General features: G+C 37.3%; 1 protein-coding gene across 1 annotated transcript; it reads right to left on the reverse strand.

The window, feature by feature from the left end:
* Positions 1–74,978: 74,978 nt before the first annotated feature.
* ADAMTS16 (ADAM metallopeptidase with thrombospondin type 1 motif 16) lies at positions 74,979–336,961 on the reverse strand. Its single transcript, XM_036741722.1, has 23 exons — positions 336,902–336,961; positions 336,631–336,736; positions 324,865–325,190; positions 253,174–253,456; positions 243,673–243,872; positions 240,972–241,055; positions 237,555–237,714; positions 236,397–236,502; positions 227,218–227,355; positions 217,360–217,513; positions 211,111–211,206; positions 203,734–203,882; positions 201,681–201,853; positions 199,632–199,762; positions 198,203–198,326; positions 197,521–197,765; positions 190,905–191,043; positions 159,625–159,751; positions 98,394–98,595; positions 98,026–98,220; positions 94,410–94,634; positions 76,633–76,780; positions 74,979–75,094 (listed from the first exon to the last, which is right to left on the reverse strand). The coding sequence occupies exons 1-23, from the start codon at positions 336,959–336,961 to the stop codon at positions 74,979–74,981; spliced, it is 3,687 nt and encodes a 1,228-aa protein (XP_036597617.1).
* Positions 336,962–576,716: the final 239,755 nt, after the last annotated feature.

Below are 576,716 nucleotides of genomic sequence, written 5' to 3' on the forward strand. Positions count from 1 at the left end.
TGGATGGGTTGCCAGACTTTCTTTGAGGTTCATAGAGGTTTGAGTGTTTCAGGTGTTACACAGAACCTACCAAGAGAAATGTAAGAAAAAGCAAAAAGTATTAAAAGTGGTAAGTAAAGTAGCATCATTACTGGGTGTCATCATTATTCAAGAGAAGAGATAGAAAAGAGACTAAGAAGAGAAGAGACTGCATATTTATTCTTCTGAATTTTCTGCAAGGAACAACAGGGATCTTTGGATTACAAATCTCTCAATGAATATGACAAAATTAACCTTTGGCTTTTCGTGTCTTATCCATATTCCCTTCATGGCTTATAATGGCGAGCAAAATGGGACTTCTCGATATTTTTTTCTTTTGGAATGCTTCTCAGCACTAAGGCAATCAAGTGCTTTTGATTGAGTCTTGCCTCTGTTTTAATCAAGAGTCTTTGATTGAATCAAGAGTCTTTGATGACCTGCTTAAGTCACAAGAAAGCCTAAGTGACATGAATTTGAGTCACATGGTTGTGACACCCTCTGACCCTGAAGAATTGTATATATACTCTGAGGTTAGTATTTTGCTTTTGGGGCTCACTCATTGGAAGAGCATTCCTGTGATTTTACCAGAAGAGACTCTGGGTAGCCGTTAAAGAGCCCCCTGGCTTTGAAAACCCAGATGTTGGTGCTTCTCTCCCTGGTAACTATGTATGTATGGCTATGGACAGACAGAAGTCCTGTCTGCTGATCTGTGTTATTTGCTCTGTTTATATAATTTCTGCTTGTAATTTCTGTTTGTGTTTTCTCTAAAGTTCAGGGTGCTGACTTTTTCTCCTGAACTAAGTGAATGACGTATGTATGTTTAATTAAACTGAGATTGTAAATCCCTTAAAGTTGCTTTCCTTAGAAAAGCAGATCAAAGAAATTGCGCTAGCAGCCCTCCTGTGTCCTGGTGTTCTTGGTCTTATACCTCCGCAGCAGCTACTAGTAACATTGTTGTTATATGGCTGTAGAGACACCTAGGTGTAGCAGATAACAGAAACAAAGGACTTTAGGGTGAGGACTGCTTCACTTTTCTTTTTGTAACATGTCTCACTTAAGGAGTACCCCACAACTTGGAGAGTGGGTTTCTCAAGGATTCAGTCAAAAGGCCTAATCTGAGTACCTAGAGGGCCACATGTGGCTTTGAGGCCTAAGGTTCTGCAGCACTACTCTAGATTAAAGTTGTTCTGTGGGTCTGCATCCACTCAAAACCATAGCTCATGAGCCCCTGCCAATGTTTACCTTAACCATTAAGAGATAAACTCCTTCAGGGTAAAGCTTATCTCAATTCTTACTTAGCTTATTTTACACAGCTTTTTTTAAACAATTTTTTAAAACAAATTTTACGTAGTTCTTTAAAGTTTGCAGAGTGCTTTACGAATATCTTCCCATTTTATCCTTACAACAACCCCGGGAGGTAGATGCTATTATTATCCCTCTTTTACAGATGAAAAAACTGAGGCTGAGAACGGTTAGGTGACTTGCCCAAGGTCACACAGCCAATAAGTGTATGCATCTAGATTTGAACTGAGATCTTCTTGACCCCAAATCCAGTGCTTTATCCATTGTTCCACGTAGCTATTCATTGATTGATAGTCATCCACAGGATATAATTAGATAAAAACAAGGGCATTTCTGAAATAGCACATCAGGAAAGACAACAATAAAATGTTTCACCCATAAATGTGGGGAATAATCTCCCATAAATTCAACATTAGTAGAAAGAGAGCGTATATAGTTAATAATTAATAATCACAACTAACACTTACATAGCACCTGTTTTGTACTAGGCACAGCTAAGCAATTTACAAATATCTTATTGGATCCTCACAACAACCCTGGAAAGCAGGTGCTATTATTATCCCATTTTACAGTTGAGGCAAACAGAAGTTAAGTGAATTGCCCAAGGTCACAAACCAGTAAATGCCTGAAATTGGGTGTGAACTCAGGTCTTCCTGACTCCAGAGCCAGTGCTATAACCATTGTGCACCTAGTTTAGAGGGAACTACAAACAGGGAGTACATATGGCCAGGGTGCATAAATAGACAGGTATACATATAGAGAGCACATATGGATTATCAGCTTACACCCCAGAACCACCAAGGTATGCTACTAATATCATTGTGCTGCTTTTACTGGTCCTATTCCCTGCTGGTCTCTGCTGGGTATGTTGTGCTAGTGTTGAGGTTCAGGGGCACCCCAAAATGTTGGGGTGCAAGGTTGTCTCAAAAGAATTCACTCAGGTTGTTTCCAAATCAAGTAAACGCATTTATTCCAGGTAACACAACATACCAAGCAAGTTCCTCTGCTTCTCAAGGGCAACCTAAGGGAGACCCCAGCTTAAGGGGGTGGGGATGGCAGCCCCTTAAGGGAGACAGCCCTCAGGGAGATGCTTTTCACTAAAGGAAGATGCCCACTAGCCAGGAGAGGCTAGGGATTCTTATAGAGGAAAACCTGCCTTGGGCAGGCAAATGAAATAATCTGGGGCAAGCAGGTGGGGCGGGAGTGGGGAGGGTGGGGATAGCTCAGAGTTCTATTGCTCAGTCCAGGGCAGTTTCATGTTTCTTTGACCAGCCTGCTTGAATCTCATTGTCTGCAAAGGTGCCTTTAAGTGGTACCTGAGATAATGCGTTTCTTGTGGACCACTCTCTTTCAATCTCATCATTAGTTGGATATATTGTTTACCCCAAACACAGGTCTCTGCGTATGCTGTCTCTACTCCTGAATGTGAAGTTTCTGCCACATGATGCGAAGTTGGACCTGTAGTCTCTAATCGACATAGCCTTTCTGGACATGTGTTCTCTACTGGCCTGCTGCCAGGAACAGCCCCTTAAGCACATGGTGCTAGAGCTTCTCCCTTCCTCTAGCCTCTGACTTTAGTTCAAGTACTTGGCTTTAGCGTTCCCTCTTCCTTATGAGAAGAGGGGGCTCTGCCGTAGTCTTTTAGTTTAAAGACTTTGTTTGTTTGTTTGCTTGCTTTATATCCTTATCAGGAGAGTAGTAACCCTCAGACACTGACCAACAGAAATCTTTGCTGAGCTGGGGAGAGGGTGAAGTTGCTTACTTTATCTTTTCTTTAAGGAGAAGCCTGTCTATTCTTTCCAGAGTCTTGGCTAGAACAGAACTCCATATCCAGAGGAACTTATTTACCCCAGATGCCAGGCTCCTTAGAATATAGAGCAGATAAGCCCCTATCTAAATAGCTAGTGTTTTTAGGCTTAAATTTTTCTTTTGAACTAAGCTTCCTGGTCTGGGGCTTGGGCCTTTGTCACTGGCTTCACTATAATTTAGGACAAGCATTTCTTTTCCATCTCCATTTTTCTCTAATGCCTAGATTATACCTAATCAGCCTCTATTCTAATGACCACTCTCCCAATAAAATGTTGAGGGCACTGGGGCTTGAGATCACTCCGTTGCTCAATTCAGAAATCCCTTCTATTCTACCATAAAAATGAGTCGGAGGGGGAGTGGAGGCTGGAGAGGAAGCCAGAGAGACAAAACTAAACCCAGGAAGCAAGACCATTATCTTCCCACGGCATAACCACCTTCCTGCCTTTATTATGTACATATGGCCAGGAATGCAGGAAAAGGCTTGGAGCATTTTTCCCTTACACTTATTGGAAGCAATACCTGGAAACAGCCAAATCCCTTCTTTCCCTTTGACTTTCCTCATTTATTCAATGGGGATGATAATACATATACTATCCATCTTGTGAGATTGTCGTGAGGAAATTGATATACAAACTATATTGCTCTCTGTAGAAATGAGCTCTAATTATTACCTAACTATAGTGAGGTACTTACAACTCTATCACAAAGAAACTTCCATTAAGTATAACACCTTACAATAAGCTTTGGATTTGGTGGGTTATGTGACCAACAAGATGTAGGATTTTATATATATGTATAATACATACACATACATATATGTGTGTGTATATATATTCCATGTGTGTGTGTGTATATATATATATATATATATATATATATATATATATATTCCACACAATCTGTCAAAACCCCTGCAAATAAGAATTGTATGCAAGAAGTCAAGTAATGCCAGTTATCTTTGTAGGCTAAAAGACCAAGGAGCCTCATGATGCAACAACAACTTCAAGAATTAACAGCAAGGGAAGTTGATTCCTAATCTCCAACATGCTCACTAAATACCTGTCCCACACTAACCCCCATTCTCTGGCACAATAGGACCAGTGGACTTGGGCTCTGGGATTCACTTAGGAATTCCCATGCTGCTGTTACAGGCTTTGAAAGGGTGCCTTCCCTGCCCCTACTGTCACTCCAACATTCTGTGGCAATAAACAAGGGAACTCAACTCTGTACCTGTACCCTGTTGGGAGGAAGCAGAGGTATTGGAAAGTAGAAGCACGCCTCACCTGAGAATGCAGCAGAAACTCACTATGCTGCAGTACTGCTCAGCCAGAGAACTAAAAAACAGAGGGAAGTGGGGCAGAAGGACGATATCCTGTTGAGGCCCTTGGGGAAAGCTCGGCTAGGCCTGATGGAAAGATAGAAAGAGGACTGGTGTCCAGCTGGGGCCCAGAAATTCCTTGGGGCAGGAACTAAGGTCTTTGAAGAGTAAACCCCCCAGAACAGAAGGAAGAGAAGGAGATAGCCTTGCGATTTATCCCACTGAAGATTTGCCATCAAAGGGAAAAGTGTCAGAAAGTGAGTGACAGGGAACCAAAGATCTCAGGAAGAAGAAAATTCAGTTAAAAATCTTAAGCACAAGTAGATAAGCACAATAATGAAGATATTAATAATATAAGGGAACGTGATCCCCAGAACACCTAAATGACTCCAAACTTTTCTGAATAAATATTGCAAAACAAAGAAAATTAATCAACACCTTATGAGATAGAGGACCCCGCAGATTGCCAAAAGAGCATGGAAACACAGAGGATGCCCCTGAATGGTACAAGAGGGAAATGAGAGAAACCGAGAACTAGAAAAGATTTTACAAAGAATATAAATTTCTTGAAATAGAGCTCCAGAAACCAAGCTTTGATAAATCCCATTAGGATTCACATGGTACTAGTAGATTATGCCTTAAACCCAAATCACTGGGGCACTCATGATTGGCCAATAATAGGTCCCAACCCAAGCCTTACTTGGTCACGGTTTGGGTTTTGTTGGTCAGAGTGAGTGTAAATAGCAATTGTTTCTGTTATGGTCAGAAATGCTGAGGGTCTTCTCTTCCCAGATTGTTTTTCTTTTCTTTTTGAATACGTAAAAGAAGCCATCTTTTGCCTTCTTTCTTACCTTAGCTTTAATCACTGAATGAGCGTTGCCTCAGAAGAACTGAAACCTGGGAAAGATCTTAGTTTAAAAAGGCCAAGGCCTCCCACTGCATCCAGAGCAGTGATCTTGCCACTGGGCTCAGATAGCTCCGGAGGAAAAAGAGAGGCTGATGGCTTTGCAAAGCTCTGCCTCCCTTAAATCCAATTCACTTGCATGTCAAGACATCACTTTCCTGATGTCATTGGTCCTCTTTGAGAAAGAAGGACAAACAACAACAAGAATCTGAGCTTAACCTAGTCCTGTGAGGCACGCTTGCTCAGGTTCTGGATAATGGATAATGCTCTCATGCTTTCCCAGTCACCAAAGCGGCAAGGCTGTGTGCTTGCTCCCACGCTTTTTAGCATGATCTTTTCAGCCATGTTGTCAAACACCTTCAATGAGGATCAAGGCCAGCTACCACACTGATGGTAAATTCTTCAACTTGAAAAGGCTACAAGCCAAGACCAAAGTGGAGGGAATGTTGGTGCATGATTTTCTGTTTGCGGATGATTGTGCTCTTAATGCAGCCTCTGAGCTGAGATGCAACAAAGTATGGATCACTTCTCTGCTGCTTGTGCTAATTTTGGCCTAACAATTAACACCAAGAAAACACAGGTGCTCCATCAGCCAGCACCACAGAACCCGTACATGGAACCACTGGTTACAACAAATGGAGAAGTTTTGAATGCTGTGGACAAGTTTGCTTACCTTGGCAGTATTCTTTCTAGGGATGTGACTATTGATAATGAGGTTGATGCATGCATGGCCAGAGCTAGCTCAGGGAGGCTCTGAAGGAAAGTGTGGTAGAGAAGAGGTATTAGACTGACTACCAAACTGAAGGTCTACACAGAGCTGTTGTGCTGACCTCATTGTTGTATGCCTGAAACCTGGACTGTATACCAGCACTGTGCCAGGAAACTGAATCACTTCCATTTGAATTGTCTTAGGAAGATTCTGAAGATTACCTGGCAGGATAAGGTTCCAGATAGTGAGGTCCTTACTTGAATTAAACTGCCAAGCATTCCAGCTCTACAGCAGAGAGCGTAACTAAGATGGGCTGGTCACCTTGGTCTAATGTTGTTTTGACAATCTGGCTGGCAGCTTCTGTGGGGGCTGTGGGGGCGTAAGATCCGCCCACAGCCAGCACCCAGGAGCCTGCTGGCACTCCGGGAAAGCACAGGTTCTTTTTATCTGCTTAAACAAGGAAAGCACGGTGAAGGGGTTGACCAGCTTTCTTTAATCCAGCATTCAGTTAGTTCAGGGGAGCATACAGACAAGCATCAACAGACAGGCCAAATACAGATTACGGTCAGCTAGTTCAGGGGAACAAATAGCCAGCACCCTGAAGTTCAGAACATTCATTTAGTTCGGGGGAAAACAAAACCAGTATCCCGAACTTCAGAAAAAAATACAAACAAATTACAAATATCAACAGACAGACCAAATACAGATTCATTCACTTACTTCAAGGGGAAAAAGCCCGCATCCCAAAGTTCAGAACATTCATTTAGATCGGGAGAAAACAAAACCAGCACCCCGAACTTCAGAATAAAATACAAATTGCAAATATCAACAGACAGACCCAGTACAATTCATAGCTACCAACATCTGGGCTCAGCCCGAGAGCAAGGGCTGGCCCAGAGTCACACTTGCCACTGCTCCCACACCAACCGGAAAAGGAAAGAGGGCTCTTCAAGCTGTCTTCTCCCCTCTTATAGAGTTTTTGACATCATCAAGCGCCACCTGAATGACCAGGGCCGATTGGTTCTTGAGTTGGCCCCTCCCCTAGCATAGACTAGGTTAATACCCAATAGGGCATGGCTCTGGAGTTAACACCTCCCCTCAGCCAGCCCCACGACTCATCACACAGGAAGTTCTCTGCTTCCTGGCATGGTCTCTGGGCTTCCTGTCCCAGAAGAGGAGCAGCAGACCCAGCAAGGCCCAATGAGGTAAACTGAGCCACTCAAAGAAAACAAAGGCCATTCTGGTTACACTCCACCCCTTGTACTCTAGGATACATGTCTGACTAGATTATGTATCCTAGAGCACACATGATGATCCAATTACAAAGGAAACTAAAACATCATTCACAATAAAGCAAACATATCATTCAGTGACATTCCCAAATATTGGTTTACAATTCAAATGTGACCCACCTCTAGGTCCCAGCAAGATAATCTCTTCAATCAATCATCCCCTAAATGATTATTAATAATTCAAATGTCCACCCCTAGATCTTTGTATCCATTACATAGGATCAATAATATCATAACAATAAAACAATATAGCAAGGATAACACAAAATAAGTACACAGAACACTATCATCGTTCCCCCCCCCCCAAACAATTGGGGCTCAAAATCTTGGGGTAAGAGGTGAAGGTCTCATTTTCCATAGCTTCTTCTTGTTGAAATTGGATGTAGAGGTGTCCCTGCCCCAAAGAGTCCCATTCCAGAGGTCAGTTCTTTAGCCAGCTGGCAGGAATTCCAAGAATGCTACATGCTTAGGCAGTCACCAGAAAGTGCAGGGTGCTTAAACCTAAAGAAGACAGAACTAGCAACAAGGTTAGCCAAAACAAAGAACAAAAAGAGTAGGCAAGTATGGGCTATTATCCTTCAAATAAAATCATCTCCAGTTTGGTTGAGATTTCAGTTATGCAAAGATCCAATATCAGAGCCAAACTCAGGTGGGAAATGTTTCTTTTCAAAAGGAACATGATGAGGAAGCCAAGAGAATCCCACCCTAGGTGGAGACTAGGATTGTCCTCCCAGCCTTTCCCCAGATGTACAAGCTTTCCTCTGTGAATCACACGAGGTCACCTTCCCTTCGAGTATGACTTCATCTGGCTTCTGTTTTACCCATACCTTAGCTACCAACTTTATTCTATCAATGGAGCAAGCCACTTTTGCCCCTCTAGTAGTTATTTTGGGAGGAGGGTCAGTTTTCACAAAGGGTATTTTTTCACAGGGGATAATAATCACTTGAACTATCCTATCATTCCTACAAAACTGTACAGGTTTTTCACCCAAAGTCTGGAGTGTCACAACAATTTCTTTTTGATAATTCGAATCTATCACTCCAGCCAATACATATATTCCTTGAGCTGCTAATCCTGGTTTAGGTAATATCCATCCAAAAAGATTCTTGGGGATTCTCATACATACTCCAGTAGGGGTTTTTCTTATCTTTTTCCTATTCAACCTAAAATTCTCTATACAATGTAAATCATATCCTGCCGAACCAGGTGTTCCTGGACATAGTAGTGGGACATCTTCCCTCACAGTCCAAAATTCAATATTTTGGATCTCATGTGTTTGCCGTTCTCTAATCTGCAGATTTGGGGTCATCATTCTGGCTAGAGGTGTACTCTCCCCTCTCATAGAGTTTTTGACATCATCAAGCGCCGCCTGAATGACCAGGGCCGATTGGTTCTTGAGTTGGCCCCTCCCCCTAGCATAGACTAGGTCAACACCCAATAGGGCATGGCTCTGGAGTTAACACCTCCCCTCAGCCAGCCCCACGACTCATCACACAGGAAGTTCTCTGATTCTTGGCATGGTCTCTGGGCTTCCTGTCCCGGAAGAGGAGCAGCAGACCCAGCAAGGCCCAATGAGGTAAACTGAGTCACCCAAAGAAAACAAAGGACATTCTGGTTGCAAATGTCAAATGTATACTTGCCTAAAAGACTATTTTATGGAGATCTCACACAGGGTAAGCACTCATATGGTGGTCAGAAGAAGTGATACAAGGCCTCTCTTAAGAACTTTGGTATTGATTGTGTGACATGTGAGACACTGGCACAGGACCCCCAGCACGGTGTGGCCTCATTAGAGAAGGTGCTGTGCTCTATGAGCAAAGCAGAGTTGAAGTAGCTGAAAAGAAATGTGGGATGCACAAATATAGAGAATCCACCCCAAATGTTCACATTGAGCATTTGTGCCCAACCTGTTGTAGAGCATTCCAAGCTCATATTGGTCTGATCAGCCACAGGAGGATGAATTGTAACTTGCCTCTAACATAGTGATGAAATTTTGGTCCTCTTCGAGAATGAGGGGCAACAAGCAAGGTGCTACATTAACCCCATTTTTACAGATGAAGAAGCTGAGTCACATGTAGAGATTGTTATTTGTCTGTGGTCACATGGCTAATAAGTGTCAGTGGTAGTATTTGAACCCAGGTCTTCCTAATTCCAAGCCCAGCATTCTAACCAGTATGGAATATTAAGTCATAGGATCATTATAACAATAGCTACAGTTATATAGAGCTTTATAGTATGCAAAATACTTCACATATGTTGGCTCACTTAATCCTCACAATGACCTTGTGAATAAGTTCCTATTATTATCTTCATTTTACAAAAGAGGAAACTGAGGCTGAGAAAGATTAAATGTTTATATGGGGTCACACAACTAGTGCGCAGTTGAGACAGCATTTGAACTCAGATACTCTTGACTCTAACCATTATGGGGTATTGTCATTGTATCATCCATGTACAACAGTGATGGACCTCAGAAGTCATATAGTACAACTCCTTCATTTTACACGTAACAACACTGAGTCATTTAGCCAAAGCCGTAGCTAATAATTGAAGGAAACAAAACTTGAACCTTGCAACTTGGTATCCTGACTTCTAGTTCTACTGGTTTTCCCACTAGGATACACCCTATCACACTGCCTGTTGCTAATAATAGTTCTATTCATGTGTGCTTAAAATTCCTGTTTGTTGTTGTTGTTTAGTTGTTTCAGTCATGTCTGACTCTTCCACGATCCCATTTGGCGTTTTCTTGGCAAATATACTGGAATGGTTTGCCATTTCCTTCTCTAGCTCATTTTACAGATGGGGAAACTGAGGCAAACAGGGTTAAGTGACTTGCCCAGGGTCACCTAGCTAGTATATGTCTGAGGCTGGATTTGAGCTCAGGAAGATGTCTTCCTAACTCCAGGCCCAGCACTCCATTCACTGTGCCACGTAGCTGTAAGTATATAGGTAAATTCTTATTACCCAGACAGTTTTCAACAGAAGAAAACCAAGCTATCAATAGTTCTATGATTAAAAAATGCACCAAATCACTATTTAGACAAATGAAAGTGGAAACAGCTTTGCAGACCCACTCACGACCTTCAGATAGACAAAAATGATAAAAATGAAGTTGTTACGGGGGCTGTGGGAAGACAGACACACCAATCTCCTGCTGGTGAGGCTTTGAATTGTTCTAACCACTCTGAAAAGCAGTTTGGAAATGTTCACAAAAATGTCATAAACTGTGCACAGGCCCAGGAATACTGCTTCTAGGCATATACCCTAAAAGGATCAAAGAAGAGAGAAAGGGCTACTACATATGAAAAGATAGATTTAATCCTCAGAAGAGGACTTTTTATTATAGCCCAAACTTTAAACAAAATGAGTGCCCAATAACTCAGAAATGACTGAACAAAGTATAGTCCATGAATGTAAAGAACTATTATTACAGATAAGAAATGATGAAAGAGTCAGATTCAGAGAAATTATTCAGAGATTAAGAGAACCTGTGATATAAAGTAAAGTGAACTGAACCACAAGGATAATTACAAAATGATTACAAAATTGTCAAGTAAAATAATTGTGAAGGACTTAAGAACTATGGTAATACAGACTAATCACAACTCTCCAAAAATCATTATCCTTTTTACTACTTGTAGGGTACAGATGGACTAGATTGAGGTACAGAATGAAACTTACATTTTCAGAAATACTCAGTGTATAGAGTAGTTTGCTTAATTATGCTTATTTGTTATAAAGGAGAGCTTTTATTTATTTATTATATTGTTTATTAATAAAAATATAATTTACTATATAATTTATTTATTATTATTTATTGCTGGGATTAGCTGTATGGAGAGGATAGTGGTAGTGGTCCCTAAAGAAGAGAATAGAGTGTCAATGAAATATTTAAAAATAAGCAAAAGAGAGCATGAAGAAGTTCAGAAAGAGACACAGACAGGATAGTGTTGGGGCTACCATGTTAAATGTAGTATTTATATTCTTTAAAAAAAGAACAACTTATGCATTTCATACACAATTCTATTTTTCTGGTTTTCTTTAGGTAAAGAAATGTTTATATTTGCCAAGTTCATAATAATATATAAGGAGATAATTTAAAATATAAAAATTCCATTACTGCTTCTAGATAATCTGATATCTCTGTCTTAGGTTACCTCAGGTTAAAATTGAAAGACAACCACTGTATCTATTTTTAAATGTTGTTGAGCTTGCATTTTTAACATTTTAAGGAATTGCTCAAACAAGAAAGGGAAAGTACCACAGTCATTAGTATGCGAAAGTAATTCTGATGTCTGGTTATGCCTCAGATTCAGTCATCCTTTGGGACAGAGAACGTGGGAATGGAAATTAGGAAGGAAAAAATATCTCCCACTTAGTCATGCAAACTGTTCTATTTGGAGGACATGTCCTAGGAGTTTGTCAAATCAGATATCCTTCCACTGTATCTAGAATGCCCTTTCTCAAAGGTGCATAACCCTTGGGGGTTTTCTTCTTGTTTTTGGTATTAAGGTGTTTAGTTCCTAAATCCTGCCACCGATTATGAGAGTTCTTTACAATTGGACTCTATTAGCAGAAGTTACTTTCCCAGTGATACGAAGCTTAAGTAATTCTTTGGCTCAGGTTTCACCCTGTGCTTTTTGAGGGCTCTGGAATGTGGCAGTATATACTCCTACAATGTGTTGTTACTGATATTCTACTAAAAACAAAAGCAATTCTCCCAGAAATGGGGGCTGAAAACACATACTGCAGTCTAGTGTCTTAGTCAGAAAACCACATTTAGCAAAGCATGGAGTCAGACAAACCGCAGAGTTGATAGAAGGCAATGCCTTCTATCATAAGATTAATCTAAGGATGGAACAGAGCTGTTGCTTTCAGGTACTTGAAATTCCATGGTAAGTATTCTTGTTTCTAAGCCCTTGCCTTCAAATAGATTGAAATGTAATGTTCTTAAAAATAAAAATGGTATCTTAAAAGGTATAATTTCCTTCAGATTTGCAGCTGCTAAAACTATTTCTTAGGGAAATTGTTAGCATTTAGTGATTAATATGTAATTATAAGCATTTGATATAGATTAACTTTTATACCAGGCAGCTAGATGGTACAGTGGATACAGTGCCAGCCCTGGACCCAAGAAGACCTGAGTTCAAATCTGCTCTCAGACATTTACTAGTTGTATAACCCTGGGAAAATCACTTAAGCCTGTTGGCTTCAGTGTCTTCAACTATAAAATAAGCTGGAGAAGGAAATGGCAAATCATTCCCATATCTTTGCTCCTGAACTCTCAAAGAGGTCACAAAGAGTCAGAAATAACTAAACAACAATGAAAACTTTTATATGAACTTCCATATTCAAAAGCTAAGGAGAAGAGTTAGGTGGGGAAACATTATTCTCCCACGGTTCAAAGGGGATAATTATGGGAGATAAAGTGAGGATACAGCATAGTATTAATCTCTTCTTTTCTTTTAGTTGAGCCTAGGAACTTCACAGGAAGTGCTAATTTATCCCATTGTAAAAAGCAACTTTATAGTTAAACATATAACGTATATAGAGAACTAATAGAAATATATAAGACCAAAAACCATTTTTTCCAATAGATAAATGGCTAAGAATATGAACAAAGAGTTCTCAAAAGAACTACAAACTGTTAATAACTGTATGAAAAAAAAATACCCCGTCATTAACACAAGAAAAGCAAATCAAAACATTCCTGAGGTTCAACTAACCCAACAAATTTTCAAGGACAACAAAAGGTAGGAAGAGCTAATGTTGGAAGGGTTCTGGAGAGACAAGCGCACTAAGGCATCAATGGAAGAGCTTGGAATCAGTCTAGCCACTCTGGAAAACATTTTGTGACTATGTCAAGAGAATGAATACAATTTCTTAAACCTATGTCTCAAATAGGTCCATTGCGGTATAAGTACCATTGCAAGACTTACACCGGGATGAGGTCAAGGACAAAAAGAAAGGCCTACTGATATATACCCAAACATTTATATTGGCAGTTTTGTTTTTTTTATTTGTTTTTGGTAGTATCTCTGTTGGCAATCAAAATGGGCTCTTAGCACTCAGTTCAACCAAGTGCCCTTGAAGAGTTTGGCCTTTGTTTCCTTGATTAGGTTGGGAGTCCTTGGTGACCACCTTGCCTCATGGGAGGGCCTAGTTTACATGGGTTTGAGTGGCATATTTGGGACATCAGAGGCTTTTAGACCACGTGGGTTTAAGTCGCCTCTTTGTGACAATTTCAGGTCACGTGGGTGAGTCGCATGTGTGACTCACCCTTGACCCTGAAAAAGATATAAAACCAGGGGTTGGCTTTCTCTTTTTCAGAGCTCTTAGCCACAGCCGTGGCGTGACTCTGGGACAGACCTTGTTATGAGCTCCTGGGCTGAACTTAGATGTTGGTAACTATGAATTGTGTTTGGTCTGTCTGTCGATGTTTGTAATTTGTCTGTATTTGCTCTGAAGTTCAGGGTGCTGGCTTTTTTCCATGAACTAAGTGAATGGTATTTGTATGCTGAACTAAAGTGAGATTGTCAACCCCTTAACGTTGCTTTCCTTAGTAAAGCAGATCAAAAGAACCAGGGCTTTTGCAGTGTGCTGGTAGCATGCTTGTTGCTGGGATTGTGTTGGTCTATCACCCCCACAACAGCTGCTACCTGGATTGTTGATACAGTATCAAAGATTGGAAACAAAGAGATATCCATTGACTGGAGAGTGACTAGACAAATTGTTTCACAGGAATGTAATCAAATATTACTGTGCTCCATTTTTAACAATGGGATTGATGAATACAAAGGAGTTTGAAAAAATTTATATGAACTGATGCAAAAGGGAAGTGAGCAGAACCAGGGAAAATATACATGACTATAAAAATATAAGTGGAAAGAATAACAACAATAACAAAATGATAGAAACTGAAAATTGTGAAATTATAACAATTGTTTGCCTTTAAGAAGAGTCATAAGAAAACCCCTCACCTTGATTCTTTGTGGGGGAGAGGGATGGGTGTGGAATGTTAATCTTTTTTTATATCTTAATTTTGTTGCTGTTCAGCCTTTTTTTTTTGAGTCCTGTCTGACTCTTTGTGACCTCATTTGGGGTTTTCTTGGCAAAGATACTGGAGTGGTTTTGCCATTTCCTTCTCTAGTTCATTTTACAAGTGAGGAAATGAAGGCAAAGGAGGTTAAGTGACTTCCCCAGGGTTACACAGCCGGTAAGTGTCTGAGGTCAGATTTGAATTCAGGAAGATGAGTCCTCCTGACTTATTATCTGGCACTTTATCCACTGTATGCCCCATACATTAATTAGATTTAATGATTTTCTTTTCCTATTTTTTATTCTCATGATATAGCTTATGATACAAAGGATAACTCTCTGAGAGAAATAGTGGGAAACATAGGGGATGCAAAAACAAACACAAAAAATTTTTAAAAGCACTCCAAGAGGTAACTGGAAGTTAGAAGGTAAGTTAAAGGTTGATATCTAATAGTAGGCAGCTTGTGTTTTATCTGACTAGCAAAGAAATTTTTAAAAAAATTTTAAAGAAAATTAAAAAAAAGAAAACCTGAATAAAAGGTGCCTCTGAAAGCTTTTGTTACCAAAGCTGCTTCCCTGAAACCCTGGAGCTGGATATGATGCCTTTTTTAAGTCTTGGAAGGCTTCTAATTCTAACAAAAAGAAAAAAGCCTAATAAGTATATTGCTTGGCAATGGTGGGAAAAATTAGTGTTAGCTTAAATACTTCCCTGTTGCAGCTGAAGTTTGTGGCATTGGAGAAAGAACACTGGACTAAAAAGCTAGGATATTGGGTTCTAGTTCTTAAGTCAGTTTTCAGGTAATCATCCCTGATTTTGGGAAAGTCATTTTTTTCCCCTCTGAGCCTTGTGAAAAAGAGGGTGGTAGATTAGGTGATCCCCAAGTTTCTTTTTATCTAGCATTAATATTTTAATTTTAGAGAATGAAATATTAAATATATATTTATGTGTTTATATTTAAATTCATGCTACTATAGCCTTTTATAAATAAATATGCCTATGCTAGTAATTGATAATATTTTAATATTATTTAATAACATGCTACATTAAGAGTTTATTTTTATATTGTAGCAGAACACCTTGCTGAATTTAAATTCCTTTACATTTGTTAATCTTATCAAGTTTCTGTTTTGCGTGAAATATATGTTCATATAAAAATAGATTAAACAAAGAGTTTATTTTATAAAAGAGAATAATTGATAGAAGAGAAAATTAATTAGGTAGTATCTAAATCTGGGTTTATTTAGCAAGGTCTAGGAAAAAATCTTGCTGGAGGTGCCATGAAGTAATACATATGTTGGTGGTATCTAGCCAATTTTCAGGCATAGCACCTTGAGAACTAACCTTAAAAATCCAAACATAGAGAGTAACAGAAAATTTTTATATTTACAGACACACAGACACACACACACGTTTCTTTAAGCTTTTTGTATCTCTTCAAATGCAATTTTCCTTGGAGAACTCAAGCCACAAGCCTTAGTAGTTAACACCTTACTGGAGATCCAGGATCCAGCATAGGTGTTTGGGTGTACGAATAGGGGTACTAGGAGTAAAGGCTAGAGTACAGACTTTTCTACTTTGTCTACTTCACAGTTTTGTCTAATGAGAACCTTGGATGATAATATATGTCACAGGCAACATTTCAACTATTGCATCAGAATATTAAAGGTACCTTATAAAGCCCCAAGATAACAACATTAATCAAGCACGGCAGTCCTTGGTGTTGTTGTTGTCTCATCTCTACCTAATGGGCTTCCTCTGCTGAAAACTATGATGTGTTTAAAGGAACCTCAAAGGTTTTAGAAGGGACCTTAGGGATAATCCAATACAACTGTCTTAGTTTACAAATGATGAAATCACCGAGGCCCAAAAAGTTTTAAATGATTGATCTATGGACACGACAGTAATGTTACTACTGGCTAAGAGCTAGTCTCCTGAATTTAAGTCTAATACTCCTTCAAATAGAGTAAGTGCATTAAATACTTTAATCTTTCCTCCTTCAGTTTGGAAATCCTCCTGTTTTAAAAAATAAAGTCAGTGTTTCCTAACTCTACTCTGACTTATACACAGGTGTTGCTTTCTAGGAAATGATAATGAAAAGATGTAAACCTTAAGGATCAAGTTTAAAGATAGGCAAGTATCCATATCTAAACTTTCCTGAAGGTATTTTTGTTTGTTTTTATCAAAATGTAGTCGTCAATTTATATGTCCGATATAGCAAATTAAGGAGCTAATTAAGTGTAAGTTGATTTCAAAATTGAGAAAATTAGGTGAAAGCAAAGGTAGGGTGAATGGTTACAGACAACTCTGATAACAAGGACTGGACAAGAAGGGACCTTTCTTTCTTAGAAGGTCACTAATGTGAAGTCTGCTAAGCCAAGGCTGTTTTTTTTATTCAAGCTTTTTTTTAATGGCCAGTTGAATCCACATCTTTGTGATGTCTGTAAGCACTATAAAATGAAATTGCTGCTTCTAAACTAGCCAGCACATGGCACCCTCAGTTGCCCGGAATAGAGACTGTAAAGGCCCTGCAAAGCCACTTTCCAGATCTTGGAGCAAATATAGCTTCTCAAAATTTATTCCAAATCATCCAGTCTTAATTGAAATACTATTCTGTGTCAGGGACTCACTTCCTTTCTTCAGTGTGAATTTCTTGGTTGAAGCCAGTATGGCATTGATACCTTTGCACCATTCACTGTTTTGCTCCAAGAGTCTTTATTTATGTCTTTAGGGCAGAAGAACAAACTCTTTTAATTCTAATTCCTTTAATCCTCCCTCTCTTCCCCCACTCCTCCTTTCCCCTTAGTTTCTTATCCTCATCTTTAGAAGGAGCAGTTCTTATTTTTTCCCCTTCTATTTATTACTTTTTTGGGGAGACTGGATTTTACATAAGACTTTCAGGATGAAGAAAGAGCCCCTCACAAATTTGCCAGAATGTGAGGGTTGCTGTCCATCTTAGAACAGCAATGAGATTCTTCCAGAAACTGAAGAGAGAAGTGGAATGTCCCATCTCCAACCCCTGAGGGCAGCAGAGACATCAGATCAGTGAAGCTATGTTCAGGCAATAGAGAGCATGCAGCTATATTTTCATCGGGAGACAGCTTGCATCACTGTGGGAGTATTTTGCAGATTATAAACCTCACATGCCCGGCTGCTCATATGTGTAAAGCATCTATAATTTGTATGGAGAGAGAGAGATGCACACCGTCTGAATGTCTTCCAGGATGAAAGGAGATCTGACACAGGCTCTAATCAGATATGAGTCACTGGGCCAGACTTGAATATTTGCAGAGGGCAGGAGGGAAAAAGAAAGGAGACCCAAAAGAATCCATCTCTTGGACTAGGATTTCCCCACCTAGGCACCAACCTGCTAGCCAGGCATCAGTGCCTCTGAGAGTCCAGACAAATACACAAGTGCTATTTACATTACTCCTGAGGATGAAATAGGCTGGAGACCTTTATAGCTCAGACAGAGGTATTTAGTGGAGATTTATAAATATCATGTCAGACAAGCAAGTTCATTTATCACTTTGTCCTGACAATGGCCATAGATTGTCTGCCAAGATCTCAGAACAAATTGTCTGAGAAAGTGTACAAGATCTGGGGGTCAGAGGCATGGGGACAAATGGGAGAGAAGTCATCATTGTAGAGAATTTGTGGGCTGGCATGGAGAAGTATGGTGGCCATAGTTCGTACAGCTTCTTTTCTGGAAACGATAAATGAAGACATAAATAAAAGTTTGGAGAGAACTAACTACTCCCAGGAGATCCTAGAAGGAGACCTTCATTATTTTTTTTACTGCATACTTTAAATCTTTAAGGAGAGGATAATTTGACTTAGAAATTTCACTGGGTTAGACAGAGATTCCAATCTTCGTGGGCCTAACAATCAAAAATGTGTTAAAAAAAACCTCACCATAATTATCTCTTTTTTGTTATTGTTCCTTTCTAGTTGAGCCATAAATGTGTAGTTATTGTGGTGCTGTTTTTTCCATCTTGGCTTTAATTTTTGACTAGAAACAGCAACTATAGTGCTGAGGGTAATGAGGAATCATTGAATATGAGGGGGAGGACTGAATTTAGAAAATTCAGTTTGAATTCAGAAGAAGGCTTATGCCAGCAATAAATTCATCTGGACTTGATCTCTATATTTTAGGGACACATATCAAGGACAAAGTCATGGTAGTTGCCCAGTTGCAAACACATACACTAACTGCCCACCAGTTGGAATAGGTCTCTCAGTGACCTTTGTGATAAGTCTATTGTGAAGGTTCAGATTTGAGATTTGGAAAGTGGTGCTTTATTCCTGATAATGTAGCAATGCAGACTCTATTCTATAAATTGAAGCAATTGCCTGCTTTTTCTACTGTTATTTGCTCAAAGCTTTGGCCTAAAATAATGGCCTTACAATCAGAGGCAGAACCATAACTAGAAATTTGGTGCCTAAACAATCAGCACAAAATGTACCTTCAAAACAAGATTTTAAGGTAAATTCAGCTTGGGGAGATGAAAAGACCTAGAGACTTATAATATGCTGTATAGAGAAAGATCCTGAAACATTGTCTCATGTTTGGGGGCTCAACAGAGAGTTTACGATACTAGTGTTTATGAGAAGAGACTACAAAAAACTGTGAAGTTGCTTTTAGGGGTTAGAGAGAGAGCAGAATGGAGATGACATAAGGGTTTTGGGTCTGACCTAGAGCGGCGGCATCTGGAAGGAGGAAGGTTAACAACTGATAACTTCTAATTCTCTATTTTTAACAAATTATTCATATTAATGAGATACCCAGGCCAATTATTTATATGCTACCATTACAATATATGCTTTATCATTATCATTATTATTATATGCCATTTATTATTATATTATATTGTATTTATATGCTGCAAGGATTATCAATACCTTCTAAATTTTTTCTTTGGGGAAAAGGTCTGGTTCTCCTTCTCTTGTTCTAGCTCTGGTCAGAGGAGTTGGATCTCCAGGAGTCTGCTGGCACAGAAGTAGAATGGAAGCTGATTTACTCTTTGTCACATTTTACCACTCTACTACCAAGCTATAATTATACTGAGGAACTTGGGAGGAACACATTTTAATTTAGGGACAAATGAACCTAGCTGTAAATCTACTCAACCCTCTCCTCTAATATAGCATCCCACCCAAGGTAGGTTTGGTAGTTCCCTGTGTGACCAGGGAAATATAAATCCAGATTTACAAATGTCTCCTGAGCCCATGATACTGGGTTGTTGCTGCTATTGTCTTTTTGGAACATATGATTCCTGATTTCTAGGGAGACTTCTGGGAGAGAGAAGTGGATTGAGAGACAGGCAAGGAGAATAAGAAAGGCAAATATAGGGCTTTGAATAGTGAATGGACCACTTTCCCTCTCCCCTGCCCCAGCTCTGGGTGTGTGGGGAAAGCGGACACCTCAACACATCCCTTGACTCCCAGTACCTACAAATTTGTTACATGGTATCCTTTGTCATACTAAATACACTTTGTATGTGCCTTATATTTCTGGTGCCCTATTACCATACATCCACAATACTCCCACAAAATCATTGCTCCTCTTCCATAGTTAATTATTTTTGGGATAGGGTGATTGTCCATTGCCGAGAAGGGAGAAGAAGCATCAGATGGTAGGCCAGTTAGTAACATGATACAAACAAATAATCTTCTTGTGTCGTGATTGCTCTTCCCTTCTATGAGAACACCTCAGTCTTCATCAAAAACAACTGGGATGAGTGAAGGCTCTAACTATCTTTTTCCATGGTAAAAAGTAATTGATAAGTGACAGACACAGAATAGATCTTGACAGGTAAACTCTGGTATGCATTTTGAGTGTGATATATGGTTTAACTGGTGTTTCAGAGACCGTGGCCCATAACAGCTGCCTATTAGAGAAGGAAGCTGGTGAAATTCACTTTCCTGTCTCTTCCTTTCTCCAGACTGTAAACAAATCTGCCCACTCGGAACAAACTAACTGGAAAAGAAAAACAAAAATAGAATAGGAAGATTTATAAATAGTACTGTTGATAGGAAAAAAAAAGATTTATATAAAGATTCATCTGCATCATTACAAGTCAAAGCCCTGAGAAATATTTAGCTTGTAGACACCTTTAAATACCCATGTTCACATCAAGAAGGGAGGCAAATCTCTTAAAATAGTCACTTTCTTTGCTACTGTCTCCACTTCTTCTTGCCCTGATTTAAACTCCAATATTGTTTCCAGTTGGCTGGGATGAGCATGGCAATTTCATGAATTTTCCAAATGGTTGTCAATCTATTAAAAAAAGATGCTAATTCATCTCTGCCAAGCATGTCGCCCTTCTCCATCCAAAGTCCATTCAAGCCTCATCTCTTCCACAGAAACTTGCCAGAAGAACCACACATGGTGCCTGCATGGCAACTACTCCAGCATCCTCCCTCCTTTCCCCCAACTCCTCTCCTCTTTCTCACCCCTCATTATGGGTATATCTCTATACAACTATATTTGCTTATATACAAGTTTAGCACAGCGGATAGAGTGCTGGATCTGGAGTCAGGAAAACTCATCTTCATGAGTTCCAATCTGGTTTCAGAGACTAGCTGTTTCAGAGACCCAGGGCAAGTCACTTAACCTTGTTTGCCTCAGTTTCCTCATCTGTAAAGTGAGCTGGCGAAGGAAATGGCAAACCACTCCAGTATCATTGCTAAGAAAACCCCAAATGAGGTCAGGAAGAGTTGGACATGACTGAAAAATGACTCAACAACAAGGCCAGCAGGCTTACCTCAGGAAACAGCTAGATGTTTTCCAACTTATTTTCCCCGGTCTTCTAGGAGGGAGGAAAATAAAGAGCTTTAGTAGCACCCATGTCACTTCTTGGCAATCTATTTTATGGTGATGATCCCATGGTGAAAACGGAGGAGCTAAAATCCTTCCCATTCTAGCTGGACTAATTTAGGTACCATCTCTCCAAGGCAGCGTTAAACTACCACAACCAGAAGTGACTTCTCTGTCCCCATCTCTTTCCATGATACTTTGCTTTTATTTCATCTTTGTGTATCCATGATAACATTCTAAATTATATTATAATTATTTGTGTCCCCATCTTATTTCCCTTACTAGATTATAAGATCCTTGAGGACAGGGACTTTGCTTCATCTTTGTGGACCCAGTACTTTAGTACCACAGTACTTCACTAGACTCAAGGAGTACTACGTTAATCTGGGTACCTACATGGTTTGTCAGCCCAGGTATACAATTGATATTAAGTAGTGTGGCCTAGAGACTGCAGGGCCTTTATATCTTTGCCAGCCTTGCCTCCTGGTTATGTGTGGGGAACTTCACACTCCTGGGTGAGGACTCTGCAAAGCAGAAAAGGAAAAATTACATTTTTGACAATTTAACATGACAACCAAATTCTTTCATTGTGTGGAATTTGGTTATACTGAGTATAGGTCTGGAAAACACGCTCCTCTCTATAGTAGCTAGAAATGTGACAGTGTCAAGTTTCTCTATAGCTGGTAGGAAGGAGTTCTTCATATTAGAGTTGAGAGAAAGCGGAAGTATCATGCACCTACTTGTATCATAGAGAATTGTAAATTTAAAAGGGATCTCAGAAGTCATCTAGTCCAACCCCTTACCTGAAGCAGGGATTCCCTTTTTAACATCTCCTAGTATCATTCAGTCTCTGTTTAAAGCTCTTTAATGGTGGGAAATTTGCTCCAGAGACAGATCATTGTATTTTGGGACAGTTAGGAATTTTTTATGTACATTCAAGCAAAAATGTATCACCTTAAACTTATTTTCAACTCTACCTCCTTCTTTGTGAATGATTAGAATTTCCTAGCAGATGGTGAATAGGATGCCTGGGGTTGGTTGGTAGTTGGTTGTTCATCCGCAGTTCTTAAAGAGGACCAATCATGGAAGACGGATGGGGTGGGAAATGGGGAAAGGAACTTAAATGTAACTTATTCAATACCTAACAAAAGTATGAAACAATGACAATTTTATGCTTTTCTCACTGCTGAGCAGGTTTTTAATCTGGTTCATTATTTATGGGGCAACTGTTCCTGGGCAGAGGTGGAAAGAATATTTGTTGTACTAGCTGATTTCATCTGGAGAATTTACCGATCAAAGAGGGGCTATGAGTGATCCCTTGAATGGCCATTACACAAGACATACCATCTACCATCTCCATTGCATTTTCCCAGCCTGTGCTCCATGCCTAGAATCCACTCCTTCCTTGTCGCCTCTTAGAATCCCTAGTTCCCTTAAATTCTAAGCCCAATACATCCTCCTATATTAGGCATTTCTTGATGCTCCAGCTGTCAATGTTCCTCCTCCCCCAAGTGACCTTGTGTTTATTTTGTTTTGAATTTTTATACATTTTGTATCTATTTAGGAAGGAAGGAGAAAAGAAAACAAGCATTTATTAAACACTATGTGCCGGCACTGCACCAAGCACTGAAGCAAAAATAAAAGACAGTCTCTGTCCTCTAGGAGCTTACATTCTAATGAGGGAAGACAAAGCACAAAAGGGAACTTAAAAGAAGTGGGGGAAGTCCTGGATACAGGGGAGTTGTTTATGTGTGTAATATACATATTGTAACATACATATACACGTTATACACTATATACTTATATGCATACCTGCGTATCTATTTTTTTTCCTTCTTCAATATGAGCTCTTTGAGAGTAAGGACATTTTCATTTTTGTCTTTTCGTCACTAGCAATCAGCCTAAAGTCTGGCACACAAGAGGTGCTCGATAAATGCTTGCTTACTTGCAAGCTTTGCTTGAAGCACAGAAATATTTTTTTAAAACATAATCTCTGTTTTAATAGTAGTCTGTGTTAAAGGGGTTTTATTTGTAGTAGTAAATAGATGATGCTGAGTGGAGAGGGATTTTCTCCTTCAGTCTTTAAAATTTTCTTCCTGTATGTGCATGCGTGCACACACACACACACACACACACAAATATACACACACATACATACATGCATGCATGCACGCACTCACACACACATACACATACACACAACGTCTAATCCATGGGATGGAAGAATAGAATTAAATAAAAATGATCCTAATATTAGTAACCAAAATAATGATAATAGGTCTGATTTTTAGAAGTCTAAAATATTTCAAATTTGCCTCCAGTGTTGCTCTTACAAATCGAGTCCAGCAGTAGAAGCTAAAGAGATCAAAGAGGGCTTAGTTAAACACATCAAAATTCAAATGTGAACTAGGTAACAGTTATTTGGTTGGGATTAAGTTCAACAGACATGCTTCTAATGCTTGGGTCTGATTTATGTTTGAAGTGAAAAGTGTGGATACTTCCCACAAGTCCAACTCTAATTAATATCACTAATAACAAAGTCCCCCAGGACATAAAATGTCCTGTGTGTGGTGCTTTACTCTCTGGGATCATTTTATAGAATGTTGAAAAATGTGTTACTTTTTTACGAGGCTTAGTGGGCGTAAAGTGAGAGTGGGGATAAAAGGCATTGTAAAAAATCAATCATACCCTGTATCTCTTTCTGCTTCTCTTCCATCTCCCCCTTCTCTTTCTTTCACCTCCTCCCCCCTTCTCCTCCTTTGGACTTTTAAAGATCTATCACACTTCCAAGTTCTAATGCATGAAAAAGGGGAGGAGGGCAGCTGTGATAGCTAGAGGTCATATTTCAGGAAATAGAACAAAGGAATTGGTCAGCTTCAAGGAGGACAAAATGAACATCACCCGTTTTCCAGGTAGCAAATCTATGATCCCACTTTAGCAAGAAACACTGAAGCAAACTGGTGAGGAAATCTAAAGAGGAACTCTACAACGTGTCCGTGGGACATGCCCCAATCATTTATAGAGAAAATTCCTAATGAATTCTGTTAGTTTTATCAGAACAATGATACTGTATTAAATTTTCTTAGAACTTTTGAAGGAAAAGAAAGGCACAAGCATTTATATAGCACATTATCATGGGCCCATAAAAGGTTTGAGAAAAAAATGGACACACACAAACATATATAAAAAGTATGCATATATACATACACATATTTGTATGTGTACATATATTATACAAACATACATATACATTGTATATACATATATATGCATATATAGTATACATGCACACACACATGTTACATATATGTGTGTATATATATTGTTAAGGCAGCTTATCACTTTTTCTTAAATTATGGAAGCATTTTAAATTTAACCACCAAACAAAATAAATAACAATAATTATTATTGCAATAGCCAGCATGTACATAACACTTCAAGTTTTGTAAAACACTTTACAAATTTTATATCATTTTATCCTCAAAAGCAATGCTGGGAGGTAGGTATTATTATTATCCCCATGTTACAGATAAGGAAATTGAGGCAGGCAGTGGTTAAGTACTTACCCAAGGTCACACAACTAGTAAGTGGTTGAGGCTGGATTTAAACTCAAGTCTTCTAGACTCCAGGCTCAATGCTTTATTCATTGTACCACCTAGCTTATATTTATTTAGAATTGATAGATGAAACCAATTGCTTGAGATTAATATAAGAGGGAAGCTTCATGGTTTAGTGGAAAGAGCCCTGGATAAGGTATCAGAAAACATGGATTTCAGTCCACTTTCTAGTACTCAATATTTGTATAAGGGGAAGGAGGGGTGGGAATTCACCTTCTTAGGCCTCCATTTCTTTATTTACATAACATGAAAGAGTTGGGCCAGATGATTTCTATGAATCCTTTTGGCTGTAGTAATCTATGGATCTATGGGTATTGGGTAGGAAATTAAAAAAAAACAATTCTCACAACAGTTTGGTTTTTTGTGCTATCTTAGGGAAGTAACTTCATTCCTCTGGGCCTCAGTTTTCACAACTGTAAAATGGAAAAGAGGAACAGATGGTTTCTAAGGTCCCTTCTGACACTAATATTCTATAATATTGTGATTATTCTTCTGAAATATTTTTATTACTTTGAAACGTTTTTGAGCCGTATGTTACATATCACATCCCTACAGTTCATATAACAGAACTGAAACACAGAAAAGAAAATGGTTCATTAAGTGTAATAGAGCTACTCTGTTAACAGATGCAGTCATAGAGAGACACCAGCTGAATTATTACCTATTCTTTGTACGTGGGTCTACTGGTCATTGCTATGTTGAAAATATATTGATACACCAAAAATGTCATATACCTTAAAGAGGGATATAAAAGAGTAGGTAGATTTTTTAAAAAAAGTTAATTTTAAGGCATCAAGAAACAATATTCCAGGGGATATTTGGCCACATCATATTGTAGAACTCATGGTGAGATTTGTAAAAATACTATCATGAAGATAATTGCAACTTATTCCCCAGAATCTGTTGTGAAGAAGAAGGAAGGAGGAATTTTGCTGAAGAATTTGGAAAGACTTCAGATTCAGTCAACATATGCTTTAATGCTCATCAAATTCAATGCAATGGAGGCAATAAGGAAGGATGGGGGTGGGGCATAGGGCAATATTTCTCAGGAGTAGAAAATGAAAGAGGCCTATGACTTTGACCACACGGAAGCTTCATACAAATATATTATGAATATTTTCTTTAAGAATATATAAAAGGAGCTGACAGAGAATCAAAATAACAACACAAAAAATGAAGTTGTAATAATAATAGTAATAATAATAAGGAAATGACTCATTACCAATATAGCAGTCATTTCCTTATTGGCTGTCTGTATAATTCAGCCTCTTGATTTATTAGAGGAAAGATTTAAATCAATTCCAAATTAGAAAAAAAGAATAAAAATAAAAATAAATACTGTACAATTGAGGTGACTCTAACTTGACCTATTTAAAGTATCGATATTGAAAATAGAGGAAGTGGATAAAAGAACAGATATTGACAGATTAATGATTTCCTAATGAACTCTAATGTAAGTCAATCATCAAAATGAGATTGAAACTGCTTTAGAAAATTAATGATTTCCTTTCTAAGTGGAGACATTTGGTGACTTAGGACAGCATTGGTTTAAAATGTAAGTATATCTATGAAACCTTACAAAGGAAGATGGTACAAGGTTATGAAAGCTAGTGAGGCATAAACAATGCAAAATAGTAGAGGGTAATAAAAAATTATAGAAAGATTGGGAAAAGACCTAGGTAAGAAAATCACTTAAAATCTTTTAATCATGAAATTAGGAGAAAAATGGTAAAGGTCTATAAATATTTCTATAATAATACATTTTCTCCATTAATTATAGTGGAGTCACCATATTTGAACTCTAACAGCCCAGTTCTTGATCTGATGCACAGAGAAATAAAAATGGCACTAAAGAAATCACACATGGGAAGAACAACTGTACTAGATCAAAATTACAAAGAGAAGGTCCATGCTGGAGGCAACATAACTTTGATAATATTGATTGATTGATGCTTGTAATATCTGAAAAAAGAGGAGGATAGCAAATATTTGGAGAAATAAAATGGACATTATTCACTACTTTACAAAAACAAGCAAGAAAATATCAATTATTGATTGACATTCATTTTTCCTACCTCTACTAAATTTTTTTAAGAATAATCTATACACATATTGAGGTCATCATTGATGAAGATGTGAGAAAGGAACAGTCAGGATTTCACAGAGGACCACATCTTTACAGTCATATAGCTGACTAAATGATGTACAGCAGTGGTATCAAACTCAAACAGAAATGTTGGTCACTAAACTGTACAGAAGGTCCGTATGACTTATAGACTTAGAAAACCGCACCTCCATATATTCCCCCTTTAAAATTAATACATCAACACATTAAAATCAGATGGGGACTACATTTTAATCTGAGTCAAGTCACAGTGTTATGGGCTATGTGCCTGACACCTCTGGTGTACCATGTACAAAATTCCACCACATTTCTCCTCCAGGTAGCTGCCAAATTTATATTCCTAAAGCATATGAGATTGTGTCACTCCCCTGCTCAATAAACTCCATTGGCTCCCACCTGTCTTCAGGATAAAGTGCAAAATTCTCAGTTTGACTTTTAAACCCTTTAATATCTGGCTCTTGCTTACTTTCCATCTCTTGTCTGTAAATCTTAGCCAAACTGGCCTAGTCCCTGTACGCAGCATTCTATCTCCTGTTTTCTTGCCTTTTTACAGGCATACATTCCCTCCTCTCCTCTGTGCCACAGTCTTTCTAGTTTCCTTCAAGCCTCAACTCAAGTAGCTTAACTTAGTCTCCTAGTTGCCAGTGCCCTTCCACACTGCTCTTGCCTGTCCCGCGCCCCCCTGCCCCATTTCTTTCATATTGTGTTTGTATTTTGTACTTACTTGTGTAAGTACACTTTATGTACTTTACATTTTTATGTAAAAATTTAAACTCTTTTAGGGAAAGGATATTTTGTTCTTGTATCTCCAGTGCCTAGCATAGTACCCAACACATACTGAGAACTTAATAATCTCTTGTTGAATAAATGAGTAGATAGAAGAAAAGTGATCTGAATTGCATTTTGGAAAAATCTGTAGTGCTTTTAATGACCCTAAACTTTTTCTCTGTTTTAAAATAAGGCCCCAAATTCTTACAGTAATATATGGCTCTGAATCCTGGCTTCTACTATAGGTCTCTCCTGATTCCTTTAATAGTTTAATGACCATCTCCAATTTGTCCTGTATCTATCTTTTTGTACAAGGTGTTTTTTTTTCTGTAATGACTGCATAGACTGTGAGCTCCTTGATAGCAAGGACTGTCTTTGGCCTTTCTTTGCATCCCCAGTGTTTCTCAATACCTCAAATATAGTAGGTGCTTACAAAATGTTTATTGAATGACTGACTCTGAACCACAGAATAGCACAGTCCAAAAAGAAACATAATTTCAGATGACTTAAAGGGCAGGTAAGATGGCCCTGAGTAGTCTGCCATGTTAACAATGAAGACTTGGACAGGAAGATCATGTAAAGCAGGGATAGTCAAATTCAAGTAGAAAAGGGGGATATTAAATTGTACAGAAGGGATTCTGCAGGCCACACATTGACTTAGAAAATCACATATCATATTAACTTTATCTATATTTTATTATTTTATAATTTATTTTTGATAACTATTTCCCAATTCCATTTTAGTCTGGTTTGGGAAGTACTCGAGGTATTGCCCTGACCCAAAGCCTGTGTTTGACACCTCTGATATTAAAAAAAAAAAGAGGTGTAAGACTGGAAAAGAAGGTGGGTGATCATGTAGGGAGAGTGAGAAGTAATCAATGGACAACCCGAATTCTCCATTGGTATCTATCTACGTAATACCAAAATATCAGAAGAAAGTCCCTAGCTCTATGGAGGATTTATAGAAGAACATGGAAAAGATTCACAAAGAATAAAAAAAGTGTGTATGGGCTGGAATTTGTCCCATTAAAGAAAGGACCTACACTGATAAACTCACGGATTCATCAGAATCTCATTAGGAAAGAAATACAATGTCCTGGGTTGGGGGCTAGGGGATAAGAGAAGCGAGGGTATTGAACTGTGAGAGGCTTTGCTATAGAGAAAGCTTATAGGTAAGATGAATTATTTGGCACCCTCCCTTTGCCGGTATCCCTCCCTCCCTACTCATTGATTCTATCAGTATGGGGATTAGGAAGAGATTTCTTTTTTTAAATTTCAACAGGATCAAAGGGAAGTGTTGCTAAAAATTATAGGCCTATACTGTTGTTCCTAAATCTGAAATCTAAACAATGTACAATTCTAAGCAAGTTAAACCATTCCTTCAGTTTGCTCTTCAATAACACGAGTTTTATTTCAGAAGGATTATTGCTGCAACTTATTTATGAATGTTAGCTACTTTAATATCTATAAGACCCATTAAATTTTAAATGAATAATTCGGTTCATTAAACATGGATTATGTACCTACTCTGGGTAAAGCAATGGCTGGCTGGAAAGAGATACAAGAGAAGACACAGCCTATGTGCTCATACAGTTCATAATATAGTCAACTGTTATTCATAGTCTCTAACCTCAAAGGATCATAGATTTACAGCTGGGAAGGACCTTTGAGATCATCTGGTTTAGTGCTGTCATTTGACAAATAAGGAAACTGAGTCCCAGGCATATTAAGTCACTTGCTCAAGGTCATGTTGCTAGCAATTCAGAGCTAGGAGTTCAAGGTCTCTTGGCTTCAGATCCAGCATTGTTTTTACTATGTACCGTGTTGCTTCCTGAGACATGGTCTGTTTGAACTCTGTCAACCAAACAATATTATGCAACTGACGCATATTACATGTGTTATCTTACTTTTCTATTTGTATCCTCAGCATTTAGCCTACAGTCAGGAAGACCTGAGTTCAAATGCAGCTTCAGAAACTTACTAGTTGTGTGACCTTAAGAAAGTCACTTAACTTTTGCTTGCCTCAGTTTCCTTATCTGAAAAATGAGGATAGTAATAGCACCTACCTCCCAGGGTTGTTGTGAGGATCAAATGAGATAATATTTTTAAAGAGTTTACCATAATGCCTAGTGCATAGTAAGTTCTATAAAAATGTTAGCTATTTGTTATTATTATGACTCATTCATTTATTCATTTTAAAATAGTATCTGTGTTTTAAAATTTTATCTTCGTTTAACTGATAGAAAATTTAAATCAGTGTCTTCAAAATGAAAGAAATTGATCGTCGTCATCATTGTCATCAAGTGAAACTGTCTACCCTTATTCTCAAGTCTCACTTTTCAGAGCACACATTTGATATGCAAAGAATCCTTACTTCCATCAGTTAAATCAATTTTTTTTAAAAAAAGGTTAAGAAAAGTGCCCTCCAGGTAACTAGTTTTTTAAATGTTGATGGACCTTACCCAGGACTATGGCCTTTAGCTAAAACATTTTGAAGTCTGTTTACCAAACTTAAATCTTTCAATGGAATATGGATGCAAAAGAGGCAGTGGATATCTCAGAGGTAGGATGGATTAGATGCAGATCACTTCTGACATGATGGTCTTAAGACACTGGGTGGCTCACTTAGCTTCTCAGTGTTAGCAGGCAACTCTTTCTGACTATAAATTGCAGAACGATTGCCAGTTTGCCTTGGTAGAATTTTCTCACCTAGAGTTGAGGTTGCACCAATGAAATCACAAGTCTGGGCAACAAAACAAAATGAAACACCAATGGATGGAAGGAAACTGTTACTGTTTAGATGAGGTAGCCAAATGTACTCTCTGCTTTTTAGACCCAATAATTGGAGAAAATCCTTGAGTCAAAAATAGACGCCTCAAGATCAGTAGAAACTTAGAATCTTAGAATCACAGAATTATAAGAAACTTAGACTCGGATGGGACCTTAAAAATAATCCAATTGCTCCAGTCTTTTCCTATTATATATAAAGAAACTGAGGCTCTAAGGGGAAAAATTACTGGCTACATTTCTTTCACAGAAACAAAGGGATGCTAGATAGGCATTCATAGTCATTGACTTCTGTTCAAGTCTAACATGATTTCTCTCAAAGGTTATAAGTTACATGTGATGTATTCTGGCATGAGGTGGGTGGCTTTCCAGTTCCCGGGGCTCCTATTAAATGTATCCGCCTCTTTTGGAGCTGATGTCAGAGGCACACCAGCTCAAAAGGCAGCATGGCAGGACTGGGAACAACACAAATGAATATGGTTGGAGTAATCTGAACCTTTCCCATTTAATCATACAGATGTCTTTGCCCAAAGGGACTAGAAATTTAATGATCTAATGGAGGATCTTCCAAGAGACCACCACTGAAGTTAATCAAAAATCCTTCACTTCTGTAAGGGAAGGGGCAGGAGAAGCATGCTTCTTGGAAAGTAGCCCCTGGAGAAAGATGAAATTAGAGAAATGGAACGCTTTCCTCTAGCACGAAGTATTTTACCAGGAATCTTTCATCCTTTTCAATTTTCTGCTTCTTTTCCTTCCTACTGCTCTCGACTTCACTATATCTATTCTTATACTTCTCTTCTTCTATAAAAGATACATATGGATTTACTTAACAGTTTCCTTCCATGCATTGCTTAAATATACCCTTAAATATTAAATAAGAAAAAATGACTGTGGCTTATTAAGACACATTAGGATTGCTATGTTTTTTTTAAAGCTAACTGCTTATTGTGTGGGTAGGATCCTCTGTGTAGGATGTAGGGGAGTATATGGGCAAAAATCATACAGGATGAGAATACTCTGTGTGCATCAGGAGGTGTCTGGGTAGGGGGAGTTCTTGTGCCTATGAGGTCACATATCTACAGAAACATTCAAGTGCAATTGTCACATGCCAGGTTTCTGGATCCTTCCCCCACTCAGTTCATAGCAACTCCGATTTTAATAGTCCATAGACTAACAAAGCCAGGCTAGTGTATGCTCTTCCCAGACACCTGCTTGTGCCACAGCTGGAGGGAAATCTGTTGCATTATTGCTAGGCTCTGGAAAAAGCAAGAGGTTGAGAGAAGTGATTATTTTTCTACTATATTAATAACCAATTATTAAATTAGGACTGAAGTTTTTCCTTTCTATTTCCTCATTCAGCAACCAGTCCCTGTAGATCACTCAGCCAGTCTCTGAAGGATTAGGCCAATCTTATCTATCAGCCTTGTTCTTATTAACACTCCAAAATTGATTTTGGGCAGGACCCTACCCACCTAGAAGAGCTTACTTTTGTTTATAATATAAATAGAATCTAATCTGGGACATTTCAGTTCTAAAGCATTAAGTTAATGACTTTGTACCCCTCCTTTGCAGTCTAAAGGAATTCAGCTCATGAAGGTGTAAGGCCAATCAGTAAGTGAAAGATCTTTCCTGCCCATTGAATAGGCTGCAGGTGGGGCCAATAAAGGAAGGCCAGATTAAAGGCAGGCCCACACTCTTTCACTAACTAGGTATGAGGTCCCAGGCCCACACCCTTTTGCTGGTTAGGCCTATGTGGGCCTAAAGCTCTCAGGGCCCTAAGGGGAGTTGCTAAGATCAGAGCCAATGGTATGTGCACTGAGTTCTAGTCAATCAGATGCCAGCTAGGTCTGTATATAACGAGAGCCCAGAACTGAGAGCAGCAGAACTGAGAGGGGCAAGATTCAGAAGAAGACATCAAGAGGACATTGAGGCAGCAAGAGCTACAGGAATTGGAATTTAGCCTAAGGAGAAGGAGCAGGAACTTGGAGTCTACAGAGCTGCAGAAGAGAGTGCTGAGGGGAGAGTTAGGATTTGTGAGTGATCGTTTATAGGAAGGCCCTAGCAGGGGGGAAGGTAACAGGATGACTTGGCTCCTTGCTGTAATATTGTGTTATAATTTCCTTGTTGCTACATTGAGGTGGGTTTACTTGCTTTGGAATATTATTGCTACTATATGGAATTGTAATTACTGGTCCTGGGATTGGATTTTCTCATGTTTAAATAAATGTTATACTTCCTCTTCCTTCTACATAGAGAGTTTTTCATACTTTGTGATTCCCAACCATTCAGGTATGTTCATGGTCATCCTCGAGGTCATGAATCTTGCCTTACTGATATAGAAGGAGACAGTCAACCAGAGTGGTCTGGGTAGAGATTGATTCCTTTGTCTAGATTGCTGGAGGTAGCTGAGTCTCATGATCAAGTCTTGTTCTCATCGGGAGGAGCTAAAGTTTTTTAGCCCACCTCCTCATTAATATGTCTACTCTTTCATTAATTATTCACCGATCAGGGTTGATTTTCACCTGTCAGGGGCACTTCCTTTTCCAAAGGTATTTAAAAGCATTCAGGGATCTCCATGGTTTTGTCTTTGGTTACTGAGAAAAACCACTGGCCATCAATTTATTGATTATCTGCTAGCCTAATTAATAAATTGATTATAAATTACCCAGAAACTCTGTCTGTTGGGACAAGAACAGATCTATAGAAGAAATACAAGTCAAGGACTAGTTTTTTCATGAAAGATTTGGTTGGAATTATAAGCAAATCAACTTGGATCCTGTGATAAGCTGTATTCATAATGCTGAACAGAAACTATCAATTGTATCCCTGGCCCTGCCAGTAGCATTTTATTTCTGAGGTCTTGAGCAAGTCCCTCAAATTGTAGGGCACAAAGTTTAATCCAGAAAAGAATTTAGATGCACATTATCTCCATGCTATGACACTGTAAAGTAATAGATAAATCTTTGATCTTGTGACATAACCAGGCTTATTCCTTCAACTTATCTATGCTAATAAATATGTCTCTCCATTGGATGGGCTTATGAAGTTGGCTTATTCTTGACAGGCCCCAAAAGAAGAATTGTTAGTTAAGGGGAGCTACAAGCTAAGCTAGATTCTCCATGGGAAATATCTTGAGATGAAAGGAATGGTGAATAGAACAACTATATGATGAGGCTTTGCATCCATTCTGCTTCAAAGTCTCATGATACTTAGCTGGATCACTTACCTTTCTTGGAAGACACTATCATTCTGCCACCCCAGAACAAAATAAAGTCAGCTTCAACTAGTAGCCTTTGTCCAAATTGACCCCAGGTCAACGTTCACCACTGCACTTTCTAGTTGCTTTACAAATGGTCAATCTGTTAATTTCCTTCTAGACCTTTATAGCCTTAGGAAAGTAGAGATGGCAAACTTCTCTAGTTACAAAACTGAAGATGTTAAAATCTGCCATGTTTACACAATACAAAGTGAAGAGGAAAGGAGAGGAGAGAGTTTAATCTAGAAACAGACTAAAATGCAATTTATTTTCTCTATACTATAAGAGACTGAAGAGACAGGTAAACAATGATTGCTTTGAGATTATGAAGTGAGAGATAAATCCCTCTACCTAGGAACAGAAGTCAGGGCTGAGGAAGAGAAGAGGGGAAGAGGAAGTCTGTGAGAGGGAAGGGAAGCTCTGATGTAGAGGGAGTATGTTAGGTCAACTTGCTCTCAGGATTATTGAGGTCAGGCACTGCAGTCTCAAGAGCAGAGATGAGAAAAGTATCTTTTGTAAGGCTGTCCAAGATACTTATTTGCTCACTGAGTCAGCAAGACTGCTCTATGGATATGCATGGGGTGGTAGGGGGAAAGGAGAAAGGAATGTTTTGGATAGAAAGAAGAGATAGATGAAAACAGCTCTGTTTTGTAGACATGGTCTAGGTTATTTCAGCAAATGTTTCAGCTTAGAGGTTTGACCAGAACACCAAAGAAAGCACTGAACTGAGACAATTGTATAATGAGTTTTGTTTTTTTCCCTTAGTTAAATATCTGAATAAAGCTGACTATTTTTCTGTAATCAATGTGCCTCAGGCATGGAAATCTTCATTCAACACTAGGAGAAATGAATGTGACAGGACACCAGAGAAACCCTTAGCTAAAACTCAAGGAAATATTTCTTTTGTTCTCTATGGACTTATAGTTTAGGATTGCTGTTTCCCTCCCTCCCCAGTCATACCCCACCCCCCAGCAGAGTCTTTTTGCCTCCTAATGATGTCTGGTGAACTCTTAGACCCAAGGATTAGTTATGCCTTTAATGTCTCTTTAACTGGGAGAACAGTTTTGTTTAACCATCCCAAAGCTATGGAGTTGATGGGGGAGGGGATCTCACATTACAAAATCCAGAATCACGTTATTTGACAATTGGGAAAACTATTTGATATAAGAGAAGGGAGGAATTGCCCCTCTTCCCTAACCTTCCTAGCACAGTGAAATATTATATATTAGTTATTATAATTTCTAATCATTACAAATAGTTTCAAATCTTTTTTGTGTATGCCACATCGGTACCTTAGGTCAAGACTGACAAGCATTTGGCGGAACTTTGAATGTTAGATCTTCTGGTTTTACTTATAGGAGACTGTGAATCATAGATTCAATTCAATAAACATTTTAAACACGTCTACTATGTTCAAAGCACTGTGCTAGAAACCCAGGGTACAAAGACAAATATGAAGTAGTTTCTGTTCTCCAGGAGTTTATGTTCTATTGGGGAGTGTGCAACAGGTACACAGATGAGTAAATAGATCTAGAAGTTTTACTCCCAATTGCATCTTTTCAATCACTTATGCTATTCTTTGAACAGACAATAAAAGAGCAACCTTTTGTTTTGGTAATGTCTAGGATACCTTTAGTATGTTTATGGTGCAGTTAGATGATATCTGATAGCACTTAGCCTGATTGACATATAATATTTGCATTTTGCCAGTGGAGAGAGTTACCTGATGCCCTTGAATATTTTGCTGAATGGCCTGGGATCATGGGAATTTGCTCAGTTTACTTGGTGATGGTCAGGTGACCTCACCTAGCAGCCTTATCTACTTGCTTTCCTTGTCTTCCTGGTAACTCCAGCACAGATCCTGCAGGCATAAATAGGCCTCCACATTCTCCAATAAGCAAAGCAGACAAGGGCCTACAATGCCAGTTGGCAAAATGACCAGAAATAGCTGCTTCTCCTTTCCTCCATGCCAGAAAAGTTTAAAAGGTTCAGCTTACATCATAGGCCACTGAGTTCATTCCTAAAAACCCTCTAAGCGTAATTCTACCCATGGCAACAACTATTATATTAAGATAATTTCAACTGAAAATTGATTTCAATTACACTAACTAATATTTTAGTACTTTCATTTCCATGTTGTGAAATAAGAACAGTAGAAAAAAGATAATTTTCCAAAATAGAGATTTGCAAACTAATAATTAAAAATAATAGCACCAGTCCACCACCACTTAGAGATACCCACTTAATTCTGATCCTGGTTTTACCCTTGGCTTTTCAGCTACACAACCAGTATGCTGGCTCTTGACTTTGGCTTATTGACCATGTTTCTGGTCTGCACTTGGGCAACAACTTCCTGCCTGTGATGCTGCCCCAGTCTCTAAACCAGACACCCTTTCTTTCACTGTAGTGACATCAAGCCTGTTCAGCTGTAGCTCATGATGGGTCTCAGTGGTGACTCTACTCAACTGTGGGGCTCAATGACAGAGTACCCTACCCTATATTTGTAAGTTGTTTTAAAATTTTCAAATATCTTTCACATTTATCATTTTATTTGATCCTCCAAACAATTCTGTGAGTAAAATCATAAATGGAGCAGAACAACTCCAGTTTTGCACCAGGGTGCAGGATTTGGAAGATATTGCAAGTATTTGCAATGGTTGTTGTCCCAGCATCTTCAATGCGGAGAGTAACAATGGACAAGGAACCACCATATGCCTGGTTGGGGAGGGAAGGACATTCTGTTAACCAGGCTGGATGACCATGGATAAGTCACTTAATGTCTCAGTGCCACCAGGGTGGTTCTTTAAGATTATAAATTAAAGATAAGCTTTTGATCTGCAATGGAAGATTATACACCAGGGATTTCTCACACCAAAAAAATCACAAGTCAATTAAATTCAATAAACATTTCTTAAACCCCTTCTATGTGGCACACTGTGCAAGACACTGCGAACATAGATAGAGAAATGAAAAAATCCCTGCTCTCAAGGAATTTATCTATGGGGAGAAATAGAGGTATTTTTTTAGGTGGGGATAGATGGGATGTAAATCATATAATATGAAGAGTGGTTTGTTGACAATAAAATGGGGGTACCAGAGGGCACATTCTTGGAAAGATAGATTAGAATGGAATAGGGATAGATGAAAGACAAGGCAGCTAGGTGGATCAGTGGATAGAGTGCCAGGCCTAGAGTCAGGAAGACCTGGGTTCAAATTCAGCCTCAGACTCTCACTAGCTGTAAACCTTTGGGTAAATCACCTAATCTCTGTTTGCCTTAATCCCCTGAAGAAGGAAATGGCAAACCACTCCAGGATCTTTGCCAAGAAAACCCCATATGGGGTCATGAAGAGTTGGACACGGGTGAACAACACCAGGCTGACAAGGACAAGTTGAGGGCTAGACTAAAAAAATGTTGCCAGGGAATGAACAATGATGGGCTTTTCAGTATATGTGTTTAATGAGTATTTCTTTACATCCTAATGTGTACCCAGAAGAAATGGGCTATATGAAGCTGGGGGGTAGAGAGTTATGGTTGTAAAGAAACTCAGGGCTTTTAGAGGAAGACAGAATAGAAAGCTACGGAAGCAAAACTGAGCATGATGGATGACAAGGAAAGAGCCTTGGATTTGGAGTCAGCATCTGGATTCCAATCCTTGTCCTGCCCCTCATTATCTGTGTGACTTTGAAGAAGTTACCTTTCTCGGCCTCAGTTTTCTTTTCTATATAATGGGCCAGTGGGACTAGGTGACTTCGAAAACTCCTTTCAGCTCCATCTCTGTGAGGAAACAGAGCAGGGTCTTGTGTGCTTAGAACAGGAGTAAGGTGAGCTCAGGGAACTTCTCTGCATGAAGTGTTAGAAGACACTGACAAGTCATTTTATGGGTGGCTGGGAAGAAAGCCGTTTCAATCTGAATCTGAGGAGTGGACCTGAAACCTTGGCAGAAAATAAGGCGACTTCTCCAGGGTTCAATGACCTTAGGGAATATAGACAATTGGCCTTGGCCTTGGCCCTAGGGTAAAGGTAGGGCGAATTAAGCAGTGTAAATTAAGGGGAAAGGAGTTAGGACATTTCAGATAGAAAGGGAGTAAAACAAAGAAAGTTTGGAAAAGACTGATTAATTCTTGAACACTGCCCAGCTAACTGAGTAACATTAGACCTTGTACATATAATGTATCTAAAATTTAATGTGTGTTTGTCTCATGAGAATCCCTGACACTATGAATGCACACTTTACAATGGCTTTATGTTCTACTGCCGAGGTGCTAAGAGGTGAGGGTGTGCCAGCACTCATTGGATACATTTTGTTTTGACACTAGACATTACCCAATAAACTCCCAAACAACTCTCTCAGAGTACATTTCTCTTGAAAGAGTTAAGTAAAATGGGGCATGGATTTTTAGAGCTGGAAGGGAAAAAGGGAAAGACCAAGGATTCCAGAGAGTATTGCCCTTAGAGAAGAAATCCCCTTTTGTATTCTCCTGGGTGCTGGTAATGGGAAGTTAGCCATGAGTAGCCAAGGCAGAAACTTGGCCAGACAATTTTCTGTTTGAGAATTGCCCATTTCATTGGGGCAATGGCCTCAGGTATATCACCTTCCTTTTTGTTCCTCAAATCTTTCTTCTAGTAAATCACCAACCATAACACACTCTCATCAGTTGTCTTGAATGCAATAAAATAAAATAAAATTAACCACCTTTCCCACAGGTATGAAGACTTGCCAGGGTGCAAACTACTTACCGGTTAGCAGTTACAGATATACGGAGTAGATATAGAGTCCCGCTGAGGAAATATGAAATCTTTGGTTCTGGATCTTTTTTGTCCAGTAACCCAATCACCTGCTGGTACAGATACTTATCTCCCTGACTCTCCAAGAAATCAGCACTCTTTTTCTGGCTCTATCTTCATGACTCTCTGAGCTGTCTTCACTGCCTGAGAAAACAGTGACTCCTATCTAGCCCAGGTAAAGCCCTTGCTCCCCTGGCTCTTGGAATAGCAGGGATTTTTTTTCCTTGACTACTTGCCCCAGTCACTTCATCCTCTTTTACTCATCATTTTCTGTCCCACATCTGGATGCATTGGTTCTTGCCTCATCATTTGACTGGTGTTTATTCCTGAGTGCAGAGGTTTCAGTACCCATCATGAATTAGTACACACAAGCAGAAACATTTAGTATACAAGAAGTCTAACACACTGGAGAGATACACAACAAGAAGAGAACACACAGATAATCAAAATATTGCCCCCACCTCCCCCCATCCCCATCTTACAATGAATGTGCTAATAAGTAGAAAACCAGATGGTTTTACTTCCTCCTTTTTTTCCTCCATATCATTCTGAAGTGGAGATGCTGCCAAGCAGTGAAATGATCATGGTGATAACAGCAACAGAAAAGATGTTACAGAGTATAAGGGATAAGACAGAGAACGCAAAGCCATGAATTATCTACAGGCTGGACTTTGAGGCTTAAGTAATTGAGTTCTTGTTTACATGGAGTCATCGAGTCTTTTCTCTTTTATTTCTTTTCTTCTCTCCTTTCTTTCCTTTGGTATCCATGTACTCCAGTACTAAAATGCATCTGTGATCTTATTGTCTCCAATGATGCAAATCACACCCTGTCCACGTCTGGCCATCCATCTTCTGTGACTCATGTCTACGTCCTCCCAAAAGTTCAATCCAGGAGGTATAGCCAAGGTGCTGGGAGGGCTTTCTTTGCTTTCTCCTGATTTTGGAAAGGTACCAATGGAGAATTTGTCCATTCCACCTTGTATGGCAGATGGCGGTGTAGTGGATAAAGTGCTGGACCTAGCTGGACCTGACTTTATTTAATTTATTTTTGGAGGGGGAAGGCAGGGCAATTGGGGTTAAGTGACTTGCCCAAGGTCACACAGCTAGTAAGTGTGTGAAGTGTCTGAGGCCAGATTTGAACTCAGGTCCTCCTGACTCCAGGGCTGGTGCTCTACTACTCACTGTACCACCTAACTGCCCCAGAGTGACCTGACTTTAAATCCAGCCTCTGACCCTCACTAGCTGTTTGACTCTGGGCAAGTCCCTTAACCTCTGTTTGCTTCAGCTTCCTCAACTGTAAAATTAGGATAGTAACAGCACCTACTTTACATAGTTGTTGTGAGGATCAGATGAGATAATCTTTGTAAAAGCACTGAGCACAATACTTGAAATGGAGTAGGCAGAATAAAAAAATGCTTATTCCTTTCCTCCACCCTCTCTCCACCTTCACTCTTGTTGTGAAATCCACATATGTGATATTAATAAAATATTTTCAGGGGTTGAAAAAAGTGTTTGAGATAGTCTTTTTATGTACTGAAAATAATGCATATGTGTATATAAGTATGTGTCCCACAAGTCTTATTGCAGTTTTGTTTTAAAAGGGTTTTGTGATTGACTCTCTTATATATTAAAAATGACAAATACAGAAAGAGTTCAACATATATTATAATAGCTTAAAGCTTCACTAAGACTTTTAGAGTATCCTATATCTGCCTGGCTCACCTAGAGAAAGCTAGTAGTCTAGAAGGGACAGTCCTAGAGTACTTAAATACTATGTTTGCAGAGCTACAAATTTCAATTTACGAATGTAATGATAATAATAGTTGGCATTTATAAATGTTAACACATCTGATTCTCACAATAACCCTATTATTATATAAACCCTGTGAAGTACGTACTATCATTACACCTATTTTACAGATGAAGAAACAGAGAACTGAATGACTTAGCGACTGGGGTCACAGCTAAGTAAGTGTGAGGCAGGATTATGAACTCAGGTGTTACTGACTCCAAGCCCTGGGATCTGTCCACTGGACTACCTAGGCATAGCACCCCCTCACCACCCTTCATATTCAGCATGATCGTTTTGGGCAATCAATCATATGATTCGGTTTACTAATCTCAGACCATACAAGAGGGTCCTAAGTCCAATAGCAAAAAATCATCAAGAATGAAAACAATGCAAATAACATTGGGAAGAATAAAATAATAAAAGCCTTCTTGACACCTAGATTTAAAGGAGAGCGATCTCCTAGATGTCTAAGGCAATTATAGTCTATTCCCTCTTTAATCTCTGATTTGCTGTGTAGTGGGTGGCAACAATAACTTCCAAGACCCAATGGTAAATGTTCAGGGTACAGTGCCAACTGCCCCTTAGAATTTCTTTCCTAGGAATTTAGGGACATTTAAGAGAATGTCCAAAACCTCCTGCCTTGGCTTTGATGTCATCAGGGTCTAGCTTCAGCTCCTGAGTTTAGAAACATCATGGCCTTTCTATTATATGGGGTCTCTTTCTATTCTCCCATGTGACCATAGACCCCGATGATGCCGTCACACTCTGTGTAAGACATATAGCCTTCTAGGACATGTAGTATAGGAAATTTCTACCAATGAGCGATCTTCAATTTGTTCTAAGTATTTTGAGAATTGAATTCCAATAATCATGCCCATTATACATAGAAGGGTTGATATTAGCTACACTTGTCAGTTCCAGGCACAGGTCATCAAGAAACAAGCATGAGAGCCTAGAACTGAGAAGAATAGCAGGAAAAAAAGTTCAAACCACTTTGTCTATCCCAACTTATGGATTACATTTTTAGTCATTCACGTGATTAACTTTAACTTGTTTTTTATTTTAACTACAAAATATTTTAGAATTTTTGTAGAAACATTATCCAGGAACAGCAAGTCTGAGAATTCAAAGGTCTAGTGCCATCCCATCCAGTACCTTAGACACCGAGTTTGGAGCTGAAGATCCTGGGTTCCCAGGCAAAATCTTCGTGTTGTACTGATTGAGACCTCAAACACGAGGCCTGACACAGAGCTAAATGTTATGTTCTGCCTGTGGAAAATCTCACTCCCCTATCATTTTGGTATGCAGTTATTGAGACGGTGCCATATATGAATTCAGTCCAGTCCCTGGGAACTTGGAATTCAGCTCCTTTGGCTTTAATCTTCTGACTACCAGTACTGTAAGCTTCTCACGTTTGGAGGGGGAATGCTACAGAAAGAGGTCACTCACCATTGTAAGACTTGGAAGGTAGAGCCCTAAATAATCAGTAACTATGGCTAGTTTACTTATTTAGAGTTACTCTGTTATGGAGAAAAATATTCCTTTTTCTGAAAACTGTCTCTATACTCTCATCCCTAACTAATTCAAAACCATCGCTCCCTAGTCCCTTTCTGTCTCTGTCCTACATTTTCATTGTGCCCTGCTGCTCAATCACTAATGAAATTCCCTTTATCCTCCATTTCTTTTTTTTTTTTACATTTTCTTTCCATTTGCTTACACTAACAGTAAATTGGCTTGCTCTAGAAGATACTATATTCTTGGCCACTCGCTCAATTATTGGTTGTTTTTTCTCTTCCATTCTCACTACATTGGACCAGGAGGAAGAGTTGGTATACTCTTTGTTCCTCCTTTGAAGTTTTTAATATCCTTTCATATCACCTGGTTTGGAATCTTGTTGCCAGGAATAGTCCTTAGACCAGAAGAAGCAGGGCCCCTGCCCCTGTCCTCAGCTTCAGCCCTTAGGGGAAGGCCTCTGCACTGTCTGAATGCCTGGGAGAGCCTGTCCACTTGTTGACACTAACCCATGGATCTTGACACGGGAGCTGGGAGTCTTGCCCACTTGTTGAGACCAAGTAACAGCCAGTCTTCCCACCTATCACCCTGCTAAGGCTGATCTACACCCCACTCCACCCCCTTAGAGCTGCTTGAAACCCTATCCATCTGACATGGACAATACTACAGAGAATCTTCAAGTGCTCCGATTAGACAATAAAGAAATATAAAAGCACCTTTTCTCTACCAATTGCTCTAAATATCCATGAATAAATCAGTATGCTTCACCTGGGTATGGATTTTGTGATACGTTTTTAATCCAATTGTCTATATAAACAGGGAACCTGAAACAAAATTCCCTCCCCACTGTTATCCCTCCTCTCTACTCCTTCCCCTCCCTGCTTCCAGCACTCCCCCCCCCCCTCCACCCACACACCCCAGGGTAGCCTCCATTATTGCTATGCTCTATCAGCATCGAGGTCACTCTTTCTCCAGACAGTAATTATGAATCTCATCCAGATGGGCTCACTGCTTTCCAGATTTGCAAAGTAGCTATATTTCAATCACTTCACTCGGTATATAATCTTTCTGTACTTCCAAATATTAGTGGCACTCAACTAGTATATAGCTAGGTCCTGACTAGTGTGAACAATGAATCCAGTGAAGAAGTCCTTGGTTCCAGCCCTGTGGAAATAAGCAGTGAAATTTGAATAATGCAGTCACTTAACTGGGGATTCATTATTCACACTAATTAGGACTTAGTTATACTTTATATGTGATGCAAACTTACATTTTCATTGTGTTGAGCTCATTTACGATGAGAAAGATTTTCAGACATTTTCTACCCCTTCCTTCTTTGGGAATTCTCTTGACCCAATTTCTTTGAATCTCTGCCCTTTATAGAAAAGTTTTTGAGTGATGTCAAATGATTTATTTTGTTCATTGTATTGCTTGGACTCCTTGGATAACCTTAACCTTTTGGCTTTCTCTTTTACTTGTTATTTGAATGTCAACAATTTCTGATACTATTGTTTTTTTTCAAATGCCATTCCACATGTTTCTTTTCATTCCCCTTAGCTGGGTAACATTCACATTCTCCACTTCAAGTGCCACCTTGAAAATTATGTCTTTAATAGTTTTCCTAAGCTATTTCTGCCATGATGGTTTATGACATTTGTCCTTAGGAGTATTCCCTCCTAAGGTGGCAACTCTACCTTTTCCTCCTATGCCTCTCACCATGGCAGTGGGTGCGGAATATGTTATTGTGTTTGGATCCTGAAATACTTTTTATGTTTTATGTTAATGTTATAGAAGAATGCATTTGTCCATAATAGTTATAACATGTGCTAGCTTTTTGGAATCAACCCTCTTTTGCTGTATTTGGTATACTAGTTGGGTTTATGCCATCAAGCTCAAAAAGGATTTTTAAATTTTTTAACTAAGTGTTTCTATTTCTCTTTGATGAGTCATTTTAGAGACCAGTACTGTTTTTGCCATCTGTATTTTTATTTGTTATGATTTCTATCTTCTGTATTAAATGAAGGTTTTCAATGATTGGGTTTTTTGCCCTTTAGTTTTAAGTACTAAATCTGTCATTTATACCTCCACATCTCCTTCATCCATCCCCTTCTCTTCAATACATACAGGATAGCATTCTAGTCCAACCTGTCATCACTTCTCACTTGGGCTATTGTACTAACTTCTTAATTGGTCTTCCTGCTTCAAGTATCTCTCCTTTCTAATTCATCCTCACACAGTTGCTAAAGTGATTTTCTTTAAACAAGGTTGTGACTCCCATACACAATCATACAAAAACAGCTCCTTTGTGCTGCTAGGATAAATATAAACTCCTCTTTTAAATCCGTCCACAAATCAACTCTGACATCACTTTCTAGCCTCCTTCACGTACCAATAAAACTTGCTGCTCTTCCTCACACATGACGCTCCACCTCTATGCCTTTAAGTTTGGTATCCCTCATGCCTAGAATGCATCTCCTCCACACCTCTTAGAATCTCTTAGTTCCCCCAAAATTAAGCTCAAGCACCACTTCCTACATGAAGCCTTTATTCATTCCCCAAACTTCTAGAGACCTCCCCCATTAATTGCCTTGTATTTATTTTGTATATACTTAGAGATTTCCATGTTGTCTTCCTGGACTGACTGTAAGCTCCCTGAGGGCAGGGTCTGTTGACATACAGATTGTATTTAGTAAATGCTTCTTGATAGGTAGATTGAACACCTTCAACAAAGAAAAGAGTAAGAAGATGTGCTAGTGGTTTGGAAGCAGGAAATAAACACTTTTTGCTCTGTATAAAGACAACATTTTAGTCCGTGTAGGAAACAAATGACTAAAGGATTCCACAGAAAAGGAGGCCAGGAACTGTGAGAGAGAGAGGTCTGGGAAAAATGAGGTCAGATACTTTCCCCTGCTATTCCCTCATCATTAATTAACTTCTAGTCCCTCATCACCATTATTTATTTTCTGTCTAAATTGATTAGTAGACAGATCACTTCCCTCAATTCTTCACTTTTTGCAGTAGTCCAAATTCCTGTTCTTTGGTTCACTCCCACTGCAGTTCAACACTGGCCCCAAACCTACAGAATAAAATTAACAAAGAGCTACACACACACACACACACACACACACACACACACACACATGTTTTAATTATACAAATGTTTTAATTAATTTATGTATGTGTGTATATGGATGGATATGTATATGTGTATATATACATACACACATATATCTATATGTCAAAATAGTGAATCCTGATTATCTCTACTTTTGTTAATCTGAACACACTGAGTGGTGGAGTATTGATTGCTCTTGTGGTTCCATGAAGCCTGGGGCCAGAGAGTAGGGATCCATTAGGCTGCTAGATCAGCTCTAGCACCCAGATGCCATCTCATTTTTAAGGAGCCAGTCTGAAGCTCAGCCAGCTGGCATCTTCTATTGAGCTTCAGCTACCACCTTATTCCTGGATTCCCTACTAATTTATGTGCCTTATGCGGTGGTGGATTGGGGCAGGTAATGACCTCAAACTTTTCTCCAGTTCCTTTCTTTTTGTTCCTTACAATAGCCCTTAAAGATTGAGCAATTTGTCCAGGGTAACCCAGGAATTAGGTAGGAGAAGGTGGGTGTGGAAGAATCTGAATAGCAGTCTTCTGACTCCCAATACAGTGTTCTTTCTGGTAAATCAGGGCCAGGGATAATGGGAATGTTGTAAATGGGATTCAGGAAAACCTGAGTTTGAATCCTGTCTCAGATACTTACTAGCTGTGGCACCTTGGGAAAGTCCCTTAACTTCTCTGTGCCTCAGTTTCCTCTTTTGTAAAAGGAGAGGATTGGATTTAGTGGCCTCTAAGGTCCCTTCCAGGTCTAAATCTATGATTCTATGATAATTTTGTTGAGAGTAAAGTCATTATAAGGACACAATTCCCTGTACTTTCTCTTAACTAAGAAAAGCAAAGAGGCTTCTGGAGGAAGGTAGAATGAGAGATTTTTAGGGAACAAGTCTCCTAATGATCCCTTTCAAAAATAGCAATAGCCCCAAAGTAGCTAAGCTGCTGGAAATAATGTATCTAGAATTTACCAAATGTTAATGAAAGCAAATTGGAACCCAGGCCAGTGCTCTTTCCATAGCTCTCTGCTGCTTTACCATGGATTCGACTGACCAGGCTTTCACGCCTCAGTCCTACATCAGGAGATTGAGAACTTGCAGAATAAAATTAGATAATTAGATAGCCGTGTATTTCAAACCTGTTCAGGCAGGTCCTTTTCCACAACAATCTTCCTTAGTGTGGTCTTTCTTTGGCCACTTCACACTGTCCTGAAGTCATAGTTTAATATATCTTGGGACTCTTCCTCTTTACCTCCCTACCTAGTCACCAAGGGTAGGGGAAAGATTTTCGTCCTTATCTCCTTGCAGGTTTTAGCACTGATCTCCATGTTCTGCCGTTCTAGAAATTTTCTCTGATTTCCATCTTCTCTGGTCTGTTCTGGCTGGCCTGCCTAAATTTCACTTGACTAGGTCAATGATTAGGCCTTGGTGGTGACATCACCTCTTCCTCCACTGGATCTGCACTGGACCCATGGTCATGGCCTACAGGTTCCTTGGTGTTCCTTTGCTCCTCATCATATTGCCTCTAAATTTAGATTGATTTGCTTTCTGTTTCTGAATTTGTATTTTCTTGTGGCCCTGCCCCAGTTCCCCACTTATTGGCTTCTCAGAAGTGATAGGTACATCTTAGGACCAATGGAAATTGGGGAATCTTTTCTTAGCTGATCTAAGGGGACCATGGCTTCCTTAACTCAAAGTGCTATATCATCAGTCTAGCTTTAGGTCCCTCCTCCCGTGTTTTGTGAAAAAATCATTAGAAAGTAGATTAATTTAATGACCAGTATTGATTTGAGAGGACTAATGATGAAATACTTTTCATTCTTCTTGGAAAAGAGATAGAAGGTGGGGAGTACTCCATTGGCTATCTGACTTAGGGCAAATATATCAGTTAGTTTTGTTTAACTTATTTTATTTTGTTTTGAGGTAACTTGTCTTGTGAAATATCTAAGTAGCTGATATTATTTAGGTTTGCGAATTTTTTACAAGGCATGTGATCTCATCTATGTGGCTCCTTCTACCGAGAAGAAAAAATCAATTACTATTATTAATATCATCATCATCATTAATATCTCATTTTAATTTTTTAAATGAGATTCTCACTTACCTTTTTATCCTTCCTCAAACCTCCCATGTCTCCCTCTCCACCTACTCTCTCAGCTGAGAACCTTAGCTTGCATTTTACAGAAAAAAAAATGAGACCATTTGTTATGAGTTCCCTCTTTTCCTCTCTTCCTCTCTTCCTTATCTCTCATCACTTAGGTGCCTTCTGACACTTTCTCCCCCTTTACCTCTGACTCATGTGATGAAATGGCCTTATTCCTTATCAAGGCTAAAGGAATCCCATTACATCCTGTCCCCTCCAACAGATCACCCCCTCTGTTATCCCCTCTCTTTTATTTATTTTCAATCTCTCCTTCTCTACTGGCTCTTTCCCTGCTGTCTACAAACATATCCATATCACCCCATCCTGAAAAAAAAACCCCAACAACTCACTTTGTCCTTCTCTCCCTGTTACCATCCTATATTCCTTCATCTCTTTGTGGCTAAACTCCTCAAAAGGGCAGTCTGCAATAGTTGCTTTCACTTTCTTTCTTCTCACTCTCTTCTCAACCCCTTACAATCTGGCTTCCGATCTTATCATTTCACCAAAACTGCTCCCTCCAAAGTTACTAATGATCTCTTAGATGCCAATCCAAAGGCCTTTCCTCAGGCCTCATTCTTTTTTCCATTTCTGCAGCCCTTGACACCATTGATCACTCTCTCCTCCTTGATACCCTCTTCTCTCTAGGTTTTTGGGACACCACTCTTTCCTGGTTTTCCTCCTGCCTTTCCTTTACTGGCTCTTCCTCCAGATCATGCTTTCTTAACCATAGTTATCCCTCAGTGTTCTGTCCTGGCTCTTCTTTTCTCCCTCAATACTACTTCACTTGTGATCTCATCAGCTCCCGTGGACTTAATCTCTATGCTGATGATTCTCAAATCAATCTTTCTTATTCCAATCTCTCTACTGACCTCCAATCTCATATCTCCAACTGCCTTTTAAAGATCTCCTGGACGTCCAGTAGGTGCCTTAAACTCAATATATCCAAAATAGAACTCATCATTCTTCCCACTAAACTTTCCCCTTCTTCTACCTTTACTATTACTATAGAGGGTAACACTATCCTCCCAGTTGCTCAGACTCACAACACACAGATAATCCTGGATTCCTCACAATCTTATCCCTCCCCCAACATCCAATCTGTTGCCAAGATATGTCGATTTCACCTTTTCAACATATCTCAAATATGTACCCTTCTTTCGCTGAACACTACCACCTCTCTCTAGTGCAGACCCTCATCCCTCCGCTGGTAGGTCTATCTATCTCAAGTTTCTCCTCACTCCAATCCATCCTCCATTCAGCCACTAAAGTGATTTTCCTAAAGCACATGTCTGATTGTATCACTACCCCCTACTCAATAAACTCTAATGGCTTCCTCTGGCCTTCAGGGATGGAAGAGGAAGAGGAAATTTTTTTCAACATGCCACACCCCTATTTGGTACAGCTTCTAGCAATGGCTCTGCTTTCCCAGAAGGAGCCAATCCAGCCAGCATCCAGTCATTTATAGAGAGTTCAAAGCCCATTTGGGGAATTAGAAATATACACTTCATTGTGAACTGGTCCAATTATACAATCAAAGTAAATACAGGTTTTTTTGAGGGAAGGCAGTAGCAACTATGGGGAAGGTTTCATATAGAAGGTTGTGTTTTTAGTTGAATCTTGAAGGAAACTAGGTATACTAAGCAGTGCAGGGAAGTGTATGCACATGGGGGATAGGCAATGGGAGATGAGAAATCAAATGTCCTATGAAGGATAGTAAGAAATTCAATTTGACTGGAAATGACTCAGAGAAGTTAGTATTTAAGAGCTGGAAATGTAGGTTAGGGCCAAGCTGTTGTGAATATCTTTACATGCCAAATAGTTGAGGTTAGATAACATGAATTTGTAATGATCCCAGTCAGCAAGGTTTCCTATCTCCAGTAACAAGAACAGAGAAAGGGGTCTGTGGGGGTCACCCAGGCTTGGAGATTAGCAAGGTTGAAACCATAGAGCGCAAAAGGGGAAGAGATTCAAGGCTGGAAGACAAAAAGCATCGTTGAAGTGACCGCAAAGGGAGGGAAGTAAAACTGCTATGGTGGTGATGAACTGCAAGAACAAAGAACGGTCACAATGAAGGTGAGGAACAGGTTCATGAAGGGAAGAGCTGTGGGAGAATTGAAAACATAGGAGACTGTGATAAAGAGAGGGGAATTTCAGAGCTGCTGCTGTGTATTTTCCTAAGGAGATAGGAGGGTATCCATTTGATTAGTTCTTCCTTAGTTTCTGGAGACCTACATTCAGATCTTTGTGGTTTCCAAATGAAAATTAATTTGGTGATACTGTACTACTCCCCATTTTGGGCACATAATGAAAAAACATTTAATTCTACTCAGGGGAGATACTGGCAAGAATACAAAAGAAAGAACTGTAGGTTAGCACTAAGGAGCATATGTTTATGATAACCATTTCAATTACAACTGTTTCATTATATAACTTATTTTTTCCATTAAGTGCATTTTTTTAAGCTTCTCTATTTCCCCCCTAATCTCATGCATTGAAGTATCCAAATACTGGAGTGCTGTGCTTTGCAAACTTGTGAATCATATTTTTGTAAATTGACTCCTATTTTAGACAACCCTCATTTTCATTACAGGTTGGTCTTCATTCAGCAGGATCCTATTCCAAAGAGAACTAGCACCTCTGGTGTGAGGGCTTGCTGAGCCCTTCTCAGGGCTGCTCACCCACTTTTAGTGTCTACCTTTTACCCAACTTTCACCTCTCTTAGTGGCCACACCCTGGTAAAACCATCTCAGTAGATGGGTTAAACCAGGTTAAGGACAACCAACAGGCCTCAAGCCATCAGTGAGTTAGGAGAATGTTGACCTCAGGCATGTGAAGACTTCCTCCAGGAGAATGGACAGATGAGAATAATTTGTTTCTAACAGCCATGAAGGCAGCTGGAGCAGGCTCTGTGGAGCACTTAAAGCTTGGTCAAACACTGAAGATGCCAAGGTCATCTACTGCATCCTGGGCCATTACCAGTCATCTTGACTTTTGTTCTGCCACTGGACTTAGATGACTCAGGAAGAAAGAGTGAGGCTGATGACTTTGTGCAACTCTACCTCACTTAAGTCCAATTCACATGCAAGTTGAGACATCACCCATGATGTCATTGGTCTTTGAAAATGAAGGACAAACAACAACATTCCAAGAACTGTCAGATAAACATATAAAGGCAGAGGAGGACATGATAGGACAAGGAGAGCCCAGTTTTTAAGACAGAAGAACCATTGAAGGGCCATAGCAGAACCTGCCAATGGCTGCTGAAGCTAAAGTAGATGAGAACCCAGAGTAATCCTTAAGAGCCAGATTGACCCAGCTCAGCAATGAATCAACCCAGAAGCTTCGTTACAAGCAAGGACTCTTTCAAATGCTGGATTCATTTATTGCTTTGCCACACCCAAGAGTGAGCTTGGTGGAAGGAATGTTTATAGCAACCACTTTATATCTGAACCTATTCTTCCCAAGGACTTAGGTGGTGTGGGAGGAAAGTGTGCTCCCTTTTCAGTCTTTTGTGCTTCAGATCTTGTTGTATGTTATTAGTAAATATCCCTCTGTAAAAGATATTTGACGTCAATTGGTTAATTGATATTGTTGAAAAAGCAAATGGACTAATGGATAATAACTGGGTGAATGATATTGGGAAGAACACAGTGGGTTGGGATAATGAGCTATAGTATCAGAAGGACACCCTCCAGTCTCTTAGGGTGCTCTGGAACCTAGGAGGTAGAATATCAGCTATTCTTAGGGATCCAGATTGCCACTGTGAGCAGGGATTGGGAGAAGAGCAAGCCTATATTTGCTGCAATTAAAAAGGCCTACAGGGAAACATAAATACTTTATGGGAGTTTGACTGTTAAAGGAACTCTGAAATCAATCCTTATGTAGATGAAAGATTGTAATAATAGTTTCTTGTATACCTTCTTTGTAAATTCAGATTACAAGGTTTTCTTAATGTATGGTACACTTATATTTTATTCAGTATGATATTTCATGCATTTTATTATATTTATGATTCAACTTTCTCCACTAAAGTCAAACTCTGATAAATTCATGGAGGAGTGGCAATGTGGAGATGACTCCAGGAACCAGCTTGAACTGAAGAGCCATTGTTAAATTTTCAACATAAGCATTTATACCTCAGAAACCACTAAATATTACAAATCAGAGCTTGATTTACTTTTTTGTTGATTGTCTAGACACAAGAAAGTAATGCAGAAAGTGTTAATAACCCATATTATACTTAAAAGTGTGTTACCTGTACATTGTTTTTAGAGTAGTTGTTAAACATTTCCCAGCATGGCCCTGAGGTGACCCCAGGTTTGCAAAGGCCATATCATGTCAAAGACCCCAGATTCTAGAAAGTAATACCAAGCATATAGGCTCAGCAGGATAGGCTGCATATATATCATCTGAGTACCAACCTGAATTCATCAGTGAGTAATGATTATTTTTGGTCACGAAATTCATTAAACCATTTGTTAAGGTATGGAAGAGTTTACATCCTGCATTAGCAGAGGGAGTACCCACCCAGATGAAATCATATTTTCTTGGACTATTGAGCTAAGTTTGATTTCCTTTATGATAAGTTCATTTTCTGGCAGAGTCTCTAGGAGATTAATAATATAATCTAATTGAATACTATATTTAGTCTGAGCATCAATTAAAGAATTCATGAGGAAATTGATAGTCATGTGGTCAAAAACTTGTGGAGTTAATTTAGCCTGTGCATCAATTTATGAATTCATGAGGAATTTGATAATCATATGTCAAAAACTTGTGGAACTAAAGCAGGAGAAAAAAATTAGAGAGTAAATTTTCATGGGAAATGTAAGACATTTCAAATGCCTTCAGAATGAAGAATTTTGACTTGATCTGATACAGAAGACAAATGGGGCATTCATAGGTTTTTGAACTGGGGAGTAATATAATACATTTTTCTAAAAATATTTGTTATGTTACCCTTTAAATAAGGTTACTATAGTCCATCCACTTTATTATTCCATCATTTTTAATGGCACCAAGGAGTATTTGGTGAAGTAGCACCTTAACAACATAATGTAGCGCTCACAAATTAGGGATACAATTGTAAATCTCTTCGTTTCAAACTTTCAATGATCCAATCCTTGTCCATTCTTCTAGTCACCTAGGCCCACAATCCGGAATTAAGTTTGACTTCTTTATCCCATTTATCCAGTGTGACACTTAATCATGTTGATTCTTCCTTCTTAAAATCTCTCGCATCCATCACCTTCTTTTTGTGAATGCAGCCAGCACAGTAATTAGGCTCTTAATACTTTATGACTGAGCTTATGCAAGAGCCTTTCTGATTTCAGGTTGTCCTGTAGTGAGACTTGTTCTAAAAATATTTATCACATTATTCCTCAGCTCAAGAACCCATAATGACTCTCTACTACCTACTATGTCAGATCAAGTCCAAATCTTTCATCTTGACCATCAAAATTCTCAATGCTCATTCATCTCAGCATATCTACTATTTCACAGTGTAAACTGTCTGCTCCCATTAGCCTGATTCCCTGTGCATGTAGTACTAGCTTTGGCTGCATGGATGACTTTGTTCCCTTACAGGCACTATTCCCCAGACAAAAATGACCTCCTCCTTTTTCCTCCTGCTTTCAAAGCTAGAATCTCAGAGTTGGATGGGACCTTAAAAACCTAGTCCAACTCATACCCATCATACAAGAACATATCTATCAGTAGTCTGCAAGTGCATTTGCTGATGTTGCAATTTATTTGATATAGTTTTGTGAGAGCAAGTCAAATGAGATGGAATCTATCACCTCCTAAGATAGCTCATTCCACTTTCGGACAGCTAGAAAGTTTTGGCTAGGAAGTTTTTCTTATCTCAAACCAAAATTTGCCTTTGCCAATTTGCTCATCGCTCTTAGTCATTCCTTTGGGACCAGACAAGTTGAACCCCTTTCTTTGTGTACAGATCTTCAAATGCTTGAAAACAATCGTTTTAGCTCATCCTAGTCTCTGCTCCAGATTCAAAATGTCAAAGTTAAATAAAAATGGATCCTTAGAGGGCCTCATATTTACTTAGAAAACCATAAATTATCTATGTATTTCTATTTATTTTGTTAAACAGTTCCTGGTTACATTTAGTCGGCTGCCCTCTGGCCATCAGTTTGACACCTCTGCTTTTCATTAATTGCCATATAAGAAGCTCTTATGCCTCTCAGCATGCCAATTCTTTAACCTGATAACAATGGCCTTCTAAAACTGCAGTTCACAGAAATGAGTACAGTATTCCTGAAAATGAAGACAAAATTCCAGATGTGTCAGATAAGACTAAAGGATAGAGGCATTATAATTTCCCTGTTTCTGCATGCTATGCCACTGTTAGTGAATCCTGAGATCCTATCAGCTCTTTCGGCTGCTACATCACACTGTGGATGGATGCACAGTAAGTCTGTAGTCTAATAAAATTCCCAGATCATTTTTAGAACAGCTACATCACCTCATCTACTTGTTGCATTGTACTGGTGACGTTGATTTCTTTAAAACCCAGGCATGATACTTCACATTATCCATACTGAAACTTACCTTATTGGATTTGGACCAGTATCTCAGCCCATTGGGCTCTTTTTGAATCCTTAAATTTTCCTTCCTGGCTCTGTTTCTGACTGTGCATTTCATTTTTTTCAACATTCATTTTTAATAAGATTTTGAGTTCCAAAATTTTCTCCCTCTTGTTCTCTCTTACCCTCTCCCCAAGATGGCAAATATGGGTTATGTGTGTATAATCATGTAAAACATATTTGCAATAGTCATGTTGTACAAGAAGAAACAGAACAAAAAGAAAAGAAAAAAAAACAAAAGACAAAAAACCCAATATGAAAATTACACGCTTCAATCTGAATTCAGACTCTATCACTTCTCTTTCTGGACATGGATAACATTTTCCATCATGCTGATTCTGCATTTCACCACCACCCCTCAGCTAAGCTCTCACTTCCTTCAGCACTTGAGGCCTTTTTGCTACGGAACATCCCTCCACTTCTTCATTCTCGGTCCCCCCCACCCTTCCCCTTTTCGGTTGCTTTTTGCGTGTTGTCTTCTTTCATTAGAACATAAGCTCCTTGAGGGCAGAGACAACCTTTCTTTTTGCTTCTATTCATATCCCTAATGCCTGGCAAACAGTAATCACTTAATAAATGTTTCATGTCTTATTTCAATTTTAATTTTAATTAATTTAATTTAAATATAAATTTAATTTAATTCAATTTTAATTCCTTCCATAAGTCTTTTCTGAAAACTTGAGCCAATATTATTCTCTTCTCCTTCCTGACTATTATAGCATGTATTGTTAATATACATTGTTAATAGACTCCTGATTATATCCTCCTAAGCATTTAGTTTTAAACTCACTTGTATTGTTTTCTCCTATTTTATATGAATAAGTTTTATAATTCCAATAAAACTATAAGTTTCTTAACATCGTAAGGGCCAAGCCCATGGCATGTGGTGTCTCTAAATCCTTTGCCACAGGTAGTACAATGTTAAACATACAGGAAGTACTCATTAAGTTCTTCATACATTTAATTTATTAAAACCATTATTAGCAGGATGGGAGAAAGGAAGAAAAAAAAGAAAAAAAATTATATGTTAACTTTATCATATATTTAGAAAGAATAGCAAGTCGTACATAATAAATTTACAATTTCATGTGCAATCATCTTTTTTTATTGTGTTATAGAAATGCTTGTTTTATTCCACAAATTAAAAATAGAATAAATTTTAAAAAACATTATCTAACCTACTCATATTTATAGCTAGCAAAATTTGGAATAATTGTCCATCGTTACCATATTTAAAATTGTGTACTATGGAATTAAATGGGTTCACCCTGTTGGCCAAAGACTGTGTAAGGCATGGTAGGGTAATAAGAATTCTGGAGCAGGAGTCAAGAAACCTGTGTTTATGTTCCAGCTCTGTTTCTTTTTTGGACCTGGCAACCTTGGATAAATCCCTAAGCCTATTGGAGCCTCAGTTTCTTCATCTGCAAATGGAAGGAGATTGGATTAAATGATTTCTAAGGTCCTTTTCACTTCCACTATTCTAGGATTCTCTGAGAATAAAACAAAGAAGAGGAGAAATAAATGAGAAGATTATAGCCTGACCTAACATCCAGAGACTCTTCTATAACAAAATAGCTCTTAGGGACATGGTTATAAAAACCACCAGTTTTTTTTTGGTTTTGTTGATTTGACAGATAGCTCTGCTGAGCTACTTGGGAATGTATTCACTTACCACTAAAATTCAATAGCACTGAGGTTTAGGAAAAGCTACAAGGATTAACTCATTTAAAACCATAGAGTGAATTCTGGGAGACACGCTATTAGTAGAAAGGTATAGTATTTTTGGCTGAACAAGTTGTGATATTTGATTATGATGGAATACTACTGTGTTATAAGAAATGATGAGCTCGATGATCTTAGAAAAACATGGATAGACTTGCATGAAATAATGAAGAGTGAAATGAGCAGATCCAAGAGAACATTGTGTGAAGTAACAGCATTGTTGTTTTAAGGACAACTTTGAGGGATTAAGTCATTTTGACTATTATAAATACCCAAATTAAGTACAGAGGACCTATGAAGGAAGGTACTATCTGCATCCAAAGAAAAAACTGATAAATAGCACTATGTACAGAATAATTTTACGTATGTATGTGTATGCACACATATTTTTGCCTAATGATAGCCATCTCTAGGGTGGGGGGCGGGAAGAAAAGAAACGAAAAGAAATTTATATGATCTTTATCGTATATTTAAAAGGAATAGCAAGTTGTACAAAATAGATTTGCAGTGTTATGGAAATGATTATTTTATTCCATAAATTAAAAATAAAATATAAAAAAGAAAGGTATAATACTTTTAAATGCTTGGAGTGTTCTCTCTCCTTATTTCCACTTCTGGACTCTCCAGGTTTTCTGCAAGTCCCACCTTCTATAGGAAGCCTTTCCCAATCCCCTTTAATTCTAGCTAGTGCCTTCCCTATGTTGATTATTTCCTCTTTATCTTGTTTATACCTTGTTTGTATGTGGTTATTTGCACATTAAACTCTTAGTTCCTTGAGAGAAGGTACTGTTTTTTATCTTACTCTGTATCCCCAGGGTTTAGCATAGTGTTTGGCATATAGTAGGTGCTTAATAAATGTTTATTGACTGACTGACCAAGTTCTAAACTGTCCCTGAGCCTAATCTCTTATCTCCTGTGTTGACTGTGTATAGGGACAAGGGAGGAAGGGCAGCTGTGGTTTGTCATGGGGGAAGAGGTGCCTCAGACTCCAGGATATCTGGGTTAAAGTCCAACCTCTCGTACCCACTGATTGTATAACTCTTCCCATGTCATTTCAACTTCCACTGCCTTGGGAAACTCTCAAAGATGATAAATTTTAGAACAGTTTTCAGGCTGCATTAATAGTGGGAGTTGTGTTTAGTTCTTTAAAGGTTAACTTTTAGGGTGGGTGAACACATAGGTATTTGAGAATGACCTAAAAATGCATAATATGGAAGCATTTTGTGATGGAGGAACAAAAGATGAGAAATGCATCCCCTTTGTCCTTACGTTGCCCTCTACCCATTAGTTATTTCGACCTTAGTGAGAAAGCAGGCAGTCAGTTCTGTAAATGATATAAAAACAGCCAAACAAAGGGAGAGCATCATTATTATTCTCCCTGCCCTGGTTTCTATAGGAATAAAAGGCTGATAAAGGCATAATCTAGAGCTATTTACACCTACCTAGAACTGAGGGACTGTAAAGTTGACCCCTCAAACATGAGATGGCAGCGGGGAGTGATAGGATGTTTTTTTTTGGTCAAGAGGACACCTTCTTTTGTGTGAGGCTACCTTCAGGACACTACTGCTTTCCTGAACTCCAAGTTACCCTTGGGAAAGCATGGTTTTCAGCTTGGATAAGAAAGTAGGAGTTAATGGCTCACCAGGCTGTAACTGGAGTTAAATTAACCAGAACAAATTAGAACAACAGTGGATTTACAGAGACATATGTGGCATGCAAATTTATCTTATATTCTATTGCCAAGTTTTCTTCAGCGATCTCTTCGGCCCATCTTCGGACACTTAAGACAATGACTCATAATCATGTGGGAAAGGCAGGAAGAAATGGACAGACATGATCTCTCCTTGGCTTCTATCTGTCATACCTGTCTGTGAATAATCAGAAGATTTTGGGTTTTAACCAGCGAAAACAATTACTTTACTCAGCCTCGGGGCACCCTGTTCCTTGTGTGTCTCTGTCCAGGCTTCAAACTAAAGCTCTTAAGATATGCAGAATTCACCACAGACTCTTTGTAGCTTTCCAGCCTCCAGCTGGGAATTCAAATGCCTGGACCAGTCATCATAAAACACCAAGGTCAGAAAGATGAAAACTACATCATGATTAGTCACCCCACTGATGATATACACTTCAGATAGCAGCTCTGGGTTGGTCTGTTCAGTAACTAGGTAGGTGGAAAAGAGCCAGCTCTCTCTAGACAAAATGTTGGCAGGCACAGGCATTTTGTTAAAAGCTCCCGTTTGTAAACTAATGGCAGGGAAATTAAAAAAAAAAAGAAAGAAAATGTCTTCTTAACTATTCATATTTCCTCCACTGCTTCAGTGGTTGGACAGTGCTGGACTAATTTGACCAGGCCTTATTCACCTAGTCTATCTGGGAGCTGTGGACAACTCCTTCTTCCTGAGAGCCAGAAATCTTTATGTTTAAGTGTATAGAGGAGGTCAAGGGGCATCTCCTGGGAGGAATAACAATCTTTAGAAATCCCTCAGAGACGTCTTTATCTGGTTGCAGTAGAACCCATACTCTAGTTATATCTTGCAAATAGATACCAATCCTAGGAGTTTGTCTAATTTGATATTTTCCTACAAAAGAAATGGCATTGAAAAGAGAAAGAAAGAGAAAAGAAACTTTGGGTGAACAGTAGCACAAATAGCCTCCATCTCCATTTTCAGTTACCACATTCTTGTAGAGGTGGCAAACTAAGTGAGGTAGTGATTCCTGAAGTGAAAGGTGGGAGAGCTCTGACTCTGTGTGTGTGTGTGTGTGTGTGTGTGTGTCCACAAGGAAAGCCTTCAATAGGAGGTAATGCCTGAACTTAATCCTTAAAAGAAGCCAGGAGCTCACAGTGCATCCAAGGCCAGGAAGATGACTTAATCAAGGGCATACTGATGAGAAATGGAATGCTGAGTTCCCAGAACAGCTAGTAGGTCAGTTTTTTTCTGGAAATTAGAGTTTGTGGAGTAACACAAAATACATCAGAAAAGGTGAGTGCCAAACCATGAAAGGCTTTAAATGCTAAATTAAGTAATTTGTACTCTATTGTAGAGGTAATAGTGAACTACTGAAACATTCTGAGCAGGGGAGTGCCTTAGGAATATTAATTTGGCAGCTCTGTGGAGAAATGATGGAAAGGATGAAAATCTGGAATCAGGGAAAGGAATTCAGTGTCTATTACAATAGTTTGGGGAAGGTCTGAAGAGCATCTCAACCAGAATAGTGGCTATAAGAAAAAGGGGAAGATCTGAGAGATGCTGTGGGAACTAGTCTAAGTCTTGTATAATTAACTCATTTTAAGCCTAAAAACAATATTATATTGTTCCTTTCTCTGTGGCTTTAGGGAGTGAATTTTAGATGAAAAGTTATGAGTTCAGTCACAATCACTCTGAGCCCCCAGTCAGAAAAATTCCTAACATTTAGGCAGAAAATGGGCTTTCCACTTAAATTTATATCTAGTTACCTCCTGGCCTCCCTGTGGTAGAGGCAAAAATTCATGTTACTGGAATTGTTTGGGTAATGGAATAGCAGACTATATTATAGCATCTGTAAATAGATAAGCACCAGGAAAGGAGATTGGGGTGGGGGGGGGAGACTTTTTTTCTCAGGACTTCTCTCAGTCCTTGAGTAGGTGGGTACACTAGTGTGATTAGGCTGGTCTGCTTCCAGAAACATGTAGAACCTATGGTCCTCCTTGATACATCCCTTCTTTGTCACAGCTCAGTCCTGTCTCTTCCTTCTTTTCCCTGCTTGCCTCAAGGCTTCTAGTTCTAGGTACAGCTCTACATAAGCCCATTTCTTCCTCCTTAGTACCAGACTCTCAGTTCTGAGATAGCTGTTTCTTCTTCCATTTCCTTAGGTGACAGTCACATTTCTCATATAATGTCTTTGACTCAAGGAGGTGTATAGGTCCTGTTCACACATGGTTCTGATTGACTTGGTTCAGAAGGGCTCTTATCTAACAGTGGTAATTATTTTTATGTGAATGGGATAATTAATGGAACTCTACCTTTACCCTAGGATCAGCAAAACTTGACAATTGATTGGAGGTGTGACACAAGGGAGATGGGGAGATTCAAATAAGACCCTGAGGTTGGGAACCTGGAAGACTGATAATGCCTTCAACAACAACAATAAAAGATTTTGGGGACCTAGGGGTTTTGGGGAAATATGATGAGTTCCATTTTGAATATGCTAGTTCAATTATGCTGGTGGAGTAGCCAGGAAGGGATATCTAGCTAAGAGACACATAGCTGGGGATTAACTAGTTGGATACAGATCATAGTTGTCAGTACAGTAGATTGGTGATGAGGCTGCAGACTACCGGGTTACAGCATTGAAATGTGATGAAAGACTAGCTTCCAGCAATCCTTGCGGGTGTTGCTGTTGATTCTGGATTAGTTTGTCAAACCACCCAGTGTCTGAGGAAGGAATATCTTTTAGAGGCTGAATGCTCCTATTCCAGAAGAGAAAATGAAGTCTGCCAGTGCACAAGGTGATCTATTTCAAAGAAATATAATTCACAGCAAGCAGATTTTCATTATGTTCCAAACTCCTGCTGAGTTTCTCCACATGAAAAGCTCCCTTTCAAAGAGGACTGAAGCTACACTGAGGTGTATGCCCCAAGATGAATTTGGCTGTGGCTCGTTGAGCTTGTGATGAGGTGATAATCAGTCCTGGAATTCAGCTGGGGGAATTAGAGCCAGTTAGAATGGTCCTGAAGTTCTTTTGAATAGGAAAAATGTGTGTGGGAAATGCCAACTGGATATTTTTCACCTTTCAACAATCATTTTTGATGTTAGAATCAATGAAAATCTACTAACTGAGGAGATAAGATTCTGAGGATGGCCAGGGCCCCTGGCTTTTCTCAGTCTGTTGCCTTGGGGTGCTCTTCTCATATAACAGGCTCAGCTGGTAGCTTAGAAATTGGTTCTCCTTCTTTGCACAATTATTATGTGGAATTTGGCTAACATTTTGTTTATAAAAAAAGACAATATACAAGGTGCTTTGTGATTGGCTTGTAATCCTTAATCTCTTTTTGTAATTCTTCAAATAACTTAATGGAGTGTTTCATAATGAAATTATTGTCTTAAAGCAGTAGTTTTTCTCTCCCACAGTTAAGGGTCAAATAAAATAAAAAGTCTCATTAGTATGCCTAAAAGAATGGTTGGTTTACTGTGCTATTCATTTGGCAGAGTTAGAAGTTGGATGTTTCTTTATTTATTGTTCTTTTTAAAAAATTTAACTGAATTTTATTTTTATTTATTTATTCATCTATTTTTTAGAAACATGACATAATGCATGATTGCACAATGATATGATACTTTCTGATTTAACATTGGCTTATCTTTGAACTAAACAACAGCTCCTAGAAAGCATGTTAAGGTTTGCAAAGCACTTTTCTCATAATTCTGTGAGGGAGGGAAATAGTTGAGATCTTTTGCTAAGAGAAAATTATTTCATCCATAATTCCAGTACTCTTCACCTTCTGGTTACTTTCCCTGATTAGTTAATGAATTTTTATTAGCTGTATTTGTTCTTGATTCTTCTTTGCACTTTCAGATTTTGCACTTGACTTATTTTTCTTTGTATTACAGTTATTTGTGTATCTGTCATTTCCCTATTAGAATGTTGAGCTTGTGATGAGTTCTTTGGGGGGGGGAAGGAGGAGGGAGGGACACACACACACACACACAGAGAGAGAGAGAGAGAGAGAGAGAGAGAGAGAGAGAGAGAGAGAGAGAGAGAGAGACAGAGAGAAACAGAGACACAGACAGAGAGAGAGACAGCCAGAAATAGATAGAGACTCACACCCCAGTAGGGCTACTTTGGCATGGTGCCTCTCTTTTCACATATGTCATTTGTCCTCCCACATTCATTTTTAACTCTCTGGGCTTAGCTGAAACTGCTCCAGCCAGCACTGCTGTGCCTCATAGGCTCATAGATATAGATCTGGAATAAAGTTTGGAGATCATCTAATTCAACCTTTTATTTTATACAGAAGGAGCTGAGGCCCAGAGAATTTAAGTGACTTGCTCAGAGTCACACAGGTAATCAGTAGAAGAGTCAGAATCTGAACCTAAGTCCTATGACTTCAAATCCAGTATTCTTTCTACTCTATCATACTATTACCTTGTTATGATTTTCCTCTTAAAAAATAAAAGCAAAGCAAATAAACCCCCAAAACATAAAATAAACAAGAAATCTTTGTTCTTATTTAGAAGGAGGTTTATGTCATAGAGATTAACTGAAATCGAAACAGGCAGGGAAGGCTTTCTTTCTCAGCTGTATTACAATTTCAATGTTATTGGAATAAAAGAAAAACCTCAGTTAACCTAAGGAAATCAGTTTGTAGACTCAGCACAAAGAATCAGTTGTCTGGTAAATTTAATTTTCTGGGCACCTGAAAGTTCAGCAGAAACCACTTTTTAGTTTCACCCTTTTGGGTTGGAAAAAAAACAAAAAACAAACAAACTGGTTCATAAAATGTGTCATTACATTTTTCTGCCTTAGGAACAAATAGAGTATTGTTCCTTGGTGAAAATGTTGAACTATTTTTTTAAGCTTAAGGATCATACAGGGCTGTGGAGGAACTCTTCTGAAGATCAATTATGAAAGACAGCATGGTGTGGTGGACAAGGTATTGGCTGTTGAGTCAGGAAGACGTGTTCAAGTCAGGGCTGTGCTAGAAAATGTTCAATGACTGGCTCTCTGGGAAAATATGTACAACATCCTTTTCAGTTTAACCTGCATTATTAATATTTTATCTGTTGCTCTTTTAAATCTGATTTATAACTTTTGCCAATTTCCAAGGTATAAATTCTTAACACTGAAAATTTAACAATTGACCTCATGAGCTGGTTCAAGCTAACTCAGAGCATGTCCCTTCAAGTCTGGTTCCTAATGTTTATTGGTCACATGACTGTGGCCTCCTCACTTTCCTCATCTGTAAAATGTTAATGAGAATACCTGTAACATCTACCTTACAAGATTGTTGTGAGGCCCAAATATGAACCATTATGTGCACTTTAAAGCACCATGTAAGCATCCACTTTTATTTCCTACTACCATAGATGTAGAAGGTGGAGGAGACTGGGCTCCTTTGAAGCCTTTCACCACCCCACTTAATCTTAACACCTTCCCTCTGAGATTATTTCTAATTTATTCTGTATATATTTTGTTTGTACATAATTGCTTGCATGTTGTCTCTCCCAGTAGATTGTGTGCTTCTTGAGGGCAAGGACTGATGTTTGCCTTTCATTGTGTTCTCAGAGCTTAGCACAGTGCCTGTGCTTGCTTAATAAGTTTCTTGACTTTACATGATTTGAAGGTCTTTGTTTTCTGAGGATTAATTAGACTTTTTTTGTAGCAATTCCTTTTCAGTTCTTGGTAGTGTTTTTCATTTTCAGCCATACTTTTCTTGGTGCTTTATTGTGATCGATTCTGTTTTAAAAATTTGGGGAGGTCAAAATTTTGTGGATTTACTGAAAGAAATGGAGCTAGGAGAACCGAGTTTTAGTTCAGTGAGTATTAGCTATTTGAACTGGGATGAGGTGTGATCTCTCTGGGATTCAGCATTTTGATTTATGAAGTAGAGGTTGGGGGTGTATATTAGGGAGGACTGGCACCTCTGGTGTGAGGGCTTGCTGAGCCCTTTTCATGGCTGCTTATCCACCTTTGGTATCTACCTTTCACCCAACTCTCACCTGTGGCTCCAAGAAGCTGTATGCATTACAGCTGTAGCCTATGCAGTAGCCACACCCTGGTAAAACCATCTGAGCAGCTGGGCTGAACCAGGTTGAAGGTAACCAATAGGTTTCAAACCCATCGGTGAGTTAGGGGGATGTCTACTCCAAGAACGTGAAGACTTCCCCCAGCAGAATGGGCAGATGAGAACAATTTGTTCCAATGGTCATGAAGGCAGCTGAACCAGGCAAAATGGAGTGCTTAGAGCTTAGTCACACATGGAAGATGCCAAGGTCATCCACTGCATCCCAGGCCATTGCCAGTCATCCTGACCTTTGTCTTGCCACTGGACTTCAATGACTCTGGAAGAAAGAATGAAGCCGATGACTTTATGCAACTCTGCCTTGTTTAAATTTATGCATGAGTTGAGACATCACTGCATGATGTTATTGGTTCTCTTCGAAAACGAAAGGAACAACAACAAAGGAGGGCTAAAGTATGTTAACAGTCAGCATATTTATTTCTTATAGAAGAGTCATTTTTTCTACTATTCTTAGCATATAACTTTTGGGAGTGTCATTATATGTGTGTTCATGTGTGATTTTTTAAATTCGTGCCAAAGAGATGGATATTGATACATTTTTAGTATTTCAGAACTTCAAGTATTCATGATTTTACTAATGTGGATGTCCCTTCCACCAAAAAAGACTGTACTCTTCTATGTAGAAAGCCTTTATAAGCTTCTATGGCTATATAAATATGCACACATACAGATACATACACATAGGTGTTTGTGTATATATACACATATACATGTATACACATACATACACATACACACATACATACATATCACCTAATTGCCAACTTACTGGTTAAAAATTTTTTCTGAACTTAGTAAGCTAGTTCTCATATGACAGAAGAACAATCTGCCATAGGCTTTGATCAAAGGTTTTCCATTTCGGTAGGACCTAACAGAATCTGTGTTTTGCCTTTGTGAAACTAGGGTCAATATGGTGCCATGATATGGCTTTGGAGGAACTTTACTGGAGGACTTATTTTTATTACTTTTATTTTATTTTGTTTGCAGAAGACAATACAGAATGATAGAAAGATCTAATAGCAACTATTTATTGTCTCCAGATGTCACTTGCTGTAAAAAGCATGTGTGACCTAGAAACTGTAGAAAAGTCCTTGGAAGGGCTCTAGAGATGATTGGAAGGGGCTCTTATTGCCTTCTCATTAGCACATTATAACAATGAGACTTGCTAATTGTCATCTTGAAGAGCCTGGAGAGTCTGACCCTCACGGGTGATATATAGGAAAGGGGAAGGATGTACTTGGAGGAGGAGAGAATAAATGGGTAAATGAACGTAACAACTCACATGAGGAAGCTAATCATGCTCTAAGCTTTTAGCAATGGGAGAAGGAGTGGAGGAGACATCATGGGCCCTCTAGTCCTGAGCTCTAGCCTAAGAGGACATCTGAGTCTAACTCCCTCACTTTTACAGATTAGAAAATAGAGGCAAGAAAGTGACTTACCTAGGACTACACAGCTTCTAAGTGGCTAAGGCAGGATTTGTATTTGGGTCTTCTTGACTTTTTACTGTAATTAGTACAGTGTTTAGTATAGAGTAGGTGCTCAACATTTATTTCATTGAATGTTGATCAATATTCTTGGTCCAGTTGTAGGGATGAATTTGCAATAATTAGTCCAGATTAGTCTGATTAGTCTGCCCTTTTAGTTAGCTTCCCTTCTCCTCAATAACAGGACAGTTTTTTGAGGTTAATATACATAAAAGTTTGGCTGCATAATCTTCTCTATGTGCATGAATTCACTCACTGTCAACACCTCTCCATTCTGTAATTTTCTCAAGTTCTGGGAGTAAAGATATTTATAAATGCCTGTCCCTTATTCTTCTTCTGAATTCCAACTATAATTCACTTGGCCTAGGGCAATAAGGTTCTAAAGGTACACAACTCCTCACTATCCTTGAGAAATAACTCAAAAAAATGTCCCTTTGTTGCTGCCATTCATGTCCCACCTGGCAAGAGCAGTCCCTCCGTAACTCAGTTCTGCCTGGATTCCAGGCAGAGAGAAATTAGAAATTAGGAAGAAAAGAGATTGTAGAATCCTTTTTCAAACCTGATCTCTCTCTCTCTCTCTCTCTCTCTCTCTCTCTCTCTCTCTCTCTCTCTCTCTCTCTCTCACACACACACACACACACACACACACACACACACACATGCTGATTTATAAGTTGACACTCAGGTGCCACCACCTGATTTTATAGACTCAGGTCTTATGATTTCACAGTTGGCTTTTTGTTGTTTTTTTTTTTTCTTTACTTGTTTCTCAATTACCTTCAAAGGCAATGACAGCCTTCTACAGAAGGTCTTTTGTCCTCAGTCACACTTACTTCACAAGAATTTCACCAGGTGCTACTTAAATCCTAAGAGGTGGGGAGGGGGTGGTTATCGCTGGGCTCAGAGGAGTAATGCTTTCCACATTTGCCAGGAACCACAATAGGTTTCGACTAAATACAAGCCCCAGAAATTCCAAGCTAAGGAAAGCGGTCCAGACAAAACAAACCTGCAGGGAAGGAGGAGAGAGGAGAGAAAAAAATAGGATCTAGATAAGACTGATAATTGAGCAGTCACTCTGTCTGCTAAGCATCCTCCTTCCTGTACTCCCTTGGAGCTTGTGAACAGATGAAGAGAGATGGAAACACCTACTGCTTCTCCTCAATGCCACAATCTCCCAGTTGAAAGGAGCCTTAGAGGTCATTTTGGATAGCCCCTGGGATATTAGAGGGGAAGAGAAGAAGGAAAAGAAATACCAGGCAAGATATCAGGAAGGATACTATTTCTCAAATCTTCACAGAGTAACCAGATCAGAAACTCAGGAAATTCAAGAACAATAAAAATAGCAAAAGCAGCACTGATTTAGGGTAGGATGAAGTGGAAAATTATAGGTGTGCTCCCCACCCCCCATTGAAGAAGAAACCGTGACTATGATGTCACATTCTTTTGATGCCTTAATCAGTTTTCCTGATTTTTCCTTCTTCCTCTTTTTTCTGTTTTTTTTTCCTTAAAATCCTTAGTTATAAAAGGATAGTTCCCTAGGAAGGGAGAGGAAAATGAGTACAAATATAAAGAATGTAAAAAGAAAAGATGTTAATTACTTTTTAAAGTTGTAGGTGTAGAGTTTTGTGGGGTTTTTTGATGATTACATTTTATGTTTGTTTTTATTTTTGTGACTTATTTTTATGTTTTTGAAAAGTCATCCCTTTTTGGGGAACTAAATATATTTAGCATTACCAGGATGTAAAAGTAAGAGAGTTCTTCAGGCAAATCACTGGCCGTTTTATACACTATAAAGTTTACTCTACAGTTCATATCATCATCCCAAACAAGTTCATTAATTCCTAGGAAAAACACTTGGTTATTGAATATACATATGTATATATATATGAGGAATCATAAATTATAACCTTAGAATATTAGAACCAAAGGGGAAATTAAGTGGAAATTTGTACAGGGAATGGCAACTGCCAACTGAAGGCCAACCGAAGTCCTTTAAATATAGGTTGATTTTTAAAATTAAAAATAAACAAATTCAAAAATAGCTGAACAAATTTGGGTGTATGAATTTAATGGAGTATTATTGCAAAAAGGACAGTTTGAGGGGAAACTAGAAAGATTGATAAATTGAGGCAGAGTCAAATGAGCAGAACTATAAGAACAATTTATATGACATCATAAGGAAAAAATATTTTGGAAAACTTTAGACCTCTGACTAATACAGTGGTAAACAAAGATGAAGCGTGCTACCTATCTCCTATAAAGAAGTGATGAGTTAAAATGCATTGAATATGGATAACATGGAAATTTGTTTTGCTGGACTATGTATATTTGTTATGGGGTTTTTCCTTTTTTTCTTTTCTTATTGGAGAGAGTGGGAGAGATAATAAATGCTTATAAAAACTTTTAAATGAAAATAAACTCCATGACATATAATTGTATTAATATATTAATACATTAGTGATATTGATAATAAGTATAATGGTGTGTTATAAATGTAGTAATATTATAGTGTAATGTTTTCATTAATAATATTAGTCTATATTAATATGATGAATAATTTCATTAATAGGCAAATATCCTATTACTTTAGCTCTAAGATTATGTTTGTAAGGTCCTTAAGAAAATTATAATCATAAAGGGAAAACAAGAAATGCAGGTGACAAGCTAAATGACATCATGCAATACTTAGTTTCATGCCAAATGAATAGTTGGAAGATGCAGAGATGGTAGACCGAGTCTAGGTAGAAGGATATTTCTTAACAATTAGGGCTACCCAAAAATCCAATGGACTGCTTCTGAAGTCAGTAAATACTAACTCCTCCCCACCAACCTGTGGTATTCAAGAAAAGGCTCAATGAGCACAAATTGTTTGTTTTCCAGGGGATTGTTGTCCAGGTATGGGATGGACTAGATACCTCTTGAGGTCCTTTCAGACTGAGATTCTGTGATTCTGTGAATGAGACAGACAAATTCTAGAAAGCGACCTAAGAACACAGGCGGTTGTTGACTGGTAATGGCATGATGGAGAAAAGGTTCATTGAAATGTAGGCTGAGTCCAAATTGTGGAAGGCTTTGGTTACCAAGAATTTATTCCATAGGCACTGGGAAGTCACTTAAATGACATAATGAAAGAGATATTCGAGAAACAAGGATTAGTTGAAGGAATTGATGATGTTTAGGTTGGAAGAGAAAAGTTTGCGGGAGGCAGTAGACTTAATGGATAGTTGTCTTCAAGTATTTGAAGAGCTGTCATATGGAAGAGTATTTAGACTATGCATGGGTTCTTATCTATCTTAGTTTTTATTGATGTTTTCTGTTTCTTATATCACCATAGTATCTTATGTGTATCTCTTTCCCTCCCTCTTTCAGAGAATCATCTTATATGACATATGGTATTTTTCAGAAAAGGAAAAAAAGTCAGCACAACTGATTGAGACATTGAAAAAGTCCAACAACATGTGCAATGTACAACACCTGTAAACATCCCACCTTCATGAAGGGGTGGGTTAGGGGTATCTTCTCCTATCTTTTCATTTGATTCCCACTTGATCTTTATCATTTAGTTACATTTACTTTTATTTTGGAGGGTGGTTAGTATACTTTCCATTTATGTTGATATAGTTGCTGCATATATTTTTTAAAAAATAATTTTTAATTTATGGAATAAAACAGGCATTCCCATAACGTAACATAAGAGATAATTGTACATGAAACTGCAAATCTGTTATGTGCAACTTACTATTCCTTTTAAATATATAATAAAGTTATCACGTAAATTTATTTTTTTCCCTTTTTAAATTTCCTCTCCCTCCCCTCCCCCCACGGTCCCAACCTACAGATGGCAATCAATTGTTGATTGTTGTTTGTCCTTCCTTATTGAAGAGGACTGTGGTCAGGAAGGTGATGTTATAATTTATAAATGAATTGGATTTAAATGAGACAGGGCCATGCAAAGTCTTTCCTCTGGATTCTTCTGGGTCCAGTGGCATGGCATGGATCAGGATGACTGGAGATGGGCCCAAGCTACCAGTAGACAGAAATAGGTAAATATATACATATCCATATAAATGTATACATACACATGTATACATACACATATACATACTCACACACTATATTCTACCTAGCCTCAATTTGCCATCTCTGCAACTTCCAACTATTCATTTGGCATGAAACTGAGTATTACATGATGTTATTTAGCTTGTCACATGCATTTCTTGTTTTCCCTATATGATTATAATTTTCTCAAGGATCTTACAAATATAAACTTAGATATGTATATACATATATATGTAAAATTGTTGAATACATACTCCTATTTATCACTTCTTTGGATGCAGATGGTGTCTTCCTTCATATGTCCTTTATTTTTAATCTGTGGATTTATAATAGTCAAAACGACTTAGTCACTTAAAGTCATTCTTAAGAACAATATATTGTTTATTCTTTAAAATGATATTTTGTATATTGTTTTCTTGGCTCTGCTTACTTCACTCTGCATCTGTTCTTACAGATCTTACCATAGTTCTCTATGTTTATCATACATATAATTTCTTACATCACAGAAGTATTCCATTGCATTCATGAGCCACATTTTCTTAAAAAAAGCTATTCCCCAATTAATTGCTATCTATTTATTCCATTTCTTAGCTATTACAAAAAGTTCTGCTATAAATATTTTGGAGTATATAGAGACTTTTTTTCTTATTGATGATGTCCTTGGGTTATACTCCCAGTAAGGGAGTCTTTAGTTTAAAGGGTATGGGCATTTTAGTCACTTTATTTGTATAATTCCAAATTGCTCTAAAATGGCTGAACCACTTCACAGCTTCACCAACAGTGTATTAATGTACTTATCTTCCCATAACCCCTTCAACATTGATTTGCCATTTTTTTGGTCATTTTAACCAACTTTCAAAATATGCACTGAAACATCATGGTTGTTTTAATTTGCATATATGTTATTATTGGTGATTTGGAACATTTTTTCATGTGTTTGTGAATACCTTACAATTCTTATTGAGAACTGATTGTTTATATCCTTTGACCATTTATCTATTGAGGAATGGCTATTAATCACACACACACACACACACACACACACACACACACACACACACACACATATATATGTTTATTAAATGTTTACGGGTCTTGTATAGCAAAACCTTATCACAGAAATTTGATAAAAGGGTTTTTTCCCATTGAGCAACTTCCCTTCTTAATCCTGCATGCACCCTACAGAAGATTTTCAGTTTTAAGTAATCAAAATTATCTATTTTATTAATTGCTTCTTTTTTTTTGAGGGGGGAAGGCAAAGCAATTGGGGTTAAGTGACTTGTCCCAGGTCACACAGCTAGTAAGTGTGTGAAGTGTATGAGGTCACATTTGAACTCAGATCCTCCTGACTCCAGGGCTGGTGCACTACTCACTGCGCCACCTAGTTGCACCTTTGTTAATTGCTTCTATCATTTGTTTAGTTAGGAATACATTTTATAGCTGTGAGATTGTATGATCTATTTCTCTTCTAATATTTTATAGTATAATCTTTAATATTAAGGTCACATAATTTAAAATTCCTTGTGGAGTGTGGCGTAAGGTGTTGATCTAAACCTAATTTCTGCCAACTGCTTTCAGTTTTCCCAGCAGTTTTTTTTTTAAATCAAATTGGGAGTTTTCCTCTAGGTAATATCTTTTCTACTTTATCAAATGCTTAATTATTGAATTTTATTATTTTTGAATATCATTTGGCCAGTCTGTTCTATTAATCTATTTTTCTCTTCTTTAACTAACAACAGATGGTTTTGTTGATGCCTGCTTTATGATATAGTTTGAGATCTAGAAGTGCTATTCCCCTTCATCTTTATTTCTTTTCATACGTGACATTCTAGATCTTTTGTTTTTCTAGATGACTTTTGTTATTATTTTATCAAGCTCTGTACAAATACTCCCTTGGTTATTTGATTGGGTTAGCATTAAAAGCACAAGTTAATTTTGGTAGTATTGCCATTTTTATTTTATTGACATACTTAGCCATAAGCACTGAATATTCCTCTAGCTATTTATTTCTTTAAAGAAACTTCATAATTGAATCATACAAGTCTTTTCTGTGCTTTGGGAGGTTGATCTCCAGATATTATATGCATTTTGTAGTTATTAGGAATAGAATTTCCCTTTCTATTATTGCTTCTTATATTTGATTATTTTTTAAAGAAATATGATTTATTTTTAAGGATATAGTAGCCTGAAAATTTGCTCAAGCTATTAATTGTTTCAATTAGTATCTTGCTGATTCCTTTGAATTTCCAAACCTGATTCTTAACCTCATTTTTGTGTGTTGTAGATTCCTTTGGCAATCTGGTGAAACAAATGGACTCCTCAGAACAATGTTTTAAAATCAACAAAATAAAATATGTAGGATTAACAAAGGAAATCAATCTATCAACTCCAGGTTAAGAACCCTTGGTTTAGGCTAGTTCTGGCTGGCCCCAGATGCCAAAATTAGGACCACTGGAAGTTACAAAGAGACAAATTTAAGATGAATGTATGAAAAAACTTCCAAAAGATGAGCATTATTAAAAAAGAAGAATGGGCTGCCTTGGGAAAGAGCATACTTCATTGTTGTTTTTTTAAGCAACAGCTAGATGATGACTTGGTGGGAATGATGTAGAACCCTTCTAACTCTGCAGTTGAAACTCTGGCCATGGTGTGTAGAATAGAACAGAAGGGCAGAGATTAGAGGCATTTAGGAGACTATTGGAATAGTGCAAATGAGAAGGGTTTTTGCACTTGGAAGTCTACTGTTTAGGGTAGTGGCATTAAGAAATGAAAAGAATAGATTCAGGAGATTTTAAAAAGAATTAACTCAATTTGGTGAATGTTATATTGATTGTGGATCAGTAACACTAATTTTCATCTAGGAAGGATAGCACACTGAAGTATTCTCTATGCAGAGTGAAAAATTCAGAATTTGTACAGTGCTCTTAAAATATATGTAAATATGTGTGTATGTGTATGTATGTATATATAAATATATACACACACACTCACACTGCAATATGAGTGATTATATAAAGGGAATATTTAATAGTGATATTCACTATAATTTTCCTTACATTAAGCCATAAAATACTAGTGGGAAACAAAAGTAGATTTTTTAAAATTTGCATCAGGAGTAAATGCCAAATGAAAAATTATTCTCACACATTTCCAATTCCTATGTTTCCTTTCCCTGATATGAAAAGATCTTCACAAGATAATATTTTACCTAGCAGCTAACTTTTAAAATCACTATTTAGAAGCTTCATAACAACCAGTTGAAGAATATCCTATAAATTATTATCTTATATTAAAGTATGGTACATAAATTATTACACACACATATATATATGTGTGTGTGTGTATGTATATATATGCATATATATATGTATATATATGCATATATATATGTATATAATACTGAGAGTGCAGTGCAAAGAAAACTGAAGAATTATTTGAAATATTCTTAGAAAGGCTGTTAATTGGTCTGGGATACAGAGTAAATTTAATATCCTTCACATATATGGATATTACTGGTGACCAATCCTTTTGACCATTCCTAGAGAAATCCTTGTCCAACATATTATAGACCCAGACCCAAATCCTGAGCATTTAGCTAGAAACCAGCCTCAGTAATGTAGGTGAAGGTGCATTGGCTTTGAGGACATCAACTGAAAAGAAAATTCAGCTCTCTACATTGGTCTTCAAGTTAAACTTCTCAGGAAAAGTAAACAGTAAAACAAACCCTGTATCAGCAACAATGTGCACATATGAATCATGACACACACACACACACACACACACAATAAGTCTACCATTCAGTGGCTCTTGGGAAGTCACACACATCCTGCTTTTTAGAAAGACCTGAGCTTCTGAGGTCTGGATTTTTTTTTCCAATAGGTGACTAGGTGGTCTTGTGAAGAGAGTGTTGGACCTGGAGTTAGGAACACCTGAGTTCAAATCCAGCCTTAGTCACTTTCCAGTTGTGTGACCCTGGGAAAGTCATTTAATCTCTCTCTGCCTCAATTTGCTCAACTATAAAATGGGGATAATAATAGCATCTGCCTCCCAAGGTTGTGAGGATTGAATGAGCTAATGTTTGCAAAGCACCAGCTTGGCCTGGCGCATAGTAAGTGATTAATAAATATTTATTCCCTTCCCTTCCCCTAAAAAGGAGAGTCATAGGGATACACCACTTAGCTGTCCTCACTCCCCAAGGGCCTCAGTGTCTTGAAGCAATCATAAGGGAGGAAGACTAGTAGAATGTAGTTAGACCTTGGCTTTTGGTTTTTGCAGGATGGGTGTTGCACATAACACGTCATGACATCAATCTTGCTTTGTATCAGTACTGGATTTGCCAAATCCAATCTGATGTGGACCAGGGGATCCTAAGATCCAGAGCAGTAGAAATTCTGAGCTCCTCAGCCCCACATCTGCACCCTTAGGTGGTCACTGAGGCCATATTAGATTAAGGGGCATGGGGCATTTTTCATCATATTCATTGAGCTGATCTGCTCTAGTGGTTCTTTGGAGCCTGGCAATGTCTCCAGAAACAATTTCTATCATGAGTCACCTTCTATTCCTCTTTCTTATCATACATATGTGAGCAGTAGAAGAGTTAGCATCAACTTCCAAGTTCAAAAGCAAAACAATTCAATGATTACCTAGGGATGAGAAAGCAGTGTGGTGTACTGGAGAGAACTTTGGACTTGGAGTCAGAAAACCAGGGTACAAATCCTGCTGAAGATACTGACTAGCTATCTGACCTTAGGCAAGCCCTTAGCTTTCTCCCTGCCTCTATTTACTCATCTGTAAAAAATAAAGGGGGGGGGGGACTTAGTGTCCTTTAAAGACCCTTCCAGCTCTAAATCTATGAGCCCATTATCTTATGAAATGATGAGACAGTCCAGAGACAAACAATACAATAAAAAATTTATTATAAAATTTCAGAAAACATAAATATTTAGGTGCTCATTACAAGTGGAGCTGCACCATAAGAACATTGATTTTAAGGCAGCACCAATACTGAAATGGAGTATTTCGGAAACAGGACAATGTGCAGCTTTTTCATTTGTGAAATGTTGGCATTCATTCTAAATGGGTATTGCAAAAACAAACCAACCCCCAAACTGCCACACATATAAAACATGGATTTCTAGTTTAGAAAGTTGGTTATTTAGCAGACAACTATTTTAGTAGTACCATAATTTTTTAATAAAGGACAGCAGGATTTGGGCATAACCAGACATTAAAAAAAAAGATGATACAGAACAACCTTTGTTTGTTTGTTTGTTTCTGTTACAGCAAAGCATAAAGAAATAAGTTTAAATAGGAAGGTTCCTTTGTAAATAACCGATAGATATAAAAAAAACAGAAGAAAACTATCATTTGGCTCATGAGTCTGAAAGGGAAGGAAGCACCCTTGGTGATATTTCATTTTTCCCCCTTTCCACATCTGGTGCATGAATCAAGACACGGCGTCCAGGTTCAAGTGCTTCAAGTATGTTGATGGAACTTTTGATATTGCTAGTGTGCGAGGAAGCATTCAGAAAGAGGAACAAATGGCCTGACTGCAGGGCTGTCATCTGCCAGTAACTGGGGAGGAGGGCTGCACAGGCCTGACAACTTCTGTTCTTATAACATCTGCCCCCTTTTAAAAAAGAAGAATCAAAGAATTTCAAGACTTAAGAGCTAGAAGGGACCGCAGAGATGAGAGGGGCGAGATACTGCATGTGCCTGGTAGTAGGTCATTTTAACTTGTCATCCTCTTCACAGATTTTTCCTTTTCTTCAGAAAGCACCGCATATACTATAGCAAGTTCATCTTGGCCTAGTTTTTGGGCTTAATTTATTTGAGATTAAAAGAAAAACAACAAAAACAACATACACCTTAGCAAAGCTTTGTCCATCCCCTTTAGAAGAGGTTCCTTTTGCTAGCAGTATTGGTAGGTTTGACGCCTACCATAATACTGCAAAAAGTTACACAAGGCTTCCGTGTTTAAATCTTTCATAATACCATTTGCGTGTGTGTGTGTGTGTGTGTGTGTGTGTATGTGTGTATGTATGTATGTATGTTTGTATGTGTGTATGTGTGGGTTCAGGCCCATTAAAAAATAGCCCCAAAGTCAAAGAACCAAGCCTAGTTATTTTTCATATTTCTATCTTACTTGGGCACAGCCCAATTCAGATTGTGCAGCTCTTTTCTTGTGCTGAAAATATATATTTTTTCCCACCATGGGAATCAGTCCTAAATTACAAATTAGATTTTGAACAAGACCTACAGCACTGTTTGCCATAAAACTTGTGGTTACACATTCCATGCTGGGGCACCAAGTAGCACCAATTGAAGTAATCTTTGCAGAAGATATCTGAAAAAGAGAGAAACCATCAACCTTCAACATCCCCAATAGATTGTAAGCTGCTTGGGGGCAGGAACTGTCTTTCTTTCACATATTTGTATCACCAGAACTTAGCACAGTTCCTGGCACATAGTAGGTGCTTAATAAATGTTTATCATATTGCAGTATTATATCTCCCATGATCTGTTAGCTCCCCATACACCACCATCCACTACAGTCAGCAAACAGATGTTTTGGGCAAGCGAGAGATACTTTGTTATTATTTCAAAGGGAATGTTCAAATTATGTAGGTCAGATAACTTCAAAACTATGGGAGACCTTCTTTGGAAATTCTCCTGTAACTCCTGTAAACAAGCTTGGAACTTCTCCTTTTTTTCCCCAAATAAACCTACCCAACCCACTCACCCATTCACCTAGACAATAGCACATCTGTTAACCAAATCTCACGCTTTAAATCCTCAAATTTAGCCAAACCACTCACTGTCCTCTAGCGATATTCCTTCTTAGAAAATACTCAACAGACAGCCCTCTGGTCTCTAAATATTTTAGATATTTGGGGAATATTTACACATGACTTGTAAAGCAGCACAATCTGGGTTGATGCAGCGAGTAGAACTAAATATGCTAGGCTTTTGTCTAATTTAGAAAGCCTACAAAGGGTTTATATCCTCATTTCTCTTAGCCAAGTATTCTGAACAGCTTTTTTATGTGAAACATTTCTCACAACTATTTTCTCCCTAGTAGCATCATGGTGTTATTAAGAACAGGATATTTTCAGACAAGGAAACCGGAGGCCACTTGGGTTGGTTTAAAGAAAATATGGAGGATTGGGGAGGCAGGGTTTGGAATGAAAGAAAGCATAGCTCTTGATCCAGAGGTTTTCCTCATGGGGTTACTCAGGATAGCCCCAAATGACAACTTATAGGCCCTACTTCTCATTGGCTCTGTAACTGCCAAGAATTAACTAAATAATCTGCCTCCATTGGCCTTAATATTCATATCTATCATTATTGATATATTTAGTCATGTCATACCTGAGCTCAAAAATCTTCAGTGGCATCCTCTATGCTACAGAGAAAAGTCTTAATTCATTCTAATTCATTACTATTTTATATGGTTTCTCTCCAGATAAGACTACTTACTGTGCTTTTCTAGCTCCTGTCTTCCTTTTGTCTGAAATATTACCTCTTTCCCTGTTTATTTGTAAAATTTGTACCATTCTTTTACAGCCCAAATCAAGTAATACCTATTCCTCCAAAGAGCCCTGATCCCTGGTTGATCACAACCTTGATGTCTTCAGGCTTCATATAGCCCTTTGCATTTCTGCATGCACTTATAAATTGTTTTGTGCGTATAAATTTGTATAAATTAGTTTATTATTATAAATTATTATTCCCTCCTTCAAATATGAGGACCCAGAGGGCAGGGAGATCATTAGTTAGTCTAAACCTTGGGTTTTTCTCTATCACCTGTGATATACTTCAGAATACAGGCTTAATGCTTGTCGAAATGAACTTAAACATGGAAATACTGTCAGTTCCATTTACCTTTCTTTTCTGGGATAGGACAGAAGTGGGTATTGCAGGCTAGGGAGCTGATAGGTTTCTGCTGTGGAAAGCATCCTGTGGCTGGCCGGCCACTTGCTAGGCACTGGACCGATCGTGTTTGAACTCCACCTCCACAAGTTGCTGTGCACTGCGAACAATGACAACAAAAATTATAAAGAGACTTGTCTGTGAATGTGTGTGTGTTTTAGATTCTTCAGCACTTAAAGGTTCATAAGTAGCAAGCTGGAGGCTGAAAAAGAAACATTTATAATGAGGAAGAAAGGCAAAGGCCCAGCACTCACCACTAGGCACAATGACCTAAAAGAGAATGAGCTCTTTTCTCCCTTCCTTTCTTCCCTCCTTCCTTCCTTCCTTCCTTCCTACCTTCCTTCCTTCCTTCCTCCCTCCCTCCCTCCTTCCTTCCCTCCTTCCCTCTACCCTTCCTTCCTTCCTTCTTTTCTTTCCCCCCCCAGGAAGTAGCATGGTACAAAGGAAGGAATACTGACTCTGGAGTCAGAGGACCTAGGTTCACATATTGCCTGTAACACTTACTATTTGTGTAATATTGGAGCAATCACTTAGCTTCCCTGCTCTTCAGTTTCCTAATGTGCAAACTGAGGGAATTGAATTATATGATTTCTGAGACCCTTTCTAGTTCCAGAATAATGCTGTTATATTTGCTATTTGGGAGACTGACTTTGTTGTGATAAAGCAAAAATAATAAACCCATATCTTCATATTTACTTTTGGGAGTATGTTAGGAGAAGAGGGGAAGAAGGTAGATTTATATGGAGAACTTGAAGTCTTTTCAAGTTAAGTACAGAAAGAAAATTAGCCAGTTTTAATTTATTAGCATATTTTCTATCTAAATTCCTACCAGATGCTAGAATGAAGATAATGTTTTTATATATGTGAGTGATGTAGTTCTGCCCCCCACCACAACTTTTATTCCCTTTCTCCCTCTACTTCTCCATGTCTTTCTTTCTCTCCCCTGCTTTTTTCTTTGTTTCCTTTACCCTTCCACTTCTTTGATTTCCTTTCAAAGTGCTTTAGCCTAAGAAGGTCAGAGATAGTACTGTAGGAATAGCTCCTCTGTCACAAATGAAACTGCATACAAGTTAGGTTACTAAAGGCTGATCCGTCTTTCTTGAATCAGGTTTTAGTATTATCATAGGCTAAATCCTAAAGTAGATGAAATTTGTCCTTTCCCTTTTTTTTTCAGAAGGTGAGACATTCCTAACCCCCTCCCCCAAAAAAACCCACCAAATTTCTCTGTTTATGAGATCCATTGAGGACTCAATAATAATTTACCTAGCATTTTCTTCCCCCTTTTCCAGGGAGTTGGATAGCATACTGTGTGAAAATTACGATAAATTTAGAGGCGATTCATCTTCCACTGAAGGTTAAAGAAGCAGTAAACAAAAAGAAGGCATTACCACCCCAAAACTTTTGCTTCTAGGACAAGATGGAATTTACTAGTACTGTTCTCCATAGTGTTCTTAAAACATCATAAATAAATCCCATAATAAATATTTGATATCCAACTATAAGACTTAAATATCAAGAAAAATAAATTTTTGATTTATAATATGAATAATATTGTTTCTACAGGAAAATGCCATATTTTAAAGCAAACAATTAAAAATCTTAGGTGGAATATGCGTGTATTTGAGACTTTGGAAAGGATCAATTATATCCTTATCTGCCACTAGGTGGCATAGTGGATAGAGTGCCAGACCTGGAGTCAGGAAGACTCAATCATCCTGAATTCAAATCTGGCCTCAGGCATTAGCAGTATAACCCAGGGTAAGTCACTTAACCATGTTTGCCTCAGTTTCCTCAGCTGTAAAATGAGCTGGAGAGAAAAAATGGCCAACCACTCCAGTAGGTATACCAAGAAAACTGCAAATGGGGTCACAAAGAGTTGGACAGAACTGTAAAACAACAAGAGTTAGATACTTTCCTAGTCAACTAAATTCGTGCATCAACTTGCGGTTGGAACAAAAATCACTGAATATTGACATCATACTGTGGCTCAAATTCTACAAAGTATCGAAGAGGACATAGTATATGTCAAATGAAAAGTCAATTAAACAAATATGAATCTCTCAACTCATAGTTTCAGACACTGAAAGCTGAAAGCAACCTCAGAGGTTGCTTTGAGATGTAAAAAACATTGCCAATAATTAGCCAACCTGCCTCTACTTTAAGGTCTTCTATGATAGGGAATGAATTAGCTTCAGGCAATCCATTTTAATTTTTTTTGAGAGCTATAATTATTAGGGCATTTTCCCCCTCTTTAACTTCTGTCCATTGGTCCTAGATTTACCAAGCAGAATAGGCCTAACTTCTCTTTTACATGATAGTCCTTCAAATATTTGAAAAATTCTAGATCTCTGAACATGCACATTTCCTTCAATTAGTCCTCATATGCTGTGATTTTGAGTCCCTTTATTATCCTGGTCACCTTCCTAGACATACTCTAGCTTTTCAACATCTTCCATATTCATTTATTCATATATTAATTTTTAACATTTTACAGGCATCTATTGTCTTTTATAGACATAACACTGTTAAAAAAAAGAAGCCTATGAGAACTTCTTGCATAAAGTAAGACAACATGTTCATACATGAAACAACTGAAGTTTCTTTATTCTTTGTGCTGCATTTCAAGAAAAATGGAGAAAAACGAATTGATAGTGAAAAGGAATAGGGAGAATCTAAACTTGTTATCTCACCAAAAATGTAATTTCAAAATATCTGCATAGGTATAGATAGCTTTGCAAAATGCTTTACTAAATAATTTCTCTCTGTCTGTCTGTCTTTGTCTATCTGTCTCTCTCTCTTTCCCTGTGTGTCTGTCTCTCTCTCTTGAGATGTCAAACATCTAGCAAATTTCATGGTATGACTCTATAGCAGAAAAAGTTCAGTGCCTGACATCTAGGGAGTCCAGGATGGCTTCAGGGTACTCAAAGTTCAAAGGATATGTGTCATCCGCATGAAGAGAGACTGGATGATGACCATCCACTCTCCTGCAAAACAGAAGTCTGAGGGAGTAGTGATAGGTGCAAGAAATGGTAATTAATGCCTGGCAATGAGCACTTGTAGAGAATTCCCTCTCAATAGGGGCAGTAATTATATTCAGGTATTGGACAGAAACTTGAGCAGCAGGTTATTACTAATGATTTTCAGATTGGCTAACTGAAACTCTGTTGAAGCAAATTACTGAAGTCTGAATGGGAGTGAAAATGGGAGGCACTGTAACAACAATGCTACTTGATGCTACTATGGTTATGTAAGGCCAATAACACCAGCACACTGGAGGCCTACTAGCACGAGTTCTTTGATCTGCTTTTCTAAGGAAAGCAACTTTAAGGGGTTTATAATCTCACTTTAATTAAACATACAGATATCATTCACTTCGTTCAGGGTAAAAAGTCAGCACCCTGCACTTCAGAGAAAACACAAACAGAAATTACAGGCAGAAATTATATAACCAGAGCAAAATAACACAAATCAGCAGACAGGCTTCTAGCTGTCTGTCCAAGACATTACATACATAGTTACCAGAGAGAGAAGCACCAATATCTGGGTTTTTCAAAGCCGGGGGGCTCCAATGGCTACCCAGAGTCTCATCTGGTCAAATCACACGATACTATTCCAATGGGTGAGCCCCAAGCAAAACATTAACCTCAGAGTATATATACACTTCTTCAGGGTCAGAAGGTGTCACAACCATGTGACTCAAACCCATGTGACCTAGGCCTTCCTGTGACTTAAACAGGTCATCAAAGACTCCCAATTCAATCAAAGACTCTTGATTGAAACAAAGGCAAGACTCAAAGGCACTTGATTGCCTTAGTGCTGAGAAGAATTCCAAAACAACACACAGCAAAAAGTCCCACCCTGCTTGCCATTATAGGCACTCTAAGACTTTGCAAGCCATCTTGACCCATAGTAGTATCAAAGCAACCTTGGATTCTAACTTACATGTGTGAATATTTGTTTGGCTAGTTTAATTAGTTATCCAATAGGTATGACCCTGTAAGAGTTATCTACCAGCCTGGATATTTGTTGTATAAGTGACACATCCTTATCAAGATACTTCTTTCCTTTATGCAGAAGGATTAGGATGTCATGGAAATTCTAGGGATTCAGAGTACTCTCAAGCCTTGCCCAGGTATCTGAAGAGGTTTGTCTGTTACAGATACTTTCCTATTTGTTTCTAGAACTGAACTGGATATTGGGAGTATTCAATATTAGGGATAACTCGAGGTCATATTGGATATCTTAGAGTGATTCCAGGGCCACCAGGGCTAAACATAGCTATACCCCAAATTAGACAATCCAAAATACTTCTGCACCTCACTCTTAATCCCAACAAGGCTCAAGCACTTACTCTAGATCCAAATCTTTGGATAGGTCAGAACTGAATTCAGATATTAAAGGAGACAACTAAATGACTTCCAAGGTCCCTTCGGGCTCTGATTAGTCTTTAATGTCCTTTGTTGAATTATCACATATCTCAAGTTGCTTAATTGTGGGTACTCCGGGATGTTCTCCAGGGCTTCCTTGTCTTCTGTCCTCACTCTCTCTTACTTGGGAACCTCATCAGCTTTCATTGGCTTAATTTATATCTCAATGCAGATGCTTTCTAGATCTATATATCTAGCAACAGTCTCTCCTTTGAGGTGCAGGACCATTACCAACTGCCTATTGGCTGTTCCCAACTGAATGTCCAATTGTGAAATGTCCACAACACAACTTATTACCTTTTACTCCAATCTTACCTCTCTTCCAAACTTCCCTATTGCTGTGAAGGTTTCTCCTATTCTTTTAGTCACCAAGGTTGTCATTTCTCAATGTTATCCCTGAGTCTTCATTTTCCCTTAGTTCATCAAACGTTCTCACTTCTACCTCCACAACACCACTCATCTGTCCCCTTTTCTTTGCCCACACACCATGCACCCTATTCCAGTCCCTCATCACTTTTCCCTTGTACTACTGCAGTTGGCCAGCTAGGTGGCTCAGTGGAGAGAGGGCTGGGACTGAAGCCAGGAAGATTCATCTTCCCCATTTCAAATCTGTCCTCAGGCACTTCCTAGCTGTGTGACCCTGGTTAACTCACTTAACCCTGTTTGCCTCAGTTTTCTCATCTGTAAAATGAGCTGGAGAAGAAAATGTCAAACCACTCTAGTATCTTTGCCAAGAAAACCCCAAACGGGGTCATGAAGAGGCAGATGTGACTGAAATGACTCAACAACACTGCAGTAGCCTTTTACTTGGTCTCCCTACTTTAAGACTCTCCCTTCTATAATCCCTCTTTTATACTGTTGCCAAACTATTTTTCCTTATGTTTATGTCTGACCATGTCAGTACCATACTCTTTGAACTTCATTGGCTCCCTATCATCTTAAGGAGCAAATATGGACTGTTGTGTTTGGCCTTTAAAGTTCTTTGCTATCAATCAGTCTCTCAAGCATTTATCAAGCACCATGCTGAGCACTTTGCTAGGTACTGGGGATACAAGTACAAAGAATAAAACAATCCCTATTTACCATGAGCTTATGCTACCTAACTCTAATCTACCTTTTCAGTCTGTCACAAATTTTTGACCTTCATATACTCTACAATCCAGTCAATCTAGCTTTCTTATTTTTCTTCATAAAAGGAACTTAATTCTTGATCTCTGTGGCCCACCCCCCATCTCTTCTAATTCCTAGTTTCCTATAAGAGTTAGGTCAAACTCTTCTTCATGAATCTTTTATTTTTTTGATCTCCTTTAACTGCTGGTAAACTCTTTTCCACTCTAATCACCTTGTGTGTATTTCGTGTGTGCCTAGGTAAGCACAGATGTTCTCACTCACAGAACGTAAGTTACTTGATGGCAGAGGCTATTTCCCTGTTGTCTTTGTATCCCAAGTGACTAGCATAGTGCCTGACATCTAGCACTTCAATGAAAAGCTTGCTGAATGCTTGATTGACCCTACGACCCTACGTTGGCAATGAGGAGTTTGGAGGGTCCGCCACTCCATAGAATTTTAGGGGACTTGTTTTGATACATAAATTTCCCCTGTAGAGATTATTTTAGTGCTTTTCCCAAACACCTCCACTCTTAGCATTGTGTGCTTTGGAAATGGAGAAAGTAACCATCTCAATGAAAGTGAATACCTGTGTGAACAAACCACACACTTATGGATATGACCGATCAATCAAACAAGCCATGACACAACTCAAAGAGCAGAGGAAGCTAGAAATGCACCAAGAAAGGAAAGGAAACAGCCATCAGGGGATCCAAAAAGGAAATCTATAAACAGTCTAGCCAGAATTATGTAAATTATTTTAAGACAATAGGACCTGCTCCAAGAATGTTAAAAATGTAAGCAATTGAAACAAGTACTACATAAAGATAGCAGGTTTGAGTTTTCTTTTGGATAGTCTGATACACAATGGTGAAATAAAACCTTTTAAACAGAAGGTATAAAAATGGTATGAAAATTGGGTTATGGTATATGGGTAACACAACTTGCCAAAAATTACAGGAACATTCTTTTGCCAGAATCCCATAGTATTAAGTGACCTTGAGCAGGGTTCCAGGCTCTCTTCCTGAGACCTTAGCCAAGGGGTAATAAACTCTGCCTTCCATTGTTTCCTCCACTTTCCCTGCCCCAGATGGGGCTCTTAATCTAGGAATTCAAGTCTTCCCCCTTCTGATTGAGTGACAAACACAAGATCACATAAGCCATTCCTTCTGTGTGGGGAGTGAGAATGAAAAATAGAAAGGACGTCTGTAAACTGACAAGTGGAGAGCATTTTTATTTTTCTTCTTTGGGCTGAAGGATAGTTAGGCCCACTGGATATTAAAATCAAGCACCTCGGGATTTCAGCTGATAAGCATGGTATGCCTCTAATGTTTCTGCTAGGTTTTTTCCTTCCCCTCCCCTCTTGCCTTTCTAACAAAGCTCAGCAAAATTCTTCAGTAAGTTAGCCTTAAAATATGACCATAAGCAACCAGAGAAAATTAATTGTGTGGGCATGTGAATGCTTAATTTCCAAATTATCAGGGTCAAATACAATTGATACAGCTGTTTTCTATCAAATATTCCTTATTTCTGTATATTCTGGTCTAAAACATAATTCTGAAAAAAAAAGAGAGAGAGGCCTGGCTTCATTCTTTGAAATGTTTTTTGGACATTGAAATGTGTTTTAGACATTCTTCAAGGTCACACTTTGCTCATTGGCATCCTGGATTATGCTAAGTAGAATATCACTGAAAGCATTTCCTTAAACACCCTCCTCCTTCATTAAAAAAATCCCAAACTCCAATTTTATAGAAATTCAATTTTCTTCACTTTGTTGATAGATTTAATATTTTAGTTGGAATTTCTGAATATATCGTGTTCTTCATATTGATCAAGATGGGAGGTAATGTGCCATAGTAGTTAATGAGCAGGCCTTCTAGTTAGGAAAACCCAGGTTCAAGTCTAGCTTCTGAAACATATAAGCTATGTAACCTGGAGCAAGTCACTTCATTCCTCAGGGCTTGGGGCATGTCTCTAAGGTTCTGAGTAAGTTGCAGATTTCCATCCACAGAAGTTTTCACACTAGGAGTTTCCCCAAAACATGAAATCACAGGTACAAGTTCCCAGCACCCCTTCTACATGCATACACACAAGTAGGGGTGAGGGAGAATCAAGATTAAAATAGCTCCTAGGACAAGGAGCTAAATAAAATCTAGAAAAGATTCATTCAGATTTCATGCATGAAAAGATTCACAACTTCAATTCCCTAGCTTCCACTGAGGTTAAAAAAATATTAAATTGCTTAATACTATTATTTTCTTAGTTCATCAATGTGACCAGATGGTCAAAAATTTAATGGTAGAGTTCTAGATATATTTCTCAAATTCCTCCAGTCAATAAATAAGGATTTTATGAGAGGCACACTAAAGTTCCAAGTTAAACAGCTCTTACTTCTAGGTTTGTTTGTTTGTTTTTAATTAACCCAAGAGTTAGCTGGAGTCCTTCAATTCTTTCTTTTACCCCAAAGTTATGCTGATTCAAAAATAACCAGGGCTTCTTTGACTACAATCAGACTCTTGGACTATACTGGGAAAACCACTGGTGGTAGTATTGACAAAAGCATTTTAAATGTGATCTTATCTATAAATACGACTACAGAACAACAATAATTTAGGTAATTTGGGTAAACTCCCCTTGCTTTGGCTTCAGTCTGTATATTACCCTTATTACCTAGACAACAGCACAATTCATTTACTTTGACCAGTGCATGGCTAGTGTTAGACACCATCTTAAAACAGTGCTTAAAATGGAAAGAGAGGGCTAATATCTGACAAATATAAGAATCTTAACAAATGAGCTAATATTAGTGTTCGATATATATTCTACAACACAATCTCCCCCACCCCCTTGTTTTAAGCTTAGTTGGCTTGTTTCTACCCTGCATCAATTTTTTTTTCTGTGTCTACTACAAGCTTATTTAATCTCCTGAGGGTCTTTCCAGCAAGGTTTATTTATAGGGAATTGTCATGATATAGAATTTCTGGTGCTCCCAAATTATAGGTTCCTGTTGAAGAAGTGCTCTATTGCAGAAGTTGTAGCCTTGGACTGAATATGTTGGTTTGCATCTGCTCTGAGGTGGGCCACAACTTCACTTGGGTCCAATTTAGTGACTATTGGTAAATGGTGGTGAGATTTGTCTGTGCTCCAAAGGGCCTCCCTTGGAACAATCATTCTACAGCTACTGAGATCTTTTAGTACGTTAGCAGGGTTTTCAGTTTGCTCTAAAGAGCTTTTCTCAGCGTTCAGTTCAGTACTGCTCCATTCATTTCATGCAGGGCTGAAATAGTTTACTGTTAGAACCCGAGGGACTACTTTCCAAGACTTCATATAATCAGAGAAATTAGAAGTGGAAAAAGCCCAATACATTATCCAGGACATGATTCCTCCCTGTGGTTCAGCAATTAGTGTCTTTTTTCCAATCTCATTTTAAATGACCTTGCTGATGCTAACTGAGCTCCCTTCGTTTACCTGGGGAGTCTGCTTTCCTGATATTCACCCAACTAAGTAACATCTGCTGATTTCATTAACCTAACTCCCAACTCATCTAATTCAAGATATTTAGTACAACCAGTTTGCCAAACACTAAAAAACTGAAAAAAAGGAATCATATATCATCTCTTTTTTACGTTCCCTTTCAGTAGCAATTTGCATGAATTTATAATGATTATGAACCCATATTTAACTTGGTTAAATGAAACAGATCATCATGCATAGTTGCAGGTAGAAAAAAGGGAGTATTTTGAGAACATGAATGTATATCTAGGCAAATGGACTGAAAAGTGAATATTCATGTTACAGGGTAGAAAGGGCCATATTTTTTTATTATGCCACTGGGCCTCACAAGGAGATAAATGGTAGTCTGATTGTTAACAGTCACTAGTAGCCAGCTAGGTGGTGTGGTAGATAGATTGCTGGACCCAGAGTCAGGAGGCCTGAGTTCAAATCCAGCCGTAGAGATTTAATGGCCGAGTGAAACTCGGCAAGTCCTTTAAGCCTTTGCTTCAACTTCCTCATCTGTAAACTGGGAATAATAATAATAGCTACTATCCAGGGAACTGAGATAATATTTATAAAGCTTTGCAAACTTTAAAGCATTGTATAAATGCTAACTATTATTATAGCTTAGGTGTTGCTACTGTTATTTAGTTACCAGTGTCTCTAACTTAAAAAGATCATTTGGGCTTACCTTATTCCAAGGAAATACTTAGTCTGCTATTATAATAGGGTGAATACAAAATGTTTTCTAGAGGATCCACTGACTTCCCTCACACAGAGTTTCAGCCCTTTCCTACCTCTCCCTTTTCTCAACAATATGGCCCAATTAGGAGTGTACTTAAATTCTACTAAGCATATCTTTTCGTCCTCTAGCTTTCTTGATCTAATCACTGCTTTCCCCACTAAAATCTCTTGACTAATGCTTCCGTTTGATACCTTTAAAGCATGACAGGTTGAAGAACTTGGTAAAATCTTTCATTTTCCTGTAGCCATGGTCCCTGTTGCATTTTCCCTTTTTTCCATTTTCCTGCTGATTAGATGTTTTTTGCTTCCAGTGAGGGATTCACAAATCCCAAAAGCCCCATCCAGAGCAAACAATTTCATGACTATAAACCTGGGCCTTATAGGGATATTAGCACTACCGATTCCAACCCTCAAGCTCTGCTTCGATTCATGAGGCTTACTGTCCTCAGTGCCACTCATCAATACCCCAAGGTCAGCATACCATTTCCTGTTCTCCTCTCAATCACTCAGAATTCTTTTGACAACAGAATTTAGAGTTGGTACAGTGTTGTGCTAATGGAGTCTGGTGACAAGGAAGAATTTGTCATAGTTACAAAGAGGTTAGTTTTTTAGGGCACACAGGCAGCCAGTCCAGTGGAAAACCAAAGGGCTCATCCACTACATGGTTCTTTCTGATGCAAATCTAGAAGATTACTGACTGAACTTGTGCATAGTCATGGTGAAGAATGTCTGGAATGACACACTGCTCCTCACACTACTCAGACCGTGATTTCACACCCCTGTTTTCGTCATGCTGATTCATTCAGACAATCCAACAGGTGTTTGCACTTAACCAGTCATACCCAAACCAAATTAGCATGTGAACCATCTGAATCTCTGCCCACATGATTTAAGTTAGTTCTAACTCAGGGGTCCCCCACTGAAAGAGATGATGAATAAAGTTCTTAAGTCAATAGAAATCTCATGAACCAAATAAGAGAAATGGAGATTTTTAAACTGTTACAAGAATAAGCCTCTTGAGTGCAAAGGGCGAGTGGGCAGACAGCCATTACATCTTGACAATTTTCCACAGCCCTGGAAAGCTGACTATCGCTCAAAAGTGCTTATGGCATACATATCACTTTGGATTCCTATACCACAATAATTTATGATCTTGAAGAACTATAAAACACCCGGTAAATGAATAGTACTTGCCAGAAAGCTTATAGTCCCCATATGATAAAAATGACTTATCAGACAACTGATTGAATATCTTTGGTCTTTTGAAAGCTGTGAAGATATATTTTCCTTTTTTTTTGCTCAAAATGCCAAGAATGGTTTAAATTAAATTCAAATAAGACTTATTTTTCTCTTTGTAAATTCCCCTAAAGTCTCTTCTTAAGTTTCTTCTGGGAAGTAATGAATATTCCAATACAAGACAGTGTGGTAACCCCACTTTGTTAGCCTTAATGTCTTAGCTGGTAGATACTGTTAGCAGTTATGTTACACACAAGAAGGAGGCCAAATCAAGGAAACTACACAGAGAAAGTTTCTACCCATTTGGTCCTCTTTGTCTAGCATGAGAAAAACTTTGTAAGGCATGAAAGCTCTAATTTCCCCTCTCCAAACAGATTGTATCAGGAAGATGGTATGATTTAGGTGTATCTCATACCTCTTAATGAAAAATACATGGCAACTTTATGAAAAAAGTGTCCCAAAGATGAACTTGGAAGGTATTTATAGGCATTGTGTACAATTATTCAGTAGTAGGATTTTTGTTCTCTTTCATGGATTTATAAAATGCATTTCCTCTAAAGTGTTATAGATTAGATCAAGAGGCTTTGGCAGATAAAAAAGAGACAAACACCACAATGGCATTACTACTGGGTGGCCTTGGCTTTTTATAAACTTGTCAATATATTACCAAGCCAGTGTAGCTAGATTTTTCCCTAAGATAGAATGAAATAAAGGTATGATTCAGAATGAAATAAAGGTATGATTCAAATAATATTTGGATATTATGAGTTCTTCATGTTTCAATAATTTTAGAAAATACAATGACTCGGTTTGAGAGTTAATGACAGTGTTGAAGGGACAATTTCATTTATACAGTTTCTTTTAAAACAACTTTTAGTACTTGGGTTGGGTTATGGTTCAGTTATAAACTCAATCTCTGAGTTTGTGTAATCTAGTAATTCACTAGTTTTTTTATTCTTTTTTGTTTTACTTGAGTCTTTGATTAATTAGTAGGACATATGAACAGTAGACATGCATGAGAATTGCTGGCTCATGATACCTTTCTTCTATCAAAGGAATAGGGAGCAGGAATTGGAGTGAGTGGAATGAAAGAGCAGCAACCACTTCTTCCATCCTCCTAAGAGCAGGGAAAAATAATCACTGAGGAAAGTGACTCCATTTATTAGCTGAGTTGGGTAAGCTAAGCTCTGATCTATCCCTTTATCTCATTCATGTGGCAAGAAGAGACAAAGAGTAGTAGGCACAGTGGATATAGAATCTGATGGCTCAAAAAAATCACTTTCTTGGAATTTTGGCATCCCTGTTCAACAAGCAATGGCCATTCTGTTACCTTTCCAAAGATGACTGGGCAGCCTTAAATTATTTCCTATATGGAAAAATCTTACCCAGGTGGAATTTCAATGCTTACAAACTATTAAATCCTTAATAAAAATTCAACCCAAGTGAAAATCAGTTACTAGTTTCCATAGTGCATGTGATGTGGCTCCCTGACCGGGAAGTGAACCATGGACAACTATTTATTAGCTTGTTAAACCACATTCCAGCCACTTTTTGTGTTTTTTTTTCCCCCTCTCTTCTCCAATCAGATAAATATGCTCAATAGAGTACTCTGGATTACAAAAAATAAAATTAAGTTGGTATAGTGTCTATATGCTAAAACAGTAATTTGAAATGAGGATTTTAGTTGTAAGTGATTAGTATGACTTCATATATATGTATATGCACACATTACTACACATATATATATATGCATATATATATATATATATATGCATACACACACATTATGTCTATATGGAGATAATGAGCATGTATTTCTTTCTGGAAAGGATGATCCCAACAGTAATCGAAGTCCATCTGTGGAGAACTTTTCAGAGATGATGAATTACGGAGAATGAGATTTGAGTTCTCATGAGTTTATCTGGTTTGATTTGCTTCTTTGTATTGGGCACATACAACCTTTGAGTGAAGACTAAAGGAAATTCCCCTCCCTTATTCCCCAATTTCTACTATGTTTCTACTTCCAGGCCAAGTGGAGAATGAATCTGGTCCTGCTGGGATCTGCACAGCTTCAGCTATGCACAGTAACTGACAGGGCTGGCATCTGGGGGTGAAAAGTTGCTAAAAGGGTCGAGAGGGATAGCACACTTCCTGGCAACACACCATATGCTGTAGTAGAAGGAATCCTAGTATATGTAGATTCTCACCCCAGCACTTCCACTTCCTAGATGGATGAATTTGGGAAAGCCATTGATCTAGGTTTTCTATTCCTTAGTTTCCTCACCTGTAAATTGAAGGAAGGTGCTAGCCTGGATGATCTCCAAACTCACTTTTGGCTCTGACATATGGCTTCTTTCCTGACATGACCATGGTCTCTTTTGTCACTGCATATACTACAGGCCACTCCTATGCTCAGATGCATATGATGAGATGGCTGTATAGCACATAGTGGGGAGAGGACTTTAGCATGATGTCAAGCATAACTAGCATCATGAGAGAAGCCTAGAATCACCAAAGTTTAAAGGGAAAAAGGTCCTTAGAGATCATGTAGTTCAGTCCTCTCAGGCTGAAGATGCCAAAATTGACAGAAAGGTGAATGGATTAGTGTGTGGTCACATAGCTGATTAGTGGCAAAGCCGGGACTAAAGCATTATCTCCTGCTCCATAGTTAAGTGCTGTTTCCACTGCTGCATGTACTGCTGCACTGTTTGGAGAAGGACAAAGTTCAGTGTTAGACCTCTATTACATTCCTTTGGGAAAAATGGGGTCCTTCCTAGAATGGGAGAAAGCATGCCCAGATATTCTTTGGAATAGACTGACTTTGGAAAGTGAAGACTCCAAATTGTAGATGAATACAGGAAAATGTTTTACTATTTAGTTAAATATTCACAATCTCTTAGGTGGCATTATTGCAAGTCACTAGAGTCATTAGAATTTATAGTAGGAATGCTGTTTCAAGTACGTCTAGTTCAACTCTTCCTTGAAGCATTAATTCCTTCTACAACATCTCCAACAAGTGGACATACAGCCTCTGTTTGAATGTTTCCAGGGTGGTAAACTCACTACCTTGATAGTCAACCTATCAAATTTGTTGGGTGACCTTAGGTTTTAGGATGGTCTTCCTTATTTTGATCAAAACTTGCTCATTTGTAATTTCAACCTATCATGTGTTGAAGATTTTCTCATCAAAATGCAAATAGTCTTTGAGTGACAACTCAACATACTGTTATCAATCTATAATATCTCTGCATGGATAGCTAAGTGGTTGACATCTGAAAGTGAAAAGCAAGGTTCCAGGAGAATCTGGAAAAAAAAAGATGAGTGGGATGTGTGTGTGTGTGTGTGTGTGTGTGTGTGTGTGTGTGTGTAGAGGAGTGGAGAGAAGGATAGATTTTTGAATAAGGTAAGGTCAGAGGAATGGAATACCACAATAGAGGCCTCTTGAATTGCAAGGAAGAAACATGAAAGCACAAAGTACTCTGAAATTAAGTAGGAGAATTGCTAAAAGAAAAATTTTGCCTCCATCGAAACGTTGTCTATGGTTGCATATACCCATTCACATTAGGGAGAATATTCCTCCCAACTATTGTCTATTACTAACTTTCTGGCTCATATGTTCTGAAAAAGGAGGTAAAGTGTTATGAGAGGCAAAGAGTTTCTGTCTCAGAATAAGTCAGAGCTGGGTTGAAGTATGATCTCTGACACAATCTGGCCCTAGGACGTTGTGCAGGCCCCCAACCTCTCAGTGTCCTAAGCAACTATTTCAGACTATGAATTACAAAACAGTGACCAAACTGCATTGGTAGAGGGAGTTTCCCCACAAGGATTTCTATCACAAATGAAATCACTAGGCCAAACCTTGTTTGCCCACTCAGCTCAGAGTCAGTGAGGTAGCGAAATGGTTAGAGAAGTAGACTTGGAGTCAGGAGGACCTGATTTACAATTTGGCCTCAAACACTTGCTAGCTGTGCTGCCTTGGGCAAGTCACTTAACTTGTGTCTGCTTTACTTTCCTCAATTATAAAATAAGAATAATAATAGCATCGACCTCCCAGGATTGTTGTGAAAATTAAATGAAATGTCAGTAAAATGCATCGTCTAGTGCCAAGCAAATAGTAGGTGTTTAATAAATATTTGTTTCCTTCCTTCCAACCCCACTAAAAAAGTCAGTAAGAAACAATTTTAATGACCTCTAATTTTCGATGAGATAGTGTTCCAGGTGACTAAACTCCTCCTGTTAATGAAGATCTGTACCTTCTCTGCAATTTCTAGCCTTAGAGAATTGCCTGGGGGCCCTGAGGGGGTAAATGATTTTCCAAGGGCTACACAACCAATATATGTCAGAGGGCACAGTGGAACCCAAAGCCTCCAGATTTCCAGACTAGCTTTCTATCCATTATGCTACTCTGCCTCTTTAAAAGCCAATCAATCTTCATAGGTATGGATTAAATTATACAGATTGTCATCATTCCTCTAAAACAAAACTCCATATCCTATAGATATATTTAGAAAGTCCCAGCTACATGATCAGAGAAGTGCTATCTTGAATATTGGCAGAAGAATTCTGTTTGATATCTTGTGGGTATAGGAGGGACTGAATATGGACTTGTTGAATGAAAAGTTGACTTCTCATGGGTCAGAGTGTAAAATCTAGGCTGACCTGGTTGGATATACGTTTTGCATCCTGCCCTATAGTTCAATCACTAAAAGGTTTGAGTGGAAGAATCTGCTTTAACTGAACTGATGCCAAATGGATGGGGACTTCAATTTGAATTCATTCAATAGCTGCATTAAATTCCATTTGAGTGCCAGTCTCCATTCATTATGGAGGGTGGGAAGGGACCCTTGCACTTCTTCCTTTTATTTTTTGGAGAAGCTTTAGAAGATCTGGCTGTACAAAGGATCCATTTAGTGAACAAGATAGCTAAACAATGGCAAAGAAGAGTTACACAATCAAAGAGGCTTATGACTAAGAATGGCTTAATTGTTTTTCATTTGGCTTCTAAAAAATACCCCTCCATTTCTCAAGTGGCACAAATCTAAGACCTGCTTCACTCTACTGCCTAAAGGATATACATATGCATGTATATGTATAAATATTTTGATGGTTCGTGGATTTTCATTAGATTTTGTACACATTTTCACCTTCCAAAGAACCTGTATTATGTATACCAGGGACTGGGCATCAATTACAGAACTCAATTAACAGGAAAAGAATATAAATTGAACAAGAGAAAGAAATGATTTGAGAGTATTCCCTGAAAACAAGTGCATGGGGCTTTAAAACAACCCTTAATTCTTGGAGAGTTGGGTTATGATAGCCTTCAGATTTTCATAAAAGAGTTAGTTTGATTTGGCATATCCTTCGGCTTTTCTTTAAGTCTATCTTGTTTTGTGATGGGTCACACAATATTTACAGAGGGGGAAAAGACATGGATAGACAACTAACTTTTGCTTTCTTAAAAGACTGACATAGTCAGTTGTCTTTAGAATTGAGGAGAAGAAATATCAAGGAAGTGGAAATTTCTGATTCTTCCTTTGTCCTCAAAAGAATTAGGGGCGATCTGGAATGATGGGAAATTCCTGGATCCCTTAAGTCAGATGAGGAAGCAGAAATCCCCGACATGATGGGGAAGGTGGTTATTCCTCCTTCAGGCCAATACTTGCTGAATTGTTTGTGTGAGACAATCAGAAGGATGCTACAAGACATAAGTATTTAAGAGTGAATGGAGTGATTGGCTCCAGAAAGGACCCAAATGCAGTCACTGCTATGTATAGGCAGATAAGACAGTCAACAACATGAGGGCACTACATTCTATCCAGAATTTAAAAAATTACTGCTTGTGCATTGAATCTTCCTCTCCATGTTATCCTCTTTCCACATCTTCTTCCCTCTGCACTCAGAGAAGTGGAAAGCAAAGAAATTTAGGTTGCAGAAAAAGGCAAAGTAATTGAAGAGATAGCAAAAAGGAATGAAAATGAAAGGAAAAGGGACAAGGAAGAGAAGAGAAATGAAGGGGAAGAGGGAGAGAACAAAATGTGAGGGATATAATCAGGGCTATACTTTGTGCTTCTAGGAAAGGGACATATTGAAATATCAACTACTGAGACAAAAACCATATATGAACATTTTGTTGTTATTTTGCATGTTTGTTTAAAAAGAAAAGAAATAGAATTGGGAAAAGAGGGAGCAAATAGGCCGGGGCAGAAAATGGCATAGACAAAAGACGAACCTCACTGGTTTTACCCACTAAAAGATGGCTCTACTTAAATGTATGTAAACAATTCACATGATATACAATATATATTTGGACTTGTGAAACTCCATAGTTAATCTACCATGAACTTTAATCCACCTCTTCCTTCTGGAGTTATTGTTTCTCTTCATACTTATTCTATGGGTAATTCTGCCCCCATCTCACCCATAGCATTAAATCTTCCTATATGTGATGAGTGGATGATAATTCTGAGCAAAGGACACAGATACACTCTTAATGGCTCTGTAACAATTGGATATCAACCCCTAAAAGAAACACACACACACACACACACACACACACACACACACACCCATACCTTTAAAATAAATGTAATAAAGCAGTTTAATAGGACATTGGGGATTGAAGCTCTGAGGAAACATCACTGTTTAAACTTCACCACCAAACAGCAAAGCCATAAATTTTGCTTACTAAGCCTCTGAGAATTTAAAACTGTCAAGTACCTGAGACCAGGGAGAAGAGTACCAAGTGCCTCTAGCATGCCTCACTGCAGAGTACACTGGTTGCTTGGGACATGAAAACAGGGTGCATTCTCTTTCCAAGTCCAGGTTTGGCTTTGGCAAATGTAAGCATTTCTTTGAAGCCAGCTCTCTGTATTTTCCAGAAACATATTTTTCTGCACATTTTAACAACCTTTTCTGTATTCCTCTTTCACAAGTTACAGAGCACTAAAAGAAAAAAAGAGAAGGAAAAAAAATAAGGGGATTAAAATAATTCCTCTGAAGTAATAATTTTAGAACAAAATTCAATATGGAGGTTAAAATGTTACAGAATTATTAACAGTTTTAACATGAACATAACAGAACTTAGTGGACCCAAGATTTAATTGTTTTAACCAAATATAGTGATTATCTTTTAAAAAAAGGATTTTGGGTGCATACTGGCTTTCAGTACCAGGTGATACTTGTTGGCAGACCAGAGCTGCATAGCAGCTTTGAAACACAGGACTCAGTGAGCATGCAGAGTGACACTGTGGCCACTGGCTCTGTGGAACCCATCCAGGACTCATTGAATTCCTGTGTTTTTTTTGAGCTTTTGCTTGCTTGGTTAGCTGGTTATGTATGTTCCTGGCTGTTTCTTGCTTGGCACCTGCCATCCCTATTTCCTCTCCTGATTGGTTATGGATGATCTCCTGCTTAAATAATACAGCTTCTGTTTGGTGAGTACTCCCTCTGTGCTCCTTTCTCAGTAGTTTTTTTTTTCACCCCTACAACTATGAACTGGTTTTGTTGCCAAGACTAGGCCTCATGATACTCTTTATCCTATCTTACCACGAGGCCAGTAAGGCCAACTGGGCTGGGCCAACGTGACAGAGATCACCAACATAGTAAAGAAGCTAAAGAGTGGAAGCAGAAGAGAAGAAAGAAATAATGCCTGGGAGTGAGACCAAATGGCATGTCCCCAGTAGATGCTCTCATGTTGTACTGGAACTTATTCGAGGCTTCACTGAAAGAAAAAACACAGGGCCAACTGGCATATTCCACCGTTTGATGTATAAGTCCATGAGCTCTACTAGGCTTCACACAAGGGCTGTCGTCCCAGAAAGCCAACTGCTCTGCTGGTGCATCTACCCCTGGAAGCAAAGCATTTAGCTACCATATACTTCCCTGAGAGTAGAAGGTAAATAGTTCCAGTTCCATGAGGTCACATGACTCATATGAGACTGACTTCCACATAAAACCAGGAACATTTTAAAAGGGGGTGGGGTGGAGCAACATGGCTATCAACATGGGTCAAGCATCTATTGGGGTTAGATCCACAGCTCAAACAGTGGCTTCGGCACTAGGGAAAAATGATTGTACTACCCAATAAGCTCAAAAATATCTAGGGAACACTTCCATAGGTTCCCAAAGTGGGTGATACCAGCCCTGGGGGGCACCGGAATGATCCAGGGGGCAGTATGAGTCTTGGGTGCAATTGAGGGGCATTGAATAAAAATAAGGGGGTGGTGGGAGCATATGGAAAGAAGAGAATTTTGAAAAACTGTTCATACATGTTTCACCTGTTGTATAACAGAGTTAAAGTCTTAGTGATTAATTATTTTCCAAATAAACGACAAAATGCAAATTATAACCCATTAGTGGTCAAGTCTGTCAGTAGGTCTTAACAAGCAAGTGTTGGCAGGTGAGTGTGTCCCATATTGTAGGGAAGTCAAGCATGCATCAGCAGAAATATGCGCAGGTAATGACTTGGTTACAATGCAATACTATATGGTTACATGGTACAATATTGTGTCATCAAAATTTTAATGCAGGAAAAACCCCACAAATTTACAATAAATTATTAAAATGCATCATTAAAAATTTATATATTTTTGAAATGATGGAAATTTCAAAAAAACATTAAAGGGTTAAAGAAAGTAGATTTCCCAGGGGACACTGAGTAAATTTTTTTTAAAAGGGCAATAGGCCAAATAAATTTGGGAACTCTGCGCTAGACGACCATTACTCGGTTCTTCTTTATACTAGTCTTTCTCCAGCCAGGGATTGAAGAATTGAGACTAAAGGCAGACATATTCAAATCCATGTTGGTGGCCTGGGTGACTGAAATTTTTATCAGTGAGTTGAGTGATTTTCTATATTCTTTTGGCCCAGTCCAGCTCCTGAGGCCATATTTCTCTACTCAATCCAAGCCAACTATCTAACTTTTATGGTAGCTATAGTAATCAAGGAGAAGCAACATGGTATAGGGGATAAAGAGCTGGCTTCTTAGCTAAGAAGACTTAGAGATTATAAATTGTAGAAAAGGTGATGACCTGCATTGGTAAAATGAATTTGTTAATTTGGGAATTTAGTATACAATTGAAATCACAGGTCCAGCCCCTATTCCTATCTCAGTGATAATTAGTGGGAGTGTATAACTATTAAGCTCTAACTATCTCTTTGATGGTGGTTGTGCCTAAGACCTGAGTTTTACATTTTGGGTGTAAGTGCCTCATATTGATTGTAGTATTTCAATCAGGAATGAGGCCATGCAATCAATTTAATCTTTTCAGAAATCTATATATTTTTCCTTTTCCTATCTTTAGAAGTAACTACACTGAAGTTGTGGAAGATACAAAATATTCTTCAATCACATCTTTTATATCGAACTCAAATAGCAACAGATACTTGCTACTGCATATTGATTTAGAAAATCACAAATTAATATTGCCTATATTGTATTGTATTTTTATTTATTTTGTTATTTAATTTTCCAATTACATTTTAATCTGGTGCAAGCCACAGTCATGAGTTTTACAGGTACTTGCAGGCCTTGGGCAGAGAATTTGATACCTCTGCATTCCAGTTATATCTTCTACTATTGCTGTGATTGTCCCTATGCATCACTCAGGTCAAAGGGACTTATAAACAACAAACTAATTTCAATGAGAGATGGTGTTTAAATCTTTCCCTTAGATGAAATAATGGATGCTAAAAGCAAATTGAGAAGCCCGTTTTGCATATAATCCTAACTACTGATTATTTTGGAATGCACTTGAATGTCCCTGGTAGAGTCATTTTTCATGTTTTAAAAATCTTCTATTTCTGAAATTTAAAAATAGCCTCTAATACCAATTTTAGATAAGGCATCTCAGTTAGATGCTCCAAGAGCCTGAGGCCTGGTACAAACTCCAGGTAAGCATCTTCTCTAAATGTAACTTGTGTCAGCTCAAAGAGATACTCAACTGAATTCAATCAGGAAGTAGGCAGAGTAATTTATTTATATATTCTTTTCTTTTTATTTTGAAGATGATGCTCCTGATGGACATCACTATTCATGTGATTCTTCTCTTAAATGAGAGGCAATGTATTAGAGTGAAAAGAATACTAGAGTTGGAGCCAAGGGATCCGGATTCCTATGGGAACATCGATACTACAACCATATGTACATCACCTAAGCTCTCTGTGATCAGTCCTCTACACAGGATAGTTTTTTTTAATAAATGTTCAGCGTTCGGCCTCAATCCTTTCTGAAAAGATACTCAGTGTCTTTGAGAAGAATCAACTAGTTTAGTGCCTTCTTTCGCAGCTACTGGAATGACGTTCTAGCAATTTATCAGAATTGAGACATACCCACCTCTGACCAGGCAGACACAAGCCATTGTAGTTTTTTGTGTTTATGGCAGCGTTTAAGCAAACAGGCTTCTTGAGTTTGGGGTTTCATTTCTATGAAACAGACAGCATCAGGCAGAATCTGAGCCCGAGCAGACGGGTTAGTGCTTTTACAGGTCACAGATCTCTTTTTCCATCCTTTCCCACACGTTCTTGAGCACTAAAGAAGAACAATGAGTAAATAATGGGAAGGAAAAGCCGACAAAGGAAAATATACTAGGCTGGCCTGTGGGTTTTCAGGAGGAAGACTAAATGGCATCCGTAAAAGCAAGGGTTTGGAAACAGGCACCGACCTCATTTCTCTGCTCCCTGCTTGCAATCTGAATAACTTACCTCTGACCAGGGCCCTGCACTCCAGGCTGGTGGGCAGCTCTGAGTATTGCAGATCTGTCGGCTGGGAGGGATTGGCTGAGGGCAAAGAGTAGCAGAGACCAACTCCGATTTAGAGTGAATCCGCTGCATGCACTGAACCAACCTAGATTGTTCTCCTATGCCACAGGTTAAGCTACAGGTGCTCCAGTTCCCCACTGACCAACTAGAAGACAAAGCAAAAGACATCAAGATTGGTGAATATCTATCCATCTTCCATGCCAGAAGGAAGGTAATTATATTTAGTATTTCTATTTTAAATAGTTTTATCATTAACAGTCGTAATTTCCTACAATAACACTACTAAGTAAACTCAGAATATTTTTTTTTCACACTGAAGAAATAATATTTTCCATGTAGGTGATGCAGTAGATTGAGTGCTAGACCTGGGTTCAGGATGATCTGAGTTCAAATCCAGCTTCAACCATTCACTAGCTGTGTGACCCTGGGTAAATCACTTAACCTCTATCTACGTCAGCTTCCTCATCTGTAAAACTTGATAATAATAATAATGATGATGTTGATAATAGCATCTGCCTCCCAGGGTTGTTGTTAGGCTAAAAGGAAATAAAGGAGAAAGGGAACAATATTTATGTAGCACCTACTATGTGCCGAGCACTATGCTAAGCACATTTGTACAAATATTACCTCATTTGAACCTCACAACAACTCTGTGAAATAGGTGCTACTATTATCCTCATTTTACAATTAAGGAAATTGAGGCAAATAGAGGTTAAGTGACTTACCCAGGGTCACATAGCTAGTAAATGTTTAAGACTGTATTTGAATCCAGCTCTTCTGCACTCAAGGTCCAGTCTCTACCTACTGTGCCACCAGCTGCCTCTAAATTTAAAGATGGTATTTGTAAAGTGCTTTGCAAACCTTAAAGTGCTATATAAATGCAAGCTGCTATCATTGCCACCACTGTCATCATCATCATCGTCATCATCATCATCATCATCATCATCTTCAAGTTCTGCCCCACTGACTTACTTCCCTCATGAATTCTTCTCTTCCTTTTCCTCAACTCTTCTTATCCTCCAATATGGAGAACTACCTTGTATAAGGCAGAGTATTTTTCAAAATTAAGAAAGACAAGTTTGATATATATTCTAGATTTGAATGAGAAACATCTTTCCCTGTTTTAGTTCATTTTTGTCTGTGTAAGCCCTAAAATATATACTAAGTAAATTTATTTCATGAGCACATTTCCATTATGCATTCAATGAACCCAAATAGTCTAATGTCACCAAAACCCATCTTTTTTTTTTTTACATCAACATCCTCCTTGTTATTCTATGTGACTCTGAATCATGGTCTACCATGTCCTCAGAAGGATCAGAATAATAAATAATTTGAAGAACAAGGAAAAGATACATGGTACATGAAAGAAGGCCACAAGATTCACTTATGGAAACCATCAAAGACACATAGGACGAAAAAAAGGAGATTGGTTGGACATAAAGAGAGAGTGTGGGATAAGAGACGGACAGTGCAACTTTCACTGTTATTCATGATGTATTAAAAGACAAAGAGCAAGACTTCCAGCATATTAGGTAGTTAATCCATGGAGAATTTCTGGAAAGACATAGGCAAGAATTCTAAGGATAAAAAGGTCTGACTGAGTTATGATCTGCATTGGAAATATGAGTACTCATACTCATGAAATCATGATTTATCAAGGTATCAATGTATTTTCAAATTTAAGAAATTGAGGCAAAGGTGGAACAACTTGTCAGAAGTCATGCTGTGGTAGATCAAATGATCTCCCATGGAATGGGAGCTGAGGTCTATCTGAAAGATTAGTCTGAACAGTGAGACAAACAAAATGTCAAAAAGGACTTATGTTCTAAGTCCTCCAAGCTATGTTATGTTAAAGTCCTGAAGTAAAATGCAGGAAAACAGGCTCTGTGGTTATCCTAGATGTGAAACATAAGTAACTATACATGCTTTAGCCCACCTCTGTCTGTGTCAGGTCTAAAATATTGTCTATTAAGTGTGTTTCCTAAACAGATATCGTTGTATTTGTGGGAAATTATGGAAAATCTGACATATCAACTTTTGCACCCAGAATAATAAAATAATATAGCTCCTTATGAACTATCCCATTTCAACTATGGAAAGGTTTCAACTTTATAGCCCAAACAGGGCTAATCTATTTTTTAAAAAAATTAGACATTCTCAATCAATCTATCCTTATTATGAAAGCCAGTCCCTTAGCATGTGCTGCTTGGCTTTTTCATCCATTGACAATCCCTCCCCTTTCTCTGTCTCCATTATCCCTGTTTGCGTTTATGGTGGTTTCTACGTTCTCCTCTTTTCTTATATTTGTTCTCCCTTTCCCAAAGCCTTATAAATTATAATTGGTGTGTCCACACAGGGGTTGAAACAGACATCTTGGCTGCTTCAAGCCTTTTCACACCATCTCGTTAAGTCCTTCTGTCTCCACCGTCTTAAGCCATTCCAACTGTGTTGATCCAGTCTCTCCCCTCCCCTCTTGACTGCACATCATTAAGAAATCCTTCTCTTGAACAAAGCTCATTCATACTGTATCTGGAAACTCGAAGTGTCTGTTCTGTGTCATGGGCAGAGCTGTGGGGGAAAAGTCTTGATTTCAGCTCATGAAACAGTCAAAGTCAACACAAGAGCCTGCCCTTTGCCATCTTATGTTTCTGTAGCTCCTTGATCTTCAGGAGTAATTTCCCAAAACTAGATGTATACAGTAGCACACTAACTGTCATGTTGGTTGGCTCTAGTATAGTTTTGCTTTTTTCTGAGTCTCCTAGTTTCCAATCTGAACAAAATAAAGGGCTGGTAAAGTGTCAAGTCAAAGGTATGGTTCCAATTTCAGACATTAAAAGATTGAGCCATACATAGTCAGTACTTTCCATCAGCCCAGTCACTTACCCATGAGACATATGCTTTTGTCTCCCAGGAGTGCCTGGAGAAATGCTAAGGTTTTATGGTCTTCAATTGCCAGGTTAGATAGTATTTTCTGGCATCATTTGTTTCATTTTTATGCCCCATTTGCCACCATTCACTAACTGTTTCTCAAGAAAGCTACAAGCCATTTAAAAAATTCTTTTTTTAATGTCAATAGCATTTTGATTCCAGACTTGGGATACTTCCTTTCAAGATGCAAAATTCCGACATGGGTAATTGATTTAAGTAAAGTGTCTTGACATAAAGCTGCCACACAAGCAGACATATTATGTTTTGGCTAAAATCCAAACTCTGGGATAATGTCAACATTATTATGTTGACATTAGATGACACCTTAAACATTAGACAAAAAGTTAATCCTGTAAAGAACCAATACAGAGGATTTGCTCATTTATTGAGCTTAAAAAGGTGTCAAATACTCACTCAAAGTGATAACTACTGCTTTTTAGTGATTGTGACTTTAGGAAAACAATGTTATAAAATTTTGTCTAGCTTTTGAAAATTTAAGATCAATCAGGTCTGTATTATACTATTTCCCCCCAAATTTACTGCAAAGTAATGGATAATTACAATGAATAAGCTCATGATTAAGCTAAACCTTTACTTCTAAATCATCATGCTATAGATTTTTTTGGTCTTTGATACCTCATTGAAGGCAAGGAATAACGATTATCTTGAAACCTTGATTAACTGTAGTATAGACCTCAGTATAAGTAAGGTAGGGTCCATCTTGGAAACTGTCCAAAAGATTTAATTAGTAATAGAATTACAAAAGGACCTCATTATAGCATTATTTTCCCCAACAACACATTCTTTCAGCTTAGACCCTGGAGAGGATTAAACTAAGGTTCTAGCATATACATAATTTTCATATTGTTGACATTTATTTTTCTTCCTGTAAAGTTCTCTTCTGTTCCCGGATCATGGCATGGAGATGCCCTTGGATTTACCAAAGATATGCCAGCAGATACAAAGACCTGGCAGGTCCTACTGTGGGGTAAAGGCTTCAAGTAAATACCTGGAGATGGATTCTATGTGTCTTTGGAGCACCAGACCTGCCAAATTCAGAGTGGCTCCTCACCATAAAGTTGGACACTAGCTAATGTGTGTTTGCCACAGCAGCTCGTACAGAAGTAAAACTGTATCTTTTTTCTCTGTACCATTTTTAGGCAGTTTGTAAGTCTCTCTTATAGTCCCATTTCACATTAAGAAATTTTTGGTGATCTCTGCAATATAAATTGTTCCTGGGAAACATTCTCATAAACCTAATCCTTCAACTATCTGACAACGGTTATCTGCATGATTCTTGAGCTAATACAGATGAGGAACTAGACTCAGTTTCTTATCATTTCTTTTAAAAAATGACTTCTGATTATACAATGAATCCTTAAAACTCTGCCAGTTAGGAAATCTACCTTCTGTGTAGAGAAAATTTAAAAGAAAATGCAGGGGAGACCCATATGTTCAACATATATAATGTCTTGGGGATTAAAATAATTTCAATTCAATAAAACAAATAATTTCAAATTCAATAATCACCTGCTGTGGGTAATGAACTATGCTAGGTAGTGGGGGTACATGTACACAGGTCCCTGTCTTCAAGAAGTTTACATTGCCCTGGGGCCCTAACCAGGACATGCAGATAATTAAATACAAGGTCATTTGAGGAGAAGAGAGCACTAACAATCATGGGTTGGCTGGGTGAGTGAAAGAGGTGGCATTTGACTAGAGAAGTTAGGAATTCTAAGAGGGGGAGAGGAAAATGGAAGGCAATCAGGCCTGGAGGACAGTCAGTGCAAATGCATGGAACTACACCTGCATTTAATGGCCCACACCATTCTATTCTGCGTAATGCTATTAGGGAAGAAGCACTTAACATATGCCAACTGGGAAATCTACTGTTTATAGTGAAACTTAAGAAATCTATTTCAAGAGGAAATGTAGATGTAACCCATGTCCTCAATAGTCATAGTGTCTGAGGGATGCCCTGCCCTTGGATAGCTCAAAACAATGGATCATCAGGATGAACAATACTAAGTGGATTTGACAAGGGGTCAAGAAAACAACCAGGTTAACTCAGCCGGCAAAGGCTTGGAGTAGGAAACCAAGGGAGAGAGAGTGGCACTCCTGGCAGAGGGGATTCCTGTGCCTTTTCATTTTGGCCAAAAGGCTGAGAAGTGATGGAAAGGAGTTCTTAGGGAAAGAGAACCCACTGAGCAGTCATCTGAGGGTGGGGGGTGGTGAGGAAAGAGTAGGGGAAAAGAATAGCATGTAGTTGCCTTATAGTCAGTCATGACCAGTGGCAGCTGAGGAAAGAAACTGGTATGGAAACTAATGGTAGAAAGCCCAAAGTGAGCTCATTGGACTTGGAAGCACAGCAGTCAACAAGAACCAAACTTGTAAGAGCCAGAAAGATTTTTACTCTTGCAGTCAATCTTGAGGCAGCTAGGTGGCCTGGAGGACAGAACATTGGACCTGGAGTCAGGGAAACTTGGGTTCAAAGACTTGGCCTCAGACACTAACCGTGTGGTCCTGGGTAGGTTGCTTAACCTCTGCCTGCCTCTTTGTCTTCATCTATAAAATGGGGATAATGGTACCTTCCATAAGAGGGTTGTGAGGGTAAAATGAAATATATTTGTAAATCACTAAATAAATGTTAGCCATTGTCACTCTTGCTGTTGTTGTTGTTATTTAACAATTCTGTGGACTTTGGGAATCACACTAAGGCACTGTGAGTTTTCTTTTTCTTTCCTTCCTTCCTTCCTTCCTTCCTTCCTTCCTTCCTTCCTTCCTTCCTTCCTTCCTTCCTTCCTTCCTCATGTTATTTGTGTAGGAAAGTGGGTGGGTTAGACTGTGCAGTACAGATTTCCCAGGATTCTACAAGGGTGCTCAGAATCAGGAAGCAGAAAAAATTAGTGATATAGCAAAAAAACCCAGATGATTAGGAATGAGAGGTCATGAATTCACATTTTGGCTTTGAAATCCATATGATTTGGGGCTTGTCATTTAACCTCTCAGGCCTCTATTTCCTCATCTTCAAAAGAAGAGAAATGGTTTAAACTGGTGGTGTCAAATTCAAACAGGACCTACTAAACCATATATAAGGATCTCTGTGGGCTTCCTGCTGACCTAGAAAACCACATATTAATATTATCTATGTTTTATTGCATATTTATTTTGTTAAATATTTCTTGATTATATCTAGTTTGGGCACTCTTAGGAGTGTTGTGGGGCAAATGTGGCCTGTGGGCCTCATGTATGAAACCTCTGTTCTAGATGATTTCTTTGGTTCCTCATAGCTCAAAATGCTGTATTTATGAAAAGGTAGCACAGAAACTTTCTGCCCTGATGGTAGAAGGAGGAGGTTGCATAGGCTACAATTTGAACGGGAAGCAGCATAGGGTAATGGAACACAGAGAAAGTCACAATTGTGGAATCTTAGAGCAGGAAGGGTCCTCTGATGTCACTCAATCCAGCCTTTACTCAATGCCATAAATCTTGTCTAGAACAAATATTCTTGACATGTCATCAAAACTATGCTTGAACCTAGAATTCAAGAGGGGGCACTCTGGTGTTGTGACCCCAGTTGCCATTCACTCTATAGTTCATTTCCTTATCTATTAATTTGGGGTTTTACTTTTTATCCATCTCCCAGGACTAGTCATCAGTATTAAATGGGATTTATTAAGTGTCTACACCTTGGCAATCTGTCAACCAGTGAAAGTGGTGAGGGTCATGTCCTCAAAGAGCAGACAGACTTCAACATCAAGTAAACATGTAAATAAATACTTTGTACAGCCTCTAAGCTACCACCTATATAACTGCCATCTTTATACATGCCTGATTGGAAAAAACATTCAATGTCTTAATATTCCCAATGTCCAAGCCCTCCAAAGACTAGTGCTAAATGTCGAAGGAAATAGTGGACAACCTGCCCAGAACTCGGCAATCACATTTTCCTCTGCAGTCTATTTGGACAGATGTTCTGGTCGCTGACTGGACAAGCTGAGATCGGGCTGTCGGCTGGAACACTTCCTCATTCAGCCTCACTGCCTGAAGGTGGGCCCCTGAGCCTTTTCATCTCAGCACGAAGAGCTCATTACTGACAACTGGTTGGCAGAGAAGCAGAGGCCTAACATTTGGAAAGGAGGAAACCTGGATTGGGAATCCAGCCCCTTGATGAGGGAACCAAAAACCATGTCTACTGGCACACCAGGACTTATAACTTTACAATTCCTGCATTTCTCTGTGCCTGAAAAGTTAGGCTTGTGAAACTGAAGCCGATATTTGTAATGAGCTAAATAAATCCAGGCACTGAATTGTTTTAATCTTCAAAGACAGGATTTCTTTGCTGAATCATGCAAAGCTACACTACTACATATCAAGAACTGAACAGGAATAAGGTGCCATGGGTGCTAATTTTATGAACTGTGAGAAGTCAAGAGTATGTCCAATTCTCACTCTTGTGGGCCAAGATACCATTTTTAATGGGCTTGCCTGTCTAGGTAGCCTGTCATCAGATCTTATCTTTAAAAGGATTAGCAAGATCTATCATCCTTGTATTTACAGTCTGAAGGATGGGGAAAATGAAATCATGTGAGACATATGCTTACAGAAAGTGACCTCAGTGTTCTTAAAATCTGCCTTATTAGTCCCCTGTCTCAGTTTAAATCCTTCATCTGGGGGGTGTTTTCTCAGCAGAACATTGAGGGTGTCTCTCTTCTATTAACTTAAATGAAAACAACATCATCTTGTAAAAAATAAAAGGAAAACCATTACACCCTTAAAGGATGCTGAGCTCTGGCACTCTTTGAGGTGCCCTTGTTTCTAGGGCAGCATGTACATTTAGGGAGATTAAAGTCCCCCACCACCAATAGGAGTACTCCTGCCACTCCCTCTCTCTCTCTCTCTCTCTCTCTCTCTCTCTGTCTCTCTCTCTCTCTCTCTCTCTCTCTCTCTCTCTCTCTCTCACACACACACACACACACACACACACACACACACGCACGCACACAAACACTCTAATCTGTAAAGAATCAAGTAAAAATAAGGACAAAAATAATAATCCTTAGGAATAGGCATTCTATTAATGTATAAAATCAAATATGTATTACATGCATTACATATAAAATAGAGACAAAAATATTAGGTAAATTTGGAAGGGACAGCAACTGGAGGGATCAGAAAAGGCTTTTGGAACTGAGTTTTGAAGGTAATAAAGATTCTAGGAGTTAGAGGGGAGGAGGGAATATTATTATCTTTAGCTAATTATAGCTCACCTTTATATTGTGCCTTAAGAGCTACAAAGTGCTTTATAATATGAATTGTCCTGTTTGATGCTCACAGCAATCTTGTGAATAAAGTGCTATTATCTTCATTTTACTTGGAGGAAATTGAGTCTCAGAGAAGCTAAGGGACATGCCCAGGGATTACACAACCAATAAATGTTGGAGTCAGCATGTGAAAGTAGTTCTTCTTGGCTCCAAGAACAGAATGGCATATCATCTTGTAAGATGAGACCTTCTGAGAACAAACCTTTTGGTCTCAGAACTCCTTTATACTCTTAAAAATTATTGAGGACACCTCTCTCCAAGAGATTTTGTTTATAGAGGTTATATCTAGCAAAACTTAGTATTTTAGAATAATACACTTTAGTATTATTATGAAAATAATTTAGACTTCACAGACCTCCCGCACCCCTTAAAGAGCCTTGGGGACTCCCAAGGATTTCTGGACCACACTCTGAAAACTGCTTCTCTATGTTACACTATCTCTAGATAAAGAGGCTAGGACTGAAGCCTTGTCCCTTTGTTCTGCCTGTGACCTCTCCTCCACACTAAAGAAAAGTCACCATGCATATTGCTATTTACTGTAAAACTTTGGGCTATAAACCTTATACTGGTGAACAAAATAGCAAGCTGGGGAAAGAACATCCTGGCTGTTTGCCTTTTTCCTACCCTTTACATGAGGCAGGTTGCAGCTGAGACTCTGCTTTGATGACTTTGTCTTCTCCCTATCCCAGGCATCCACTTCCTTGACAACTCTCATCAGTTACTCCTGGTTCTGCTTTCTGGGGCCAAGTAGAACTAATTAAATCCCTTTTCCCTGATGATGGCCTTTCAGGTATTTGAAGACAGCTGCCCATATATGGTCCTCCTAAGCTTTCTCTTCCTCAGGCTAATGTTCTTAGCTTTCAGCCTTTTTCTGTATAACCTGGTATTTAGTCTTCTGGGGGTGGCAGAGACCTTCATACAGAAATGGATAGATGTTGAGAATGTAGTACTTCTGGTTAAAAATCTTGGGAGAGCCACAAGGTCAGCCTTTTTCCTCACATGCAGAGGTACCAAGGGCATACATGAAGACATAAAAGATAGCTGATGGCTTAGATCAGGGCTGTCCAACCTTAGGTTTTTATTGAAACAATAGACAATACATTTTGATTTGCCTTTTAGTGAGAGCTCTGAGGTAGTGTGGCTTCCTTTACTAAAGCATTTATATAAATTTCTATGATTGTAGGCGGGCTGCATTTTGGACAGCCCTTGCTTAGATAGAGGGCTGGATCTGAATCAGGAAGACGTGAATTCAGATTTAGCCTCAGACTCTTACAAGCTGTATGACCCTGGGCAAGTCATTTCTCTGCTGTCAGCCTCAGTTTCCTTAACCGCAAAATGGGGAAAATAATAGCACCTACCTCCCAGGGTTGCTGTGAGCATCACTTGATATATTTGTAAAGTACTTAGCACAATGCCTGGCACTTAGTAGGTGCTTAATAAATGTCATATTGTCAGCATGTCATGAGGTTCAAATGAAATTATGTGTAAAGTGCTTCACAAACCTTAAAATGCTATATCAAGTCAGCAGTTGTTATTATAAAAATTTACAGTGATCTATTGAAAAATCCAGCCTTTTTAGCCACATAAATTTGAGAGCTGATCAGCTGCAAATCCTATTAAAACCGTATATGTAAATCTTACAAAACTATAATGCAATTTATCCAGAAGACTAATACGAATTCAAAACCATGTTGTTTTTAATCTCTCTAACAATGATTCCTTCGAGACAATGGTGTAGTAATGAAGAACATTAGATATGGAGCTAAAAGACTTTAGTTTCAGTTCCTGGTCTGGCATCTTTGTGACTTTGGTCAAGTTGAAACCTCTTGGAGCTTCAAATTCCTCATTGTAAATTGTAGATATTTGTCTTATCTATCACTCAGGTTGTTGTGAGTGAAGTGCTTTCTAAATCCTAAAGTTTTATATTAACATGCCTGACCATGATAATAGCTAATGTTTAGTGGGTTTTTTTTAAGGCTTGCAAAGTGCTTTAATATACTATCTCATTTTGTGAATGTGTGTACACTTTTTTCTATATATATTATGTCCCCCACTAGCACATTAGTTCTTGAGGGCAGGGACTGTTTCTGCTTATACGTGTGCGTCCAGGTGCCTAACAAAGAGAGTGATCCAGGCACTTAGTAAATGCTTATTGATGGATGAAGATGAACTATACTGTAGTGAATAAAGTCTAGGTTGTACTTGGAATATGGAAAACCCAGCTTTGAATCTTATATTAGATATTAGCTGTAATACTCTGCATAAGTCACTTACCTTTTTCTGGCCTTCAGTTTTCTCATCTATAAAATGAGGAAGTGGGACTCAGTGACATAGAAGGTCCCTCTTGTTTATCACTAAATCTATGATGGTCCTCCATTGCAGGGTGAAATAGGGTTTCATGTATTTAAGTTCTCAGGTTCTAGCAGGCTTGAGCCACACTACTTAGACAGAAGTGAGAAGTCATCAAAGTGAATCTTTCTTTTCTTCCTTTCTTCCTTCCTTCCTTCCTACCTATCTACCTACAAAATAAATTTGAAAGTAGCACGAGCAGGTTGCTATTGTACAGGGTGTCCCTAAAGTCTGTACACAAAGGCAAAAATGCGTATTTTGAATTATCTGGAATATTAACAGACCTTAACCTTAGCCCCCTTGACTTCTTTTTCTGGGGTATGCTAAAGGAGAAGGTGTACTTAGTGAAAATCACAGATGCAGCACACTTGATTGAACGCATAAAGAGTGCATGTGCTAAAATTGATGGCAATGTGGAGTTATTGCATTGAGTTCACATGAATCTTGGAAAGCACATCAACCTTTGCATCACAAATGTTGGAAATCGTATTGAAGATGTTATTTGTTAATATTCCAATTAAATAAAATGTTGTTGAAAATTTCATCCATTTCATTTCTTGAAAATATGCATTTTTGCCTATACATCCAGACTATAGGAACACCCTATATTTAAAGTCAATATCACTGGGTCAAGTCCCTGGGTTATTTGTTCCATAAACTAGGGTTTCTCTCTCTCTCTCTCTCTCTCTCTCTCTCTCTCACATATACATATATGTATATAAATCAAACACATGTACATACGTATGAGTGTATATATATATATATGTATATATATATAACAAATCTTGATATGCTTCCTGAGAAGCACTTTTTCACCTTAATGCATATATAATTACCTATTAATATTTACATTAATTCATCAGATATGGAACTACTATCATAGTCTTCTGAGATTATATTCCTGATGATTCTGGAAGGTATACAAATATTTTAGAAGACTTCAATATTAGTATTGTTCTACCCAAGTTTCTTCTATAGGGAAGTTCATGGCTCTGGAGTTAACCTTTGGCCAGCTTAATGCATAAATTTTGTATTATTGATTGGTAGGTAGAGATGTAAAATGAACTCCGTAGAGAGGCCAGAGAGGGAAATACAGGTTTGAGAGCCAGCTACAAAGAGAAGAAATCCCTGAGGGAGAGAAATTAGAAAAATCAGAATGAGGGATAGAAGACTGGACCTTGAAAAAGCCCACAGAGGGAAGGAAAACACACTTGAGACACAAATAAGTCAAATAGGTGCAAGAGTCAGAAGAGCACTGTTTAACTCCTACCTTCTCCTCAGCTCATCTTGACATCTCAATGCCTTTAATAAATCTGGTTCATTGTACAGTACTCCCCCTCCCATAGTCTGTGATCCATTCAGGCCAGCCTTCTCTCTCTTCCCTGCACAGAACATTCCATCTCCCTTCTCTGTGCCTTTCATTGGCCATTGGCAAGGTACCATGTGTCCCCATGTATGAGATGTACCCTTTTGTGAAAAATTTGGGGTCTAAAACCTGGGTGTGTCTTATACAGTGGTTGTAGATTTTTTTACTTGCATTTTCCACTTTTTCGCGCTTGTTGTTTTCGTGCTCATTGTTTCTAGTATATTGTTACCATTTGTTACCAGTATATTAGGTTATGTTTTGCCACATTTTTGGGGGGCGGGTAGGGCAATTGGGGTTAAGTGACTTGCCTAAGGTCACATAGCTAGTACATGTGTCAAATGTCTGAAGCTAGATTTGAACTCAGCTCCTCCTGACTCCAGGGCTGGTGCTCTACCTACTGCACCACCTAGCTGCCCTCGTTTTGCCACATTCTGCCCAGAGATGGCTCAGAAAAGATTTTTGTACAGTGCTGAATTCAAGTTAAAAGTGATCCTGTTTGCAAAAGTGAATGGAAATCGTGCTGCTGAACGTAAGTTTCGTCCTCCTCCAACTGAGAAAACAATCCAAGACTGGCTACTGGAAGAAGAAGCCCTACTGAAAACTCCACGGCAGAAGAAGGCCATGAGAGGCAAATTAGCAAAGTGGCCTAATTTAGAGAGGGAATTGATGATATGGATTGAAGAGCAAAGGGCAATTGGAATTCCTGTGTCCACAAAGATAGTTCAGCATGAGGCAAGAAGAATTGCTGATGAGAAAGAAGTTACTGATTTCAAAGGAGGACACGATTGGTGCTTCAGGTTCATGAAACAGAATGGACTAAGTATGTGTACATGCACCAGACTTGCCCAAAAGATGCCTGAAAGCTATGAGCAGAAGGTCCTTGAGTTTCATCGTATTACTGTATGAATAAAACTTGAGTTCAATAACTTTATATAATACATTTTTTTTCAAATTTTAAGCCCCCAAATTAAGGTGGTCTTCTGTATGGGGAAATATGATAATTTATGTTAAAAATAAGATGTGAACCCAAGTCTTCCTGATTTCAAGTATAAAACTTAATTACTAAGTCATGCTTCTTCATGATCTCATAAGGACAAATATTCCATTAATTGTTATTTGATTAAAGGTCAGCTTTGCTGTTCCTATTTGACAAATAAGGAAGCTGAGGCACAGCTCTTGTTAAATACAACAGAAGCCTGAACTTGGGGTCAAGAGCACCGTGTTCAATTTGGCTGTGCTGAGAAATGGTATTAACATCTGACTTTGGGATCACCCATATTAAATTAATATTTTAAGGGGCAGGATATAAACTATTCAGGGGACTATATGTGCTGTACTGGATGTTCCAAAAGCCTTAAAGTATAAGTGTTTTGTGTGTATATGTGTATGCATATGTGTGTATAATATATATTACATACATACATATTGTACACACACACACACACACACACACACATACATATAAAGTTACAAAGTATAAGCATTCCTCATTCATATCTTTACCCTCTGAATCAAGCAATATTCACCATAGTTTCTTCCCACTAGCTGCTTATAATGTAAAATAGGCACAGCAAGACCATAATACCATATAACAACAAAGCAATTAGAAGAGAATCCAAATATACCTGAGCCATAAGAGACTTCAGATATATGTAGTCCAACTCCCAATTTATATATGAGAATTCTACATTGCTTAAATGCCAATATCACTCCATGTTATGGTAATTAGTGTGCGACTTTTTTGTTTTCTCTTTTAGAATGCTAGGGTAGTCAAGTATCTTTGATGAGTCTTGCCTTTCAAATGTAATGGCAAGCAAAGTGGACTTTTTGCTGTCTTTTGTTTCTTTGATTGAATCACTGCTTAAGAAACATAGGTTTGAGTCCCATGGTTGTGATGCCCTCTGACCCTGAAGAAGTGTTTATAAATTCTGAGGTTGGTGTTTTTGTTTGGGGCTCTCACTCACTGGAAGAGTGTCTTGTGATTTGACCAGACGAGACTCTGGGTAGCCGCTGGAGCCCCTCAGCTTTGAAAACCCAGATGTTGGTGCCTCTCTCTCTGGTAACTATGTAATTCTTTGGTCAGACAGATAAAAGCCTGTTGATCTCTGTGTGTTATTTGTTCTGTTTACATAATGTATGTTTCTAGTTTCTGTCTGTATTTGCCCTGAAGTTCAGGGTGCTGACTTTTTACCCTGAACTAACTGAATGATATATGTATGTTTAATTAAAGTGAGATTATAAACCCCTTAAAGTTGCTTTCCTTAGAAAAGCAGATCAAAGAACCTGTGCTAGCAGCCCTGCTGTGTGCTGGTATTGTTGGTTCTTATACTTTATAACAGTGATAGGGTAAGTGACAGGGGTGAGACTCCAGCCAAGGTCTCTCAAGTGTATACGTCTAGGTATACTACCTAGCTTGTGATTTAATGTTACAAGATAAACTTAATTACTGGATGAAATAACTTGGGAGGGCAAAATTCCTGGTGAGGATCCTCACCCAACTCATCTAAGAAGAAAGTAAGATCATTAATGCTAATAAACCAGGAAGCCCACTCCTCTACTTTGCATATTCCTTCCTTGTAAAACTGGTAAGATATAGAATGTTTTTCTTACCCAATCACTATCTGCCTTGTGTAGATGTTAGTATTACTAAAGTATTTAAATAATCAAGTTATTTTCTAACAACACAACTGGACTTGTAATTAACATTCAATCAGGTGGAATGAAGAGTAGCCAAGCACCATTTGCTATAAAATCTCATTATTGAGCCATTCAAAGCTGTTCTACAGCATCATTTAATACTAAACCCTTTTTTAGGAATGAGTGAAATTAATGGAAGGAGTCAAATGATCACAATGAGGAAACTGATTATTCTAGATAAAAAACAAACAGACAAACAAATCTCTCATTTTCTCTTATATGGCTATGGTTAGTGGAAGATAAATTCAAATAATGTTTAGTTGTGTTTTTATCAGGGACAACAATAATGATTTCTAAAATGCTAACAAATTATTTTATAACGATACTTATTAACATGTAGAGATTTAGGTTTACCAAGCACATGACATATATTTCATGATGTTCATTTCACAGATGAGGAAACAGACTGAGAATGGCTAAGTGGCTTGTCTAGTGTCCCACAGCTAATAATCATCTGAGGAGGAATTCAAACACATGTCTACCTGACTCCAAGTCCACTGCTTTTGGACAAGAGGAATTTAATGGTAAAAGAAAAGTGAAGCAGAAATGGGAGAGTAGCATCCTACCCATTGCTGCTGATGCTGAGTCTGAGAAATTTTCGAGTTCATTCTATCTAACCTTAATGTTGCGATGTCAGGAGCAGAGCCTATTCCAGATTCAGCACAGAACAGCAGGAGCAACAAAAGGAGAAAGGGCAGATGATTCAAGTTGACTTCAAGGCTCAAAATGGAAGTAACTACCAGTAGACACTACAAAGTTTTCTCTTGCTTTAACCCAACTGATATAAACTAAATCTGCTGAGGGCAGATCCAAACAATGGAGGAAAGATAGTAAAGGGTTAAATACTATCTCTGATCATGGACTTAAAAGCAATAATAATGCTTTAAGGTTTCCAAAGTTTACACACACACACACACACACACACACACATACACACACGTGTGTGTATGTATATGTATGTATATATACATACATACACATATAATACATACACACATATATGTATTTTATATATATTATATATGAAATCTCATTTGATCCTCACCACAGTGCTGTGAGATAGATGCTATTATTATCCCCATGTTACAGATAAGGAAAATAAGGCAGAGAGAGGTTGAATGATTTGTCCTGGATTCCAGTGCCCAATAAGTGTCTGAGTTCAGATTTGAACACTGATCTTCTCGACCCTAAAGTCAGAGTTACTAAGGGTACCTGCCCTTTTTTTTTTTAAAGGAAAGGAAGCAACACTTGGGTAAGGGATGCTGTCTCATAAGGTGTTAATAGCTAAACATATATTTGTGAATATTAAATATAATATTTGTGAAGATGCATCAGCAAATACACTGGGGGAGGCAGGTCTAAGAAATTTTGGTAGTTTCACAGTTGTGCGAATTGAATAGAGCAGCCAATTGCTCAGAAACAACAAGGGAAAAAGAAACTGCAGAAACTGTGGTTTGTTGTTCTTTCCTTGCTTTGTAATTTAAATATTTTAACTGCATCTGGTCAATGCCAGTCAAGATGACTAAGAATCACTGGACTCATCAATTACCTCAGCACTGACCCAAATACTCGTCCTGATTAGGCTTTTTAATATGTTCAGACGGTCCCTGCCTATTGTCTTCACTTAAGAAAGGGGACTGCCAAAACCATCAGCCTGTTCAGTGCCTAAGAATCAATTCTTTAAACTTTTTAGTTAAATATGTCAGCTGGTTGCTCTTATATTTCTGTGAACTTCCATCAGAACTCCCCTATATGGTACTTTTCAGAGATGGTATTGTGATACTATGACAAATTTTATCAAGAGAGGCCTACGTATGACTTAGTCAATGTCACAAAGGCATTCATGGTAAAGCCATAGTTCAAATACCAGATTCATTGTTCCTTTCCCAACATTATGCTGCCTCATTTAGATGACCCCAAGTTTATCTGCAACATTGATTCGGTGATTCAAATCATATTTTCTTATGATTTGGGGAAATTTCTTAGCCTGAAATGAACTCAGTTGTCTTTTTTGAGGAAAGGATGATCAAACTTATTGCATAGTGCCTTGCATGTCCTGAGTGTGTAATAAATGCTTTATATTCTGGAGAGTAACAATTGAGAGACAGCTTGGTTTAGTAGATAGGGATGTGGTCTTGGAGTCATGAAGACCTAACTTTAAGCCCTGCCTTTAACACATATTGGCTAATAAATGTTATGAAGTATAAGTTACAAAGTGTTTTATGTCATAGTGTTATAAATTTTGTATTATTGGTTAGTAAGTAGAGATGTAAAATAAACTCGGTAGAGAGGTCAAAGATGGAGGTATAGGTTTGAAAGCCTGACTCTGGGCAAGTCATTCACCCTCTTGGTACCCTAGGCAACTGTCAGTTACAGAGAAGTTGTCAACGTGTGTGGGTAGAGTTTCCTCTCTGGGAATTCTATGTTCCCATCAAACCATAGGTTCAGTAAAAACAAAACAAACAAATATCATTGTCAGCATTCTGAAAGCAAGATTTTTACATATATGCTGAATATATTGTAAGGCAGGGCTATGGAGGAGTTCTTTACTCAGATCCTTGGGCTTACAGTACGGTGAACCTTTGGGACCTTTGAAAGCACCTCCTCATGGAGCCTGTGAGCATATTTGCCAGTACCTTGCTAAAAGGACAAACAGGCAGCTTTGCATTAAGTCTCAGTGACCTCGGCTACCTCCAAAAATGATTGATTGGCTTGGAAGTCTGGAGTACCCAGTCTCATTATAGAAGCCATACATACCTCCTTGGATCTTCATTGAGTACCCAAGTTTTCTTTGTGCCTTTCTATCTGCCCCTCCTGACAGATCTGGAACTCAGGAAGTCACTAGCTGATGCTTTAGAGCACAAGCCAAGGAACTTGTATGTGTTCCCCAATGTAGCCAGAGAGCAGAGTCCCTGACCACCTTTTTGCCTTTCTTCTTCCCTTTCTAGCCACAAGTCAGAAATCAGAGACCTTAGAGTTGATTTTCCTGGCCCAAGAGATGGCAGCAAGTGAAGCAAGGCTGGAAGGTCAAGATTTCTTTCATAAGCCCTTGTTTGCCTGCCTTATAGGGGCAACCTGTGTGCATAATGTAAAGTCCTTTCTATGGAAACTCCAGAGGGTTCCCTCTAGAACTCTAAGTTGGAGATCTCTAGAATTCAGCCTTCTAGGTAGAGAAGAGATTTTTTAGATATTATGATGCCAGAATCTAGCCTTCTAGCTAGAGAAGAGACTTCTTAGTCAGCACTAGCCTTAGGGATTGCTCTGCAATCCTTCATTCAAGAGTGTAAGGGTTGGCCTTCTTTTCATGAAAAAGAGGATTTCCTAAGCAGTGTGCCTTTTAGGCACATAGGGCTCAATAGGAAGAGATTTACTTGCCCACAAGCTCTAAAGTATTACCCTTCTTTGAGGAGTCCAAATCTTAGTACAGCACTTACTAGCTTGAGGGTAGGGGGAGGAAGGGCAGGCAGCAGGATTAAGAGCCGAAGAAATTGGACCTGTGTAGGACCCTATGAGAGAGTAGAATTCACTTGTAGAGAATCCAAGCAAATAGATAACACTGAGTCAGAAAGACTTTAGGAACAAAAGAAAAGGACTCACTGAAGAGAAAGAATTATTTTGATTCGTTGTGGACTATTTATATGTTTCTTTAGATATTTTTTATGTTTGTTTAATCAATTTTATATATACATACACATATATACATGCATATACACATATACATGTGTGCTTATGAATGTGCAAGTCCACAAATGTGTATATATACACATGTACATATATATGTATATATATACTCATACATATGTGTATATGCACATACAGTCCCAAAGTCTTAGTGTAATTTTAAGCTTTAATAAAACCTGAATCCAAGTCCAGCATTGTATGTATACATATATATGCCTGTGTGTAACTGTATAGACATGCTATACACAAACATACACATATGTAGTATAGTTATATGAATATGTAGTGGGGCTTTGCTTTGTGCATGTCTAGATCACCTAATATGGAGGTGCTTACATGAGAGACACCAGGGACCAGCTTCTGGGAGAAGACATTCTGCATTCATCTACCATGGAGATAGGAATAGACTTTCCATTAGTCTGTGTAGCTGGAACAGGTGGCACTTTAAGTGTGCCAGACTGTAACAGTCTCATTCTCTCTTTGCCAGGGTGCAGGGGGGAAGGAGGTCCTTCTTGCTAACTTGAAGCATGGACACCATGAATGGAGCTTAGTGAGGAGAAGAACTGCTTTTCCCTCCTGGGCCCTCAAGGTCTTGTGGCCCCAAGAAATGAGCTTGGAGCTTTGGTCTGTTTCATTTTTCCTTTTAATTTCTAGGTGCAGGTGGTGGAGTCTCTAGACCTGGACTTGAGCCATGGTGATCTGGGAAGCAGGAATCTAGGATGGATGTTGCTGCCAGCCCAGCAGTAAAGCTCTGAAAAGCTAGAACTTGAGCCCAAGAGCATTTTGGACTTGAACTTGATGAGATTGTACTATATAGAAACTGAGTTAAGCTATAACCTAATTCCCTTCTCCTCTCTAGACACTGGGGTTGTACCTTCTATGTGTTGGGGAGATGTTGGCATGTTTATTGTTACTATAGTTTTGAAATAAATATTTCTTTGAAAAAGCTAGTCTGACTAACAGTTACATGTTACTGGAGTTCAGGGGACCCCTAGAACTGAGAGAACACAATTAGTCTAGAGCCAGCTAGGTGGCTCCAGGCCTAGAGTCAGAAAGATCTCTGTTCAAATCTGGCCTCAGACACTAACTAGCTGTGTGTCCCTGGGTAAATTACTTAATCCTGTTTTCCTCAGTTTCCTCATCTGTAAAATAAGCTGGAGAAGGAAATGGCAAACCACTCCAGTATCTTTGCCAAGAAAACACCAAATAGGGTGTATTGGGGATCAAGATGGGCTCTTAGCACTTATTCAACCAGGTGCCCTTGAAGAGTTTGGCCTTTGTTTCCTTTGATTAATTTAGTGTTGTTGATTGAGTCTTATTAGGTGCTAATCCCCAGGGCCAAACCCCTATCCATTAGGTGCTAAGCCTAAGGTGGGGCTCCAGGTGGGGCCAGTGAAGGGAGGTGCTAAGACCAGGGCCAATAGTAAGATTATGTTTGATGATGGCTAAAGAGTGCATAAAAGGGGAAGACAGAGCTATTTGCTTAAGGTTCTCACTCCTGGAGGAGCAGGGACTCTGGGCAGCCACTCTAAGGGCCTTCCGGCTGAACTCAGATGTTGATGGTTTTCTTGGTAGCTATGAGTTGTATTTGGTCTGTTGATGTTTGTAATTCGTTTGTATTTGCTCTGAAGTTCAGGGTGCTGGCTTGTCGCCCTGAGCTGAGTGAATGATATTTGTATGTTGGATTAAAGTGAGATTGTTAACCCTTTAACATTGCTTTCCTTAGTAAAGCAGATCAAAAGGACCTGGGCTTGCCGCGTTCTGTGAGCTGGTTGTTGGTGGTTTTACACCCCCGCAGCAGCTGCTAGCCAGATTGTTGAAACATAGGGTCACAAAGAGACAGGCATGACTGAAACAACTGAGCAACAATGGAGCCAGTGACAGAGAGACTAGACACTTTGAATTCCATTGAAGGATATAGGAAAACCCTTGGGGAGGAGAGAAATATAACTCACTTGACTTCAGGCAGTGAGGACCAAAGCAATCATTGGTACACCCATGCCCAAACCCACATCCACCCACCCTCACCCCTACACACACACACACACACACACATCCACCCACCCACTCACAGACATACCCACACACAGACATATCTCTCTCTCTCTCTCTCCACGTATAAATATGTGTGTACGTATACATAGATAGGTATATGTAGGTATTTATAAAATAAATTTAAAAAAAGTAGATGAATGTGAGGTAGTGAGGAAGAAAGGACAGTAGCAGTTGGGGTGGGGGGGCAGGACCATGAAAATCTTCATGTTGAAAGTGTTGCTTAAGCCAAATCTTAAAGGAAGAGAGGTTTCCCAAGGCAGAGGGGAGGAGAAAGTACTTTTCTAGCATGGAGTATGGCCAGTACAAAAGAATAGAGACAGGAAATATGCTGCTATATGTGAGGAACAGAGAGAAAGCCGAGATGGCTAGATTGCACAATATAAGAGGAGGAGCAAAATATAACGCATCTCTAAAGGGAGATTAGGGCAAAGTTGTAAAGGTCTTTAAAAGGTGAACAAGGGAGTTTGTATTTGATCATAGAGGCAATGGGAAACCCTGGAATTCACTGAGTAGAGGAATGGCATGGTCAAATATTGACCTAAGGAAAATCTTTTTGGCAGCAGTGTAGAGGATATAATGGAGTGGGGGCAGGGTGTGGGGGTGAGGAGATAAGGTAGGGAGGCCTATTAGGAGACTTGCCATAACTAGGTGAGAGGTAATGAAGATCTGAATGATGGTGGTAGATTTTGAGTAGTTAGAAGGGGCTGTATGAGAGAGTTGTTATAGAGGGAAAATTGGCAAAATTTGGAACCTGATTAGATGGGGAAGAGGATGGAACAGTGAGGGGCAGTGAGGAATCAAAAATAATGCTGAAATGATAAACCTGAGGAAATGGAAGAATTATGGTACCTTTGGTGGCAATAGGGAAATTTGAAAGCGAAAGGGGATTTGGGGAAATGGTAATGAGTTCTGTTTTGGATATGCTGATTTGAGATGGTTCCAGAACATCCTATTTGAAATGTTTATGGACACTTGTATTTTCTATGGGGTGAAGTAAAGGCTATATTGTACCTAATAAAGTTACTCATGTTACCTTGAGTGCTTGTATGGGATCTGGGGACCACATTACCTATATCTGTGAAACCTAGAAACTAGCTATACATAAGTTATATTCAAAGATTTCCCTCTGGTTTGAGCACTACTTTACAAGCCAAAGAGAGATGGATATTTTGGACCTTTTCCTCAAATCTGATACCCTGAACCAGGAGTTAAAATGCTTTTAAATATTTTCAGACAATGCCATTGTTTCCTTTTCAATTAAGAATGAGGAATGCTAAAAGAGTCTTCTCATTCCTTAATTCAATGGCTAAAAACAATGTAAATGTTTTGGTTAAAGGTGTCAACTAGGATTTACAGGTAAATGACAAGAGTTTATCTAGCTAACTCCCTCACCTCTCTTCTCCTCCCTCTTTTAAGATGAGACCCAGAAAGATAAAATACTTTGTTGAAGGTCGCACTGCTAGGAAGTAGCACAGTCAAGAACTGACCATGTAAACTAACTTTTAAATCAGTGCTCAGTAAGGCCAATCAGTAAGTGAAAGATCTTTCCTGTCCATTGATTAGGCCATAGGTGGTGCCAACAAAGGGAGGCCAGTTTAGAGGCAGGCCCACACCTTTGCGATGCCAATCAGGGATTAAAGACCCTTTCCACCCACTCAAAGGACCTCAGGTGGGGCCAGTTAAGGGAAGCCTAATTAGGGGTTTGTTTGTAGGCAGGCCTAATCCTTTTACTTACTAGAAACTAAGCCTCAAGCCCATGCTCTTTTGCTGATTGGGTATGAAGCCCTCAGGCCTCAAAAAAGAGTACAAACACCCAGAAGGTAGCCATTGAGAACTGAGAATTGAGAATTCAGAAGTCAGAAGAGAAGCCAGAATTCAGACCAAGAAGAATGCAGAGTGAGTGGAAACCAGGAAACTATAGAGACCAGAGAACTGAGTGGGGAGCAAATGCAGGCAAGCAGACAGTTAGGATTCCTGAGTGATTGTTTACAGGAAGGTCCTAGAGGGGGGAAGGTTACTGGATGACTTGGCTCCTTGCTATAATACTGTGTTATAATTTCCTTGTTGCTACATTGAGGTGGGCTTACTGGCTCTGGAATATAATCACTGCTATATCAAATTGGAGGTATTGGTCCTTGGATTTGATCCTCTGAAGTCTAAATAAATGTTATACTTCCTCTGCCTTCTACCTAGAGAGTTTCTCATACTTTTCGATTCCAAACCATGCAGGTATGTTCATGACAGTGTTCATCTTATAAACACTTATACATTTTTACTGCATGGACGTTGATCTTTTGATTTTCTTTTTTAAGGAAAAAGATGGTAGATTCACCATTATCAATAAAAACAATGTCTTGTCAATTCAAGACATTGCAGTAATGCAGAATTTTTACTCATTGATTTGCTTTTACATTCCTTTCAGGGACATTGGCATTTCTCTCATAGGCAATGAACTAATTCTACCCATTGGTTATAGGGCTCAGTGCATCTGCCTAACCAGGAAGCAATATCTGTAAAACTGCCATATCACTTTAGCATAAAAGAGGTGTCTCTGAGTTTCATGTTCATTTTGAAGTAGAGCAGAAACAGAGCATGGGAGGACAAAAAAGAAGATAAACTGCCCCATTGTGGGAGATGTTGACAGTAAGGAAAACCACATGTTAAAGCTTGTAGTTTCAGTGAAGCATACAGATAGCTAGCTCTAAGAGACAAAATGAGATATAGGATTGAGGCAACTGTAAGTTGTAGTATATTTTTTCTAGAAAAGAGAGCTCAAGAAAATGAACAGCATCTCACCTTAGATTGAAAAATGCATGGCTGACTTTTATAGAACAAAGAAAAACCCAGTGGCTTTTCTTGTTATATTGTATTGGTTAATATACTTGGAACTAAGGATTATAGGAGATCCCAGGAGAAATGTTACATATGCAGAGGCAATTTTTTTTTTTTTGACATTGACTAACCTAGTTGGAGAGTTCATTTGATGAAAATTGGCTGATAATGGTGTGGTTGATTTTCATACAACTTTAAGTGCTGAGTTCTCCCTATTCATAAAACTGTACATATGCATGTGTATTCACCAGTATATATAGATATTTCTCTACATACATATGTGCTCATTTAAATGCTAGTACTAGAAATAAATGAGCCTATTTTCATTCCATTGCTGATTGGTAACCCAACTGATACTGTTCATAAGCTACTTAAATGATTTTGGATGGAGTTGAAGTCTAGCTACAGTATTAAGGACAGCTTGTTTCCAAAACCTCCATTAGTTATTATGCGATTTCAACTCTTCTAATAGCTGAAATATCTTTTCCTGCCTCTCAAGAGAGCCAATTATGGACAGCCAGGGGAAAACTCAAGTGTATAACATGAATTTTAAAATTTTCAAGCTGACCTAAGTTCACTTATCTTTCTTTTAAAATGAATGATCTTCCCATTGATAATGCTGCAAGGTTACATGCATTCCCCAGAGGCTAATGTGTAAGAGAAATCACAAGTGATTCTGCAGAAAATGCCCACTGATCTCAAACATTCATTGGATTTTTGTTTTTAAAGACTGAATGTGAAATTTCACATTCTTCCTACTATTTTAATATTCTCAGTGGTCTCTTCTTCCTTTTATTACAGGGACGTGAAGATGATGGCCCTGCTCCTTCTATGTTCCTTGACTTGTCCCACATCTTTGCTTTAGTGTTTCTTGGAGTTAGAGTCATAGATAAATAATCTTAGAGATGATCTTTTCCTGACTGGTGAGTCAGTTTTCTAAGAATGATTCCCAGTGTGTCCAGCACATCTGAACTTTTATAGCTCTGGCAACAAAGAATAAAGTTCCTGATGCAGGCCAATCCCCAAAACATGCACAGAATGGTGGTGGTTTGGGAGAAAGTAGAATGGGAAGGAAAGTGGTCAGTATTAGAATAATTAACATACAATTCTGTATCCATATATACATATAATACCTGTTTTACATACATGTATATATATTCACATGTGTATATATGCCTACATATATACACACGTATATGTGAAACAGTGTAATCATCATCACCAGAAATTCTCAGTGTGCTTTGAGATGTAAACGACCAACACATTTTTAACCAGTAACCATATTTTAAGTAAGTCAGAATCAAAAATACAGTATCATTGTTGACAATATCAATGCCAATATCCTGATTTAAAAGAGTGTTAACCAGATTCACTACTGAAAGGACAAGGAAGAGAGGCCTGTGGTAATTATATAACGAAGCACCTTTGGAAGGGTAAGCTGGGTTTCCCTTCTAGGTAACAAAAGTGCTGAAATTAAAATATAAGTAGTAGTCTCTTAGTTAAAAAGTAATGAGGATTATACATATTGTTTGAAATAATGGAAGACATATACTTTCTTACTTTGGCATTTAAGACACTCCACAATCTGGCCAAGCCCCACTCTACCTTTGAAGCCTTTCCTCACACTACTTCCTACCAGTAGTACCCTGTACTTCAGTCAAATTGGACTAACTTGCTACTTACCTTCTCCATGACTTTGTTCACACCATTCCCTATAGCTGTAATGTCCTATTCTTCTTAACCATTCCTGCCTGTTGAAATCTTAACCATTTATTAAGAACCTACTCTCTAAAACGCCACCTCCACCATAAAATCTTACTTGATTCCTACAGCCAGAAATAAATGGTGGTTCTCACAAGGCACTTTGCTTTCACTTTTCTATGCACGTACTCCCATTTGAAATTATAGCATTTGTGTATGTGCTATATTCCACCTACTAAATATCAAGCTCCTTGTGAATGCAGACTATTTCTTATTTTCCATCTTTCTCAGTGTTTAGCCTAGTACTCTGTATATGGAAGACATATTAAATGCTTGTTGAGTTGGGGTTATGGAGCTGCTAATTGATATAGGGATCCTGGCCAAAAAAAAATCTGACATTAGGCCAGATAAATATTTTTGTGGTTTTTGTAACATCTGCAATATTTTCTTTCTTGAAATCATTCTGAAAATAACTTTAACAAAAGAGGAATAGATTGTTTCTCCATGAAACTTTAAAAGAGAAAATGCTGTCTTTTCTTTTTTTTTTCTTTTCCACTATTTTAGAAGATAAGCAATTCAGCTGCCAGAATTAGGGTACTCCATGATATAGTTTATCCCATGTTTGAGGAACACAAACCTCATGAATCCTCATGCAGGAAAACAAGATCCAGTTAAAAATTGCAGTCAACATCATCTTTCACCATAAGCATAGCTTAATTCCACCTTCTACAGGAAAGAGGTCTCACCATGGTGCTTTCAAAGAGATCAGCCTGATGCCAGAAATAAATATGTCTACTACATGGAAAAAAACCAAAATCCAATGTTTATGTAACCTCCTGGCTCAAGTCCCAGAGAAACTAACTATTCAGTTACCCTCTTCAAGACACCTGGATATTGCCTTCTTTACTTTTTCCTACTGAGCCACAGAGAAGCCACTGGCTGGACTTGTTATCATGGTCAGATTCAGTTGAATCATGGGTGGCCTTAGATGTTGTTAGACCATGGAATGTTATTTGAATAATTTTCTTTGACTGTCCTTTGCTGCTATACTTCTTGCAATCAACTTTTTTAATGTTGGCCTCTAGTAATAACATTATAAAGATTACAGAGCAAATTCTGTTAGAGATATTACATTTAATCTTCTAACTTGCTCAATGCTGAATTCTGAGATGAGTTAAATACGCTCTGTTGGACTCTGGGATATCATTTATTTTATTATAATTGGTATGAGCTATCAGTCAGTAAGAACTGAATATGAGCAGAGCAATATTTAGCTACATTTGCATCTGTCTATATGGATAATATAAACACTGTCCTTGATATTTAACAAGTTTCACATATGCTCAACATCCCAACAACTAGCCATGGATAAAGGGAGAACCCGGTATTTATAGACCTCATACACTAGCTCAGCTGGTTTAAATGTTCCCGATTGGGACAGCAGCCAAGCACTGTAGGGTTTATGATAATTTATTCCAAGATATCACATGCAGAACATAGAAATAATGTCTGATAGTTTAGCCAGTGCTATGATGTCTTTCTTTAACTAGTGCTCTAAAATTCTATGAGTCTATGAATCCATGAGCAAGAATGTATAAGTGATGTAAGGGCTTTATGAGCACAAGATTTTTTTTTTTTGAGAAAACTACTTTTATATACCTAGCTTTTGCAGTCACTGAAAATTCTACAACTATTGAATTTGAATTTCCTGAATCATACAAAAAAATTCTCATAAATATGAAGAGAGGAAAAATTCTAAAAGAAATATGTCTAAGAAATCCAGGAAAGGGCACCAAATATGCCAGCCTGACAGATGACTGATTACTTATTAAGATCCAATGTGTATTTGAATAAAACCTAATGAATATATTAGGCACTCAACGCTGTAAAAGCTCACATACCAGGATTCCAAATGTTGTGCTCTGTTAGTTGGATAGGGGTAATGGTGCAGATGTCATTAACTTAATTTCTGTTCCATGGCCATAATCTACACCCTTAATCCTAGCCAACTGTTTTACAAACATGTGGGACACCAACCAGAGACTATCGATGTATTTTACTTCCCTCCCCCTCTAACCTAATATATCCATCCATTTCTTGCTTATTACCTTTTTAAGGGAAGTGACTCCCATATCTGTTCTAACACCATAGGTTCACAGATACTTGACCTTATCACATCCAGGCCTCCATCTTGTCTAATTCAGCCACCCACCTGCAAGGGCTTTACTTCGAAGACCCTGAACTCTGACATTCTCCACCTCAAAATCCTCTAAGTTTTCACTTTTTTATACTATTATTTTTTAACAAACCTGCTTTTTGTTCTTTTAATGACCTCCAGTCTTTTTCTCCCTTGATAATTCAGTGATATATTCACTACAATACTTGAATCTGTCACCCTCTTGACATTATGCCGTTACCACTTGCTAATCCCTACCACTACATAATTACCACCATCCAAACCTCGTGAGTCTATTCTCATTCCTAGGCTGCCAAACCCTGCTAGAGAAAGTGACAAAATTATATGGAATTGCAATGACAATTTAGATTTGAAGATCTTTCCCACCCATTAGTATGCCATGTGACCTGCTTACGTCACAGGAAGCCTAAGTCACATGTGGTAGGAAGAGCTTGCTGAGGGGAAAAGGAAGGTGTGTCACAGGAAATTCAGAGAGAGCAGTTAGAACTGAGGGAAAGAGCAGACATGGTTGTGCTGTGAGTGATTATTTGTGGGCAGGCCCCAGCAGAGGGGTGGATGGTTTTGTGGTGGTGAGGTTCCATGCTGTGATATTGTGTTTTAAGTCCCTCGCTGCTATGATAAAGTGGGCTTACTGGTTTTGGGAGTTGCTCGCTGCTGTGGTGGGTTGGACTTATTGGTTATGGGATTTGGTCTTCTTGTATCTGAATAAATGTTTTACTTCTTCTATCTTCTATGTGGAGAGTTTCTCACATTTTGCCATACAGAATTACACAGGCATATTCACAATTATTGTCAATGTTGTGTTTATTGCCTCGCTAATACAAAAGAGCAGATTACCCTTCATACTATTTAACCTCAGATAAACCCTCAGGGTTACTTAAGAGTCCTTTTCTGTTCTATTGATTGGTTTGTTACTTATTGAATTCCCTACAATGGCTATTCCATAGGTTTTCCATTATCCTTCAGCTCTTAGCTCCACAAGCAACTCTTTGCCCTACTCTTAGGTAATCTTACTTTATTATAATAGTCAAGGTCATCTGAACCTCATTTCTATGTATCTTTATTCTTTCACTTTTATACCTGAGGAAGAATGCTCCCTTTCTTTGTCAAGTCTAAAACTTTCCACCTGTGCTCTTGATCCCATTCCTTCTAGCCTTAAACCCTGAGAACTTGGTCATCAATGTCCCCTTACTCTTCAGCATCTTTAATTTCCCCCTTTTTTCACTAGTTCTTTTCCCTGTCCTTAGAAACTTTCTCATTTTACCTCTACAGTGGGATGATTTGATCTGGAGGCTCTTGATCAATTAACTGCCTAGTAGCCTAGCCGATGAAATTACAAAATGTAAAGGGGCAGGTAACAGTGCAACTTTTAAGATCTGTATCAGTCAAACTTGATGGAATTAGGAGGCAGCTTTGATACACCTTTACTAGATAAGAAGTCTTCAAGCTCCATGGAATTATACAATGGTAAACTATTAACTCCAGAAGGATAGGCATACTCCTAATGGATCTTTAAAAATAAAGTTATATTCTCTAAGTAGTCAGTTGAGGGATGCTAAAAGTACAACCTCTAGTAGCAGAGAAGAGAGCAAGCTATAGAGGCCAACTGTGTGATGGGTCTGCTTTTTCTTTTATATCTTTACCAGAAAACAGTAGTGAAGGTGAAAGTCCCTTTCTACTTAACACTACCTCTAATACTATAATGTCTTGTATAAGATCTACTCATTCAGCAGGAGAGACTGCATCTAGGAGGGAAACAGAGAATGTGGAACAACATACTGGCAACAGAGAAGAGAGGAAAATATTGATCTAAGAGAATTAATCTTGGCAGTCAGGAATTTATCTATGGAGATGAACAGGTTCAAGGATACCAGCTATATGACCTTTCCATTAGGGCAGCTATTTCCATGAGGGGATAATATGAGGATACCATGAGAAGAAGAAGAATATTAGAGTTCTGTAGTGCCAGAGGCATGAGATACTTTGATTATATTTACTACTGATGCATTTTCCTCTACTAGAGAATGTTCCCACTCTTCCCACTGACACTGTGTGTATTTGTGAGAGAATTTTGTCCAGGTTTATGGAGGTGGTGGTGCTGGAGTTTTGTAGCTCCAGTTCTTGTTATTTCTCCATAGTAAATGCCTTTGCTTTGAGCTAATTATGTCAACTGGCTATCAAGTAAAGTAAAGCTGACTGGTAAGGGCTTGTAAGCTACAGTTTTAGGAATGTGCACTCATAGAGTATGTTGATCATGGAGGTAGTCACCTCCTTGGACATGCAACCTGCAATTATGAGTGGGGGGTAGCCCTAGAAAGGGCATTACTCTCCTATTTTCACAGAAAGCTCCAATTGAACTTGCTACTGTCTTGAGTTACTTTGCTCATTTTTACCATTGTCCTTAGAAAAGTAGCATAGCCTTTACTTTCTCACTAACAATTCATTCCATAATCATTAAAAAGAATCTGTTCTTGACCCTCATTCCACTGGGCCTGTTCTTTAAAGTTTACCAATGACTTTCTAGTTGCTAAATCCACAAAAGTCCTTTTCTCTGTTGTTATCCTCATTAATATCTACATAGTATTTTTATATGATTGACTATCGATTTCTTTATAAACTTTCATTTCTTTTGGTTTCTATGACACTATAGCATCCTGATTCACACTCAAATTATTCTTTTTCTCTTCTTCCACCTCCTACTCCCTAACTTCTCTTGGGCCTCCTTTCTCCCTCCACTATCTTCCTTGGAGATTTCATTCATTCCTATGCCTTCAACTATCACATCTATGTAGATAATTCTCACCTTTTAATCTCCAGTCTCTAGGTCTTTCCTGAGTTTCAAGTCTGAATTTATAACTAAATAGCTCTATCTGGATGTTTTACTGGCCCTTCAAAATTAACACACGCCATGTAGAATCTTCATCCTGCTTTGTCCAAACTAACTCCTCCTCATGACTTTCCTGTTTCATTAATGGCATTACCATATCTCCAAACATCCAGGCTTGAACTGAATATCTCTGGATCTTCTCCTCCACAAACTAGTTAGTTGCCAATTACTGTAATTTTTTTTTGTATGACCTCTGTTTTAATTTCCATTGTTACCACACTATTACAGGCTTCCCTTCTTTCTAGTTTCACTCTTGAAGGAACATTGCCCCATCATCCTTTTTTTCTGCTGTACTTCACACTTCAAAGTATCCATTTGTCAGGGACAGGATGCTGGACAAAAGCAGTGCCGCAAGGTAGAAATTATGTGTCTCAAAATGTGTGGGGTAGTTCTACCCCCTGCCTTTCTAATAATAAATTTTAGATGTATCAGCCCCATACCCCAGCATTCTGTGTCAGCTGCTCCTAAGAGGTCAAACATAGGGGCAGCTTGGTGGTCCAGGGGATACAATATAGGGCTTGGAGTTAGGAGCAACTGAGTTCCAATCCCACCTCAGGAGTTTAGTAGCTGTGTGACTTTGGCAAGTTACTCTGACCTGACTTAGCCTTATTTTTCTCATCTGTAAAAGGGGGATCCAACTCATAGCGTTTGAAAGGACCAAACGAAATAGCATATGTTAAGTACTTTGCAAACCTTAAAGCATTATATAAATGCTATTAGTGCTGGTATCAGTAGTAGAATACTCTTTCTCTAGGGCAAAGATGCTGCCCATGGAGAAAGTGGCCTCCCAATGCACAAACTTCCCTCAACATTAAATTCATTATTAAATTACATTTTCCAATGCAGGCATATTGTTGTTGTTATTTGTCCTTTGCTTTCAAAGGAGACCAATGATATCATGGGGTAATTTCTTTACTTGCATGTGAATTGAATCTAAGTGAGGCAAAGTTGTACAAAGTTGTCAGCCTCATTCTCTCTTCCAGAGTCATCAAGTCCAATGGCAAGATAAAAGTCAAGATGACTTGAGATGGCCCAGGATGCAGTGGATGACCTTGACATCTTCTTTAATGACCGACTGATTTCTAAGTATTCCACAGTGCCTGCTTCAGCAGCCTTCAAGGCCATTGGAATAAGCTGTTCTCATTCGCCATTCCTCTGGGGCAAGTCTTCACATGTTTGGGGTAGACATGCCCCTAACTCATTGATGGATGTTGGTTACCTTCAACATGGTTTAGCCTATCTGCTGAGATGGTTTTCTGTGGTGTGGCTGCTGTGCATGCTACAGCTTCTTGGAGCCACAGGTGAGAGTTAAGTACCAAATGGACAACAAAGGTGGATAAGTAGCCCTGAGGAGGGCTTGGCAAGCCCTCGCATAAGAGGTGCTAGTCCTCTCTGTACACCTTATTTTCTGATAGAGGCATACTTCATCATGGTTCTTCTCCACCATGGTGGGGGAGATAACCCCCTATTTCAGACCTCCATACAAAATCCTTTGTATATGACACTCTTTTGCCAAGAAACTACAGAAAACACCACCCCTTTACTGTTAACTCATTCCTTGTGTCCTTCACTTTCTCTTTCTCATTTTCATACCTTCCTACTCTGTTATTCTGTACTACACAACACTTTGATTGCCCAATTGGCTCTGAGAGCCATGGGGTTGAGTCCATGGTTTTTCAGCTCTATTCCTCCATCTTCATATCATTTCTTTAAGTTCTGTTTACATTTTTCTACAGCTTTTCTTCTTTTTATCCCTTGATGATCGATCATTGTTCTTTAGGTTTTATCTGAAAGGTCAGTTTCTCTCATTTAAAAAATTGACATCTAAACATGAGGTGATTGATTTCATTACTTATACTTTGCTTTCTTGTGTTTCTGTTGTTAGTTCAATACTCTGCTCTCATATGTATATACACATATGTATATATACATATATGCACACATATGCATAGACATAGAAGTTTGGGGTCCTATTCTTGTATTATTTCTTTCATCTTAGTGTCCTGGTTTCTTGATTTGTTGTATTTTTCTGAGAGATCTATAATTCTTAAATTCTATCTGTTCATTGATATGACTTTTCACTTTAAAGAACACTTGAAATTCATAGAAGTTAAACATTTTTAGTTTTTGCTTCTTTTCTGAAAGATTTTCTTCTCACTTAAATGTTTTCTGTTTCTTTTCTTCTTTTCTTATATTTAATTTATTTTCAGTTTTCAACATTCATTTTCATAAGTTTTAATTTTTCTCCCCCTCCCTCTCCACTCTCTCCCCAAGATGGCATGCAATCCGATATGGGCTCTACACATAAATTCCTATTAAACACATTTTCACATTAGTCATGTTGCATAGAAGAATTATGATGAATGGGAGAAACCAAGAGAAAAACAAAAGAGAAAAGAGTCTGCTTCACTCTGCATTCTGACTTGATAGTTCTTTCTCTGGATGCGGATGGCATTTTCCCATCATTAGTCCTTTGGAAAAGTTTTAGGTCCTTGAATTGCTGAGAAGGACCAAGTCTATCAAATCAGCCCTTGCACTGTGTGGCTGTTACTGTGTACAATGTTCTCCTGGTTCTATTGACTTCACTCAGTATCAGTTCATATAAATCTTTCTAGGTTTTCCCAAAGTCTGCCTGCTCATCATTTCTTGTTGCACAATAGTATTCCATTACATTCATATACCACAACTTGTTCAGCCATTCCCCAAATGATGGATATCCCCTCAATTTCCAGTTCTTGGCCACCACAAAAAGAGCTGCTATAAATATTTTTGTATGTGTGGGACCTTTTCCCAATTTTATGATCTCTTTGGGATACACCTTAGAAGGGCTATTGCTGGGTCAAAAGGTATGCATATTTTTATAGCCCTTTGGGCATAGTTCCAAATTATTCTCCAGAATGGTTGGATCAGCTCATAGCTCCACCAGAAATGAATTAGTGTTCCAACTTTCCCACATCTTCTACAACATTTATCACTTTCCTGTTTTGTGATGTTAGCCAATCTGGTAGGTATAATGTAGTACCTCAGAGTTGTTTGGATTTGCATCTCTCTAATCGGTAGTGATTTAGAGCATTTTTTATATGACTATAGATAGCTTTAATTTCTTCTCTGAAAACTGCCTATTCCTATCCTTTGACAATTTATCAATTGGGGAATGACTTGTATTCTTCTAAATTTGACTCGGCTTTCTATATGTTTTACAAATGAGGTCTTTATCAGAGACACTAGTTATAAAAATTATTTCCCAGTTGTCTGCTTCCCTCCTAATCTTGGTTGCATTGGCTTGTTTGTGCAAAAACTCTTCAATTTAATGCAATCAAAATTATCCATTTTGCATTTCATAATGTTCTCTATCTCTTGTTTGGTCATAAATTTCTCCATTCCCCATAAATCTGACAGATAAATTGTTCCTTGCTCCCCTAATTTGTTTATAGTATCAACCTTTATACCTAGATCGTATACCCATTTGGACTTTATTCTGGTATATGGTGTCAGACATTAGTCTATGCCCAGTTTCTGCCATACTATTTTCCAGTTTTCCCAGAAGTTTTTGTCAAACAGTGAGTTCTTATCCCAGAAGCTGGGGTCTTTGGGTTTATGAAACAGTGGATTGCTATAATCATCAACTGTGTCTTATGTACCTAACCTATTGCACTAATCTACTCCTCTATTAATTAGCCAGTACCAAGTGATTTCAATGATAGCTGCTTTATAACACAATTTAAGATTGGGTGTGGCTAGACCACTTTCCCTAGCATTTCTTTTCATTAATTCCCTTGATATTCTGGACCTTTTATTCTTCCAGTTAAATTTTGATATTATTTTTTCTAGCTCTATAAAATAATTTTTTGGTCACTCAAATATTTTTAAATCTCATAAAGTATGTTTTAAATCTGTTAATCTCTTACCTTCTAAAGAGAATTTTCACTGTGGATTCAGTTTTTTTCTGATCTGCTAAAAATATATCTAAATTGAGAACTTAAACCTTCATTTATCACTGCCCTCATTTTATTTTGGGGACTTGATTTCTCTTTTGAACCATTCTGGAATGTCTTGTTTTTGTTCCATGTTGTCTCAAGAGTCCATAGGATTCTGTATGTCTTTCAGTATTGATTTACTTTCCTCTGTCTGGAAATAGGTTCCAAGAGAACTGAGTATTCTCTTTGAGGATTTATTACTCACCTCTCCTTAAGGGTTTCAGACCTTCTTTGGTGATTCAAAACCTCCTTGGGTTTGAGTAGAGGATTATTCTCATGAAATCTTTGGTGTTTCAACCTTTTTTATTATTCCCAATGTTTCTAACTTTCTGGATCTCCCTCTTCTTCTAAGAAGTACATGTCTAAGATCACCTACAAGCCTCCCTCAGTCTCATCACCCTTTGGTGGGATATCAGATTTGCCAGATTACCCCTGCCCAGAATAGCTTCTGGAGTGACAAGCCTAGCCCTATGTGGATTTATTTCATTTTTCTTCAGGCCTGGCACAATTACATAATAGGCCCCCTGTCCAAATTTCTCTTTTGGCTGTGTTCCTTTCCTAGTTGGGCTGAATCACCATCTTCCTCTTTTTTTCAAGATATAGAGGGGCAAAGAAGGTACTTCTGGAAGAGTCTATGAATCTTTGGCCATCCCTAAGCCAGTGCTGTTTTCTAGTCAGGAAGCAGAACAATTTCAGCCCTAGCTTTCTTCTTCATATGGTCAGGCAGAGATAAAGCCTGCTATTTGAATCTGAGTGTTTTCTTTTTTGTGGGGAAGGGGGTCAGCTTTGGTCTCTCTACCATGGGAGCATAGAGGTTGGTGGGGAAGGAGTGAAGGATTAGTTCTCTAGTTTCAATTTGTAAAGACTTGGCATTGTTGGGATTCTCTTTCTTAATTTCTCTTATTATGGCACATGATTCCTTATTTTTTTCAGTGTTAAAGGGTTCTGGAGAATGACTAATCTTTCATCTTGATGATCATGTGACTCAGAAGTATATAATGTCTCTAAAGGAGAGATCTGATAATGCTACCCCCCACTCATTTTTTTTGTTAAAAAAAACAAAACAAAAAACTAAAAAACCTTCCTTGAGAGCATGATTATATTTTAAACCTTCATAATATTTGGCAAAGATACTTGCACAAAGTATCCAATTAATAATTTTTTTGTATTGAATTAAGATATAGCCTCAGAAGCAGAAAAAGAAAAAGCCATGATCTGCTGCTGATGGAAGGGAAATGGTATTATGTCACATACAAAAGAAAAGATACATCTCACTACAGGAATGAAAAATTGTGAACTACATTCAGTGAACAAAGTTTTGGTTTTGTATTCTGTCTTAGTCCTAGGAATGCTATATAGTCATTTGTTATAGTGATAATCTGATATTTTGGGAAATTGGTAGCTGTTATTTCTTTCACTTAAAAGTTATAGCATTTAGAATGCATGACAGTAAAGAACTGGACAGATTTTAAACAGGAGCTAAGAACACTTGAGGTACAAATTATAGCTACCTTCAAGTATTTGAAAGCTTGGCTTGTGAATGAGTAAATTAGACTATGTCCTACTGGCACCAGAGAACAGAGCTTGGCCAAAGTTTCAGAGAGGAAGATTTCATCTCCATAGTAAAGAAATCATTCCTAACAATTAGAACTATCCAAATTTGGAATAGGCTGCCACGAGAACGGTGGCTTCCCCCTTCCTAGAGTTCTTCAAGTCAAGGCTGAATGGCAACTTTTCGGGGATGGTGTAGAGTACATTTCTGTTCAGGTACAGGTTGGATTAGGTGGCTTCTGAAGTCTTTTCAGTTCTGGGATTCCATGATAGGCTTTTCAGCAAAAAACTTACACTGCTTTTCAATATGGCGGTGTCATCATTTCTTGGCTACCTTAATCATCTTATGCCAAACCAGGTCGCTCTTTCAACACCACCACCCCCAAATACATATATGTTTACATATTTAAATAGCCCTGTAAAAATTGAAATCTTCCTTTCTGAAAGTATATTAAAAAATTAGTCTTAAGGGTTTCCTTAAATGGATTGATTGATCACACATGTAAACTGTAGTAGTCTATATGACAATGTACTTCTTTCTACAAAGGAAGCGACTTTCTCTTTTGCTAGGAAGTTGATCCAAAATATGGACTTTCCTATCATTGACAATGATTTTATTTCTAAATATTGGGAAGAACACCCAAACCTATAGCCACTTTTTGAATAGGTTAGGGCCAAGAAATTCATTAAAAGAACAGATAACTAGAAAATAACAAGTTGATATAGTACTTGATCTCTGGTCTTCTTAATTTATTCTTCCCATTAGTCATTGTTTTTCATTAATAAAAGTTCAGTTGATGATTTTTATATTAGAAAACAGAAAAGAAAACTTTACTGTTGAAAACGTTCTACCAACAAGAAATCCTACTCTAAGATAATGGAGCAGTGGCAAAGTAATATTTGAATATCATTATCTCATTAAGCTGTTTACAGTTAGACCAGCATTTATCCCTGAAAGGGGTGTGGAGGAGGGAAAAGGGGTACAAAGATTCCTGTCTTGCATCGTATTCAGACAAATCTAAACAGTCTAGGAGACTGTGGTCTTTCCTTTATGACTACTACATTCTTAGGGACTTTAGTCAGAGGCATATCAAGAATTTGGGTTTTTGTGTCAGTTCTGTTTGCCCTGAACTTATGTGAAACCTGCAAGCTGAACATGAAAACGTTTTATACTATTGTGTGGTTACATTTTTCACCCTGCAGCATTACTGCTTTAGAGAGCTGAGGTCTGATTTGTGAAGACTATAACTTTTACTTAAGGTTGATGTTTTAAATGAAAATGTACTTTTTTCCTGTTGAAAATTTAGCTGGGGAAAACAGATTCATACAAGGTTTATATGCTTTGATATAGGTGAATGCAAATATATTTTTCAGTATTAGAACACTGGCCTCTTTAAAAATGGGACAGGGAGAGTGAACACATTATACTGTAATTTTGTTTATTATCCAGAGAAATTGTCACATAAAGATATGATTTCTGGATCATCTTATATAACATTGCCTTCTTCTTTATTCCTAAAGAATTGTATGTAAAGAGATGATAAAGGCTTTCACAAGTATTCAGATACTAGTAAAAAAATAATTGTAAGCATTGCTTAAGTTGCTTAAGAAAAGAAAAACACCTGTACTCCATCACCTGGATTTCCAAACATAATGCTACAGGTTTACAATTAACAAAAAATTAAACCAGACTTCTAAACACAAAGCCTGAATTCAATTAGTTTTGTTTTTCCTTTGGAAATGTAGCTTTTTTACACTTAAACAAAGTCACTCTCTTCACATTCTGTCCACCTATTCACCAGGCAGGGATCTCGAGTCTCCTCTGCTATTTCCCCCTTGTCTCCACCTGGGATAGTGATCCCCCAAAGCTGATCTCCAAAAAACAAATCTTGCTCTGGGAACAATACTTAAATCAATACTACCATTGCTCTGGAAAAGTCCTTGTGACTAGACAGAGCAAAGACCCCCTTACCTATCCTCCCAACCTCCCATATGTTATCTCTTCCCCGTTATAACGTAAGGTCCTTGAGGGTAAGAACTAACTCAGTTTTGTATTTGTAATATCACTGCTTAGAACCTAGTACAGAGTAGTCACTGAATAAACTCTATTCCCTTTCCTTACTTTCATTTCTTCTTTCCCTTCTTTTCCCTTTTACTTCCCTTCTCTTCCCTTTCCTTCCTTTCTTCTCCTCCCTTCTCTTCCCTTCCTTCCCTTTCCTTTTTCTCTTCCCTTCTCTTTCTTTCTTCCCTTTCCTTCTTTTCTTTCCTTCCTTTCCCTTCCCTTCCTCTCTTCTCTCCCCTTTCCCCTTCTCTTTTCCTTTTACTCTGACTTCCTCTTTCTCATTCTTTCTTTTCTTTCTTTCATTCATTACCTTTTTCCACCATGCAAAGTCTTGCTGAAATCAGTAATACCTTTGCTTTTCTATCTTGGCCATTTTAAAATGTTTAGAAGAATGCTTTAAATTTTTTTAAAAGTACCTCAAAGTAGCTTTTGGCCTAGCATCCTATAAGTTGTATAAAAATATTAGAACCTGATGACTATGGGACAAAAAGTTTCTATAGAACCTTCTACCATTTTTTAGACTACCATTGAGATAGCCACAGGGGTGAGTGATGGTGCTAGAGTATGGTATATTTCTAGCATGCCAGAGAATTCTGGCTCCTGCAAGAGTTGTAACAGTGATCTAAAAAAGAAAAACATCTTCTGTCCCACCCTTGCCCTTTTCACTTATAGATCCCCTAATTCTTCTGTTCAGACATTCATGTTTACCTTTAGGGTAGACATAAATAATGATGACTTTTGTGTACTTTCCAAGCTCAAATAGACTTCTACTGCTGCTCTGAGGAAGAAAGATGAAAGGATTTCTCTCCACTTTCAAAAAAAATAAAAGGCCCATATTTCAGCCAGTTTAGCAGTGGTATGTGTGTGGCAGTAAGGGGAAAGAAAAAAGGGTTTAGACAGTTAAAAAAATCTTTATTATTCTAATAAAAAAGATGGGGGGAAGATGATCTCTTTATCTACTTAAAAACTCACACCATAATTTATTACAATACTGTTTCATATTTATGACCAGAGAGTGAAGGAGGCTCTTGTCCAAAATTGTGACATCTTGATTTGCCATTTACTGTTTAGCATCTGCTATAAACACTGATAGATTCAGCTAGATGGCTCAGTTGGTAGAGAGCTGGGCCTGGAGTCAGGAAAACCTGAGTTCAAATCAGACCTAAGACATTTACTAGCTGACAAGTCACTCAACCCTGTTTGCCTTAGTTTCCTCATCTGTAAAATGAGCTGGAAAAGGAAATGGTAAACCACTGCAGTGTCTTTGCCAAGAAAACCTCAAATGAAGTCATGAAGAGTTGGACATGACTGAAACAACTGAACAATAACTAATCAAAATAGCTAAAATGCATTATACATAGCTTTTGAGATGTGAAACCCTTTAAAACATTTTTATTATTTTTATTACATAGAAAATAAAATGTAGACCCCATAGAATTACCTAACTTGCTTTTTAAAATAAATGTAATTTACATTTTTTGAAATCTTTAATAATACATGTACTATATCAAAGGTCAGAACTGGAACCCAAGAAAAACTTGGAGTAGATAAATTAACAAACATGCTTATATTAGTGTATCACCTGGAAATCTAAATGAAAGATTTTTTTAATTAAACTTTATTACATTTTAGTGTATATAGTGACTCAAACTTGGCTAACAGAGGATTACTCAAAATGTCACCAGTTTAGTGAATGGGGAATAATCATTTACAAATTAACCAACTATATAGTCTCTGCATGTTCACTGGTGCTTTAGAAGTACTTAGACATAGTTTGTTCTTTTAAGCTACTCAGACATTTCATCTCTCTAATAATCTTGTCTATAACTGAATTTGCTTAGCATACACTGTGGAAAGGGTACTGGTTCTAAAATCAGAGATCCTTGTTTCAAACCCATCACTGTTGTTGGCTACCTTGCAAAAGTCACTTAAATTCCTTAGGTTTCAGTTTCCTCATCTGTGAAATGACAGGTTTGAACTAATTTCTCTTTAAAGTTGTTATTATTATTTAAAATTGGATAGAGTACTGATGTTTATCCCTCATTTTCTCATTTATCATATATATGTGTATATATGTCTATATATGTGTATGTGTATTATTTGTACATGGGATTTTTTGCATGTTTTTTTCTCCCATTAAACTGTGAGCTCCTTGAGAACAGAGGCTATTTTTGTCACTTTGTATCTCTAGTGCTTAGGACAATGTTTGGTACATAGTAGGCACTTAGTAAATGCTTTTTGACTTGATTTGACTTGTGACTTTGAGCTCCCCCATTATCCTACTTCAAGATTTTCAAAATACCTTCCTCACAACAAATGTGTGAGGCAGGTAGTTCACGTGTCATTATCCGCAAGTGACAGATTCAATTAAATTCAACTCAACGGTCATTTATTAAATATCTACTTCTTGCAAGGCCCTGTATGTGGCTCTAAGCATACAAAAGCAAAATAAAGACCAGTGCCTAACCTCAGGGAGTTTACATTCACTTGTCTGTAAATCTGCAAGATAATTTGTGGCAGGAAGGAGACTGAACAATCTGAGGAATCAGGAAAGGCTTCCCCTGGAGGGAAAGGGGGAGCCCCAGCAGAGAGAATTTCTGCTAAGGCTTCAAATGGAGAGAGGAAGAGGCAGTATTGTGACTTAGACAGTCAGGGCAGCCAGTGCAAAGAAAGGCCTGACAATGGAAAATGGAATGCTGAGTTTGGGCAAAAGCAAGTTGACCAGTTTGGAAGGAACAGAGAGGGCAGATGAGGAAACCGAGACCCAGAGAGGTTAACTGACCTGTCTCAGCATCATACAGTCTCTAAGCACTGTATTTTAGTCCTCTTAGCTCCAAATATAGCACTCTTTCTACTAAAATCATATTACTACTCCAGATTTTTTTAATTAATTTTCAATTTTCATTAATTCCTATGCATAAGTATGTTGTTGTTGTTTTACTAAAAACAAAGCTAAAAATGTGGGGCTTAATTCATGTTTCTTCTAAAACATGTGGAACTACCTGTACATGCACAATTTATAAGAGAAAATGGTCATTCTTCCTAAGCAAATTCAAAAATGAAAATGGAATAATGAAAAATTAAAGATATTTGCCTAAACTGATTGAATAGCCTCCAGCTCAGAGGATTTCCTTAACATGCTGTTAACTTTCTTAAGAGGAAAATTTAGGTAAAGAAATCTTGTCTATCATCTTAAGGCAACATGGACCTATATTTTTAGTCATTACAGGGTGGGTTAATGTCCTAGACATTTAAATTGGAGTGTTAGGATTTTAACACTCTAGTGTATCCAGCCTCCTTCCCCTCTCCTAACTTTCAGAGGTTTTCATGTAGGGGTATCTGGGGCTTCAGAAATAAGCCAACTGGGCCTTAATTGTTTCTTGTTTTGTTTGGCCCATTAAACAACTTTTCTAACTTGGCTTCCCTTCTAGATATCATATCTTCATACAGCTGCTCGTGTGTGTTTTAAGTTGGCTGGGATTTTTTTTTTTCTACATGCAAAATGTTCCTTTAAAAAAATAGTGTTATCTTTCATGGGGGAGATATGGGTTAGGCATACGTTTTAGAATTTTGTACAGCACTCATCATTAGCACACCTAGCTTATTTTATACAGCTCCAAATCAAATTAAAATAATTCTGGACTCATGAGTCATGGCTCTAGCTGCCCAAAATGATTTGTTTAAAAGACCAGAGGTTACCAGCACCTATAAGACAGATCTTTGGCCTCAGCCAGTAACTAGATAAGAGTTATAACTTCTTAGTGGTTTACATGTAAATAGCAGTGGCTAATGGGGGATAGGATGGGCATTTAATGCTAACAGGTGGAAGGATGCTTTAAGAAAATTTGTTTTTGTGGGGATATAGAATTCTCTTATCTACTACATTTTGTGTGTGTGTGTGTGTGTGCGCGCGCACGCGCACGTGTGCGCATCTGAGAAAGAGAGAAAAGAGAACAAGAGAGAGGGAATGAGAAAGGGAGAGAGAGAGGTATGGGAGGGGGGAGGAGGGAGAAGGAAGGAAAGAGGGAGGGGGAGAGGGAGAGAGACATTTAAGTAACTTTAGGAAGGGTGCAGTAGGAGACTTTAGAGGTCATTGTTTGTTATCTTTGGTAATTTTATCCTTTGGTAAGACTGCTAAGGTTCAGAATAATTGGCAATTTCTTCTCATGGAAGCAAGACTAGGATAAATAAGTCTTCTATATGTCTCCCTATACTTCCTATATCTAAAAATACCTCAAATGAATACAAGGTGTTCCAAAAGTAAGTGCAATTTCAAGTTATTAAAGATTAAAGCTTCACTAACACTTTTGGGACACTGTATAGTGCTTCAAGGTTCAGGGTTTGTCAAGTTTATATACATATGTATACATAAATACATACACATATACATATATTATACACATATATACACATACACTCTCTGTATAGTGTATATATATGTCATATATGTATGTATGTATATACATATATGACATATATATATATATGTATACACTCTTCAGGGTTTGCCAAGTTTTATACATATATGTGTGTATATGTATTTTATATATACACATATGTATCTACTATTATCATCCCAATTTAATAGATATGGAAACTGAGGCCCAAAGAAGTAGAGACTTGCCAAGGGTCACACAACTAGGAAATATCTGAGGTGAGCTTCAAACTTTCTAACTCTCCAGACAGCAAATTATCCATCATATCTCATCTTCCTATATAGTTCTGAATACCGTGAATTTATATTCAGAATGATGTACCTGAGACACTCTAGAAGTACCAATTTAAAAAGAATAGCTGCCAAGGGAGGAAAATTTACTAATAACCTTTATAAAAGTTTTAAACAACAAAGCTGAATCAAATACTTGCAAATTATTGCTGGCTAACCTGAAAACCCAGCTTATTAAAATATCCCATTCCTCAACTATTCTAATTGAGTTTAATATAATATAAAGGAATCCTCTTTATGCTGCTACATAAAAGTACTAGATATTTTTACCTGAAAAGGACATGTTGGACACACTTAATTTTACTTTTTCCTTCTCTGTCTCTGTAAGGGGTAGACATGAAATAATACTGGGCATAAAGTGGCACAGTGGAGAGAAAGCTTGACATGGAGTCAGGAAGACATGAGCTCAAATCCAATCTTAGATATTTACTAGCTAGGTGACCCTGGTATAACAGCAAGTACCCTAGCACACCTAGGATAGCTTGCTAACACAGGTTTTTTAATCTGTTTTTCTTAAAGGAAAGGCAACTTTAAGGGGGTCAACAATCTTACTTTAATCAAACATATATAAATCATTCACTAGTTCAGGGGAAAGGTCAGCACCCTGAACGTGCAGAAAATGCAAGCAGAGAAATTAGTACTGAGATCAACAGACATGGCTCCAACTGTCTGAACAAAGTAAAACAACTACCTGCATGTACCACCAGATACATGGGAGTGTCAATATCTGAGTAGTTGGGGGGCTCTTAACAAACTCAGAGTCCTATCCAGGGAATCAAAAGGTCCTTCTCATGAGCAACCCCCCAAAGCAAAAATCTCACCTCAGAATATATATAAATATATACTTTTGGCTAATAGGCTCAGAGCCAGAAGGCATCACAACCCAGTGATTCAGTGCCTAATTAGCTTAGTACCAAAAGGTATGACAGCCTTCCTACAAGCAAGCTTCCTCTTAGGCAAGTCTCTCCCTCAATGGGCTCTATGTGACTCAGGATATATCACAGCTATGAGTTGGACCAAAGCTCAAAGCAGCAAGAAATCCATAGTTCAAATATCTGTGTACCTTTAGACCTGAGAACACGGCCCCTGTTCCAAGGAAAAAAGGGAATACCTGTGGTCACACAGGCCAATTAATGGATGGGGAAGATTGTATATTCCATTAACCCTACACCTGGGCAAATCATGTAAATGCTGTCTGCCTCAATTTCCTCAATTGTAAAATGCTGATAATAATAGCACTTAATTCCCAGGGTGGTTGTGAAGATCAGATGAGATAATACTGGTCTCCAAAGCACTTAGCACAGTACCTGGTACTCAGGAGGTGTTTAGCAAATATTTGTTTTCTTCCTTTCATAGGATCAAGGGCTGGAAGGGGTCTTAGACCAGTCCAATCCTCTTATTTCACACTGGGGAAAGAGAGGCCAAGAGAAGTGAAATCATATGCCAAGGTCACACAAGTGGCAACCAGTAGACCTGAGACTGGCCTGCAGGTCCTCTGAATCCAAATCTAGGGCTCTTGCCATTAGATCACACTGCCTCTCTCATGTAATTATTAGCCCCCTCATGACATTGTTTGGCAAAAGTGATGGGGAGAAAATGCAGAGATGTGGGCTGCATGAAAATATAGGTTGAACAAATGGACTCAAAGAATGTGGATTAATAGAATGATGTGAACCTAGTATTCTCAAGGGTTCTGTACCAGTTTTGCTCTATTCAGTACGCATGCCTTCAAAAAGAACATAGATAACATTATTATATTTGTGGATATCAAAAACTGGGAGAGGGAGAGGAGGAAGCTAATTTATTTGATAACAATACCTGACCCGTAATAAGAATTTAAAATCTATTTCTTTCATGTCAGAATCAATATGTAAAAACATCTTAATGCTTTGGAATCAAACAAGATGAAATTCAATAATCTTTTGATTTAAAAAAAATCAACAGCACAGTATAGGATGAGGGAGCTAGGAAAGAAATATTTCCTATTAAATGACCTCTGAAGGCATTCACAGTTTGTTATGGTAATTAAGGTAGGACTTTTTTGTTTTTTTTTTACTGTTTTCTCTTTTGGAGCACTTAGGTAAGCAAGTGTCTTTGATGAGTCTGGTCTTTGTTTCTTTGATTAAATCTGGAGTCTTTGATGACCTGCTTACAGCAAGGGAAAGCCTAGTTCACATAGGTTTGAGTCCTGTGGTTGTGGTGACTAAAGAAGCATCATATGGTTTTGAGTAGTATGGTTGTGATGTCCTTTAACCCTAAACAGGGTATGTAAACTCAGAGGTTAGTGTTTGGCTTGGGAGTCTCACTCACTGGAAGAGTGTTGTGTGATTTGACCAGATGAGAATCTGGGTAGCCATTGTTAAGGAGCCCCGACCCCGGCTTGAAAACCTAGATATTGGTGCTTCCCTGGAGACTATGTACTGAGACGTTGGACAAAAAGCTAGAAGCCTGTCTACTGGTTTGTGTTATTTGATCTGTTGATATCTTCCTTTTGTATTTGCTCTGAAGTTCAGGGTGCTGGCTTTTCCCCCTGAACTAAGTGAATGATATACATATGTTTAATTAAACTGAGATTGTTAACCCCTTAAAGTTGCTTTCCTTAGAAAAGCACATCAAAGAACCTGTGCTAGCAGCTCTTCTGTATGCTGGTGTTGTTGGTCTTACATAGCCACAGTAGCGGCAAGCAGCATTGTTGTTGCACAGTTCTAATAATAAGAGCCAGCAACAAGCATCTATATAACACGTTGCAAAGAAATATTATCTCACTGGAACCTTACAACCACGCTGGGAGGTAGGTTCTGCTATGATCTCCATTTTTACTAATGAGGCAGGCAGGGGTTAAGTGTCTTGCCCAGCACCACACAGCTATTAAGCATATGAGGTCAGATATGAATGCAGGTCTCCCCGACTTCAGGTCCAGCCCTCTCTCTATTGTACCACCTAACAGCCTCTAAGACTATTGCCTTAGATTTCTAAGATCTCTTCCATCTCTAAATATATGGACTCACCCCATGATAAAAAAAAACATAGTTCTTAAGACATAGGAGATAATAGTCTCGCTATTATCTGAACTGGACAGACAATAATGGGAAAATCCAATTAGGTTTTAGCCACTAATTTTTAAGAGAGATTCTACAGGACTGAAACATTCCTGAGGAGATTGGTTCAAGTCATCCAGTACGTGAAAATGTTGAAGGCACCAGTGATTAGAACTAGAGAAGATATATAATGGACATATTAGATGTCTTTAAATATTTGAAAACATATCATGGAAGAGTAATCAAACTGTGTCATGGTTCGAACGAGCATCACTAGGATCACGAGTTATAGGAATATTCAGAGCAATATAAAGAAGAATTTTGCAACATTTAAAGCTAAGTGAAGATGATATGGCCTGCTCTTGAGGTGAGATCCCTTTCAGAAGAGTTTTATAAACATAGCTTAGATTGCCACTTGTCAAGGATATTGTAGAGAGGATTCTGCATCGGGTAGATGTTATATCCATATAATCTCTTTGTTGTTCAGTTGTTTCAGTTGTGTCTGACTCTTCATGACCCCATTTGGGGTTTTTTGGCAAAGATAATAGAGTGGTTTCCTTCTCCAGATCATTTTAATAGATAAGGACCCACTGAACTCTAACTATGATTCTACATCAGCTTCAGAATGTAACTAAGGCAGGGCAAGGGGTTTTTGTCCAAAGTTCTAGAGTTTATAAGGTGCTAATACCAGTGCAGAAAAACCCGAGCTTAGTAGCTAATCAACAAGAACTAGTTAAAATAGGAGGCTACAGAATTGGTTCATGCTCCTTCCTACTTCCTATTCCCACAGGTTGCCACTTCCCAGGTGATCTCCCCTCCCACACCCACTGTTAGTAGAGTATCCTCACCGTACCCTAGAGTCTCTACCAACAGTAGCTAGTGTCCTGAGGCCTTTGTCTCTTTTCCCTCAGTGAATCTAAGGGTGATTTTGGGCTGCTTGGCCCAGTAGTGTTTTGTTAAACTTTGTCCCAGACACAGAAAATGCTAGTTATGATTGGAATATCCCCTTATTACTACCAAGGGAAATAATGGATGTGAAAGGGCTTTCTAAATTATATGCACCATTCACATGTATTATCATTATTCTGCCTAATGCATTCATAACTTAACACCCACAGATAGGCACACACACTCTGAGAGTAACTAAAATCTTAGACACAGGCCATGAGAGAAGTATGGTTACTTTTGAACTGCATGGCCAAGTCGAAAGAAAGTGTTCATTTACACCAACACTTGTTCACATCTCCTATTCTGATCTAGTAGAATATTTTAAAAAGAAAAAAAAATCATAGTTTAACATTTGGAACGCATTTCCTCTCTGTAATGCTTATATACATCATTCAGACAGGTATGTTACCAGTGTTTATAATATAAAAATGTAGCAAAATGGATAGTTATTCTAGCCAAATCATAGCAGTCACTCCACTTAGCTGAGTTGACTAACACAAAGGAAAGAAATATTATTGTGATTTATGGCTCATGGTTCAAAAGCAAGTGATAAAAATGCCTGATTCATGCTGAAACCCAGGTCGGAGCCTTGGTGTGCCAGTAGGATAACTGCACAGTGTGTCTGCCGCAACCTCAGTGTAAAGGTACGCCTTGATGTGGGGGAGGAGCAGAGGAAATCAAAGGTTCCTGGCTCATCTCCATCCCATAGGAGTAAGACAGAATTGCTGACGCCTCATTATTTAGCCATGATGCTCCTGCTGGCAAAAGACTTTCAGACATTTTAGAATCATCTTCATCTTACAACAGAACTCCTGAACTCAAAACATTCTGCACCCTGCAGAGATTTATGACTTCAGGGGATTTCATTAGTCTAATGACCCTACATTTTGACAGTAATCCAACATTGTAAGCCTTCCCCAATACATGCATGCCTTTCTTTGGTTGCTGACAGAGAGACCTTTGGGGTTTCTGAAAGGCACTACAGAAGTTTTTGTTTTTCATTTAAATTTTAAAAAGAAAATGCTAGGGCTTTAGGTATTTAAAAGGTCCCATGGATCTGGCCACCAAAATGCCTTGGAGATCTATCTAAGGCATGAATATGAAACACCAAATTGTAGAGTTCTGAATCATGCCCTTTGGAGATTAGCAAGTGCACCAACTCTTCTGCAGGGTGATCTATTCATCTGATCCCACTGAGCCCCAGCTAGGTCATGAAGTTACTCAGAATAGGTTGACAGACCACTGACAGTTTTGGAGATTAGCCACAGGAGTCTCCAAGGGAGAGTTATTCTAATAAAATAGTCACATTTTCATTGTTTTCTAATGAAACTTTTGGTTTTCTGCCCAATGAATAGGCAACTGAAAAGCTTTGTCAGCAGCCTGGATAAGACCATGCTTAATCATTAATTCATAGAAAAAAGGAAACAACTGGAAAATTGTTTTCAGGAAATTTGATTTCTCTGATGACATAACTAAATCAAAAGGCAACTGGTAAAGATTGACATATTTAATTCCCGTGTTTTATTATGTAAAATTCACTTGTTCCATCAATTTTGTTTGATTGTATTGACTAATAATGATGAGTTTTAGTCTTTCTTTTCACATTACAACGCTTTCCTCTTTTCCTTATTCTTCTGTTCCATGTCCAGTGATTCAATGTATTCAAAAGATGTCAAAGATAGAAGATTAGGAAGCTACCTTCATGAATTCATTGTTTCTACTGCTGTCTAACTTTCTGTCTCTCAAATTTTAGTTCAGTGGTCTAAACAGATGAAGCTATGCATTCTGAGGTGTTCTCTCAGCTATGGGTAAGAGCAAAGAGAAATTTGGACTTGAAGTCAGAAAATCTTTGGCTATGTGAATTTGAGCAAGGCATTTAACTTATGAACCTTAGTTTCCTAACATATAATCAACCAATCAGCAAGCATTTATTAAATACCTGCTATGTGCCAGGCACTGTCCTAGGCACTGGAGAAACAAAGACAAAGGTGAAATAACTCTTGCCTTCAAGAAGATTATAATCTAATTGGGGAAGACAAACATATCTATGTCTATAACTATCATCTTATCTACATTTATATCTCTCTTGATAACAGGATAATTTTAGGAGGAAGAAACTAGTAGCTGAGGGAATCAAGTAGAAGATGATGCTTGAGGTGTGCCTTGAAAGAAATTAAGTATTCTAAGAGATGGAGTAGAAGAAGGAATGTATTCTAGGTATGAGGGGCAGTCATTGTACAAACACAGAAATGAGAGATGACATGCCATGTATGAGTATTGGTAAGGAAAATTTGAATGGATTATGGTTTTTCATGAAAGGGAATGAAGCATATGGTGGCTGGAAAGAAAGTTTAAGAGAAGCTTATATTTGATTTTGGAACAACTGGAATTTATTGAATAAGGGAGTGATTGATGCTTTAGAAAAATCAATCTAAGAGCTGTGTGGAGGATGAAATGGAAGGATTCTTCTTGTGTACCATTCAGGTATTCATGATGAACAAATATGAGGAATTATATAGATTTCCTTAAAACCTAATGAACTACATAGTTGTAACTCAATGTTATGAATGGAGGATAATCATAACCTCTAATTTTCAGATTATTTTTCAAATGTGATGCTGAAAGTTATCTCCATTATACCTTGACTCTAACCCTAACCTCTCTTCCTCAGACTTATGATGGTTTCTTTCAGAATGCTTTCAGGATGTAGTGAATAGTAGTACACTGATCAAGTTGTTTGGTTTGGATATCCCAGTGTTAGAAAGTCTTATTATAATGAGACACAGTGGAGTATTCTTTAAAAAAAAAGAACAATAAAATGATTTTAGGGCTCATCAGAAAGATTTAATAAGAAAATGAAGACCTAAATGCATGTAGCTTCAAAAAAATAAATGAGGGAAAAAGCTGACAACTCCTTAAAATCTTTCTTTAGGGAAGTCAATGAGTATTTGGACAAAGGAGAGTCAGTGGACGTAATTTATTTAAACTTTCAAAAATTCTTTGAAAGATTAAAATTTTAACAATTAGAAGAACAAATATTAACTAAAAGAGTAAAACATTAACAATAATCAAAGACCTCCTTCTTTCCTTCTTCCTCTTCTCCCCAAATGATTTTATGGGACTTGTGGGAACATACTATCATGAACAGAAAACCATTAAGAAAGAGATGGTCAGGATACAAGTCCTTCTCTTGGTGGAAAAGTGTCAAAAGAAATCTCTTAGGGATTAGTTCTGGGACCAATTTTATTCATTGCTGTCATAAATGATATAGAAGTGGAAACACAAAATGACATCTTTAAATATACAGATAGCATTATGATGAAAAACTGCTGAGCTAATTGGGACAAACTCCAGAAATGTCTTACAAACCTCTAAGAGCAGAACAGTGGCTAATGATCTTCAAATGTGAGATACTGTAGTAAGAGAATGACTGAAACTAAATTTATAACATGTTGAAATTTGATTTAGCTTTTAGGATTCAGGAACTAAATCTTGGCATCTTACCCAAAGTAGGCTCTCGATAATTTTTTTGAATTAATTTATTAAATCAAATATTTCCTGGAGATATTTGTTCAATATGCATTTATAGTTTAAATGCCCAATAAAATCTTTGGCATCAATTTAAAGGAGCCTATAAATCAGAGGGAACAGGGGAAAGAAGTAGAGAAATTCAAAGACCTGGATTTGGGTCTTGGTTCTGTTACCTCTGTAGTCATATCAGGGGGACTTGAGTGAGCTTCCCCCCAGGGCCCTCCAAACACTTATAAAAATGGCTCTGAACAAATTCTAGAACTGCAGAACCCTGAAATAGCAAAGGACAGCAGAGCTCCAGCCCAGGACAGCCTGAATGGTTGCTGGGTAAGGTCTATCCCACGTGGAGCTGGAAGTGAAAAGGAGCAGAGCTCAGTGTGGGATGCACCCGGACCAACCAGACCGGGAGCCAGGCATAACAGGCCCTACTGCCCTGAATCAGTGAGCTGTGGCAGTTACCAGACTTCTCAACCCACAAACACCAAAGACAACAGAGAAGGTTGGTGGGAAAAGCTGTGGGGGACAGAGTGAAAGGAGTTCACAGTTCTGCCACCACCCCGGGGGCGGTGGAGGTGGTACCACTACAGAACTACAGCTGCAGTTGCTTCAGGCCCCAGGCCCACCTGGTGGGAGGAATTAAGTGGCGGATCAGAGCAGAAGTGCAGAGCCTGCTTAAGATCTGAGTTGTGGTCTGGGTTGGCGGTTCTTGGGGGAGGAGGAGCACTGGTGTGGCAGAGCCTGCTGTGAGAAATAACTCTAAAAACAACAATGCATCCCCTCAAGCTTGGAACAAAGTATTCTATACCTCTACAAGCAATCATACCCCGGAAAAATCAAGGGTCAAGTACTTGGCTGGGAATATGGCCAGGCAGTGAAAACGGACTCAGATTCAGACTCAGACTTTGGAGTCTTTCTTTGGTAACAGATAAGACCAAAACATATAGCCAGAAGAAGTCAACAAAGTCAAAAAGCCTACATCAAAAGCCTCCAACAAAAACATGAACTGGTCTCAGGCCATGGAAGAGCTTAAAAAAGGATTTGGAAAAGCAAGTTAGAGAAGTAGAGGAAAAATTGGGAAGAGAAATGAGAGTGATGCAAGAAAACCATGAAAAACAAGTCAATGACTTGCTAAAGGAGACCCAAAAAATACTGGAGAAAACAACACCTTAAAAAATAGACTAACTCAAATGGCAAAAGAGCTCCAAAAAGCCAATGAGGAGAAGAATGCCTTGAAAGGCAGAATTAGCCAAATGGAAAAGGAGGTCCAAAAGACCACTGAAGAAAATACTACCTTAAAAATGAGATTGGAGCAAGTGGAAGCTAGTGACTTGATGAGAAATCAAGATATTATCAAACAGAACCAAAGGAATGAAAAAATGGAAGACAATGTGAAATATCTCATTGGAAAAACCACTGACCTGGAAAATAGATCCAGGAGAGATAATTTAAAAATTATTGGACTACCTGAAAGCCATGATCAAAAAAAGAGCCTGGATAGTGTCTTTCAAGAAATTATCAAGGAGAACTGCCCTGATATTCTAGAGCCAGAGGGTAAAATAGAAATTGAAAGAATCCACAGATCGCCTCCTGAAAAAGACCCCAAAAGAAAAACTCCTAGGAATATTGTTGCTAAATTCCAGAGCTCCCAGATCAAGGAGAAAATATTGTAAGCAGCCAGAAAGAATCAATTTGAGTATTGTGGAAACACAATCAGGATAACACAAGATCTAGCAGCTTCAACATAAGGGATCAAAGGGCTTGGAATATGATATTCCAGAGGGCAATGGAGCTAGGATTAAAACCAAGAATCACCTACCCAGCAAAGCTGAGTATCATGCTCCAAGGCAAAATATGAATTTTCAACAAAATAGAGAACTTTCAAGCTTTCTCAGTGAAAAGACCAGAGCTGAATAGAAAATTTGATTTTCAAACACAAGAATCAAAAGAAGCATGAAAAGGTAAACAAGAAAGGGAAATCACAAGGGACTTACTAAAGTTGAACTGTTTTGTTTACATTCCTACATGGAAAGATGATGTGTATGATTCATGAGACACCAGCATTAGGGTAGCTGAAGGGAATCTGCATATATCTATATATATATATATGTATGTTTGTGCATGTATGTGTATATGTATGGGTATATATATAGACAGAGGGCACAGGGTGAGTTGAATATGAAGGGATGGTATCTAAAAAAATCAAATCAAGGGATGAGAGAGGAATATATTGAGAGAGGGAGAAAGGGAGAGATAGAATGGGGTAAATTATCTCGCATAAAAGTGGCAAGAAAAATCTGTTGGGAGGGAAGAAGGGACAGGTGAGGGGGAATGAGTGAATCTTGCTCTCATCAGATTTGACCTAAGGAGGGAATAATATACACACTCAAGGGTATCTTACCCCACAGGAAAGAAAGAGGAAGGAGATCAAAAAGGGGGGGATGATAGAAGGGAGGGCAGATGGGGGAGGAGGTATTCAAAAGCAAACACTTTTGAAAAGGAACAGGGTCAAGAGTGAAAACTGGATAAAGGGGGATAAGACAGGAAGGAGCAAAATACAGTTAGTCTTTCACAACATGAGTATTGTGGAAGGGTTTTGCATAACGATACACATGTGGGCTATGTTGAATTGCTTGCCTTCTTAGGGAGGGTGGGTGGGGAGGGAAAGGGGGAGTGAATTTGGAACTCAAAGTTTTAAAAGAAGATGTTCAAAAACAAAGTTTTTTCATGCAACTAGGAAATAAGATATACAGGCAATGGGGCATAGAAATTTATGTTGCCCTACAGAAAAGTAAGGGAAAAGGGGATGGGGGGGAGTGGGGTGACTGTGGAATGGGGTAACCAGAATATATGACATCTTGGAGTGAAAATCAGTGCTGAAAACTAAAAATATTAAATAAATTAAATAAATAAATGATCACGATAATGGAACAGTTTCCATACAAAGATTGACCAAAACAAGCAAGTCTTTACTAAGCATATTCCAGAATATCAAAGGTAGGAAGAACTCAGTTTTACGACAAGTTAAAACATGGACTATTTTATATAGTAGGTCATATGTTTTGGAAACTTGTTTATGCTGTATAAGCTGAAACTAGATTTTAGATACATTTAAATGCATTATACATAAAAGGATAGTTAAGTGTGTTTAATAATGTTAATCCCTTGAAGAGACTCTTATGTGGGACAACTAACTCGCCCTCTCAATGTTTATTAGTCACATATTTTTCAGTGCCTAGCAAGTTAGGTTCTGTGCTAGGTATTAGGTATAAGACAGCAAAAAAGAAACACTTTTTGCCCTCAAGGAGTTTGCATTCCATTGGAGAAGGCAACATGTATGCTTATAAATAAATGAAGCACATGGTAATTTTGGGGGAGGGGTTGGGGAGAGTCACCAGTAGCTCTTAGGAAAGGCCTCATTTAGCAGGTGGTACTCAAGTGGAGCTCTGGAGGAAGCTAGGGAACCTTAAGATGTGCAGGGGAGGACAGAGTGCATTTCAAGCGTGGGTTGCCACCAATGCAAAGGCACAATGATGGAACTTCATGTATGGAGAATAGTGGTAAGTCATCTTGGATATAATACATAGTGCACAAAATGGGAGCTGTGCTGTGACAGGACTTTAAATGATAAACAGAAGCCTGTAGGTACCTAAGTCAGGGACTGCACTAGGTTAGCCATTGTTTTGATCAAGTATGGAATGTTTAACATTAATGTTAATGTGAGTATAAAAAGCTCTGGGATAAATTGTGAATTGAATTAATGCTAGAGGTCAGATGATAGTTGGGGATAAAACAATGATAAGGAAAATTTGACTCAACATCAGGAAAATCATTCTGCTTTTGAAACCTAATAAAATTTCAAATGGCCTCATGTGGAAAGCAATGAATTGACATATTTAAAACTGGAGTAGAAAAGACAGAAGTATGCCCTAAAGAATAATACTGAACAGACAGGAAGGAGAAGTAATGACCTAATCACTATCTTCTATCTGTGGTTCTGTAACAAAAGGAAAGACTTGGACAGTTCTGGTAATGTACATATAAGAAAACCCCAGGGCAGGGGAGAGCTTTGCCCTCCCCTACTGGGGTTGCTAGGGTCTTAGGTTTCTTTTTATTATAGGACTCATGGGAAAAATTTATTAGTGAGGAAACATGGCTTTAAACATGAGAGAAAAAGAGAAAAACAACGCTTTTATTGAAAAAAAATTCTTTGAAAGAAAGAACTAATGGCATAGTTCTTTCTATAACTTTTTTTGGGGTGGTGGGGGTGGGTAGGGAAATAACACTTTTGTGAATCTGAGTTACTTTTCTTAACCCTTCCCCTGGGTCAGGGATTCTTAATCTAGGGTCTGTAAACTTGTTTAAAAAAATGTTGATAACTATGGATCAATATAATTGGTTTTCTTTGTAATCTTATGTATTTTATTTTATGCATTTAAAAACATGATCAGAGTTCTGTAGGCTTTACCTGATTAATGAAGGGGTCTATGAAACAAAAATGTTTCAGAACTCCTGTTCTAGGCCATCTTATGCCATTGCTACCTAAAATCCTCCTTGACTTGGTACACTTACATGAGACTATACAGGTATTTTAGCCTTTGCTAATTAGAAATTAATATTGGATACTACAGTTAACCCTTCATTAATTTTAACCCTATTAGGTTAGAATTTGTTACAATTCTCATAGTATGAGAGAGTGGAGTGGTGTACGGGTTAGAGAGCCAGGCTCAAAGCCAGAAAGACCTGGATTCAAGTCTCACTTGTGCCACATAGTAGCTGTGTGACCCTGGGCAAGTTACTTAACCTCTTGGTGCTCTAGGAAGTTTTTTAAGTCTTTAAGTAACAGAGAAAGTGCCAACCTTCATTGGACGACAGAACTCTTCACCAAATAGTATCCTATATAGATGTAATCACAAGGCTAGTCCACATCCTATCTCTATCTAAACTTCTAGGGTAAAATTTACATTTATGCTAGCTCCATGAAAAAGCATTTGCCAAATGAACTGATATATTAAAAAAAGCTTAACTTACTTAGAATAGCTTTTTCTTAAATTTTCTAATCTCTGTATTTCTAATATCAGTAAGATAAACCCCAATGATTCTTTATCTCTTCACTAACTGACCTTGTTTAACAGTACTATCTAAGTCACCATTTCTCAGGGGTATGTGTATCTGAAAGCCAAAATATTACATTTATCTAAGACTACTTAGTAATTTAGATGGATCCTGGCTTGCTACCTCAATGAGTGAGATTTATATAAGAAGCATGGTTAAATAAATGATATTGGGGACCAAAGTATGCTTGTGATTCATTAGAAGGTTAGACTAAGGAAAATATAACAATTTTATCATCATCATAAATGGAATAAATTATAGGTACAATAATTATAAGTGGAATAAATTATGTTAGAGTTCGAATAAAATTATAATTATTCCTATTTACAATTTAATTATATGATGAAGAAATTTTTTAAAAGTTACATTTATTTTGTTCTGTTCATTTGGGGAAAAAAGTTAAACACATGGTTGATAGAGGGAAAGATGAGTAAAGATAGCAGCATAGTCAGTTCCCAGGAATGAGGCAAAGACCTAACTTCTTTCTTCTCCATTTTCCTCTGATGGGATGATCATTTTATCAGATAATCATGCAGTCTCATATCCTGTCTAAGCACCACATGATGTGACATTCCTAAATTATTTTGAACTACCCGCATTTGTAGATCACTTAAGTCAGTCAGCAGAATGATCCTGTGATAATTTGCCTTATTGCAATTTTTTTTTGGTATAAAGCTATTTGCACAGTCTTCATGACCATCTATGCTAAAAATGGTTATTGAGCCAGATTCTCTTGGGTGTATGTTATGGTAATTAGGTTGTGATTTTTTTTGTTACTGTTTTCTCTTTTGGAATGCTGAGGTAATCAAGTACCTTTGATGAGTTTTGCCTTTCAAATGTAAGGGCAAGCAAAGTGGACTTTTTGTTGTCTTTTGTTTCTTTGATTGAATCAAGAGTCTTTGACCTGCTTAAGAAACAAGAAAGCCTAGCTCATATAGGTTTGTGTCACATGGTTGTGACACCCTTTGACCCTGAAGAAGTGTATATAAACTGAGAGGTTAGCATTTTGCCTTCGGAGGCACACTCATTGAAAGGGTGTTGGTGATGAGACTCTGGGTAGCCGTTGAAGCAGCTACCCCCTTCCCCCCCAACCCCGGCTTTGAAAAACCCAAATGTTGGTGCTTTTCTGGTAACCATGTATTGTGATTTGGTCTGTTTATATAGTCTCTGTTTGTAATCTCTGTTTGTATTTGCTCTGAAGTTCAGAGTACTGACTTTTTTTCCCTGAACTAAGTGAATGATATATGTATGTTTGATTAAAGTGAGATTATTAACCCCTTAATGTTGCTTTTCTTAGAAAAGCGGATCAAAAAACGTGCGCTAGCAGCCCTTGTGTGTGCTCTTGGTCTTTTACCCTCCCACAACAGCTGCTAGCAACATTGTTGTTACAGTATATAAAAACCTCATAAGGTTGTCTACGTGCTTTTCAGGTGCATAAGTGTTGTAATAGGGGCATAAATTAGTAATATGTGTTTCACTGTGCACATTGGGAAAACTTATGAACACCACGCAAATTGCTGCTCAAAGTTATGGCGCCCAAGCTACAGGCCTTCCACCCTACAGGGTAGTGAAAATTTATACACTGGAATTTCTTGCACAAATCTTGAATATTCCCAAATCGCAGCAAGTCTTAGTAACTCACAGAGCCAGGATATAAATAAATAGAATTTGGACATTCACATTGGGTACAGACATAGATATTTGTCCTGTTGAATTAAACTAAGTCTGAGATGAAGAAAGGAGCAGTTACAATGAAATTAATAGTCAAAAAGACCCGATGAGAATGAGGGCAGGGGAAAACCATTTACATAACTCTTTCGGGACACCATCTGAATAACAACAATGTTCTACCTCCCCTCCTCCCCAACAAACAAATAAACGACAACTTAATATGAACTATTCAGATCTTTCCTTTTGTTGTAGGACTTTAGGTAGAAGAGAATAGGAGCTAACACTGCATAAAGGGACTTCAGGTTGTCTCTTTTTTGTGGGAGAAGAAAAAAGATAAGGGATCAGAGACAGCTTGGAAGGGGCCTCTAATAGGAATGATGTTCATGATCACTTTTTAGGGCTGGGTGCATCAGTGGTATGTACACATTTGGTAGCTATCATGGAAAGTGCCTCTGACATTTATCCAACAAAACCTGCCAGATGGTCTTGTCTTTGTTCTCTGAGGGACACAGTCTGTCTCATTAAACAACACCTATAGGTTACATTTGGAGCTAGCATTCATTTAATAATGCTTAATCCTTTTATTCTGGGCTAGATTTTATGATTTGCTATTTCTATTCTTTTTACCGTAGTAGATGAAGTCAGGCTTGGACCTCACCTGTATTCTCAGAGGGAAAGGGGCAGATGTCCATTGCAGGGAGTGTATGTCAGTGCACAAGGACTCCTACAGCTTTCACAGTACCCTACAGACACAACTTATGCTGAAAAAGGAGGATTGGGCCAGTTTCTGTGAACCAGACTCCTCTAGTTAATATAGCATAGCATAAAGACCACTGAATTGGGAGTCAGATAAACTGGGTTTCTGGTCCAGCACCTATATGATCTTAGGGAAATCACAACATTTCTGAGATTGTTTCCTTGCCTGTAAAATGGGGATAATGATACCTGCCCTAACTATCCCACATACTGGATATGAGGATCAAATGGGATACAATATGTAAGAGTATTCTTTAACCAAAAAAACCAAACTTGTTACTTCAACACTCCGTGTCTTTAGAATTTCCTGCTATTCAATGAATGTACTTGATGATAAGAATCATATACCATAAAACTTGTGCATAGGGTTTGGGGCCAGCATTAATCTAAGAATTTTTAATAGGCAAAGGGGGTGGGGAGGAAGGAGACTTACAAGCTGGTTAGGTAATGGGGGAGAAATGACCGGAGTAGAGGGACTATTACTTAACATTATAGGCAGGGAAGATACAGTTTACATAGGATTTATGTGACTCCCATAGTTCAAGTTGTTCTAGTGACACATTGGTCAAGAAGGGCATTACAAGCAATATTTGGATAGGATTGTGATGAAAGCTGCAAATTTTCTTCTCAACTTTATCATACACATCAAGCAACACTATTAAAGGAAAAATGATCATCAGTGCAAAGTAAACCACCTGTTTTTTAAGTATTGTCCTCTCGATGACTGCAAAGGAATACTGTTCTCAAGCCTGGTTAAGGAGATTTTTTTTTTGTCCAGGCCCGCTTCACTTGTTATATGCATAATTCTATACAGATGACTTCCAAGTTTGTATCTCTAGCTCAAATCTCTTCCCTAAACTCAAATTTTGCATTTTTAATGCCTTCTAGCCATTTTCCCCTAGATATCCCAAATGACACATCAAACTCAATGTAAATAATGACAGAATTCGTCTTCCTGTAGTCATGGGAATAGAGGAGATTGTAAAGGGACAGAGTACAGAGAGAAGAGATGATTCAGGATGATCTTAGAATATATCCAAATGTATGGGCATCAGGAGAAGAACCAGTGAAGGTTCTGAGAAATAGTGTTCAGAGAGGTAGAAGAATCAGAGTTATGGAAACAGATAGAGGGAAGAATATAAAAAAGAAGACATGATCACCAGAATCAAATACTGAAGAAAGCTTAAGGAAAATGAGGGCTAAGAAAAAAACCAATGGACTTGGCAATTAGATCACTGGTGACCTTGGAGTGAATAGTTGCGGTAAAGTGAAAGAAAGAGAAGGCAGATTGAAGAAGGGCTCAGTTGAGTGGTAAATGAGGGAGTGGATGCAAAGAGTATAGGTTACACTCTCTAGAGTTTAATCAGTCAAGCATATGAGAGAATTAGTAAACTAACTTGAAAAGTTACATAAGATCATAAATATAGAGCTAAAAGGGACCTTAGAAACCTCTTCATTTCTTTTAAACCAGGCCCTTACCACTTCATGCCTAAACTATTCTAATTATCTTCTGGTTGGTCTCTGCCTCTTTTCTCTGTACTCTAGTCCACTCAGCTTTCAAACTGATCTTCTAAAAGCTTGTCTGACCATATCACTCCCATTCCCCACCCCATTCAGTCAATGCCAGTGGTTCCTTATTGTTTCTAGAATCTAGTATAAAAAATCTTTTGGCTTATAAAATCCTCATATCCTAGCCCCTTCCTTCTTGTGGGGTTAACATGAAAGAAAATTTTAAAAGTATCTTACATACCTTGAATCATTATATTAAAATGCTAGTTATTATGAAGAATGATAATAACTATTATTGTCATTCCCAGCTTTCTAATTTTCTTATGCTTGACCCTCTCCTCTCTCACCTATTCTGCAACCCAGTGACACAGGCTTCCTTCCTGTTCCTTGGATGTGTCATATCATCTCCCAGCTCTAAGCACTTTCATTGGCTGTACCCCCTCTCGTGACTAAAACTCTCTCTTTCTTCATCTCCACCTCTTTGTTTCTCTAGTTTCCTTAAAGTCTGAGCTATAGTTTCACCTTGTACAAGAAGCCTGTCTTCAACCCTTTTAATTTTAGTGTCTTTCCTCTGTTGATGACCTCCTCCAGTTTATCCTGGCATACCTTGTTTGCACGTAGCTCTTTGAGGGCAGACTTTGTTTTGTTTTGTTTTTGACCTTCCTTTGTATCTTCAGAATTTATTACAGTGCCTAACACTCAGTAGACACTTAAACAATAGCTGAAATATCACTTCTAGGGCTGTATCCCAAAGAGATCAGAAAAATGGGAAAAGAACCCACATGTACAAAAATGTTTATAGCAGCTCTTTTTGTGGCCAAGAACTGGAAATTGAGGGGATGCCCATCAATTGGGGGATGGCTGAACAAGTTGTGGTATATGAATGGAATGGAATACTATTGTACTATAAGAAATGATGAATAGGAGCACTTCAGAAAACCTGGAAAGACTTATATGAACTGATGCTGAGTGAAGTGAGAAGAACCAGGAGAACATTGTACACAGTAACAGCCACAGTGTGCGATGACTTACTTTGATAGACTTAGTTCTTTTCAGCAATACAAGGACCTAAAATGATTCCAAAAGACTCATGATGGAAAATGCCATCCACATCCAGAAAAAGAAGTATGGAGTTTGAATGCAGATCAAAACATACTGTTTTCTTGTTTTGTTTTATTTGTTTTTATTTTGTTTTATGTTTTTCCTTCTTATTGTTACTCCCATCCATTCTAATTCTTCTATACAACATGACTAATGCGAAAATTTGTTTAATAGGAATGTATATGTAGAGCCTATGTCGGACTGCATTCTGTCTTGGGGAGAGGGAGGGGAAGGAAAGGGAGAAAATTTAAAACTTATGGAAGTGGATGTTGAAAACTAAAAATAAATAAACTTATTAAAAAATAAACACTAGCTGCCTAACAGGAATAACCTTTTATTCTTCAATTCTTGCCTTATCTGTGTGCCAAAGTGAAACTGAAATGAGTACAATTTTTAAATAGATATCTAGTTGATCTTATTAAGACAGCTCTGTATCCAGTAAATGAATTATAGGAAAGTCTCACTATTTGCATATTCACAATTCCTAATTTAAAGTCATGGATTGCCTTGTAATGCAGCGAAGTTCATATCATTGGAGTATTAATGCAGAGGAAGGATGATCATCAGTCAGAGATGCCATAAGGGGGCTTTCCTTCATTGGGTTTTGGGTTGGACTAAATCGCCCCTTATGTTTCTTCCCACTCTCCACAAAACTATAATTCTCAAAAACAAAACAAAACAAAACCTCATGTCCCACATCAGCCCATGCTTTTTAAGATTAATTCCTGATATATGTGTATATATATATATATGTGTGTGTGTTTATGTATACATACATGTATATACATACACACATATATACATATACATATATGTTATGATACTTCAATATTACCCCATCTCATTAGTTATAATACATAAAACAAAAATGGTATAAAGCAAGTGGTATAAAGTACAGCAAATAGAGGAGTTACAAAGAAAAAAAATATTGCTGTGGTTACAGTTTAGTTTTCATCCATTTCCCTATTGTGGGTATTGCTATTTCTTTAGCATATTTAAGGTTTCTTGTAATTTGATCCATACATCTCTTGCAAGATCTTACAATGCTGCTTTTGTCTTTTGCGTTTTTTTTAAATAAATGAAGAATTCTTACTACTATCCTAGTTCAAGTACTTTATTTCTTATGGCCTCTATGGTAACCTGAATGTTAAAGTCAAAACTCGGCTCCTTACCTGGGAGGACAGGCTGGCATTTTACAAGGTATGATCCCTGTAACTGGTCGAGTCCTTGGATTGCAAAATGATGTGTTTACTTGAAGCCTCATGTCTCGATAACAGCCTTCTTTTGTGGTCATCTGTCCTGTGGACAAGGAGCAAAATAGATGATAAAGTACTACGTAGGACCAATGGAATATCTGCTGAGTTTAATTAACTACATCTTTTATCTCTTCTTGAATATTTTTTGGTATTTGTATGATTGTGATAATGCACCCCCCCACGCACACACACTTGCAGTATATTTATTCTGCCATGTGATTACTGATCAATCAGGACATTATAGAGATCAAACCTTCTTCACATCCCAATTTAATCATTTTTAATACCAAGATACTTTGTCTAGGGAGTAAGCTTGGGCCAGCTTTCCTAAGAAGCTCCAGACAATAAATTGCACTTGAGATATGTTTCAGTTTGAGTTTGAAATTACACTCTAAATAGAGATACAATGGAAACTGATGGGAAATGTAAGCCAGAAAGAAAAAAAAAAAAGAGAAGAAACAATGCAAGTGACTTGCTGCTGATTTCAAATGGTGGGAATTTCTAGGAAACACCAAGTGCCAAACCTCACTTAAGACCTGGCAAATTTCAGGACTTGCTTCTTCATATATATGAATGTATATTGCTTGCACTCTTCGAGAGACTGGAAATGAAAGGCCTATTCTAAGCCTCCTTCTTCCTGCCCAGAGGTGTTTAAGATTTTAGCTGTGGAATTCTCAGTTGACTGAAAATGAGCCAAATGGCCCCATATATTCAGGTTTACACAACCAGAAACAAATCATCCAGGTGGAAATAGGAAATATTTGTTCAGATCAAGTTCTTACCAAGGATTAAGACTGAGGGAATCTGGAAATTGGGGAAGCAGGGGGAGCTACAGAAGGAGATAGGCAGAGGCTTTTTACCTGGCATCTGTGAACTTTTTTTAAACCATATTTTGATAACTGTTTCCTTTTTAATCTTATAGATTTTATTTTATGTATGACTCTCGGAAGGGGTCCGTAGGCTTCTCCAGACTGCCAAAGGGTTGGTGAATATGACATGAGACAATATCGGTAAAATGTTTAGCACAGTGCTTAGCTTAGTACTAAAATACGGTAGGCACTTAATAAACATGTTTCCTTCCTTCTATGATACAAAAAGGGTTAAAAAAACCCCCTTGGTTTAGAAGAAAAAGCACTGTATTTGGAATCAGAAGACTTGGGAGTAGGAGATAATCCTAATTGGCCCTCTTATGTATCTATGGGCAAGTTACTCAATTTCCTCTATTGGGATCAGTTTCCTAATCTGTAAAATGAAGATGATACTTGTATCACTCATCTTGCACAATTGTGGTGGGTTTAAGTAAGCAAATTTGTATAAGTACTCTTAGCCCTTTGTGAGCAGTGGAGTACTTTATAAATGTTGGCTTTTATTATATGCTACTATGGAGTTGATAGATGAGACAAACTTATACATTTTGGGATAGAAACATGGAATTCTGAGTGCTAGTTCATGTGACGAATCTTCAATTTTCAGTGTTTATCCTATCACTAATTTTGATTTTTTTTTCAATTAGTTTTTAAAAAAGATAGATTAATAATAAACAGTACCTTTTGAAGCAGGATACCAAAGAACAACTCCATTAAAAAAAGAACTTATATGTTTATTATCTTAAAAAAATGAAATGCATTAAGATTAATTTTTTTCTTCCTTTGTTCATATAAAGCAATAAAGGGTCCATGCAACTGAATTACCCACACAGTTCCCCTACTCCTCCTCCTCCTCCTCCTCCATACCCCAACCCAAGCCAGAACACAACTTATACTGACATTTTGAAATTTACCAACACAGCTGAATTCACATGCTTTGACAGATGATGAAAGGTGTGCTGACAAGGTAGCTGACTAAAAGGATAGTTGCAGGTTTTTAAAAAAAAGCCAGCTGGTTGTAGACACGGGCCCTTTCCCCCAAAACCCCCCCTCCCCTCCAATCTCAAAGACTAAATTCCTATAAGACCTCAAACTTTTTTCTTCTTAAAAAATTAAAAGTCTCTAAAATATACAACAGTAGTTCAATTGGAATAGGGCTTTTGCTTTGTCAAGAAAGAAGAAGCAATTCAGAGAAAAAAAATATATATTATACAAAAGAACATGTTTTTACAGTGCCAAGATGGACATGTGCTATTTCTCTCTGAGGGTCAAAGAAAGGAATTAACCACAAAAGATGGAGCTATTTGGGCCAAGGAATCATCCATTCCATTTCCTCTGAATTAGCTGCTTCAAAATTTTGCTCTGACGAAGCAGCAGAGGCCACCATGAAATCATCCTGCATAAATCCCTTTCTTCTTTTTGGGATCCCTCTCTCCCTCCCCCATCAAGTAACTGGTGAGTAAAAATTCACTCTTACCAATGAAAGTAATTGTATTACTCCCTGAAACCTATTTGTGGGCCAATTATTTCCTCACTGTTCTAGAGTTTACCACCATTCTCCAATAAGCAATGTCTTTTCTAGAGTAAGGATGACGCCTTTTTTTTCTCCTAGAAATTTTTGGTTTTGGTTTTGATCAGGCCTTCGATTTCGTCTGTGTAGGGAGCTTCTGGGTAGAAACTTTTTCTACTGATGCAGATGGACTCTTTCTCTGCAATTTCTAATCTTACAGAGTTGCCTGGGGGATTGAGAGGTTAAGTTACTTTTCCAGGGTCACATGTCCAGTATGTGACAAACGTGGGTCTTAAACTCAAGTCTTTCTGACACCTAGGCCAACTCTCTCTCTCCTTTGCTACATATACTCTCAACTGCAATGTTAAGAGAATTCATTGAATACTTTGAGCTCTTTAAAGGCTAATGGTGGCACAGAAGTACAAGTCAATAAACTAAGAACACCCTTGTTGCTTCCTGTGTGAACTACTTGCAATTTTTGAACTGGTTACTGTGAAGGGGAAAATTCACAATTTTGCAGTCTGAACACTGCTGTTCTATCACAACAATTTAGTATAATCAAGAATGAGTGGAACAACCAGTTTTTCATAGGCCAAATCTGCAATCTTTGGACATAATTTATATTCCCTGAGAATTGCATTTGGGTTTTTACTTTTTTTTAGTAAAGTGCTGTTGCAGTGGCATATGTTGAGTCAAAGAGGGATGACAGAAAACATGATGGACAGAAAAAAATGTAATTGGGACAAGTAAAAGCAAAAATTTCACAAATGTGACGTTACCACTCACTGATGATATTTAAAAACGATAACAATAAATTAATAATCATGAAATTCAGTGATGAGAAATAGGAAGTCTCATTTTGAATGAGGAATTAGACATATCTTATCCATTCACTAATTCATTGATTCTGAAAACATGAAGTCATTGCTAGATATAAGCCCCTACAGAATTATAGAGATCAACAAATCATGGTTCCTGCCTTCATGGAACTTAGAGACTAGTAGGAGAGATAAGGCCTGGGGTTAAGAGGGACTTTCAATTACTAAGAGTATCCATAAATATTGTTTTTATCCTCTAATCAAAAGACACTTTATATTTGTGTAACTTCAGCCCAATTTATTAAAAAGAACTTAAGATCACATTTATCTTCTCAAGCATGTACAGTCAAGGGATATAGTAAAAAAAGGGGTTGTGTTATTCAACCATCTGGAATAGTTAAGGGACTTAGAATCCTTAGAACTTGTAGACAGTTTATACATAATCTAATATATTCCCCCTTCTACAAACTTGCTTTTTTAAACTTTATTTACAGGTAAGGAAACTGAGCTAGAGATACTGTCTCTCCAAAAAGCTCATATCTAATTATTTACTAACTGATTTAATGCATACTTGTTTATTAGTGGACAACTTACAGGACTGAATATTGATCTGTATATTCTAAGTATTTATGTGTTGTGAGTTAAATCATACTTTACCATAAATATAATTGACTTAGGTTAGTATTGTGTTCTTCAATTACAATTGGGACAACAGAGGCATAACTCAGTCATGATATTCAGAGAATAAATGCCTGAAGTGGGACTTGAGTTAACGTTTTCTGTTTGGTGATAAGGAATAAAGATGAGGATATAAATAAAAAATGGAACAAATGACTTGTGGTAGACCTCTTCTGCAGACATGCTTAGAGACTCTCTTGTCTTTGGCATGGTAATTGCTTTGACTGAACTTAAAACAGAACAGGTTCTGTAAAATTCAATCTTGGGAAAATACTAAAATACTGGCTAATATCCATAGTGAGGAGAGCAAATAACAATGACATCTGCTTACACTTCAATTACAAAATCCAATTTTTTGATAGTTTAAACTGTATGTCTTTATTAAAGGCATTACCATATTAAAATTTGGCTGAGCCTTCTGTGAAGAAATCCAAAACTTGTGAACTTTAAAAATACCTATTAAATCAAAACACAGTTTTATTTATTAGTGGCCACTGATGACCTATAATAAAGGTACAACTTCTTAGCTAAAATAAAAAAAAACATTACTTTTAGGAACTGAAATATTAACAGAATAATAACTAATTTGACAACTGTTCTTTCCTGTTATACATTGGCTTGAGCCCAGGATTTACCCAGACAAGCACTTGTTAGATTGTCTACACATCATGAAAAATATTGTGCTGTTTCTAAAATCTTAGTTTGGGTAAAATTGAGTGGTGTTTCATTTCTTAAGTTTAAAGTTTGTCTGGGACTGTGTAGCAATAGATAGAATATCTGATTAAATATCTGATCACACACCAGTGACACAAAGGACTCAGGCTAGCCTTTTTAACTTAGTTATCTAAATTACTAAAACTTTCTCCTCTGATGATTGCTATCTTTGTGACTGTAGGCAAATCACTCAAAAGTCAATCAAGGAGTTTTATTAAGCATTATAATGTGCTAGGCATTGTGATAATACTGGGGATACAAAGATAGGCAAAAACCATCCCTGCCCTCAGGGAGTGTACACTCCAGTGAGAAGCAAAACATGTAAGTAACTAGCTATATTCAAGCCATGGACAGAATAGATCCTAGAATCCTAGAAGAGAATGAACTAGCAGCTAGAGAAGCACAGAAAGGCTTCCTGTAAAAGGTGGAATTTGAGCTGAGATTGGAGCGAAACCAGGTAAACTCTGAGACAGAAGTGTGGAAGGAGAGTATTCCAGGCATAGGGGATGACCAGTACAGGTGAGATGGGAGATGCAGTTATGGGCAAACCATAGCAAACAGACCGGTGTGGCTGGGGTAAAGAGTGTACGGAGTATATCTATAAAATGAGCTGGAGAAGGAAGTGGCAAACAGTCCAATATCTTTGCCAAGAAAACTCCAAATGGGGTTACAGAGAGTCATGACCTGAAACTACTGAACAACGACAACAAAGTTTAGGAAGGCTGGAAGGGTAGGAAGGGGTCGGGACAGGATTTAGGTCTCTTGGAATGGCAGGTAGAATTTCAGAATCTGGAGAAAGCTAGATGTTGCTGAGCAACAGTAGAAATATTTGGCATAAAATGTTACAGAGTACACACAAAGCTCACAATTATAGAGTATACATAAGTCTTTTGGAATAAAGCCATCAGGAGCCTATCAGCACACAATGTCTAAGGATGCATACTAGGGACCCCAAGAAATCTAAGGCATCATCCCTAAAATCAAGAGGTTTATAACCTACTGGTGAGATAGAATGGATATATACAGGGATTTTTTAAAAATACAAAGTAACATATGTGAAGAGGCAAATGAATAAGTAGTATATAGGGACAGAAAGTGGAACCCCTTTTTTGGCTCTACCAAGGGCTGGAGTACTTCAGAAGTCACCCAGGGAATGTTTATTTCAGGTAACAATCACTGTATCTCTCCAACATTGCAAGAGGGGGATATATTATTATTATTATTATTTAGAATAATATGATAATATTAATGGAGCTAGAATTTATATAGTGATTTAAGGTTTGCAAAGTTATTTTATCTACATCATAACCCTTGGAGGTAGGTGTTATTACCATCCCCATTTTACAGAGGAGGAAATGGAAACTGAGAAAGGTTAAATGACTTACCTAGGGTCACACAGTTTGTAAGTGCCTGAGGGCAGATTTAAACTGGGGACTTCCTGTATTCAGATCCAATATTGTACTACTTAGATATCTAGTCTTGTCTCTGTGTCTGTCTCTGTCCGTCTGTCTCTCTCATACATACACATGCACACATTCTCCTGCTATACTTCCCTAACTTGAAAAACCCTGAGGGTCTTTCCCTCCATGACTGATTTTTTTTTTCTTTTGAATAGTCAAACTAGGCCATCTTTTGCCTCATTTCTTACCTAGCCTTAAATCACTAAATTGTGTTGCCTCAGACGAACTGAGACCTGTGAATGACCTTAGCTTAAAAAGGCCAAGGTCCACAGCATTTGGGGTCATCTCCATTCATCCTGACCTATGTCTTGCCACTGGACTCAGATGACTCTGGAGGAGTGAGAGGGATGACTTTGCACTACCCTGCCTCACTTAAATCCATTTCACTTGCAAATGAAGACATCACCCTCCTGATATCATTGGTCTGCTTTGAGAACAAAGGAACAAACTTCAATAACTTAGTAACTATTCCAGGTTGGATATCCTCAGATAGGAACACACAGATTTTGGGTCTTCTACTAGTATACATGGTTACCAGTGATCAAGGGAATGTGTTAGTGCTTCCCTCTCCCCAGTCTAGAGGATGGGCCACAATGGGAATGCTGAGGTCTCCCTTTGTCCCTGTCTTCTTTACCTTGGGATCTGAGAGAGATTATGTGGGGGTGTAGCAGTGACTTGGTTCTGCCTGCTCTGGCAGGGCGAAGTAATGATGGAAGATTGTTCATCAGGTTTTAGTCTTATACAAACTATCTGACTTGAGTAAATGAATTAGATCTGTTTTGGGAAGGGCATGCCTGGAGTAAAGGGGAGTAGTGACTGAGTATATATGCTTTGCTTGACTTTGAGTGGCAGGTCCATGACAACTAAGGCATAAGGGATCTTAGGTAGGTGGTAAGTAGAGAAGACCTTTCAGGTGAGAATAGTAGAAACAGAAGTGCTAAAAATGGAATGCTTTACCTTCTTATTTCATTGAGCCAGCTACTCAGGCACCATACTATCTGGATACTACTGCTGCTGTTACACTTCTCCTTACCTGAATCAGCACCTTCACCATTGGACTTTACATGTAGAATCCATTTGTTAGTCCTTGATGAAGGAATTTATTCATATTTGTAACTTCCACAATTGGGCCCAACATCTTACAAAGTGTTCTAGCTCACATACATAACTAGCCCCAGACTCCATAAAAGACTTGACAGCACATTCACAACCTCGTCTCATATCCCATCCATCTATCCATCCATCTATTCATTTATCCATCTCTCTTCCTTCCGTCTGTCTGCTGCCACATGTCCTCCTGCTTCCTTGCCCTTTTATTCCTACCAATTTCCAACTCTTGTTCCAGGCACAGTAATCCCAGGTCAGTAGTACTATTAGCTTGGAGGGTGATAGGAAAAGAACATTCAAGGATGACTTCAAGATTTTGAACTTGGCACAGATTATGTAAAATTAGTGTTATAGGTTTGCAGAAAGATCAATCAATGAATATTTATTAAGGACCTATTATGCTCCAGGCATCGTAATAGTCTCTGGGGGTATAAAGGCAGAAAATGAAACAATCCTAGGAATCAAGACAAGCATTCTGTTGAGAGAGAAAACATGCACGTATAAGTATACACAAAGAAAAAGAACAAAACAAAGTAGTTAAGAAAAAAGGACCCTGCTGAAAAGTTTCATGTAGAAGGTCTTGAGCTATATCTTGAAGGAAGTAAGGTTGTCGTGAGGTAGGGGTAAGGAAGAATTGCATTCCAGATGTGTGGTACAGCTAGAGCAAAGACATGTGGAGATGTAAGATGGAGTGCCACATGAGCAGGATAAGGAAGACAATTGGACTAGATCATGGATGGTGGGAAGGGGAGTATTAACTAAGGAGGCTTGAAAGATAGGCTGGAGTTATGCTGTGAAGAGTTTTAAAAGCCAAGTGTAATTTATCTTAGAGGCAGCAGGGAGTACTGGAGTTTATTAAATAGGGGAATAACATTATCAGATCTGCATTTAAGGACAACCAATGTACCGCTGATATAAAATATAGAATAATAAGCTGTGTAGTGCCATGTTATAACCTGCCCAATGTTAAGAAACTCAAAACCACAGGTTTACTGGTATAAAGGAATAGAGAAGAAAGAACCAGTTATTGACTGGTTCAATAGTGCTATGGGCATCAGAAGATTGTCAGAGACAGGAAAAACCCAAGCAAATCTGCCCACTTGATTATTTTGTGTTCTTAGAAATTTAATATCAAAAATTAGTTTGTTCTTAGAAATTTAATATCAAAAATTAGTTGTAAAAAGTTATGGGATACCTTAATGTAGGTGGAAGGAGCTTGAAGATTATAGAACATTCTTCCATGTCTTTCTGGATTTTAGTCCAGTCAAGTGCTACTTGTGTTTCTAAGCCATGTGGGCAATAAAGTTTGCCATGACACCTAATTGCAATTTTGAGTATCTACATAACTCTCAAAATTGAGAGTGTCTCAAAATCACCATCATTTGAGGGGAGAGGTTCCTCAAAGCTGTTAAGAGATAAGTACCAAAGGATGCAAGAGAAATGGAATCTTTGGTGCAGGTGGGTTAATTAGACTTGGAAAGGGGGAAGAGCTTTCCTCTGAGGGGAAGAAAGGAATGGAGGGAGCCTAAGGATATGATGTTTTGAGGTGGTGAGGGGGATGTACAAATATTTTGTGGCAGAGTGGGAGAAGATAAGGAGGCTTGTACTGGAATGACTCAATATTTTAAGTAAAGTAGAAGAGAGATCTTTACTCCTATGTATTTGCAGAAACTTTGGCTGATGTAGAGCAAAACATATGGAGTCTATTATACCTGTACTCCATAATCTGCTCTGGCTTCCTATTTGCTTCCGAGTGTAGTTTAAAGTGTTGACTTTAATCTATAAAGACCTGTATGGCTCAGGACCCAGTTAACTCAGAGAGTACTTTTCTCCTTACTCAAAATTGCTGTGATTAAAATCAGCTGGAGAATTCTGCTAATAGTCCCCAGACTTGGATCCTAGAGAATCATAGATGGGATGTTTTCCAGGGAACTTCCTGATCTCCAGTTCCCTCATGTGTTTAGTAAGGTCCTTGTTAGCTGACCTTCTAGGCATCATACAAGTTCTGTCTTTGGGTCTGACAATTCCCACTAGGGAGTCTTCTAGGTTTTAATTTAATAGGAATTTGAATTTGTAAGTTTAGTTCAATTAATATTTTTCACATGGAACAAGACTGCCTAGGGCAACAAATTCATTTTAGTGAAAGCTAATAAAGCAAATACAACCTGTATTAAATTATTTCATAATTTAAAAAATAAAATGAAATAATTATGTGCACATAATTTTTCATTGAAAGATCTTAAACATTTACCATTTATCAAGGTTTATTACATTGTTGATGAGAACCCGAAAGTTCAAACTTCCAGTTATTTGCTCTAACTGCTGTTGTCTAATTCCTATGTACATAGCAAAACAAATGGGGTTTGATGGGAGTTTATATGCTGGGGGTGGGGTGAGAGAGGGAAGGCACTCATCTAGGGAAAGAGGACAGCAGAGTTGGTGTTTCCTCAGAGGCTTTACTTCAAAAGCCTCAACCTACTTTGAAATGGGCATGTAGACTTATTGATATCATCTATTAGAATCAAATATTGGAATCTCTTCCTGTAGTGAATAATGATTTATCAGTGTCAGGTCACTCCAAATACTTCCCACAATTTTGGAGACAAAGTAGAGAGAAGGACAAAACATACCCATGCTTTGGGGGATGTTTTATTTCTACTCTGCCTCTTCTGAAGTAGGTACAGATGTCTTTGGAGTACGACGTGGATATGGACACACGGACTGCCAGAGATGAAGGGATGTAACTACTTGGGTCCCTTCATTTTACAGACAAGACATATAAGAATGCAAAATTTACTACATGTGGAGTAACACACATTTTGATGAATGATCCATGGGGAAGAATACACAAAACTTGCAGAACAGTTGTTGATCTGCATTCCTCACCAGGAACAAAATCACCTATCTGGGCAGAGCCAAACAAACGAAAAACAGCATCAACTCTATGCCTACAAGAGTCTCCAAGGTGCCTATTTTATGCTTCATCTTAACAACCTCAATTATCAGGCTTCTAAGGCCAGTAGATAGATAGATAGATAGATAGATAGATAGATAGATAGATAGATTGATTACTTAGTACTTATATGCCAGGGACTGTGCTAAATGCTACAAATGCAAATATAAGCAAAAGAATATGGTTCCTACCCATAAAGAGCTTACATTCTACGAGAGAAAGAAAACATACTAAAAGCTAGAAAAAGAAGGGAGATGGGGTGGAGGAAAGGTACTTGTGAGGGCAAATCTACTAGGGAGGAGATGGAAAAATCTGGAGAGCTGGGAATGGACCAGGGACAGAAATTAGTATGGGTGGCCTTGGCAATAAGTTAACAAGTTAGAATAGGGAAGGATGCTGTATACCAACACACTGATAGCAGTAAGAAGTAATACCTGAAAGTGGTGAAGAGAGGAAGGCTAGAAAATACAAATAGAAGAACACAAAAATCCAGATGAGTCTTTCTAACTCCAGGCCTAGCATCCCTATTTTCTGAGCCATCTAGCTGCCCCATACCTGTAAACATAATCTGCTTATGTGTTCTTTGTGAAACATACACACACACACACACACACAAAGTTAGCACTGTAACAAAAACCATTCAGAATATTTGGGTTAAGTAGTCAATATAATATGCCTCACTGTGTCAGTGTATTGAAACAGAAAACATTTAGAGGCTTCCCATGTCTAAGATTCTAATCTAGTCCATTCTCTTCCAGAAAGTTGATATTTCTTCTGTCCTTGAAGACTGTCACAGAAGAGTTTACAATCTCTCTTGTCAGTATATCCTAGTGACCTAAATCTTATTTTTGGTAACTTATTTCTACTAATCCTAAATCACACCTGTTGTAATTTAAATCTGTTGCTTCTCAGCAGAGATGGGAGGTAGACAATTGCTCTTCGTATACTGGAGAACAACTATTTATGTCACTCTCCATTCTGTGCCTTCTAAGTGGCATGAAAACAAAATGCAAAGAAGCTAGTCTCTAAGTTGTGATAATCAAGGGGGCTCCTCATTTCTGATCATACCTGTGCCTATACTGCATGCTTATTATATTTAAGAGAAATAAAGAGTCCCTATCACATGGACATAAGTATAAACAAAATTGAACGAAAGCTATAAAGAGTTCTACTTATCCCTGAGCAAATTTAAATCAAGCCCCAAAAGCTACAATCATGCCACTTACAGAACTCAGACATGGAAAGGACACTATATCTATTCATCTATTCTAATTTATTCATTTTGTAGATAAGGAAATTAAGAACCTTAGACAAGTGATTTGCCTGAGGTTATGCGTATAGTAAATCACATAGTTGGAACTTGTATCCAGGCCCTGTAACACCAAAGTCAGTGTAATTTCTGTTATATCATCTTGCTTCCTGTAGAACTCTTTTAATAAAGAACATTTATGAGAATCACCTTGGTGAAGTGGCTGACACAACAAGCTTCGAAACCAGGAAGACCTAGGTTTAATACCTGCTTCTGAAACATTTTGGCTGTGTGACTCTAGGCAAGTGACTTATTTCACTGCCCTAAACAACTTTCTAACAACATAAATAGCAGATCTGTATTGGTAGAAGGAATTCCCTATTACAATGAAATCATAGCTCCACTCACCATTACATATTTGTATTGCTTTTGTAAGGTTCCTTCTTTACAACAACCCTGTGAGGTAGGATGTAAAAGCATTTGTATAGAATCTAAACTCCCTGAAGGCAAAGACTGTTTAATTTTTTGTCTATGTATCCTCAAGACAGAACAGTGCCAAGCAAATGGTAAGTGCTTAATAAATGTTTGTTGATTGATTCTCATTTTGGAGATGAGGATACTGAGGTGCTGAGGGGTTAAGCAACTTGACCTTGGCTCATGGTTGTAGTTAAGTATCAATGAATAGTTATCAGATACCTACTGCGTACCGAGGATACAAGATAGTAAATGACACAATCCCTACTCACAAGGAGCTTACATTCTAATGAGACAGACAGAATGAACATATATGAATATACGCAAAATGGCTATAAGGAGAATAAATCAATACAAAGTCGTTAAATACCAGATTGCTTGAGAGGGAGGGCTACTGACTTTACTAACAGTAGAGGGGATCCTTAAGGGTGTTATATAGAAAGTGTTGCTTGAGCTGTATCCAAGGAAGAGAGGAATTCTGTGAGGTGAAGGTTAGGGGGAAGCATGTTCCAGGAAGGGAGGATCACCAGTGGAAAGGCACAGGGATAGGAGATGGGGAATTGTGGGTGATTAACAAAGAGAAGGTCAAAGTTGAGGATGAATCCAGGTGTCTCTACTACATGTCTATGAGACATGTTTTATAATAAGCTGTTTTTCATCATTGATTGACATGGTTCTACCCCTACCATCTCCAGAACCACTAATAGCAACTTTAGTATCTTTAGCACTTCATAATATTTGAGACACTTAGAGTTGTATTATTTCATTTAGAGAGTCCTCAGACTTTCCTCAACATTGGGTAATTGGGAAAGATATTTTTAAAATCTTCTAGTACTGAAGCTTTCTTTCTAGGCTACAAAAGACCTCAGGCTATTTCCCAGAAATCCATTCTGTTCTGGGATTAACCCTATTAACCTTACAGAGAGCTCTGCCAACTCTTGACTGTAGATCTCCAAACTAGTCAAGGTTCATTATACAGATCAATAAACCCCCATCCTTATTGAGCCCAGAGGCCTCAGCAGTCATGTTATATCATTTGCAAAAATATGGAGGACGCTGAAACATTCTTCAGAAGATGTTGGATGAGTTATGGGGTCAAACCAGGTTCTGGGAGGCAGAATTGTTCACAATTACTTCAGCCAAACTGAGTATATATCTACTAGTGGATTTGAAAAGGGTTTTAGTTGTTTCTTCTCTTGGCCAGTGGTCAAGTTCATCAATAAGGTTACTGAATGAGAATAAATTCATACAAATGCAAATTTAGATAGCAGTCTATCCAAAGGCATTTTTTGGCCAAGGTCTATTTTAAGGTCAGATTCAGGGAGCATTGCCTGTTACAATCAATTTTATTTGACACAATGTATTCTCTTTTGTAATTAAACTGAGCACATTTGAATGAATTAAGGACAATTTACCTGGGTGCTGGCATCTTTTTTAAGCACTACTTCTATCCCACTCATCATTTAGCTTTTTCTCTGAAGGCAAAATGATAAAGTGTTCTCAGCGGTATTGGAAAAGCTGCAGAAAACTGGCAGATGGTCTTAGAAAGATCCACATTAGTAGATAGGAGAGGGAAAGAATCTAAAGGAAACTTGAAACATAAAGTAAAAATTCAAATAGAGAATAGAAACTGGGAGAAATGCAAGGATGAATTGTTCCCATAAAAACTGGTGTGTTTAATGAGCAATGCCTTTGGAAACCGGCTCTCTGTTTTAGGGAAACAAATACTATCCTAAAGTATCTTTGGGATCAGTTTCAATAAAAGATTTTAACACTACAAATTAGAAGAATGAAATTAATCTTAAAGGGCACTCAATCCAATTGAACTTTAATTAACCATTGCATGTAGAATACTATGTAAGATACCGTGGGCATCAATTTAGGTAAGACACTGTCCCTCATAGTGCGGAGTTAAGATAACAATAGAGATAACATACAAAATAGAACTTGATAAACATGCCATACCAGATGCTTAATATTGATGTGACATTAGAGAATCACTATAACTCTTTGAGCCTCAGTTTGCTCATCTGTAAAATGGTGTGTGTGTGTGTGTGTGTGTGTGTGTGTGTGTGTGTGTATCAGATATCTCCCAAGGTCCTTCAGACTCTAGGTTTTTGATTTTGTTATCCTAATTGGCCAAAAAAGTACTAAAGATAAAGTTGGGGAGGGGGTAAGTGGGAAAAGGAAGTAAAGTCATTACAAAAAAGGAAAGAAAAATTTGTTATTTGAGCCAGGCTAAAGGCTGAGGATTCAGAAGAATTGAAGACTTTTCTAGCATATGAAATTCATATCATGTTTATTATGAAGAAAATCCAGTGTCAAGAAAGGATGGGGACTGAAAGTGGTTCAGTTTGACGCGTGTGCATATGTGTGTGTACGTGTGTGTGTGCGCGTGCGCGCGTGCGTGTGTGTGTGTGTGTGTGTAAAATACATGGAGGGGAATGGTAGGTGACAATTAACTAGAAAGCGGGATAGAAATAGATTATAGAGTGTCTTGTATGACAAACAAAGAAATTTGAACTTTCTCAGAAGGCCATAGGAATCCATTCAAAATTTTTTGTCAGAAAAGTGACACAATAGGATCTATATGTTAGCAAAAAGATTATCCTGGAAGTAGCATGAAGATGGGTTGGAGAAGGGACAAAATGCAAGTAGGAAGAGTTACAGGATGAGCTTCAGAGTGAACTGGGGTTAAGATTTTGAGAAAGAAAGAAAGGAAGAAAGAAAGGAAGAAAGAAAGGAAGGAAGGAAGGCAGAAAGAAAGAAAGAAAGAAAGAAAGAAAGAAAGAAAGAAAGAAAGAATGAATGAAGGAAAGCAAGGAAGAAAGGAAGAAAGAAAGAAAGGAAGGAAGAAGGGAAGAAGGAAAGAAAGAAGGAAAGAAAGGAAGGAAGGAAGAAAGGAAGGAAGGAAAGAAGAAAGAAAGAAAGAAAAAAGAAAGGAAGGAAGAAAGGAAGGAAGAAAGAAAGAAAGAGAAAGAAATCTAGTCAGTAAACCCCAAGTTAAGTGGGCAGCTTCTGGCCATCAAAATTTACCTTCCTTTGGAGATGAGGAGAAGGAGAGGGAGAGGGGGAGAATGAGCTGATTTACCCAACTAGCTGCTCACCTTGAACTAGCAGTCCACTCTGAAACTCATAGATTCAACTACAATAGGTCCCTGTCCAAGCTTAGTGGCTGTATTTTGGGCCCTCCTGGCCTAGAGCGAATGTCAATGGTAACTGTTTCTCTTTGGAACAGCAACCCTGGGGGTCTTCCCCTTCCAGCTAGATTTTTTTTCTTTTTTCTAATGAAAGGGACTAATCTTTAACTCACTTCTTAAAGAGGCCTATTCACTGAATGGGTGTTACCTCACTCTTAAGTGAGTACATGAGAAGGCCGGAGCTTAAAAGGGCCAGGGTCTTCCATTGCATCCTGGGTCATCTCCAGTCATCCTGATGAACATCTGGTCACTGGATCCAGATGGTTCTGGAGGAGAAAGTGTCGCTGGTGACCTTGCACAGCCCTCACTCACTCAAATCAAAGTCAACTGCAAGTCATGGCAGCATTTCCCTGATGTCATGGTCCTCTTCAAAAATGAAGGACGAACCCAGTATTTCAATTGTCCTTGTAAGTAATATAATGAAGGCTCTTACTAAATGTGTCACTTTGGTCAAATCAATATCTCTGGATATTAATTTATACCTCTAAAATCTATGATCCTATATAGAAGCATAGATTTGAGAATCATCTTTAGAGGGTTGAAAGTTGAAGCCACAGGATCAAGAAATTGCTGAGGAAGAGGGAAGAGGGGGAGAGATGGAGGGAGGGAGGGAGCAATGGAGAGTGGGGAGAGAGAGAAAGAGAGAGAGAAAGAAGAAGAAGAGATGATGATGATGATGATTAAGGCTAAAACCTTTGAGGAAGAAACAATTTAAAAGAAAAGAGATAAAGAACCAGAAAAAGAGATGAAAAAAGAATGTTTAGAGAATTCACTGGAGAACTAGGATAACATGGTGTCTCTGAAGCCAAGAGAGAAGAAAATATCCAGAAAGAAGGCTAAAATCAACAGTATCCAATATGGTTGAGATGTCGAAGATGATTAAGACCAAAACAAAGTTATTGGATTTGATGATTAGGAGACCACTGGCAATTTAATAGAGCAGTTTCAGTAGAGTGGTAGGAAAGCCAAACTGCAAAGGACTGAGGAGAGAGTGAGTCATGAGAAAGTGAAGGCAATGGAAAGAGACCACTTTTTTCAAAACTTTTGGAAGCTGAGTGGAAGGGAGATGGGACAACAGCTGGGTGAGGTAGAAAGGCTCTTGTATTATTTTTAGATTGGGAGAATGTGGGTGCATTTGTCAGAGTATATGAAAGAACCAATGGAGCTGGAGAAGTTAAGAATGCATTTGAAATACAGGATGATTACTAGAATGAAGTGTAATGGCAAGCAAAGTGAGACTTTTTGTTGTCTTTTATTTTGGAATGCTTCTCAGCACTAAAGAAATCAAGTCCCTTTGATTGAGTTTTGCCTTTTTTTGTGGGAAGGCCCACACCCTTTTGCTAAATAGGTCGTGAGAGGTATGAAGCTCTCTGACTCTGAAGAAGTGTATATACTCTGAGGTTAGCATTCTGTTTGGGACTCACTCACTGGAAGAGTGTCCTGTGATTTGACCAGACCATATTCAGGGTAGTCATTGGAGCCCCCTGGCTTTGAAAAACCCAGATGTTGGTGCTTCTCCCTGATAGATATGTATGTAATGTCTTGGACAGACAGCTAGAAGCCTGTCTGCTGATTTGTGTTATTTTGTTTATATAATTTCTGTTTGTAATTTCTGTTTGTGTTTTCTCTGAAGTTCAGGGTGCTCACTTTTTCCCTTGAACTACGTGAATAATATATGTATGTTTAATTAAAGTGAGATTGTAAACCCCTTAAAGTTGCTTTTCTTAGAAAAGCAGATCAAAGAATCTGTGCTAGCAGCCTTCTTGTGTGCTGGTATTATTGGCCTTACAGAGCCCCAGTAGCAGCAAGTAGCACTGTTGTTACATGAAGACCCCTGGAGGAAATGGAATCAAAGATGGAAGGTGAGAGGCTAACTTCAGTGAGGAATAGGTTTACTGCTGTTACTGGAGGAAATAACATCTAAGTAAACTGAGAAATTTTGAAGAATGGAGAGGAGGAATTGAAGGACATTCTGTCAGATGGTCTTAATCTTTACAAAGTAGGAGGCCAAGTCATCTAATATTAAGGGTTGGGTGTGAAAGGTTTAGAACATTTGTCATGGGGTATAAGATAAATATTATTTTCAAACTTGAAGCAGTTGCTATTTGACAATTCTATCTATAGACTAGACCATAAGTGCTGCCACAAGCATTTATCAATCCTTTAAAGAATACCAAAACAGTCATGTAAGCAAATCTTTCCTCAGAAATAGAGACTGATGCATATATAATGTATGAAGTGTCATGAGATAATGTGTATAATTTCTATTACATTCTATGTACGTTGATAGTACAATAAAGAATCACTTTATACCAGAAAATCCCAGAGAATCTTTGATACTGTATAAAAACCACAATTAGAGAAATTGAAATAGGGTGTATTACTTGGAGTCTTGTTCCATTGCAAGACTTTGCAAGGTTATATTTGAATGTCAGCTTCCATGGATAAAGCCTCTGTTTAGAACTACAGATTTAAGTGTGCCATAGTCATAAAGGTAATGGTGATTTATTTGCTATTCATGCAGAACCAGTGACATGCTGGTTGCTGTGGGAATACACAAAAGAAGAAAATTCAGTCTTCAATTAACTTGATCCAATTGTTGGCTTTTTTGAGGAATAGTTGACTTCATAGCTTTAACTGACTATAAAAGACAAGGAGAGAATGCACTATCCTTTTTTTTCCCTGGTCTTATCCAGTTATTGAAACATTAAGGATGCAAAGATATTTTCAACCCTAGCAGGGGAAGGTGGAGAATGATTCATTGTTATTGAGCCAATTATTGCCTACTACCCAAGTGTGACCATGGCAACATAGAACTTGCACTGCCCTTATTTTGGAATGTGGGCACTTGAGCCAGGTTGCTGTCCCTCAGGGAGTTCTGGATGAGTTTGGCATATGCACTGTCTCGTTGGAAACTGTGGGACCCCTCCCAATGTCTTTACTTTCCAAGAGGTCCAGGGGAGCTACAGATAAGAATAGGAGTGGGGCTTTTGTTTTACTTGAGGCAAGTGGGGATTCTCTACCCCTCCTTTCCATGTATAGTCCTTTGTTCTCCCTCCTTTCCCCCTTCTACTTCCATGATGATTCCTCTTACCTTTCCTTCTCTCCTGCAAATAACTTTATAATACCATGTGAGATGATGTGGTAATATTGAAATATCAACAAATCATGAATATTCAATAAAAGCATAATACAAGAGAACTAAAATGGAGATTGAAATTATAATACTTGTCTTGAATATTTCGATATCATCCCATATAGGTCTTAGTATCTTAACTCACAGCCACTGGTATTACTTAGTCCCACAGGAGACACTTAAGGCTAAGGAGGTTACTGGTCTCTGTATATTACACAAAAGAACACATGAGGAAACTTGTTAAGTAAACTGAAGAAATAATGTTTTATGGATTGATGAATGTTGAAAAAAAATGACTACATGTCAACCCGAAGGGAAGTTTCTGTAAAAATGCCACAGGGTTCTGTTGATAGATCCTACTCTTTTTGAGGCCTTGATCAATCAGTATGGATGAAGACATAGAAAGTCATGCTTTTCAAATTTGAAGATGGCAACATAATGAAGGAGTAGCTAAATAAATGTCAAAATTAAGATTCAAATTATATTAACATGTTAGAGTAATGGACTAGATGACCTACATTTGGGTAAAAAGCAATCAATAAATTGGGAAAAATCTGCATTAGCAATTCACGTGAAAAATATCTGGAGCATTTTAGTTGATTAGAGTTATGAGTCAGGGGTGGATGTGGCTGCTAAAAAAAGTCGCATAATCTTGGGTTGCATCGATAGATGTAGGATTTAGTCAACAGGAAGAAATAATTCTATTGTTCCCTATGCTGGTCACTCTACATATGGAACCTTCAGTTCCCCTTGCAATGTTCTATGAAGCTCATTAGGAAGTTAGATTGTATCTGTGAGGAAGATAAATTGACTGGATACCATCTCATACAAAAAACAATGAAAGACAATGGAACTGTCAGGCTAGGAGTTCCTAAGGTAAAGAGGAGGTATATATAAATGAGCTCTCATATATGAAAAAAGGGGATGGTTATTCCTAAAAGGTCTTAAAGACAATACTAGGGCCAGTGAATGAGAGTTTACAGGTAAACAGATTTCTGTTCAATATAAGGAAGACTTTTGTAACAATGAGATCCATTTAACAATGAAATGGGGTTCCTTCAGAAGTCCTAAGCTCCTTGTCATTGGAAATGTTGCAGTAAAGACTGCAAGACCTTTCTGTGGTGTTCTATAATTGATACCTGCATTGGGTGAGTGGCTGATGCAATGACTTTAAAGCTCCTTCATACTTCTTTGATTCTACTATTTTATGAGAAGTGAAATGATATAATGAGAAATAATACAATGGTAAAGGATAAAAATGTCTCTTAATGTGATAAAATGAGATGTGTATAAAGTTTTCTTTTTCATTGTTGAAACAGTGCTACATACATGTTTATTATTATGTAGGCTCTTATTAATAATAATTTCTATAGAACTTTATGGTTTTCAAAGTGCTTTATCTAAATTGTCTCTTTTGATTTCCACGACACCCTTGTGAGGTAGGCACTAGTGTATAGTATTATCATTTTTAGAAAAGAAGAAGCTGAGTGAGGCCAAGTTTAAATTCCTTGAAGGCAAAATTAGAACTGAGTTATTTTTAATACTAACATTTTCAGCTCTACTCTGCTCTATCTGGGATAGGAAGTGGTTAAAAACAATTGCGTGTTTGGATACAGAAGCCATTTTCACAATATGCAACTATAATGATCTCTCTTAGTTTAAATGAGATAACTTAGGAGATACATCTTTCAAATTAAAGGAAAGGGATGATTAAGAAGGAGCAAGGATACTAAAGATGTTCCTGCCCTTCCCTTCCACAAACCTTAGGGAAAAGTTTTGGCTAACTACTAGAGCCAAGTTCAAAATCCTGAGATAATGTTGTACAAACAAAAGTATTTCAATTTGAAAATTAGACAAATTGTAACTTAAGAAAGGCATCTGGTGCTCTGGTCAGTTTTATTTGTGTAATATTTTTAAATGGAGATTACAAGAGCATTTTAATTTAAAGGATAATCATCATACCAGGGCATAGTGTAACCTATTGAGAAATTTTAAAACAAAATTGAAACTCCAGATTTTAATAAGCATTTCCACTTGGAATAGAAGCACCACAATATAACAAATTATTTATGTTATTTAAGACACAATGAACCAATTGAACCTTTTATGCAAATCTTTTTCTAAATGTAATATTTTATATGCATATATACATATGTGTGTATATATGTATGTGTGTGTATGTATATATACATATATAATTTAAGAAATACTAATTGCCGTAAGAGAAAAAAAGAATCTGGCAAAAGTAAAGAAGTCATTTTTCCATGTTAAGAATGTTTTTGCTTTATAACAAGAACCTCACTCCTCCCTTCTGACATATATGCCTATGAATAATAATAATCTGGCAGACAGGAATGTATTTGACTTGCGTGAAGCAAAGATGACAGGCCATAGATGACAGACAATAGATCTAACTCACACATTGGATTTCACGAGACCACAAATGGCCTACTGGGAGGTTGAAAACTAACTGGGATGAATGAGCTAATGGTTTAGAATGTTTGGAAAAAGCCAAGACACACTCATCATTTCTGATATTTGGTGGATCGATCCTGTATTTTAAAAACCAAACTGTTTATGTGTTTTGTTTTTATATCACTTTCATTTCAAGATACATCAAAAAAGAAAACAGAGAAAGGTATGGGGTGGGGTAGGAGGTAGGAGTAGGGGTAGGTAGGGAAAACAGTGCAACAAAACTATCACATCAGCCAAATTTGACAGTATGCATTTTTTTTCTATACTTTCAATAGTCTTCCCTCTTTCTGTGGGTGATACAATTTTTCCTCCCTATTTTGGGACTTCCCTTGATCTTTATAATACAGTGTTGTTTCATCTGTTATTCTTTCAGTTTACCTTATCGTATTCATTGTGTAAAGGGTTTTCCTGGCTCTGCTAACTTCACTTTGTATTGTCTAATAGGAGCCTTCCCATGCTTTTCTGCAACTTCATGTTCACTGTTTCTGACAATGTAGCAATATTATATGACATTCATGAATCACAATCTGTTTAGTCATTCCTAGACTGATGGCCATTTACTTTGTTCCTAGTTCTTTGGTATTATAAAAGGCATTCTATAAATATTTCTTTCTGTCTTTGGTCTCCTTTGCCTAGCAATGGAATCTCTGGGTCAAAGCATAAGAACATTTAATCACTTTATTAGTATAATTCCACGCCACTTTCCAGAATGATTGTGTCAGTTTAGATGTGTATTTTAATTGTATTGAACAACAACACATTTAAATGAATGAATTTAACTTATAAGACTTCCTAATTTTAAATGGACTCAGTGACAAAAGCACGAGGTCCATCTAGGGTACTTAGTATGACATAGGACTAAAAGCATTTAGATATATGAGGAAAGAATTGGAGAGATGGGACAAAAATGAAAGTGAAAAAAATGGAAGATGCAAAAGGGGAGGGATCTGCCTATCTATTTGAGCAGTTCTTGCTAAATAGTCTCGGGACATATGCTCAAGACAAAACAAGAATATTCAATATTTCATGTAAGGAGAGAATGAACAATTCAATGATGCTATGATGTCTGCTACTTGGAGATCAGAGGTGAAAGGGAAAACACAGGCTAAAAATATGCAAAGCATATTGCCGACTTATAATTGAGTCCACTACACCAATCACCTCTTCTCTATTGATTTTGTGTAAAATTGTTTCGTGTGCATGACAGAGGCAACCTAATTGTTTGATTAAAGACATCTAGGGAAAGTGATGTTAAATTTTTGAGCATAGACTGAATAAACTATGTGCTATCTAGATCTCAAATCAAAAATCTAATGAAAGATGTAAGAAAATGCTGAAAATCAGGTTATCATATTTAAATAAAAATGATGTCGACCCTCTCCCTTTCAATCCAAGAATCTAGAATAGTATTAGTATAAGTCTTTTATAATTATATACCAGGGGTTGGATAGCCTAAATATGTGCTATATTTAGATTTCCTTTCCAATAATTAACATTTTTTTTTTTTTGCATTTCAGAAGGCAGGGGGTGGGGAAGGGAATGAGTGTACAGAAAATTTTACTGATTGAAAGTTAGCTCTATTAATTGATTTATACACTCATATGTTTCTAGTGTATATATAATGGTAATACAACATATTATTTATGAGTCACTAAGAATGAAATAATTTAGCTTAACTAATTTTTGGAATTTGACAAAATTTAGTTGGGAGAAGAACTAATTGAAGTCTTTTGTAAACTTAATAGTATCTTCAGAGATGAATTACACTATATTTCTCTCACCAATTGCCAATAAATCATTAAAATTCCACAGTTTAAGACCCTATTAAACAACAAATACTGATAATCCTTATAATTATGATAACCACTTATAATGAGATGATTAAGTCTAGGAGAAATCAAAATTTCAAACAAAGAAAATTGCCATAAATAGTATGCTGGAAGTGACTGATATAATTTAAAACTGTGACAACTTTAACAAGTATTTCAAATGCTGATCAAGGTAATAACTCCAACTGGAGCTGGGAAAAACTATCCTTCACATTTAGGTCACAAGAAAGAATCTTTTATTCTTATGTGAGATCACCACCTGTTTTGCTTATTATTAAATTTAGGGCTTTGAAATGTCCCTATTTAAGATTTAGGGTATTGAAATTCATTGCATCATATCACTACATTATCAAAGGAAGAAAGTAAGTGCAGTTTAAAATTAGTCTCTCTGGTCAATCATCTATCTTTTGTCCGTTCCTCCCTGTCCCTTTGACTCCATGTTACTGGGATTTTTTTTTCAGTTTTGCCTTTGTATCCTCAGCATCTAGCATAGTGCTTGACACACTGTAGGTGCTTAATAAATGTTTGCTAATCTGTTGATAAGAGATGATAATCTGACCCTCTCACACAATATAACATTATACAGATAGTTAATTATATATATATGTATATTATATATATATAATATAATTATATAGCTAGTTAATTTTAAAGCCTTATTGTTGCATTAAAATAGGAACAATCAACACATCTGACTTTTTGTAGTTCTTGAGAAAAATAACTGAATATCAAACTAAGTGCAGGTTAACATCCTTCTAATACTATCATCAAAAACAAACAAACAAACAAACCAGAAAAGGTACTTCCTACCTTCATTAGGACTGTAGGAATGCAATAATTACTGATGGACATTATAGTATTCAGTATGCTAAGAGAGATAAGATAGTAGCAATACAAAGTTAATAGTTTTTTCCATGACCTTCAAACATTTAACATATTGCAGGGGATGATTTGAATAAAAACTTTTTATAAAAGAAACTTTGAAAGACTGAAGAGATTACTGTATCTAGGCACTTTTGGTCTCCTCTTTTTCAAGGCTGTTTTGATTCCATCAATTTTTTTTTTCTAGATAATGATTGCTTTGACTAAGTTGCATTGATTAAGTGATAATATCCTAACTTTTCCCTCTTAACTTTTTTTGGAGGGAGGAAATGCTTATATCTAATTTGAACAGGTTTGGTTGGAGTTTCAGTCATCCCACACTGTACTTTCTCATCTTTAGCCTGTATTCTAATTTGACTTTGACTTTTGCTCTAGTCCCTTCATGATCAGCAAGCTGATTCTGAAATGACTGCCTCTGTCCCTTATTCCTTGTTTGTGTTAACAGACAATTTTCCATGTCTTTGGCTTTGTAGACTCTCTTCTTGAGGAGTGCTCATGACAAATAGATTTGGTTTCTGAGTAGTCTATGAGCTCTGGCTTCTTTCACAACTTTATCTCAAATCATAATTTTTCAGCATAGGTTTTGCCATTATTCATTGTATTCATTTTTGCATGGAAGCCATAAACTTGTAAAGATATTTATCTACTCACATGATTTTTGAGATTTTTATGAAATTCATACTAAAATTACCTCAAACTACTCAGTCATGAACAACAAAAATAACAAACCCAAACATCCATTTCTTTAAAACAATTTTTTTCCCAATGATGTTATATGGCTATAAATCTTAATACTAAAACCTTAGAAGAATTGAAAGTATAAGTCACCTCAAAGATAATAGAAAAAATACATGATGGAGCTATTATGGCACCATCTTACTAACTGTGATCAAAACAGAAGATATGGCACAAATGACATAACTAATGACATATGTGACAAAAAGAGGAGTGAAGCTGATCCCTTATCATGGATAAAAGAAAGCAAATGGATGGCCCGAATGATACAATAGTTTTTCCACGTTATTGTAGAACACAAGGAAAACTTCCAATATTGAGAGAGAAATCTTTAAAGATAAGGACAAGAATCACACAGAGTGCAGGGTTTGCAATCTACAGTGGTAGAGGGTTTTATCCACCTTTCTGTAGTCATGGAGTCATCAAAATGTAAGCTAGGGGATAGCAGTAATGCTTTATGTAGTTTTTTTTTTCATTCAATTCATCTCATAATGCTTCAAGAGCATAAAAGACTATGCAAATGCATGCTTTTTTATTATACTTTATGGAATTAAACAGTGATCTATTAGGATCAAAGTTGCCCCCCCCTTTTGTAATATCTATTTCTTTGAGTTATTGTCTATAATTCTTCAGGAACAAAACTAAAGAATGGTACCATGGAAAGTGTATTGGGATCTGAAGTTTTAGGTCTCCAGGTCAAGTCTAGAATCCGCCACTTCAACCTGTGTGAACTTGGCCAAGACATTCAGCTTCTTAGTCTGTGAAATGAGGGGTAGGGAGATCTTGATCATTGCTAAGGTTCCTGTTAGCTCTAAATTAATGGTTTTAAGAGAAAAGAACAAGAAGATAAGAGGAGAGGAAAGGGGAAGAGTTTGAGGGGATAGGGAGACAAATATACTCAATTTCATTTTTCTATATTATGTTTAAAGATAGTCAAAGCTACATAGTTCTGTCCTAGATTTCTTCCTAAAAGTACTAAAAAAATGCCACTTTGCATTAGTACTACTAGCTTTTGCATGTTCTTATACTGGAATTTAGTCCATTTTCCCACCTGTTTTCTAACTTACCTTCATTATAAAATTCCTAACATTCTTCAATTTAGTTGCCTACATGTGCTTGTTCTACTATTCATGAGACAACAATAATTTCTATTCCCCCCAGAAAGTTTTTTAATGCCTGAATTATAGTTCTGGCTAGCACCCAAACTCTAAAGTTTTTGTTCTTTTAGTGTCTAACAGGATGAAGATTTAAAAATATTTCAAGCTTGTATTTAGTGTGATTTTTCAAACTATGCCATTGTTTCCTCAAACTTTCAGTCCTTTCTGGATTCTTCTCTTCATTTCATCTGTCTAGTATATATATTCATCTCACCTGTCTAATACACACACACACACACACACACACACACACACACACACACATATTAAGATAAAAGAGAGAGAGGGAGAGAAAGAGAACTGCCATAAATCCTCCAATTCCTTTTCCAGTGTCTTTTGTTCCAATCTATTAGAACTTGACTCCTTGCACATGTACATTTCTTTCCTTTTTCACACAATTTTATTAGTAACCCAAATTATATTTAATTTTATGATTATTACTCAAATCTGGAAAATGTAAAACATGAATTGAAGCCAACTCATTTATATAAATGGCCATTCATCATGGAGTTTTCCTAATCACACACTGAGAAATCCCAACCCCTCTCAACCAACCCCTGTACTCTTCATCCCCTGAGGCCAAATGATCATAAAAGAATTTGAATAACCATGATAGTTCTGGACAATTCAAATTTATGGTAACTCAACTCAAGAGACAGTTGGGTGGCCCAGTAGATATAATGCTTGACTTGGAGTGAGGAAGCCCTGAATCTGAATCCTGTATAGTTGTGTGACTGTGGGCATGTCAATTAACTACTTCCAGCCTCAGTTCCCTCCTCTGTAAAAATGGGGATAATACTATCACCTATTTCTCTGGGTTTTTGAGGATTAAGTGATACAACATGTTAAGTGTTTCACAAACCTTAAAGCATTATATAAAAGCTATTATTATTATTATTATTAGCTATTATTCTTCAACTGTGCCCTCACTGATGTACAACAATACTTTTATTCTTCCTGCAACAATCTCTATAGTGGCTGTTCTAAATCTTGTCCTCTCCACTCCAGCCTAAGCTACCACTCTCCTATCTTTTGCTGGAGAGGTTTTCAACTCTTTTTTTACTGAGAAAACTTAGGTTATTTACAATGAACCCTCTCTTTTCTATTCTATATTTCAAAACCTTTCTACATTGTCATCAATTCTCTCTTCATTTACCAGAATTGCTGAAAGGTAAGCCTTTTTTTCCTCTTCCAAATCTTTACTTGTGCCTTTAATCCTATTCCCTTCTTACTTTTCTAAGAACTTAACCATTCAATTATTCTCTATCCCCATCTCTATCATTTTCAAACTCTATTTATTGGTTCCTTTGACACAGCTTAATAAACATGCACAGGATTATCTTTAAACAAACAGAAACAAAAAACAAACAAACAAAAGCCTTTCTTGGTTCACTTGTCCCCTCAAGCAAAGGTCCTAGATCTCCCCCCTCTTTTACAGAAAAATACTCCTAGAAAAAGTACTCTACATTCATTGCCTCCACATCCGCACATTCCATTTATGCTTTAATCTTTTGCATTCTGGCTCCATATCCTACCACTTGAATTAAATTATGTTTCCAAGGTTAGCAACAACTTCTTGATGGCTTTTTCACTGTTCTTATCCTACTTGACTTCTTTTAATAATGGTTTTTAAAACTGTAAACCATTTTTTTCATGGATAATCTTTCACTTTGACTTGTTTGCAACTGTTCGAAGGCTTCTTCTTCTGTTTATTTCACTACTCCCTTTTAGTCTCCTTTGCTGTTTTATTGTAAGCCTCCTCCATTTAAAGTGTTAGCATCACTCAGGTTCTATCCTGGGTCCTGTCCTTTCCTTTCCTCTTTCTGTCATTTCCCTGGGTTATAATGAATTCCTAAGTCCAATTTTTAACTTTAAACTGTACATCTCTAGTTTAAACCTCTCTCCTAAGTGCTAGTTCTGCCTGGATGTCCACTGGCATCTTAAATTCATTTTGTCTAAAATTAACTTCATGATCTTTCCCTTTCAATCTGCCTTTCCCACAAACTTTCCTGTCATTCTCACCACCCAAATCCATAACTTCAGAGTCATCTTTATCTCTCCCTTAGGAGGTCTTCTTCTTATAATCTTGTCATTCCTTTCTTTTGTTACACAGATATAAGATTCACTCAGACAGCTAAGATTCACAAAGCCATTCCCATCATTCAGCTACTCATTCTCTTCTTGTGGACTAATGATAGTTTCCTCATTGGTCTCTCTGCAGTTTCTCTTCTCCACAATCCAGCCTCCAAATAGCCAACAAAATAATCTACCTAAGGCATAGGTGTGACCATGTCACTCCTTCGCTCAAAAGAAATTAGAATCTAGTTCAAACCTATCTTTCAAAGACATTTCACATTACTTTCCTTCATGCATTCTATAATCCAGCCAAACTGGCCTACCAGCTCTTCCCTGAACCTAATATTTCATCATCTGTCTCTTTGTTTTAGGGCAGGTTTTCTCCTCGTTTGAAATTTACTCCATTACCATCCCTACCTCTAATAATTCTTAGTTTCTTGTAAGGTTCAGATCTAGTGCTACCTCCTCTACAAAGCCTTTTCTAATTTTCCCAGTTTTTAGGGATAGAGGGTTTTTGAGAGCTGATTGTTAAATTTGTAGTGTGAGCATTTGCATGTCAGAAATAAGCAATCACTACAAATCAGGATTAAATTTATTGTTTTGTTGATTGTTTATATTTAAGTATTAATACTTCAGATTAAACTTAAAATTTTGTTTCCATACTTTTTTTCTCCCCTGGAGATACTAGTTGTTAAATAATTACCAGCACATCCCTGTATTGCTCTATAAACCTTGCTTGAGCTGAGCGAGAGTGAAGCAGAAGGCAAAGACATCACCATACTGAAGGACCGGTGATTGCAGGCTAATAATAGTAATAATAACTGGCATTTATGTAATGTTTTGAAGTTTGCAAAGTGATTTTGCATCCATTATCTCATTGGTACCTCACAATTTGTCTTTATGTACTCATTGCCTAGCCTAATACACAGTAGGCACTTAATAAATGCTTACTGAACTTGAAAACTAATGTTATGAATAGAAATTAAATCACATTAGTGTTGTGTAATAAAAGAGATTGTCTTTTATAATTTGGGGATAAAATTTGCATTAAGTTGAATTATTCTATTTTTTAGGTAATGGGAAAATTGGCTTTACCTATTTGGATTCCTTGTTTTTCTCTTGGTTGTGAGAATGGAAAAATAGCCAAGAGATTAGGCAGGAATGTGAATGGAATACCCAAATGTCCCAGCAGTAATCAGGAGGCCTCCTGGTTTACTAAGAGTAAGTCTGGGATTGTGGAACAGGCAAATGAGCTCCATATAGAACACTCAGATGGACATAATTCTGAATCAATAGGGAATGCTCTGGACAAGAAAGATACCGTTTTCCTTTGGGGGCCATAATGGAGTGAACTACACATGGGGTATTGGCTCCCAGCCCATAAGTAAATAATGTTGGCCATGGTTTCAGTCAGGAAAAATTTTAGAGAGCTAAGACAGACTAACAAATTGAGGACTATCCCATTAGGCTATATAAAATTATTTTCTCCATATTTCCAATTACTTTTCACCATATAACAATCTAATTTACTTAGTCCATACAATATTTCTAATTCATACTCTTTTCTCTTTTAAAAATACTTTGCTTAAAAACCAGGATGACCTAGGTCATCTTGGGAAAGAGGGAAAAATGTGTGTAAGATTCAAGCAACAAGTCACTGTGGTAAAGGCAAAGGGAGAGGAGAGAGGCAAGTAGGGTTCAGTAGCTCTCTGAACTCAGAGAGCCCCAGAAAGTCTCAGCATCTGAGTTGGGATTTTCAGTTTAGTGGGGTTTAGAAAGTAGTGAAGTGAAGAACAAGGTCCAAAAATAAGGGCTCCCCTGGATCATTTATAAGAAGGATCTGGTAGTCCAGAGAGTTGGCTACACATCAGCAAATCTCAAAGCCAAGAGCTAGTTCCTTCACAACCAAAAGTTCATGAGTTAAATTTATCATCAGTTGGGTCCTTCATGGGTCATATGCAAAGGCATTTCAATATTGAAGTACCCATAGTAAATGTTAGGACACAGAAATATATACATATATTAGAACATAGATGCATATACAATATTGAAGTACCCATAGTAAATGTTAGAACAAAGAACAAAAATAATATTAATGAAGCACCAATGTATTATTACTGTTATGATGAAAGAAGGTCAGTGGTGCTTTGAGGTTTTTAAGATGAAATATTTTCCCCAGCCACAGAATAATTGTTCATACAGTTAGAGTGGGAACTGAGATAGGCACTTAGAAGGGGAAAGTGTTTAATGGGCAACTACAATGAGTCTACAATCCAGGTACTCAGCAAGTATCCTCTCTGGAGTTTACCATAGCCATCTCAATAGTTATAATGTTATTCCTGTGTTTGGCAGCTACATGAAACAAATGGGTGCCTTGGCTGGGGTCCATGTCTGTCTTAGGTTTGTTAAACCACTCTGACCACTGATATCCAGAGAACTGCTGTGCTTCATCTACACAGAGAAATGATGTTTCCTCGGCTACTTCCTTTCCTCTCTCTCCTCCTCTTCCTTCCCCTCTTCTCAAGCAGTTGATTAAGGAGTGAAGAACAAAGTGGGAATCAACTGCTTATCAATTTCAGAGTTGAAGTGGGATATACCTCAGGGCTAGCCACAGAAACCAAATATATACAAGTTTTAATTAGTCACTTTAACATTACCCTAGGGTCTCCTCTCTAACCTCTACCTCCTAAATCATCTCTAGCTTCTAATATCCAATTGGTTGTCAGGTACCAAAATTAAGATATGGCTGAGAGAGGCTTAGGATGGGGGTATAGTGAGGATGTGTACATATAATTCTACCTGTTTCCAAAATGCAAGTCAGTGACTGTTAGATTATGTATTTCTTAGTATTATTTACTGTACTTCTGTTTTTTCTCCTATCCTTCAAAAAGACTGCATATAATAATTAAAGTGGTTTCATGGAATAAGTACAGACTGTAACATTTATGTAATAGGTTTTTCATTAAGTGTTATGAGAGCGGGATCCTAGGCATTCAGCCACTTCTTCTAAATCACAACACCTAGGTGAAATCAGTAACATAACTAAGAGCTCTAACATCCACCAAAAGATTCATATTTTGTTAATTTAGACTTGGAAGATAATATACATTTCATACTTTGTGAAATTATAAAGATGAACTTTGCCTTATCTTTGGAAAATGGACAAAATAAATGTATAGGTTCTTCCCAACTTTAATATGATGTTTTTCTACAATTGCTAACAGTAAAGAAATCTCTCTTCTTCCCCCTCCCTCCCCCCTTTTTTTTTGTTTCTTAAACTCTACTAAATGGATTAACTTTTCTCTAAGAAGTTGCTATTTGGGGAACTTTCCTTGAGGAGCACAAAATATTTAAATAACCATCCACAAATCCCACATTATAACAGAGGATTCTATAAGCACAAAAGGTAAATGGTGGACACAGGCACTATATTCCTGTCATTCCAGTAAGATGACGCATTGTATGTGCTCATGCATTCTATATACCGACTAAACCGGCTGACATCCTATTCCTCATATGTGATTTTTCATCATCTGCCTCTGCACCTTTGAACGGGCTGGTCCCCATGGCTGGAATGTTCTCTTCTCACCTCCAACTCTTAGAATTTTTTGCTTGTGAAGGGCTCAGGTACAGCCAAAGCCTCTTCTGATATCTCTACTTGTAAGTATTCTCCCCATCCATGAGATTATTTTGTATTTACTTTTCATAACTTTGTATATGCTTTTTGTGTATATATAATTTTCCTTTCTAGAAGGTAAACTCTTTTAGGGTTTATTCATTTTTGTCAGTTTATTCTAAGGGCCCAGTACAGGGTCCAACACATAATGGGTTCTCAACAAATACATATATTTATATAGTGATGTCAGTACTGTGTTACCTCCGCCACAGGTAGCTGAACATTCAGAACGAATGATGGCCCATGTATAGTTGTGCTTTGACCCAGGCTTCTTCTCATTTTCCAATTTAGGGATAGAATATTCCCAGCTAATTCCTGGGTTCCGGCCTTGAAACAGAAGCTAAAACAGCAGAAACAACAACAAAACAAGGACAGAAAGAAGCAAATTAATTCAGGCGAATTAAGCACATTCCACAATTTAAAAACAAGATAAAAACAAACCTCCATAATGCCATTGCCTAGGATGAATAAAAACCATTTATCTTACTCTCCCAATCAAAACAGTATTAGCACAAAAAGAAAGAAAGAAAGAGAGAGAGAGAAAGAAATCTAGCCAGTAAACCCCAAGTTAAGTGGGCAGCTTCTGGCCATCAAAATGTACCTTCTTTTGGAGGCGAGAAGGAGAAGGGGAGGGAGAGGGAGAGTGAAAGAGAGAGAGGGGGAGGGGAAGGGAGAGGAAGGGGGAGCGGACAAGCTGAGTTACCCAACTACCTGGGTCCCCATTCAGGCAGCTCGGTTTACTCACAGGCTGTGTTTGTCCTTCCTTTTCAAAAAGGACCATGGCATCAGGGAAATGATGACTTGACTTGCAGTTAACTTTGATTTGAGTGAGGGACGGCTGTTTGAGGTCACCAGCCTCACTTTCTCGTCCAAAGCCATCTGGATCCAGTGACCAGGTATTCATCAGGATGACTGGAGATGACCCAGGATGCAATGGGAGACCCTGGCCCTTTTAGGCTAATCCTTTTTCATGTACTCACTTAGAGTGAGGTAATGCCCATTCAGCAGTGAATAGGCCTCTCTCTCTCTCTCTCTCTCTCTCTCAATCTCTCTCTCTCTCTCTCTCTCTCTCTCTCTCTCTCTCTCTCTCTCTCTTTCTCTCTCTCTTTCTCTCCCCCTCCACCCCCCTCTCCTCCCCTCCCGCCCTTTACACTCTGAAGCTGATGGATTGGAACACAATAGGTCCCTGACCAAGCTCTATTTAATGACTGTATTTTGGGCCTTCCTGGCTTAGAGTGAATGCCAATGGTAACTGTTTCTCTTTGGAACAGCAACCCTGAGGGTTTTCCCTTCCCAGCTTGATTTTTTTTTCTTTTTTTTCTAATGAAAGGGACCATCCCTTGACTCACTTCTTAAAGAGGCCTATTCACTGAATGGGCATTACTCAATCTAAATGACTACATGAAAAGGCCTTAGCCTAAAAGGGCCAGGGTCTCCCATTGCATCCTGGGTCATCTCCAGTCATCCTGATGAATATCTGGTCACTGGATCCAGATGGCCCTGGAGGAGAAAGTGTGGCTGGTGGCCTCACGCAGCCTCCCTCACTCAAATCAAAGTCAACTGCAAGTCATGTCGTCACTTCCCTGATGCCATGGTCCTCTTCGAAAATGAAGAACAAACACGACCAGCTACCTAAACAAGAATTCTTTACCCTTCTATCTAGACCCACCAACTCTAGGAGAGGACACATTTCAGGCATGCTAGGATTTTTGTCATTTACTCCCACCCCCCCCCCAAAACCTTCAATAAAACAAAAGTTCTTCAGTATAATTATTAATCTGTTTCCTAGAGTATTCCTTTCCTGTCTCATTCTTTATTCAAAATCTCACACCTGCAGTGACAAATATGATGGAATTGTCCCTTTCTCCTGAGATTCCCAATGACTCTGAATACTGAAATATTCAAAAACAACAATGAGATAAAAAAAGAGCCCTCTGGGGAGAGGAAAGCAAATGCAGGAATGATGTGTCTCATTCAGTCATGGTTACTGATTTGTGTTTATCCATGCCTGGGGATGGGAGGAGACTGTTACCTAGCATATAAACTGAGTACACACAGGTAATCTCTCTACCCATATTTCTTAGCCTTTAAAAAATGCTATAGCCCTGTTGAAACAAACATTCCACAGATTCTCATGCAGAAAAGTCTGGCCTTCTGGGAGCTTCACTTTCTAATCCAGTGTTCAGTTTCCTCATTCTGGAACTCTTCCTAGAATGTTTCATATGCCCATCTCCTTCTTCCTGCCCAATATACCACATTCTTATTTTCTTGAAAGCTCTGTTTGAGGTCTAGTCCTCCAAGAGACTTTCCTTTTATAATCTTATCCATCCTCTAGCCCACTAGGATAATTCCTGCCTTCTTAAGCTCCTCAATTTGCTTTTGAAATAACTGTCATTTCATTTACATATTTATGTTGACTATATCTTTACCTGCCTCATCTCCCATATTGGACTAGAGAAACACATGCCTTGTTAGAAAAAAAAGGAAAGGATTTAGTAGAATGAGAGATAGGACTGCATGCTAGGCAGGTGTATACTTGCAGAGAATTCCATAAACTTTGTAGTTTATGGTTTTATCTTCATAAACTTGAGCTTTTAGGCATAGAAGTTTAAAGCAGAGATTTGGGTAAAGGCAAAAAAAGAGGGAAAGAAAAATAATGTAACCTTTGGAGCATTCATAGCCTGCCTGGCCAGGATGATGCTTTCAAAAGATGGATTATCAGACTGACACAGGGGCAAGACAGAGTAGTGAGTGCGGACTTTTCAGGCTACCTGGCCATCTGTTTCAAGTCTCACTCTGTCAAGGCAGAGCACCTGATAAACTCTTGAATTACCTTGTTGACAATTTCATCTCTCAGAAGGCAGAGAAAGTAAAAAATGGTAACTGCTACTCTGGATTTACTAACAAGGGAAAGCAGGCTGGTGATAGGAAAGTGGCAGCTACCTTGGGGGGAAATGACCATGTGTCATGGAATTTGTTCATGCAAAGGAAGGAAGCACTTGAGTATGATTTCAAGCAGATTTCAAAAAGTCCAGATGTGGTCTAGGTTGATGCCAAAGACAAATACTTCAGAAAAGATTATAGGTCAAGAGGAATGGGAAGTTTTGGATATTTCAATCCAGTGTAAACAACCACAAATTATCCTAATAAGAGAAAAAATACAGGCAATATCAGCTCTGAGTTTAAAAGAATGAAAACAAAAAGGGAGGAGGAACTAAGGATTAATATAAAAGAATAGCATAAACTTATGAAAATAAAGTTAAGGTTAACAGAAAATGCAATGTGGCATGTGAAAAGTACTGAATACAACTGAAATAAAAACTTTTAAAGGCATATTTGGAGCAATAAATTGAATAAAGAAAGGGGAAGAACCTATTGCTTAGGCAAGATTCTCAAAATGAGGGAATCTCATGGTTGGAAACATCATCTAACCTAGCCTATACCTAAAATAAGCATCCCCTCTACACTATACCTAACAAGTGGGTCATTTACTTTTGCTTTACAAGTACAAGAAACCCCATTATTTCCCAGTGTTTTCTATGATCCTCTTAATGGTTTACCAAGGCCGCTCATTCTGCTTTTGGCTAGCTCCGATTATTAGAAATTTTTCATTATATCAGTCTTAAATTTGCCTTTTTTACCAATGGTGCTGAATTTTATTCATAAGGATCAAGAAGAATAATTCTAATCCCTTTTTCACAAATATATGAAGAAAGTTATCATATCCATCTTAAGTCTTCTCAAAGCTAAATATTCCTGATTTCTTTAAACAATATTTACATTGCATAATTTTGAGGCCCTTCACTATTCCAGGTGACAGAAATGAACATGATGCATCAGATGAGGTGTGACCAGAGCAGTGTACAGGGGAACTGTCACCTCTACCCTAGACACTAGCCTTCTTTAAATCCAGTCTAAGATTTCAATTGTTTTTTTTTTTTTTGGCTACTGTACCATATCATTGACTAATATTGAGCTTGCCACTTCCTAAAACCCCCAGATAATTTTCAGACTAACTCCATTCTAGTAATACTCTACCCTAATCATATGTGTTTACTATTTTATACTTATCTCTATTAAATTTAATCTTATAAGCCTGAGCCTAATTTTTTAGCTTGTCAAGAACATTTTTGGATCTTGAACCAGTTGTTGAATGTGTTAGCTTTTCTTTCCAATTTCTTTCATCTACAAATTTGATAACCATGCTATCTACATCTTTAGCCAGGTATGTATGTATGTAAGTATATGTGGGTATGTTATTTGGTGATGATCCATCACAACTTCTTTATTTTTTAAGCTAGGAATGTGCTGGAGACAATATTAACTGGTTTGCTTAGATGAGCCAATTGTTAATTTTTTCACTGTGAACATTTGCTCCTCAGAAATCACTAGAAATTGGGACTTGATTTATTATTTTGTGTACTGTCTAGACCTGTGAAAGTGCTAATAATGTGGATTAAACTTAAGAGTATGTGTGCATACATTTTTTTTCCTGAGAGCTTGGTTGTTAAACATCTACCTGCATACCCTTAGTAAGAAGGTCAATGTAGATGTGGTTCAGTTAATTCAATAGTATGTCAACTCACTGGTTTCTGGACAAAGATCACAATTACAATTACTAATAACTAAATTGTTGTCTAACAAATTGCGTGATTCTTAGCAATCTTTACTACCTTTACTACCACTCCACCATCATCAATTTGAAAGCAAATTTTATAGGAGTAAGAGTTATTTTCTACATTTGTTTCAGAGACTATAATTATATTTGATAAGAAAGATGATCTGGGTGGTACAGGGGAAATTGATATCATTATATCTACTCTTGCCAAACAATTAGATGGTATACTTGGGCCACTTGGCCTTACCTTCTGTCCTGCCATGATTTTCTTCTGACCCTTGGGCATTAGACATATGATCTATAGTTACACTCTTAACTACTAAATTTTGCAATTTGCCTTGATGCTGTACCCTAAGGAGTACTGGGTCTTTTAATCTCTGCTCTAACTGAAGCTTTCTGTATATGTTGTCTCTCCTAACTAGAAAGTGAGCTCCTTGAAAGTAGAGACTTTCTTGCCTTTCTATTTGCAACATAGCCCTTAACATAGTATTTGGAATATAGGAGTGCTTAATAAGGGGAGCTAGGTGGCACAGTGGATAGAGTGCAGGACCTGGAGTCAGGAAGACTCATATCCCTGAGTTCAAATCTGGCCTCGGACACTTACTAGATGTGTGACCCTGTTTGCCTCAGTTTTCTCATCTATAAAATGAGCTAGAGAAGGAAATGGTAAATCACTCCAATATCTTTGCCAAGAAAACCCCAAATGGGGTCACAAAGAATTAGACATGATTGAAAATGACTAAACAAGTGCTTAACAGCTGGTTTTACATTCCATTACATTGGATTGCTATGTCCAAAATAATATTTAATCACCATGGGGAAGGAGAGCCATTTTATTTTTGCTTATACTGTTCTTCAGACATATATATTCATATCCTTTCTCAAACGGGTAGAATCTTTTAGAGCTTCTTCCTCTGTGTTATGATAAGGCATCAGAAAAGAGCCTATATGTAGGTCAAATCATGTAATACCACAAAGTAGTTTATTCTAGATATTCCTGATGTGCAACAGAATGATCACACTATTCTAATACAAAAAATATGAAACTTTATGGACCCATTTGTAGTAATTTATTTTCACAATTTCTACTTTTCAAAAATGAGGTTGATTTTTTGGGCTGATTTCAGATATTTTTGAATAATCAAGCTGTCTATAAGTATATCATTATTCATTCTTCTTCATCATTATTGGATTAAATTACAGATTCCCTCATTGCCAGGAGCCATATATTCTGTTTTCTTGATTTTCTCTGATAGTGCTGGGCTGAAGCCATTTAAAATCTGTTTCAAAATTTTATTTAAATTCCCACTGAAAATATCATGTTGTGTGGAAAGTGATGTGGTTCTTTTACCTAAGTTTTTATATAATAGAAGGAAGTTTTTAGAAGTTTTTTTTGAAATGAGCCATAACTAGGAAGCAGGAATAAAATCTGTTTATAAGAAAATAAAAACAGATAAAATCCTATAATTGGTCAAGTGGAAAAAAAAATCCTAATTAGAAAAAAAGAGAAATCACAGAGATCACATGTTGTGGCAAGGGGCATTCTGTCTAGCTAGAATGTCTTCTTTATTCTGCAAGAATAGAAGGAAAGGAAAGGAAATGAAGAAGTAGGAAAATAGAGAGTAGCTACTGTCCTCTCTCCTCTAAATCCTGCCACTCCAGAGGGAGACAAAATTGGAAAGAAAATCAAATTTGCCACAAACATGATTATACATGACAAAAACCTGTCAGTATAGAACTACACATTGGTTTCATTGGATTTGGACTCTGTTTGTTGCTGTTGTCAGTTCTACTTACAATGATTTCTGTGTGATTGTAAAACTCTTTGACCACACGCAGGATTGTGCTATATCAATTTTTGTTTTAACTGGTTCAACAGAGGAACACCATGCTAATATGTTTTAGAGCACATTTCAGAACAACAGCTTGATATATTTTTTTTTCTCTAAAATCTGCCCAGAAAATATCTTACGTGTACATATATATCAGTGGATATGATATCATTGACAGTAATTTAACCAAGAAGTGCACTGGCTCCATCTACCATTCATTCCCTCATTATTTAGATACATATGGTACAAGAAGAGGCAGAACTACTGTGTCTCAGTGTTAACAAAACCAATAACCAATATGCAATCCTTTGAACACCCTTTAGTAACCTCCAGTTCCACACCCCCAAATCATGACACAAAACATTACCTCTACTACTAAGGTTTCGTTGGTTGGTCCAGAAGAGGTTAAAGACTCTGGTTGATTGTATGCCCGTCTGTAGTCAAAGGCAGTACCAGAAAACTTGTATCGGCCAGGCCAGTCCACTGTCCAGTAACCATTCAGGTAGTACCTTTTGAGGGTATTGCGCACAGCAATATAGGAAGTAGATACATTCATTTCATGTACATGAATACTCCGAGCACCAGCAGGAATGGTGACTATCTGATAGTACTCTAAATGAAAGGAAACAGGAACATGTAGTCTTTTGTATAAAACTGCCAGGACAAAGACTGAGGTATTTCTGTTCTTTGTAATTCAGACCTGGGCATAGAGACCCTTTCCACATTAGAATCAGTATGAATATCTGTTTTGGCAATCATTTACTTTAGAACTATGAATCACTTTTTAAAATTGGAGCAGAGCTGTTGTAATTTTGACTATTCCTACAAACCACTTTTACTCAAATAGCCTAGCAACCACTCTTTTTTTTTAAAAATCAAAACAAAAACTTGAGAGCCATTATCTAAAGCAGGAAATGAAAAAAAAATATAAGATCCTGTCAAAACCTGGGACCCCCTGCTGCTTTCACTATTCATTTCGGGTCCATCCCCCAAAGAAATTCTAACTTAAAACTCCCAGAAAACCTAGGGAGCAGCTATAAAATACTCACGGTTCGTGTAGTGGTGTTTAGCATAATGACCTTTGTAAAGTCTGCAACTCGAATTATTTCCTTTGCATACCCCACAAGAGTCTTCAGTGGCACTAGAACCGAGGACATTGTCACAGCCGACTGTCTGGAGAATAGCAGATCACATATCATTTGTAAAATGCAGAAGAAAAGCTGATGTTTATATTATGCTTTAATATTACAAAGTACCGCACACATTATTTCATTTGATCCTTATTTAAAAAACAAAAAAAAACTTAGGTATAAGGTGTATTATCTTTGTTTTATCAACAATTTGTAGTAATTTATCAACAAAGAAACTGAGGCTTTGAAGAGTCAGATGGCTAGCCTACGGTCACACAGCTAGTAAGTATCAAAAGCCAGGTATCGTGAATCCCACTCCACTGTTCTAGTCATGCTATACTATGCTGCCTCACAGAATGTAAGCAAAATATTCAGTTCCATCCAATTAAAGTCAACAAGCATTTATTAAGCACAGAAACCATGCTAAGTACAGGAACAAAAAAAATTGTTCCTGCCCTCAAGGAGCTTATAAAAATCATGAGAACATACTCCTTCCCAGTATTTATTTTTCATAACATATTAATAAAATTACATTGCCTAATCAAATTATCAGAAAAGTATGTATTAAGTAGTCGTGTGCACAGCAGCTACAATTCTTATACTCACATAAATGAATATTCAAAATCCCAAATTTTAAGACCTATTTTACCCCCATAAAATTTGCCACAAATCAACATTATCTCAAGCCCTAAGTGAATTCTTATTATCATACATTGTTCTAGGGACCCAGAAGAAGGTGAGGTCCAGAGAATATCAACTAGAATGTTGGTTGGAATTTATTTCACATATGATAATGGCATTGTTTTCTATAGCTATAGAGTATGTACACAGAAATATTTGATTCTACATGAAGATGATTCTCATCAAGGCAGTAAGATAATTGCAATACTATTTTCTGAAAAATTCTCTTTTTCACAAATCTTTACTGTCCTTTATGCTATGCCTCTTTGCAGTTGACTATATAATCAAAGACAAGAAAAAAAATCATGAAGCAATTCATTAGAAGATCAAAAATCATTTTGAAATGAGAAGACAGAAAACATCTATAAGTTTTGGAATTTTTGATCTGGAAGTCACCTAATAGATTATTTAGTCCCAACACTCTCAGTTTTCTAACAACAAAACAAAGACTCTGAGTCTTCTGTGCAATTGCCCAAAGGCACAATAATATTTGATGACAGACTTGGGAGTGTAATCCAGTACTCCTGACCTCCTTCCCCTAAGTTTAAAACTAGTATTTAAAAGTCAACAATTCAATGTTATTGCTTGCAGTTCTAGTATCTGAAATGGCATCTTAATTGAGTAGCTAAATTAAGTCTACAACAGAATACCTTTTCTTCATTATTACCTCACATATCCCATCTATACACACATTACGGGTGTCCTCTGAGCATGGTGTCCCATCTTTGACTTTATTTGACAAAGAAAAGAAGAAATCAAATCCTTCTGCGATGCAGTAGAGTTTGCATAAGTCCTGATCTTAAAAAAAGAAAAGAAAAACACAAACAAGAAAGATACTTTACCTATAATAATTTCTCTGAAATTTTGGGGTGGGGGTAATTTCTTAAATTGAGATAATGTCCATATATTTCTAGGAAATAACCCAAGTATAGTAATTCATTATAAAAGAGTGTCTTCAACTTACCAAACGTCACCATATTTTCTTTTTCCTTAAAACTTCATTAGGCTAAAATACTGTGACATTCTTTTCACACACTAATGTTCACTTCTATCCCCCATAAGAATCTCTGTCAAAAAGCAGGAATGCTTGGGTACTTAAAAACCCTTAATGAAATATCACTCAAATAACCACTGAGCTGCTTCATAATCTGTGCATAAAATTAGACGGAGGGTGCTTTTAAACTGATAAAGAGAAAATATGTAGATGAAATCTCCACAGTATAGTGCTTTATATAGACCTGGATTTGGGAGAAAAGAAATACTGGCATGTGGAGAACATAAGTACTATCATATTTTTAAAGACTTGTAGGAAAGTCTACAACCTTCTTGGAGTAATCTATTCCAATATTTTAACAACTTGCACAGTCAAAATAACTTCTAACATAAATCTATTTCCTCTTGTCCCGTCCTCGGTAAAGATAGAGAACATTTGGCCATCACTGTCTGAAGAATTTCCATAGGGGTCAGTGTTGAGATCCATGTGTTTTTCTTGTAAGTATAAGAGCGGGTATAGTCTAGGGATTGTGTGAATATTAAATATAGAATCTGTTACTATGAGACAAGGATTTTTTTAAAAGGAGTTGATTATCGTAGAATTATAGCACTTTTGGATCTGCATAGGGCCTCAGAGTTCATCTGGCTTAATCCTTTCACTTTTCAGATGAAGAATTTCATTCCCTCCTAGAAAGGTTAAGTGACCTGCCCAGGATCACACAAGCAGTTAATGGCCAAGCTCAGGCTAAAAGCCAGGTTTCCTAACTCATCCTGCTCCAGGCCAGAAATTTTTTTTTCTATTACTTCTCTAGTTTGTTACACAATCACCACATAGTTTTGGTTTGGTTGAAGACAAAGAGGATGGCTTAGAACTGCTTTGTCTCAATTTTCAGAAACTCAGAAACTCAAACAATAAACTGTTCTGATAAAAGCAAACAAGTAGCTTTCCAGGATCAATTGAATTTCATTCGATTGAACAAACATTAAATACCTGCTAGGTATTGCTTGATATTTACATCCCTGTTACAATGATGTCTTTTCTTATACATCAAGTTTCTGGCCACGCAAGGAATACAGACATTTTAGAATTTCTTACTCAATGAAATTCTTGCATGTCTGCTACTCATTTTGTTTTGTTGCACCCTAATAAGGCCAGGGGACCAACTGTCCTATCTGTTCCTAAAGACTGATTACTTTACCTGCTAAAAACAGGCAACATGACTTTTATCCATATACTGAGAAGCTCCAAACACTTATATGATAGGATTTTTTAATCAGATTTAAGAAAATATCTGGATATAATTATTAACATTTCATTCTGCTCATCTGCCTACGATGCTGTTGACCAGAAGGACAGGAATAACTATAACAATGTTTTTGTTCTTCCAGATGAAAGCCTGTGACCCATCATCGATATGGACAGCTCCAGGAATTGTCTCCCCACTAGCTGTGAAGAATTTTTCCTTAACTACCTCTACTCTTCCACCCAGGACTTCTTTTGCAAGATAAGGTTAAGAACATGGTGAGTGGCTTTGGAACAGACCAAAGTTAGTCAATCTGCACTGAGGCTGGACCATGACATTGTCGCCATTGATACTACATGGAAAACAAAAGGTCTTTCTGAGTTACACTCAATAATAAGGTCATAGACGATGACATCTTCAAACAGAAGAGGATGCCGGTATAGAGTGTAATTACCATCAGTGTTTGCTTTGAAATTTACCTTCTACTTGAGTGTAAGGCTTCCACTTGTAGTACCATCCTCGAAATTGCTTGCTGTTGTACTCAGCACATTGGATGGTCCTAAAATCGATGCTATTCTGGGGACAACTCTGACTGTTACACAGTTTCAGTGTCCGCGTGGAACCCTCACAAAATTTTCCTCCATGGGATGGCCTGAAATACACATTGAACAGTCCTTTTTAAAAAATGTATTCATAGGTTGAATATAGATTTGTACATTTTCCCACAGATATAAATATACTTCAGTAACTAAATTCCTCAAGAAAAGGGCTAATGGAATACCAGAACTGATGAAATGACTGAAGTCGTCAAATTTTGAAAGTGAAATAAAAGTATTTTACAAACAATAGCTATTTAACTGACACCAAGCATCTTTTTTTGCTGAGAGGTATTTTTGTGTGAGGGTCTGCGTGTGGGGCGGTATATAGACAGGGCCTGTAATTTTCCATTTGAGGAAATTTCAAGGTTGAAACTTCCTCTCCACATGCATATTTGTCTACTTATCTACTGAATTGCCAATTATATGGTTAACTGGGGCACTAATAGATGAAATGACTTGCCCATAGTTATAAATCTAGTCCATCTTGGAAGCAGGGCTTGAGCCCAGGTCTTCCTGGGTCCAAGGTTAACCTATCTATCATGCCATGTCCTTGCTTATACAAATGGCAGTGTCTCAATTTTAATGCAAGGAACTGAAAAAGAACGGCAATAATTGATTCGAGGCCTTAAAGAATAATTGTGACTTTAAAAATCATATAAAAGTACTATCTTTCTTTGCTTGTAGGATTTAGAATTATTCTGGACATGAACCTAGAGTAAAGTATAAGCAGTAAATAAGTTTGTAATGATCACAGTATGAGTATTAGTGTGATTATAAATAATAATTTTCTTGAGGCCTGTTATGTTTTAGTCCTGGAGACAGAGATACTAAAGAATGAAGCTATTACTTAGAACACAGGTTGGACTAATAACACCCTCCCACAAAATGGGTATTTTCATACACCCACACACTTTGATATCTTCTTCTACATGAGCCCCTTGAATTATTGTACCTCATGATTAAATAACATGAAATGTTTAATGGTAAATAAAACTATCAGAATGTCCAACTTTTGACTGAAAATCACGGAAAAGAGTGAATTTGATTATTATTTATTTTATTTCCGTATTCCTCTCTATTTCCCTAGACAGGTATACAGCCCATTCCATTTCCAATAAGACCTTATAAGAGGTCATTTAACATTCCAATCAGAGGAACTCCCATATGGACTTGTGAAATAATCATAATTTTAATTTCTGTTTTATCTTGTTACGATCAGGTTGCTATAAGCTCTTAAAGATTTGGGGCAAAATACTTGGTAGAAATGATCACTCATTCTGTTCACAATTTTTTTTAAATGAAATAATCAGATTACAAATCCTAAAAGAGATTCATATTAAAATATTTGACTTTAGGAAGGGAATATTTTTTGAAACCTGTTTTATTAACATAAAAATCTAAAAGATTGTAAAAGGGGAAGCTGACAAATCAGCACAAAGAAGGTACCTCACATCACTCATTTTTGCATTTCTTCTTTGAAAAAATTCCTAACTAACCTAAATTTTTAAAAAATAACATTGGAATTAATTATGCCTTGATAATTAGAACTTTGGAGAAAATTAGTCAACCCTTGATAATCTATTGGTAGTATTCTAGTTTACATACTGCTAGGATTCTAGGCAAATATGAATGTAATTTTCATCTGAATGTTACTGACTTACAAAATATTTATGTCAATCTCACATATTTATTCTGAGTGGATGAACTACTTTTTTGATTTAATGTACAATCAATATTTCAGAAGTATAGTTTTAATCAACTATGATCCACTGCAAGAAACTCTGTCCCAATGAAGGAACCTCACATTAGGAAAAGTTAGTTACTGTCAAGACCTCCTCTGTGGGTCTGAGGTAAGAAGAGAATGTTCAATATTTAAAAATCAGAAAAAGAAAATACTTCAGATTTTGAAGGAAGAATAAACCTGATTATTTACCTTGGATTAGTACAGTGACGATCTCTGTGGGATATTCCTCCTCCACATGTCCTAGAACAAGGAGACCAACTAGACCAATCTGACCAGTGTCCATGGGTTGGTTTGGGACCTTCATCACCATATTTCACACATTGACCACCGCGGCACCACTGCAAAATTCAAGACTTCAGCATGATATTTTACCCTTGTATTATTCACTAGCAATAGCTATTTAAGTGGCTTTACTCATCAGTCTAGTCACTGTAGAAGTTAGCATAACCTATGATATAGAGACCTCTGCCTCCAAGGAGCTTATAGCAGAGAATTCTTAAATAACACTAGGTAGCGCATTGTATCGAGCACAGGCCTGGAGTCAGGAAGACCTGAGTTCAAATGTGACTGGCTATATGACCTGGGCCAAGTAAATTAACTGCTGTCTGCCTCAGTTTCCTCATTTGAAAAATGGGGATAATAATAGTACCTACTTCCCAGGGTTGTTTTGAGTTATATAATAATGCTAGAGCACTTAGCACAGTGCCCGGCATAGTAAGCACTATAAAAATGTTAATAATCATTATTACTTTTTAAAAAGCTATTAGCTTTCTACAAGTTCTGGTTTAATATCACATGAAAGTAGGTGTAAAATATACATTAGAAAACCTTTTTCAGATAGCTTAGCACTTATATAGCTTGAGTTGAATCCATTTGTTCCTCTGTAGGGGTTAACCAGATACACATACAGCAACCCACAGCATCTGCCTTCTCAACTTTCAGTACGGTGAACTGTAACCTCTATTGTAAATTTAGGTCAGGGAATTACAAGGCCTTTTTTTATATCTTGTTCTAGGTAAAAGCCCAATCTCAAGTGGAAAACTCTAACCATATGGTTCAGCACCTTGTAATTATAGGCCACTGCCTTTATGCTTTCATTTGAAAACACCTGGTCTCTGTGCCTCCACGTTATTAGCTCTTGGCATGTCCAAGGTCACACAGCTTTTCCAGAAGATAAAACAGTTCAGATAGAATTTCATTTGTCCCCAAACACCGCTTGAGATACTATCAGCGCTCATTCTGTTCACAATTCTCCAGGGAACTGAATGGCAATCTCAAGTCCCAGTAAGATACATGCAATTTTTATTTCTGTTATTTGTAGGTGATTTGGGGGATTTAAAATTTATTTCATTGGTGGTTCTAATGCTTTTGAATCTGCTTGGGAATATTAAAGGACCTTATCAGTTTGTTTGAGCCCTGGCAAGGTATCAAAAGGGGAAGGGGGTACTCCACAGTCAGCCTGGCTGTGACATTAGTTAGGCATGGAGCCTGCCATCCCTAAGGAAGGAGATTTCCCAGATTCATATTTAAAAAGAAAGCAATTTATTTCTTTCTAAAAAAATTATCCAAAATATTTACAGGAAACAAATAACTTTGATTTGAAAGGGTGTCATTATTATGAGCAAAGTCTTTTTCATTCACCTCTTTCCAAAAGCCAGAAATAAACCCTAGTTAAAGTGACCAAAAATTCATATAAAATTTGGCAGATTAGATTGTGAATCACAGAAGAACTTTGATTTGGGGCATCCTTCTCTGTGATGTATGCCTTCTTAAAAATTAAATTTTCCTTGGATTCCAAGACATCACATTTTCTTGTTTCTTCTTCTGACCACTCAGCTATTTCCTCTCCCTTCTCTTTTATTCCCTCTCCCCTCACCTCCCCCTGGTGTGTACCCACCTCAATCCTAGCTCCTACTTTAATTCTGAACTTATTGTGGACACCTGTTCAACCTACCTCACTACAGTTTGGAACTCCTGAGCTCAACATATCCACCAGCCTCAGCCTCCCCAGTACCAGTGATTATAAGCATGCACCACTACACCTGACTTTTCTCCTTGCTTTCTACATTTTCCTCCTATGACATATTTAACATGGCCATAGATCTCACCTCTATGAACTCGTCAAATTCTATCTTATGTGAGTTCCTTCTGTGTCTCCTGGGCTGCTGTATGTCTCTAATTGAATGTCCTGCCATTGCCCCCACCCCACTTCTTCTTGTCCTAAAGATGCTGTTTCTTTAAAGTGTGCCTCTGTTTTCCTGGCCAGTCAGGCTCAAAACTTTCATCTCACTTTTACCTTCACTCAGTACTTCTTTACGTTTCTACATTAGTCCTAATATCCTTCCTATTCTTCCTTCTCCATCCTTACTCTAGTACAAATTTAAGCCTTTATCACCTTACCCTGACTTAAATCTATCCTGATCATTGCTGCTAGATACCTTCCCTAAAGCACAACTTTCATCATGTTATTCCATTTTTCAGAAACCTTTAGGGGCTCTTTATTAATTACAAGATAAAACACACATTTCTTAGACTTTCTTTCAAGACCTTATCTGTTCCTATTCCTCTATATGGACCCCCTTCTCCAATCAGAGCAGGCTTCTTGAAGTCAATCATCCAAACCTTCCTTATTGGTATTCCTGCCTCTGTGGCTTTTCCTACTTTAGAAATGTCTGCTTTTTTCCTTCTTCAATTTTGAACTTACACAAATTCTACCCTTCTACTGAGGCCTAGATCATATCATAGCTCCTTTGTGAGGTCTTTTCTTACCACTTTGGCCCCCAGTGGACTCTTTTACTTCTAAATTTTTCATAGGACATATTGTCAAAACTGATGACTCGGTCTCTGACATATTTCCTTATAATATCCTTGTTATCTAATTCCTTTATTACCACTTCATAGGCTGCCATGGTCAAAGAATTGATCATTTAGTGGCCAACTCACATGTGGTGAGCTTCTCTGTGTTTAGCTAGACAACAGACTCAGTCCGTTAATGAGATTAAAAAAAAGTCTTTTGGGCCTGGTAGATTCTTCTCAAGCTTCTTCTTCATTGGCACAACCTTTAAGGACCTGGAATCACCTCCATGACTGATAAACAGGGTGGGACTTTTTTCGACTTGAAACTAAAAGAGATCATTTGAAGCACTAAATAATTATATTCCAATATCAACAATGGTACCCAAGGCATTTACCCCTAATGCCTACCATCATGTTACATACATAGTAGGCACTTTGCAAATATTTCTTGAGTGAATGAACATGAGGGTAATTATAATCCTTCAGTTCTGAAGAACTGCATTTTAAACTTTAAATCAATCCTCAACATTTATTTATATGATATTTCACACACTTTTATGATATACTGACTCATTAAATGATCCTTGCTCCACTCCCCCAAATTTACCCAGCAGCAATTTACTTCTTGAAATACAGAATAATTCTAGGTATGTAGATGATGCAGAGGAAATTAAGGTTTGAGATGTACTTCAGAATATTCATTACTCTCAGGAATTAAAAGTCTCTATAAGATCAAGAAATTGGTCTTACTCTGTGCCCTGAAGGTCAATGTAATTTCAATTGAGCATCTGTGTTACCCTTGGGATCCCTATTATAATTATACTTTAACTGTAGGCAGATGGTTGGAGCAGTTAAGTTACCTATAGAAGGAAAAACAACAAAAAACCAAAGCACTAAAACTACATGCCTGAGATGCATGTAGTTGGATTCATGAGCTCAGAGCGAAGGGCAGAGAGCCACCCAAGAAGTGCTCACCTTTCTGCAAAATCTCACTTTGAAAAATAAAACCTGGCCATATACTACGGGCAAGGAACCCTATCCAGCTAAAAACAAAGGCAAGCTATTCACTTTCCCCATCCAATTAGAATTTTCCAAGTATCAGCCATATAGAGTTGGTGTTCTAAAGAAACCACAAGTGACATGTATTCAGTTTGTTGTTTTCATTATGGATTAAATCATTTAATGGCTACCCACTTTACAAGAAGGAATTGTGCTAACACATATAGTCCTATAGTCTCTTGAGTTAAAGGAGTCAACAAACATAAAATGGATGACATTTGATTTACACTAAACTTAACTCACTTGAGATTAATTGCTCTCACATATTATTCTTGGACAAGAGTGCTTCTCTTCTTTTCCGCCTGTCAATCATTATTGTAATCATGAAACCTAAAAGCACATATTAGCTTTGATGTTCATATCTGTCTGAAGTCACCTTGAAATATGCACAGGATGTGATAGTTACATGCTTGGGAGCTTGAATCTAATAGATCAAATACTTATTTTTCAAATTTGAAGGTTAACATCACTCAAAAAATGTAACCAAAGAAACTCAACAGAGGGCAACTAGCTTTACTTCAGTGTTTTGGGTTGGGCAGTCTTCATAGATGGTCTCATGTTTTGAAATGAAAATGTATTTTCAGATCAAAGGGCATGAGTGTATTCTTGCACTATTGTCGGAATTCAGTTTTTATGGCCTAATGGCAAAAGTAATATTCTATAATATGACTACTTAGTATGTACATCATATAGAAATTCATTTTATCATCTAGGTCTCTCATGTTTTCTCCTAGGTTCTTTTGTTTTATGCCTCCTATCCATCAATGTGCAATAAAGTAATAGGATTGATTGGCTTTATGTGTCCAGAATGAACTCTTCATGCTGTAGGGATGAAAAGCACTATTTAATGCTGTTATCTTCTCATGGTCAAGTCAGTGCTTTAATATTTTCTTTTACTTGTTAAAGGTACAAAGTAGAGTTTTCATCAGCTGCCTGACCAATATTCAGGGGGGAACATACTCATTTTACTTTGGTTACAAACTCTATTATCTTGAAATGATAAATGTGAAGTCTTATCTTAAGATAATAAAGATCAGTCAGCAAGAATTTAATAAGCCTTTAGTATGTTCCAGTCACTATGCCAAGCACTGAGAATACAAAGAAAGCCAAAAGCATCCTCCCTGCCCTCAAAGAGCTCAATATTCTAATGGAAGAGACAACATACAAATAACTATATGTATGTATGTATGTGTATAAAATATGCATGTACATACACATAGAGACACATAAGAGATATATACAAGTATATTTAGAGTAGATGGAAGATAACCTTGGAAGGAAAGCACTATCAGTGGGGAAGACTAGAAAAGGCTTTGTATAAAAGGTATGGTTTAAGTTGAATCTTGAAGGAAACCAGGAAGTATAGGAAAGCATTACAGACATGAGGGGTGAGTACAGAATCAGGAGATAAAATGCCATGTGTTAGGCACATCAAATATCAGTGGCATGAGGCCATAGAGGATGTCAAGGGGAATAAAGTAAAAAAGACTAAAAGACAGGACAGAGGAAAGGTTGAAAAAGTCTTTAAGTGATGAGCAGAACATTTTATATTTTATTCTGGAGTTAATAGGGAACCAGTGGCATTTACTGAGGGGGCTACGTCACATGGTCAGACCTATACTTTAGTCTAATCACTTTGGCAGCCAAGAGAAAAATTGGCTGGAACAGGGAGGCTAACGCAATAGTCTAGATATGAGGTGATGAGACCCGGCACCAGGGTGGTGACTGGGGGAGTGGAGAGAAGGGAATTTAAATAAGACATGTTGTGAAGGTAGACATGGCAATACTTGGCAAAGAGATTATATGTGTGAAGTGAGTGTGAGAAAAGATGAAGACACTAGCTATGTTGTAAGCCTGAGTAACTGGGAGGCTGGATGTATCACTGACAATAATAAGGAAGCTTGGAAGAAGGGAGGGTTTGGGGTGGAAGATAATGATAATTAAGATAATTTTTGACATGTTGAGTTTCAGATGTCTGTGAGATATGAGTTCAAGATGTCCAAAAGCTGGTTAGTGATTCGAGACTGTAGGTCAGGGGAAAGATTAGGGCTGGATATATAGATCTGTGAATCATGTATATAGAGATGAAAATCGAATTCAAGGAAGCTGATGAGTTCAGAGTGGAAAAGTACAAAGGAAAAAGAGAAAAGGGTCCATGAAACCCATGGTTAATGGGTATGACTTACATGAATTACCAGGAAAGGAGATTAATAAAGAGGGATCAGACAGGTAAGAGGAGACCCAAGAGAGAGCAGCCATGAAACTCTGGAGAGGAGAATATATCCAGGGAGATTCACAGTATCAAGGGCTAAAGAGAAAGATGAGGAATGAGAAAAGGTCATTGGATTTGTAGATAAAGAGATCAATGGTGACTTTGGAGGGGCTAGTTTCAGTCAAATGAGGAAGTCAGCAGCCAGCTTGCAGAAGGTTTAGACGTGAAAAAGGAGGAAGTGATGTCAAGATTGTAGATGGCTTTCTCAAGTTGAGCTGAGAAAGAGAGAAAAGAAATGTAGGATGATAGCTCGCAGGGGTAGGAGCGTGTTTGTACACAGTGGGGAAGAAGAAGGGGAGAGAGGGAGGAAGAGAGAGAGAGAGAGAGAGAGAGTATGAGAGAGAGAGAGAGAGAGAGAGAGAGAGAGAGGGAGAGATCTGCTGAAAGATGGGGATGTGTACATGTGGAGGATATATTCTTCTTGGAAAAAACAAGGGTCACCTATTCGTGTAAGAAAAGAATGAAAGTGAAAATAGTGGGGGAAGATGTCTAAATTATATGAGATGAAGTAGAAGGAAGAAGATGGAGTATATAGCAAATGGCCCCCATTTTTTCTAGTGATGTATGAGGCAAAGCACTCACCTGAGAGGGGAGGGAGGGGATACCATGGGAGATATGAGGAGGGATGAAACAGCCTGGAGAGGGAAAGAGTGAACTGATCAGGGAGGTAAAATGGATTACCTTGCTGCAATGAAAGCACAATTGAGATTATGTAATATAAATTTGTAGTGGACCTAGTCAACATGATTTTCTTCACTTCTGTTCAGTAGCACAGGAATAGGAGAGAAGGCGGGTAGATGGTGTATGTAATTCAAAGCTGGGGTTTGGAAAAGTATAATTGGCAAAAGGACAAAGGGACAAGAGATTTTGGTATAGAGGATTATGCAGACTTGAATTTATTTACCCAATGGTTGAAATAGGGAAGGAAAGGGAAAATAGTCAGTGCAGGGGTGATAGCTTGGTAAAGAACTGAGAGACTGAGTCATTATCACCTGAACAGCATTAGGTGTTGAAAAACAGAAGAAAAGATGAAATGATGTGGTCAGATAGAGGAATTTAGAGTTCATGTATATGGAAGTAGAATATTGGTGGGTGATAACAAAATCCCTTTAGGGTTAGAGTGTTGGACCTGGAAGGTCCTTAGGAAGACCTAAGTTCCTATACCTTAATTTTCTTATCTGTAAAATCATGGGTTTGGACTGTATGACTTCTAAGATCCTCTCCAGTTCTGAATCCATGATCCTATGATAGCCTTAATACAAGATTGAATAAATTTACATGCTACCTCTGGGGCTTTGTGGTAGGAGTTGGAATGGGTTTGATAGAGAGGCAGACAGTATATGTAGAGGAAAAAAGAAGAAAGTCATCCGCATTCCAATGTACTTTTTGAGAAAGAAGGACAATGCATTTGCTGCTATTTGGCAATTAATTACTCTTACCATGTCATGACCACAAATGGTGCCTTCTGCAGCTGGCATAAATTTTGTCTCACATTTTCTTCCAATTCGATGGCACCACAGTGCTTTACATATATCCTGAAGGGAAAAATGAAGGGTCAGAAAACCACTAGCAAAATAGTCTAAATACTCCCAGCTCTAGCCTTGCAATATGAGGTATATAATACATACTTCTGTCAATCTAAAGCGGGGAAAATAGTTTCTAATTCATTAAGTTAACATGACAGCCAAAGGAGATAACATGTGAAATGTATCATTTTTATATGAACAATTATTGAAAAACCAAGGACAAATTTCCATGTGAACATAAGCAGAGTACTTTCTGAAAATTCTTCCATCTCAATGAGGTATTAAACATTCCTCCACTAGAGCCCTCTTCCTTTCATATCTGGCTATGATATAGAAGGATGGCTAGCTAATATAGTGGATAGAGCACTGGGCCTGGGGTCAGGAAGACCTTAGTTCAAATCTAAATCTCAGACATGTACTAGCTGTGTGACTTTGGGCAAGTAACTTAACTCTGTTTGCCTCAGTTTCTTCATCTTTAAAATGAACTAGAGAAGGAAATGGAAAACCACTCTAGTATCTTTGCCAAGAAAACTCCAAATGGGGTCACAAAGATTTGGACATAACTGAAATGACTGAGCAACAACATGACAGATTCTTCAGAACAGTCGCAATCAAATATTTCAGCTTCAAACATTTTTCTTTTAATGATGTTTTTTTCAGATACCATTTACTTCTCTCTAATGCCAAAAGTTCCTTTCTATTATATAATTACCAAAGTCACACTCTTGAGCAATTTAATAAGAGCGTTTTTTAGTCTATCTTTCTGCTATTACTTTTTGAGTCTTGTTCTCCTTAAAATACTAGATCATAAAAAGTTAAGGTTCAGGGGTTTTTGTTTCTGAATAAATTCCTCATATAATCACTACCTGTGTGTTCTCCATCTGTAAAATAGTTTTCTTGAACTTGTAAGCATTAATAAGATAAACTTTTGATGTCTTAACATTGGCATGCAATTCTCATAATACTATGAGCTATTTGTAACCATCTACGGCTCCAATCAATGGGAAAGCAAGCTTCATTATTTTAAGAGACTCCACAAGGATATCTGAGCAGCATTAGAATGAAAAGAAGCTATCTCACTATTCACTACCATGTTTTATGTGGTGCCAAAAATACCCTCTCCTCCCTCAGCTAAGAACAGCTACAATGTAAGAGTGTTACTGTTACCAATCTTGCTATTAGTAAGCTCAGTTTTTCTGCCTCTCAGTGAGCCTCCTTCTTACATTAACTAACACTTCGTGTTGGAAGACAGAATTCTTAGCCAAACTGACATTGATGAATTAAAGACACAAGGAATTTGGCCCCAGACCTGCTGGAATGAAAACAGCAGCCTTCGCTCCCCGATCCTCTAAAGAGCAGACAGAGAGCTCAGTTTCCCACCAGAGATGACTACAGCCTGATATAGCATGGAGGGATAAACAGAGCTCTCTTGATGGGGTTTGAATGTGTGGGATTCATAGTCTAGTGATAGAGAATGACAAATGTCCTGCTAGAAGAACTGTCTGGGCAGAAATACACTTGTATGTTCCCTTTATAGGTAAGTTTAGGACACTGATGACACATGTTGCTGATACAGGAGGCTGGCTGTGTAAGAGAGAATGAAGGTGGAATTCTGCCTTTGAAGACAAGTTGTGAATCATTTGGGAACAGTGAGAGAATCCAGACGTCAACTGGTATATCCCAGAGCACTTGAGGGAATCTAAAGTGATAAAGGATGGCTATCTATTCAAGAGAAATTTCAGGAAAAACTGATGTAGCATATTGATCAATAGGAAGTCTAAATATAGCATCTAGGACGGATGGAATGATGACAGTATCAACAATAATAAGTAGTTCACATTTATATAACACCTAATGTGTGCCAGGCACTGTGGTAAGCACCTTTACAATGATTAGGTCATTTGATCCTCACAATAACTCTGGGAGGTAGATGTTATCATTATATCTATTTTACTGACCAGGGTACTGAGACAAATGCAGCTAAATGAGGCTAGTAAGTGCCTGAGGTAGCATTTGAACTGAGGTCTTACTGGCTCCAATTCCAGAGCTCTATGGGCTATGATACCACCTAGCCACCTCCAATATCTATGATATGAACACACTTGACTTAGACTTTATTGATAAGCACTTAACGAATTTCTGTGAATATTCAAAAAATTAATAAGGGTTGGAAGATGATACATATTAAGCTTTTATTTTGGACTGGAATTATGACTTTATTGATATAGGGCAGAGGGGTCAAATACATTGCCAACATGTGCACAGAGTTCACAACATTCTCCACTGTGTCCAGAATCAGATTAAAATGTAATTGGGAAATATTTAACAAAGTAAATAAAAATATACTATACTATAAATAATGGTTTATATTGCTTTACTAAGTCACTTTACTAAGTTTACTAAGTTACTAATATATGCCTTACTAAGTCAATATGTTCCCACAGGGATCCTTATGTATGGTTTAGTGGCCCCTACTTGAGTCTGACCCACTGTTATAGGAAACTCCAGGTTCTGGAACTCCTATACTTACAGATCAGCAATTGCTCTGAAGCTTAGTCTCAGAGAGCTGCCTGGGGACAGTGAGATGTTAACTAATTGCCCAGGGTCACACACCCAATATATATCAGATTTTTAAGTCTGAGGAGGGACTTGAACTCTGGTACTTCTAACTCTGAAGTTGGCTCTCTATCCACTAGGCTGTGATGCTTCTTTGTTACCACCAAGGCCTTCATTCTAACAGAAGGGAGAAAATAAGGCATTTATTCTCATCATGAAGGTGAATGTGCTCATTTACTACTGACAAATGTGACCTAAGAGCTCAAAAAGGTAAGAGGTGTGATGTTATGGTTCCAAGCTTATGAGCTAACTACCCTAACTCCCATACCATGGAACTTCCCACTTCTCTGGGATTCTAAATTCTATTATCCAAGGCAATTGACTAAAGGAGATCCCATATCATTATATCAAAAACTACAAAATGAGAAGGGACTTTGTGAAACCAATAACTCATCCCTCTAAAAAAAAAACAACTCATAGAAATTTATTATCCAATGTTTAGAGAAAGTGTTTTCCCATTGACAAAAAAATTTCCAAAAGAAGATTCTCATGCTACCATCGGTAATATCAATCTTTCTTGAAACCTGCTAACATTAGAAAAGATTTCTGCATGCCTGATATCCTGTCCCCATTTAACTTTATCCTGCCTTGTCCTCAATGGGCATAGGAAAAAAAAGTATACCTTTGTTTGTGCTCAATTGTTTCAATCATAACAGACTCTTCATGACCCTTTTTGGGATTTTCTTGGCAAAGACACTGAAGTGATTTGCCATTTCCCTCTCCAGCTCATTTTATAGATGAGAAAACTGAGGCAAACAGGATTAAGTGACTTTCCCAAGGTTGTACAGCTAATAAGTGTGTGAGGCCAGACTTGAACTCAAGAAGATGAGTCTTCCTGATTCTAATCCCAGCACTGTATCTACTCCATCACCTAACTGCCATACATTTTTACCCCATCCTTTCACCAAGGCCTGTTGATAAGCCCATTGCGTTTTTTCACCCTTCTCTTCTCATAAGTTTTATGTCCTGGACTGATAGAAAGTTGGAGCCAACTAGATTTAACCCAATTCAACTTTCTAGAAGTTACAAAGAAAATAAAAAAGCTTGTGGAAAATGAATGAAAGGTAGCTATTGACAATGAGGATGGGAATGAGAATTGACTTGGGCTCAGATCCCCAAAGGTTTTCTCCCAGGCATCATACAGCTTTAATTTTTATTAAAATAACAGTACAGCCTTTTCTTGCTGATACTTGGGATAACAGACACATAAAATCATGAATCAGAAGCTATGGAGCTTGAACATAAAGTCTTTAGGGGACATACTAGAGTGAATTAACAACCATGCTTATGTGAACAAAGGCATCAAATATCAAAATAGCTCTGGTACTTCACATCCTAATCTTCAGGGTCAGACCGTGACACAGCAAAGTAGTAGATAAGTATTATAAAATATTTGCAGTGGCCAAAATTTTGGTTGTGGAAGAAAGCTGGTAACTTCTATTCCCATAGTAGCACACTTAGATTCTTGGCAGCTGAGAAATTTCTTCCTTAACAGATGCCCTGAACTACAAACTGCTAAATCCAAGGCAATCAATTAAGGGGAGTCCTGTATCACACAACTTTTTGCCCCATAATTCTTTAGCTCTTTTCCCCCATAATTCAAGGGATGATTACTTTCCCCTAAAGGTGGATTTCAATAAAGATGAATGATAACTAACCTTGGTATGTCCAGTTGAATACAAATTCCCTGAAGGAAGAGACTTATTTTCATTTTTGTAATTGTATTCTAGTGACTTGTACCAGAAAAGGCACTTAAATTTTCGTTGACTAAATTTATCAAAGGGTTAAGATGAATACGAAAAACTAGTTTCAGTAAATGGAATTTGGGGGATCAAGTTCCAGTCTTGGGAGTAAATCTACCATATGTAAAATGGTAAATATTTATGTTATGTTAAGTTATGGTAAGTAAATCTTATCATAAGTAAATCTACCATAGTAATCTATCACTTATTTTTCACTAACTATAGGCAAGAACAATTCCTCCTGGGGAGAAGGGCAGGGTAGAAATACATAAGTGGTACATGCATGTATATACACACACATACAGAAATATATACAGAAGCACTGTGGAATAGTGGATAGAGAGCTGGCCTCAGAACTAGGAAGTCCTGGGTTCAAATCCACCCTCTGACACTGGTCAAGTTAACCTGGCTAAGTCATTTAACTTCTTACTGCTTTAGCAATTCTTCAAGTCTGTAAGGTGGAGAGGTATTAATTTATTTTGCCCGAGGGAGTTTTCTCACCGGAAAGTTCCGTGTACCAGTGAAACCACAGGTCTGGTCCCTATTCCCTATGTAAATTAATCATATATTAAAATAAATAAAATTATACATCAGGATGCTCTATTATGTTTTTATTTTTTTAAAGCAACTTGATAATGGTACATCACCTATTACCATTGTTAACATGTGTCCCTTATCTGTGGGACTGCTTGTGGGCACATCTGCCCATGGTCCTATTTAGCATTTTGTGACTGTGTATCCATTTGAATTTATTATTCTCCGTTAGTTTTTCAGGATTCATTGTACTTGCATATTTAAAAGGCACTCTCCTTTTCTGTATTGCCATTCCCGCTTCCTCCTCCTCCTCCTAGATTTTACCTATTCAGTATTATGAACAGCCTCTGCTAGTTTCATTCAGGAGGCAATACAACCCATTTTGTGACTTGACTCACTGACAACCAGAAGATGTTTGGATGAACAAATGCGATTCCTTAAGGCAGATAGAAACGTTCGGGGATGCAGGCTGTCTCAGCTTCTCAGAGTTAAACACTTTTTTCTAGAAGTATATTCCCCTGTCAAAATGTTTCCCTACCTACTGTACATTGTATCACATATTGTTACTCCTTCCTTTTAGCTCCAGCCTGCGAGCCACCCTGGCGGGCCATCAGGCCTTTCCTGATTCTTTCAGTTTTAGTGCTCCTTCCTCTCCTCATTATCAATTTAGATATTTGTAAAGCACTTAGCACAGTGCCAGGCACAGAGCAGGCAATTAATCAATGCTTGTCTCCTTTTCTCTTCCTCCCCCCTATTACTTTGCATTTAGCTTATGCATTTTTGTTTGTGTTTACTTATAATAGTACTTTAACTTTTGCAAAGCATTTTGAATTCATGATTTAATTTAACAATACTAGAATGACAGTAGGTGCAGCAGAACAAATGCTAGGTTTGGAGTTAAAGGAACAGGTCAAATGCTTGCCTAGAATCACATACATCTGAGGAGGAATTCAAAGGCAGGACTTCTCGAAGCCAGCTCCAGAGCTCGACTCACTACAGTACATTGCCTCTGTGTATACACATATTATTTCCATCCAGTAGAATGTAAGATCCTTGAGGGAAGAGATTGTTTGCATTTTTAATATGTTACTCCAGTACCTAGCACAGGGCCTGGTACAAGGCATATGATAAATAAATGGCTGCTGAGTTTAATTCTTTTGAAGCATGGGTCAATTGTACCAAGTAAAGAATTCTTGTAAGTCAAACTTTTAAAAAATTTCCCCTATAATATAAATTACATTGAATCAAGCATTTCATAACAATCTCTTGCCTTTTTGAAGTCCAACATGCAAAGCTTGGCCTTCTCCCCGAATTGCCACTTGCATTGTGTGTTGGCATCATACAATTCTCCAGGAAGCTTTTCAGGATACTTGTATTCATTCACAGGCTTAGGCTGATCAGCAAGGCATATGGCTTGAGCAGTGCTAAAACACAGAGAGGGGATGGGGCCGTACGTGTTGACCAGAGGGAGTTAGCAGAGGATACACACATCGTTTTGCTTTTGCTCTCATAAAATAGAATAAAGATACTTTGCAGAGGGTAGTGGAAACTGTCCTCCTCTTGAGGCCTAATAATTACATTTCTCCTAACTGCAGCTCTATAGATACCATCCACATTTTCTTAAATTATCAATAATGCATTTCACCCCTTCCAAAGAGCAATTTAGTCCTGACTATATTGTGGGGAAAGGTGAACTCAAGTAATTGCAACCAGCTGTCTACTGTGAGACGCTCCTACCACAGATACCTCTTCTGAACCAGAGCTTCATGCTCCAAAGAAAGAGGATACTCTTTGCCAGGAACAATCAAAGGATATGCCTGTGGAAGTCGATGTTGCGGCTGTCAAAACACAGGCTGCCTACTTGGAAGTTTCCTTACAATGATTGTTGAAGGGCTGGTGCCACCTGGACAATAGTTTACAGCTTCCATTAGTCCCTTACTGAACTGTGTAAAAATTTCCGCCAGCAATATTTTAAGTCTGGGCCAATTCCTGACCAGAGTTGCGAATAAAAATGTAGATTCAATCTAGTCAAAGCTACTTCTGGGTTTCTTTCACCCTCTCCTCCCCAACAAAAACAAGCAAATACAAACAGATTATCACCTTCTTAGCCAATGAATTTTATAAGATATGAATCCAGGACATTGGGAGGAGGGGGTGGAGTAGAACGTGTAGTCCTTACACTGGCCAAGAAATTCTGAGCACTTATTTAAGATGGCAAGGAATCAAGACAGCAAAGACATCACCATAGTGGATGCAGTTACCTCATCTGGAAAATGAGGGGGAGGGACTAGGTCACCTCTAAGGTTCATTCTAGCACTAAGGTGTTAAGTTTTGAAGAAACGCAGAGTTTCTCCTCGTTTTCTCATTCAACAAATGTCCATTGAGTGCCAATTCTGTCTAAGGCTATGCTAAGCAAGTCAACATTGGCGGGTCAGAGTGTGTGTGTGTGTGTGTGTGTGTGTGTGTGTGTGTGTGTGTGCAGAGAGAGAGAGAGAGATGAATAAGACTCTCTCAAGGCAATATCAATCTCAGAACGAGGATAAAATGGAAGGATACTACAATAAGAAGCAGTATAAACACTCGTGAAAAAATCCAGAGAAGTGAGAGATGACTTCTTGATTAGTTGATTAGAGAAAATTATGAAGTTCTGTGAACTATTTCTTTTAGAAAATACAAAGCATTTATTTTGTATATTTTTTGGTATGTATCTATATCCATACCTGTTGTTTTATCCAACAGAATATAAGCTCCTAGAGGACATGGAACATTCCATTTTTATTTTTGTATCTTATAACACAGAGCTTAGTACATAATATGCATTTACAAATTGCTTATTAATAGATGGATTGATTGATGTACTATCTCATCTATCCTGATTATCTCAGATATAGTGAGACTGATGATATTCCTAACTCACGGATGGGCAATTAGGAAAAGGGATATCAGCAGTTTTGTGTAAGTAGATTTTTTCCAGTTCGTTGATAAGTGTTATTTTTATCATTTGCCATAGCTAAAAAAAAGAATTAGAATGACATCAAATTAGTGGAGAGAGTCCAAATCTGTGATTTCACTAGTATGGGGAACTAACTATTGAGTAAACTCTCTACTCAAGTAGGTCAGCACCTTCTCTTCAACTTAGGGTTCTATACAGTTTCCAGGAACACTGAGATAGTAAGTGACATGCCCAAGGCCATACAGTCAGTATGTGTCAGGAGTGGGCCCTTGAACCTGTCTTTCTAACTCCATGGCTGGCCTTCTACTCACGAAAGCACACTGACTTTTTATACCATCATCAAATTAAAGAAAAATAATTTTCACTAATGGTCTTTCCATAATTTGTTATCAAAATTCAATTATATCAGTAGAAGACACATACACACACAAACTGATATAACTTTATTCAGTTCTTTAGAAATTCATTACAATATTACCTGGCATTTACTATTCTAAGAGCCTCTACAAAGTGAGATTATAATATACAAATGAAATGTTTAAGTTTACAAGGATTTTGCTTTCAAATTAAATGAGATAATTCAGAACCTTAAAAAAAATCCTCTCCTATTCTTGTTATAGAATCAGAGAATATTGAACTGGAAGAAACCTTAGGTATCATTTAGTCTGACCTCTTCTTTTCATATATAGAGAAACAGAAATACAAAATGGACACTCAGTGATGCCTAATTAGTTTAGTGGCATGATCAGTTCCTTTGGTTCTACTATGAACAGTTCCACTTTCTACTACAAACATACTTCCTACACCATAACTTTGGAGATCCACATTCAGACACCATCTTATTCATCTCCCCCTGCCCCCCACCAAAAAAAAGCATCTGGCAGATACATAATAAAAGATGACCTTTGAAAAGTTATATGGGATTTGAATTAATATATATTCCTTTCATGAATTACAATTTTATGTTTCACAGATTCTCATCAAAATTTAATTTTGGGACCTACTATTGATTCTCAGTCCAATACTTCACCACCCTGGAATTGAAGGTATACCCTTTCTACCAATGCAAATTATAACTCCTTTGTGATTTCTTAAAAGACCTGTGGTCCCCAAATTCATTTTTGGTAGCAGCCTTGTGGTGAGCCTGTCTATATCTAGTTGGATCACTTTTTGGATCACATAGATCACTGGTCCATAATCAAAGTCTTACCATGTTGGTAGGACTGGCCAGAGGTACACTCCAGCAATGGAGCCTCAAGAACCCAAGGTCACCTCCATGCCCCAAGGAGGCATTGGAATAGGGAACAAGGAGAAAGCCCGAGTATTCTGCGGGATTAATAGAATTCTATTTTAGTTCTACATGTTTTCATTGATCATGAAGTAGTTGAAAATAAAATAATCACATGTAAGAAGTGACTTGAGGATGAGACCATGATGTGACTTACTACTTTTACATTATTGAGCTAAGTTTTCCTGAAACTATAGGCCACTGGTACAGACATGACTAATTGGGATGAGGTTTGTGTCTATTAATAGAAAATATTTTAAGGACATGATATGTCAACAGGATGATGGGCTTAGGGGTTATACTAAAAAAAATCTGTCCAAATTATCTGGATATTAGTAAGACCAGGGCACAAAGCTTGCCTTTACTTTTTCAGGACACTTAGAGTTCATTTACTCTATTTTTTTGCCTCATCTAAATGCTAATCTTCTTTTAAAAAGAGTAGATTCATCCTTGAAAAGTTTTCTTTTTACTACTTACTCAGCGATGGGCATGGGGCCAAATACCCATCTAATTGCTGGGGAGTACACATGATTCAGGAAGTCCACACACATGTGACAGAATACCAACTCAAATTTATGGAGTCACCAAAAGCATGACTAATTCAGGCTCAGAAAAAGTATCTAACTTGTAATGGGTCATTTCAAATAAAGCAAAAGCCCTGCTGATTAAATTAGCTGCCTAAAGCTCTTGTTTGATGTTTGTATGAGATTTATTTCCAAAAGTCAACTTGTTGATTCTGTGAAATCTTAATTAATTTAAGTTTTAGATTTAATTACTAGTGTGTGGTCTAGGGGGAATTAGCAAAATCCTCTAAAGTAAAATTGCATTCCAGAATTACTGCAGGGAGACTTAATAAGTAGGCTAAAGAAAGCACTTAGTTGATGTTCTAGTTGCTCTGAGAGTAAGAGAGGTGAACCCAAAAAATACCCTTTATCTCATGGTAACAGTCAAAGAGCTGAGCTGAATTGTGGATCATGGCCAGCCGTCAGTGTACACAAAAAGAGGAAGAGAATTGGTCCCCATGAGCACTTCATCAATTTCAAGGCTACTTTCCCCCTTGACATCTTCAAAACTTGACCTGCTACTTACTTGTACAGAGGCACTTGAGATGAAGACATTTTCCCAACCATCTCTGACAACTATATCTTTCATTATATCATTTCAGACTTCATACTGAAGCTAAATATTTTATTATATTGTCCCAAAAAAGGGCACCCTTTTCCTTTAAAATAAGAAAAAGAGGAGAAATATCACAAATATTTTCATTCTCCTAGCACAGAACCTTGCATGTTTATTTTTCCTTATTGTTGAGCAAAAAAAAATATGGTGGTAGTGGGGGGGGGTAACGAATAATTCTAGAGGAAATTTTCAACTATTCTGCTGTTTTTATTTTTTCCTGATTTGTGATTTCATTGGTGTAGGGCATACTGATAAGGGGGCAGCTAGGTAGTATAGTGGTTAGAGCACTGGTCTGGAGTTGGGAAGATCTGAGTTCAAATGGGACCTCAGATATTCACGGTGGCTGAAGGAAAGGAAAAAAATGAAGAGAAACGGTTCTAGTTTTTTTTTAAGAAAAATATTACCTGAAAGTCACAGAGGACAGGGTATTAAACCTGCAGTCAAGTGGACATTGGTTGGAATCCTGTCTCTGATACCTAATGGTTGTGCCACCCTGGGAAAGTCATTTAACTTCTCTGGCATTTGTTATCTTGAAAATGGAGGGTGGGGTATAGTGGACGCAAAGTCCTCCAATGTTCCTTCCAGGTCTAATTCTTTGGTCTGATGATCTGGTGTCTAACTAACCATAATTAATTAAAATTAATTAAAAATTATAGATCTATTTATGTTATAGATAATTTCCCATAATGCTTATCCTCTCATCTCCCCCTGGTCAAGTCACATTCTTTTTTCATGTATTTTTCCCTTGTTTCTTATTGTATGAACATTTACAAGCAAAGCTCTAATGATTAGAAGGAAAAGATTCTTTCACCTACTTTTCCTGGAATAATGACGCCAGTAATGTGAACTTTTCAAAAAGGTTCAGAATGAACTTATTTAGGAGAAGCATCTTTCCCTCAATTTCCCTCTGGGATTTGTACATTGGAAGGGGAAAAGATGGTAAACAAATATCTTATTTCTACATTAGTTTAAAAAATTGGCAGTTTTTCACGAGAGGGATGAAGCTGAAAGAAAAAGGCCAACATAGTTGCTTGTATCCTTAATCCAGTTGGAAATTAAACCTTTTTCCTAAGGACAAAAAGGCATGATGGTTTTTCAAAGGCTAAAATGGATATATATCATTCTCTCATAAGGACATAGCTACAAGGGGCTAACTAAGGAGCCATCACTGGCTCACATGTCAAATGAGGGACAGATGACTGAAAATCATAAAGATATTCAATGAAGAACAAACTTTTAATGCCCCCAAGGATATGTATTTATCTTTGTGTTTATATTTACATACATATATGTGCATTTGTGTATGTACATAGATACCCATATGCAATACAGAACCAAAACATGCACATTTTACTAATCCTATGATCTTACAAGGGCAGCTAGGTGGAACAGTGGATTGAGTACCAGCCTTGGAGTCAGGAGGACCTGAATTCAAATCCAGCCTCAGACACTCACTAGCTGTGTAACCCTAGGTAAGTCACCTCACCATGTTTGCCTCAGTTTCTTCATCTGTAAAATGAGCTGGAGAGGGAAATGATAAGCCACTTCAATCTTTACCAAGAAAAACCCAAATGAGGTTAAACAGAGTCAGACATGACTCAACAACAACAATGATCTTCTAGGACGTTATCATAGGATATCTTCATTATGCTCTGCAATATGTATGTGTTACACACACACACACACACACACACACACACACACACACACACACACACACAAGTGTCAAATATCAGAGTGCTGGATTTGGAGGTAGGAAGACCCAGGTTCAAATTACATCTCTCTCAGCCTCAGTTTCCATAACTGGAAAATGAAGATAATATAACAATACTTACCTCACAGGGTTGAGGTGAGGATGAAATAAGATAAAATATTCAAAGCACTTTGTAATCCTTAAAGCACCATATAATGCATTTATTATTATTATTGTTATTGTTATTTAATTATAATACTCATCATAATTATACCAAGCATTTATTATTTCTTCACATGTGCCTTGATCGTCCTATTCTCTCTTGTAGTAGTAAATAATTCTCTGTTGTTGTAGTAAATAATCTTGCTATTCTCTGCCTTGTAGTCTTAGTTCTGACTGCGGCAACATCTCCGTGATCCTGTCATTTAATCACAGGGTCAGGGGTAATGTTGGAAATAAAAGGATGAAGGCACAGCACTGGCTAGTCACAGAGGAGCTTCCGAGCCAGTGTCTGGGTAGTAGACAGGGGTCCTGGAGTTGGAGCTGAGATCCTGCTTTGAAATATGGATCAGCCATTTATTACCTGCGAGATCTTGAGCAAAGAAGTCAAATTATCTCTCTGGGCCTCAATTTCTTCATCTGTAAAGTGAAGGGGTTGCACTAAGTGGTCTCTAATATTCCTTCCAGTTACTGATCCTGTGATTTTTGTAAGATGATACCACAGGACATCTTTATTATCCCATAGAACTACATAACTATGTGAGACAGAAAGCAGATAGAATTTTTTCTTTTCTTCCCCTTATTATTGGAACTACTTTGGTAGTGGTGGTGGTGATGGTGGGGATTAAATTCACATTGGTTCCAGATATGGGGCAAAATGTCAAAATACAAAGTATTCTTTTTCAGATTTTTGGTGGGGCATGGGTGGCAGATATGATTTCCTGAGTGCATGGAATCTTCAGTGTGGAAATGCCCTTCATCAAAGCAGATCAGCCACTCACTTACAATTTAACGTCTTAGAGCTGCCTGGGGACCTGGGTAGGTTAATGTCACTATTTGCTCCCATGATTACTTGGCTAATACATGTCAGAGGCAATACTGGAACCTGTGTCCTCCTGTCTCCAAAGATGGCCCTCTAGACATTAGGCAACATTGTCTTTCCCTCTGCTCTTATACCCTAGGGAAAAAATAGGCTCCCTACCTCAACCCCCTTACCACCCCTTTGGTTTTTAGCTTTAATATGCAAGGAACTAAATGTATCAGTGATAATTGTATTGAGGTTAACAACTTTTATTTCAAGAATCTCTTCTTTATTTAGTAGGTAACGATCATAACCTGATGTATGACAGATTAGTTGTTTTTCAAAGAGACAAAACCATTACATAAATAAAAATGAAAATGTTCTTTCTCTTTTTCATCATTTGGGCTGGTATTAAAGGAAAAAATCTGGAATAACTATTATTAACTAGGTATAATAACTGTTCAGGCTTTGTCTTGGTCCTTTATACCACTCACTGCCACTGGCTAGTTGGCAGCTAGATGGTGCAGTGGATAGAGTGTCAGGCCTGGAGTCAGGAAACCTGAGTTCAAATCCAGCCTCAAACACTTACTGGCCATGTGACCCTGGGCAAGTCACTTAATCTTTGTTTGACTTAGTTTCCTCATTTGCAAAATGGGGATAATAAAGACACCTACATTTCAGGGCTGTTGAAAGGATAAAGTGAGATAATAATTGTAAAATGTTTAACGTCCTGCCTGGCACATAGTGGACATTATATAAATGTTAGCTTGAACATAATCTTATCATAGATTCTAGAGTAGGATATGACCTTAATTATTTAGTCTAGTCTCCTAATTTTACAGATAAGGAAAATGCGTACTAGAAAAGTAAAGTAACTGGGTCATAGAAGGTCTAAGTAGTAGAGTGAGGATTTGAACTGAGCTCCTCAGAACCCAAATCCAATGTTCTTTCCATTATGCAAAACTGCTTCTCAATATCTTTAAAATCCTGAGGCTTTGCTTAAATAATATACTTCTAAGGCCTTTTCAGTTTTAACACTCTATTGACTTTGAAACATTTTTTTTGGGGGGGAATACCTCCATAGGATTCTAACCGCATTCATTTATTAGATTCTTTATCTCATGGATTCAGATTTCTGTAAGAGATTTTAGACTTCCAAATAACATCAGGCAAGGAACTGAACAAAATTCTTAGCATTTCATTATGAAAAGTCAAGCATTTTGAAAAATAATTCATTGTATCTTTTTGGTGACTCAACACAGACCGAGACATATATTATGCTATGAGCTTCCCTACCTATTGAACAAAGCTGTTAAGTTATGGTAACTTGCTGAAGTATTTACTTCTTAAATGTAATTGACAAATATTTATGTCATCTAAAATTCATAGTTTTACATGATTTTTGAATGAGCCAATAGATCTCTGGGGTGGGGGCGGGGAAAGAGAGAGAGAGAGAGAGAGAGAGAGAGAGAGAGAGAGAGAGAGAGAGGGAGAGAGAGAGAGAGAATGAATCTGTCTTATCTCAGTCAAATGGTCTGATTTCCAAGAACTCCATGGAGATTTTCTTTAGAAAGCCTTTAACAATTTATCCCATTTTGCAACCAAAGCTGAGGGCAATTAGAGCTCTCTCATGGTCAGATTGACCTTTAATCCGCTGTTAACAGAATGAACAAATAACTTCCTCTGTATCACCAGCCCTGGCATCCTCACCAAGCTCCAGACCCCTATCTCCTCTTATAGGATATACCTCCTGTTCCTCAAAGATACCTCCATCTGGATGTCCTACTGGCACATCCAGCTCAACATGTCTGAAGTGATTATCACTAACTCCACTCCCCTACCTGATCTTTCTACCTTCACTATTTCTGTCAGTGTTTATCCTTTCTCTAGTTTCTCATACCTGATACCTTGGTGTGCTCTTTGACCCTCCCTTCTCTCTTTCATCCCATCCAATCAGGTAACTGTCTCCCATTGATCATATATGTGTTCCTTCCACTTTCACTCCATTGCCACCACACACTTAGGATATTGTAATACCCTCATTACACATTTTGCCAACTTTACTCCATCCTTCATAATGCTGCCAAGCTAAATTTACTTATGCATTGATCTGGCCGTGTCACTCCTCTCCTAAAATGCCTTCTATTCCCTGCTGCTGACTAGCTCAGTTCCGTATTTCTTTAACCTTGCATTCGAGATTCTTTACTCAAGGCCTCCATACCCTGATGCTATTCTATTTTTTTCCAGACTTATCTCATAACACTCACCTCTCCTTATTTTACCTAATAACCAAATTACAACTCCCCATAAGTGTCTCATGCTTTTCTGCCTTCTTGGATTTACTCACACTGTTCCTTATGCTTATAATGCTTTCCCTTGCTTCCAAAACCTTCCTTCCAGTGATGGAATTCCTAGCTTTCCCTCATTTATAGCCAATCCAAACTGTCTCTTTATCTCTGGAGTAAACTAGGTAGTGCAATGGATAAAGTGCTAGATCTGGAGTCAGGAAGGTATGAATTCAAATTTGACTACAGATGTTTACTAGCTCTGTGACCCTGAGCAAATCACTTAACCTCTATTTGTCTCAGTTTCTTCAACTGTGAAATGGGGGTAATAACAGCCACCTACCTCCCCAAGTTGTTTTGAGGATCCAATGAGATAATAGTTGTAAAGCACTTAGCACAGTGCCTGGCGTGTAAATAAAAGCTTATTCCCTTCCCCTTCCACTTCCTCTCTAATGCCTTCCAGCTGAGAATGGCCTTCCTGTCTTTAAATCTATACAGTACTTGCTTGTAACTCATTTAAGCAGTAATAATGCATTCTTTTAAGCTGTGGCTTTTTGGGTAGTTGTCCCATCCTCCTATTCGGCTGTAATCTGCATGAGAACCGTGACAGTGTCTTTTCTGAATTTTGTATCTGTCCCTATTACCCAGCAGTTTACACACTTAAAGATTTTAATACATTTTGAATCACATTCTTACTGGAGTTACCTACCTTAAAAATTTGTACAGATACTGGCGACTGCAAGCTGACCAGGAAAAGACTCCATTGTGTCCTGCCAATGTAGGAGACATGATGTTACCCTCAGACTTCTTGCACATGTTTCCTTCTCCATCATGGACCATGCCAAAGCTATCAAAGAGAAAAAAATGCCAATCACTTAAAAACAAATAACATTTTAGACTCATCTGATGCAATCCAAACTTAGCTAGGCCTTGATTGCGTTGTGTGATCCGAGGCAAGTCATGGCCTCTTTTGTATAGGTTGGAGAATTGGACATAAATGATACAGATAGAACAAAAAACTTACTTATTTGGACTAATGAGCACAAGAGCAATTCATGTGAGGTAGAAGAAGTGTTTTGCCTGTCAATTTTCTCTTATAGTCTCTTAATTAAAGCTGCCATTGGGTCCTTCTTCACCTGTGTCACCTCCTCTGGAAACAACTTCAGTCTGATGAGTGATCAAGACCATTCTGGGAGGCAAATCTGGTTTAAAGTGCTGTTATCCAGCATCTATAATCTGCCACTCTCACTTGTAAGTTTTCTTTGGGGCTACAGCCACTCAACAGAATGGTCTTTCTACATTACAACCCCCTATGTTGGTGGCTTTTTGGTGGTGACAGCTCCAAAGAACAGAAATGAGTAAGTGCAGCACAAGTATGGGTGGTGGGCAGAAAGGAGGATTTGTCCATCACTGGTGCTGCCATGTCTGAGTACATGTCAGACAACTGAGCAATCTTAGCCCTGCCTCAACTTACAAGGGTCAGGTGAGGGCCCTGATAGTTGAGGGTACTGCCACATAAAATCCTATCTTATTATTTTGCATGTGGAGGGATCCAAATGAGCATGAATGATAAATTAAGATTCAATCTTGGTGGATGAGGAGAGGGGAGAGGGAAAAAAGTGTTTAACTCATTAGCTTTCTACCCCCCAAATCTATATGACACTTCAATGACATCATCTATGCTCCCTTCAAGCATTTCCACTTCTCTCTACTATTTCCCTTAACTTTTTAAAGTCTACAGAGGACTCCTGAAAGCTTTTCCTACAGATGCCAATCTCTATGCAAATCTGATATCATAGAGATTAGGGAGGGTTTCAAATTTGGCGCTTAAAACTGTTCATATTTCTGGAAGGTTATTATTGACTATTAATGTCTTAGCTACAGTTAGTTTGTTGGACTCTCCCCAGTTTAGGGTTCTGAGAAAATATGAAACAAGATAGATTTTTATTTGATTAAGAATAGCAGTAGAGAGAGAGAAAAGTCAGGAAAATAGGTGCTATCTGGTCTGAGTATGACCCATGTAATCATATCCAGAATTGGAAAATGCCTTAGAGGTCATTGAATCCAAACTCCTGTGTTTATAGATGAACCAAATGAGTCTGAAAAAGGTCAAGTGACTTGCAAAGGGTTAGGCAGATATTTAAAAGAGAATTTGAACTCAGGTCTTCCTGACTATGAGCCTAGCATTTTATCCACTGCACCATCCAGCTGAATACTCTCTGAAGAACCTCAGAGAGCAGCAACAAAAACATTGGGAGGAAAGAAGGAAGAAATCCTTCAAGTGGAGAAGATCATTCTAAAAGGGGTAATTAAAGTGTTCTGGAAACAAACAAATCCCCTATTTCAGTTTTGTCTTTATCTTATTAAAATTTAACAAGTAGATTTAAAGGTCTAACTAAGATAATGTGGCACTGCACATGGCTGCTTTCTGTAGAATCCATATACAGTGCTAACGGTGATGTGGGTTTAGTCATTTTGACCTCCACCCACTCTCTGAAGTTCTATTAAAAATAATTAACCAAGCCCAGGGTTACCATATGGCATAAACAATGTGTCATGGGATATGGAAAGGTTTCAGATTTAGGTCAGTGGTATGAAGCTGGCCCTGGTATAGTGTGATAAAAAGGAATAAGTTAACGTTGTCTTCTTTCTTTGACCTATATATAAGAAGGTATTTTATGTCTCAGTTTCTATGATCATGATATGAATAAAAATCCCAGATAGTATTAATAGAGTTAACGTATTTAACATTAACATCAATGAAGCAAAGAAAAAAGTAAGCCAAATTTTCTGATTCTTTCCTTCTCCTCCCCCTAAAGGAAAGGTAGCTTTGGATTTTGGAGTCAAAGAACGCGAGTTTGAATCTTGGAGCTGTCTGCTACTAGCCATGGAATCTTAATTAATTCAGCTGAGTCTCTATTTCCTCATCTGAGGGGGTTGGGCCATGTCATCGCTAAGGTTTCTTCCAGCTCCAAACCTATGATTCTGTGAAACTTGATGAATAACAAAGTTGAGAAACACTGTTAAGGAACAAGGTAGGAATAGGAGATTATTTACTTAGTTTTCATCTGTTTCAATAAATCAATCAACAGGCATTTATTTGGCACCTTTTTTGTATCAGAGAATGTCCTGAGTCTACAAACTCACCTATGCATTGCATATATTGTTACCTCCTAGTTGAAGGCAAGTTCTTTGAGGGTAAGGATTGTCTCACTTTTATATTTGTTATCTCCAGGACCTAACAGAGTGTTGGGAACAAAGTAGGTGCAAGAAACGGTAATTGAAAATATATGGACAGCATTTATTTATGAGCGCGTGCACATGTGTGTATGTGTGTGTGTGCGCACACGCACACACATGTACATCTATTTGTGTGTGTGTGTGTGTGTGTGTGCGTGTGTGTGTCTATGTGTTTAAAATTCCCAGTAAGAGGGGGCAGGCACTAATAACTGGGGGAATTAGAAAAAAAAGACTTTCCAAAGAGTCATGAAGAGTGTGGACATTTCAAGAGGTGGAGGTACATAGGAAAAGCATCTTAGGCATGAGGGGCAACCCTGGGAAAGACAGAGGGACAAGCATTAGAAAGTCTTGTCCAGTTAATAGCCAATAGGCCTGTCTTCTTGAAATGGAGTAGTAATGTAATTATTAATTTGTGAGTAATAGTGTAATTATTTTGTTCAGTTGGGTCCAGCTCTTCGTGACCTCATTTGGGCCTTTCTTATCAAGGATACTGGAGTGGTTTGTCATTTCCTTCTTCGGCTCATTTTACAGATGAGGAAACTGAGGCAAACAACGTTAAGTGACTTGCTCAATAATGTCATAAACAGCCTAAAAGAATATAGCATGAAGTCAGAATGTGAAGGACTCTAAATAACTTTGTATTTTAAGTCAGAGCACTGGGGAGCCACTGAATTTTGTTCAGCAAAGGAGTGATATCCTGGGATCTTCTCTATATGAGCTAAGACGTGTACTTTAGGGATGTCAGTTTGGCAGCTGCGAGGGGAACCGGATACAGTGAGACCAATGAAGGGGCTATTCCATGGCTATTGCAATGGCCCAGATGAGTGGTGATGAGGATCTGGACTAAGTTGGTTGTGGATAAATAGAGAGAAGGGGAAGTTGGGAGAGATATTGAAGAGATAGAATTGAAAAGGCTTGGCAACTATTTTTTCAACTATTTAAAACCAATATAAAGACATGAAGTTCGAAACAGTATTTTCAGCGAGGCATATTTAGGGTCAAGTAGGGTAGTTTAAAATTTGAACTTAAAATAAGTTAAATTATTTCAAGACAGATGCTCTTCCCTGGGAGTAAATTAAGCAATCGAAATATTTCTTTAGTGCCTAGTATTAAGCACATTTTTTTGAGGCAACAACTCTTTTAAGCTATTGGGACAGCTGTTTATAAAGATGGAACATGGGTCAGCTTAGAAAAAAAAATCAGAGTATGTCCTTTAAAATCTTTGTCTCTGGAATGAAGGAAGCCCATCAGGGCTTATCCATAGACATCCATACTCCTGACACAGAGCAGCTATGTGTGGCTATGGACTACAGTACTGTGACTCTAGGGGTGACAATACAAGGAATAGGGGAGATCACGGGCCAGGAATCAGAAGACCTAAGTCTTGTCTTGAATTGCCATGATGACTTTGGATAAGTCATTTCATCTGCCTAGGCTTGAGGTTTTTTATCTGTAAAATGAGCTGTTTGACCCAGATGATTCCTAAGGTTATTTACAGCTCTAAAATTATGTTAATTTATACATCGTCAATTTTCCAAAACTCTTATTGCCCTATTGGTAGTATCAGACTCTGGCTGTAGGGAAAAGGTTTGGGCAGACAGGATACAGACGTGATAAAACAGTGAAAAGGCTTCTAGATTTAGAAACTGAAAGGATCTTAGAGGTTGGCTGGTCCAACTCTGGTATTATAAGGAAAGGAACTGAAGCCCATTAAGCAGCATAGTATCATAGATTTATAGTTGCACAGGAAACCAAAGGTTATTTAATCTACTGTCTCAGTTTACACATAAGAAATCTGAGACCTAGAGAGGTTAAAGTCACTTGCCCAAGGTCCTGTATATAGTAAAGTGCAGTCAAGATTCAAACCCAGGACCTCTGACTCCAAATCCAATGTTATTTCCATTGTATCATGGAAACCTAGCAATGCTGACCCTGACATTCTGGTAGATTGGCACTTGCCATCCCCCAAGGTGCACATGTAACTGAGGTTAACTGGTTTCCCACATATAATTCAGGTCACTAAAAAGCATAATTTAGAAAATGGTGTCCTAAGTGGCTGAAAAATTAACATGATTTAACCCTGGGAGCATATTTCGCAAAGTAAGAAGCTCTGGCTCCAAGGTTATAATATAATTTAAACTGCACCTGCATGTCTGGCCTAAGGATCTCAAAGAGCTTTACCAATTTTACAGATGGGAAAATTTAGTGAGACCAGATTAAGTAATGACTCCATGGCCACATAGCCAAGTTGTGGTAGAAACGGAGTGCATCTAGATTCCTATTCCCCTGGTTCTACGCATCAGACCATACTGCTCCCCTTAACAAAAGGGAATTTTTCAAATGGCTTAATGCCCAGATTACACATTCTCCAAAGCATGCAGTTCAGTTATCGGTACAGCCCCACCAGCTTTTTAGCACCTGCAGCTTACAAACCACATGTAGCTGTTTCAAGTGATTTAGAGTAACAGCAAAAATCTCCTCCTATTGCTTCTTTAAAAAGTATGGCCCTTTTACTGAATCCAAACTTCACCGAACAAATGCCCTCAATAAAAGGATTTGTTCTGTAAAACTTGGACTCAGTTAAAAGGCCACACCCAAGGACCTAGAAGGCCTCCTGTGGGCTAGAGGCCTCAGGTTCACCACCCCTGACCCTGACTCTCCCCTACCTAGTGAAAGAGAACATACCTCTTCATCTTCATTCTGACTCTCCAGCCTTGCCTGTCCCAACCCAAATTCAAACAAATATTTGCTCTCTAAGGGTCTTTCTGATCTAGTGAGATTTAAAAAAAGGAAGGAATCATACCTGGAAGGAACTCTTTTAATCTAAAGTTTAGAAGTTTAGTTTACCTTAATACCAGTACCTCCCTATCAAAAGAAAAATGGATTGAAAATAAGGTAACAAGGAGCAGCTAGGTGGCAAAGTAGATAGTATACTGATCATGGAGTCAGAAGGACTTGTGTTCAAATTCAGCCTCGTGGAAGTGAGCTTTTTTTATTTTTACATTATGTTTTGTCAACATGAAAATCTTTAGAAAAGAATAACATTTTTTTTTCAATTTACTAGCTATAAAATTCTAAAAATGAATCTGCCTAGGCCTAACTGATCTAGTATTAGAGGACAGTATGATAAAGAAGAAACAACATCAGGCTTGTATGGAATCAGGAGGCCTGGGTTCAATCCTCAGATCACTATTTACTAGCTGTGTAACTGGAGGGAAATCATTTTACTTCTCTGAGTTTTAATTTCCTCATTTGTAAAATAAGGATAATTTCTGTCCTTTTCGTGACCCAAGCAACCCTTGTCAGTCACAGAGGAATTTCTGATTTGCATTTCCCTGGCAAATTTTACCTGGGACTGTCAATAACATGTCTATGTGGGGAGTTCCATACCCGATAAAATTATAAGTATAAACCATAAAACAAAGGAGAAATAAACCATCTTAGTGAGCCCACTGCCTTCAAGGGCTAACATTGCCAAGATTCTATCTAAATTGATTATCTTAAACTTCCTCAACTGACTTAATATATGGGGGGGGGGCTTTAAATGTATCTTATTTTAATTATATAATTAAATTCAGGTACGGTTCAGAGGACAGCCAGAGCATAATGAAGCTAAGATACTGTGAGTGTTTTGAAGCTTTTACTCTAGGAGAATATTAAAAATATAATTATGATTTAAATGAAAGCTTCATATAGAGTACAGTCATCATTTGCTAGGCACTGAAAAAGTCAGTCAATCATTACCTGTAGTGATGAGGGTATCAGTAATGGGATATAAAGCTTTCCATTTGGAGGTCATCAGTTCACATAGAGCCAAAGTCCATAATTACTCTCATGCATTCCATTAGAGACCAGCACATGAACATACACACATACATATACACACACACAAACACAGAGCAGCTGAATCCTTTGAAGAGTTTTGGAGGAAATGAATAAGGGACTTTATTTCATTTTTTAATAGGCTAGGAAGAGAGGGGTGTTTCATAAAAACACATTCACCAGCACTACCTTTCTTGCCAGTGTAAACAAAAGGTGAGGTAAAGGCTATAAAGATAACAAACTATGTTTCTTAATTGTACATTGTGCAGAAAAAATTTCAAATATGTTGGCTGTGTGACCTGGGAAGAGAATTACAGGATTACCTTTGGATCACTTTGATAATGCTAAGTTTTAGGAATTCAGCATCTCTAATGGATGGAAAGACAAACTTTTTCAATTGTGCATATGTATGTGTGTGTTGGGTATGTGTATGTTTTAAAGATAAGACAACCCAGGAGAGGTAGAATGGTGTAGTAGATAGACAGCTGGCCTTGGAGTGGGGAAGACTTGGGTTCACAGCTTGTCTCAGACTCACAGGGCTGTGTGATCTTGGGTAAGCTCTATAAGCTCTAAGTGCCCCAGGAAACTCTCTAACAGGGTTATCAAACTGGAGGCCTACAAAAAAGCAGGGCCCAAACAGGTTAAAATATAATTGGTAAATGTTTAATACAATAAATAAAAATATAATACAATATAGATAATGCTAATTTGTGGTTTTCTATGTCAATATGCCATGGAAGAATCCATTTACATTTTAGTTTGATACCGTTGCTTAAAGATTTTAAGTTGAAAGAGCATGTTCTGATCTGTACTGGTAAAAGGACTTTCTCTCACTGAAGAATCCTTATGACAATGAGGGTTGAATCCAAAAAAGACAATCCAAGGAAGTTATCAACATAACATATAGCTTAATATATAAATTAAAGTATAAGAAACTCCTTGAAGTCATTTATTTTAAAATATTACTCATTGTTGTTCAGTTGTGTCCGATGCTTTGTGACCGTGGGGTTTTCTTGGTAAAGATACTAAAGTGGCTTACCATTTCTTTCTCCAGATCAATTTACAGATGAGGAAACTGAGGCAAACAGGGTTAAATGACTTGCCCAGGGTCGCATAGCTAGCAAGTGTCTGTGGCAATATTTGAACTCAGATCTTCCTGACTTCAGACTTGGCAGTCTATATACTGTACCACCTAGCTGCCCCAAAATAATGCTCACTCCATCAGAATAAATGTACCAAATTTCACATACAAAATGCTGATGGATGATCACTAGGACAGATGCTGAGAGATGTATCATAGCAGCTATACTGGGTTTGCCTCGATCCTTTCACACCCTCTTATCTTTTTCCCTTTGTGAGCACAGACACACATTGTAGCCACTGAAGCTTATGTTGAAGCCAAACCCAAGATGCACAATGTACGGGGTGTTCCTAAAGTCTGGACACATAGGCAAAAATGCAGATTTTCACGAAATGAAATGAATGAAAATTTCAACAACATTTTATTCAATTGGACTATTAACAAATAACATCTTCAATATGATTTCCATCATTTGTGATGGCAAAGGTTGATGGGCTTTGCAAGATTCACGTGAACTCAATGCAATAACTCCACTTTGCCATCAATTGCCTATGTGTGCAGATTTTAGGAACACCCTGTACTTTAAACAACTAACTGGCCACAAGAACAGAAATTTTAAGATGGGGAAAAAAGTAATTATAATAACAGAGAACGCGCATTAAAGGACATCAACAGGAAGCACTAGTAGGGTTTCTAATACATTAATACATAAATACACATTTATCTCATCTTAAATACACATCTATCTACGCACACACATATACAAATACAGATGCACACGGACACACATTTTGGGTATCTTAAAGTCTAAGGTCAATTTTAAGCCACCAAAGCTTAAAACTATCCTAAGGCTTTTGGGACATGCTCATATATAAATATATATGGAGTTCTCCAAAGTGAACTAGTAAATGATGCAATTGAACTTATTGGAAAACATGAATCTTGGAAGCAGAACTAAAGAGTAGATAATACAAAGCAGTATTGATAATCAGAAATTTTTGCACTGGTATAGAGAGAATGTAGAGGATAGATCACTGGTGGAGAGAATGCATCCCTACATAAATTTTATATGTTGCTAAGAGGACTGGCCCTTGTTGACGTACTTGTGAAGAAAAGATGAGTAGGTTGTAGGAATGTGTCCAATAGGGCAAAGTATTTCTCCAGGTGATGCTTTTGTCACACTTTAAATTTCAGTGCCCTGGGAAAAAGCTCTGACCATTTCACCCTATTTATGGAGCTAATCAAAAGAATTGCCTTCAGCATTCTCATACGTGCACATGTATGAAAGGAAGAAGAAAAAGCAGTATAAATATGCTCCAAAATCTAGAGGAAAAAAATAAAAGCTCCTATTCAATTTGGCCTTCAAAACTTAGGGCCTCAGATTTCATGTTGATTTCATTTCAAAACCACCCACTCATCCCCATTCTTAATTTGACACATGCATTTATTCTAGCTAGCCTGTTATTAATCTCAAGTGACTATATTTTTACAATGTAATGGGGCATCCAAATGAAAAGCAATAAAGTACTTTTGCATTAATATTTCATAGAGATGTTCAATCGTAGTTTTTTTCATTGTTCAGTAAATTCTAATACATGGGAAGGGCTTGATTTATTAGATTAATACTTTGAGTGATGAAATAATAGGAATAGCTATTGCAATTCAAACTCTGGCACAGGTGAGTAGGAGATGTGCGTAAAAGGTCTGCCCTTCCATATTGTGCTCCTCAGCACATTTTCACTTACTTGTGTCCAGACTCATGGGCGATGGTAAAAGCTAGGCCAAGACCTGTATCTTCATTAACAGTACAGCTGCGATATTTGCTACACATTCCACTTATGGGTGCAAATCCTGCAGAACAGGGAGGCCAAAAGAAAAGTGCAGCATGGTTACTGGAAAAAAAAGAAAGAACTATATTCTCTTACCTTTCATCTCCTAGACCAATTTGTCTTCCTGATACCCTTGTGGGAAAATGGGGCTGTACTATTTCTAGAATGACCATATAACATCTATTTTCATAATGAAGGAAGGATACCTATTTCCAGGAGCTCTAAGGACCATCCATCACATATAAAACCTAGCTGAGGTTTTACATCCTGTACATAATGCATTGTAATGGAATGTGATGAGGCTGAATTATTGATGGTTAATCTGGGTGTTTTTCCACAAATTCCTGCTACCCAAAGCCTGAGTCAAAGGGTATGGTGCATCTTTCCACTAATTGGATTCAACTGGGCCAAACCTGTATACTAAATATCTCATCTTCACTAAAAATCAAAGAAGGAGAAATAAAGTTTGGTTATTCCCAATTAGAGCATTATTCATTGAATTTTCAGAAAAATATGAAAGAGCAGCCTTCAGGAGGAAGCCAACCCAGGGGCCCTCCAAGGACCACTCCTGAAACTGAGTTGATTATGGAAAGATGGAAAATTAAAGAATGCTATATTTCTATAGAATATCTACAACTTTTAATAACATTGATTTTCTCCAAGAACATCTCATCATCTTAACCTGTAACCTGATGACCCTGATCTTGGATCAAACATGTATTTTAATGAGTTCCATACATCCCAAATTATTTGTAACAAGTTTGAAAAGATTCAAAATTGTGAAAATCGAGTTCTTATACCATTAGTGTTTGGCGAGAAACAATTCCTTGTTAGATGAATTATTGGTATACCTTAAGGTAGAGTTCTATATTTAGAAAAAAATAAGCTTGCACACAGAAATTTTCACTCTCCAATGATACACCTATTAAAAATTGAAAGGCACTTGCCACTAACATGAAAATCTGCTAAGTGATACCATAATTAAAAGAGCATTTATATACAAAAGATGCAATTATATTAGCACCTGTTCAGTACAGACATGCATCTTTGAAAATTTCACTCAAAAATTCTTACCCAAAGTGTCACATGGCTCATTTTTCCAGGAACATATATCCAGACCAGTAAGTAAGACTGCATGATCATGGCGGGTTCCATCTTTTCCTATCAGTCCGGACTGCCACTGGCAGAAACTACTTAAGGTATGATCAGCATGGTGATTGATCACAAGTCCTGGCTACTCAGGAAAGACCATAACACCATTATCAACATTATAATTATTATTATTGTCATAGCAAATCTTCTCAGTGCTTAGCACCATGCCTGGCATATAATAGATGCTTAATAAATGTTTATTAATCATAATGAATTCAAATGATAGGAAAATTCAAATTACATTTTTTTCTTTTTACCTTCTGATAAAGAGACAAATGGTAAGTATTGCAATATCATTAAATATTCTTAAAAGAAGTTTTCAGGGTATCTTATAAAATAGTGCAAAGTGAACCCAAACTCATTATAGCTTTATAGACAATTAGAGTTGAAAGGAATATGAGAGATCCTCTAGTCCATGGATTCTCAACCAACTATCCACGGGACCCTAAGAAGTCTGTTGATAAATGTTGAGGAATCTGTAAATTTTTATTTTAAAATAATAATAATAATAACTGGCACTTACATAGCACCTACTATGTGCTAGGCACCATGATGAGTGCCTTATAAATATTATCTGATTTAAATCCTCACAACAACCCTGGGAGGAAGGCGTCATTGTTATTGTCCCCATTTTACCAATGAGGAAACTGAGGCAAGGAGGTTCAGTGGCTTGCTATCTAGTCTGATACAGCTAGTAAGTGCCTAAGGCAGATTTGGTCTCAGGTCTTCCTGATTCCAGGGCAATGATCTATCTACTATACCATCTCACTGTCCTATTATATTTTAATAACTTTATTTCTGTATTATTGGTTTCATTTGTGAGCCTATGAATTTTATATCATACCTTTAAAAACATTCTTCTGAAAACAGGTCCGTTGGTTGCACTAGACAATCAAAAAGGTCTGTGATACAAAAAAAGGCTATATCTCACCCCTTCATTTTAGGAATGAGGCAACTGAGGCCCAGACAGATTAAGTGATATGCCTAAAGTGACACGGAGACAGAAACTTAACTAGAACCCTGGTCTGTTGCATCCCAGGACGGGGCTCCAGCCTTTCTACCATGCTGTGGCCTACAGTGCCAAAGTACTGTTTCCTGGCAACAGATCCTCTTCAGGATGATCATGAGGTATTGCAATATCATGAAGTACCTTTGTGTGTTTAATGTGTATTTTATTGGTTATTATTAGTATTATTTGTAATTGGTAGCTAGGGATGCTTATGTATAGACGCTCATAATTGAGTGCATATAATACCTGTTCAGTGAGAATTCTCTGCATTAGTATCATTAGGGTAAAAAGAAATAGGAACTGGACTTCTGATTTCATTGACAGTGAAATCATGGACAAGGACATTCTCTCTAGCAACACAGGGCAGCACTTTCTGTGCAACCTACAGGCTTAAAGAGTTGTGATGGGACATTTAAAGGTTAAGTGACTTGTTCAGGGTCATTCAGCCAGTGTGTACCAAAGTCAGGACTTCAACCCAGATCTTTTTGGTGCTTAGGCCTGCTCTCTCTATACACTGTATTAAGATATCACCTTGAGCAACGCTTACTTCAATAGCACTGAGAAAGCACATCAATCTCACCTTTAGAAACTTGGTAAAAAAATTTAGGACCAAGAGGAAATCACTACCATGGTCACTATTTAAACACATGGACAGATTCTGCTTTGGGAAATTTATGAGACTGCCAAATTGGAACTTTAGTAAAGATGGTAGAAAATAATAGACATGGGCAGAGTTTGGAGGCAGTTTTGTAACAGTGACTACACTGTGAGTTAAGTCACTACCTTTAGGAACCCTATTTTCTGATAAATTTGTATTTTTAGAGGTTCAGCGACATAAACGAAACTTTTGAGAAAATGGCAACAGCAGCAATAGTATTAAAAGTACACAATGTCTCATGGTCAACAAATGACGGTATCTTCTACTTAAAATACTATCATGGTTTTACCAGAAAAAAGAGTAAACCTAAGTTAAATGCCAATGTGTAAAAACATTTGAAAAGAGACACAACATGCCTGAAATTCTTCAGCTGGTGATTTCCAGGAAAATTACATTAATTAAAGTAAACACAGGTGTATGATCAAAAGACAGACTCTGTCCTTTTTGCAACTTGGATAAATTCCAAGGTGAAGAAGTTTTAAAACATAAAATAATTAAGCTGTCACTTGAGAAACACTGATCGTTCAGCACACAAAATAAGACCCTGGAGTTGAATTTGCTCTCCTTTCCTTTCAGGAGAAGAACAGGGTTGGATGTTGGGTGGGTTCACAGGAAAGGAGGAATAAAACCCCTTTGTATTTTTCTGCCAGAACCTCATCCATCTCTTGCCAGGCAAGAGGAAGACAGGATCTGGTAAGTAAATCTGTCCTTCGAACATATAGCCTATGTCACAACTCCCCCACCCCCAAATAAGTCAGAATGGGTTATTAGCAAAGAAGAGCTAGGGAAATAAGTACTCTTTCTTACTGTACCTCCTACCTAGTTTCCTCATCATGGAAAACATTGAAAAACATAGTTACATATGTCAATTAGGGGTCTGGTATCATGACAGCAGAAAGTATTTTCCTTTCTCTTCCTAAAAATGTACATAACCAGTAACTAGTAAACAAGCCTAGACTTAAGAAAAAATCACTACAATGGTCAGACTTTAAACACATGGACACATTCTGCTTTGGGAAATTTATAAAATTGGCAAATTGGATAACAAGGTGAGAAGTGAGTTTAGAAAGTAAAAATTACTCTTTGTTGATTCTCTATGGATCTCAAAACCCAAGACATTATGATCTGAAAATGAGTTCAACAGTAGTGAGAAACATTGGTGTGATAAAAGAACTAATGTTTATGAGTAGTTTTCAGTGATCCCAAACAAACATATCAAAACAACTTAACTAATTTTAGTGCTATGAAATAAAAAGAATATTCATCATATATTTGTTATGCCAACTCTGCCACCTGGCATTCTAAAATCTCGAACTGGCAGAATATATGATCTGTATGCCATATTTCAAATATATTTGTATTTTTTTTAACATAGAGACCAACTGAAACCTTCTGATCTCTTTAAAGATTGCAGGCAATTCTCATTCTGCCTTCTATCTTACTCACACAAGGCAAAGATTATTTGACCTTTCTATATACAAACTACAAGATATCAAATAATCCTGTTGAACTAACTGATGGAAAATTCATTACTTTAGATATAAAACATGAAAATATTTTCAGCCTCAGGCAAAATTGAGTTAGGGAGTCAAGGTGGCTGTTATACAAATGAAAGTAAAACACTGAATTTGCATCATTTCTCTGAAAAAAACAACTTTCAGTAATACTGTACCTGCTCCTCTTCTAGAAGAATCAGACCCACAACTGCAATGTTGATGTTACCACCTATTGTTCCATCTTTAAACAAAGCAGACACCTGGGGAAAACAAGGAAAGCAAGTTTGTCACAGATGCCTTAACTTATTGCATATAACTTGCTTTAAAACACTATTTTTAGACAACAGATTCACTTTACTATGAAACTGCAGTACTGATTTTCTCAGATCACTAAACACTTTGCAGTTAATACCTCAATTATATGGAGTTCAAACTTTTAACAACCTCAAACATCCTCAACAATGCCTGAAGTAAATAGACACAACAAAACAAAGAGCTTCTTAACTGCTAACAACAATGGAAAACAGCCAAAGAATTGATTGGTTCGTTTACTGATCTTTGCTGTTGATGACTATCAATGCCAGTGTCTGCTGGGTGGCCTCAAAGTCCAAGACAATAAGAAAAACATCAGAGAAAAGAGGTGGAAGAGGCAAAAAGAAGGAAAGATAGATGGGGAAGAGAAAAGAGGAAGAGAAAAATGTCAACCCAGCAGAAGCTGGCCAGAAGAGGGGCAAATATTCCATCAGCAGTAAGAACTGACAAAGGAACAAAAGATGAGATACATAGCAGAAGGAAAAACGTCATGGCTCTGAAGAACCGACGGTAAATAATCTTGTATATCACAGTAGTCTCTGAAGGCACCTCGAAGAGGGCGCCATGTATAGGAGAGTTCTGCATTCTGTGCAAATATTTAATGAAACTTGCTTTACTAGCCCCAGAGGGTATCACTCTATTTCAATAGAGTACAATAATGGATGTTCACAGTGAGGATCTAGTGGTATCAAGAAAAGACAAAATTATTTCTAATAAACTCTATTTACTAAGGCCAGAAAATATGACCAACGTTGCTTAAAAAGCATTTCCACTAAAAGTGGCTAGGATAAAAAGTTTTAGTACTTACAGAGTTAAAGTGCTCTTATCTGGATAATTCACTTATGTGCAACATTTTATGTCCTGACAATCCCTTACACAAAGTGGGTTCAGTAAATACTTTTTAAGTGAATGAAAAAGGGCAGGAAGAAAAGAATGAACGGGGTGGTGCTTCCTTTACTGAGAACCTAATACTTATTACAGGGAGAATATACTTCAGGGTCAGTAGAAGGGCATTTTGAGCAGAAAAAGGTGTCCTTATGCATCTTGTTTTTTAATCATAAAAATTAAGTCACATTCATCAAGCTTTCACCATTTGTGTTTTGAAGGCAGAAAATGGTTGAGCCACAAGACATATCTATGCATATACTACTTGCTAGTTGAAAAGAGAAACATTTTTACTCTACCCAAAAAATTTCAACCTCTTCTTGGAATTTACTCTCAAGTTCATTTTTATTTAATTTTATTTTATCTATCTATCCATCTATTATTTATTTATTTATTTTGTGCTCATGAACACTGAAGTTATTGTGGTTATACAGATTTTCCCTCAATTTCTTTCTCCTAGTCTAATTCCCTTAAGTTAATGACAAATAACTAGAATAGAGAAACCTTCAAGTGAATCAGCTCTGACTTTTACCTTTCTCTTACTCTTTACATAAAATTAATTGCTAAGTCTGTCAATTCTCCTTACATAATATATCATATATCCATCTTCAACTCTGTTCCCGTTGCAAACACCCCAATTCAATATCTCATTGATCAGGCTTTCTTTCACATTAGCCACCTAGATGATTTTTATGGTTCTAGTCTCTCCCTATGTCAAAACACCTTTCACGCTGTTGGCCAAGTAATCTTTCTATATGTAGGCCTAATCACAAAGCTCTTTGGCACAAAAACATTCAGCAACTCTCACTATCTATGAAATAAAATGCTAAACTCTCTAGCCTGGCATTCAAGGTCTTTATCTGGTTCCAAATTATCTTTCCAAAGATAATAATCTTTCTTATTTCACACAACTCCCCCTCATGGATCTTGCATTCTAATGAAATTGTTCTCCCTGCAGTTCCCATATTTTGCCCTGCCATCTTCTACCTCCAGACATTTGTTCTGGTGAATCTGCATGTAGAACACTCTCCCCCATTACCTACTATAACCCTTTCTTTAGTGTTTAACTTATTAGAGTAATGTATTTGTAGCCAGGAAGGTCAAGTTTCACATCTTGGCTATCATGAGCTATGTGATTTTGGACAAGTCACTTAAGCCTCAGTCGGAGCCTTCATCTGTAAAATAGAGATAATACTGGCATGTATCACACAAGGTTGTTGTGAAAACAAATGAGATAACATCTGAAAAGTGTCTTAAAATCTTTAAAGTGCTTTAAAAATGTGAGCTTATAGTATTATAGTTATTGTTATGATTGTTACCTTCTCACAAAGTCTCAAGCCGAACTTGAATAGTTCCATTTCTCTTTAAATTGCATGCCATTCTATTCCACCTCTCTCATGTACTTATAATATTATAACTATCTGTGTATATGTCTCATGCCCCCTAAGGTTATAAAATCTTTGAAAGTAGGGATACTTTTATTAAATCTTTGCTGCTCCAATGTCATGAGTATAATATTTGTTGAATTAAATTTGTTAAATTCACCAAGAAAGGTTTCTGATGATTGCTAAAAGAATCATTAAGTAAAGTAACAGAATGGCAAATGCTAATTTAGTGATATGACAGATATTAGGAAAGATTTAATTACCCAGTTGGCCTCAACAAGAAGTGCTATCCTACCATATTGAGTATAGTCAAGACGTATGTTGTAATATTTTCATGACCATGGTTTTGCATCATCTTTTTGTCAACTACCACTAGTGTTTCCACATTCAGTTCATTATTTTTGTGGGTTTTCAGGAGAGAGCGCTTGTTCCGCAATGGATACTTATATTCATCAGGTAAGATGAAAAGATCTTCTTTGGGAGGCTTTGGCATATCTGTGAAAGGAAACAGAGGAGATCGATGAAAAGTGGAAACTCCCTCATTTCCAATGGTCCGACAACTTAGCACCCGCAATTTTTAAAAAAAGTTATTAATGCTAAATATTGTAGCTTATTGCACAGTGATGCAAAACCTGAACAAAAGCAGAATGACATTGCAGTTGTTGCTATAGATATCACTATAGATATCTATGAGCTTTTGTTCTTGGGTGTTTCCCTCCAACAGGAAACTAATGAACTGGGTCTACATAGTATTCATTCTCAGCAGTTGGAGGCATAACTCCAAAAGATTCTTATAATCCTATGAATGTTTTGAAAAGGGGCCTTGCAAAGGAGTAGCTGCAGATACAAGTGAAGCTGCCATAAATAAAAGTTTCTTATTTTTAATGATAAATGTTGCAAAAGAGATTTTATTCAGCATTTACAACTTTCTTATTCTGAGGTTCACTCTGTTACACTGAACTAAGTGTAGAATGAATAAGGGTAACAGGTAGAGCAAAGAATTTAGAGTCCATGGCTGGTTAAGTAACCTTGGTTACTTATTACACATGACCTTGGATAAGTCACAACTTCTCTGGGCCCCAATTTCACCATCTGGAAAAGTGCAGACTGGAACAATTCTAATGCCCCTTCCAGCTCTAAATGTATGACCCTATGAGCACCTGAATGCTTCTTTCTCTTGTCTCAACTGGATTGTGTCTCTCAGAAGTAAGAGTTTTATTAGCTTTGTGTTAAAAAACAAGAACAACAACGTGATGCTAACCCACTGAAAACACCATCAGTATTTATTTAGAAGACAAAGACTATTTTGCCTGTCAAGTTAGAATAACTTTTGTTTATGGCTTTTTTATTTGTTTTGTTTGGGGTATGTACAATTGTTAGGTAGAGATAGAGGAGGTAACATTCCCTTCCAGCTCTAAAATGATCTTATGATCCAAATAAGGTTGTGTGAAAATTATCTTTGGATTGAAAAATAAAAAAAAATGTGGTTAGATTGTGTGTTATACAATTTCAAATGTGGGATTGAGCAAACCCAATTCTTTAAGTGGTAAATTATATGTCTGATCTTGAAAACTTAAGGAAACTATAATTGTAGAATATACAGTAAGCAGAGAGTGATTTTTTTAAAGACCTGTAATTTAAGACTTGATTTTAAAAGACTTGTAATCACATCTGTCATTATACACACACACACACACACACACACACACACACACACACACACACACTCTGGCTACTCTCTGGAGTAAGCATTGTTTTTAAACCATGTTCACCTCATGAGGAAACATCCCCAAACTTAATTGTCATGTGTTCTAGTTACCTTTTAAAAGTCAGAAACACTATTCAGAATGCCCCCAATAGATAATACCTCAGTTAATAAAATCCTCAATCAGACCATCATTACATAGTCCATGCTGCAGAATAATGAACTAAGTGTGACTTATCAGGTAAGGGCATTCCTGAACAAGTATTTAGAACCTTATTTATCCTGTTTGTGAAAAGTGGTCACGTCACAGATAAAGATGGAATGTCAGCTGGTGTCTGTTTCAGAGAAAGAAAATAAATTCACAAACTGAGGTATTTAAAAAACATCTAATATTAAAAAGTAATCATGTTAGTTTTTTTAAAAGATTTTCTACTTAACCTTAAGGGCTTAATACCCAATATCAAGGCTGGTCTGGGGGACCATCAGCAAAAACTAAGAGCATAGCTATGAGTAGGAAAGCTAAGATTTTGGAAAAGGATTAAGGGGATGAAGTGGAATCTAAGAGAGAAAAGGGGGGCAGAACCAATTGAATCTTTCAGGAATATAACCATCTCATAGAATTTACAAATTGAATAGAAGGCAAGGAATCATTTTCCTCCCCCACCTCTTAAGGAAGATATTTGAGTTATATGTAGATAAGGACACAGCCTCTAACACTGCTCTTTCAAGGATGTTAAGAGTCTAAGGAAACAGAGGCAGAGACAAGATGGCTGAGAAAAGGCAGGAACTTGCCTGTGCTCTTCCCTAAACCCCTCTAAAAACCTTTAAAAATGAGTTTAAACAAATTCTAGAGCAGCAGAACCCACAAAAATGGGATGAAACAAATTTTCAACCCAAGACAACTTGGAAGGTTAGCAGGAAAGGTCTGTCACACCAGGGTGAGAGAGGAGTATAGTCCAGCACAGGCAGTGCCAGTGTAGACCAGGCCCCAGCAAATCCAGAGCAGGTGTCAGGGAGACTGAATAATTGGTAGCAGTGGCAGTTTCCAGACCTCTCAGCCCACAGATGCCAAAGTCAACTTACAAGGTCAACAGGAAATGTCTGTTGCACCTGGGTGAGAGTGGAATGAAGTCCAATGCAGGCCATGCCAGCACAGTCTTAGCCACAGCAAACCAGGAGCAGGCATTGGGAGTGACTGAATCAACAATGGCAGCAGCTGCTTCTGGAGCTTTCAGCTCACAGACAGTAAGGGGGTCGAACAATTGGTCAGAAGGAAATTAAAGGAGCATTTTTGCTAGCACTGAGGAAGGACTCTGTTGCTTTGCCCATACTTGGATACCTGTCCCAGTTGTGGGTGGAAGTCGCAGGGCAAGGAAGAACACTAGCATAGCAGAGTTTGGGGCCACAATGGAAAGGGGACCCTTCTCACAGTTTCAGGGTAGAAAAGAGTGGTTCTTCACAGACCAGAGCACAGACCAAGAGAGGAGTAAACATCTTTCCTTAGATCATACCACCTTAGAAGAACTGAAAACTTACAGATCCCTGGAAGTATCACTGAAAATAGCTGCACAAAACCCCTGAAGCTGGGGACAATGCACCTTCCACCCTGGAAGCAGAACCCTACTTTACCAAATAGCTAAAAGTCAAGTAATAGGCTGGGAAAATGAACAAACATGAAAAACCTCTGACTATAGAAACTTCTTATCGTGACAAGGATGATCAGAACAAACATTCAGAAGAAGACAACAAAATCAATGCGCCTATATCCAAAGCCACCAAGAAAAATACAAGTTGATCTCAGGCCATGGAAAAGCTCAAAAATTATTTTGAAAATCAAATAAGAGTGGTAGAGGAAAAATTGGGAAGAGAAATGAGAGTAATGCAAGAAAATCATGAAAAAAACAAGTCAACAGTTTGGTAAAGAAGACACAAAAAATACCAAAGAAAATAACAACTTAAAAAATAGACTAAGGGGCAGTTAGATGGTGCAGTGAATAGAGCACCAGCCCTGGAGTCAGGAGGACCTGAGTTCAAATCCGGCCTCAGACACTTGTCATACTTACTAGCTGTGTGACCCTGGGCAAGTTACTTAACCCCAATTGCCCTGCCTTCCCCCCTGCAAAAAAATAGACTAGGCCAAATGGTAAAAGAAGTCCAAAAAGCCAATGAGGAGAATAGTACCTTAAAAAGCAGAATTGGCCAAGTGGAAAAGGAGGTCCAAAAGCTCACTGAAGAAAATAATGCCTTAAAAATTAGAATTAAGCAAAATGGAAGCTAATGACTTCATGAGAAATCAAGAAATAATAAAACAAAAATCAAAGGAATAAAAAAAATAGAAGACTGTGAAATATCTCTTTGGAAAAACAACTGACCTGGAAAATAGATCCAGAAGAGATAACTAAAAATTATTGGATTACCTGAAAGCCATGATCAAAAAAGGAGCCTAGATATCATCTTTTAAGAAACTGTCAAGAAAAACTGGCATGATATTTTAGAGCCAGAAGGTAAAATAGCAATTGAAAGAATCTACCAATCACATCCTGAAAGAGATCCCAAAATGAAAACTGCCAGAAATATTATAGCCAAATTCTAGACTTTCTAGGTCAAGGAGAAAATATTGCAAGCAGTCAGAAAGAAACAATTCAAGTATCATGGAATCACAGACAAGATAATACAAGATTTAGCAGCTTCTACATTAAAGGATATGAGGGCTTAGAATATCATATTGTGGAGGGCAAAGGAGCTAGGATTACAACCAAGAATCACCTACCCAGCAAAACTGAGTATAATCCTTCAGGGGAAAAATGGAAATTCAACGAGATAAAGGACTTTTAAACATTCCTGATGAAAAGACCAGAGCTAAATAGAAAATCTGACTTTCAGATACATGACTCAAGAGAAGCATAAAAAGGCAAACAGGAAAGGGAAATCATAAGGGACTCAATAAGATTAAACTCTTTAGATTCCTACATGAGAAGATGATATTTGTAACTCATAAGACCATTCTTGTTATGAGGGTAGTTACAATGAGTATATATAGACAGAGGGCACAGGTATGATTTGATCATGAGGGGATGATATCTAAAAATAAAATTAAGGAGTGAGACTGTAATGTACTGCAAGAAAGCAAAAGGGAGAGGTAGAATGGGGAAAATTATCTCACATAAAAGAGGTAAGAAAAAGTTTTACAGTGGAGGGGAAGAGGGGGGAGGTGAGGGAGAGTGAGTGAATATTATTCTCACCAGAATTGGCTGATAAGAGAAGGGGGGTGATAGAAGGGAGGGCAAATTTGGGGAGGGGGAGTCAGAAGTAAAACACTTTTGAGGAGGGACAGGGTGAAGGGAGAGAGAGAAGAGAACAAACAAGAGAGGGATAGGATGGAGGGAAATACAGTTAGCAATAGTAACTGTGAAAAATTTTTTGAAACAAGTTTCTCTGATAAAGGTCTCATTTCTCAAACATGTAAAGAAATGAGTCTAATTTCTAAAAAGTAAATGCCATTCCTCAATTTATAAATGATCAAATGATATGATCAGTTTTCAGACAAAGTAATCAAAGCTATCTATAGCCATGTGACAAAGTACTCTAATTCACTATTGATTAGAGAAATGCAAATTAAAATAATTCTCAGGTACTACCTCGTACCTATTAGATTGGCTAATAGGACAGAAAAGGTAAATGACAAATATTGGAGGGGACATGGGGAAAATAAGACATTAATGCACTGTTGGTGGCATTGTGAACTAATTAAACTATTCTATAAAGCAATTTGGAACTATATCCAAAGTGCATAAAACCATGCATATCCTTTGACCTAGAAATACTGCAACTAGGTCTGCATCCTAAAAGACATAAAAAACAAAAAGGAAAAAGACCTATATTTACAAAATATTTATAGTAGCTCTTTTCTGAGGGCAGAGAATTAGAAATTGAGGGGATGCCCATCTATTGGGAATGGCTGAACAAATTGTGGTATGTGATTATGATGGAATATTATTTTGGTATAAGAAATGATGAGCAGGATGCTCTCAGAAAAAAAAAAAACGTGGAAAGCCTTGCATGGGCTGATGCAAAGTGAAATATACTGTGTATAAAGTAATAGTAATATTGTAAGATAATCAGCTGTGAATGTTTTAGTTATTCTCAGAAATACAATTATTCAAGACAACTCTGAAAGACTTATTATGAAAAATGCTATCCATCTCCAGAGAAAGAACTGATGGTGTCTAAATACAGATTGAAGCACACTTTAAAAAAGATGTTAAGAGTTTGACATGCAGAGTGGTATAAAGGTGGTTAGGTAAACAAGAAAAAAATGGATTCATTCATTTTGGAAAATAATCAAAGAACCAAAGTCTCTTGGAGCTATCCATGGTGCTTACTTCAGACTGACCTCTGTGCTGTTATTTCAGTTCCAGCTACATGACCTATCAATAAAAACATGATAATTAATTAACTAGCTCCAACTTTTATGAGGAAAAACTTGATCTGAAGAAATAGAAGGAATTGTGTAGGGAATTTCAAGGGTTTTATAATTATGAATAATGTGTGGAACTGAATATAGGGTAGGGGAAATCTGCAAATACTTGAGGAAAAGTTGAAGCAGAAGGATGAGAAGAAGAAGAAGAAGATTAGAAGAGTGGAACAAAAGCAGGAGAAAGGCTAGAGAAGGAGGGGAAGGATTCTAAGAATAAGAAAGCTAAAGCAGAAGGACCCTGATGCAAATAAGGAGTAATAGGTGAAGCAGTTGAGCTGAAAGAGGATAAGGCCTGTAGGAAAAGGAGAATGGCTGGAAAAGGAATAAAATGAATCAAAGAAAAAGAAATTGATAAGATGACAAAGCTAGTTAGAAAAAATAAGTAAGACAATGTAAAGCTGCCAAGACAAGGGAATAAAGTTGGCAGTATCTTGTGAAGGTACTAGCAAGGTGAGAAACAGAGTAACAGCCCCAAGGTTGAAGACTCCCATAAAAACAAAACATAAAACAAAATTAGTTACAATAGTTTCCCAGGGAATCAGCTAGAAAGAAAACAAAGGACTCTGAAGCTCACTTTCTTAAAGTATGGAGAGCAGGGTACATTTGTCAGTGTGCTTCACACAGTATATATGATGTTTTAATTTCTGCCATGGCTAAGTAAATTATTATCTATGCCCAAAATGCAAGCTGTGCTCCCTCTAAAGAAGGAAGATATTGGGGCTTGAGGGTCACCTCTGAACTCCAAGTTACTAGTGGGCATGAATTCTTCATTAGAAAAAAGAGAAAGGCTTAAATGTAAAAATAAAGAAGAAAAAGAATTTAAACAGGTAGAAGTAATTTGGAGAGTGGAAGAAGGCAACAGAGTAGAAAGGATATAAGGACCAATGAGTATTTGGAAATAAGCAACAGTTATGAGATTTTTCCTGAAGAGAAGGGAGATAGATCTTTTGATGAAGAAATGAGTCTAATAAGTAGGAAAAGAGAAAGTTGTCAAAAAGAATAACACATATGCAAAGGAACTCTTGAACCAACATATAGTTTTAAAAATACATGTAAAGAAGATGGACACAAGAAAAATGGAGTATGGATAAAAAAGCATAGCATAATTTTCCCAATGGTGTCAGGAGAACCAAAGCTCAAAGTGACCTGAGACTGACAAGTAAAGCTAAGGACAACACAAATGTTAAGCTTTATTGGGAAAAGAGGAACATGAAATCAGAGATAAGACCACTGCTTGTGGTAGATTGAATGAGGATAAAGGATGATGGACAGAAAGCATAGTTCTTGAATTCTTTTTGTCCTTGTCTTCTATAAGCAAAGATGAATAATTGTTGGGTTGGAAAGGAAAGAAAAGTGTTAAAGAAGTTATTATTAATGAGGATAATTGGGAAAGTAAGATGAGATCATGGGCCAGTCCTTGATGAGTCAAGTCACCAGTCTCTGACTATATTTGAAGGTAATGAAAAGAATCAATAGCTGTGATTACCAAATTATTGTCAGTGATAGTTGAAAGATCATAGGGACTAGGAATGGTGCTTCAGAAGGACAAGAGTTATGAAGAGACAAGAAGAGAATGAAATTTAAACTATAGGGCATGAGCTTAACTTCGATTACTGGGAAAAAAGTCTAGAATTTATCATTAAAGGAATTGTTAGTTAAAATCTACAAAGAGAAGCAGGGATCGTGAGGAACCAACATGAGTCCATTAAAAACTGTACAATTAACTAATTTCAGTTTTTGAAATGGTTACTAGGCTGGTGAGGTGATATGATGTGATTGATAAAGAGCTGGATCAGAACCAAGAAGAACCTAGGTTCTAACACATACTTGTGATGTGACTGAACAAGTCATTTAACCTCTCATTGCTCTGGACAACTTTCTGAAGTGCAGGTTTCCATCTGCATTAGTAGAGGGAGTTTTTTCATCTGAGAATTCTCTATATCAATAAATTTACAGGTCAATTGTCTATTCTGAGACCAGATGAATGATGAAAATGTAGTTAGTTAGATATTAATAAAAAATAATAAAATCTCTCATGCTACCTTTCTGGAAAAGATAGAAAAGTGAGGTCTAAACAAAAGTATATTTAGATGGGTTCATAAATGGTTGAATATTTGGTCACAAAGAATGAGTAGTCATTAATGGTTTAAAGTCATCTTGGAAGGAAGTCTTCAATTCATCACTCAAGGAAACTATGTGATTAATCACTTAGTCCTTCTTGACAATCTCTTCTCTTTAGGTTTTCTGGACACTCCTCTCTCCTAGTTCTCCTCCCACCTATCTGACCCCTTACTCTCAGTCTCTTTTCCTCAGTCCTCATCACAATCTTCACCAAGATCACAACTACTAGCCAAAGGTGTTCCACAGGACTCTATCTTGACCTCTCTTATCTTCTTCCCCCATACTACTTCATTCATCTCACTTCATCTCATTAGCTGTCATGATTTTCATTACTATCTCTCTGCTGCTGATCTCACGTTTCCAGCTTTCTTTCAGAAATCTTAAACTGGATGTCTATTAGACATCTAAGAACTCATTATCTTTCCCTCTAAACTTTCTTTTCTTTCTACTTTCCCTATTACTTTTGAAGTCTACAGCATCCTCACAGTTGCTCAGGCTCCCAACCTAAGTTAACTCTTCATTCTCTCTTACCCACTCCATATCCAATCTCTTTTCAAGATCTGTCAATTTTCACCTTTGCAATATTTCCCAAATATGCCACCTTCTCTCTTCTAACACTGACAGCACTCTGCTGTAGGTCCCCATTAAATCATGGCTAGTTTATTGCAAAAGCCTGCTGGTGGGTCTGCTTGTCTCAAGTATCTCCCTACTCTATTCTCCATTCAGCCATTAAAGTGATTTTTCCTAAAGTGTAGGTCTGACCATGTCATTTTCTCACCCCCCTACTCAAAAAACTCACTTGATTCTCTATTGGCTCTAGGATAAAATGTAAAATACTCTTTTGCATTCAAAGCCCTTTATAAACTAGGTCTCTTCTACATTTCCAGTCTTCTAACACCTTAAGCTCATCAGGTATTCTTTGATCCAATGACACAGTCCTCCTTGATGTTCTATGAACAAGACGCTCCATCTCAGCTCTAGCCATTTTTTCCTGGCTGTTCCTCATCTCTGGAATGCTCTCCCTCCTCATCTCCACCTGCTGGTTTCCCATGAATTCTTTAAATCCCAACTAAAATCCCATCTTGCACAGGTAACCTTTCTTACTCCCTTTTAATTCTAGTTCCTTCCCTCTGTTAATTATTTATTTGTCCTACATATAGCTTGTTTGTATACATTTGTTTGCTTGTGGTCTCCCCCATTAGATTGTGAGCTCCTTGAAGGAAAGGACTATTTTTTTGCATCCTGGCACTGATACATAGTACGTGCTTGATAAATGTTTATTGATTTCTTGATTCTCTGCAACTTGAAGTCTTAGAGAATTGCCAGGGAGCATCGAAGGGTTAAGTGACTTGCCCAGGGTCACAAAGCCAACATGTATCTGAGGCAACACTGCAGCATAGGTCTTCCTGGCTTTTAGGCCAGCTCTCTATTCAAAATAACATGTTGTCTCTATAAATAATAATGAAATAAAACCAAAAATTGCCCTTACATACATTTCTTGCGCCTTCCACAAAAATGCTGTTTTTGTGGGTGCTTGAGGTTAAATCCATGATGGAGATGCTGGTTTTCTTGATATAATCTGCTGTGCTTTTCCAGCTCTCTTTTCCTCTCAATCATCATGATTTCATTATCACTGTGAGGCTGGGCTCCTATGGATCTTTTGTAAAGTACATGGGAATGATGTCCATCAGGTGCCGAATAGTTCAGTTTAAGGGCTAGGTGCAGAGGAAGTGGTTTCAAGAAGTAATCTGCTTCCTGGGTTCTTATGAGACCTGACTGAAGAAAGGAAGAAAATATAATCAATATATTTTGGCATCAACATTGGAGAAATGCTCATCACCAGAGAGTTGGCTGTTTTCCACATGACATCCCACAGAACTATGCACATATAGATTATAGACATATACACGTACAGGAGGAGCAACAGGTAGGCCAGAGTGGCTCATAAAGGCTCCCTAATAAGGCATGAAGGATTCTCAGTTTTTATATCAATGAAAGGAATACCCCATCACTGATATCACACATTCTTTTAGTTTTGAGAAGTCAGTATTGGAGAAACAAACTATTCTTTAAATTGACTACTCATTGTCACTCTTTCACATAATTTCTCTTTTTACCCTGGAGGCCAATCAATATTTAAGAGAGTTCAAGAAATAGCAATGAGAATGAGAATTATAGACTCTTAGAAAAACAGAAAATAGTAGTTCACCCTGGTTATCTTACAGATACAAAAACTAAAGCTACAGCAGTGAAGGTTTTGCATGCAAAGTCACATTATTTTGAGAGTTGGGATAAGAACCTAGGATTCTAACTTCCTGGCTAGAATTATTTCCATTACATCATGCTGCTGTACAATTCTCAGAGTAGACAAGGTCCCTAGATGGATTTTCAAAAATTACCAAACACTGCTATCATCTTCCAAGAGGGAGAACGTGCTAGCTTTCCATTACTGGTGATCCCAAGTTACTCTATAAAGAGCTCAAGTATATCTCTTTAAAATTATATAGAGGATTCAGGGGTAGCTTTGGAATACATTCCGTTTAATACGCCACTACCATTAACTAAACATTTCTTTCAACTCTGTTCTCCTTCCTAATTCTCTCTATCCTGAGTAACACCATGATCATGGCTCCTAATTCAAAATTAGATGTTGGGTTCGGAAATTGGAAGACCTAGGTTTGAATATTGCCTGAAACACTGATTGTATGACACTGAGTAAGTCACTTGACTTCTCAGTTTCCATTTTCTCATCTGTAAAACAGGGATAGTAAACCTCATAGAGTTATAGTAATAATTATAATATATTATATTAGATATCTACATATAGATATCTATATCTATAATATCTATCTATGTATGTATTATGTATAGATATATCTGTATATATGCTATATATTAGATTAGATCTATTTGAAATATTAATATTTTATTATTATTTTATGTCATTATTTTAGAGATAGCATGTTATAGTATTTAGAAAACTGGTATCAGAGTCAGGAAATCCTGGATCCAAGTCCTGCTTCTAGCACATATAGGCTGTGTGACTTTCAGCTTACTACTTAACCTTTCAGTGCCCCATCATTAAATGATTACTAAATGCCATAGGATTAAATTTTAGCATTTTAGTTATTCAATTTTTCCCCCTAAAGCTCTCCATATTTTCTCTCTCCTAAATTAACATGACTGAGCACTGAATTAGGACTTGGGACACCTGGTTTTTCTAGTCCAGGTGCCATCATCACTTTTGGTCTCACTTTTCTAAATTGTAAAAAGAAATGCCAAATCTTTCATGATCTCCAAGGTCCCTTCTCTAATCTTCCATGTCCTTCCAATTTCACTGAAGTCTGGTTTCCACTAGCATTGGTTAAGCTAAATATAAAGTCAAGTACTGTGCTCAGCTGATCTCCATCTGCCCTAGACATTTGCATAATGTTAGGGAGGTGATATGGAGAGGCACTCTTCTGCTGCTGGGAAGGTGGGGGGAAGCAGAAGGGGAAAATGTAGGTTATCATCCTCATCTCCCAAGGACTTAGCTATAGGCTAGAGAGGGGCCAAATACCAATTCCTCATTAAACTATCAGCATCACTGGTCAGCAACACAGGGCAGGGGGGTGGACACCTCCTGGAGAGTCGATTAAAGGCCATCATCTTTATATCTAAATGTGAAATATTTACAGCTTAAACCTTGGGTCAAGAAGGAGGCAGCCACCCCATAGTGTATTAGCTCTACTTGAACGAGTTTGGAAATGAGTTTACCATGTTTTTGGCCCCCAAGTGTGTTACAGGTTAGACAGGCACATGAAAACAATTCAAATGTCAGGATTCCACCAGGAGAAAGACAACTGTCAAATCACTGTGTTTAAAACTAGGTATGAAACTGTATGAAGTCAAGCAGGAGCCATTTTCAATGGGAAAACTATGGTCTTGGAATTTAAAAGCTAACCCAGAAATACCAGTAAAAATGATTTAGATAATTGACTTAGGTAACATTTCTTATATTTGGCAGCTTCAGAGAATATGATTTTCCACATAGATGATTTTTCCAGATAAGTGAAGCTTGTCCTTTTAATTTCTTTTTTAGTTTTAAAAAATTATTTATTTTTTTTCTATTAGCAACAATACATTTCCTCTCCCTTAAAAAAAGAAAAGAAGAACAAAGCCCATGTAACAAATATACATAGTTAAGCAAAACAAATTCCCACATTAGCCATGTCCATGTCTCATTCTGCACCCTGCATCTATCAGCTTTCTTTCAGGAAGTGTCAAAATTTCATTTTCTTTTTACTCAATTATTCAGTCGACTATCATTTATTAAGTATTTACTATTTGCCAGGCACTGTACTAAGTACTGCAGATACAAGGAAAGGCAACAAAGGAGCAAGGCAGTCCTTAACGTAGTTTAATGGGTAAGAAAACATGCAAATAACTATGCACAAACTCTTTCTTTCTTTCTATCTATCTACCTATCTAAAAATTGAGGGTAGTCTCAGAGAGAAGGCACTCGCATTAAAGAAAACTGGGAAAAAAAACAAAACAAAACACTTCCATTTCAGGCCAATGTAACAGCCAGGGAAAATGCTCAGGATGGAGTATCCTATGAAAGAAGCATCAAGGAGGTCATTGTCATTGTATCACAGAGTGCATGCTGTGGAGGAAGGTATAAGAAGACTGGAATAGTAGGAAGTGGGCAGGTTATTAAGAGGTTGAAAAGCTAAACATGATTTTGACATTTATCCTAGATGTGATGGGGAGACACTGGAGTTTACTGAATAAAGGCATATGATATGACTAGATTTCTGCTTTAGGAAGATGAATGTGATAGTTGAATGAAGGAAGAATTGAAGTTGTGAGAGAGACAAGAGGTAAGAAGTCCAATCACCAGGTTATTGCAATAGTCTAGGCATGAGGTGATGAGGATCTGCATTGGGATGGTTGCAGTATCAGAAGAGAGAAGGAGGTACACAGTGAGAGATGTCATAAAGGTAGAAATGACAGGACTTAGCAACTGCTTGTATATAGGGGAGTAGTTTCTAGTTTGAGTGACTGGGAAGAAGAGGTCCTGAACAGTAATAGGGGAGTTAGGAAGAGAGGATAGTTTGGGGGGAAAAATAATGAGTTCAGTTTGGAACATGTTGATTTTAAGACAGTTGGGTTTCACTGCTTTGGATGGAAATAATTCTAAAATGTAGTGTACATTTCCATTCTTTCTTAAGTAGACACTACTGAAAAGATTTGTCGTTTAATTAGTGTAGATAATCCTTCTACCAATACAGAATGCAACTCCTCTATAAGGTAATTACATAACTATACTATGGTAGCTTATAGTATAGTTTAGTATAGTAGTCTATAGTATAGACTTACATTTACTGCTATGCTAGTGTACTACTTTTACTTACTCCTGTACTAGTAACTGTAAGCTATTTCTGTAACTTACTACCCAGTATAATTTATTAAGATGGCCTTAGTAGAGTTGTTACTAAGTAGAGTAACTTAATATAGTTGTCATCACAAAACAAACAATAACCACAAAACCCCCTATTTTCCTGTGGCCAATCTAGTGATGAGATTCTTTGAACTTAACTAGGCTGATTGTTGGACATACGGTCCAACATGTGTCCCATGGTCAAAACCTTTCTAGCTTTGTAGGATCTGCCAGAGCTTGTTTTTCCCATGATGTGGCATCAGAAGAGAATTTTAGTTGAGGAAATATTATGCTAAACACAACCTCTTCCTGGGACAGAACCCATGAACATATACTCCTACTTCAGTATACTATCTACCATATTATATTTCTCCAAAACCAATGAGTGTACTTTTGATGTATTCTAATATGGCAGGGGAAACCGAAGTGTGTAAATTCTTCCTATGCTAACTGGCCCCCTTTTCTTACCCATTAAACTATGTTAAGGACTGCCTTGCTTCTTTGTTGCCTTTCTTTGTATCTGCAGTACTTAGTACAGTGCCTGGAAAATAGTAAATACTTAAACAGGTGGTTCCTCTGTTTTCTCACTGTAATGTCACTTATCATTTTTTGGTATTAACAGTGTTTTTGTGTTTCTCATATGATGTTTTATTTGATATACAGTAGTTTGGATGGAGACTGGTTCTGTGCCCAGGCTTTGTTACAGTTATTAGGGACTCAAAGTCCTTATGTCCTTCTGAGTTTATGACTGTCTGATGGTTAGGCTGCTGGAAGCCTGCCCTGCAAACTAACTGAATACTACTATAGTTGGTTTCTAGTCTTTTATTACTAATGAGATGATGGCATATTATTTTATTTTCATTCTAGTTTGTTCTGAGATATGATCTTTTGTATTTGTGATGATAACAAAACATGTTTCAGCAGAGACATATAAAGAAAAAGACACTAATGAAGAGTTTGTTCTTTTGTTCTGGTGTCATAAACAAATTTCATTTTTTGATTAATAGGATAATGAAAAATATTGAAATATTTGTTTCATTTTGAATCATTACTTCAGCAAAAGAATGAGAGCTCAATGTTCCAGTTAATGTTTACCTTATTCCCTTTATGTTCTTTCTTACAACAAAGGAAAAAAACTTACCACATAAGGAAATGAAACCAAGTCTATTCAATTGTAACTTGATGTAAATTCTATTGGGATACTAACAATAACTCATAAGGACAAGCTGGTTTTAGAATGTCGCCAAAGTCTAGAGGATTTGATCTTAGAAAAGCAGCCTTCTATGCCCTTTATCTTTCTATTCTAAGGGCAGAATCATTTCAGTTTAAGGTCTTGTTCTCAAGGTCCTTCAACATGGTAGAATAAATCTGAACCAATGAAGTAATCTTGAGATAGAAAAAATAGTTAAGTTGAATGTAAGTGCCACAAATACTTTCCAGTCTTTGAATATCAACACAAGAAAAAAATCTGTTTAATAGAGTGGATGTTCACTAGAAAATATTTATTATGAACAATGAAGTTAACGAACTATTTAGTAATTATTAAATAACCAGTTATTGATGTCAACATTAATAAAGATGTTATATAGTCAGGTAGAAGGAGTTTCTACACTAGGAGATCTCCACCAATAAATCATAGACGCTTTCAGTATTTGCATATTGTAGCTAATGTGCCTTAATACAAGTTCTCTTTAGAGAAAACCACCTTTAGGCAGCTAGGCTGCATAGTAGATAGATTGCTGAGCTGAGTCAGGAAGAATGAGTTCAAATCCAACCTCAAACACTTTTTAGTTATGTGAACCTGGACAATTCCCTTAACCTCTACTTGCTTCAGTTTCCCCAACTGTTAAGTGGGGATAATAATAACATCTATCTCTCAGGGTTGCAAGGATCAAAGCAATTGTTTAGCACAGTGCCTAGAACATAATAGGTGCTTAGCAAAAGTTTTTAACTTTCCTTCCCTTTAAGGAGTGATCCAAATTACCAGTTATAAAATTAAAATCATGGTTATAAACCATACAAAATACACAATGAGCTCGGACATAATTACTTCATGGGAGCATAGCAGACCTTTTCAAATGATGAATTATATCAGTTCAGGAGACTGAGGTTCTTATTAGTACACTTGCTGTATATGGTATGCATTTAAGACTGTGTTTGTTAAATTGAACTGAATGAAAAGGTAGTGTTTATAGTTATTCTTTGGGGTCAGGAGTTTTCCCTTCCCAAATAATTGTTATATATTTTTCTTTCTTCTCCCTTTTTTGTCTCTTTTATTAAAAAATCCTTCTATGATATTTTAGTTTTGCATCCTACCTCACTCTCCTACCCAGTGAGCCATCTCTTAAACAAAATGTTTTAAAATTTTTTGAAAATGTTAAAAGAGAAAGAGAAAATAAATAGATGATTAACCGTAACCAGTTATCACATCAACAGAGTCTGAAAGTATGGGCAATATTCCATGTCCATAGCCTCACATCTCTGTAAAGAAGGGGAGGAGGTGCATTTTCTCTGTTCCTCTAGGACCAATTCTTAGTTATCATAATTATATAGAATTCAGGATTTTAAAATTTCTTTTCACTGTATTATGATAATCATTGAACATATTCTTTACTTGGTTCTGATTAATTGACTGCATCTGTTAATTTCATGTTTCTCTACATACTTCATTTCTCACAGTGCATTAGTGACATTGCATTACATTCATGTACTAGTTATACTAGTACAAACTATATATACTAGTTTGTTTGGTCAGAGAAACTTGCTATATATTTTCCCCCTAGTTTCCCGCTTTCCTTATGATTTTGACTGCATTGGTTTTGTTTGTGCAAAACCTTTTAAACTGCACGTTATCAGAATTACCCGTTTTACCTCCTATGGTGCTTTATATCTCTTGTTCAGTCATGAACTCTTCCCCTGCTCATACATATGACACGTAATTTTCTCCCATATGCCACTAATTTGGTTAGGAAATTACCTTGATATCCAAGTCATATATCCACTTTGAACTGATCTTGTTATGTTTTGTAAGATGTTGGTCTGTATCTAGTTCCTGCCAGACAGCTTTCTAGTTTTCTGTGATTTTTGTTAGTGAGTTCTTGATTAATCAAACACTATGTTACTGTGCTCATTTGCTTCTGTATATTCTTTACCTAATCTATTCCATTGATCAACAACTCCATTCTTTATCTAGTAATAAATCGTTTTGATGATTACCACTTTGTAATATAGTTTGAGATCTGGTATTAATAGGCCCTCTCCTTTTCCTTTTGAAAATTGATTCTCTTGAAAGAATTAACCTTTTCTTCCTCTAGATGATTTTTTTTCTAGCACTACAGGGTGTTCCTAAAGTCTGTGGAGTTATTGGATTGAGTTCACGTGAACCTTGCAAAGCGCATCAACCTTTGCATCACAAATGATGGAAATCATATTGAAGATGTTATTTGTTAATATTACAATTAAATAAAATGTTGAAAATTTCATTCATTTCATTTCTTGAAAATATGCATTTTTGCCTATGTGTCCAGACTTTAGGAGCACCCTGTACAAAGATTTTTTTTTAATTTGATTGGTATAGTACTAAGTATTGTCATTTTTGTTATATTGACTCTGCCTATCTGTGTAACAATTAATATTTCTTTAATTATTTAGCTGTCTTTATTTGTATATTTTGTACTTGTGTTCATATAGTGTGTGTGTCTTTTGAGGCAGACTCCCCAGTATTTCGTATTTTCTATAGTTTTTTAAATGGAATCTTTTTATCTCTTCCTGCTGGGTTGTGATGGCAATATGTAGAAATGCTGATGATTTGTGTGGGTTTATTTTATATGTTGCAATTTTGATAAGATCTTCTGGAATCTTGTTCTGACCGGGTATTCTGCCCCTTTCCCATTCTCTTGCTGCTGTAGCTGTTTCTGCTGTCTCCAAGGCCTACAGCTGGGTTACTCCCACCATGCTGTGCTTCTGGCCAGTTCCCACCCCAGAAACTAAAGACCAATTTTCTGTCCTCTTAATCTGTGCTGGATTGGAGAAAAGACTGACTGTGACTTTTTTGTTGGTTATCCCACTCACAAAATAGTTTGATGTGCTTTTTAAAGTTGTTTAGAGGGGTGTGATAGGAGAGTACCTCCCATCAACAATTATCACCTCACTCTGTTATTGTGGCTCCTCCACCTTCAAGGTCTTTTCTAGGCTATCTTTTTAGCTTTTACAAGTGCTAAGATGTATAGTATAATTGTATGTATAGTTCATGTATGTACGGTTCAGTTCACTAAGCAACTCCAACCGTGATAAAGACAAACTTCACACCTTTTGAATTCTCCCAAAACACACTTCCATATGCAGGGGGAATATTACTGCTGTTATTACCCAAAGACAGTACCAATCACTATAGTTTTAAATGATCCTACTCTGTAATTTAATATGGCTTATTGTATCTGGATGCTGATCAATAGCCATTTTCCAGTTGTCTGCTCTTTAAGTCCAAAATGCTAAACACTTACACTCTTGAAAATGCTTCAAGACAAATATAGTCCTCCAAGCTGTATCATCAAGAATGATGCAGGGAAGAGTGGGTTGTAGAGAACTCTCTCTCATCATTTTCCCATTGAGTTAACGGGGGAAAATAAAATGCATTTGCTCTCAGAGATGGGTGGGTTTGGTAATTAAAGAGGAGAGGTTAGTTTTAAGGTTAGTCTCCTGAGCAAGAGAGGGGAAAGTGGAGAGGAGAAAGAGAAAAAAAAGGGGGGGAAAGAGAGAGAGAGAGAGAGAGAGAGAGAGAGAGAGAGAGAGAGAGAGAGAGAGAGGGAGGAAAGGGGGGAGACGCTTTAATTTTCCTCATTTGGCACTGGAAAGGTAGAATCACCCTAGGCTGGTCTCATCTGAGAAAGTGATGGGCTGTATGGCTGTGCTATAGTGGAACTAGAAGGAATGGCAGAGGAGAAAGGAGAGAAAGAGACACAAAACAATCTGTCCTTTGATATTTTAAACAACAGAGAACTGACATAAAGGAATGAACTTCCAAGATGCAACCTGGGATGTGAAGTTGCTGTTAGAGATGTCTCCATGGTCAGGATACTAAGTGATTTTGTATATTTACACATTATCTTCTGGACTAATATTTATTCTAGGATTTTTCTTGTTGTTCCTTCTAATATAATTTTCCTTTGCAACATTCTGGTCTCATACTTGAAGTTGAGGAATTGGTTGCTTTCAGCATACTTGGGAAAAGAATGCAAAAATTTCAATAAGACCTGAGGAGACATGAATTTCTTATAATGTTCCTGGGCCATTTAGGTAATAGAAATTCTGTGACACTAAGGGCACAGTGTTACAGAAGTCCACAAAAAGGTGACTCAGCTGGCTTCCTATGTGTGTTGCCTACAGTGAAGCTATGTCATAGCAGTAGAATACTGTACGGTAATTAGGCCCAGAATATTTACTGAGGGACAAAAAAGATATAGCTAGAAGGTTGAAGAAAAAAAAAGAAAACTAGCATAATAATACATTGTATTTGCATAGTAATTTTAAATGTTTTACATATTACTTCATTTGAACCTCTTAACAACCCCAGTGAATTAGAAAAATTAGGTATTATCCCCACTTTACAGATGAGGAAACCGAGACTCATTGGCGGTCTATGAGTATTGCTCAATGCCACACAGCAACAAGTGAAAAGCTTAGCCTTGAACCCATGTCTTCTGATTCTAACTGTACCATTTTCCTTCAGTTTTATTCAAGAAATGAGTTTGCAGTTAGGGAGTTCTCAGTCAGTTCTTTAGAAGGATCAGCAGATTGTTTCTTCTAAAAGCCCAAGACAATTTCTGTGCCCCCTTTCCTTTTATATGGGTATAACAAATATGTTTGCTCTGACAGTTCACATCTGGATCTTATGAGGTTGGCTGATTCAGTTACAGTGTAATAACCACCAGACTAAAACAAATGTGGTTAGGGTGAATTATAACAAGACCTATTTTGTCTTATGTACCATTAGTAGAAGGAAGCAGGTTTGTTCAGCTTGGTTTGTATGGTGCCTAGCAGAGACATAGTCATGTTGGTATTATCTTGATGCAGATAAAATCAGCTGGACTGGGTGGGGGGGAGAGGAATAGCTACCAGAGAGTAACAATGAGGTTCTAAGCTTCTCCTATTGCCATTGGGACTAACTGATTGGAAATTGGGGTTGGGATAAAAGCAGAGGTAAACAATAAGTTCCTGCATAAGTTGGATCAATAGCTAAGAGATCAAAGCTCAGACAGGGCTGAGGAGAGACGAGGCTGAAGGGATCCAATCTCAGTAACTAGAAAATCAGAGTTCAGAGCAGGGTGAGGCAAAGGTGAAGTTGCCTGAAACAGGAGCAGGAGCCAGATGATCAGTCACTGAGGCAAGGATGTAAAGCAAAGTATGAAAAGGCTGAGTAAATAGGGATTGAAAAGAACTAGGGACGTACTCTTATAGGAAAAGTATCACTAGTACAAAAACATGAGGAGTATAGTTTTAGACCAGACCAATTCATTCAGTTCAGAATTCTGCCTCTATCAATAGAACTAATATAAATTTTGTAGGAGAGCACACCTACATAATAGACAATTTTCAAAGATCATTGATTGATTTTGATGTTAGAAGGTTAAAGACACACCACGACTATCCATATCCTCCTTGAAAAATCTGTTGTAGATCTAATATCATATTTTTGGCCTAACATTTTAGGATAATGAAGTCCGTATGTTTATGATCCACTATATAGTGGTCTTATGCCACTGTAGTTTTAAATAATGCTTTCTAGCATGCCAAGATTCTAGAGAAAAGACTCTTCACCCTGTGCTCTTGATGGTTTTATATCCTTTGATGTCATTCAATTTCCTTTTAGTCTGTCTAATCTTTTTTTCTGTCTATAGTGATATTCAAAGTCACATCAAGTCAAATTAAAATACCCGTTCTCTCAATATCCCTCCTACTAGTATACATAGTCACATTTTTGCCCTTGAATGAAATGATAAATAATCTCTAGAAGACTGGGAAACTACAGTTGCATCTCTAGGTAAGAAGTAAAGAGGAAAAAGCATAGCTGAATCATATTCATTTAGAGGCTGCTGGTTCACTTTTTGGTATTTTTACTATCTAATTCACATTATATTATTGTTATCTGACTGTGTCATAATCACCAATTAGATTACGCTTCACAGCAACACTGTGCCCAAGCTAAACTTATTTTTATCATCAACAAAAATTTATTAAGTGACTACAATATGCCAAATACTGTGCTAGGTGTTGTGTGTACAGGGACCAAAAGTGAAATAGTCCTATTCTCAAGGAATACATCCCATTGCAGTAGACATCATGTATATATAATGTTTTATAAAATAAACACAAAGCAAATTTTTGGAGAGGTGCTAGCAGAACCTTATATTTATTAACACCTTATATTTCTTAGCATAATGTTCTTCATATAGTATAGGCTTAACAATATTTATTGAAACTGAAAATCAAATTATCAGGGGATAGGTAAGAGTGTGGTACAGTGGGAAGAACAGTATCTCTGGAGTCAGAAGAGTTGGGTCCACATCCTGCCTGATGCAAACTCCCTGTATGGGAGTTTGGGCATGCTACTTAATATCCTTGGGCTTATTTCTTCATCTGCAAAATAAAGAATTTGGATTAGATGGCCTCTAAAGCCCTGACCAGCTTTAGGTCTATGATTCTATATGGACATAAATATCTGTATAACATTACTGCCACTAAAATGTTGCAATTAAGTGCATTTTGAGTTTGGAAGGAGAGATCAGTTCTTCATAAAGTCATCAAGGAAGGCTTCATGTAATATGGGCTTTATGAGCTAAACCTTGAGAGATGAATAAAATTTTCATGAGCATAGATGTGAGAAGAGAATATCAGCTCAATGCAAAGGAAAATAAATCAGAAATAATAAGCAGTAAATCATGAGGCAAATTCAGAGAATAGCAAGTGCTTAATTTAGCAAGGTACACATTAGAAGAGTATGAGGATGATAAGGTCAAAAAGGTAGGTTGGGGCAAATAGATGGTATAAGTTTTTCAGGGTGTCAACATGAGGCATTTGTACACCATTAGGTAGACAATGAAGAAATACCAACTGGTGTTGAGCTAAAAAGTGGAAAGCTAAAAACATTACTTTAGGAAAAAATAATTTGGTGCCAGAATACCTCCCTAAACACCTAACCTTTAATTGACTGATAATGTCTCTCACCTCTGGGCTATAAGATGTCCCACATTTCTAACTACTTGGATAGATAATCCTACTTGTATGTCTTTTTTGGTACCTCTAACTCAAGATTTCTGAAGCCAAATTTATTATCTGCCTCTGCCCCATCATCTTCCTCTGATTCTTTCTCCAGAACCCTCTCCAAAACCAAAGCTAGGTCCTCTGCCTAGCTTCCTCATTTCTGCTAATGATACCACTATTCTCCCAGTCCCTTAGGCTTTCTAATTTAGAGAGATCATTGAATGAGAAGTCATCACTTTCTTTCCTTCTTTACTGTTATCGCTAGAGTGTAAGCTCTATGAACTTGTAATGGTCCTCTCTCCTTCCAGAATTTCCTCCATCACTTTAATCTTTCTTAAAATTCCTATAGAACTTTATCAGATGTTGTCTTTGCCTTCCCATCATATCCCACTATGAATTATACTTATCTGTGTAAATTTTGTATTCTTAATTAAAATATAAGTTTCTAAAGGGCAATGGCTGTTTTCTTTGTATCCCCAGGGATGAACACCATGCATTGGAGATAATCAGGTATTCAATGCTCAAATATATTTATGATCTCATCCATGTGGCTGTTCCCTGCAGTGATGTATATATAATCCATCCATGTCTGCTGATCCTGTGAGACTCTAATCCATGAGGAATAACAGTAAATACTCATTCAATCATTTTCTCCATAAATTTTCCAGAGGGCATCTGCAGAACCTGGTAGTGGCTTTCCTTTGCTTTCTCTTGACATTCAGATGATATCAGCACATAGGTTGTCCAGTTGTTTTTCCCTTTTGCTGCATAATCAGTTCATTTGCCTTTTAAATCATACATTTCTTTGATGAAATTCTTCATTTCTTCTTAGTAGTTCTTTCTTCATTTTACATTGTAGGTTTCTTACACTTATCATTATAGACTTCTCAGATCATTACTCAGAGGACCTCATACATAACAGAGACCAAATATAGGTTTATTTAATTGGATTGTTCAGAGGGAGTCATACTGATAATAGGGAGATGTCAACTTGATATACGAAAAATTCAACAGCAGAAAGTGTTCTGAAACAAAGCCTGTAAAGAACATTTCACTATAGGCTAAGAAGAGGGAAATGCAGATTACAAGTCCATAAATACTTCAGAAGTCAAAGGATAGAAGTCTGTCTACAAGTTGAGAAATAGTGGAACTCATGACACCAGGAACATGGAAAACAAGATATGTGAAAATAGACACCTTGGAATCCACAGGGGCTGGTTGGCTGATTAATGGGCTCTTGCCTTGCTCTGGTTTTTAACTCTAATTGATGCATGGGGGAAGCTCCTGAATTTGCAAGAACAAGGAGAGACGTGATTTATGTTCTAGGACAAGATCAGGCCTCACTTGTTATAGAATGTCAATAAATTCAAAACCATTTAAAAGAATATCCTTTTTCTTAGTCCTTTTATACAAATTAGTAATGGACCTGAAAAAGCACTTAAATTTTTAAAAAGTTAGTAAGTGTGAGATATACTCAGTCTTGAGGCTATGCTATTTAAGATAACTTTTTTTGAGGTCATAGGACTAGAATACATTGAAATTACTAGACAAAGGTCATTTGTAAATACAAATACGTCAGATTTATTTTTATATGAATTTCGCATCAATCCTAAAAAATGCCAGGGAAACAAGAAAGTTGACTCTATTTCTTAATTCTAGTACATGTATGAGCAAAGTGATGGGCAGAACAATGCTACATAGGCAGAGAAAATAACCAAGACCAACAATTTGGAAGTTAAATTAAGGGACATTTCTGCACTACACAAGAAAAAGAATCCTAATAATTAGCATTGTCTAATTGTGCAATGTGGTGAGTTGCTTGTTCTTTGAGGCTTTTAAGCAAAGGTTGGAGAATCTCTTGGTGAGGACATTGTAGAAAGAAGTCCTGTCTAGGAATGGGCTAGGCAAGCTGACTATAGAGATGCTGACCAGCTCTAAGATTTTATGTCCCTGGTCCCTCTCCTTGTTTAGCATGCTCATTCTCATCTAATACTGCAGACACCTTTTTTTCTTAGTTCTATATTCCATCACCTTGATCTCTGCTGTCTTGCCCAAAGCTCGAAGAATTTTAGCAGTAGCTCAGTGGCTTTACAAAGTCCAAGAATAAAACCGTTATTTGGAATGTTCATGAGTACCGTGTTGCTCTATCCTCTCCGATCTTTCCCATTGCCTTTATTGATTTTCCCCCCTTTCATTTATATATTACTTTATTTTTAAAAAGTATATATTATGTATTTATTTTAAACATTCTTTTTATTTGAGTTACAAATTCTTTTCCTCTCTTCACATGCTCCGCCATCCACTGAGAAGATAAAATGATATCAGTGATATGTCTGAATTCATGCAAAACATATTTCTATATTAACCATATCACAATAAAGCAAGAAAAATAAAGACAGTGAGAAAACTATACTTCAATTTGCACTCAGAGTTCATCAGTCCTCTCTGGAGGTAGATAGCATCTTTCATTATGAGTCCTTTGTAGTTTTTTTTGATCATTATATTGAGCAGAGCAGCTAAGCAGCTAAGTTGATCACCCTTACAATATTGCTACCACTGTGTACAATGATCTCCTGGTTCTGCTCACTTCACTTTGTATCAGTCCATGTAGGTCATCCCATGTTTTTTTTTTTTTTCCTGAAACCACCTTCCTTGTCATTTCTTTTAGTACAATAGTTCTTCATCACAATCATATGCTACAACTTGTTCAAATGGATGTTCCCTCAATTTCCAATTCTTTGCCACCACAAAAAGACTTGTGTTAAATATTTTTGTACATAGAGGTCCTTTTCCTTCTATTTCTTTGAGGTACATACCTAGTAGTGGTATTGCTCAGTCAAAAGGTAAACACAGTTTTATAGCCCTTTGGGCATAGTTCCAAATTATTCTCAAGAATGATTCTACCAGTTCGCAACTCCACAACAGTTCATTAGTGTACCTATTTTCCTTCATTCTTTCCAGCATTTCTTGTTTCTGGTAGGTGTGAGGTGGTACTTCAGATTTGTTTTAATTGGCATTTCTCTATTCAATAGTGATTTAGAACATTTTTTATGACTATGGATAGGGTTGATTTCTTTTTTTCTGAAAACTGCCTGTTAATATCCCTTGACAATTCATCAATTGGGAAATGATTCTTATTTTTTTAATAAATTTGAATTCATCCCATATATATTTGAGAAAAGAGGACTTTGCCAAAGCAACCTGCTGTAAATTTTTTGATATTACTTCATTGTCTATGGTACATTTTATTAAAAGGTAGTTTCCTTGATTATCTCTTTCGGTTAGGTCTATTTTTTGCTTTTGTTTTGTCTGAGATCATGATTGCTACCCATGCCTTTTTTTTACTTCCTCTGAAACATAATAGCTTCTGCTGCAGCCCACAATTTTAACTCTGTGTGTGTCTTTCTGTTTCAAGTGTGGCTCTTGTAAACAGTTGTTAGATTCTAGTTTCTCATCCATTCTGCTATATCCACTTCCAACTTGAGTGAGCTCATCTCAATTACATTCATGGTTATGATTACTAACTCTGCATTTCCCTCCATTTCTATTTTCTTCTGTTTATCCTTCTTTCTCTCTTTTTATTCTGTCCCTCTTCAAAAGTCTATTTTGCTTTACACCCTTCCCTCCATTTATCAACTCTTTTTTTTTATCATCCCTCTCTTTTTCTTATGCTTTTCCCCTCCTATTTCCCTGTATTGGGTAAGATAGATTTCTATACTCAATTCTCTTTCTCTCTCTCTCTCCTTCCCTCTTTGAACCAATTCTGATGAAAATTCTGTTCAAATATTGCCCATTAACCCTATTTTACCCTTCACTGTAAAAGCTCTTCCCTGTGTTCCTTTTTTATATGAAGTTTCCCCCATTCTTCCTCTCCCTCCCCCCCTTCTCCTGGTGCATCCATTTTTCTCACTTCTTCATTTTTCTACATATTTCAACATAATTGACTCACACCCATGTTCTCTGTTTATTAAGACTGATTTTAACTGCTGTAATAATGATAAAGTTCTTAGGAATCACATGTATCATCTTACCAAATAGGAATATCAACAGTTTTACTTTATTGAGTCTCATATGATTTCTCTTTCATGTTTATCATTTTATACTTCTCTTGAGTCTTGCATTTGAATGTCAGATTTTCTATTCAGCTCTGCTCTTTTCATCAGAAATGCTTGAAACTCCTCCATTTCACTAAATATCCATTTTCCTCTGAAAGATTATGCTCAGTTTTGTTGGATAGGTTATTCTTGGTTGTAATTCTAGCTCCTTTGCCTTCCATAGTATCATATTATGAGCCCTCCATTCCTTTAACACAGAAACTATTAAATTTTGTGTTATCCTGACTGTGACTCCACAACATTTGATTTTTTTCTGGCTACTTACAATATTTGCACTTTAACATGTGAATTCTGGAATTTTGCTGTAATTTTCCTGGAGTTTTCATTTGGGATCTCTTTCAGGATATGATTGGTAGATTCCTTTTTTTTATTTTATCCTCTGGATATGAGAAATTGAAGCAGTTTTCTTTTATAAGTTCTTGAAATCTGTCTAGGGTCTTTTTTATCATGGCTTTCAGGAAGTTCATATATTATTTCCCCTCCATTTTCCAAGTCAGTTTCTTTTCTGCTGAGCTATTTCACATTTTCTTCTGTTTTGTTTGTCATTCTCTTGATTTTGTAGTATTGTTTCTTGATGTCTCATGGTGTCATTAGTTGCCACTTGCCCAATTCCAATTTTTAAGTAATTATTTTCTTCAGAAATAAATTATCTCTTTTTCCATTTGCCCAATGCTACTTTTAAGGGGTTCTTTCCTTCAGTGAATTCTTTATGCTTCTTTTACCATTAGGCCAATTCTGTTTTCAAGATGTTACTTTCTTCAGTATTTTTGTGCCTGTTTTACCAAGCTATTAATACCTTTTTTCATAATTTTCCCACATCATTCTTATTTCTTTTTGCATTTTTTCCTATACCATTCTTATCTCTCTTTTAGGAATTTTTGTTGGACTTGTTTCTATCTAGGAGTTTTTCCTTCCTTCCAGGCTTTGGTTGTAGCTGTTTTTATATCACTGACTTCTGAGTTTATTTCTTGGTCTTCCCTAACTCCACAGTAGCTTTTAATGGTCAAGTTCCTATTTTGGTTGTCTGCTCATTTTCCAGCCTATTTCTTGACTTTGAACTTTATGTTAAAGCTGGGCAACCAAATTGAATTATTTTCCATCTGGTTGGATTGTGAAGGTGACATAAGACTTTCATATGTTGGCAGCTCCTATTCTGTGATTTCATTTGATAATAACATCCATTTTGATGTCGAACAATTTAACAGTTCCAAAGACATTGGTAGAGAAAAGTTTGTCTGTAGTAGCTCTGTTCCTGAGGAGAAGGTGCCTAATGCTAGTGATATGTTCACTGGGGTTGTTCCTTCTTCTCAGCTCCAGGTAATTTCAGTGGATATATATTGATTCCAGGATCACTTCAATTCATCTTTGTCTCATCCTTTTAATTTATATTTTTACATAAATTTTATAATGCATACAAGTATTAATGGAGTAGGTCATGTAGGTAATTTGTAAATAAGTAAATATACACTTTTGGGGGATATATGCCCCCCAATTTTTACTGATGGGCTAAACAATCAAAAGAAAGTTTGAAGACCACTGGCACAGTGGATAGAGGGCTGGTTGTGGAGTTAGGAAAAGCTGGGTTGAAATCCTTTCTCTGAGGCATAATAGATGTGTGACATTGGAGAAGTTATTTAAAATATGAGTATCTCAGACAATTTACAATTGTATAAAAGGTTTGGATTTGTTTTGCTAGAGAAAGTTCAGGAATTGCATCCTATACCCAAGAATATAAAGGGCTGGTAATCATACACAACTTTAAAGTTTGCATCATTCTTTCGTATCCATGATTTCACTTGATCCTCAAAACAATTTTTGAGACTGGTGCTATTATTATCCCTATGATACAAATTAGTAAATAGGCTCAAAGAAATTAAATGACATGTCAGGGTTATGCAACTAGTGAGAGTATCAGAGGCAAGATTTGATCTCAGGTTTTCCAAACTCCCAATCCAACTAATTCTCTGAAGATTTATATAAGTTGGTTTTGTGGTTAGAAAAGGCCAAACGAGAAGAATACAAGAAACTAAAATGAATTCTTCCCCCAAAAGAAAATTTAATGGAAAATACTCTTTGGGGATCAGTAGAAGACTCACATGGGATTCCAGAAATGAAGGAAAACTGATTTGTTTTTACTTTCCTTTCTTTGAGTTTTTCATCCTCTTAAAGAAAGTCTTACAGCCTAGAAAGGTAAGACAAAGTCAAGAAATCTAAGGAAGAGATGTGATCTGTTTTAGTCAAATAAAAGCCTCTCAGCTCAGGGGACAGACAGACAGGTCTTGAAATTAGTAGTAGCAAAAAGAAATAAGACAGGAACAAGTAAGATGAAAGTTGAAACCTGGAATTTAACACTCTAGCAAAGCTTATTGATAAGATTAGGGTTAGAGAAATTGGAAAAAAATAATTGTTTTATTACTACATAATTTTGACAAAATAAAAATCTTTGATTACAAAACTTGGGGATGAATTTTGAGTGCTCCACATGGTCTTGAAAGTAATCTTCCTCAGACACAGGTGTGGTTTCACAACTCTCCCACTCAGAAACTTTCTGTGGCTCTGGACTGCCTACTCAATGGAACAAGATGTACATAGAGTGGCATTCAAAGCCCGCCACAATTCAGTTCTAATCATCTTTCCGACTACACACATACACACACTTCTCTTCATGCACTGTAAATTCCAGCTACACTGGGATTTCCTGACCCTTATTTAGTTCTGCCCTCTCTCATCTCTTTGATTTTAGAGTAACCTAGCTCACTCCAGCTCCAATTGTTGCTACCCTTTCCTTCTTTCAAGATCTAACTCAATCGCCACCTGGACCTTGAACTTTACAAATGGAATAGTCTCTCCCTTGTCACATAGAGCTTTGTTTGGATCTCTTCTTTGCATTTATTCTATTCTAAATTATATTCTACTTATTTGTATAAATATCTTATTTCTCCTACTAAAGTCTAAGTTCCTCTGCTCTACTAGAATAAGTTCTTTGAGGGGCAGGTACTGTATCATATTTCATCACTAAATTTCCCCTAAGTAATGACTTAGTATAGAGCCTTGGACATGCTATTAAATGCTTAATAAATGTTTGCTGAATTCATAGACCCTGCCTTCTAGTAGGAGCTTGCCACCATGCCCCTTTCCACCCTCACTTCCATCAGATGGCAGCACACCTAAAGTGCAATAGCAGTGTCTAAGCTAAAATTAAGTCATGGAAAAGGACTTTGTGACAAGTTCCCATACTAGGAAAGGCTCTCTTCCTATGTCCCTGTTCTGGCCCGCACTAGTGATTATTTGCCCGTGATCCTAGGCCCATCCCCTCAGGAAAATGTGGCAAGAAATGTTTCCTTTTCTGTTTTTGTATCCACAATATCCAGAATGGTGCCTGGCACAAAAAGCCCTAAACAAACACCTATTGAATTTAATTGATTGAATCCTGGATAATTCTCTTAGCTTGAATCCTGATATTTCTACAGCCAAACAGGGAAGTTTGTAAAATGCAATAGGAATGTTTCTTTGGCATGCTATTGCTAAAGTCATTTGATATTTGATAGTACATGACACGTTTTTAATGGACTACATTAATACTAAAGGAAATTCCTTAGCAAATCTCTGAGAGACCAATTTCATTTTTATACTACCTAAAAGCCCCTTGAGATTGAAGCCCATGATGAAATTCAAATTGTAGTCAGCTGGATAGAGCAACTGTTACATAATGTGAATTTCTTCTACTTCTCTTGGCACTAAGACACCTCAGAACTTAATCCTTATTTCATACCTTGTAAAAGGCCTCTCAACTTTGTTTTAAAGCAAAATTCAGAGAGTGGTAAACAACTCTGCCAAACAACTTTATTTTAAGGGATTATAGACTTACAGTTAGAAGGGATGCTAGAAGTCAACTAGTCCCACCTCCACATTTTACAGATTAGAAAACTTCAAGCCAGAGTGATTAAATGACTTGCCCAAAGGCATACAGCTTGCAAATGGAAGAGCCGGGATTTGAACCCAGTTCTTCAGATCACAAATCCAGGGCTCTTTCCACTGAACCAAGCATCCTGCCTCATCATTTCTCATAACTATTTTCAGTTTCCTCCATCGATGAAATCACAGACATGGACTAAAACAGAAGAAAACACTACTTTATGGATTACATACTTCAAAGATCTCTCAAGCAATAAGCAATGGAATTAATTTAAGATTTTCTTAATGACTTAGAACAATCAATATACCAAATTACTTGAGTGTACTCTACATGGTCCCAGACTGCTATTCATTTTTGGTCCTAACGTCAGCTTTTATAGTTTTTGTGTCTCTTCCCTCACTTCCAGAATGCCAGCTCTTATTTCTTTTTATTGGCATGTCTTCCACCTCACTATTTGATCTTCTGATAGTTGTAATGTGCTTTGGGCTAGAAATTCAGATTTCCAAGTTTGTTATTAGTGTGTATAAAGTAAGAGTATTTGAGCTTTATTTGATTGTATGTGTATCTCTCAAATACTTCTGTGTGTGTGAAATGTAGGAGCTTTTGTGCATGGATTTTATGATACTTTTTAACATAGTTGTATATTGTTTTGCTTATTCTTAATTCTCAGCTAGGATCTGGATGGGTAAAGTTACCAGATAAGTAAAGTGTTACTGTAATGTTTCAAGAAGTATTTGAATTCTTCTGAAATCAACCAAATCTTAAATAGGATAGGAAGTTATCTTATGTCATACAGTGTAGCATCTGTGTATAATCTCCACTGTTAAAATATTTTATGAAGAATCTCAGAGTATCAAGTTTCAAATATCTAATCAGGTTACTTTTGATTTACTCAATGAAATATGAACAAAAGAAAACCCCAAACCAGTCATTCTTCTTTTTTAAACCAACAATCCTTTTATGTACATGCTCCACATTTTTTATTTAAAATGATGACACTATAGCTGTAGGCTATCATTTTATAGACCTTGGATGAGAGAATCATCTATTATTAGACAGTTACACATAAGAGATTAAACTTGTCAATGAAAGGCGAGGGAAAAAAACCCCAGAAACCTCTTTTTGTAAATGCATGATTGCTAGCATAAAGAAAAAAAAACACAACCCACACAGCAAAAGGTTTCTTTCACAGTCATCCAACATTTAGACATCAGCACATATCAAATTTACCATCTGTCATGTGAAAGGAATCCATAATGGTCCTTATCCAAGGCTGACAGGTATCAGAATCAGCCCTTTGCAAAAGCTATCCAAAATCCTTATTGAGTGTAAGATATGCACACACTTAGGCACATGTATGCACTTAAAAGTCTGCTGATGGTAACCAATGATACTTGGCTCAGGAAAAGCAGTAAAAATCATTTTTATATCTTGATTTTACTTACTATACATAGTAAATGCTGAATGATTACTAAGGAGAGCCAGTAAATCTTTTATTAAAATTATTTTATATTCACTTAATGTCTAAAAGCTTTTAAAATTATACTTGATCCCCATAAGGTGGCTAAGATACTCAAAAATGGTTTCAGAAATACCAATATCAAGGGATGATTCCTCAAACTTGATTGAACCAAAAGCAAGGAGCTTTTCATGAGTCCTTACTATGTGATAACATTGTGGTAGGTATTTTGAGGAAAACAAAACAAAAAGTATAAAATATATCCCTGCTTTGGAGGGTCTTCTTTTTAAGATGGACAGATATCAAGGAATTAAATAAATACACAAATAGGTCAGGAATGCCCTAAAGTTTGTGTTGTTTAAACCAGGAGACTTCCATTTGAAAGGTAATTGGTTGGTACAATGGATAGATAGAGTGCCAGGTCTGTAGTCAGGAAGACCTATCTTCCTAAGTTCAAATCTGACCTGAGACATTACTAGCTGTGTGACCCTGGGCAAATCACTTAACCTTGTTTGCCTCAGTTTCTTTATCTGTAAAATGAGCTAGAGAAGGAAATGGCAAACAACTATAATATCTCTGCCAAGAAATCCCCACATGGGGTCATGACTGAATGAACCTCTAAATCCTTCTCCCTACCATGACTTCTTGGTACAGTGGAAAACATACTTCAACTGGATTTGGCCTAGCTTTTGCAATTTTTGGCAGTCTGACCTTGGGCAAATTACTAGCTCTCTCTGGGCCTCAGTTGTCTCATCTATAAAATGAAGGATGTTGGACTAGATGAATTTTAAGGTGCCTTCTAGCTCAATCGATGATGCTATGATCCTCCTTGGAGAGAATGGGAAGCCATTAGACCCAGAACCTCTTCTCCTTAAAAGTTCCCAAAATACTGTCACATTTTCTATTTTATTTTATTTTTTACCAAATAGATGACTAAATTATAGAAAACTCACAGAGGAGGAAAGAACAGATAAAGTGTGATGGGAGAATTAGAAAAAAATGTTCAAATAGAACAGCCTTTACTAGGATTAAAAATGATGAATATTAGAAATGTGGAGATTTTACTGAGTTTGCCTTCTGAGGTCTATGCCTCAACTACTTGGGTACCCAGGAATTAAAAAAAATGTTCCACCAATTACATGGTTAGAAACATTTTTGTAATAACTGGCACTTGTATAGGACTTTAAGGCTTGCAAAGTGCTTTGTACATATTACCACATCTGACCTTCACAACTACTCCATAAAGAAATACCCCCCCCCCCACCATTTATATAAAAGAACCTGAGCCTCAAAAAGCTCAAAGATTTTCCCACTGGAGCAAATAAATGTCAGAGGCAGGATTTAGGCCCAGGTCTTCATGACTCCAAATCTTAATATGCCATATTAGTTGGCCTATTGTGAGAGGAGTGGACATAGTGACATACACTATTTTCTGCTTATTCCTATCTTGCCATTGCTTTCTCTCTGTGGTTCTTGATTTTTTTTTTCTTTCCCACTTTTACCATTGTCTTTTGTTGCTATGGAGTTAGAATAAAATGTTTAGAGTTGGACAAAACTTTAGAAACCATCTAGTCCACCCATTCCCCTCTTTCATAGATGAGGAACTAAAGCTCAGAGTTAAGGGATTTGCCTAAAGTCTCATATTTAATAGCACAGCCTTGACTATAATCCTGGTTTTCTGACTTTTAAATCTAATCCTCTTTCCACTTCCATGTACTTCTTCTAGCAAACTCTTAACCTAGGTCCTTGAACTTGTCTTATAAAAGATATTTTGATAATAATATTTTATCATATTTGTCTGCCTTTATAATTTTGTGCATTTTATGCATTTAGAAACAATATTCTTCTGATCCTATGCTCACTAGATTGCTATAGGGCACCATGACAAAAATTATTTACTCTATAGCAATAGTCTCTCAAATGGGACCCTGCCTGAGGTCTAAGCAGTGGGTTAGAGTGCCAGGCCTGTAGTCAGGAAGATCCATCTTCCTAGGTTCAAATCACAAGGGATAACCAGGGTATGGTAATATTGGTCCCATCCCATAACCTTCTTTCAGTGGCCAATTATAGGCTTGTTTCCAATACAACTACACCATCACCTTTACTTGTTAACAAATAACACTTCCCTCTCCTACACTTGACCTCCCTTGGTTCTACAAGCCTCCAACTTGTCCCCTTCAGTGTGGCACTGTGCCCTCAGGGTAGTTATAACTTAAGCAGGACCAACCAAGGCATACAATGTAGCAGGTATATTTTGGGACAAACTCCACCTTTATCTATCCTTACCCTCCAGATTGCCTGGCTGGTAAAAACTCTGCCACCTTCTTCTCCCTTTTTATGTTCAGTGGGACAGAATATGCTTCACTGGAAAAGAAGACATTGGATGGGTTGCATCTGCATTGCAAATTTCCCTTCAAACTCAACCCTTTTCTAAATTTTCCTATTTCTGCCAAAAGGAACCAGCACACTTCCAATTTCCAGGTTCTCAACCTCCCCATCCTTGAGTTCTTAAATTGACCAATAATCTCTTAATTGCTAAGCCTGATTGCCTTTTCTCAAGCTTCATCCTTCTTGATTTCTCTGTAGTATTTGAATCTGTTGACTATCATTTTCTCATGAATACTTAATCCTCTCTGGTGTAATGAAAATTTGTAAACAGAATTTTTAATCTGCTTGAAAATCTTTCAGATGAATAGTGTCAAAAGGTTTAGAACCCACTTATTAAACCATATTAAAAAAAAACAACAAGACCTTCCAATAAGTTTGTAAGATCAAATGATTGACATTGGGGAAGACATTTGTTAGCCAAATTTCAATAAGAACTTTTGCATAATTGGTAGGTGGGAGTGATATATGAGCATGATGATTTAGTATGTACAGCCAACAGCATACAGCATCCATTAAGATCTATCTACAGTGCTTTATAAAGCATTTTTTCCAATTATGGCAGCCATTAAAACAAAATATTGAAATAAATTTATCACCATGCCTTTCAATCATTGTACTGCAAAGTGTTAAACACAGATTTTAAAAATGGAGCTTGTCTAATCATATTGCTTTAGCTAAAATATCATTATTAATATTGATATCCATATTTTAGTTTTATAAAAATGTGCCATCATAAATAAAATATTAGGGATATGGATGAAACATGTGATTTCACTGGTATAGGGAATTCTTGAATAAAGAAAACTCCTACTAATTCAGGTCAGAACTCTTTTCCACAACTTACAGTCTTAGAAAACTGACTTAAGCACTAAGAGGTTAAATGACTTGTCCAGGTCATACAAGGAAAGAAGGAAGGTCCAATTTCTAGAGAATTCAGATACATATGTGTATGCATATATATATAATATACATATATACACACATACATATATACATATATACATTATAAATATGTCAGTGGAGGAACTTGAACCTAGGTTATCCAGACTCTGAGGCCAGCTCTCTATTTCAAAAAGCTCCTTAAAATGTTACTTCATCTTTATCTGACTTTTTTATTTTCTATTTTCACATAGATTTTTAAATGTAGTATTTCTTAGTACTGTAGTGCGCGTATTCTTTGTAAATAAGCAAATATACAGATATTTGGGGCAGGTGCTCAAAAAATTTACTGAAGGGGCAAAAGAAAAAAGAAAACTTTAGAGGTCACTCTCCCTAGAATGCTGTATCCTTGCTAATGCCTGAAGGTTTTTATCCTTTCAAACTCTAATTGCTTTGACAAAAAAAGTATTAATGTACAAAATGTCTTAAAGTCTTAGCGCAGTTTTAAAATTGACTTTAAGCTGTATTATCACTTTTGGGATACTGGCTGAAATACTAAAACAAGCAAAAACCAGAAAAGGCTTTTTAAAAAAAAAGAATCATATTCTTAACTATCTATATAAAAATAAAAGAGAGATAGGTTTCAGAAGAATTGATAAATGGTGTATGAAAATGCTACTGTGCTATAAGAAATGAAGAGAAAGGTTTCAGAGAAACCTGGGGAGAATTATATGAACTGATGCAGAGTAAGGGAAACAGAACAAGGAGGGTAATTTATACTATAACAAAACACTGTAAAAATGAACAATTGTGAAATATAATAACTCCAGTTGAATGATTGACCGTGATTAGAGAAGATCAATGATGAAGAATGCTACCCACAGCCCTCAAAAGAGAGGTGATAGACTAAATATGCAGATTGAGACACATATCTTTAGCTTGACCATGCATATCACTTAAAAGGGTTTTGTTTTTCTTTTCTTTTTTTTCCTACCTTGGGGAGGGAGGAGGAGAAAATAAATGCTAGGTATTTGAAAAAAAATGAAGTACTGATATGACCCAGCATATTCCATCATAAATTAAAATAAATGAGTAAATTAATCTTGGGAGAATTCAAATATCGGTCATCTGAGAGATACTAGTGGAAACGAATATTCTTTTTCTGAACATATATATTTTAAAAATATATTGATGTTAATGGCATGACTTGGTGGAGATAAAAGTCCAGAAATAGGATTATGGTTTCTTGAATGAAACTCAAAGGCTATTTTCTCAGCTGGCATACTACTCTTGAGGGACATATATGACCATTAATGGTTATCCCTGAATTTAAAGGTTAATAGTGCAACAGCGGCAGCTGAAAGAGCCCAGCAAAGTGTGTAGAGGGAAAAGAAGAAAGATGCAGTGCTTTGGGAACTAATGATGAAAGGATCTAGAGAAAACCAATAAGCATCCTACCAAGGTTCAATTAAGTTTATCCACATATATTCACTCTTTGAAAAAGGGTGACAGTCAAGCTCAGAAACTTCTGTCGAACTGGTCCTAGTGGTAAGATTATGAAACACAAATGTTTCTCATTATGGGCAATGAGTATCAAGGGGGCTCTCACCTATATATACAAGTCATCCCTTTAAGCCATTTATCTTTTTAACATATACTCAGTCTGTTCTGTAGTGTACAATTTGATGGCAAGCTTCCCCTTTGGCGTGGATACTTACTTGAGGATAATTCTCTCATGAGTTCATCAAGTTCTCACTTAGCTCATGAATCAGCTGTTTTTTCTATTTAGCTTTAGCCACTGAAAAGACATTTTTTACTGCCTTATCTTTACTAATTTAAACTATTAAAATGTATCAATTTGAATAACTATTTTATTTTACATGTATCCATTTAAATTGAGAAGCAACATGGGGTAGTGGACAGAGACCTGACCTCAGAGACAGAACACCTGGATTCAAGTCCTGCCTCTGATAAATACTGGCCCTGTGACACTGAGCAAATCCCTTAGCCTCTTAGTACTCTAGGCAACTCATGAAGACTCTTAAGTTGGATAAAAGGTACCAATCTCTGTTGGTAAAGGGAATTTCCTCCCCCAGGATTCCCCTATACTAATGTAAACACAGTCTAGTCTAGGGATGGGGGACCTGTGGCCTTGAGGCCACATATGGCCTTCTAGGTCCTCAGGTGAGACCTTGTAACTGAGTCCAAGTTTTACAGAACAAATCCTTTTATTAAGGTGATTTGTTCTGTGAAGTTTGGATTCAGTCAAAGGGCTGCATTTGAGGACCTAGAGGGCCACATGTGGCCTCAAAGCCACAGGCTCCCCAACCCTGGCTAGTCTCTATCCCTATGCCAACTTAGAATAATATGAAATATATTTTAATTTTCCCTATTAATTCTATCACTAAACCAAAATTGAACATAATCTTAAATTAGTCTAAGACCATAATATAATCTGCATTATAATTAGTGAATCTACATAAAGAAATAAATTTATAATTGCACAACACTGATATCAGTGAATAAGACTAACACCAGGGTCTAACTTTGACATGTCAGATTTGATCTGAATACATTTTTGTGCATGATGTGTGTGTGTGTGTGTGTGCGTGTGTGTGTGTGTGTGTGTGCATGTGTAGGGAGAGGATATTTTTATTTTTATTTGTATTCTTAGCACTTAGCATAGTACTTGCAATACAGCAGGTATTTAATAAATATCTAGTGACTAAAAGATATGGTAGCATACTTTGACCTATATTTTACATTACATAACATGCAATACGGCAATAATATTCACAAAGTTAATATTTTTCTTTTCTTAAATTTAGGACTATGTTGGAAGTATATTTTTGTCAATTTATATATTTGTATACAAAGTGAATACCCTTTACCAGATCTTGAGTCAATATTTAATTCAGAAAATACTGTTAGATTCTCTGAAAGCTGAATGACTCTCTGAAAATTGTTGAACAATTCAATTCAGTTGATTCTCAACTGAATCATAGAATTCATAGGCTGTCTAAGTGGGAGAGGGTCTTAAAGGTCACCTAGTGCAATACCTTCATGTTACAGATGAGGAAAATTGAGGCTCAGAGAAGTTTGATGATTATTTAAAAGTCACGTGGTTTATTAAGTGGCAGAGATGCCCCTTGAATTCCTGTCTCAAGTCTCCCTTTCTACAAAGTCATGCTGCTTGAGAGATATTTCCAAATGATGCCTGAATATTTGATTATATCACTAACAAAAAACAGAAACCATCTTTTTAACCAAAGGTTTGTGTTATACATTACTTATGTTATATACATACACCATTCCAGGGGGCTATTTTAAACCTCTGTTTCTATGGACACCAAATCTGACCATTCATAAATCCAAGCCTTGGTTATATGCATGACTACATAAGTTCTCATGCAGATGTGAACTTCCCAAAGGGAATACAAACATGATAGTCTTTCCATTGCCAGGACTTTCATTCAAATACTATAATCATTCTGCCATCATATGAGGAGGCAAAGTATACTCAAAATTTTCTTTTTTGGAGCAACTACCTCATAATGATCTCTCAATAAGTCATTATTTGAATGAACTAATAAGCATTTTCCAGTAGAGTGGCAAGGTTCACAAAATGGAAAATGGGGACTGTTTGCTACTCCCAAGGGATCATTCAGAATACTTTTAGTGGTTTATGATTTCTTCAGTGTGGGTACGCACTCCCTCTGCTAATAGATATGGTTGTTAATGTAAAAAGCCCATGAAGTATAATAATCAATAAGACTGTCAAGCAGGTATACAGAGAAGAAGGCATGGAGGAAATAATGTGGACACACCAAACATATATGAACATGCGTGTGTATATGTATGTGTATGCATACACATGTATAATGAACACATTTTATACATGCATGCAGTGCATGTGCACATATATACATGTTCATATGTTTGTGTGTACACTCATACATATACACTACATTTAGGTATATAGGTTGTTATATATATAATTAATGTGAATGCATGCATTAGCTATATATATCTTTAACAATATGTACATTTATGCATACATATATTCACATGAATACAAGTATACATGTGCTTGAATTCTCTGGAAACCAAAGCTGTTTCTTTCACTATTGTTTCCTCAGAAGTGAAGGAAATTTTTTTTAAAAAGTGTGCAGGTATGTTCGTGTGTGTGCATATGTGTATGTATACATATATACACATACATGCATACACAAATATATGTAAATATATATGATGTATCTCTATATTATTATAGTGATACATGCATGCAGATGCGATGAAAAGAGTGGATAGTCAGCCAACTTTGGAGTCAGGAAGATGATTTAAGTCTTTCCTTGGATATATACCATGTGACCCCTGGGAAAGTCACTTAATCTCTAAAAGCCACAGGTCTTAAGACTAAGACTATGTCACAGAGCAGTTGGCAATCTACATTATTAGAGAGAATTCTCTCTACAAATGAAGTTATAGTTCTAAAGAAAAAAAATGTGTGTGTTTATGTGTATAGATAGATATGTGTGCACAGATGCATATATAAATACAAATAAATATAAATATATACTTTTAAAATGGTCTTTATTTCTGAGGCAAAAACAACATGGAAAAGAAGGCCCACTCTGACCTGACCCCAATGTCCAATGTCTAGGGAATTGAGGTTAGGGAAGATATGATTCTGTACAAGGCATTTTATATAAAGCCTTTCTAGAATTATGTCAATTCTGTTGTCTGAAGTTCAGAGAGTCTTTTCTCTCTCACTCTTCCTCCAAGGTTTATAAATACTAATTCCAGAAGAGATTCAGGAATTTAATATTCCCATTCCTATGTACCCAGCAAAATGGATCATGGCATAGCAGGATCATCTTTCCATATCCAGTTCTCCCTACTAATACAGGCTTCTGCATCTATATTCATCTTGCAGCTTGTACCCATTCACAAGAATTGCTTAAAAAAAACCTTGACTGATCCACTTTGAAAATAAGTCTATATTGGAAAAGGCTAAAAAGTAAAAAAAAAATCAATGTTTTCCCAAATAGCTTGTCCTCAAAAGACTTCTTTTAACACTCCACTGGTGTCTAATACTTAATAAGGGAGAAGAAATCTGTTGAGTCCTTCACGATATTGTTCAGTGGCCCAGCAACCGTTATTAACTGATTTTCTCCTCTTATGTTTTCCTATAGAGGTAACGGATTGGGTGCCAGGAATACTTATGAAGGGCTCACCGTGAGTTATGGGTTGCTGCAAGTGTGTTAAACTTTCATGCTACATTCCAGATGTTTACTATTCAAACACCACATTTTCAGCTTTGTGAGCCTAACTGCTGCTGTGAAACTGACAGTGGTGTATAATCTTCTATCTCATTAGTCAAACCAATGTTCCTGGTAATCATTTGTGAATAGTTGCAAGGTAATAGTTGGGAAGTACAATCTGCGCTCTGATCAGATGATTTTGAAAGATTCATTTTCCAGCATTAAGTTTTTCTTTTAAAAAAATCTTAGGCATATATTATGCCCATTTGTATCTACTTAGAGGCAAAGAAGCTGACTGTTGCAAAAGAACAAAATATCCAATTAAATGAATAGATAATTTAAATTATTTGAAATTTGCAAGATGATTTACATAATTACTTTTAAAAGAAGAGGGACAAATATAATTTTGCTTCATTCTGTCCTGTAAAAATGCCTCTAATGATGTGTAAGGCATTGTGATGACAGAAAGGTTGAGTAGATGATAAAAAAAAAAATAAGTGTTACAGAATTACTAGTGTTTCACGCCTAAGAATTCTGAGTTGTCATTTCCCTATTGATCTTAGCCATAACACACTAGGACTAAATGGCAAATGAACAGGAAATTGAAGGTCAAAGTGTTCTTAAGCCCTTTGTACCCACAAATTATAAGCTGCTAGCAACAGGGTTGTAAAATCCTCAGCAGGTAGCGGGAAGATGTTATATAGAGGCTCATAACAGCTGTTTTTTGTTTTAGACATACTCTCCAAAGAGGATTATTTACAGCAAGTTCAAATTTGGAAGAAAAAGGAAGTTTGATAATAAATTCAGTAACACATGTAAAAACCAACATTTCAATAAAAGAAGGCATAGCTATTTTAGACAGCTTTCAACAGCTAGAAACAATTTCCTGACAAGTTGCATTTTTTCTTTCTTGCAAAGAATAAAAAGGGTGATGCAGCTTAGTGGTGTTTGAACTGATACCCCTACAAGGATATTTTTATGCCGTTGATAGCCAGGGGTGACTGCTGGTATAATTTTTTTTTAAATTTGTTTAAGGAGATCTTCTTAAAAGTAAAGTTCTGGGACTCAAAATCCTTTTGTACATCTTTCAACTGGAGAAAGAAATGAATTGCTTTTTCAAGAGGAAAAAATGAATTCCTAATGCTCCACTTAATAGATTTTACCTATACCCTGTCACACATAAGCAAATAAATATAAATATACAGGATATACACACACTATCATTGCTCTCAATTTGAAATGATAAATGTTTTTAATTCTCCTAGAGTAGTTTAAGAAAAATAAACTAAAAAATGGTTCCTTGAAAAATGAACACTAGTTTGCATTTATGGGGCATTTTCTTCCCAATAATTTTGCAAGATAGGAAGTAAAATCATTGTGAGAACCATTTTATGGATGATGAAACAGGTTTGGAAAATTAAAACCACAAAACTAGAAAGTGTCTATGATGAGACTCAAATGTGGATATCAAATTCCAAAACCAGTGTTATTTCTCTTATTATATATTATACAGGGTTCTTGGAGTATCACTAAAACCCACAAAATGTGAAAACCCAGTATTTTAAAAGTACTTTCAAAATTGTCTCATGTTATTAGTGAAGAAGATTTTGCTCAGTTGCCCTATGTGGGAACACCAATGACGCTGAAGAGATTATTCTTTCACTTTAAGTTCTCCCTATCATTAGAACTTCTACTTAAGCCTAAATCAGGCAACCGGTGATTCCCTACAAGAACCAGATTAAAATGCAATTGGGAAACAGCAAACAAAATAAATAAAAACACACTAGGACATAGATAATATTGATATGTGCTTTGTAAGTCAGTATGCCATCTTCAGAGGTATTTATGTATATAGTTTAGTAACCAACCTTCCCCCATTTCCATTTGAATTTGACCCCACTGCCCTAAACTATTCTACTCATGAATCTTTATCCAAAAAGAATCCAGGTACAGATAGAAAATAGGTTATGTACCCACTTATTAGGACTTTTGATTCACATTTTATTATAAAAATCTTGTAATTATGTTACTTTTTGATCCTTTAATTTCAGTCAGTATGATATTGTTGAATATTAGGAGCTGCTAAGGAGTTGGAGTGGATGGTCTGTGAGCTGATCCATTGTCTCAGTGGTTGAGACTTTCTATGAAAGACTAGTTTCTCCCTCATCCTAAGAAATCCCTCACAAAGGGCAGCTATGCCATGCAGTGTTGAGACCTAGAGTAAATGTATTGGGACCATAGCATCAACCATGGAGGACACCAGAGCACAGAAGAACAAGGGCAGGGGTGGCTTGTGAAGGAAGCAAGCTGATGCCGTTTCCCAAGTACACAGGTTTGGTGGTGACAGCAATAGTTGTTACAGTGGAGAAGACAGGCAAACAGAGCAGACCCACTGAGGGAGTAAGAAGAGGACACTAGAACACCAATCCAAAGGCTGTCTGTACAACTAGTGCCTTCATCTGTTGTGTCACTAAGACAGAACTGGTAATTCCTGTTCTCTCATTCTCCTCCCTCTTTACATTCTTTCAAGGGAGGGATGAGTCTGATCTCCCAGATTTTGTTCTTTAGGAGTTTGTTTTGCTTTCAGTTTCACCATTTTTTAAAGCAACTGCTTTCTCTAAGATACATTGGAACTCATTGCATTAATGATTTGTGCACATCCTTGTGTTAAATGCAGCTTAGTGAGAGGTAATGGGTGGCAAGCTACAGAAAGAGAAGGATAAAGAAAATTTATTACTGCTTAAAAATTTTTTTGATAAAATTGGGAGCTTGAAATATATACAACCTATTTTATTGATTCATATTTTTATAGCTTCCCAAAAGCATAAAATGAATAATGAATATGGACCAACACCTAAACTAAGAAACCAGCAGCCATAGTATGTAAGTTGGAGTTGTCCATTCTAAGGCAATTACTTCAGGCCCCTATGTTCTCATTGTTCTTCAAACAGGTTGGAAAGGAAAACTATTCCTTTGATGGACAGAGTCAATGGCACTGACTAGGAAGAATGATGTTCCTGATGGAAGGAATTATGAAAGAGCCCACATGAGGGTGGATACCAGTCAAGATATAATAATTAGCTCTGCTCACAATCAACAAATGTTCACACATCTGCTCAAATAGAGAAGCAGAAATTCATTAAACTTTGGATTCTTCCCCCCATTCCCAAGGAATACTAGAAATAGATCACTTGGAAATTTTTTAAATTGTATTGATGATATGTTGTTGCCAGAATGAATGAGATACCATATATCCATGCATTACTTTTGAAAGCCAGGTAAGGAAACAGAAAAGAAAGGTCAAGGGAATCAAAAGGGCAGGGGAGGACAGAGGAAATCTTTACAAAGATTTATAGCTCATCTCTCTCATTACAGTACTAGACAAAACCTCACTTCCAACAAATCTCCTCCCCTTTCAAATTAATATAGAATAAAAGGTTTCTTCAGTTGTTTCCTATAAGGAAAGAGATTAAAAACAGTGTCTCCTTTGGTTGGGGGGCGGTAATCAAAATTTGGCCTATTAAACAATTTCTAGTATCTAGTCTAATCTTTTAGTATTTTTTCCTAGACTTGTGATTTTATTTGTTTATGGAGCTTTCCAGAGAGGAAGCTCCTTCTTCCTTTTACCAATGCAGAATAGCAATTCTTCCTTCCTTCCTTCCTTCCTTCCTTCCTTGGATAGAGGTGAAGAGAGATTAACTGGATTTCCCAGTTAGTTAAGCAACGTGTGGCAGAGAGGAGTATGATTCAAACTTTTGTAGTCTTGACTCCAAGACCAAATCTTTTCCCGTTGTACTGTTTCTCTGCCTGTAAAGCTTGATTAGATTTTAAAAGGGAAGGAGGGAGCTAGGGTGGTCATAATCAGTAAAAGACAGTGTGAAAGACAGCTTGTTCCAGTGGGGAAAATACTGGATAGGGAGGCAGAGGACTTGGGCTTAAATCCTGGCTCTCACATCTACTACTTGTGACCTTTCCAATCCTCAGTTTCCTCATTTGTAAAGTTAAGGGTTGGACTCAATGGTCTCAAAGGCCTCTCCTAGAACCAAAAGTGTAAGAAAATCACTCAGAGAGAATCACTCCTTCAGTGAATTTCTGATTAAATCAAAAGGGAGAACAATTAGAAACTCATAAACAAAGTAGCCATTTCTACCTTTCATCATGTGAAGAAATCATTGAAGAACTATATCCACATATATCAATAATTTTATATATTCCGGATGTCTCCAGAGTCTTTGTGCTGTATTAAGGTTTAAACTGTATGGAGTTTTTCGGCATTCTCTGTACTCTAAACTGGTAGCAAGACCTAGATTTCCTAGACCTGTAGTTGGGGATATTTTATGCCTCCACCATAGGCCTTGTCTTTTAAAATAAAATAGATGAAAGGAAAGACATAAAAATCTTCTACAGGACCCAAGCATCTAGGAAATTGAGAGCAACATCAAACATGAAAAGAAAAATACCACCAAAAAAACAACAAACCTTCTAGCAACATCTCCATTCCAAACCATTTTATAGTACATGCAAGTGGGAAAAATACAAACCTTGAATAATTATGGCATCAGCCAATTTAAAAAAATACAAAATTGTAAAATACATGAATCATGACACATATTCAAAATTGCTTTTCATCCTTTGCCTTCTTAATTTAGAATTGATGTTGATATATTTGTACATATTTACATGTGTAACATGGATTAGATAGCTAATTCTTGAAACTGAATAGATTGATTTTTATAATCTTCGCAACTTTTAAGTATGTCACACTTTAGTTAACTTGGGGATAAATCAGAATTTTCCATATGTATAATGAAAATTAAAAATTCAAACATACTTTTATCATTAATAATAGTAAATTAACAAGCAAAATCAAAGCTCACAGTTACACAATTCTCTATGGTGTCAAAATGTATTAATATCTGTCATTTTATTTGATTCTTTTAAATGAGATCTCTTAGGGTTAAGAAGTATAAGGACTATCCCCATTTCACAGACAAGAACAGAGATGTCAAATGAATTGATATAGTATAAATATTACACATGTACAAATGCAAACAAATGCAGTTCTGTAAAAATATTTTTGGTGCCTTTTGTTCTTTGCATCATTAATTTTTGGACAGATTAGTGCCACCCCATTCCTGCTATGAGTCTTCCTTTGTAACAAGGCAAAATAGTGATTCAAAATCAAAGAACACAGTGACCTTGTCTGGCAGGGTATGCAACATTCCATACCTGGAGTCCCACCTCTCTATACAAAAGGAGGGATAGGTTTTCTGACCTCTTCCATGGGGGCCAACATTGGTCATTATAATTACCAAGATTTTTAAATTTATTCTAGTGTTCTTTTCATATTGTTTTCATTTTGTATATTGTTCATACAAGTCTGGAATTAGTTATATAAACCAAAGCAAAGTGAAGTGGAGCCAGGAGGACAATATATAGTAGTCACTTTTAGCCTTCCTTTTGAAAACATTGTTCCACATCAAAATAATTCTGAATAATACCTTGCTCATATTCAAATCACAAGACTAAAATAATCTTTTTTTCAGTTTACAGTTGAGATTGAATAGTTTCATTCATCTTTTTTTTTTCTAAATTAGTCTTTAGCATCACCGAGGTTTTAGGTTATATTTTAATATAACAACTCAAAAGCTACTTGTTGCTATAAAAATACAGCAGCTCTTTCCACTCTACTTTTAGCAGCTATCTCATGCTTTGATCATCAGACCATCATTGCTCAGCTCACACCTGCAGTGCTGTGTTTACTTCTGAGACCCACATTTTAGGAAGGACATTGACAAGATGGAATGTATCCATAAGACAGTAATGGGAATGATGGTGGGGACTGAAGACTGTGGTCTATGAGAATAGGTTGAAGGAAATGAGAATGTTTAGACAGCAGAAGGGAAGGCTTCCAGGGGAAATAGTAATTATCTTCAGGTGACTGCATGGCTGTCATATAGGGGAAAAAGAAAAGGATTAACTTATTCTGCTTGGCTCAGTGGATGAAAGTTAGAGAGGGTAAATTATGATTGATGCAAGAAATTTCTAACAATTAGATGTGCCAAAAGTCAAATGGGCTTCTTCACGAAGTAATGGTTTCTTCCTCATTGAATGTCTTAAAGAAGACAGGTTCAACATTTTTGAAGAAGTGTTTTTTTCTTACAGACATCTTGGAATAGATAGCTTCTTAAGTTCCTTCCAACTCTTAGAGTTTCTGTGATTATGATTATGATCTAGCATGTAATCCAATGAAGCATCCAGTCAACTCTCTAATTAAGATATATAGCATGTATAAACTTATAAGTAACTTATTCATATATCCCACCCACATTCCTCTATATATTTAGTAATACTGCATTTATCCAATGATATGACTTTCTCTACTTTTTCGCAACATAGATATAAAGCATTGGTTATATAAAAATAAAAGGCCAGAGGCTCTAAGTATCTGTCATGAGAGATTTTTTTTTAGCCTTGTACTATGGGTTTTAGCTACACTGGCAAACAATAGATGTACACCAACACACTGGTCAAAAGTTTCACTTATTCTCACATAATTACTGTATGAGTATTCCATATTTGAAGAAGAGATGAGAACCACAGTGGAGAAGTTAGTTCCATGGGCATACTGGCCAAACTCAAGTGCAGGGATGGGGTGAGGCAAATAGAAACTGGGGTGGGAAAAGGGAAACACAAATATGTTTGTGCATGTGTAGAAACATAAGAATGATAAGAACAGATTGTTTACCTTTTATATATGTAAAATGTATGTCTAAGATGCTTATTAATAATTGGTGAGCTCATAAGAAAGATTGGGGTAAATCTATGATAGGAATTTAAGAGGTAAAACCACTTAGGAACAGCTAAAAAGAGTAATTATTTTATACAAATGAAGTGCAAGAGGAAGAATGAATACAGAGGAATTAGATGGGGGAGGTAGGCTGGTAGTTCTGATAACCTATTTTCATCAGGAATTGGTTTAAGAGGGAACAATACATATATATTTAGAAGAGTATAAAAGTCTTCTAAATTTAGAAGAAATAAAATGGTAGGGGCATAGGGAGCAGGGAGAGGACAAAGGAGGGATTTTTAGAGGGGAGAATGATGGAACCAGTAAAAGGGGGTATAGAAGGGTGTTTAGATTTATAGGAATGGGAGGATAGGGGAGGGATCCTTGGAGGGGGGTAGGCAAGTAATAGGATGGCAAGGTAGTAGGTAGGAGTAAGGTAGAGGAGTCAGGAGAAATAGGAAACAAGACATATGCACAAACATAAAAACAAAGCTCAGGAGTGGAGTATGTTTGGGAAAGAATATGTCTATATATGTCTATATATATGTATATATATATATATATATATATATATATGTATATGTATATACCTATAGCTATAGAGAAACACATCTAAACCTTATTGTAGCCTTCTGGGGTTTGGGGGGAGGGAAAAAAGAACAAAGTAAAAAAGTGTACAGCAGAGAACAAAAGAAAACTCACAAAGAAGCAAAGAAAAGATGGACAATTCTCAACCCAATGTGTATTATTTATCATAGAGGCTTCCTTGAAATGAAAATTTATTGTTACATATTCTGAATCTTCTCTTACGTTCTGCTATGCACGTGACATGCTCTTTTTTCTTGCTTACTTTGTATTTCAGTTTCAATATTTAAGTTTATGATATGTTTTGTTTCTTTTCTCTGTCCTGTATTTGTGTTCTGGCCCTTGAGTCTAAAATAAAATTGTTTTAAAAAGGGCAGCTAGGTGGTGCAGTGAGTAGAGCACCAGCTCTGGAGTCAGGAGGACCTGAGTTCAAATGTGGCCTCAGATGCTTGACACAGTTACTATCTGTGTGACCTAGGGCAAGTCACTTAACCCCAACTGCCTTGCCTTCTCCCCTCCAAAAAAAATAAACATAAGAATGTTTCTACCAACATAAATACCATGTGCTTTTTCTCTATTGGAGAGGCCCTAAATTTTGAGTCAGCCCCTATTTAATCTTATTTGATATGCTGTTATCAACAAATTTAAAGTTATAATATCCTGACCTTAGTTAACTACAGGTTGGTGATTTGGGGTATATATGAAAGGTACCAAGGAGACACGGCAGTTGATAATGGAAGGAACAAACAAAAAAATCAACAGACCAACTAGAATGTAGGCTCATTGATGACAGGGTCCATATAAGTTATTACCCTCATATCCCTGACACTCAGAACAAGAGATGGCACTTGATCAATGATGGTAAAATTGAATTGCATGAAGCAGTTAAAAGAATAGTATAACCCCAATGGTGTATAACGATGCCTCCACATCAAGAAATGGTGAAACTGTATACAATGCATTTAAGAAAGAATTCCACGGTAGTTAAATATTTAAATGAACAGCTATTATTAGGTGACAAAAATAATTGTAAAGGAAATGCTTCCATCTTTGGGAAAATTCATTGACGCTGAACTACAGATCATTGCTTTAGGGTGATAAATGAGCGGTAACTATATTTAGTTATAGGTCTGTGTCTATTAGAAAAATGATAGAGTTAGTAAAAATGTATTTCCAAAATGATTTGTATGATAATCCTGGCTCTTTTCCGACAGAGGTTATGGATTTTAGCAATGGAGAAAATAAGTAACAGCATAAAGAATTATCTATTGTATACTATTATGAAAATTTGTTGCAGACAATCTAGGTTTTGTTACAAGAAATGAGGTATGTTCCTTGATTTGAGTTCATATCTTATATTTAACATCAGGAAATCATGACTTAAAAGCTTGATATTTTCATGCAGAAATGCCTCAAAACATAAAGAGAAAGCCTATTAGTATATTTGAAATCGTTCTTCCCCCGCTATGAACATTCCTATGACTGTATTAGACAAGGGCACGTGATGTCAACCTATTTATATGTATTTATTTATACATATATGAGATATTTATAAATGTACTACATGCAATGCAGAGGCTCTTCTATAAAGTATACTCATGCATATTAACTATGAATAGAGCTGTTATATAAAATATTTTGGCTTCTCTTTTGGCCTTATTACTCTGTATGAATAAAGCAGGAAACATTAGAGGCCATCACTTTTTGTTTTATTGCCTAAAGATGACCTGCAAAGGGAATTGTCAAAAATCCCTCAGCTTCAGCTGGACAACCTCTACACATGAAAAGAAGTTTGATAGTTTATGTGGTTGGTCAAGGGGGATATAAAGTCAAAATGTTAGCCTGATTGGACATTTTCCCAATCCTGGAAGCTATTCAGGAGACCTTGTTAAGTATAAAGTGATTTGCCAGGTGTGGGGAAAAGACATCTATCTTACCAAATATACAAATTTAAGCACTGATTCTACAAATAGAAGCACTCTTCTTATATGTTAAATTGAATCTAATTGTTTGTAACCATCCATTCTCATCAAATGGGTTTCCTTTAAATTTGGGGTATGTTGCTAAAATCACCAAACAACCCTCCTTAACAAACAGCACATCCTCAGAGCCCTTCTTGATTATTCTTCTGTTAATTACTTTCACCATATCACATAGATTGTTCAAAGAAAATTGTAATAATTGCCAAAGGAAGGGCCTATTAAGAAACACTCTCATTCATTACAGATAGGAATAGGGCCTAGTTCTGTGATTTCTTTAGTAGAAGGAATTCTGTTATTTGACTAGGGTCCTAAAGCCACTGCGTCAGAGGCAAGATTTGAACCCAAGTCTTCATGGATTCAAATCTGGGACTTCTGTTGTCTCATTACAAGAAGGCATATTTTTCAACTTGAGGGACCAATTATATCATTGCCTATTGACCAATCATTCATGGACTATAAGGAATGAGTTTAAAATTTATATTACTGAAGTTGTGACTTCCCAACTTAAATCATTCCTCCCTGGACATATGAATGTGACTGGGCTATTTATACTGGATCAAGAGATATTTGTAAATCAAGCACTTTATGATAAGCTTAATTTTTATTAAGATGAGAAACTTCATTGATATTGTTAAACTGCAAACCCAGAAAAGCTGTAGATCTGAAGGCAGCTAGAGTTATTCACAGGAGGTCACCTCTGGTGAAGGACATTGAGTTAATTCTGACTGAAGAAGAGTTGAATAAACTGGGAATAATGAGGCCTGAGAAAGAAAGGTCAGGAGGTATCTTCAAATATTTTCAGGGTTGTGATATGGAAGAAGGAATAGATAACTTCTAACTATACATAAATTGTTACTCATACAAGATACACCATCTCCAAAGTGGACAAATCACAAGCTGTCCTCTATTTTTGGAATTCTCTCCTCACTCATCTCCATTTGATTTCCCTGCTTCTTTCAAACTCCAGATCAAATCTGATCTGTGAGAAATCTTTCCTGGTCTCCCTTAACACTAGTGCCTTCCCTATATTGTCCATCTGTCATTTATTACATACATACATACATACATACATACATACATACATACACAAATGCATGTATGTGTGCATGTGTACATGTGTATATATACATATTTGTTCATAGTTATATTCATATTGTTTCCCCCATTACACTGTGAGCTCCTTGAGAACATGGACTGTCTTTAAAAAATCATTTATTAATTTAGTTTTAGTTTTCAACATTCGCTTCTATAAGATTTTGAGTTCTAAATTTTCTTCCCCTCTCTCTCCACCCCCCTCTCTAAGACAGTGTGCAATTTGATATAGGCTATCCATATATATTCATATTAAACATATTTCCACATTAGTCATGTTGTAAAGAAGAATTAAAACCAAATGGAAAAGCCATAAGAAAGAAGAAACAAACATAAAAGAGAAAATAGCAGACTTTGCTCTGCATTCAGACTTCATAGTTCTTTCTCTGGATGTGTATTGCATTTCCCATCATGAGTCTTTTGGAATTGTCTTAGATCTTTGCATTGTTGAGAAGAGCTAAGTCTATCAAAGTTGATCATCACACAATGAAACATGGACTGTCTTTTGCCATTCTCTGTATCATCAGTGCTTTGCTTAGTATAGTACATGGAACACGGCAGTCACTTAATATATGCTCTTTGACTCAGTCCTACTAGCACAAAGTGCAGACCTTGGAGCAATAGGTGGAAGTTACAAAGAAATATATTTAGGCTTTCTATCTCCAAAGAGCTCACTGTCACAATAGACATCTTTTTAATTCAAAACTATTAATCTCCTGAAGATCTAATGTGGCTTACATCATATACCATAAGCTTGGGAAAATCAAAATTAGAAATAACAAAATGATAATTGAAAAACTCATGGTGAGTGACAGTAGACTACAGCATACTGTAAGTGATGTCATACTTAAGAAGAGGATTTAGAGGCTTCTGGGAGCTAAAATGGCAGAGTAAGTAGTAAGTTGCTCACCCTCCCTTTTTGACCTTGAAAAACACAGAAAATACTGCCCCAGGAAAAATCCTGGAAGAGCGGAGCCAGAAGAAAGATGAGATGCAGCAGTCTTTTAGCTCATGGGGCTAGGGGGATTGACAAGAAAGGTCCCTCTTGCTGGGCTGAAGGGGACCAGTACAGGATGGGAAGCATTCCAGCAAGCCAGCAGCAAGCCCCACTTCAGCAAACTAGCAGGAGATCTTGAGCACCAGGGTGGTAAAGTGAGAAAGCATCAACACCAAGACCCCCCACTAGGAGGACCAGCCAGAGGAACTGGCAGATGCCAGCACGGAAAACCATCAGTTGCACCTGAGGACAGGTGTCCACCAGCAGCTGAGCCTATCCATGCTTTAGTACAGCCTCGGTTGAGGAGGCAACCTCCAGTGGTCAGACCACCCTCACTCCCAAACCCCACCCTGTGAGCTTCAGTGTAACCCCAGGGAAATGCAGAAAAACCCCACCTGGCCTCTTTACACATCAGCTACCACCACCAGCAGCTGCAGCTCAGCACTAAGTAAGCTACATACAGCCTCTACAGCCTCCAGCTGCCAGTACCTGAGGCCCCAGATCCAGAAGTCTGAGACAGTGTCCCCTGTGCCCCAGAAGCAGAGATCAACTTTAAAAGCCAGAAAAAAGCAAATACCAGGAGCAAAAAGCAACATAGCAAAACAAAGATCATAGATTCTTACTATAGGGACAATGAAGACCAAAATACAAATTCAGGAGGGGACGGCATTGTCAATATACCCACATGTGAAACCTCAAAGGGGAATAGGAACTGGTCTCAAGCCCAAAAAACCTTCTTGGAGGAGCTCAAGAAGGATTTTAAAAGTCAAATTAGAGATGTAGAAAAAATTGAACAATTCCTTTAAAAAGTACACTGAAGAAAACAGCTCCTTAAAAAGGAGAATTGGCCAAATAGAGAAGGAGGTACAAAAGCTAATTGAAGAAAACAATTCATTAAAAATTAGAATTGGGCAAGTGGAAGCTAGTGACACTATGAGACATTAAGAATCAGTCAAACAAAATCTAAAGAATGAAAAAATAGAAGAATACCTCATTTGAAAAACCACTGACCTTGAAAATAGATCCAGGAGAGATAATTTAAGAATTATTGGTCTATCTGAAAGTTATGATTTAAAAAGAGCCTGGACAGCATCTCCTAAGAAATCATCAAGGAAAAATTCCCTGAGGTTCTAGAATCAGAGGGCAAAATAGTCATCAAAAAAATTTACCCATCACCTCCTGAAAGAGATCCCAAATTGAAAATGCCAAGAAATAGTCTAGCCAAATTCCAGAATTATCAGGTCAAGGAGAAAAGACTGCAAGCAGCGAGAAAGAAACAATGCAAATATCATGGAAATACAGTCAGGATCAGCAAGACCTTGAAGCTTCTACATTAAAACATCTGAGGACTTGGAATATGATATTCCACAAGACAAAAGATCTTGGATTACAACCAAGGAGCAACTACCTAGCAAAACTGAGCATAATCTTTCAGGCAAGGAGATGGACATTCAATGAGATAGGGGACTTCCAGACCTTCCTGATAAAAAGACCAGAGCTCAATGAAAAATTTGATCTTCGAATGCAAGACTCAAGAGACACATAAAAAAGATAAACAGGAAAGAAAAAAATATGTTATTCAATAAGGGCAAACTGTTTACATCCCTACATAGAAAGGTAATACTTGCAGCTCTTGAGAACTGTATCTTTATTACGACATTTAGAAGGGATATACATAGACAGAGGTTGTGGGTATAAATTGACTTTCATGTGATGATACAAAACCTTAAGTGGTAAAAAGGGATTGTAGTAGGTGAAGAGGAAAGGAGGAGGAATAAAAGGGTAAATTACGTAAAATGAAGAGGCACAGAAACATAATACAGTAGAGGGAAGGGAGGGAGGGAGATGAGCATTGTTTGAACCTTACTGTCATTGGATTTGTCACAAAGAGGGAATAATATCCTCAGTTTGGTATAGAAATCTAACTTGCCTTATAGGCAGTAGGAGGGGAAAGGGGAAAGGGTGATTAGAAGGGAGGGAAGAAGTAGTAAAGGAAAAGGAAAAGAAAAGGGAGGGGCCTGATAGAAGGGAACGAAGATTGAGGGAGGCAGTGGTCAAAAGTACAACTCTTGTGAGGAGGAAAAGGGAGAAAGGAGAAAAAGGAGAGGATTTAGAGATGTTATCGAGCACAGTAATGGCTATAAGAGACAATGGACTATTCAAGAAAGAGAGACAAAAGATACATAATCAAAATCCTCCCAAGATATTGGAAAACCAAGAAGAAACCTTTAACTATATTGAGTGAGGGTGAGGGTATGGAAAATCACAGTTAATACCTGTACAGGATGAGGTGGTGTAGAAGGTTTGTGACCTACATTGAAGGAAGCATTATTCACACTGATAAAATCATGGATCAAAGGGTAAAGTAATGTTATGCAAACAAAAGTAGAATTCACAGTTTTGGTCTTTAACATTTTGTTCTTTAATTTCTATATTTGTTCATTTGAATAAGTGATTTACAGAATTGGTACAGCCTCGAAGACCATCTAGCCCAGGCTATAACTTGAAAAAGAATCCCCTACATAATGTACCTAACAAATGGTGAGGTATGTATTTCTTGAAAACCTCCAAGAACAGGAAAGTCACTAGGTCTCAAGGTGCAATTCATTCCATTTTTGGATAATTGAATTTTTTTTCCTTATCTTGAGCTTTATTTTTGTTGTTGAGTCATTTCAGTCATGTCCAACTCTGTGATCCCATTTGGGGTTTTCTCGGCAAGAATACTAGAGTGGTTTCCCATTCCCTTCTCCAGCTTATTTTACAGATGAGAAACTGAGGTAAACAGGGTTAAGTGACTTGTCAAGGGTCATAAAGCTACCGTCTGAGGTGAGATTTGAACTCAATGAGGATAAATCTTCCTGATTCCAAACCCAGTGATCTATCCACTGTGCCATTTATCTGCCCTATCTTAAGCCTAAATTTGCCTCTTTATAGCCTCCAACCATGATTCCTAGTTATGCCCTTCTGAACCAAGTGGAACAAATCCAATCCCTTTTCCATAATACCTCAAAACTACTATCCCTAGCTAAAGTAGCTAATCCTTTTTGTATATGACAGCTCTTCGATTCCTTAAAGATGGTTATCTTAACTCTTTAAGATTCCTTTTGTCTGTGTTAAACATTACTATTTGCTTCAACCAATCCTCATGATATGTCAGCACTCTGTAGGATACTATCCTAGCTGCTTTGCCTGGAATGCTTTTTTTTTTTGTTTTTAAACAGTTTGACATTGCTTATCCTAAAATAAGCCTTATAGAAGTTCTGACCAAGAAAGAGTACTTTTTTTGGAAAATGGAAACTTTCCCTTCCTTGTTCTAGATTGAGGTAGGGAACCTGCCTTCTAGGTCCTTCAGTGTGGCCTTTTGACTGAGTCCAAGTTTTACAGAACAAATCCCCTTAATAAAAGGATTTGTTCTGTGAAGTTTGGACTGAAAGGGCCTCACTTGAGGACCTAGAGGGCCACATGTAGCCTTGAGGCTGCAGGTTCCCCACCTCTGTTCTAGATATTCTCTTTCTAATGCATCCTAAAACTTTATTATAACTATTGGCCTATTTGAAGCTCATACTCAAGTAACCTAGATCTTTTTCATGTGAGCTTTTATTTAGTGATACCTCTCTAATTGTTTGCTGTACACAAAGCTGGTAGGGATAGCTAATATAGTGGACATGAGAATAAGGATCCAAAAATATATTGATGTAACAATGGACCAAACCTGATGAAGTACAGTTTAATGGTGATAAATGTAAATTTTTACACTTAGGTTAAAAATATCAATTTCATTCAATGTGTCAAAAACAGAATTTATAGTTTCCTCCTCTTACATTCCCCATTTATAGAAAAGTATACTTTTTTTAGTTTCCTAGGTTAAAAAGTTTGGAGTCATTTTTCTTTTTATTCCTCCCTCTTTTTGACTCTCAAATTCATTAAGTCCTATCAGGTCTCCCTTTGCTGTTTTTTGCATATTCATCCATTTTCCCCATTCTCATTGCCATGACCCCATCCAAGTACTAATCATCCCTATCTGAATACCACAATTATTCTTCTAGTCTTCCTTCTTTCTTCCCTTTAAACTATCCTACATATCAACATCAGAATAAACTAAACTAGATTATTAAAATTTTTTATCCTGCTTAAGAATTTGAGAGGTTTTCTTGTTCCTTTATACATCATATTTGAACTCTTCTGTCTAGTGTCCAATGCTCTCCATAATCCTAATTCATTCTACCTATTTAAACTTATGCCCCCACACTCCTCAACATGAATTCTCTGCCCTAGTGATCCTTTTCTCTTTATTGGCTTCCACCCACATACTTATTACTCTGGCAGCAGCACCTTCACTGATACCTTCTTCCCATTCTGTCTTCTGCCATATGTATCCATGTCCTGATTATCCAACAAAACCCAAATGTATGCCCACATCTCTTTGGGATTCAGACAATGCCATTATATATTTACCTCTCATTTTTCTTATGAGAAATTTTCTAATGAGAAATATTCACTAGAGTCAATATTTATCAGATATTTATTCTTCTTCCTGTAATTGTCTCTATACTACATTTTCATTGAAATAATTTATGAAAAGAACACATGCTACCTTTATATAAAAATAAAAATATGGAATTAGTCATTAACTTTTTTGTGACTTTGTCTTGTCTTCCTTCCTGTTGGGCAAGGCCTAAATCTTAGCCTTTAAAACAAAACAAAACTATTAAGTGCTAGACAAATATGAGATACTCAAAAGGAAAATCTTCATTCTTGTTAAATTGCTCTATATTTTGATAAGACTTACACTTTCCTGTTATGTAGCTTTCTTCTAAATAAAATATAGAAAATATTTATCACTTTAGAAATGACAAGACCAACACTGGCATTTTCTTACTAATTTTAGGCCAAACCCTATCGTTAGGATAATTGTTACAAGACAAAAATGTTATTTTTACAGTGCATTTTTAATGATGGTAGCCTTTCTAGGGTCACTTTTCTTATTCATCAAGTACTAATTTTGCAGCTTCTATTTACAAAGCATTTCATAGACACTGCCTGATTCATTGTCATCATATGCCTATTTAATAAATAAAAATATATTAAGAACCTACTATGTTCCAAGCATTAGACACAAAAATGAAAATCTCTACCCTCAAGAAGCTTTGATTCTGTCTGGAGACAAGTACATGCACATATAAAGGACACATAAAATTTCTAGGGAATTGGACAGGGCAGGCATTAACAGATGGGGAGGTGGTTAGGAAAAGCTTCAGGTAAAAAGTGTTACTTGAGCAGACTTTTGAAGGAAACAAGGGATTTTAAGACATGGAGGTGAGGTGGGAGAATATTTTAGGCATGAGGGAGAACCAAGGCCAAAGGTATGGAGATGAGAAATTATGTATCATATATGAGGAACAGCAAAAGGTCACTTTTCATGGGCCATACATTGTGGAAAAGGGGGAACATGTATTGAAAGGTTAGAGAAGCAGAATGAGGCCAGATTGTGATAAGCTTTAAAAGCTAAATAGAGTCACTTATCATTATTCCTAGAGGCAACAGATAATGCTGAAATTTACGGAGTAGGAAGTAACATGGTCAGAGCATTACTATAGGAGAGTCACTTGAGGCAGTTATGTGAGGGATGGGTTGGGGAGGAGGGAGGCTTGAGGCAGGAAGTGATAACAATTTGAACTAGAATGGTAGCCATATGTAGAATGGTAGCCATATGTAGAGTGGTAGCTATATGTAGAAGGAAGTGAATAGATGAAACAGAAATTGTCAAAGGACAAAGTACTAGATTCAGATATATGGGATGAAGGAGACTAGCATTGAAAATAACAATAATATTACTAAGCTGAGTGAATGGAAGGTTGATGATTTCCTCAACAGAATTAGAAAAGATTAGAAGCTCTGGGAAATGTTATCAAATCAATGCTATCATTAGTATTGGAAAGGAGATGACAGCTAATTGTTTTATGGACATCTTACAATCCCTGTAGTGGAGGATTTTGGAATAAAGAAAATGAATTCCATTTTGGATACGTTGAGTTTGAGATGCCTAAGGGACATCAAGATTGAAATATTTAATAGCCAGCTAGAAATGTGGGCTTGAGCTCAGGAGAGAGATTAGACCTGGATATCCAGAGTTAGGGATCACTGGCATAGAGATGATTATTAATCCTCTGAGAGGTGATGAGGTGATCAAGTGAGAGAATAGAAGAGGGTCCAGGACATAGACTTTGGTCACACCCAAGTTAGGCCGTATGAAATGCAAAAGGAATGGCATGGTAGATGAACTAGCAAAGGTGACAGAAAAGTATCAATCAAATAAGTAGGAGGACAACCAAGAAGAAGCAGTGAGCTCAGAGAGTAGAGAGTACTCAGGAGAAGGGTATGGTCAACAAGATCAGTTGATGCAGAGATGTCCAGAAGGAAGATCAGTGAGAAAAGACCATCAGATTTAACAACGAAGGAATGCTTCACGGGGATGAAGAGAACAGTTTCAGTTGTGCTGAGGTCAGAAGCCATAACACAAAAAGTCAGTAGTGAGTAAGAGAAGAAAAAGTGGAGCCAATCAGTATAAATAATGATGAAGTATTATCACTAAAAAACTATAGTCATGTTAGTTTATTTACCTATGGTCACTCAAGTGGCAGGCTAAGAATCAAACTTAAGTCTTTGTGTTTCTTGTTTTGTTGTTTATAGGATCAGATGTTCTAATGTGTTTTATGATAACTTTTCTTGGATGGAGCTTTGGGTGAATGAAAACTCTTTTAGGTCTCCATTTGTAGTTGGCCCAGTCCTGATCACACTTCACATATCCCGATAAGTCATCCACTAGAAAACTAAAATCCAGGAGGAACATCTTATCTCTTCTGCTGGTGAATTGGACAGTTCCCTCCCATCCCTTCTGTTCAGCTTTTGCTCTGGGAAATGTTATCAAATAAATGCTATCATTAGTATTGGAAAGGAGATGACAACTAACTGTTTTATGGACACCTTACCATCCCTGTGACTCTCCAGGCCAAGAACTCTTTCCTTAGCCTTGACTCCCTTAAATATGTTCTCATCTTCTATTAGAATACAAGCTCCTTGAAGGCAGGGCTGCCTCAGTTTTCTGTTTATATTATACAAACTTAGAATAGTGCCCAGCATATAGTAGGCATTTAATAAACTTGTGTTGGTTCATTTATTCATATCTCGTGGCCAGTATCCCTGCTCTTAAAAAATGAACGATACCTAGGAAATAGAAATGCACTTCTAAGTATGTAGTTAGCAGATCACCTCCTAAGGGGAAGGGGAATCCTGTTTCACCTAGCCGCAGTTCTACAATGCCCAGCCCTACCTTTTCTTTTTTCATTTTGATCATTTGTCAGAGGATTCTCACTGGTACAACAAATGGATGAGAAAATTTTGTTGAGTTTCTGGTGACCCTCTTCATACCACAATGAATAAAGACCTCTGGTCTTTCAGTAGGTAACTTATATAAGCAAATACTCCTCTCATTTTCTGGTGCATCCTTTTTAATGGACCTATGAATACGGTCTATGCTGCCTTCTCTATGCTGACATAGACCATTGTATCAATGCTCTCTGCCTTCCATGCCTCCATTTTCATTAGGCTTATAGGATTAGTACTTACTATGAGAGAATGGATCCTCTAAGATCCTGGCTATCCTGTCTCTCTGTTGCTTTAATTCTTCTATTGGTCTTTGATCTTATAGATTCCAAAATAAGCTATAAATTGCACTATTATTTCATTATGGCATAAAACAACTTACCAGTTATTAAAAATGTGATACTATGAAGGAAAATATTGTATGTGGTTGCTTTGCTAGTGAAACATCCTAGTGGGGGCAAACAACCTACCTTAAAGAAAGATGATACTATGAACTTGTAGGGAAAAAAAGATTGAATCACGTTAAAGTAATTTAAATTTAAAAAATGAGGAGACAGGGCTAAGTCATCCAACCAAAGCCTTTGTCAGATTCATGAATCTGCAGACATCACTGACAGTTTAATCACCTAAAAAGCTCTAGTTTCTTTTTAAAACTTCAGACAATTCACTCTCCCCCAGCTTGTTACTCTACACACTTCATGATCAAAGTTTTCATTCAGATTGTGGAACAATACTACGAAGGAAAAAAATCCATCAAATGAAAGAAAATGGAATTTTGTCACATTACTACTACCTATAGATACTGACAAAGATGTAACAAGTGTACTTCAAGACATAAAAGCAAAAGTATCTACACCTTGAGTGACAAAAGTGAACATAACTCATATACTTTATGGAAAGAAAGTGAATGAGGGCATTTTTTCAGGTGGTCTTAATTTGGACTCATTCTTCAATAGTGTACATCTATAAACTATCACATCCTATTACATAGCTTCTTTAGATAATTTATATATTGACCGTAGCTAAATAATAATCTTAATTGGAACTGTTAAGAAATAAATTTTTAAAATTCATGTTACTGCATTTTTTATGATTCTGCATAAGCCAGCAAATATGACTAACCCCCAATTTACCACTGATTTCAGAGACATTTGATAAATTAATTTTGCTACAAGATTCAACGTGACTTTTACTTCATTGCCTTTTTATAATTTCTCACATTTATGTATTTCTTTTGCACTTTACAACTACTTTGACTCACAAAATCTGTAAGCTTGAGAGTAAATGTATTATATTCATCTTTAGAGATAAAGAAAATATAATTCAGAAAAGTAGTCAACTGGCCAAATTCCAATAATTCAAAAATGTTCAGGTCTGGACAAAGAAGCTGGTCGCTAGGTACCAAGTCTGGGATCTTGTTTTCTATTTCTCTTCCCAAACTGACAAACTGGCAGCTGGTTAATGGATCACATCACGCATCACTCAGCTTTGCAAAGCAGAAAGAAAAGTGAAGCTCAACTGCTTCTGTTCCTGGCTCTGTAACTAACTAGTTACATGACTTTGGTCAATTCACATAAACTCTCATCGTCTTAGTTTCACTTGTAATATAAGGAAGTTAGACTTTCTGATCTTTGAATCTTTCTTCCTTTCAATAATAATGTAATAATAAATAATAATACAGTAAAATATAAAATAATAAACAATAAAGTCTAGAGTTCCTGGTTTCATGCTGCTCATATTGCCCTTTGATGGGTGGCCAGCACTTCTACTTGGCTAACATAGAATTCCAGAGCTCAGTACTATTTCTATGCCATGCTGAGACATTGGAGAAAGGCATTATTGTAGAGGCAGCTAATTGAATGATACGATATTCTGAAATACTTTGCTTTGCATTAAAGGTTCTGTCAGTTTCTATTGGCTTCTAGTGCATATCCACTGACTGTTTCCTTAATTTTATATTAAGCTACTGGAAAACAATCTAGTACATGAGTTGATTGCCCCTTCTTCTTTCCCCTTCCTTCCCATGCAAAGATCACTATCAACTTGTTCCTACTTGAAATAATGCCGTAGTAACAAAAACTTTCTTATATGCCTTCCAGGTGCCTAATGTTTTCATTAGCTTCCTTGCCCTCATCTGCCTCCTCAAACGTTGATATTATCTTTTTAACATGGTTGTTCTCTCTTGCATTGTTCCCCTGACCCCCAACTTGGATTTCTCTTTTCTCGTGTCTTCATCCATCTCTGTTTTATTTTCTTGGCTCAGACAGTCTCTTTCAAAGTCAGTTTAAAGTTTGGCAGCATTTCAGGCTGCTTCCAAAGGATTGATTGGGTGCATTAGAAATCCTGTCAATGAGTGGAGTCTCCAGAGTCCCTGGAGATTGTGGCTGGAAACAAATCCCAGTACAATTTAAACCAGAGCCTAGAGTAATCCTCAAACCAAGGCATACCTAAGAAGAACTAAGAACTATGGGATTCTTCCCACAGCTCACAACCTCACAACAGGTTTGGCATCAAGGGAATGAGCTCACTTGAGGAGAGGAGCCAGCAGTCCCTGAAGCAATGATTGAAGTCACTTTATTGAATGAAGACACCTTATTTCAGATTGCTTACTTTCATACTTTTTGGTGCTGTGATTTTGTCCCTGTGTGTACTGTTAGCACTGATAAATTGTGACTCCTTATCTTTAACTTTATCATATTTGTGAATTGCTGTAACAAAAACAAAAACAAAAATCCCATTGGGGAAAAATTAGTCGTGTGCCTCTGTGATTTTCCCTAAACTGGTCCTCGGATGACAAATTCCTGATCACTGGGCCTATACTCAAAGCCTATCCAGTTTGGTGGCATTTCACAGAGCTCCACTAAAATAACCTGAAAATCCTGGGTCACTTCCATGCCAAGATAAGTTGTGTGACTGGGGCACAAAGATTTTACTTTCACTAACTGGAAGAGGGGTTCTCAACTGAGTCTGTTAACTTTAAAAAAAGATACATATTTTGATAACTGTATTTAAAATAATTTTTCTGAGATGTGGACCATAGCTTGACTAGACTGAGAAAGGTGTTCATGACACAAGTTTAAGAACCTTTGAACTGAAAGGAATTCAGAGTGCCACCAAAAAACAGTGAAAAAGAAAACCCAAAATGTTCTTTAACGATGACTAAAAATAATTGACAAACACAATAATTTTATTTTTCCTACCCCTAATGAGCTGATTCAAATACAAGATTTCACTTTCATTTTTTAAAGGCAAAAGAGGAGTCATTCCATTCCAAACTCAAAAGAGAAATGCTGAATCGTCTTAATAATTGGAAACAATGGACATATTTTATTTAACCACATTCGAGAACTATGCCTCTTCTTAGTTATAATTGAGATTTTGCATTACATACATATCTTGCTGCATTACATGTTGCTCCTATGTGAAAATAGAGAAAAACTAATTGTAGAAGGGATACTGTTCTCATGCTCTCCTTGAAAAGGAGATCTCTGTGTGTAGGACTATACTTATAATGTTGAAGCATGGTTAAAGATGTTTGTTACATTAGGATACCGTTAGTTTCGATGAATTATTTATTTCCAGCTCCATTTTACCTATTTACTAGTATAGTTGTTAAGCAATAGTTGCTTTTTTACTTTAGAAATTTTTGGGAATAGGATTGTAGTTCTCAGATATTTGGGAATGTATTCTAGGAATGCATTAGGAAGAGATTTGGTGCTGATGGTGTAGTGTTAATGTGATTAAAGATATTTCCTGATCATTCAATAGGGCCTTTACTTACAAGGTGGAGAGGCCCCAGGCCCACACCCTTTTGCTATTTTGAGAGGTGTAAAACCCTCACCACCCTAAGGAGAGGTGCTAAGAGCAGAGCCAATTGTATGTGCACTGAGTTCTAGCCAATCAGAAGCCAGCTAGGACTATATATAAAGAGAGCCCAGAGTGTGAGACAAGCGGAACTGAGAGCCGCTGAACTGAGAAGGAGAATTGAGAAGTGGTCATCAAGAAGACATTGAGGCAGCAGACATTGAGAGAGAGCCAGCATCAAGAGAGACTGAAGAGTGGAGAGTGCAGATAAAACAGTTGCGGATCAGAGAGCTGAGAATCTATAGCATTGAGAAATTAGAGAACTGAGAATCCAGAGAATCCAGGAGACTGCAACAACTCTGAGAACTGCAAGGGCTTTCAGAACTGTGGGAGAGGACGCAGGCAAGCAGACCATTAGGATTATGAGTGATTGTTCACAGGAAGGCCCTAGGAGGGGAGAAGGTTACAGGATGACTTGGTTCCTTGCTATAATACTGTGTTACAATTTATTTGTTGCTTCATTGAGGTGGGCTGACAGGTTTTAGAATATAATTACTGCTGTATCAAATTGAAGTCATTGGTCTTGGAATTTGATACTCTGGTGTCTAAATAAATGTTATACGTCCTCTACTTTCTACCTAGAGAGTTTCTCATACTTTGTGATTCTGAACCATAGAGGCATGCTCATGGTCATCCTCAAGGTCATGAGTCTTGCCTTACTGATGTAGATGGGTATCACCTGGTTTATCAGGTAAATAATAGCATAAATAATAATGATACCATGACATATACACAGTTGCATTCCAAACATTTTACAACTAGGAATTGGGTAATTTTGGGGAGGCACAGTAACTTAAAAAAATTCTATTTTTAAAATAAAAATATGAAAAAACTTTGCTCTTGTAACAACAATGTTGCTAGCAGCTGCTATGGAGGTATAAGACCAACAACAAGAGCACACAGGAGATCTACTAGCACAAGTTGTTTGATCTGCTTTTCTAAGGAAAGCAACTTTAAGGGGCTTAAAATATTACTTTAATTAAACATACATATATCATTCACTTAGTTCAGGGGAAAAAGCCAGCACCCTGAACTTCAGAGGGTATACAAACAGAAATTACAAGCATGCATTATATAAACAGAGCAAAATAACACAAATCAGCAGATGGGCTTCTAGCTGTCTGTCCAAGCAATACATAAACAGTTACCAGAGAGAGAAGCAGCAACATCTGTGTTTTTCAAAGCAGTAGGGCTCCATGACAGCTACCCAGAGTCTCATCTGGTCAAATCGCATGACACTATTCCAGTGAATGAGAGCCCCAAAACAAAATGCCTACCTCAGATCTTATATACCCTTCTCAGGGTCAGAGGGCATCACAACCATGCAACTCAAACCCATGTGAACTAGGCTTTTTTGTTTCTTAAGCAGGTCATCAAAGACTCTTGATTCAATCAAAGAAACATAGGCAAGACTCATCAAAGGCACTTGATTACCTCAGTTCTGAGAAGCACTCAAACAAAAAACAGGAAAAAGTCCCATTTGTCTTGCCATTAAATTTGAAAGGCAAGACCCAAACGTACTTGATTACTTTAGCATTCCAAAAGAGAAAACAGTAAAAAAAAAAAAGTCCCACCCTGATTACCATTACAGCTTTTTCTTTTACTTCCTGTCCTTCCATTCAGGAATAAAAGAGAAACAAAATTCCTATGACAATATATCATTAAGTAAAACAAAATATGGCATTGGAAATGTTTTTTAAAATGCTCATTCTGCGCTGAGTCCTTAACCTTTTTAAGATGAGGTGGGTAGCTTGTTTCATTATGAGTTCTTTGCAGCTGTGGCTAACCTTTGAATTAATCAGAGTGTCTAGGTTTTTCAAAATGGTTTGGCTTTACAATATTGCTGTTATTGTATAAATTGTTCTTCTGGCTTTGCTCTCTTCACTCTGTATTGGTTCATACAAATATTTGCATTTTTCTCTAAAACCATCTCCTTCCCCATTTCTTAAAGCAATGTTTAGCCATCCTTTAATTGATGAATACCCTCTCAGTTTCTAATTGCTTGCTACCACAAAAAAGAAATACACAAAACATTTTGTATATCCTTAGTCAGAGTATGTTTTGTTTAGGGCCAATCCCTCCCTTATTCTACCCTTCCTCTTACTCCCTCTTATGCTCTTAGCCTCCTGTTTCCCTACTGAGTGAAGTATATTTTTATATTATTTGTCTTCCTTCCTTCAACTGTTTCAAATGAGAGTGAGATTTGGTATAACCCTGTTGTAACAATCTGGCTAGCAGCTGCTGTGGGAGTGTAAAACCAACAACAGCCAGCTCACAGAATGCTGCAAGCCCAGGTTCTTTTGATCTGCTTTACTAAGGAAAGCAATGTTAAGAGGTTAACAATCTTACTTTAATCCAGTATACAAATATCATTCACTCAGCTCAGGGGCATCAATGGACAGACCTTATCTGATTCAAATCTCAATGCATAGTTACCAGAGTTTAACAAAGTCCCAACATCCTGGTTTACAAGCTGGAGGGCTCTACAGCTGCCCAGGTCTCCACATCAGCATACCAAGAAGAGTGAGAGCCCTGAGCAAATAACTCTGTTATCTCCTTTTATACAGTTTCAGACATCATCAAACATCATCTGAGCAACCAGAACTTAGGCTCTTACTATTGGCTCTGGAGTTAGCACCTCCCTCATTGGCCCCACCTGGAGCCCCACCTTAGTTACCAATTCACACCCACATAGGCTTAGCACCTAATAGATAGGGGTTTGGAGCCTGGGGTTTAGCACCTAGTAAGGCTCAAAGACACCCAACTTAATTGATATTACATAACCATTTCTCCCAACCCTTTCCTCCTTGTTTGTATAGATGTCTACTTGGATACCCAAATTATGGGACATAATTTCCCCAGTTATTCCTCTTCCCTTCTCTCCCCCCACAGTGTATTACTCTTACCTTTTTAAAATATTTTTCTTTTAAGATAATCAAAAAATAACATCATCACTTCTAGGCCCTCTGTCTAATTTGACTCCCTCTATGACCCAAGATGATGGTAGGTTTCTGGATCCATTATAATTATTTATATATTTACCTTTCTGTGGTTCTCTTCACTCCTGTGTTTGTACTTCAAAGGTTTATTTTTTCAACAGCTCTAATATTTTCATTAAGAATGCTTAAAAGTTATCTATTTCATTTAAGATCTATTTGTTTCCCTTTGGGATTACACTGAGTTTTTCTGGGTAAGTTACTCTTGGTTGTAAGCCTCTATTCTTTAACTTTTGGAATATTATATTTTAAGCTCTCCATTTCTTTAACATGATGGCTGCTAAATCTTGTGTGATACTAACAGTGGTTCCTCAGGACTTCAATTCTTTCTTTCTGGATGCTTGTAGTATTTTTTCTTGTCATGTTTATTATATTTTGGTTATAATATTCTTGAGAATTTTTATTTTGGCATTTTTTTCAGTAGGTGACTAGTATAGTATTTCTGATTCTACTTTGCCTTCTGATTTAAGAGATCTGGACAAGTCTATTCTATTATTTCTCAAAATATGATATCTAGGCTCTTTTTATAAAATCCTAACTTTCATGTAGTCCAATAAATCTTGAATTGCCTCTTTTCAATCTATTTTCCAGGTCAGTTGTTTTTGCTATTTTATTTTTTTCCATCCTTTGGTTCTGTTTTAATATTTCTTTTTGTTTCATGAAATCATTATATTATGTTTGTTTCATTCCAGTTTTCAGGGATTTTGTTGCTTGGGTAAGGTTTTGAACCTCTTGTGCCAAGCTATCAATTGCTTTCCATTTTTTCTTCTTTAGCTCTCATTTCTTTTCCATTTTTGATTCTGCCATTCTGATTTTATTTATAAAGCCTTAAGTCTTTCTAAAAAAAGCACAAAAAAACCTTCTGCTTCATCTCTTCTAGGAATTCCAGTTGAATCTGTGCCTAAAATGTGTTTTCCTTTGAGGCTTTGGTTGTCGATGCTTTGGAATCATTCTTTTATTTTGGGTCTGTATCTTGAGCATACCTTTCTATGTGGAATTCTTTATTGTGGTCTACTCATTCTTTCTGCCTACATCTTGAGTCCAGACTTTATGTTAGGGCAAAACTGCACATTTCTGGAAGGGAATGTTATAGTTGGTCCTCTTTCTGCTTTCTTGGGGGGTATAGGTGCTGTTTTATTCCAGGATCTGAGGCACAGCCTAGGCTAGGAACTTGTAAGCTTTCAGTGCTCCAAAAATGTGGTGTTGCTTTTGCCCTGGTCTGAGCTTAACAAGTTCCTGACCTTGGTTCAGTTCTGAGCAACATACCTGTACATTTGTCCTATTTGGAATTCTATTATACTTAGCCATTGACAGGTAGACAAGCTGCTGTCTCCACTTATGTTCCTCTAGCAACAAGTCTCCCCAGTCTGCCATAAGTGTGTGGTGGAGAACTGGGTTGTAATTAACAGAGCTTCCTGTTTTTACATATTTGTATATTTTGAATAACTTTAGGCTCCTCTATGATTGGTCTGGGAGCTAGTTCTTCTTACCTTGTTGCAAGTTCCTCCCTGTTCTAGAATGTTCTGCATGACCATACAGAGGCCAGACCATGTCCTCAGTGTCCACAGTATTACTTGTGCATCTTCCTATGTCTACCTGGGCTAGAAAAAATGGCTCATTGTGATTTTTTCCTTAGATTTACTGATCAAGCTTTGGTATGGCTCATTTTGAGAGACTAGTGATGGCACAGTAGATGGAGTGCTGGGCCTGAAATCAGGAAGATATGATTTCAAATATGGCCTCAGATGCTTACTAGCTATGTGACCCTGGACAACACACTTAACTAATTATTTGCCTCAGTTTCCTCATCTGTAAAGAGGATAATAATAGCATCTACCTTCCAGGGTTATTGTAAAAATGAAATAACAATGATAAAGAACTTAGCACAATGCTTGGCACATAGTAAATACTATATAAATATTAGTTACCTAAAATAATAATTCTAGATCTATTTAGAGGAATTAGGGTAGAGTTCAGCGTTACTTTTTCCTGATATTCCACCACCTTCGTTCTGCTTCTCATATTAACTCTTTCAATAAAGGTTTTTTGAAATAAATTTCAATCCATTGAGGTACTTCCCATACATTTTGTGGACAGTCTATATCAGGGGTGGGGAATGTGCAGTCTCGAGGCCACATGTGGCCTTCTAGGTCCCTGGGTGCAGCCTTTTGACTGAGTCCACATTTTACAGAACAAATCCTTTTATTAAGGGGATTTATTCTGTGAAGTTTGGATTCAGTCAAAGGACCACACTTGAGCACCTAGAGGGTCACATGTGGCCTCAAGGCTGCAAGTTCCTCACCCCTGGTCTATGTACTCCAATGGTACCAACACAACATCAGAAGATCTAGAGGAAGGCCCCAATATGTCAATGAATTTCATTTAGAGAATATATAGGAAGATGTTGCCAAAAGTCACAGCAGAGAGAATGAGAAGTGAAAATGGGTTGCAATACATGTCATCAGGGGGAATACCAGATGATGAAATCTCTGGAATTATCAAAGTGTGTATTATTGTGTCAGTATTTAATGTAATTTTACAAAGAGTCAAAATTGATTCAAATTATGACCTCCTATGCCTTAATGAGTTTCCATGGCTAGACAAGGCATCACTTGCTGGCCAATGTTCTGGTGATGAGTCCCTCTTTACTTAGCTAGGAATTCCTCACAAAATAAAGCATTGAAAAATCCATATGTTAAGCATTTTCAGTTTGGGAGGTCCTGTAGAGCTCGCCCCAAATGGTATATCATTTGAGAGCCCAGGTTCATTGCCGTATTACAATAGGGATTAGAGAAAGATTTAGGATGGAAAACATAACAAATTTCAATACTTCATAGATCTTGGATATTAGTATGGTGAATACATTTATCATTAAAGCCTACAACTTCTCCTTGACTTACTAGGTAAGCCTTGGGACATGCTATGACTAAAAAAATAAGATAGTCCCTGTTTTCAATGGCTCACATTCCACTGGGAGAAAGAATACACATACAGGGTTTCAATGGCAAGTTAGATAGGAGGCTCCCAAGGTCACTAGAGTGCAATGGCAAAGCAGATGGTATTATCTCTTCATATAATTTCCACTGATAGAATAACTTGTTTCTGACTCAAACCATTTGACAGTACCAAGGACTTTGGTGGTGAGAACTTTCCTGCTTAGGACTTCAGTATCTGAGTATGTACTACCTGTAGAAAGCAATGGTCAGTTCACATTTTCACACTGGTTGCCTCCCAGGATGATGGTTGAGAGGGCTAAGGATGAAAGTAATACTGGTGATCTGGGAGATGCTGCCACTTCCTGGACTCTTGGAATTAACTGTTGTTGGTGATATTTCGTTAGCAATGGATGTTGGTTTTGATCACAAAAGAGGGATCCCTTCTCTACAGGGACTGCAGCCCTCAGTGATCACTTCAGGACCAAGGCTAGAAACAGGACTACAGTCTGGGGTGCATTGCTAATCCTAAGGCTCTTGGGTTTGAAGTTTGAAAGGAGGGTAGTGTTACATATTGTTTTCCCCCAAAGAATGTACACTCCTTGGAGTCAGGGACTATTTTGTTTTTATCTGCTTATACCCAGAACAATGCCTGTCATATAGTAAGCACTTCATAAATGCTTAATCATCGATTGATCCCAAATGTGCTACCTGGGTGATCAGTTGTTATATACTTCTCTGAACCTCTGTTTCCTCATTAATAAAATGAGAAAGTTGACCTACAAGATCTTTAAGAACTATTCTAGCTGAAATGTGTGATCCTTGGGTCCTATGAATTCTATGATCCTATTAGAAACTTCTTTGAAGTTAGCAAGGATAGTTCTCAAGTAACACACAGTCTATGACTAGGCCCATACCCATAGTCTTTCCAACTCAGTGAGCCTTTCCAGAACTTGTTTTCCCCGGAATAGCTTTCTAAAACCCAGGGTCACCTACATACTATGATGAGGCACAGAAAAAGACTTGGAGATAATACAGTACCATCCTATAATATTAGACAATATTATTACTTTCCCAGTCCTCGTGTGGTCTTACAGTAATGTAACCACTTATAATGAATTTCCACTATTCTTTTTATTTTGAGCAAGATGATCCTTTATAAAAGATGTGATTCTGTAGTTACAGTGTCAACAACCAGTTGATAATGTGTTTTACATGATTATCAAAGCTACACAAGATGGGGTGGAGTCAAGATGGTAGAGGAGCAAGAAACAAGATTCCCCTCATCCTACCTCTGCCAAAACTCCTCTAATACAAATCTATTAACAGCAGCTGGCTAAATCCCAATGGGGACATAAAACAGAGTCCTAGTTAGTCATTTTCCTGCCAAGACCAACATAGGGAGATAGACAGAGAGGTCTACAGACTGGGGATGAAGTCTATTCAGGAGGAGCTTTGCAGAACAGTCTAACACCCAGGGAGAAGTTGTGCAGCAGGGTAAGAAGAGGTGCCAGATCCATACCACAGCAACAGCATATGAATGGGTACCATCTGGCAGCTTTGTCTCCCACTACCTAGTTCTAAGTCAGTGATCCAGAGTAGACTAAGGAGGTGACTTATGCCCAGGGGTGGTATTCCAGGGTAAGGAGCTGCCACAACCCCTAGGTGATTCATGGATAGAAGAGCAAGTTCACAAGCAAGCAGCAACAGTGTGGCTCAGACCCCCAGGAGCAGAGTATGGTTTCAGTTCTTGCTTCTTGCCCAATCTGAAGACTGTAGAGGAATAACCAGGGCAGAAATGTCAGCCTATAGTTTTGTCACTCTGAACCAGCAGAGTTTCTCAGCAGGCTGACGGGGGCTGAGTCCAGTAGTAAGCTACTATTGCTCAGACCCATCTCACATCAGGAACTTACAGGGGTGGCAGCAATCATACTTTACCCAGGATTAGACCACTCTGAGAGCACCAAAAACTTTCAAATTCCCCAGCCTGAGCTGTTCCTAAGACATTGGAATGAAACAATATTCAATACACCAGGAAATCAGCTGTAGAACCAGCCCAGATCTTCTATCCAGAAGTGGAAAGACCCTGGTCTTAACTTCAAGTTGGAAGTCAGGAAATAGACTGGAAGAATGAACAAAAAAGAAGAAAGAAGAATCCCACCTTACAAAGCTATTATTGTGACAGGGGTACTCAAGACATAAACAAGGAAGAAAGCAATGACTCCAAAATATTTATAAGCAAGGCCTCAAAGAAAAACATATCTTGAGCATAGATTTAACACTAGAAACTTAGAAAAAAAATGAAGAGGTTTTTAAGAGTTAAAATGGTTTTATAAATGAAATGAGATTGGTAGATTAAAAAACTTGAAAAGAACTGAGAGTTATAGAATAAATAAATGATGAAATTAGCACCTTGGTACAACAGGTACAAAACCTTCCCAAGCAATAAACTACCTGAAAATTAGAGTGGGTCAGATAGTAGTCAATGACTCCATGAGACAACAAGAAATTTTAAATCAAACTTGAAAGTCTGAAAAAACTAGAAGAAATAAAATGTGAAACAACTGAACTAGAAAACAGATTAAGGAGAAAGAAATTAATAATCATTGGATTCCCTGAATATCATGACCTTAAAAAACCCTAGACATCATATTTTGAGAAATCTTAAAAGAAAGCTGCCCAAATCCCTTAGAACTATATGGCAAAGTAGAAATAAAAAAGATCTATCAATCACCTCCTAAAAGAAACCTCCAAAATGAAATTCCTAGGAACATTATGGCCATAAACTGGAACTTGCAGGTCAAAGGAAAAACAATACTACAAGCATACAGAAAGAACTAATTAAGTACCAAGGAGCCAGAGTCAGAATCATGATTTAGCAGCCACTGTTATAAAAGAGGAGAGAGCTTGGAATACAACATTCCAGAAGACAAAAGATACAAGGCTATAATCAATAAGAGCTTACCCAGCAAAACCAAATATAAACCTATAGGTGAAAAATAAAAGGCCTTTTTAATTAAATAGAGGTCTTTCAGGCATTTCTAATGAAAAGAACAGAGAAGCATAGGAGTTTTGAATTTCAAACATAACAGCTAAGAGAAACATAAAAGGTAAACAGCAATAAAAAACTGTAAGGGACTAAAAACAAAGATAAACTCCTTATATTCAAATATGAGGAGATGATGGATTTGTCCCCTCTGAACCCTATCATCAAGAGTCATAGAGGATGTCTAATTAGAGAAGAACCTGTGGGTGGTTCAGTTATGTCTTGAGGATCTTAAGAGAAGAATGGAGAGCACAAGGGGAATACATGGGGGGAAGGGAAAGGAATATTAGGGGAAATTATCTCACACATTCACGGTGTGCAAGTAGATAGCTATATGAACAAGGAGGAGGGAGTAGGAAGGAGAAGCTGACACTTGAACCTTACTTTTCTCCTTAAAAAGGGAAGAATACATACACCTATACACACATATAATTGTATACAGAAATACATTTCACTCAATAGAGAAATAGGAGGGAGAAGGGAATTAGAGAGAGGATAGTTTAAAGGAGGGATTGTTACTAAGCAAAACAAACTAAAGACTTATGAAATTCATATTTCCTTTTGAGATGGCAAAGAATGGGAATCTAAAAGGTCACCTACAAATTAGGGAATAGATGAGCAAGTTATGGTATATTAATGTAATAGAATACTACTGGACTGATGGAAATGATGAACGGGGATGACTTGAGACAAATGTAGCAAGATGTATCAACTGATGTAGAGTGCAGTCATCAGAACCAGGAGAATATTTTACAGTGATGACAATATGGTAAATATAGACAACTTTCAAAAACTAGGGATTCTGAACAGTGTAATGAACAAGGAGGACTCCAGAGGACTTATAATGAAACATATTATCCCATTTCTTGATAGAAAGATGAAGGACCCAAAAAGCAGAATGAGATTATCTATCTATCTATCTATCTATCTGTCTATCTATTTAGGTCCAAAACAGATATTTGTTTTTTTTTGACTATACACTATGTAACAGGGGTTCTATTTTTTCTTTAATTCACAATGTGGGTGCAGAGGAGTAGGGAATGGGAGAAAGAGAAGGCAGCTTTTTACCAAATGAAAAAATGTAATAAAAATTGTACCAGAGAATTCAATTTCATTCAACAAACATTGATCAACTCGTCAGTTGACTAGGGTAGGGAATGACCTATTTTCTAGCTATTGTCTTAGCTCAGTTTTAAGTTTTGATAGCTTTAATATCTTTTTAAATAATAATATTTTTTAAAATAATAATATTTCAAGTTTTTATTAAAGCTTCAAACTGCACTACGACCTTTGTGATACCCTGTATATGTAGATTAATAGTTAGAAGAATAAAAAAATGGAGAATTTGTCCTTATTATTTAATATTATTATTTAGGCATCAGTCAACAAGCCTTAATTAAACGCTTATGTGTTAGGCACTGTGTTAAGCACTGGGGTTGCAAAGAAAGTTGAAAGTTAGTCTCAGCTCTCAAGGAGCTCATAGTCAAATGGAAGGGACAACATGCAAAAACCCCCAAAAAAACCAAAAACAAAACAACAAAAATCTAACTAATACAAACTATATAAAGGATAAATTGGAGGCAATCAACAGAGGGAATACACTAATTTTTCTGGGGAGTGGGAATCAGGAAAGGCTTCCTGTAGAAGGTGAGGTTTTAGTTAGTACTTAAAGGAACCCAGCAGATAGAGATGAGAAGGGAGTGAATTCTGGGAATCAGGGACAGTCAGGAAAAATGTTTAGAGTAAGGAGGGGGAGTATTTTGTTTGAGGATAAGCAAGGAGGTCAGTGTCAGTGAATTGAAAATTATGTGAAAAAAACTGGAAAGATAACAGGGGGCTGTGATTACCAACTAGAGGATTTTATATTTGATCATGGAAGTGATAGGGAACCACTAGAGTTTATTGAGTAGGGGTACAGGGGGCAGGTAGTATCATCAGTTTGGTGCTTTAAGAAGATTAATTTGACAGCTGAGAGGAGGATGGGCAAGAATGGGGAGAGATTTAAAATGCTAATTCAATAGATGATGCATGAGGTGATGAAGATCTGCACCAGGGTGGTTGCAGTATCAAAGGAGAGAAGGGAGCCAACGGAGTGGAAGCCCTTGGAAGACTTGACAATTTTTTTTAACAAGTCATAAAGCTTCAAGTAAGAACATGATGATGAAGTAAATACAATAAAGTTCCTTTAGAACAGGGACTTTTCATTTTTGTTATTGTTTCCTCAGTTCCCAACCCAGTGGCATACAGGGGCTGGCAAACAGCTTTTGATAAATGTCGGCTAAAGACCAGCCTTCACAAATTCAAAGTGGTTCATCTTCACAATTTTGGCTGCTAGATAATGATTTTTGGTGACAACAGCTCATAAATACTATTCACTAAGACGTGAACAGATCATGTGATCCATATCAGTGAAGGATGTACTCAAACTCAAATCATAAATCCTTTAAATGTACTAAGTTACATTTCAAATTGTTCCATTATCAATGTCCAGTTCAATTCAATTTAACAAACACTCATTAAAAGCTGCATGCCAGACACTATATGCCACTGTGCTGGGCACTGAGGATACAATGACAAAAATGGAAATGGTCCCTGTTCTAAAGGAATTTTATTATGTTTACTCATATTTATTGTTGTTTAGCGATTTCATTCGTGTCCTACTCTTTGTGACTCAATTTCTTGGTATAGATACTGAAATGATTTGCCATTTTCCTTCTCCAGCTCATTTTACAGATGAGGAAACTGAGGCAAACAAGGTTAAGTGACTTGCCCAGAGTCATACAGCTAGTAGGTGTTTAAAGCCAGATTTGAACTCAGGAAGATGAGTCTTCCTGACTCCAGGCCCCACACTCTATCCACTGCACCACTTAGTTGAATATTTGTTGTATTTCACTAAATTTTTACCTTTCAAAAATGAATTTCATTGCTAGGATGACCTTTACTTTATGAAGTCTTCATAACTCTACATACAACATTTAAATATGCAATACTAGGTGTCTCTAGGCTTTGCACTCAGTCTTCTTCTCTCTCTCCAAGATCTCCCTTGGTGGTCTCTTCCACGTTTACAACTTCCAATTAGCCTGTCCAGACTGAGGACTCCATATGTATATGTATATGTATATGTGTGTATATATATATATATATATATGTATATGTATATGTATGTATATGTATGTATATACACACATACACATATATATGTGTGTATATATATGTGTATATATATGTATATATATATATATGTATATGGTCCATACGTTTTCAATTCACATTTTGTCACTCTCTCCTGCTGAGGTTGTCACATAGCCATCTCAAACCTAGCACAGCCCAGACCCATCTCACTATTGTCATTCCAATTGTCACTTCCCTACTCCTGTCAAAATCAGGACTGTTTAACCAGTTCAAAGCCGAGGTGTCAACTGAGACTCTTCTCTGCCCCACCCTATATTTGATCACATGTTAAATAATGGGTTAGAAGACCTAGGTCAGAATCTCAGCTCTCTCATTTATTGCCACTGTGATTTAGGCCTCTGTTTCCTTATCTATCAAGTCAAGGATTTTGATTGGATGATTTCTAAGATCTCTGGCAGCTGTAAACCCTCCTCTAATTCCTAAAAGTACATGGCATTGAATTCTCAGTTACGGTGAATCATTGCACAAGTCAACACTAGGTCACAGACAGAAGGTGGAATCTTTGTTTCACTGTTGTACTGCGCTCATATTTACCATATGAGATAAAATAAGATGATGTTGTCAACTGTTATCATCTTTCCCCACTTAAATTGAATAAACCACCATATGGAAAACCCAGTTAAACTTCATTCTTGGTAAAAAGATTTGAACAAACTATCAAATGGCATCCCTCTAGCAAAATCAAAAGAATTGCAAACTATTAACAACGCTATGGAAGAATGCTCCAAATCATTAATAAGAGAAAAATGTGAATCAGAAAAGATACCGAGGTTCGACCTCATATCAAACAAATAGGCAAATATGACAAAAACATGGATTAGTCGATGTTGGAGGAATTATGAAAAAACAGGCACACTAATATATTGTTGATGCAGCTGTGAATTAGTATAACCATTCTTGAAAGCAATTTGGAAGTATGTAAATAAAGTGGCTAAAATGTTTATCCCCTTTGACCTAGAGATTCTACTCCTAGGTAGCTACCTCAAAGATGTCATGAAGCCCCTTCCTCCCAAAAAAGACTCAATATAAATTGAAATATTGAGAGAATTGGAAACAAAGAAGATTCCCATTGATTGCAGAATGGTTAAATGAATGGAATGTTGTGTTATATGAAGTGATGAATGTAATGAATACTGAAAAGCATAGACAGACCTATGTGAACTGATTCATAAAATCAGAGCCAGAAAAAATATACATGATTACTACAACAATGTAAATGAAAGGAACAACCACAAAACAATTGACAATGACTAGTGAAAAATTATAAAGAACAAGTTTGGCCTGAAATAAGAGATAGAAGACACCTCTGGCCACTCTTTTGCAGTGGTGGTAGAAGTCTATTGCATATGCTATCAGATATTTTCAATATATTTATCAATATTGCTATTTTTTATCTTCTTCCTCTCATTCTATCTCTTTTTAAAAAATTATTTGTTGTAAGGGACGGCTTTCTGGGGGAGGGCATAGTAGAGATAAAGTGGGAAATCTAGACAATGTATAAACAAATAGCATCAATAATATAGACATATTATATATGTTTATGTATATATAGATATACACCATATATCTATATATACATATATACACATGCACATATACATATATATGTTAAAACTTAAATCATTAAAATTCTTAGAACCAGGAGAGGAAGCATACTTAGAAACCACCAACAGGTTTGTGTTATAGTCATTTCATTTTTTCACTCTTTTGAATAATTCAATATTGGCTGAATAAAATTTTATTAAAACAAATTTCTCATGAATTATGTATTTGTGCTTAAAAATTAAATATCTCCCATTACTAATGGAATGAGGGTGAAAAGAAATAGAATGTTTTCTACTCCAAGGAGTAGCAATATGGTAGTGTGGAAAATGTAAAGAATTTAGATTCAGAGGAACTGGGTTCAAATCCCATCTCTGCTTATTAACTATGTTAGTTTGAGCAAATCACTAAAACTTTCTAGGCATCATTTTCCTTATCTGTATGCAAATGGGTAGGGCTGGACTAGAGCAGCATTTTCAGAAGTGAGGGCCTTGTAAGCAACCAAACAATAGAAAAAACATGTTTGAAAAGAACAAAACAATTTTGGAACAAAAAGAGAAGTAGTCAATCATGGGGACTATGTCCACCTGCTCTTTTCTCCCAGTAATTCATTCTATCCTATCCCTCCACCGAGAAAGTTTTAATTTGTCCCCTTCACCTCCTTTCCCCTCATCTATGCCTAGGCATAGGTGTTTCAGACTATTTATAACCTAATCACTACATCTTAGCACTGGGAAATCACTTTTCCTTCTCATGTCCCTTCCCCATGACCTGTATAACTGCATAGAGGGGCATGTTCTGTGTTCCAGGGAAGTGACCATTGGGCAGCTAGTGGCACAGTAAATAGAGCACCAATCCTGGAATCAGGAGGACCCGACTTCAAATCTCGCCTCATGCATTTACTAACTGTGTGAACCTGGGCAAGTCACTTAACCCTTATTGCCTCCACACTAAGAAAAAAGGAAATTGTCATTAAGAGTTCCATGGCCTTGCTTCATTTGGAGAGAGATAGAACGAGTCACACAGAATAAGTAGTCTTGGATAGGTTTTGATCTATATGTCTCAGATCCCATTACTTTAGCTCTCCCTTCCAAACCTATCACTCTTCCAAACTTCCCTATTTCTGTCAAGGGAAAGATCCTTCTGGTAACCCAGGTTCATAATCTGTCTTTAACCTTCCCTTACCCCACTTAGTCAATAATCGGATTTTGTTGCTCCTACCTCTGACACATCTCTTGCATACATTCCCCTTCTGTTTGCTCAGCTTCCACGTTAGCTCGGGCTCTCATCTTCATTTGCCTAGAGGACTGCAATGACCTCATAACTGATTTTCTTCCCTTATCTTGACCCCTCTCTAATTCATTGGACACACAGCTACAGACATAATTTTCCTAAATTGGACATCTAACCATTTCACTTCCCTACTCAAAAAATTCTGGTGGCTCTGCATTGACTTTATGAGTGAATATCATTTCATCATTATCTCATTTTTTAGATTTATATTTGCAATTTAGATTTTATAATGTACATAATTATTAGTACAATTGTACATATGTATGATTTGTAAATAATATACACATTTAGGGAATAGGTTTTTTTTTCTTTACTGATAGGGGCATGTGATCCCAAAAATCTGGAGACTATTGAACCTCTGAGGTTTACTACCCTATATCAATGATCCCATGAGTCATCCATGAGATATTCTTTTCTACTAAGTCATGCATGGGTTGACCTGAGAAACATAATTTAACACCCACCTCTTTTGTCTAACATCAGCTAATCAGAGCATTGGTGATTTTTTAAACTCTTAGCCAGCTTATTTAGTTTCTCTTTGATATATACAAAGACTTGCATACAGAGGTTCACCCTAATATAACTTGGCCTAAAACTTGATATAATAAGGGTAGGAAAAAGTCACTATGGTCTAGCATGGATGCATTAATTTTTCTTCACCCATGCTATAGTAAATTAAAATATTAATTTTATAATTAATCATTAATTAAGAATTGGGATAAAGCCAGGATCTAGCTTTGAAATGTTATACTTCAATATTTTATGTGGTATTTTTTAGTCTTATCTCCTCCCTCTTTAAGGAATAAAGGGAGAAAAAATCTTGGCTCTTCTGGCTCTTCACATCTTTTGACAATTGCCCCATAACCTCAAGATCATCCCTCTAGATCATGTCATGTTTATACTGACCATAGAGCAGGCAAAATACCAGTGGAGCTGGAAGTGAAATATTTGTTAAGATTAATGACTAGAATACCCAAGAGGTCATGATGTGAAGTCACATTGTTTATTGTCTACGAGTTTTTTTCTCTTCTATTTTTTACTTCCTTGTCTTTCATGTAGATGTACAGTTACTCTTTTAGCCAGTCACTGTTAACTCCCACCAGGATCAAAGTGAGCAAGACAGCCAAGCACTCTGCCATTCTGGCCTCACTTGTAAGGGCTGACAACCCGGCCAAGGGTTTAACAACATGGTGCTGCTGTTCAGAGCAGCCTTGGCTCACCGAGAGCTGTGGTTCCTAATGAGTTTATATTCCTGATGCCTGAATGAGAAGAACTTCTGCTGGTCTCCAAAAGCTAATCCTCTATTAAGGAGTGCTGAAATGAAAGGCAGATCTCCTTGCCCCACAGGTGACTTCTGTTTCTAGCAGGGAGCCTTTGATGAAAGAAGCCTCGTATGAGACACTTTTCTTTCATGCACTGATGTACAACTTTCTGTGTGGTTTGAGCCACAGTTAGTTAAGGGATCACCTATTTTTCTTGGAACTGTGGAGAAGAAATCTGCCAAATTGCCTTGATGCATAACAAACATTTCCAATAACTACCATCTTATCCTGGCAGTCTCCTAGTATATGTACTTTTCAAAGTAGAGCATTTTTAATGTCATCACATACATTGGAAAACAATAATAATGATGATAATAATGATGATAGTTACAGCAAATGTTTACACAGCATTTAAAGTTTGCAGGGAGTGCTCTGTGTGTATATGTATATATATATATATATACACTTATACATATGTACATATATAATATATGTATAGTTTTTACAACAACTCTGTGAGGTAGGTACTATTATTTCTCCTATTTTACAGCTGAAGAAACTGAGTCTGGGAGAGATTAAGCAACTCAGGGATCAAAGAGGGTCACAAAGCTAGTGAGTGTCTGAGACAGGTTTTGAATGTAGCTCTTCTGAACTTGAAGGTGGGCACTCTATGCACCATACCTCCTGGCTACCTTATATAACACTAGCAGACAGAAATCTCATCTTTTCATATTCTCTTCTGTAGCTAATAGATTGTAAACACTCAGCATATTTCGCAATCAACTTTAATGGTCACTCACTGTTGGACCTTTAGCAAGCATATATGCAAAGACTTTATACACGTGATCTGTCTGAATTTAATCATCCCAAATGAGGAAAATAGTTCAAGGCTTTTATAGCCTCATAGTATTTTCAGGATGCAGAGAATGTTTGAAAGACTATTTGCCAAATACTTTAATATCAGCAAAATCACTAAAGTGTTTTGACAACACATTTCTCCTTTAATGTTTAAAGTTGAGTGAACTCAAAGGTAATATTTTATCTTATGTTTCTTATTATTCACACTTGGCTCATTGATATTTTCAGAAACATTTGGTTAGACATTCAGTCCAAGAAATTTCTCATCTATCAAGCTCTTTCCCTATAAAAAGGAAGTTGAATTTTTGCCAAAAGTAAAAGACTATCAAGTTTTCAAGTTTGGTTTGAACCCCCAACCCAGGAGGTTCAAATCAATTCTACTTTTGGCAAAATATATTCTTTCCCCTTCTTGTAACCTCCCCAAAGAGAGCTGATACTATCCTCTTAGATGAACAAAATAGGAAAGACATCATTCCAACAACCCAGCACAGTCCTATGCACCAAGTAGTTGCTTAAAATGTGCAGAATTGAATTGAATTCACTTCACAACTGTGATATAAGCTGGTTATTGGAGTTTTGGATTTTTCTTATAGGCACAGAGATCAGGCTCATAAGAATAGATGCAACACTGTACAGTAGCAGCAGTACTGTATTTGACATCAAAGGACCTGGGTCAAATCCTAGGTCTGCTATGATTTTTTCCCAAGTCATTTTATCTCTTGCAATCCTAGTTCCTGTATCTATAAAATGAAGAAGTTAAAGTAGAAGTCCTCTAAGGTCCTCTGTTAGCTCTGCATATATGATCTTATATACAGATTTGAAGTAGGATAGGCAGCATGTGGAATGCTCAGTATAGCAAACCTATAAAGCATAGATTTAGAACAGAAGGGACCTTCTGAGTAATCCAATTATGAGGCAGTTAGGTGGCACAGTTTGTAACATGCTGGGCTTGGAACTAGGACCAGAGTTCAAATCCAACCTTAGATACTTGCCAATTTGGTGATCCTGAGAAAGTCACTTAACCTCTGTCTGCCTCAATTTCCTCACCTGTAAAATAGGTATAATAACAGTACCTACCTTACAGGGTTGTTGAAAGAGTCAAATGAGATAATATTTTTTAAGCATTATAGCTATAATAGTTAAACTCTTCATTTTACCAGCTTGAAAATAAATAATAAAGCATATATTTGAACCCTGGTCATCTCACTTTAGATCCCACACTTTTCCTACTGCATTAAATTTTTTAATTGCCATGAAGTCATTCCTCTGGATTGCCTTATAAATCAGAAGATTATAGTAAGACATCTTCTATATAAAGTTTGAACAAATTAACCTTGGCTATGTATATCTGACCTTTAATGTTATCAAGACCTATTCCTACTACATAAGGCAACTTCATTCCCCACCAATAATCCAGACTAAAACAACAACAATAGGGTAATTATTATCATTCCCGCCCAGAATTATAGAACATAACATTTTGAGCTATCCAATAAATTTTAAACATTAAACAAATATTTTCTAGTGACTTTCATCTCACTTTTGTAAAGACTTTTGTAATTAAGGCTACAATTTGGTTTCCAGCCTGTTGTAAATATGCTCACATAGTTACTCTGAATCTTGCCTTAAATCATGCCATGAATATAACTGGTAAGATTTGAACTTACCAAACCTTTACATGTTGAAAGTGCTACTGACGAGTTCTGGTGCGATCGCAAGGAGCCTTGATAGAAGCAGAATTCCTCTGGTGGGAAAGTATGTACTGATTTAGTGCCTTTCTTTCCTAAAGTTTGTACCATAAATCCAGGAGCTATTAGGCTGTCAGAAGTTTTAAGATCCATGTGAAAGTCATGCCCAAATCCATGGAGCCGAAGGTGAAGAGAATCAGTTCCTAGATGAGAAGGTGACCTCTTTCTCCTTTGATGGTGCATAATTTCATGTGTCATGTAGTCTCCATTTGGGTGTACTTCATAAGCTGATACAATTTCATATTCTGTAGACCAAACAGCAGAAAACAACAGAATTCAATCAAGGCAAAGGAAGAGCCATGTTGTAGATGAGTATTAAAATTTTTATGACTAAATGAGGTATACTTAAGAAAGAGTGTGTGTAGTGTATCTTAATTTGAACTGTATAGTAAACAAATTATTTATGAACTAGACTTGTGATTTCCTTAGTATTTGGAACTGCTTGTGGGGAAATTTTCCCTATCACTGCTGATTAAAAACTATTATACAATTTATGGGCTTGGAGAACCGACTGAGTCCTAAGATTAAGATAATTTGCCCATGGTCACTTGAAGCTTCCACAAAATGAATATGAGCTTCTTGATATCAGGGCCAGTTCTCTAGCCCATAGGGAAGCTAGGTGGCACAATGGATAATGTTCTAGGGCTGAAGTTAGGAAGACCTGAGCTCAAATCCAGCCTCAGACATTTACTAGCTGTGTTACTGTGGGCAAGTCACTTAACCCTGTTTACCTCAGTTTCCTCATCTATATAATGAGCTGGAGAAGGAAATGGCAAACCATTCTAGCATCTTTGCCAAGATAACCCCAAGTGGGGTCACAAAGAGTCAGAAATGACTGAAAAACAAGTAAACAACAAAATCTCTAGCCTATATATCATGCTCTTTCTCTAAACAAAATAAATACATATATATATATATATATACATATATATAACATCTACATACACACATCTACATTATATATGTGTATATAATATGCACACATATATGCAGGCACTGACATATTTTGTTAATATATACTAAATATTTGTATATGTGTATATTTTATAGATAGATATACAAAAGTATTAAAATGTCCCTAAAATCATCTATATGATCTGTGACAAAAGGAAGTAAAGGCCTATGGTCTTATTTGAAAAGAAGGAAAAGTAGTAAAGCTTTATAAAAATGGAAATGTCCTGATTTTTCTACTATATAAATCTGGCTTCTGTTCAATATATAACCTCTTAATTTTTATGAAACATCAGTTTCCCTCTTACTTTTTATTCTATTTCATATTTGAATTTTCATTATATTTAAGAAATTTGGTTTTTAAATTAAAAGTTATCCCATCCCTGAAAATAACACCCTTTAATACATAATTTTCGCATTTACTTTTTTATAATTTATGACATTCTTGTTTAATATATCAGTTCCTATCCAAAACAATTTGTTAGACTCCTATTGAAAAGGTTTCCTTTGCCTCTGATCAAATTACACAGCATGCTTCGCTGAGTCTTTCAATTCCATTCTTCATATTACTTATAATTTTTTTAGCCTATCATGTGTCTAGATAAATCACTTAGAAAACCCTTAAGGTGACATTTGAATTTTCTCCCACCTGCACCAAGATCACAAGGGATCTCACAAGAGCTCAGATTCAATAACATTTTAAAGACCATTTCTGTCTATTAATGAGAATAGCAAGTGGGAGGAAGGTGGACTACATTGCCTTCAGGAAATTGCTAGGCTCTTTTAATGACCCCAAACTTCTACTGGAAGTTAAGGTCCGTCTTTTAAATACCAACATTCTACCTGTGGTGTTATATGACTGCAAGACATGGAACAGAAGATCCCTAAAGAAATGAAAATGGATTCACACGAAGGGCAACAGAGATGCTCATGAGGGCTATGAGGAGGCTGCAACATGGACGCAATAAGGAGCTATGAAGAACAGGAGGACGAGATGTTAGCAGGGAAATATTATGATGAAAAAAAAAACATAGGCTGGCTATGAGGTAAATACAAGGAAAAACAGGTTGAAAGCCCATCCAGAATGCTCCATTGGTCTTGTGATATGAGAAGAACACAAGAAAAGCTTTCAACAGAATTGCAGTTGCCCAGTGGAAAACTTTTCAGAGGACAGAGTGAAATGAACAGAGATGCATAGGATTTGCAGGCATAAGTGGGTTGCAGTCTGCATCATGGAAATGGACATTTAAATTGATGAAATCGCAGATTGGATTGAGTTTTTGTACAAGGATATTGAAGAACAGCAACTAGAAACTATGGCTTTGTATGTGTGTGTATTTGGAAGAGTTAGGGGTGGATACTTAAAACATTTTGAATCTAAAGATTGTGTATAACAACCAGAGGTCATGGTATTTTGCTGAAACTATAGACAATATGATGTACATGGTAGAATATCACATGACCTCAGCCCTAGAGCTTGCTTACTTGAGACAGTCCATCATACCAGCTCACTTTTTGTTCTTTTGCGTCTCTGACATATGCATAGAAAGGAGCATGCTTCCATAGCTGTGTAAATTATTTTGCAAATCAAAGGCTAAAGGAGCTTTCTCTAAAGGGGTTTTGTAACATTCTAGGAAAAAAATGAGAAACAAAACACAATATACTTCATTGTTACTATTGGTGTACTCTGATTTGTTAATTGATTTAAAATATCATATTTTTCTGGGCATCAATTATCTGGGCATTATCAAATGAGAATGCTCCACTCAATTTCTAAATGAATGATCCTAAATTTTTGCACTACTAACACAATGGGATATAGCCCCTCCCACCCACCCAGTGCTAGTTTGCATGTTCTTTGTCTCCCTGGTATAGCCTCTTCATGGGATCTGATGAAACACTCTTGCATATTTTAAGAATTTGTCCTAAGGTATTCGAGAGAGATTAATCTGAAGCTCACAAATAATAATTCCTTCTCCTCATCCTTCTTCCTCCTCCCTCATCATCATTACCATCAGGCATTTCTGGTATGACATTAGATTACAATTTGCTGCAAGCCTTCCTAAATGTCTGACTTTGAATAGAATTCCAACAAAATGAAATAAATGAAAACTATCATTAATATTATAATGAAATGGACAGCCTGGCAATCATGAATCAGTTTTTTCTTTAGTTCTTTTCTGAATTAACAGTATATGTTTTAATTGAACCCAGATCCCTGAGTCAGTGAAGTAATATTGGAGGGTAGGAAGATATTTTAAATAATCTAATGTTATGAAATGATAAAGTTTTGTTATCTTTAGGTTAGCCTAGAGATCTGAAATAACCTTTCACTTAAAGTACAAAAAATAGGAGAGCTAATTAGAAAAAAAAAATTGTTCTTGTCTGTCTATGTATCTGCTTTCACTAGAAGCAACGGGGAAATGTATGACATCTCCAAATGCTGTAGGATCATGGAGTATTTAAAGTCTAAATCTTTATTTATTATCTAAAGGATTAATATGTGCAAGATCAGAAAATCTGATCTCATTTTGCTTAAAATGGGGAACTTAATTTACTGTTGGAGACTGTTGGACTAAGGATCCTGACCATTTACTGGGATGTTTAGCCCAGTTGGAGACTGTTTCTGAGTCCCTGTAAAGTTGTTTAGGGGTTAGATTGTGTTTAAAAAGAATCCTTTGTTAATATAACAGATTTTTCCTGCAGTTGTTGCCTTTGCTTTGAAACACATTCATGCACACACCCACATGCGCTCATATACACTGACACACAAAAATCAATAAGTGACTTTCTTGTACAGTTTCAGTCTGAAATAGTTTTGGTAAAAATGCCCATGGCTAAGGCAATTGTATTCATCTCTATCTCTTTTTGTTTCCTTTCAATAAGCATTAGGCCAGAGATAGAGCCGTGTGCTCAACACAATTAAGGTGCTCCAGTTGAGACGTGTCCATTATACTGCTCTATAGATCCAAATGCCTCAGAATTTTCAAAGAACTTGAATAGCTATTTTCTGAGCTCAGAAACCATAAAAGCAAGATGAACAAATATTATGATAATAGCTCATATTTATGTGTAGCTTTAAAGTGTGCAAAGTGTTTTACATAAGTCATTTCATTTGATCCTCACCCCCCCCCCCACCTCCCACCCCTTTATGAGGTAGGTGATACTATTATCTCCCTTTTACAGATAAGGTTATTGATTGAGACTCAGAGTGGTTAAGTGACTCATCCACAGTCATCCAGCCAGTAAGTGATGGGATTAGCACTAAAACCCAGATTTTCTCTATGGATCCAGTCCTCTGTCCACTAAACCAGGCAGGCTTTCTACACTTACCTATCAACATGTTCCTGGGCTCACCCTGATTGAATACTAGTGGTCTATACTATGGAATGGACGGCTAAGTGGAGCCACAGTGCATAGAGTGCTGGGCCTGAAGTGGAGAAGACTCATCTTCAGGAGTTCAAATCCAATCTCAAACAGTAACTATCCATGTGACTCTGGGCAAGTCACTTAACCCTGTTGGCCTCAGTTTCCTCATTGTAAAATGAGCCAGAGAAGGAAATGGCAAACCACTTCAGTATCTTTGCCAAGAAAACCACAAATAGGGTCACAGAGTCAGAGACAACTGAAAACCAACTGAACACACCATACTATGGAATAATAAATAGGCGAACTCTCTCTTTCCATAGCTTTTGAAGAGAGTGGGAGAGAATGAGGTCTCACCATGGCAAAGTCACATTTTAGTGAAAATTAGAAATACAAATCTTAGAAAAAAGGTAGCTAAGCCAGAATAAGTGCAAAGCTACAGCAGTGATTCATGGAATAGTCAGACAGAGACCAGGTAGCTGATCAAAGCAAATATCTAAATATCCAAGTACATGGTCTGGAGCCCTAAGATCCTTAGAAACTTGAGAGTAGATGGAAGATGCTAGCACACACCTCTTATATGGTGCTAGCCAAGGTAGAAACCAATAACAGCATGTGGGCAGCACCATTCACAGAGCTTGTTTGAAACGCTGAGGTTATTTTTGCTTCTTTTCTCTCACTCATAATCACACATAAGTCATAAAGTCCTATTATATCCTACTTCATGACATATCTCACATCTATCTCCTCCTGCCTATTTCCACTGCCGCAATCCTATTATAGGTCCTCAGTAATGCCATTCAAGAAGATTGCAATAACCTCCAATAGATTCCCACCTCCGCTCCCTATACCCTGTTTAACTATTCTTCATAGAACTACAATCAGATTATTACTTTTTTATGCAGAGATGTGATCATGTTACTCCTTTATTCCAAATCTTTAACAGCTTCCCTTTGTCTATTACATTCAAACTCTTTTGTCTGGCATTCAAGACATTTTTTAGGTGGGCTTCATTTTATTCCTCTAGCCCTAGCCCTATTCCCTTCTGCACATGTTATCTCTAGCCAAGTTAAACCACTTTCTCTCTCAAAGTCATGCATATTTCTAATTCAACATTATGGTTCAACTTGTTCTCTCTGCTTGAAATATCTCCACCTGCATTATGTCTTGCTTGCTCCACTCCTCTCTGTCTCATCTCCCTCCCTCCCTTGCGGTTTCCCCTCTCCCCCTACCAACCTAAGTCACTTCTCATGTAAAGTTGTATAAATTACCTGTGTTTATGTGTTATTCTTTTTAATGTCCTAAGAGGGGCAGGAACTATGTCAAAAGGAAATTTCACTTCTAGCACTTAATATAAAGGTTTTTTTTAATAAAAGTTTCTACAGGAAAGAAGGGAGGGAGGGAGGAAGAAAAGGAGGGAAAAAGAAGGGAAAGTAGGAAAAGAGAAAAGAAGAAAGGGAGGAAGGAGAGAAGGAAGGTAGGTAGGTTTATACTACTCCCTAAAGTCCAAAGCTATATAATGGCTAGAAGTTTTGAAGACCCTGGGGATAGGGGAAGCACTAGCTTCTGGCAGGTACTAATGATCATGCAGTTCTAAAGAAACATAAAATATTAAGTAACAAAAGCTTTGTGAAATTAAATTCAGCCATTAAAATGTTCTTTTTTGTGACTCCATTTGAGGTTTTCTTGGCAAAGATACTGGAGTGTCTGGTGATTTCCTTCTTTGGCTCATTTTACAGATGAGGAAACTGAGGCAAACAGGATTAAGTGACTTGCCCAGGGTCACACAGCTCATAAGTTTCTGAGGCCATATTTGAACTGAGGTCTTTCTAACCCCAGGCCCGACATTCTATCCACTGCACCACCCAGCGAGCATTAAAATACTGTATTTGAAATACATTTCGACAGGTTGACTAGAAAAAGAAAGGCCATAGCCAATAATATGACATTTAATAGAAATAAATGTAAAGTCTTACACTTGGATTTTAAAAAATCAGATTTATAAGTTAGGAGAGGCAAAACAATATTTTTTTTCTGAAAAATAACTGGGTATTTTAGTAGATTGTAAGCTCAACATGAATCTCAGCATCATGATAGCAAATGTAATCATATTACCTTGAAATTGAAACAGTGTTCCCAAAAGAGAAAGGTAATAGTTTTACTGCACTCTGTCTTAATCAGACTATATTTAGTCTATTGTTCAGTTCTGGGTACCACATTTGAGCAACAATATTGTTAAGCTAGTGAACATTTAATTATGATAAACAAGTGAAGTTTTAACCTATGGAAGATTAAGGGAAACGCTATAACCATATTCAATAATAGTAATAACATGGAAAAATATAAGATGCTATATTGTGCATATGATATATATGGGTATTTAAGACTTGTAAAACATTTCATATATATCATCTCATTTGAGCCTCACAACTATTCTGTGAGGTAAGTGCTATATCTTAGGCCAATTTTAAACCTATTTTTAACCCCATTTTATAGATGAAGAAATGGAAGCTGAAGGAGGTTAAGTAATAAGTCAGATAAGAATTTGACCCTTTGTCTTTCTCAACTTTAAGTCTAGCAGTCTAGCTACACTGCCTCTCAAATATTTTGAAAACTGTCATGTAAGAGGATTGGATTTTTTCTGCTTGGCTACATAGGACAGAAGTATGGGTAAAAATAAGAACCATAGGTAAAAATAATTGAGACAGAGATCAATTCAATGTATGGAAAAACTTCTGAACCAATAATGCTACGCAGAAATGCAACGGGCTATTTGTATCAGTTCTTAGTTTACTAGTATTAACAACAACATGGGTTTGGGATAGGGCATATGAATTTATTAGTGTAGGAATCTTTCAGTGAGGAACCTCATACCAATGACTGTCAAACATTCTTTGCAACTTAGAGTCTTAGAGATTTACTTTATGTCCTGAGGAGTTAAGTGACTTCCTTAGGGTCATACAGCTGGTATGTGCCAAAGATAATACTTGAGTTCAAGTACTCCTCATTTCAAATCTTATTTATTTTTATCATTATTGTTGTTAATATTATTAATAGCATTGTTACTTTAGTGAGTATTCAATGGAGGCTTGAATGTCTACTTGTTGATGACAAGTACACAGGGGACACTATACATGGAATGACTGACCCATGCATGCGTTGGACTACATGACTTCTGAGTTCCTTGCCAACCCAGATTCTATAGCCACTGAAAAAGATGTGAATAGAATGATGAAGTTATAAGCACACCTAATAATTACTTACTATATTTCTGTATACTAGTTCTAATTTACCTATAAAGGGCATAATTATATTTTTTTATCAACAATTTAGATTATAAAAAATGGGAACTGATTACAAAGCTCTTTTTATTGGGTATAAAGCGAGGAAGGCAAGATAAAGTTAGTAAATAGTCAATACTTTTATTGCAAGAACAGGGAGAAGTGACAGGCTTTCACTAAGTAATACTAAATCCTGGATATCTAAAGGGAGGAAAGTGAGAACACTTCTAATATATTATCACTGCAATTAATGAACATTTTCCCTAATGTGGATCACTCACGATTGATTCATGCTCATTTTCACCCTGGATCCTTTGCTCTGCACTAAAGGGACAGAGACAGTTGGATGGCTTGGTCCTTTTTATACCTTCCTCCCCCACTTCTAATGTGGGTGTTTCCAACTCACTGGCCTTGTAATGTTATCAATTCAGCTGCAGCCATGAAGTGATGACATAAGTGAAACTGAATTGTTCAAAACAAGAGTGATTTAGCAGCTCTCATTGAACAAATTAAAAGGTAAGAAGTCTCCCCAGCAAAAATAAATGAATGAATGAGTAAAAAAAAATGTTAAAAGCCATCAGATGAAACAATGTGAGCCATACTCTTAAGGCTGTACCCTTTTTGCTTCTTTGCGTAAATATGTTCCTTTTCCAAAAATGATGCATCAATCTTTAACAAGTGATTAATCTTACTGCTACACAACTCCTGATATTATGATACGAGCAAGACATATGTCTTGTTGGAAAAGTAGGTAGAAAAATGTGGCAAGATAACACATCTACCTCTAGGAGCCAATTTGGACGAAAGGGAATTTTCACTATCAAGTATACCTATTAGATGACATGCAGATAGATTTGGAAAAGCTAACATCTACAGATTCAATGAACACAGAAACCAAAAAATCATATACCACACCACATATTTATTACTCTATGGAAAATAAAAGTTGCCATACTCATTTTAATCAGTACAATTTTACAAATAACTCAAAGATATTTTCAAAGATGTCCTAATCATGAAAAACTTTAGCCAGTGTTTTAAAATGTCACTAAAACTTGCTATTTTTTAGGCTATCCTAAATTAAACTGAGAGCTCATGTACAATTTTTGTAAGAGGAAAGTTCTCCCAATGGTGACTCACGTCAGTACCTTGGACTGCTCAGTCCTACTTGAGCTCAGTTTTGTTGCAAAAATAAGCAGACAAATATTCTATCTTACCAAGTCATGTCATACTGTGCCAAGATAAATAGTATGTCAATTTCCAACCCTATGTGTCCATGATATTTGTGCATACTCTTTTCACACTCAACATCTCTATGGAGTCAAATAGTTCTAAAATGACTGCAAATCATTGCTTTGAGTCTATCTTATACATAATAGGATTTTAAAGTTAGTTTAAAATTAAAAATTATGCAATGAAATAAAATGAACAAAAGTTGAGTGGTTGAAAGGTAATTTTGCTCCTTTGTTTTTGCTTGGATTAGCGTTATTCTGATTACGAATGAAAATTAATAGAAGAGGCTTCAAGTCTCCTACTCCTAAGTATTTGTCAATGATAAAATATATCAAATGATGGTATGTTTGTTCACTGAAAATAAGCTTGGCCTCTCAAGGTTTAAATCTATTTCTGCCTCCACAAAAAGAAGTCCATTTCCTTTTCCCATGTTTTATCCTTATCCCAGTCACTTTAAAAAAGAAACAGCAATAGTTTCTGTGAGTTTTAAATCCAACTTTTAAATTGGATACCCCAAGCCCAATGGTTTGTTGATCTACACTACCATTCTACATACTTTTAGACATGATGATGATGGATATGTGATCCTCTGTACTATAAATGACACTTAAAGGTATTGTAAGTAGATAGGGGAGGTACACTCAGTTATTTCTCCAGCAGTGTGAAGGAGTTACACTGGTCAAATGAATTAACATGTAAAGTACATTATTGCAAACCTAAAAGCACTTTAAAAATGCTAGTTTTATATTATGATTTGCCTTTACTTTTATGTCATTTCAATGCAGCTAACAGAAGCCCATTTTAATTAGCTTGAGAGGTGTTGTTATGATAGGTATTATTGTTATGATGCCTTACGGTTTTGTTTTACTTTGTTGCAAAAACTGTAAGCATCTGTCATTGTAAATCTGCATGACCTTGATAACATGAGTACATATTACCTCAAATCTACTTTTGCTGGTATTAAAAACAAAACAAACAAAAAACTCAAGAAAAATTGTGTTCATGCAAATTCACCTAGGAGACAATCAGAATTTGGAGCTATAAAAGATCATAACTAAAGATGGAAGGTACCTCAGATGCTATCTAGTCTGAAACCTCTCATTTCCCAGCTGAAGAAAGTGAGTCCCAGAAAGGTAGATTAGGGACCTGTCTTAGGTCACACAGTTAGTAAGGAGCAGGGAGATTTGAATTCAGTGCCTTTGATTTCACAGACAGTATCTTTAGAGGCCATTTGGATTAAGCCACTTATTTTACAGACAAGGAAACCAAAACCTGCAGAAATTAAATGACTGTACCAAAGTCACACAGATTGTGAGTTGGAGAGGCAAGATTCAAACCCAGGTCTAAAACTAAACTAAATCTTCTCACATTGCTTGCCTTCCACTTATCATTGTCTCAAATTATTCTCTGAGTGCTTATTGTTTGATTAATATTAAATTTCACAAAGGGCATGGGATCTCATATTGCCAAACTGACTTTTGATTTGTTTTAAATAAAAAGATTTTAGGGGAGGGGTAGGAAGAGGAGCACCAATTTGTAGATAGGGTATTTTAGTACTCTCAAAAGCTTTATTTCATGTAAAAATAATTAAACAGACTGCATTACATGATATGTAGTTAAATCATGGAAAAGCCTCAAGGAAAACTCAGGAAAAAAGGGGGGAAATATATGAACAGAGATAACCTTGCTCTACCAACACTGGAAATTTATTTCCCAATCACTTCGTAATGTTTACATTTATCGCCCTCTAGTGGATCTCATCTACAGTGGTGCAAATCTCAGCATTTCCCATTCTTTTGTTTGGGGAATTTTACTACAGCATTCCGCACCAAATAGGGCAGTAATTAAATATTTCATGTACGTATTAACTGCTCACATTTACTTTTCTTGCCATGCTCCTATGCTCGGGAATTCTCAAACTCAGTTAATTCTTGTAACTCATCTCATAACTCTCTGAATTTTATTGTCCTCAAACTTAGGTGTTATTTTAAAAGCTATTGAGAACCTGTGGTAAATATCTATCCTTAGCTATTTATATGCTAGGGACTAATGACAATTTTTTAAAGAAATAAGCTCAAGAAAAAGAATGCCTCCTTCTACCTGCATCCCTATGCCTGATTTCAGTATGAAGGGATACAGACTCAACAAATTTGAATGCCATACTATCAAAACGCCATAATTTAGTGATGCTTAAAATGATTCCAGCATAAAAAGGATTTTTTTTACACTGAATTGTTATTTATTATAAGGTCAAATAATGTCAATTGGTCTGCTTTTTCATTTTGAGCACAGAATTACAAGTTTCAGTGTTTCCACAGAATAAAAAGCAGATCATAGACTGAGCCAAATCCACTTTAAATAGTCGACAGGTACTACGAACAGCAATTGACTTTCTATAGGTTATTGCTTTGATATCCAAAATAAGCAAGGGGAATTGTAGGGTCCAAATTCTAAGCAATAGCCTGATATTAATTATATTAGATCACAGCCCTTCCCTGTGATTTAGAAACCAAGATAGCTACCACCACTTCCTTACAGCCTCACGGTCCCCCACCCCCCACCTTCACCAGCAAACACATTTGAATGCCCCTTTCCTAACATTTGACATTATTTCCTTGGTAAGCAAAGTCATTACAATTTTACAAGGCAATACGGTTTAAAAAAAATACTAACGATAGGCTAATTATGGGGTGTGCTGTGAGGAAATAAGAAGAAAGCACAGAAGTATTTTTTAATTAGGGTTTGATGTGTTCCTTGCGATTATGACCACTTACAGCACCATATAACCAAGTATCGAGAGAATTTATGAGCTGCTGAGTTTCGAGGATTAGAATCCCAAACCTCATTGACTTACCACTGTTTTCCACCAAGTCCGCTAACTCTGAGTGCAGCGAGGGATGCGGGAAGTTTTGGCTTCCAGGAACGCCAGCTGCTGTTTCCACAGCACACACAGGTGCACGCTAGAAAACATTTGCAAACACTTCATGAGATGAAGTCAAAATAAAGAGAAAAAAAGGCAGAGGGTTGGAAGTAATTTGTCATCCCCCCCCCAAAAAAAATTAAAACGTGTTTCAATAATTAATTCAGAAACTCTAAAAATTAAAGGTTGGCAGAAAAGAACTTACCTTTAATTCTATTTCAAAGAGCAGCAATAACCAGAACACAACCCAGCTCCTTAAGGTCATGGCGATAGCCCCCCCAGTGCCCTTCATCTAAATTAAAATCGCTCCCTACAAGATGTAAAATACACCACTAATGCACCTAAACAGTCCCTTTCTTCAGATCTTAGAGCTTCAAATAATTTAAATTATGGAGTTATTCATCCAGTTGGACTTTGAAGTGTCTTTAGAGCAAAGTATTCTTGCCACAGCTGCACTGTTTGCAATTCTGCCAGGGAGACAATTCAATACCATCTAATGCAAAGGGTTATTTCTCTGGAGTGAGCTCGGGTGCCAATAAGTGTTATTATTGTTCTTCTGCACCGAGAGAGGGGTGGAAGCGGCGGCAGCAGCAGCAGCAGCATTAGCTGGGAACCCTCAGAGCTGCAGGAGAGGAGGGGGAAGAGGAGGAGGGGGAGGAAAGGGAGACGGGGGGAAAGAGGAGGAGGGAGGCAGGCAGGAGGAGGAGGAGCAGGAGAAGCAGGGGGTGGGAGGTAGGTCCAGAGCCCCCACTGGGAAAACAGCAGGGAGCGGGTGGCAGAGGAGGATGGATTGGCTGAAGAATTGGAGGGCAGGGCAGGAGGCCAGAGGGTGCTACCCGATGCAGGATTCACTCTGCCAGTCCGTCCCATGTGAGCTTCGGCAGCCACAGCAATTCACCCAGTCGCCTCCACGCCTCCCCTCCCTTTTCTCGGCTCCTCTTTCTAATCCTGGCCAGTAACTGGCTCCTCTTGAGTGACAGACCTGCCTAGTCAACTGAGAATCACAGCACCTATGGCAAGGGCCAGGGAGTGGTGGGCTGGACATGCACACTGCTGTTCCCAGGCAGGCACTCCGCTTAGGTGTCTCCTGCTCCTTTTCCTCAGCCAGCATTAGTATTCACACATCGATCAAGCTCATCGCCGGCCTCTGTGAAGGGGACAGGAAGGTGATGGAATCAATCGCCTCTTGTCTCCCAGCAACCTCTGATCCTGGCTAAGTGCTACTGAGGAGCTGGTGTGGGTTGCTCCAGCCAGCGATGAGCAGAAAGGAGAGGCAGAACTAGTCAGAACTGACTTGAAAACATACCTTCAAACTAAACCGCCACAAACTGCTTTTGAATTGGACTTAGAGGAACTCCAAGATCCCTGGCAGCAACTCTGATCCTATGAGCTGCTGGTATTTCTGGAAGAGCACGAACTGCAAGGAAGGGTCACTTTCGAATCTCTGGGTGGGGGGGGGGGCGACGACGGGGAAGTTGTAAGAACTGAGGAAGGGTTACATGAATCACCTGAGTTTAAAATTGTCCCATTTCTCACCTTTTTTCTCTTTTTTCCCCTCCCTTTAGTTTCATGTTTCTCATATCCACTCTTTCTCGTTTCTTTCTTTCCCCCTTTGCTGTCCCTTCTCTCCGTCTTCTCTCTTTCCATCTCTCCCTCCCTCAGCATCCTGAAGTTTTGCTTTAATTGATCCAGTAGCTGTGTTTAATTGCATTTTTTGAAGTTTTCATGCCTAATCCTTTCTCTACTGTTCATTCTGCCACCTGTGTCCCAAAAGTCATCTTTCTGGTGCGGCCAATCATAGTACCCTAGGAATCCAAGTGGATGGATCAGTGCACTATTCAGTGCTTTAGAGTAGAGGGAGGAGATCAGAGAGGTGGAGCAGGCACTAGAACAGAGAGTAAGGTCCTTATTATATTCAATCAGCTCAGTGACAAAAGACTGGGGCTAACATCAGAACTGTGATAGTGACTGGGACTGATACATGTACTTCTAGGACTAGTGTGGCACCAAAGTGACCTCCATTTCCTTATACCCTTTTTGGGGGGAGAGGATTTAGGATACTGAAGCAGATAAATGATACAGTAGGGAGAGTTCTGGACTTGGAGTCAGGAAGACCTGAGCTGAAATCTTCCTTTACACATGTACTAGCTGTGTGGCCCTGGGCAAGTAAATCACTTAACTTCTGCCTCAGTTTCTTCATCAGTAAAATGGGGATAACAATAGTAGTTACCTTACAGGGCTTAAATAGGATAATATTTGTAAAATACTTTTATATGTCTTAAAGCACTATATAAATGTGAGCTATTAGCTTTCACATGTCCAAGTTCTTTTCCTTCACTTTACCTCTTCTTTTATTCTTAGTCTTCCCTTGATACTTTTATTAGCCAGATTCTAAGTGTATTTAAAATACTGTGTATGTTTGTGCTTGTGCATGTGCATGTGCCTCTGTGTGTGTGTGTGTGTGTGTGTGTCTGGGGCAGGATGGGGTGGGGGGATGGAATGGTACTTTATTAGACGGTGACCATGTGTAATTCGCTTTGTCTCAGTAAGTTTCAGTTTTCTCCTCTGTAAAGGAGGGATAATAATACCCTTAGTTATTACCTCACAGAGTCACTGTGAGGCTCAAATGACATTATGTATGTAAAGCAGTTGGTGAACTTCAAAGTGTTATACAAATGTCAGTTATTTGTTCTAGAGATCAAATACTCTGCCCTTCTCTTCTCACCTCTACCTCCCATTGCCTGTTTTTAAAGCTTAAGTTGCTTGCCTATAGTTTGCCAGATGTGCTTCTTTCCACAGATATTTCCTTCATGCACTGGACTTGAAGTTAGAAGAGAGCTGGGTTCAATTTCTGCTTCTTCTATATACTACCTTTGTGACTATGGGCAAATCCCTTATTTCTTTGAGACTATTTTTTTCCCAGTGGAATTAAAGCTTCTAGTGAGCAAAGCATACTTCACTCCTTTGTATTCCTAGCACCCAGAACAGTGCTTGGAACATAGTAGATGTTTAACAAATGCTTACCAAATTGAGTGTAATGTGTAAAATTGGGATAATAGTATTCACATGATGGGATTGTCGTGAGTCAGATTTGTTTTTTACAAATCACTTTGCAAATTTTAAAACACTACAGAACTTCATTATTATCATGGTGCCTTGCACATAATAGATACTGAATACATTTTCATTGAATTTAATTTAATTTCTATTATCCCAGGTGGAGCAACACTGAGAGCAGTTGAAGTCCTGAGCAGCTCCTGAATCTGATAGAATGTCTACACATTGTCTACTCTGAATTATAAGCTCTATTTTCTTGGGAAGCTCTTTGCAAAACAATTGAAATCATTGGAAAAAATAGAATGTTTGGAGATTTCAGACATTGTAACCCCTTGACCAAATGTGTTTGCCAGGGTTTAAATTTACTCGGCAACAGGAGGGCTGGTCAAAATATCAAAAGTCTGATGAGATTCCTTCAACAGAAGATAAATTATTCCTTTGCCACAAATAAATACATGAATAATATGTATTACATGTTTGATACATATGAATCTCTACTTAACAATGCATCCTTTAGAGACCACAGGACTCCTATGTCCAGTATAAAATTAAAAGGAATCAGATTTCCTTAATCCTAATTACTCTCACATGTAGAAACCCAAAGGCACTCTTGTTCATAAGTTCAAACAGAAGGAAGGAAGGAAGATAGCCCGATTTAAAAGGAATCACTTTTAGGACAAACTTTCTCATAGAATAAGACCAGGAATTGCTTAATAGCTCCCTTACCATTGTGAGAAGAGAATAAAGGGGGCTTTTCTGAACGGGAATGTGGTTTCTCCAACTTGTTCAGCTGTAGGGATAAGCATCAAAAAGCAACTTCTTACAGTATAGTAACAATGTCACAAGCATCTAGGGATTTGAATGATGCAAGTCCAAGTCTGCAATTTAGGCATTTTATTTTTTATTTTGGCTATGACTAAAACCACTGCAGGTCGATTTTGCAAATCAGCAGCAATACATCTGACTTCTGCTTTGTCCAGGAAGGATCTCCTAGAGAATGTTATTTTAAGAGAATACAATAAGGATTAAGTGGCATGACCCTGAAACACCTAAAGCCTCTTAAGTTCTTTATAGTGAGCCAGGGTAGTGGCAAGATGTACTGCAACCAGTAAGGATTCCTAGAAATGCATTTACTTTAACTTCTGTTTGAAATCAAAGCAATGGAATAAGTTTGATTCTGTTTAAAGAAAGAAATACTTTAAAACTGCTTTTCTCATGTTTGGAATCAATTTGATGACCTGCTCTTAAAGCTACAATAAATAATGAGGAATATAAACATTGTCATTTTTTTACATGTTATCCGGGCCTTCATAATATGTATGTGTGTATATATATATATATATAATATGTATGTATGTATGTATATATATTATATGTATGTATGTATGTGTGTATATATATGTGTGTGTGTGAAAAATATATATACATACACATATCACACACATGCATATATATAAAAGTACCCATCCATTCATTCAAACATGAACTGCCTGCTATTCCCCATCCAGAAGAGAAGAATTAAATTTCTTTCATATAACGGCTCTTTAATACTTTATTACATTTAAGCGTTTGTTCAATGTATTGAGCATTCAAGTTGGATAAATACTGCTGGATCATCTTGGAAATCCAAAGCGCTTAAGAACACATGGCAGTTCTCTTGAAGCTCCTTGGACTTTTGTATTCACACAGTAGCCCACTCTTCTGCCTCTTGAATAAGATGAATGAAAAACACTTTGAAAACACTGATACAGAGTAATCTCCAGCACGTGCTGAATTGTGGACTTCTGTGTCTAAAGGCCACAAAGCATTAGCTGACATCAGACAAGGGCAGTGTGCTCTACCCAGAACCAGGTGGTGAACAGGTTTATAGATTTTTTTGTATAACAATGCACTTCTATGTAGTGCTTTAAGGTTTACAAAGCACTTTCAGAACCCCAACCCTCTGAGACAAGTAGTACAAATAGTGTCTACGTTTTACACGAACAAAAATAAGGCTCAGATGTTGCCCATTGTGTTGCATAGCTTTCTCAGTATCATAGCTGGTACTCTAATACAAGTTTCTAGGCTCTTCCTACTAGACCATACTCTTTCTAATATTATTGAATCTTTTCACAACTGAGGGGTACAGAGAGAAAACTGGTGTGAAGAAGGTCACCTGACCACTATTTTCCAAAGGTAACATTGATTACTGTTTGTACTTGTTCGGTAGAAGTACGGGTGCAAGGCCTGGAGTATGGATCAACATAGGCAAAGACAAGCGTGGGCAAATAGTGGCCCCTATGGAGTACAAACTCAGTATGACTCCCCTTAATCTCTGTAGATTCTCTAAGTACTGAATTATTTTATTCTAGTCTTAAAATTCTACTTCATATCCTCTCCCCACTCTATAAATGTATGATACCATTGGCTTTTGTTTCAAATTTTGTTAATCTCGTGCTTATTTTACTATTATTTTTGTGAATTAGCTTTACCTAACTTAAGGATTTAAGATTCTGGAATAATCCCCCTACTCTCCTCCCCATGACCTTGTGACTATCTTAGTCTTTGTTCTTAATAGCTAGCATTTATGTGGTATCTTAAAGTTTACCAAAGGCTTTAAATATGCTATTTGATTGGGTCCTCATGTAAGGTATACTATCTTTTTAAGGTCCTTTTCATAAAACAAAACAAAACAAAACAAAAAACAGTTAATGATTGAAAGGGTCACAAAAAGCGATTTTGTGTAAAGGAAGAGATTTATATTTTATTTTAAAAGTATTTTGTAAGATATTATAAATGCTATGGATGAAAATTATCTAAATCAGAGTAGAAAAATGAAGTTTGTTTTTATATACATTGTTAAAACATATGTATGGAGAAATAGAGTTTTCAGATGGGATTTGGGACAGTTGTGGAAGAAAATTTGTGGATTTGCGGATTTGGATCTCTTTGTCAACAAGGTGAAGTGATGCTTTGCTTATGTGAGAAAAAATTTCATGTAAGGAGAGGTCAGGGAAGATATTTTTTTTATTAAAAATGACGGAAATATGAATGCAAATAAAGTTTTAAGGACACCAAAGAGTCAGTCTATCTTGCTGAAGACTTCAGAGCTGAAACATTATATGTTTAGTGCATTTCTGCTAATCTACATATACATATTTTATGACTAAAGAGGGCAAAACAAAGAAAATGAAAAATCATATTGTAATAGGGCTTTAATGTATGCCAAGCTCACCTAAGATGGACTTGAAACCACAGGATCGAAGTGGAAGGAAAAGTGGCTCTTTCCTCCACCCATGAGGCCCATGCTTTGGGTGAACAAGACCTTCACCCTTGGATGCCACCAGAAAGATGGAGCCCATCACTATATCAGGTAGTTCTAAAGAAGCAGTGAGTTCCATTTATGCAACCTGTGAAAAGAGGCTGCTTCCACTCACATGGTAGGGGAATGTAGGATGTTTTATCTCCAAGGCAAGTCCTTGCAATCTCCCACTCTCCCACGTGGATGGTGTTATCTTAGGTTATATAGGCATAAATCAAAACCCCATTATAGCATTTGGAGACTGACTTATGATTGAAAAAGGACTGTTCATTTGATAGGAAAAATTTAGAGAATTATGACTTTTTAAAGTAAAATGTCACTCATAATCAAGAGGCTCCCAATTAAACCAGGAGCAAGGACTACAGTGAGAGAGTTCTGAGAGGGGCAAGAGAAGGGAGAACCTGAGAAGTGGGGACAGTAGAAGGGCTATAAAAGTGACTTTGTTAGAACTGTGGCACAGGAGAGAAGGAAGCCACAGGAGAGAATGTGACCGCTGAGTGACTCCTGATTGCTCAGGGAGAGTTGATGTCATTGGCCTACCGGTCCAGAAACACCTGTGAAAGGGTTTTGAGAAGAAGGCTTTTTGCTCTCTATTTCCACCTCCTACTTGAAGAAAAACAGAGGGGAAGCTGCTTGACTGTCTGGGTGAGTGAGATTAGTGATGTTTCTGTCAGCTCTGTTTTGATTGGACACTTCAGCATCTGGGTGCACGAGTAACTGGCTGGTCTGGTCTGCATACCCCAGAAATAGCCAGTTTGGTGAGCTTTGCAAATGGTCTGAATTAAAGAGAACTGCTCCTTAAATAAAGAACCTAATACTTTCTAAGTACCCTTTATGGTTGATGATAAATTCAGAGTTTATAACAGCTTTGTTGAACTAGAGGAGAGGTGAGGATCAAGCACTAAGCAGTGAATTTAACTCACTTAACTCACTTAACAAATGTTCCTGAATGGACACTGAAGAATACAGTCTTGTTAGTTGCCTTGGGACCTTCTGACACATGCTTCTCTGATTAGGTCCAATTAGTGTGTTCCCACTCTTTACCATAGCTGTTGATAGCAGCGGTGGGAGAGTATAATCAGATTTGTATGTGTATTGTGATATATTTTATTACTGACATATTGCTTTAATATACTTATATCTGTGTTATTGTTTCGTTTTACCTTATTAAGCAAGTGGTTATGTTTAAAAGTGACATTATTGTGAGTAGGTTGGTTGTATAGATGGCAAATACTTTGGATGGGAGCTCAATAGCTAGAGTAGCGAATAGGGGAAGTGTATTTCACCTCAGCAGGATTATTTCAAGGACTGTGAGGGAGTTTTAATGTAATCAGAAGTGATGGGTTGTTTCTGAAAACTAAGATTTGCTAGTGTGAAAGCAGTTTGGAGCAGTGAGCCAAACAGAGAAAGTAGTTTCTAGACCTTTTCTGTAACCCATTAGGAGTATTACATTTTAAGGGTCTTGGAATAGACCATAGAACACTTCCTAACTGGCATTACATGTGTAAAAAATCCTGTGAAGTAGGATTTGAATTCTGGTCTGATTCTAAGCCCAACATTTTATCCACTGTGCCACCTAAGGGGCAGTGGGCATGATATCTTGGTCAATCCCATGCTGTTAACTCCCTTCCCCACTTCAAGGTAGAGTGGGATAGATCATTATGATTATATCTACCCCCTCCCCTCCCCACACACACACAACTGCCTTGTGGGGATGGCTCTTCTGCAGAAGTTTCATTTTTAAAATCCTGACCTCCTAATTGGCCACATTTGGCTTCACCAAGCAAAATCACTGGCTACAGCAGCAGCTGCCAAAGTCTCAAAACCTCTGCCTTCCAGGGTTCTGTCCTCTCTGGCCAATCACACCCCATATAGGGAAAGCCACTTCCAAATAACAGAACCCTGGAGCCACATGGGTTTGCCAGAGGACTTTCCTAACTCACTCTACTTACTCCTTGTATGAGATTCACCTCTATAGCAGCATCTAAATAGGCCAACTTTAGAAATATTGATCCGAAAGTTCTGGCTTTACCTACTTTTATCTGCTAGTGGCAGCCAGACTGTCATACATTGCTGAAATGGATTGACTGGGGTTGGGGGTTATGACAGCATTGAGCTTCCTTGGTTCATTTACTGTGCTAATAAACAAACAGAATCTGGGTTTTGTTCTGACCCTCAGTCAAAGCATTGATCATCTTGCCCCATCTTTCTCCAACCCTGAGAAATATTTAAGAAATGCCAATGTATTCTTTGGCTTCATAGCTCAGGTAAAGCTATATTTGAAACTATAGCCCTAAGACCTCATCTCCAAGGAAGTTAAAATATGGTTGGATGCTAGATAAAAGGTGTTAGACCCTAAAGTTTCTGGCAGGAATGGCTGTGTACAGGAGGCTGCCAGCTATGTCTAATCTTTTTTGGGAAAAATCTGGATATGTTCATATATATATATATATATATATATATATATATATATATATATATATATATATGGTATGTAAAACTAGCCTCTAGAGCAACCAGTCAATAAGAAGTTATTAAGTACCTACTGTGTATGAGGTACTGTGTGGTTAAGGATGGAGCATTGGCAGAAAGCTAAAGCTGGTACTCAGAGTGACTGAGGTGGTGGGAGAGAGAGTGATTGAATTCACTGATTTATCAAGTCAGTAAACTTGTGTAAGGGAGTGGTTTAGAGCTTTGGAGTCCTAGTGCATGGGTATGGATTAAAAGGAATGAATCTGCACATTGGAAGGAGGAGGGATTTCAGATGATGAGTTGGGTGAGTTGACTGGTGCTTTAGTGTGAGTTAATAATTGAGTTAGTAATTCTCAGGGATTTGGTTACTTAAAGGTATGTCCAATGAGGCTAGATTGGAGGGCTGACTATGTTCTGGGCTCTGGGTTGTCCTAATTTCCTATCAATGCTTGACAGGACTAGCAATATTAAGGAACATGCTAAAATAATACAGTCAAATTTTATAGCTAAAGGGCAAGTTTCTCAGTTTCCTGAATTTTTCATGCTTTCCTTTTACAGCATTACTAGACTGGTAGATTAGGAAATCCTATCAGTATAGTATAACTAGGTTTTAGCAATGTATTCTGTTGTTATTGTGGACGTAGTAAAGAAGTGGGATGAATGATAGTATCATTGAGTGATTTTGAGAATTGATAGGACATATCAATAGGGCTATATGAAATATGCAGGAACTCCGTAGTGCCAAAAAGATCTTCCTGTGGTGTTTAACATTTTAGTCAATGACTTGTATATCAAGGTACACACAGCATGTTTCCCAAGTCACTACATCTCCTGACTAGGCATTTTCTCTGGCTGTCTTCCATGCCTGGAATCTCTCCCTCCTCATGTCTACTTGCTGGCTTCCCTGACTTCTTTCAAATGCCAGCTAAAATTCCAGCTTCTACAGGAAGCCTTTCCCAATCCTCCTCAATTCTAGTACCTTCCTTCTGTTATCGCTACTTTATCCTGCAGATAACTTTCCTTGAGAGAAGGGGTTTTGCCTTAATTTGTATCCCCAATGTTTAACACAGTGCCTGGAACATAGTGCTTAATAAATGTTTATTGACTGACTTACTGAAATGTGCAGGTGACACGAAACTGGGAAGGATTATCTAACACCTGGAATATCAGAGTCTAGATCCAAAGAGATCTTTATAGGTAAGATTTATGACTCAAATCTAATAAGATGAAATCAGACAAATAAATATAAAATTCTACACAACTTAAAAATCAACCTCACATATATAAAATTGGGAAGAAGTGACTAGACACCAGTTTGTGTGAAAAAAGACCTGGGGATTTTTAGCAGATAGTAAATGTAGTCACCAGCATTCTATGGCAGTTAACAAAGCTAACATGATCTTAAGCTTTATTGAGAGTTCAATCTTGGGCTGCACAATGGAGGGGATAGTATTATTTTATTCTGCCCTTGTCTCACTGCACCTCGAATATTGTTCATTTCTAGGTACCATATTTTAGGGAGGTTCAAAGGAAGCTAACAAGGATAAAGTGAATTGATTCCATCCCATGTAACATATAACTGCCAATTGAAATAACCAGTCCCCTCTTTAGGCTGCAGAAGGGATGACTTAAGAGGGAGTGTGTGTGTATATATATATATGTACATATATATATATGTATGTATACACACACACATATATATACACACATACATATATGTATATGCATTTATATATATACATACAGATATATACATATATACAAATGCATGTATATACACATACACAAACCTACATACACACACTTGTGTATTCATACTTTCTATGGTTTTGTGGCATAATAACTGTCTTCAGGTATTTGTAGTATTGTCATGTGGAACAGGGATTGGATCTATTCTTCTTAGCCTCATTGAGAAGAAGTAGGAAGAATAGATTGATGTTTGAACCAAGTAGTAGGTTTCTATTACATGTAAGCAAAATTTTTCTAATGATTAGAACTATCTAAAAGTGGAATATCATTAGACATTCTTTGGTTCATTGTTACTAGAAATCTTTGAGCCCAGGCTGGATGCACAGTGGATTTACATATACCCAAACTAAATACCCAACCATGACTTCCTCTAATACTGGTAGGTGAGTAGAAAGAAGTTGTGGTTTGAGAGATTCTGATTCCTTTTGGGCTTGTATGCTATGCACTTGCCTGGAAGATTGGACCTATGAGCCCCTTTGCCTCCAGATGGACAATGTTTTTCAGGGATGGGGAAGTAGACCCAATAATTACAGTCAGGTACAGGTGTCTAAGCTGAATCAGGGACACAAGTCATTTCCCCAGCTGCCAAGTGGAGGAATTTGCTTATGGACTTGAGCAGAACAACAACATAACCACAGACCCACACAAATGACCCAAGAAAGAGGGGGGGTCACTTGTGCTCCTAGAACATCTCTACCCAGGAACCCATGTTAACTGTGCACAACCCCTCCAATGATGGAAGAGGTGACTGTGATCCTCAAGGCTACAGGTTACAGCTGTTCTCATATTCTACTTCCTCCTGTAATAGCATCTAACATGGTCATTTATATGTCCTTAACTTACCATACATTCAAAAGCCTTAGCCTCCTGGCTAAGGAATTTGGTGTAATTCCACTAACATTGAAGTGTTCATTATCTAATAGTGGAAAGAACAAACACATCATTAACTATGATGTAAGGTAGAGCGTGGAAGGACCATTAGGAGGCAGGATGGGATACTCCTCCTCTTGGTATTGGCAGTACAGGCAAAGCAGCTGAGGTGATAGAGCTATATAGCACATAAGGAAGGGAAAATAGAGGCCACTGTGAGGGAGGTCTGAGCCACTGAGTGAGTAAATTGTGGTAAAACAGCAGTGCAGAGTTCATCATATGCTTTCTTATGATCGCCGAGTATTTCCAGCATCCTGAATTAGACTGTTGGCAATGACCTGGCAGATACAATCTACACCTAATAGACTTTGTTTACCTTCAGGTAAATAGCCTCTCCCTGCTTTGACCTTGACTGTTGCTTAGGGACCTTTGAAAACTAAACCGAAGCACCTGTGGACCTGACAGAGATTTTCAAAACCAATTAGCAGAGTAACTCAGAGAACACTTCCAACATGAAGATATTAATCATAACCACTCTGTGGAAAAGATCTTCAACTAACAGAATTCATTTGAATGCAGGTCTGGCTTTATGTATGGACAGAGGGGGAAAGCATAAATGGGAACTATCCCTATCCAAAGGAAAGAAACAAACTTTCTTTCACTAACTTTTTGATGCTTGAAATTACACATTTAAGGATTTAGCCCTTTGCCTTGAGATACCATTCTATCTACTGGTTAAATGTAAATTTTTTTTTTGCATTTATATAATACCTTTACATTTACATTATCTGCCATTTGTGCCTGAGTGAATTAATTTATTCATTTCATTCTTGAAAACAGGGTTTGGTATTGAAGAAGGTAGGGTAAGCAAAAGGATACTAAATTCCTAGAATTGAAAAAAAATCTCATTGAAGGTAGAAAATAATGAAGAAAGGAAGAATAAGGGTATTGAAAAAACCCACGTATCATCTACTGCAGTTTTACATAGAGACAACTCTTCTCAATTTCATATTTTATTGTTTATATATGTATCATATCTGCCATTTAACATTATACCAATGAAATGGAATTTTTACAAGTGAACTCTAACATCACAGCTCCTATTATGTTACATGAGGAAGAAAAATAGCCCTAAAGAAACAACGACGAGAAAAGCAGCTGTACTGTACCAGGTATACATGGAGGAGGTCCATCTTATGGTCTATGTGTAATTGGGGGGCATTGAGGGAAAATTCTTGGGGATAGCTAAAAAAGAGGAGAATACCAAATGCTTGGAAAAACTACGGACATCATTACTATCGAATAAAGGTGATTGAGAAAGTATCAGTAACCAAAAACCCACACGTCGAATCTCCCATTTCCCCAAATCCTTTGTCATCATAATCTACTCACACACATGTACAGTTTAGATGCTCTTGATTCAAGGAAGAGGCAGGCAGTTGCTATAATTATAATAATATCCCATAATAGAATTTAGCTCTATAGTCACAATTGACTGAAAGAACCATATATGCTTGTGTTCATTAACTATGAAAAAGCTTTTTAATTGGTGGAAGAAAACATTGCCTTTAGGACTCCCACCTGCCCAAGTCATCTTCCATACCTGTCATAATTACACAAGTTATATTGAAAGATATAACTTCACATATAACTTTATTTGAAGACCTTGTGATTATTCATATCAAATAAGTCATGTAACAGGGAGAAATATGATTTCTAGAGATATTTCCCTGTGTCATACCTCAGGTATGGTGGGGAATCCATGTGGAATTTCCTCCAGATATTCCTTTTTGTAGTAGATATTGTACTGATTGCATAAAACCTGGAAACATGGTAGGGTCCCCTAAATGAGATGCTCCATCACTCACAAGACCTTGGCTTATCTACATAGGAAAACAGGGAACATAAAAAATAGCAATTTTTCAGACATTGCTAATACGTTTTATGGACAATCCATACATCGAGTCCATCAATGCATATATCTGGCAGGAAAAGATTGCACTGACGATGAAATAGGTCTGTGTTGACCCCAAACTAGACCGCTTCTTGTACATAGACTTTCCCTGTGCTGTAATGCTTTGTGTGACCTTTCCTGGCTAGACCCCTTCTCAGATGTCCACAGACCTCCTTGCCTGTCTCCTTTTGATGAACTGCACTGGAAAAATGACTCACTATAATTTTTTTCTTGTATTTCCAGATCGGGACTCAATCTGGTGCATTTTCTAGATCTATGAGGAGGATTCGTAGTTAGCAGGGCTTCTTAAACATTTTCTATTTGCAACACTTTCAGCGCTTCTTAAACTGTGGGTTGTGACTGTGGGGACCATGGGGTCACGACCATGAGGACCATGGAGTTGCGACTCACAGTTTAAGAAGTGCTTGAATAGGGGCAGCTAGGTGGTGCAGTGAGTAGAGCACTGGCCCTTGAGTCAGGAGGACCTGAGTTCAAATCCAGCCTCAGACACTTGACACACTAAAAAAATACAAAAAAGAAGTGCTTAAATAGAGCTTACTGTAATTTCTTCTACTACTCTGCCTTGGCTCCAAAGGTGACCTCTTCTTGAAACAAAGTGCTTTCAGTAGAATTTCCATAAAATGGATGGTCTATGCATGTGCTTCTTCTAACAAAAGATTAAAAGAAACATATCTTCTATCAAATCCTTTTCTTGCTCCATCTGACCTGATTGTCAATTAAATTTCTGTTTCAGATTTCTCCCTCTTAAGATAAATATTTGAGGTGGTTTTCTAAGACTACTTGACATGAAGAAATTAGAAGAGGAAAGCATAACCGTGCCAAATGTTGGATGGACATGTGGTTAGCCCAGGGGTGGGGAACATGTGGCCTAGGCTTTCTAGGTCCTTGGGTGTGGCCTTTTGATTGAGTCCAAGTTTTACAGAACAAATCCTTTTATTAGGGGAATTTGTTCTGTGGATTCTGTCAAAGGGCCACACTTGAGGACCTAGAGGACCACATGCGGCCTTAAAGCCATAGGTTCCCTACCCCTGGGTTAGCCAAATAGATAAGAAAAGGCCTAGTGGTTTTCAAAAATCACTATGGGATTTGACAAACCTATACTACATGATGACCTATGGTTACTATTGTGGAAAACATTCCATTTGTTCCATCTTTAGGCTAATGGCACAGGAGAACATCCTAATTTCATTTTTGTAACATTAACCTTCAGGCAATCAATCAATTGAGTCAACTGAGATTTTAATATATAATTCTTTAATGAAAGTAGTTTAAAGTACTTTTAAATATTTATGATGGTCTGATGATATTACCAAGTAGAGTCATTATTAGAAAGATAAAGATACTGAATCAGGGAAAATTTAGATAACCTTCCCAATATGACTAAAGGACAGTATTATCAAGAACCCCAGTTGAACTCCTTCAAACATAATTACAAAGCTAGTGACATTATTTTCAGATGTAATTATCAGACTTTGTTTCTAAGCCCAATTTCAGCTCTGAAAGATGTTCCACTTAATCTCTTGTAAAGGTATAAATGCAAAACTACGACATTGTAAATGACCATTTCCTTATGCATTACGTCTCTGCTTATGGTACAGTTATTACACTAATTTCACTAAATGGTAATGGGTTTGTATGTAATGTTTTCTATCATGGGCCTATATTTGTAGGTCTTATTCAAGACATATACCTCTTCATGTATTACTCATTGGTCAGTTTAGTTTTTATATAAATTCTAAATAGGTTTTACATTCTTCAGAAAAGAATAAAATGGTTCTTGAGGGAAAAAAAATCAAAGTTTAAAGGAAACATGGTGCAGTAGAAAAAAAGGGCCCAGATTCAAATTCCATCTCTGACTTTTACTATCTATATGAGCTTGAGCAAGTCACATAACTTCCTATGCCTTCATTTTCCTTATCTTCAAAATGAGAGGGCTGTTTAGATGGTCTCTGAGGTCCCTTCCACTCCATATCTATAATTTTATGAATTCATATATTTTGCTCAAAGACATGGTAGCCACAGGTGTGGTTTACACAAATTATAAGAACATAATTTCGCAGTTTCATAGCATGTGAGTGACCTTAGGAATAGTCCAGTTCCTTCCCCTCTCCCCCACCTCCTCCCTATATTTTACAGACAAAGAAACTATGACTCAGAAGTGAGGCAATATACCCAAGGTCACACAGCTGCTTTGTGGCAGAGACTAGTACTGAAACCTAGGTCTCCTCCTGACTCTAAATCGAGTCCAAGTCTAAAAATTGTTTTATAGACCAAGAAAATATATAGAGTGTTCCCAAATAACATGAAGCCATGGTTCTATCAGCAACTTTCAACTTTAAAGAACAGGAAGGGGACATTTAGATGTAGGCAACACAAAATTCCCCCAAATGAGCTGAAAGAACAAGATCGAGAACCTTGCATTTTGCTTCTTTTTGGATGAGAAGCAACTTAAGTCTCACCATGGATATTGGCTGAAGTACAACATGAAAATCAGACTCGGGAGGGAAGAGACATGCCCTCTGAATGGCCAGCATTACTTAACACAGCATCCTGTATTTTCCCTGAGATCTTCCATCCAAGTTCTAGCTAAACCTGACCCAGCTTAGCTTGTCAGAGCTAATAGGATTACCGACCAATACCGTGGCTGCCAGCCAAGTATGTCACTTTAATAGCCAAGAAGTAATGAGATAACTTTAGTGGTTTGAATGGTGATTCTGTTGTGGGTTGGATGACTGGATTTTCTTCAGAATTCTGTACCTTCTACACTCTTAAGACTTTTATGGACTTAGAAAAGAGGGGGAGGAAGAAACCTAGTAACCAGTAGGGACAAACAGCATTACTTTCTGAAGTCTTAGCATATTAAATATAGCAGCTATTTTATCTTTTATCATCCAACACATGGAAACTGTTGGCTTATAAATTTTTTCTGGTATTAAACACCTTTGGTGTTAGATGCATTTCATGCAATTCTTGTGCCAATTTTAAGTTTTATGTATGGTCAGGGAGCATACAAAGAATAGAAATCATCTCTAAAATAAGAAAACAAATGAGATTTGACAGCCATAGCCTCTTACCACAGCCCAAGGTCTAGTATGCCAGGGGTTTCTGCTCAATCAACTCCCCCCCTGGTGGGCAACAAGGTAAAATATAGTGATGTTGATTAAGCTATGAAACTATGATTTATCACTAGGCAAAGTCATAGTGTAGGCAAAGTTGATCATTTGGGATCTTCTCCCTAAACTTCCTTTAACCTTTTGGTACTTACAACCCAGTCAATTACCCAGTGCTCATCTGTTGCCCCATTCATTCCTAGAATCTGGGACTAGTGACCTGAGAAGATTGAATTTGAGATCAAATGATGTGGATTTGAAAACTACCTGGATTTGACTTAGGGCACATATTTCCTTCCCCAAGGTCAGGTAACTGACCTCATTTATGAATGAGGGGCTGAAACAGATTCCCTTTATGGTCTCTTCCATCTCTAAAGTCTATGATGATCCTAAGATAATCTCATTCATAATAAAGTGGTACCTTTCTGTTCCTCTTCCAAGGAACATCTGCAATTTTTAAATAAACCATGGGGAGTTACTTGGTAACCTCTTTACTATTCTCTACAGTATCTATATAAGGTGAGGAAGGCACGTCTCAGACTGACTGTCTAGGGGCAGTGAGGTGGTGCAGTGGATAGTGTACTGGGCCTGAAGTCAGAAAGGTTCATTTTGATGAGTTCTAATCTGGTCTCAGATACTTACTAGCTGTGTGACCCTGGGCAAGTCACTTAACCCTCTTGCCTCAGTTCCTTATCTGTAAAATGAGCTGGAGAAGGAAATAGCAAACCATTCCAGTATCTTTGCCAATAGAATCCCAAATGGGTTTAAGAAGAGTCGGACATGACTAAACAACAACAAAAGACCAACCAGTGCTAATTAACTCTCCTAAAAATAAACTTCAAACTGTTTCCTCACCATTAGTGGCATGCAAAGACCGTCAGAGCTCCAGTATTTTCCTGCTCGGGAACACAGATGGAACAGTGATTTCCTGAACCAGTAACCAAAAGCCTTGAAACCCTGACATGATGCATAAATATACACAGGGGAAGTTGGATGGCAGAAAATATAGCACTGCAAGTCTGCCAGCCTGATTCAGAAAGCTTATAATGACAAAATTCTGAGGCTAATCAAGATTTGATGCCTGTAACCCAGGCAAATCATAAAGATTATATAATAGGGGCCGTAATTACGATAGACAGGAATTCTTTCTGACTTTGATAGTGTTGCATCATGTGGATAGATGGACTGGACACTTTATTCAATACACCCAGACTTTAGGCAGGATACTTGCTGGCATTCTGTTGCCAGCATAGATACCCATATTGGTGATTGGGTTGTTTTTTCATGGGCAGGGTGCCACCCTCGATGTCATTCTTTTCTCATCCAAGTCACTGCTCTCCAGACATGCTCTGAGGAGTGGGGAACCTGAGGCCTCAAGGCTCAGTAGAGAAGAGGGATAAATCTTGTGTCTCCCCAATATCAACAATTGGTTATTTAATAATCATTTCTCTCTCTGTCTCTGTCTCTCTGTCTCTGTCTCTCTCTCTGTCTCTGTCTCTCTCTCTGTCTCCTCTTTCTCTCCATATTACATACATATGCATATATGTATATACACATATGTAATGTATGTGTATATACAAAATGTGTTTTGCTTGGCTATTCATATTTGTCACAAGATATTTCTTTTTAAAAATTTTCTAGTGGAGTAAGGAGTGGGAAGGAGAGAATATAGATTTCTGCTGTGTATATGTATATACATATATTTAAATAGAGAGGTAAGGAGGTGATGTCATGTGTTTTCAGATAAGGTCACAATATTTTATAAGATTCTCCTTCATTTTGAAAGGAACATCTTACAAAACCATTTCTTAAAAGTACATGATATGATTTTTAACAAGTAAACTTAATAAGCAAACCAGCTGTGCAATTGAAATTCATATTTCCCACACAGGTCACCTGTCTTATAGAATAGGATGTCAATGTAAGAAATCACTATTCCGTAAGAAAAGATTGCCTGTCTTCAATGTGATGAAACATTGAGAAAATTCCTCTGCCTTGTGTCTGTAAAAGAATATTGGGATGAAGGAAATTTGATCAAAAAACAATGTAATCAGAGTGAGAGGTACAGTCTGTGTGCTGCAGTGGCACTCCTGTGATATAAAGAGAAATCAAGCAATTTTGGTGGATCCCCTGTGCTGAGTTCATGGAATAAGAGGCACAAGAGCTGCCCAGCACAGGCAATCATAGATGGGTTATGATCTGTATCTTTGGAGTGAATATCATTATCAGGGAGATCACAGATCCTTTGGAGCATTTGAGTACTGTGTCTTGGGCATGTTTCTCAATGTCAGACAGCTGACTTAGCGTATGCATCTTTAGCTTGTAGATAGATACTGTTTTAAAGAGAGAGGCAAAGTAAAATGTCCGGAAGTCCCTTGGCATTTGGAATGGAGTTTGTTACACAGGTCCCAATGAGTAAGAAAATCACACTTCAATATGTCAAGGACCCATAATAGTTACTCCACTAGAAAAATATAACCTATCTGTGACTTAGTCTTTGAGAATTGCTATGGTTCAAACATTCTGCAATTCGTGATCAGGTTTTCCAAGCCAAACTAGGATATTCTTTTTCCTAGATGCATAAAATCTATCACTGCTTTCTAACTTGCCAGAATCCCTAAGAGATTGTATTCCAGCACAAGAGCCTTTGAGAGCACAGGGCTACCTCTTTATTAAAATGAGACATTGGAGTAGGATGAAAGTGGAGAGGAATCACAAAAATATAAAATCTTGTATTTCAAGAGGATGTTAAAGGTCATATACTTTAACCTCCCAAATTCTAAATCAGTTCCTTTAGCAAAATCTCTGACAGGTGGTTGTTTATCCTCCATTTCAGCAATTGTAAGGGGTGTAACAACAATGTTGTTAACAGCTGCTGTGGAGGTGTAAGGCCAATAACACCAGCACACAGGAGGGCTGCTAGCACAGATTCCTTGATCTGCTTTTCTAAAGAAAGCAACTTTAAGGAGTTAACAGTCTCACTTTAATTAAATATACATTTACCATTCACTTAGTTCAGGGGAATAGCCAGCCCCCTGAACTTCAGAGCAAATACAAACAGAAATTACAAACAGGAAATATCAACAGATCAAATAACACAAAATAGTCAACAGGCTTCTAGCTTTCTGTCCAACATCCCAGTACATAGTTACCAGAGAAGCACCAACATCTGGGTTTTCAAGCAGGGGGTTGGGGAGGGGGTGCTCCTTAACAACGGCAACCCAGAGTCTCATCTGGTCAAATCACATAACACTCTTCCAGTGAGTGAGAGCCCCAAACAAAACACTAACCTCTGAATTTATATACCCTTCTTAGGGTCCTGAAGACTTCACAACCAATCAGCAAAAGGGTGTGAGCCTGGGGCTTCAAACCTAGTAAGACTTAATCAAAGGCACTCGATTACTTCAGTGCTCCAAAAGAGAAAACAGTAAAAATGTCTCACCTTAATTACCATAACAACAGGTAGGAAACTCAATATGTTATGAAGCAATCAATTTCAGTATTGTCTAATGTAACTATTTAAAAGTTTTCCTTCTATTGAACTGAAATTTTAAATTCTAAAACTTCTACCTATTCTTCCTGGTTATAGTACCATACCATGTTTCTCATCCCTTTCATATATGTTGTTTAGTCGTTCCAGGCATAGCTATCATAGAGAGTGCCCCCATTTGAGATTTTCTTGGCAAAGATAAAGGAGTGATTTTGCCATTGCCTTCTCTAGCTCGTTTTACAGATGAGGAACTGAGGTAATTTCCTTGGCACCAAGGTTTCTAACTTATGCTTTTAGAGGATTGCCTAGCCATTGATAGAAGTTATTATGGCTTTGGGTTGAACCTAGGTTTTCTGATTTACATTTTTTTTTCTCTAGCCTCTGTGGCATGATGTGTCTCTGATTCTGGCTCTGTCTTTGTTTTGTCTTTACATTTGTATCTATCTCCCTGTCTCTGTTTGTCTCTTAAAAAAATATTTAATTTACCCCACCCCTTCCCATCTGGCCTGTGTACAGTAATGCTAGTGAATATTTGGATCCTCCAACCCTACCCAGAGGTACTCACATATAATGTATCGTAATATATAATAATTGCCTTGAAAAACAAGTGAAGATGGATTGTATTTTCTCAAGCTCTTATACTTGTATAACATAATGATGCAGGTGGGAAGTACACCACCTTCGTCCCAGAAATAAAGACAGCATCAAACAATGCAATCATCATGCCCCAACCTTTGTAGTTCTGTGATAGAGCCCACCTTGACAGGAAGGATTTCCAATGGAAAAGGGCCTACTGTTGCCATCTTCTGGGAACTTCTGAGAACTGCAGGAGAAGTAAGGGCAATGGTTGGGGGGTGGGGTTGGGGGTGGATGTAAGTACAACTGGCTAGAGGCTGGGGAAAGCTGGGGAGTAGGTGACCTGAAAACATTAGGAACCTTTAAAGGCTCATGGAAAAAGCAATCATGTGCTAGGTGGGATTGGAACATCAGATATAAGTTCTATTTCCTTTTCTCACCTGTGAATAAACATTCTCCTCCTTTGAGCTTTGTGAAATATGTTGCAACAGGACTTGGTGGCAATATTCTGTATGATAGATTTTTATACATAGCCAACTCTATATATGGGTACATATGTGTGTGTATATATATATGTGTATGTATATATATATATATATATATATACACACACACACACACACATATATGTATATATATATTCCCAGATTTTCTAGATAGGGTCAATGAATATAGAGATGAAAAATGACCCAAGTGTACCAGGGACCTTAATGGCACATGAGACACTGAAACCAGGGGTACATCAATTGATACGAGGGGATTTCTGCTGTTCTTTCTGGTTGTAAATGGTTAAACCTCAATCTTATTTTCCAGGTGGCTACACACTAGTTCCATCTGGACATTTTTTTTTTCTGCTGAGGTCTTCTGATCCACGGAGGGGAAAATTAGCAGAGGATAACAAAGAAGTAAAAGGGAACTTATTAGTTCTTACGAAAATTAAGAAAAAAAGTGTTAATCTCACTTGCTTTTAAAATTAGGGACAAGTAACTGGGTCTGGTGGCACACTTGTGGCATCTGTTCATGGGAAAGGTGGAGGCTGATAGATTGCTTCAGCTTGGGATTTCTGAGCTGCAATTGAATTAAAGCTGAGCAGATATCTTCACTAAGTATGGTACCACTATGGAGAGACTCCAAGAGTTGGGGGGATGCCAGGAGGCTAAGGAGGGGCGAAATGGTTGAAAACATCAGTCACACCTTCCATGCTAATCAGCAGCAGGTTTGAGCCAATGAATGGTACACCACTACACCTTTAAGCTAGTCAGATAAGGAGGCCTAATTGAAATTACAAGAATTATAATAATAATAATAATTATGACAAGTGTTAAATATCATTTTGAATTCAAAAGCTGATTTGCAGGAAGAGTTAAAGGAAATTACTCTCTTTGCTTTAAGGTCACACATATCTTAAATTCTGCAGGTTTACACTGTAGTCAGATAAACAAGAAGAAAAAGAAAACACTGGATGAAAAGAGATGAGAAAAGAGGGATTGGTATGAAGAGGAAAATCTAGGCAGTCTGGTAATAGAAAGATCCCTGGATTTTGAATCAGAAGACCTAGCTTCAAATCGAAGCTCTACAATTCTTAGGACTTTGGATGTCCCAGGATCAGGAAAGGACTTCAGGAGCTCTCTAGTTTCATCTCTTTACAGAAAACTACACAAAACTGAAGTGACTTGGCTCATTGTTGTACAGATAATAAGGTGCAGGGCCAGGTCATGTGACTCCCAAGTCAATTGTTCTTTAGAATAACAACTCATGTTATCTCTGAAGTCATCTAATGTCTCTGAATCATTCTTATTCTCTCTGGAACCTGGTTTCCATTCCCACTATACTCTTTGAAGTCACCAATGACAACTTAATTGACAAGTCCAATGGTGTTCTCTCCATCTTTTGTCTCTGTTATTTGAAATTATTAACCACCTCTTTCTTCTTGATGGTTTTTCTTCTTGATGCTTTTTCTTCTTTAGTTTGTTTGACATGACTCTCTCCAACTTCTCCCTGTTTCACTGTTCCTTCTTATTTACAATTTTCCTAACATGTCCATTTTCTTCCCTTATGTGTAGATTTCTCCCAAGGTTTTATCTTTAGTTCTATTCTCTTCTTTCTCTATTTCTCCTTCACCCCTTATATCTAATCAAATGACATTTTTTTCCCACCTGGAAATTTAAATGCCAGACTGGGCCTCAATGGAATAAATGGGAATGGATAAAGTCTTCTTCTTCTTCTTCTACCATTTCCACTCCTATGCAATTGTGTAGGTCATCCACCACGCCTTATATACATTATCTCTGGTCCTCTGCCTGTCAGAATTCTTCTTTTTCTTAAAAGGTTGGTTCAACTGCCACCTCCATGATCAAATCATAAACATGATATGACATTTGTATATAATTTTACATATAGAAATTTGATTATCACATGAACCCTGTAAAGTAGATGTTAAAAGTATTATTAGTCCCATTTTTCAGATAAGAAAATTATATCAGTAAGGCAAATTTCATGACCTCAGAGAGGACCATGGACATGTCTGAATGGTTTGGAATCCCTCAGAGACCAATGAGTTGTGATAGGAGAGAATGTGTCCCAGAGGTGTTGGGAGGACATTTTGTACTTTGTTCCTACTGTTTCTTTGAAGTAAATATCTTTTTATAAAAGTGAAATTGTGGTTAAATCGAACTGGTGGACTAGTCAGTGGTCGCTAACAAAGGGAAAAACACAATTGGTGGGGAGTTCAAGCTAAAAGAATTGGAGAAGAGATATCCTCAGCCCCTCAGCATACCCTTAGGACCTTGAGGGAGAGATGTAATAGTCAGAGTCTGGAATAGTTGGTGCCAGAGCATACTTAGTACACTCTGAAAGATCCTCCTTTTAGGGGAAAAAATCTATATTTTCTTTCTTAATGCTTTGGCCACCTCTGGCCATGTCCTTCAGAGTCTGGCTGGATTTTTCCCATTGCCCCTCCCCATTCTCCTCAGTTCTGGAACCATGAATCATGATTAAATGAACTCTGCCATTATTCCTGAATGGAACATGTCAATTTTCTTACCTATGGCCCAACTTCTTATTTTAATAATTTTCCTACTAAAATATTTCTCTCACTATCATTCATCTTTGTGTATTATCTCCCTCATTATTATATAAATAAGTTCAGGGCAATGACTGTCTGCTTTATGTATGTGCATCCCCAGACAGTGCTTGATATATACATAGTATTTAACAAATGTAAGTATCATAAAGCATTCATTCATTCATTTATTATTTTTAAGGGCCAAAGGAGATAATGAATTTGAAAGAGCAACACACATGCATATGTTGTTGTTATTATTATTTTAAAATAAAAGGGCAAAAGCAAAGATCCTGAAGTCTAAGCCCAAAGACAAGATCCTCAGCTTTGGTCAGTGGTAGCAGAAATGATTAATATGAAAGGTAAAAAGAAGCTTGACAATTCTCATATTTTATATTTCACCACTCAGAAGGAGTTCTGTAAATTGGCTGCTCACTGGGAAAGAAGGTCCAAGAACAAAATCAATCAACACTTGGAAAGCAGTATGGTACAATGGAAAAAAAAATCCCTGAAGTCAGGGAGCCTGAGTTCAAATTCTGACTCTGTCACTACCTGTGTGACCGTGGGCAGGTTACTTAAACTGTCTGTGCCGCATTTTCTTTATTTGTCAAATTAAAGGTTTGGACTAATTGATCTCTAATGTCTCTTCCAACTCCAGATGCATGTCAGTTACTATGACCTGAACAGGAAAGAGAACCTAAAATAACCAGTTCCAAGGACCCCAAGTTGGACATTGTAGTGTCTTTTTGGGAGAACTTGTGCTTCACAGCTGCAGGTCTATGTTTATTCTCTAGCTACGAGATCAAAAGGTAACTTTCCAGTCTCATATTCCTCACTAATTACTCCAAGTACTTTTTCATTACCCTATTGTTTTAAAAGATTCCTCACTAGGATCTTACATTTCTAATCAAACACCACTATTATCAGTGCAAAGTTTTGCAAGGAACGCTAATCCAACACTCAGGAATAATTTCTCTCTCTAGAAAACAGGCTGCCTGGCCACCAATAGATGATGTTTACTCAAGTATTCAGGGATCCTACTCTTTATTACCAGTTTGTACTGAATAGAAGTAAACTTTTCTATAGCAGTCTATAGTTAAGTTACCAGGGTTGCCTTTGGAATTTTTCTTATGAATGGGAGTCACACGGGCACTATGCCAGTTCCCTAGCACAGTGGTTATTTGTAAAGACATTTTCTACATTTTGGCCAACAGTTCCAAAAGTTCACTTGAATTCCATCATCAAACCTGTGTTCTGTGCATATTTTAATATTATCTGACCTAGGAAATTTTCATTTTCTTCTCTCAGAACCTTTCTTTCAGCATGTTAATCCAATAAGATATCAATTCTGTCAATCTTTGCTTTGAAAACTGTCATTCCTACCAATATTAATTTCCCAATTTTGTAGCTTCTTCAATATTAGCATTTTCAGTTTGATTTTAAAATTATGTTGAGATGGCATTGTCATATTTTCATCACAGAAATAAAATTTCAAACATAAAAATGTGGAAATCCTACACAGTTTTCATTTGTCCTTTCTTTTCAAAAATTTTTAATGGTATTTCTTGTGTACCAGATGTTTTCTGATAATACTTCTCCTCTCTCCCTTCTACCATTAATATCTATTTTGTTACAAAGAAAAAACATAGCAAAATTGATTGAAAAATAAACCTTGAAAACATATGTAAAATTGCATACTACTATTCTTCCATCCCCCTAGTAAGATAAGAGAAGTATGTTTCATCATGTGTTTGTCTGGACTAATGAAGATTGGTATGACAATTAATCTGAGTTTGTTTGCCTCTTCATATTGTTTTCATTTTGTAGCTATTTTGTATGTTATTCTGCTTGTCCAGCTTAATCTGTATGTATAACTTCATATAAGTGTTCTCATGTTCCTCTAAATACCTCATATTTAGAATTTCTTACATCACAAAAATATTCCATTATATTGATTTACTATAGTTTTATTCAGTTGTCGCCCAGCTGATGGACACCCATATTGTTTCCAGTTTCTTGCTGCCACAAAGGCACAATTTCTATTATGCTTTCTTGGTCCAGTATTTTTTAGACCATTAATAAAACAAGTCGTTTCTTCTAGGTACATATATCCACAAGGTTAAAACATTTTTTGAGGTCCTGAGCTTGGTCCAGATTGATTTTCAAAAAGGAAACAATGTCTAATGAAGAAGAGCAAGAGAAGCCCTTGATCCATCATATGTGTAACTGATAGAATGTCATGTTAGTGTTCTGGAAAGAGGATTACTTCTGGGCCATTCAATACCTTCTCATGATCTTTTGTAATGAGCACAGAGACTCAGTGAGAATTGATTCAAGCAATGGGAAACTACATGGAATAAACAAAGAAGCCCTTGTGGAAGATACCACTAAATATTACATATATACATGAGCCAGCTGGTCCTTAACACTACTATACTGACAGATAAAAATAAAAGTCACTCTTTGTTCCTTGCCCCATTTAAATCATCTTCAGAGTAAGTTCAGAGGCCCCTGGATTCTTTCCCAGACCTTGACTCCTACTTTTCCATTTGGGATAATGTCCCTCTCTAGGGATGCCAGGAGTAGTGGAAGTTTAAATTCTAGGCCCTTAAGATAAAACATCAGAAAGGGATGCTTTAGCTTCCCAACTGCAAAAAGCAAGTTCTCTGGTGGAGATGAAGCTTTCTTTGCATGGGACCTTCTTCAATACAGTTGCTGCTTGTGTGGTACTAATGATGCCAGTATGGCTGAAATCATCAGAAAATACTACTCCCTTTCAAAGGCCTCTATAATAGTTCTAAGACCCTAAACTGAAACAAGTTTGTAGATTGAACTTTATGTGGTAGGAAGTTAAGTTACTTACGTAATCTCCTTGGGTGCAGGGATTTGTTATTTTTTGTCTTTCTATCTCCAGTGCCTAGCACAGAGCTCAGCACATCTTTGGGCCTTTATAAATGCTTGTTTCCTTAAGAAATTAATAGTTCCCAGAAGCTCCAGACTAGATTTAGACAGTAAGTAAATGCATGCTATCTGTGGTATCTACTCCTTAAGTTGTGATATGTGTGGGTACTGATCCAGCCACATCCTTCTACACTGACTTTGTTGGAACCAATTAGAGGTGTCCCTGGATGGCTTGACTGCCTGTGGTGATGGACTCAACCAATAGCTATGGAGCTAAGTGAAGCTAATTAGCTCTTGCTGGGATTCAATTCAGTAAGTATGTATTCAATGCCTACCACAGTTGGGCACCAGAAGTAGGCAGCTGTCTGGAGTGCAACACACAGACAGGCACAATAATGGATACTTACAATGTTACCTTTAATAAATCACAGTTTTAAAAGCCAGAAATTTTGCTTCCCATGGCACAGAGGTGTTTATTTTGTGATAAATCAAGTCAGATGTTTTACAGAAGAGGTTCAAAACTTCCAGTGGGCAGGAACACCCAGGAGGTACAATTTTCATGCCTTTCCCAAATGCCTCCTCCTAGCTTTGGTTCTTACACTGTTCTTAGTCAAGGAGCATACAAGTTTGTTAAACACTTTGTTTTAATGAGTGTGGTTGAAAGTTGATCCTATAAAGCTAGTTTATTCTTTTTTTAATGAAAATTTATTAAAAATATTTTAAGTCAGTGTGCTTAAATTCCAAGGAAGATAAAAAGGAGTAAAAGATAGTTCTGTTCCTAAAGAATTTATATCTAGGAGAATAGCTGAGTGAGCATGATATCATTTATAAGTTTATGTACAATCTGTGAATTGGTCCACCTATTCTGGAAAGCAACTTGAAACTATCTTCAAAAAAAGTTACTAAGCCTACACTTTGATACAGTATTACCATTATGAATCCTATACCTCAAAAAAGCAAAAAGAAGAAAAGGACCTGTATGAACTAAAATATTTATAGCAGCTATTTTTGTAGTAGTAGTAGTGGTAGTAGTAGTGATGAACTGGAAACTAAGGGGGTCCCCATCACTTCAGGAATAGCTGAACAAATTATGCTATATGAATGTAATAGAATACTATTGAGCTATAAGAAATGATGAAAGGAATAATTTCAGAGAATTCTTGGAACACACTGATGCAGTGAAGTGAGCAGAACCAAAACAATTTACACAATTACAACACCATTTTAAAGACAACTAACTTTAAAAAATTTTCAGAAGTTTGGTTGATGTTTGGTCAACCATGATTACGGAAGACTGATGAGGAAACATGCAACTCACTTCCTGAAAGAGAAAAAGAAGAGAAAAAAAATTAGTAAATCCAATCAATATATTGAAAAAGTCTGAAAAAAATGTGTGCCATTTCTCACACCTCTGTAAGGAAGTGGGAGTAGGTGTCTTCTTATAGCTCTTCTTTGGGACCAAGGTTGTTCTTTGTATTGTTGAGATACTGATTTTCCATTGTTTCCATTGTGGTCATTTTCCTGCTATCTTATCTATACAGTAAATTCACTATTGGGGTGGGTTCTGGTGGCTCCTTTGACTCCTGGACCATCGTCATCTCCCTCTCCTAACTTTTTGAAGCTCATAAGATTGCAATAGAGTTTGGCACTGCTTCAACTAAGAGAAAAGAACAGGCACAACAAATACGAGTATCAGCAGGGCTGATTAAAAAAAAAAATTCCTGTAGGGCTCATGGGCCATGTGGAAATGGTCTAATAGAGAGATTAAGGCCTAGTTCCCCTCCGTCAGCTGCAAAACTTGCATCAGCCTACAACACAACCAGACAAGAGGGAAAAAAAAGTTTTGACTGATTAGTGCCTTTTGAGTGCATCCTCAGTTCTGTGTCAGCAGCCTGCCCCTCTTCTTTACGTGGTAGCGGAACTTCACATGCTCTGCAGCCAAAGTGGGCATTGCATCTGTACAGCACACCATGTGTTCACAAAGACTGGCCTCATTGGCCAGTCCCCCCATTATAATTAAATACAGAAAAAATCATTCATGGTAAGTCCACTCATTTGGTAACTGAAATAGATTTAATAGATTAGGCTGAGATTTACTGTTATTATATTGAAAAGGAAGGAAGGGGGATAAGCATTTATTAAGCACCTACTATTTATCAGGTGCTTTGCTAAGTGCTTTACAGATATTATCTCATTTGATCCTGACAACAACTCTGGGAAGTAGGTGTTCTTATTAGCTCCATTTTATACTTGAAGAAACTAAGTCAGACAGTGATTCGCCTAGGGTCACAAGGCCAGATTTTAACTCAGGTCTTCCTCAGGCTAGCCCCAGTGCTCCACCTAGCTGCCTATCACTCAACTAGCACCTATTAAGTGCCTGCTACTTGCCAAGCACTGACAAATTATCAGTATGAAAATGTTAGAATTGCTTTAATTACATAGGCAAACCATCACTGTATAGACATTTCAAAGAATAATTTAAAGGCAAATGATTGGTATGTAAGAGTAATTAGTAAATCAAAGACTGAAATCATCTTATAATGTTTTCTTCCTGGAACTAAAATTATTATCTTCACAGTATTTATTAATTTTTGAATTTTCATCAAAATTCAAATTATTCAACAAGTGTAATGCTTCAACCTACTCTTTAGCTCACCTGCCTTAAATTAAAAAAGAAAATATCTTTGTAAAGTAAATTTTTTAGGATACTTATTCTAAAGATCATCATTCTTATGGTTAAGTTTTGTAGCTTCAGAGAAAATGAAATTTCTTTAAGCATCCATTTATTTTGTGCTTTCCCTGGCATTTGATATTTGAAGATATTGATTAGTGAGAAGTTAAACAAAAACTGTACCTGAATCCTGAGTCAAGAAAGTGTTAGATTAACCCCTAATACATAATAATAAAGTCCATATTTCTTATGAGGATCTATAGTTACAGGAGAAAAAATAACACAGGAATAAAGCTTAAACCTATCAAAATTCCAATGTGTATCACTTGTTGTACTTTGGGTAACAGGGTTACCTAGAGGGAAAAAAAAAAGATATGGGTATATCTTTTCACACCTTTCCATGTGAGAAAGGAGAGAATGTGGTGAATCTGGTACAATTGAAATACTATAATAATTAATCAAAAAGATGTTCTAAGTACCTATATAATATATATTAAGCATCTCTGGTGAATTATCAGGATATTAAATGTCATAATCTTAAGGAATATTATAAACTAAAAACTTATAATAGAAAAGATATTTCTAAGCCTTAGAATAATTACTCACATACCTGTCTTAAATCCGTGTCACATATTATAGGACCTCAGAACTGGAAGGTACCTCAGGGTCCATCGGATCCAACTTATTTCTGAACAAAAATCCCTTTTCTAACATCACCAACTAGTGTTCATTTCATTATTGCTGGAAGTCTTTGAGTGAGGAGGAAATAACTTGTGACAGTGTATTTAACTTTTAGATAACTTTAATTATTAGAATTATCATATAAAGATAAAGGTTGCCTTTGTATCTTTCACCTGTTATTGTGCATTTTGTCCACTGGGGCCAAGCAGAACATGTCTAACACCTTTTGCATTTGGCAACCCTTGAAACCGTTGGACACTGATTAATATGATATGATATGATATAATATAACATAACGTAGCATAATATAACTCAATATAACATAACAGGATTTAACATAACACGATTAAAGATAAAGTGATTAAAATTAACATGATTAATAATGCAATTAAAGATAACACGATATATCTTAAAGCCATATATCATAACAGCATATAACATAACACCATACAACTTAATGTGATTAAAGTTAACCCGATTAAAGATAATGCTCAAAGATAATACAATTAAGCATAACACAATTAGGCATAACTCAATTTAGCACAATGCCATATAATATAATGCCATATAATGCTCTATGATATAGCACAATATTTAATATAACATAATATAATATAATGCGATATATAACATAACATGATATTATATGATACAGTACAATACAATGGTATATACATATAAAATATAATATTATATATGTGTGTATATACATATATATGTATATATATATTGTGTGTGTATAAAATCTATTGCAATATTTCCTTCAAATAATCCTTGTTGAAACAGTCTCCAGATTCTTTACCATCCTGATAGCCCTCTTCTGGATGCTATTTTGAACCGCTTTTGTAGATATAAAAACAGGATTTCTGAGTTTTTTGAGGTAATTATAAAGTGATACAGTGTATAAAGTGATACTAAATGTATCTCAAAATCAGGTACAGAGGCCACAACTTTCTCCAGATACCCATGAATACCCTGTGTCTTAGGAGACTGGTTGGCCTAGAGTCCAATCTCTAAGTTCTCTTGCAGCTCTAAATCTATGACCCAGGGTGTGAATCAGTTCAGGAAATGGTGATCCTGACGGGGACTCACCCAGTCTCCAGCTATGCTCATTTTACTATTGGCTCAATTTCCTCTCTGGACTGTTCCACCTCCTCACCAGCAAGCAAACTTGCCCCCAAGCAGGTACTCTTGCTTCCTACTTCCCCCTCCCTTTACTCCCTCCTCTCCCTCCTTCCAACCTACTTAATAAATCCTCTTCATGTTTTTTTTTTCCTTTTTCTATTAGAATGTGAATTCCTTAAGGGAAGGGACCATCTAGTTTTATGGCATTTGCATTCCTAATGCTTATCATACTGCCTGGCACATAGTAAGTACTTCATATGCATATCTTTATCTATCTACCATTTATTAGCCCTGTCACCTTGAGCAAGAATTTAAACTTTCTGTAACGAAATTTCTACCTTTGTAAAATGGGGATGAGGATGATGTTCGTTCTATTTGCTTCAAAAAACTTTTTGGAGATCTAGTGAGATGTACATATATATATATATATATAATAGCTTGTAACTGTGCAACACTAAGTTGATGGTGATACTAAAACATGACTTGATAGAGGTAATAGGAATTTAGTTAAGTTGGTACAAGTCATTTGATCATTCACATGTATAGCATATGCATGAGCCCAACAAAAATACAAAAAAAAAGCCTTCCCTAAAACCCACTTTCAGAGAAGTCACTTTTTTATCTTGTAAACACTTAAAAGTTCTTGACCTACTATCAATGCAATGATATATTTAAAACCTGGATATTCCTCATATCCAGGTAAATTTTCCATCTAGGTGCTGTGTCCTAGATTTCTTGCCATAGAAGACTAAAGAAATATTTTTCTTTAGAAAAAAATACTTCATCTAGACTAAAATAATGGTGGTATTTGGCAGAGATTTATAAGCCCTAAAGTTTATGAAATTCATGATTACTTAGAGTTTACACAGGTTATCAGCAATCTTTCAGAAAGAGAATGTCAAGGTCATCATTATTATTTTTGTATACTTAGAAGTAGTCCTAGGACTGATTTTCATGAGTGCAGAGGCCAGGGGATGGGCTGGGGAAAAGCAAGAGTAGGTTGTTATGATAATTCTGAGTGTTTAGCATAAATTCTAAAGGTTTTCCAAACCCGCTGTTTTTCTGTGCTGAATTTGCATCTTCGTATTAAATGTGCTTCCCAAATGGCTGATTGTTCTTGATTCATATAATCCTGCAATATGGCCAGACATTTGCACCATAAGCAGCCTTGCTGGGCTTAATAGACATGAAATCACTGATTCAGATAAAGAGGGTTTTATTGGGAAAAAAAAAAACAAAGCAAAAATCTCCTAAGTATTTTAGGTTTGTATTAAAATTGTAATTATAGCTTGGCAATACCTTTCTTTCAAGGAACCAACATACCTCTTTTCTGAAACATGACAGGAAGTGTACTATCTGTATTGTTATAATATTGAGAAATTAAGACAAGATGAAATGAAATGACTGTCTCTGGGACATGGAGCAGCTGTTTATCATGCAGTATCTTTGAGGTGGTTCCCAGAAGGCTTCAGAGAAAAGATGAGTCTTAAGAACAGATAGGGGATGGAGAGAGATAGCATACAGAGGGCCAGAGAGAGGTTATTCCAGCTGTTGATTCAGCCAAGAATAAGGCGTGGAGCTCTTCTTTTAAGTCTACTGTTGTATTTAAGGACACCAAGGGTGAGCCATCTGCAGGATGGGTGAAACTTAGTGGTGCCTGAAGCAGTTGGTGGTGGCTTATAATAGTTGGGATATTGACTTTTCAGTAGGCACTACCACATCCTGAGGGGGGCTGCTAGACTGGGGCAGGGACCTATCTCTGAGCAACGGGAAACATTTTATTTTAACTTGTAGCATTAATTACCTTGAGATTCAAAGCAGCATACAATTCTGAAATAACAAACATTTATTTTGTTATTTATCCTGAGGTAGTACCACAGGGATAAGGGCAGGGACTCCAAGAGTAACATGAAGTATGTTGGGATAGATGCTATATACCAACCACTACCAACTACAGACTTTTTTTTTCTTTATATATTTTTTTTAATTTTAAACTTAAATACAAAATGAGGGAAAAAAAGCATTGCCATGTGCACAACAGACCATAGGAAAAATTCAATATAAAACAACAAATTTCCATTTCAAGAAAACATTTTGAGTCATGATTAGCTATATATTTCCTTCATCTTCTTGGAATCTTTCATGGAACTATTCCCTTTGGTCATAAATAAAGTCTATTTACCTTTCTTTTAAAATGTTTCTTTTAAAGTCTATTTTACCTTTGTTTTAAATGTTTATTTTGTCTTTATGAACAGTATTAAGCATAGACCTATGCTAGTCAGGTGATTATTTAATATTTTATTTATCAAATTATTAATTTCAATTATTTAGTTATTTAATTTTCAGTATGAGTACCTCAGAAACCAGCAAATGCTACAAATTAGGGATTGATGTGGTTTTTTTTGTTGATCATATGGACTTCAGAAAGTTATTGAAAATATTAATAATGCATTTTTGGAGAGCTAGTTGTTAAAAATTTACCAGTTCATCTCTGATTATAGATCCATTGTTATAATCTTTGAGAGCATAGGCGTGTCTATACCTATAATCCCCCTTTAAGCACAGTAAAAAAGAAAGCATGACAAAGGAAGTAACAGAGACATAGAAAATGTAAATAAATGTGAAGATAGAAACACTGTTTCATTTTGAATATTATCACTTAGTAAACACATTTCTCTAAAACACTGGAATATATAATAATTTACATTTCTAAGACTTTTAAATATTTTTAAAAGTATTTTATACACACACACACAATCACTAAAGTAGATGATATAAACATTATTCTCTCTATATTACAGATGAAGAACTTTCCCATGGTCACTCATCCAATAAGTGTCAGTCTTCAGAATTTCAAAGTGACCTTGCCAGGCTAGAACATTGGACTAATTGTTTTTTAAAAATTAAATTTTAATTTTAAATTAAATGTAAAAATATACTTGGATAGAAAGATCAAATTCAATTCTATTCAGTAAACATTATTAATTACTTCCTGATGTAAGGCATTATATATGTATATGTATATATATATAAATATAGAGATATAGATATATCTATATAGATATATAGAAATATAGATATGTAGGAAAACACAAATATTTTGCCCTCAAGAAACTTCTATTCTACTAAAGATTCAAGTAAAAATCTAAATGAAGAATAAAAAGGATGTGCAGTTCATACTTTATATTTAACAGCTGTTAAATAGGTACTTTCCCTCTTTATTTTAAACTCTTTGGTATCTTTTTATTATCTAGTAATGATACCATTGGGTCAATTTAATGGCTTTGAGGTATGGTTCCATATTGCTTTCTAGAATGGTTAGGCCAGTTCAGAGCTCTACCAAATGTGTTGTAATTGTGTCATTTTCTAAAACCAGAATTCTCATAAGCATCTTTGACTTAACTTAGGGATTAGAAATTGATTGTATTTCAGTCATTACATATGACACTTTTTTTTCCATTGCCACAGAATAATGATGCAAAAGCTTGATTTTTCCCTGCTGATCTCTGTGGATTAGTTATGACCTTCCCTCTTAGATCTCACTAGTGTACTTACCATGTAATCTGTGTATATTGTAGTTTTCTGAATTTTTCTTACCCTCTATTAAACAATAACCTTTAGGAGGGCAGGACTATGTCTTATAAAAACATTTTATCTTCCTCAGTATTTAGAACTGCACACTGAACATAGAAGATGCTTAATTAATGTATGAATTAATGGCTTCAGTTATACTTAAGTCTAATAATGCCAGATACATGAGTTATTATTATACCAAAGGTATATAATGGGCTTATTGATTTAAAGAATATGCTAGACTGGGAAACATCACAGAATCTCAGCATGAGAATAGACCTCAGGAGTTATTTAGTGTAAATTATTTGAACAGAGAACTCCTACACAATAAATGATCCCTAAGAGATGATTATCCAGGCTTCATTTGAAGACCTCCAGTGAAGGAGAACCCATCACATCCTGACACAACCCACTCCACTTTTGGACAGTTCTAATTGGTAGGAAGGTTTTTCCTGACATCAAGCCTAAATCTGCTTCTCCGTAACTTCCCTCAGTTGTTCCTTGTTCTGTCCTCTGAAGCCAAATATATGAATTTTAAACCTTTTTTCCCATATGATAATCTTTTAAGAATTTGATGACAGTTATCCTGTCAAGTTTTCTCTTTGCCCTAAATAAGCCCAGATCCCTAAAATGTTCTTTTTAAGACCAGTGTGTAATTATGTAATAGTAACGTAAATTTGAAGATCTTTTCCACCCATTTTAATAGGCCCATGTGACCTGCTTATGTCACAGGAAGCCTAAGTCACATGTGGTAGGAGGAGTTTGCTGAATGAGAGGAACTAGAAAGGGTGGAGCAGGAAATGCTCAGAGCAGTTAGAACTGAGGGAGAGAGCAGGTATGCTAGGTGTGCTGTGAGTGTGTTTGTGGGAAGGTTATGGGATGGTGAAGCTCCATGCTGTGATATTGTGGTTTAAGTTCCTTGCTGTTATGATAAAGTGGATTTACTGGTTTTGGAGTTGGTGGCTGCTTGGATAGTTTGGACTTATTGGTTTTGGGATCTGGTTCTCTGGTGTCTGAATAAATGTTTTACTTCTACCTTCTATATGGAGAGTCTCTTATATTTTGCAAAACAGAACTACACAGGCATATTCACAATTATCATTGATGTTGTATTTATTGCCTTGCTAATACAAATTGGTAGAGTCGTGAATTGGTCTAATCTTTCTGGACAGTAATATGGAACTATATATCCTCAAAGCCAATAAATTGTATATACCTTTTGACCCAATGATATCATTACTAGATAATAAAAAGTTACCAAAGAGACAAAATAAAGAGGGAAAAGACCCACATGAACAAATTAGTCATAGTAAGAATTTTTGATATAGTAAAGAACTGAAAACAAAGTGGGTCCCTATCAATTGGTTATTGAACATAGATGAAAAAATTATGCCAAATGAATATAATTGGATTATTATGAAATGACAGAAGTAACAGTTTCAGAGAAACCTTAGAAGACATGCAAGAACTGATGCAGACTGTATTAAGCAAAACCAGAAAAGCAATTGATAAACAGGCTAAATTTTATAAAGAAAAATAACCTTGAAAGACGTAAGACACCGGGTGTCGCCTGTCCACAGGTGACACTGGTCAGCGAGAGTGAGAGCGAGAAAGAGCCAGAGAGAGAGTTGGGGGGAGAGGGAGGGAGAGAGAGAGAGAGAGAGAGAGAGAGAGAGAGAGAGAGAGAGAGAAAGAGAGAGAAAGAGAGAGAGAAAGGTGTGTGTGTGAATAGAACTGGATTTCAGAGAGTAATAAATTAGACAAAAAAGAAAAAGAAAGAACTCTGATCACAATTTCAGAAGATTGATGAAAAACAGAACAAAACAAAACAAACATTCTTCCTACCCTTTGACTGGGGATAGTAATGGACTAGATATTCAGAGTAAGGTAGGCATTTTCAGACATGGCCAATATGTGTGTTTGTTTTACTTGAATATGCTTATTTTAGAGTGGGATTTGCCGATGGGTGGGAGATTGTAGAAACTAGTGATAGTGATACCAAAAAAAAAAAAGAGAAAGAAAGAAAAAAAGAGAAAAGAGCAGTAAACTTTAAAAATATTAAGAAGAGACTAGAAAGAACTCTATAGAGAGACAAGGAGGATAACTTTAGAAAATGCTGAAATTATTTTATTTATATTGGTATGTGTGTATGCATATATATGTGTGTATACACACACACACACACACACACACATATATATATACATACATACATACATACATACATACACACACACACACACACACAGCACATAGAGTCAAGATTCTTTACTATCTTGGATGCTCTTCTCTGGGCTCCTTGCAACTAATTAATGTACTTCCAAAATGTGGTATCCATAATCAAGTAGGCATGTGGTTTAAGGTGATGATAGAATGGGCTAGATCAAGGCAGTCTGGGATCAGGTATCCACTTAAAGTGCCTCAAAATGTTTCTGTTGTTTTAACTTGGCATATTTTGCCAGGTTAAAAAAAAAACATCATATAGCTTTTAGTGGTGGCGTGAACTATCCAATGAAGGTGCTGCATTATACTGGTACTATTTCTTTATTTGCTATAGCAGCATTTTATAACTGCCTGAGGATGCAGACAAAATGTAAAATGTAATTAATAGTATCTTAGTCTGTTAAAAATCTTGGAAAAATTATTGAATAATATATAGTGATAGTGAAACAAAGCAAATTCTTGTTATATGGAGTCTTTTTGCTCCATAGTTCCTTCTGAAGCCAATTTAATTTTAAAGCAGAACTGATTTTGCTGATATTTCTGGGATAAAGATTACATCTTTCAAATCGCCTAACATTATTACAGTCATAAATTTACAAATTTAGAATACAGTATTGTGTGGCAAATTCGACTGATTCTCCCTGTATCATGTCATTTGTAAATATATTTAACCATTTGACAAATTTCCTCTCTGTGAGATAGAGACAGAGAGACAGACAGAGACAGAGATGGAGACAGAGAGACAGAAAGAAAAAATCTTCTTTCAGTATTTGCAAATGTGTCTGGGGAAAAGTTTGGATACTTTTCAAAGTTAAACAAAATTAGCTACAGTGTCACAAACATTACAACTTATACAGAATGCCCTGGATGGTAATCAAACTAATGAACCCTAAACTATACAATATTGATTAAATCAGTGTTAGGATTTCATTATTGTACATTCTGTTCAGTTATCTTATTCTATCTTCATTAAAAGGGTGTTGGGGAGGAGGGAAACATGCAGCAAGCCAGGCCTTATGTTATTACATTCCAAATTTGACTCCTAGTTAACTAAGAAGACTGAAGATAACCATTTTGATCTCCCTTATCAACCTTCTTTTATACCTCTCTGCATCTGTACACATTCACTTTTTCCTGCCTTTTCAGAGGATGACATGATCTTCCTCCTCTGCTCTGGAATTTTGTCTTTCCTATTATCCCTTCACTTTCTCTAAAGTTTGTTTCCCCTCTTTTTACTGTCTCCCTTTCCTCTGATGACAAACATGCTTAGCTTAGGTCTTTATAAAGGGAAAACAAGCTATAACTGCTTTCATTTGACCTTTCTGTGCCCTGAAACTATTGTCCACCTCATAGTTCTCCACCCCTTCACTACTAACCACCTAGAAAGAGTAGTTTTCCACAGATAACAAGAGGTGGAAGGGTTGCAGAATTATAGATACATTAATACGTTGTTATTATAGCTATGAATTGACCCAACCATTCTGGAAAGCAATTTGTAATTATGCTAAGAAAGTGTCTAAAATATCCATACCCTTTGGCCCAGAAATCCCACTCCTGGTATGCACTTCAAAGAAATTGATGGTAAAAAGAAAGGTCCCAAGTACAACAAATATTCATAGCAGGTGTATGTGTAGCTGCAAAGAACTGGAAACAAAGCAGATGCCCATAATTAGGGGAATGGCTCAACAAATTGTGGTACATGAATGAAATAGAATATTGTTGCACTATAAAAATAATGAATATGATAAATTCATTGAACCATGGGAAAACATATATGAACTGATTCATAGTGAAGTAAGCAGAATCAAGAAAACAACTGTTATGACATCAATATCAATGAGGGTTTCCTTACCTCCTTCTGTCATCTCGATTAGGCTAGTTAATTTTACAAAAGGGAAAGAAACTATCTCTAACACTGGATTGACCCAAGCATCTAAAACTCAGAGAAAGTGAGAAATGCTGAATGAGGGAACGGGTATCTTGACAGAACCACATGGCTAGTATGTGAGAAAGTCTTGAAGGACTGTTCTGATAAGATCTATACCACCTCCTAACTGGCAGCCATAGGCCTGTCCAAGTTATCTGGGGCCTGGAAAGAACAGAGCCGAATGACCAAAAGCTCTGCCATTTGGAGTTAGAACTGATGGAGAAAGTTTCCCTTTATTTCTCACAGCATGCAGTTGTTTTGGAGAGCATGTCAGCACCCATCAGAGATATCATGTGCCCTCTGCTGAATTAAACAATCAAGTTGAAGCTATTATGAGAATGAGAGGGTTTGAGGAGTAGGTCCATTGCTAATCTAGATTTGGGGGGACTGTGATGCTGTGTAATGTTAGATATGGGGCAATATTATCTCTCTGAGCTATTACTTTCCAGTTGGGCTCCTTATACCTACTAAAGAGCTTGCCTCAGTCACGTGACTCTCAACCTTCTCATGAATGGTAAATTGTCCCTTTTACACGTGTCAGAGTAGATGGTTTGTCCTTGCTAATGAATGGTTTCATCATCATGACCCTAAATGCTAGAGTTGAGTGTTGTATGGGTGATTAATTAACAACATTCTAGGATCTGGGGGCAGAAGGAGGTTTTAGTAGTTTTAGTAGTTTCTTAGATCCAGTTTTCAGGAAGACTTACCCAATAAGGACAGACTTCTTTATTATGATTATGATTATTTTTATTTTTGTTTTTTTTTGCCTATGCCTCACCAAGGATCCCTTCCCTATCCTCCCATTCCCATAGATCTAAACACCCTTCTAAACCTCCCCTTATACCTATTCCCTCACCCTCCCCTCTAAAGATCCCTCTCTTGTCTTCTCCTTGCTCCCTATGCCCCTACCATTTTATTTCTTCTGAATTTAGAAGACTTTTATACTCTTCTAAATATATACATGTACTGTTCCCTCTTAAACCCATTCCTGATGAAAGTGGGTTACCAGAGCTACCAGCCCTCCTCCTCTAATTCCTCTGTATCAATTCTTCCTCTCAGACCTCATCTGTATAAAATAATTAGTCCTTTTTGTTATCCCTAAGTGGTTTTACTTTTTAAATTCATGTCATACTCAGTTTTATCCCAATCTTTCTTATGAGCTACCCATATTAACAAGAATCTTAGACACGTTTTACATTTTACGTATATAAAAAATAAACAGTGTGTACTTATTAATCCCTTATAATCAATTTTTGGTATGTACCTTATATTTCTGTTGGCTCTTATACGTCAAATCTTCTATTAAGTTCAGGTTTTTTTAACAAAGTCTTGAAAGTCTGAGAGTTCATCAACTATCCATTTTTTTTTTATTCATGATTATGCTTAACTTTGCTGGGTATGATATTTTCAGCCAGAGTCCCAGTTCTTTCACTCTGATATTTAGTGTTCCTAGACTTGTGGTCTGTTAACATCTCTGCTGCTAAGTCTTGTACAATCCTAATTGTGGCACAATCATATTTAAATTGTTTTAATCTTGATGTTTTTAATATTTTGTCCTTGAACTGGGGGTTTCAGAATTTAACTATGATATTCCTATGAGTTTTTCTCTTAGGATCTCTTTCAAGTGGTGATCAATGGATTTTTTTCTATTTCCATTCCACCCCCCCCCCCTTCTTCTAATGCTTCAGAACAATTTTCTTTAATTATTTCTTGTATTATTGCATCAAAATTCTTTTTTTATCATAACTTTCAGTTAGTTTGATTATTTTTATGTTTTCTCTTCTTGACCTATTCTCCAAATCTAATGTTTTTCTTATAAGATGTTTTATTTTCTCTTCTATTTTTTCATTATTCATGTTGAGTTCAATTATTTCTTGATCTATTATAATTTCCCTGGTTTCACCTTGCCCAATTCTAATTTTCAAGGTGTCATTTTCTTCCTTCAGATTCTGGATCTCCTTTTCTAAGTGGTTGACTTCCCTTTCATAATCTTCTTGTTTTTTTTGGATTATTCTTTTTTTTTTTTTAGTTTTTCCTCCATCTCTTTCATTTGATTCTAAAGGTCTTTTTGAAGATCTTCTATGAATTCTTTTTGGGCAGGCAACCATTTGATGTTAGTCTTTGGGGATTTCTTTACTTCAATATCCTCCTCTGAAGATGAATCCCCCTCTTCTCTATTTCCATAATAGCTTTCTATGGTTGGATTCTTTCTCCTTTGCGTGGGCATTTTTGGTGGTAAAAACATAATTATTGTAATCACCTCTAACCCTGGGTATGTGGGATGGTGCCTCTTGCCCCAGATCTTCAGTTCTCCCCTCTAGCCTGGAACCAAAGCCAAACTCCAACCTCTCGTAAGTGCCCACAGTCAGGGGCTTTTTGCCCCACTTCTTCAGCAATCACCAGGCGTGTGCTCGTTCCTTCTTGCCCTGCAACTCTTTGCAGCACAGCTGGGTCTGGCATTCCTTGTCCACAGAAGTTCCCTATGTCTTCCCTGGCTCTGACACCCAATTCCTCTCACTATCACTGGGGCAAATGTTCCTGTGGTTGAGGCAGAGGCAGTCTCTCAAACCAACTAACACTAGGGCTTGCTGCTTGTTGTTAAAGGGGACCCTAGCCTGGAAGTGTTTACTCTTCACAGGGACCACAGGTATTTTTCTTCTGATCTTCTCAAATTCTTCTAGGAAGACCACTGTTGTGCCCCTATTCTTATCTATCTTTACCCACCCTTTGTTCGCCCTAAGGTGCTATTTTATCTCTATTTGTGGAGGAAAATCTTGAGAGCTCGGAATTTTCTGACCTACTCTGCCATCTTCCCAGAATTCTCTCCCTTGACAGACTTCTTTTGAATTAGTTTCACCTGACTCACTCTGGCCCTGTTTTATTATGCCCTAGTGCAGTTTCCTGGGCCTGGAGGATATTGGCTCTTTAGAGTGTTCTATATACTCTGGGGAAACAGCTGAAGTCCTCCTCAACTGATAGGTAGGGTGTCTTCTCCTCTGTGACAGCTTTGTTAACTCCTACCTAGAAAGGACTCAGGGGACCAAGAAGTAGCTTTTTGCTTTCTAATTGCAAGGAACAATGTCAAATTGTTACCACGTAATTATGGTGAATGTGTATTTACCTGAAAGGAAGGTGATCCACTGGCTATCTTGGTGGCAAACCTGAGTTCCTGATGAAGGTAAGGGAGTTATTATTCAATTCCGATATTCTGATAATAACCTACTCTTTGGCTTTTCCATGCTAAGTCTCTTCTCTCACTAATCTACCTTTCGCATAGCTAACAACATCATTTCCTTTATGCATAAAAAGTTATTTCACGTACTGTCACTCCTATTATAAGCATAAAGAGTTTTCTTCTTGCCTTTGGCACAAAATATAAACTCCTTAGCCTGGAACTCAAGAGCTTCGGTCTTTTGGTTCCAACCTACCTTTCAGCCTTATTTAACACTCTTCTTTTTGTAATACTCCCTATTTTAACTGAACTACCAGAATCCCTACAGTCTTTTTGGCCTCTCACCTACAATGAGAGAGTCCAGATAATTAGAATGCCCCTCTCTTTTTACTGAAATCTTTCTCTTCCTTCAAGGCCCAGCTTTATAAAACCTTCACTTACCCTCCCTTTCTTTCCCTGCCCCCAGCTGAAAGTGATCTCTCCCTCCTCAGATTGCTTTATAGTCAATTTTCTGGGTTTCACCTTTACATATTCTATTTTGTACCTGACTCTATTATGTAACATTAGCTAATATTAATACATGTCTGAGTCTTCCTTTCTGACTGGGAATCCTTTGAGAGTAGGTACTAGGTCATTTTCTCATCTTTTCTCCCCATGCCTTGCAGTGTTTTATATATCAGGTAAATTTAATACATTTATTGAATTGAATGGCCAAGAGAATTTTATTTTAGAAACTATGACCATTGACTGTAGATTGTGAAGTCCTTGAGGGGTAGGGACCATTTTTTTGGTGTTGTTGGGTTTTGGGGTTTTTTGGCCTCTTTTTGTATCCCCAGAACTTACCACAGTGCCTGGCACATAGCAGGCACTAAGAAAATGTTTATTGATTACCTGGCTAGAGATTTTTCCCTTGGGAAAATTTGAAATTCCTAATTATCTTCATCCAGATATTTCAGATGAAATTTTTTGAGACTTAAAATTGCTCTAGTAGGTCATGTGTTGTGGTTGTTTAGTCATTGTTCAGTCATGTCTAACTCTTCATGACCCCATTTGGGATTGTCTTGACAAAGATACTTGAATGGCTTGGCATTTCCTTCTCCAGCTCATTTTACAGATGAGGAACCTGAGACAAACAGGGTTAATTGACTCGCCCAGGGTTACACAGCTACTAAGTGTCTGTATGGTTTTCTGTTAAAAATCAGGCAACTACAAGTTTGGACATTTTAAATTCTATCATTGCAGATCAGAACCTTTTAGTCTTAGAGAGTTACCTAGAGCAGGGTTGTCCAACATTAGATTATCTTAAGGCCACATTAAAATAAAATAATTATTCAAGGGCCATACCCAGAATAAAAAATACAGTACACTATTAGAAAGTGGGGGGAATGCATGTCATCAATACTACAGGCAAAGGCACAAAGTGCAAAAGCAAACACAAAACAACAAAGTGACAACACAACAGTATAAAGGTATGTGCACACTGACTAGTCTGCGTTGTACAAACAGAACGCATCCCACAAATTGATTGAAAATTCCATATGATATGTTCCATCTGTAATACTGCTTAAAAACACCAAAGAAAATTAACATCAACAATATTATTTATTAGTGATGGAATTAAAAAATCTAATACACATTCCATGCAAATTATTATTTTATTTTTTCACTCATGAAAATTAAAGCCCACAGGTGGGCCATATCAAATTGCACTGCGGGCTGCATGTAGGCCACAGGCTGTGTTTTGGACAGCCTTGACCCAGAGCATTAAGAAGCTGAGTAACTTGTTCAGCCTCTCACTGTTAGTATGCCAGAGGCAGGATTTGAAATCAAATCCTCTGGACTTCAAGGCCAGCTCCCCAAATGGCCTTACTTACCATACTTCCTTATTTATATAATTGAAAATATGTACATATTCGAAATAAATACAAAGTGATTTTCAGGGCCCCAAGAGCACCAACAATTGAAGGAGTCATAATAGGTCTCTTGGAGGAGGTGGTCCATAGGTCAATCTGCTACCTGGGTAACATTGGGCAAGTCACTTACCCTCTCTGGGCTTAAGTTTCCTCATTTATAAAATAAGAACATTAGACCAGAGGACTTCTAAGTTTTTGTTTTGTTTTGTTTTTGTCGATTCTCATGTCTCTTATCAGAAAATGATATGAGTGAATCATTTTCCCTTTCTCTTTAGAATCATAAGCCTGGAATCCCATTCTCCTGCCTCAGAAAAAGGACTACATTCAAGCTTTTTTTATATTCTGTAAAAGTAGAAGTACTCAGGGAAACATATAGGTTCTCATCCTTGGACTGTAACAGAATGGTCTATATTTCTTAGCTTCTGCGTAGGACTATGTAATAGGGCTAAAGAACAAATAAGCTTTTGTAGAGTTTCCATATGCTATAGTTATGTAAATTGCTAGAGAAAAAAAAGGTGTTTTATTTTTTTTCCTCCAAAGAGACACATTGGCTGGAAAGTTCTCTTCCAGATTGAGATGCTTAATAGCAGTTGAGCTGATTTCTCCATCATTTTTCACCCATATTAAACTATATGGAATCACTCATCCCTTAACACCTCTGAGCCTCAGTATTGTTGTCCATAAAATAAGGAGGTTGGACCAGATGGTCAAGCACTAAACCTATGATCATATAATCTTGTGGATGGCTAATAAATAATTGATGATTTAGAACTTAATGTTTTAGAGTCCAAGAGCACGTTCAAACCATTTGATATCCTGTGTGTCCTTCAAGATTAGGTTACATTCAGCTCTCACTATTGACATTAGCCTTGGGATGCCGGTCGTGCAACAGCTCAATAATGAAGGCTTTTGTGATGCTTTAGTAATTAAATCCCTTTGCCTGAACTCACCTTATACTGAATTTTGCTCCAAAACAAATAGTGAAATAGGTATATACTTAGCGATAGTGAGGCCCAAGGATATATATCCATTAGTTGGTATCCTCCCATTTTCTAGATATTATGCCTTTCTTAATACAGCATAAGATCACATTATTTCCTGTATTCCATGTCATATTCTCCATTAACACCACTACATTTTTCCTATTAACTATTTTCCAGCTGTATATTCCCCACATTGTGATGTTGATTTTTTTGAACTTTTATGTGTACTTTTAATAAATTTCATCTGATCATAATTGTGACATTTTTAGCCTTTTATTACTTAAAAATATTCCAATGTGTTATGTAACATGGTCACAATCCCTCCCAGCTTTCTGTCAACCGTAAATTTTATAATCATGATGCCTTTGTCCTTATCTGTGTTATTGCTGGAAAAAAATTAGATAAACTCCAAAAGGCCAGGGAAAGATCCTTGAGGTAGTCTACTGGCTAACTGTCTCCAAATTGATGTCAACCCATTAGTGACTATTCTAGGTCCAATCAGCCAAATAATTCTGAATCAACTTAACTGCATTATTATTTAGTCCATATTTTGAAATTGTTACAAGAATAGCAAGAAAGAACATCTGCCTTACTAAAATCTAGGTAAACTACATCTATATAATTCATCTCATTTACCAATCTTAATTCTTTTCAATAAAGGAAATAAAGTTAGTCTGGCATGATTCACCCTGACCCTATCATATATTAAAGGTATGCTGGCTTTTAGTAATCATTGCTTCCCTTTTCCGAAATTCACAAAGCATCCCTTTACTACATTTCCAAGCATTTTTCCAAGAATCAAAGTTGACCTCATCAACATGACATGCAGCAAACCTGTGAACACCTATATTTGCCAGCCTATGATTTATGTATTCTATTTGTGTTTCTGTTTTTTTTTATTTTTATTTTTTTTTGTTTTTTTTGCGTTTCTGTTTGGAAAACGAGGACATTTCTCCTTTTTTAATCCTGCAGATTTTTTCCCATTTCCTGTGGTCCTTCAAATATCACTTAATGTGGCTCAGCAATTACACCTTCTAATTTTTTCTTTACCCTGAGCTACAAACCATCTGAAACTGATGACTACTCAGTCACTCATTTATGGTAGTTAGGTACTCTATTACCCTCTCCTTAATCTCTGTGCTAGAATTATTAGGAAAGCTATGGGGTAGGATCTCTGTGACTAGGACTCATGGCCAGTCCTACTTTCAGCTCTAATTTTCTACAATTTTAAGTGAAATTCATAGCAGCAATAATGGAGACTGGGTGCTTAATAAATGTTACTGTATCGGATTGTATGTATTCAGGTCCTCAGATTAAGGACTACAGTTAGGTCTCAATTAGTGTGAATAATGTAGTGTGAATAATTAATTCCATGAAGCTACTGCATGTATTTGAATTTGCACTATTCAAAGTTATAATTAAGTAAAATACGGTCATATAGTCATTGCAGTGAGAATTCAAATAATGCAACCTAATGCGTAGAAGCCATAATTGTCACTAATCAGGACCTATCTGTAGATGATTTCTGAGGGACTCAGCCAATGAAACAGACCACCAGTCTCATGGAGTCTTCCAAGCAAGCCTTTCGACAGTCCCCAATGCAGGGCTCTGTCCTCAATGCTCCATATTTTTCTGTAGTGCTTCTAGAATGCTGTTCCCAGAAATGATCCACATCCTACTGCCATTTCCTACCTCCTGACCAGAATTTTTCAGGCCATACTTTCCGTCTATTCCTGCTCACTTCCCTCCACCTGCTCCTGCCTGCTGTCAGGCCTCATAGGACACAACATCACCAGCTGTCATGAGGTTGGGCCTTGTAGGAAGACTTGAGTAGTCTCATCACCTCCCTTTTAATGGAACTCTCTCCAATCGAAGATGCACTCAATAGACATTCCTCAATGGTTAGCATACTCCCACCCCCTCATGCTTCCCCTGAACCAATGATTGTGAATACCTGGGTGCTAAAGTACAAACCCTACATCTCATTACCAACAGTCTACTTCTGCCTTCCTTCACCTTATCCCTCCTACCCCAATAATATCTCCCTCCAGATTTAACCATCCCTTCCATTATGACCTCAGGAGTATTTACTCCGTAATTAATAAACTTGCTTTCATTTTAAACCATTTTCCTTTCTCTCTTATGTCTTCTGGCATTCACTGACACATGGTTTTCTCTTGATAACTCTGTACTCCTGGCCACCCTTCCCCTTCTCCCCACTGGTCATGGTGGGGTATATTGACTCTTTTTCCAGACTCTCCCTATACCATTATCACTCATAAACTTCTCCTGTAATAATGTTGACAGTATGAAAATTTATCATTCAATTCGGATCCACAGAGTTCTAATCTATGGACCCACTTTCCCCTTGCCATTCTCCTTTCTTCCTTAATGAATTCAATGCCTAATTCTTTTCCACCTCACATCCTGACATCATTTTAGGGAAATACAATATACGTTGTGATACTCCCTCAAATACCCTAGTTCCTCCAACCACTCCTGACTTTGGGTATGTTTACTGCCTGTCCCCCATGCCTGGAATGTTCTCCCCCTACATTCTGGCTTCCTTCAAAACTGAGCTCAAATCCCACCTCCTGCAGGAAGCCTTTCCTCACCCCCTCTTACACCTGTTAGCATCCTTCCTTTGAGATGACCTTTCATTTGCAATGTATACACAGATATTATTGTTGTTTCTCTCAGAATGTGAGCTCCTTGAGGGTTGGGATGATGTTTTTGCCTTTCTTAATATTTCCGATGCTTAGTGCAGTGCTTTTTAAATATTCATTGACTGGATGACATTACTCTTGTCCTTCTGCTGCTTAGTTTCATGGTGACCAGCCGGAATCTCTGACAACGCTCTTGGCTTCCCCATGGTGCTTGATTTATAGAAGGCTGGACTGACACCCCATCTGTAACCTCCAGTTAGCAATGCTGACTGGTTCAAGTATAATATATTTCTAGAGAGTGGAAAAAAAATCAGGAAGCCTGAAAGAAGGCAAGGAGAAAAATGGATAGGAAAGTTGGTTTGGGAAGGAAGTGCTGGGGGATACTATAAAAATACAAGAGACTTAATGAATAAAATGAATTTAATAGTTTCCTTAAAATACTTTATTCCAGAAACACAAACACAAATGTTGCCAAGCTTTTATTTCAGAAACCTTCCCTGCCACATATACAGATATAGCAATTTGTGTATAATAACACATGTTATAGGTATATTTATAAAAAAATGAGAATATATTATAATTATTGAATCTTTTGGGGGTGATACTATCACAAAATTAAATTGACTAAACATGCATTAGGCACATATTGTGCATAGGGAACTATGATAAGAACTGGTGGGAAGAACTTCTGGCATTTTTAGGGGGGCCAATTGGTCTCTTGGCATCCTAAGAGCTAGAGAAACATCATCCTGTACCTGAATTCAAGTAACATTATGCAAAAGGGATAAATGTTTTTGTTTTACAATCTATATCTAAATGCCATAATTATTTTAGGTAACATTTATTGAGTTTTACATTTTACTTTCTTGGGTGGACCAGTCTTCTTTTTATTTGGTATTATTCCTGCAAGATTTACTACCATTTTAGTAAGCTTTCATGCTAATTTAACTTTTGGGGGGGGGTTTGTTTCCCCTTGCCCCACAAAGGAGGAAGGAAAAAAATCCTTAACCTCTCAAATATAGAATTTCCATATTTCTCTCATTCTCTTTTCATATGCTTAGCTTGATATCAAATTGTTCTTTTATTTAGCTAATTTATTTAGCTTATTCAGCATAGCTTTCTTTTATTATTCTTTAACTCTTCTACGGAACTACCTTGGGTAGCCTCTCCTTGTTCCTGGTTAGCAGTTGTGACAGTGAATGAGGACTAGACCCCCTGGAAGTCTCCACTCTCTGCTGAGGCTCACAGGCTCCTCTAACACAAGCATGGCAGCACAGGGAAAGTAGTGCTACCGAATCTAGAGCTTGACAGATGGCACACAGAGTTGGTTTCCTTCTGTTCTCTGCTTGGGGAATCCTCCTAGTGTTAATATTCTGCCATTTGAGATGAAAGAGAGACATGATAGCAAACAGCAGAATACCAGGACCTCTGATTAGTAAGGGAATAATCCTTAAATTTCTCATCAATAGCCTTACTGGGATAGGGGAAAGAACATTTAATTTGAAGGCAGAGAACCTGGATTCCAATCGCAACTTTGCCACTTACTCAGTTTGGAAAAGTATCTTTCTTTCTCTAAGTTACAATTTATTCATTTGGAAAACATAGAAGTTGGATACATCCCCAAAACCCATGCCTTTTTATTGGCTGTCCTCCATAGCTGGAGTGTTCTCCCTCCTTACATATGTATCTTTTGGCTTCCTAGTTTTCTCCAAGACTCAACTCAACCCAACTTCTGCAAGAAGCCTTTCCATGTTCTCCTCATTACTAGTGCCTTCCTTCAAAGATTACTTTCATTTATAATGTATACACATGTGCTCTCACACACACATCATGTATGCCATGCTAATGAGATCCTATGACTGGCATTCTATGAATTGCAGGTACCCTCAAAGATGTTCACGACACCCAGACCCCCTTGTATTTTCCCTTTTACCCATTCTGGGTCCTGCCTATTCCTAGAGCCAGTAGAGAATATCCCACTCCCCACTACGTTCTTCTGGAAGGCTGTGATAAAACTCTTGGTGACTAGCAAGGTGGAGGCACCCCACCTACTCAACATATGTGTTGGGACAAATAGTCAGGAAAAAGGATACAGAAGAGTGCCCCCACACTCAGGGTCTTGTAATGGCAAGTTGGGACTTTTTGCTGTTTTTGTTTGAGTGCTTCTCAGCACTAAGGCAATCAAGTGCCTTTGATTGAATCTTGCCTTTGTTTCAATCAAGAGTCTTTGATTGAATTGGGAATCTTTGATGACCTGCTTAAGTCATGGGCAGGCCTAGGTCACATGAGTTTGAGTTGCATGGTTGTGATGCCCTCTGACCCTGAAGAAGTATGTATATACTCTAAGGTTAGCATTTTGCTTGGGGGCTTACTCATTGGAAGACTGTTCTTGTGATTTGGGCAGCAAGACTCAGGGTAGCCATGAAGGAGCCTCCTCCCTTTTCCCCTCCCTCCACCCCACTTTGAAAGGCCAGATGTTGGTGCTTCTCTTTCTGGTGACTATATGTATGTATTGCTATGGACAGATAGTTAGAAGCTCTGTCTGGTGATTTGTGTGATTTGCTCTGTTTACATAATTTTTGCTTGTAATTTCTGTTTGTGTTTTCCCTGAAGTTCATGGTGCTGACTTTTTCCCCTGAATTAAGTGAATGATATGTGTATGCTTAATTAACGTGAGATTGTAAACCCCTTAAGGTTGTTTTCCTTAGAAAAGCAGATCAAAGAACTTGTGCTAGCAGCCCTCCTGTGTGCTAGCGTTATTGGCATTACATAGCCACAGTAGCTGCAAGTAATGTTGCTATAGGTCCCCTTAGGAAATACCTGGATCCTCCAACCCAGGACTTGACCCTCCCATATAGTAATTGCTTAAAAACCCTCTATGGTTTTCCTTAAATTAAGAGCCTGTACCTCTGACCCCAGGGCCACATGAGTGCTTCCCACTTTTAGTATATGCTATGGCAAACTCAACCTTTCCATCTAGGCATTACCTAGAGCATGAAACAATATAGCACTTGTATATACCTAGGTGTTTGCAGTTTGTCTCCTCCATTACAATGTTTGCTTCTTGATAGCAGCAAGTGAGTTTTTGCATTTCTTTGTACCCCAGAACTTAGCACAGTGCCTGGCACATAGTTAATGCTTAAATTACTATTTGTTCACTGGGTAGAAAGATATTTGGTCATCTAGAATAATGTGATGTAATAGAGAGGGTGCTGAACATGGAATTAGTGGATTTGTGTTCAAATCCTGCCTCTGATACCAGCTATGTCACATTAGGTAATCCAAGTAAATCCTCTGAGTTACATTTTCCTAATCAGCAAAATATAGATATATTCCAGTCACAGTTTTGTTTTTAGTCAAAGATTTTATCACCCCCCCAAAAATTGCACTCTGTAGAGACCTTCCAGTGAGCTAGTGCTACTAATACAGATGGCTGCTGTTCTGGGGCTTGTAGTTTTGGAGAGGTCCTTGGGGACACTGAAAGGTTAAGAGATTTGCTTGCCATAAAATAATCAATATGTATCAGAGGCAAGACAAGAACCCTGTTCATCTTGATTGAGTCCTACCATCCACTGCACTAGGATGCTTCTTTTTGTAAACTTTAAAGCATTATATACATAGGAATTTTTTTTTTTACTTTTAGGCCTTTAAGGAAGAATGCTAGCCCTTTTATGCCTACCTTGTGACTCTCTTGCTTTTAGTGTGATACTCATTTTAATTTGTCAGAGGTAGTTTTATTCTACACCTCATTGCTATATAGCAGTGCCTGTCGTGGATTGATATTGAAGATATAGACCTTTGTTTTCATGAGGAGCTTCAGTGAAGGAGCTTTGCAATTTCCTGAAAGCGATCTCCTCTCTTCCTGTTGAACTCTTAGCTCAACTCATTACTCAGGTGTGCGGTCTGTCTTAGGTATGCACGCTAATGGATAAACTCTTTAGGGTGTCAATCCTAGTGTATATTGACAGTGGACAGGCTTCATCCACTTGGTTTTTCTGTGAATGGACAGACCAAACTGTTTTGGGTAATTAAAGATCTCTTTCAAGAGGCTATGCAATGTCCTGAGACAAACATGAGGCAATCGGCGCAATTTCAAAGAGGATAATCTGGAGCACCCCATTTTCCTCAGGGAATTTCTCTTGGACTTGGAATCTGTGCTCTACCTTCTCCAGCACTGTGGCAAATACATTTGGCAAGCATACATCTTCCTGTTTTACAGCTTGTCTGATATTTATTATCAGAGGGCTGTCAAACGGGGTTGTTTCTGTTGTTATATCTTCCAGGGGATTTTGAGTGATTTTGATGGATTGATGGGTGATATCTTTTTTGTAAAAGGGCATGTAAGGCAGAATTTTATATTGAATCAAAAATTGTTTTCTGAAATGGTAAAGATGTCGTCTATTGTTGAATGTCACTTGTGAAAGCCTGCTTGTTCTCTATCCATACCCTCGTTGAATATGTTAAAATGACAACTGGCTATCTTATTGACCTTTCTTTAATTTGGTTTTTCACTTCTAATGATTTTGTCTGTTTTATGAAATGATATTATTCATAATAATTCATCATTCTTTTTCATTATATTTTGCAAACGGGTTTGTATTGCAACCTTAGATATTGCCCTTATTTTCTTACGAAGGAGATTTCTGTCCTCTAAAAGAAAATCAATTTACAATGTTTAAATTTTTGGATATGGCACCCAGGTGGCACAGTGGATAGAGTATAGGACACAGAGTCAGGAGGACTCATCTTCCTGAGTTCAAATCTGGCCTCAGACACTTAACTGTGTCCCTCAGCAAGACACTTAGCCCTGTTTGCCTCAGTTTCCTCATCTATAAAATGAGCTGGAGAAGAAAATGGCAAAGTTTTAGTATTTTTGCTAAGAAAACCTGAAAATGGGGTCATAGAGAGTTGAACATGACTGAAAAATGACTGAACAAAAAGAAAAACTTCTGGATAAAATTATTAGATTCAGTGTAGCTGAATTTCTGCTGTCCATTACCTAGTTATGTTTTTTTGTTTGAGTAGTTTGGGGTTGAGTTGTTATAATTACATGTCATATCTTTTTTCCCATTTTTTTCTTTTTAAAATATTAATTATCTTGACTCTGAAGAGTTGATAGATTGCTCACAAACTGTTTGTTCAGAGATAACTTTCACATAAATAAGAAGTCTTTTCTTACCTGTTAAATATAACTTATTTCGTTCTTTATGATGGCTTTATTTGCTGTTTGTCATGCCCAGTGCTTACCAATTTTTTTCCAAATAAGTGTTCATAATATGAAAGTGTGAGGTATCTGTATAATATAGAAGTTTGGGGGGGGGATCTCTTATTGCTTCATCATTAGCAATGGTTTATCATTTTTCTTGACATTTTTATCTTTTGCCACCTTCATATGGATGTTTCGAAATATTAGACTGGATGTCGATTTAATTTTGAGGGTCTTAATGAGTTTTTTGCAGAATTTTTGTATTACTTCATCCTGAGCAACTTATATTTATGGATAGCTATGACTACTTTCACAATGGTCTTTTAACAAACATTTATTATTAATGCTGTAAAATATGGTGACTAAACATCCCATACAATAACGTTGAGTGTAGGACAGAACTAATTTTTCTAACTTCATTCTTTACCTCTCCCAGAAGGATCTGTGAACCATCCTTTCACTTAGACCTAATTTCCTTCTTATGATTTCATTTATAGAAAATGGTATAATTGATAATATTGAGCATTAGCAATAAAAACAATGAGCTCACATTTAGAGTACTTATAATGAAAATCAATTTTATTCATGGTTTAAAGACTATGTGATTCTTAGCACCATTAGTCACTCTATTACCAGTCTTTCAGAAGGAAAAAAAAGAGGCACACAGATCTAAGAGGTAGTTTTTGGTTTTCTTTGTTTCATAAACCAACAGGAAAGATACTAACAACAAAAAGAAATATGGCAGTTAGGTCACCTAAACAAGTCCAGATATTTATGAATAAATATTACAAGAAAAAGGAAAAAAATAATCAGCATGAGACAGAGGACCCAGTGAATTCCCAAGAGAGAATAGAACCATGACAGGATTGTCCTAAATGGCATAAAAGGAAAATATGAATTATGAAAGCAGAATTTGTAGCTATCACATGAAAAATAATCGATAGAATAGAAAAATAAACAAATGAACAAAAAATCAATAGTGTGCAAAAAATAAAAACAATGAGAAATGAGAAAAAGATATTGCATGTGATACTCAAGAAATCATTGATCATCATGAAGAGAGATGTTTTAGTCAAGTGGTGGGATTAGAAACCAGATGACAAGGGGTAAAAATATAGAAATGGAGGAAGCAAATATAGAAGGTTTGGGTCCCATCACCCTAATGAGTTTGGCTATCATAGGTACAATAGCTTGACTAAGTGGAAGGTTCAAGTCACTTTTTGAAAGGATGGGGAGATCTGATTGTGTTAATAGGGAAGAGGGCAGGAGATGTTTGAAGATAGAGTTTGGGGTGAGCTAATGTCTAAGATCTCATTCTCATTTAAATATTATGGCATGGGACCAAAGTCATAGACAGTGGTATTGGCATTGACAAGAAGGGTCACCTTTTTGTCTATTGGAGCAAAAAGTAGAGAATATAGGTAGGTACCACAGAGGGATATGAAGGTATAGAAAAGGATAGAATAAGAGCTATTTATATATGGCTGGTCTTGATTATTTCAGTAATATATGGGACTGAGCTATGGCCTCTGCTTAGGGGAAGGGGGAAGGATGGAAGGGGAAGTTTGGAATAAATTCTATATTTTCCCATGATTAAAAATAATTATTGGAGTTGAGAATCACCCAAAGGGTAATGAAGAGGTGTATAGTGGGTGTGAGCAGGTTGTAACACACTGAAGACACATGAGAAAACTCTCAAGAAAATTTGCATAAAGGGTGTCATCATAAAGATGTATGACTAGAAAAAAAAACTATTCATATAGCAAGAAAGAGGGATCACAGATGGGTAGCCCATGTATTCCACTGGTATTCATAAAGATAAAAATCAAGAAGGCCCCATGACCATTGGTGAACCCCATCTGGGATTTGTGAGAGTACATGGGCAAGGATTGCATCGGATGATTAGGCACAGATAGATCGCTATCTGCACCTTTGGAGGGAATACTGACCTTCAGGAGATTACAGATCCACTGAGGTAGAGAGGTGTCTCCTCATCGGCTGGAATTAGACTCTAGGTTTCTCCGAAAACTATTTCCATAAACTACCAGAGAAGTTGGAGCAGGGATGGGCTTAAGGATGTGTGGTCCAGAACACTGGTGAAAGTGGGGAAATGTGAGTGAATCTCCCACACTTCTATAACACAGACTGAGATTGTTGTGAGCAGTTGGAGTTGATTCTACCTCCAGGTAGAAAGATCAATATTGGACCAGGCTGTGGGACTTTGGGGCAAGAAGAGTATAAAAGCAGTTTTCACCACTTTGGTGAAGAGTTCCTGAGACCCTGGGGAATCTTCTTGCCTTCCCTGTCTATTAATGTTTCATTTGCTCCTCTACACACTATTGTATGTGTTGTTAAGTTGTAATCATGACTGAATCTTCATGACATCACTTGGGGTTTTCTTGGCAAAGATATTGGAAAGATTTACTATTTTTTTTCCAGTAGAATAAGGCAAACAAATGTTAAGTGGCTTGCCCAGGATCACACAGCTAGTAAGTGTCCAAGGTTGGATTTGAACTCAAAATCTTCCTGACTCTGGGCTTGGTACTCTATCCATTGTGCCACCTAACTGCCTCTTTAACAACCTTGGGAATTGTTTTTTTTTTCTACCTGGAGATGTTGGAATATATTTTTAGTAAACGAATTGTTTGAATCCTTTGGCTCTGAATGAGCCATTGTAACAGATATGGGAAAGAAATCAATTTTGCCACACAGAGTGAGGGCCCGGTTGAGAACTGAAAAAAAAATCATATCGTGCAATAATTGACCCTGTGGGATAAGGATGAATCAGGACCTTGAGGACCACTTGAAGGAACTGGAGGTATCAGGCTGGAGAAGGGAAGACTTAGGGGTGACCTGATAGATTTCTTCAAGTATCTGAAAGGTCATCATATGAAATATGGATTATACTTGTGTTGCTCAGCCTAGAGGAAGAAACTTTGAATAATGGGCAAAAGGGTCAGAGAGGCAGATTTCAACTCGATTTAAGAAAAAGACTTCAAAATTAGAACTGTCTTAAAGTGCAAATGCTTGTCTTTGTAGGGAGTGCGTCCCCCATCACGGTTGATTTCAAGGAGAAGCTTTCTTTCAGGTGTTAAAACAAACAAAAGAAAAGCTTGGCAATGATAGAGAAAATATCTATTTTAAATGCATGTGTACCAATCTATTCAGGAATGCATTACAAATACATATTTGTTCCCTTTCATTATTGAGAGTTTTTCAAGAAGGATGGGAGCCCCATCTACAAAAGTGGGAAAAATTGCTGTGCTCTGTCCAGCCTGTGCTTCCTTCCACAGAATGTGGGGGTGGGGGGGAGGTGCATGAAAAGAGAAACACAGAATGACTGATGAGTCCATAAACGCAGTTCTAGACAACAATGGGATTCTACCAACCCCTATGGGCATCCTTATCAAGCTTAGACATAATTGGTCTGTCCTAAAGGTACTAGAGTCTGCTTACTTTAGACTAGGGCCTTACTTTAGACTGGTTTGTATGTTATTAATAAACCTAGTAGATAACAGTAGAGAATGTGGAGCTGTGTATCTGTTCTTTGTTAAGGAGGGAGATGATAAACACAGTGTTCTTCACCATTATTTTTTAATACCTTTCATCTTCTGCAGTGCTTGGGTTTCTGGATTCACTTCATGGTAAGATGACAATTGACAACTCCAGGATTTCATAGGGTAAAATGAAAAGCCCACCAACTCTGAAGTAAGATGACCTAGGTTCAGATTTGCTTCTGGTACTTATTGTGTGACCTTGAGCAAATCCCTTAACCTTTCTGGGCCTCCTCAGTTTCTACAAATGAGGGAATTTGAGTAGATGACCTTTGAACCTCTAGTTCTAGACCTATGATCATACAATCCCATAATTATAACAACTGGTTTTGTGTTTGGTATCTAGTGAATGGGGCCACCCCATAAATAGTTGACTGGCTGGGACACAGGAGGAAGGATACCTGGTTACAGGAGTTACCTTTAAGAACTGACTATTGTTGTAGATTAAAAACCCACTGGGCTTTGTCATTTACCTTATATCTGAATTTTATTTTATATATTGCCTCCCCCTATCAGAACGCAAGCTTCTTGAGAGCAGGGACTGTCTCAATTGTTATATATATTCAGTACTTAATATATTATAAATTCTTAAGAAATAATTTTTCATTCATCTATCCATGATAAAAATAAGATTAGAAAATTAGACTTAGCAAAACTATGCAAGTTCAGTGTATAATTTCTGCATTCAATGCATTCTGCAATCAATGTCACCAAAATAGTGTCTCTCCTATGTTTAAAGTAAGTTCTTAGATGATACATATTTAAACTAAGATTCTTTTTTTTGCGAGGGGAAGGCAAGGCAATTGGGGTCAAGTGACTTGCCCAAGGTCACACAACTAGTGTCACATTCGAACTCAGGTCCTCCTGACTCCTGGGGCAGTGCTCTATTCACTGTGCCACCTACCTGCCCCTAGCCTAAGATTCTTAATTTATGCTCCACAGATCTGTTGGTCTGTTAATAGGTTTCAAGTGATCTATGAACTTGGAAGGAGAAAGCCAAATGCATTAACATTTTAACCTTGAACTGAAATTTAATATTTTCTTCAACTGTCAATGTAGGCAATAAATATTATTCTAATACAGGGTCTATAGGCTTCACTGGATTGTCAAAGGATCCATTAAACAAGAAAGGTTGAGAACTCTTGGTCTATGGCAAACTCCAGTTTCATGGTCAAATGCAACAAATGGCTATAAATCAGAGTGTGTAAACAGCAATTGATACTGCTGACCAAGCCAATGTATATAGTTTCTGGTACCTCTCTCTTAGTTACTGAAAATTGAAAGCAAAATTCTGTCTTTTTTTCTTCTAGAAAACACACTGATTTATTTAAAATTCTGCCCTATCACCAGAAGAGTTTTAATTTTTGTGCCTTCTGCCTTATTATTTGGTGATGGGAGGTAGTTTCATTTATACATAATACCTCACCCTTGCTCTAGAGATCAAGAAAATTTTTCTCTTAATTTGGTACCTATTATTCTTAGTGTATGCCAGGTGTAGCAGCAGTTCCCAGTTATGTTTTTCTGGGAGTTCACTGGGGAGGGGGCATTTTGAGGTTGGAAGAACAAACCTTCAAAACTTTGTGCCAGTATGACTGAATCAGCACCTTCTTCTTCATTTGGGACAAGAAGCATGTCCTCAGGTTCATTGATCCTATTGCAACTTGTGGCTTTGCCTAGCTAGATTTATTCCTTACAGAACTTTGAACTGGATTTGGGCATTCTCTTGTGGTGTGCCATGATGGCTAGACTCTGAGGAGGGCAACCTGCCACATTTCTCCACTTATCAGAAAAGGCACAGTTATTTGGGGCCATTAGTCTGCATTCGTTGGGTATTCCATATTTCCTATCAACTCAGAGGCAGCTAGCTTCATAAAAGTTGCTTTAAATAAATGGTACCTTATGTTTGAATTTTTGCCTCTCCAAAGCACAGTTCAGACTTTTCCTGATCTCAAGAGTTATTTGCACTTTCTCATTGAAATTAGTTTTACTTTGTATATGTTTGCTTGACTGTATCTGTATCATCTTTCTTTTGTGCCCCTACTTGTAAGATTCTTGAGAGTAGGGATATTTTCCCTTCTATGTTATATTCCAAGAACCTAGAAAGAGGTCTTGACCCAGGAGACACTTCACAAATATTTGATGAATTGAATTGATTAGAATGAAATACTCCAGATAGCCTTTTACTTTGTCTTTTGGTCTCAACCTCCCTGGAAGGTTTATGCACCCAGCCCCTCTAAAGCAGTCTATCAATTGTACAGGCTGCTTCTTTTTGGCTTTGGCCTATTAGTTGAATACTAGGTAAAAGACAAAGGATAAGACATTGAATGAGGAAGGGGTCTAGAGGTAACTAACATAATGATTCAAACAAAAATGAGCACTATGTTCTGTTAAGATGGATAGGAATTTAGAATACTTCAAAGGATCAAACAAATTTGGTGATAATTGCTATGCCTCTGAAAATATTTCTGTAAGATATAGGAGATCTTCCGTTTTCATGACTGAAATGGGAACACTCCCAAGCACAAATCTAGATGCCAAAGTCCATTTTGGATTTTTTTGAAATGATTTTGTTTGATAGATTATTTGGTTACTGACCTGGAACATCTTTGCCTTCGCCTCCATGTGTCAAAGTGTCTGATGATAGGTTATGGAAATAGTCATTAGATCATGCTAAGAGTTTAGTATGCGACTTTGGAAAGGGTCATACCCAGGATCAAGAATGCTGACGTGTAGGAATCCAGGTGGGAAGACCAAGCTGGAATGTAGAACATAGTGAAATGGCAGAAGGTTTAGATTGTCTTGCCACTTGAGCCCTCAGTGCTCCTGAAGCATGGATGATCTGTTCCCAGTTCAAAGGGAGGATGTTAGGAGAGGAGAGAGGGCATTCCCAGATACTATAGGAGAGCCGGGGCTCCCTTTGGTTGAGGTCAATATGAACACGTTTCCAAAGTGGAGAACAACAAGACAAGGACTGCCCTACTTGAGTGGTGATAACACATTTCCCACAAAAGGCCATCAGAGATCCAGACCTGAGGAAGAGGAAGCAAATGGATGTAGCCAGTGCTGGCAATGGACAAGAAGGTCCTAATACCTTCCAGCAAAGGACAAATCAAAGTGCCTCGCATGAGAGGAATGAGAGACAGAGTGACACATTGTCCATGGTTTGATGGTTGACCTGAATGTTAAAGCAGAGGCTGAGAATAAAAATGCACCTCTGGGTGCCCTAGGAATGGGAAGCAGGCTGTAATCATGCCAATTTTGGAACAAGTGTGGTGATCTACAGCTGCATCTTTGCATTATATAGAGGGAAATGATGGGAGATGACCCCTGCCAATGATATTCTGAAGTAAATGTAGCCCCACAAAGAGTTCTCTGTAAGGGAAGACTAGTCCCTAATATATGGAGGCACTGGGGTTTGTACCTGAATAATCTTACTTTTATTTATTGTTATACTATTTTAGCATGTATTCCGGCCTGGAAGACAGTGATGTAATTGCTCACAAGCCTCTGTTCTATTTAGGGCCTCAAGTTTGTGCTTTAGAGGTGGGATATCCATTCATTGGTCCCAGTTGGGCTATTTTTAGTGAGGTGGTCAACTGGATGCACATTATCTACCAGGATATCATGACCAGCTTACTTTGTCAGTGGCAGAAACTAAGGATCATGGACCAACTGGAGTGGGTAGCACCAATTGTACCAAACCACATCTTTGAACTCTTGCTCCTGGTTGGAATTGTTCCCATAATGCATTAAAGGTGATGATTCTAATAATGACAGAAACATACATTTTAATGCCTTTGTTTTGCATGTTGTTGGGAATTTCTGTGTTATTGTGGTTTCTTTTTTAAGTGAAGTGAGGCCTAAGAAGTAGTTTTGGGTTCACATGGATGGGATTCAATAATGGGCAAACAATACCAATGAGGGTCAGGTATTCTTTGCCTCAGACCTCACCTTGGAGTAACTCCAGAGAAATCTTTAAAACAAAATCATGTACTGGTTTCCCCTGAGATGTAGGTAATGAGGCTGCCTCTTTAAAAACCATTCAATGCACAGTATCAGTTTTAGGTATAGGACAGTTGTTTATTCCATACTACAGAAAATATGTAAAATGCTAAATATGCAAAGGCATGAATGAACAAATACAGAAAACATGAAAAACTTTCAAATAGTCCATTACATTCATTATACTCCCCCCAGAGGGTAAAGAGAGTTTTATTGGACTGCTGAACTGATATTTCATGTTCTCTTCAAATGTGCATTGTCTGAGTCACTCACAGGACCCAAATCTGTTATCCAACTAGGGCAAGGCTTTTTTTTTCTCTTTCTCAAGCTATAGAACTATCTTGTGAGTACTGATATTTTCCTCAGAGAAGTGTTCAGTTAAGGAAATCCATCTCCCTCTTGTTAGCTCATGCCTGAATTTAGAACTCTGGGGCTCTTGACTTATAAAGTTACCACCAAAACTGGAAATGTCTTTCTCAGGATTGTTGGTTGCTGATCGGTGATGAGGAAGGAAACAGAAAAATGAAAAGAGAGAGCTGGGAACTTTATGTCCAGCATCAAACTCTCCTAGGTAAAGATATGTTCCCACTGCCATGTGCTTAGGCTACAAGCTGTAAATGCCTCTGGAAGTTGAAGTGGGATAAAAAAAAACACTCAAAATGAGTACCCTCAAAAAGAAGAGTGTCTTCTCCCTAATTCCTTTAGAAATACAGAGAAGGGAGGAGAATTTTCAATTATTCTCTGTTCCTCCTGATTGCCAGTTGCCAATCATATTTGAGATAGTTCCCAGGCACTAGGGGCCTATTAGGAGTTCTTCCTGTCATCCCAGAAAGGAAAATGGCCCTTAGGGAAGGGAATAGGGAAGAGAACAAGCTTTTTATTATGTACCTACCATGGTGCCTGCACTATGTTAAGAACTTTATAGATAATATATAGATATAAACATCTTGTTTAACCCTTACTACAATCCTGTGGGATAGGTGCTATTAGGATCCTTACTTTACAGGTGAGAAAAATAAGGCAAACAGAGATTAAATGACTTTCCCAGAGTCTCACAGCTAGTAAGTATCTAAAGTCACATTTGAACTCAGGTCTTTATGGATCCTGGCCCAGCACTGTAACCTGTGTACTATCTAGGGTGCTTCTTAGCAAGGAACAGATACGTAGCTCCATAGGAGATGCCTCAGTTCAGCAAATGAGGGTTTCTATCAATTACCCCTCTTACATAATAACCAATACAATGTACTTGGAAAAAAACCTTCAGCAGCTGTACCCAATTAAAACATAGGTGGAATGACTAGACACTTAACACAGAGGGAGCAGAGGGTGATCAGCAAACAGAAAAAATTAGAATGATGCAAGAATCTGAAAGTCCCCAACACCTGGTCCCAAAAGGATTTGACAAACCCCTGTATAAATCCTTAATTGTCTTACACATAGTTAGCATATTTAAAAGATGTTTTGTTTCTACTTGAAACCAAATAGTATTCTATTTCTATTGGTGTATTTGAAAAAAAAGTTCCAGTGTCCCTTACCCTAATGAGTGTAAAACAGTGCTAGCACTGACTAGTGGGGCCACTCTGCACAGTTTCCTGGCACTAGCATGTGTACTACTTGGAACTGAGATTTGGAGTGTTTTGTGAAAACGTTTTGAGTGGCTTGCACCCTTTATGTATATGTGGTTTGTATATTATCAATAAACCTAGTAGTTAGGAATATAATGTGGGGTTGAGTTTCTATTCCTTAAGATCTACAGCTGTGTTAACTCCCAAATTAACTGCATCTTACAGTATTTTCTTATAGATATAGATGTAAGGTTTTTAATTTTGGTACTGATCAAAAGTAAATATGACTACAAAGGTCCTAAGGTCTGAGTTAATGGGTGATGGGAGTATTTTTATGGGCAATGGAGCGGGAGTGTACCATGACACCTGAAATGTACTTACCTTAGGTGAATAGATTCATAGTTTTTGAATACACCAACTATGCTTGGACAGTTAAGGATTTTTTTCTCTTCCCTGATGTAGGCTGGAAACTTTAATAAATAGTTAATAGCTAGAGCAGAGGATCAGGGCTATCAGTGGTAAGGACTATTTCTCTGTAGCTGAGCAGACACTACAAGGTCATAGTGGGTTGTGTCTGTAACTTGTTACTTGTGAGATAGGCAAGTCTTTTGATAGAGGATAATTTTAAAAAATGTTTTTAAGTCTGAGAGTCCCATCTCTTTCAGGCAGTAAGTACAGCTGACACTCATGAGCCTAATCCTACTACTGATCAGCATGCAAACGTTGACCTGCTTTATTTCTAACCAGGGCTAGTTCACCTCTCCTTAGCCAGATTGGTCCTCCCCTCCAACTCCACTCCCAAGGGCTCACCATATTGGTGACCGACTTAGTGTAGACACCCAGTCACCTTTAGCCCTACTATAGCTCAGAACTCCCAAGCTCAAGTAATCCATTGGCCTTAGACTTCACTGTAGCAGGAGTGTGCCACAAGGCCTGGGATTAGAAAAGTCATTGGGAAGAGAACTTCACTACTACCACAAAGGTTTTTAATATTGTAAAATATATCCAGGGTACCCTCACTCATGACTATTAGAAAATTCAAGGCCTCAATGATTCCCTGGTTCATTGTGCATAGAGCATGAAAATGTGTTAACTAGGTAGAGACCTTTGCCTTCACAAAATTGTAAGCTATGATGTCTGCAAATATTTCCAAACGTTTGAGGATAGTACATAGACTTTATGTTCCTTGAGACACGTTAGATGGGCCCAGAGATTTTTTTTCTCTTAGAGGATAAATCTAATCTCAATCCATCTATCTATGTCAATATGAAACATTTCCTTCTGTTTCAGAAACTGAGTGGCACAGGGTAGAAATGCAATTAGTATCCCAGCTGACTACAATATAAAAAGAGACTTATTAATTTCTATTTCTAGCTTTATGTTCATATTTATAGTTATACTTATTAAATCCTCAGGCACAATGATGTCACCTCTCAGCTTCCAAATAGTATTTCTGAGGCTCCTCTACAGCATTCCTTCTAGTGCCAGCTACTTACTCCCCTCTGTTGGAGATTTGGGTCAAGGTCCTTCTCTTCCTTTGGAAAAACTTTCCCCTGTCTGTTGCAGGTGAATTTAGTCAGTTACTGGAAACAGAGAGAAAAGAACTATTCTAATCCTGAGGGTGTAGAGATTCAGACAAGGGAAGGGAAGAAGGAGGTAAGGGAATAGGCATTTATATAACACCTACTATGTGCCAGGCATTTTGCTAAGCACCTTATACATACCATCTCATCTGATCCTTACAACAACCCCGAGAGGTGAGTCCAGTTATTACCTCCATTTTACAGTTGAGGACACTGAGAAAAACTTTGGGTAAGTGACTTGCCCAGAGTCACACAGCTCAAAGTATCAGTGGTAAGATTCAAACTCAGATCTTCTTGACTCCAGGTTCAGCACTCTCTGCACTGCACCACCTAACTGCCACCAAAGAGGCAATTTTATCCTTGATGCTTAAATTAAGCTCTCTATTGAAGACATATTTGTATATTTCCTTCCATTTGGTATCAGAAGAGTGATGGGAAAACTCCATATATTGGACAAAAAAGCAAATTTATTTGTATCAGATGCCTTCATGCCTACCCCTCCCCTATCCTGTCCTGTTGGGGTTTTTGCAGCAGGGTGGGTGCTACAATTCACTAAGCTTAAATTCCTAGGGCAGGAGTGGGGAACCTGTGGCCTTGAGGCCACATGTGGCCCTCTAGGTCCTCAAGTTCAACCTTTTGACTGAATACAAACTTCACAGAACAAATCCCCTTAATAAAAGGATTTGTTCTATAAAACTTGGACTCAGTAAAAAGACCACACTTGAGGATCTGGAAGGTCACATGTGGCCTTGAGGCCACAGATTCCTAACCCTTGTGTGGAAACCCTCGTTTATGACTATTCCTACTAATACTACAGCTCATAAGCCCCAACCAATGTGTTTCCTATTAACAAATCAGCAACAAACTCTCAATTAACCTTAAGCAAAACATTTGCTGAAAATGCAAAGCAAACAGATAATATTTTTATATCATTCCATCTGTAATCCTCATTCACAGTCTCCAAAATGCACTTATTACCTGTGGGGAAAGTGAGCACACACTTAAAGTCTAAGGATAGAAAGTCACACAGGTACGGAATATATATTTCCAGGGTAAATCACAACTATGGAACTATAGTTCTATGTGAAGCCAATAGACTTCAATTTTCAATTTCTGTTCCAGGAACCCTAAATAAAATGCTGTTTGATGGGCAAAGCATCTGTGTTAACAAATGCTTTTACTGACAAGTTGAACTGACACTTGCTGTGCTGTACCAACACCTGAGTAGCCACAGCATTTCACTTGGATGGGTTGATCTGCTGGGCTGTTTCCCTGATATTCTGATTCTAAGCTGTGGCAATGCTCGTCTGGCCTTGCTCCTTGACAGCAACTATTTTATCCACCCCTTCCAGTGTTAGGCTTGGTTTCAGATGAAGCAAGTGTTATGCTCTTTTAGGAAAAGAGAGACCTTTATCCTAAGTTTGGCAAAAGCCCCTCCAACTCTGCTTCTTTGGTGGAATTCTTTTCTACCTCTCAGTAACAACAGAGAGCAATATAAAGATATATTTTCTGCCTCCTCTTTTTCCTGCTGATCTTTAGTAGCAGGTGGCAACATATAGGAAAAAATATGCTCTTCATTCCTTTTCAGCAGCAGCAGCAATAGGTGGCAGTAGAGAGCCTGTTAGCCTCTCTTTAGCCAAACAAATCAGAAGGTAGAAATCTTCTGATTCTATAAGTCCAGTGCTCTCTGTGAGATGCTTCACCTTTTCTTATGGTTAGTAAACACATTCTCATCTTCCATCATTAAGCCGTAATTAGGTAAAATAGATGTGTCTCATAACCACAAAATAGTTCATATTTTCCTGTTCATCAATCTTAAGATTTTCCCGACTTTGCATATATAAATGAACACTAGAACTACAAAATACTAAAGCTGACTTTGCTCCAAAGTTCAATAGCCTGTCATATGCAAATAAGGGACAGCTATCTCAGAACACAGGCATAACTAATTAAGCAACTACTTTCTCAGAATACTGAAGCAGCCTTGGCCTACATGAGTGAATTGTCAAAGGTCACCCCGTACCCCCAAACTGATTTCTAAAAATCACCTGTCCTTATTGGATCAGATAAATCATTTATCTTACTGAAATTTTAGTGGAGGATCAGTGGTCAAGTCCATCTGGTTTAATGCAACGTCATTTTTAGTTTCTGGAACTGGGTTGACATAGTTAAAATCAGTCCCTATGGATAAGTTTAATCTAGGGCTCACCCACCTTGATTTATTCAACTAGTTATGACTTAAGGTTTTCATTAACAAATGTATATTAGTCAATCAAACATACTTTGGGCTTCCACTCTCATCTTACTATAATGATAATTCTGGCATTTATATAAAACATATGATCTTCCACAACTTCTCAATTCATTTTATATAAGTTAATATGTCTTGCATTTTTTTTTCCTGAAACTGCCCCCTCATCTTTTCTTATAGCGCAGTAGTACTCCATTACAATAATATACGTCAACTTTTTACCCAATTCCCCAACTGATGAGATTCCTCTCAACTTCCAGTTTTTTTGCCCCCACAAAGAGAGGAGACGTAAATATTTTTGTACGTATATGTCCTTTTCCTTTGATCTCTTTGGGTTATAGATACGGTAGTGATATTGGTGAATCAAAGGGTATGCACAGTTTTATGGCCCTTTGGGCATAGTTCCAAATTGTTTTCCAGAGTAGTATGACCACTTCACATCTCCACCAAGAGTTTATTAGTATACCTATTTTCCTTCATCCCCTCCAGTATTTGTCATTTCTTATAGGTATGAGGTGGTACCTCAGAGTTGTTTTAATTTGCATTTCTCTATTCAATAGTGATTTAGAGCATTTTTTCATATGTCTATAGATAACTTTGATTTCTTCTTCTCAAAATTGCCTGTTCATATTCTTTGACCATTTATCAATTGGGGAATGGCTCTTATTTTTTATAAATTTGACTCAGTTCCTTATATATTTGAGAAATGAGTTCTTAATCTTAGAAACTTGGTATAAACATGCTCTAACTTGCTATAAAATTGTTTGCTATTCATTCTCTGTGGTACCTTTTTGGCAAAATGTAGGTTCCCCTATCATCTCTTTTAATGAAATCTATTTTTGCTTTTGCTTTGTCTGACATTATAATTGGTAGCCCTGCCTTTTTTTTAACTTCAGCTAAAGCATATTTTAGATTCTGCTCCAGCCTTTTATTTTAACTCTGTGTGTGTCTTTCTGTTTTAAGTGTTTCTCCTGTAAACAACATATTTTCAGATTCTGGTTTCTAATCCATTCTGCTGTTCACTTCTGTTTTATGGGTGAGCTCACCCCACTCGCATTCATGGTTATTATTACTAACTGTGTATTTCTTCCATCATATTTTCTTCTGTTGATTCTTCTCTCTCTTTTTAACCTGTCTCTCCTCAAAAGTCCATTTTGCTTCCAACCACTGCCTCCCTTAATCAACTCTTCTTTTTTATCATCCCCAACCCATAATCTTTACCTCTTATTTTCCTATTGGGTAAGATAAATTTCTATACTGAAATGAGTATACATATATACATGTATAAACACATTTTCCTCTTTGAACAAATTCTAATGAGAGTGAGGTTCAAGCATTGCCTGCCACCCCCTTTTATCCCTCCACTATAAAACCTTTTGCTTGCATACTTCTTTTATATGAAAAAAATATCCTCACTCTACTTCTCCTTCCCCTTTCTCCCAGTGCATTCCTCTTCCTCCTTTATTTTTTGAGATCATCCTAACATTATCAACTCACACTCATGCCCTTGTCTATGAAGACACCTTCTAACTAACTTAATAATGTTAAATTTCATCGGAGATACATGAATTATCTTCTATAAATGAATGTAAATAGTTTTAATTTATTGAGTTTCTTATGATTACTCTTTGTTGTTGACCTTTTTATGCTTCTTTTGAGTCTTATGTTTGAATGTCTATACACACACATATATGTGTATATATACATATACTTATACATATATGCATATATGTGTGTATATCTATACATACATACATACATATACATATGTGTATATGTATTGTGTGTGCATAGATGTATATATACATATATATTTAATTCAATTCCAGTCTTTTCATCGTGAGTCCTCAAAAGTCATCTATTTCATTAAATATCCATTTTTCCTCATAAAAGATTATAGTCAGTTTTGCTGGGTAGGCTATTTTTTTTGGGTTTTAATCCCAGTTCCTTTGACTTCCAGAATATCACATCCCAAGCCCTCTGGTCCTTTAACATGGAAGCTGCTAAATCTTGTTTAATCCTGACTTTACCTCCATGATATTTGAATTATTTCTTTCTGGCTGCCTGCAATATTTTTTTCCTTGACCTGGGAGCTCTAGAATTTGGCTATTTATTCAAATAAAATCATACTTTTGAAAAACTTTGCCAAGGAAAATTCCTTTGCATTTTAATCTTAGGCATTTTAGTAAAATTTGCTGCTAGTTTCTATGTTATACCTACAAAGAGTAATTACTACAATTCAGTCTTGTGATTCTGCCCTGCTACTCCCCCACCCCAGATATTTAATGAAACCACTTGTTCTTTGTCAGATCTTACTAACTTTATTTATTTTTGTTAATCTGTCAACCCATTAAGAATATGTTTTTATATTTTTCTTCATTAAATAAATCCAAACTACCTAAATATTGTTGAGCTAGATTTTTTACTTCCACATTAATTCATAAATCTTTATTGGACATCTTCAGCATTTGAACCACTCATCCCAGGTACTTTGTCTGACACAAAGAAACATAATAGAACCTGTCTCTAAGATCTTATTATATAGTTGAGGAGCTAAGATAGATATACCACTCTACTTCAAGGTAGTGTATGTTAAGTTCCATATGAGTGATACACACACACACACACACACACACACACACACACACATATATATATATAATATCAGCTATACATCATAAAGATGTAGAGATCACTTTTATTTGAGATGGTCTGCTAAAGCTCTGTAAAGGAGGTAAGCTTTGAACTGGGCCTTGGAAAATGGGTGGAATTTGGATATGAGAAGTGTTGGGAAAACAACTTGGGCAAAGGGGTATAGATAGAAAAGCAGTTTGGGTGAAGTATAGGCTTCATGTAGAGGCTTAATGGAATTTGATGGTGGAAAGTCTGATATTGGCTAATGGTACTTTCCCCAGTACATTGGACAAAGGGTTGAAACCTAGTATCTTCCAAAGTATCTTCTAACTCTGATTTCTGTGATCAAAGCAGTTTTTAGGAAGGTTATCTAGTGCTAGTGTGTACAGGATTTTTTTGTTATTTTTTAAAAAAATTATTTATTTTTAGTTTTCAACATTCATTTCCACAAGATTTAGAGTTCCAAATTTTCTCCCCATCTCTCCCCTAATGCCTGCTGTAAGATGTCATGCATTCTGATTACCCCTTTCCCGAATCTGCCCTCCCTTCTATCAACACCCCCCCATCCTCTTCCCCCTTACTTTCTTGCAGGGCAAGATAGATTTCTATACCCCTTTGCCTATATATCTTATTTACAAGTTACATGTAAAAATAATTTTTAACATTTGTTTTTAAAATATTGAGTTCCAATTTCTATCCCTTCTTCCCTCACCTCCCACCCCCATTGAGAAGGCAAACAATTCAATATAGCTTATGCAAGTGTCATTATGTAAAATACTTCCATAAGACTAACTGTATTTTCCTCCATCCTATCCTGCCCCCCCCATTTATTCTATTTTCTCCTTTGACCCTAACCCTTTTCAAAAGTGTTTATTTCTGACTACCCCCTCCCCCAATCTGCCCTCCATTCTATCATCTCCCCCCCTTATCCCCTTCCCCTCTACTTGGGTAAGATACCCAATTGAGTGTGTATGTTATTCCCTCCTTAAGCCAAATCTGATGAGAGTAAGGTTCACTCATTCCCTTTAACCTCCCCCCTTCACTTCCATTAGAACAGCTCTTTATTGCTTCTTTTATGTGAGATAATTTACCCCATTTCTATCTCTCTTTTCCCTTCTCCCATTATATTCCTCTCTCTCACCTTAATTTTAGTTTTTAGATATCATCCCTTCATATTCAACTCCCCTGTGATCTCTGTCTCTGTGTCTCTGTCTCTGTGTCTGTGTCTGTCTCTGTATACACACACACATACACACACACACATATATATATATATGTGTGTATATATATATGTATATGTATATATATATGTGTGTGTATATATATGTGTGTGTATATATATATATATATATATATATATATATATATATATATATATATATATATATATATATATATATATATATATATATATTTCTCTTTCCTGTTTACCTTTCGTGCTTCTCTTAATTCTTGTACTTAAAATTCAAATTTTCTATTCAGCTCTGGTCTTTTCATCAGTCCACTATTTCATTGAATGTCTATTTTCCCCCTGAAGTATTATACTCAGTTTTGCTGGGTAGGTGATTCTTGGTTTTAATTCTAGGTCCTTTGATCTCTGGAAAATCATATTCCAAGCCCTTCAGTTTCTTTATGTAGAAGCTGCTAGATCTGGGATTATCCTGATTGTGTTTCCACAACACTCAAATTGTTTCTTTCTGTTTGCTTGCAACATTTTTTCCTTGACCTGGTAACGCTAGATTTTGGCTACAATAGTCCTAGGAGTTTTCCTTCTGGGATCTTTTTCAAGAGGTATTTGGGGTATTCTCTCAATTTCTGTTTTACCCTCTGGTTCTAGAATATCAGGGCAATTTTCCTTGATAATTTCTTGAAAAATGATGTCTAGGTTTGTTGTTTTTTTTTGTCACAGTTTTCAGGAAGTCCATTAATTTTAAAGTTATCTCTCCTGGATCTATTTTCCAGGTTAGTGGTTTTTCCAATGAGATATTTCACGTCGTCTTCTATTTTTTTGTTCTTTTGGTTCTGTTTTATAGTTTCTTGATTTCTCATAAAGTAATTCACTTCCATTTGCTCCATTCTAATATTGAAAGAATTATTTGCTTCAGTGAGCTTTTGGACCTCCTTTTCCATTTGGACAATTCTGTTTTTTAAGGCATTCTTCTCCCCATTGGCTTTTTGGAACTCTTTTGCCATTTAGATTAGTCTATTTTTTAAAGTGTTATTTTCTTCAGTATTTTTGGGGGGTTTCCTTTAGCAAGCTGTTGACTCATTTTTCATGATTTGCTTGCATCCCTCTCATTTCTTTTCCCAATTTTTCCTCTACTTCTCTTACTTGATTTTTAAAATCCTTTTTGGGCTCTTCCATGGCCTGCAACCAATTCATATTTTTCTTGGAGGCTTTGGATATAGGATCTTTGACTTTGTTGTCTTCTTCCGGTTGTATGTTTTGATCTTCTTTGTCACCAAAGTCAGATTCTATAGTCTGAGTATTTTTTACACTGTCTGCACATTTTCCCAGCCAATTACTTGACTTCTCAGCTCTTTGTCAAGGTATGACTGCTTCCGGAGTGGACAGTGCTCTATCCTAAGCTTCAGGGGTTTTTCACAGATGTTTTCAGAGCTACTTCTAGGCACCTGTCAATTTTCAGTTCTTCTGAGATGGTATGATCCAAGGAGAGGTTCTTCCACATTGGTATTATCCAAGGAGAGGTATGTTTATTCCTCTCCTTGCTTATGCTCTGGTCTATGAGGGACCACAAACACTCTCTTCTACCCTGGAAATATGTCTATGGTCCCTGCAGCCTTGAGACTTTAAGCTCTGGTATGCCAGTGATCCCCCTTGACCTTGGACTGTGACCTGGATCCATGTGTAGGAAATGCAACAGAGTTCCCCACCCAGTGTCAGCAAAAGTACCTCTGTAATCACCTTCTGACCAGTTGTCTGACCACCTTACCATCTGTGGGCTGAGAATTCTGGTGGCTGCCTCTGCCAATTCAGTTGCCCCCAAAGCCTGCTGCTTGCTTACTGAGTTGTGGTCTTCTCCAGTCTTGCAGGGATGTTGGCTGTGCTGCACTGTGGTCCACTTTCACTCTGGTACAACAGATCTTTCCTGGCAACCTTCTAAGTTGTCTTAAACTGGAAAATTGTTTCTCCCTATCCTTTTGTGGGTTCTTCAACTGTAGAATTTGTTTTGAGGAATTATTTAAAGTTATGTGGAAGGGAATTTGGAAGGGCTCAGTGGTGTCCCTGCCTTTTCTCTGCCATCTTAGCTCCATGTTTAAGAATTGTTTGAAGGAAACTTTGGGGATTGTTCAACCGAGTTGCTGCCTATACTTCACCATCTTCCTTCATAACAATTCTGAAAGGCATATATCACAAATATGATTATGTTACATATAAAAAACCTAACATTTATAGCTAGTTATTTGATGAGACTGGGCTTGAATTCAGACCTTCTGAATTCTAATACAGTACCCTTCCCATTACACATCAGCTATAGTCATGTTTCAGTGCATTACAGTACATGGTAACTTACAGTATGATAGATTCTTGAGATAATATTTACATGAGATTATCTCTATTTCTACCTAACTTGAATGGAGGGTAATTAGAATATATGTCTTGTTCCCATCTGTAATGTAACATTATTTTCCATAAATGTTTTTCATATATTTTTCCAAACTCCATTACAGTCTAAGTAATGATTGGTTCCAGCTGGTCAGCAAAGACTTCATTTTTAAGAGAATGCATAAAATCTAAAGATGCCTTTAGCCAAGCATAGTATGGTTATTCCCCAATGAAACCAGACTAGCAATTTGCATAATAAACATTATGAATTATCTAATTGGCACTTTCATTGTATCAGTAAATTTATTGTTACTAGGTAAGACATGATGCCTTCCACAGAGTAAGTGCTTGATGCTCCTTGTTGAATTGAGTAGACATAATTTCAACACAGAAGGCATTACTGTGGGGATAATCTCATTTTTCCTGGATACTTTTCTGAACCAAGTACTATCAAGGGACAATAAATTTCACTATTAAGTCCACATGTATGCATATACCACATTGGTCTTTCTATTGAATCTTATGCATTTGCAGTTTTCCCTAATTTTCTTTTCAAATAAAATTTTAATTAATTGTAAACTTTTTTGTGATGCCTATTTTAATCTTTCCATCTAAAGTACTAAGATAAGATGTTAACACAAACTTTAAAAGTCATTCTTCACTTTTTAAAAGTGATATTTGTCTGGTACAGTGAAGGTGGCAGGAATCCTACGCATGCTACACAAATAACTGTTTGGGTCTTGTAGATAGGAGGTCAAGGGTATATTGTCATTAATCAACAGTATTCCATTTCCCCCTAAGTCCCCCAAACCCATTCCAGGGCCTATCTTCTATTGAAGAGTCAATTATGATTCTTCTCCCAGGTAGAATTTCTTTCTATGCCTTCTAAACCCAGCTGTTTGCTTCAGTCATTCAAATCTTACAGAGTTTAGTTAAAGAGATAACTGAGGCCAAGATGGCGGCTGGTAAGCAGGGCCTAGAATGAGCTCTGTACCGAGTCCCTCCAAAAACCTATAAAAAATGGCTCCGAACCAATTCTAGAATGGCAGAACCCACAGAACAGCAGAGGGAAGCAGGGCTCCAACCCAGGACAGCCCGGGTGGTCTCTGGGTGAGGTCTATTCCACAAGGAGCTGGGAGCTGGGAGCTGGGAGCTGGGAACGGAGTGGAGCAGAGCCCAGCCTGAGCGGCATGGAACAACCAAACTTGGAGTCGGGCGGATGGGGCCCCTAGCACCCTGAATATGTGAGCTGCGGCAGTGACCAGACCCGCTCAACCCACAAACACCAAAGACTGCGGAGAAGGTTAGTGGGAAAAGCTGCGGGAGTGGAAGGAGTTCGTGGTTCGGCTTCCAGCTCCAGGGGCAGCGGAGGTGGGACAGCTACAGCTGCTGTTACTTCCGGCTCCAGGCCCACCTGGTGGGAGGAATTAAGTGGCGAATCAGAGCAGGAGTGAAGAGCCTGATGAAGATCTAAGCCCAGTTCAGACTGGGGGTTCTTGGGGAAGGAGGAGTGCTGGGGTGAGAGAGCTGGCACCTCCCCCCCAAACGTGGAACATAGAACTCGTTAGTCTACAAGCAGTCATACCCCACTGAAAAACTCAAGGGTCAAGTTAGTTGGTTGGGAATATGGCCAGGCAGTGAAAGCACACCCAGATTCAGTCTCAGACTTTGGATTCTTTCTTTGGTGACAAAGAAGACTAAAACATACAGCCTAAAGAAGACAACAAAGTCATAGAGCCTACAACCAAAGCCTCCAAGAAAAACATGAACTGGCCCCAGGCCATAGAAGAACTCAAAAAGGATTTGGAAAAGCAAGTTAGAGAGGTAGAGGAAAAATTGGGAAGAGAAATGAGAAGGATGCGAGGAAACCATGAAAAACAAGTCAATGACTTGCTAAAGGAGACCCAAAAAAATACTGAAAAATACACTGAAGAAAACAACACCTTAAAAAATAGATTAACTCAAATGGCAAAAGAGCTCCAAAAAGCCAATGAGGAGAAGAATGCCTTGAAAGGCAGAATTAGCCAAATGGAAAAGGAGGTCCAAAAGACCACTGAAGAAAATGCTACTTTAAAAATTAGATTGGAGCAAGTGGAAGCTAGTGACTTTATGAGAAATCAGGATATTATAAAACAGAACCAAAGGAATGAAAAAAATGGAAGACAATGTGAAATATCTCCTTGGAAAAACCACTGACCTGGAAAATAGATCCAGGAGAGATAATTTAAAAATTATTGGACTACCTGAAAGGCATGATCAAAAAAAGAGCCTAGATACCATCTTTCAAGAAATTATCAAGGAGAACTGCCCTGATATTCTAGAGCCACAGGGCAAAATAGAAATTGAAAGAATCCATCGATCGCCTCCTCAAATAGATCCCAAAAAGAAATCTCCTAGGAATATTGCCGCCAAATTGCAGAGCTCCCAGATCAAGGAGAAAATACTGCAAGCAGCCAGAAAGAAACAATTTGAGTATTGTGGAAACCCAATCAGAATAACCCAAGATCTGGCAGCTTCTACATTAAGAGATCGAAGGGCTTGGAATGCAATATTCCGGAGGTCAATGGAGCTAGGATTAAAACCTAGAATCACCTACCCAGCAAAACTGAGTATCATGTTCCAAGGCAAAATATAGACTTTCAATAAAATAGAGGACTTTCAAGCTTTCTCAGTGAAAAGACCAGAACTGAATAGAAAATTTGACTTTCAAACACAAGAATGAAGAGAAGCATGAAAAGGTAATCAAGAAACGGAAATTGCAAGGGACTTACTAAAGTTGAACTGTTTTGTTTACATTCCTACATGGAAAGACGATGTGTATGATTCATGAGACCTCAGTATTAGGGTAGATGAAGGGAATATGCATATATATATGTTTATGTATATATAGAAGTGAATGTGTATGTATGTATATATCTATGTGTATATGTATGTATGTGTATATATATATGGTTGTGTGTATGTATATATATATATACATATATATATATATGTAAAAGAGAGAGAGCAGACACAGGGTGAGTTGAAGATGAAGGGAAGATATCTAAAAGAAATAAAATGAAATTAAGGGATGAGAGAGCAACATACTGAGAGAGGGAGATAGGGAGAGATAGAATGGGGTGGATTATCTCGCATAAAGGTGGCAAGAGGAAGAAGTTCTGTGGGAGGAGGGGAGTGGGCAGGTGAGGGGGGAATGAGTGAACCTTGCTCTCATCAGATTTGGCCTGAGGAGGGAATACCATACATACTCAGTTGGGTATCTTACCTCACAGGAAAGAAGAGGGAGGAAGATAAAAAAAAAGGGGGGGGATGATGGAGGGGAGGGCAGATGGGGGTGGAGGTAATCAAAAAAAACACTTTGGAAAGGGGACAGGGTCAAGGGAGAAAATTCAATAAAGCGGGATGGGTTTGGGAAGGAGCAAAATGTAGTTAGTCTTTCACAACATGAGTATTGTGGAAGGGTTATACATAATGATACACGTGGCCTAGGTTGAATTGCTTGACTTCTTAGGGAGGGTGGGTGGGAAGGGAAGAGGGAAGAGAATTTGGAACTCAAAGTTTTAAAAACAGATGTTCAAAAACAACAAAAAAAAAGTTTTTGCATGCAACTAAAAAACAAGATACACAGGCAATGGGGCGTAGAAATTTATCTTGCCCTACAAGAAAGGAAGGGAAAAGGGGATGAGAGGGGAGGGGGTGATAGAGGGGAGGGCTGACTAGGGAACAGGCAACCAGAATATATGCCATGTTGGAGTGGGGAGGGAGGGTAGAAATGGGGAGAAAATTTGTAATTCAAACTGTTGTGAAAATCAATGCTGAAAACCAAATATGTTAAATAAATAAATTTAAATTTAAAAAAAATAAAATAAATTAGAATAAAACAAAAAAAAGAGATAATTGAATTAAGTAAAATAATTGTAACAAAGTAACATATTAGCCATTCCAAAATACTTCTTTAAGCCTCCAGGAAAGCAGTGTCAGTGGAATGCAAATCTCCAGGTAAGAGTATCTGTACCCTCTCTTTTTCTAAGAAATAACATGAGTAGAAAAAGTGAATTTGACAATTATAAACAGAAAACCTATTAACAGTTTTTAGTCCTGTTGAGTATATTTTATAAGCACAGTACCATGTTATATTAATTATCTTAAGATCTCCCTTAGTTCCTAGAATAATGCTTTATGAATTTATGAGATGACTGTTAAAGTATAGGGTGAATATCACCTCTAGCAGCTCAACATTCACTCAAAAGACATAATGTAATTTGAAATTCAAAGTCATTGCACTTCCAGCTGTCAGCTATACTGAAGTATATGATTTTGGTGAACATCAGCCCATAACAGTTACATTCATTTATCCTCCATGCTCCAAGATAGGAATCATCCAAGATTTTGCTACATTCAGGAAAATAAGGTTAACAGAGCAATGGGGAAGGTGATGATAACCAGCCTACCAAGAACCATTAAAGGACAAATCATTTAACCATATTAAGAAGCAGTGTGAGAAGGAGACCATGGAGAGTGAGATAACTCTATTTGTATTGACTGCTTTTTTCCTGGGGTCTTATTTAGTAGTTTCTGGTTTTCCTTCCCTAAATCCCTTCTCTTGTGCCATACTTTATATCTTTTTCCTGTCTGTACTATTTGACTTAGCAATACCACTACTTGGTCTCTTTCCAAAGATGATTAAGGAAAAAGTAAAAGAACCTATATGTTCTAAAACATTTATAGCAGTTTTCTTTGTGGTGGAAAACAACTGGAAATTGCAGGGATGCCTGTCATTTGGGGAATGGCTCGACAAGTTGTGGTATATAATTGTGATGGAATACTACTGTGCTAAAAGAAATGATGAGCTCAATAATGTTAGAAAAAAAAACATAAAAAGACATGCATGAAACAACGAAGAGTGAAATGAGTAGAACCAAGAGAACACTGTAAACAGTAAAAGCAATATTGTTTTAAGAACAACTTTGAGCAAATAAGTCATTTTGGCTATTATAAATATACAAATTGACTATAAAGGACATATGAAGAAAGATACTATCTGCATCTAGAGAAAGAGCTGATAAATAGAAATTTATATAGAATAATTATATATGATACATATGTATGTGTATATATGTATATATGCACATATACATATACATACATATACATATACACATACATATATATACACATATATACATATACACACATATATGTATATATACATATATACATATACATACATACATACACACATATACTATATATACACACACATATACTATATATAGTATATGTGTGTGTACACACACACACCTATTTGCATCTAATGGTAGCCATCTCTAGGGCAGGGTGTAGTAGTAATCTGATCAAAGATCTTCCCCTCTTCCCCACCCATTCAACAGGGCTCTGGTGGGCCTAGGTTGGGAAGCCTGATTATATCTTTGTTTGTAAGTAGGTCGTACCTCTACTAAAGCCCCAATTTACTAGGTGCTAAGCCCATACAGGCATAAAGCCCTCAGGGCCCTAAGAGAAGTTGCTAAAACCAGAGCCTGTTCCCTGAGTTCTAGTCAACCAGATGAAGGCTAGGACTGTATAAAAAGAGAGCCCAGACCTGGGATCAGCAGAGCTGGGAGCAGCAGAGTGGAGAGCAGCGGGAGAGCCAGTATCAAGAGTGCAGAGTGAAGAGTGCTGAACAAGAGATAGTTGTGTGCAGAGCTGCAGGAGAGAGTGCTGAGTGGAGGGTTAGGATTTGTGAGTGATCTTTTACAGGAAGACCCTAGCAGGGGAAGTTACAAGTATGGCTTGGTTCCTTGCTATAATATTTTGTTATAATTTCCTTGTTACCACAGTGAGGTGGGCTTTTTGGTTTTGGAATATTATTGCTACAATATCAAATTGGGGGCATTGGTCCTTCAATCTGATCCTCTGGAGTCTAAATAAATGTTATACTTCCTCTGCCTTCTACCTAGAGAATTCCTTATACTTTGAGATTCTGACCCATTCAGGCATGCCCATGGTCCTCTCCAAGGTCATGAATTTTGTCTTACTGCTATACAAAGGAGGCAAGGAAGAAGAAAGATAAATTTACGTGATAACTTTATTTTATATTTAAAAGATATAGCAAGTTGCCTATAATTGATTTGCAGTTTCATGTGCAATGATATTTTATACTATGTTACAGCAATTCTTATTTTATTCCATGAATTAAACAAAAATGAATAAATGCAAAAACATAATGATGTTGAATAGTATGTTTTTTATTTTTAATGGTATTTTATTTTTCCCCAATTTTGTGTTAAGACAATTTTTAGCATGCATTTTTACAAGATTTTGAGTTCCAAATTTTTTTCCCTCCCTTTGTCCCCTCCTTTCTTCTGTGAATATTATGGGTGTTTTTTAAAATTTGAACTGTACAAGATTCATTTCAATTAATTAAACAAATATTTAATTCTAGAAATTGAGGAGACAAATAAAAAATCAATGAAATAGTTCTTGACCTCATGGAGCTTATATTCTTCTTCCCTTTGGGAATCAACACAATCTATATTATGTAAATTTAGTTGGTGAAGAGTACTAACAACTATTGTGCTCATGTTAAGTTTCATAGAGAGGCAGTTTGGCATATCTGGTAAAATATTGGGCTTAGGATCAGGAGATCTAGATCCAACAACTCCAGCTGCTTATACTAACAAATTATGCCACTATGGAAAAATCACTTAAACTCTCCAAACCTCAGTTTCATCCATAAAATAATGATATTAATTCTCTTACTATCCACCTTTTTGGATTGTTATAAAGAAAAGTGCTTTGCAAACCCTAATGCACTATACAAATGTGAGTTATTATCAGAACGGTCTATAGCATTTGTTCCATAGCATTGTCATCCAGGAAGCACACTTCTTCCTGTGGTTGTCTGAAGATCTCCAAATTGATACCAACCTACATACAGAGTATGTCCTTGACCTTCCCTTTCCTCTGCCAGCCTCCACATTATAGAAGGACCTTCATCCCTTTTCTGTCCCAGGTCTTGTTACGATAACATCTCTCTTGGTGGTGGTAGTGGGATGGGCAGGCAAGTCTCTGGGAAGTGGGCCCAATTGGACATAGCACACACAGTTCACAAGTTGCTGTCTTCTCTCACAGCTCCCCTCCTTGTGCCACACCACTCCTTCTCAAAGTGGAGGTCCTTAGGGGGAAAAGCCCAGGTATTTAGGAATCCCAAAACTGAAGTTCCCAGGACTGGAGTTCCTGGTTGAGGGGGAGTGCCCCTCAAGGACCCAGGTACTGGAAAGGGTCAGGGACATCTGGAATGAATTCATGATCTCAAGCATTCTTTAAGTCAAGGTGGCAAAGATTTATTATGCTTTACAGCGGGCAAGAGTTCTTAGGGAACCTGCAACCTTAGATGGGTGCAGGGAGAGCTTTTATAAGAGATCTAGGGGTGAAACATATCAATTAGGTGTCATTAAGGGGTGGTCAGTTCTTAAAGGAACATACACTTTTTGTATCTACTGCACAGGCATGTTATCCAGAGTTCACTGGGAAATAGCCCAAGGGGGTTAGGAGGAGGTGTGGTTTTGACTGTGAAACATCATTAAGTTAATTAGCAGTTGGGGCAGACTGGGAATATCTAGGTAGCTTTAATCAAATGTCTTATTAGATAAAATAAATATAAGAGAGTATACATTTGACTATATCTAGGATACATATCAGTAAGATCGGTAAGTAGTGAATATTGTCATGACCCAGTGCACAGCCAATTATCAGTACACAGGGAGTGGATATGCATAGCGGCCTACAGTATCAGGAGGAGACATACATATCTTGCTAGGGCTTGCTGCCCTGCTTTGCTAGAGAGAAACTGCTAGGGCCAATTTTTTGAAGTTAGGGAGAGATGTGGTTTTAGAACTGGATGTGGTTTTGGAATTGGGGTTCAGGCACAGGCACCCAAGCAGAGACTGTTAGAATTAGGGTCCAAGCACAAGCACCCCATCAGAGGAATTTCTAGTTACTGCTCTAATTATTAATGTGGATTATAAAGCACATGGACTTGGTCTTGAAGTCAGAGAAGTATCATGAGAGGTAGAGATGAAAAGCAAGTGAGTTTCAGGGTTTATGAATGACTTTATCAATCAATGGAGGTAGGCAGAAGAGAGTGGAGTTTGAAGAATAACTAATAGTCCAGTTTGGCTAGGACAAAGAATGAGTAAACGAAATCTTATAAAATTAGAGTAGAAAAGCAGTGCAACCCTTGACTCAAAGGACCATCTGCATGGGATTATCTTCATTGGAGGGGACTGATTGTTTGATGCTCTATGCCTGTGTGAATTGTTGGTGAGAGACAGAGAAAATAAAGATCCTGTTCTTTTGGCTTTCAGATAAGAGAGAAGAAAAATTCCAGGCTCTCTTCAGGTCCCTGAAGGGAGAGAAAAATTTGAGGAAGAAGCCAACAGGCAGAGGATTCAGTCCCTGTTTTCTCTAACTACACTAAAGACTTCAGGGAATTTCAACTTGGGTAAGATCTGGAACTTCCTTTCTTTATTGAACTGAATTATCCTGCTCTCAATGTTTTTGTTCTGCATGTTGTTTGATATATGCACAAAGTGTTTTGTATAGTATATAATAATGAAAATATTTTATATATAATTATATTGCAACATATATAATATACCATATAATATATATTATCCTGTGTATAGTTGTCCTTTTTTTAAAAATCTGTTTTGCTATCAACTTGGATAAATGAGTTTATTCATTATTTACTAGCTGTATTCATTGTTGAACTGGCATTTTGTGGGAATGGAATCAAGCCTTGAAGGTATAGCTTGGGCCACTCCTTCTCCACTATGGGAGAATGATCAAGAGTAGAGGTAGGACCCAAAATTTATTTTCTCTAGATTAACAATATTCAAAATGTAGACTGGCACCCTCTCTGAGGAAAGCAGGGTAGTCAATCTCTTGCCCAAACCTGCTTGCCCTCTTGGCATGAATCAAAGTTTCCATTGGAGAAGGGTGGGGAAGAAGATTCTAGAGATGTCAGTTCTTGCCTCCCTGTGAGCCACGTCTAAACAAACTCACGTGGACACACATAACCTACATTGGCAAAACACAAGATAGGACTTCCACCATCCCCACATACTATAGTAGGTATGAGTGCAGGGTTTTAAATAAGAGCCAGAGGAGTTCGAATTTTGTCTCAGAGGCAACTATGAGTCACTAAGGTTTTGTTTTTGCTTTTTTGAACAAGAGACCTGCTTTGTTGACACATTAGGGAGATTACTTTGTTGGATAAGGATTATCTTTTAATCTTCAATCCAAAAATTTGATTAATCACTAAAGTAAGGGGTCTCATTTGTGACCCTTCTGGTTAAACTGGTTAGGGCAACAATTACACTTTCATTTTCAGTAGCCGGGTGTATAATTGTAAATACTTAATTTTTCTACCATAGAATTCTTTTCTATGAAAAATTCTGACTTCATTTTGAATGGATATTTTCCCCAGTTTGTTTAATGAGTTCAATGCAATTAGTATTTATTAAATCCCTAATATATATCAGGAAAGCATCATGCTAGGCTAGGTGCTGGTAATATAAAAACTAAATGAAAAGCAGCACCTCTTTTCAAGGGGTTTGCATTCTACTGGAGGGAAAGGAGGAATACATTTAAAGAGATCAATACATGTAAATTAAAGTTGAATGTTTTGATTTTCTGCTTAGTTTTCTATTTCCCAGGAGCCAAGCTCCTTAGCTTCTACTCCCACCCTCAACATTCAGAGATAAGGCAGAATACCCCTTCTACCCAGATCCTGTCTTGTTGTTCCCTCTTAGGGATATCGTTGAAAGTTGGGTTGCTTGTCATTTTGTGAGACAAATACAAATTCATAACCAAGGTCATGAGGTATGGCTGTCTTCTTCCCTCCTATGGGAAACTCTATATCATATTGCCCTCAATGAAGAAGCCCAGCTACACAGTTCTTTTCCATCTAGCCTTCAAGGGATATAAAAACCTTTCCTCATGAGGGAGCAATTGGTTAGCTTAGTCCTGGGGCAGTGTCCAGGTAGTATCCACACACAATTGATATCAGTGGTGCCTACAACATACCTCAAATTGGGACTGTTGATTGGACACTAACATAATCAAATGGTGAAGCTGCTCATTTCTACCTGCTTTCATGATATCTTCAGTATCAAAATCAGAGGCACAATCATGTATATCTCTAACTTTGAACCATAAGTCCTTTTCTCTTGTTGTCATTTCCCACACTGTCATTCCAATCAAGACACTAAGAAGGCAGTTCCTTTCTTTGACTGAGAGAGTAGGAAAAATAAAGATCAAGCATAACCGAGCAAATAACCCCAGAGAGGAAGAAAAATGTCTGGAAATCCCCCGAAAATGGAGGAAAATCTCTTCAGATAGGAAAGACTACCTATTAAAAAAAACCCTCAGCTCAAGAACCTTTCCTGACAGGGAACTCTGAAATATTGACTTGCTCTTAGAAATGTTGGAACAGCAGGTAACTGGAAGACTTATAGACAAGAAACACAGGGAGCTGGAGAACTCAGTAGTAGCAAATATGCCAGAAGAAGGGAATGCTGAAATGACCTAAAGAAATCATGCCATATTTTTTGTTTCTTCCAGTACTAATTAGATATGTGCAAAATTCAAGGTGGTCTTCCTAAGGGAGGAAAAGGCAGTGTGACTGAAATTACACCAGTTTAATGGAAGAAAATGTCCCTTGAAAAATGGAAGTTCTTTAAGTAGAAAATAAAGACAAAAATAGTGTGAACAGGTAGAGGGTGATACTGACATAGTAGAAAGACACTGGATTTAACATATGGGCAACTGTTTGTGCTGCTTGCTCTCCGTATGATCTTTGGCAAAGCTCTTAACTTTTCTAGGCTTCAGTTTGCTTACTTGTAAAATAATGGAAATAGCCTAGATGATCTCTAAGATCTTCTAAGATCTAAATCTTTTCTCCAGTAAATCCCTAATTTGAGTCAGGATGTTGGAAGGCAAAAGGATTCAACCAAGAGAAGGCAGCAAGAAGGGGCACTGGGTCATTAACTGTGGAAGAGGTTTAAGCCTATGTTCTAGCCCCAATGATGCTTGGCGGTTGTTGTCCTTCATTCTTGAAGAGGACCAAAATGACATCACTGTATTAGTCAAGTTACAGTGCATCTGACCATGGCTGATCAGACCAATATGAGTTCAGAATGCTCTACCACAGGTCAGACACAAATAGTTCATGTGAACATTTAGGGTGGATTTTGTAAATTTGCACACCTCGCATTTCTTTTGAGCTACTTCAATTCTGCTTTGCTCATAAAACATAGCACCTTCTCTAATGAGGGCATACCATCCTGGGGGATCCTGTGCCAGTGTCTCTCATGTCACACAAACAAGTCCAAAGTTCTTCAGATAGACCTTGAGAGTGTCCTTGTATTGCTTCTTCTGACCACCATACGAGGGCTTGCCTTGTGTGAGTTCCCCACAAAATAGTCTTTTAGCAAGAGTATATTTGGCGTTCAAACAGCATGGCCAGCGTATCATAGCTGTGCTCTCTTTAGTAGCATTTGAATGCTTGGCAGTTTAATTTGACAAAGGACCTCAGAGTCCGGTTTCTTATCCTGACAGGTGATTTTCAGATCTTCCTAAGACAATTCTAATGGAAGTGATTCAGTTTCCTGGCTTGGCGCTGTATACTGTCCAGGTTTCACGGGCATACAACAATGAGGTCAGCACCGCAGCTCTGTAAACCCTCAGTCTGATGCTTAGCTGCTGAATAAGTGTAACAGTTGACATTTCCTAGAAGGAAAAAAAAAACTTTCATGCTCAGGATTTGGTGGAGGTTCCAAACAAAAGAGAGAATTTTTTTTTCTTTCTTCAAATAACACAATTTACTTCTTTGAAAGAACTAAAATTATAGAACTAAGCTCAAATAGCAGTGTAAGATTCACATCAAGGCTTGAAAGACTTTGATAAGATCTTAGGGATGAGAGCAGTGGAAGCAAAAGTAAAAAGTCAAGAGGGGAGAATGGCATCTATGAAGATGGGAGGACTGTGCCAGAGAGGGTCACTTTGCTTTTAATGTATAGAATTCAAGTGGCTCCCAAGTTCCTTGGCTTGTTTCTAGAGATTTATGCCTTTTCAAGCTCCTAGTAATGACTTCGAAGATTTGATGGTGAATCTAGGCCAGCTACGAAGTAGAGCAGATAACAGTCTGGGTCTGGAGACAGGAAGATTTGAGTTAAAATTCAGCTTTAGACACTTGCTGTGTGATCCTTAATGAGTCACTTAACCTCTGCTCGCTTCTGTTTCCTCAGCTATAAAATGAGGATAAGATCACCTACCTCCCTCTTTTCCTTCTTTCTTTCCTTTTTTTATTCCTTCACCTCTCTTTTCCTCTGTTCTTTCCTTCCTTTCTTTCTTCTCTTTTTTCCCTCCATCCTTCCCTCCCTCTTTCCCCTTCTTTATTCATTTCCTCCCTCTTTTTCTTCTTTTCTTCCCTTCCTCCCTCTCTCCTCCTTTCCTTCCCTCCCTTCCCCTATCCTTATTTCTTTTCTTCCTGTTTGGCCTTGCTATTTTCTGCTCTTTCTAGCTGGTACTGAGTACTTTAAATGAAACTCTGGTTCAAGTCATGCATGAACTTTTGCCCCCCTCTTAAAAGATCAGGAAACTCATGACAGAGATTTTGTTATTTGGATAACATGTCTAGACCTATTCTGCTTATTCTCTCTCTACCTGACCCACATCTCCCATTGACTTCCCCTGTCCCGCCCTACTGTCTCAAAATGCAAACATACTTTTCAGGGATTAGAGTGGTACACTCTTAATTATCCTTTGGGGTTGCCCATATTTGTTGATGGGAGGGGAAGAGGATCCTTAGGAGCAAGAAAAGCTTCTTCAAACATCAAGAAGCAGTGCTTAATGGGGCATCTTAAAGGGTGGATTTTTTAATGATTTTATGGCATTTTTTTGGAAATTATATTTGTAGTAATTATAGAGGTCAATAAAAATTAGTGTATTGTAAGCTTTGAACACTTGATTATTAATGGTGATTTCTGGGTTATTATGTATGATATAATAAAAAATGCTCTTTGTTAATTCCAGTGGACTAGGTTTCTTAAGTGAAGGAATAATACAAAAGAGAGAAATTGTTATTTAAACATCAGGATTCTAAAATTAGGAAGGGAGTTAGATGTTATCTAGTTTAGCCCCTTTCCCAATGAATATAGTACCTTTGACCAGTGGTTGTCTAGGCCTTGCTTGAGCATTTCCAGCGATATTGAACTTACTATCAATTTCTATTTTAAGTATCTCCAATTGTTGGGATATTCTTACTTATCTTGAGTCAAAATTGCTTTTCTCTTTGGCTTATTTCTATTGGCCCTAGTTCTTCCCACTTTCCCCAAGCAAAATAAATCTTAATGCTTTTCTGTGTGATGGTTCTTCAACTATTAGAAGGCAGAAATTGTGACACTTTTCCAACATAACCCCATAAAATTTGACATTTTATTCAACTAATCATTATGTTGCCTGATTTTTAGCTTCCATATGATCCAATTCAAGGCTCTTTAGCATTCTCTGGTATGTCATAAACATGTCTAAAATGTGGTATCCAGAATTAAATTCAATGAAAACTGAAACAAAATGTACTAATCGCTTCCTATGTGCCAAGGAATGGGTTAAGCATTGGGGAAATGGGGATACAAATAGAAAAAAAAAGAAAAGAATAGTGCTGGATAGTCTCAAGGAGTTCCCATTCTATTTAATCTACTGCAGAGTTAACATGATATAGAAGAAAACGCACTGGACTAAGAGGTAAGCAATCCAGGTCTATTCTTTATCCTGCTACTACTTTTAGTCCTACTCCATACCTCAAAACCCTCCACATTTTAATCCATCTTTTCCTGTTTCTATCACTGTGGAAGAGTCGTTTCTCCTTGCCCAAACCCAACTATCTATACCTTTAATCTCATTCCTATCCATTCCCTCTAGGAACTTGTTATAAATAATTTCTTCCGTTCTACTCATCTTTAACGTCTTCCTTTATTTATTCCTACTTGCTACAAACAAGCTAAGGTCTACTCCATCCTTTAAAAAGTGAGAACAAAACAAAGAAAAATTGTATTTGATTCTGTCATAACCTCGAAGTATTGTCCTATATCTCTTTTCTCTTTCATTGCCAAGTTTTTGTCCCCATTTCTTGCTATTCACTCACTTTTCTGCTTGTTAACTGGCCCTCTACTCAACTGAAACTGTTTTCTAAGGGTTACCAAAAATCTCTTAACTGCTAAATCTATGGTATTTTCTCAATCCTCATTTTTCCCTGAAACATTTGACATAGTTGACCAACCCCATATTATAAGATACTCTCTTTACTTGTTTTCCCTGACTCTGCTCTCTTGGTTCTCTACCTTTTGTTTCAATGTTCCTTTTTAGTCTCCCTTGTTGCCCCATCATGCATCTCTTATCTCCTAAGCATATGTACAGCCCAAAGTACTATTTCAAGCCCCTTCTTTTTTTGTCTGCTCCATTTGTACATCAAAGGCCTTGTTCAACTCTGTTTTTCTCAAAAGCAGTATTTGTCAATCACTAATTCTTTGAAATGATATTCTCCTGGTAAGATTATGCTGAACTTATCTGGATAAATTTATCCTAGTATGACAAAAATAATTTATCAGAGATTTAGGGGATAGTTGAGTGCCCACAATGTCCTAGGAGTTGAAAAGACAAATGAAAAGTGGCCTGAGCTGGTCTCCCCAGCCTCAGAAAGACAATCATAGAATTTTCTAGTTGGAGAGGATCTCAGTAGTCATCTATTCTCACCCTTCCTGGAAAAGAAACCCCATTATAATATATGACAAATGGTGATCAAATCTCTGCTAGAAGACTTCAAATGAGAGGAAAACCATAACCTATGCACCACCTTCTCCCCACATCACATTGTGGTCAGCATCTTCCATTGAGTTTGATATTGGGATAAGAAGTAGACCTGGGATTTCATTGAAACATAGATCTCCCAGATTGGACAATTCCCCCTACCAAAGCAGATTGACACTTTATCTGCAATTTAAAGTCTTTCAGAGTTGATTAAAGAGTTGAGACATTTAACAGTGCATTGCTCAGGATCACACAGCCAGTATGTCAGTGGCAGAAAGTGAATCTGGGTTTTGCCAACTTTGAGGCTGGCTCTCCATCTCCTGTTCCATAGCTGCCTCTTAAATATCATTGATCCTCTTTGAAAATGAAGGATAAACAACAATGGATCTCTGAAACTAGAGATAATTACACTGGATCTCTTTCTGTTTGCTCTTAACTCCCAACAAAACCTGGACATTCATATTGCCCCAAAGCTTTTACAATTCTCTAGAAAGTATATTAAAAACTGGAAAGGAAGGGGCAAAAGCTAGTAGCTTTTTGGCAGAATTTCATTAAAAATAACTTTCCCCATCACAGAGGCAGAAATGGTAGTCTTTGTTTCATGTTTCTGTAGGAGCTGGGAATCATGCTCACCATTTTCCTACCTGGTCCTTGAAATCCTTGGCTTGTCTCTCAAAAAACAATATTAATTACTAGCACTAGCATGAACTTTTTGCTATTGATGCCTAATTAGCATCTAGTACAGTAATGATTATGTATGTCATTAATTGTGTCAGAATACATTTGTTGTCAAAATCATCAATAAATAAGTACTTATTAAATATCTGTTATGTGCCAGGTACTGTGCTAAGTGCTGGGAATATAAAAAGAGGCAAAGGACAACCCCTGCCTTCAAGGAGCTTACAGTCTAACGAGGGTGACAACATACAAATGAATGTTCACAAACTGTTTACAGGACAAATAGGAAATAATCAACAGAGCACTGGAATTAAGCACTAGAATTAAGTGGAATTGGAAAGGCTTCATGTAGAAGGTAGAATTTTAGTCGGGATTTAAAGGAAGATAGGGAGGTCAGGAGTAGGAGCAGAAGAGGAGGAGTATTCCATATATGGAAGGTTTCCAGATAAAATGCCTAGAGCTGAGAGATGGAGTTTCTTGTTTGTGGAACACTCCGGAGGCCAGTGTGATGTATCAAAGAACATTTGTCAGAGAGTGAGGTATATGAAGACTGTAAAAGTGGGCGTGGTAGGTTATGAAGGGCTTTGAATGCCAGATGGAGCATTTTGTATTTGATCCTTGAGACAATAGGAAACAACCGGAGTTTATCGAATGTGTGTGTTTGGGGCTGGGGTGGGGGGAAGGTGGCATGATTGGACCTGCTTTTTACTTTTGTGGTTCAATTTAGGATGAATTGGGGTGGGAAGATACTTGTGGCAGACAAACACACCATCAAGTTAATGCAATAATCAAGGCATGTGGTGATGAGGGTCTAGATGAGAGTGGTGTCAGAGTCAGAGGAAAGAAGGGAGTATATTTGAGAGATGCTGCAAAGGTGAGATCGACAGGCCTTGGCAACAGATTGGATATGGAGGGTAAGGAAAAGTGAAGAATCCAGGATGACTCCGAGGCTGTGAGCCTAAGAGATGGGAGGATGGTGTTACCTCTACAATAATAGGGAACACAGAAGGCGGAAGAGATAATGAGTTCTGTTTTGGACATATCGAGTTAAAGATGTCTACTCTATATCTAGTTCAAGATATCTGATAGGCAGCTAAAGATGGAAGATGTAAACTGGGAAATTGGGGCATGATGGGTAAATTTGAGTATCATCAATATAGAAAAGGTAATTAAATCCAAGGGAGCTAATGAGATCACACACAAGTGAAATATTATAGAGAAGGGCCCAGTACAGAATCCCAAGGGACATTTAAGGTTAGACGGTGTGATCTCAAAGAGGATCCAGTGAAGGAGACAAGAAAGGAGTAACTGGATAGGTAGAAGGAGAACCAAGAAAGAGTGGTATCCCCAAACCCTAGAGATAAGAGAAAATCAAGGAGGAGAGAGTGATCAACTGTTCAAAGGTCTAGGAAAATGAGGATTGAGAAAAGGATGTTGAATTTTTCAAGTAAGAGATTAATAATAACTTAGAGCAGTTCTGTTATAAGGGTAAGGCTGGAAGCCAGATTCTAAGGAATTAAGAGGAGAGTGAGAAGAGAGAAAGCCCTTCCTAGCTAAAGATAAGAGCATGGACTATTGTGGATGGCCTTTTGGAGAAGTTTAGTTACAAAGGGCAGAAGAAATAGAGGACAATAGTTGGGATGGAAAGATCAAATGAGGGGAGACACGGGCATGTTGTAAGCAGTAGGAAATGAACCAGGAGATAAGGAGAGACTGAAAATAAGTGAAAAAGGGTAGATCCAGGATGGCTGAGTAGAGTCAATAGCGCAGATGAACTCTCTCAACATTTCCCTCCAAACAACTTTAAAATAAAGCCTCAAATCAAATTTTGGAATGGTGGACCCCCAAAAAGGTCACAGTGAGACATTTTTCTGGCCTAAGAAAATTTAGGATGTCAGGGGCAGGGGAGAACTTTGTGATAATGGGGTAGATGCCTGATCAGAGTGTGCGCATGCATACACACACACACACACACACACACACACACACACACACTGACTGAAACAGCAACAGAAGCAGCTTCAGGAGCTCGCTGTGAAGAGGGTAAGGGGGTTGGATAACTGGTCAGAAAGAGGTAACAGGGGACACATTATTGGCATTGGGTACAGCTGACACTGATTGGCAACTCCATTTCCCATACACAGTTCTGGGTCACAGTTCCAGGGTAGAGAAGAGCTCTTGTGGTCAGTCACAAGGGAGCAGGGGCCTGCTCATAGTTTCAGGGCCAAGAGTAGTGCTAAGGCTTGTGACTGCAGCTGAACCAAGGCCCTTCCTAGCTAAAGATGAGAGCACAGACTGGGAGCACAGCTACCATACCTCTCCCCAGATCACACTACCCTGGAAGTACCAAAAACTTGCAGACTTCCAGAACTATCTCTGAAAATTGCAATATAATAAAAGAAAAAAAAAACATGAGGCTTGGGACAGGGCCTCCCCAACCTAGGTGAGTAAGACCCAACATTAACATAAAGTACAAAGTAAAAAAAAAATTAGAAAAAAATGAGCAAACAACAACAACAACAACAAAAACTTGACCATAAAAATCTACTGTGGGGGCAAAGATGACCAAGACAAACTCAGTAGAAGGCAACAATGCAAAATAAAAGTCAAAACAGCTACAAGCAAAGCCTCAAAGACAAATGCTTATTGGACACAATCCCAAAGGAGAACTCCTGAAGAGTTAAAGAAAGAAAGGAGTGGTACAGGGAAAATTGGGAAAATATATGGGAGTGATATAATAAAACTATGAAAGGAAAATTAACAGCTTGGTAAAATAGACACAAAATGTATTAAAGAAAATAACACCTTAAAAAACAGAATTGGCTTAATAGTAAAAGAGGCACAAAAATTCATTGAAGAAAAGAACTCCTTAAAAAGTAGAACTAGCCAAATAGAGGTTAAAAACTCACTCAGCAAAGAACATTCTTTCAAAATTAGAATTTGGAAAGTGGAAGATATTGACTCTATGAGACATCAAGAAACAATAAAACAAAATCAAAAAATAGAAAAAAGAAGAAAATATGAAATATATCATCAGAAAAAACTGACTTTTAAAACAGAGAAGAGATAATTTAAGAATTATTGGATTTCCCAAAAGCCATGATTTTAAAAAAGAGCCTAGACATCATATTTTAAGAAATTAAAAAGGAAAATTTCCCTGATATCTTAGAGCTAGACGATAATATAGAAATTGAAAGAATCCACAGATCACTTCCTGAAAGAGATCCCAAAATGAAAACTCTCAGGAGTATTATAGCTGAATTCCAGAGCTCCCAGGTCAGGGAGAAAATATTGCAAGTAGTTAGAAAGAAACAATTTAGATATCATGGAACCAGAGTGAAGACAACACAAAATTTAGCTGCTTCTACATTAAAGGATTGGAAGGCTTAGAATATGATATTGTAAAAGGCAAAGGAGCTAGGATTACAACCAAGAATCACTTACCCAGCAAAACTGAGTATAATCCTTCAAGAGGAAAAAAAGGATATTAAAATGAGATAAAGGACTTTCAAGCATTCCTGATGAAAAGACCAGAGCTGAATAGAAAATTTGACATGCAATACAAAACTCAAGAGAAATATAAAAAGATGAATATGAAAGAGAAATCATAAGGGACTCAATAAGGTTAAACTATTTACATTCCTATATGGGAAGATAACTCATGTAACTCCTAAAATTTTATCATTATTAGGGTCCTTAAAAGGAGTTTACATAGAGTGCTTGGGTGTGAGTTGATTGTTTTGGAATGCTCTCCAAAAAAGGGGGGAGGGGTAATATAAGGGCATGCACTGAGAGAAGGGGAAAGGGAGAAGTAGGATAGGGAAATTGTTCTCATATGAAAGAGGCTCACAAGGAAAAGCTTTTATAGTAGAAAAAGGGAGCTGGCTCCAGTGGGCAATACTTGAACTTTGCTCTCATCAAAATTGGTTCAAAGAGGGGAGAATACATGAACACACTCAGCTGAGTATAGAAATCCATCTTACACAATAGGGAAATAGGAGAGAAGTAGATAACAGAAAGTGGGGAGAACGATATAAATGAAGGCAGATTTAGGAAGGCAGTGGTTAGAAGCAAAATAGACTTTTGAAGAGGGAAAGGGGAGGGAGAGGGAGAGAGGCAGAGAAGTAAACAAGAAAATGTGATAAAGGGAAATACAGAATTAGTAACGCTAATTATTAATGTGAATGGGATGAGCTCACCCATAAAATGCAACCACATAAAACAATGGATTAGAAACTAGAATCCAACAATATGTTGTTTACAAGAGAAACACTTAAAATTGAAAAATAACATACAGTTAATATAAAGGGCTGAAGTAGAATATAATATGTTTCAGCTAAGGTAAAAAAAGGGGGGGGCTTAGCAATTATGATCTCAAAGTAAAAGTAAAAATAGACCTAATAAAAAGAGATAATCAGAAAAACTATATTTCACTAAAAGGCACCATAGATAATAAGGTAATATAAGAAATTACAGGAAGTTTCTCTGATACGGGTCTAATTTCTCAAACATATAAAAGCATCGAATCAAATTTATTAAAAATAAGAGCAATTTCCCACTTGATAAATGTTCAAAGGATATAGAGGTTGTTTTCAGAAGAAGAAATCAAAGCTATCTACAGTCATATAAAAAGTGCTCTAAATCACTGCTGATTGGGGAAATACAAATTAAAACAACCCCAAAGTACCACTTCACACCTATCAGAAGTGACAAAGCTGGAAGGAGGAGGGAAAATAGGTACACTAATGAATGGTTGGTGAAGATGTGAACTGGTCTAACTATTCTGGAGAACAATTTGAACTATGCCCACAGGGCCATAAAATTATGCATACTCTTCAACACAGCAATGCTATTACTACATTAGTATCCCAAAGGAATCAAAGAAAAAAAGAAAAGGACCTGTACACACAAAAAATATTTATGTCAGCTCTTTTTGTGGTGGCCAAGAATTGGAAATAGAGGGGATACTTATCAATTGGGGAAAGGCTGAGCAAGTTGTGACACATGATTGTTATGTTGTACTATTGTGCTTTAAGAAATGACATGGGGGGGTGGTTTTGGAAAAACATGGCTAGATCTCTGTAAACTGATGCAAATTGAAGTGAGAAGAATCAGAATTTCACTGTGCACAGCAATGTTATAATGAAGATCAACTGTTAAAAGACTTGGCTACTCTGATCAATACAATGAAGACAATTCCATAGGTCCCATGAAGAAAAAGTGCTATCTACCTCCAGAGAGAGAACTGATGAACTATGAGTGCAAATTGAAGTATAATTTTCTCACTTTAGAAAAAAAAAATATGGCTAATACAGAAATATGTTTTGCATGATTGCATACGTATAATTTATATCATATTGCTTGCCTTCTCAGTAAGTGGGGGAAGAGGGTGAGAGAGAATTCGAACCTCAAAACTTAAAAGGGAGGGCAGAGCCAAGATGGTGGCTGGAAAGCAGGAACTTGCTTAAGCCCCGCCCCCAGGTCCCTCCAAACACCTATAAAAAGGGCTCTGAACAAATTCTAAAGCTGCAGAACCCACAAAATAGCAAAGGGAAGCAGGGCTCCAGCCCAGCACAGCCTGGATGTTCACTGAGAAGGGTCTATCGCATGGAGCTGGGAGCAGAGAGGAGCAGAGCCCAACATGGGCCACCCCAGGACCAACCAGACCAGGAGCCAGGCGGCACAGACATAGTGCCCTGATACAGTGAAGTGTGGCAGTTACCAGACTTCTCAACCCACAAATGCCAAAGACAACATAGAAGGTTAGTGGGAAAAACTGCTGGGACAGAGTGAAAAGAATTCAGGGTCTGCCACCACCCCGGAGGTGGCAGAGGTGGTGCAGCTCTGTGGCTGCTTCCACAGCTATCGCTGCAGTTGCCTCTGGCCCCAGGCTGACCTGGTGGGAGGAATTAAGCAGTGGATTAGAGCAGTAGTGCAAAGCTTGCTTTGCCCTGCCTGGATCTGGGCCACAATCCTGGTTAGTGGTTCTTGGGGGAGAAGGAGCGTCTGTGTGGCAGAGCTTGCTGTGTAGAAGTAGCTCTGAAAATAGAAGTGCTGACCCTCAAGCTTGGGACAAATTACTCTGTACTCTACAAGCAGTTGTACCCTGACAAAAAGCTCAAGGGTCAAGTAGTTGTCTGGGAACATGAACAAGCAGTGAAAATGGTCTCAGATTCAGACTCAGACTTTGGATTTTTTTTTTGGTGACAAAGACTACCAAAACATACAGCCAGAAGTCAACAAAGTCAAAGAGCCTACATCAAAAGCTTCCAAGAAAAATATGAATTGGTTTCAGATCATGGAAGAGCTCAAAAAGGATTTGGAAAAGCAAGTAAGAGAAGTAGAGGAAAAATTGGGAAGAGAAATGAGAAGGATGCGAGAAAACCATGAAAAACAAGTCAATGACTTGCTAAAGGAGACCCCCCAAAATACTGAAGAAAACAAAACCTTAAAAATAGACTAACTCAAATGGCAAAAGAGCTCCAAAAAGCCAATGTGGAGGAGAATGCCTTGAAAGGCAGAATTAACTGAATGAAAAAGGAGGTCCAAAAGACCACAGAAGAAAATACTACCTTAAAAATTAGATTGGAGCAAGTGGAAGCTAGTGACTTTATAAGAAATCAAGATATTATCAAACAGAACCAAAGGAATGAAAAAATGGAAGACAATGTGAAATATCTTATTGGAAAAACCACTGACCTGGAAAACAGATCCAGCAGGGATAATTTAAAAATTATTGGACTACCTGAAAGCCATGATCCAAAAAGAGCCTAGATATCATCTTTCAAGAAATTATCAAGGAGAACTGCCCTGATATTCTAGAGCCACAGGGCAAAATAGAAATTGAAAGAATCCCCCAATTGCCTTCTGAAAAAGATCTCAAAAAGAAAACTCCTAGGAACACTGTTGCCAAATTCCAGAGCTCCAAGATCAAGGAGAAAATGCTGCAAGCAGCCAGAAAAAATACAATTTGAATATTGTGGAAACACAATCAGAATAACACAAGATCTAGCAGCTTCTACATTAAGGGATCGAAGGGCTTGGAATATGATATTCCAGAGGTTAATCGAGCTAGGATTAAAACCAAGAATCACCTACCCAGCAAAACTGAATATCATGCTCCAAGGCAAAATATGGATTTTCAATAAAATAGAGGACTTTCAAGCTTTCTCAGTGAGAAGACCAGAGCTGAATAGAATATTTGACTTTTAAACACAAGAATCAAGAGAAGCATGAAAAAGGAAACAAGAAAGAGAAATCACAAGGGACTTACTAAAGTTGAACTGTTTTGTTTACATTCCTACATGGAAAGATGATGTGTGTAATTCATCAGACCTCAGTTTTAGGGTAGCTAAAGGGAATAATACACACACACACACACACACACACACACACACACACACAGAGGGCACAGGGTGAGTTGAATATGAAGGGATGATATCTAAAAAAATAAAATCAAATTAAGGGATGAGAGAGGAATATATTGAGAGAGGGACAAAGAGAGAGATAGAATAGGGTAAATTATCCACATAAAAGTGGAAAGAAAAAGCAGTTCTATTGGAAGGGAAGAGTGGGCAGGTGAGGAGGAATGAGTGAATCTTGCTCTCATATTTGACTTGAGGAGGGAATAACGTACACACTCAATTGGGTATCTTTTCCCACCGGAAAGAAGGATTTAGGGGATAAAAAAGGGGGGATGATAGAAAGGAGGGCAGATAGGGGGAGGAGGTAATCAAAAGCAAACACTCTCGAAAAGGGACAGGGTCAAGGGAGAAAATTGAATAAAGGGGGACAAGATAGGATGGAGGGAAATATAGTTAGTCTTTCACAACATGAGTGTTGTGGAAGTGTTTTACATAATGATGCATGTGTGGCCTATGTTGAATTGCTTGCCTTCCTAGGGAGGGTGGGTGGGGAAGAGAAGAGAGAATTTGGAATGCAAAGTTTTAAAAGCAGATGTTCAAAAAAAAAAGGTGTTTTTGCATGCAACTGGGAAATAAGATATACAGGCAATGGGGCATAGAAATCTATTTTGCCCTATTAGAAAGTAAGGGGAAAGTGGATGGGAGGGGTGTGGGGTGACAGAAGGGAGGGCTGACTGAGGAACATGGCAATCAAAATATATGCCATCTTAGAGTGGGGGGGAGGGGAGAAATGGGGAGAAAATTTGTAACTTAAATCTTGTGGAAATCAATGATGAAAACTAAAAATGTTAAATACATAATAATAAATCCTTAAAACAAACAAACGAATTGGAAAAAAAAAACTTAATAGGAAAAAATTCTAAAAATAAACAAATAATAAAATTTTTAAAAATCGGTGAAAGTGTGAGGATGATGGAGGTGGTAATCTCTTGAAAGAGATTGGGTAGAATGGGATCACAATAAATAGAGGGCTTAGCTTTTTTAAGGAGTAAGGCAAGTTCATCTTGTGAGACAGGGATGAAGGAGGAGAAAGTAGCAGAAGGCATCTTAGTGATGGGAGATAAAGGAGAGAGGGAAAGAAGAAGCTCATGTTAAATGGCTTCATTTCTTTTTTTTTTTTCAAATACTAGGCAAAGTTATCAGCTGCGGAGAGTGGGACAGTGAGTTAACAAGGTAGATATAGTATGGTTATCTAGTAGCCATGAGGGTTAAGTTAAGCAGTTAATGATATATAACACAAATTTGTAGTAGAACCAGTCACAACATTTGCATTATTTTCTCCATCTTTCTTCAGCAGCATTTGTGTGGGAGCAAAGGCAATGAATGGTGGGTGTGATCCAAGGCTGTGGCTTGTCTGGGCATAATTAACAATATGATAAGGAGACAAGGGATTTAAGAGAGGAAGACTCTGTAGAGTTTAATTAGTTCACCAAGGGCTCAAGATGGAGGGAAGAGGAGAGAGTAGCTAGTGTAGGGCACTTAAAATCTCAGTGACGAAGGCAATGTTTTAGGGTTGTAATTTGTAAAACAGGTGTCAATCTCCTCTATAAAGCAGTGTAGGTTGTACAATGGATAGAGTGCTGGGCCTTGAGTCAAGAAGTCCTGAGTTCACATCCACCCTTGAACACTTACTAGCTGTGTGACCCTAGACAAGTCTCTTAACATTTCAGCCTCAATCTCAAAAAGAAACAATCATAGTATCTACCTCCTAGGGTTGTTGTGAGGATCCAATGAGATAAAAGGTGCTTAGCACAGTCTCTGGAACATAGTAAGTGCTATTCAAATGATTATTTTATTCTCTTCTCCTTCTTGTTGATTCAATCATTCATTCTTTCTTTCATTTATTCCCTTTGAATCAGAGATTCCACTAGTAGACATTTACCCCAAAGAGAGGAAAAAATAGAGGGAAAAAGACCCACATGGACCAATTTTTCATAGCTGCCCTCTCTATGGTGGCAAAGAACTAGAGACAAATTTGATGCCAGTTGATTGAGTCATATTTATAAAAATTGTGCTACATGACTAGAATGAATTATTACTGTGCCATAAGAAATGACAAACATAAATATAAACCTAAGAAGAATTACATGAATTGATATGGAGTAATGTAAACTCAACGAGGAAAACAATATACACAATGAATTCAACATTGCAAATGGAAAGGACACTACCACCACCACTAAAAGAAACAAATATATAAAACCTCATGGATTCCATATCATAATAATGTTCAATTTTGTCCATGAAGAGATGAAAAATATACCCCTTTACTTCTTTTAAGTGTGGTTAACTGTAGGTATTGGAATATTACATATATTGTCAGATTCGAATGATTTGTTGAACGGCTCTTTTTTTCTTTTTATTCTTTCTTAGAAGGGATGGCTTGAGAGTTATCTGGAAATAAATGAAGATAATATAAAAACAAAAGATTCATTTTTTTAAAATCCATCACCCATAAACAGCAGCTGTGGCCTAGAGTTGCCTTGGGCAAGTGGGTAAAGTGGAATGCAGGGACTGCTTCTACAACAAGGCTTAAACCTTTGATGAATCTGTGTAGCCCTTGAGACTAAAAGGCTACGTTCACATTTCTTGTCTGCCTCAAAGTCTACTGCCATCGACCTACTGCATGTGAAAGCTGAGAATTTGTTTCTCATCAGTGAATATCTGGTTTCTACCCTTCTTCCATCTCATCAAGTACATCCCATCATTGACCTTTTGCCAACTAATTGAATATTGAGCTTTGTGAAGGTATATGTTTTGTCTGACATCCACGAACCCATCAACTACACTGAATGGCTCAGTGCATCCACCTCAGCACACAATCATGTTTTCAGGGCTGGACTAAGAGCATATTTGCTTCTGTGGGTGTGGAATATAGGATCGATCCACCAAACAATGACACAGGTGAATTTTGCAATATGTTGTACAGCTATAGGGGTGTGAGGTGTTAGAAAGAAGAGGCATTTTATTTTTTAATAATTGGTTCTGAAAATGGAATTAATTTGTCCCTCCAATTTCAGGCCTTCTTAGCATTCTTTGAAGGGTTACCAGTCAAGGTTTTTTAAAGGAAATTTCAGTAACAAAATGGATTCAAAGCATTCCCCTATTAATTCATATTCACCTACAGACAGGTCAAAACATTATAATTGAAATAGGCATTTTATTTGGAAACTCTTCCTTTTTATCTAGAAAGTGTAGGGGTTTTGTGAACTTACATTATCAGGAAAAGTCTGAGACATAGAGAAACTAGGCAAGAGTCCAACTCTGACAGTTACAAAACATTAGGTCAGTTTAGTTTATAAGTCAACAAGTTTGCCCCTGTATTGTCTTCCTGTTTGCCCAGCTTCCCTTCTAGTATGATACTATAGCTTATTTTATGATGATATCAGTCTTAATGAGCAGGATCATAAAATCTTGGCACTAGAAGAGACTCCAGAGCTCATATTGACAAATGCCTATTTCTTTCTAATCAGCAAGTTTTCAGTATATTTGGATAATCTAACTGTCCTTTAATTCACAAATTTTATATTGTGGCTTAGTGCATCAAAATTGTACTTTAAAGGGGGAGGCATTAGTGCTAGGGACTGGATTTGTAACTTCATTGGTACAGAGAACCCCTGGTGGGGAAACTCCTTCTACAAATGGAGGTTTGCACATGCTCTCCAAATTATAGTCTTAAAAAGCTATCTGGGTATTGAGGGATTAAGTGACATGCCCAGGGTTATTTAGCCAGTGGATGTCAGAACCCAGATCTTCTTGGCTCTGAGGCCAGCTCTAGCCACTGTGACATGCTGTCTCAAGTGTTATCAATGACATTTATGTTAGAGAAAGGAATATCTAGGTAAATTCAAAAAGCTTGTCTCCCCCAGCCACATTTCCTGTTTAAAAAAAAAATGAATAGATTTTTATAGAGAAAACTTTGGAACAAGAGGCAAAATGTAAGACTCCACAGAAGGTATGTGGATACAGCTTGCTTACACAAGCACTTCAAATGCTGGAAGGAAACACATCAGGATTAAGGAAAGCCAGGGTGAGAAGCCCAATTCGGATTTCAAGGTTTTTATGGATATGTTAGCTGCCAAAAGAATCCTTTGTAGCAAATTCTTGTTGAAAAGAATAAAAATCAGCATGCCGGCTTCCTGAAGAATGCCTTTGTACATGCAAAAACCTTCTACAATTTGAATTTATGGACCTAGTATTTCAGCCATGAACGAAGGTTGTTGCCAACTTTGTCAGGGAGAACTCTGACAAAGTCAGAGCAAAGCTCAGCATTCTCTCTGATGTGAAGGCCTTCGGGAGGGAAAACCTCTGGTCCTTTGCAGAGCAATGATGCCAAGTGCCTGGAGGCACAGAAGGGACTGCTGCCAGCTCATCCAGCAAGAAGGCTGCAATGTGTGGGATTATTCAGAGTCCTAGAGCTTTGTACTCAAGCACTACAAATTAAAGTCTCGTCTACGCAATGGGAGCGGTGGGAATAGGAATGGATTTATGGTTATTTTCACATCATTTCTATGAGGTTGCCTGACCAAATAGAGTTTATTGAATCAGTTGAAAACAATGAAATACATGCATAACAGAGTCTCATTTAAAAAGTGCTTAAACATAACTGCTCCTGACCAAATCCTACTCTGATGCCTCATTGTGGTGTAGAGGCAGCCCATGGGTTCTCACAGGGTATGCCAATGGAGTGCAAATTCTGGCAAATTCTACCATGCTGTAAGGTCTCCAATGGGCCTAAAAACAGCCTTTGTGTGTTTTCTTAGTACCAGCCTGTCTAAGCATGGAGAGGCTCGGCACCAGAAATCTGGTCACTTGGAAAGGAATTCTTTATCCATGGCAACTCATGGAACAAGGATATAAAATGTCCCTTGGTGTTGGATCATCCTCCTGTGCTTCTCTACAGATTGTGGCACTGTCAGAAAAGAAGGCAAGGGAGCTAATTATCACATTGTCTTATATATATGCTTAACATATACTTTTATACTTTAGACAGACTATAAACCTTATTTTTTGGTTCAGTAACAATACTTGCCTAATTGTCAACAAGTGGATATACTACTAGAAAGAGTGAAATATACTAAATATTGATTTCCTTGCAAAAAAACCCCAAATAATAAGGAAATAGAAGTTTATTTAATAACAATTCTTAAAAATGAACAATTTTCAAAGATTTAAGGACTATAATCTATATAATGCCCAACCATGATTCCAGAGGACCAATGAAAAAGATCATGGATCCAAAATTGCAGAATGAGAAATGCATATTTGGACATGGTCACAGTGGGAATTTGTTTCATTTGACTTTACATATTCATTACAAGGATCTTGTCTTTCTATCTTTTTTTTTCTGGTGGGGGATAATTAGGAGGGAGAGAAAAATTCTTATTAATTTAAAAAAAGAAACAAGAAAGTTTCAGTAACTGGAAGAATGACTCATAGATTGTCTTTGAGGACAAGTAAAGAAGTTGGCAGAATTGGCTTTGTGTGCGTGGGTGCGTGCGTGTGCGCATGTGCGTGCCACAAGGCAACATGAACTATCATTTGATGAGACACTTGGTCATCTCAAATTACAACACTCATGGTATATATTCAAAAAGACCATTGAGAAATTGCAGATTATACACCAACATTTATTGCGGAGGATGAAAAGACATAGAAATTCTCATATGATCCAAATACGATCTTGTAAATCAAACCTATATATACTTTTATACTTGGTGACTTAAATATAAAGGTGAAAATAGGTTTGGATGGCAGAAATATACTAGAAAATAGGACTCAGGTGTAAGGAATGAGAGGGTTTAAAGTATTATCCCAAAGCCTCATCCCTATATACCTTGAATATTTTATTTTGAGGTAAGAAAAATAATTAGAGGGCATTGGGCATGGTAATCACCAAAGAATATTATAAGAGTGAAATTAATAATATTGTATTTTATTTTTTTTTTGCGGCCCTCTAGGTCCTCAAGTGAGGCCCTTTAATTTATTTAATATATTTAGTTTTCAGCATTGATTTTCACAAAAGTTTGAATTACAAATTTTTTTCCCTGTTTCTACCCTCCCCCCACTCCAAGATGGCGTATATTCTGGTTGCCCTGTTCCCCAGTCAGCCCTCCCATCTGTCACCCCACTCCCCTCCCATCCCCCTTTCCCTTCTTCTCGTGTAGGGCAATATAAATTTCTATGCTCCCTTGCCTGTGTATCTTATTTCCTAGATGCATAAAAAAACTTTTTGTTGTTGTTGTTTTTGAATGTCTGTTTCTAAAACTTTGAGTTCCAAATTCTCTCCCCTCCCCAACCACCCTCCCTAAGAAGGCAAGCAATTCAATATAGGCCACATGCATATCATTATGTAAAACCCTTCCACAATACTCATGTTGTGAAAGATTAACTATGTTTTGCTCCTTCCTAACCTATCCCCCTTTAATGAATTTTCTTCCTTGACCCTGTCCCTTTTCAAAAATGTTTTTATTACCTCCTCCCCCATCTGCCCTCCCTTCTATTATTCCCCCTTTTTTATCTTCTTCCTCCTTCTTTCCTGTGGGGTAAGATACCCAACTGAGTGTGTATGGTATTCCCTCCTCAGGTCAAATCCGACAAGAGCAAGATTTACTCATTCCCCCTCACCTGCCCCCTCTTCCCTTCCTACAGAACCACTTTCTCTTGCCACTTTTATGCAAGATAATTTACCCCATTCTATCTCTCCCTTTCTCCCTCTCTCAATATACTCCTCTCTTATCCCTTAAATTGATTTTATTTTTTCAGATATCATCCCAGCATATTCAGCTCACCCTGTGCCCTTTGTGTGTGTGTGTGTGTGTATGTACCTACATATATACATACATAGACACACACATATGTATATATATGTATACACACACACACATATATATATGCATATTCCTTTCAGCTACTATGATATTGAGGTCTCATGAATCATACACATCATCTTTCTATGTAGGAATGTAAACAAAACAGTTCAACTTTAGTAAGTCCCTTATGATTTCTCTTTCTTGTTTACCTTTTCATGCTTCTCTTGATTCTTGTGTTTGAAAGTCAAATTTTCTATTCAGCTCTGGTCTTTTCACTGAGAAAGCTTGAAAGTCCTCTATTTTATTGAAAATCCATATTTTGCCTTGGAGCATGATATTCAGTTTTGCTGGGTAGGTGATTCTTGGTTTCTTTTTTTAAAGGGAAAGACGTGAACAACATTTGTACTTTATTAGTATTGTCAATAAGTGGAAATATAATTCTTGTCCTGGAGAATAAATTTTTTAAATTTATTTTTATTTTTAGTTTACAACAGACTGTTCTACATAATTTTGAGTTCCAGATTTTCTCCCCTCCTTCCCACCTCCCTCCCCCCTCCCTCCCCAAGACGGCATGGAATCTCATATAACTACCACGAATGACTTCGCATTGAATTAATTTATACACTAGTCAAGTTGCAGAGAAGAATTACGACCAATGGAATGAATAATGAGAAAGAAGAAACCGAACCAAAAAAAAAAAACAACCCAAAAACAAAAACAAAAGAGAAGAGAAAAAGGCGAGAATGAAGTGTGCCTCAATCTGCATTCAAACTTCATAGTTCTTTCTCTGGATGTAGATAGCATTCTCCATCGTGAGTCCTTTGGAGTTGTGCCTGCACCTTGTGTTACTGAGAGGAGTGAAGTCTGTCAGGGTTGGTCCTCGCAGAATCCATATATCTGTGGTTGTGTACAGTGTTCTCCTGGCTCTGCTTCGCTCACTCAGCATTATGTTGTGTAGGTTTTTCCAGGTTGTTTTCTTATGGCACAATAGTATTCCATTACCTTCATATACCACAGCTTGTTCAGCCATTCCCCAATTGATGGGCATCCCTTTGATTTCCAATTCTTGGCTACCACAAAAAGAGCAAATCTCTGCTTTCCAGCTGCCATCTTGGCTCCACCAATAATGTTGTATTTTAACAGAAAATAAATATCTATCAAAAATCAGAATGTTTCAGGGCAGGTAATAAAATAAATCAGTTTGGCAAGATAGGTTGGAGATGGAGAGCAGTGCTTTAAATTACACCTGGAGGAGCTTTTATTATCCTACAGTCCATGGGGAGCCAGAAAAAGCTTCTTGTTCATAGTTGGATTATGATAAATGTATAAAAATGAGGCTACAACCTATAATAAAATGGAAAAGTGAAGCAGACTAGATGAACATGAAGACTAGAAGCAAATGGACACAATAGGACTATGTTTACTATGCCCACAAAACCAAACTACTGGGAATGATTCTATATTTGACAAAAATTGCTAGGAAAACTGGAAAGCTATTTGACAGAAAATAAGTTTAACCAGCATCTCACGTCACACAATATGACAAGATTCCTCCCTACCTCCCTCCTTAAAAAAAAATGTGACATTGCTTCAGACTGTCATAGACATCTGTAACTTAGCAGAATCATAAAAGGTCTTTTCCACACAGTTTAAAGGTTATCTTAAATTTAGTTTCAACCATGCTGCTTAACTCATGAAATAGCTTTACAGCATAGTTTTACTGAATAGAGAGATCCACTTGGAAATCCGTCTCAACACATAGATTATAAATTCCATAAAAGCATAGTTCCATAAAAGGTTCCTTCTTGAAATAGGAGCTATACCAATTTTTAAGCTTCTACTTATCTGATGATGGTTCCTGGACAGCATACTTGGTCTTGGTTTAATATTCCAATTTGAACTAGATTCTGCTTAATCTCTATACTCCTAAATGTACATCTAGCTTTGATCCACTGTTGTGGCTTTGCCTTCAGAATTTGTATACTCCTTGACTCCTGACTAATTGTTTGGTTTTTAACTAACTTCTTTGTCTTTGTTGTTATTCAGTTGTTTCAGTTGTGTCTGACTCTTTGTGACCCCGTTTGGGGTTTTCTTGGAAAAGATACTGGAATAGTTTGGTATTTCCTTCATAAGATTTTTTTTTCTGGACAGATGAGGAACTGAAGCAAACAAGGTTAAATCACTTGTTTAGGGTCACATAGCTAAAAAACATCTGAGGCCAGTTTTGAACTCAGGAAGATGAGTCTTCCTGATTCCAGGCCCAGCATTCTATCCACTGCACCACCTAGCTGCCCCAACACCAATCAAATCTGTGATAAATATTCGATATGCACTAACTATATTAAGTATGCACTTACTATGTGCCAGGCAGAATGCTAAGTGCTGGGAATACAAATACAAGCAGAAATAAAAATAGTCCCTCCTTAAGGAGCTTACATTCTAATTGGAGATGACAACACATAAAAGGAAACTGAAAAGTGGGGTGGGGTTTGAAAGTAGGGCATGGGTTAGAAAATCAAGGAAGTAAGAAATGCAGCATGGAGAGGAATGGTGACATGGTTAGCCCCAGTATCCTCTCAAAAATAAAGATTTTGTATGCTCCAAGGTCTTTAAAACTGTGTATGCCCTTTGACCCAACATTATCACTACTAGATCTGTATCCCAAAGATATCAAAGAAAAAGGCAAGGGAACTATTTGAACCAAAAATATATATAGAAGCTCTTTTTTGTCAAGGTAAAGAATTGGAAATTGAGGGGATGCCCACCAATTGAAGAATGATTGAACAAGCTCTTGTCATATATGATTTGGTAGAATACTGTTGTGCTATAAGAAGTGATGAGTAAGATGGTTTTAGCAAAACCTGGGAAGACATATAAACTGAACTAAAGCAAGCAGAACCAGGAGGACATCATACATATTCACAGCAATATTTTAAGAATGATCAACTGTGAAAGACTTAGCTATTCTGATCAAGACAATGATCCAAGACAATTCCAAAGGACCCATGATGAAAAATATGGTTCACTCCCAGGGAGAGAACTGATAAACTTTGAGTGCAGAGCATACTCATTTTATTTTCTTTCCCTGCCTTGTTTTAGTTTGTACAACCATGTTGCAAAATATGGTTAATGTGGAAATATGTTTTGCATGCTTCACATCTATAATTGATGTTCTATTGCTTGCCTTCTAAAGTAGTAGAGGAGGCAGGAAGAGGATTTGGGACTCAAAATTTAAGAAATGAATGTTAAAAACTTTTACATGTAATTGAGAAATATTTAATGAAATAAAAACATATTATAAAAAATGAAATAGAGGGTCTAGGAGGAAGCAATGAATCAGCGGGAGATAACACAGGGATTAAGTATACCTCCAATGAGCAAAATCTAGAGATGGATTGAGCTTCCAGGGTGAAGACATTTCTATGACATGGTAGAAAAAATCTAGAGAGTCAGGAGTACAGCCTAAAGAGGGAATCAATCAAAAAGCATTTATATACCAGACCCCATACTAGATGCTAAGAATAATAAGACAAAAATGTAGTTTCTGCTCTCAGGGAACTTAGATTCTACCAAGGAAAACAACACACACAAATACATACATGCACACATATATTTAGTGCAAACACATAGAAAATAATACAAATAAAATATAAGGTGGAGTGGACAAGAAGACACTAGCAATTGGGAGTTCACAAAAGGCATCATGTAGAAGGTGGTACTTAAGCTCGATCTCAAGAACTAAAGAAATTTTGCCTCCATGATTAGTGGAGTGTGATAATTCCCCATCCTGGTTTTGCTGATACCCTAGGATAATAAAAACAGCAAGGCCTTGTCTTGATTAGTGTGAATAATGAATACCCTGTAGTGGTTTCATGCATTTGAATTCACACTATTTCAATTTATAATTATGTAAACTATGGTAATTGGTTCCAGCCCAATACGTAATGCAAATTTGAATAATGCAACCACTTCAGGGGGATTCATTATTTGCTCTAATCTTACCTAGCTGCTTCTCTTCTACTACAGTTTGACTCTGATTCTTCATTGTGGCTTGGAGTTGATTTTGGCTATGCTAAAAGGGTAGAAGCTCTGGTAGGTCCTATCAAGCTAGAAAGCTTCAGTTATAACCATTAGATGATATCCAGGCTTCACAGATCACCAGGGAGAAAACATTGATTTAAGATAGTTTTAGTTCAGATCTTTCTGTGCATAGAAATTCTGTAAGATGGCTTGTATGCCAGTCTTGTTTTTCATTCTACATATGTGAAATATCAATTTGTAATCAATACTTTGTTCTTCAAGCCAAGCAAGAAGAAAACTCCATAAACTCACACAAAAGCTAAATTTGTATGTTCTTTAGAGGTGTGACTCTCTAGTATTGTTTACCTGGTTTATTGACACCCGCTTTTGTCTATATTTTCCTAGTGATTCCCTTTTAGGCTGAAAACTAAACAATTATTTAGAGAGACTCTCCATTTAGAATTTGACACTCCCTTCTTACTCATTTCTACTTCTTATTTCCTACAACGTCTTGCTCTTAGGAAATTCCAAATAGTGCATATTTTATTGAAAGTTTCTTCCCAAATTGCTATTACACCATTTCTCCACAAGCCCATGCCTTTGCTGAGCACTCACATAGGCTTTTGCCACCCTCTTACCTTTTAGACATGAGGGAAAAGGGTATCACAAGTGTTCTAAGTTGTTGTAAGACTTCTTTTTTTAAAATTTTATTTTAGGCTCAAGGGCCAGAACAAACATATAGAATAGAGAAAAGGAACAAAACATATAAACTTAAATACAAAGAAAGAAAAAAAAAGCATGTCATGTGCATAGCAGAACGTAAGAGAAGATTCAAATTATGTAACAATAGATTTTCATTTCAAGAAAGCCTATATGATAAATAATACATGTTGTGTTGAGAATTGTCCATCTTTTGTTTGCTTCCTTGTTAGTTTTCTTTTGTTCTCTGCTGTGTACTTTTTTACTTTGTTCTTTTTTTGTAAGGTTTCTGTCATAGGATTTCATCCAGTGTGTCCCAGTCTTCTCCTGATTTCTCTTTCTATCTCATTGCCATGCTTAATGGCCATGACTCACCACAATCACTCTGAGATTGTTCTTTTGGTACATCCTACCTCCTTTTACCAGAGGAGACCCTCCCCAATGTGATCAAGAGTATTCATTCTTCTGCCGTAACTGTTTACCATAAACACTTGTAAGTGGTCCATCAATATTGTGGGTGGTGGAGGAAAAGCAATGGAGAAAGAACCCTTTTGCATCCAGTCTCTGTTCTAGAAATATTAGGTAGACAGTTTTAACTGTCCTTTCCTCTTCTTCTACCTCCACTAAAGTTCTACTTTTTTACAATAGGATCAAATTCAAAATTGTAGTCAGGGGAGATTCACTTTGCAACATTAGTCAGTGGTAGTATAGGCAGAACTATATGCTGTCTCCAAGTCATTAGATCTCATGGGGAAAAGCATATTTAAAATGGATAAATATAAGAATCCCAAATAGCTAGGAACAGTCAAATATTGAAAGGAAAGGTTACAAAAAGTTGGACAAAGATATTTACTGAACATCTATTGTTGGGTTTGCAACATGAATCAAGTCTCTGAGAAAAAATGCAAAAGGAACCATCTTTGGATGCACTAAATCAAAATGATGACCCTCGGAGGCTGTTGAGAGGAAATGTCAGTTATGTACATCAAATGTTAAGTACTATTGACTCTTCATCTAACAATAACTTTTAGTTTAAATTCCAAAAAGGAGAAAGGCAGTTATGTACTATTTCAACCAGGCATTAAAACAGTGTCTCTGAAGTCAGGAAAATATAATTTCTTTGAGAGTAAATAAAAGTGCGTCTTGTGGGTTGATTGACTTGTTAACTGAACAAAAGTTTGCTTGCAAAACAAGATAACAGGTTACCACGCTTTAGGAACTCCTGCATATGTCTCAAGTGATTATTGTGACATTACATGATATCCAACTTGTGACTATACTGAATCATGACTTATTTTCTTAGTTGGCTCATGTGCTAGTTCCCAAGGTAGTTCCTTAAGAAGATTTCCAGAAATGTTTCAAATAATTCCATCATTAGAACAAGTGCATGCCATTCAATGGGGGCTAATTCCGAGAAAGAAACAGGAATCATAGAATGTTAGAATTGATAGGCTTTGTATTTATCATCCATCTAGTTCAGGAGTAGCTCTCTAGGTCCTCAAGTGCAGCCCTTTGACTGAATCCAAATGTCACAGAATAAATCCCCTTAATAAAAGGACTTGATCTGTAAAACTTGGACTCAGTCAAAAGGCCTCAACCAAGGACCTAGAGGGTCACATGTGGCCTAAAGGCCACAGGTTCCACACCCCTGATCTAGTCCAACTTCTTCATTTTACAGATGAAAAAACTGAGGTCAACAAGATTTAATGGCTTGCTCGTGGGCACACAGTGAAAATGGTGGCAGTGAAAGAACTAGATTCCACATTGACTCACTAAAAGTCTTGTTAGTTTTCTATCATATCATGAACATCAATTATTCTTATGAAAATTGTTGCATGCTGTAACCAGAGTGGCCTCTGTTTTCTTTGAATGACTCAGCTTACCTCATTGAGCCTCTGGACACTGTGGCTTGCTCTTCCGGGGCAGGAAGCCCAAAGGGCATTCCAGGAAGCAGACAACTTCCTGTGTGATGAGTCATGGGGCTGGCTGAGGGGAGGTGTTAGCTCCAGAACCTGGTCTACGCTAGGGGGAGGGGCCAAGTCAAGAACCAATCGGCCCTGGTCATTCAGGCGGTGCTTGATGATGTCAAAAACTCTATAAGAGGGGAGAGGACAGCTTGAAGCTCTCTCTTTTCTCTTCCGGTTGGTGTGGGAGCAGAGGCAAGCAAGCGTGACTCTGGGCCAGTCCTTGCTCTCAGGCCGAGCCCAGATGTTGGTAACTATGAATTGTGTTGGGTCTGTCTGTTGATATTTGTAATTTGTTTGTATTTTGGTTTTGAGGTTCGGGGTGCTGGTTTGTTTTTCCCCCGAACTAAATGAATGTTTTGAGCCTCAGGGTGCTGTTTTTTTTTCCCCTGAAGTAAGTCAATGAATCTGTATTTGGTCTGTCTCTTGATGCTTGTCTGTATGCTCCCCTGAACTCACCGAATGCTAACTGAATGCTGGCGTTTTCCCCTGAACTAAATGATTGTTGTCTGTATGCTAACTGAATGTTGGATTAAAGTAAGCTGGTCAACCCCTTCACTGTGCTTTCCTTGTTTAAGCAGATAAAAAGAACCTGTGCTTTCCCGGCAGCTTCCTGGGTCCCGGCAGCCTCCTGGGTCCCAGCAGCCCCCTGGGTGCTGGCTGTGGGGGAGGGATCTTACGCCCCCACTGAAGCTGCTAGCTGGGTTGTTAAAACACATGCTTATTCTAAAAATATGATAACTATGTAGTGATCAAGTGATAAGGCAGGAATTCAGACATAAAGATAGTACTTTGCCCTTCTATGAATATTTATCATTTAAAAATATTTTATTATGAACTCAGAAATCAACAACAAACATGAATGTTTTTATATTCAAAGAAGGCCAGGAAAAGAAGATTGTGTGTTTGTGTGTGTGTATGTATATACATATACATACACACACATATGTGTATATATAAAACCATAAATTTATTACATAAAATTGTTTTAAAATATATATTTAATTTAAAGTGTTAGTACTAACATTACTTTGCTTGTCTCCATATTTTATGTATTTCTTTTTGCTTTTTTATGTTTTTAAATGCTTCATTGATTTTTTTCTTTTCTCTTTTGCATCACTATTACTACACATTCTGCTCTCCACCTAACCCTTACTTAGTGTTCAACACAGTGCTTAGAGCTCATACAATCAGTTAGAAGAGACTGTAGTAGATATTAATTCAATTTCCTCATTTTGCAGGTGAGGAAACTGAGGCCCACAGAATGTTAAAAGGTCAAAACACTAGAAACATTTTTAATTTAAAAATTTATTTTATTAAAATATTAATTTTGGAATTTGTGCTTTCCAGCTATTGAGTTTCATAAATTCTTGTGCTGGCATTGGATAGTTTTCATATTTAAGAGAGAGAGAGAGAGAGAGAGAGAGAGAGAGAGAGAGAGAGAGAGAACACTACATATTCAATTACTTGATTTAAATCTAGATAATCCAACAAGATCCCATTCATTGAACACTTCCAGAGTAGAAAGCAGTATTTTATATATTGAGAGACATGTAAAGATCAGTAAAATAGAATCTCTTATTTTGGAGTGAATTTAGATTCTAAAACTATAAGTTTGTGCAAAACTTACATGATATGCCATTAAATAGAAAAGAAAAAATTCAAGTTTGTATAACTACTGAGTTGGATGGCAAAACAACTTGCTAATTCCTGTAAAAGGTAAAAGAACAGTTGTCTCTCCATCTTTCAAATTATTTCTGGGAATATGTTAAACTGAAGTTGTTGGATTTGGAGTGACCCCGAAACTGAGCTCTTTTTAATTGTGTCTGAGTGTGTGTGTGTGTGTGTGTGTGTGTGTGAGAGAGAACTTAATGAAGGCCAGGGAGGTCTGGTCTAGACAATCCTCCTCTCTAACTTCAGTTAATAGTTCACTTTTTAATAGATTTGTCTCTGACCTCAAGGGATATTTTCTACTGTTCCAATGGTTGCTCTGCTCACTAAACAACTGGGTGTTAACACACAGCATACACCAAACCCCAGTTCTGGGCTTTCATCATATTGGGAATACAATTTAATTTCAACAGAATGATTAATCCTTCATCCAGGCAAAGCAGGTATGTTAGTAAAGTGCTGGAACTTCTAGAAACTAAGGCAAACCTGTTCCTTTGCCTCAAACTATCACAGAGTCCTTTATATTCACAACAAATGATTTTGATGGTTTTATATGACTATCGATAATTCTGAGGATATATACAGAAAGAAAATTGTTTGGACTTCAACTTTTCTACCTTTGAGAGGTTGAGGAAGGCAATAGCATCTCTGGAAGTTGCCCCAAAGAACATTTTTTAAAGTGACTTTATTACTAGATTCCTCAGCTCGTTGCTCTGGAACACACATTTTAAAATAAATGAAAAAATCAACATGCTCATAGATGCATATTAGTACAGTGATGCCAGCTAGAATGGCATGTACCCTACCATGGATGTTACTAATTTAACATTCTTATAAAGCAGTAAAATTTTTGATCCCCATTGAAATTGGCTTATGAAATTTGAATCTGACTGGATTTATCTATCTACTCTGCAATACTACAAACTTGAGAAATTACACAAAATTATCTACACAAAACCTTAACTAGAGTGAAAATCAAGATTTTGCACAAAGGGAAATGCAATTTAGAGGCTGTAAATAGCATTTGTACTCCTTCAGTAGGTAGAAGAACTCGGCTTAGCACACAATTAGAAGGAATAATTAGTAAAAATAGGAAACCACTTCTAGGAGGAAACCTCTCTGTATGTCTTGCCCAATCTCTCCCCTGGTAGTGGTCTCACAAGCAGAGGCCTCCTGGTTTCCGGCCATAGTGAGTAAAGGTGCCTTGAGACTTCTGTCTACTCTTCTCTATCATAGAGTGGTGGCCCCAGGATCTTAACCTAATGCTGAGCCTTATGTCCTAAGATCTGAGATCATTCCACTTTCTCCACCCAACTGGACTTAGCCTTATAAAGTTCATTTGAGGGTACTTGGTGCAGAAGACATGTTTTTGTAGTGTTTGTCCTAGGTACCAGAATTGCTAATTATTCTGTTTACCCTCATTCAAACATTCACAGGTGACATTTGTAATTTTCATTTGGCTTCAGTAATAATATTGGTTAATCTACTTATGATAAATACAGGTATAGATATATAGATGTGTATATATAGACATAAATACAGAAAATTGTATCCCTGGGTAATACACTTAAAATCTTGGAGAGTACACAAGTCTTTAAAAATGTAAGTTGCAGAACAGTTACCAATCCCCGTTATAGAGCAGTGTAGGTGGTACAATGGATAGAATGATGGACCTGGAGTCATGAAGTTCTGAGTTCAAATTTAGCCTGGGACACTAGCTGTATGACTCTGGGCAATTTACTTTTCTGTTTGCCTCAGTTTCCTCAGTTATAAAATGGGGTTTATAAAGCACCTATTTCACAGGATTATTCTAAGGATTAATATTTGTAAAGCACTTATAGTGTCTGGCACATACTAGGCCCTTAGGAAATATTTCCCTCTTCTCCCTTTTCTTCCCTCTGCTAAAAGGAGCTCACTCAAGAAGTTCCCATTGCAATAGGAGTGATGCCAAAAATGGTGACTACACTTGGGATTTTGGTGTACTGTGATATAAAATCTAGCAACATCAAGAGACAGGTTAGATTTTCGTGCAGTATGATTCTTAGGCAATGCCCAATGGTCTGTCTGGGGTAGCTGGGGTATGGAGTCAGTGGGTAACAGCAACACTGAAACATTAACCCCTTTATTTCATTTGTGTGTCCCATATTTACCACAGCTGGGCCTCTCAAGTTTCTTCAGGAAGTTATGTAAGAATAACATCGTATGGTTCAAAGATGGAAGAGTAATCAGAAAGTGAGTGGAAACCCTGTAGTAATCTGTGAATGCCAACTGCTTCTAACTTTGCCAAAAATTTTTGTTGAAGGAGGGTCCACAATTTCTCTTGACAATATACTCAAGGTCTTCCAAATCTTGCCTTTCAGAAGTTTCCAATAAACAAAAAGCAAAATAAAACAAACAGGGCTGAATATCATGTTAGAGTTTGACTTCTAAGTGATACTAAAGCAATTCTGTTACAAATAATTAATCTTGGTGAACATGACTTAGGATATTATTAAGAACCATAAAGCTTCTGATGTTGTGCACATATGTATGGTGATTAGCAAAACTCCAAAATGAGGAATTACTAGAGAAACAGGTATTTAATGCAGATACATGATTGTACTATAATTGGCTTTTGTATCTCCTAGAGTGCCTTGTAAGGTCAGTGCTAGATGTTTAGTGTATTTAGAGAACTCAATAAATATTGGTTGAATTATATTGAACAAAGGTTTTATCTACTCTCCATCATAATGAGCCAGTCAAAGATGCCTTTGGCTTAAATTTCAATATGCATTATGTTACTGATGAATGGGAAGCTCTATCCAGCTTAAAAATAACTTTACCTTGCTCATTACAGGATCATGGACAAAGAACTAAAAGGTTTTCCAGAAGTCATTTAGTCCACTTCCCTCATTTTACAGATGAGAAAATTGAGCATCAGGCGATCCATTTTGAAGTGGTTTCCTATTTCCGTGACTCAGTGACGTCTCTTCCATTGAGATTCATGCAATTCATCTCTATGATCCAATCAAAATCCTGGGAATTGTTGTCTACAAACCTTCAGTTTAGTCTCCTTCCTTCCTCAATATTTGGTATATAGATCATGATTTTTGTTTCCTCCTCAACTCCTGCCCTTATACTAGGAAACTTCAATGCATGTACTGATGGAATCTCAAACAATGTAATATGTCAGTTTCACAATCTACTCACCTCCCACAAGCTATTCTTCCAAACTAATGCAGCCATACAGAAAGATGGTCATACTATTGATCATACCATCGTCCAAAAATGTACCATTGGCATGTTCATGAATTCTGAAGTCCCTTTATCTGACCATAATCTATAGGCTTTTTATCTCTCCTTCTGCCTTTTCTTACCAAGCCCTACTCAAGGTTAACACCATGACCTCCAAATCCTAAGCTGCTCAATTCTCTTTCAGGCCATTGTCCCTGTAGTAGCCACTCTCTCTTCTTTTCCCCATCTTGACCCCTTGGAGAATCATTTCAGCTGTCCTCTCTGGAATCCCTAGCAGCCTTATCATATAGTTGATTATGCCCAGCTAAACCTCTGGCTTGTATCACTTCCAGCATTTACCACCTTTGCTTCTACATGTGTACTGCTGAACGAAGGTGGAGAAAATTATATAACTGTCCTGACTGGGTCCACCAGGAATGTATTTTATAAAAACTGAATTGGGTCCTCAGGGCTGCTAGGCAATATTGCTATACATCCCCCACCATCCCAGATCAATGTACTGTCTCATTCTCTACATGGCTTCTCCAAACCTTTTCATCTTTTCCTGGATCTCCCATGGACACCTCTCCCCCATTCTTCCAGCTAAGAACCTTGCCTCATACTATGTAGAAAAAAAATTCTATTTAATGTGGGCTTCCTCTTTTCCCTTCTTCCTTTTCTCATATTACTTGCACGCCTTCTGCCACCATCTCCACTTTCACCTCTGTCTCACATGATGACATAGCCTTATACCTTACATCTTACCAAGGCTAACCCTATACATGCTTAAGCAATAGCAAGAAATTCCCTTCTCCGTCATCCCTACTGTATCACTTATTTTCAATCTCTCCCTGTCTATTGGCTCATTCCCTACTGCCTGAAAACATGTCCATATCTCTCTATTCTCAAACAAAACAAAATGAAACAAAACAAAATTGATTCGATCCTTCCATCCCTACTAACTGTTGTACTATATCTCTTCTTTCATTGTGACTAAACTTGAACCTTCATACATTGCCTCTCTTTTCTCTCCTCTCACTCTATTATTTTCTAAAGAAAACAAAGAAATATGCTTTGATCTGTACTCAGATGTCACCAGTTCTTTCTCTAGAGGTGGATAGCATTTTTCATCACAAGTCCTTCACAATTTTGTGGGTTAATTGTATTGCTTAGAACAGCTAAGTAAATCACAGCTGATTATCATACAATATTGCTGTAACTATGCACAATATTCTCCTGGTTCTGCTCACTCTATGTTACATCAGTTTATGTCTTTCCAGGCTGTTCTGGAAGCATCTTGCTTATAATTTTTTATAGCACAATAGTATTCCATCATAATCATATACCACAACTTGTTCAGCCATTGCCCAATTGATGAGCATTTCCTCTATTTTCAATTCTTTGCCACCACAAAAAGAGCTATTATAAATGTTTTTGTACACATAAGGTCTTTTTCTTTTTCCTTGATCTCTCTGGAGAACAGACCTAATAGAGGTACTGCTGGTTTAAAGATTATATACAGTATTATATCCCATTTGATTGTAATTTCAAATTGTTGTCAAAATGGTTGGATTAGTATACAACTCCATCAACAGTGCATTAATGTCCCAATTTTTCCATATCCCCTCCAACATTTATCATTTTCCCATTTTGTCATGTTAGCCAATCTGATAGGTGTGAAGTGGTACCTCAGAATTGTTTTAATTTGCATTTCTTTAATTAATATTGATTTAGAGCATTTTTTTCACATGACTGATAGATAACTTCGATTTCTTCCTCTGAAAACAGCCTGTTCTTATTGTTTGACTTTATCAATTGGGGAATGACTTGTATTCTTACAAATTTGACTTAGTTCTCTGTATATTTGAGAAATGAAAACTTTATCAGAGAAACTTGTTGTAATATTTTCCCCAGTTTCCTATTTATTCTTCCACATGAATTTTGTTATTGTTTTTTTTTCTAGATCTATAAAATGGTAGTTTGATTGGTATGCCCCTGAATAAGTAAGTTAATTTAGGTATAACTGTCATTTATTGACTCAGTCTGTCCTTGAGCAATTAATTTTTCTTTAATTGTTTAGATCTGACTTTATTTGTATGAAAAGTGTTTTATAATTTTGTGCATATAGTTCCTGAGTTTATGTTTGCAGGTAGACTCCCAAGTAGTTTATATTTTCTGAAGTTGTTTTAAAAGGAATTTCTCTTTCCATCTTTTTGCTGCTGGACTTCTTTGGTAATATATAGAAATGCTGATGTTTTATGAGGGTTTGTTTTATATCTTGCAACTTTTTGAAGTTGTTAATGGTTTCCACTAGTTTTTTTTAGTTGATTCTCTATGTTTTTTTAATATACTATCATATTGTCTGCAAAAGATGATAGTTTGTTTCCTCACTGCCTCTTCTAATTCTTTCAATTTCTGTCTTCCTTTATTGCTATAGCTAGCATTTTTAATGTAATATTGAATAATGGGCATCCTTGCTTCATCCCTGATGTTATTGGGAAGGTTTCTAAATCATCCCCACTACAGATAATTTTTGCTGATGGTTTTTGATAGATAATACTTATAATTTTAAGAAAAATTCCATTTATTCCTATGCTTTCTAGTGTTTTCAATAGGAATGAATGTTATATTTTGTTAAAAGATTTCTCTGTATCTTTTGAGATAATCATATCATTTCTTTTGGTTTTGTTATAGATATGGTTAATTATGCTGATAATTTTCATAATATTGAACCTGCCCTGCATTCCTGGTGTAAATCCCACCTGGTATAATCCTTATAATATGTTGCTATAATCTCCTTGCTTGTATTTTATTTTAAATTTTTGTATGAATATTAATTAGGGAAATTGGTATATAGTTTTTTCCTCTGCTTTTTGCTCTCCTTAGTTTAGGTATGAGCACTAAATTTGTGTTGAAAAGGAATTGGATAGGACTCCTTCTTTGCTTATTTGTCCAAATTGTTTATGTAACATTGGAATTAATTACCCTTTAAATATTTGTAGAATTCACTTGTGAATCCATCTGGTCCTGGAGATTTTCTCTTAGGGAGCTCATTTATGGTTTATTCAATTTCTTTTTCTAAGATGGAGTTTTTTAAGTGTTCTATTTCCTCTTCTGTTAATCTGGTCCAGCTTCTTCTCAAAGAGTGGAGTATTCCAATACATAGTGACTTGAAAAGAGGACTGAAGACAGATAGGTAGGACAAGAAGAGTTCCTAAATCTGACACTGAGGGTCTCACTTTGTGTACAGTGTGGGAACAGATGTCACCTGGCTGGTCTATTGTTAACTACTGAGTTCTAGGACACAGATACAATGCGGACAGAGGAGAGGACCAGAGCCAGGGGGTCGCATAGTAGGGTGAGAAGCTGTTCTGGGATCTAGGTTGTGTACTTTAAAAAAAAAGTAGTAAGTTCAGAAACTAGTACCAGCTGTGTAGCTTTGGGCCCAAAGGAGAAGAGATAAGTCTTACGCCCAGATTCTAGTCCATTCTGAATCCTAGAGCAAAGTGAGTACATCAAGAATTTCAGGCCAAAGGGAAGTTTGCAGTACTGTCACTTTGAACCTGAAGAGCTCTCCATCTAAGTGACAGTAGCTGAGTACAGCTGCAATTTACTGGAACTTCCAAATTGGGGCAAGTCCACAGAATGCTGTATAAACTCAAATGTAGGTCATGAACTTGTAGAGTTAAGACTAAAAGGGCAGTGATCAGATTTTGCCCTGGGTTAGACTACTTTGGCAACACTGAAAGTTTGCGGATCCTCAACCTGAGCTGTTTTGGAGATCATTGATTAACATGTCACTCAATACCTGCAAAATGCAGCTAAAAGACCTAAGAGGACAAACGTCCAGTCCAGACATTCTTCCTGGAAGTGAACAGAACCTGGCTCCAATATAGAGTCTGAAGTCAGGAAGTTGACTAAAAGAATGAGCAAACAAAGAAAAACAATGAACAAAAGAAAATTCAAAACCAAAGACCTATTATGGTGACAAAGATGCTCAATATATAAACCCAGAAGAAGATAACGACTCCAAAACATTGACAAGTAAAGAACAACATATCTGGGGTACAAGTTAAATGCGAATTCCTGGAAGAGATGAAGAAAAAGTTCTTAAAAGATGAAAAATGATTTTTAAAACTAAATGAGAGTTAGAGGAATAAAAATAGAAATGAAATGAAAGCTATTTTAAAAAAAGATGTAGGAAGAGAATTAGCATCTTGAAACAAGAGGTAAAAACCATGCCGGGGGGGGGGGGAATCCTTGATGTTAGAATAAATCAAATAGAAAATAATAACTCAAAAAGATTAAAGAGAATATTAAAAGAAAGTCAAAAGCCAGAAACATGTAAGGAGTCTCATAGCAAACACAACTGACCCTGAAAACAGATCAGGAAGAGAGTTTAAGAATCATGGGACTAACTGAAAGACATCATCTCACACTCCCCTGAAAAAAAGACCTTATATATCATATTTCAGGAAATCACATAAGAAAATCACACAGATCTCTAAAAACTAGGCATGGTAAAAATAAAAAGAATCTACCAGTTACTCCCTGAAAGAAATCGTTATATGAAAAATCCTAAAAACATAATTAATAATAAAAATATATAATCATATAACTAATGTAGTTATATACTGTACATATATAATCATATAACTATAATTCTATATAACTCTCTCTATATATGTGTGAATAACAATTACTAATAAAATGCAGAGCAGCCAGGTCAAAGAAAAAATGCTGCAAGCATCAAGAAAAAAATTGAACCAAGGAGCCATGGTCAGAATCACAAAAAAGATTTAGGGTCACCACATTAAAAAGCAGAAAGTTTTGAATATAATATTCTAGAAGGCAAAAGATATTGGTTTATAACCAAGAATGACTTACCCAGAGAAACTGAATATAAGCTTGCAAGGAAGAAATTGGCTTTTAATGAAATGGGGGCCTTCTATGGATTCCTAACCAAAAGTCCACAGCTGCATAGAGAACTTCAAATATAAAAATAAAAGTCAAGAGAACCATAAAAAGGTAAACACAAGTGACCACTGATAAGTATCTAAATTAGTATAAACTATTCATATTTTAATATGGGAAGATGTTGTTTCCCCTTCAAACTGTATCAACATCTGGGGTCAAAAGGGAGTCTAATTAGAAAGGAAGAACTTTTTTATGAGCTTGAAGAATGGAAAGTTATAAATACACTAGCCAGGAAAGAGGGAGAAGAAAGTTGGGGGAAATTATGTCATGTAATTGTGGTCTCTAAAAAGAATTATGTACACAGGGAGGAAGGGGTGAGAGAAGCAGGCAATATGTCAACTTTACACACATCTGACCTAGCCAAAGGAGGGGAGAATACACACACGTAATACAAAATTGGGCATGCAATTCACTCAGCAGGGAAACTGGAAGGAAAAGGGAGAAAGAAAGGGAGGAAGAGAATAAAGTAGAGACTAGTCTTAAGAAAAACAAATTCTTAAAGAGTTAGAAAAAATGAAAGAAAAAATAAGAGAAAAGGATGGAGGGAAATATTCAATTAACAATCATGACTGTGAATGTAAATGGGATGAAGTCACCGATGAAATGTAAGAGGATAGCAGAATGGATTCGATAGCTGATTTCAATATGTGGTTTACAAAAAAAAAAAATCCAGGCACACCTCAGAGGTATTGCAGGTTAAGTTTCAGACCACCACAATAAAGCAAACATTGCAGTAAAGCAAATCATTCCAATTTTTTTCATTTCCCAGGAAAACATAAGTGTTATGTTTATATTATACTGCAGTTTATTAAGTGTGCACTAATATGTCTTAAATGTGCATAACTTAACTAAAAATTCTTTATTACTAAACAAGGTAACCATCATCTGAGTCTTTAGTGAGTTATAATTTTTTTGCTAGTGGATGTTCTTTCCTAAATGTTGATGGCTGATGATTGATCAGGGTGTTGATTGCTGAAGACTGGAATGACTATGGAAATTTCCTAAAATAAGACAATAATGAAGTTTGCTGTATTGATTGACTTTTTCACTTGAACACTTATAGGCCAATGTAGGGCTATTAATTGGCCCAATTTCAATATTGTTGTGTCTCAGGCAACAGGGAGGTCTGAGGAGAAGGATGGAGGAGGAAATGGCTGGTCAGAGGAGAAGTCAGAATACATATAAAATTTATCAGTTAAGTTTGCCTTCATATGTAGATGACAATAAACTTGCTTGATGTAGGATTGCCACAAACATTCTATTTGTAAAAACAAACAAAAAACCAAAATCCATGAAACCCAATTAAGTGAAGAACAATAAAATGGAGTACACCTATACTTAAAACAGAAGTATGGATGCAGAGTTAAAATAAATGGTTGGTGCAAAATCTATTATGGGGTTAAAAAAAGTAATCATAATCTGAGATGAAATAATAGCAAAAAACAGCCTTAATTTAAAGAGACAAACATGGAAATATGTTTTGCTGAAAGGTATCATAGACAACAAACTAAAACCAATACTAAACACATATTCATCAAATGACATAGCATTTAACATGCTTAAAAGGAAAACTAAATAACTTAAAAGGGGAAACAGTAAAATTGTAACAGTAGGGGATCTCAATTTATCCCTTTCAAACCTATATAGATCTAATCAAAATGATGATAATAATAATGGTAATAATGATAATGATGATGATGGTGGTGGTGGTGGTGATGATGATGATGATGATGATAATAATCAAGTGTAGGGCCTGAATAGAGTTTTAGGAAAGTTATATCTCTGGAGATTATTAAACAGAAATATAAGGAAGTATACATGTTTGTCAGATATTTATGGGACGGTCACAATAATTGACCATATAATAAGGTACAAAATCTTCACAGATGCAGAAAAGTAGAAATATTAAATGAATCTTTTATTCTTTTTTTATTTTTTAAAAATTTACTTATTTTATTTAATATATTTAGTTTTCAGCATTGAGTTTAGCAAGAGTTTGAATTATGAATTTTCTCCCCATTTCTATCCTCCCCCCACTCCAAGATGGCATATATTCTGGTTGAAAGTCAAATTTTCTATTCAGCTCTGGTCTTTTCACTAAGAAAGCTTGAAAGTCCTCTATTTTATTGAAAATCCATATTTTCCCATGAAGCATGATACTCAGTTTTGCTGGGTAGGTGATTCTTGGTTTTAATCCTAGCTCCATTGACCTCCAGAATATTGTATTCCAAGCCCTTTGATCCTTAATGTAGAAGCTGCTAGATCTCGTGTTATTCTGATTATGTTTCCACAATATTCAAATTGCTTCTTTCTGGCTGCTTGCAGCATTTTCCCCTTGATCTGGGAGCTCCGGAATTTGGTGACAATAATCCTAAGAGTTTTCTTTTGAGAATCTTTTTGAGAGGCGATCTGTGGATTCTTTCAATTTCTATTTTACCCTCTGGCTCTAGAATATCAGGGCAGTTCTCCTTGATAATTTCTTGAAAGATTATATCTAGGCTCTTTTTTTTTTATCATGGCTTTCAGATAGTCTAATAATTTTTAAATTATCTCTCCTGGATGTATTTTCCAGCTCAGTGGTATTTCCAATGAGATATTTCACATTATCTTCCAGTTTTTTGTTCCTTTGGTTCTGTTTTATAATATCTTGATTTCTCATAAAGTCACTAGCTTCCACTTGCTCCAATCTCATTTTTAAGGTAGTATTTTCTTCAGTGGTCTTGTGGACCTCCTTTTCCATTTGGCTAATTCTGCCTTTCAAGGCATTCTCCTCCTGATTGGCTTTTTGGAACTCTTTTGCCATTTGAGTTAGTCTATTTTGTTTTCTTCAGTATTTTTTTCAGTATTTTTTGGGTGTCCTTTAGCAAGTCATTGACTTGTTTTTCATGGTTTTCTTGCATCATTTTCATTTCTCTTCCCAATTTTCCCTCTACTTCTCTCACTTGCTTTTCCAAAGCCCTTTTGAACTCTTACATGGCTTGCAAACAGTTCATGTTTTTCTTGGAGGCTTTTGATGTAGGCTCTTTGACTTCGTTGACTTCTTCTGGATGTATATTTTGGTCTTCTTTGTCACCAAAGAAAGATTCCAAGTCTGAGTCTGAATCTGAATCTGTTTTGATGCCTGGCCACTTCCCAGCCAACTTACTTGACCCTTGAATTTTTTGTTGGGGTATGTCAGTTTGTAGAGTAAAGAGTACTTTGTTCCAAGCTTGAGGAGATGTGCTGTTGTTTTCAGAGCTATTTCTATACAGCCAGCTCTGCCACACCAGCACTCCTCCTCCCCCAAGAACCACCAACCTGGACCTGACTCAGATCTTAAGCAGGCTCTGCACTCCTCCTCTGATCTGCCACTTAATTCCTCCCACCAGGTGGACCTGGGGCCAGCAGCAACTGCAGCTGTAGTTCTGTAGTTGCACCACACCTGCTGCCCCCGGGGTGGTGGCTGAAATGAGAACTTCTTTTACTCTGTCCCCTGCAGCTTTTCCCACTAACCTTCTCTGTTATCTTTGGTGTTTGTGGGTTGAGAAGTCTGGTAACTGCCACAACTCTGTGATTCAGGGTGTTAGGGCCTGTTCTGCCTGGCTCCTGGTCTGGTTGGTCCTGCCACTTCCCACGCTGGGCTCTGCTCCACTCTGCTCCCAGCTCCATGTGAGATAGACCTCACCCAGTGACCATCCAGGCTGTCCTGGGCTGGAGCCCTGCTTCCCTCTGCTTTTTTGTGGGTTCTGCAGTTCTAGAATTTTTTCAGAGCCATTTTTTCTTGGTTTTTGGAGGGACCTGGCGGGGAGCTTAAGCAAATCCCTGCTTTATAGCCGCCATCTTGGCTGTGCCCCCACATAAATGAATCTTTTAAAGAACATAGCATAAATTATGTTCACTAAAAAACTGATGATGAAATAATTAAAAAGTAATCATAGATTAAATAAGTTATCTTAAATCATGGGTCAAAGAACAAATCATAGGAAAAAACTACATTAAGTAAATATGATGAAAATGAAATAGTATACAAAATATTTTTTGTTATGTGGCTTACCAGTCTTAGCAGAAAATTTATCTCTAAAAACTTTCATTAATAAAAGACAAAGTACAGGTCAACAAACTGGGTGAGCAAGGAAAAAATCAAAACAAAATTACAAAACCAATAACTTTAAAATCCCTTATTAAACACAATAATGGAAATCCTGAAAATTAAAGAAGAGATTACTAAATTTGAAAACAACCAAAAAACCCTTATAGAATTAATAAAATAAAAGCAGATGCTATTAAAAAAATCTTAAAATTGATAAACCATTAGACAAATAAAAAGGGAGAAAAAGCAAATTACCAGTAGCAAAAACAAGACAGGAAATTATAACCAATGAAAAAGAAATAAAGGAAATTGTTAGGGATTATTTTGCCCAATTAAACACCAATAAAACTTACAATCTAAAATGAATGGATGTACATATACAAAAAATATAGAATACTCAGATTTACTGAACAAAAAATAAAAGACTTAAATAACTAATGTAATATAAATTAAACAATCCAATAATGAATTCCCTCTAAAACCTGCTAGTCCTCTGTCCTACCTGGAACCAGATGGAATTATAAGCAAATTTTACCAACTTTTTTTTTTTAAATGCAATTTATTTATTTAACATATTTGGTTTTCAGCATTGATTTTCACAACAGTTTGAATTACAAATTTTCTCCCCATTTCTACCCTCCCCCCCACTCCAAGATGGCTTATATTCTGGTTGCCCTGTTCCCTAGTCAGCCCTCCCCTCTATCACCCTCCTCCCCTCTCATCCCCTTTTCCCTTCCTTTCTTGTAGGGCAAGATAAATTTCTATGCCCCATTGCCTGTGTATCTTATTTTTTAGTTGCATACAAAAACTTTTTTTGTTTTTGAACATCTGATTTTAAAACTTTGAGTTCCAAATTCCCTTCCCTCTTCCCTTCCCACCCACCCTCCCTAAGAAGTTGAGCAATTCAACCTAGGCCATACATGTATTATTATGTATAACCCTTCCACAATACTCATGTTGTGAAAGGCTAACTACATTTTGCTCCTTCCCAACCCATCCTGCTTTATTGAATTTTCTCCCTTGACCCTGTCCCCTTTCCAAAGTGTTTGTTTTGATTACCTCCACCCCCATCTGCCCTCCACTCCATCATCCCCCCGCCTTTTATTTTTTTTTTATCTTCCTCCCTCTTCTTTCCTGTGGGGTAAGATACCCAACTGAGTATGTATGGTATTCCCCCTCAGGCCAAATCTGATGAGAGCAAGGTTCACTCATTCCCCCCTCACCTGCCCTCTCCCCTCCTCCCATAGAACTGCTTCCTCTTGCCACCTTTATGCGAGATAATCCACCCCATTCTATCTCTCCCTATCTCCCTCTCTCAGTATGTTACTCTCTCATCCCTTAATTTCATTTTATTTCTTTTAGCTATCTTCCCTTCATCCTCAACTCACCCTGTGTCTGCTCTCTCTCTTTTACATATATATATATACATAAACACATATATATATACACATACATACACATACATACATATACACATAGATACATGCATACATACACATTCACTTATATATATACATAAACATATATATGTACATATATATATATATATATATATATATATATATATATATATATATATATATATATATACATATATATATATGCATATTCCCTTCAACTACCCTAATACTGAGGTCTCATGAATCATACTCATCATCTTTCCATGTAGGAATGTAAACAAAACAGTTCAACTTTAGTAAGTCCCTTGCAATTTCCGTTTCTTGATTACCTTTTCATGCTTCTCTTGATTCTTGTGTTTGAAAGTCAAATTTTCTATTCAGTTCTGGTCTTTTCACTGAGAAAGCTTGAAAGTCCTCTATTTTATTGAAACTCCATATTTTGCCTTGGAACATGATACTCAGTTTTGCTGGGTAGGTGATTCTAGGTTTTAATCCTAGCTCCATTGACCTCCGGAATATCGCATTCCAAGCCCTTCGATCTCTTAATGTAGAAGCTGCCAGATCTTGGGTTATTCTGATTGGGTTTCCACAATACTCAAATTGTTTCTTTCTGGCTGCTTGCAGTATTTTCTCCTTGATCTGGGAGCTCTGGAATTTGGCAACAATATTCCTAGGAGATTTCTTTTTGGGATCTATTTGAGGAGGCGATCGACGGATTCTTTCAATTTCTATTTTGCCCTGTGGCTCTAGAATATTAGGGCAGTTCTCCTTGATAATTTCCTGAAAGATGGTATCTAGGCTCTTTTTTTGATCATGGCTTTCAGGTAGTCCAATAATTTTTAAATTATCTCTCCTGGATCTATTTTCCAGGTCAGTGGTTTTTCCAAGGAGATATTTCACATTGTCTTCCATTTTTTCATTCCTCTGGTTTTGTTTTATAATATCCTGATTTCTCATAAAGTCACTAGCTTCCACTTGCTCCAATCTAATTTTTAAAGTAGTATTTTCTTCAGTGGTCTTTTGGACCTCCTTTTCCATTTGGCTAATTCTGCCTTTCAAGGCATTCTTCTCCTCATTGGCTTTTTGGAGCTCTTTTGCCATTTGAGTTAGTCTATTTTTTAAGGTGTTGTTTTCTTCAGTGTATTTTTCAGTATTTTTTTGGGTCTCCTTTAGCAAGTCATTGACTTGTTTTTCATGGTTTTCTCGCATCCTTCTTATTTCTCTTCCCAATTTTTCCTCTACTTCTCTAACTTGCTTTTCCAAATCCTTTTTGAGTTCTTCTATGGCCTGGGGCCAGTTCATGTTTTTCTTGGAGGCTTTGGTTGTAGGCTCTATGACTTTGTTGTCTTCTTTAGGCTGTATGTTTTGGTCTTCTTTGTCACCAAAGAAAGAATCCAAAGTCTGAGACTGAATCTGGGCACGTTTTCACTGCCTGGCCATATTCCCAACCAACTAACTTGACCCTTGAGTTTTTCAGTGGGGTATGACTGCTTGTAGACTAACGAGTTCTATGTTCTACGTTTGGGGGGAGGTGCCAGCTCTGTCAAAGCCGCACTCCTCCTTCCCCAAGGACCCCCAGTCCAGGCTGGGCTTAGATCTTCAGCAGGCTGTTGCACTCCTGCTCTGATCCGCCACTTAATTCCTCCCACCAGGTGGGCCTGGAGCAGGAAGTAACAACAGCTGTAGCTGCCCCACCTCCGCTGCCCCCGGGGCTGGAAGCCGAACCCACAACTCCTTCCACTCCCGCAGCTTTTCCCACTAACCTTCTCCGCAGTCTTTGGTGTTTGTGGGTCGAGGGGTCTGGCAACTGCCGCAGCTCACATATTCAGAGCGCTAGGGCCCCCTCCGCCCGGCTTCCGGTCTGGATCGTCCACGCCGCTCAGGCTGGGCTCTGCTCCACTCCGTTCCCAGCTCCCAGCTCCCAGCTCCGTGTGGAATAGACCTCACCCAGAGACCATCCGGGCTGTCCTGGGCTGGAGCCCTGCTTCCCTCTGCTGTTCTGTGGGTTCTGCCGTTCTAGAATTGGTTCAGAGCCATTTTTATAGGTTTTTGGAGGGACTCGGGTACGGAGCTAACTCTAGTCCGTGCTTACCAGCCGCCATCTTCAAATTTTACCAACTTTAAAGGAAAAATTAATTCCAATAATACATGAACTGAAAACATAAGAAAAAAGGGATCTTGTGAATCTTTTCTCTAATAAAAATATGGTCTTGATACCTAAACCAGGAAGAGTCAAATTTGAGAAAGAAAATGTTAAACCAATATCCTTAAGTAATATTGAAGAAAATTTTTAAAAAAGGAACAAGATTACAGAAACATAAAAAAAATATTGAGCAGGCAGGATTTGTACTAGGAAGGGGTGGAGTGTTCAAGAGTAGAAAAATTACAAACATAATTAAATTTATTTTAAAAACCAAGAAAAATAATAGAAATGCAGAGAAAACCTCTTGAGAAGATACAACACCTAATGCTTATAAATTCATTAGAAAACATATAAATAAATGGACCATTCCTTCAAATCATATAAATTCAAGTGGAATATATCTAAACCAAGACATAGAATATCTGTAATGGGAATAAACTAGAATCCTTTTAATAAGATTAGAACCACATGAAGATGTTATTTATCACTATTACTCGTGCTAGAAATGCTAGTTATAGCAATTACAAAGGAAAAAAAAAGAAATTGAGATGATAAGCATACGTGAATAAAAATTATTGCATTTTGTACATGATATGATTGATGGTTTACTTAGAGAACATTGGAAAGTAAGCTAAAATACTTTAATAGAAACAGTTAATAGCTTCAAAAATATTTAAGATGCAAAATAACCACACATCAGTCATCAGTATTTCTTCACATTACCAACAAAACCAGATAGAAAGAGACAGAAAAAAGAAATATCATTTAAAATAACTATATAGTGTATAAAATATGTGTGATTGTACTTTCCAATCCATAAACAGGAATTATATGAACACAATTATAAAACGCTCTTCAGACAAATAAAGACATCTTAATAATTGGAGAAATATTAATTTCTCATGAATAAGTCAATACAATAAAGTGATAATAGTACCTAAATTAATTTACTTATTCAATGTCATGCCAAACAATCTGTGAAAGAATTACTTTAGAAAGCAAAAACAGAAAAGATATAATTTATCTGGGCATCCAGAATCCAAAATAAAAAATACATATAACAAAAATAACAGCTGACATTTATAGAGTATTTCAGCAATGTGATGTTTTGGTATCAGGAAGACCTAAATTCATTTCCAGCTTTTTATTTACAGTAGCTTTCTTACCCTGGGCAAGTGATCTAGCTTCTTAGTGCTCTGAGCAATTCTAGGCAGCAGAGAAGTAGCAAGCTTACATTAGTAGAGGGAACTTTTAAATTGGGAATTCCATATACATAGGCATTAAACTTGCTGCCTACAAGCCCAGAGGCAAAACTCCAGAGTGAAGTCTGAACCAGATTAAAATGCAGTTGAGAAATGTCTAACAAGCTAAATGAAAATACAATACAACTTAATGTTAATTTGTGGTTTTCTAAGTTAATATGTGGCCCCATCAGTTTGTATTGGAGTTTGTCACCACTGCCCTATACTAACCTATATAAATCACCGATACATTATTTATCACTATCCTTTTATGCTTAGTGGGGAATGGTAAGGATAAAGGGACAAGCATTATTAAGTTCTGTTTATGTGTTAGACACCATACTAAGCACTTTACAAATCTCACTTGTTCAACACAACCCTGTGAGGTAGTTACTATTGTTATTCTTATTTGATAATTGAGGAAGCTGAGGCTGGTAGAGGTGAGCTGATTTGCCCAGGGTCATACAGCTTGTAAGTGTGTGACACCACATTTGAACTCAAGTTTCCCTGACTCCACCCAGCTGCCCCTTAAAATGCTTTATGAGGGTCAGCTAATATTATTATTGTTGTTATTCCTTGGCATGTGGGAGAAAGCAAATTGGTACCTTTTTAAAAAAAGGAAAGAGCAAAAAAACCCCATTATTACTAATTATGAGATTGGGGCCACTGAACTCTTCTGGTGTTTAACTGTCTGTTATTTCTCCTAGCTTAAATTATTTCATGAGCATTCTTCATAATGCTATCCTTAGAACTGCTACAAATCCTTCAAGTTTCTTTAATTTATTTTTATATTTCAAACAAAACCCTGAAGCTATCCTTGTCTTTTGCATTGTATGTACAATAAAGAGTGGCATGACTGTGACCCACTACTATCATTTAGGGCCCATACAATTTAAAAAAATGACAAATTCGTACTTTGTAGACATAAGGTATAGGGAAACAATCGATAAACATTTATTAAAGACCTACTATGTGCCAGGTACTGTGCTGAGCAGTAGGGATACAAAAACAAGCAAAAGACAGTTCTTGCCTCTAAGGAGCTTACAATCTAATGGGAGTATACAACATACAAACACATATATGCAAAGAAAGCAATCTACAGGAATATAAGAGGAAAGAAAAGAGGGAAGACAGAAGAATTAAGAGAGGTTAGGAAATCTGCCTGGAGAAGGTGAGATTTTAGTTGAGACTAAAAGAAAGCCAGGGAGGTCAGTAGTCAGAATGGCAGAGGGAGAGTGTTCTAAGCATGAGGAAAGCAAGAGAAACTGCCCAGAGACAAGAGATGTAGTGTCTTATTTGTGGAACATCCAAGAGGCCAACGTTACTGGATCAAAGAATACATTTTGGGGAGTAAGGTGTAAAAGGACTGGAAAGGTAGGAAGGGACTGGGTTATGAAGTACTTTGAATGCCAAACGGAGCATTTTGTATACTGGCAATAGGAAGTCGTTGGAGTTTATTGAGTTAGAAGGAAGGGGTTACTCAGGGGTCCTGTGTTTTAGGAAAATCATTTTCATGGCTGAATGGAAAAGAGAGATTTGATGCAGGCAGACTGAGCAGCAGGCTATTATAATAGTCCAGGTGTGAGGTGTTGAGGATCTGAATTAGAGTAGTGGCAATGTCAAAGAAGAGAAGAAGGCATATTTGAAAGATGTTGCAAATGTGAAATCTGCAGGCCATGGCAGTAGATTAAGCATGGGGCAGGGGAAGGATGAGAGATAAGGTAGAATCCAGGATGACTCTTAGGTTGTGAGGCTAAAGAACTTACAGGATATTGTAACCCTTTATAATAAAAGGGATGGTAGGGGGTGGGAGAGAGAGTTTTGGGGAAAAGACAACAAGTTATATTTTGGACATACTGAGTTTAAGATGTTTACTGAACATGCAGTTTGTGATATCTGAAGGCAGTTGGATGTGGGTGATTGGAGGTCAGTAGAGCGATTGGATAAGGAAATGCAGATTTGAAAATGGTTAGCATAGAGATGGTAATTAAATCCAGGGGACCTGATGAGATCACCAAGTGAAATAACGTAGAGGGAGATGAGAAAACAGCCCAGGACAAAACTCTGAGGGACACCTATGGTTAGAGGACAGGATCTTGAGGAAGATCCAGCACAGGAGACAGAGAAGGAAGACTCAGATAAGAGGAAAAACAGGAGAGAGCTGTGTCCGGAAAACCTAGAGAGAATTGAATTTCAAGGAGGGAAGAGTGATCAGCAGTGTCAAAGACTGTGGAGAGGTCAAAGAGAAAGAAGTTTGAGAAAAAGGCCATTGGATTGGACAATTAAGAGATCATTAGTAGCTTTGGAGAAATGGTTTCAGTGGAATGATAGGATCAGAAACCAGATTATAAGGAGTTAAGAAAAGGGTGAGAGGAGAGAGAGTGGAGTTACTATTGTAGCCAGCCTTTTTGAAGAGTTTATCTACAGAGAGCAGGAGAGACAGAGGATGATAGCAGGGATGGAAGGATCAATTGAGGGTTTTTTTCAAGATAGGTGAGAGATGGACATGTTTGTAGGGAGTAGGAAATGAATCAGTAGAGAGGAAGAGATTAAAAATAAGTGAAGGAGTAGGGATAACAAAGGGTCAAACTGTCAGAAGAGACAGAATGGATTGAAATTTTTGACCAAGTTTAGGAGTTGGCCTTGTAAGGAATAAGACCACTGCATCATATGAAACATAGATAAAGTAGGAAAAAGTGGCAGAAATCACCTGAGTGATAGAAGATGAGGAAGAGGGAAGAAGAGGGAGCTCACAGCTAATGGCTTTAATTTTTTATTAAAATATGAGACAAGGTTCTCAGTTGAGAAAGTGCTGGGAGGGAGAGCAATGGGAAGTTTGAGAAGGGATGAAAAGGTTTTGCAGCGGAAATTCTGCTCACAGATAATGATAAAAGACTATCGGACACTCATGGAGAGCTCCAACAATTTGCATGTAGGTAAAAGCTCTTTGGAGAATTAAAGAGCAATGTGGAATTCTAAGTATGGGAAAACAAGTGAGCGACTTTTCAAAAAGCATTTTTGAGTTTGGGGGTTGGAAAATGAGGGGAAATCATGTTATGTTACTGTAGAAATGCCATAATTGCAACCAAAGGACCTGGGTTTGAATTCTAGATCTACAAATTACTTTCTGTCTGTGTGATCTTGGAGAAGGAACAACCTGCTTGTCTTCAGTATCTTTATCTGTAAAATGAAGGGGTTGGATAAAACTAATCCTGTGGAGTCTTCCAGCCCTAAATTTATGATCCTAGGAAATAGCTTATGGATCCAACTGGGAAAAATATTAAATTCCATTTTTATCCATAAATAAGATATAAATATAACAACAAATGATCATTAACTGGAAAATTAGCTAAATATAGATATCATCAAAATAGGTTGCTACTTCCCATTCTTTATTTTGGTAGAGGACTTTGGTAAAGGAAACTCAAGTTCTTTGAGAAAAAAAATTACACCTTCCCAGATCTGGCTATTTGCTAAATGATCTTTTTCATCTATCTGAGTCCTGGATCAGGTTCTAAGCCCGAAATTCCATATAATTTATGATGTTGATATTTTCCATTTTGATAGAGAACAGATTAGTTTTCTAGTGCATCCTCAATTTAAATCCATGTTCTCTAACTCTACCTATTTGCCTACAATCTATGCCATTGGTCTATTTTCACTATACCTTTTTATTGTTTTTCATAGACTCTCAGAATCTTAGAATTGAAGCTACCAAAGAACCTTTATACTCCAAGCCATAACTGAAGAGGAACCCTGCCTCCCCCTTGTTAATTTTTTAACCACCACCACTACTACATTTATATGGCATTGTAAAGGTGGCAAAGAGTTTTATAGCTATGATTTCATTTGATCTTTACAATAATCATGAAATAAAGATATTATCATTATTACTATTAATTATTATTATCATTGAAATTTTACAGATGAGGAAACTGAGGTTGAGAAAACTTATATGCTTTGCAAAGGATCATCTAGCTATCTTGTCTGAGTTGATATTGAAACTCAAGTCTTTCTTAAACCAAATAAAGTGCTCTGTCCACTTTGCCAAACATAACCATGCAATGTCACTCCTCTCTTCAGGAATCTTCTGTAGATCTGCAATATATTTTGGAATAAAATGTAAACTCCTGTATTTTGCTTTTGAAGCATTTCATAGACCTGGTCCAATCTATCTTTTCAGACAATGTATGTAGTACACACTTTTCTACATTCTTCACTTCAGCCATATTGGGTCTACTTGCTGTTCCTTGTACAAGATATTCCTTGTCTTGGCCCTGTGCCTTCGCATATTTGTTCCTTCCCTCCTCACCTCCACCAGTGAGAATCTCTAACTGTCTTCAAGTTTCAGCTCAAGTGCCACTTCGCTCTAGAGAAATTTCCTGATTCCCCCAGTGGTTAATTCCTCCACCACTCAATGTGTGTGTGTGTGGTTTTTTTTTTTTTGCTCGCTTGTTTTTGTTGTTTTTTTTAAAATATATATCCTGCATGTATTTATCTGTGAACATATTTTGTCTCCCAATTAGAATACATGTTCCTTAAGGGCAGAGGCTATATTTTAAAATTTGTGTCTTAGTACCTAGTCCAGAGGCTTGCACATAACAGCAACTTAGGAAATGTTTGTTTATTGATTTTGTTGATTCTATTTTTCCCTAAATGCTAACAAATGATCCCTTTAACAATATATTCTAGAATTGTGCCAGAAATCTAAGACAAGCTAAGTAGAAAATCATTTGAGACTGTATCTCTTCTTTTGAAATTTTTTTTAAGACTGAGTCTTCCAATCTTGTCTAGTGTGGAAATACAAGAGCTACTCACCAGCTCATCCTAACCCTGAAATTTTGACCTGTATTGTGTTTGGTTGCACGTTTCTAGGGGTACATCATAATAACACCAAACTTTGTATGGATATTTGATATGCTTTGCCCACTGCAACTTGGAACTCCTAAACCCAAGATATCCTCCAGACTAGGCTTCTCTGGCAGTAGGGTTTATAGCTATGCACCACCAAGCTTGGTTTCCTTTTCGAAAATTGAGGCATTTATCCACCTCTAGTCTTTCAGGAGCTCTCTCATTTTCCATGATTTTTAAGGAATTTGTTTGTGACTAGGTGGCCCCATCTGTTTCTTTAGTAACCTGGGACGAACTTAAACTTAACCTAATGACTGGGAGGACAGCTAGATGATCTGGTATCTTAACTACCTGTCAATCAGTTGAATTCAACCTAATCCTTATCCAAGTACTTTCCACCATCTTCAGAGTTACTACATCATTAACAAACAATGCATCCATCTAAAATTTGAGATCTCTCAAACTAGACAAACCAAAGAAAGGCAGATTTAGAAAATATGACCTTTCAATTAAGAAAGAGGTGTTGCTATAAACTCCACCAAGGCACAAACCCTCAGAGTCCAACAGAGAACTACACCTTGTGGGGCCTTTATGAGGAGTCTGTAAAGGGGGAAAATATCTTCAAATAGTCCACACCGTTTAGTATAGTCTTTGGCCACATGAGCTCTTTAAATCTGAGTGTGCAAGAGGAGAGTATGCTCCATTTGGTGGGAGATTTTTTTTAAATAATAACTCTCCTTACTATACTATTTTAGAAAATATACTTTTGTAAAAAATGAATTAAAACTGTATAATTGATAATCAACTGGGAAAACCCTTATTTGGGGCTTATAATTAATAGTATTGAAAAACCCCAACCCTGCAGGGTCATCCCTGAAACTCTGAGGGGAGAGGTAGTAAGGCATCTACCAGGGATTCAAACCACCCACATAAGTGTAAGTTGTGGAAGTTAAAATGACTTATTAAAATATTAAAATGACTTAATAATTACACAGTTGGGTTCTCAGGGTTAGTATATATGTCTATGTATATGTATGTGTATATATATTTATATATGTGGAGAGAGAAAGAAAGAATAGATGTTGATAGAAATATAGATATATCAGTTTCTATGTATAAGTCTGTTTTCCTCAAATATGTAGTCCAAAGATTTTTTTCGCACAAGGAACTTGACTGAACTTGGTTTGTATCTATTTTACACAAAACTTGCCTTTATGGCCATAGTTACAATTCCTTTAACAACATCCAGGTTTTGCTCCTGATAATGAATGTAGCATGTAGTCTCATCTTTCTTTCTGGGATTGGTTGGCCAGAACCTTGTGGAAAGGAGTCTAAGGGGGCAAGAAGAAGCAGAAATGAAGATTAATATTTTAAGTCAGTCATTTTAGTTTTTCAACTCAGCAATTATTAGACGTTTGATTATCCTAGTGATTCCTGTCAGCTGTACTCAGGTTGGTACACGATTATAATTTCCCAAGTGCTAGAAGTAGAAACAAGGCCAAAATTCAGTCCTTTCCTTCATTGCTAACATCTCTCTTCTACCTCAGAAAATATGGTTCCTGAAGGGCTCTCAAACTCATACAGAAGAGAAATCTGCTGGAGCCAGTTTGGTCTGTCTCACAAATCTGCAAATGTTATGAATTAGGGCTTGATTTATTGTTTTGCTGATTATCTAAATCAGTGCTTCTTAAATTTTTTTCACTCATGACCCCTTTTTGCCCAATAAATTTTCAAGGGACCCCAGGTATATAGGTATATAAAATAGGTATACAAATCAAACATTTACTGATAATAAATCATAAAGAAATTTATTTTAAAACAATTCTTTGGACTACATATAATTTTACCATTTATTCTGGATGAAAGCAAATTCACATACTAATGAGATGGGTGTGCTTATTTATTTTTACATAAAGAATTAAATTTTGGTTGAATATTTGACACTGCAGAATGTAGAGCATCTACATTTTCCAAACAGATTGATACTTTGATTTTGTAGTTGTCAATGCTGTGTTCATAACCAAGGCTACAGTGAAGTCGCATGATGCAGCATGGACAAGTGCTGCCAGAAACACCTCAGGTTCATTACATATTTGATTTTGAATTAATTTTTGGTCGTTGCATGTTCAGAAAACTTTTACTGTTGCCAAATTTTTCATGACTACCACATTCAGTTACTCAACCCCATATGGGGTCATGACCCATGATTTAAGAAGTACTGCTCTAGACCTAAGAAAGTGATGGAGAAAAAATAATGCAAATTAAACTTAAAAGTATGCCTGGTGTCCTTTTTTTTTCAGCAACCCAGTTGTTAAACATTTACTAGCTTACAGCTGCATATACTTTTCCCCTTTGTTTTGCCCACAACACACTACCTTAGTCACATGTTCATATCCAAGCAATGCTGAAGTTTAAATGATAACTTTTGCTATCATGCCAGGGAATTCAACAAGCCAATTTAGCATATATTGATTAAATGTATAGGGCTATGAGTCAAGTGTTGCATGGGATCTTCAAAAGAAAAAGACAGAGTTGCAGCATTCAAAGGAAGAAGAGATTAATAAAGAATAATACAAATCAGAAAAGTGTAAGTTCATAGACTGTTAGAAAGGGGAACCTAAGGAAGGGAGAGAGTTCTTTTGGGTGAGGAGACCAGGAAAGGCTTCCTTGAAGAGGTTGTAGAATTAGCTAGGCTTTTATAATTAAAGTTGCTAAGGATCACCTTGAGACATTGTAAAATCTGTGTGCCTTCTAATTTATTTGAGTCAAAGGAAGACAGGTTATGTGTATTCATGTATTCTAATGATTTTCAAAGAAATTCAGTAAAAGACATATTAACTAGAATATTCAAATAGCCATAATACTTCTTTTTCCAAACATCTGAGCTAAACAAGGATTTGTGGTGCTTAGGAAAGCTCTATCATGAAGAATTCACTTTAGATTCTTAGAGGCATACAAGAAAAATGAGGCAATTTGCAAATTGACTAGTCTGTAATAGGGCAGGGGAGAATAGCATCAATGAAAAAAAGCAATCTGGGTAAATCAATCACAAGATAAAAAAGGAACAATTTATGAATCGTTCTAATGATCATGATGAAAACCATAGTAAGGCTCTATTTTATAGGCTTCTTGCTTTAGAGCTAATAGGGACCTGAGAGATCAAGTCTAACTCTCATTTTACAGGTGAGGAAATTGAGACTTCAATTAGAAAATATGTAGAAAAGTTCAAGGAATATGAGAAATGTTGGCCTCAATATAAAAGTACTATTTAAATGATAAATATCATTTTATGGTATTCTCTATGGGAGACCTTTATGGACTAGAGATTATAAAGACTGGGTTTGTCTATTTCTTTGGTTAAACATTTCCACTTGGGACATTATTCCTCCATGATAGAAAACATTATTTACTGTTTCATTTCCCCTCATTTATTACATAAGCAGCTTGGTTCATTTACTTCTGAGGAATAATGCCTATATTTTTGTACCTTAAAGTATCAGTGCTTTATAGAAAAGCACCCAAAGGACAAAACCACAAATAGAGTGTTTAATTTAACCATTTAATTAATGTTTCACATTAGTGTAATTGGTTCAGTATGTTGGAAGTGACTATATTTCAGAAATCAGAAATCTAGAAGTCTTTAAGAATAACTACAATTGAATTGGGGAAAGTATGGAAGGAAAAATGAGAAAGAAGAGCCCCAAAAGAATGTGTTTAGGTTTACAATAAATGAAGAAAGGAAAGCATAAAAAAGCAACAAAAAACAAAGATGTTTTTATATGAAGACACACATAGAATTAAAATCAATGAAGAGAATACCAAAATGTTGTAAGAAAAGCAGAATATTAAGTTTTGTGATACAGGGGAAAAATGCCTTCCAAGAAAAAAAAATCCCTTTGGGCTTAAACAATCCCAGCCAGTAAGATTTATTTTTTTCAGAGAATGTGTCTGAAAATAGGAGATTATAATGAAAACCATTGTACAGTCTCAGCTAAAGTGTTTGCGACCATGACTGCCTTAATAGATAGACATGAGAGATATTTAGCTCTAGTCTTGGAATTGGTGGGGATTTCCTTGCCTCTGGTGGAATTCCTCCCCCTCTCTAGATGCCATTCCTCTCAAGGACAATTTTTTTCTCCCTAGCTCATTGTCTGTGTAACTTACACTATGAGCCCTTAGGGCTGGCAACATATCTTTGGATGTACAAGGCGGTGCCAAGAACAGTCAGCATGAAACAAATAGTAGTCATAATACCAGGCAAAGTTTCTGCTATTGGAATGCATGAGAGGGGGAAGAGGGCTGCGGCACTTGTTATTTCTCTCCCTCCCACCCCAAGTTTCTTTACCCTTAGATCCTTTCAAGTTTTTTTCCCCTTCACTTTCTGAAAATAACAAATTGTTTTGTACTGCCCTTTAGTACTTTCAGGCCCTATACATCTCTCTTTTGTCCTTAACTTGGCCCTTTCCATCCCATCCTTACAGGATTTTTCAGGCAAATTTCCAACCCTTCACCCTGCCTTGTTTACTTCCATTTGTGAGAGGTTCACCTTCTTCTTCCATCCTGTATTGTCACGTTCTGGTCTGATGTCTGTAATAACAGGTTGTTGAGGCACTATGGAGAAATTCAGCTGCAGGGCTCCACAATAATCTTTGGGAGAAACCATAGAACAGAGGAGTAAGAGCCAGTTTCATGTCACCTTCCCTCATTTAAGTTATACTTCTTTCCACACCTCCCTCTCAACTTGTCTAAGTCCTCTTTTCTTGTTTAAGGCTCTAGGCCAAAGTCCTCAGTGTTACAGTTCAAGTGCACTGAGTTAGAGTTGGTTCAAGTTCAGTGGATTCCTGTGAAGTACATACCTGACTAACATGTCATTGCTCCCTTGTATCCATTATAATCTAACATGCCAATGATCTACAGTTAATGGGACTTGTTCCCATGTGCACTTAAAGCAACGGCACAACTGATTGTCTTAAAAAAACAAACATATTGAGAGTGTCCTATTGACAGGCAATAAATTGAAAGCTAATCTTCAGTCTTGCCACTGGGGAATGCTCAAAAATATGAGCCCATAGCAGATCACATGCAGAGGGTTAAAATAAAGATCATTCTAGATATACAAATCTTGTCTCTTTGTATGATTTAACACACACACGCACATACAAATAGCTTACTGTATACATTAGAGCTATACGTCTGGTGGCTGTTTTTTAATTTTTTTCTTTTCTTCACTTTTTTTATTAGCCCAAATTAGGTAGACAGAGAAACTACCCCCACCAAGATGCCTCTCAACATTTAATTTTATTTGGTTCTGCACATCTCATCAGAGCTACAGCTGCCCACTGCTATTTTTGCTGTGTTGTGGACCATTTTTCTAGAATCCCTACTTTGTATCATTCATCAAGATTTTCCAGTCTAATTTCTTCAGGGCTTTTAATATGGTTTAGTGGTATTGTGAGTGCTTGCATAAGGGTGATGGTGGCATGTATTTTGCAGTGTGCTAGTGATTTAGTGGGTTTAGGTTAGCTGGGGTGTTCAGATATTAAAGCTTTTGCTGATGCAGAATATGCCTTGTAATAAAGCAGACATCAGATGAACCAAAATTATAGGGATACTGAATAAAATTACTAGGTTTTAAGGTTTTTTTTTTAAAAAGGAACTTCAAAAAGAAAAGAAAACAAATACATTTTCAGTGAAAGGGGGAAGCTGAAGAAGTAGTTTGGTGATTTTGTGAACTTGAGGTAATATTTACTCAGGCAGCAAGGTCTCCTTTTGGTATGGTCTATCACCCATTAATCTTCTCTTGTGACATGAAAGTTCATGGCAGAGTGTAAAATGCCTTAATTGCTTAACTTGTAATTTACAACAAATAAAATACACCATTTCATGACTATCACCAGCATGTGGACTACTTTTCCAAAATGTAGTCCTTTGGAAAGATTTGGATTATCTATGAAAAGTGTAAGTTCCCTTTTCTTCTTTGACATAAATGTCATTCTTGTATATTGTCATCTGTATTGACCAAGTAGTAATTGACAATTTTTTTGTAGTCATCCAGTTATAGCCTTGGAATATAAGAATTCTGAACAGAGAAAAAGATAACAACCCCCACATGTATAAAATCAATACCTTGTGACTCATCCTAGCACATGACCCTACAAAAGATAATGGATACCAATCATTAGATTAATTTTATACATGAGTATCCAACTGGGTTGATAAAAATAAACTCTTTACAAAATTTCCATCATTGACCTGCATGGCAAAATAGAGAACATTCTTGTTAAGTAAGCAAATGATTAAATAAAATACCTATTGATCAAGAGTGTGGTTAGACTAAGAGAGCCTCTAAATTTACTATGACTTTTGTGGTTGACCATGTTAAAGTTCAATAGGACAGAGAGAGGATAACAAATGAAATGAAAGAGCAAAGTAGAAAAAGTGAGTTGGGCAACAAGTTTCCATTAAATATTATACACAAACATGTAAGAGATGTTATTCCATAGGAAACTGGGCCACCGGTATTTAAATAACAAAAATTATTCATTACTATTAGAATTCAATATAGATTCTTTTAAAGTAGGGATGACATGATAGTGTGCTTAGTTCTGACCTCTATAAGAAGAAAATTAGGATTTGAAAAATGTTTGGTGGAAAACCCCAAAAGGAACTTGAGTGTTAGACAGTAAGACTTTTTATGTAAAAGTTAAAGCAACTGGAATTTGCCAACTTGAAGAAAAGAGCTAAAAGTCAAACTGATAGATGTCTTAAAGGATAGGGCAGACTTTCATAGACAAGATAGTAGTTGTCTACCTCCACCAAGGATAGAACCAGATGGAATAAGATTAAGTTCCTGTTTTAGCCCACATTTAGCAGTTTTTGCTTGAGGAAAAAATAACTGCCAGAGTGAGAATAAGAGTTATTGATGGATGAGGTAAATTTTCATTCTGTAGGGATTGTTAAATATAGAATACATTCTAATAGTCCTGAGATACATACCCAATATTGTACTCAATTATGTTTTCACATGAACGACTTGGTTAGATATGAATTATACCTAATGATAAATGTGCTTGATTTAGCTTGATCCCCTGTCCCAACTCTGCTGAAAATCCTAAAAGTCACCTCAACTCAGGTTGCATCTTACTAGAGAACCAGAAAAACGATATGTATTAAAACAAACAAACAAACCTTTAACTGAACTTAAAACAGTAAGGAAAGGAATAAAAATTTATCCATGCACATACCATGGATTTGAGTCTTCTGTTGGAATAAATAGTGGGGAAAATATAGAAAACAATGTCCACCAAGAAACATCCTTTGGTATAAGAAGTGGTCAGATTGAAGATAGACATTTTTGATTATGCAATGATTTAATCTATGTTCAGAGAATTATGTTGTTATTCCTCTACTATTTAGCTTTCTTCTCCTTTCCTGTTTCTGAGGAATCTCAGAAACATGCTGGCTCTATTGGTGTCCCAAATGCTGAGTCGAGACCCCATGTGTTGTGAGGAATGTCCTCCACATGTGGCATGAGGGTATAATGTAGCTTCTTGAAGGAAGCCAGAAGGGGCATCTCTAGCTTCTTTTCCCCCACCCCCTTCTCCAAAGGAGAACTTAATTCCTTCAAGGAGGGGAATCAGAAAGTTGGGACTGGAGGGTAGCTCTCCTTAGAGACAGGGGTTACTGCACTAGAATTATATCTATCTTCTCCCTTAAATGCTGTTAGTGTAGGAGATGTTATTTTCAGGCTCAAGCTAACTTCTAGTTGCTGTTTCAATATTGGTGGAGAGAGAGGGAAGGAAGTCTCTAAGCTTTATATCTGAAGCTTGACTCCATTCCTTCCAAATACCAGTTGCACAATGAAAACACAGTAATTATAAAACAAATAAACAAAAAACCATTTATCCAAATGAGTAGCAGAAATCAGAGAAAGTATACATAGAAGAATATATACTAGACAATACAGAATGAAGCTCTCCCATTAGGAGTGAGGTAACAGCTCAACCAAGAGAATGTTCTAGTTCTCATCCAAGGGGAAGTTTCCTGAAGTTTCTAGTGTAGCAAACTGGCAATAGGGACATGATGGAGACTTACAGCTCCTCTCGTGTCTTCTCTGAATCTTTTCCTTCAGCAACTTGAAGTAGGTTTGACCTTTACCATCTTCCCTCTCAAAGCTGGAAGCCAAAAATTCAACTCAAAGTTTGTAGAGTCCTGAAGAAGACTGCAGTTTTGTTTTGTTTTGTTTTGTTTTTCATTCTGCCAACTTTGCCCTATCTCTCATGCAAGACAGGGCATTTATCACCACCAGTAAGGAGAGAAAATCCCATACCAATGGGCTTTGGACTAGAGTTACACTGCCATTAGAGTTTCTCTTCTATATAGTTCCTCCTTCTCTGACTCAAGTCTTCTCACCTCAAATCAGAGACCACACCTAATCTGGCAGTGTTTCTTAAACTGTGGATCTAAACCCCATAGAGGGTTTTGAAAAAAATTGGCAATAGTAAAGGTTTCTGAATGTGCAACAACCAAAAATTAATTCAAAAGCAAGCATGTAATGAATCTGAGGTGTTTCTGACAGTACTTACCCATACTGCATTGTGCAACTTCACTTTAGCCTTGCTTCTGAGTGCAAAGAATGCATGATTTGAATGCCCTCAGGCCACGCAATTCCTACTAATGCTACTGAAAGGAAGGGGTCACCAGTGGAAAAAGTTTAAGAAGCCCTATATGCAATTCCCCTTCACTAGCCACAGAATTCCATGGGAAATGGAATTCTGGAAACATCCAACTTGACAAATACTTTTTGACCACCGGCATTATTGGAAATGTAATTGCGTCTGTCCTTATTATAGGTGATTGAAAGTGTTTTTCTACCTGTATGGAAGTGGAGGGATGATGACTTCCAAAAAGTATGTATAACAATTTGGTAACATAGATAAAATTATAGTTATAAGATGCTTATAAATTATAAGATAGTTATAATAAATTTAAAAGATAACTTTCCTTGTGAACCATTGAGAAGTACCTCATATGACAGGTAAGGACATTCTGGAATTGGTAAATTTTCTATGATAGAGACAAAGAAGTGACCTCATTTTCAGTATATTTATTATACTGTGCTTTTTTGCCATTAAATCTCTTTCCAAAATATAATTTCTCTTATGCTATGCTTTTCCTCTGTTTTAGAACCATCTTATTCTTAATGTCATTCCCAAAATTAGAATGCCCATTCTGCATTATTTAAGTAGATTTTAAGAACATCTGTTCATTCTTGGATTCCACTGGGACAATAATATTTGCTTTTTAAATCAAGATTTGGAGATTTTGATCCATGACCAGTCCAGCAAAGCTGAATGTTAATGAATTATTGTTGACAGAACATGTCAATATTAGTGAATCTGTTCTCTCACATAATTAGAACTATCATGTCAGCATCCTGTTACCTCCAACACAGGCCAGTCAAATTATTTGCAAAGATACAGCTCGAACTGACCTTCTGATACAAAGCTATTGTCACCCAAACTTTCTGTGTTCTCTGTGAGCAAGACCAGAAGCAGCTTATATGCTCTCCTAAGTGTCTTCCTCAAGTACAAGCACACACACACACACACACACACACACACACAGACACAGACACACACACACACACATATACATATACATGCAGAGTACAGATTAAATGCAATTGTAGAATCACCAAGTTGGGAGAGATTTCAGAGGTGATCTGGTATAACACATCTCTGAAGGGTATTCCCTGTGCAGAATTGCTGGCAAGTGATCATTCTGCCTGTGCTTGAAGACCACCAGAGAGGGCTAACCTACCACTTCCTCAGACAATCATTCCACTCTTGGACAGTTCTCATCTTTTTTTTAAACTTTTTTTCTCATGCTGAGTTAAAATTTGTCTTCCTAAAAGTTCCTGAAAAGTTTAGACTGGATGTTGTCTAAGCTCCTTTCCAGCTCTAAATTTCTGATCCTGGGATAAACCCACTAATCCTAATTCTGTCTCCTGGGACCAAACAAACATTACCAATTCCTCTTTACCATGGCAGCACTTCAAATGTTTGAAGAAAGCTAATTTTTCTTCAGCAAGCTTTTTCTTCTACAGGCTAATTACTCCCAGGTCTTTCAGTGTATCTTTGTATGGCAATTTCTCTAGTCTGTTCACTATCCTCATCAGTTGCCTTCTTTTGGATGCCCTCTGCTTTGCCCATGTACTACCCAAAAAGTGGTAGACACAATTACAGAAGCAAAGAAATCTGGTTAATAATAGACCTTCAGAGTCACACTAATTTATCGCAAAGAGTTGTAACCAGGCTCTCTAGCTGCTGCTTCTAACATAATTCTTTAAGGCAGTATAATCTGAATACTTGAAACACTAGTCAAGGAACGTTTCTCTCTCTGTTTTTGTAAGATGACCATATGCAACCTCAGTGGGAAAGAGGGCTCATGTAATTCTCATGCCAAATTTGGAGCATGTGCAGACATTCTGCAATTGGTTCTGGCCTGCTAACCATGTGGTGAAGAGGTGACTCTTTGGCTGAATAGCTTGAGCTTAGGAGAATTCTAAAGGCATTAGTCAACCAGAACCTATACCATCTCCTTAATTTGTCCTCTCTCTGCTTGTTAGAATTCTGGCCAGAAAAGAGAGAAAGTGCTATGAAAGGAGAGGCTTTTGTTCCATCCCAGCAGAAGGTAACATGAAGTCTGTGAATATCGGCCCTCGGTTCTTTTTCTTGATATTTGTCCTTTTACTTTAATTAAAGGGTATCAGAGATAACTAAGCCCTTGTGATCTTTGAGTCAATGATGGGTTTCCAGTCATGAGATCCTACTTTGAAACCTGGAAAAGTAAGAAGCAATCTTTGAGACTCAACTCATTGCCAGCTGAGGAAGGGACTTATCCAGCAGTAATGCCATTTGGATGTGAAATTGCCAGGACCAATGCTATGTCGAAACTATCCTAAGTTTTATCCTACACTCCCAAGGGGAGCAACCAGGTTTCATGAGAGGAGGAAGATTCACCAAGGAAACTTTTAGGGAAGACGAGGCTCAAGAAAGTTCTTAGGGGATTGTGTATGGAGAGATAGTAATATCAAAGTAAGGGAAGTTACACCAGGAAACTGCTGTCTTAACCACAACAAACCTGAATGTAGTCCAATTCTGCCCCAGATACATATGCACCAGATTCCTTGTTGTATCCCCCAAGGAGAATATAATGTCCTTAAGGATGAAAAGTATATATTTATGTTTTTTTATACTGAGGGCCAGGAAGAAAGCCTTGTACATGGAACGTGCTTAATGAATGAAATCATGTAACTAAGGCTAAAAAGATAGGGTAGTGCTAGATTATGGAAAAACACTGAATGCCATCCAGAGGAATTTTCACTCTACTAATAGGTGACAGGGAGCCACTGTTTTCAAATCACTATTGAAGATTTTTTAGATATGATTTATGAACTAAAGAGGGAAGAGAATAGAAGCATAAATATCTGTTGAGAGGCTAATACAATAATTTGGGAGAGTGGTTATGGCCTGTGTTCAAGTGTTGGTGGGAAGAGAGAGAAAGAGATGAATATGAGAGAGGTTGCAGAGATAAAATCAATGGAATCTGGTAACTAACTGGATATTAGAGGTGAGGGAGAAGAAATAGTTATCATAACACAATAGTTTTAACATGGGAGACTAAGTAAAGAGTATTAACATTGAAAGAGATAATGAACTTGGAAGGAAGAGCAGGAAAGGGGAAAAGATAAGTTAGTTTTTGATATTCTCAATGTGAGGTTTCATTGGGACTTCCAAAACCATAAGCAAATGGAGGTAATGGGACTGGAGCAAAGAAGGTCAGCATTGTTGACATAAAGTAGCAGGTTGTTTACATAGAAGTGGGAAGTGAAGCAATAGTAAGGAATGAGTTTGCCAAAGAAAAGTATAGAGGGAGAAGAGGAAAGGACTAAGGACTTACCACCTTGAGATGCTTAAATGAAAATGAATAGATAGTGAAGGAGAGAGCAAAGATGAGATAGGGATGGCTCTGAAGCCAAGGGATGAGAAAATACACAATAGGAAGAGATGGTTAAGAGTAGTACAATTCCATGCAATTTGCAGACCTCAGGAAATGTATGTCTATTGATTGGCATAGAGGGGGTATAGAAAGATGAAATATTTAGAAAATGTGGAGGAGAAGAGGATTACTACATAAGCAGAATTGGTCTTGAAGCCTTAATATCTAGTATGAATAATCTGGAAAGAAAAGTTGTTTGAAAAGAGCTTTTCCAAATGGGAGAGACAAAGTTACTTTATTATTGGAGTGGCCTCGGGGCAGCTGGTTAATACAGTGGATAGAGTGCTTGGCTTGGAGTCAGGAAAACTCATCTTCCTGAGTTCAAATTTGAACTTAAATACTTACTAGCTGTGTGACCCTGGGCAAGTGACTTAACCTGGTTTGCTTCAGTTTTTCATCTGTAAAATGAGGAGTAAAATGGCAAATTACTCCAGTACCTTTGCCAAGAAAATCCCAAATTGGATCTTGAAGAGTCAGACATGACTGAAACGACTGAGCAACAACAGTCGAACCTTAATCTCAGATCGAGAGAACCTGTTGTACTCCCAACTCTGGATTCCAGGCGTACCCCTGAAAAATCAGTGTCTCTCTAATACTATCAACTGAAGCTCCCATTCCAATATGATCTTCCCAATGATAGATTCTAGTGACTAGCACTTCAGTTTCATTTAGCCAAATTATAAAAATTAGTTTTATCAAAAGCATATTTATTTCAATGGTGTAACAAGAACTGGAGAACAAATATTCTCCCCTCCCCCCATCAACAATACCCTCCCTCAGTATACAAAAACATAAATGATACAGTTCCCGTCCTTAAGGATATTATGTTCTCTTTAGGGGATATGACATGGAAATGATAGATATGTGTCTAGGGCTGGATTAGATTACACTCAGGTGTGTTGTGGTGAAATAGCAGTTTCCTGATATAGTTTCCCTTACCTTGATACAGCTTTCTCTCCATACACAAACCCCACAGAACTTCCCTAAAGGTTTCCTTGGTGAAGCTTCCTCCTCTCATGAAACCTGACTGGCCCCAGCTTCTCTGATATAGCTTCCTGGGCTTGGGGCCTCTCAGACTTGGTGGATGCCTGAGACTGTGCCAGTTGCAATACACTGATGACTGACCAGATATGTTTCTAGATGATTATAAAGGGGACTGTGTCCAGAGGGGCTAAGTGCAGCTATGTATCTTTGTTTGTGGTATGTGGGCAAAGTAAACCTCCTCCTTTGTTAAATGTTCAGTGACTCACAAGGGCCTCATTTCATCCCTACATTGAACTTGAACTAAGACAATTCTGGTCCAGCCCATAGTTCCTGTGCTGGAGCCAGCTTATACTACTTTGCAATAGCTGATTGTTACACTTTTTAGTGTGAGCATTTACACCTTAGAAACAAGTAAATGCTGCAAATTAGGACTCAGTTTATTGTTCTATTGATTGCCCGAGGGGTAGGGAATCTGTGGCCTTGAGGCCACATGTGATCCTCTAGTTCCTCAATTGCAGCCCTTTGACTGAAGCCAAACTTGACAGAACAAATCCCTAATTCGTGAAGTTTGGTTTCAGTCAAAGGGCCATATTTGAGAATCTAGAAGGCCACATGTGGCCTCAAGATCGCAGGTTCCTCACCTTTGGCCCTAGACTTCAGAAATTGTTGGAGAAAATATTAATAATGCAGATTAAACTTCAAAGTAGGTTGTGTGTACATTTCTTTTATTTCTGGATAGATAGTTGTTAAACATTTACCAGAACATCTGTGATTATACCCTTTGGAGTTCTGGGGAAATAGCTCAGTACCAAAGGACTTGAGTTCTTTGATAGAGAATCCCTTCATCGGTCACTGGTCAGGAAGAGGACCATCCACGCTTGTTCTTTCTCTTCTCTTCTCCATACAGATCATATCAGCACCATTTGAGCCTTTCTCCTAAGGGACAACAGGAGGGGCTACTCCTCCCCTACCTTAACCATATAGCATCTTTGAGCACAAGGCAACAGTGAACACATGGAAGACAGACTAGGTATTCTGGTTGTGCCAACCTGAAACTCAATATTAGAGCCTCGGTCCCCTCTTTTGCTTTGTCTTTCTCTGCTTGGTGACTAAATTAAACTCCTGAATTTGATGTGCTCAGCTTTGGAAGCACTCTTTTCAGTTTAATAGGTCTCCTGGAGGTACCATATCTTTTTGCTGGAGTTGACTGACTGTAGGTTTTTGTATTGGAGAGGATACCAACGACAGGAGAAAAAGCTCAAGTACTGCCCTGAACAAAACAAAATAAAAAGCCAAACCAAACAAACAAAAAACATAGACCTGGAGGAATTTGTTTGTTAAAACAGCAACAACAACATATGCTCGTTTGACAATTCTACCAAATGCTTTGTGTCTTGATTGTTTTAAGTCTCAAACTTCCAGGAGAATGTAACAATAGTTATTATTACTGTTTGTTTTAACACTTCATTAATAAATGATTGTGAATGTCTTTTTAATTAAGAAATTATTTTATGTGTAGGAAATAAGTAGCTGTCCCATATTTGATTGCCCACCATATCCCCATTATGGAGAGTATCTAGATATGAGCTAAACCTAAGTTATAACTATTTTTCCTTAAGATGTCTGGGTAGAACTGTAATCAGCCAAAGTTGAAAAAAGGAGTCTGATCCTTCTTTTAGGGGGTCAGGTAGTCTATCTGCACATATGGGTCCAGAGTTGAGAGGAGGCCCCTTAGTAGAGAGGGAGGGAATGAAGCACTCACATTAGCACCTTATACTACTTCCTAGTTTTATATTCACTCATATAAATGTAAAATCATGGATGTGGCTATAGTCAACAGATTATGAACAATGAACCAAGAAACTGTTAAAATTAATAGAAAACTATTAAATGGAAATATAAGATAACTTAAGGAGGGAGAGAACTCTAACTACTTTGGAGGGGAGTGGTATCTGGGTAGGCTTTACAGAGATAATAAGTAAGCTGAATATTGAAGGAAGACAAACATACTGGAAGGTAGCCATAATGAGTAAATGCAAATCAGGCAAGGAGTAGTATTAATGTGATCAAAGATCTTCCCCACCCTTTCAATAGGCCTCCATAGGGCTAGGTGGGAAAGCTTGATTATATCTTTGTTTGTAAGTAGCCTAAAGCCACTACTTACTAGGTACTAAACAGATTTGGATGTGAAGTCCTCAGGACCCTAAGGGGAGTTGGTAAGACCAGAGCCAATGGTATGTGCACTGAATTCTAGTCAATCATGAATTCAGCCAATCAGAAACCTGAGTTCTAGCCTATCAGATGCCACCTAGGACTGTATATAAGGACAGCCCATAGTGTGAGAGAAGCAGAATTGAAGAGGAACAGAACTGAAGAGATTTTAGGCAAGCAGACAGTTAGGGTTCATGAGTGATTGTTTATGGGGAGGCCCTAGCAGGGTAGAAGGTTACAGGATGACTTGGTTCCTTGCTATAATACTGTGTTATAATTTCCTTGTTGCTACATTGAGGTGGGCTTACTGGTTTTGGAATATATGGAATTGGAGTAGCTGGTCTTGGGACTGGATCCTCTGGTGCCTTCTACCTAGAGAATTTCTTATACTTTGTGGTTCTGAACCATTCAGGCATGGTCATGGTCATCCTCGAGCTCATCAATCTTGCCTTACTGATATACCTGGAAGGCAGTTTGTGTAAATGCAAGGAGGTAGGAGGTACTCAAGAAACCTCCAGCTGACATTTGCCTAGAATATAGAATGTATGAAGGAAAGATTTTTTTGTTTTGTTTTGTTTTGAAATGAGAACGGAAAGAAAAGTTTGAGACCACTTGTGGGACCAGACTTAAAATCTGGTCTGATGAGACTGAGGAGATTTTATTCCAGCAGTGGTCAGATTTGTTTCTTAGGAAGATTATTCCAGCAGCTGTGTGGAGAGTGGATTGAAAAGGAAAGCCATTAGAGGTAGAAGACCAATGAAGTGGTAGTTTTAATGGTCCAGACAGCAAATATGGGAGGCCTGAACTAGGGTTTTAGTACTGTAAATGGGAAACAAAAAAGGGCTATCAAGTCAGAATAAAAATGAGGTGTGTCACCTGACTGGATATTGGGAGTGAAGAAGAGACAAAAATCCCCTTCCTCAATGTGTAAGCTCTAGCCAGAATAGACCTCCCTTGCTTCTTGCTGGGATCTCTAGCACCTAGGCCTTTGCACACTCTTTTCTTTCCTCTAAAAGTTCTTCTTGTTCTTTGCTTAGTTCTTATTCTTTGTTTAAAACCTAGCTCAAACACCAGATCTCCCATAAAGCTTTTCCTAGCCCCTCTCTTCACCCCCAATCATCTTAGACCTCACAGAATTAAAAAGAAACAAAACAACTTATTGATGGAGAGAAAATTTGTAACTCAAAATCTTGTGGAAGTGAATGTTGAAAACTAAAAAATCTTTTTTAAATCTGATAAAAAATCTTATTAAGGTACTTATTATTTAATAGAATTGGGGTAGAGACTGGACATGTGAATTCATTAGTATAGCAATCTTCCTTATGAGGAAGTTCTATCCACCACTGTAGGTTGGTACCTTGTCAGAAATTTAAAGCCTTAGAAAATTCTCTAGAGCTCTTCCAGATAAATGACTTGCCCACAGTCACATCACCAAAATTTGTCAGAAGTATGATTTGAAATCACCTGGCTTTAAGTGGGGTTCTCTAGCCGTGGGGCCACACTGCCTCTTTATCATATTCGTGCATATTACATTTTTCTGTACTTGCCTTATCCCTCTGGTAGCTTATAAACTCCAACTGGCTGGAAGGCAAACTTTCATGCTTTGCTTTGTATCTCACCTAGAACACATCATGGAGTTGTAAGTGGTTGAATAAATGTTCGAGGTTTTGGTTTTTATTTTATAATTTTTTTTCTGTTGTTGCTGTTGTTTTCCCAGATCAGAGTAGTTTCTTTCTATTCACTTGTCAATCCCTTACATTCTGCCTATGCAATGCATCCTTTTCTTTTTTCACACTTTTGCTTTCTTTCCTAATGGCTCTTTGAGGTTAGCTCTGCTGCTTTCCTCTTTACATCTTTTTTAACCTCCTCGATCTCAGGAGAATGTTCTTGCATACAGCTTGATTCTTGATCAATTGGCTAGGTGTGGAGCTATGTTTATCACTTGTGGAGAAAGGTGACTGAGTTCCTTAAATTAGGGGAAAAGGAGAGGCAGTGAACTTTGGATAAATAGCACAAAATACTGCCACTTCCTGTTGTTCAGGTAAAGTAGTAAAACTCTTCCTTTTTGACTTTCCAAGTTTATTTAGTATTTTTTGGAAACAGTGAATTATTGTCAAGGCTACAAAATTGGAGATTCCTTGAATCCTTGTTTATTCACATATTGTGTTTCTTTGATTATAAAGGGGAAAAAAAGTTTAGCCAGAGACTAAGTTGTATTGATTATCTGGGGCCCTACTTTGAGCTTCCAGTTGCCTCTGGCATGAAATTTCCTTCCCACTCTTAATCAGATAGATTTAGCTGAAACACCACATTGAGTCTCTGCTGAGAACTTCACCTCAAGGTCTGAGGGGCTCTTGCTTAAAGTTCTTAGTTGAGGCTTGGGGAGACTGAGGCAAACTCCTTAAAGACTCCATTACTGCTTAAATTTCAAGAGAAGCCATTTTAGCTTTTATGGATTTTTTTGGGTGGGGTCACTTGGTGACAAAAAATAACAAGCGTTGATAATATGATTTAAGGTTCTCGAAGCACTTAAAATATTCTCATCTTATCTTTACAGCAACTTTGGGAGGTAGGTGCTATTTTCTCCATTTTACAAATGAAGAAACTGAGGCTGAAGGAGGTGAGATGCAGAGAGTCACAGACCCAGTAATAGCTGAGGTAATATTTGAACTTAGGTTTTCCTCATGAGACAGGCAGGTGGCATAGTGGATGGAGCACTGGGCTTGGAATCTGGAAGGCTCATCTTCATGAGTTTAAATGCAGACTTAACACTCTAGCTGTGTGACCCTGGGCAAGTCATTTAACCCTGTTTGCCTCAGTTTCCTCATCTATAAAATGAGTTGGAGAAGGAAATGGCAAACCAGTCCAGGATCTTTACCAAGAAAACCCCAAATGGGGTCATGGAGAGTGGGATACAACCTAAAGGACCAAGCAACAACTTCCTCATTCCAGTTCCAATAGTATCTCCATTGTGCTATCTAGCTGGTATGTAGAAGATTCTAGATACAAAGGAAGGGAGCCCAAGACCTCAGCTAATAGGGGTCATAGGATTTAGAGTTGGAAGGGCTCTTTAATCATAATTCAGTCACCAGATAGTGAAACTGAGTACCAGAGATATTAAATGGCAATTCACCTTTATTCATATAGCTAGTATTGAACAGATTTAGGATTTAAACTCAGGTTTTCTGTCCAGTGTTCTTACTATATTGATATGTATAACATTTGTTGTTGTTCGGTCATCTTGGTCATATCTGACTCTTTATGACCCCATTTGAAGTTTGCTTGGCAAAGATACTAGAGCGGTTTGCCATTTCTTTTGCCAGCTCATTTTAGAGATGGAAAACTGACATCAAAAGGGTTAAGTGACTTGCCCAGGGTCACACAGCCAGTAGTATCTGAGGCCAGATTTAAACTTACCAATAGTCTTCCCGATTCCAGGCCCAGTAATCTATCTAGGGCACCACCTCGTTGCCCATATGTATAACCTAGTAATTTCTATATTTTTTAAATAACATAATGGTATTAATATCAAAAGAGCAAGGTCTCAAGTTAAGAGTTATATTGCTATATTTTATAAGGTAAAAAGAATTTCTCCAGATTAAAAAACAATCAGGCTAAATTTTAGCCCCAAAGTTATTTTTTAAAAGTAAAAAGGAAGAAAAGAAAGTAAGAGAATGGTAAGAAAAAATAATTTGTTTCAGTTCATGAGGTTTCCAAAAAGAACTAAATTCTTTTATTTCTAGTCAGTCCTAATTTTAAAATCTCTAAACAAAAAGTAAAAATTCTTTAAAACTCACATATAGATAAATAGGGAAAAAATCTGTTGAAATGTTAGCAAAGGAAAAATCTATTTCATCATTGGTGGAGAGAAATGGGCATTTGGGGGCATATTAGGGAGATTTCCATTTGCTTATAGTCCCAGGAGGCTGACCAAGACTTACTATTCAAAAATAACCCTCAGAAAGGAAAAAGTTCTCCAGTAAACTGACCCAAAACACTAAAACTGTACTCTTACTTTTTCTCATCTTCCTCCATGTAGATGGTAAATCTAAAACAGCTCTTATTTCTGAAGGGTAAGTTGGGGCATTCACTGCAGGCCTCATGATTTGAGGAGCCTCATGATAGCCATAACTTATGGAATTTCATTCCTCTGGTGCTGTGCTTATGCTCCTGAGCTAGGCTCCCTCAAGCCAATTTACTATCCAGGTGCTGCTATGCTTCTAGCCATTTCCTACATTTCCTCAAGAGAGAAGCCAATCCCAGTTCCTGACTGTCCTTATCCAGACCAGAATCTCTAAATTGTATTGAGGTTACAAATAAGAAGAATTGCCCAAGTGACATTTTGGAGGTTAGCATGGTGAAGCAGAAATCAGGGAATGCTGAAATCTAATTCATTCTGATTCCAGTGGTTTTCGACTTACACTTCCTAGTGTACATTTTTGAAGGACTGTATTCTGGGAGAGGGATTTACTTCATTTTGTTTGTCCCCATGGGGAAAAATTTAAACTTTGTCAAGACCTTCTTAACAATTAGAACTGTCCTAAATTCAATGGGCTGCCTGCCTTTGGAAGTTACAGGTTTTCCCACATTGAGCTGTTCAAATAATAAAATGGGATGACCATAGTTAATGTATCTTTAGTTTCCCCTGCACTTGATAATATCTCCTTATTGATGTATAATTTATGTAATAATCTTTTCACTTTTGTGCAATTGTGGGTGTTTTCCTCATGTAGGTCTCAGAAGAGGGCCTAGACCAGGAGTAGGGAACCTGTAGCCTCAAGGTCACAAGTGGCCCTCTAGGTCTTCAAGTGTGACCCTTTGACTTAATCCATACTTCACAGAACAAATTCCCTTAATAAAATAATTTATTCTGTGAAACTTGGACTCAGTCAAAAAGGCTGCTCCCAAGGACTTAGAAGGCCACATGTGGCCTTGAGGTCTCAGGTTCCCCACCCTTGGCCTAGACTATCCTATGAGGTAAAGAATGATTCTGATTAGCTGTTGCTTAACAGTTCACTGGGATACCACTAGGCCCATACTCAATACTGACCAAGAAGGCTTCCATGTAGTTCATGGTTCCTAGCCAGTATTGCCCTAAGGAGCAGGAGACTAACTCCTCTATTTCACCTTACTATGAGATTAAATCTTGCCAGTTCCTGATTCAGTGTCTTCTAGGCATGTTGCTACTATAGGGCAAACCTCCAACAGAACTGTCCCCACACGTTAGTCGTTCCTCTAGGCTCAGCACATTGAAAGACCCCTTTAATTAGATCCTGGGTTCCTTACTTAGATAGGGCTGGGAGTTTATGTTCTTACCTTTGCCATTTGTGAAAGATCTGCCCTAGAGCTGGCCTCAGGTACACATTTGCTAATTAGATTGCATCATCTAGTGGGATACTTCCCAGGCCATAAACATAAATCATTCTCCTCTGGGTTCAAACTAGAAATGCAGCTTCAGACTTAGAGACTTCTATTCCCTAGTGCCTTGTGGTTCCCTGGAGTCTTGCCTTCTCTTTGGGCCAAGTCTCTCCACTGGTATTCCTTGTCTTCTGTTCTCAGGCTCCCTGCCCTGGCTTACCTCACAGAGAGCCAGAGACAGACTTAATACATCCCAGGTGGCTGTCTTCTTCCTTCTGCACTAACCCTCTCCCAATATGTACTTCAAGCAGCTGCCTTATGCTCCTGTGTCCTATGAGCCACTGTGCTAGTAAAATCAGTTCAGGAAAGCTAAATCCCAGATTGCTTCCCTATTTCCCTGCTAGACAGGTTTTCTCTTCTTAAGAGGCCTCTATTAAAGCACTATGGTGACAAAAACAGATCTGATAGCAGAGGTAGCTTCATATTTTGATGGAAAATTATTCTTATCGATTCAACAAATATATGAGGATTTCTCCTAGGTAATCGATAAATAAGCATTTATTAAGTGCCAATGCCTTTCTGGGAACAATGCTAGGCACTTGGGATAAAACTAGGAAGAATGAAACGTATAAACATACATACATATAAGCATATATATATATATACATACACATATATATAGTGTATACATATACATTTGTATATATGTATATATACACATGTAACTATATGTCTGTATATACATATACACACATATATAAATATATGTGTGTGTGTGTGTGTACCATATATGTGTGAGAAGAGGCCAATCATGGCTGGATTATAGGATAAAGAAAAGAAATCCTATAGAATGAGGGATCATAGGATAAAGAAAAGAAATCCTAAATAATGAGGCTGGGAAGGTCAGTTGGAGTTAGGCTATAAATGGCTTTAAAAACTAAACAGAAGCATTTATATTTGCTCTTAAGTGGAATTGATTGAGGAGGGGAGTTACTTGTTCAGTTTGGAAAATCACTTTGGCTGCTATGTGGAGGGCAGACCAGAGTGTGAAGAGCCTGAAGTGAGGAAACCAATTTGGAGGATTTGTAGTAGTTTAAGTGAGAGGTTGATCAGGGCCTTAACAAAGGTAGTGGTGGTGTGAATAGAGAGCAGTCAGATGTGAGATGTTATAGAGCTATAAATAGCAATAATTAGTAAGTGACTGATTATATGGAATGACAGAGAGAGAGATAGAGAGAGAGAGAGAGAGAGAGAGAGAGAGAGAGAGAGAGAGAAATTTGGTTATTCCAGTTTTGTTAATTATTTGAAATTGAAAGTAATTTCTCTAAATGTTTAATAGTTCATAAATTCTTAAGTAATAATTTCATTGGGTATACCATAATTGTCCTTCAATTAGAGCTTTATTGACCCTGAGGTTATGAAAAGAAGAACAAGTGTAAAGAAATTAATAGTTCTGCACGAAATATATTCAGGTCCTCTTGATCCTAAAACAATAAACCAAAAAACAAAAATGAAAATCATTTTCACAGTTTCAAACTATTGTGCTGTTTCTTTTCCTTGTTACACATAAACCTATAGAAAGAGTGGCCTATCCTCCCTGCCTCCAACTTCACTCCATGCACTCAGTCCTCAGCTCCTTGCAATCTAGTTTCTGTACCCAGTCTACTGAAATGATTTTCTCCTAGATAACCTTGAATTTGTCAAACCAAAGAAGCTTTTCTCAAATTTCATCCTATTTGAACTTCTATAGCATTTGACATTGTTCCTCATTTCTCAGCTTCCTCATTTCACATGACCTACTCACCTATGCTATGTCAGCTCCACAGAAAAATGGTCTCATGTTTGATCTCACAATCACCCACAGATATACCACTCCCATGTTCATGAATTCTAAAATTCCCTTATGAGGTCACAATCTGTTAGTCTGCCTCTGCCTTTGCCTTTTGCAAACCCAAACTCTGTTCTTCATCCTTACTGTGATCTCCAATCCCTCAACCCCTCAGTTCTTTCTCAGATCATCCCCTGTGAACTGGATATACTTTCCTTCCCTCCCCATTTTGACCCCCTTGGTAAACCAGTTTAACTCTACATTTATTCCTGTTGCTGATATTACTGTCCCAAGTTCCACTCATAAATTACTCCCACCATCCAGGGTCTTCACTTCCACTTAAGAGCTGCTGAATGAAAACTGGAGAAAATAACCAAATTGTGCTGACTGGGTTCACAACAAATTTGTGTTGTATAATTTCAACTGGGACATCATTATGGTGAGGCAATCGTTTAAGCAATCCTTTTATGCCTCCCTAATTGATTCTATCCCACTCACTATAGCTGCTTTTCTAATTTTTTTCATCCCTCCTTAAGCCTCTGGTGGCTCTCCCTACCCATCATTCTCTCAGCTGATGATCTTGACTCATATTTCATTGGAAAATAATGAGGTCATTCAACAAAAGCACCCTTTCTCTCCTCATCCCTACTTTGTATCACTCATATTCCTTCTGCCATTATCTTTACCCCTATCACATGTAGGAATGGCCTTCTTCTTGCCAGGGCAACCACTCTACATGCACAAGTGATCCCAATCCAACCTGTCTTCTTTAGAACATTGCCCCTGCTTTCATCTATACTTCTCTTGTCTTTGATCTCCCCCATTTTATGAGCTGTTTCCCGGCAGCATACAAACATGCTCATATCTTCTCATTCTATTTGCCATCCTGATAGCTATTGTCTATCTCTCTCCTACTTCTTGTGGCTAAACTCCTTGAGACAAAGCCTATCTACAATTGATACCTCTGTTTCCTTTCTTTTCACTTTTTTCTTAAATTATACAGTTTAATTTCCAAATTTTTCATTCAATTGTATCTGCTCTCTCCAAAGTTGCCAATCATCTTTTAATTTATAAATCCAATATTCTTTTCTCAGTCTTCATCCTACTTGACTTTGCTGTAACTCTTGACATGGTCAATCATACTTGATTCTTCAATATTTTCTTCTCTAGGTTTCTGTGACATTATTCTAACCTTGTTCTACTTTTTCTTTTCTTTTTTTCAAGGTTTTTAATTTTTATTTATTTTTATTTTTAAATTTTTTATTAATATTTTTAAGTTTTAGTTTACAACACTCAGTTCCACATGTTTTTGATTTCCAGATTTTCTTCCTCTACCTAACCCTTCTGCCCCAAGATGGCACGGAATCTGATATATCTTCTACATATAGCTTCGCATTAAACTTATTTACACAATAGTCTAGTTGTAAAGAAGAATTATGACCAATGGAATGAATCATGAGAAAAAAGAAACAAAACCAAAAAAAAAGAGAGAAAGAAAAAAAAGGAGAGCAAATAATTTGCCTCAATCTGCATTCAGACTCCATAGTTCTTTCTCTGGGCAGGTAGCTCATTCCATCATGAGTCTTTTGGAGTTGTCTTTGAACCTTGTATTGCTGAGAAGAGACAAGTCTATCAAGGTTAGTCATCCCAGAATCAATGTATCTGTGGTTGTATACAATATTCTCCTGGCTCTGCTTCATTCACTCAGCATTATATTATGTAGATCTTTCCAGGTTATTATGAAGTCTGTATCTTTCCCATTTCTTATGGCACAATAGTATTCCATTACATTCATATGCCACAACTTGTTTAGCCTTTCCCCAATTGAAGGGCATCCCTTTGATTTCCAATTCTTTGCTACCACAAAAAGAGCTGCTATAAATATTTTTGTACGCACTTGTGTGATCTCTTTGGGATACAGCCCATAGTTCTCTCCAGAATGGCTGGATCAGTTCACAACTCCACCAATAATGTAACAATGTTGCATTTTTCCCACATCCTCTCCAGCATTTATCATTTTCCTGTTTTATCATGTTAGCTAATCTGACAGGAGAAATGTGGTACCTAAGAGTTGTTTTGATTTGCATTTCTCTAATCAATAGTGACTTAGATCATTTTTTCATATGCCTACAGATATCTTTGATTTCTTCCTCTGAAAACTGCTTATTCATATCCTTTGACCATTTCTCAATTGGGTAATGACTTGTATTCCTATAAATTTGGCTCAATTCCCTGTATATTTTAGAGATGAGGCCTTTATCAGAGACACTAGTTGTAAAGATTTTCTCCCAATTTTCTGCTTCCCTCCTAATCTTTGTTGCATTGGCTTTTTTTATACAAAAACATTTCAATTTAACATAATCAAAATTATCCATTTTGCATTTTGTAATGCTCTCTAGCGCTTGTTGTATCATGAACATTTTGCTTTTCCATGAATCTGATAAGTAAACTATTCCTTGCTCTCCCAAATTGCTTGTAGTATCAGCCTTTATTCCTAAATCATGAACCCATTTTGATTTTATTTTGGTATATGGTGTAAGATATTGGTCTATGCCCAGTTTCTGCCCTACCATTTTCCAATTTTCCCAGCAGTTTTTGTGAAATAGTGAATTCTTAACCTAGAAGCTGGATTCTTTGGGTTTATCAAAGAGTAGATTGCTATAGTCATTGATGGTACTTAACCTATCCCACTGATCTATCACTCTGTTTCTTAGCCAGTACCAAATAGTTTTGATGACTGCTGCTTTATAGTACAGTTTAATATCTGGTACAGTTAGGCTACCTTTCCTAGCATTTCTTTTCATTAATTCCCTAGATATTCTGGATGTCTTGTTCTTCCAGATGAATTTTGTTATTATTTTATATATTTATATATTATTTATATAATTTTTGATGGTTTGATTGGTATAGCACTGAATAAGTAAATTAATTGAGGTAAAATTGTCATTTTTATTATATTAGCTCTGCCTAACCATGAGCTACTGATGTTTTTCCATTTATTTAGATCTGACTTTATTTGTGTGAAAAGTGTTTTGTAGTTATGTTTATATAGGCTCTGGGGTATCTTGGCAGGTAGACTCCCAAGTATTTTATAGTGTCTACAGTAACTTTAAATAGAATTTCGCTTTCTATCTCTTGCTTTTGGGCCTTGTTCGTAATGTATAGGAATGCCGAGGATTTATGTGGGTTTATTTTATATCCTGCAACTTTGCTAAAGTTGTTTAATAGTTCAAGTAGTTTTTTTACTTGATTCTATAAGATTCTCTAAGTAAATCATGTTGTCTGCAAAAGTGATAATTTAGTTTCTTCTTTGCCTATTCTAATTCCTTCAATTTCTTTTTCTTCTCTTATTGCTACAGCTAACATTTCTTGTACCAAATTGAATAATAGGGGTTAGAATTGACATCCTTGTTTCACCCCTGATCTTAATGGGAATGTATCTAGCTTATCCCCATTACATATAATGCTTGCTGATGGTTTTAGGTAGACGCTATTTATAATTTTAAGGAAGGCTCTGTTTATTCCTATGATTTCTAGTGTTTTTAATAGGAATGGGTGTTGTATTTTGTTAAAGGCTTTTTCTGCATCCATTGAGATGATCATATGGTTTCTGCTACTTTTGTTGTTGATATGATCAATTATGTTGACAGTTTTCCTAATATTTAAGCAGTCTTGCATTCCTGGAATAAATCCTGCCTGGTTGTAGTGTATTATTCTTGTGATAAGTTGCTGCAATCTTTTTGCTAATATTTTATTTAAAATTTTTGCATCAATATTCATTAGGGAAATTGGTCTATGATTTTCTTTCTGTTTTGACTCTTCCTGGTTTGGTTATTAGTACCGTGTCTGTGTCATAAAAAGAATTAGGTAGGAGTCCTTCTCCACCTATTTCCCCAAATAATCAATAAAGTATAGGAATTAATTGTTCTTTAAATGCTTGATAGAAATCACATATAAAACCATCGGCCCTTGGAGATTTTTTCCTAGGGAGTCCATTCATGGCTTGCTCAATTTCATTTTCTGTGATGGGGTTATTTAAGTGTTTTACTTTCTCTTCTGTTAACCTGGGTAATTTATGTTTTTGTAAATATTATCCATTTCCCTAAGGTTGTCAAATTTATGGGCATACAATTTGGCAAAATAATTCCTAATTGTTGTTTAATTTCCTCTTCATTGGAGATGAATTCGCCCTTTTCATTTTTGATACTGATAATTTGGTTTTCTACTTTTTTTAAAATCAAATTGACCAAACCTTCATCAATTTTATTGTTTTTTTTCAAAAATCCAGCTCTTAGTTTTATTTATTGAGTTTCCAATTCAATTTTATTAATCTCTCCCTTGATTTTAAGTATTTCTAATTTGGTATTTAATTGGTGATTTTCAATTTGTTCTTTTTCTAGCTTTTTCCATTGCATGCCCAATTCATTGATCTCCTTTTTCTCCATTTTATTCATGTAAACATTTAGAGATATAAAACTTCCCAAAGAACTGCTTTTGCTGTGTCCCATAAGTTTTGGTATGTTGTCTCATTATTGTCATTCTCTTGAATGAAGTTATTAATTGTTTCTCTGATTTTTTCTTTGGCCCACTCATCCTTTAGGATTAGATTATTGAGTTTCCAATTAATTTTTATTTTTCCGTGGTTCTTTATTACAAAATGTTTTTATTGGGGTGGAGCCAATATGGCGGCAGGAAAGCAGAGACTAGCGTGAGCTCCCCACCGAGTCCCTCCAAAAACCTATAAAAAATGGCTCTGAACCAATTCTAGAACTGCAGAACCCATAAAACAGCAGAGGGAAGCAGGGCTCCAGCCTAGGACAGCCTGGATGGTCTCTGGGTGAGGTCTATCCCGAACGGAGCTGGGAGCAGAGCAGAGCCCAGCGTGAGCAGCGCGGACCAACCAGACCAGGAGGTGGAGTGTGCCCTAGCGCTTTGAATAAGTGAGCTGCAGCAGTTACCAGACTTCTCAACCCACAAACACCAAAGACAACAGAGAAGGTTAGTAGGAAAAGCTGCGGAGTGGAAGGAGTTCGAGGTTCGGCTACTGCCCAGGGGGCAGCGGAGGTGGGGCAGCTACAGAAGTATAGCTGCATTTGCTTCTGGCCCCAGGCTCACCTGGTGGGAGGAATTAAGTGGCAGATCAGAGCAGGAGTGAAGAGCCTGCTGAAAATCTAAGCCCAGTCTGGGTTGGGGGTTCTTGGGGAAGGAGGAGTGCTGGTGTGGCAGAGCTGGCGCACCCCCCGAAGGGTGGAACATAGTTCACTAAACTCTACAAGCAGCCATACCCCACTTAAAAACTCAAGGGTCTAGTTAGTTGGCTGGGAATATGGCTAGGCAGTGAAAACACACCCAGATTCAGTCTCAGACTTTGGATTCTTTCTTTGGTGACAAAGAAGACCAAAACATACAGACAGAAGAAGTTAACAAAGTCAAAGAGCCTACAACAAAAGCCTCCAAGAAAAACATGAACTGGTCCCAGGCCATGGAAGAGCTCAAAAAGGATTTGGAAAAGCAAGTTAGAGAAGTAGAGGAAAAATTGGGAAGAGAAATGAGAAGGATGTGAGAAAACCATGAAAAACAAGTCAATGACTTGCTAAAGGAGACCCAGAAAAATACTGAAAAATATACTGAAGAAAACAACACCTTAAAAAATAGACTAACTCAAATGGCAAAAGAGCTCCAAAAAGCCAATGAGGAGGAGAATGTCTTGAAAGGCAGAATTAGCCAAATGGAAAAGGAGGTCCAAAAGACCACTGAAGAAAATACTACCTTAAAAATTAGGTTGGAGCAAGTGGAAGCTAGTGACTTTATGAGAAATCAAAATATTATAAAACAGAACGAAAGGAATGAAAAAATGGAGGACAATGTGAAATATCTCATTGGAAAAACCACTGACCTGGAAAATAGATCCAGGAGAGATAATTTTAAAATTATTGGACTACCTGAAAGCCATGATCAAAAAAAAGAACCTAGATATCATCTTTCAAGAAATTATCAAGGAGAACTGCCCTGATATTCTAGAGGCACAGGGCAAAATAGAAATTGATAGAATCCATTGATCGCCTCCTCAAATAGATCCCAAAAAGAAATCTCCTAGGAATATTGTCGCCAAATTCCAGAGCTCCCAGATCAAGGAGAAAATGCTGCAAGCAGTCAGAAACAAAACAATTTGAGTATTGTGGAAGTACAATCAGAATAAGCCCAGATCTGGCAACTTCTACATTAAGAGATCGAAGGGCTTGGAATACGATATTCCGGAGGTCAATGGAGCTAGGATTAAAACCAAGAATCACCTACCCAGCAAAACTGAGTATCATGCTCCAAGGCAAAATATGGATTTTCAATAAAATAGAGGACTTTCAAGCTTTCTCAGTGAAAAGACCAGAGCTGAATGGAAAATTTGACTTTCAAACACAAGAATCAAAGGAAGCATGAAAAGGTAATCAGAAAAAGAACAAGAAAAAGAAATTGCAAGGGACTTACTAAAGTTGAACTGTTTTGTTTACATTCCTACATGGAAAGATGATGTGTATGATTCATGAGACCTCAGTACTTGGGTAGCTGAAGGGAATATGCATATATGTATGTTTATGTATATATAGGTACAAGTGAATGTGTATGTATGTATGTATGTATGTATGTGTATATATAGAGAGAGAGTGAGAGAGCAGACACAGGGTTTGTTGAAGATGAAGGGAAGATATCTAAAAGAAATAAAATCAAATTAAGGGATGAGAGAGGAATATATTGAGAGAGGGAGATAGGGAGTGATAGAATGGGGTAAATTATCTCGCATAAAAGTGGCAAGAAAAAGCAGTTCTGTAGGATGAGAAGAGAAGGCAGGTGAGGGGGGAATGAGTGAATCTTGCTCTCATCAGATTTGACCTGAGGAGGGAATACCATACATACTCAATTGGGTATCTTACCCCACAGGAAAGATGAAGGAAGAAGATAAAAAAAGGGGTTGGGAGGTGATAGAAGGGAGGGCAGATGGGGGTGGAGGTAATCAAAAACAAACACTTTTGAAAGGGGACAGGGTCAAGGGAGAAAATTCGATAAAGGGGGATAGGTTAGGAAGGAGCAAAATGTAGTTAGTCTTTCACAACATGAGTATTGTGGAAAGGTTATACATAATGATACACATGTGGCCTATGTTGAATTGCTTGACTTCTTAGGGAGGGTGGGTGGGAAGGGCAGAGGGGAGAGAATTTGGAACTCAAAGTTTTAAAAACAGATGTTCACAAACAAAAAAAAAGTTTTTGCATGCAACTGGAAAATAAGATACACAGGCAATGGGGCATAGAAATTTATCTTGCCCTACAAGAAAGGAAGGGAAAAGGGGATGGGAGGGGAGTGGGGTGACAGAAGGGAGGGCTGACTGGGGAACAGGGCAACCAGAATATATGCCATCTTGGAGTGGGGGGGAGGAGGGTAGAAATCGGGAGAAAATTTGTAATTCAAACTCTTGTGAAAATTAATGCTGAAAACTAAATATATTAAATAAATTAAAAAAAAAAAGAAGTGGAAGAGGTGAAGTAGAGAGAAGAACTCAGCTGGATATTGGTCCCATCACACCATCTAATCTCAACCATACACAAAACTAGTATTTATATTATATTATATTATCTATCTTTGCTTTTGCTTTGTCTGAGATTAGGATTGGTACCCCTGCTTGTTTTTTTTTACTTTAGCTGAAGCACAATATATTCTTCTCCAGCCTTTTACCTTTACCCTGTGTGTATACCCCTGTTTAAAATTAGCTTATTGTAAACAACATATTGTAGGATTGTGGTTTTGAATCCACTCAGCTATCCACTTCTGTTTTATGGGAGATCTCATCCCATTCACAGTTATTACAAGCTGTGTGTTTTTCTCAATTTCCCCCATGTTTATACTTTTATTTCTTTCTTCCCCCTTCCACTCCTCAAAAGAGTTTTGCTTTTGACCACCACCTTCCTGAGTTTACCCTCGCTCTTGATTCCCCTCTCTTATCTTACCTTTTTCCCCTTGCTGCTTCTTCCCTCCCTTCTGACCACCCCTGTCCCTTTTCTTTCCCCTTTCCCCTCCTACTGCCTGTAGGACAAGTTTGATTTCTATACTTATCAGAGTATGTTATTCCCTCCTTGAACCAAATCTGATGAGAGTAAAGCTCAAATACAGCTCTTCTCCCTCCCTTTTTTACTCTGCTATAATATGTTTTTGGGCCTCTTCATGTGATATAATTTACCCTTTGCTACTACCTCCTTACCTCTTCTTCCAGAACCATCCCTTATATCTCTTAATTATGTTTTTTATCATTATATCAGTTATTTTATACCGATACCTTGTTTTAACAACCCAGCTAGCAGCTTCGATGGGGGCATAAAATCCCTCCCCCGCTGCCGGGACCCAGGGGGCTGCCGGGACAGCACAGGTTCTTTTTATCTACTTAAACAAGAAAAGCAAGGTGAAGGGGTTGACCAGCTTACTTTAATCCAGCATTCGGTTAGCATACAGACAACATTCATTTAGTTCAGGGGAAAACCGCCAGCATTCAGTTAGCATTCAGTTAGTTCAGGGGAGCATACAGACAAGCATCAAGAGACAGACCAAATACAGATTCATTGACTTACTTCAGGGAAAAAAACCAGCACCCTGAGGTTCAAAACATTCATTTAGTTCGGGGAAAAACCAGTACCTCAAAACCAAAATACAAACAAATTACAAATAACAGACAGACCCAATACAATTCATAGTTACCAACATCTGGGCTCAGCCCGAGAGCAAGGGCTGGCCCAGAGTCACGCTTCCCTGCTGCTGCTCCCATACCAACCAGAAAAGGAAAGAGAGATCTTCAAGCTGTCCTCTCCCCTCTTATAGGGTTTTTGACATCATCAAGTGCCGTCTGAATGACCAGGGCCGATTGGTTCTTGAGTTGGCCCCTCCCCCTAGGGTAGACGTTAACACCTCCCCTCAGCCAGCCCCATGACTCATCACACGGGAAGTTGTCTGCTTCCTGGCATGCTCTCTGGGCTTCCTGCCCCGGAAGAGCAAGCCACAGCATCCAGAGGCTCAATGAGGTAAGCTGAGTCATTCAAAGAAAACAAAGCCCATTCTGGTTACATACCTACAGTCTATGTATATCCCTTTCAATTTTCATAATAACTGTACTATTTTCAAGATTGACATATTATATATATATATATATATATATATATATATATATATATATATATATATATATAACATATATAAAACAATATAATCCTATATAAGGATGTAAATAATTTGTCTTATTGAATAAGAAGGGTTTTTTCCCCTTGTTTACCTTTTTATGTCTCTCTTGAGTTTTATATTTGAAGATCAAATTTTCCATTGAGTTCTGGCCTTTTCATTAGGAAAGTCTGGAATTCCCTCATTTCATTGAATGTCTATCTCATTGCCTGAAAAATTATGCTCAGTTTTGCTGGGTAGTTTATCCTTGGTTGTAGTCCAAACTCCTTTGCCTTTCAGAATATCATATTCCAATTTCTCCCATCATTCAGTATAGAAGCTGAAAGATCCTGCATGATCCTGACTAGTTCTGTGATATTTGAACTGTTTCTTTCTGGCTGCTTGCAGATTTTTCTCCTTGACCTGATAATTCTGGAATGTGGCTTAAATATTTCTTGGAGTTTTCAATTTGGGATCTCTTTTAGGGGGTGATCTGTGGATTTTTTCAATGACTATTTTACTCTCTGGTTCTAGGAGCTTGAGGCATTTATCCTTGCTGATTTCCCTGGGAGATACTGTCCAGGCTATTTTTCTCATCGTGGCTTTCTGGTAGACCATTAATTCTTAGATGGTCTCTCCTGGATCCATTTGCCAGGTCAGTTAATTTTCTAATCAGATAATCCAAATTTTCCTCTATTTTTTCATTCCTTAGATTTTGTTTGACTGATTCTTGATGTCTCATAGAATCATTAGCCCAATTCTAATTTTTAATGTATAGTTTTCTTCCTTTAGCTTCTCTATCTCCATTTCTATTTGGTTGATTTTACTTTTCAATGAGACATTTTCTCCATTTATATTCTGAACCTCCTTAACCATTTCACCGATTTTACTGTTTAAAGATTTGTTTTCATCAGTGATTTTTTTTTTCCATTTTTTCCTTTACTACGCTAGTTTAGATTTAAAGTCCTCCTTGAGTTTTTCCAGGAATGCTTTTTGGGCTGGAGACCAGTTCACTTTCCCTTTTGAGGTTTTAGATGTGGGTGTAGTGTCAATGCTGTCCTCTTCTCAATTGGTATTTTGATCTTCCCTGTCTCCATAATAGGAATAAATGGTCTTTGAAAGCTTTTTAGTGTGATTTTTCATGATGTTTTTTTCCCCCTTGGCTTCTAAAGTAGATCTCTGCTTCTGGGGCTCAGGGTGCTCTGTCCCAAGCTTCTTGTGTTTGGATCTATGGGCCTGCTCACTGGCTTTGTGTACAATGGCCTCTGGTTTCATTAGGTGTGGGGGAGGGGTGGTCTGGCTGCTGAAAGTCTCCTCTTCCCCAGAACTGCTCTACAGCATGGGTGTTCTTGGCTGTTGTCTGTGCTGGTGTCTGCCACTTCCCCTGGCTGTGCAAAGGCATGTCTAGGGTCCTGGTGTTTAGCTTCACCTCTCTGGGGCTCAGAAACTCTAGTTGTTCTGCTGAGGTGAGGACTGCTGGGACCCCTCTCTTCCTGCACTAGTCTCCTTGTGCCACCACAGGAAGGCCCTCTCCCCTACTTCTCTCGCTACTGAAGCCCCACTTCTGGCTCCTCTTTCTCCCAAGGTAGTATTCTCTTGATTTATTCAAGGTAGGGATGAGAGCCATTTTACCTGGCCATTGTGGCTCCCAGAAGTTTAAGAGGGAGAGTTTCAAACCTTTAGGCTGTGGGCTGGAGGATTCCAGGGTAGCTGCTCCTGTGGCTGCAGACTCTGTGCTGGTGTCTCCTGTAGTTCCAACAGACTCGCATCCTGGGCTGAGAGGTCTGGGGCTCAATTGCAGCCATAGCCAGTACTTCTACCCTGGGCCTGTTCCTGCTCTAACATTTCGCTTGCCCAGCGCTCTCCCAGACTGAAATGCTGGCTGGATTCCTCTGCTGTTCCCGGTTGGTATGGTCTGGTGCGATTCTGTGTCCCTGGCACTCCTGACCCTATCAGTCTACTAGTGGCTTCTAACTCTCTCAAATCTGCTGGGATCCACTTTTTAGACATATCTGACAGAATATGTGAGAGAGGTCCAGTAGTTCCCTCCTTTCACAGCACCATCTTGGCTCCCCCCCTCCCCCCCCCCCCGTTCTATTTTTTGTAACCGCTCCTTCTCACTCTCCTCTCTTGATTCTTTACCCAGGTCACTCCCAATGAAGTTGGGTGTCCCACATGGATATGTCCTGGCTCCTCTTCTTTTCTCCTTCAATAGTTTTGCTTGATGATCTCTTATTAAGGCAATAGTAGGAATTAGATATAGCTAGCAGAAATGAAGCAGTTATCAAGCTACAGATGGGGTTGGGAGGGGCGTAATGCAAAAAAAAAATATACTTCGGTGGGGTGTGGGGGAATTAGATCAATTTCTACAAGATGAGTTCATGTTTCTTAGCACTAGGTTCTCTTGGGAATAGGCAGTTGTTGGAAAAGCACTTCTGAGAGGAAATTGAACAGACTCAGAATTTCAAAGGGACACTGAGATTAGTATCAAAAAAGATAAAATAAACAGTAAGAGAAGATACACAGAACAAGATTGCCTTCTTGGACTAGGATTACACATGACTTCCCACTATACCTGTCTTCCTCTTTAGACAATTAGTATTCCTGGAAGTAGATTATAAAGCAGAGGTGTCCTTCTAGATCCTCAAGTGCAACACTTGGACTGAATCCAAACTTCACAGAGCAAATGTGAATTTGTTCACAGAAGATTCAGTCAAACGGCTGTACTTGAGGACCTAGAGGGCCACAGGAGCCTCCAGGCCATAGGACCCCAACTTATGTAAGAATCCTAGGAGTAAAGAGTAAGGACAAGGGTAGAATGCAAGCAAATAGGTCTCAGACGAGGTAGTATAAATTATAAATCAATGTCGTTGACATATAACAAGGGATGAGGGTGTGGGTTCCAAAGGATTAGGTACTGCACTTTTTTCAGAGCTGGAATAAGAAAGAGTAAAATAAAAGAGAAACAGAGAACAATAACAAAAAGTAAACTGAATGAGTTTTGAATTGGGCAGGGTACTTGGAGGGATGGGGATCTAGGGAGAGGGGACCAGTTTCAGATTAAGATAAGCAAAATAAATTGCAGAGACTAAGTGCTGATGAGGTCATTGTATCAGGTGTTCTTCATTCATTATTTTGCTTTGTCACAAGGGAGGCTTCAATGGGGGGTGGGGTTGAACTGACTATATCAACACAAAAAAGCATCAGTAAAATGGTATTTTATTCTTTAACACAAAGAATGGATATGAATCCTTTGTAACCAGCATAGCAGTTGTTTTAAGTATTTTTAAAGTAATTCTAAGTTTAACCCAGTATCCAAGGAAGTGAAGGAAAGGTTCTAGAGAGTAGCAGATGATGAAAGGAAAAGGGTGGATTTTGTTCAATTTATAGTTTGAGCTTCCTATATTACAAATAGGCAATTTCCCCAATAGTAAGCCAAAACAGTTAATCAAGAGAACTATTGAAGAAGAATGTTCTATCAAAAACTTAAAAGAAAAAAGTTTTTGCAATTTACTTCAAGCAAGTACGGGGCAAAAAGAAAATTGTGATGTTACATACTGAAAATATGCTGGACTCTCAGCTCATTTTATTTGTATCTGCTGCCCTTTTTGATTTCAACTCCAGGAACAAGGTGCCCCTCCCAAGATGAATCATCAATTCTAAACTCACCACCATCCTGGTAACTAAAGCTTCATTGATACCACCTCCCTCTGCTTCCTCTCCCCTCTGACTGGAGGGTGGTAAGGCAGACAACCAAACTCCTCCCAATGCCTCTTTTTATAGAGAGCAGAAACTGGACTTTTGGATCACTCCTGTTGCATCTGCTACCCTGCCAGGTTTCAAATCCACAGAACAAGGTATCTCTGGCCAGGTATCTTGTATATCCATATATTTCTTAGTCAGTATTTCCATATCTTCATTATATATATATTTTTTCTGTTTGTGTATTCTGACTTATTTTCTTAAGGGTTGTTCATTCCTTGTCGCCTAATTTCTACTTTAGGATTTCAAGCCATGGCATCCCATCTCTTCTTCTGTTCTCCTCAAATATAGGATACATGTCAGATTAAACCTAGCTTTCCTCTCCTCTTACTAATTCTAATATACAATTCTCTCCCCCTTCTACTTCAGTAAGCAAATCCTTCATGTTTGTCAGTTAGGTGGTTTGGAATTTGAGTTCTCCACCACTTTGAGGATTAAATTAAATTACCATTAAGGCAAACCAAACGAATAACAACTAGATGATTTGTTTTATGGAGAGAGAGAGAGAAAGAGAGGGAGAGAGAGAGTCTCTGAGACACACAAACATACACACACACACACAGAAAAGGAGATTCCTCCATGACATACTTGTTTCTCAAATTGCTAATTTCTTTCTTCCTCCTGTCCTACAGTATATTCACATGATAGTGTTGCTCCTATTTCTCCATCTGTTGATCTTCACTCAAATCTTCTTCAGTGTGCTATCTTGCTTCCCTCACAGGAATATATATCTATATTCTTAATGTAAAATGTATTCTGTTTTACCTTTTACTTATCCTGTCCCATTTATATAAAAACCTTCTAGAAATGTGTTGAAGTGAGGGGTTCCATCCCAGTCAATGAGCTGGTTTTTTCCCCCTGATGCACATGTGAAAAAACACGATCATGATAGCTTCAGGGAGAACCACGAGGCTCAGGCAAGGGCAGTACAGACTTAGAAAGTTACCAAAAGAAAAAAAAAAACATACTATGAAGGAGACGAATTCCTCACACAAGTTTTTCTAGACTGTGAAGACACTGAGCTAGAGGGAACAGAGACTGGGCACTAATGGGAAAAGACTGATCTCTCACTTCTCTTTGGTTGCCACAGAGCTTATCTAGCTTAGGGACAGACAAACCCTGGCTCTGGTGATTTTTTTTATCTCCACATTTCTTTCCACTTCCATTAAGTGCATTTGTTTTGAGCAAAGTTAGTAGATTTTGTAAGATAAAATCTTTTTGTAAGATCAGGAGAATCAGGGACTTCTGTATATGCCCTTAGCAAATCTCTACCTTATATCCCATTCCATGGGTCAGTGTTACTTCTGTGAAACCTGAGCATTTATGTTTGAATCTCAAGAACAGTGTCTTGTTTTAATATCCCCAAGGAGAGCATGGGTGCTTGTTCAGAATGCTGTTTGCATGGGTAAACAGTAAGGATTAAGAAGCTGGCCACAGTGAGTAATATTAGGAACCTCAGAAAGTGTGGCAAGGAGTATTGGTCCCAGGCTTTCCTGGTTTGACTTTTAATTAAATATGTCTCTCTGAGGCACTTCCTAATAACAATAATATCTTACCTCTACATAGTGCTTTAAAGTTAGCCGTGGGTTTGTTGTGCATTCTCTTATGTGAGTCACATAAAAACACCAAAGAGTCCAACCACCTAGTTTAGTCCTGGCACATAGTAGGTGTTTTATACATACTTGCTGATTGATAGACTGATTCAAGTACATTGATTGATTTGTTCAAGTGTTATCGCCTCTATTTTACAGAAGTCATAACTGAGACTTGGAAAGGTTAAGGGAGGTCATATAGCTAATAGATGACATAGCTAGGAATCAAGCTCCAGGTTTTTTGATCGTTCATCTAGAACTTCTCCCTACTATACTTGTCATTCATTCTAATCTTTTCTTTGTAGCAAGAAGGGAAAAAAAAATTACAGCCTCATACTAAGGAGGAAGCAATTATTCACACATGGGTGAGGCAATGGATAGAGTACATGGGTTCAAATCTAGCCTCAGATACTCACCAGCTATGTGACCCTGGGCAAATCACTTAACCCTGTTTGCCTCAGTTTCTTCATCTGTAGAATAAGCTGGAGAAGTAAATGGGGTCACAAAGATCTGGACACAACTGAAACAACTGAACAAACTATTTCTAAAGTGGCAAGACTGAGTGATCAACATGATGTTATTTGTTCAAGGTGACACAGTGATTGAACTAATGCCAGAACTTGTTTCCCTCATGTGTAGCATGTTGTGCCATCCACCTGACTTTAATGACTTATTTCTTCCTATCCTAACTTTTCTTAAAGGCCTTAATTATGTGTTATTCCCTTTGTCACACCCTGGCCTACTAGATCACTATATATATAAGGGTCAGCACTTAAGAGCTCACAGGTGGATCAGATCTGTGAAATTTTACTAGTTGCTAAGCAACAGATAATATGAGGGATACAGGTAGATTTCCAGACAGATGATTCATTTTTACTGGTTTTACCTTCCCTTTCCTCATGGATGAAAGCATGAAATCCTCCGAAATAGTGAATGGGAAGAAGACATATAGATACTTTTTCAGAACCTGAGCAAAAATTGCCAAGCTTATTTATATTTTATATGTTTTAAAAATACAACCTAGGCACAATTGAGGAAGTTGTATTCTACTGCGTCATGTGACATGCAAATGATAAAGTAATTTCACCACAAAAAAAGCTATTTTGCCAAGTATGGTAACACACTTCTATCTCCTGAGGAGACAATGGATTACTTGAGCTCAGGAGTTCTAAGCTACAGTGGGCTAATCCGATTGGGTATCCACACTATATTCACACACCATTTCAGTAAACTTCTAGGGGTGAGGATCTACCAGTCTGACTGAAGAGTGATGCACTGAATCAGGTTGGAAATGGAGCAGGTCAAAGTTCCTAAGATGATCAGTAGTTGGTGCGGTCAAACCTGGGAGTTGCCACTGAACTTCTAATCTGGAAAAGATAGGGAGATTAATCTAAAAAACGTAAGAACAAAATAATAACAAACTACGCATTCCCCAACCAATGACAATAATAATAACTGCCTGGGATTTGAGTCTAGTTTTAAAAGGAAACATGGTCTCTTTTTACCCAGAGGGAAGCGAAATTTATGGCAATTAAATTGTTGGCATGCCATAAATTTAAGGTAGGATCTTTTTAACCTCCAATGGCTTAGGATTCTGTTGGGATTTACAACTCCCTTTTCTACCTCTTTAGAAAGCCATTCTACAAATAAACATAGATACATTTCCCATGCTAAATCAAACTAATGAGAGGGAAGGCTGTTGGAGTTGACAAATATAAAACTACTTAGAAATAAATTCAGTTCATTTTCTTTTTCCCTTTATTTATTTAATATTTTAGTTTTCAACATTGAAATCCACAAGATTTTGAGTTACAAATTTTCTCCCCATTTCTACCCTCCCCACCATTCCAAGATGGTATATATTCTGATTGCCCTGTTACTCAGTCAGCCCTCTCTTTTTTCACCCCCCTCAGGCCTCCAATCCCTTTTCCCCTTACTTTCTTGTAGTGCAGATTAGATTTCTATGCCCCATTCCCTATATATCTAATTTCTCAGTTGCATGCAAAAACAACCTTTTCTTTTGAGCATCTGATTTTAAAATTTTGAGTTCCAAATTCTCTCCCCTCTGCCCTTCCCACCCACCCTCCCTAAAAAGGCAAGCAATTCAACATAGGCCACACATGTATCATTATGTAAAACACTTCCACAATACTCATGTTGTGAAAGACTAACTATATTTCCCTCCATCCTATCCTGTCTCCCTTTATTCAATTTTTCTCCCTTGACCCTGTCCCTTTTCAAAAGTGTTTGCTTTTAATAACCTCCTCCCCCATCTGCCCTCCCTTCTATCATCCCCCCTTTCTAATCCCTTTCCCCCTACTTTCCTGTGGGGTAAGATACCCAATTGAGTGTGTATGTTATTCCCTCCTCAGGTCAAATCCAATGAGAGCAAGATTCACTCATTCCCCCTTACCTGCCCCCTCTTTCCTTCCAATAGAACTGCTTTTTCTTGCCACTTTTATGTGAGATAATTTGCCACATTCTATCTCTCCCTTTCTCTCTCTCAATATATTCCTCTCTCATCCCTTAATCTTTTTGGATATCATCCCTTCATATTCAACTCACCCTGTGCCCTCTGTCTATATATATGTATACTTCTTTCAACTACCCTAATACTGAGAAAGGTCTCATGACTTACACACATCATCTTTCCATGTAGGAATGTAAACAAAACAGTTCAACTTTAGTAAGTCCCTTGTGATTTCTCTTTCCTGTTTACCGTTTCATGCTTCTCTTGATTCTTGTGTTGGAAAGTCAAATTTTCTATTCAGCTTTGGTCTTTTCACTGAGAAAGCTTGAAAGTCCTCTATTTTATTGAAAAATCCACATTTTGCCTTGGAACATGATAGTTTTGCTGGGTAGGTGATTCTTGGTTTTACTCCTAGCTGCTTTGACCTCTGGAATATCATATTCCAAGCCCTTCGATCCCTTAATGTAGAAGCTGCTAGATCTTGTGTTATCCTGATTGTGTTTCCACAATACTCAAATATTCTTTCTGGCTGCTTGCAGTATTTTCTCCTTGATCTGGGAGCTCTGGAATTTGGTGACAAAATTCCTAGGAGTTTTCTTTTTGGGATCTTTTTCAGGTGGCAATCGGTGGATTCCTTCAATTTCTATTTTACCCTGTGGCTCTAGAATATCAGGGCAGTTTTCCTTGATAATTTCTTGAAAGGTGATGTCTAGGCTCTTTTTTTGATCGTGGCTTTCAGGTAGTCCAATAATTTTTAAATTATCTCTCCTGGATTTATTCTCCAGGTCAGTGGTTTTTCCAATGAGATATTTCACATTGTCTTCCATTTTTTTCATTCATTTGCTTCTGTTTTATAATTTCATGATAATTTCTCATAAAGTCACTAGCTTCTACTTGCTCCAATCTGTTTTCAGCAGTCTTTTGGACCTACTTTTCCTTTTGGTTAATTCTGTCTTTCAAGGCATTCCTCTCCTCATTGGCTTTTTGGAGCTCTTTTGCCATTTGGATTAGTCTATTTTTTAAGGTGTTATTTTCTTCACTATTTTTTGGGTCTCCTTTAGCAAGTCATTGACTTTTTAAAATGATTTTCTTGCATCTCTCTCCTTTCTCTTCCCAATTTTTCCTCTACTTCTCTTACTTTCTTTTCCAAGTCCTTTCAGAGCTCTTACATGGCCTGAGACCAATTCATATTTTTCTTGGAGTCTTTTGATGTAGGCTCTTTGACTTTGTTGACTTCTTCTGGCTGTATGTTTTAATCTTCTTTGTCACCAAAAAAAATATTATAGAGTCTGAGTCTGAGTATGCATCCTTTTTCACTGTCTGGCCATGTTCCCAGCCAACTACTTGACCTTTGAGATTTTTGTCAGGGTATGACTACTTGTAAAGAGTGCTTTGTCCCAAGCATTAGGGGCTATGCTGCTGTTTTCAGAGCTACTTCCACTCCACTGTCACTGCCAGCTCTTCCACAGCAGCATTCCTCCTCCCCCAAGCACCACCAACCAGGATTGTGACCCAGATCCAAGCAGGGCAAAGCAAGCCCTGCCCTCCTGCTCTGGTTTGCTGCTTGATTCCTCCTACCATGTGACCCAGGGACTCTGGAAGCAACTGACGCTGGAGCTCTGGAAGCAACCACAGGAGCTTCCTGCTGCTGCTGCTGCCACCATGTACCACTTCCCATACACCCAGGGCTGGGGTCAGACTGCTTTCTGACTATCTTGCAGTTTTCCCACTAACCTGCTCCGTGGTCTTTGACTTTGTCTCTTTGGCATTTGTTGGTTGAGAAGTCTTTTAACTGCCACAGTTCAATGATTCATGGCCCCAAGGTCTGCTCCAGGCCAACTCCTGGTCTGGTCTGTCCTAGTGCGGCCCATGCTGGGCTGCGCTTTGCTCCCAGCACTGTGCGAAAGACCCTTCTCAGTGACCATCCAGGCCATCCTGGCCTGGAGACCTGCTTACCTCTGCTACTTCGTGGGTTCTGCAGAGGTAGAATTTGTTCAGAGCCATTTTTTGCAGGTCTTTGGAGGGATTTGGGGGAGAGCTTAAGCAAGTCCCTGCTTTCTAGCCACCATCTTGGCTCTGCCCCAATTCAGTTCATTTTCAACTAAATACTGTAAAAACTAACAACAATGCCATGTCCATCCCCCTTTCCTTCCAGTACAGCTCCCAAAGGATTGCTTGGTATTGGCTCATTTTCAGCAATCATACATCAGGCCAAAGTTCTAAAAAAACAACGATTTTACAAATTCGAGTAGGTTAATAGTGGTCCCTTACCATCTTATTTACAACATCAATATGATTTCATTATAAAGAAAGGATTTTCTTAAATAAATTACATTATTTCCTGTTGAAAGGATTCCAAATTCCAAATCTGAGAAGCTCAGTTTTGTGAAATCTTGTTATGTATGGATTATAGACAATATATAAAACCATAAACAAAACAGGACCTAAGAAATCCTTACAACTTAGTCAAGATATCAATACTACACAGACATCTTAAAAAATAAATAAGCTCTGGCACCAAAGGCCTAGAAAGCTAGTCCAAGACTAATAATATTTCAGGAAATTCATCCCAACTCACTCAAAAGAAACAGGCACAGTAGTTGTTACTTGATTTAATTGGCCTATGTTTGTAGCAAGAAGAAACTTCTTAAAAGCTTTATGTAGGTCAAAAAAAAGTTGTCATGAATGAAAATCTGAAGTATAATTCAATATCTCAAGAAGAATCCAGTCCAAGCTTCCCATAAATATCTGTGAAAATCAATGAATGCATCAATACAACGTTGGAAGCTTTGACTGTTAAAATAACACAAATATAATCGAATTCATTATTTTCTCAGATGCTAAGCCAATGACTTCATCTGATTGAGGAATGGATTTCCTGCATTGGCCCTGGCGTGGCTATTGACAGTAATGCTCGGACGCTGCTATAAAGCTTTCTTTCTTTGCCACCGTGACAGTTTTTCCCATAATTGTCCAGACATGTTCACTTGGTGGCTACCTCCAATACTTTCAAAAGACATTTTTTCCTTATGCAGTGAAATTGAAAGACTCACTAGAAAACTTAGGTTAACCAATAACTCAAAAGCCTAATACTCGACATATTAAACATTTGACATCTATCCACCTCTCTGCCTTGTACATCAGCTTCATAAAGCAAAGACTCGGGAAGGTTATATTCATGGTTTTCAAATAATATGAAGAGAGGATACGTTAAACTCTGATAGTTATTTGCAATCTAAACAGCTAAGAAATCTGGATATTTTCCTTTACATTCTGTCTTCTTGTTTTTCATGTAAGAGACATATAACACATAAACTGGAACTCCACCTTCTCTTCTTCATTATTGTCATTAACAATTTATATTCTTAGGAACTTGACTATAGCACTAGGATTCAGCAGTCAAATAACCAGTATGTATCGGAAATATAACTCAAACCCAGGTCTTCCTAGTTTCAACGCTTTCTCTCTACTATGTCACACTGCTTCCCTGTATAGAACTCTTTTCAAATATTTGAAGGATTATGTGACATACGAACATAAGATAGGTGTATATGTACACATTTGAATATACATGTGTGTATGTGTACACATATACTTGAATACATACACACAGTTCTGTATATGTGTCCCATATGTGATAGTCCTTCAGATATTTCAGACACGTATAAATCACCTTAAATCATCTCTTTTTCTAGGCTAAATATACCCAGTTCCTTCAATTGACCCTTAAATAGTCTAGCTTGAAGTCCCCTTGCCATTGTGGAATTCAGCACATTCAGAATAGAACTTATATTTTCCCAAATACCCATCTCTCTTCCCAACTTCCCTATTTTTGTTAAGAGTACCACTACCCTTTCCCTCAGAGTTTCACAACCTTAGGGTCATCCTTCAACTCTCAATTTTCCTGTATGCTACATAACCTAATCCAGCACTGTCTAAAATGCAGCCTGCCGTGTGATTTATGCAGCAGCCTATAAGCATAGAAATTTACATAAATACTTTAGTAAATGAAGCTGAGCTACTGTAGAGGTCTTGCTAAAATGGCAAGTCAAAATATTGTCTATTGTTTCGACAAAAACCTAAGGTTGGACAGCCCTGACCTAATCAATTGTCTTATTGTCATTTCTTCTTCTATGTCATCTTTACTTTCCACTTCTTTCTCACACATGGCTACCACCCTAGTTAAAACCCTTATAGCCACTCACCTGAAATATTTCAATAACTTCTTAATCATTCTCCTTGCCTCTCCAATCCATTCTGTGAACATTTGTCACATAGCTGTGATACAGGGAAGTGAGGGAAAGAATTCAGAACTCAAAATTTTTTGAAAAGAATGTTAAAATTTGTCCTTACATGTAACTGGAAAAAATAAAATACTTTTAAAAAGAATAATAAAAATAGGCCTTACCATATCATCTCCTGAATGGTAAATTTCTGTGGCTTCCTAGTAACTCTAGGATAAAATACAAACTCCTTTTTTGGTATTTAAAGCACTTTATGCTCAACTCAAGCCTACCTTTCCAGTGTGATTATGTATTATGCTCCCTCACAACACTACAGTCAAGCCTATCTTGCAAGCTAGTCCTCACACATGACAGTCTCCTATCTTCATGCATTTGCACAGGATCTCACCTATGGCCAAAATTCACTCCCATCTCATCACCTCTTAAAAACCCTAGTTATCATCAAAATAGAGCTCAAACGCCATTTCCATGGCCTTTTCTGATTATGCTAGCTACCAGTGCCTGCAATTATCATGTATTTTTATTCTTGTTCATATTTTATCTCTGTATGAGTATACATGTATATGCACACATATGGATATACACATGCATATATGTATATGCATTCATCATATGCAATATTTTGTTTCTCTTGAAAGAATATAAACTTTAGGACAAAGACTATTTGCCTATGTTCTGTTAGTACCTTGTGCCAAGTACTTGTCAAATTACCACTTCAGAAATCCTTGATTACTTGCTTAATTTATCTTGATTTGCTTCTTCCTCTGAATGGACTCTAGTTTGTCAATGTTAAAATGTTCCATCTAGAACTGGATGCAATACTCCAGATATGATCTGTCACATCTTTGATGAAAATATGAGAAGGCAATGCAGTTGCCTAATTAGTATTCTATAAAAGGTTACATCATTACAGTAACACAATTCATTGAAAAGTACAAAAAAAAGTACATGATTAATATTAAGACACCAAATAGTAAACTGCATGTATTCCAGATGCATTTGCCATTGTTATCAAGGCTATTTGGGGCAGAACAAAATGTGACAGAGATTCTGAATGGGCGAAAAGATCCTTCAGATGCTCCCATTTATGAAGATATTTTGCTGATTATTTCAAGTTCCAGAAGATAGCAAAATCTCCTAAATTCAATATATAATCATTCAAAAGAGTTTGGCATAACAATCTACCCAGCATAAAACAAGTGCATAAGGAAGGCCTTTTTGTCTTATGCAACATTACAGTTGTTAATGTGTAAACTTGAAAATAGGGATTCTTTCTTTTCTTTTTTGTTTTTATCCTTTAGGCACCCAAAGCTTAGCAAACTCATTGGCATGTTGTAGGCACTGAAAAATTGCTTGCTGATCCATGTATAGTTGTATGGATTTCACATATATGACATGTATCAGATATATATGCCTTGAACAGTCACAAAAGATAGTTATTGAAGTCAGTCCAAAAGTCAACAATAATAAGAAAGCAGGTTGAATTTGAGAAATCATGCTATGTTTCAATGACTCCAAGTTTCTTCTGAAACAAATACCCATCGTTTAATACCCAGATTCTTCCTGTGATTCTTACAGCTACAAACTACCATAAACTACCAAAAATCTACAAGGAATTGAAATTATAGGTCATCTAAAGCAGTGGTATCAAGCCAGTGTCAAAACTCACGTGTATATCACTAAACCAAATTAAAATGTAATTGGGACATATTTAACAACACAAATAAATATAGTCCAAGATAGGTAATGTTAATGTGTGGCTTTCAAAGTCAATATGCAGTCCATAGTGGTCTGTTTTTTTTATTTGACACCACTGATCCAAAGTGAGAGACACATGGTAGACATAAATGGGCTGTAGCATATTTTACCAATAAGAATGTACCATGAAAGAGAGATATGACTGGAAAAAAAAAGTGAGACAGGTAGTGAGAGAAAAAAAATGAAGGGGTAGCTTGAGTGTTGCTTTGGTCCCAACATAGTATCAGGAAACTTTAAGGGAGGCCTCTTGCATATTGTATAGATTCTATAGAAGGTTTGGGGAATATGAGGTGATCAGGGAGGACCAGCACATCTGGTCTGAGGACTTGCTGAGCTCTTTTCAGGGCTGTTCATTCACATTTGGTGTCCACCTATCAACCAACTCTCACCTGTGGCTCCAAGAAGATTCAGCACAAGTGGTGATCTCACCCTAGTAAACCATCTTGGCAGGTAGGCTAAGCTAAGCTGAGGGTAACTGACAGGCCTCAAACCCTTCAATGAGTTAGGGGAATGTCTACCCCAAGCACGTGAAGACTTCCCCCAGGAGAATGGCCACATGAGAACAATTTGTTCCAACAGCCATGAAGGCAGCTGATGCAGGTGGTGTAGAGCACTTAGAGCTTGGTCAGACATCAAAGATGCCAAGGTCATCCACTGAATCTTGGGTGATCACCAATCATCTTTACTTTTGTCCTACCACTGGACTTAGATGACTCTGGAAGAGATTGAAGTTGATGACTTTGTACAACTCTGTCTCACCGAAATCTGATTCATGTGCAAGTCGAGACATCACCCATCATCACTATTTTACACAAACATCATGATATCATCAGTCCTCTTTAAAAATGAAAGACAAAAAATACATGGATTTATGGGAAGACATGAATGACGGGTTTTTTTAGAATAACTTTGCTATTTGCCTGATTTGAGGGGGGGACCCATATCTCTGTTGTCATGGATCCATTAAAATCCTGAAATATTATCTCCTCCAATATTTTAGCTATCTCTCTCCATTTTCTGTAATTTTTAAATCTGACAAACATTGCATGTTTTCATCAAAGTTCATTGGCAAGAATGTTTAATAGGAGCAGGAAAGAATAAGGATGGAGCCTCTTAGCATTCCTCTTCAGGTTTCTATTTATCCATTAAAAATGTTATTCTGCTGTGGCCATTTAACCATTTCTGTGTTCACCTAACTGAACTATTGTCTAGCCTATATTTTCCTATCTTGTCCACAAGGTCACCATGAAAAACTTTGTCAAATTTCTTTCTATAAATTAAATATAGATTAACTACAATATTTCCTAAATGAAGTGATTTTCCCCTTTAGTGAACCTATAATGGCTTCTAATAATTTTCACATTACTTTCTATAGTCTCACAAATCATCAGTTTAATAACAAGTTTTGGAAATAAGAGAGGAGTGGAGGAAACATCACACTGCTGGTCAATAATGTTAGAACTCTATTCTTGTCATTTTGGAAAGTTAGGACATTGGCCCATCTACAGGCCCTTTACACCTCATTTATTCTTGGTTACATCACACTATCTCTGATTGCAGCTCTCTCTGAATTCTTGTCACATTCATATTGTTATTTGCCTGGACTATGAGACTCGAACTTATTTAGAAGTTAGGTAGGATTTTACTCTCAAGAATTAGTGTGATGAAACAGATAGGGATCCGGCCTCAGTCAAGAAAATAATGGATTCAAGTCCTCCTGCTTCTGATACACTTAGTTATGTGACCCTTAATGGGTAGTGTAATTTCTCAGTGGAAACCAGGTAATACTCTAAACAATACATTGCAGAACAGGTCCTAAACTGTGTAAGTAGAGAAGCCTTCTCATAAGGAATTTCCTAGACTAATGGTACCACAGGGTCAGTCCAAAAAAATTTTTGGTTTTTTTTTTAACTCTCACTTCATAAAACTTTGACTCTGATTCCCCCTGAGCCATGTGTATCCTGACTTGGTGGCTCAAAAAAACCCAGTTAGTTTACCCTTCCCAGTTAGAAGATGATTCTCTTAAATAGAGAAGATGGAAGCAAAAGATCAGTTCAGTAGTATTGTGTTTTTTTTTCACTGCGGTACATTAATGTTATACTATTAAATTACATCATGCGTAGTTTGCATTGATTGTATTTTCTCACACTCTACTTGTTTGATATTTAGTGCAATTCTCAACTAATAAGAATATAAAAGTCAAAATATGCTATTTCCTAGCCATTTTGAATAAATCAGAATTTATCTTATGCATCTTATTTTAATCAAAGTATGTAAATGACTTGAATCTATAAAATAAATATATCAGTCAATGTCCAGTTGTTTCTCTAGAGAGCAATTTTTCTCTGTTGTGGTAGTTCATGTGAAGGGCCATTTCACTTCTCAGACTTTAAAAGTATAAAGCATTTTCCCTTAATCCTATGTGTAGGTGGGAGGCACATGGTCCAGCTGTGTATATAATAAAACTAAATTAATAACATTTTGAAAACATATTTTTTTTTGCAATCTCCCCCTTAAAATGGGAAACATTAGCCTTTGCAGAAAAATAGAAAAAATAGTTGTCTCACTCAGTCTTTGCCCTACTCACTGATCCTTTGACTCTTTTAATCAAATCATTTCCCTATTACTGTAAAAGTAGAATTTTGTGAGTGAAAAATGCGTATCACTAAGAGTTACTTAAGCAAGAGAAATTAAGTTTTTGTAGTTCTACTTATATGGAACATGTGACAGTTTTCACTATGGAGTTACTTCATGGAGCAAGGGGATATAAGAGAATAGAAGAATGGAGGAGGAAGGGTGGAGGAAATCCGGCCTAATCATAGTAACTCAACTGTGTAGGATTCTTTCAAGCTAGACCACCCCAATTCTCCCTTCTGTTGTCTAGACCACTTGGGTGGTTAAGGAGATTATAAGTCAATATCTTAATTAGTCTAAAAGTGGGCCACAAGGGAAATATTTATGTTTTCAGAATATGCTACATTGGGAAGAGTGAAGGCCAGTAGGGATGGGAAAATGTGGTCATCGAATTCAGCACAAATTAAAAAGAAACCCATCAAAAGCCCAACCAAATGAAAAAAAAAATAGTCTAAGAAATCCAGCATGACAGAACCTGCTGTAAATTCAGCTTGCTAAATGAGACTTGCAGTGACAATGGCTAGCAAATAAAGATGGCAAATGAACCTTGCCAAAGAGAAAAGAAATACAGAGCTAATATGCTATTTATTTATAAAACTAGGGCACACAGCAGTAGAAAGCCTCAATTGCATTCATAAAAACAACACCTTTGTAACAATCTGGAGCAACTTAATGATGTAAGATTTTGGCTGTCACCCCACAAAGGTTCTGCATCAAATTCCCTGGGAGGGAAACTTGGCCATTCATTTAAGAGAAAGTCCTCTTTCCTTTCCTTCTTATTCTGTCCACTCTCTCCAAAGAAGCAGTGACATTTTCTTCCTATAGGTCACACAATAATATTATTTAACATGTTATAAAATTTCTACAACACCTCACACAATGGAAAAATCCATGTAAAATGTCAGTAATGTGACTATCAAATCACATCTGTCTTCCATTTTAAGCCTCATGAAAAATGGATCAAATCCTGCATTTGAACTAATCAAACACACTCTGGCTAGTTGTGGCTTGACAATTAAGTAGAACACAATTGGACTTGCACATCTGAGATGGCTTGGATTTGTTCCTCTGTCCCATTAAAATGTATAGTCCTTGAGGGTAGGGACTATTTTTGCCTTTCTTTATATCCTCAGCATTTAACAAAGCTCTTAGTACATAGTAAGCACTTAATAAAAGAGCTTTGAGCTGCCTGACTGAACCTTCATTCTCAAATATCTATATGCCCACATAAGTAACATTATAGTGGCTAACTTGAAGCATGCTGAAGGCATCATTAAAGCTTCTGGATAGAGGTGACAATTGATCTATTTGGATGTAGAAGAGCTTACCAGTGGCCATCATTACTTTCTAGAAACAAGCACTTCTCTCTTAATCTCTGTTGAGTTTCATTAAATCAATGAAGCCATTATCCAGAGTCAAGGTGCTAGACTAATTCCTGTGGTGATAAATCATGAAGCAAAGGATTTAGGGATCAGAAGAAAACATTATTCCTTTTCCCCAGGTAGAAAAGTGAAAAAAAATGTATGCATGATTACTGAGTTAGTTCAACATTACTATTGTTAGGCAATTTGAAGAAAATTTAATGTATGGAAACCCCAAATGACAGTTTCTGAGGAAGACTGAGAACCTGCATCTGTGGTCTCTACAATTCAATATACTCAAGTGGCTAGAGCAGCCCACACCCATTATTGTGGAAAAATACTCTCAGTCCACTATTAAAATCTATAGCACTCTAAATTCACTTTGGAATTACCTTTTAAAAGGAGGGATGGTGATTTAGCTCTGAAGGTGGGGATTTAGCTATCATTTGCATTGGGTAAAATTGAATTGGACTAGATGCTGATGTATTATCTCATAAATTCCAAGTTCTAAGCCATCGAAAAAAATAATTTACGTATCTGCAATCTTAGTTTAGAACTCAGGGCATAACAGCCACATGAATTCATGTTATATCGCATCACACTTAATTTTGAGTAGAGGTCACTCAGAGTGGGAGTGTAAGAGGAGGTTAGTTTAAGAATTCCAAGGAATCTGTGGTTAAATGAAAGCACAATTATTACTTGGAGCCTTAGGGGACCTGTTTGGACTTCGGGTGTGGTTATCTTCATGACTTTTTTCCCCACACATACATTTATGAAAAATCCAGAGTAGAAGGATCAATATGCTGCTAATGCTTCCTCTTAAAATAATAAAATTATAGATCTAGGAAAAATTCAATTTAAAATTCAATTAAAAATTTAAAAATGCTGTATTTTGTCTAAAGCCAGGTATTTTTTTTAAATGAAGTGGCAAATAGAGTTGAAGTTTTTGTGCCTGAGGATGCTGTGCATACTAAGCACTAGCTAAGGGCTATTTCCCACTTTTATAGGTCATATCCTATGATGCCATGTCCATTGGGACTGACTGAGATCTTCCATGTCTTCTTATCGTCTTTGTTGCCCATCTTTGTATATAAATTTACCAGAGTACACACTGAATGCATTTCAAGTATCCGTTTGTTTATTTCCTTAGTATTTGATGGAGCCTGTTGCAGCATCTGTTTTATTGCTAATTCTCATTGCATGACTCACATCACATCCTTTTCTAGTTACACATATCATTGGTGTTGTATTTTATATCAGTTCTTGCTCAAAAGTCATTGCTGGCAATATACTATAACCAACCTGCACTTACTATGTATGTCTGGCTGCTCTCCACTCGATGCTCTTTACTTTTCAATGCTCTTCTTAAATTGTGATGTCTAGAGCTGAATACAATACTACCAACGTGATCTGACCAGGACAGAATGTAGCAGAGTTATCACTTCATTATATTGACTTTATAGTATACAAATAGTCTAAGTTTTTTTCTACCAGAAAAAATTATTCCTTTTCCCTAGGTAGAAAAGTGAAAAAAAAATGAATGCATGATTACTGAGTTAGTTCAACATTACTATTGTTAGTCTAACCATACCTACCATTCTGATTGTGAAATTAAAATTTTGGACCCAAATGAAAAATTTTCTAATTTATTCCTTTTGAATTTTCTCCTGCTCTAGGCTGCCTATGCACCGGGCCCAAATCCCAGCCCTCAAGTCAAATAGGAGTCATGTATATGGACTGACTGTCTTCTCCCCAACCCTCCCCCAGGGCCTAGGTCCTGTTGTATGGGTTCAGCAGGAACAAGTACTATGAGAAGGATTCTGTTCTCTGCCAACTTCCTGGACAGTACCCTTTATCCTTCTCCTAGTTTATTGAAGATTAGACCTTCTCCCAATTCCTTCCCTTTGTGAGAAGGAGCCTGGAGTCCCTTCTTCACTCCCATCCTATAGCTTCCTTCTTACTTCCTTATCCACAGCAGTAGACCATGCTCCTTAACCCTCTTTGTCTCCTTGGCATGCAGCCATACTCATACCTTTTGGACGAATAGCTAGTTACTAAAAGTAATTTTTAATACACAAGCTTTAGCCTCTGCTCTGTCCCTACACTTTCCATCACCTCTGCAGCGGAACCCTCCTATATACATTGTCTCACTGAAATTGCATATCATTTCTTTGAGAGCAGGGGCTGTCTTGCCTTTTCCTTTGTATCACCGTTTCTAAGAGTAGTGTTTTCCACATAGTGAGTGCATAGTAAATGCTTTTTAGTCATTCATTTCATTAAATTCCATCCTACTAGATTTCTTCCAATGCTCATGAGTATCAAAATATTTTTAAATCCCTCTAGTTATCCAGTGTTACGCATCTTTACTGTATTAGCTATCTATCCCAGCTTTTCTTATTAGCAAATTTAATGAACTTTCTATCTATGATTTAATAGATCTATTGACAAAAATGTTAAATAATACAGTGATGCTCAGATATCTGGGATACTTCACAGGAGAGATCCTACCAATCAGAAAATTAATAATTAACATCCACCCTTTGACTTCAGCTATTCATCCACCTCTGAGTCCATTTAATTGTATTATCTTCTCATGTGTGTCTCAAATCTTCTCTATGATAATGATATAGCAAATATTTTGTTAAATTTTATTTAAATGATATATAAGCATCCCCTTCATCTATTGGTTCAGTTAATGCTACTTTTTAAAAAAAGCAGACAGAAAGTAAAGTTCACCTGATATAATCTCTTGATAAAGCTATTCCGCCTCTTTGCAATCACTTGTTCCTTTTCTAGATGTTCAGTTAATTGATGATCCATTTGAGAATTTTATCAGCTGTCAAAGGCAAGCTCAATGGCCTATAATTTGTAGATTTTGTTCTTTTACTCTCCCCTTAAAATTAGCATATATCCCTTTATTTAGACTTGTACTACCACCTTTCCTTTTTTGTTTTCTATGATCTTCCAAATATCACTGTGGATGACTCAGCAATCACATCCACCATCCTTCAGTGACCAAGGATGAAGTTGATGTGGACAAAGTAACTTGGATTCATCAAGGGTTCTTTCACTCTATCCTTACTTATCTTGCTTATCAACTCCCCGGTTACTCCTTTTGTTCTTTCATTTTTTGTGCAAAGGTCATTCTTCTTGGCAGAGAAAACAGAAGTCAAGAATTAAGCAGCTCTGCTTCTTCTCTGTTGTCAGTTATTGTGAGGATTGGCCCCTTGATAGGCCCTAGCAGACAGAAGTGACTTTGTGTTTATTCAACTTCTGACTAATCATCTTACGTATTAGGAAGTTCCTATATACCCAATATTAGTTTAGTCAACTTCAATTAGGAAGAGAATACAAAGTTCTCCTAATTTTCATAAGGTTAATAAACTTCACTTAATCCAGGCATATAAGGTTATCAGACTTTGTTAATTACAATGCTCTTGTGATCAATAAGGGAGGGGTCACAGTCTAGACTACCTGCTGATTGAGTACCCTCCCAAAGGTCCTCCTCCCACTAAATCCCCGTGAATCTATCCAGCAACAATCCTTAGATATACAAGCAGAGACCCAGACATCTAGGCTTGTGATTAAAGTACACATCCCACTGAACAGGTAAACCATCATTCGTTTGTGCATCCATGGGACTGTAGGAATAGAGACCTGCTTGCTTGCATACCTGTGAGTAATAAACTAGCTGACTCATGATCCTTTGAAAACTTATGTTCCTTCTAAGTACCTCACCTATAATTGTCTCATTGTCCCATTCACCCAAAAGGGCAATCCTATTCATTCTATAACCTTTCTCTTTTCTCTAGCATAGCTTAAAACAAAATAATTTTGTCTTTATCTTTCTTTGCCACTCAGTCTCAACTTGTTCGGAGCTTCAACATTCCTGAAATTATTTTTAAAGGACTGTGCATAATTTTATATGCATCCATTGCTATTTGCCATTACTCCCATCTTCTGTACTTGTCTTCAAATGTTTTAAGTAGGGTGTGGCATTACCTGTGTATCCGCACCAGCTTCTTCAGACAACGTCTCTTTTCCCCCCTCCTCATTAGAATTGTTTCCTTTTGTGCCTTCAAATGTCAATATTAAGAGTTTCTCGTCTCTTTGGGACTAACTTCCCTTATAGAACTTTAGAGTATGGTATCATGATAATCCCTTTCCCTCAATCTTTGAAATCTGCTTTCACAAAAAATTTGGTGCATGTCAGATGGTTGCTTTCTTTCTTTTGCTTTATCACAAGCTTTAGGAGAAAGTGTTTGTTTTCCAAGTGAGGACCTTTGACTGAATCTAAACTTCACAGAACAAATCCCATTAATAAAAGGATTTGTTTTGTAAAACTTGGACTCAGTCAAAAGGCTGCACACAAGGACCTAAGACGCCACCTGTCCTTGAGGCCACAGTTTCCCCAACCTGGGCTAGATTATCTCTAAGGTCTCTACCAACTTTAATTTCTTATGACTGAATGAGAGGTATAGGGAGCAAATGTCTCATGTTTATTGTGAATGGATTTCAGAAAAAGTATTTGAAAGTAAAATCCAAGAAAGAAGGCAATACTAAAATTCATGGTCTTAAGTGTCTATACACAAAAGCTCAGCATTTTCAACAACAAAAGAGAGAAATTTGAGGACCTAACACAGAGTTAACCTTATAGGTATTACACAGAGAGGAAGAAACTAATGAACAGTCTATGGTCCTAGTTGGGTATACCTTATTCAAAAGAAAGAGGATAGGCAAAATTGCATGGTAGGGTAGCATATTAATAAGGTATACTAATATGGTGAAATCCATGAATCATATGGGAGAAGCATGGTGCAGAATATTTAGTGGCGATCAATAGAAGGGAAGACCGAGCAATTTTCATGTTAAGTACACTACAAATTCTATTCACTACCTGAATAGAAAGAGAAAATAAATGAGTTTAGGAAGCAGATTATGCATCTGACATAAAAGAGTGGAAATGCAGTGATAGGGAACTTCAACTATCCAGACATTTTCTGGACATCTCTATAAAAAACAAAGCCATTAATAACTTCTTGGTTTCTTTGTATGGCAGTTCCACCCTTGTAAAGGTAAAGAAAGAAACAAAGAAAATTTTATACTAGACCTGGAAACAAACACTTTCTCCAAAATTTTGTGATAAAGCAAAAGAAAGAAAGCAACCATCTGACATGTGCCAAAGTTTTTGTGAAAGCAGATTTCAAAGGTTGAGGGAAGGACCTTTTAGGTCCTTGTGTGCAGCTTTTTTTTTTCTGAGTCCAAGTTTTACAAAACAAATCCTTTTATTAAGGGGATTTGTTCTGTGAAGTTTAGATTCAGTCAAAAGTCCTCACTTGAGGACCTAGAGGGCCACATGTGGCCTTGAGGCCACAGGTTCCCCAGCCCTGATCTAATCTAACTTGTCCTTTTTAGAGTTGAGGAATCTGAGGCCCAGAGACAACATGACTAGCTAGTAGGTGTTAGCTCCAGAATTTGAACCCAAGTATTACTACTAAATCCAGCACTTTCCTCTGTTCCATGCTGCTTATTGTAGAAAATAATCTGAATATGTTATTTCCTTTCTATATTTTTGTATTAAAGATTATTTGCATAACTAGATTTGACAGGAACCATGGAGAATACCTATTCCAGCATGCCTCTTTCCCCTTTGCTTAGGCTTGAACCAGATGAGAGGACTTTAAAGGCAGACTAAGTAGCAGCGGCATTAAGAAACAAAACAGTATTTGTTGTTTCAGAGAAAGAGAGAACTCAGTCATCTGTGCAGGGTGAAGTCATTTATCTATTTACAGTGAAGTTAATAAAGGATTAGCAAGAAGAAAGATTCATCCCTTAATTACTGCCAGTGATCCATGTCATTAGGGAAAGTAGAAGATAAACACTGGTACTGAGAAGGCAGGAGAGGGGTCACTATAAAGTCAGGTTAGGAATTACTATGGCAATCTGTCTCAAGCATCCACAACAGACTAAAGGAGCAGTCAGGGAGAACCAGACTGGTGAAAGCAGCCCCTGTATTTAAATGACTACAATCAGCCCAAGGCAATGGTCCACAAACACTCCAACTCCCTGGAGAAGTACACCAGCCAAGGTATTTAATAGGCCAAAGAGACAGGCAGATAAAGGGGTGCTTTCATGTTACCTTGTGCTGCAAAGGTTGCTAAGATACCTTACCTCCCTAGAAGCTTGCTACCATATATATATATATATATATATAATATGTGTATATATAGTATATATGTATTATACATATAATATGTATGTGTGTGTGTGTGATTCCGAAGGATAAAAATGAAATCCTTTACTTCTAAAACATAAATTTCTAGCCTCTCTCAAAGTTCATGGGTAATTTTAGGGTAAAGAAAAAGATGAAGAATCACATTAGAGGTATTGATTAAATTGCCCATTTTTCTCAAACTTGTCTTTTGTAATGAGGGAGACACAGAATCACAGAATATAGAGATAATGACACCTCAGTGGCCAGAAATCCCACTACAGCATACCTGATAAGTGCTAATCCAGCATCTGCTTACAGACCTTCAAGGAACTCATTGCCTCCAAAGACAGCCCATTCCACTCATGTTCTAGAAGTTTGAAATACTGTTTGAGTGTTTTTCTCGATATTTGCCCCCTTGGGAATTACAACTATGACTCCTAGGCATGTACTCTAGAGTCAAACAGAACAAATCTCATGCCTCTTTAACTGACTTTGATAACCTAAAGACTGCTTTCATATCACCTCCATCCCCACCTTTCATTCCTCCACTTCACTCCTGGGAGATTATCAGATAATACTGATTCTAGTTTTAGGTAGATATTAGTCATATTAAGAAAATAGTTTATTCCCAAGCTTCTTAATTTTTTAAGGCAAATGTGTTTTAATCTTATCAAAAGCTTTTTCTGCATATGTTGATAAATATATAATTTTTATTGTTTTAGCTATGAATATGGTTAATAGTTTCAATTTTTTACTAGTATTGAATCAGTCTGCATTTCTGGTATAAACCCAAACTAGATCTAAAGTATAATCTTTGTAATATGCTGGCACATTCGCTCCTCACTAATATTTTATTTACAATTTTTGCATCCATATACAACTATGGTATTGGTCTACAATATTCTTTCTATGTTTTTATTCTTCTGAATTCAGGCATCAAAACAATATCTACAGTGGAGAAGGAATTTGGTAATCCATTTGATACAATCCTACCTAGGAATTTTTGAAACTTTAGCAACAGCTGGCAAGTCACTTTCATGCAGGCATTATAGAGTAGTAAGACTGTGAGATAACACTGTGAGAAGGTGGGAGTGGAGCTCACCACTTCAAATGGATCATAGAATCACAGATTGAATGTTATAAGGGGACTTCAGGGCCATTCAGGGCCAAATTAGAGCACAGAAGAAATTAAGTAATTTGTCCAATGATACATAATTTTAAGTATATCACATGAGATTAGAATTCAGATTTTCCCTGACTATAAGTCCTATGACCTCTCCAGTGTGCCATGCTTCTCATTCTTGTCTTTTTCCTACAATATGGACAGTTTTCTATTAGGAGAGTACTAAGGTTTAAAATGTTGCTGGGTGGCATAGTAGATTGAGAGCAAGGCTTGAAGAACAACTGAGATGACATCCTTCCTCAGATACTTAGTAGCTGTGCTACTTTGGACAAATCACTTAACCTCTCTAGGCCTGAGTTATCATATTAAAAAATGCTACAATAATGACATTTACCTGAAAGAGTTGTTATGCTGATCAATTGAGAGAATATGTGCAAGGTGCTTTGTGAACCACAACGCACCACATGAATGCTAACCTATTTTCATGTAGGTAAAGTACAGTCAGGTTATTTAGGGTTCTGAAAGATAGACAGAGGTCTAGAAATGATTCAGTAAAAAAATAGAATGCCTTGGCAAATTCTTCATAAGGCTGCTGATGTGAAAGTGGCATTTTAGAAAGATTATTTTAGTGACAGTATATAAGACACATCATAGATAGAAGAACCTGGAGTGTGGGAGACCAGCTAGATAGTGGTAGCAATCTAGAAGTGAGGTAATAACAGTCTGAATTAAGGTTGCAACACTGGTAACAAAGAGGAGAAAAAGGAATATCATAAAGAGAAAAGTAAAATATCTTGGTAACTCACTAGTCAGAGAAGATGAAAAGAAATAAATCAAAATGACATCATTTTGAGAATGAGTGATAGAAAAGAAAAGATTAGTGTCACAGATAGAGACAGGCAACTTGGAAAGGGAGAATCTGTTTGTTTAAGATAGGTTTTTCAAATATTCAGTTTTGAAGATATCAAATTTGACGTGACAGCAGGGTACAAAACAGAAAATGGAGGTAAAGTATTAGAAGATATTCTTATATATTACTGATATATTTTAGTTGTATTGACTTGTCAATATAGCATATGGACACAACAACAAGGATATGCAATGCATACCCACAGAAAGCCAAGAACATCCTATAAGACTGGCTGATTCCAAACCAAGCAACCACCTATTAATACCCACTATGGAAAGTTCTTTCTTTTCTCTCTGCTGTCTGTCTGGGTACCAACCCAAAGCCAAAGTTTGATGTTTACCACAGACTTCTATGATTTACTGTACAAGATGGTTGATGTGCTGTGCAAAGTTACTCTTTAAGGGTCATTTTTTTCCATTTACATGAGTAAAAGGGGCTAAGAAAGAGGTGGGGTAATTCACCAACCTCTATTAATAGCCCACAAATTATTAATCACCATCAGTACAGAAAAGCTCTCTTGGATTGCTACACAAATGCCTACAGTGTACTTCCCCAGCAATCTGGTGCATTGAGCTATTCTTTTACAACACTATAATATCCTCTAAGACCTTACAGGAGAATCCTTTACTTTTCGTAAGATCTCAAACCCTCAATGACTTGACAAGCTAATAAAATGGAACTGAATTGTCAGTTTTTATAAATTTTATTTTTACTGGGAGTTCCACAATACATTGCAGAATGTTTTATGGTCTATCCCTATAGACGTTTTATTATTTATTATTCGAGAAATGTTCAGAGTCCTGTTAAATTCAGTTTGCATGGCTTTGTTTTGAAGTTCAATTTTTTTGGAAATCAAGGAAAGTATTTCTAACTTTGCCCATTCAATCTTGGCATTGGGATTATACTTTAAAAATTGTGCTTAAATTAATAGGGTTCCTTCTCAACTTGATACATTTAAATTATTCCATTTATAGACACACACCATTAAGGAAGCTATTGCTACCCCTGGCAGAAAGCACTCCTGCTGGTAAACATTTCTCTAATGAATTCAGTAGAGCAAAATGGCTTTATAATTGGATTAAGATTTAATCATCTGGGGAAAAACATTTAACTTCATGGCAATTGGACAAATCCTTGGCTTGCATGGAAGGTTTCACCTACAAAGGGCTTAGAAGAGGCTGGCTTAAGAAAGAAATAACAATCTCCTGAACGATTAGTGATGTGAATGTTATAGAGATTGTTCTCTAAAGAATCTGTTGCCCTGGCAGATGGCCCACAGCAAGGTGTAGCAAGAAAAGCACTGAGCCAATTACATTTGGAGCACACTTGATATTCCTCTTACATCAACATGACAATCAGTTCCATGACAAAAGGTATTCAGTCTGATTTATAGCCTCTTCACAAAGTTTTCCAAAGCCAGTGGATACTTCAGGCCACTGAGACTTTCAATGAAGCTCAACTAAAAGCTTTCTGAAAGGACAGGTTTTCCAGACCAAAAACTGAACCTAAACCCCCAAATCTAACTACTGAAAAAAAAGCAAACCAAAGACTGTTAAAAAATAGTTCAGGCCACCAAATTATGGACATATACCCAAGGCTCTGCAGTGATTGTTGAGATGTAGCATACTCATTAATGCAGGTCGGTGAATGATCTCACCTGTCCCTTGGTTCTTTTAAACCCATCTAAATGGAAAACTAAATGACCTTTAAAGAGAAATTTTGTATAACTCATCACCAATCCTGTAAGATAAATCACTGAAATCTTTGGTGAACATAAAAATTGACCCTGGGGAGAAGATAGGTCGCTGGATCTCCATTTAAGTCCTGCCCCAGAACGCTTATTAGTGGTGTGACACTGGGCAAATTATGTCACCTCTCTGTGCCTTCTTTTCCTCATCTCCAAACTGTGGAGGATAGAATAGATCGTCTCTAAGTTCCTTCCCAGCTCAAAATTTATAATCCTAAGACTTCTTGGGATGTTGGAATAAAAAAAAAAAACTAAAATCTAATTTTTCTTGGGAAGTCTTTGTGGTAAAATATGTGAAAAAAGGCTCCCACTTATTTGACAGAGACATAAACTGCTTTGCCAACAGGTGGCCCTTTGCTTTTCATTTTTCTTGCCTTTTCAAACAAAAGTGAAAGTAAGTAACCCAACTGCCCAAGTATCAGGAGGGCAAAGTTGTGGTTTTCATCCAGGGGCCAGGGCCTCACACCTGGCTCTGCTTCAAAGGAGACCTCAGAGCTTTTCCTTCCAGATTAGGCTCAAAACTGAGAATGCCTGGTTTGCATTGGTCTACAGTGACTTTAAGAGCCCACTAGTAGCTATTTCTGAGAAAATTAATTCACATTCTTGGGCAACATAAATATGATTTAAAAAATATACACCACATTTTCAGAAAGTGAAATGCTAAAAGAATTGTTTTGATCCCTACTATAGGCCTAGCTCATTATCTTCATCTAAAAGCTGCCACCTGGGCACCACCGGGTGCCAAGCCTGAACTGGGTGACTTACGTGGATGTGAACATTTGTTTATCAAAGTTTCTACAAACAGGTTGGGTCTCAGAGCAAAACTAAAGGGTATAATTGCCAATTCTCCAGTTAATTGAAGTTGTGCCAATAGCCCAAACATATAACTTGGAGGAATAGTTCATTCTGTGATTTGAATTATCTAGATTGACTGTTTATGTGGCCAGAGGTAATTATCCAATCACCTCTTCACTCTGTGACCTTGTTCATCATGAATAAGGTCAGAATTTAAGAGTAACCAGTGATGTCTAGGTGAGATAGTGGCCACCATATGTGTGGAAGGACATAGTGGTTAAGGAATGTCTTTAGATACTCTCCCAGCCACTTTGAAGACTCCTCTGACTTTATGTTGAAATTAAAAGTTGAGATTTGTAGGCAAAAGTTGCAAAAAATTTCAAGATGGAACCAGAAAGCATCAATTTCTACACTTAGGGCCATTCAGGATTTTTTAAAAAATCAATATATTTTGAAAGAGTATCTTACAAATAAAATTGTCACGATATTACTAAATAGAACCTAAACAGAATAAACAAAGCAGCAGATCTATTACAAGGTATATACCAGACTTTTTAGTTTGGGGAAATTTATTTTGAAAGCCAGAATTACTTTCCACTTGGGAAGCATCTTATTTTTGTTGCCAAGGAGTTCAGAACTAATGGCCTTAATAATTCTGAACAGTCCTAAATAGTTCTCTGCAGGTTGCTCAGTGGATAGAGTTCTGGACTTTGAATCAGTAAGACTTGGATTCATGTCCTGTCCCAGGCACTTGCTAGCTTTACAGTATTCAACAAGTCACTTAATTTCTCTTAGCCTCAGTTTCTTCACATGTAAAGTGACAGGATTTAATTCAGTGGTTTATAAGGTTCTACACAGTTCTACATCTATGATTCTACTTGGAAAAGGGGGAGTTTTCCCCTCTGGAAATATATTTTACATAATGTAGACCAGAGGTGTCGAACTTACTACCTGTAGGTCACATGAGGCCAGCAAAACACTAAATAAGGTCTGAACCAGATTAAAATATAATCAGGAAATACTTAACAAAATAAATAAGTATACAGTACAAAAATTTCATAAGAAAGCAAGAAAGCAGTGACACATGGCTAGCTGTAAATGATTGATGGAGAACAGAAATCCATATATTCTGTACAAAAGCCACAATTAGTTGATAGCTGTAAATGATTGTTTTAAAATAGTTATTTATATTTGTATAATTAAAATAATTTTATTTTAGCCAAAATAGATGGCAATCCAAATTTGACATTTATGTGTAATTTTAAGTAACTATTTTAAGCATAATTTTAAAAGACCTTTAAATACTGAAATAATTTTAGAAAGAGAATATTAAATGCTCTGTGATCATTGTGTTGCTAAAGTAGATAGATGAGAATAAAAAACCAAATTTGGCAAATGTATCTAAAGTCATTTCCTTTAGTATAAATAAAACTCCCAAGACCATCCCTGGTGGAGATCCAGAGGAAGGGTAAGAGGAGGATTCTCTTACCCTAGTGTAACTTTTACTACTATAGATATCATCCATGCTATAGAACAGGAACTAGACTCATCCTGCTGCTTTGGATTTGGATTGCATGAATCCCAGAGTGATCCACCAATTTAGAATGCCTTCTTGAACTAAAGTTCATTGCAAAAAATAGACTTGTCCTTATGCTTCCATCATAGAAACGTTCCCATTGGAAACATGGGAATACTTAATTAAATTTTTTTTAGACTTGTCACTTCTCTCAAGAGTGTATGAAGTTCAAAACCAGAGCCATGAGCAATGCTATTTTCCATTCACAAAAGAAAAATTTTAAATATCACTGTTGAAATTTGCTTCCCAGGACTCTGTTTGGAGTCATAAGCTAAACCAAACTTTGAATGATGAACTCAGGAGGACAATTGCAATAAGATAATGAGTTTACCAGGAAAAATTCTCCAGAATCCTTAAATAGGGCAAATCTCTTTCATATCTCTTCTCCTCCTCTACCCCAATCCCCTACAATGCCTTATTTTATTCCTCATCTTCACTGATATAGGAAAGCATACACATTTCCAACATCTTCCAAGTCATAATTCCCTGATATATTTATGATTACATATAAAACCAACATGCTGTAATGGTTTCCATTTTCTGTCCTATTTCTAAATTTACCCATTTATATTATATAAATGTACAAAGATGTGCATTTACTGTGAACAGAAGAGGGTAGGGAATGGAATAAGCAGTTACATAGTGCCTGCTAAGTACTTCTTACAAATATTATCTCATTTGTTCCATACAATGATGTTAGGAAGTAGGTGTCATTATTACATTATTATTCCCATTTTATATTTGGAAAAAAAAATTAAACCAGACAGAAGTAAAGTGACTTGCCCAGGATCTTAAGCATGGAAGGCTGGGTTTGAACTCAGGCCTTATTGACTCCAGGCCCAGCACACTATCCACTATAATGCAGAAAGTCTAGGGTTCTTCTGCTAGTGGCAACAGGGAATCCATTGAGGAAGGTCATGATTGTCTCCTCTGAAGTTTATGTCTGTCCTGACTTCTTTTAGCTATTGGCTCTTTCATAAACATCCAATTATTTGTTAACTTTCACAAGAGTGAGGGTGGGTCTAATCCATTCCACTCCATTTTAGGCTTAATACCATAACTAGATGAGAACAAATCTCCCATCAATCAATCAGTCTCTCAAATCATTGTCTCTCAGACTAGGTATAAAAAATCTTTGAGAGCCATTTGAAAAAGTGAAGTGATGCCACATTAAAAGTGCATTCCAGTTGGCTGAATGATTCCAATACACCCTCTGGGTCTTATATAAAAGTAGAGAATTGTCAAGAATTGAGGATTAGAGAAACTCTAGTAAGCAGAGAATACCCTCTCAATCCCTCAAGAGGAAAGGAAGGAAACACCTTGACTAGGTATTAGTCAGGTCTCTTCCTTTCTCCTACCTTCTTTTGACCAGAAGAGAACATTCTAACTTTGAAGGAATGTAAAGAACATTGAACTTCCCATCTTCCCAATGGGGTGATAAATGACATCCCTGCATCAGCTGTCAGCAATGTTTGCTTTAGGAACCAAGCATAGAAAGAGATTCATTATCGTTAAAGGGTACTTTCTTGAACATTCCCCAAATGGCAGAAAAGGACTTCCAGCCATGAGGAGCATGGTTAACCATTCTGCCATATTTACTCTCCAAAATTCAGGCCATGTTCCCTAGGATTCTGTGTATTTGTGTGTATGCCACAGACATTTGGGGGAAATATCTTATACTAACTGCTTCTGTTCCACTTAGTAAATAGTCCTTTCTAAAAAGTTACTCAAGATTGTCTGAAGGTAATAGAATAGTAATTGCTTGAGCCTATAGCAGTGGAAAGTTATACAGACCTCTCAAATGTATCCTGGGATTCTGAAGGATAGTCATTGTCCACCAAGCTCTAGGAGTCTGACTCATCAATGGGAGTGAAATTGGGATGAGAATACTTGGAGTTTACATGGGATACATATAGATTTTGTCAATACTACGTACTGCGGTAATGACACCATTGAGTGTATTTTTCACCATGTAAAGTCCACTTTTTCTTGTCCTAAAGCCACCTAAGTTATAGAGATGATTTCTATTTGCCCTATACTGTGTAATTTTGTGAACTTCATCATGATTCTTGTGTATTCCTTATTAATATGGATGATATGCTCTGTTACACACTTTATCAATGCCACAAGAGATTTTACAGATTTTTTTAATCAAGTTTTCATTTTAAAAATCTGTCTTTATCTTTCCAGACTCAAGTCCTGGAAAGTCCTATATCTATAATATATCTTAATCCTTGCCTCAAAAACTCCTCAAAATAATAGTTACTTGAAGTGGGAGCAGCAGCTACAATTGCGCAAGGTGTTTTTGATTTGGATAAAATACAATTTTATATTAGGCTGCTATTTTCTGTTTTGTGTTAGTAGCTTTTTGGGAAATTCTTAACATATCACTGACATTTTCTGAAAGAAGCAGCATATTGGAAACACTGTGTTGCAGTAGAAAGAGAATTGGTCTTTGAGTAATGAGACTTTAATTGGGATCCTGGCCCTGATACTGTGTAACCTCGGATAGTCATAGACTTTCTTGTCCTCAGTTTCTTCTTTTATAAAAAAAAATGGTAAAAGAGATCATCAATTGGTGATCTCTAAGCATTGGTGGTCCCTTGCAGGTTCTGAAGCTATGATCATTAGGGAATAATTTGCAGTGTCTTTCATGCCCCTATACTTGATAGAAAAGCATTAATTTAATTTTATTTGTTTAAGTGTATTTCTTATTAAAACTTAACCTATCACATCTTTATTCATTCTGATAGACACAGACATGCTTTTCTATTTTGTCAGCATTGAGTTGGTTCTTACTTTATTACCTGAAAGATTTTTGAGTCATCCTAAAACATGGAGAGTCATCTCTTTGAAAAGTGAGAAGGAAAATGGTACAGTGGGAAAAGTGCTAGATTTGGATTCAGAAATCCGGGGTCCATTTCCCATCCCTAGACAGAGATAGATAGATAGATAGATAGATAGATAGATAGATAGATAGATAGATAGATAGATGTAGATAAATAGATAGATGGATGGGTGGGTGGATAGATAGATAGATAGATAGATAGATGTTTGTATGTGATTCCCTTGAGGAATCACAACCTCTTTTGAGTTCAGTTACTCATCTGAAAATTAAGGAATTGGACTAAGTGACCTTTTGCCTTCAAACCTATGATCTGATGAGGTGTTTAATGAAGTTTATTGAATTGAATTGAAACATATATTAAATAGATTTAGTGAGGACCAATCATTTAGTATTACTACTTTTTACATTTTTCTAGTAAGAAGACCTATTTATTCCTGCTCTTTCTCACTCAAAAAATTCCAGCATTCTGGGGTTGTTTAAAATATCTCTTTCAGGTTATTACTATAGAAAAGAAAAAAAATATTTTCAGCTATTTATTTGAGCACAGAGGGATACCACATATACCGTGGTTCAGGTCTGGTGTTAGGAAAAAAATATTGTGGAATTGCTTCAATGCTAGTATTATAATTAACTATATAATTCACAACTACTCTTTTAACAATCTTTTGAAATCTAGTGATTTCAAATGGAACCAACATTATTTTAGGAGAGCTAGGAGGCAGGCAGTTCATGTCTCCCTCTTGACAAACACTGAGAAGAATAAAGAATAAATACCTCTCTCAGAATTTCCACTGTCAAACCTTATCAGAATCTGATATACAGAGTGGTAAACATTTTTTTTGACATATTGGTGGAGAGCACAGGAGATTAAAAGAATGACTGGAAGAACTAAGCTTATCCATAATTGTAAAACTAGATGGAAAGAGAAAAAAATATAAGAGGAGTGTAGGGAATAGCATTAAAGAAAAAGGAAGAGGAAGGAAAAAAAAGAAAATAAAGAGGAATAAATTTTTAGTATTAAAATTAACATGTTTAGCTATCTACATTAAAAAATTAACTGAATTGTGAATTTCTAACAGTAATCATATGTTAATATGACCTATCCTCCAGTGCGTCTTTCAGAAATAATAAAACATACTCAATTAAAATGGTCTCATAAAATATGTCATATTTTAATGAGAACAAAATAGTATAACTATACACTTGAAAATATTTAGTTCATTTTATATTTCTTTTGATTTTACATGTTTTAATATACATAATATATTAGCATAATATTATATATATATATATATATGAAATCTGTAAATAAATCAATTAACATGTATTATGGTACATGTTCAAAAACTCTTTACTGATAGTGGTAAATGATCCAAAATTTGGAGATGACTATTCTAGGTTTCTTAATATCACTATGTCCAAAACACAACTCATCAACTTTCCTCTGTACCAACCTCTATTCCTCATTTTATTGTTTCTAACAAAAGCACCACTATTGTTCTAGTTTAGGTTAAACTCAATTCTCCACTCCATATATCCAATCATTTGCTAGGTCTTGTCAATTATACCTCTATAACATCTGTTCAGTCACAGAACCATTATAGTAGTTCAGGTTTTCATCACTTATTACCCAAAATATTTGAAAGAGGCTTTGGAATAGGCCTCCCTGCTTCTGATATCTCCTCTACAATCTACTCTGTACATGGTCACTGACATGATTTTCCTAAAATATAGTTCTGATCATGTCATTATCTTCTCAAAAAGCTCTACTGTCTCTCTATTATCTCCAGGATAATATGTAAACTACTCTGCTGGTCTTTTAAAGACCTTCATAACCCTCCATGACTACCTTTTCCAGGAGAACTTTACAATTCAGCCGATCTAGAGTACATACTGTCTGTCACACAGAATATTCGACCTCCTCTCTTAATGCCTATGTATAATCTGTCTCCTATTCCTGGATTCCTCTTTACCCCTGCCTCTATGAATCACTCTTTGGATTTTTTTCTAAACTCAGCTCAAATACTACTTCCTACATGAGGACTTTTCTGATGGTCTTAGCTACTGGTGTGACTCTTTCCCTAACCCCTGCCGCCAATTATTTTGTATTTCCTTGCATATATTTTTCAGATATGTTGTTCCTCCCTGACAAACAAGTAAACTTCTTGAAAGCAAGTACTGTTTCATTTTTGTTTTTTTTTATGAGTAATATATGGCACAGGGTAGATGCACAATAAATGCTTGTTGGATAATTGATACATGTTAGTGTTTTTAAAAACATAAATAAAAGCTTATCTACTTCTACTGATGTAATTTATATGGTTGTATTGTGAGGGGTAATATGGAATAGAAAATGAAACATAAAACAAATATTTATTAAGTGCTTACTATGTAAGTACTTACTGTACCATTCTATTAAGCATGGAAGGTACAACTCACATTCAAATTTGAAGAGATTACACATAAAGAATAATTCATAATGATATTCAGTTCATTGTAGTTGGAAAAGTCTTGCGATAGTTTTTGACCCTCCTGCTCTCAAATGTGTTTAGTTTTTTGCTACCTTGACCTAGACTGTGATTCATCTAGATTCCTGAGGAACTTATTCCAGATATCTTCCACTTCTTTGTCTAGAGTATTCATTATCTCTCTCTCTGCCATTTTCTTCCTTTCTAGCTTCAAAAATGAACTCAAATATGTTAGTCAAATATATTTGTATATCTATCAATTGTAGATAAATGACAAATAGTCATAGATTGATAGGTGGATAAGTAGACAGACAGACAGATAGATAGACAGACAGACAGATAGATAGATAGATAGATAGATATTAACTGCAGATGATCACTAACAACTAGGATAAACAGGAAAAGCCTTGTATAAGACATAATAAGTTAGCTGACCTTCAAAGAAACTGGTTATTCTAAGAAAAATTTTAGCAGGAGAAATTCTAGGCATAAAAAACCACAGTGCAAGGTCACAGAATTAATATATAATAAGGCAGGAATTATAATATAGACTATAGTGCATTGAAGAATACTATTTTAAATTATATCAATACAATTAAAATATAATTTTGTTATAATTTTATATGAGATTCATATAGATATAGTCAATAGTATATTTAGACATGTAAAGTCAAAATCTAAATTTATAGTTGGGTACTCTGTTACCTCCCTTTCCAACCTCAAGTATTTACTGTTCTGCATATAATCTGACTATCTGAATGCATATTTCTACATTTCAAATCACAAAATATTGAGAAATAGAAATTCCCTTTGTTCCCTGCAGGGCAAAAATGAAACTGCAGACTAAAATTTTTCAAGGCGGTGTTTTCATTTTTATTTTTATATTCCAGGTCGTTGCACATTGTAGTTCTCAGTGAATGAACAAATAAAATAGTGTATGACCATAGTTTCCAATTGAATTCTATTGCAACTAATAAAATGTTACAGTGCTATAAAGAATCATTCTTGCAGTTCATCTTATAAATGTCCAGAAAATGGATGCCATTTTTCCTTTCATTTCTTAAAACATTTCCTTATACTATGTACTAGAAAAAAAAAAAACTATTCTGGGTACATTTTTTAAATGTACAATTGGAGGTTTAATTTCAGAGCATTCAGGTTAAAACATATTTAATAGAAATGTCTTTAACCATAAAGTTAACAAGTTTCTATTGATACAGAATTAAAGAAAAAACCCTGACAAAACAATATAGACTTGATGGCTATTGCCCATCACTAGCCTCAACCTCTCTGCCTTGTTTTACTTATTAAGACAGACTGTTTTGCTTTGCCTGTCACTCCAGTCTTAATGCCTTTAACAAAACATCCCTTTTCATGTATTGACTCTTTGTCAAGTGTCCTGTTGGTGGTCCGGAGCACAGAAAGGAACCCTGTGCCTACCAGGTTCCTGTGGTCTCTCTTTGGTTTTGACTTAATTTTGAGAGTGTCTGTGGATGGTAGATAGGAGTGGAATGTCTGTGATGAGTTGTCAGATTCATACACCGTTCACAACATCTTATAGCCATCTTAAAAAAGTAAACATATCCCTAACCCCAAAAGAAAACAAGAATTATTTTTGCTTTGAATGCTGGGTATTTGGAATTGGTTTCACTCTCCCCAGCTCTGAGGCCAGCTAGTCTTTCAGCAGCAAAAGTAAGCTTGGTATGCTAATACATTAAAGAAAAAAAAATAAAACAACAACAAACACCCATGTCTACTCCCTATGTATATTATGTGGTTTAGTTCTCCAGTAGAGATCAATGAAGGCACAGGCTTAATCCTAAACCCACATTTTCTCAATGAAAGGTGTTTTATGAAATTATCAAAATCATTTCAAAGTACACTAGACAAAAAATCCCAGGCACTTTTTACATAAAGAAGCAGAGCATATTGTGTCTTCTTATCGAATAATTAATCTTAGATTACTTCCAAACTGAAATGTATTGTTCCTGGTATGAAGAAAAAGGCAATCAGCCAAAAGGAAAATCCTGTAAGATCCGCAGCAATCTTTCTCCCCTAGGTCCCAGCTGGGAAAAAAAAAAAATATGTTCATGGTAATGGAAGTGGACACAGGAAAATAAAGGGACCAAAATGGAGAACCCTGGATTCTTTGTCAAATCTTCTTTCTTAAATAGTATAATAAGTGGGTACTTTGGGCACTTCTGGTACCAACAAGGCCTTCATCTGTCTACTTTGCACTGAATCAAGATTTATTGGTGACCTGAGACAGAAGGGTGGTATGTCAGGGAAGGCAGGATAAAGCAGAATTCCTGAAGGTGAAAAACAAGAAACTGAATGGAACCTAACTCATAAGAATTTGTATTTTATCCCATGCTCAGTGGAGAGCTACTAAAGATTTTTGAGTAGGAGTAGTAAAAATGTGTGCATTAGGAAGGCTTTTTTCTGGAAGAAATGTGAAGGGTGCATTAAGGAGGAGAGAAATTTGAGGAAGAGGAACTGATCAGAAAAATATCATACAAGTTCAGATGGGAGGTAATTAGGGCCCAAATTAAGATGGTGGCTGTGTGAGTAGATGGGAGAGAATAGATAAAGCATATTATGGAGTGAAAATTGATAGGATTTGACAACTGAGTAGATGGTAGAGATGAAAGAGAGAAAAGATGCAAAGATGACTTTGAAGCTATGGGCCTGAGTGAAGGAAGATGGTTTTGACATCAATAGTGAAGTTGCGAGGAGGGACAGGTTTGGGCAAAGATAATGAATTCTTTTTTGGATGTGCTGACTAATTTCCAGATTTGTAAAATGAAGAGTATACTTGCATTACCTAACTTTATAGGATATAAGGAAAGGACTTCATAAAACTAAATGTCCTAATTAAATGTAAGTTATGATGATTATTGAGTTCTAGCAGTTGGAAATATGGGAGATCGGGGTGACTCTGTTTATGTGTTTGAAACCATCTTCAAAGAGATGAAGCCACCAAAATGGATGTGATTGCCATGGGAGACTGGAATCAGTAAGAGATCTAAAGGTGTTTAAAAACATGTAGACAGAGGAAAGGAGCAGAACGAGCAAGAGTAACCAGCAAAGAAGACTTGAGGTGTGATCAAGTAGCCATCAAGTACCAAGAGATAACAGTGTTATGGAAGCCAAGAAAGGATGAAACTATAAAGGATTCAAATATGAAAAAATGTTGCAGAAAGACAAAGGGGGATTACAAATGATAACAGGCTTTTGAATTTGGTAATTCAGTCAGAAAGCATTCATTGTGTTGACTTTGTTTAAAGGACTGTAATGAGTTCTGGGGATATAGAGAAAAGCAAAATCACTGCCCTTGACCTTAAGGGGGTTAGGTACATGCTAGATATATGCAGAATGGATGCTAAACAATATCAGAGAGAAGGCAATTGTAGTAAGGGAAGAGGGAAAGGCCTCATGAAGAAGGTTGGATTTGATCTGAGGCTTGAAGGAAGCCAGGGAAATCCTTAGGCAAGGGTGAGGAGGGAAAGCATGCCAGACAAAGCTAGTGGTCACAACCACAGTCTCTATTGGGGGATAGATCACTTTGAGGGCAGAACAGCAAGCAGGGCAGTGTGGCAGGATCAAAGAATTTGTGAAGGGGAATAAAGTGCAAGAAGAATAAGAAAGGTAGGCAAAGCATTATTTTATGGAGGGTTTTAAATTATAAACAAAGAGCTTTATATTTGATTCTGCAGGTAATAAGGAGACACTGGAGTTTATGGGATGAGGAGAAGACATAGACCTATGCTTTAGGGACAATTACTTTGGCATCCTAGTGGAAGAAGGACTGGAGTGGGCGTGGACTTAAGGCAGAGGGACAAATTAGAAGATTATTGCAATAGAATAGATGAGGAGCAATTAGGTCATGAGCTACAGTAGAATCAGGGTAAGTGAAGAGATGTTGCTGAAGGCAAAATAGTAAGATTTGACAACAGATGGAACAAGAGAGGTGAGAGGGAGTGAGGCATAGAGGCTGATACCAAGGTGGTAAGCTTGGGTGAATGGGAGAATTGTGGTGCCCTCAATAGTAATAGGGAAATTTGAAAGAAGGGAGAGTTTTTAAAGACTAAAGCACTGACAGTTTAAGTGACCTGTGTAGGATCATAGAGCTAGCCTGTGTCAGAAATGGGACTCAAACTCAGGCCTTCCAGGATTCCAGGTCAGATCTCAATCCAGGCAGCTATGGGTCTCTCTACCATCAACAAATAAAATACTTTTTATAAATTATTTTACCTTTAGCTTATACTTTTTAACTTCTATTTTTTGATGTTTATACTGTATAAAATATTAGTACAGTATTATGTGTGTATATGTGTGTGTGGTTGGTTGTTGTCCTCCATTCTTGAAGATGACGAAAAAGACATCACTGTGCTACAGTCAAGTTTCAATGTGTACAATTGCGGCTGATCAGACCAATATGAGCTCTACCACAGATTGGGCATAAATAGTCCATGTGAACATTTGGGGTGGATATTCTAAATCTGGGCATCTTGTGTTTCCTCTGAGCTGTTTCAATTCTGCTTTGCTCATAGAGCACAGCACCTTCTCTAATGTGGGAATGCTAAGCACTCTTGTGCCAGTGTCTCCTATGCCACACAATCATTTCTGAAGTTCTTGAGAGAGACTTTGAGAGTATCTTTGTATCACTTCTTCTGACCACCATGTGAACACTTGCCCTGTGTGAGTTCTCCATAAAATAGGCTTTTTGGCAAGTGCATGTTTTGCATTCAAACATCGGAGTTACACTTTCTGAAGCAGAGTTTGAATGCTTGGCAGTAAAGTAAGATGTGTGTGTGTGTGTGTGTGTGTGTGTGTGTGTGTGTGCAATTTTAAATAACTAGATAAGTCTACATACTTTAGAAGTCCATGCTCATTTTTCTTTTTTGATAAGGGTACTTGATGAAGAAAGTTTGTAGGGAGAGGATTCTGGGAAGATGGCAGAGAAGGTCAGAAAATTCCAAGCTCTCAAGGATTTCCCCCACAAAAGAGATAAAATAGTACCTCAGGGCAAACAGAGAGAGGCAAACATAAATAAAACAGGGGTCCTCCTGGGACAGTTTAAGAAGAGCTGAAGAAAAGTCCAGGGAAGAAGTTTGTTCCCAGTGAACAGTAAACACCTCTAGGCAAGGGACTACTTAAACAAGTGGCAAGCCTAAAGTAAGATGGGTTGGGAGGCTGCCTCTGCCCCAGGCACAGGAACTTTTACCCCTGGGACAGTGAGGGTAGTTGGGTATCTGAGTCAGGAAGATTGAGGGAATTTCAGCTGACAAGGAACACCAGACCCAGCTTTGCTGCTGAGACATGGGGAGGGAGGGAAGAAGAGAAGGAACCAGTACATGGCCCATGAGTGCTTGCAGAAGCAGTTGGGTGGGGACTGCACTGTTTGGAGGTCTTGCTTTGGGTTCAAGGTTGTATCACCAACACAATGGTCACAGCACCCATATGCTGGTGTGGTTCTGAATCGCAAAATATAACAGACTCTCCACATGGAAGACAGAACCAAAACAGACACCAGAAAGGCAAATCCCAACATCAGAAAACTGAATTCATCACAGCAACAAAGCAATTTATACACAATAACAATGCAGGGGTCACCACCATTTCCAAGCCTTCCTGCTGGGGCCTTCCCACAAAGAAAAATTCACAGAGCCCTGTGCTTGCCTCCTTCCTCTCTCTCCCTCAGCTCTAACTGCTTGGACCAACTTCCTCCTGGCTCTGTTCTATCATTCCACCCATTCAGCAAGCTCCTCCCATCACAGTCTTCATGTGACTTAGGCTTCCATGTGACTTAAGCAGATCACATGGGCCTATTAATGGATGGGAAAGATGTTCAAATTAAACAAAAATAATTAAAAATATGAAAGTCAAAGGGGCGAACTGAAGGAGACTCTGAGGCCAGAGGCACCATCCCCCATACCCCAGAGCTGGAGGTGATTATAAAAATTAAGCTACTACTACACACACAAAAAAATGCACAGACAAAGGAGAAAGAATCCAACCACAAAGAGTTACTGTGGGAATAGAGAAAACTGGGATTTGTCTTCAGAGGAGGAGACTGAAGCAAAGAAACCAACTTCTGCCCCCAAAAGTAGTGTCAAATGGTCACCTGCCCCAAAAGAATCCATAGAAAAACTAAAAAAAAAACGTTAAAAATCAAATGAGAAATATTGAAGAAAAACTAAAAAAAATAAATAAAAACAAGCCAAGAAAAACAAAAAAGTCTATGAAAAGAAAGTCACTCAATTAGAAAAGGAGATCCAGAATCTTAATGATGAAAATGAATCCTTGAAAATCAGAATTGAGCAAGGGAAAGCCACTGAAGTTATAAGAGATCAAGATCAAGCAATAATAAAGCAAATATAGAGAACAAAAAAGAGAAGAGAAGGTGAAACATCTCATAAGAAAAACAACTGATCTAGAGAACAGAAGAAAAAAAAACATGAGAATAATTAGACTACCTGAAGGCTATATCTTAATGCAATAATACAAGAAATAATTAAAGAAAATTGTTCTGAAGCATTAGAACACTAGGGGAAACTAGAAATAGAAAAAAAATCCACTGATCACCACCTAAAAGAGATCCTACAGGGAAAACTCACAGGAATATTATAGTCAAATTCTGAAACCCCCAGATCAAGGACAAAACATTGTGAACAATAAGAAAAAAAATACATATAATTGTACCATAATTAGAATCACACAAGACCTAGCACTGGCAACACTAAAAGATGGCAGGTCTTGGAACACCATATATTGAAGAGAAAAAGAACTAGGGTTATGACTGAAAATATCATACTCAGCAAAGCTAAGCATAATTCTGAATTTTTTTTTTGAAAAGGACATTTAAGAATCATCAAACTTTCAGGACTTTATTAAAAAAAAAACAACCTGAACTTGATAGAAGGTTTGACATACATGAATGAGCCAAGAGAAACATAAGGTACATACCAAAGACCAATTACAAGGTACTTAATAAGGACAGCCTGTTTACCTTTTATGTATGTAAAATGTAAAACATATGTTTAAGAGTGTTATTAGTAATTGGATAGTTCATAAGAAACATTGGGGTAGACCTGAGCATGATATGACTTCAAAAAGTAAAACTGCTCAGGAACAGCTAAAAAGAGTAATTTTGTATACAAATGAGGTACAAGAGGAAGAACCTATACAGAGGAATTAAATGGGGGAGGAGGGCAATTAGTTCTGGAAACCTACTTTCAGTGGGAATAGGTTCCATAGAGAGCAATAATTCTACATCTAGGAGAGTATAAAAATCTTCTAAATTTAGAAAGAAATAAAAAGGTTAGGGGATGGGAGGGAGTGAATAAAGGAGAGCCCTTTAGAGAGGAGAGAGAGGGATTAGGTTAAAGAAGGAAATAGAAGGGTGTTTAGATTAATGAGAATGGAAGCACAAAGGAGGGATCTTAGAGGGGAAGGCGTGGGAACAGGTCAAAGAGGCAAAAAAAAGGGTGTTTAGATGTATGGGGATGGGAGGATGAAGGAGGGATCATGGTGGGGGTAAAAGGAGGTCAAAGTTGAAGGTAGAGGTAAAGTAGAAGATTCAGGAGGGATAGGAAATAAGAGATATGTGCAAGCATAAAAATGAAGATTAGGAGTAGAATCTGTTAGGGAAAGTATTTGTTTATATATGTATGTATATGTATATACGTATACGAGTAGGTATATATGTAGATATAAATATATCCATGCTTAATTGTAGCCTAGTGGGGAGAGGAAGCAGGGGGAAAGAACAAAGTAAAAAGTGCACAGCAGAGAACAAAAGAAAACTACAAGGAAGCAAAGAAAAGATGGGCAGCTCTCAACACAACTCACAGCATTTAACATAAAGATTTTGTTGAAATGGAAATTTATTGCTAAATATTTTGAATCCTCTCTTACATTCTCCTTTGCACATAACATTTTTTCTTTTCTTATTTTATATTTGTTTAATATTCAAGTTTATAGTATGTTTCTTTTTCTTTTCTTATTTTGTATTTAAGTTTTAGTATTTCAGAAAAACCCGGAAAGACTTACATGAACCAATGCTGAATGAAATGAACAGAACCAGAACACTGTACACAGTAATAGCAACATTCTGCAATGATCAACTATGAATGACAGCTTTTCTCAGCAATATAATGATTCAAAATTCCAAAAGACTCATGATGGAAAATGCTATCCATACCCAGAGAAAGAACTATGGAGTCTGAATGCAGATCAAAGAATACTATTTTCACTTTTTTTTTTCTTTTTCATGATTTTTAACTTTTGTTTTGATTCTTCTTTCACAACATGACTAATTTGGAAATATGCTTAACATGATTTTACGTGTATAACCTATACCAGATTGTTGCTGTCTTGGGGAGGAGGGGCTGGAAGGAGGTAGAAGGAAAAATTTGGAGCTCAAAATCTTATAAAAATGAATGTTGAAAACTTTTTTTATGTGTAATTGAAAAAAACAAAAGCTTAGATTTATCAAACACTAGATCACTGTGGTCATTTACAACTGTGTAATGTGTACCTAAACTATTTTACTGATCTACCACTCTATTAGCCAGTATCAGATTGTTTTGATGATTACCAATTCATTATACAGTTTGAGATCTAGTATGGCAAGGCAACCTTCTTTCACATTTTTTTCATTAATTCCCTTTATATTATTGACCTTTCACTCTTCAAGATGAATTTTATTATTTTTGTTTTCAAGTTCTATAAAATGATTTTTGTTAGCATGGTATGGCACTGAATAAGTAAAATAACAGGTAGAATTGCCATTTTTATTATATTGGCTCAGCCTACATTTGAGCAATTACTGTTTTTTCTAATTGTTATATATTACTTTTTCGTTTGAAATTATTTTTGTAATTTTGTTCATAAAGTTCCTGAGTTTGTCTTGGTAGGTAGACTCCCAAGTATTTTATATTGTCTAGAGTTCTTTTAAATGGGATTTCTCTTTCTCTCTCTTGCTGCTGAACTTTGTTGGTAATATATAAAAATGCTGATGTTTTATATGGGGTTTATTTTATATCCTGCAACTTTGCTAATGTTATTACTTGTTAATTAGTTTTTAGTTGATTCTCTAGGATTTTCGAAGTGTACTATCATGTTTTGTATCCTCATTTCCTATTCCAATTTCTTTTTCTTCTCTTTTATAGCTAGCATTTCTAGTACACTATTTAATAGTAGTAGTGATAATGGGCATCCTTGTTGACTGCTGATTTACTGGAAAAGCTTCTAGCTTAGTCCCATTACAGATAATGCTTGCTATTGGTTTTAGATAGTACTTTATCATCTTAAGAAAAGGTCCTAAAGTCATGAGTATTCTTATGCTCTCTAGTGTTTATTTTTAAGTAAGAATGAGTACTGCATTTTTGTCAAAAACTTTTTCTGCATCTAATGAGATAATCTTATGTTTTTGTTTGTTTTGTTATTGATAGGTCAATTATGCTAATAGTTTTCCTAATATTGAACCAGTCCTATATTTCTGGTGTAAATCCCTTTGTCATAGTCTATGATCCTTCTGGTATATTGCTGTAATGTCCTTACTAATGTTTAATTTAAAATTTTTGCATCATTTATTAAGGAAATTGGTCTGTGGGATTTTTTTCCCCATTTTATGTTCTTTCTGGTTTAGGTACCAGCATCCTATTTGTGTCTTAAAAGGGATTTGTTAGGATTCTTTCTTTGCCTATTTTCCAAAATAGTTTGTACAGTATTATAATTAATTGTTTTTTAAATGTTTGGTAGAATTCACTTGTGAATCCATCTGGCCCTCGAAATTTTTTTTTTCATGGGGAGTTCATTGATGACTTGCTCAATTTCTTCCTCTTAAAACAGGGTAATTTAAGTACTTCATTTCCTATTCTGTTAATTTGAGCAATTTATATTCTTGTAAATATTCATCTATTTTGCTTACATAGTCAGATTTATTGGTATGTAATTAGGCAAAATAGCTTCTAATAATTGTTTTAATTTTGTCTTCATTGGTGGGGAATTCACCCTTTTCATTTTTGATACTGGTAATTTGGTTTTCTTTTTTAAAAATTAACAAATGGTTTATCTATTTCATTGTTTTGTCATACTAACTCCTAGTTTTATTTATTAGTTCAAGGGTTTTCCTATTTTCTATTTTATTTTCTGTCCTTTGATTTTCAACATTTCCAATTTGATGTTTAACTCAGAATTTTTAGTTGCATGCCCAATAAATTGATCTACTCTTTCTCTGTTTTATTGATTTAAGCATTTAAATATATAAAATCTCTCCTATGGACTTCTTTTGCTGAATGCCATCAATTTTCGTATGTTGTCTCATTGTTGTCATTCAGTTTAATAAAATCACTTGTTATTTCTCTGATTTATTTTTTGAGCCACTCATTGTTTAGGATCAAATTATTTAGTTTCTGAATAATTTTTTATCTGCTTCCATGGCCCTTTGATGAATGTAACTTTTATCGTATTATGATCTGAAAATGATGCATTTAATATTTCTGTTTTTTCTTCATTTGGTTGTGAGGTTTTATGACCTAATACATGGTTATTTTTTTGTATTTGCAATGTACCAATGAGGAAATATATATATATATATATATATATACGTATATATATATATATATATATATATATATATATGTGTGTGTGTGTGTGTATGTGTGTGTGTGTATATATATGTGTATATATATATATATACACATATATATGTGTGTGTGTGTGTGTGTGTGTGTATATATATATATGTATCTTTCTATTCCCATTCAGTTTTCTCCATGGATCTATTATATCTAAATTTTCTAAGATCCTATTCACCTCATTCACTTATTTCTTGTTTCTTTTTTCATTAGATTTATCTAGTTCTGAAAAGGGAAAGCTGAGGTGTCCTACTAGTAAATTTTTTGTTTGAATGCAAAATTGCCCCTATTCTTCTCACTTTTCATGCCACTTTATTCTTGTCTTGTGCTCAAGCTCAATGGTCTAACTTTTGATGTCCCATGTCTCCTTATATTAGTGTTAACAACCTCTTAGATGCCCACAGAAATGAAATGTATTACAAATCCTCCTACATTTGGTGTTTAGATACATGGTATTTGAATAAATTCTAGGCAGAAGGAAAACTTGTATTGAAGAACATTTACATTGACATTTACTGGTTTATATTTCTATAATTATTTATGAAAAGCTATTCAGCAAGTTTATTATCAGCCATAATTCAACAGTGCATGTCTTATTTCTCCATTAATCCTGTAAGTTCCTTGAGGTCAGGGACTGTATCTTATAGTTCTCTGTATTCTACACAGTAACTATGTAAATAATAGGCATTCAATAAATAATTATTGAATAAAGAAGTGTTGGGCTAAATTAAAAAGAGAAGGAAGACAGAATACTCCATTTAAATTTTGTTTATATGACCACTACTACTAGTGTTTTCTGCTATGATGTCTCTTTGTTACTATATCATCTGGGTACTTGGAAACTCTATTAGCATAGTTGAAGTTCTGGAATGTGTTAGAAAATTAAAATTTATAATAATAGCATTGATATCATATTTTAAGGTTTGCAAAGCACTTTGTAAATATGATATCATTTTATCCTCATGACAACCATGGGAAATGGGTGCTATTATTATGCTCATTTTAAAGGTGAAGAAAACTGAGGCAAATAAAAGTTATGTGATCTTTACATGCTTACAGGGCAAGTGACTGAGCATGGATTTAAATTTAGATCTTCTTGATTCTAGGTCTAGGCCTCTATCCACTGTGCCACATTATTTATTTTCATTATATTAATATATTTTAAAAATACCCTTCATATATACATATATGTATACACACTATTGTGTATCTGTGAATACACATATGTGTAAATATACATATGTGTTTACATGTATGTATATACACGTGTGGGTAGCTACACATACAAACACCTTCTGTCATGCCCTTTCACAAGCTTCCATTCCTTATAACAAAAAACAATATAATGAAAGATGGGGGGAACTGTTCAGCAAAATTAAAACACCTGCTGAATCTGACACTATGTTCAGTGACTAGAAAGAGATTAAATATGGACCACAGAGACTAAAATAAATACTGACCACTTGTTACATTTCTGTGTGGTGTTCCACACCACTGACCATTAAAGATTAAATCTTATCCTCTGGCTATTTGCAACAGTATTTGTCAGATATTCCAGGAAGATGGTTTATACTGTGATGGTTTGTTGTTCAGTTGTTTCAATCATGTCCTATTCTTCATGACCGCATTTGGGGTTTTTCTTGGCAAAAATACTGGTTTGCTTTTTCCGCCTGATTTTTCAGATGAGGAAACTGAGGCAAACAGGGTTAAATGACTTGCCCAGGATCACACAGCTACTAAGTGTCTGAGGGCAGATTTGAATTCAGGTCTTCCTGACTCCTGGCCTAGTGCTCTATCCACTGTGAAAGCCAACTGTGATGGCTTACCTCACAATTCTTTTTCCCACATAATGTGCAAAATCCTCCAAAGAAGCTGGGGTCCTCTGAGGTGTGGACAGGGCATGGAGTGGTAAAGGGAGGGGTCTTGTTTACCCTGGACTAAGGATGCCTTGTTTCAGAATTACCATGAATATGAATGGCTCCAGAGAAAAAGCAATCAGAAGACAACCAATCTCTTCTTTTGCAGAGGTAGGAGGTGCATAGGTCTGGAACATTACATATATTATCAAACAGTTTTATGTATTGATCTGTTTTGCAGATCCTTTTTTTCTTGTTCTTCCTCCCCCTTTTTCTTTTGGAGGTGGAAGGAAAAGTAATACTGTGAGGAATTCAAACAATGTAAGACAAAAGATATAAATACAATTTATTTTCAATAATTGCTGAAATTTGTATAGTATTTTATAGCTTAATAATATTTTAAATACACTGGCTAGTAAAGTGCATGTTTGTGAGGATGAAATAAGAAAGCCTATATAAAGCTCTTTGCAAACATTATAATGCTATATAAATTCTAGTTGTTATTATTATCTTACTTGAATATAACAACAAACCTCATGAGGGGTTGGACACTATAATTGTTATTGCTTCTATTTTATAAATGATGAAAGTGAAGCTTGGGAAATAGTTAAGCCACCCACATTCAAAACACCCAGAATAAAAAAGTTATGACCAAAGAACTAGCACTAGTCTTTCTTCACCTCTTCTTTCCTCCCTCCCTTCTTTCCTCCCTCCCTTCTTTCCTCCCTCCCTCCCTTCCTTCTTTCCTTCCTTCCTCCCTTCCTTCCTTCCTTCCTTCCTTCCTTCCTTCCTTCCTTCCTTCCTTCCTTCCTTCCTTTTTTCTCTTTTTTATTCTTTTTCTTTTTATTCAATATATCTCTTAGTTTAAGTCTTGCCTCTGCCACATACAGACTGTGCGACCCTGGGCAACTCATTTAACTTCCCAGTGCCTGCAGTGGTAGTGCTATCTGTATTTTAGAGAAGTTCATGACCAGAAATTCCCTATGTCAATAAAATCATAGGTCTGGGTTAAAGAAGAGAGAGATGAAAGACACAGACACAGACATACACATGCACACACACACACACACACACACACACACATACGCAGAGACAGAGAGATAGAGAGATATAGAGAGACCTTACACAGCTTCTGTGTATAGATATAGAGTTATGTCCATTGTTAAATAGTAGAACACTAATTTAGTTCACATTTGGGAAATTTGGCAATTTTTTCAGGCCCTAACCTATTTGTTGATTTAAAAACTGATCTCTTTAATTCCAATACCCTTCTCATGATGATATGTGGCTATGAGTCATGTAACATCATAGTACTAAAAGAATCAAAATTTCCAGCAACTCAAAGGACACTGGGGAACAGTTATGATGGGAATAAGTAGGCTGCAACAATAATAACTTGTGTGACAAAAGTGATGTGAATTGTCTCATCAAGGGCGTATATAAATAGAAAAGGGGGCAAGAAGGTCATATACTGAAAGAGAACAAATGTGGAACCTCAGTGCTATATCGGTGCCCATTGATATGTAAAAAGAATGTGAGGAAGACCTGTAGTTTATTGGATGTCCCCTTTGTGAAGGTTTTATGGAAAGATATGAGCAAGAATTTCAGAGGCTCAGGAGGCTCAGAGGGTTTACTCTCTGTACACCTAGAGAAAGCATCTACCCAAAGAAAATTGTGGTTCCTCTTTAGGTAAGGAAACCAATAGATAACTATCCATGAACAATAAACCATTGAGGCTGATCATTCATGAACTTAGTTTAATGCTGCAATCAATAACCTATATGAGCTAATCCAACACTTCTACTGCTGTGAACCAACTTTAATGATTTCAGGCTAATAAAGAATAAATAGAAAGCAGTTCTTAACAAACTATTCCAGTTATATAATCTTAATTTTAGATTAGTCAAACCAAGAGGTTTTTTTTTATTTTAGGTCTACCTCTAAAACTAACATTATGTCAAAAAGTTTTTTTTTTCCTTACCATCCCTCTTATCCTTCCCCTCCCCATACCCATGACAAAGGTCCTGGATCTGATTTCCCAAAAAGACCTTCTGCAGAAGATAGGACGTGTACTGAGTCTTAAAGGAATCCAGAGAAGCCAAGAGGCAGAGGTGAGGAGGCAGAAAAGTCTGGCCATGGGGGAGTAAATAGAATGGTAGAATGGGTAGGAGTGTTATATGAGGAGGCCAGCGTTAATGAATTGTAGAAGACATGAAGGGGTATAAAATGTAAGATTTTCTTATACTGGAAAGCTTAGGAAGGGTTTAAGCTGTGAAGGGCTTTAAAACCCAAGACAAAATTTTTTTGTTTTATCCTTTAGGTAATATGAAGCTGCTGGAGTCTATTAAATAGAGCATTGAGTGTGACATAGACCTCTTTGTTAGATTAGATAACTCTGCTGCTGAATGGAGGATGGACTAGAGTTGGGAGAGACATGAGGCAAGGAGAAAAACCAAAAATGTTATTGCAGTTGCACAGGAATGAGATGATGAGAGACTGAACTAGGGCGGTAGATTTGGAAACAGAGAGGAAGGAATATAGTGAGAGAGATCTTGTGAAGCTAGAAATAACTAATTTTGGTATCACACTGGCTATATGGTGTGAATAAGTCAAAGCTGACAACGAGTTTCTAAGCCTGGCCAACTGGGTGAATGGTGATTCTCTTACTAGTGTAGGGAAATTCAGAAGTTGGGGTGGGCACAGGGATTGTAGGGGAAGGTAAGGAGTTCTGTATTGTTCAAAAAGTTGCATTTGAGATTTCTACAGAATATCTAGTTTGAGTCACCTTAGAAATAGTTGGTGATTTGAGGCAAGATCACGAAAGTGATTAGGACTGGATAAACTCATCCAGCAATCATGTGTATAGAAATGATAATTGAACCCATAGGAGCTGATAAGATCACCAAGTGAGATGACATAGAAGGAATACACTCATCCTTAGTGAGCTTGATCTGGAAGTTGATTCAGCAAAGGAGAGGAAGGACTCATCCAACAGTAGGGCAGGGCTGTCCAACCTTAGGTTATCTTAGGGCCACATTAAAACAAAATAATTATTTGAGGGCCGCACCTGGAATAAAAAATACAGTAAGTACACTAAGAGAAAGTGGGGGAATGCATGTCAGTTATCAATTCGACAACCCATCATGCCTCCTAAATAAAGATGCTACTCAAATCTATGTTTGAGGTCCAAACTCCTTTCACACTATATTCTGCCCCCTCGATGATTTCATAAGCTTCTACCGGTTCGGTTTTTACCTGTGCAAAGATGACTTCTAAATCTATTTATCTAGCCTTATTTCCTGAATCCTAGTCTCTCATTATCAACTGCCTGATGTATCTACCCACCTGGATTTTCCACTGGCATCTTAAATTCAAGAGAACATAATGTTTTCCTTTTAAACTTACCCCTCCTGACAAGTTCTCAATCTGTTTTAAGAGCGCCAGTATACTTTAAGTCAAATAGTTGCGTAACTTTCAAGACAGCTTTGACTTTTTCCTCTCGCTCACTTTCTGTTGATGCTACTTTTTTAACTTTTCTATATCTATCCTTTTCTACTTAAACAATAAAGCAAATAAAAAGCATTTATTCAGAGCCTACTAATATGGGCGGAAACCATGCTAGGTGCTAGGGATAAAAAGTCAAAAAAATTCAAAACTTTTCCTCAAAACTTGGATTCTGCTGGAGACATACAGCTTATACAAAGAAAAGTAAAAAAAGATATCAAAAAAAGCAAGATAATGAAGAGACAACAAATAGAAGAATCAGGAAAAGCTTAAAGAAGATGCTTCTTAAGCTGTGGGTCATAACCCCATAGTGTTTCTGAATGTTTGGGCCACAAAAAATTTGGGAATGGTAAAAGGTTTCTGAACATGCAGTGACCAAAAATTAATTCAAAATCAAACATCTAATGAGTCTGAGGGGTTTCTAGCAGCTCTTGCCCATGTTGCATTGCACGACTTCACTGAAGCCTTCGTTCTGAACACAGTATTGACAATTATAAAATCAAAATATCAATTAACTCTGAAAAACATTGAAGATGCTCTACAGCCTGCAGTATCAAATATTATGCCAAGATTTAATTCTTTATGTAAAAATAAACACTTCCATCTCATTGGCATGCAAATATGCTTTCGTCTTTAATAAATGGTAAAATTATATGTATATGAAAGAATTGTTTTAAAATAAATTTCATTATGATTTATTATCAGTAAATATTTGATTTGTATGCCTATTTTATATACCTCTGGGTTGTGTAAAACTTTCTCAAGGGAAAAGGCATCTCAAGTGAAAAAGTTTAAGAAGCCCTGATCTAGATCTTGAAAAAAAAATAAACATTTGAACAGAGGGAGCTAAGAAAGAGCTTGCCAACTGTGGGGCTCAGCAGGTTCAAAGAACAGAGGAGGGAGATTGAATTTTATCATTTGGGGAATGGCAAGTACAGTCAAGGACCCAGCATCTCCATGATCTGGAAAATCTACAAATTTTTTTTGACCCTTCATACCAGAGAAGAAGTCTGAATTGTTATGATATTAAAAAATAAAATATGTTGATGCTACGCATATATTTTATTCATTTCTGAGTTTCTAAATTTTTTCTGCATCATCTGCTGGCCTTTGCATGTCATCTGTGGCTTCTGCAAAACTCCCCCTAAAATTACCATTAAATTTTGTATGCTGACTTGTGATATATCAGAACTGTGATGGGAAAACTCTTGGTGTGGAAGGGATAACTATAATTCAAATGGGAATGTCAAATGCATGAAAGGAAGTAATATATAATCAGCCTGGAAAAACAGGCTGTAGTCAGACGGTGAAGGGTTTAAAATATCCTACAAAGGAGCTTGTATTTTTTTCTACAGGCAGTTGAGACCCACTGAAGCCTCATGACCACAAGAGTGATATGATCATTCTTTAGCTTTAGAAATATTAATTTGGCAGCTGGGTGCAGGGCTAGACTGAAGAGGAGAGAAGCTTGATATAGGGAGACCAATTAGGAGATATTTGGAATAGTCCAGAGGGTATGAGTGTGGTTAAGGTATGAGTGGAGAGATGGGGATAGATGAGAGAGATTCTGTGGAGGTAGGATTGACTAAATTTGGCAATTGGTGAATGATGAGTGAAATGAGTTGTCATTACTCTGAGATTGCCCATTGGAGGAGTTTGTTTGGTTTCAAGGGTGGAGGAGATTTGAGCATAATTTATATGCAATAAAGAAGGAGCCTGTGATTAAACAAGATGTTTAAAATCAAGGAGAGGGGATGATTGAAGGGACAAGTTCTCTGAGGAAACATCGGGGATGGGATCAGAGGCACAAATAGAGGGAATGGCATTGGGAAGAAGGACTACCTTATCTCCTGAGACTGGAACAGAAGAGAGAATGGAGAATAATGCTGAGGTCATTTAAAATTTGGAATTGAAGATAAGTGGGAGTTTTTGATGGATGACATTCAGATTTTTCAGTAAAGCTGTAACTCAAGTCTTCATCACCTGTCAAATGAACTACTGTAAAAGACTCTAACTAGTCTTACCATGACAATTCATACTCCACACAACTGCCAAGTTATCTTCCATATCATTCCCTGGCTCCATATTCTTTAGTCCTATAGTATAAAATACATAACATATAAACTTCTCAGCTTGGCATTTCAGACCTTATACAATCTGACTCCAATTTCCTTTTTCAATCTTAGCTCATATTATCCTCCTTCATATATTCCACATTCCTGTCAAACTAAACTACCTGTTATTTTCCGTATTCAATATTTGACCTTCTACATTTGCATTTGCACCTGCTTTATCCATACCTGGAATGCTCCCCCTACTCATTTTTGTCTTTCGTAATATTTACTGTCTAGTAGGGCTCAGCCCAGGTGTTACTTCCACTATAAAATCTTCATTTAACCTCTTGGTTTTTTAAATGATCTCTCCTTCTTCAAATGACTTCATCTTCTGTACAGCTCCTCCACCCCAAGTTAGCTCCTTAAGCATAGAAATTGTTTCATTTTTGCCTTTGCACTTCCACAAGTAGGCCTAGTGCTTTGTGCCTAGTACATGGTTCAAAAAAAGTTTGTTGGATTACATGAACATTTACGTATTTGTCTCGCAATGTCTTTCTGTATGAATCTATACACATGCTCAACAGATCTTTCTCATTAATAGGCCCTTGTTAATAAATCTTTTTAGAATCATTATGCTGATACATATCTAGTGTGTTTCATATATTATCCCATGTGACATGAATACTGTTCTTGTTGATTTGTCCCAATTGTTTTCTCCTCTCTCATTTGTTTAGGAGTATTGCTAGTAATTCACACATTGGTGACTTGATTGTCTGGCAAATTATAACAGAGAACCAGGAGTGTGGGGGGGAGGGGGGAGGGATTTGTGACAGATTCTATTCTGTCCATTGGCTTGTCTGAAGTACAAAATAAGGGTAGCTCTAAGTTTAAGAAAGCTATTTTATTATTAATGTGTTTTTTCAATGCAGTCCCATTCAATGAACACTTATTAATGTGCTAGACACAAAGGATATAAAATAAAACAACAATCTCTGTCCTCAAGGAACTTACATTCTACTGATTCCTAGAGAGAGAGCATGCTTTCAGTAGGATTCAGGAAGCCAGAAGGTAAACTGAGTGACCAAGACCTAAGGGGAAGTCAGAAACAGAACAGCTCTCAGAGGAGAAACCCCCTATATACCTGTGTTAAAATCAATGTTGCTAATCATTTGGCCTAATCTTTCAGAAAAAAAAAAGTATAGCATAAAGGAATGGTTCTAAGAGTTTTGTTTGGATACAACTTTCCCTTTCAGTGGACTTACTGGGTCTTTGTTTCTGTTTTGGAAACACTGGTCAGAGCATTTAATATTGCACAAAATACTTTGGTTCAGGAGACTGGTAGACCTGGATGTCCTGGGTATACAGGAAGCATTAAATAAATGCTAATGGTGATGGTTGCTATGAAATGACAGTTGCTTACTACCATTCCCATACCTGTGCTTCTTAAAGATGACCATCCTTACACCTGGGTCTCTTTCCTGATTGCTGGTTCTTTACTACTTATATTTTACTTTAAGCTCTTAGCCCAGCTAGGTGTCACAGTGGTTAGAGTACCAGGGCCTAGAGTCAGGAAGACTCCTTCTCCTGAGTTCAAATCTGGCCTCAGACACTTACTAGCTGTGTGACCCTGGGTAAACCTTAGTTTCCTCATCTGTAAAATGATCTGGAGAAGGAAATGGCAAACCACTACAGTATCTTTCGGAAAAAAAAAAACAAAAACAATGGGATCATGAAGAGTCAGACAGGACTGAAATGACTAACTTTAGTTCATACTCAGTTCTTTAGAGCATAACCAACTAGAGTACTTTTCCTTTGTTTATGGTAGAGATGAAGATTTGGAGGCAATAACTTTGAAAGATGTGAGCCAATGACTATCTAGTCATCAGAAAAGGAATTTTATGGTATTATTATCCTGCTTTTACATCAGAGCCTTTTACTTATTGTTTAAACTGAGTGGCAAACTTTATTAGGCTACCCTAAACAGAACTGTCACAAAGAGCATTTGTTAAGCACATGAACAAAACTGAAAGGGCTTTCTTGTATATCCTATGATGGGGTTGACTGAAGAGCAGTAAGTTAGGAACAAGGAAAAGTGAGTAATTTCTCAAGATAAAACAGAAAGCATGGCAGTATTAAGGCACATAGCAATGACTTATGTTACAGTCTGGTCCTATATTTGGAAGAAAAAGCTAAGTACCATGTTTAAATGGCATGTAATTGTCCATTATATACAATTCATCTGGAATTTTCATATGAGAAAGCCATCATAATGTTTTTGTTTCCTATTTAATTTGCCTGAATTCAATTGTCAAACTTAATGTAGAACAACAGCCTCTCTGAGTAAGCGCCCTGAGGCTACAACACGCAGTCAAGGGAAGTGAATACAATTTGGAGACTAGGCCAACATTCCCAAAGCCACAGAAATCACATCCATCATAGGGGTGTTCAACAATTATTTTAGTTGGAAATGAAATCAAGCTGTTTGAAAAAGGTGCTTTTCCAAACCACACCATCTTAATGGCAAGAAGGAAAATTGACTCTCTCTCGAAATTGAATTGCTTTGACAGAAAGGTAGACATACAATCGTAGTATCATGGCACACATTCGGGAAGTGACTAAATAAGTGCCTACTGATCTCCCTCACCCTTCCCTCACAACCAAAAGCAATGTGAAATGTGTTTTTAAATGATACTGAATTAAAATTTGAATAATTTAAAAAATATTTTGCTACAACCTTCTAGTTACCTACAGCAAAATCTGGGTTTGGAATAATGGTTCTAGAGGCAAGTAGTCTAAGCTTATCAATGATAATGTTGATGACACATCCAACGTTTATGTTAATTACGCAAAAGCAAAGAAAGAAGAATATAGTATTGCAAAGGTGGGGCAATACATGGATGGACGACACTGACCTGAATTTTATAAAAATGCAAGCTAAAAATAGGCCAGTGGTGTAATGTGATAGCTCAAACAATTAATGTGAATTTAAACTTTAATGCAAATTTAAATTTAAAATCATTCCACTGTACTCTGTGCTAGTGTCATCCCACATTCATAGACTTTCGTTCAATTATGAGTGCCACATTTTAGTATAGATAATGACAGGGTCGATTATGTCAAGGGAAGGTGACAAGGATGATGAAGACTGGAGACCCTGCTCTATGACTACTGGATGAAGTATGACCTAGAGAAGGGAAGCTTCAGGGGGATTTTGATAGCTCTTTTCAAATTTTACAAGTATTGTCATTCAGAAAAGAGAATGGACTTGTTCTGCCTGGCTCTAGAATTAGAAGCAATTGGTAGGAGTTGCCAAGAGGCAGGTTTCAGCTTGAAATGAGGATGAGTGTTCTAATACTTCCTCCTGGGGCCTCCTGGCTGTGCTTTTGACTTTCTGAAATCCAATACCATGCCTCAGCTGCAGTCTTACCTTGGAAGCTCCCTCAGCACCTGGAGGCTCCTCACCCTGGAATAACCATCTTTCCCAGAGGCCTTGTCAACCTGGAACGTTCTTCTCCCAAACTTTCTTCCTCATCCCTTTGGTGAGTTCTTCCTGGGCCCTCTATTGTGAAGAGGATTCCAGGGCCGTCAACCATTATTCTCCCCAGCTGACTTTGCAGCCCCCTACATCTTTTTTTTATTTCTTACTTGGTTATGGCTTCTGATTCCTTACTTGAGTATTTTGTGGATAAATTCCTTCCTCTTTGCCTCCCTATTTCCTTGCTCTCTACCTCTACCCCTGATATACATTACCCTTTGAATTTTTCATTGTCTTCATATTCTCCCTTTCTTGGAACATAGCCAAGACTAGACACACAAGCTGGTAAGGCAACTTTTCTGGGAAATGTTCACAGGGGTAGTTAGGCCTGTTAATTTTCCTCATTAAAAGGGTCTCTGAGACTATACCACTATGGGTCTCAGTCAAGAGTTCTACTTCTGGGTTTGCCATTGCCTATTTAGTAAGTTGAGTAAATCATGTCATGTGTACGAACCTTAGCTCCCCTATTTTAGCCTAGCTGGTTTCTGGGGTCCTGTGTGCCTCTAACCTTCTAAAATTCTGAGGGAATATACGTCTCTACTAAGTGAGATAAGCTGATTCAACCTAGACTAATTAATCCATTATCCTTTTTACCTCTATTATTTTAAATAAATGCCCAGACTTCTCCAAACTACATACCCTATTGTGTATTCCTTCTATAAGATCAGATAACTCTTAGCCTAAAGAAATATGATTTTTCATAATCTGGAAAAAATAGCTAGATGTTTTTTTTCTCTTTAAAATTAGTCTACCTTAGAATATAATGAGATCTTCCCCTGAATCACCTATTTTAAGTTTATAGCTTCACCTCATAGACTGGAAGACCCCAAAAAGTCTCCTCTTATAAACATCGTCAAAAGAGGCTTTTAGCCATTGTATAATTTTATTACAATAATCAAGTGCAATTTAGTTTTCAACCTCACAGTTTGTAAGCTTCTGAAAGTGTTAATAGGTGGAAAGATACCCAACAAGTATAGCTCACTTAGTGAATCTTCATTCTACCAGCATTTTAGACAAATATACCTGATTGAGAGATGAGGCATTCCTTATTCTTTTGGTCTAGACAGCTTTGTTAAGTCTGGTGTCAATGTGTACATCTGGAGTTTCCATCTGTTTCATGGCAAATTTATAGATTTCCTTCTGAGAGTGAGGAACATACTTTTTAAAGCCCACACCATAGCTCTACATGTTCAGGATGATGGTATATTCCCTAATCATCACCTTGTTGATGACTAAGCAGCCTTTTTATTTCTTTCCAGTTTTCTCTGAGGCATCCATGTTATAAGTGGCTAGGATAGATACTTTCAATTATCTAGTAGCATTAACCTGGGAGCCAGGGCATGTTTCATTTTTATCATTGTATCCCTTATGTCTAGCTTGGTGCTTGACACATTCAGAGATTCTCCAGTTCTATAAAGTGTTTTTTTTTTATATTTTTATAACTGTATTTCAATATAATTGATTTCCTTTGTAATCCTATATTTTTATCTTGTGCATTTCAAAACATTCTGAGAAGGGATTTGCAAGTTTCATCCAACTGCACAAGGACTCCACAAAAAAAAGAAAAGAAAAGGTTAAGGACTGAGGTAAAAGGAAGATGCTTAAGAAATGTTTATGTTTTTGAATTACTTTCACATATTTGCATTGCTAGATATAGAAACTACATACAAAAATCGACACGCACAATTTGAATTTTACTGCTTTTTAGTGTTTGTTTCAACATATAGAACTCCAGATTTTACTGGAAAGACTTTTATGAACTGATGCTGAGTGAAGTGAGCAGAACCAGGAGAACATCGTACACAGTAACAGCCTCATTGCATAATGATCAACTATAATAGACTTAGTTCTTCTCAGCAATATAAAGATCCAAAACAATTCCAAAAGACTCATGATAGAAAATGATATCTACATCAAGAAAAAGAATTATGGAGTCTGAATGTAGTTCAAAGCATACTATTTTCACTTTCGTTTTTGTTTTTTTTTCTTTCTCATACTTTTCCCCTTTTGTTCTGATTCTCTTTTACAGCACAACTAATGTGGAAATATGATTAATATGATTGTACATGCATAACCAAGATTGCTTGCTGTCTTAAAGAGGAGGGAGGGGAGGGAGGAAGGAAAATGTGGAACTCAAAATCTTACAAAAGTGAATGTTCAAAACTAACTTTACATGTAATTGAAAAAATACTATTAAGTGGGGGGAAAAAGAACTCTAGGTTTTAGCTTACTGGTTCTCAGACCAGAGTTTCTTTTATGTATCACATCAGCCACAGCAACACTGGAGAAACTGTGTGCTTTTGAGAGAAACATCTGGAAGGGGCCAGAAGGAAATCACAAACTTAAGCTGTTGACCTCAATAGAAGCTGAATCTAGATTTCCCTTTAACAATGAAGGCCTTCAACTCTTTTAATTAAATCAGCTTATCAAGTGTAGTTTGCAAAGTTCACACAGCACTAATTAGATTAAAGATTAAAGGCAGCCCTAAAACTAAGCCATAACTCAGATTCCCTTAACTGAAAAGAAATTAGGGTAAGCCTAATAAAAATCAGGCAGTGAGCCCACACTGTTTCAGTGTTTCATCCTCATTTACTTGTGTCCCACATCAAAAATTTATGAAGTAACTAAGTATTTTCTTCAAACAGGCAGTTTTGCTTGGATGCTCATAGCACAGTGACCTGAGCAGCTAATGTGTTAGTCATTGTGCAAAATCTATCATAGATCAGGTCGCTATCATTCTATAATTAAGGCCATGCTTAGGTTTAAAAGGAAATCTTGTCTCTCCATCCCCACCCCAGCCTTCTATGCCTTTATATGTTTGTTTTAAAGTCACCAGATGATTTCTAAAGTGCCTTTCTGCTCTGTCTTATAATTGTATGTTCCCTTTAGAGATTTGTTTTGCATATTATCTCCTCTAACATTTCCTCCATTTTTAGCATGCTGCCAAAGTCAACATCACGAAGAAACTACCTGGAAACCAATTGGCTAATTTCAATATCTATGACATTCTCTGCTTGGCCAACTCCAGTATTTAAGAGTGCCACCTAATGTTGCTTGACCATCTTGGCAATAGTCCAGAATGAGCATGTGTCCCAGACCACTCCGGGCAAACATGTTTGATGTATGATGAAGCTGACTCTAATAGTAATTCCACCTTAATCAAGGAAAGTCACTGATACTCTCCTATTGTAATAGCAGGCAAGAGAACACTATGGTAAATATATAGCTTGCAATTATATAGAAATTTAAGGTTCCAGAATCAATTTCCTTACTACAACAATATGAAATAGGTAATATGGCTCTTTTCTTCATTTATAGATGAAGAACCTGAATCTCCGAAAGGTTAAGTGATATACTTATGATCTCATGGCTAGTAAAGTGGCATTTAAATCGAAAACTCCTGACTAATTCTAGTGCTTTCTCTATGATCCCATTCTGCCCCATCTCTTTTTTACCTATTTTGTGGGAATTTTTAAACCAATTTGTGTATAGGGAGCTAGCTATAACCCTATTGTTATAATGCTGAGGGCTACATGTCTGGCTAGCACAAGAGTTGTAGTCACTTAGATATATTAGAATTTTTGTGAACTTTAGACAAAGAGAGAAGACCTGTCAGAAAATTCAGATTTTGTTAAAGTATCCTTCAAGTGGTTTTTTGTGGAAAATGTGTTACTATCCATAAAAGATGGAGTACATCCCTGTATGAATTCTGAGTGTTTGGAATATTTCCATACTTCTTCAACTTTTTAGTGGATGGTCAATCTTGTTCATGTGGTTACTGCCTCTAATATTACAAATCACAACTCATCATTAGAACTTTAAGGCCATTTTCAGAAGTTTGAAACATAATATTGAGAAAAGAGCATTTGCCATTTCTGTGATAGAGGAATAGCTCATTTGATTAATTTTAGTCAGAGCATATTTTGACCAGTTCAGTCAAGGTAGCCTTTTTAATGGCCTAAAATGACAAGTACTTATGTAAGATAGGGAAGAATTAATTGAGATAGACTATTTTTAGCTGGCAAAGTTAGAAAAAAAATTTATGTCAGTCTTTCTTGGGAAGAACATCTCTGAGCTAGAATATAATTTCAGAAACTTCCCTACACTGAATCTTGGCAAGTATGCTTTCAGTCTAACAAACACATTGAATGAAAGGGTCAGAATATGAAAAGGTATTTATAGTCTATCATGCTAAATTGGATCTATCTAATAAAAGGAAATTGAATAGGTATAACTAAAAAGTCCTATACTTGGTTTCAAAGTTTAATTTCACATTGTCATAAGAGGCCTTAAGAGTGAGGTGACAGGTTTTTTTAAAAAAAAAATCTTAGGATTTAAGGGGAAAGCACACCAGAGTCAACAGCATGATATCGCAGTCCAAAAATATTAATGAGATTTCAGGTCCCTTAAGAGAGGCAATGTTAAGTGAAAACCTCATTGTACTCTACTTTGGTTATATTAGATATATTTTGTTCAGGACATTTTAGGAAAGATATTAATGAACTGGATTGTTTGAAAGGGTGATCAAAATGGTGAGGTGATTAGATAGCATGCCAAAAAGGGGTTAATTGAAAGGATTAGCTATGTTTAGCCTGATAAAGAGAGACTCATTTGATGATAGAGATTTTATATATATTTTGAAATATTTGAAGTACTGTGAAATGGAAGAAGAATTAGCTTTGTTCCACTTGGCACTAGAAAGCAGAACGAGTAGAAGTTGAAATGGATATATAACAACAATGATGATGATAACCAAAAAAACCTTCTCTACAGTTTAAAAGAATTCATAAAAAATGTAATGAGCTTCCATAGGAAATAGCAGGGCTGGCTGAGTATTTTTTGGAGATATTGTAGAGAGAATGTGGTGCAAATGAACATTTGACTAGATTGCCTCTGAGGCCCTGCCAAAATCTGAGAATCCATAATTTTGTGATTTTATTCTGAAAACCAATCTAGTTAAAATATACTTATCAAAAGGCTGGTCATTAAGTGTTCAATTATTTTGGCCACATACCCTCAAACTATTAATGTTCCACATCCCTTCTTTTCACTGCTAACTTTTTAAAGGGGGTCACTCATTGCTTCTACCTCTTCTTCTCCTTTTTACTTCATGACACCTGACAATATGGTTTTTGCCCTCCCTCTTCTCCCCTGTCCACCAACCACGAAAAGGTTATCACTAACCTCTTAACTGCCTGTTCTTCTAGGTTGTTTTTTTCAGTCGTAGTTTGCTTGAACTCTTCTCCAGGATGCTCTCTCCACAAATGGCATTAGGGCTACTGCTATTTGTGGTCCTCCACCTTCCAGTTTGTCAGCTTATTTTTGGTCTTCTTTGAGGAAATGAGGGAAGGGAATAACCAGTTATATAGTGCCTGCTGTATGTTAGACACTGTGCTAAGTGCTTTACAAATATTTTCTCATTTGATCCTCACAACAGCTTTGTGAAGTAGGTACAATCATTATCCTTATTTTACAGTTGAGGAAATTGAAACAAACAGAGGTTAAGTTCATAGTCATACAGCTTGAACTCAGATCCTTCAGACTCAAGGATCATTGTACCACCTAGCTGCCTGAAATTTCCTTGTATTTGCTTATCTGCGTATAGGACATCTCACCCGTTAGAAAATAGGCCCTCAGGGGAAAGGGACTGTTCTGTTTTTGTGTTTGTATCCTACGATTAACAGTACCTTGCATATATGAGGTAGTTAATAAATATTTTTTAATTGAGTTAAAGTCATAAAACCCCAACCCCCAAAATTGTCCTCAGTTCTGTGCAACATCCTTTTATTGCCATAGTGAAATAACAAAATATTTTTGTAAAAAAGGGAGAGCAAAACATTAAGTTTTACATACCGTTGACCAACATCAATTTATCTGTTGGTGATCTATGATCAGGAATCAACTATAATCAACTGCTCAAATCCCATATGTAGATATGTTGACTTCCCAGAATCATTCTCTCCCCTCAAGAATCTTTCCTTAAAGAGAATGTAGAACCACATATCTTCTCTCTTGAATATAGAATACAGAAGACCATACTCTCACAAGTTTTCCCTAATTATATCCTTCATGCAGGCATGGTACATTGAGTCATTAATCACCAGAAATGATGAGAATTATCATGATGGACTTAGAAGGCAGGTTGCATAGCAATCTACTAGTCACAGTCCACAGCCATATTGTCATTCTTTTGATAAATTAATCAAAATCTATAAAGGAATCGAAGCTATATAAGCAGTGGCAACTGTTTTGAATGTGAGGAGTACTGTAAAGAGTATTGTAGATGTGTACATGGCTGTAAGAAGAGGTGGGCTGGCCAGATAGAACAATAATCAATGGTTCTATAAAGTCATATCTGTATTCCTTTGAGGTATTATGTCTCTAGATTATCGGGTAGTTGCTCTATGGAGGATTCTTGGGACCAGTATTGGAGTATTAATGTGGTCTTCTTGTATACCAGATTTCAGTCATGTTTTCAGAGACTTCTTTGTAAATTCAAATCAGTTGAAGTCGCAGTGGTTTTCCAATATGAACTGTTGGAGTTAAATTGAGGTGGTCGTGGCGGGGTGGTGGTGATTTAAGTAAATTTTTGTTACATTTGAGAGAATTCTTCCCCTTCCCAATTTTAGTTCTTTCTTTTCTTCTGGTCTTATATAGTAAGGATCACAATTTCAACTGTGAGAAAGCTGAAGTCGATTCCAAGACCTGAGCTGTAATCCTATCCTATAACTTATGACCTGTGAGACTGGAAGAGTCACTTCATCTCTCCGAGACCGCTTCTTCATTTGCAAAAGGAGGGAGCTGGATGAGATGACTTTTGAGGTGCCATAAAGGTCTAGGTCATTGATCCTATAATTTGAGATTCACATTTGAGAATGAGATGTATACTGATTGGGGGTGGAGCCAAGATGGTGGCTGGAAAGCAGGCAGCTGGAAAGCTGGAAAGCAGAGATGTATACTGATCAAAGTCTCTGACCTAGAAAACAGGCAATAAGTGAAGGGAAAGCTATGTCAGTATCTGTCATACTAACATGCTCTTCCTCCCTGGTGATATAAAAAAAAAACTTTTGAATATTGTAATGGGATCTGCTTATTTTGTGTTTGCTATTTTTGAGCTTCTTAGTGCTTCTTATCCTATAGCATTCTGGGTAAATGACTTTCATTGAGGTTATAGTTAAATGGATCAGGATGAAAAAATCCAAGGGTAAGAATACTTTGGCGGGGGATGCCTTAAAACTCTCAATGTTTTTGGCTTATGCAAAGACATTTTCTATGAAGGACAGGGATGAGCCAGTACTGGCAAATGTATTTCTCACTGAAGAGCTAATGTTGCTAAATTTAGGTTTTTGCTTGCATGGAAGTATAGTTCAGACAAGTTGACGATCAGAATAGTCAATAAAACTTAGCATTCACTTTATGACATCTGCCCTCGAGGGTGCACTTTGAAAGAGCTAATTCAAATAAAACTCCTTCCAAGCTCAGAAGCATATCGAAAGGATAAAGTATTCTTTAAATAGTTGGATGCACCTCCTGCTCCCAAGCACAATAGTTTGTATGTCCAAAAGCATGTGGAGGATTTAGACTTTGTGACTCCTGATATATGTACAGCCTGTTCCTAGAGGAAAAAAAAATCCCTGTTGTTCGTGGTGATGGGAGGCTGCTTTCATTTTGTAAGGCAGCTGAATATTCAAAATGTTATTTTTCCTCCACTGCTATTCCTCTTAGCTCACAACAACAATAATAAAGTATAATTGTATGAGCAAATACTCTACCTGATAGTGATGCCATTCTAAATGCATTAAATGATTGGCACCGTCCCAATTTTTCTGCAATGGTGTACAGTGGAATGAGCAATAGATTTTGAGTCATGGTCCCTATGTTCAAATCCTACATCTGATGCTTTACTATCCGTGTTAGGCAAGTCCTTGGTTTCCTCCTTTGTAAAATGAAGAGTTGGACTGGATAACCTCTACATCCCCTTCTGTATCTAAATCCATGATACAATAATATTTTAGCCTGGGGTCTGGTCAGTCCTGGAGACATTTGAGACTTCTGTGGTCTGGAGAAACAGTATGCTATTTTGAAAGGAGACCTAGATCTCAGTTTAAAAATCCTGCCTAAGATTCTTATTTGCTGTATAACCAAGAATAATCTGATTACCCTCTATGAGTCTCATTTACTTTATCCATAAAATGGGGATGATGATGATGATGATGATAATAATAATATTTGTGCTGATGACCTCACAGAGTTGTTTTGGCAAGAGGGATGTACAACTGAGTTACTGATCTCTAAGCTAGACTCTCTAGCCATGCCCATATCTCTGTGATTGACAGCTACTGTCATAATCTTTTCTTCTGTGCCAGAAGATTTTTCCCCAGTCCCAGCAATCTGACCTGAACCTCTTCCCTCACCAACTCGTTTTTGTGTGACAGCAAATTCTCTATGTTTAAAAATTTAAATATAAACTTTATATCCAATCATGTCTGTGTGAAAAATTTTCATATTTATGTGAAAATAGGTTGCTTCCAGATAATAGATAATTTTGAATAAGTTAAAGATTTGAAGTTTGTCTTATAGGAATTTAATTTGCTGAACTTTGAGGTTGTTCTACCTTTACATTTCTGTGATTCTATTATCAATGACCAGATGAGAAGAGGATCCTGAGGTTTCTCTTACTGAGCTCTAGATTGTGTAAAGAAAGTATAGGCATCTTGGTGGTTTAGTAGAGACAGCAGCTAGAAATGGTACTGGATCAGGAGATAGGAAGTCCCACCATCAAGGCACTGTGATCCTAATTATATCCACAGAGGAAAGAAAGCAGACCATAGCAATAGCATATTATGCCAGTTGAGCTTAGATATGAAACAGTTTAGGAGACTTTTTGGGATCAGCCTGGAAGATCTAAGAATGAATTTTATAATTTAGAAACTGTGAATAGCCATGGGATATTGGAAAATCATGGAACATTCATTTATTGTTATTTGTCTTTTGTAGGATAAATATTAACTGATATTTTTCTCTTAATAAAATCTCCATCTGATACCTTATGAACAATATGTTTCAGATAGGCAACTTGGTGCCAGCAGGCATACTGGTTTCTCTAGGGGAGGTATTTTAATCAGTTTTTAGTATCAGGAGTGGAGAGAGGAAGGGGCTGAGTCAATATAAATTTGATTCCTGTCTCCAGTCTATCTGTTCTCCAATCTATAATCCATATAGATGTCAAAGTGATATTAGAACTGGTCTGATCACGTTAATCCCCTGTTCACCAAGCTACAATGGCTCCTTATTGCTTCTAGGACCAAATATGAACGTTGCTGGCATTCAGAGTACTTTGCAGTCAGGGATTACAGCCTGCCTTTTCAGACTTGTTACATGTTACTTTCTTTCAGGCATTCCACAATCCAGGAAACTGGTCTACTTTATATTGTCACATACATAGCATTCGATCTCTGTACACATGTTTTTATAAAGGCTATACCTCATGCCTGGACTATAGCTTCTTTTCAATTTCACCTCCTTTAGTCTCTACTCTCCTTCACATGTAAGCTCAAGGGATACCTCTTGTATGCGGCCTCTTCTGATTTCTCCAGGAACTTTTCTCCCCAAGCCACCCCTCATTACCTCATATTTACTATTTATTGTTTATTTATATACATATTTGCTTTTTTATATTTTGCATTTACACACATGTATGCATGTTGTTTTTCCTGCTAGAATATAATCTTCTACTAGAATGTAATCTCCTGAGTAATAGTAATTCAGGCTTTTATAGACCTTTAAGGTTTGCAAAGTTGTACACACATGTATGCACATATGTATATGGACATATATAGATGTATGCATATATCTAATTTCACTCTCATGATAATATTGTGAGGTTGTTGCTATTATTATTCCTACTTTACTGATGAAGAAACTGAAGCTGAGAGGTTAAGTGATGTGCCAAGAGTCGTATTGCTGCACAGTATCTGAAGTAGAATTTTAACTCAAGTCTTCCTGACTCCAAGTCCACTACCAAGCTGAGCTGGTACCACCTACTCCAAGAGGACTTTTCTGGTCCGTCCAGCTGCTAGTGCCATCCTTTCTAAGGTTGCCTTACATTTACTCTGTATCTTATATGTTCTAATTTGCAGGTGGTTTTTTTTTTCTGGTTAGAATAAGCTCTCTGAAGGTAGGAACTATTTTTGCTTATTCTTTGTATCCCCAGCACTTAATACAGTACCCAGCACATAGTAAGTGCTTAATAAGTGTTTGTTGATTGGTTAATTAATTAATTGATTAATTCCTCTAGGCCCTTTATGTCAGTGCCATTTCTGACACAAGGGTTATAATTATATCCCATTATTTCCTTACATAAATATACTGGTCTACTTACTATTTATCACCTAAACACATAAGGCACAACTCCCACATCCCATGTTCCCTTACCCCTTAGAATTCCTGCCCATCCTCTTCTTCCTTAACCATATTGACTCTCTAGCCCCACAATGAACTTTTTGTTTTATGATTTCCTAGAGCATTTCAATTAATCAAATGTTTACTAAATGTATAATATGGAAAGACATCTGTGTAAAAATACTAAGTGGAAGACAAAGTTTAGTCAGAGCCCCTACCCTCAGGAAGATTGTAGTATATTAGGAGGACTGAAGACATATACAGACAACTTAATTACTCAACTCAGGTGTATCTGTGTTCTCATCAGTGCAGTTATTTTCTCCAACCAATGCTGCAGATTAGAACCTTTCCATGACTGTCCATCGTGCATGACTCTTGTGCAGACTTTCCCATTATATATGATAAATGAGGTATAAATACACGAGTCTGTGAAGACTGAGATAAGCTCCCCAATGGATATAAGGATCAGAAAAAGATTCAGGTAAGGAGTAGCCCATAACTTGGTCTTCAAGGATGGATAAGACTCAAGAAGAAAAGGAGAGGAAAAACATTTTGGGTATAAGCAACAGTTTGGGCAAATACGTGGAGATGGGTAAATCCATAAGTAGTTCAGAGACAGAGAACAAGGTACAGATTGGCTAGAGCATGGAATACATAAAAGGAAGTAGCAGGAGATGTCTTGAAAGTAAAAATTATACCAATTTAATTCAATAAGCATTTATTAAGCACATACTATGTGTCAGGTACTGCCATATTTTAGAGGCTTTGAATGCTGGGCAATGGAATTTGGGTTTTGTTCAGTGTGAAATCAGTTGCTGTAGATTTTTGAGCAGAAAAAGTTATGTGACCAGAGCTATAGATCTGTGGACAAGGAATATTAAGGGTAGTAAGGTGTATTGAATGAGCACTGTATCTGTACACAAGGGAGATTTAGGTTCAGGTCCCATCTTTGACGATTACAATATATGTGACCATGGGTAAGGAAATTCACATTTGTGAAACACAATTTTTCATCTCCAAAAAAACGAAGTTAGAGACAGAGGCTAGGAAATACCCGAAAGAACTACTTCCCATGGTTGTTTTGAAAGTCGGATGTGTTTTCAAAGAGCTTCATAAACATGAAAGCACTACACAAACACCATTATTATTGGTCAGGCAGCAGTTAAAAGGCAAATTAGCATGGGGATTAGAGGGAGAGCAGAGGTAGAGATAACTGTCCTCAATCTTTAAGCATATTCTTAGTAGGGATGTAATGAGGATTACATTAGGGGTGTTCTTAATGGAAATATAAAGGAGAAGAAGAATGTGTGTTTTCAATTCAGAGCTAGGATTGATGGCAACTGGAAACTGATTAAATGTGAAAGATGAGAGACAGGGAAGAGTCAAAGTTCCAATTCAACAAACATTTATTAAGAGCTACGTGTTTTGATAAGCATTGGGGCTACAAAGGGGAAAATGATCCTTCCCTCAAAGAAGTTATGGTTTACCGGGGGAATATTTAATATAATCATACAAATATAAGTGGGAAGGATTGATTCCCCCACCCTGGCTTAATTGAGATCAAAGTAAGGGGGCAGATAACAGAGGTGATGAGGCATTATAGGTTAGCCAAATACAAGGAAGAGTCTAAGCCCTACCATCCCTTTACAAAGTGTAAAATTCTCTGATTGAATTGGAAGGAAGCCTTGGCATTATATGTTTACAGATATTCCACATCCCTTGAAGCCCTTAAAGAGCTAAGATGGCCAAACTCTGAAGACCCCTGAACAGTTAAGGAGTCTAAAGAATTTAATCATTCAAAGTATGGAACAGTTTGGTGGGATCTGACCCTTTTGCCAGAGCTGGGGCAGGATGGTTAGTGAAGTTTTCTCTTCTTTTCCCATCTGCTTCCCCATTGTCAGGGAGTTTTGTAGCAGAACTATTTACCCATTAGGAGACATTGCATCTACCAGGCATCAGAGATACACATTCTCCCAAGGGACATAGACACTCTGAGTTGTGGTTTAAAGCAGGAAGGGGTTCCAAGGAGCACATCCCTGTCAGAGGCAAAAAAAATCCAGCCATAGATTCAAATGGGAATTGTCTTTGGCAGTTGTGAGCTGAGCTACTGAAAGGAACATCCCAAGAGCCTATATGAGCCACCTGTCCAACAGAGAAACTGAACCAAGAGGGTGGCAGCATGAAGATACCATGAGTTGAGTAGGAACATTAAGACCCTGCAGTACTGGGCTGTGCGTTGCTTGTGTCACATGTGCTCCCTATTTATGTACCTCATCACAGGTGTATACCAAGTTGTCCAAACTCTTCCCATGGACACTGTATAGTTGTACGATAATGCACCCCACATTTATGGGAGGGTGATTTGTAATCTTGTAATGCAATCTTAGTCAATGTCTTTTCTTTGAACTAATTCAGGCTATTTGTCATTAAAGGGAAACTCATTAGTGAGGAATACTTTTAGGAGTATGGACACACAGAGGACCCTAGCACCTGTGAGAACAGTCTCCCTCCTGGAAATACAGCTTGAAAACCTCTGAAACCTGAAATGAGAAAGTAAGCAGGAGGAAGTCTTATCATGCAAGGTAAAATTTGGATAGGGGCAAAAGAAATATCTAGACAAAGTGCTTTTGGGATATGTGAGGAAGGAGAGATTAATTTCAGCGTCAAAGAGCAATACCTTGGCCATGGAGACAATCAACCATGCCACAATCATGTATTAAGTGCTTCCTTCATAGTAGGTACTGCACTACATGGTGAGGACTGAAAGAAAAAAAAATAAGTCAATTACTATTCTTAAAGAAGCTTCATTCTATCAGGGGAAACAGCCCACTCACATATAATAAAAACATAGTATATGTAATCCGAAAATAATTTCTGTGGAGGAGCATTAGAAGCTGTGGAAGGAAAGGAAGGTCAATCATTTGAATTTTCACTGAGGTCCAAATGGAGTTAGGAATTGTAAAAGGCAGAGATGAAGAAGGAATGGAGGACAGCTTGCACAAAGGCACAAAATAAGGAGATGAAATGTTGCATATTCAGGACAGTAAATAGACTAGTTTGTCTAATAAATATTTGTTGATTATGAATCTGTCTCTCCTCATGAGCTAAACTGAAACAGATAAGGAATCTCATAAACAAAAGTTATGGTTATAGCCAACTCAATTATACATGTGTAGCTAATCTACAACAAATGTTGGGCCTCTAATGACCTTCTACTGATAGCTAGTACATGTCAGGCCTGGCTAGCATTCTTCTCAGCTTGATTTGTGCTGAGGGGAAATGTACAAATTTTAATGTGAGCCTCACTTACAATATGCTATTTATCTATTCCTTTATAATAATATAAATCATAACAATAACTAGCATTTATGTAACATTTTAAGATTTGCAAAGTACTTTACAAATATCATCTCATTTTATCTTTGTACCAACCCTGGGAAGTAGGTGTCAGCACCTTTATAAAGGATTGTAGGAAGCAGGCAAAATTGGAATCTATGAAATTGACATTGGTACGAATTTCTTTTCTCTTGGATTTCATTGTTGAATATTGTAGAAATGTTGTCTTTGGGGACTTTTGGGCCCACTTTTATATGGATCATAAAATCATGAAGTTCAGAGCTAGAAGGGATTTTACATATCCTCTAGGGCAACTTTTTCATTTTCCACATGATGAAACTGAATCCCATTTGTGTGAAATGTCTTGCCTGAAAGGTTATCAGTAGTGAGTGGTTGAGATATAATTTAACCCTTATCTTCTGATGCCAAATGCATTACTATTTTCACTTCACCAGCTTGACTTTCAATTTACGGCACAGGCACAGTGTAACAAGTAGCGCAGTCAGGTTCTAGTGTATTTAAAACCACTGTTGGAGCTACAGCATGCCTGAAGTCACGTGACATAGTAGTTAGGCTCCAACTTAAGTTCCCATAAAGTCAATCGGATCATAGATCTAGAGATAAAAAGGACCTCAGGGGCTATCTAGATGAACCCTATCATTGCACAGATGAGGAAACTGAGGCCTTGGAAGGTTAAAGGACATTTCCAAGGTCACACAGGTAAAAAAATCAGAGGAAGGATTTGAACCCAAGTTCTCTGACTCCCCTGTACCATAGAATGGTGGTGAAAGGGTAAGAAGGCAAGAAGTTGCTGAGGGAACCCTGTTTTAGAAAGAATAGAGATAGCAGGAAGAGAGAAAGAATAAATTCACATTCAGAAGACATTAACAGGTACTCTTGCCTTGCCTTAAATCTTCCAGTCACTTATGACACCCAAGAGTCAATGTTACCCCTTGTCAGCAGGAAAAAAAATGCTGCCTCAATCAGAAAAAGGTATCTGAGGAGACCCCATGGGGCCTGACACAAACTAGTCTTTCAGATGTAAGACACTAGAATCCAATTCAAGGTTTCTTTAGGAAACCCCATGATGAAATTTTTTGGCAACGTGGTGATGTCTAAGAATTTAGTTCCAGTCTGCTGGCAGAAGGCTGTCTCCCACAGTTTGCCAACCCCTGCATGGTGTAAACACACCATGAATCATTTCTTGATTTTCTCTTGGCATCAGCTGCTTAGCTTAGGTCCCCGTCCAACTTTCATACAGTAGGCTGACCTCCATCCAAAATACTTTCTCTATACCTTTTTAAAATCCCATAAAACATGGCCGTGGCATTTATGGGAATGAGGACTGCCAAATTACATGCAGTTAAAGGAGCAGGAACGGTTATTCATAAAAGTCTCAACATCTGAATGGCAGGATTATGCTTGATGTCAAAAGGGTAAATAGGGATTCTTGTCAGTATTAACATGCAGACATAAATACTATGCTCAACCCAAACAACAGCACTAACCGGTCCCAGAAAGAAGGAAAAAAATCTAAGTCGTAACTGTTTGTTTTCATTGTCATGGTCAGAACTCTTGTTTCACAAATGCGTTTTCAGTTCCATGGGGGATTTCACATGTTAACCAATAATATGCATTAATTAGTAATAATTCCCTTCACACAGCATACTATACTTGGTTCAAGAAACAATGTCCTGTGGCTGACTCAGGAGGCAAAGAATAGCCTGTTTTTCTTTGCACTATGATGTGGATCACAGCTATAAAAAAGCTATCACTGTCAAAAGCTGTCAAAGGGAAAACTTGTGTGACTCTAGAAGGGTGATTTATACAGTATTTTATGCTGAATGAGATATTTAAAACTATACTGGAGCATATATGCTATAGGTATTATCCTATAGCTAGCAAGGAAGGGAGTAGGTAGTGTAATAAATCTTTTCCCTCTCTCTTTTACATTGTATCAACATGCAGTGTCATGGGATTGTAAAGCAATTTGATAGGTAATTGCAGCTTTAAAAAACCTAATAAAATGTTTTTGCTTCAGATTCCATCATATGTTAGGTCAAAATGTTATGTATATAGATATGATCTTAGGGAAGAACTTACCTGTTAAGGTCAGGGCAATATTTTATCCCACTGGGCTGCCCTATTTATTCATCTATTGAGGTAGCATGTTGTAGTACCTAGAAAGATTCTGTAAAGTCAGAAAAGCCTGGGTTTAAGTACATCCTTTGATGCATGCTAACCAGGTTCCTTGGATAATTCATGTAACCTATCAGCATCCCAGACAAGTCTCTAAGACTATAAATTGCAGAACTGTTGCCAATCTGCTTTGTATTTCCTCACTGAGAGTTCCCCAGACCAGTGAAATCACAATTTTAAACACCTCCCACACTCTACTCACCACCCCACAAAGACACACACACACACACACACACACAGAGAGAGAGAGAGAGAGAGAGAGAGAGAGAGAGAGAGAGAGAGAGAGAAGAGAGAGAGAGTCAAGAGACAGAGAGAGAGAAGACTGGCAGATACAGAGACAAAGACAGAGAGAGAGAGAGTGAGAGAGAGACAGTGAGACAGAGAGAGAAAGCTGTTACTTCCTGATAGTTTCATTAACTATTGATGGGACATCTACAAGCTACTCCTATTGGTCATTCAAGCAAAAAGCTATGAAGATTCATATGCCCTTTTATTTACTCATAAAGACACTTAAGTTCCCATGAGATCAGTGGTCTGAGAATTATGGCACTCCACCCTACCTTTTGCAAAGGTTTCATGTTGGTGAAATTAAGACTCTTTTCTCTTTCTAATTGTTCCTCCTCTTGAACTTCCCAGGAGCAACAATTCCAAGAGGATTGCAGAGAGAATCAGGGAAGAGAAAGGAGGGTGATGAATTCCTCTCTTGTTTGCCTATACTTAGAAGGTAGGCTATCTATCATCCACAGCCTGAATTCTCTAGTAGTGCTTTATACATGTGTTAATACTGAAACAATGGCCCCAGACTAAGGACTCCCTGAAGACTAACAGTACTAAGAATTATAACCTCAGGAAAATAGTACCACCACTATCTAATAATGGGACCACCACATTTTATATGGATAACAGAAAATGCTCCAGATCTTTTCATTTTTGCCAACATTTTAAAAATAGCCTTCAATTATCCTGTACTCTAATGATTTTATTTTCAAATAATAGGAATACGCGGTCTCAAAAAAGAGGGCCCAAAGTCACCCAGTTACACGGTGATAATACTGAATCTGAGTTTTCTAATGAGTGTCTATGTGTCCTTATAACTAGACTGTGAGGTCTCCAAGAGGAAAATTTAGCAATTAGCTCTTCACATTCCTCAACAGAAGTCAAATGTCTGGGCATGATGATGGTATAGAAGTGACCCTAGGTTTTCATAGGATATGCTGGTAGAGATCAAGGTCTGGAAGGTTTTCCAAAGCTGGAAAGATATCTCACCAAATAACAGATTTTGAGGGTAGGAAGGGGACCTCGGTAGCTTATAAGTACAACTTTTACACAAATGGATTATCATTATAACATAACTTATAAGTGGTTGTCCAACTAATGCTTGAAGGGAGGGGAAAATCATTACCTCTCAAAGCAAACCCTTCTTTTTTTTTCAATAATTCTAATTGTTAGATTTTTCCTTACATCAAGCCTACATTCAACTCTTTTCAACTGCTACCCATTGTTCCTGGTTCTTCCCTCTGGAGCCAAAGAGAAAATAAAAATCTAACCTTCCCTCCCCACACTATTTACATGATAATCCTTCACATCTTGAAAATAGATAACATGTTCCCCCTGTCTTACTTCTAGGCTAAACATACCCATTTTCTACAACTGATTCTCATGAGTCATGAACTCAAGGCTGTACAGCAATCCTCATAGCTCTCTAGGAGACACTTTCTAGCTTATCAATGCCCTTCTTAAGCTGTGGTGTACAGAACTGAATACAAACTTCAGATGAGATTTGACCAGGGCAGAGAGTAAAGATGCTATCATTGCCCTCCTCTTGGTAGCCAAGCTGCTCTTAATGCAACCCAAGATGGTATTTTTTTTTTGCTGCCTCGGCTGACATCACACTGTTGACTCATAGTGAGATTGTAGTCCCCCCAAAATCACAGATCCCTTTCAGAACTCCTGCTATATATCCATGGTTATCTCATCTTATATTCATGAAGTTGATTTTTGGTAGTAAGGTTAGTCTTTTGGCTAATCTCATCTTATTAGATGTAGATCTGGCCTGTCAAGATCCTTTTGGTTCCTGAATCTTCATCCAGTCAACTATCTCTTTCAACTTTCTATCATCTGTAAATTTGATGAGCTTACCACCTATGCCTTTATCCAAGATATTGATAAAAATGTAAAACAGAATAGGGCTAAGGATAGATCCCTGGAGTTGTGGCAATCTCTTGCCATTTTGATCATAAACCATTAACAACTCCTCTTTGCAATTGGCTATTCCGTAAGATCTAGATCTGAATCTATCTAATTGCATTACTATCCAAAGAATATCTTTCCCACAAGAATACTGTGAGATACTTTAACAAAAGCTTTGCTAATATTGAGATAAATTATTTCTGCAATATTTTACTCATCTACTAGTTTGGTAATTCTGTTTAAAAAAAATTAAAAAAGGGAAATGAAGTTAGACTGGCATAACTTACTTGCTCTTGATGAAGCCATTCTGGTTCCTTGCTCCCCTTTCTAGATGTTGACTAACCATTTCTTTGCTGCTATTTTCTAGAATTTTCATAAGAATCAAAATCAAACTCACTGGTTTACAATCTCTTGACTGTTGTTTTTTTTTTTCTTTTGAAAATGGGTACATCCTTCTCTAAAGTAGTGGTAGCTCTCACATTCTCCATGTTTTCTCAAACATTACTAACAGGGGCTCTTCAAACACATCTTCCAGTTTTTTCATCATTTGAGCCAGATAATCTGAATTCATTAAGAGAAACAAGATCTTCTTACTGCATTCTTTCTCACCTTCCTTAACTCCATGTTATTCAATTTTGTTCTCTTGTTTACAGTGTAAATCTGTGAATAAGCTTAGATGGGTTGAGAACGGTTCTTTACTTGTAGCAGTGACCAGGTAATGACAATCTTTGACAACAGCAACTTATGAAACTATCTACCAAGCTAAGGCAAGTAGGGGTTGCCATCTTTGTTAGCGTATGAAGAACCCACAGTGATGAAATTAAGGCTCTTTCAAACACTAAAGTATATATGTTAATGTTAAGAAAGCAACCATTTTGTACACTGAATTTGCTTTGTTAAGATGGCTTCTATTTTATAACCACAGTAATTCCAAACGATGAGATGTGACTCCAATTGACATCCAAATATAGAGGATATATAGCAGTCAATGGAGACAGAATGACAGAAACTTGAGGAATTTGAAATCTTGTTCCCAATGGGCAAGTATATCTCTACTCCCCTAGCTCTAATTTTGCTATTCCTATATAGAGTGAATTTCCAGTATGGAACAAGAAACTCATCCAACATTTGGCTTTTTAAAAATCTATTATGACTGGCATGTAATGTGCTCTTTCAATTAATGAGGGCTTTAAAAAACATCAGATGGCTTTCACTGTCTTCCCTTTAACCAGTCCAACATATTTTAAAATCAGTGAAAACTAAATTTGC

This window comes from Trichosurus vulpecula, chromosome 1 (genome assembly GCF_011100635.1).
Source record: "Trichosurus vulpecula isolate mTriVul1 chromosome 1, mTriVul1.pri, whole genome shotgun sequence".
In the NCBI taxonomy this organism is placed as follows: domain Eukaryota; kingdom Metazoa; phylum Chordata; class Mammalia; order Diprotodontia; family Phalangeridae; genus Trichosurus; species Trichosurus vulpecula.

What these genes read in the sequence shown, in the direction of transcription:
- ADAMTS16 (XM_036741722.1), bottom strand. Translation starts at nt 336,961, where the DNA reads ATGACCTTAAGGAGCTGGGTTGTGTTCTGGTTATTGCTGCTCTTTGAA. An exon ending in TGAGCCATGTGACACTTTGG is followed by an intron (nt 236,503 to 237,554) that starts GTAAGAATTTTT and finishes CCTGTTCTGCAG; the next exon opens with GATTTGCACCCATAAGTGGA. An exon ending in GCATGTTGGACTTCAAAAAG is followed by an intron (nt 211,207 to 217,359) that starts GCAAGAGATTGT and finishes TTTTCCCTTCAG; the next exon opens with GATATATGTAAAGCACTGTG.